Consider the following 564274-nt stretch of genomic DNA (forward strand, 5'->3'; position numbering starts at 1 on the left):
TGATGGTCCTTAAAGCCATTAACCAGTGAACGTGCAAGCATGTTCCTCTGCAGGTGCTGCAAGCATGAACGCGGTTTCTTGTTTCTGAGCCAGCTGCAGCCGTTGCCAGACATGGCCTCCAACTTGGTCTGCTACGACCACAGGATCAAGAGGAGCCTGCGTACAGGAGGAGGGGAACCACGGGATACACAGCTTTCTTAGGGAAAGCCCACCGGCGATGTGCCGTCTTTCAAAAAAATGGGTGCGCGGGAGAAAGGGAATCAAATCTGATTACCTGGCACTGGCTTTAATTTTTTATCGTCAGCCTGCAGACATGCCTTAATTCCCCAGTGCCAGGTAAGTCAGCCAGGATCACAAAGGTAAAATGGTGTTTTTCTGAGGTGGTCCAGAACGAGTAGGCAGAGGATTTGAACACACGGACCCTGACAAGCAACAGCCAGACGGACCTGCTTTTCTGTTCCAAATCCTTCAGCCTGTCTCTGCTTTTACAGGATACCCGTAAGAAGCTTTTAAGACTAAGAGACAAAATAAAACACAGAGCATGTCTAATATAAAGGCATTCAGCAAGAAGCGCTGAAATTTATTCAAATTTCCATAATTACAATAGAGACCTCTGACTCTGAACTTCTAATTCACAACAGCAGTAAAAAAGGAAATGGTGAAATGGGTTGTATTAAAGTGCAATGATGTGGAGAAAACCATTGAAATAACACAAATGAGGCTGCGGAGAGAAAGGAAAGGACAGTCTCATCCTAGCAATGACAGCAATATATAAGTAAATTATGTTACAGATAATTTACAAAATAACTTATATAAATGAAGATAAGCTGAATCTCGTGTTGCCATTCCATTGTTAAATATCAGACTAAATATTCCCGGTCAGCCCAGTATTATATGGGATGATTAAAAAAAGATCAGAGGATTTCTGCGTTGGTAAAACCCTGATCAGCCTTTATATTGCAGTATTGCAAGAAACCTAAGTATTTATGAATTGTAAAGTGACACATTCAGCAGCATGAAGACTATAAATACATCTTTTACATTGATACATTATATCTACACACATATACATATCTACACACACATATATATACACACAAGCACATACATGCACATAGATATGTACATAAATATATGTGTGTGTATATATATGTTTCAATTTGTACTGACCATGGTCAGCTGCATTTTGATTGCGTCTGGGGTAGGGTTCCTTTTGCAACTCTGGAGTAAGATCATTCTTTAGAGTAGTTGTCCTTTGCGTTTCCTAAGCTGCAGCCTCTAAAATCTAAAATTCTGGCATAAAGATAGGCTTTAGGGCCCAGCCATCAGAGAGTCTCATGATTAACAGCAGTTCCCGTTGCTTCTGAAAAATTACGCTCTTAACGTCCACATTATTTTTAAGTAATATGATACATGAATCACTTAAAAACCTATTTTCATGTAAGTAAAATATTTGAGAGACAGACAGGAATGAATACAATATTCCACACATGCACACAGTTCTGGACTGTTTGTAAGGAAGAAGTGCAAAGAACATCTGACAAGGTGAAAATTTACGACATTGGCTTACATCATACCTTGAAAATGGCAAGTTTAGCATTACCCTTCCTTTAAAAAAATTTAAAATACGCGTCTGTAGCATAAATCTGACTCTTCGCTAACAAAGATTTTTTTTTTCTCCCATGCTCCCCTTTTATAGAAAAATTACGTTGTCGTGTTTTTCTCTTTGAATAAACGCGCAACAAACACTATTGACTAAAAACACGTCTGGTTTCTAGCCCTCATAGGTTTGTCTGAAGGAAGGCTCTTGACCCATAGTGCAGCCACAGTATTTTCCTCTGCCTGTAACTGCATCTTAATTGTGAGAGCTGAAGGTAACCATGCAATTACCATATATTAAAAAAATCAGATAGTGAATAAGAACATTTGTGTTTCATGGTGCACCTGTGTAAGGAAAAAGACACTACTAAATTGCCAAGGCTATGTAAACACAGTGATCTTGGTAAAGAATTTGGTTGTGAGGCCAAAACACCTCAGAAAACAGCTATTCCATTGCACACATCATTAAAAGGTTGGAAAGGATAAAATTATAGTTTCTTTTGATGCTGTTGTGGTCAGTGAATTGGTCGTGTCTGCATCCCGGTCTCTAGGGAGCAGAAGAATATCCTGAAGACCCAAGAGCAGAGAAGAGGCTGGACCAAACCTCCTTCCTGGTTCCTGTAAGAGTCCCATTCACTGCACTGACCGAGGTACGTCCTTGGAGAAAGGGATTTTTGGGGAGGAGAAACTGTAAACTCGGATTTATTTTGTTTATACCTAGCCTGTACAGTGATTGCTGTGTTATTAGTTTACAATAAGGATTTAGCACTGAACACATTTTGTTTGCTCACATTCAGATCCTGGCTGTTACAAAATGATACAGTTCTGCAGAAACCTGATTGTATATCAACGAGAAAATGTGTTTCATGCTAAGAGCTCCGCAGCTTCAGACTTCAGAGCAGAAGCCTCTGCAAGATCCTATTTCACATCGTTTAACTTTTATTTACAACTTCACATTCCATGCACTTTTCATTGGGATCTTCTGGGAGAACCTGTAAAAGTCACCAGTGAAAATACTCAAAGCTGGCCACACAGTACTGGTGGTTCTCTGTTTGAGTCCAACATCCAGCACTCTGCACAAAATGACAAACTCTGGATTTACCTTCCATGGAGGTGGGGTGAAAATTTAATGTTAGCCCTTAATGTCCGAGAAGCTGGTGCTGCTGGCATTGCAGCTATCACTGCAACTTGATGATGTGCTCAAAGTGCTGGAGGCAGTGCCTGATTCTGGGAAAGGGAAAGGAAAGAAAAAACACAAGAAAATATGACATGGTTGTTCTTTTTCACAACTTTCTTTCATTCAGTCTTCAGAGAGACAATCATCTCAATTATAATAAATAGCCTACCAGAGCTGCTTAAAGATTGAGCTGATTTTGAATTGCCTATGAGCATCAGCAGATTGTTTGCTGGGATCCAACCTTCTCTACCACTGCTCAGGTTCTTTACATACCTAAAATAATACAAAAATAAGAAGTCAAATTGCTTCATTTCACGCCTTTGAAAGTTTTACCCTAAACATCTGCCTTCCAAACACAGCTCTGCGTATAAAAATTTCCAAACACAGATCTGCGTACCAAAGTCCATCCTCCCCTTCACGAATCAGTTGAACTAGATCTCCACTTTTCACTGTAAATTCTTCAGAAACTCCTTTCTCATAATCAGTCACAACTGTATATTTACCAGGAGTCTAAATGCACACAGAGGAAAAACATAAACAAATTATTTCTATTGAGTAGTTTAAGGTATGCTGCAGCTTTCGTTATGAAAATTTTCGTACTTTTCCCTCCTTTCTCATGCACATACATGCTGAAGACAGTGTAAATATACATTCCGAGAAGCGGTAAAACTTTGCTGTTCAGTTACATGCAAATTCAGTACATGAATTCTCACACCCTGAAAAACATTCAGTAAAATGTTTCCATTACAACAATTAATTCAAATATCTACAAAAAAATCCCAAGAAAAAACAAAACAAACCCAAAACCAAGCTGGCAAACTAGTGACACGATGTATGTGTGGAAGTCTGTTAACGTGGTAGCTGAGCACGTCATTGCTTGACTGCTGTACTGTGGCGTAAACAGCCACGGTCTCGCTAGTCGGCGGGTACGCAAAGGCACAGACGGTACAAACACAAGGCTGATTTAAGAGAAGGGGGCATTTTCCATTCCCCTAGGAATTTTGCCCAGCTGAGGATTTCAAGGTAGACACTTTCCTACCTGCAAGCTTCAAAAGCATTCCTATAGACTGCCACACACAATGTATCAGTAACATTTGCTTAGCTCAACAGGAAAGCATTTCTGGTTACCAGCTTCATCTCGCCTCCCCCTCCTCCTCCTTCTTCCTCTGCATCCGATGAATTCAGCGGATCTTCAGCACTAGACCAGCCATCATTTTCTTCAGATGCATCAAGAGAATGAGATGTTTTAGCCCAACCTTGGGGAACAAACAGCCACCGGTTAACTTTGCAGCAGCGAGCCGCTGACTGGGAGAAGTGTTCTTCCCACTGAAAAGCTCTTTAGTGATCAACATAAACAGGGGGAAAACTGTACACGGGGAAGTTATTACAGCCACTAGGTGAAATTCACAGCTGGAAAAAGTTGGCCTGTTTCCATCAAAGTGGAGTCATGGCAACGCACAGCAGTGAATTTGGCCCTTTGGATTTATATAGAGGGAAACAGATGGAAAGAACGCAAATTCCCAACTATAAATAAGCTATTTCTCCCTTATACAAAGATGAACGATGGATAGATGCTCTTTTTCTTGGGAGGAGGTAGAAGACAGGAACATGCACTCTCCGGGAAGAGGATGAACACACGGGGTCGTCACCCAAAGCAACCTAACCAGCCTGCTGGAATAAGGGATGGATGCACATAGCTTTGTTCAAACTGTCGAGCACGTAGAGCTGTCAAGAAATTCAGCGCAAGCTACAGGCACTCCGTACTTCACCTGACAAGGCAGCTTATTATTTAAGGGTATTCAGGCACAAGGACTACTTAATCACGCTGAATTATCTTGGTGTTAAGTCACTGCACCAAGCACCGCAAGAACAATCTCCTGCCTGTCATTTATTGCCAAGTGTTCCTTTTCCTCTCTCGGGGTGAAGCATTTCATTTATTTACAAGGCTGAATCATACCCAGAGTGCACAAAATCCTTTTCCAAATAAAACTACAGTAAGTTTTACTAGTGGGATGCTTTTCACTGAGGTGAGCAGCTGCTAATAAATGTGTTGATCTTATAATGAAAAAAAAGTCATGATAAAAGACAAGTAAATATTTGTAATATTTTATTTCAAGCCAAAGGGTAACGACAATGCAACTCAATGAAAAGAATGAAAGGAAGAACAAGCCTCCCAGCTTTTACGTAACTATTAGTTAAGTTGAGAAAGCACCAGCATTTTTGCTCTTCACTGCTTCTGAGGCATCTGTCGCATGGCTGGTCATACCAGTGCATTAGGAAAAAAACTGAGCATCGTCAGAGTAAAGCCAGAGCAATCTAAGAATCATAGAAAGACATCACACCCAGAGCACACCAAATGGAGTGGGACTTTTACCTCGCCTGCGCTGCTGGATGACCTGCACAAGGTTTGAAGTACTGACCCATTTGGCCCTGTCCAGGGTTAAGACTGAACTTCCATCTGTGAAGAAACTAAGCAATAAATTCCCGCTGTATGCCATGCAAATTTTCTTGGAAGCCCACATCTTATAGTTGGCTTGTGGGACACAGCTGAAACCCTTTCTGTTATTTCCAAGTTAAGAACAATGCAACAAAAGAAAACTGGGTTTCTCCTAATTGTTCCAAGCTCTCATTAGAAACAGAACCAAGGAGTTGCACAAAAGAAAAAGAAAGTGAAATCTCTGTAATTACTCTGCTTGTAGCATCATACTGGCCTGCTCATCTGGAACATTTTGGGTAACAGCTCTTGTTTCTCAGCCTCTTTCTTTTCATATGTTGTGCTGATGTGGGTAAGAGCAGACCTGCCTGATCCTGCCATAGCAACAGTACTCCTACTCCTCACACAAGCTGGCACTCTGCTATTAGTAAGTCCGTATAAAAGCCCACCTCATCCTGGGCAGGAGCCGGGGGGGAAGTGGTCACTGTGGTCAGATTCATATTAGCTAACTACAGGCACCAAAATTACGCACGCACATTCAACCTGCACGTGTGTATTCAGCACAGTGTGACTCAGAGCTCCCTATGAAGGCAGGAAAGGTCAAAAAATGGCAGACAGTCCTGAGAAAAGGCAAGGTGATGCAGAAATGAGCTTAGATTTGATGGTGCCAGGAAAACCAAGAACTCATTAACTGCTTCTCTTCAGAAATGGGCCTACAGGTTTCTTCACAGAGACAGGATCTACCTGCAAGATGTGATTCTGTCACCGGTTCATTTTCCTTGACCTCACTGCGATGTAAGTCGGAGCGACGTAGCAGTGAAAGGAAACAAGTGGAGGCAATGCACGCTGCACCAAAGAGCTGTGACCGTCACCTGGTGCAGTTTCATCCTGAAATGCCCGGGCCGACTGCCTGCTTATCCCTCTTTCAGTTGGGAAAGCAGAAGAGAGAAAGCGTCAGAAGAGAGATTGGAAGGTGCGAGACAGAAAGGGGAGTGACTAGATGTTTTAAATTCATTTACTTGGTTTAGTGGTTTTGTAAAGTGAGAGGCTGCTGGACAATACAGAAAATCAGACAAGTCTGTTCCAAGGACCCCACAATTTTACTGTAAATTAGCAACTATCAAGGACTCTCCACCCTGGAAAATTTCAGCATCCATGGAAAAGGCCACAAAACACCCTTTGCTTTCTGACAGCATTTTCAGGCCCTCAGGATTTCCATGGTACCTGGAGATCTCAGAGGTCTGACTGCTCCTGCAGAAAAAATTAACCTCGTAACTCTCATATCCACACTTGTGGAGTTTCTGCATGCATCTGGCCTGGGATTACATTGCCTGCTGCTCAGACAAGGTGAATGGTGTCGCATAGTTTCCCCAGCACAGCAGCTGAACCTGCATCATTTCCACAGGTGAGACAAAGACAAAGGCTGTGGAAACCTGGAGAGGAGGATGATGTCTTGAAACAGAATAATATTTTAGAATAATATTTTCTAAAAGAGATGGTGGTGGAAAGAGAAGAAGACAGGGACTTCTTTCCTTGTACTCTCGAGTTAATTAGCCCCAGGGATTTGTACTCAAGCCTTCACCAACAGCCTTGCTGGTTAGAAATGGGTCATTTAACTGAAATGCTTTTTTATTCTTTGCTTAGCTGTGGGTTGGGGGGACAGGAGGCAAACTGCTACAAGTGGTTCAGTTAAATTATCTGGGGTTCACAGGGTAGCAAAAATTGCCTATTATCACCCAAAGAAAGATGCAACAGGACTGTGACTACAGTAGGAAATGCAGATCTAAAATGGAAATTCCACATGACAGTGATGATCCCCACTCTGACTACAGTACACGTGTTTCAGATAATTTTTTTTTCTTTTTTAGAAGTTAAATCCTCTCCCCAAAGGGCACAGTGACAGGAGGATGCTAACTGGAAAACCAAGTGTCTCATAGCAACTGGATGCCACCGTAGTTCCATTAAACATCCAGCTTCTCGTTATTTCTTCAGCAGAACATCCCTTTCCCACTGCCCTCTCCCAAAAACTAATTAGCCATATGCTACTTTATTCAATGCCAAGGTAAAACTTCAACCAGTTGTGCTATCAAAAACAGTATATACAGAAGCTGACAGACCCACTTGGAAAAACTCAGCTGATACCAATACCACTGCACACAACAGCATCATACAGGTATCCCCAGTGCTCTGATGTAACATATTACATGAGGGATGTGTGGATATTTGTGGAGTAGAAGATGCGGTATCACTCTACCTCTTAAACCAAAAGGAGTTGGGTCACTCACTACTTCATGCCGTTTAGCTTTTTTGTCAGGACTGGTAGGAGAAGCTGCAGGAGGATGAATAGGCAAAAAACACAGAAGAGAGATATTGAAGAACTGGAAAAAAGAGAATAGGTGGATTGCATGCTAAATACCTTTGAGTTTACACTGGAAAACAAATGGATTTCTGTAATCACTAATTTTGGCCATCGTTGGTCAATTACAGCAGAAGGAATTAATTATTTACATGTAGTTATTTGAAGATAAATTGACAAATTTCTTTTACAGTAATAGATGAATTAGACACCAACTGAATACAATTAATGTTTGTCTAAAATTGAAATTACCAAATTAAGCAATCATTTTTATATAAATCTAGTGCTACAGCAATACCTGGTCCTGTAAGAAGGATCATTGGCAATGTCTGGCTTTTAGCAGAAGGAGATGGAGTTTCTGTCAAGGCAAGCATGGGACATTAGTGCTCACCTCATTAGCATTAGATACGCAACGTAGACTCTCTCCAGAAAGAACTCAAAGGTAATCGGGTTTTAAAAAGGCATTCTGAAAAGATGCTTGGGGGGGGGAGGGGGGAAATCATGCTTTTGGACAAATGCCATTATCTTAATGCAATTCAGACTGTTCAAAGACAGCTGTTCAAAGCAAGAATTGAATGCACCAAATTACTCGGCAGGAGGAAGCAAGAAAGGTCTCAGACTCCTAATCGCCTGTTTTAGCAAAAAAAGTGAAGACCGTTTCTGGATACAGAAGGAGATTCTTATTTATTTTTGTATCCGGCAAAACAACATTGTCATACACATTCTGCTGTAGTCATGCTTTGGGAGTTCTGTTAGCAAGGATGCTAATATCGAAATACTCTAGAAAACCTTGATTCCTTTTTGCCAAGTACGGGTCCATTTGGGGCAGATCCACTGAAGCTAGAAGCAGTCCAGGTATCTGATCTGAAGACAACTTTCTCTAGTTTTCCTACAGAAATGGGGCACTATAAACTCCTTCCTTGGCCGCGGTAGCGAGACTGGAGGCATTGGGAACTGCACTCCTTCCCCTGCATCTCCAACAGCTCCACTTTTCCCAGCTGCATCTCCCTCTCGGGGGTCGGTTTCTCTTGAAATCTGCCTGTCAGGGTCAGTGACTCGGGAACCTAGCTTGAACTCAGGAGAACAAGCTAGCGTATACACTCAAAACCTGTTACGCTACACACAGACACACACACAAAGTGATGCTTCAATTACAGCCTTAAACAGAAAACGATCTAGCTTTTTTTAAAAATTACCTTTCTGACTTTTGAGGTTAGTAAAGCCCTGCAACGTAAAGCTTTTTTTTGACAGTACAGAGCATTCTGAGGTAGAGCTAGTGTCATCTACAAAGGAAGAGACACACACAAAGAAAGGGGAGAAGGCCATGAAGAGGTCAAGGCAGAAAATCGTTCATAGCCCTGCCAGGGAACCAGCACGTTGGGATGAGAAAGGACAACTGAGAGTCCAGGTACAACAGAAGAACCCAAGTGGCCATGTGTTCTCACTGTGCGGGGGCTTGTATTGCCACTGCCTAGTAAATAATCTCCATGATGGGAACCAAAATTCAAGAGAAAAATAATACTCTTCAGAACCAATAATGCCAAGAAATTTATGCAGAGGAAGAGAAACCTGAGAAGCTGGGCAGCTCTAAAAGGAGACCTACTGCAGACTCAGGCCTCATAACCCACAGTTCCCACCTCCTTTTGGCTGCCCTTCATCGAGGTGGCTTTGGGCCTGTCTGCACCACACAGTGGAACGCAGAAACCCCCGAGCTAAGGGCCGACGTGACCAGCACGCTGGCGCAGCGTGGGCAGCACTTTGTGGGTGGGCTGCCTTAGGGCTGAGAGCAGCACAGCCCGGCTCCTTCAGGTGTAACGCTGCGTTTGCCTGCACTACCATGGCTACTCTGCTGGTGGATCTGCCTGTGCATCTGCAGTGCAGGCGTGCTCTTCACAATTAAAGACAACAATACATACGTGTAAACTCACCTTTGCCTTTCTCAGGGTATTTTGGTGCTATTGTGGTGCCATAACCTTCTAGACTTGTGAGATCAGCTTTTCTCTCCTCCATTTTTTTGGTGTTTCTGATGTGGTTCCGTGAAGGACTGTTTATTGGAAGAAAATTAAGATAATCAATCCATCTCCAGCAAATTTGGGTCTGAACAGGGATGATGACCTTCGGTCACAGGCTGCCTTTTACAAACAGATATATAGGCTGAAAACCATTTCTTAACTACGTCCCAGATCTTACCTTCCAGGATTGAAGAAGTCATGGTTACTGTCCACAGAAAGACCATGAGCACATACAAAGGAGAAAGACTCTCCTAACTGACTGCAACCACACGTACTATGGCAGTGTGAGCTACTGAAAAAGACAGCTCAGGACAACTTCCACTCACTCTCAGATACAGGCACACATTCTGTGCTGACAGTTTCCTCCTGAACGTACTAAGGAGAAAAAGGGGAGGGGAGAGAAAAAAAAAAAAAAAAGGAATAAACTCTGCCTCTCAAAAGCTCTTAACACAGGAACAGGTGAGGGATGAACAAAGAACGTAGGTTGGATCTTGCAGTTGGATTCCCATCACACCTCCAGCTGGGAATGGAATGGAGAAAGACATCCCACAAATACTATACGTCTGGGAAATTCTTCCTGAGTGCTAAGTAGGTGCATAAAACATGCAGGGCAGAGAGCTACACACCATGTGGGAATGACTGAAGATATGAGCACATGGGCTTACGGGTATATACACATACACGTACCATGAAAAAAAGAGTGAGTAGCAGAGGATTAAAAGGAGGTGTCAGAGAAGGGCAGAACACCAGGTGGGAGCAGAAAAATATACAGGTTGGTGGGGTGAAGGACAAAAAAATAGGAATAGAAGAAAAGCTTGACTCAGAACTTGGGACACTGGAGGAATCAACACATCACTTAGTTGAAAAAAAAAAATGGAGGAAAAGAACAAGGGACAGAGAAAAGATAATTCCCTGAAAAAGACAAAAAGGAAGATAACGTGACATTGGAAAATGAAGAAAAAAATAATCCAGGTGAAGGAAAAGAACAGAGAAGGAAGGAAAAGGTTGCTCCACATAACTCTCTTATCTGGGGTGTAAAGTATGTAATCAGCTATTGAACAAACAGATCCATAATACCACCAGGATTTTGGCTGGTGCAGAAAATGACTTTTCTGTGTTGCTCTCTATCAAGTGGCAAAGCCCATGCCACTGCTGCTCAGTTTAACAGTTCTGGAGACGTATAAACCCCAAGCTTTACAGCTTTATAGTAGGAAGAGACCTAAAAAACCACTAAAACATAAGGGCCAGTATTAAGGGACAGGAGTAATGAAGAACTGAAAACTAGATTTATTAATATATTTACAAGACAGCCAGGCTGATTTGACAGTATACTTACCTTGTACAAGATGATGCTGGTAGAGGTAAACTCTGTGTTTGTTCTAGTGTCCTGTGCTGACTAGCTTCTGTAATGGAGGAAAGAAAAAGAACTATTAAAATTCATTTGCGTTTTGAGCTTTTCATTTCTACAGTCCTACACGGTGAAGATATACAGGACAGGTTTTGAAGGTCAAAGAGAAAAGAGATTAAGAAAACATATATATATATCCAAAATATTTTACCTCTGCATGCCTGCAGTTGACTCGTCAGCACTTTTCTTATTTCATTTACCCAAGTAGCTTTAACTTCAGGGGTTGGTGCCTACCCGAAAATAACTACAATCAGCCATCAAGCATAGCATACTTATTACACAAAGAATTGCATGCCAAAGCACAACCTCGGAGGAGTCCTTCAAGAGGGACCGGCAGAGCTCCCTCTCTAAGCCTTTAGTGAACAGAAACTAGTTGTGACACCTGGACCACGCTGAGGCAAAGGCTGTGCATGTGCTGCAGTCAAACCCCGGCTCCCAAGCCGTCCACTTCTCCAGTGAGAGCAACAGTAATGGTGTATACAATATCCCCCATGGATGCTGTAAAATGTGATTATTTTTCCCCCCCCCAGAAGACCCTGAAATTGAAATATATTGTTTAAGAAACTACCTTATGAATTAAATCTGGTGTGTTTTGTTTTTTTTTTTTCCCTACATTTCCTCATCACTGTCTATTAGTGATATAACAGAGGGAAAAAAAAAAAACAAACCAGACCTTCTTAGGGTTAGACTTCCCCACCCCCTCCTTTTCTCTCTCTCTTTTTTTTTTTCGTGGCATGTTATTTACCTGTATGATGTAAACTTCTTCCCTTGCATTATACCAGATTTCAAATTTTTTTGCGTCCCCTTTGACATTTTCTGTTATTCCAACTGCTGCCATCTGGAAGCAAAGAGAACAGAAGCTGACCCATCAAATTGCAATTATGATCACAACAGAAGCAGGCAGCTACTGGTATTCTTTGGTACCCTATTTCTGAAAAGCAAAGCCAAATTTGGCTTCTTCCTCAAGGAAAAGAATAACTAATAACACATGATCTGCATGTTGGATGCAACACATTTAGTGCTTTGCGTCAGCTTGGGTATCTTGGAGGGAAGAAATGTTTAGGTACATTGAATTGAGACTGACCCACACAGACCACCAAATCTTACAGCTATTTTATACTACCCTGCTCTACTTATTATTACATTTTCTGTGTGATTAATGCAACTGCCATTCAGCTATACTAGGATGTTTGGACTTTCTCAAAGGATAATTTTCTCCTACCCCGACTCCCTAACAGACAGTAACACAAAGTGACAGAGACCTGCAGCCCCAGTTAGGTTTGCCTGAAAGGGTGAAGTTCCCAAAGCAAAAGCATAACACAGCTTCACTGACAAAAAACTAGAATATTGTATTGCTGCAGGCTAAGCCCTCACTACCTCGACCTTACTGGACTGCTCAGTGTCTTACATTTAAGGAGTGTTTGTAGCTGTAAGAAGGTGCTTTCTCATATCCCTCTCCGTTTTCTTCACGCTTTTTACAGAACAGCACTGCTTTCTCGTGGAGGAAGAGGTGTCGCTGCATTGGCTTGAAGCGTGCCAAATCTTTCACCTTCGAGTGACCCTTTTTATGATCAGTCCAGACATTGAAGGATCCCTGCATTAAAAGCTTGCCCAGCTCATTCAGGTTTCCCTGGAACAAAAAAAGCTGTATTTGTAACTACGAAAAGATAACATCAGACTAAAACGCATACTCTGAACAGGTCTTTACAAGTTCTGTTGTTCCAAGTAATCTCTCACATCAGTGTTTATGTTGGGTTTGCAAACACAATAAAAACAAAGTCAGTGTTGGATTTTTACACATAATTTTCTTTCTCCCCAACATTGTTCAGGCAGGATTTTACAGTCAAGAGTACCAGTAGCAGAGATACAGAGACCCACACGTAGAGAGAGGGGAAGGCACAACACACATATTTGGTTGTTCAGGTTTTTTTCCCAAAACTCTGCTCCAAAGCTGCTTATGTTGTGGTTTTTTTTTTTTTGTTTTTTTTTTTTTTTTTTTTTAACTGGAAGTTTTGGGTGTAGTTTTACACATAGATATAAAAACCTAGTAGCGACTCCCATTTGGCAGTAGCCTAAACCAGGCTCTTCATGATAATTTTAAGTTTCTAACTCAGTGTCAAGTAGATCACAGAAAGTAAACTTGGGTAGGCGGAACAAAATATTCTTCATAGCAGGAAAACTTCAGAAGAGTACAGAAAGATCCATTTTCCATTATTTTCATTTCACAATTCAGTTTAAAGGCACCTTTTGTAAAACAGTCTTCTCACTATTAGTACACAGTACAGGGTATGCTATACACACATGTAAGAAATAAATGAAAATAAATTAAAAAGTAAGTAAAAATACTGTTACTCACATCATAGCCTGTAATGGCTATCTGGTGCATAGAATCATTAACTGCTTTGAGAATACCCAGTATAGAAGTTAATGCCTCCTGAAGATCTTCAGCACCTTCACAGTTCTTACTGTACTTCAGCATTTCCTGAGTGGGCAGGGAAGGACAACATACTTACTTAGCTTTGGAAACAGCAGTAACTAGGAACGTTCAACCTTTAACACTTTTTAAAGTTATCCAGTAAAGTTTTATACCATATAATCTAGTGGGTTAAATACTGGCGGGAACTCAGAAGATCCTACAGTTTTACTTTTTATCTCTGCTGCTAATTAGCCAAATATCTTTCATTCATCTAGAGGTTTTGTAAACTCCACCTAAGAATTTTACAAGACTAACTTTGCAAACATTTTTTTCATCATCATTGGTAAAAAAACCCCAAACAACCCCAAACCCCCCAAAAAACAAACAAAAAAGGTTATTTTTTATATTTGTTACTTTTCAGAGGTGAAGAAATGTAAAAACATAGACAAATTTCATTTATTATTTGAATTATGGTGAGGCCTGCGATGCTAGTAACAGACTTAAACTTACTGCACTGAGCATTGTCTACACATGTAAAAAGGCATCCCTTCTCCAAAGGGCTTATTGGTGAAGCTGCATCTTCCAATCTGATCCAGATAAACACAGCTGCAAGTTCACGTGGAACCCCCCAGACTTCACAGTATGAGAATAAGCATTTACTTACGGACTGCAGGCAGTAAAGGTACTTTAAATAAAAAACCTTTTTAATACTCCTCTTTCTACACAGGCTTAATGTAATTAATTCTTTAAAAGCTGTTAACTTCAGCTCAGTTTTAACTCAAGAGTAAATTTGATCCGAGGTAATTTTTTAAACTACTGTTAAATACAATTATTGAAACATATGTCTATGTGGGAAATATTTCTTAAAACAAGCCAGCTTGAAACATGGCAAAACCTTATACATTAATTTAAAAATTTATGATAGTATATTGCTTATTTTGCTCTCTCAGCATAGCATGTTTAAGTGAATCACAACAGCATCCTTCCCAAAAACACTATACAGTGCTCTCAGTTAAGTACATTTCCTAGAACCCAGCAAGGCAAATTCCTGCAATATGGATGAGGTGACTATAACTGACAAGCAACAAGTACTTCAGATACTCTCTTTTCTTTGTTGCAAAGGTTTCTTGGTCCTTCTGTTTCCTCTAATCAACTTTTCATTCTTCTCTTTGGCAGAAATATAAGGGCAAAAGCAGCTGCACAAGTCTCTGTGTAACATCTACCTGTCTACTAGCAGCTTTTTGGCTGAAAGAGGAAAGAACCGAGCTGAAAGCTGATAGCCTGGGATTTGTCCCCATTTTGATTTATACATCTGTCTGCTAACTTTTAGGTTTCTCTCCAGCAGCATTAGAGAAGCAGCATTTAAAAAAAAACAATGCATAAAATATAATTAGTGTTACTGTTTAGTAATACATACCTTTAGCAATAATTGGTATTTGGTTATTCTTTGAACAGGTTTCAGCAAGTATGAGTCCAAACTGAGCTTGTGATCGAGTTTTCTTTGACACTCCTGTAATCAGTGTTGGATTTCATCAGTACACTGATCAGTATTTCTCTTTTTTGTTCTCGACATAAATGATGGAAGTTTAAAAAAAACAACCAAAACAAACATGCCCTACCCCCCCGCCCCAAAATATTTTAGAGACTCAAGCAAGCATACCTGAAAGAATACGGAATCTGAAAACTGCCTCCACAAACTTTCAGATCGAGGTTTATTTTGACAGTATTTTTCATAAATCTGGAAATCTTCCATCTGAAAGTGGGGAGATAAGGAAAAAGTTAATAAATTCTTGTGACTTTAATAGACAAAGTTCATACGAATTTTTCATAATCAATAAGGCTAAGAAAAAACAACAACAAAAAAATGCAATTCCTTGAGGCATCCCAAGCAAAAAACAATTATTCAAAATCTCTGATTTTGTAATGGCTACTGATTTTGTACTTGGAACATCAGAATAAAATGTTCCGGTTCATTTTTGCTTCAGTTGAATGTTAAGCACCTTATGAGGAAGCGTATGTTATGCTTACAAATATATTTCTATTACAATATGAAAAATACTTCTGTGAATGCCCAGCCATGAGTCCCTCTGTGCAACTTATTTAAAAGTCTTTGCTCTCTTTTCTTTATACGTTTTCATTTTACGAATGTGGTTTTCCCTGGGAGTTGCGCTAAGGTGGACTAAGCAGTTTGTTGCCCCTTATCACTTCAGGATCTAAATAGCATGACTTCAGCACTTGTTGAAAGCAAAAGGAAGTAAGACTGTTGAAAATATCATAGTAACTATAGGTATAAAGGAAAGACTAGGTAGGATATCAGCAGGCACAGAAGTACCTCTGTCCCTCAGTTTTAGGAAACAACATCTCCATCGATGTAGCCAGTAAATAGGAGGGGGAGGCATGGCTCCGCCCAGGAGTTTTAGAACATCAATAGGTAGCAACAACAGGAGATTGATTTCCATAAACAGATTCCTATTTAGCCTTTGGTATACTAGGGGTGAGACTCATTGTTTAATAAATCCCAGATTTAAAAAGTTTATTTCTTTCATAGTTTTCTATTTTCAGAATAAAAATATTTTGGACTTACTCTGTTGAGGTGTACTCTTTAAAGAAAACAGAAAAGAACAACAACAAAAATCCAGTAAAGAAATCTAATCAAGTAAACCAATTATTTATAATGATGTGAAATGATGCAGTGCATGACCCCTCTTCATGTTTTCCTAACTGCCGCTTTAATAAAGCGGTTTTCTTTCAACAAGGTAGTAGCTCTTTCTAACAAAATTAATTACCCCACACAGCAGAAAATACCCCCAGCTCCCAATTAACGTGCACATTCTCAACCTGTTACCTGTTAAAGACAAAGAAAGGGATGTGGTGGCAATTACTACATGAAAACCACTCTCATATGTTACAGTCTTAGAGGGGCTTATAAATGAAATGCCAGCAAAAGATGACACATACCTGATCTAGAAAGCACCGTCCTACTAGTTCTGGGTATTCTACGTAGTTTTCTAGTTCTCTCAAGAATATTCTATGAGGAAGAAGCTTTTCTTAGAGCACATGTTAAAAAAGTTCTAGTAAATGTTCACATTCTTGCAATTCATTTTCTAAACTTTTGGAAACAGAACAGTAATTCTGTACTATAAAACTAAACCAAACTCTTCTAGATCATGTACTTAAAAAGGGATAGCAAATTAAAATAAACATTCTGACCAATTTCTTTTAGCTTACTGTTGCTACGACTGAAATCAAATATAAGATTGGGAAGGGAAGGGGGATTTTGTTTCCCTGCCTTATGTATTCAGCAGCAGGATTTGTACAATTTAAAGTGTTTGTTTTTTCCTTCCAAATACTACCAAACAAACCAAACCCCACCTCCCCAAACCAAAAAACCTACCCAAAAAAATCAGTGGCAAAATTTCCAGTCTAGTTTTGCCTGAATAAGAAACAACTATTTAATATGCTTAACTTTTCTTGAAAATACTTCTCTTTTCTACCAATTTAAATATTATCCTGTGAAGAAATACCTCTCTAGCAGCAAGGATTCAAACTTCAGAGAGAGGTCACTCAAGTATAAAATTAACCAGCCTCAACTCATATAAGAGTTGAGAATTTGTGGTTTAGAATAATAATTTACCTTCCATAGCAAATTTCATAAAAAATAAAAGAAACCCAACCAAACCTTGCTTTAATTAGCTTGTAACCGGATTCCAATACCTTTCTTCAGGAAGAGGACCACAATGCAAAATTTTAGGTGTGTACTGCAAACATTTGAATAAAGTTTCACATAGCTTTGCTCATCTTTTATAGATATTTTGCTTTTCCTCTTCTATGCAACATGGATTTTGACATGCCAGATAGCCAGGTGGGACTCAGTAAGGATCTTTTAGCAATTTAAATCAGATTAAAAGAAAGTGTAAAGAATCCCATCCAAACACCATTTTTTAGATCTGAATGGAAGTCCTCACCTGTTGTGAAAGTGATAAATTTCTTCCATATTCCCAAACAAGATATCCTTCTTATTTTGGAGTTCTGGTGAAATGAGATGAGCCATTAAAGGGTTGTCCATCTCTGCAGCATAACCCTGCAACACAGGAGAGGGGCACACTGATTATCTCCCTTTACTGGCAGTACTTATCTCTCTTTGACAAGGCAGTCTGCCTGCAGGCTGATAGACAGCACAGAAAGAGCTCAGTATTAATCATGAGAAAAGTATGCAAATTCTGGTTTTCCATCAGTCCAGTAAGACACACCTATATCTTAGAAAGACACTTGAATAATTACTGCAATTTTAGTTAAGCAAGGATGAAACAAAGTTTGCAATCATTTCCACCAAGCAAAGGCTATGCATTCCCATGCTGTTTACAAATTATAGTTCGTACTTTTTCTGCTAAGACTTTACACATCTGAGTTGAAAGCCACAATTCCAGTACACACGCAAACCTTCATGCTAGTCCCTATTAGTACGAGGGAACAAGCTGACCGTAGTTATTTCTGCAGGAAACAGAAACCATTAAGCTGCAAATTCTATCTTTAAGACATTTTCATTAGCTTTGGTACCAGAAGTCATAACTTTAGATTCTGACATCTTCCATTTGTCATATAAGGCCAATTCTCTTGTCTGTATATCTGGCACAGATAAGAAAAAGAGAGCACACAAGTGGCTTTAGCCCAGGACTGTTCTCCTCTGGTCTCAAGGTCACTAATCTGTGATTAAGTGATCTCCCAAAACACTAAAAAACAAAAAACCCAACAACCCTCCCCAAAAATCCCCAACCAATCAACCAGAAAAACTGCCAGAATGCTCTAGTACCTGTATCATAAGTAGATTTCTTAATGTAAGCAGATTTCTTAGTGTACAGGCACTGAAGGAAGATGATGTGACCTACTTTAGATTTGGATTAGATTTCTCTCTTTTTTTTTTACACCCCCCCCCCCCCCCACATTATCATTGACAAGGTGGTCACATTAATGACATTGATTGTAATAAATTGCACTGAATTATAACAAACTGACAAATTAAATGAAAGGATAAGCAAAAGTGCACCTACAATCAAGATTTTCAAAGTGAAGTCCAAAGTACAAAAAGTAGGAGATCTAGCTGGTAAAGTCAGCTAGCCTGAAGAATTCAAGCATTTGGATAGGACAGTGATTAGATTTTTTTTTTTTTAAATCAGAAACATTCCTTTAAAAATCTAGGTATTTTTTCCTCAAACACCACAAAAAAGAAAAAACAATGGTACAGGCAAAGATGCTGGAGCTGATAGATAGCTAACCATTGGTTCCTCTTCCATATCTCTCCCCCCAAACAGGAAAACACAGAGTCTGAAAGAGGGGAAAAAAAAAAAAAGTGGTACAGCCTTAAAGAAGATAAAAATCATCTACATAAAATGGAGTTAAAAAATTAACAGGGAAAGAAGAACTGCGGCCATCATGCAGTTTAGATGCAGTGAAGAGAATGATTCATTTCCACTTGAAGTAAAGATGATGCTGGACATAGCAGCAAAGCCAGCATTGGCATAAAGAAGGGGTACCTAACCCAGCAGAGGTGAAAACAAACCTGACAGAGCTCAGTACTCTGGAATTCTGAAAGAAGAAAAGCATGAAATCCACACATTGACAAAAAGCTTTTGACATTTTTTTTTCACTTCAGGCTGACACAGTACTTATTTTAAAAATTTAATATAGAAAACCTTCATGTTTTACTACCTATGCAGTACTTGTGTTTTGGGAAAGGAGAGGGAAAGCTACTCCATGCAGCCACATTTAATCTTACTTTAAGAACATATAAGGCTTTACTTAGTCTTCCATTTGAAAGCTGTTCTAAAAGCATTGAAGTAAATAGAAAAAGGAGTTGAATACAATGCCTAAAAATAGACTAGACCAATATTTTTCCCCAATAAAAAAAATTACTGGATTTCACAGACTAAAGTGGGATGATCATGGTTATTAATGAAAGGAAAACTATCAAGCTCAGATAAAAGCAGCTATAGCAGTTTCCCAATAATCAATCTTGGGAACTACCTTGGTTTTTTTCTATTGGAATCCTTGGCAGAGAGAAAATGCATGGCAATTAAAGATGACATAATAACAGGAGACACTGTCCATACAAAGAAGTATCAGGTTATTTTACAGGAAAAATGGGAATGGTAACAGAATAGGAGAAACAAAGGAATTGGGAGAATAGCCAGAACTATGGATTAATAACTAGAAAAAGCTGGAAGATTGCCATTGAACCATACCCAGGAAGGATCTGATCCAGAATTACTGTTGGCAGTCCCAGTCACCCAAGTTCAAGAGAGATGAATCCCAAACTGCAAGGAGGCACAGAGAAGTGTGCCTGGCGTGGTCAGTGTACTGGAGAGTCTATCACATTGGCAGAAAACGAAGACAGCTTGGCCTAGCAAGACAAGGGTTGCACTATACTCTATGCAAAACAAGAATGCCAGAGGAATAGAAAGATTCTGCAACAACCCTCCAGTAGCAGCAGTAAGGACCAAAAATCCTCCAACTATTAGAGTCTTGATTTTATGAACAGAACTGTACAGATAGCATTGCATACAAAAGCAGAGAATGAAGTGATCCTTAAGGTCCACTCCAGACCTACCTTGCTTTATTACCACACATCAGATGCGACCATCCTACTGTCATCAACACTTCCTAGCACTTGGACCAGATTCAGGACATAAATGCTATGGGAAGCTGAGCACAAATTAGGCAAAAGCAAGATCAGAGTTCAAAACCCTCATACAGTACTCTTACTTGAAGGTATGTACTCAGAAATTATCACTCCCAGTCCATAACTTAAGACAGCTCCTATTTAGGAGCTTAACATTGGAATGGACACCAAGAGGACCCACTTGGCTCAATTCCAATTCATCCTAATTGAAATAATTCAACCTCAGTTATCTGCAACTTCATCATCTCCTACAGTCAAACTGGACTACCACAAAGTGACACATCCATGTCTGAAGACTTAACAAACTTGAGGAACAACACAGAATACTCCAGCTTATTTCTACAAGCAACTGTGCCTCCACAAGTTGTTTCCTTTACAATTTTGAATGAAGATATTATTATTACAAGGCACCCTGTTGTCATAGTTGTACCCAAGACATTTGGAAGATCACTTAAAGATATGCAAAGAGGGATGCAAGAAACAAATTTTCTCCTCTGACACAAGATTTTCTCGATGCAGATTCACATTCCTGTGTGACACACAACCTTCCTGGAGCTGATGCAAGAGTCTGGAATGAACTTTTGCAGGAATTAATGATCATTACAAATGTCACTATGTTCCACCTACATAGTTAGGTGTATCTTATTTTCTGCCCAATTTGTGTTTCCTAACACAAAATCCTAGTCGCATGAATATTTCTAGAAAAAAATTGCACATTCCTGCCTCTGTGAAAATATGATGAGAGAGGAGAGATGTAATGATTACACTGCTTGATGGGACAAGCAGAGGTATTACAGTCATAAGGAAAGCATAAGAGCATCGACGAAATGGAAGAGAGAAATAGATTCACTAACAGCCGCAGTGAAATGTAATCTTTACCTCAAGAACGCAGAGAAGTTCTTCCACATATGCTCGTTCAGTCTCAATAAGTTCATTAATTACATGCCTGTAGACAAAGAATGACAATTAAAGCAGGCCTATTCACTTATGCAAAGTAATGAGGCAACATTAACTTTGTGTTTCTATTTTACTTCAGACAATAAAAGAACAATTTCCAGGTAATGGAAAACGTGATGTTTCATGGATATTTCTGTCAATAGTTTACATATCCTTATTGAGAAGCACGTATTTTTAAAACATTTTAAAATTTTTGAAAATGTGTTTGAACAGGAAAAAAGTCAAATCTAGCATTTTAAGTGCTGTAGTAACTGAACTGAAGCAGTGAAGCATTTTATCATTGTACATACAAAATCTGGTTATGCTGTGTTCACAAGTATTACAGGAGCTGGAGTTAGAGCTGCATAGCATTATCAAATACAGACTTAAAGTTACACCGGTCATTTTAAATCAGAGCCATTTAGGGCACACTTTAAATATCACAATGCTGCTTTAAGTTTAATTTCCCTAATGGTCAAACAAGCATGTTCCCCCCAATCCCCTCCCCTTGTGATTTTGTACGATTTAACACGTGGTTGTAACAGTTAAAAGACAGAAGAAGTATCCAGTTTACAGGCAGAAATGCAAGCTCTGCTATACACATCACAGGTGGTACTAAGTTATTTTTTGAATACGCGTGATGCTGTTTAATTTTTATATAAGAAAGTGATTTTTTGTAACATTTATCAAAACAGGGACTAAAATGAACCAAATAAAAAGACAAAGTCTTCTGAAGCATGGAGACCAAAACCTCTGATAGATTTAAAGGAGGCTTATTACTCAAAACTATGTCACCTCTGAAATGAAAATATGCAGTTATCCTGCCATAGCATCACCTTGCTGCAGCAAAACTAGCGTCTGGTACTATATAAACTATAAATAATGCTGCAGATGGACTGAAGTATCTTCTTCCTCTGTGTACAGAGCATAGCCAATGCATTTCAAAAAGCACTGAGGCTTAATTCAGTGAAGCATACTTGTCTTATCAAATCCTTAGCCAAACTCAGCCTTTGCTGGAACCAAATCAGAGAAAAAAAAAAAGGAATTTTTGTTTATCAAAATATACTTACTGCCGTAAGACAGCTAGGTTTTCTTCATCATCCATTGTAGATCCTCCTCTGCTTTGATGGAGTTCAGTCATTTCACTCTAAAGAAGGAAAAAACCAAACAACAACAAAAAATCATCATGGCATCGCAGATGGGGAAAACCACTTTAAAATACGGAGCTTTGCACTCAGATCTACTTCCATGTGTTTTCACACAAAAGACTGCACTCCATTAAAAATGAAAGCAATTTGCAAGAATGCAGCAAAAAAATCCAAGTCAACCTGAAGGTCTTGAAGCACACAAGAACATTGAGACACAGGGAGTTCTCCGTAAAAGGCCAGCTTAGAAAAGACCGTGGTCCGAGGCCCCTTTCCAGGAAGGCAACATCAGAGCATCAGCATAATCTTGGAGGCAATACTGGCCTTAGTCTGTTTTCCAAGCTAAAAATGAAGTACTGTGCTAACTTTCTGGTAACTTCCTAACTTGACACAGAAATTCACTCTTACAACTTCTACTGTAATGGCTGACCTAATTATGGCTTGCTGAAAAAAAAAAACAAAACCAAAACCAACCCTTTTCTCCAACTGTTGTCCCTACTGGTCATGTGGTCCTGCCATCCTCCTTGCATTGTCTCTTGCTGAACCTTTGCTGAGTTGATTCAACTCTCTAACCCAGTGGGAAACTACTTGTTTCTGTTGCCGCCGTCAGGTTGCTTTCCTTGCCGGAGGCGGGGCAGGAAGACCATCCCCACTTGGGAATGGCAACCCATTAGGTCAGGTGAAGCTGTCTTGGAGCCAATGACAACTACCTCTTCACTTTTGCCAGTTTTAAGAGTAGCCAATTACTACTGGCAAATAATAAATGTTTCCTGTTCATAGATTTTATATTTCGCTGCCCCTAACATTTTTCCTAATATAGGCAACTATTTACTTTACCTTCCCTCATACCTAGCCCAGTGACAAAGCAGCCTCTATTTAAAGCACGACTGCTTCACCAGAGTTACTTCGATAGGGGCAATACCATCGCTTTTTCAGTGGAATTGCCTCATTCTTCTTTAAGTTCCTGAATATTCCATTGCATTATGACTTTCTTAAGCAGTATGTGCATGAAAAGCACAAAGAAAAAAATTACCTTTCCTCTTCTGTAGTTTACCCTCCGAAGCGCACTGCTTTCTGAGTTGGATACGTATTCTCTTTGAAGACCTAAGCACGTAAAGCAGAATCAAACAGCAGTCAGAACTTGAGCAGATCTGACACAGATGTTTGTGCAACCACAAATTACAGCTAAAAGTTTCTTTAGTTTCTCAGCATAGCGCAAAAAAATTAGTTAAAGGCTACTACAGTTACATACCTGGAGAGGTACAAGGAGATTTTACAAAGGCTTCAGGTCTTGGTGCAACTGGCTGAACAGGACGTGTCTGCTTAGCTGCCAGTTTCTTAAGACTTACTTGTCTCTTTTGAAACATTTCTTCCATACTTTCTTGCTTCTGGAAAACCTTTTGCACATGCTCCTACCGTTGCCACAGAAATAAAAAAAAAAAAAAAAAAATCCCTGTCAGAGACCTATCAACAAGCTACACTGCCATTTACAGCACATTGATTTGACATTGCGATTGCTTTTATACCACGTATAAAAATATTACCCTACTCTTCGCTCCTAACAAGGCATAATTTACAGTCATTTAGCACACTTAAAAATTGGAACATCACTTCATAAAACATTTTGTGTGCTTGCCATAGAGAAACGAATGGGGTTCAGGTTTCAATTTAAAAAAAAAGAAAAAAATAGGGAAAAGTTTTCTTGACAGTGTCTAATGATTCTGTTACACGAAGACATCAACCAAGAGGAAAAGGGACATATTCTCAAGTTCTAAAAAAAAAAGCCGTTACAGAGCAGAAGTCATACAAATATCAAGGACAGGCACGTTTTTGCTATATAAAGAAGATATTTCAAATACTCCCTTGGGAGAATTTTTTTAAAAAGCAATCCTACTATCTGAAAAATTGAAGTAGTTATTAAAAGTCTCTGAAGCCCTTGATGCTTATCCAAAGATATGACAGGACTAGCGCCTCAGGTAGGTAAATGTGTTGGCTTTCCAGTTCCCAGGTATATCTCCTCATACTGATTATTTAGCTTTATCAATGGCCATGCAAGAAAACAATTCTAAAATTAACAAATGGACACATAGATACACATAAACGTCTTCTGGTACCTTTAGGTCCTCATTGAGGATGTGTGCATACTCTCTGTAAATTTTATTCAACTCCTTGATTTTATTGCCTGCACCACTGTCCAGGAATTTCTCAATCTCCTGTAATGCCGATTCTGCACCATCCTGAGACTGACACTTATCTACCGGCTGTGAAGCCAGCAGATAAATTCCTTCATCACACCACTTCATAGACTATAAACAGAGAAAAGAACAGGTTCAGAATGCACCGATGTCAGCATCAAACACTAAGTGGTCTAAACCATTTCATACCTCTACTTGTGACTTATTCAGCTATTTAAGAAAACTTCCAGCACACCCAGATACTTTTACCTGCCATTATGACAACTGGTTGACTGAGGTTTTAGCAAACAAGATGGGAAACAGAACTGTTCCATACAAAATTTACCTTTTCTAGTAAGCCATGCAGTTCTAGAGATTTGTTAAGAAGATTCCTCCTCCGTTCTGTCTCAGTAGTGAAGGCATCACAGAGATGATGAAGTTCACTGCATTTTGGAACAATCGAGTCCACAGCATAATGATTGCTTTGAATAAAAGCATCACCCTCTGAGGCTAGCATTCTGGCTTTTGCTATCGTTTCCTAAGAAAGCAAGCACTGATTTAGGTACATCTTTCCTTGGATCAACATCAATGAAAAAAAATTAAAAATTATACCATTTGTTTTTACGCAGTAAAATACACATGTTGATGAAGAATGCATCTTTAGTTAACAGCTGCCTTGCTTCATGAATCAAAGTGATTTCCTGTCTTCCCAGATGCCCAAGAACTTTTATGCCTCCTTTATTACATCAGAGTACTCCAGAAACATTAATGAGTCTAATCCTGCGCCTCCCTGTGAAGGAACTACTGCCTTTCTATGCCTTAGTTATTCAGCAGCATGTTTGTGTGCGTATGTAAGTAATTCAGAGTACAGCAGCAATCTGAACCCAAATTAAAAAATACCTAACTCTGGCACCTCAGCCTCAAGAGCAACAACCTCACTTATAGAGCTATATATTTTATTGTGAAGCACAGATCGTAATAAGGTTCCCTTTCTAGTTTGTTCAGAGTGTACGTTCCTGTTGGTCATCTTTTAACGTATTGTACATTCAATACACAGCTTTCTCATTTCTGAGATTTAATGAAATAAGTGGCTTTAATAGGAATGGGAGTGGCACCTTGATCACTAAGTGCAGAACTCGGCTATGTAGACACTTCATGCAATTCTTCCACGAACTGTTCACACTGACTTTGTGACTGGTCACTCTGCTCTTTATTGAGGGAGTTTATTTATTGAGTTAAAGACTTTATTCCAAATTCCTTCTGCATATTACTTGAGACACTGATTCTGCCCTGCCGTCAGCTTAAGCTGTGCTCATAAGATATACTCAATAACCAAATACAGTTCCCCTCCACACACGTATTGTCATACTAGAAATTAAGGAGACTTGCAGAATTCTTACACATGATTTTTCTTCAAAGTTGGCAAGATCTTTCAAAATGTGCTCCACATGCGAACAGCTGTTTCCCACATCTGTGAAAGCAGACAGTCTCTCGGACACAACATCCAAAGCTGCTTTGACCTGAAATGAGACACAGCTATGTATCAATGAAGATGATTCCACCTCTTTGAAGACCCATCAGTTAAATAGCTGATAGCCACTATTTCCAGTCAGGTGACTCACATTATGGAGTTACTGGGGCACAGAGACAAATCACTTTTTTGTCAGCCTACCTTTACCCCCATTTCAAAATGAAAACAAAGAAAAGGCAGTGAAGTAATCCTGTTTCCTGGTACTGAAAAAAAAATTGCAGGAAAACTACTGCTCAGGAAACATTTATGATCTTGCTTTTACCAGATGACAATAATACAAAGCGACATTAACATAAACAGCAGAACATGAGGGAGAGGTCCTCACCCTAACAATTGGTTGAAAGACAGACATACAGACAGACACACACACATGTAAGAGGGTTTCTGAGCGCTGCTCCCATGGAGACACAGGGGTTGTGCTCCGAGATCAGCTACACCAGCATAAAGTTCCTGTAGGTACGACCAAGCAGATGAGTTAAACTAACATGAGATCAGAAACTGGCTGTAAAAATTTTAGTTCAGCCTCCACCCAGCTTCTAACATTGTGGTTGCAACTTCCCACCCACAGCGTTGGAGACTGTTTTATAAAATTTCAGCCAGAAGGTTTAGGTAAATCTTAGTTCCATAAAAGGGCCTATTGGCAAGATGAAAGGTTTGCAGCCAGCATATTATGCTTCTGTGGTGGAGAACAGGTTTCAAAGGAGTTTTTGAATGCTTATACACTGCTGGGCCTGTGGAAAAAAATCATAAGACTGCAGAAGAAGCTATTATGTCTCTATAGGCAAGTATTCAAGGTAGTAAAGATAGCAGGATGTCAAGTAAGGGCATGTACAAGAAAAAGGTTGGAGAAAGCTTTCAAGCACACGCAAGAGCTGCAAAAACAAGAGGGGGAAGTATTTTCTTCTGAATCATTTTTATATTACCAAATATTGACTGCCACCAGGAAGTTCTCACCTCTCTAAAATTCTGTTCAAAATTCCGAAGGCGCAGACACTGCTCAAGTTTTTGCTGATGCTTAATCCAAAACTCATCAAAGGCAGTCTCCGTTTCATGTAATTGAGCCAGAAGCCTTAAAAAAAAAAAAAAAAAAAAAGAAATATAAGAATGATGGGTGCAACCTTCAAGGGACAATACAAACTTCCACAGTAAACAAAAAGCCTCCCCAAAGCAATATTTTCCAGAAAAAATAAACTCAATACAGGAAACTTTTTTGAGTATTGCACAGAATTGTTTCCTAGAATAACACTGATGTAAAACTGAAACCCAACACAAACATTAAGTTCTGAAAAACTGGTAAGTGGTGATTTGAAGCTAGCTGCTGCACATACTCCTTCTCAGCTCTGGCCTGGGGACACGGCAACTTGGGGCTAGCAAACATAAATAAAACATGCAAATGTGTGTGGGCTAGGACCCAGAGGAACCCAAGCCTTGGGCGATAAGGAAAAAAAAAAAAAAAAAAAAAAGGGCAAAAATTCGTACTGCTGTGACCAGCCCACTGCCCTTACATTTCATTCCTTGGAGCAAGGCTCATAATAAACCTGAAGGTCATTGCTCCTCGTCTTCTGAGCAGAGTTACTACTTAAATATCACAGGGAAGTGCACAGCAGTACTGCAATTAAAAGAATCTTCTTCAATTATGATTTTGGCCAATGCCTTAAGACTTTTACTTTTGAACTTATCTTCCAATATTGCATTTGACAGTATGGTATCCTATGGACTTATCTGTACAGTGTGCTTTGCTGTACTTAGGCTACATCCAGGGAAGGCCACACATCAGAATATTAATGAATTTTTGTCTTTAATAGCACAGAAACGAACTCTGAATTTACAAATTAAAACTGATTAGAAAAAAGGCAGGAGGGGACACACACACAGTTTGTTCCAGCTTCCATCAGATATTGGATCAAGTGGGAATGTTTTTGGATAAATGAGCAACCCCCACCCCGACTGTCCTTCAGATAGCTGATAGCAACAATGACCAAAAAAAGTGACTTCTGCCAAGCTTTGTGGATTGGAATGGACAGTTATTTGGAAAGAAAAGTCAGCCTGAATGTAACAGAAACATGGAATGACAGACAAAAAAAGAATGCAGAATACTGCCTGGGGGAAATGAGCTATGCTTTCATAGCTTTGTGCAAGTTTACATCTGTGCTATGGTGATATAATGTCTCCGAAACTGGCAGTAATTTAAGGGGGGGGGTGGGTGGGTAGCAAAGGAAAACAACATTATTACTTATATGCCCAAAGGAAGCCTATAGGAAGTTTGTGCATAGATACTTCAAGAGTGGTGCACTCCCTAGTAGCCCTTTAAAGGCTACTAATGACACTGATATGGTATCAGCAATGTTAGAAGCTCCATGGTATCAGCAATGTTAGAAGCTCCTTCCGACAGGTTTAAAGAAAAAGACACCTTCCAGTTCAGTTCAAAAGGACTTAATGAAAGTGGACAAATCTACTGAAAAGAAGGGTTATATCACTTCAGTCTTCCCCTCCTGGTTTCCCCACAGCAGCAAAATTTCCTTGGATTGCACTTTAGTTTCTAAACAAATCATTGATATTCTTTATAGTAAGGAAAACCTGATCAACTATATAGTCTAAATCTGACAGAAAGGGGGGGGGGGGGGGGAGAAGAACAGCATTACTTTGTCAGTACTGGAATTCAAACAGTATTCAATTCAAACAGTATTCAATTCAAACAGTATTCAATTCAAACAGTATTCAATTCAAACACCTGTTTCCTTACATCCAGGTGACCCGGTAATGAACATCAGGGGATTACTTTGCTCAGGACAGATCTGACAACAGAGGAGTTCTTTCTGAAAGTGCTTTTTATATGTTCACATTGTAACATTTGCTTACTTGCTAAGCGTGCATATGGAACTACGTAAAAGAGCTGGGGAGGGGTCAAAAAACCCAGAAAAGCAGCATGTTCAGTATTTTGCTCCTCTCACCTTTCTACCGTTGTTTGATTGTCTAGCTGATCTTGATTCAGTTTGTATTCAGGATTCTCAGTAACTGGTTTTGTAATACTTCCAAGGATATCGCCTCCCTGTTCTACTGCTAACCTGATATCCTCCTACAAAACAAAACAAAAACCCCACACACTGTAGTTGTGTGTTGATGTTTTTTTTCAAGCAGACCTCATAAGGCACCAAACTGGAAAAAGGATTTTGTTTTATAGCAATAGAGCAAGCACAGTTTGATTAAAAGCACTATTTGACAACAAATACAGACAGTAAATGCTAAATGTCAGCTTTTTCTATGTTTACCATCTTAAGACCCCAGTGTAATTGATTTGAATTTTCATGATAGATAGCCTTCTAGTGTCTTCTTAGGCTACAAATACCCTGAAAGTTTTAGATGTACAGTTTTGAAACCCCCGAATAGTTTTCATTTAAGCTGATTTGACAGAACTTTTGTCCATTCTTCAAAAGGTCATATATTTTCATATGCATGCAAACACAATCAAATTTCTTGTTGCAAACAAAATGACAAATTAAACACACCACTACTTACAAAGGAATTTGTTTCCACACACAAATCATTATGCATTTGTACATTAGTAAACTCAGCCTCAAGAATTGTCATTTTTGAATGCAAAAAGGATTTTTAACATCAAACCAAGCGAAACAAGTTCAATAAGATTTCAATGTTTTGCATTATTATTGTCTATTAACATCCTCTAGATTTTCTACTAACATTATTAGCTATAAATTAAAACGAAGTTTAACTAGAAGACAGCATCTTTACAAAAATTACATACCTTCATTTTGTCCTTCTTTTCTGTGTGTGTTGCAAGAAGGGAGCTGGTTGATTGCACATCATTTGGTAGTTCTGTTTCAGCCAGCTCAGTCCCAAAGGACTGAAGAATCTGAGCTGTTTGCTTAACCTTTTGGGCGAAACCTTCTATAGCCTTTTGGAATAAAAACCATTAATGATGTTTCATGCTCATCACATGCATATGTACAGACAGACACATAAAAACAAAATATAACTCTCAAAACAAACCCAAACAGATGAATTACAAGACTGAAAAATGGTCAAAGTATAATTTTGCAAGCAACAGATACCGTCACCATTAATTCCTTAATTGTATGTTTTTCCTAGGCTCGTATCAGGTGTATCTTCTTCATGTTTTTATAATCTGGAGTTATTCTACAACTTGAGCTTTTTCTTTCTCGTAGGAAAAACAATAAACCTCAACACAATAATACACTGTCGTTCCTTTGCTCCAAGTGTTCAGAAAACCACTCCCAAATTATTACTCATATTTTTTTCTCTAAGATGACTAAGTACCATTGGGAACATCTTCTCACTCCGAGCAAGCCAACTTGCATCACTTGGAATCTGTTTTATAAATGACAGGGTATAAAACAGAAGGGTGCATTAAGCTGAAAAGTTAAAACAAAAACTTAGACTTACAGTGCGACGGGACAGCCATCTGTTATGGCAGTAATCCAGGGTGCCACCAAGATCTTCTGTTAATTGTGTTTTATCAATGTAACCCTGCAGTTCTGACACTGAGCCCAGCATTATGATCTGCAGCAGCAATGAAAAAAAGTGAATGCAAACAGTAGCGAGAAGTCCCTTATTAAGGATTCTAAGCCCCATCCTTCAGCCTCTGATAGAGAAATTTCAGTTTAATACAGAAGCAAGCAATGAAACTACTTCCTTTGGGTACAGAATAAACAAACATAATGGTTGTTTCAGTTGAAGATGATGTAAATTTAAATAACAGCAAATGAGCATGAGCACCACGCTCAACAGTGCATATTAAAATAAAGCTTATGAATTATACAACATAAATGACTCCATCGGGGTTTTTTATCTTGATAAACCATACATGGCTATTTTCTAAGAGGAACCTTTAATTCAAGAACTACCTTTAAGCATGGTGGGTTTTATTGTGTTTGGGTTTTTTTGGTACTTTAACAGATCCCTGATAATAAAGTGAAAACAAAGGATTACTTACAGGTACTTTCATTTTAAACTCATCTTTGTTGAACTTGAAAGCAATGTCTGAGAGAGTTCGATGAAAAAATCCTGTTGGGCGCAGAACGAGGACTAGTTGCAGGTTTCCCGGGAAAGATGCCTGCAAAACAGGTTTAGTCTGTTATTTTCTGTGTCTCAGCTCCAGAAAATACTTTTGAACAAGGAGAAGCCCCTGTTAAACCACAAACTAATGGTATCAAAGGCCTCCCATAATGGGGTGACCAATTATAAACCCAGCAAGGCTTGCACAGAGAGCTTCATTCAAAGAGACATTTACTCATCTTTGGGAACAGGAATCTGTTCTCCTGGTGTCAAAGTTTTCGGGACTGGCTTGTACAGCTCTTCCCCTAAGATTATATCCTAGGCAAGGAGGCTCATGAACAAACAGCGGCGGCTCAGTACTTTTTCAACAGCAGTACTTTCACGGATACCTTATCTTCTATCCATTATTGTCTGATCACCTAACACCACATTTCTAATTTGTGCGTATACTACCTTGCCAGTTGCCTACACAAACTATTGCCACTGAGACTGAAATTTCTCAGGCAGTAGCTTAGAAATAAGCCTTAACTTTGCAGACGAAACCAAAAATCAAACATAGTAATTCTCAGCTGTGGTTTTTCTCATCATCTTCCAACTAGTAGTCGGATGGATCTTTCCCAGTTCTGCAAGTGACAGAGGGAAAAGAGAAGAGAGGAGAAGGAAAGCAAAGAAATAGCATTAAATCACTAAAAATCAACCACTGCTGTGGCAGAGGTTTACATACTTGGCATTTAGCCATTCTTGAAATCATGCAAGTCTTCTCCTCTATTCAGTATTTCCACTGCAGGGAGGCAGCGAAGCTCACTAAAGAAATTATCATTAGAATGGTTAAGTACGCAACTTTATCCATTATACTGTTGGAAATTATGTCACATTTCTAGCAAACTGAATCACAAAAAAAAGCCAACCAAAAAACAAACACTGACTAAATCTGTTAAGCTCTGTTTCCATGTCTGGTTGGAGAGTGGTTTAATACTCATTTTAAAGTTTCCAACCTTCCAGCACTGGAAATTACAAACTTTTGAAGAGAAGAGTGGTTAAAACCTTTTCTGGAAGACTTCATAGATTCATTGTGGTTCCCCAGATATTCAGTGTACAACTGAGATCTCGAATTGACTGAGGAACTTTAGACTTGAGCTTCACAGTCTGTCTCCACTTCAGCGATGTCCAAATTTTCTAGAAAGCATGGTGGTTCAGTCCCAAAGGAGCCTGTCCAAGGGCTGGGAATGGAATCCAGGTAATTCTGAATGCCCACACCAGCTCCCCATCCTTGCACTGTAAACAGTCTTTCTATGTGTATCAAAAGTAGTACACCCTGCGGACTTAGTCACCCACAGTTATCAAACAGAGGAAAAACTTCTTATAGAAAATTCCTGACTATATTCAGAAGCAAAAGTTAAGAAAAGATTACTTTAACCATTTTTTTTCTGAATTATCCAACTGCAAATTTATTTAAGAAAATTATTTAACTCATACTAAGAAACATTGCAAGAATGGACAAAAGATTTTTTTTAATTAAATCTCCTGAATAATCTTTTTAGAATAATAGCTATGTAGTCTATTCATTTAGACATGTCTCAATTTATTTTGTGCCTGTAACAGCAGTGTACACACACTGAGCTGTTAATTTTCACCTTCAACTTAGAAAACGTGAAATTTATTCAGTGGCAACATCAACATTTCAGACGAAAAAGCTCCAAAAAGAAATATTTTTTAGATAACACATTTTGAACAAAATAATGGGTCTTCAAGTGAGATATCCACCCCAGCAGATGACATCCAGACATACTGTCTTTGGCAGGGCATGTTTGTTACCCATTTAGCCTTACCCAGAATACTGGGAAATGCCTATCCTGTTAGCTTCAAGTTGAGTAGATACGTTAGAAACACACAATGGCATGAAACGAAGCAGCATGAAAGACATTGAACGGTAAAACTAAATTCTAAGTTATGTGTATGAGTAATAAATTTCTTCATTCTAACTTTAAATTCTCACTTTTACTCTTTGCGACTGTAGTCTACATTTTTACTCCAGCGTTTTAGAGAAAACATCCTGAAAGGGACCTGGGATCCTGGTGGAGAACAAGCTGAACATGAGTCAGCAGTGTGCCGCTGCACCAACCAAGGCAAATCAGATCCCAGGCTGCATCCACAGGGGCATGACTTGCAGAGACAGAGGCGATCATCCCACTCAGCACTTGTCCAGCTGCACCTGGAGTACTGTGTACTGTTCTGGTCCCCATGATTCAAGAAAGATGCAGACAGACTAGAGAAGGTCCAAAGGAGGGCCACGAAGATGATCAAAGGGCTGGAGAACCTGCCCTCTGAGGAAGGACTGAAGGGGTTAGGTCTCTTCTCCCTGGAGAAGAGAAGGCTCAGGGGAGACCTCACCACAGTATTCCAGCTGCCACTTAAAGGGTGGCTACAAAGAGGACAGAGGCTCTATCTTCACAAGGAGCCACGTGGAGAAGACAAGAGGAAATGGGTTCAAGTTGCACTAGGAGTGGTTTCAGCTCAATATAAGAAAGAAATTATTTTACAGTGAGAACAACCATCCACTGGAACAACCTCCCCAGGGTCAGGGTTGAGTGCCCATTGCTGGAGGTTTTCAAGATGCGATTGGACAGGGTGCTAGATAATCTCATTGAGGCTCCCTTCCCCACGAAAGATTGGGCCAGATGATCTTTCAAGATGCCAACCCTCCTAGGGAGGTGACACTCCCACTCTACACTGCACTGGTGCAGCCCCACCTCGAGTACTGTGTGCAGTTTTGGGCACCTCAATATAAGAAGGCTATTAGAGTGTGTCCAGAGGAGGGCGACCAAGATAGTGAAAGGCCTTGAGGGCCAGACTTATGAGGAGCGGCTGAGGTCACTTGGTTTGTTCAGCTTGGAGAAGAGAAGGCTGAGGGGTGACCTCATCATGGTCTACAGCTTCCTCAAGGGGGGCAGTGGAGAGGAAGGTGCTGATCTCCTCTCTCTGGTGACCAGCGATAGGACACGAGGAAATGGAATGAAGCTGCTTCAGGGGCAGTTCAGATTGGACATTAGGAAAAGGTTCTTCACTGAGAAGGTGGTCGGTCACTGGAACAGGCTCCCCAGGGCAGTGGTCATGGCACCAAGCCTTTCATGAGTTCAAGGAGCGTCTGGACGATGCTCTTAGTCATATGGTTTAGTTTTAGGTAGTCCTGTGAAGAGCAGGGAGTTGGACTCAATGATCCTTATGGGTCCCTTCCAACTCAAGATATTCCATGATTCTATGAACCCAGGCTGTTATGTGGTGATTCTAGGATATTTAGACTATTACTGAAGCAAACAGTAGTAGCCAAATGCAATGCAATAGTAAATTTTTCTAAACTGTGTATAAGCTGTTATGAGATAGAGTTTAATTGCATGACCAAATTAAGTAGCGTCTCTCATTAATGTTCAAGAAAAACAGATAGAGAATACACATTACAATTTTTCTCCATCTCAGTGTGTCTACCCAAAACGATGCTGTTGAAATGACTACAGTCTTGTATCATCTAGACTAATTCCCATTCAAGACTTGCTAGAAGTTTTCTCAACCTCTCAGCCAAAGCTCAAATTCTAGATTACACTGTCTACAACACTGTTCTTGTCTCCACTAGTGTCTCCAACACTTTTCATTTGGGGTTGGTTTTTTTTTTTTGTTCCCCCCAAACAAAAAAAAAAAAAAAACCCAGTCTCAAAAAATGATGCCTCCTCTCTTTGTTGTGGCTAGGAGTCAAATCTGCAAATTGACCTTTGTGAAACAACAACAAAAAAAGGGAGAATTGCTACAGTAAACAATGCTGGACCAGTGCCACCTATTCCAGTTTATCTGAACTTATATCTTCACTGCCCAATTATTACTATTTTCCTAACTTTTTTTTCCTAAAGCCCTGGTGACTTGCAGAGACAATGATATGATGCAAGAGATACTCTTTAGATGCGTTTGAACTTTATCAACCAGTCAACTTCACCCTGAACAAGAGAGAACAACAACAAAAAAAATCTCTGTTCCAGTCCAGCAGCATATTTGTTTGAAGCCATTGTATGCTAAGCAGGCAGAGCAAACAATGACTTCTCAACAATGCTGTGCCAAGTGTTAAGCACAAAAATAAATATTCATGTATGCTTAGTAGTGTCATAAAATAAAGTGCCTTCAAGGACTGTTTTAGTGAAGTCACTAAACATCATTGTGACTTGAAGAAGGGTTTGTATTCTTGAAAACTGTTTTTTCCAAAAGTGTTGTTCTTTACTAGATTAATTAATATTAACTGCTCCCCCAACATCTTGTCTCAAACATTGCACTTCAACTCATTTAATGCCTATGCAAAAGAGACCAGCAGGGAAAAAAAACAGTCATATTTTTGGTAGTAAAATTAGGGTAGCCCCTATTCTATTCTAGCCCAACCCATGTATTCCTGTGTCTCACTTGTATCAGCACTGGCACTTGTTTGATTAGTTTTCTATCTGCTTATCTCCTTCACTTCCCCATCCAGTCAGGCCAGTGCTGATTCCAAAGATACAGAAAAAGATGTAGACATGCATGTAATTATCAGTTTTGAAATAAATCTGACCAAACCAGGAACTGATACACAGCACAGCCCTTAAACCACGAATTCATACACAGCACAGCCCTTAAATCAAAGCTTTCCAATACACTGAGATCTTTGCTGCCCTATAGGTACCCCAAACTTGGAACATGGTAAGAACTTTTGCTGGCTGGACAAAACAGGAGCTACCTTAAATCCTCTGGGAAATCAGTTAATAAATACTCAGAAGCGGGCTGATCTGCCTGCTTTCAGGCTTCTGCTTCTCAGGGATGGGGAGCTTTCCATTGCATGCTCCAGGTCTCTGGAAAGAGGGACCTTAAAGAGACTGAACCCAGCTGGGTTTTGGGCAAAATGTAAAATTAAGTTAGTTGCATATAATCTTAATTATCACTTTCCTTCACAGAATATTAATGACAGAGAGGCTCTCTGTAGCATCAGCACTGACCCTGAAGTTAAGCAGCTGCTAACAGGGGGAAGTAAGGAGAGGCAGACCATCTCATAAATGAAGATGACAAGATGCTGAATGCCTGGTAAGGAACCACAAAAGCTGAGCAGGCAACAACCCCTGCCTGATGCTTGGTAAGGGCTGGCAGCAGCTGGTTTGTGGGGAAGGAAGGACAGCATTTCCCCAAAGACGGGTACTGAGATTCTTCCTATCTTCGGTTTCCACTGTGTAACGTGGTCTTGCTCTGCTGGTGCCAACAAGGAGCTATTTAAGCCACTCAACAATTTTACCTGTACCAGTTAGGCAGAGCAGCAATGCCACACAGTCCCACCTGACAGCAATTGTAAACAGCATATATGTGCTATAGGCTATTGGGCAGATGGCATTTTCAAAGGAGGAATAAGTCCCAATAAATCACATACTTTACAATAGTCACAATATTCACTGAGACAGGATGCAGTGCTGCCAGGCTGCCGCTCCCTGGAAGAGGAGCTACAGCTTTCAGCAGTGACTACCAGAAACTGAGCTTTTGGAAGAGAAAACCAACACCTTTGACTTTTCATATCTCAGGTTTCCTCCTAGGGCTTATTTAGTATACAAAGGAATTATGTAGATAGATATGTACACCTTTTAGACAGAGATGCACTTAAAGTTGCAGTCTGCTGTTCAGTCCCACAGAGCAATTCACTCAACTGGCCCGTTGCTCCCAAGTCTTTTATACTCCTACACAGCAAAGGAAAGCTGTTCTGATAAACAGTGAATCTACAATCCCTTTTCTTCTGCTTCCCAAGTAAACAGCCAGCTTTCAGAAATATCTGAACTGTTCAAGTCATCAAAGAGCTAACGCTTGACTCAGTTCTAGTAGTTCTGCCTTAAAATACTTGGAACAACAGTCTTTTTCATTTTATGAAGAGCTTCAATATACCCATACTACCAAACTCTGTGGTGGTGTTTTCCCTTCTGCACTTACTAGTATGCTGTAAGCCACAGGGCACTTCTTTCCAAAATACCTCTGTATATAAAGGAGCTAATAAGTACTTTTTTTTTTTCTTCTTTTTTTCTTTTTTTGCAAGACTCTTTATTCCTGGCTAGAATGAAGTCTTTTACACAGGCTTCTGGTCAAGAAAGAATCTTGAACTAAATCAATTCATAAAAGGAACAGTTTGAAATGCAGTTTTAAAAACATTAAGCTTTTCTGCATTAGATCTGGGTTTAATGCTTGTGATGTTATGATCCTGTTTTTAGAGTTTAAGTGATTCAATTCTCTCTTTTTACATATTAAAAAGACATGTAATAAAAAGGAAAAATACAAGGATAACTGCAGAAGTGCCTGCACACGCAATATTCTCAAAACATCCAAAGCAATAAGACAAAACGATACAGCATCTGAAAATAACCTTTTTAGTTTATCATTCACTGGAATCATTCATAACAGCAGCTACAAAATTAATACAAATACTGTTCTTGGTCTTGTTTTGAATCCAAGCAAAAATGACAAACATGACTAGGGGCTGAAAAAAGAGCAGAGTTTTCAAACTTAACCCATACGAATTGTTCAGTGTCATTACAGTTTTCAGGACACGACGCAAAGAGCTAGCTAGAAACTGGGCTACCGGGAAATACCTATCCATGACATAAAATAGCGCCTTTCATGAAGCATCGGTTGCTAAACGCATCTTTTCTCCATCAACAACTCGCTAAGAAACTCAACGTCTCTCTACAAACAAGGTCAGAGAACTCAAGGTCAGATTACTGTAGTTCACTGTTTCTCACCTTGGATGTAAAACCAACGATAAGACTCCAGATGGCACAAAAACGGGACTGCCTGGCTCCTGCAAGGTTTAGGCTGGTATTAACACTCCAGTCTCTCCACTGGCTTTTGATCTCCTCCTGCCAGGTATAGGTCTTGGCCCTAACCTTCAAAGCAATTAATGGGCTAAGCCTCTGTTACAGTGAAGACTGCATTTTGATTTATGAAGAGCTAAGAAAAACAGTGCCCTGGACAATGCGGTCCAAAACAGAAGGCACGAAACCTGCATGCGACGCATCCTTAGTCAAAGGTGGCAAATCAGGAAGCAACTTCCCCAGGAGGCTGGATAAACTCAACTCTTGTCACACTTAGAATGGGATGCAAAGTTTTGTAACTGGATAAACCTTTCTCACTACCACTTGAGTGACCTCCATACCAACTGTTTCCTTGAGAGCAGTTGCCCACACGTATGTTATTACCTAAGCACCAAGTTTAAGGAAGTTTATTTTCTCTGGACTTTCAATATAAGGCTGATGGATGGCTATGACTGAAACTTTTCATGATGTTGAGTGCAGTTTTTTGTTTGTCTAAAATGCCGAGTTCACACTTCAACCTTTCCCTCAAGATGGAGGAAGACAATGATGATAGAACAACAGAGACAATGTAATAACATAGGCTTCATTTTTTTTATGAAAACACACTGGAACTATGAACAGAGCAATGTGAAACACACTGATTAGTAATGTGCCTTGTTCCTACAACTGTGGATTGAATATTGGTTGTTTGGGTATGATAACACCAGGAGAGAAAAGAAAAAAAGAAAAAAAGAGGGGAAAAAAAAAAAAGAGTAATTTTTGACTGCATGTAAAGGAAAAGGGGATCAATTTGTTTGGTGTTTGTCATTCACCTGACTTCAGTTGGGACAATATGGAGCCATTTTACCAAGCTATATGAGTGCTCCTCCTTGCACCCTCATTCAGGAACCATGCCTTATTTCCATGAGCCTACCCACTTGGTCAGCCACAGGAGCCAAAAAGTTCAGCAAGGTCTTGTGTGTCTCTGTATACTGTGTTTAACTGAAAACAGGACATTACAAGACAAATTTAGAAGAATCTCAGCAGCTGACAGGGCAAAAACTTCAGAATTTTTGTGTCTTCAAACAACAATGTAATAAGAGCGAACAATTTGCAGTGGCTAACTTCGATATTTTTCTTGTAATACCTTTCAGTTTTCTATGGCCTCTCTAGGAAGATGACAATTTACTGCCAAGACTTCACACCTAACAACATAAAGCTTGGCTTTTGGCGTCTCTACCAGAACTCCACCTCTCAGCCTGGCTATCCCAGTAGGCCAGATTCCTCCTAGACACTCAACAGTAGGGATGAATTCTGTCCAACTTAAAGACATCTAAAAGCTACACTTTCTATATAGTCAACAGTATCTTTCTGTTGCTGCACGTGCTTCAGCAGCAGTCATCCTGGGTGAATGGTGCAGCCACTGCCCTTCCACTGTATCTGCAAAAATAGGTTTACCTTGTGTTCGCAGCCTTGACTCTCTATAACAACCCTAAAGTATCAGCATGAAATAAAGATTCAGCTCATCATTGCTCATCTTCTGTCCCAGGAAAGAAAATCATCCCTAACAACAAAGAAGGAAAAATGAAGCCTAGAAATTTTTCATAATATAGAAAGATTTTCTGCATTAATTTCAACCTGAACCAAAAATTCTTTCTTCGTTAGTTTTGTTTCAAAACATACTTCTAACACCTACTAGTACAAACCAAACATTTGTGTGTGCAGAGTCTTGGAAATAACATAAAATAATAATTATTAAAAAAATACACGTTAGTATAAGTTTCTGGTTAGCAGCTGCTCAGTGCTTACAAATATATTTCCTACAGTTGTCGGGATATTAGTGATGGGCAGACGCTCCAGCCAGGATATTCCTGGTGAGCAGTACTCCAGCCACAGCACCCTGCACTGGCATCTCTGATTTCACAAATCGAAAGGGTTAACCCCCTTGGGGCGATTAGAGAAAAATCAGGAAAGATGGCTGGGAAGACACTGAAGGACGTAGTACAAATGAGCCAACAGCCAAAACTCTTCTCAAATAAGATGAAACTCTTATCCTCACACACAGCAATAAGTTTAAGCAATCAAAACTGCTATAGATACCAGGCTTTCAGACATAAGGTTCAATCCACACAGCCAAAATGACACTCAGATGCTTGATCACCACCAAAAGACAACTCTGATGGTTAGGAAAACCAAAGAAGTAGAAGCCAAGCCTCTAGTTACCCTTGAGCCGTTTAAAAATCTCTGTCCATCAGCAGGACCCAGAGAAATCCTTGCAACTTGGTGCACGGTATGTATCGTGTATATTTAGCTTTATTTTTTTTTTTTTAAGTAACAGACAGCAGAAACATATTCAGAGTTCACTTATGGCAAACATTACAGTAAAGAAATGGTGGAGATGGTAAACAAGGATTTGTCACCACATCTTTTTTTGGAATGGGAAGGTAAAATTTTCAAGTGTTCAGGGATGACATGACTATTGCAGAAGCCCAAGAGGAGTACCACCACACACATCCACGGATGCAATATAAAGCCAACGCTGAGCCAGTTTAGTGAAAAGAAACAGATATTAAAAAAAAAAAACAAACATCATGCCGCTAACAGATTAGACTTCAGATAGGAAGCATGATTTCTCTTTCAAAGCTCACAGAGGAATGAGAAAAGAAGAAAAAAGAAAAATAAGCCACCATCAACAGCACTGCAACCCAGAGAGCTTGCTTAACACCCTTCTCCAGGCAAAGCCCTGAGGCACCAACACCATGACTACAATGATGGATCCCATATCATGGGGAATAGATACTCAGATTCTGTATATTGTGCTTCTAGGCAAAATAACACACACTGGAGGAACATTACCATAAACGTTAATATTATGGCTATAAGCAACATGTCTGTAGTTGCCCCCCACCCCCACCACCTGAATTACATAAATAAAGGACTGTCATATGTGGAATACTTATCCGTCTTTAAACAGAAACTACAGCACTGAATTTTGAAAGACATTTAAAAACTCCAGAGCTACAGTCCTTTTTCTTCAATCACCCCAAATTGTGCTGCTCTCAGTTTCCCCTACTGGAATCTGTTCAATGCTGCATCTCAAAAATTTCAAAGTGAGCTGCAAAAGCAAGTTTTGCTAATATTTCTGTATATTTTTAATATTTTAACACTCCTAAATGTACTTACTCTGGAAAAAGTTGTATTGTGGGAATATTATATCATTATATATTCATTCACAAAAAGTCATATAGTAGGAATGATATATTACCTTTAGATAAATACATTTTAATTTACAATAAACAAACAGTTCTTTGGTCAAAATGGGGCTACGCAAAAATGACATTTACTGTTTTGATTTGACTTTTTACAGAGCTTAAAATTTTCAGCCATGAAAATTAAAGAAAAAATGCTTACAGCTCTGTTTTTCAGCACTTAGTGGAAAGATTATCAACATTAACAATTCAAGCAAGGATAACAAGAAAAAAAATACAAAAGTAAACACACAGTATGGTAAGCACATGATAAACATGAATCTGTCTTTTCCTACTTGTATAAAAAAAAAAGCCTCTAATAAGCTTAGTTTTCATATTTAAAACATATTAATTAAAAAGGAGACTGAAAGTAACCACATATGCTGTTGATTGATCATAGCAGGTATGTAAGATCTTCTTGCCTTACAAGCAACCTTTGTTTTAATTCGAACACCACAAGATCAGCTTTTACACACGCATTCCTTTCACAAGTGGTAAACTAAATCAGGACCTTCATCCTCAGCCATTCCTAAAAAGGAAGCTCACTTGAATAGTGAAAGTTGGACCCAAAGCTCTGCGAGATGCACAGGCTGCCCATGCAAATATTGGTTCCCACCCGGGAGAGCCTCAATGCCACACGCATTCGCGCGCACACACACACACGTGCGCGCACACACACACACACATGCTCTCCAAGTGCCTTCTCAGGCTGACGTCCTGAGCTGCAAACTGCATTAAAAGCACGTCATAGACACATGATGCTTGGTCCCAGTCAGCTGGGATACAAAAACACTACTGGATACATTTTGTTGAAGAAATAAAGTCATTGCTGCTTTCCTATTCATAAGGGGAAGGTTCAACATGGAAAATCTTTCTAAGGAGTTAATTTAAAACAGTACTCACTGCTATCCGCAGTATGGAAGCTTTCACAGAGGTCCATTTGTCCTGTCTGCGATCTATGACAAGAATAAATCCAATTCCAGCATCTCGTAAACTGAGTTTGCAGGAGGAAAGAAGAAAAAGAGAAAGTTTAGTTAAAAATATAAATGAAACTCCTCTGGTTCTTTCACTAAAAAAGCAGTTAAAAACTAGTTAAAAAAAAAAGTAGCTTGACCTTTTTGTGCAAAATCTTCTTTGAGATGTTTAGATGAAGATATACTATACTACACAGATGCAGCAGTCCCAAATATGTTCCACAGAGCTTCAAACCATATTCAAATCATGAATTCTTTTTTCATGAAGGACAGTTTTTACATTTCTCGTACTGAGATTATTTCAGAGGAAAATAAACCCCTTCGATTCTCCATTGTTTTGGTGCTGATATAATCCCTCCTTCATGCTGTTTTCAGTATAATTTCAGGATCAAAACAAAGTTGTTTTCCTTTTGCATCTGCTTTTAACTGTCTGTTTGAATCAGCTTCCTCCTCACTGGTATTTAAAACTCCTTAAAAATGCAGATCCTTCTGATCATTCCACGTTATTGCTCCACGCATCTGAAATTCTCATATGCCTCCAGGTTGCAAACTTGTTCCCAGGTGCATTTTTACATTCACCAAAACAAAAAATCCCTATGGCATTTAAACACTTCAAGTCAGAGATGAGAAAAATGAGATCAGATGCGCTTCTCCGGAATGGAAACATCTGTGAGAGAGATCCCGCTCAAACCCTTGCGTACAGGTGACCTTTCTTTTTTGCCTGCGCTCAGCTGCATGTGCTACCGAGTCCCAGTCAAGGGATCTGCTCCTGTTTTGTAATTCCCCATCTAAGCCAATTGTGCAATGCCAGCAGCAGCCCTCGCCAGCCAATCGCAATCAAAATGGAAACGGCAGGCAAATACAAGGCAGACGGGCTCAGATTTGTTATTTTCTCATCTATTTGGTCATTTTTAATATATGTGCTGTATTTTCAATCCAGATAATAATATACCGCAAGGCCTACTGTCTGCATTGTGTGACATTTAGAAATATTGTGCGTCGATTTGTTATCGTCATACCTTAAAAGACAATATAAAAATCAACACAACAGAATGTCAGGATGCCTTATTCAGGATTGCTGAATCATGAAAACACCAGCTTTGCTTTATAAGATTATGTTGGTAGCACAATAATAAGAGGATGTTGAGGATGAAGAACACAGGTACCCAGATGTGTCATCTTAAGCTATTCTTCAAAATTACAAATTTAAACATGACTCACAGTCTACCCCCTCTCTTTTACAAACTGTAATCTCTCAAATTTACAGACTAAATATTTAGGGAGAAACATGAATAATCATAAAAAATGCAAAGGCACATTTGCTTTCTCTCAAAAGAAGCTAAGCAGTCATTTTAACATAGGAGAGTAGTAGAAACGACGCCTCACTGCCCACATTCAGCGCACGTTACTTAACTCTTGCCTCTGGGTTAGGACAACACGGATAAACAACATCTGAGTACTTGCCTTGTAAGCCTGAAATAACCCTTGCAGACAAACAGGGCTTTATATTAGCAATATGCTTCCCACTACAGTAAATTTCCGTAATTTGCTAAAGCTTATCCTCTTCCTTCTCTTTCTTTATTTGAAGGGCAAGAGGAGGAGAGAGCGAGCCAGACTGATTTTAGCATCTTCCTGTTTCCCATTTAAAGTTCCCACCATTTCAATCTTTAGTCACGGAGCAAAATAAAATGCTAATAGCAACCATGTTCCACAACAATTAGGTAGCAAAACAAACTCCTTGGGTCACACAGCTTAAACGTGGATGAATGGAGGCAAAAAGGTACTACAGCTGTTCCCACAGCAGTTTCTGCGGATTTTGAAGAGTATTAAGACTCTTAAAGAGCTATTCCTCCTGCTCAAGTAGAAGTCCCCGGGGGTCCTGAAATTTCTGCATACTTCCTCAGTGGCAGCACAATCTCAGATCCCACAGAGTATCTAAATGCAACATCTGTATCGTATTTCAAGAAACTATTGACATTTCTGCATAAGAGGAATAAAATTAAATGCTCTGACAAAGCATCAATCAGATTTCTCTCCAGGGGCTCAGGGAAAGACAGGCTCAGCTAGGATCCTGGAGGAGATCTAGATGGCAGCTCCACACAGTTAATGATCTGCCTGAACACCTGGCAACAAGCAGAGCTTAATATCATTCTCCTAGAAAAAAAGACAAAGCTTACTTAGGTGAAAGAGTTGACAAAGGAAAGCACACCTCTAAAATAGCCCAAAAGATGTCTTTAGCCAGCCGCCTTCTTCCACTGGATCAAATCGAGGTATCAAATACGTCGGGTGGTTGCATGATTCAGAATGTGTCCCCCTTCCAGGCTCACAAATAAAAGCCAGGATTCCCCATTGCTGGCTAGAAGAGACCCAGGGGCAAAAAGTCTTGAGCACCTGACTTCAAACTGTTAACACTCCATGAACATAGATTGCTTAAAAAAAAATTAAACGCTCTGTTCTGAACCGATCACGGTGGGAAAAATACTCGTTATCTTGACAACAGTGCCTTGTTGCAAAGGGCTGGCTATTGAGTCTGGGATCCAGCTCCAGCAAGTCATAGGCAGGAAGCAACAAACCAAGCTAAGACATTGTGTACAACAAAGTTGAGAACATTATGAAGACAACAAAGTCACGTATTCAAGAAGAGTAAATATTGGAAACGGGTCTGTTTGCCAGTGCACCCTTGCTCTACTGACCTCTCTTTGCTGCCACATGCACCTGTGTACGTAGTTACAAGACAGTCTGCAAGACCCCCCTCTCTTTTAGGGCACAGGATGAATGGTGCTCTGGTAACAAGCAGATATTCAATTTTCCTTTGGCTCCTGATTTAACTGTGAGTGCCAGCTGTCTCTCTTTCCCTCAGCCATATTTATTACATTCTATCCAAATACTGATTTCCTCTCCCCCCCACCACTTGCTTGAGAGTAAAGCATTTTGGCTTCAGCAATGTGTCTCAGCAGAAGCATGCTCTGATGGACACGGCCTGTCCTGCTCATCCAGCTTTACTCCCTGCCTTGCTTCAGTTACATTGTACTCATCAGCTTAGCCCAGGCCTTCTCGTGCCTCTCTCCAATACACTTGTCACCACCACATGCATTTCTCTCCCCCATTCATCACTTCAACCACTCTCATTCCTTGCTGCCTTGTCCCAAGACCAGCTCAAGAAGTCTTGGCGCTTTGTTTTTTTTATTTTATACCGTCAGGACAAATGACCAAATCAGTTCTCACTCCACCCCTTCCTGAATAACGCAGTCCCCTCACCCTCCAACCCGAGTCTCCCTTACCTTATGTCCCACTCAGTCTTTCAGTATCTTCCCTTGGGTGGACACTTCCCTTGGCTGTGGTCCTGTCTATTGAGACAAGCGGCTTGCCTGCACTGCCTGCTTGGCAACAGGCGGCACTCGCACCCCATGAGACAGTCTCCCCGCTCTCAGCCCTGGTAGTGGACCTGGCTTTAGGGCAGCTCATTCTGCAACCACAGAGAAGCTCCTGCTCAGCCCCAGGCTGAAGAGGGACATTTTTGACAACAGACTCGAATAGCTACTGAGCATCTGTGACCTGGGATTTAGGCAGATTTTCAAGGTATTTCCTTGACACAAAGGCCATCATTCTTCTAAGTGTCAAGTCTGAGTCCTTGACCAAAGGATGGAGACACTTGAGATTCTCAAACAAAAGGCTGTTTCAACGATTGAAAAGCACAGTGAAAAGCACAAATGTTCCCTGGCTTCTCGGGAACAACTCAGCTATTCTGGCCAAACTTTAAACCAAAAACTCAGGTGAGACCTCACAAATGGAAAGAAAATTTGGCAGAGTTGTACATGACTGGAAACCAACCCTTTCAGTGAGAAACAGCAGGCAACCTTAGCAGAAGCACCTGCCTATTAAGGCTTCTTGACATTTCCCTTACAACCTCTGTTTTCTTTAATGCATTAACTTGTATCCGGTGTACTTTCTGAAACATAATTTATATAAGCTCGTAATTCAAAGTTAGTATTTCCTTCCTTTGTTTCCCTTCTAACACAAAAAACCCCTACATCATGAGATAAGCTCTGTTATTCTGTTTATTCACCAGCACAAAGAACAGAACATTTTTAGAAAGGCAGAGAAACCATCCCTGCTCTGCAGAAAATATGTCCGGCAAACTCACAAAGGCCAGGTTAGGCAGGTAGAAAGCAAGGAAAGGGGAACAGGGGCCACAGAGGACAGATAATGGGAAAAAATGCAGCAGAGGGTAGACTTTCTGCTCAGTCCCCTCCGTCCATCTCGGGGAGCCAGTGTAAGACCATTTGGAGATGATGAGAAAGTGAGATTGAAGTACCTGCCTAACAAGCACCAAATTCTCCATGTAGACTGTAGAGCAGGAACTGAATTTTCCAGTTAGTGACTCCTCAGCTTTAGATTATGGGGACATCTTCCTCTTTGTCTTGTTTGCAAGACTTATGAGCTCATGCACCTGGGGGAAAGGGTGGGAAAGCTTATAGTACATAGGACTGCAGAAAGAAACTTCCCTCTGGGGTGTGTGGAAGCAATTACATAGTCATCATCTGAAAGATCCTTGCATTTCTCCAAGGTATGGGTGGTGACAACTGCTACACAAATAAGTTCCTATTGCTTCTACACTGCTGTATGAAAACTGCTTGCATACATTGCTCTCTACTACAAACAAAACAAAGCAAATCTTCAGGTTCATCGCAGCAACTCAAGCTTTTGGATGTTTGAAATTCTGTGCAGTATTTTACGTTAAATAATTCCAGTTTAATAAAAGTGAATTTCAGTCTTAAAGCCTTATTATTAAACAGTTGACTTACATTACACTCAGGATTGTTCCCTACCTTGACTACCTCTGCCTATACATACAAACTGACTAGAAATTCTTGCTCTCAATGGCTGAACAGCTATTTTGATAGTAGGACTTCAGTAATATTCAGTGAAGAATTACTACATTGAGCAGAGCACCCAGGCAATGTCTGCAGCAATCCGTATTATAAGCAGCTGAAGCTGTCTTTGAATACCCGGTACCACCCGTTCTTAAAGCTTACTCACCCTCTGTAGCTCATCACTGACCATCAATGCGCATCAGCGATACGCACAGACTGCTTGAAGAGATGCAGAGTCTCAAGGCTGCTCACAAATCCTGATCTTTTTTGGCATGCAACACACAGGCCTATGTAGGAAGGACTGTGGAATTGGCCCATCGACCCATCATTGGCCATGCTACTGTACCACAAAAGGGCAAACATACAAGACACGGTGACGGATCATTTTAGGAAGGGTATTGCCCATCCTGTCCATGCAGCAGTTAGGTTTATGCTTGGGCATGCCACAGGGGTTGTGTGGACCAGGTCTTTAAAGAAAAAAAAATAAAAGAAATTAAACCTCAAAGATAGAATTGTATCCAGTGCAGAAAAAGACAAGCTGGAGCTCAAACAGGTTCAGCATATACAAGGAGACACTGAGCACAGTGGTAACGAACACTTTGAACACCAAGCATTCCCATTTTGCCCCCAGTGATAAAAATGCTTCCAGAAACTATCACTCTCTGAAGTCATAAGTCATCCTATATTCAGGCATCAGCAAACAAGTTAGGGTAATCAAAAACAGCATTCTCTGTTACTTTGCTTATGAACAGGCTATTGGAAACCAGACACTAGCTAGCGAGGTTATTGTTTCCCAAGAGAAACTTTGCATCCTACGTTTTCAGAGGCATTTCAACTGACTGAACCCGAGCCACTTCAAAGACCACTTCTCCATCTCTCCTCCTGCTGCTAAGAATGACTTCTTGGGGGGTAAGGGGGAGACAAGAACTCTTTCTTAATCATAAGTGTTTCACACATTAAAAAAAAATGAAGCCACTAATGCCCTGGCAATGAATGAAAGCAGAGAAGAGCCATCTCCTTAGTGGTCTTTATATGCTCTAGAAGACAGCCAGATAATACGGTGAAGAACGTGTTATTAATGGTGTTAACAAATCGAGATAGAAATCTCCAGTACAGCAACTATGAAAGAAAATAATTCAGCTAAGCGGTATGGTGACATTTCACATTACCAGTTTTTTGCTGGTTTCCCAGCAAGAAAAAAGGGCAGGAACAAGTTGCCTGGCCCCATATCTCCCCTCCTTCTGTCCCTTATGTAGGATAGCCAAGACTTCTTCTCTTTGATCACTAGGTAAGTCCTAGAGGATGCAGTTTTTTCTAGAGCAGAATAATTTAATGGTTTATGAATTTGACAAAGAAAAAAAAAGTTCAACTGTAACATTAAACAAAATCTAGTACCCAGGCACTAAACAGTAATTAGACCTATAGCAGTTTCATTTTCTTACAATTCTTGATTGCTCATTATTGTTTCAAAACTGGCCAATTTATCCACTTAATTCCAAAACAAATCCACCAGCTGGGTATTTTAAAAAAGAAACAAAAAAATTATCATATTTGGCATGTTCCCCTCATTTTAAAAGGTGTGCTACTTATTAATTTAAATTTTTTTTTGTACTTGATTGGTCTAAGTATTTTGATCTTATGACAGCTTTTTTCTCACTATCCAAATTGAGACTAAGATTAAGGACTTCTTAATATTGGAAACCACAGTCTCTTAAGGAAAAGAAAGTGGTCTTGTGCTTTCTTGAGTAAATGATGGAAATAAGTGGATATATCACACTTCACGAAGATCCAGTCTGAAAGCTTCAGATATCGCAGGCTTTTATAGCCCATAATACCCAGCCTCACTGCAGAAGGTGCCTGATTAAAACAATTTAGAGACAGTAGGAACTGAAAAAGAACTATAAACCAGACATTACTTGAGCTCTGCATTGGACAATGAACTTTCTAGGTTCAATTGCTAAGTGAGCCTGCAGGTTTTAACACAGTATCTAAGCTGAATACCGCTTTGTAATGCTGCTGCCATTTCAGATCTTACTTACGTGTTCTCTAGAAACCTGCACTTAAATTAGTACTTAAAAGTATTCAACTGAGGAATAGACAAGTTAGAAGTGTTCTGAAAGCTGGACAGTAATACCTTCCCACTAACTACACTTGCTCTAAATTAGCAAACTTTAAGATTACAGTTTTTATTTTTATGACAGAAAATTTGAGGTTTGCATTGGTATTGAGATACCTACCAGTGGCAAAGAAACAATCTGCCAAGAAAATATGTAGAATGAAAACCTATTCCCAAAAGATGGCTGTACATCCAATTGCATGATCCTGTCATGACATTTAATTGATTGGACAGAAAGTAGCAGTTTGGTGCCAAATTCTGCCACAGATATATTTGTATGACTAACTGAGGTCAAAGAATATTGCACACATCTGAGAACAGAATTGTTCCTAACGAGGGTAACAGTTATGAATGTAACATTTATGAACACCCAGATGAAGCTGTTTCGCTACCTAGCGGATCTCCTGAACCCCTAAAGCAAACTGGCATGACATTTCGGCTCCGACTCAGATTGCAGAATCACTTTCAGCTGAGGTGTAACTGGTCTACCAGATATCGGTTCTTATTCCAGCAACATTTATGAGAAAAAACAGAAATCATGAGCTCACTCCGTTTCTGGCACATGGCACTGCATACGGGACAAAAATGGGAAGGCAATGATTAACAACTTATGCATAATTTCAGAAGGAATTAGTAATATAGTTTCGTCTTTCATTTTTGTAACCCATATGTCTTCAGCTGAGAACACTGAAGAAGTCAGCTAGTATAGGAAGCGCAGTTGGGAGGAGATGTCCATTGCTTTGATCTCCTTGGAAAACCATCCGTAGAGCACAGACCCAAGGAAGAGGCTCACCTCAAGCTTACTCAGGCGCTGAATTGAAAGCCGGTGCTTGGTGGTGGGGAAGTCACTGCACTGCACCTCTCTCTCCATATCCAAATCTCTGGAATCAGGGACAACACTTGCCATCTACTCTTTACTGTGTTTAACTAGTGAGTGCCTGTACTGTGCTTCAACAAAAGGCTATTGACCTAGAAAAAAATTTGTTATGTGTGATTATTGGGCCCTCTCGTCGTCAGCTCAATGAACTTTTAACTGCGGAAGGAAAAAGCTAGCCAACTCAAACTAAGGCTGACCATTGCTCATGAAGAAATATAGGAACGAGAAGGAATTCCAGCAAAAGAAATTTAAAATGAGACAGTCAGAAGTGCTGCTATACAAGTGCAGCCTCTAGTGGTCTGTCCAAAATCACTGAATGCCAAGTAAAATTATTATATACAAAGCTCCTGGCAGTAACAGCTGCTCATTGATTCTTGTGTTTAAAATCTGATTTTGAAAATAAAAACTGTCCCCTCCCCCAAAAAAACCCCAACTAAATCACTATGAATACAACAACGTGCATACTATTCCACCATCTTTTTCATTCTACACTGGAATTCTGTGAATAGATGGATTTTTAAATGCACATTCAAAACATGGCATTTGAACCTTCTCTTTACTTTGGTTTTGATAGTTACTGCCTTCCCTTCAGAGAAACAGATGAAGCTGCATGCAAAATGAAGAAAATTTGAGCCTTTGTGTTGGAGCTGAACCTGTTAAAGTTTCACCATTAGACAAGGTTAAGATAAGAAATTTGATGCATTTCTCTCCCTCCCTCCACTATGCACTTTTTTTTCTTCCTTCTCCACATTCCAGTTAACTCTCCCTAAATCTTATCCAGTGTACCACTGATGAAAAACTTATCTCTTCCCTTTCCTATTATGCTTACTCTTGGTCTCACCTGTTATTAGTTCATGCCCCAGGTATGTCCGAGAGCATACCGTATTTCAATTTTCTCAGCATTGGGGAACCATTAGATACACAAAATTGTATTTTAGGATCTCGCAGCAAGTGGCCAAAGAAGAATTTGGATGAACGTTGGGTTGTGAGGTGGCACAAAACCATGACAGGCAAGCGGTTATAATTTGCTCATGAGGCAGAAGAGAGAAGCGGAATCATACAGCCTAGAAGAGCAATACCATGAAAATGCTTTTTGAAATTTTATAGCATAGGCAAGATAATTACACATGAGGTTGTATTGATGACAGACCTTAGAAGTCAGATTAACAGGAGACAAAATAATGAAAGCAACTTCAAAGAGCTTTGTCTAAGGGGCTGATAATTATTCAAAACTTTGGAAGTCTCATGCAAACTTTACAATGTCTGTAGCCCAGAAAGCCACACATGGTTACATGCAGCCCTATCCCTGATGAAAATCCTTCAGTCACCGCAGGACTGCGACAGCAGCAGCTTACTGCATCTGCCTGCAAAGCAAGAACCCACAAGGAAGATGGGCTACTATCAGAGCCGTACCGTCGATGAGGCGAGTGACAACTCGGTGACAACCAGGAAAGCTGCTCGCAAGCCTTGGTCTCAAAAGAAGCCGAAGGTCTTTATCCTGCGTAGCAGTAGGTCCCTTGAAATTGCGCGATATGAATCCAAACATGTTTACCTGAGGCACTTCTGTCTCAGGCACAGCTTCTGTTCCTCAGTCAAATAAGCAGCATTGGTACATGCCTGATTTATTTTTAAGTATTTACACTGATTTATATAGCATAGACAGTCACATTTCTTTTTTCCCCTCCCCACTCAGCTTCAGAGATATGGGCGTCAGTACCTTCCTTGACTGGTCCCTATAGCTCCTCTTTATCTCCTATACTACTCTAGGTCCTCAAAACAGTCTCTCTCCCACTTTCAAGCCAGCTCCTCCTTAAAATAAACAAGCAAACATGACCGATTGGAGTACAGTAATGCTGGCTATGTTCCACCATATATGCTGACATTCTTTCTGGTCCAGAAAGCTTATGCTGTTGGGGAGACGCTGAGGGAATGTAGCCAGCGTTAAAAATGAGAACTGAAGTGGCCAGGCATCATTATGTGCCTGGACCTGGACATCTGCTTGTACCACATGCACTCATTTCCTTTCTGTGGTACCCATCAGCCTTTTTTTACGGTAACTTAGAAAGCTTTACCCCACCAAGGAACCCCACAGACTAAAATCACAACAGCTTTGATGCATTTCTGCAGGTAACAGACATAATCATTAAAAGAGAAAGTTATTGCTTAACAGATCCTCTTTTAGTGTGTGAAATTAACTAAAGTAAGTTTTTTTAAAGAAGAGTTTTTATTTTCTAAATGGAAAATCCAGTGTAATTTCTTCAGGTCACGCAGAGCTGCTTTTGGAAGGACTGTCTGAAGACAGACAACAACTTTGAGGACTCATTTAGACTTAATTACAGATGGCTGAAGTAGGCCACAATATCCTTGAGGGACAATTAAGGATAAATAGGTCAATAAAGGCAAAAGGCTCCAAATTGGTTAAGCTTAAGTAAATATGAGCAACAGAAAGCCTACGCAATCTGCGCTTTTGAACTATTAAGTCATACTTGATAAAAGCATTTTTACACCTATTCAGAACTAGGATATTGGAATTACACATATTTCCAGTACCCTTCAACAACCATTAATGCCACTGCACAAAGTATTGGTACAGCCTTATCTGGAATGCTGTCTTTTAGAAAGGTAAGTTTATACTTAAATAGGGTGTTAAATATTCTGAACTTAAGACTGGACTAATGAAAGCTCCTGCTTGAGGTCCAGCATTTTAGTAATTAACTTTCACAATTTTACAGTGCTTAATTTACTTTGTCTCCTTAGCAGATTAAATTTACCACTGGACAGTGTGTGTCATGCATACTATTCAAATCCTCTAAACTCTGAAGGTGTAAGTGGGATTTAAAGACTAGAAAGGCTTTGCCTATACAGAGCTGAGTTTTAAAACAAGTTTAAGACATTTACAAGGTGGGCATCAAAACAAACGTAAATTGTTCTGAACCCAGTAAAAATTCAGACTCTAAGTAACGTGTTGAGCTTTGACCTAATCTTGTCAAACTATGTATCTGACACAAAAGCTTCAGACTACCACTTAAATTTAAGACGTAACACACTCAGGTCAAACCTAAGCCTTTACATTTCCTTTCTGCTTACAGGAACATATGGCATTTACAACTGTTTGGCAGCTGTGCTCTGAGAAAGGAAGGGCACACACAGCATGACAGATTTTGCTGGAAGCCCTGGGATGTTCTCACTGACGAATTTGAGGGGCTGCCAAGGTAACAGCAGGGTACAGGTTCCACATCTTCAGCCTGGATTGTAATCCAACAAAGAGGAGAGCGTGGAAATGAAACACAGCTGACAGAAATAGACACTGAAGCTGCAAAGCTGTTGCTCAGCGTGTCAGTGCGAACTGTCAGGGTGCCTGTTTTTTGGCACTTCATACCCATACGTGGTGACGTTCATCCCTGGCACTCTATAAAACAGAAGTGCTTAACTCTTAGCTAGTAGTGGGTCACTTGTTTAGTTTGCAGATAAATGAGGAAACACGTGCTGTTACCCTCCCACACTGGCTCTTGGCAAGGTCAGCCTGGACCCTGAGGGACTTACCAGCTCAACACACAACGTTACCCCAACAAGGCTGCCGCTGCTTCCAGAGTGCAGTGGTGGATCTACGCCGAGGACACCGGCCAGACCCGAGCTCTATGCTCTCCAGTGCCTCTTGCGCTGATATTTGTTAGCTCCAGCAACACCCATGCCGTGCTGTGGCATGTTCTTCTGGCCCCTACCTAAATCCACCACGTCATGCTTTGCTGCGCCTACACCAGTGAAGTCTTCTCAGATCTGAACCTGCTGGAAGACTTGGCACAGACATTTCTTTTTCACTTTTCCAGGTAACCACAGTGTTATCCCAAATGATGGGGAGCTGGTGTAGTTAACAAGGAAGGGTCTACCTGAAGCTTAGCAAACCCTAACAACTGAGCTTTCAAACCATCGGATGTCAACACTCCCGGAGGTCATCTCGTTCTGTTTCGTTACTCGGACAGGATGGCTCCCTAGTTTCCAACACCAGACGGTACCACAAACAACAGGATTTCTTAGAAGGCCACATGATGTTCAAGCATTTGTAAACCATGAGGATGTCAAAGAAGGGGACGTTCTCCCGGGCAGGAAACCGATGGGGACAACTTTCAAAACAGGAAATTGCCGAACACGACAAGTTAACCTGAGATATGCTCAAGATCAGGCAGCAAGACAGAAGGGCATTACAAAGAGAGGCTGTACAAGGCTCTTTCTGAATACAAGTACAAAAGGCCTGTGTATTGTATTTAATCAGCAGTGTTGGGACTCAAACTGGCCACCAAAACCTGTTCTAAATTTTCTAATCTACACTATTTTTTTTTATTTCTCTTGAAAGGTACTTTGTATTTAAGACTCAGTGTTACACATTTAAAATACTAATTTTCCAATGTCTTGTGACCACAAGAATTTTAGCTTGCTTTCTTTGTTCAAAGAAGAACCTATATGAGCAATGAAGAAAAGCATTAAAACTATATCCTTTTGTTCTTTTGTACAGCGTAGTTTTCTGATTGCAGTAGAAACGGCTAATTAACCGGAAGCAAAACCGTATGTTGAAAAATCCTACCTTTTTTTTTTTTTTTAAACCACTGCAATTATCTATTAATTTGTTTTGGACCAAGTTCTCATGCTACACCCCACATTTGGTAATTTTATATTCCAAGAACATGTACATACTTAATAAAATATGTTTAGAGCGACAGCTGTGATGGATAGGAGTATGTATGAATAACACTTGCCTTCAGGGTACACTGCAAATCTTAAAAGTCTATTTAGTAGGATAAATAGAAAGAGGAAAAAAAATACTTTTGAAATAGAGAAAAAAAAAGAAGAGAATACTGAATGCCCTGAGTTGACTTCTTAAAGGTACATTAGGCAGCTATTTCAGGAGCCTATTGTAAACCTGAATGGAATATCCTTCCTCCACCCTTTATATATATGCGATATAAAAGGTACATCCCACAGGTGCCGCTCCCACTTCGCAATAAGAATGACGGACACTGTGTATGGAGGCCATCCATTTTTTACTCAGCTAAGAGCTGAGACAATCTTGTTCTGCGTTACCTCCTCTTCCTACCCAGCTCAGCAGCAATCCCCAAAGGAATCACCCAGTGAAGTATTAGGAGAACATTTTTCTCTGCAGAAGGACAATCAGACTAGCTATGTGGACATTATAAAATGTGCTCAAAGCATCTCAAATAGGTGCAAGACTTGGCTCACTGTCCTCTGCTGAAACCCAGTTGAATTCACAGAGCTTGTCTTTTACAGACACTTATTTACAGATATGACTTTATTCAGCAACTCTATCAATAAGAACTATTAATTCCTGTGGATCAATACTTACATGTAAAGTATTTGTACCAATTCAACTTTTTAGCTAAAATACTCTTACTAGGAAGCACTGCCTTAAATACATTACACACTGCGTGGATTCTCCTTCTTTTATCTTGTGTACTGTATGTATAAAACCAAAAATCACTTGCCTGAAGCAAAATCTTTCCCAGTAAGAGAATCCCCCACCTTTTTAATAAAACTTTATTTTGTACTTCAATAATAATTAAAAAATTACTAGCTGCTAACAGGAAAACTCTGTTTCAGAAGTATTACACTTATACCTTTAGAATACATCTCATTACCAAAACAGTAGTTATAAAAGGATTAGCTATAATTTTCCATTGTCTATAGTACTTACCCTTAATCCACCATGTTCTCCTAATATAGCAGTGATCTGTAAGTACACACGGTACATGACTGTTGCACCATGTCAACAAACCTGTACTAAATATTTTGACATTATTACAAACTACACATTAGACATTGTATTTTATCCAGCTGTCCATAGAACATGAATTTACCTTGCAACATTAACAACACCCACCTGAAGAAGATGGTTCAGCTCTCTCCTTAACGATACAGAGTTGCACCAGGGTTAACTGAGTATCTTAAATTGAGATGAGGTATTCCCTTTCCACTGCCTCCTTTCTTAATACCCTCATGTGTCAGGCATTTACACATCTAAGCACATGCTGATAGCTCTGCTATTTGCACTATTCTACTTCATGGTCATCTAAGCGATAACAGGCAAGTTATAATAGTTCCATTTCTAAATGCAAGGTGCCCCATGAAACATTTAATTCTTCACGATCAAAGTTCACTATGAAAAAGACAAAAGAAAGTTTACACAGAAAAAGCTTGTGAAACCCAGTGTTTGGACAGTATAGAACAAGAATGCAGTAAGAGGGAACAAGGTCATGTTTACCTATAAAATTAGGGGGAATAATAAGGGTAGGTTAAGAGGTTTCAGTTTTTCCTCTTTCAACAAAGTCCTGAGCTAGTCTTATTACCAAGACTTCTTCTTTCACTTGGGAACAAATCTTGAAAACCTGATGCCACTGCTAAGACTTACTATACCCGTAAATATTTTATTGGGTGAACTCTACTGTAGAGCACAGAAAGGTCCTTTCTAATGAGGCTCTTGGTAACTCCTCACTGTCATTCCCATGAAATATCATTTCCCTTAACATGCGACTGCAGGCAGTCAGACAATGAGTTTTGAGTTATTGCTGCCAACCCCTTGCTGTGACCAGGAATCTTGTAAGGGGCCAAGTAGCACAAGTAGTTTTCTGAGGAACTGTTGTGGCTCCAGACATGTCTGTGCTCTACAGGGCTTTTCATAGAAAAGTCCATTTCCCCTCAGTCAGTCAGAACAGCTGAAAGACAGAGTTAGGTATTTCATAAGCTAAATGACACTAATCTGGAGAGCAGTCCATGCATAAAAGCTGTGGGCTGCATCTTTATCCTTCCTGGAGATCTGTACTCCTTAGGCCTCTCTAATAAACTTACAAAATAAGTAAATAATGAACTGCCTCCACTCCCTTCAAAAGCAGTTTCCAAAAGCATCCAAAACAGTCTTTGAAATTTTAGCCCTTGAAAATTAAGTTAACAGCAAAAATCCTATCTTATGACACCTTTACCAGCACTAGAAATATCACAATTCAAGCAAAATTACAATATTGCCCATCTTTGGGGTATAGCCAATCGATAATTTATCATTAGCAAAACATATTTTATAATGGGATGTATGCTGACATCCGGCATTCCTGCAGTTTATTATCCCTATAAACCTGCACAACAGCTCATAACAAAATTTTACACAGTAAGCTTGTTACACCACTAGCAAAGATATCAGGGATTACTTCAGCCCTTTGAGATTATAGCAATTCTCAGGCTCAAAAACGTCCCAGTTTCATCAATATCTTAACAGTAGCATTATTTTTACAAGCTTGAAATCGAAAAGTTATCACCCTAATACCTAAAATATTGTTATATTCACAATAGTTAATACCTTACTCTTCGTATCGAGCCAGCTAGGCTATCTCCTTCTTTTATTCAGAACAGTGTTCTCTTTCTAAAGAATTAGAAATTAAAGAAACAAGAAAATCCTACAAGAACAGCCAGACTTAAGGAATGGCCACTTCTGGCTCAATACGCACAGAATAATTGTTGGAGAGTAGGGGAAATGAACAGAAAAAACCTCCAGAAAATCTACTCCCAGGCTTTTAATTAGTAAAAACATGCTCCTGCCAAACTGATGCTGCTCTGGGATGCACTCAGTCCTCCCCCCTGCACCAGATGCTGCTGGTTCAGATCAGAATTTCTCACATAAACCCCACTCTGTGCGGAAGTTCAATGAGCCACCATGAAGCACGCCACCAAGGACTTTCAAAAGGAGGAGCAGATGTGAGTTTAGTACATAATTATTTGTAATAACAGTATTCAAGAAAGATCCTATCAAGGGAGGCTTAGCACCACACGGTTTAACCAACACAGTGATAAAGAAAATGAAGCTGGCTCTCAGCTTCACGGCTCCTCTCCCTGATAAACTAGGGGTTAACAAGCACAACCAGGAGGGTACCTCACTACTGTGCTGGATATAACCAGTATTCCCTCACAGGGAGTAGGTCCTACGAAATACTCAACAACAAAGGCCTTTACGAGAAGAATACTGTTTCTCTTCATGCATGTACAGTAAACAAAAGCACACACATGCATGAAGGAAATCTGCCGTGATTCATTCCAAACACGAATTGAGCATGGTCTATGCTGAGTTGCACTGAATGTTGTCAGTGAAAAGAATGTGAAATACAGCTCGAAACCAACATTTAATCAGTGTTTCACACTTGTGTTTCTAAGGGTTTTTCATCTGGGAGAGCCATATAGCCCAATTTGAGGAAGACATAAAGGAGATCTCTTGATTCATACAATCATTCAGGTTTGAAGGGATCTCAGGAGGCTTCTAGTCCAACCTCCTGCTCAAAGCATGGTCAGCTCCAAATTCAGACCAGGTTGTTCAGGGCTTTCTGTGGCCAGGTCTTGAAAATCTCTAGGGACAGAGATTCCACAGCGTCTCTTGGCAGCCTTTCTCAATGCTTCATTACCCTCCCAGCAACAATTTTTTTCCTTATATCCAGGTCAGAACCTCTCTGTTCCCATTCCCACACTGGGCCTCTTTCTCCCCGCCACCCACCTCTGCGAGGAGCCTGTTGCCACCTCCCCACTGCTCTCCCATCGGTGGGAATGGTGGCTGTTGGGCTCCCACAGCTTTCCCTCCCCTGGCTGAGCAAGCCTTGCTCCTGTAACCTCTCCTTGCACATCAGCTCTGGCCCTGACCATTATGGGGGCCCTGCTGGACTCGCTCCAGTTTCTGAGCCCTCACCCTATGGAAGCTCAGAGCTGGGCCCACACTGCAGGTGGGGTCTGGAGACAGCCAGCCAGGGGACCCCTGCTGTTACCCACTCTGGGCTATACACTGGCTGGTGCAGCCCCAAGGTCACCAGCCTTCACCGCTGCCAGGGCTTCTTGCTGGCTCACGTTTAGCCTGCTACCCACCTGGGCCCCCAGGTCCTTTTCAGAAGAGCAGCCCCACAGCCAGTCAGTTCCCAGCCCACACTCTTGCAGGGAGTTAGTCCATCCCAACTGCACAACTTGGCATTTGTCATTGTCGAATTTCATGAGGTTCCAGGCAGCCCATTCCTCCTCTCCTTCTAGGCTCCTCTGGATGGTAGTCCTTCCCTCAAGTGTATTGAGTGGTTGACTGGCTTCTCAGCCACAAACTTGATGAGGGTGCACTCCATCTCCTCCCTCCAGATCCTTGCCAAGGATGTCAGGCAACACAGGTACATATGGTGCCCTGAGGAACTCTGTCTCTAGGTAGAGCATGAGCCATTGACCACCACTCTTTGAGCTTGATGATCCAAGCAGTTTCTCACCCACCCAGCAGCCCATCGGTCAAGACATAACAACTCAAAGCAGATACAAGGGTGCTGGGGAAGACTTTGTTAAAAGTCTTGCTCAAGGTCAGGTAAAAGACATGTATAGCTCCCCTGCATTCATGCATCCAGTAATTTCATCACAGAAATACATTGGTCAAGCACAATTTAGGGTTGTTCAATCCATGCTGGTTATTCCCCATTAACTCTTTCTTTCTTGTGCCCATAAGTATGTTTTAAGAGAACTCACTCCATAATTTTCTCACAGACCAAAGTGAGGTTGACCAGCCTGTAGCACTCTGGATCTTTATTCCTGCCCTTTCTGAAGATGAATGCAATATTTGCCTTTCTCCAGTCATCACAGTCCATCTCTGATTTCAAAAACCTTTCAAAGATGATGGAGAGCAGCCTCGCTATGACATTGGCCAGCCTCCTCACCACTCTCGATGTATTTCATCTTATCCCAAAGACTAAATTTGGGTCAAGATTTCTCAAGAGATCCTTGACTTCATCCTCTCCAGTTGCTAGTCGTTCTCCTCCTTGAATCCTGTCTCTAAACACATAGGCCTGGGAGACATTGTCAGAGAAGACTGAAGCAAAGAATTCAAGTGACTCAGCCTCATCTGTGTTGGCTGCTACTAATTTACCCAGCCCATTCAGCACAGGTCTACATTTTCCTTGGTTATTCCTGTACTGCTAAAGCAACAGAAGTTTTATTGGCAGGCCCTTGATGTCTCTTGCTCCTTGTTCCTCAGCTCCAGGTGTGCTTTGACTTTCCTGAAATCATCCCTACGTGTTTGGGCAATGTTTCTATATTCCTGTCCCTGTCCCAGCATTCACTTCCTGTATGCTGTCTCTGTACTGCGGCTCCGTCACAAGCTCCCTTGTTCAGCCAGGTCAGTCTCCTGTTATGTCTATTCATTTTCCAGGATGTACTGTTCCTGTGCTTGGAGGATGATGTCCTTAAAAACTTGCCAGCTTTCCTCAGCAGATTTACTCTTCAGAGTTGCCTTCCATTGAATCCCACCTACCAGTTCCCTGAATAAGCCCAAAGTCTGTTCTCTTGAAGTCTAGGGTCTGTACCCTGCTCTGCCACTTGCCTTCCTCACCTCCATCAGAATTGTGAACCCCACTGTTTCATCCCCTAACAGATTTTCAACAAACCCACAATTTTTACTGAGCAGCCCATTGATAACACTACCGTGCCCTCTAAGAGAACCAGGATTAATTGGTGGGCCTGCTTAGCACCCTCAGTCAAAGCTTTGGAAGTGCTGCCAAGACTGTACATCCAGCTGAACCAGGCAAACAGAGCACAAGTGGTTACGACAAACCTCTGTATGTAACTATGGAGTATTCCCTCACACTGAGTAACATCTTGAGTAGCAACCAGGAATTAGCATGTTCTGCCAAAATTATACATGTTTTCAATTAAAACACAGAACACTGCAGTCTAAGGTACAACAAAGATAAGAAATAAGAGGACAACGTCCATCACAGAATCTGCATCCATACATACCAGGAAGTAATTTTCTGATGAAATATAAGTAGCATTATATAATTCATCTAACAACTACATTAGGCAGCTGTCACTAATCAACACTTATTGACACTGCACTATAAGCGGCATTTTCCTTTAATTACATACCAAGCCTGACCATTACACCGTCACATAAGTGACTGAATGTGAAAAAAATCACTTAGCAGATAAAACGGTATTTTCTCCTACACAGGTGCTCACCTTGGGATGCTTGTCAGGTAGGTCAGGACGTTCTGGAACTCCTTCTCGGGGATCTCGCTGAAAGCTGGATAGTCTGGAAAGGTGATAACAGGGCATCCATCTCCCCCTCTTCCACCTAGAAAAGAAACAAGCAGCAGGCCCATTTACATGCAAGTCCCTTTACCTAGCCTGCAATTTCCCAGTAATGAAACTGCTGTGTTTCTTCTTTTTTTTGGTGCAGGGCTCATCAGCGTGGACACTGTTCATTCTGAACAGTCTAGTCTTTTTTTCAAAGCTTAGGAAGTTTTATAGGAAGGACCTTGTTACACCACATTGGATTTTTTCTGTACAAACGTCTTTGCTCATGTGAACACAGTTGTGACACCAGATGGCAGTGCATCTTTCTGTCGATAAATGTCAACTGTATGTAAATATAATCAATTTAGAGAAAGAAATGAACTGATTTAGAATAAAAAAGTTAATTCAGAATTAAGTAGGTGAATCTCCACCTTGAAATGAATTCAACCTTCTTACCAGTTTGAACTCATTCCTGCAACACCCCCCCTCCCCTTCAGCTAGCTGCTCTGCTTCCAGGACAGTCTAAAAGAAGTGGTAGAACATTAAAGAAACGGGGGAAGGTGTTTCAAGTGAGATTTCCTGTCCAACTTCTCAGACGACCTACAAAAGGTACAGCAGAGCCGAACACCTATGCTGCAGTATGGCTGCCGATGAGCTAGATATCATCTGTATCTTTTCTGGCATTTACACCACTGGGTAGAATTCACAAAAATGTAACACTTTTTAAGGTGCTTCACACACATTTTTATATACAAAACGTAATTTAAAGGCAATGTTAATGTTTCAAGTCTTATGCAAGTATATTTTCATACAGATAGGCTGGACAAAGGACTTGTTGAGCCCTAGCAACTGCATGGAGTCAACAGTTGGGGGGTGGCAGGAGCACATTGCTGCAAAGTTATCTTTGCTTGACAGTTCAAGAAGAGAAGAAAAACAAGCAAAAATGACTGTGACAAAATAATAAGGATACTTTTCCCAGCCCTGAAATCTGACAATTGTGCAGAAATCAGCTGTAAACTGTATTAACGACACCTATCATGACAGCAACAGCGATTTGTGAAAATTATAGTGTTATTACCCACTTCAAGTGCCTTACATCTAACCTCATCAGAAAAAGAAAAGAAATATTTGAGCTCAGATTCATTTGATAAAAGAAACCACCATTTCCCTCCAAAACCACATGTAATTAGAAGAGCTCAAATAGTATCCTTATGTTAATTTGTGGTGAATCTGACTTCAGTCTACCAGCTTACAGGCAATATGGTGCTACCACTGTGTAGCTCTTGAAATCAAACTACATCAGAAAATAACGTGCTCTGGATGCATTTAAACAACAAAATCCAACTATTACGCAAATATCACAAATTTGCAAACATAACCTTTACGACACATCCAAATGCGGCAACGTTAAGTCTAGGGAGTTAATTTTAGCTATATAAATGTTCGCAACACAAATGTAAGTTAAGACCAATTTTGATTGTATTATTTTTTGTTCTACCCAGGCTGTCAGGACCAAAGCATTTTTCTCTCTGATTAAAAACATTTGTCAAGCATGATAATGATTATTTCTGTTGCTCATGAGGTGTTCTGCTCTCTAGAATATCTATTTCTAGGTACAATTATACATTATTTGCTGTATTCCCGTTGGTTACTTGCTTTGTTCTACTTAATTTCTATAAATAGGACATATGAAACAAAAGAAGAACAACAGGCTTGCAGGACATGTCCTAAAAGCAGAAGCCCAGACTATGACCTTCAGGAAGTTCCCAGACCACCACCGATTGTCAAGGGCAAGTAGAGCCATCCTGCCTTGACATTGCCTATTAATTTTCAATTTCTAGTACAGTCATCTGTGGTTATCTTGGGTGGAGGTGACTCTGTCCTGCCACGTGCTGTTAGGAAATTGTTGTTCACTGATTATCTTTTTCTCCAGTGTTTTCCTGCTGGGACACTTAAGGACACATATACCTTCAAATGCTGCTCAACTGCTTTCCCTTATAAGGACCTCACTGCTGAGAAGAGTTTAGGGCAGACTGATCTGAAGTGCTAATCATAATAAATCCTGTAAAATTTCAGCTTTAACATTGTTGACCTATGGAAGTTGCTTTCTATATTGCAAGTTTAAATACATGGCCATGAATGGGAGACAGGCCACTCTAGCGAAGCAGTTGCTACTTACTAATGATTGTTTGTTACAGCAAGCTACAAAAAGGGCACGGGAAATATAACAAAGTAAGAGTCCTACATATAAATTGTGTTTGTATTAAATAATAGTAAAAGCAGTAGGTGAGTTCACTTTTTAAAGTGTCCTTTATTTTATAATGAACCTGATGCAGCAAGGAATAATTGGTTTTTTCCCTCTATTTGGAATCACTTTTCTTGCTTCACCTCTGCAAAAGCAGCATTACTCAGTTTATTCCTAAATTAGCTGTGTAAAATGTAATTTTTTTCCCTCCTCCCGGAAGCAAATCAAGCCACAGAATTTAGGGGGAGGAGATAAAAGGGCAAGTTTAGGAAGCTCGCTTGGGTTTTGTTGTTGGTTTTGGTTTTAGTGAGAGGAAAGCATTTGAGTGACAAAATGAACAATTTTACTTCTCTCATCCTTCTTGAAACACAGGTTTAAGGCAAAAATTTAAAACATCTTATTAAAACCAATTCACGTAATAACCTTCCAGCATCTCAGAATTATATACACCCAATTACAAAAAAAGGACACAAAAACTTAGATGAACTCTATGAGTGCTACAACTCCTGATAATAATTCAATTTGTATAGAGTAATGTCTAAAATGAGCGACTGGGATTTTAATCACCATCCAGAAAAGTAGTGATTTAACTGTAATATTTTAATAAATTCAGGTCTGTTGGTAGAGTAACCGAGTCTAATGACCTCAGTCATAACCACTGGAATATTCTCTCTTTCTGTTTCCCTTCTAGCTCAGAGTCCTGAAATTTCAGCCACAGCTGTGGAACGGCTTCAACTTATTTGCTGGGCAAGTTCTGTTCACAATGGCACACACAAGCCCACTTTACTATTTCTAGGATTAAGCAGGGATGCACTGACCTATACAACTGGAATTTAATAGTTTCATGTGTTCCTGAGACAACCAAGTATCTCTTTCATAGGACTGAGAGCATTTTCTTAGTCTAATCTTAGTCTTTTTTTTTTCTTTTTAATCTAAATTTCTGAAAGGATATTAAACCCCCTCATTTTTGTTAAAAATATACACACTGTTGTGACTAAGCAAAGGTAAGGTTGGATGGGGCTTTGAGCAACCTGATCTAGTGAACGATGTCCTTAACCCACAGCAGAGGGGCTGGACTACATGATCTTTAAAGGTTTGTTCCAACCCAAACCATTCTGTGATTCTATGAAAATGTCGAGAAACATTCAGTATTGTTTCTTTTTGAAATATTAAACAAATGCCACTTGAGTGCCAGCTTTAGTTTTTGCTTACTGCAAAGAGCAGAAGAGAACGCATCAGTCCTCAAGCGGGTGCAATCAGTCCGCACGCATTTTACCTGAAATGATTCCCAAGAATTACTTGAGACTTCTCGTAACATGCAGCTGTAAGGAACATTGTCCAAGTGAGAGGATTTTTACTTTTCAGTCTAAAAATGGAAACACCACAGAAGTAAAGAGCACTGAAGCGTATGTCAGCAATTAATAAAAATAAAAACACAACACCACTTTAAATGAAGTAGATCTGCTTCCACCCTACTTCTGTGAGCCTTCACTAAAGGAAAACTTTTGTTATTAACTCATTTGTAACTGACTTTGGCAACCTATTCAACTGAGACTTCTTTAACAGTTTTAGTATCAAAGAAAACACAAATTACCTCTCTAAAATGGAAATTTTTCAGTGGATAAACCTCTACAATTCTAGTAAGCCTCCAGTTAGGCGGAGCTTTTCTAAATAGATCTACGTGCCTTGGTCTAAGGCCAGTTTTTACAACAGTGACAGCCCTGTGTTTTGGAGAAATACGCATTTTAAAAACACGTTGAATTGCATTAGCTCCACAGGTTAGGCAGCAAAATGACTTAACCATGCTTAGGAAAGAGCACTTCATGTTCCTAACTTTTGTATACAATTATTTAAATAATAGCACCAGCCGTTAAAATTATGTAGACTCAGAGCATCGTGATCTCATGTGTGAAAGGAGTGGAAAAATGATCCTTGAAAAACTAGCTGTGCTACTGTGAGATGGGACTGGTAAAATTTACCTTAAGTTTAGGTAATTCAGCATTTATTCTTTGTATTCTGCTACATCTAACTCTTCCCATCACAGTTGCAATCTCTTTTGGGTTTGTTTTCTTTTTTTTATTAAGCAGGTAGGGTGACAGAGAAGTGCCAAGCCAAGGAAATTGCAACACTGTTTTACACAAATTCTAATCAAGGGGCATAATGCTGACTTGGTATCTAAAAACAATCTCAAATGAGAAATAATTAATATTCTTTTCAATTAAGAACGGCATTGACAGGGAAAATTACGAAAACTATGAATTGTGCAGCTGCTAAAAAAACACACACGCGTGCGCACATGCACGCACACAGAGAAAAGTGTAATTACCCCCAACCCTGTCAAAGCCATGCTTGGTTTTTTCGTACAGCCAGCAAAATTGGGGAGCAGCAAAGGAGATTGCTCAGACTTTCAGGAAAAAGAAGCAGGAGATTCAGCACAGGAAGGACACGGACCTGTTGGAGTGGGTCCAGAGGAGGGCCACAACAATGATCAGAGGGATGGAGCATCTCTCCTATGAGGAAAGGCTGAAAGAGCTGGGGTTGTTCAGCCTAGAGAAGAGAAGCCTCCAGGGAGACCTTATTGCAGCCTTTCAATACTTAAACGGGGCCTACAAAAAAGATGGGGATAGTCTTTTAGCAAGGACTGCTGCAACAGGACAAGGGGTAATGGTTTTAAACTAAAGGAGGGTAGATTTAGACTAAACACAAGAAAAAAAAATTCACGATGAGGGTGGTGAAACACTGGAACAGGTTGCCCAGAGAGGTGGTAGATGCCCCATCCCTGGAAACATTCAAGGCCAGGCTGGATGGGGCTCTGAACTACCTGATCTGGTTGAAGATGTCCCTGCCAATTGCAGGGGGGGTGGACTAGATGACCTTTAATGGTCCCTTCCATCCCAAAGCAGTCTATGGTTCTATGATTCTATTATTTTGTAATGTTTCCCTAGTTATTCTGCTCCTGTTTGCATAAGCAAAGGTATTCTCAAAAGCACCCTGCCCAACCCCACAAAAAGGAATCAAGGTAGTTGGATACAGTTAGATGATGACGGAGCAAAGAGGTTGGTCTTCTAGCCTGAATCTATAATGCAAATGAAATGGTATTCGGACTATGAGAAAAAAATATGATCTCTCTATGTTGATCAAATGCACACACAAGATTCAAGAGCATTATCATTGTTAAACAGCTCGGATCTACCACTCTGGTTCAAAAGACCTAGCTTAAGTAAAAGTAATACTGTTTGCAGTCATGTCAAAAGTGAGGTCCTTGCGTGAATGAGAGGAAGGCTTACTACAGATTTTGCTTTACTGTTGTGGTGGTTCAGCTATTACATTTGTATGTTTCTGATAAAGAATTTCTTCTTTCTACTTGCATAATATACTTAATTGGAGTACTCAGAGTATTTGAAATTATGTGTAGACTTCAATGAGGTAGTGGATAAAAGCTTCATTGCATATCCCTTGCAAAGAAAAAACAGGATCAAGAGGAATTAATTAAAATGTTCTTTCCTCGAAATGAGAGAGAAATTTTACTTGTACAACTTCACAATCTGCATTTTGCCCAGGCTGATCAACAGCAAGTATACAGGCTTAGAAATCAGATTGCAATAACTACATTTGTACCTGAATGTATTTGAACTGGAGATCTCTTAGCCAAGGATTCATTTTTTTTCCTTTCTCTTTACTACTATTTTTTTTTTTTAATCTCTACAGACAGTGGGTTTAGCACAGTGAATATAAACCAGCAGTTAAGCCTATACCTGTGCAAGACAGAAACTGCTAAGTAATACCTCTTCCGCTGTCAATACACAACATATACTTTGAACATGTTATATCAGCAACAAAAATCAGGCTGATATTTTTAAATAACTGATGCAATGTTGGTGTTACAGGATCCACTCAGAAGTTCTCAAACACAATTTTGCAAACAGACTCAGCACCCGTGGATACTTCAAAGGGAACAGTTTAACTAGTGAGGTATTTTCAGGTCATGTCCACAGAGGAGAACAAGAGCACAGCCAAGGAAATAGTTACAGGGAGCGAGGAGAAGCTTATTATTTAGAATGATAATTTAAAGGGCCAAAGATATAAGCATTTTGAAAGCTAGTACCAATGCTAACTTTTTCAACTGCAGAAAAAACAGCTAAGAATTGATAGGCAAAAATGCAAGTAGCATGAACTCGCATTTGTATTCCCTTTAATGGAAATATTTTGTTTGAAGTTGTTCAATGCACAGAGGCATTCAAAGGAAAGTGAGATGAAATAATTGGTTCAGTACTTGTGGTGGCTGAGAGCCTCATTTGCACATCACATAGCTTGTACGATTTAAGATGCATATAAACACACGCACCTGTCTGTACGCTCTACATTTATTTTAACATACCTGCATACAGCAATGTTAGATAGTTGCGAAGTTGGGTATGAAAGTCACATGACAACTTTCCAATCAAGGAAAGAGAAAAGAAAATACTTATGAAAGAAAATATAAAATGTAAATGAAAGACTGTAAGGAATACATTTTCCAGAGATTTTTAAATGGACATTCCAGTGTCCTTTGTGAGGATAAACAAACAAACAAAAAAAAAGGCATAAGATGCTTTGCAATGCAGAAGAAAAAGTGGTTGCACACATACTAACTAAAGGAACAAAAATAGTAAAACAGGTGAAACAGTGAACCACGTAAAGAGGATGTTTAATACAGCCTAGCAACAACAACAAAGAGTAACGACAATTCTTGCAAAGATAAGGACCTTGTTCCACAGAAAGAAAAAACTCCAAGGGAAAAAGTAAACAGCGGGGTCTGTGGTAAAATATTAACTTTGGGATTTATAAACTTGTTATGTGAATGATTGATTTAAAACCTCATCCACAGCTTGCCCCTCCATTAGCTTTAAGCTGAACACACAACTGCATGCTCACTGCTGAGCAAGAGCTAGAGCCTTCAGCATCTGTAGGAGTAGCTAGCACCTTGATCTAATTGCACTTTGCTCTATTTACCAACAAACTGAAGCATTTATGTAAGTTTTTGCTTTATTTTGCTTCATTTGAAGCCTAACGTGGCTGTCCCTGTAGCATTTCCATTATCATCTAACAGAATTAGGGACATGAGTTACTTTGTACCTGCAGAGGAAAAGAGACCAAGAGAAAGAAGTGACCCCGATTTACACCAAAGCACAGAAAGTAGTTCGGGAAGGGCTACAGCCTTTAGCTGTAGAAGCAGACTAGGCTTCATTCACTATTCAAGCAAGCGTCCCATGAGACCTAGATACATCCTATTAGAGAAACTAAAGCAATTCTCAAGTATATGTCACATTGCTGTTACAACGCCAAAAACTAAAAAATGAAATGCACGTAAGATGTTAAGGGATTCACCATACCTGCAAAGGTGCTATCTACCAAAAGTATTTGTAATTTATAGGTTACATTTTAATGTGTTTTATGCCATGTCCTAATATTCTATTTCCAAGGCAACTTAGTAATAAGCAAAAAAGTCCCCTTCACACATACACACTGTGCATGTCTTAAGTGGCATTCCAGCAAAGCCACCCATAAGCACAACTGCAAGAGCAAACAAATTGTACATAAAAAGGGTATCAAAATATTAGCCATGTTCCTTTGTTCACAAAACCCATAACACCACTATTTGGTACAGCACAGAAAATTAACCTTCAGTGTCCTACCCGAGAATATTAGGATAAAAGAACTGAAGTCCAAAGTGAAATGAAAATGTCTAACAGTCAAATTTCCCAAGAATAATAAAACACAACGGAGAATATAGGCACAGTCCACAGTAATGCAGCTGTCCTACTATTTCAGGCAAACAAAACAGACTTCTAATAGACACAAGGGTGAATAAACAGAAGAAAATAGAACGAGGAGCAGCTGCTCTTACTAAGCGCCACCGCACAGTGGATGTAATGAGTGCTGAAGATGCTTGTGGCTGTGCAAACTCAACAATCTTAACATGTGAACAATCTCCAGTTGGACTCCATGAGATTTTATTAATCTACTGTAGTCACCAGTTTTCCCCCTCACTTCAGAGGGGCAAAATGTAAACCCTACTTACAGTTTCCTAGATAGGCTGATTCTTGCATAACACTATTATGAGCCATTTTCTGCCCTTGGATAAGAAGGGAGAGCTTGGAAAGTCAAAAAAATAAACTGCTGGAAAAGAACTGTAGCTTAAGCACCATCATCTCAAATGGAGCATGAACAGCCAACTTCATAAACAACATAAACTTCACCACCCCATAGAAAACACAGTCACTACTGCAGACCCACATTTAATTTAGCTCGTGTGGCAGGAATAAATCATAATTAATGGTTAATTATGAGTACAACAAGATTCAATGAGCTCTTGCTAAGTAAAACAGTACATTGCTTCATTCCCCCCTGTCTCTTGATCTGGTGCAGGGAGGGATTCAAAGGCAGAGGGAACAGTCACAAAGCTCAGCTTCAGCCTAGAGAGGGAAATCTCCTTTATGCTGAAGGCAGCAGGGCAGCTCTACAAAGCCACGGATGCTATTCCTCTCTATGTACTGGAGGGAGGGCAGGGCAAGGCAGAGCAGTAACTTCAGCAGGTTCGCTGCTGCACACCTGCAAGAGCTTTACAGGCAAGAGCGCAGGAAAACAAACTCAGATTATCAGACACCTGCCACACAGCCTGATCAGTCAGCAAAGACTATCTCCTTTTACACATTAGCAACCCCTGATCCGTGTACAAAGGCACTATATCTTCCTTTACCCATTAGCAGCCAGCCGTGGTTCCAGCATTGAGATGGACCAAGCCCAGCAACCAACACCTGGACAGCACATGAACACAGGCCCCCATCACCTACCAACCACAGGTTAACCAGGGGCATCAAAGACACTCTGCGCTGTGTGAACATGGCTGTGCTACTTTTAGAGATGGCTTTATGCCTAAAAGCAGGTTCCTTCGCAAAAGGCAGGTGGTGACACCAAGCCAAAAACCCCATCCAGAACTTGGTGCTACAGATGCCTGATTCCTCGTGATGAGGCTGTGGGGGAACGTGATACTGTGGTGCTTGCTCAGATGCTACTTTGGTCAAGTCCAAGGTGTCAGCTTGGGCTTCAGTATCGAACCTGACAGCAGAGCCAGCAGCAGTGTAGCCTGTGGGCCAAGGACTGCAAGTCCACAGCAACCACCAGCCCATCCACGCTGCACTCTCTAACTCTCAGCAAGGGCTCAAGTTAGCTCAGAGAGACCCAGGTCAGTGTTTGAGCCATGTCTCAGCTCCAAGCACTGCGGAGCTCAGGGTAAGTACCCCCAGCTCCCTTAGCACTTACTACAGGAGACTACATGTTCCTGTACCAGCCTCATCAGTACTTCCTTATTTATTTTCCCCCATTTATTCTTTTATCCTACCCTCAATTGCATCCCATTATCCTGAATACTGGAAAATGAACCATAATATAAAATTCCTATTATACTTTTTAAAAAAAATAAAAATTGTCTTTTCATAAATCCTTGAATAATAAGTCTTGGTAGTCTGTATACCGAGTTGCTCATAAAATATGAATTTCTCCCATACGAGACCTCAAAAACTATGAAAGCACAACAAGCCTAACCATACACCTGAGCAATGTCTGTAGAAGGGAACACCATAGTCTTACCTGACAGGTAAGCAAATTGTTTCTTTAACTGGTCCTGAATATCTGCAGCATAAAGGGGAATGATATCCTGATGCATGATTTCATCTGTGGAGAAAAAAAGAAATTTGCATTGCAAAGTCATTTTATGGAAAATTTCACAGCGGACATCAAAAAAAATCATCCCTAGAATACAAACACCCAGAAAACTATCCAAGTTTTGAAAAATACATTAAAATGTTTGGAGTCTTTCAAGTGTCTGCCAAGGGCAAACTTTTCTTTGAACAGTACATTGATAAAAGAGTAAAGTAATGTGGATTTGCTGACACTCAGAAGCAGTAGGGGATGTCACTAAACCAAACACTGTACAGCCAATATTCCTCAGGAATAGTGTTGAACAGTGGGTTTTTCACATATCAAATTCAATTGTTATTAAAACCTTCTCAACTCACACGAAAAAGAGAACTGTATGATCCCTCTAGCTTGTTGTCTAGTGTTCAAATACCCCAAGGCAACAGCATTCAATAAGGTAGGTAGAACAGGCTCGAAAGGACACCCTCACATTGAACACACACACATTCATACCTCAACTGTGAAAAGCATTGCTTAATCTTTTATCTCAGCCCTTCCACTTTAGCTTAATGACAAACATTCTGCTTTCCCGAGTCTTCGTTTTCTGCCACAGTGTTTGAGCAGAGGCATTTCCCACATATTTCCAGAGGTCAAGCAGAAACCTAAGTTTCGCTGACCACAATAAAGACTGCATGACAAAGTTGCTTCATTCATTAAACTATGATCTCATCTTTTTTACAAGGAAACAAAAAGTTTTCCTCTTTTGCAATTTCTAGAAATTAATTATCCTACATTTTAAGCCTCACTAAAAGCCAGTGAAGGGATAACCTAGCATTTTCATTATTTGGTTTTGAACATTTCTTTTAATCTGGCACTGTATAAAGAAATTTTGGGTTTCATGTACATTGAAATGCCATTAAGATAGACTCAAATCTGACACTCAGAACCGTGAGCATGCACAGGAAAAGTAAAAACCTAAAAGTGATGTAAGGATAAGTGTCATCTGCCTTGAAGTACAAGCTGATCAAACAGAAGTAGAGATCTGGCCCTCAAGGAAAAAAGGGCTTGCTATTACCGAGACCTTTCAAATGCCAGATCTTGAGGGGAGAACCACACACTTTTATAAGCGATTCTCATGTGTGTAAAATTCTGAGAACCACAACTATTTCAGAACAGCAAAAAATCCCACTTCAGTTACTTCTTCCAGATAAGCAACAACTTATACTGGGAAACAGAACTTCTCTGTTCTCTTTCGGGCAGTCTGGCAGAGGAAGACCCCCGACCACTTTCAAGGTCACACACTGATCAGAGCTATTTTTCTGCATCCGGTGAACTGCTGCTTGATCAGAAGACCTCTGCATACCATGCTACCAAATCCATAAGTGGATACATTTAACTGTTAAGTCATATTTCACCCAGACCTTCAGTTATGTCATCATCTTAATGTTTTTACCAGAAAACTGAACACAGATCTTTCAAAGTCCAATCTCAGATGGCCAAGTCTTTTCCAGAAGAGGGGACCTTGGCCAGGGGAAAAAGGATTTTAGATTTTATTTTTGCTATCAGTGCTTTTTAATATAAGGAGCCGTCCTGCAGCACTGTTTAAGAAACTAAACACCCCCGATTCTGCAAACCAATGCTTGCAGGGAGACCCATTTACCTGAATATAACCTATTACAGGATCAACGCCTAATTTTTTGGTGGGGGATGGGAAAAGGGAAAAGAATGTAATCACTTTGTAATATGCCATCCTGCCTACAGTCACAGGCAGAAATAATTTGCATTATTGCAACATAAGCATGTAATAAAATAGGTGCGTTTTGCATACGTAAGTAAATATGGGACACACACCATTCAAGCAGGAAAGATGTTCGTAAGTCAGGGAAACTTCATGTTTCCCAGGTACACAATGATCACTATTTCCTCATGTATCCGTGTGATCAATCCCATTGTGGTCCTGACTTGTGCCAGGTAGAGACGCAACTCTAGATTTGATTGTCCCAGTGTTCTCTCTGATAGGAACAGCAGCTTTTGCAACCAGCACAGGGCAGCCCACAACCTTGCAGTCAAATACTGTTTCACTGAAAAGACACTATTTTCCTCCCCCCGGTTTTAAACTCAGTTTTAACTCAAATTTAAGAGCCAGTGTGTTTGCAACTGCAGGAGCAGCACACTGTGCCTGTTCGCAGATGGAAACAGAACCCCCCCCTCCTGCTGCGCTCTCCCCCACCAAGGCACAGCCCCCTTCCCATCTTGCTGCTCCAGTTTCATGACACTCTTCAGGAAGCAGATGATGTGTTGAGACCAGAGTTAATTTTCAATAATTTGAAACAACTGAGATAACCAGGCTACAACTACAAAACAATGTCAGAAAATGCAACTGTTGGAATTGCTGAACAGTTTGCATCCAGCAGCTTGACAGGATAAACCTGAACCTGGTATCAGTGCTCACAGATTTAGCCAGAAATCCCTCTCCAATACTCTGTCGCCTTTCAGATAAGATGCAACTGTAAAAACTCATCGCTCTGCATCTTTTCCTTTATATTTAGCATCCCTCTAGAAAAGAGAGTTCGTCACAGTTTGTCTGGGACTGAATCTGATTTCACTTTAAGTTTGTCCGTCATTACTTGAACATGCTATTTCCTTAACAGGATAAGGTAACAAAAGGCACACGTGCTGAACAGACTGCAAGGGCACACGCTCCTTGCACTCACGGACTTCGGGGAAAATAATTTCTTGGAAATATTCTTTAAATAGAGAACCTGCCACTTGCTGCAGTCTTTAGGGACAATTTCCATTTTAGTAAAGCTAATTAAGCGCACATTAAAATACAGAATTACTGAAACTCTGTTCACCGTTTTCTAGGGAATTTGTATAGGCTCAAACTCTACTTCCACTTGGATTAAGGTTTACACAGCCCATGATCTTCCCTGTTCTACCTTGACTGCTTTACATAGTATTTTCAAAACAGAGACCTAAGAGTTTGTCTGTTTTACTGTATCTAAAATTCATGGCTGAAAAGAGATGCTCACACCAAAACATGCTAGAATATCCAGTCTTTCCTGAAGAGCTCATTTAAAGAGTTTTCCAGAGTAGTCTGCTTAAAATAAAGCCTCTTGGATTTATAATGCATCTGGTACTGTGGGTGCTAATAAACAGTAACATAAGGTTCTGTAAAGTTATTACTGCTTTTTTATCATTATTTTTTAAAACTGAACAGACATAATAGCTGGGAATGCACAAAGATTTTTTTTCTAAACCAACAACTGGAGGTTCTTTAAAAACCACATTATCTAGTGCTTAAATTATGAGTGTAAGAGAGGACAGAAGTGTCATCTTGCTAACATAAAGGAATCAGTTAAAGATGCGGTTCTCATTAAAAAAAGTCTTTCTCTTTAAAAATGTGAACCATATAATATTCTTACTCAGTTTTAAATCTTGCTTTGATAGTCCTGTCTCTATGATGGAGGAAGATGGCTTAGAGGGGCCTGACCCTGTCCCATCAAAGGCACTTGACTGCATTTCAGATGAAGCAGGATGACAGATTTAAGCACGAGGGCACAAAGATAACTTGTGCTTGAATTACCTGGTGCCAGCAAGCCCTGAAGAAACCCGGATCTGAGAAAACGATCAATGTCACTCAAGTCAAGATTTTCACTTATTGGTAAAAGGCTCCTATTTCTTTTCCAATCAAACCGAAACTCATCATCCTTCGGAGTTTGCCTGGCATGCTGAAGCAAAACCATTTTCACAGAAGACAACGCTGGAGGGGAGTCTGAACAGACCGTACCTACATGACGCGGAAGGAAGTCTCCAGACACAACTCATGAGCCTCTTGTAATGGGTTTAATCCAATTCCCACCAGGCCAGCTGGAATTACACCCTCCTTTGAGTAGTTCTGCACAAAATTCTATGGCCATTACTTTATAGCAACTTGAAAGCCAACCTGTTTGTACACATATGGACACAATTATGCCTTTCAGCACAGATCCCAGTAGCACACCATAAAGCAAACTACAAATAATTTTTCCTCCTCCTCTTCCTTGCTGAGTCAGCAAGATTTTCCTGAAGACAGGTCTATAGCTTCTCTATGAAATTCATGCCTTAAACTGGAGAAATAATGTCTTTCTATCAACCAGTTTTGTTTTGCTTCTCCTCTGGAACAGCCTACCCACTCAAAGAGTTGAATACAGTTTATGAAGGGGGTCTTCATTTGAAAAATCTCTTCATTAAAGCAGCCTCCCATCTGGTAATTATAAATGCAAGATAATGACTTTCAGAGCAGTCCCTTCATCTCTCTCAGCCCCAAGGCAAACCTTTCATTTCCTCATTCTTCCCTCTTCATCTTCGCCCCCCGACCACCATCGCTAACAGTCAGCTCCTTTGTGTAGCCCCCAAAGGAGGAAGAGCCAGAGCAGCAGATCTGATGAAGACAGCCCTCTTCCGCGTCAAGCCACACGAAACTAATGAGCTAGTCAAGACTCCAAGAGAGCTCTCCAGCTTTAAAACTGAGTTTTAAAAATCACCACTGAATAGTGGCGATGCCTGCAAGCTCTGCTGCCAGGTGCGCTCAGGTACCACAGCTGCAGACCGAACTCCTTGGGTCCATGTGCTGTTTGTAGCCACACCGGGCTGATGACAGGAGTTCATGTACGTGTTCATAAGCTAAACACTAAAACTTCACGAGTTCGAAATATCTTCAGGAAGAGTTAATTTCTATTTTATTTGATTACACTGTAATCAAAACAAGGGGCCAGGAAAAGCATATGAGTAAACCTCTGGAATTTTCATGCAAAAGGCAGCTCTCTGCTAAAGTGTAGTTAGGAAGGAAATTATCACCCTGGTAAAACAGTGCTCTCACAACTTGTTTGTTTCTGGTGAGCTAAAATATCCCAAGCAAGCAGGAAATATGAATTCTTCACCTCCACCAGCATCCCAATTGCTAGCACAAATAGAAATAAAGCAACCTAGTGCTCCAAACAGCTTTGTACACCACTGGGTGTCAAAAAAAAAAAAAAAAACAACAAAAAAAAAACACAAACCAAACAAACCCATTTAAAATGATACAGGTATGTAAGAATTTCATTTGTAAAAGCTTAACAACCTACAGTGAAGCTACTTCTCCCATTTCCTCTCCTAGCCAGAAAAGACAGTTTCCTTTCAAGAGCCCTAGTGCAGAAAAGAGATGCTCAAGCTGAGATACTTTTTCTTTTTCAGTGAATCATGCTTTCTATAAGTTCCTCTTCTGTGGCATTACTAGTATCAGTTCATTTTCTAGGACTGCATAGGCTACTGCCACAATATGCATAGAATAGCATGTCTGCGTAGGCCATTGCTACAATAGGCTAGGCTGGAATCCCATACATTTTCAACGTTAAGTAAGGATCTAGCTGAGTCAAGACTTGGAAGTGGTACTGCCAAAGAAAATCTAAAACCTTAGGAGTGATGTTCTCTCTATTATAAGCCCATGCACAGTGGACAGAGGCACTTACTGTTTGACTGGTGTTTTTAATGATTCATGCATCAGAAGCCCTGACCATTCAGATCTTTCACAGAGTTCATGATATTTCTGCAGCATTCTTCATAATCCATGATTTGGTAATACTTAAATTATTCCATTGAAATGAAACTTGATAACTCTGCTCATTTAATCATACCTGAAGAACACCACAGCTACTTAAGAAGAGATATAAATTAATCCCAAAATGCTGCAATTCCAGTATTTAAATACAAGGGATGGGAACTTGTCATGTGTGAAATAACAGAAAAAAAAAAAAAATTGTATTATATAGCTACCTCCTGAACCACCTGCTTTACCCAAGTAATTCCTGCTTCCTGTAATCACAATTAAAGTAAAAAAAAAAAGTCCATCTGTTTCTTCTTTGAGATCACAGGCTTGGAGCTTTGGCACAGGACTATCTACAAAACTATGAGGATGATGGTTTGGTTCCATGTAGGGAGATTAATCACTGATCCTTCTTTTAAAAAAAGCTTCTGATGTGTACAGCAAATGCAGCGCTGCTGGGCTGGCACAAGAAAACAAAAGGTGTAACAGCCCCCATTTTCTTGACCCAAATTATGCAATACCTGCTTAAAAGCATACTTTGGCAGCCAACCAAGATTTTTGTTTCTTTCAAACTCTGCTCTAACATTTTTGGATTTGTCCATTTATTATGCACGTCAAAGAATGTATTTGTCTTTGTTCTCTTCCTTCTTCCACCTCCACTTTTGCAAAAGGCAGTAAAGTTCTCAGTCTTAGTTTACCTAAATAATATTACCTCAAAGCACAAACGTCAGAGGAAATAAAATCCTCTTGCTTCCCTGTACAGTAGATGTACTCACAGGATACTATGAATGCTAAAAACTACATCATCCTCCTCTTCTGCTTCATCAGTCACACAATCTTGACACACGCACTCTATAGTCCCACAGCTTCTCAGGGATCAGCATTGAGTTTGGATATGGCTTACAAGAGTAATCAAATACTAGCTGATCTGTAACTAAAAGAAAACGATATAATAATTAGGAAGGCAATCTAGGGATCAACACAAGACCCAATATTTCTTCATACTTGAAGAAAATCTAAAACAAGACAAATCATATTAGGAACTATGCAAAAAGAAAGGGGGGGGGGGGGGGGGGGAGATGTTGCAATTGTTGCAAGAAATCTGAAAGTGTTACCAGTTATAGCATCTACACTGCTTTGCCCTCCTTTTGCTCCATACAGCATTTAAGCACACCTAATCTGTTTTGGTGAGAAAGAGACGTTCTTCGTGCTATTTCAAGTCATGATAATTACTCCCTTCCCAAACTGAGAAGGAAGGGGAACTCTGAATCATGCCACAGAGCCATATTATAGCCTAACTTTTTGTCAGCTGCAGAGAGGACTTGAAAAGCAGCAACAACATCCCATGGACTTACCACCTAAAAGCAAAAATTCACCTGGTGCATATGGCCTGCTCTCACTATTGCAACAATAATATTCCTCTCATCCTCTTTCCTGGATGTCCTGAAGAAAGCCAAAGAAATTTTATTTGTCTGCTGGTAAACTCTTTTCTGTTCTTGCAGGATAGTTTCAGACTGCTAGGAACCATGCCCCCAAATACTGCCAAAACTGCAGCATCATTAACTCCTTAATATTGCAAATCATGCTGAGTGGATAGTATAAAAATATTTCTAAAGTATTAGATGTATTTAGTCACCTACAAGCAGCAGATTTTGTAAAAAGCATTTTTTTTTACTAGAGAAATATTAGATACAGCCTGAGCAGCAGAGAATGTTCCCCTAGCCAGCACTCAAGTGATAAGAAGTGACCCAGATGTGTCTCACTTAGTACTTTAGCAAGCAAGCCTCCATGGAATAAGAAAAATGTTAGATTTTGCCAACTGCATTTAATAAGATTTAATAAGATTTAATGCCATGAGAAAATGATTATAGGAATTTTGCTTTTTAAGTACTAAAGCCTTGCAAAGGAGGGGAAGTCATACAAATTTGGGAAATGGTAAGATCAACTCTGAACAGAAGAACTGCAAGCAAATTACACAACTCATCTTCAGCGTGACTTAAGAACTTATGATGCAGTCACACGGCTTAAACACATATGCTAAAGTGGACATCTTTTCAGGCAACCAAACCAAAGATTCTTCTCCATTGAAACTACCTGCTTTCAACTCTCCCTCTGCAGAAAAATACATATCTCAAAGCGTGTCCCAAAGCTTTAACTGAAAAGTCAACACACACAGGACCAGCTGCATGAGTACTTGGCAATTCTAGTAAACGGAATGCTATTTTTGTGTGATATTTTGGAAGCAAGGTAAGTTTTTAAACAATGCGTGATTTTACTCTTGATCTGAAAATTAAAATCACTTTTATAAAACAGCAAAGTGGTAAAATCTAATTGCTTATTGTACACATCTATTCTGGAGAGAAGTTATACTTCCTTTACTCATGGAGAATTACCAATATGCACAGCTACAGCACAAGCCTGCACAGCACGCTGCTTGAAACACTGGAAACGGGACTTGATGTTAATCACAGCATGAGGCTGCAGTGCTAACAATTGTGAGGTTGTGACAGAAGGGTTTGGGTTGGAAGGGACCTTCAAAAGATCACCTAGTCCAACCCCCAATGCCATGGGCAGGGACATCTTTCACTGGATCAGGTTGCTCAAAGCTCTGTCCAGCCTGACCTTGAACACTTCCAGGGATGGGGCATCCACAGCTTCTCCGGGCAACCTGTTCCAGTGTCTCACCACCCTCATCGTAAAAAAAAATTCTTCCTTGTGTCCAATCTAAACCTACCCTCTTTCACTTTAAAACCAGTGCTACTTGTCCTGTCACTGCAGGCCCTGGTAAAAAGTCTTTCTTGAATTTTATCATTTCAACGATACGGAGGGTGGCTAGAATCGCTTCTAATGAACAAAATATTTTATGGTACTCGGACACAAGCACACTTTTCCATAGAACTGTACATCTATAAACTCATGTTTTGAAAGGGGATGTGAAGCACTTCATGGGCGTGAGAGAGAAGGAAGAGCTCAGTGTTCACTAAGTGGCTCATATGGAGCTGAGTAGTAGTTTTCAGCTAAGGCACATTTACTTGCAGCTGTTTGTAAACTTCCCAGGTCCTGGGACTCTGACTTCAGATGATTTACAAAGAAGAGGTTGCCGAGTTCATCACCAAACTGGCTGCCCCACCTTACCACACAGATGACAGAGTTGTTAACAAAGCAGCTCTTGAAGCACTGTGGCTTACTGCCCAATACCATTAAAAAGATGAAACCCGTCACATGTCTCTCCAAAGCACTGCTAATACTAACTGCTTCAGGTAACACAGATGCAGGACATGGTTCAGTATCTCTCACGGGCAGCTAAAGAGCTCTTTAATGCAACACAGTCAGGTCTGCTGCTCACATCCAGCATTTTGCAAGGCAGCATGCTAGAGATTTGGCAGGAGCCTCCCCTCCTTTGCTTTACAGACCCCCATTTTCACCTCTTTTAGGTCTCAAATGAAGCATCCATTCATTATCCAACCTGAGAATTTGGCACATAGCTGTAATGTCTAATCAAGTTCTGCTAAATAAAGCTCTGGCCCCGTAACAAGGAGTTATTTTTGATGGAAACTGACTGCGCAAAACAAATCAAAGAAGATATAATTTCAGTGTCTCGTCTGCAAAAAACCCCAGCAGATTCTGTTTCTGTAAGTGCAACAGTCTAACTGGATGTTACCTCTATTTTGAGAGGTTGTTTTGCTAGACTTTAAGTCCAAAGATTGACAGCTGTCTCTTAAAAATCTGCCCTTTTGGGCATACAGGGAAATTACTTAAGCTTCCTAGAACAACAACAACAACAAAATCCCTATTTTCTGTATGCCAAGTACAAAGTAGATGAATATTAAAAAAGTTACAACTTTTAAAAACCATGAAACCATGGTCCATAAATTGTCTCAAGTGAAACACAAAATCCTTGCTTAGAACTTAAAACCAACAAAACCCTGTCACGTTCAAACTGAGAAGTGAATAGATACATCACTTACTCTGATTTAGATGACCTTCACAATTTCTCTCACCTAACCAAGCACAAAAACAGAAAATGAGACTAAGTACAGTGAAGCTGAACTTTCTTTGCTACAATTCCACAGGCTCTGTGGAACAAAGGTTTCTAAAAGCCAGGGTCTTTAAAAAGCACCAGGAGTGACTGCTCTTCTATTTTCAAAGACTTTGGGTCTTCTGCACAGAACGTAAATGCAGTAGGGCTGCATTTTGAAGAGAAAAGCCATGTAAATGTAAAAAAAATCTGAATATTTGATACTTAGAGAAGTGCCTGAGAAACAGCACCTATAAAAGCATTTGAGGAAACAAACATATAAGGCTCCCTTCATTTCAGGGTAACACGGTAATGATGAGAGGCAGAATCTCTCATACATCACGTGCAGTGAAGAGGCTAAAGACCAAACTTTGGCCTCAAACTTTCCTGGTGGTGGGTCTCTCATCTGAAGTCTCATTCGACCTCACTGGATAGTCTGCTCCTTTGAGACTGCAGGCAGGTTAAAATAAACAAACAAAAAGCCAAATGACAAAAAAAGTCCCATCAGTGGTGTTAAGATGGGGATTTAGTTTTAAAAACGTGGCCCTAGGTCCCAGCAAGTACCAGGCCTCAATGACACCACTGAGGTGCTCTATAGAAGTCCAGAGCATTTATTTTAGTTTTTAAAGGACACTAACACTTATTAGAAAGGAGCGAATGTCTTTACTGAAACTTTGCACAGCAAAAGGATGAGAGGCAACAGTCAGATGCTGCAGCACAGGAAATTCCAGCTGAATGCAATGCAAAAAATTCACCATGAGAAGAGCCAAGCACTGGAACAGGTTGCCCAGCAAGGCTGAGCCATCTCCTCCCTCAGAGGTATACAAAACTCAGATGGACAAGTTTCCAAGAAACCTGCTTTGACTTTAAAGTTAATCTTGCTTAGAGCAAGAGGCTGGACTAGGCGGCCTCCAGGGGTCCCTTCCAACCTAAGTTTTCCTGGAATTCTGAAGGAATTCCCTGGTCTGTCGAGAAGTCCCCAAGCCCCCCTCCTCACAATCCTAGAAAGAAAAGAGAAATTTCCAACATCGATACACGGCCTTACAACAAATGAACACATACAAACTAAATTGTGTACTAAATTCAGTAAATTGACTTTAAAAATGAATATAGAATAGGGTAAAATTTAGTTATGTTGACATACCTGCTGAATCTCAGGCTAATAAAAATCTGTCTACAACCATGTATTACACAGTGTATCAATTTTCTGGAAAACAAAATTAAAACAAAAAAAAGAAAACTAAGGCAATAGCTTTTCCAAAGAAAACTAAGGCAATAGCTTTTCCAAAGGAAAGAGGAAATATCCCAAAGTCATGATGAAGTAGCTCTGCTTTCTAAAAAGATCCAGCCAATAATTTGTTTCATAAGAATTGTTCACAACCCTCCAGAAGGGTCCCGTGTCAACAACCAGCAGCTTTGCAGGATGCAAAACTATTACCTAGTAGCAGACCCCTTCCCGCTGCAGTACTATAGCTCTGAGAAGATCACATCATACCTGTCTCATAGGCAAACAAGCATGGTACTGACTTGCCTTGCTTTCCTCCTTTCAGATAAAGCTTTGGCATGTTCTTAACACCAGAGATGTAGCAAATGATGGCAATTCAGCCACTGCACCATTCGGTCTCCGAGATGCGACTCCCAAGTGCTGTGCCTGACTCCAGCAGCTGAAGGGAGTCCACCTTCATTGCAAATAAGGCTGAGACAGCCAGATTTTAAAGACACTCCCCTCAATTACAAGCACACACAGAAGACCTCTGCCAGCACTCCAGTCATCCTCTTTCCACATTTCCCCCACCTACAAATAAAACTAGGAGAACCTCCACAAGGGATCCTCCAGGGGATCCTGTCCCTTGGAGAAAGCCTGCTAACTCCTGGGGATCCACGGCCACAGACGGGCAGCACTGGCTCCACACCCCGCTACTGCAACACCCAAATCGTGTCAGAAACTTTTTAGTGTTGCAATGTACCTACAAGACAGGAGGTGCTTTCACCCCCATTTGTACGTTGAAAACCAGAACCAGCACTGCTCACAACTACCTGCGCAGTCTTTAAGCAGAACAGACTCAAGTCCTGCGCCCATATCCCAAACCCATCCTCTCTTTTTCTTTTCAGTTTGTCCATCCTTTTTGCCATCTCCCTATCCTCACTCCCGGACACAGACTGACAAAGGAATTCCCCAAAATGACATTGTTTTCCTTGGAAATTTTCATAGGGTTGAGAATGGAAAGATGGGTATCTGAGACCTCTCCTTCAGTTTCATTTTCTCCCCTCTGCTGACTGTAGACACCAAAAATAGCCCATACAGCACTCAGGAGGAAGAGGGAAGAACAGTGCCAGGGAAAGGGACAACCCCCTCTGCCCACTTTGAACACAAAATCTTTCAACAGATCTCTAGGAAGGAGTGATCTCTGGCACACTGAACATGCCCACAAGAAGTGGCAGTCAAGAGACGAAAATCAAGCCCTGGCAGTTGCTAACAAAAGCAGCCTCACTCACTTACTTCTCCGTAATCGAATACAGATTAAAATGCCCTATTTTAAACTTGGCAACTTATACAAATAGTCCTGGCATGGCTACATATGCACCACCATGATTTGCCACAAAATGCTCTCTGGTTCTGCAGTTTAAAAGAGACAGCCCCTCTCATACAATAATCAGTCATTTCCTAAACCCATCCCTCCCCTCTCAACACAGACGAGGATGCACATAAAGATCAAAAGTTACTCGAACTGATTAATCCCTCCACACTTTCAATCTGGCTAGCCTCACCTTTCTTAAATCTTTCATTCATTCCTCCTAAGCAGTATGCCTTTTGGTATTACCCCTAGTAGCAAGGAGCACTACTGAGAAGCAGAACACTCAGACTCACATGTTGATAATTTAATTAGTAATACTAATTAAAGATTAGTAAAAGGATCCACCCTTTACATACCTGTTTCATTTAAATTTGACATTTCAAAAGCAACAACGTTGGAAGGTTAGACACCAGTCCATCAACTCAGTGCTCTTTCTCTGGTCCTCCTCTGCAACAGTCATGCATACCAGAAGCAGAAACTACAACTGGAAATGTGAATTCAAGAACCAGAGTAAGGAAGCGATTTTTGCTTGTCTCTATTCCACAAAACACGCTTTCAGTTTTGCAGTGGACTGTAGCGGCACTATTAACAGCAAATAATATCGCCACTGTTTCATTATATCTTAACAGAAACAAGATTCCTATAGAAAGCTTTGACTGAAGGAATTTAAGAAATAATGCATTTTAGATTAACCCTCCTATACTAACAACTAGGGGATGCCAGATTGTATCCTGTGAAAGAAACTACGCTTTTTCCCTACCTCAAATAGGGATCAAGAGAAACTATGTATCTGATATTTACATAAAACGCAATGAATTGAAAATTAAAACCCACTACAGTTCAGGAACAGCAGGACGGCTCCCTGCAACAGCAAATTCTCTTTGTAAGCTTTAGCAGCGGTTCTGATCACCATAGTCACTGTGTGAGCGAATCCTGAACAAAGTACCTTCCATGTAAAATACAGGAATAAATTTTCTCAGTCTGATGTACTGAGAAATACATCTGCAAATAAAAGGATACACTGCAAATTTACACAAGGACAGAAGACACACACCCCCCGTAACAATAAGCTATATTTATATATGAACGTACACAAAAAGTACAACTTCTGCCTTTGTACTACAACACACCCTATTTTCCTCAGTAGGGTAATGTTATCTTGACAGAGTTCCTGCCTGACCTGCAATCAAGTAACTAAGAAAATTTGAAAAACTAGACACACCTGTGCTTTTCTTCAGAAGAAGCCACAATTCAGCAATATCTTTGTAGAGCAAGGAGATCAGGCTTAAGGTCATGTTGCTTCTAATTGATTTAGTGCAAAATAGTTCCGCAGACGGTGACCTATTTATCTGTGAGCCCGTCTTCAGCGCAAAATGAGAGTGCAAAACTCCATCTTTCAGTCAAAGCCAAGCCACCGGGGACACAATACCTTTCTTCAAATTACATGCAGAGCAACTGTGCCTGTCAGCAGGCTCAGAGGTCCTCTGAAGGGCTCACTGGTTGCTGGCTACTTCTTGTCTTCCTGCATAAAACACTGGCACGCATTAGATGCAAGCTGTTTGCTTTAAATGTGAACACATGCACTGTTCAAACATTATCAGAGTAAGAATGCATTAAAAAATTAATCTTAAGTGTGCTTGTCAAGAACCTCCCTTCAAGAGCCCTAGTTTTAACAAATGATGATCCAGCAAATCCATCATCATCATCTTTTTCTACCACCCCCCCCTACTCCACAGGGGGAAATTAAGGGGCAGATGTCCTTTTCCAATGAACCTGTGGTTAGAAAGCTCCCCAGAAATGCATTCAGCATTTCCTGCTTGTGAGGGAATTCTCACCCGCATGTCTCTGGCGGAACAAAACTGGGGTGTTTTCCTTGGTGGTAAACCCATCAAGCACCTGTTCCCTATGAAGGAGCCTACCCAAAGCAGCAGGAACTGCCAAAAGGACATGTATTCTACTAATGTGACTCGTAAGTTGAAAGACGTACAAATCTTTTATGAATAAGAATAAGGAAATAAGGCATGGGAAATAAGGCAATAGATGATGAAATCAACTAGAACCAAAGTATTCCATATGATCTTTCAGACATGAATGCTGAGCTGTCTTGCTTTACTTGATCCTTAAAAGTAATTGCCCAGTGACGGAGTACCTGTTAATTAATACACTTGAGATTAGTTCCCGGCCATCCAGACTCACTAATAGAAAGAGTGAACCAATGAGCGGGAGTGACAGCAACAACCATAGGTAAACAAACGGACTGTTTTTCTTCACTTCACGGTGTTATAAGAGCCCTTTCCCAACAAGTGGGGTCAAGGAAAGAGGACAGCGAGGATAAAAAGCTTGGATTGATGGTTACATCTGTTCACAAAATCCCATTTGCAGATGGGGAAATGCTCCGTTTCTGCTTCAGCACTCCTGCCCATCAACCAATCCCATAAAAACAAATGCAAACAAACCCAGGTCACCTGCAGACCACACCAGAGGTTATTTTCTGAAGTGCCCCACATCTGTGTTCTCTCCACTCATCTGCCATGGGGCAGGAACTGTTGATAATCCCAAACCACTCAGATGTACCATAATAAACCTACCACCTATATAAGCAGCTCTATTCAGTACATGCCATTAAAATGTGACCTGAAGAATTAATTGAGGTAATTTCTTTTAAATTCTGCTATTTCATTTTGGGGCCCGTTACATTTCGTACTATGTCAAAACACAAGCATTTCCTAAGCAGGTGTTTTTAATTAAAGGTAGATTTAAGAGAAATAACACTCCTTAGAAATGTTTTACTTAACTGTTCTGTATTTTACAAGGTCATTACTAGCATATTGGATTTTGAAGAGAGTTCAAAATTAGTGAATGAGTCTTCACACCACTCCCACAAGTCATGTAAATACTCACACATGTGAAAGTTGAGATGGAGTAAATGACCTCTTAGATCAGGTAACAGCATCTGTTGCAACGTCAGAAACAGGATCTATGTTTTGGCTCTAAGCCCGTACTCCCTCCTTTCCAGGACTGTCACCTAACCGGCTAGGTGGAGGTGTGGGCTCCTAGATTGGTATCTTGACTTGTAGTCCCCAGACAAAGATCACAATTCACAGCATTTTATTTCTAGCTCTTGCGCTACAACATGTCTCCAGGAAGAACAGTATCAGAGCAGCTAGAAATCTTACTACATATGATATACCATATGCAAGTGTACATGCTGATACTAATTTCTTACTTAACAGCACCAAGCCAGTCTCAAACACTTGCTAGTGAGAGTCCTCAGCAATATGCTTAGGTGACTAGATATGAGTGTTACTACTAACAGAGGTTTGCTGTCACCTGCAACACAGCATGCTGAAAACCCAACTCTTGTTCTCCCAAGTTTTACGCAATGATAAAGCAGGCACAGCAGTGCTTTCCAAACATGCAAAAAGAAGGAGAGGAAGTTTATGGCCTTTCTTCAGAGATTAAAACCAAGTGAAAGAGGAGATACACCCTTCTCAGAAAGGTATCACACTCACCTACACCCATTCAGTAAGATACAGGAACCCGATATTTTGGCAAGCTGGCTACTTCCTTAAGAAAAAAAAAAAAAAAACAAAAAACAAAACCATGAATGTAAAAGAGGAAAAAGAACCACCTACAGGGTGTTGGCTCCACTTGTTGTCATTGTCAAGACAGAGAGGAAGTATAAACCATACAATACCATATCATATGAATCAACACCGCCTGTTCCAGAGCCCCTTCATGTTGTATGTAACATGGACAACCACCTCTCAACAGGCTTCTGCCTTCAGATTTCAGAGCAGAGAAAACAGTTGAACATGTCACTCAGGTGAAAACCAAGTACTAGTTTAAAAAGAATTTAATTTCTCAGACTAGAGCAACAGATACATGTAATATCCATCCTCCAGGCTCCCACCTAGCTTCCTCCTTCCTAGCCTTCAAGTCTCCAAAACCCACAGTTAGATATGTTTTTCCTGGACCACTCAAGATTAATAATGACCATGGCTAAGAGCACCAAAACATAGCATTGTTTGTTTCAACCCTAATATCCTTCAATATTAACCAACTAGACACACCTTCACCTCCCACTTTCAGGAACCAGAGTGTCCTTAGACTGAATAGCACACGTGAAGAAATGGTACAGAGAGCTCAGCCCGTGCTGTACAGGAGACTCGGAGCCTGTTACCACTGTGCCGGAGGGACAGGAGCCCACGCAGAGTGCCTCTGTGGAAACTGGCCTCAGCTGGGCTAACTGGGCTAGAGACACTACGGGCACCTGTGAAGCACAGTATGAAACACCCTCCTGGGAAAAGAGGGCTCCAGCCAGTAACCGAATGCCTTTTTATTTTAGCACTCTATTTGGGGAGTGTGCATGTGGGGGAAACGTTTGCTCCACGGTTATAATACCCCGTTTCCTTGCTGTGTGCTTCAGAGAACAGCAGCAAGAAAGAACAAGCGAGTCGAAGCGCAAAACCCTTTCCTGGCCTTTATGATCCAGCTTGAAATACAACTGGAGCGGAAAACTGTGGTACGTGGGCACGCATGTTAGCACCAAGACTTAGGGGTAAATTTAAGCTCTATTAAAATGCACAGGAGCAACAGCCCTCCTGAGAAAATCTGTGTGGGCACACGCGTATACATTTATAAATGCAAGGAAATTCATTTCAACTCCACTCACGCTCTGCGCTCAGGTTAAGCTCTCCTTGCCACCTCAGCATGGGCTGTGAGTGACATACACCAGCCCACAGAGCAAAGGAAAACGCCGTGGGAGTAACACTGTGGGAGAAGCTGTTAAAGGATGCATGCAAAGTCATTTGAGGGTAAAATTGGGTTATGAAACCCAGAGAAGGAAGATATGACTGTGGCTTAAATATACAAGATACTGTACCTGCTTAATAAAGCATGTGCAAGCGTGCAGGATGAGGGTGGCAACGTTCGTGGTAAAGGATACTAAAGTTCGGTAAGTTCAACATTGAAGTATAATTATTAAATGTATTTCACGTTCAGGGGTGTGGTACTTAGCAAAAAGCACATCAATAAAATGATGTAGCACTTTGTAGGATTCAGCATGACAAAAGCTATCCTTATAGGATCGTCTGTAGCATAAGGTAAATGTATACTCTCTCTAAAAAAGCCTAGCAAAATATACCTAACTCACACCTATAGCCACAGAATTTATAATTGGGTGGAGTGTTCAAGATGTTGAGCAATTTGATGCATCATCTCTTGGCATCTAGTTTAGCCTACTAGACTATTTAAAAGCCCTATTCATTTTTTTCTTTTAATCTTTCTTGATGGTTTTTAAAGAATGAATGCAAAAAAGGTTTAAATCTTTTTAAAGACATCAAACATTCAAAATTGCCAATTCTGTCTGGTTTAGATCAAAAGATTCCAAAGCACTGAAAATGAGTTTATATACACATTATACATCCATACACACACACACACACGTGCTTGTATAAATCCATTATACAAAGCAGCTTGTTACATCTCCACGCAGCAACAAAACTAACCCATTTTGAAACTGCTTTGGCAGTTTTCAACTCAGATGCTAAGTCATCAAAAAAGGTCCCTGTTTCACATCCAAACCTAAATTTAAGCAAGCACGAGCAATCAAAACTCATGGTCAGAGAAAACCACTAAAAGCTGCCATCCATAAAGACAGACACTGCTTCCATGAAAATGAGCACGCTGGTAATACCGATAGTTGCTGCAGCACTTCAAAGTGAAGGATGCTGTTCAGTTAATAGGATGAACCCTGCAGTCTTTCAAAAAGATAGTGCCAGGAAGAAATGCAAGGAAAGCTACTAAGGAATTACATTTTAAAAGTACACTTTGCACTATAAGACAACAATGAACTTCAAAGCTTTGAAGATTACACATCCCTTACACCGGGTATCAGGAAAGTAAAACAAAAAGCAAAGATGACTTCAGTAATTTTTAAGGAACTGTAACACCCCATCGGGGCGGCACTTCTCCAACCTTGTGACCGCACTTAGAGTTTCTCCCCAAAACCATGACAGAAGCCTGGCCACTGAATGCAGTTATCATACATCTGTTTCCATTTCTAATTTCAAAATTATATTTTTTTGCTGTTCTGTGAACTGAATTTCCATCAGTTTACATTTTTCTATTTACATGTCCTTTCTGAACAAAATCCCACAAGTATTTAATCATAGGCCTCTCCTTCACCGTGCTGCAGGATTTACCGAGGTTTCTCATTTCAAAGAGACGCAAAAACTGGGCTTTTCTTCAGGTCGAATTTAATCACACAGGAGTTAGTAGTAAAACACTTTATCCTGCAGTATTTGGTGACAGTTCCATCTGTCCACAGCTGCAAAAGCCAACAAAGAAATGGATGTGACGGTTTTAACTTCACAAGCAGCAGTACTCCACACAGCAGTGCCTGCAATGAGATGTGGCTACTCAGACTGCCCTGGGGTGAGGAAAAGAGGACTCCTGGCTCTGCACTGAAGTCGTCTGCAGCAGTATTCAAAATTCAGCAGATGGGAGATTGCAGTCCGGTAAGAACTGAAAACTGTAATTAAAGGTGGAAATCAAATCACTGCTGATGTTAGATAGAAGGTAGGACTAGAATTCAGGAAAATCAAGAGGATGAGATCCATTTCTATAGCAGCAGTGGGGGATTAAAGGAGCAAGTGGAGGAGAGAAGAAAAAGAAATGGATGTGGAGTTTAGTGGCAACAGAAAGGATAACCCAACAGTGAGTAATGATAACAGAAACACGTGATGAAAGCAGCACAGGAATTGAACTCAGGAAAGGAAAAACAGGTTTGTTCTGTATTCTGAAACAATATATATTAATAAAAACATTACTCCAGAAAGCAAGGAAAACCAACACAGACCATTACAACAAATGGAGTGCTGCAATCTCAACTATATTTACAGTCAAAATATAAAATAAAACTTTGTCAGCAATAGGAAACACTTTTCGTGGCTCTTAAAGCACACAGAATAATTTTTTTCCCAGATTAACAAGATACTCAGGAAGCATAAAAACTTTCAGGTCAAAAGTTGAGGGAGAATTGGTTCCAACAAAAATATCAGATGCTCCTGTAACACTTATGAACACAGATAAAGGCTGCAAAACTATTTTTTACAAAGGAAGGGAAGGAAAAGAACATTTGCAGAAATCATCATTCCCAAAAATCCTGAAAGAGCAAACAGGACAGACAGAAGAGAAACCTGCTTTTGATCTGAGATAAAGAAAGAGGCAGAAAACATTCATTCCATCACATCTCTAAAATAATCAGCTTGCGTGTTTTTGGACAAGTTATGATATTTCTGTACTGGGGGATCATTCATAGCTCCCAATGAAACAAAAAAATCTGGCTATTAGATCATCTCAGTTACCTGTCATTTTAGATTGGTGAGCATAGGCAAAACCCTTCAGAGCTGGCCATCAACCTTAAGTCTTACTTACCCTGCATAAATCTTACCCACATTATTGTGAGGTTACACTTGAAAATGGTCAAACCCACGTAACAGATAGGATAAAAATGCCACTGTCTTCTTAACGGCTTCTTACTTTTCAAGCCGGTTTTGATTTTGACTCACAATTTGGAATTTTTGTGGCCAAGGCATGCATGCTGCAGCAAGCTGCCTGTGGCCGTGCAACCCACCAGTCCCCACTCATGGGAAAAGTGTGAAAAAATGCAAGCAAATGCTTCAAGCACTCCTCAAAGCTCACCATTCCCTCCACTTACAGGTTTCCAAAATAGTATCTCAGTTTCTCCTGTTGCCAATCCTTTCACCCTCCTGGGCTTCAACAAGCTCCACAGTTCCCTCAAGAAAAGAGGAGACTTAATATCAGCAAAGAGTAACCAAAGCTCATTTTCCACCGATCAGAAAGAAAAAGCATAGAAAACACTAAGACTAGCTTCTTCTGGAGGGCCAACCTGGAGAACTGCCTCAGGTTCTGGACAGAAATTCAATTCCTTCCAAGAAAGAAAATCTCACTGCAAGAAGAGAACAAAATACCTTATCCCTTGTGCTTAGCAGTGCAATATTCTTGGTTAAATTTAGTCAATGGAGAAAAGAGAAAGCTCACACTGTTTGCTCTCTGTGGAAAGGCATGACATAGAACCACACCTGACCTTTTTACCTTGTGGATGCAGGATTTTTAAGAAAACATTACTGTATCATTAAAAAAAGGCAGTGATCCCTTTAATAAAACACTTCTTTAAAAAAAAAAAATAATCTAACCCTGCCAAGAGCTGTTGTAACATCCATAAACAACCATGGGGAAGATACACGGCAGCTGTAACTATGCCCTGTTTCCAGTCTCCGGGAAGCAAACAGGAAACCTTACCTGATTGAAAAAGCAGCCAGTCCCCGAGATTTTAATCAGCCTAAAGCAACAGACATTTTCCTTCTTTTCCAGCTTCCTGGGATGCTTCCTGGCCCATCCAGGATGTCAGTATGGAGACCAAGCTTTTTAACAGCAGCGTTACCTTAATTTTCCACATTAAATATTGCTACTTGCTCTATTACTGTATTTACTTTTGGCCTAGGTGTGACAGCTCAGGCAGGGTTGTGGATTCAAACAACAAAACCACTCCTCTGCCAAGGGTGCTTTATTAGCATTAGCCTCTAACTTCAGAAGGCAGGGTTTTTCAGCATGCCTTAAAAACCTTCACACTATTTTGAGATGTGCAGTACCAAAAATAAATACACCAGCCATGCAAGAGATGTAATTATGCAAACCTTTAGCTAACAAGGAGGAAAGACCTATAAAAACTTGGCAACCCATCAATTCCATCTCCTAATCTCCACCAATTAGGACTTTGCAATTAACAGAAAGCAAAACTTGTTGAGTCCCCCCCCTTTTGCAGTTCTGGGGTAACGCCTCAACCTCCAAAAGCTTTTGGAACAGCTTTGTGTTTCTTCTCCTTTCCATAAGAAGAACAAAGATGTCAAGAAGGATGAAATGAAGGCCAAAGAGCAAATTTCACTTGTTCTGACACACACAGCAGCTGAACTAATGCCCATGAATCTCAGAGGAGTAAGAGACAACCCAGATGCAACCCCCAGCCATTCTTTCTGCCCTTCCTCTTGTTGTCTGAAAAAAATACATTTAGTTTCCACCAGCTCCTGTCTTACCAAGTGCGTACCTCATTAGTTGAGCATAATTTTAACTTAGCCCTTACCCTTGTAGTTTCATTAAGAGAAAAGCATGGGGCAAGCGCATCAAAGGTGAGGGCACTCTTTGTAGTTCCCTGCACGACAGTGGCAGCAAACAAGACTTCTTCAATTAAAGCCTCATCCTGCAGCCAATCTTTGAAGTATTTAACAGCATGTTTTTAACAGGACAGATTTTATGCCCTTGGTCAAAAGCCTCCCTCTCCCCTCACTCAAACACAGAACACCCTGTGACTGCTGCTGTTTGGATTCCCACGCTACAGCACTTTAGCCAATACTGAACACATACACACACTTTTTCAGGACACTAAATGCACGATACCAAGGATAACAAATACAGATACCCAGTCAATTCAAAGGATCAGCAAAGAACCAAAGATACTGCTCAGACAAAGAGAACAACAGCAAAATAACATTAAAAGTATTAAAAGTATCCCCGCTCCCCAACGAGGATTTATTGGCTGCACCACATTTTGGAGGGAAACTTCAGGACGAGAAATGGGATTTCTGCTTAAGAAATATCTTGTACAGACTTCTTCAGAGTACTTGGGGAAGTAAGGTGTACGGGGCCCCCAAATATTCCATTTTCTTCCATCCTGAAATTCTGGAAATGTTTTCCAGCAGCTCTCAGGGTTTTTTCTTCATTGAAATTTCTTTTCCCAGACTATGAACAAATGTGATGCAGCTTACATATAAGATGTATTCAAGTCCCTACTGTTAGTTGCGTATAATTCCTTAGAACAGAAAAAAACAATCCACATCGTTTTAATCTCCCTAGTTTATTAGCTAGCGAAGGAAACAGCAGCTCACCTACAAGCAAGTAAGAGCACGTAAGTATATTAGTCTCCACAAACCAACAACAAAAACCCCTGACTTCATTGAGCTTATTTCATGTTTTCTTTTTCAGGCAATAAGCTCTCATTGTACCTGAGTGGAAGGAAAAGACTCGCAGCTCTATCATCAGCTTGCCCAAAAAAGCAGCATGCATCCGTCTGGCACCTCCTGGCAGCTGACTGGTATTCAGCTTCAGCCAGCCCAGCTGGGAGGGATTCACAGGCATTTAAAGATTCACAGGTGCAGCCACCAGCAGTTAGCCGACAAAGAGCCTGTGCAAATACTTCTTTTGCAAGCAGGTCTTCAGATCAAACGTGGTGCTGTAAACCAGCAATCGAGGTTTCTCCTGAAACTTAAACATGGAGAAACGGACTCAGACCTGATGTGAGCTCACTCCTATCCGCAGCAGTGGTCTCACTGAAGTTATTGCCTCTGATGCAATGGCAGAGATTAGGAGCTAATCAGTATATTTCTGGTGTGCTCCACAATTTGGCAAACTGTAACCTAAAGCTACTTTGTCACATTTTCTCTGTTCTTATATTATTGTTTTATACCATATTGCCTGCCCTTCCTTGCTTAACTGTTGGTATTGTGCTCTCAAACATGCCTTCTGTCTCTGAAACACTGATGCTGTTTGCAGGTACCAACAGCAACCTCTGTTTTTTCCTTTCTAAAATAAACATAGTCACATAGAGGAAATTGCTTTAAAAAATTTAAAACTATTCAAGAGTGAACAAGCCCATTGTTTGGAGAGGAGACTTGAGGAAAGCAGCGCGCTACCACAACTGTTGCAAAGCATCTGTAAAAATCCTGTGGACAGCGAGGGTTTGAGGCTGGCGTGTGCTGGGACAGAGCAATGTAAACAATAATAATAATAGGTTTTCACAAGTGAGAGAAGGAAGCAACGTCATGTGGAAAACAGTTGTTATTACTCTGTTTATGACTCCTTGTTCCCGAAAAATATGCTGGGTTACGTTGTAACACTGAAGGGGGCTAAACTGAGGTGACCTGAAATTGTGTGAATGGCTGAAAACCCATCTGATAAGACGGGGTTGGGAATACCATTTCTCTTTTTTATACTGAAAGCATGCCAGAGTGGAAAATACTGGGTGGAGGATCCATAACTCTTGTGACTGTAAGAGCTTTATCTTCAAGCCGCCAGACAAATTCCAGTTGTTTAGGCAGTAAACTGGATTCACTGCCAAACGGTGGCTTAGGCACCTTCAGGAAGAAAGCTGATACCGGAGTCCAAGGGCATGATCCTCAAAACAATCTCCTAACACCTCAAAACCTGAAGGTTCATTAGAAATTTTTCGAACACAACTGAAGTTCTCTGCATACAGACTGATCTGTATTTAGACAATTTAATATAGAAAGAAATTCCAAGAGCCAGGCCAAAACCCCAAGTCCTCTCTTTGGCAAGGAAATAGGCTTTGTTCGGGGCCACTAGGGCAGCTCTTACATTTTTTTAAGCTCAGTACCATCAAACCTCCTCTAACGCTTTCAGTGAAAATGGCAGCAGAGGCTGGTTCCGTGCTGAACTGCGGGTGCACGTTACTCGTGCTTGGAGCATGTGAACCAGACCAGGACACCTGTTGGGATGTAAGCAGAAGATCTCCTCGCTTAAGGACACCACTGCAATTTAGGGTGGCAAATCTGGCATTCCCGGAAGGATATTTTTGGGCACTGCAAAAATTGTACTTACAAAGCGGTGATACCTAGGGACCCAAAGGACCAGGCAAGGACTCTGAGGGTTCTACTTCTTGGCTGATGTACCCGACTTCCATTTACATCATTCTGTGTCTTTGAGCCTCAGCGGCTCATATGATGCTTAAGTAGCATTGTGCAGCCAGTCACCTGAGCCAAAGCAGCTCCTCCCTCAAACCGCAAAAAATATTAGTCCCCTTCTTTGACAATGTAAATCTTAAAGGTTCCAGTCACTGGGAAAAAAAAAAAATCAATCTCCCCTCAGGCCACCTTAAATATACATTTTGTCTTACTGCTTGAGTTAAAAGATGACTAAATCTGTATTTTATTTCTCTGACGCCTTCGCAGCCATAGGGCGTTCTGTTGTTCTAGAAACTGTTTCCTCTGCAAAGCATTACAAGATTTTGTCATAAGCAATGTATATACTTCATTTGGTCAAAGGAGGTATCTTTTCACGAAATATTAAGTTAGCGCTCTTTATCATTCTTCAGCATGTGCATCTGGAGACTGTCACCTCTTACCTGATTCAAGTAAAAAGTCACATATTTCTGTAAGCAAAGCATAGCATGAAATGTTTTCATTTTACTGACAACAGAGAATTTTGCTTCTCAACTTTGAAATTCTAATTACACAGGAAGACACTAAAAAAAATCAGTACCTTTTTTTTTTTTCTTCAAGGAATCTATCTCTAAAATAACTCTACAAAGTCACAGGACAACATCTGCAAAAATTATTATTACAACTTACCTTGCAGACAAAGAACATAATTTTCAATAGCTGGAAGTCACAAAAAAATCAGAAAAGGAACCAAGGTCAAATATTATCAACCAAAAGGGTAAAAGTTTACACTGAAGAAGGTAGTAGACACCACCTGTACTTGCACCTGAAGTCCTTAAACAATCTTTGATAGCCATCATGGTAGATGATACAGAGACAGAGAGCAAAACATTACCTGTGCCCCACATGTACAGTCCAGTTAAAACGTCTGAACACATTACTGGAGTTGTAGAGGTTTAGATGGTAGAAGCTAGAGAGTTTGAAAGTGAGTTGAAGGAGAGCTGTGTGGTTTTGGGCTACCAAGAAGGACATGTTTTGAGTTTCTGTTTCAAACCCAGCTATGACATGCAGTATTGGAACGGTAAAGCTTCTCTAATGTAAAAGGATAGAGGCAGTATCTTGAATTCTTCATTTCACATGCTAGCTCTCTTGAAAAAAAACTGACCTACTGATCCCTATCCATTTTCTCATGTACACCTTTGGAATCCACCAAAGATGGTAAGAATTAGATAAGCGTTTGGCTAAATCAGAGAAAATGCTTGTTTTTTAATCATGGAGGCTTAGGAATTAAAGAGTAATTCTGTTCCACAGACTCAGTGCATGAAACAAGTTGCTTGTGTTTCATGAAAGCTTATGACTTTCACCTAGAAGAAGAAAAGGAGGGAAATATAGATTGTATCTTTCCTTCAAATAAAAGCCTTAAAAGCTCCTTCCCCAAAAGCCAATGGACACATATAAACAAGTTCTTCAACTAGCCCTCTGACATATATTCATATAAACTATATGTCACATACTGCGGAGACTTCTAAAGTGATTTCTCAGAGAAGCAAATCAAAAGATGGAATCATTCGGAGAATTAGTCATGACTAATCCAACTAGGCAACTATGTTAAGACTGTTCATCCGAATCTCCTAATGATTTTCAGAATACAGCCCCATCCAGATTAAGATTACTGTAGGTAATTCACAAATCACAAGAGGTACTGTAATCCAGGACAACTCTAAGATAAATTGTCACCAGAATTGTACTGGTCACAATTTTTAAAAGTATACTCTTGACTAACCACTCACATCTGAAATTATAGGATCATTTTCTCCCAACTGCCCCACCAACTGCTACATGTTTGTTAAGTGGACAAAACTCCTTACTAAAAGACAACTGCAAGCTACTCCCACTGAGCCCTTCAAGGTCCTCTTCTAACTTGGTCCCTGGACTCACTTTTTTGTGGCCTCTATTTACAGCAGTTCCAAAATTGACTAGAAACTTTGAAATGAGAAATAGATATAAGTCTGATGAAAATAATGAGGATGAGACTCACTGCATGCTGATGGGGGATAAGAAGGGATAAGAAGAAGCAGTCCCTACAGAAGATTCCCATAGGGTCCTCCAGTTAGTTCTTTGGCCTCACTTCAAAAGGACAGAATGAACCTATTCAACAGCCCGGTCCCTCACCCCAAACTGTGTGCAAGATGACAAACTCACCATCAATGACACCGAAGACTGCTGACAGATACTAAAGAAGAGTAAGTAAATGTGAAAACTAAGACTCTCAGCAGCCCTTTTCCATTATTTTCAGAAAAAAACACTGACCAGCAAGATTGAGGAAGGTTTCATGCCATACTCTAGTCAAAGTGCAAGAAACAGAAGTTGTCTGTGAAGCTGGATTAACCGCTGACTAAAATAGAATCTCTTTCAGGTTCTTTTTTTAAATCACTGAGCAAGAAATGAAACATATAAAAGTTGTGTTGATCTTCGCTTCCTGCTTTTGAAGAAGACGTAGTAGCTCTGAAATAAGATAAAAAAAATAAATACAAGAGCTAGCTTCAATCAGGAAGTGCTGGAAATCTTACAATAAACTTTGATCCTTTTAACTTAGCGTGCTTTACCACGAGGCCATGTATGTTCAACCTTTTCAGGTTAGCTTAACCTTTGAGGTTAATTTGAAGATCATGTGGGATTTTGTTAAACACTACAAGCATACACAGTAAAAGGAAGTAGTGCAGGCCACCTTATTAAGCATGACTTCAGTACAGCTAAACAGATTGCAACAGCACACGAGACGATTGGAAACTTCTTGAAAGAACAATGAAGAAGATAAAGGGAGTAAATAAAGTTACATCCTGGCTCCAGGACTGGTTCTGCCCAGAGAGTAAATACTTTCTTGTTGACAGTTCTCTATATGGAAAAGCAAAAGCATCCTATAAGAACAGCAAGTCATTTTTATCTAAATTATTGAAGCAAAGTATCTCTGCTTATTCATCAGGGAAACTGTAAGTTCTTTTTTTCACTATTGCATTATTTTTTCCAACGTCCTTTCTTCATAAAGGTATATATTCTTCAGCAGCCATGAAAGCAGGAAAAATATAACTTCCTACTAACTCACTGCATACTATGGCACTAATACCATATATGCTAGTGCCTCTAATTAAATGGGCTTTTAAAATAGCACTAAAGGTCAGGAAGACATTTTTTTTCCCATTTCAAGATTCACAAGCACAGTTAGATTTTGTTTTCTGAGGATTCATTTTACATGTACTGAAGTAATACAACTATTTTTGACATTTTTTTCTCCATTCACATGTGTAACCCTTAATGTCACACAACAACAACCCTTAGAAAAGGTCTGTTCCTTGTAAGAAGACTCATAGACAGCTTAAATCTTAGCAAACAGAGACAAAGAGAAAATCATAGGCAGAGGTTGGGGAGGTCCGAGGAGCAAGGGAGCAGGCTCAAGGAGTTCAGAGTCAGTGGATCTACTGGGACAGGAGCCTAGAGGCAAGGTCTTGTATTGCCCTTAATTCTGTGCGCGCGTGTGTCTCTCTCTAACTGGAAAGATTATTAAAAGCCCTTGTTTTCTTGGAGGAATCATTATCCAGGGGAATGAAAGTGGTAACCCAGAGCCTACATATTCCTTCATTATTATGCACATAGCTGGAGAAATAACGTTTTTCCCCAAATTGAGTACGGCACCAAAAGTTTTAAAATACTAACTTCTATAACATTGCAATTTAGAATATTATAATTTTATGTTGTTCAAAAAGGAATTCGAATCACTTTTTAACACAAGAAATGCGAAATAATAAGCAATTTCAGGGATCTTGAGTGGGACTGCTCTCAGAAATCTGCTGATAATGTCATCCATTTTAGATATTTTTACTTTTTATCACAGCATGCATCTTAACGTGATTGTAAAATATACCCCTCAAATCATGCATTTTCTTCACTTTTTAACACAAAGAATAAAGATTTTAAAATAAAAAAAACTAAATTAAAAATTTCAGAAAAAAAGTAGTTAAAAAAGGAGGCTGGGGTTCCTCAGTTTTATAGGACAAGTCAATACAGACATCTAAGTGAAGGAAGAAAACCCACATTTGCCAGTGTCGCTGAACTGGTATCTCTGAACAGTAACAACCTCTTTATCATAAAACATATACTGCATACATTGCAGCAGCAGAAACTGCCCTATAAAATTGCATGATGATGCTCCGAAACTGATTTCTGGGGGAAGAAGGAGCTCATTCTTTATGGACATACTGCTTGGGAACTCTTCTGACAGCTGTGACTGTTTTTGCTGATGTGCTCACTTTTCACTGAGTAACTTGGCTGAGCCCAATAAATCGTTTAATTTAAGCACATCACAGATATTAAATGGTAACAAGTTGGGAGTGGGGATGCTATTTGAGAGGAAAGAAAGTTCTATAAAAACCTTATGTGAAAATTCAGATCCTAAAATATCTAATATTTTACTTTCTTCAGAAAAGGGGATTTAAAATAAAACCTAAACACTACCACTCACCAGTCAGACTCTTCCAATAACATGCATTCTGTGAACAAGGTGTATTTTCAAGAACCAATGAGCTAGCAAAATGTATAGTAGTAAGACTCTTGAAATGCAAGCTTTTTTTGGCACATATAAAACATGGAGTTCAAAATGCTTCCAAGAACAGTCCCAAGCCACACACCTTACGTGCTCCTGACTTAGCAGACTACACAAGTCTGTTTACATTTACAAGATCTAGGAGTTGTTACAAAGTTAAGCCAGCTTACCGTGCGCCACAAAATCCAGCCACGAACACCATTCTGAGAAAAAATAATAGCTCTTCATTTCTGCTACAGAAATTCCTCTCCGATTCATCGTCGGAGAAGAAAAATGTCCACTTTTCCCTTCCTCTGCTCAGAACAAACTACCCCGAGAAGGTAACAGCTTTCATATTAATTGAACTTTGTTCCATAAATGCAACAGGTGGCACAAGATAACTTTACAAATACATTTTCTTCCAGTAACGCCATTGTTCTTGTAATTATCTCTTTAATTATAGTGTTCTCCCCTCATGTCCCCACCCTGAATATTTACAGACTGCCGATATACCCAGTGTCCGATACAGTATATCTAGGCTACAGGCTGAAGCCCTAAGCATATTTTCACTCATGTTAGGCTTTAACAAGGCAAAGCAAAACTGTTTTTCACTCAAATATTCACAACACTATCTGGAACTAGTTGTACTGAATTGCTCGCTCACAGGTTTAATATTTCGGTGCAGTTTATCACCTCTGCTACGGATTCACACCCAACTCTTTTCTCCAGCTTTCTTCTGGAAGAAGTGCAAGGGCGTTTCCAGCAGGAGACATAATCGAAGTCTCAAGCATGGAAATCCCAAATCTCAAATAAATGCCTTTTCAACATGTTTATCCAGCCAGCAAACGAAGGTGTGAATGGAGCAAACAGTAAACAGAGCCTTACACGCCTGGACCTACCTAGCGTGGGGACTAACAGTAATAAAGTTGTAGTGGCAGACTTTAACACTGACCAGAAATCTCAGTGTTTACTCAGGCTCCAGGCAGGCTTAGCTATGTTGAAGCCTTCAGGTACTTAAGTATGTCTGCTGTATTCATGTATTCAGTCTGACATATGTTCAGTCTGACATCCATGCATTTTGCTATCCCGCCTGTAAGCTAACACCCTCTCCCATACAAGAATGCCCAATATCCAACAGAAATACTCATACGACTCCAGGAGAAGATGCACCACATCTCCATCCCCTTGGCTGACACGGAAGATGCAAGAGTGCATCTCTTTTCCTTTAGTTCCTTTAGGCTCCTCTTCACTATTTGTGGTGGATTACCCATGTTGTGGATTAACCGAGCTTCGCCTGACTCTTTCACTACAAAAGTCTATTAGTATTAGAAACCCACATTACATCGCTGCCTCACTGTACCTTGTCACAGAACTTCTTTGGATTGGATTGGAGGGACCCTGGGACACAGTTTCCTCATCCATCCATTCATTACGTGCCTAGAGCGCACACACGAAAGCAAACCGCCTCAGAGCTTCAGTCAATCTTCATCAGAACACCAACCTGAAGCCAATGTGAAAAGATGCAGACTACACGATGCCTCCAAAGATACTCCCTGTCCATACTAAGCGCAGCCCAGACGAAGACGGGTGTCTCTGGAGTCTCCACTTGCCAGACTTGTTTTACAGCTCTCAGTTCAAGCTGACCTACTGTTCCCATTTGCTTAGAGGAAGCGAGGAGAGGGAGAATCTCAGAGGATGGCCTGTGAGCGCCACACCAGGAAGCCCATCACAAAGGGCCACAGCAGGTCAGCACCCTGGAAAATCTCCCCTGCTGATGGGAGACAGGTGTCCCCACAGAAGACTGCTTGAAGCCACGGCTTTCCAGGGCTGAAATCCTCACAAACTCTACAACTGCCGTCCCACCTGCTTGCAGTTGGACATGCAGAAGCACACAGAAGATGTATGGTCAGGGATGGATGCAGAAACCATGATGCTGTCTCCCACGAGCCTGGCCGTATCAGCCTGGGCCCTGCCTGCCCAGGCAGGAGGGGCCACACAGCACCTGGTCCCAAACCTCTGCGTTCCAAAGAGCAAGCATCACCAGAGCCAGGGCTTAACCAGGGTGAGGGGATAAAGGCAACACAGCCTGCCCTGGGTGAAAGACACCCGTAGAGAGCAGCGCAATGAGGATTAGGCCAAGGAGGACAGATCCAACTGTCCACGAGCTGTAAGTAAATAAAGTCCGCTTTGTTAAAATGAAAATAAAACAGAGACAGATTTGATGAAGCATGAAGACTCTGGAAGCCAGCCCAGCTTCCCTTATTAAGGTAAATAAGGTAATGCAAAACCAATATATGAACTAGGACATTAATTGTTCATGTAAAGATTTCTATATTCTAAACTAAAGATTTTAACATGTGGGGAAAGGGTGAAGTGACAGCGAGCAAACCTGCTCTCAGCAATTTCCAGAGATGCTAATGAAGAGAGAACAAAGCTCTCTGAGACCTGGGACAACCGGACAGGGTGGCTTACTTTTGTCACAAGGAGAAGAGAGACGCATACATCATGGGATTCACAGAGTCACAAGTGCATTTACTTTGGAAATACATGCTTGCCAAAATTGTAATTTTACCCAGTGTAGCTACAGAACAGACATGTTCCCAGGCTGCAGTACCTCTCCTTTTCCACAATCTAAACCCTTGGTCCACCTTCTGTGTAACGTTTTGTCTGGAAGTGACACTGAATGCTAATTAAGATCTGCCACCAGGAAGGTGGGAAAACTCTTATCAGTCCAAAAGGCCATAAAATGGCTTTGATCAAAACAATGGAATAATTCTTACTGGATATACAAGGTTAACATTAGAAGCATATAATTGCTTTCCTACTGTCAACATAAAATGGGTAACAGGAAGGAAAGGAAACAGAATTTTTGCATACTTGAAGACTTCAAACAGAAAAAGCTGCAACACAATCAAAAGAAGTTTGGGAATAATAATAAAGATGGGTGGGACAGAAGACAGACAACTTCCTATAGAAACATACAGGAAAACATATTTTTCTGACTATACACACCTATATATAGCAAAAGGAACCTGTAAGTAAGAGATGATTGTATAGCACTACAAGATTTATATTAAGGATCTGTGTCTGAAGGAAATTAGGCTAAAATGAGGAAAATTATCTATGTTAGAATGTGTTTAATATATTAAATTCGTGTTTTTCTCTTATGCAGTCAAGGCTTTGCCTATACTTGGAATTAGAATCATAGAATCGTTAAGGTTGGAAAAGACCCTTAGGATCATCGAGTCCAACCGTTAACCTAGCACTGCCAAGTCCACCACTAAACCATGTCCTCGAGCACCACGTCTGCCCGTCTTTTAAATACCTCCAGGGACGGAGACTCAACCACTTCTCTGGGCAGCCTGTTCCAATGCCTGACCACCCTTTCGGTGAAGAAGTTTTTTCTAATATCCAACCTAAACTTACCCTGGCGCAGCAGGAATAATTGGAATTAGTTCCAATCCATCCATGAGTGGCCAGCAGGCACCCACAACTCAGGAGTACGTAGATGTTATAAAATAATTGGTGCAAGTGGTAACTTTTACGGCTACACTTTGAACTTGACTGCAGTGTGGTTACTACCAAGTGATGGCTGAATCCTAAAGGAAGGTAAGACTGAAATTTGAAGAGGCCTTGTTTTGCTTTGCTTTGTAAGACTGCACCCCATGTGTTTAAAATACAACTAAATTTTTCCTGACTTTACTATGATTACCAGCAACTAACATCAAACCTTTTTCTAGTTTGAACTGAATGGAATCAATGGATAAATCTTGATAACTTATTAGTTAGCACTCCTAAAGGTACCAAATCTTGGTCTCATGAATACCCAGAACTGCTAAGTCAGGAAAGGTGAAATCTTTACATTTCAAAAGTTATGGAAAAAAGGTTACAATTTTCATTCCAAACAAAATAGATGACAAAAGACTCAGTGAGCACAGTACAAAAGAAGGTGTGAGCAAAAGGAACCACCAGAGAGGCATTTTTCTCTTCCTACTTTTTTTCTAAGAGTAAGTGCCAACATTAAAGAAAGGAATATTGAAAGGCCTTGAAAATTTTATATTTTCCTATAAAGGTAGCTTCGCTTATGTTCATTTCAATTTCATATGCTCCAAATTAATTTAAAAAGAAACAAAAAGAGTCCTCTTTGAAATTATAATAGGTCAACTGTGCATATAAAACTAAGAAAGGATTAATTAATCATTGAAAAATCTGTTTCAGCTTATCTCAGCTAGTCACGGTTAACCTATTTCAGGGAAAAACCCCAACAAAACATAGCTTTACTACATACAAAGATTATATAATTACCAGTCACAGTAACATATTATTACACCACATACTATATGAAACAGACTTTGAGATTGAATAAATGGTGGCAAGTGCTCAATTTAGTACATTACACTCAAAGATCTGATGTTTCCTGATTTTTTTGAGTACAGTTAAAAATATTTTTTGGGTGTAATCAGTTATATGTTTAAAGAGCGGAGCACTCAGTGGCATTCTTCTACAGTATCGAAGGGGGGCTGGTGTAAAGCATTCAAATCTGTGTCTGTTAGCTACTATCATATACCTGGAACTGCAAGGAAAAACAAGATACAATGTTTTTCTCTAGTAAGTACTGGTGACAGAGAGTAATCACTATCCATAAGTAATATCTAATATGGATAAAGATACATATTTTTTAACTGTTGCTAAATCCCTACATAGGTATGCTTTGAGAAAAAATACTAGTTCCTGCAAGAATCACTGGAGTTGAGAAAATCAGTGATGCCAATACTAGGCTATTTTACTGCTCATATTTACCTCACATGCTGCTCCAATTTAAGTGCAAACATTCTATGTAGATATAAATCACACTATAGGATCAGCTATACATTCACCTCACCAGAGCATATTTGGCGTGGGTTATTCCGTGAGTGCCGTCTGCCATGCAGGATTTGGATGAATCTTGGTAGGATCCTAAAATGACTTTCATGTCCTTCCCTTAAGAGGCGGCGTTGAGACATGGATGTGTATCCCTGTATCTTCACCAAGTTATTCACCAAAGGAAATAAAAAATCGGCTTTCAGAATTACACTCTTCTAACACAGTGAAAGATACACTGATTTTGGTTTTAGATGTCAATGGAACATAAAATTTGTCAAATTCAAATGCTACCAAAAAAGATAAAAAAAGGATGCAGATATAAAGAGCTGGAAACGGGTAGAGTTTGGTTATTTGTATTGTATGGGCTTTTCCTCAGAAACCAATACCTGGCTTTAATAAAAAGAAAAAAGAAAAATCAGTTGTACTTAATGGACTGAAAATGCCAAGATAGCTTCCGCACGAAGCTGCGAGACCCTCTCAGTTCCTAGCATGCTGCACCCAGCAGACAGGACATCTTGCCACAGCTTTCAGTCTGTTTTCAGTGTGACTAGTATGAATAAAGAAGGCACAGCTTCTCACGTAACCAGGTCAGACTAGCAGATGAAATTTTCAAAATTAAGTGTGAAATGGTCTGTTTTTCAGTGTTTCATCCAAAATAACTGTAGCCAAACTAACAGCCCTGTGCTATTTCCAATGAGCAAAAGCCCCCACAAAATGTCCAGGTTGTTAGTGCACTCCAGCCGCACACAGCAATCCAAAGCCACTGCTCATCCCACGTAGCTGGTACTATGGCCTCCGTCTTCACATCCTTCTCCTTAACGTGAAGGATATTCAGTTGTTGCAAAGAGACATTCGAGGTTTGTCCCGAAGAAGGGCAAGTTGAAGGTCTTTCTTACAAGTTCACAGTCTTGCTCGTAAGTTCACAACTTGGCACTCCAAGGGCAGAAATCTCACGCTGACACTTGCTGCGTTTCCTACTTCTGTGTCTGAAGCATCCTGTATTCCTCAGGGGCCAGCAAATTAAAAGAAAATACCGTTGTCAATACAATATTGTCAATTAGAAACTCCTCTTCAGTTCCCTAAGTCAGGCTCTCACCATCAATCCGTCTCCTCTTTCTCCTTCTGAACTTGCACAAAAATGAGAACCGAGTCCCTCAAAGGCAAAGCCTGTTTCCAGAACATGCCAGCAGAGAGGTCTCACAAGAAAAATCTGAATCTTCCTGGGAGTTAACAAACAGCTAATAGGAAGGAAGGGAGGGGAAATGAATCCCAGGCTTTCTTAAAACATATCAGGAAACCCTACACTGTCCGTTCCCCCTGTCTCTTTCAATGCAGGAGAGAGGAAACTGATAATGCTGCTTTACTTGGCAGTCAACATTTTCCTCTCAATTCTGTTTAACTATGTCCTGTATGGCCACAGATCCACCGCAACCCCAATATATACCACTGCGCACATCGAACTGAAGAAGTGAGTGTTTTGAAATATGGTGCACCAACTATCATTACTCTGAAAGCAAATTAAAACAGATAACCTTTAGTTAAGTCACATTGAAGTAAATATTAACTAACTTATTACAAAATACTAGCTTTGAATATACCTTGCAAACAAGAGGAGAATCACTACAGTTTTAGCTGGGAAATGTTTGACTTTCAACGTGAAATCACAGGCAAATGTGACAATCTTGAAACGTGATGATCAAGAAAGGTATCAAAAGAAATACGGACTGATGCATTTCGTGCAAATATCACTTGTTTTCCAAATTCATTATACTGAGCAGATGGACCACTGCATGCTGCAGCTGTGCTGCTCATCCTGGATCAAAGGCCTGCCAAGCTTAAGGAAGGAAGGAAGGGAACAGCTTAGTGGTAGAAAACCACCATGCTACACACTGCCACTGTATTATATATTCAGGGTTCAAACAAAAGAAGAACTGAAATAAGGCACAGCACCCATATTAGACAAAATTCCACATTTTCTTGTGCTGCTCGTCACTGGGGGGCACAAAGCAGTGGTTCTGGTCAGATACAGGGGAACAATAGCATCTGCAGAGACAACACCGCAACCTGCTCCTTGCCCCTCAGTTTCCAAGTGGAGGCACCGAATGTGACCAGGAGACGCCTGTGGCAGATTGCCAACCATCAGGGCTTTCCTCCTGCCTGCCAGGCTACTACTTGTCCGGGGCTTTTGGAGCACACCAGCCTCATGACCGAAGGACCGGATCTGACCATTGAGTGGCATGCCAACAAAACCACACATCTTCTTCCAGCAGCTAAGCCACCAGCTAGAAAAGTGACTCTTTGTCCCAGAGGTGTTTTGAGTGTGCAGTGACACTAGTGGCACACGGTGGAAACCTCACCAACAATTTGTGCAGAGGATTATTACGATGAAGCAAAAGGATGTTCTTCTTGCTTTCTTCATGTATCAAACGCATGCAGAAGATGGATGACTTGAGTTGTAAAGTTGTTAAGTACACACAATCCTACTGAAAGCTAGCCATTAGCTACATCCCTGTCCGCAAAACAAGCTTTTAATCTTCTTTCGAGCACTCAAATTTGTGCCTAGAAGCAAAGAAATTAATCACAACAACGGCTATGGTGGTGTGCAATCAGAAGGAAACAGATGGTGTAATGCAGTGTTTTCCAAACAGCAGCAGCTTCTACCTCCAGGAAAATAATCTGAATACTTTCCCTTGCTGTTGGCATTATTATAACAAAAGCTCCTATTAGAAGGATTTCTCCTCTGCTCTGTATTGCATCAGCAGACTACATAGCAGTCTAAAGACGGTAACATTCTTTGAGTGTTAGTTGGCAAAACCAACTAGACTGCACCTATCTCTTCCTTCACATCACAAACCCAGTAACATTCAATGGGTAACACCTCCACAATTATCTTTAAATGACTACGAACAGCCTGACAGACCCAACAAAATTGTGGCAATGAAACAGGGCTTATTTTTGTCATGCTTCATTTCCAGGTCTGTTTCTGACAGCAGGCGTAGTGTTGCACATCGACAACAGAAGCAGCCACACTGACTTAGGTCTGTATACTCTCTCCAATTCTTCTTTTGAGTCCAGAGAACCTCACAATATTTTACTACAATAACTTCAAGTTTTCTTGGGAATCATTAAATTAAACTGCTAGCACTTTCGTCACTACTGGGTATTCTCATCGTTCCTTTCGCCTTTGTGTTTGTATGGGAGCCTTATCTTTACGGGACATTTCAAACGCCCTACTTTGATTTTTCCTCCAAACCCTAACAATTATTTAGAGGCCCTTCCTTATATCTTCATGTTCAATGCAGCGCTGAAATGTTCACATTATAGGGCTATGTGTCCCTCCTAACTGTACAGTGCAGGAGGCTCTGGTAGCAGAATCAACACCGCTCTAGTGTTTCTCCTGTGTTTCTTCCACTCCTCAAAACAAGCTGATCTTCATATCTGCTGATATGCCACTGCCACTGGTGTTGCCATTTCTCTTTAACTGTAGATCTTGTCTTCCAGCGAAAAGAGTGCATCTCATGGACAAGAAAACGTGGCACTTCTCACGCCTGGCACTTCGAGATCCCACCACGCACACGGGCCGCACAGGAGTCCACCCGTGAGATCTGTATCTACCACTCCTCCTGTCTTTTCCCCTGGAGTCCCTGCAGGGAGAAGCTTCTGCAGAGACACTTCAGTATCAGAAGTGCCATCACATCCCTGATAAAAACCCAGAGGACTGACTGCAAGAGAGATCTCACATGAAGAATATAAAAGGCTATGGAAATTATATGGAAAATTGCATCTAACATAAACATATGCAGAGATCAGAAACTACTGTTTCTTGGAACAGTTTCTAAAAAACAAATATAAGGGTACATACAAGCTAAATCTCATAGTCTTTTCGAAAAGGTGCAAGTGCCATGTGTATCTTTCAGCATCAGCACATTAACAACAACAGTGGAAATGAAATGAGGGGGGACAAAAGCGAAATGTTTAGATTTTCCTATTTAAAGTATGCTTCATCAATGACCTCTGCACACATATTTATTTTGTTGAGAACAGTAGTACAAACAGAAAGTTAAATTGGACTCATGCTACATTATTGAACAAAATGATCATTTTGCACACGCTGTAACATACAAGCTACTTCTAATCTGAAATGTAATCTCTTTTATAGAGTTGAACACCCATATACCGTAACAAGGTAGCACTGATTGTTGTTATGCTTAGATCTGAGCTTTCTCATAACCATACATAAACGTTGAATTGTGGCAAGAATTATGCTCGTGTTGATTTTTAAAATTAAAAACAAGTTGACAAAAATTAATCCATGCCAGAGGCTAGTCACTAAGCTAAAACAGTAACGAGTCAGCTAGAGGCTGATTTTAAATGAAGAAGAAAGGGTAACTGAGACATTAAAGACCCAGAACTTGGTATTTTTACATCAACAAATTCCACAGGGCTCTTGTAGAGGGAAAATGCTGAGAGAAAACTTGTCTGAAAACCCCAGAAATAAATCATTATTCCATGAATATTCTAGTATTCTTGAAATACAAGAAAATAATGAATCTTCCTTTTTCAGTGTGGATAAGATTAATATAAAGTTTAGGTACATCTTTTGCCTATATTATTTTTATGCTTGTTAGAAGTGGATACGTTTGCTTATATTTCACTCCCAGGCTTCTCTATCAGAACATTCTCTCTAACAAAAAGTTTAGAAAGGGCTGCCATTAGTGTAATCTAGAGAATCTGTGAACTGAAATTACATTTAATAAAATATCATGACATATAAGGAGAAGATGGAGTGGGGAGAAATCTCAGAAATAGATAGGAATGGAGACATATCCCAGCAAACACAAAAGCTATTACAAACAAACTCAGTATCTCCCAAAAACATAGACAGTGATAAACATTCTCAATATTTTGATATTAATTTATTGAAGGTTAGGAGTTAAAAGAATTATTTGGTTTTATGAGAAATCTACAGAGAAACCCTGAATTAAGTTACAAGAGTGAATTAGGTTAGTTGTCCAAGCTTAATCCTAACTGGATGTATCTGCTCAGAGACAAACCACGATTGTAATAAGCAGCAGATGAATATAAGTAGATCAGGACTGGGATAAATGGACAGCTTGCATTCTATTTATACTTGCACATTATGCTGCTGAACCACAGCTGCCAGTCTTTCTTTAAAGCAATCTCTCAAAAATAAATTAAAATAAAATAAATCCTAAAATCAATACAGAGCATCTCATAATTTAAATGTACAATAAGAAACAAAAAATTTACAAGATATAAAATCAGGATTTCAGTATTCTGGAAGTGTTACTATTTAATTGTCAAGATAACAAAAAGCTTGTAGCTTGTAAAGCCTAACATCTGTCCCTCTAATTTAAGTAATCTTATATTGCATATCTGAATTTCCTGAGAGTTAGCAATAAAATTGACCAGTCTTCAGAAGAACAAGTTCCTCCACCATTAGCAATAGAAAATACTCAGAAAACCACAGTGGATCAGACAAATAACTAGAAGAGAATGGCTCTTTATGACCAGTCAAGCAAAGTGCACTTTAACATCTAACAAGACAGCTCTTCTAGTTTGCCCTTTAATGTAAGTCCTTCAACTTTTGAAGGCAACTAGCAATCCATTTCAAAACTTCACAGATGTTCTGGGAAAGGGCAAGGAAACTGCACTGATGCTGGTGAAGACCAGGAGGGTAGAACATGGGAAAAGCCTGGTTAGCACCTGGTGCCAATCCAAAGCTGTAGGTAAAGGCTACCGTGATACTGGAGTTAATTAAGCAATTGCCACCACCAGTTCACTCATTTACTTAAATTCTATTACATAAAATGACTTGGCAAATGACAATTACAGGTTGGGATTGAGCAGATTTGTCAGAAGTATGAGGCCCACCTTTTTGTTCAAAAGTGAATGCATGTGAAGAACAGGAACCTGTTCAGATTAGGAAGCTCCTGGGAATTATTTCGGTCCTGTGCTTGATATGGGCCCACGCTTTCACCCAACCACACTGGCTCAGCTCTGTGTTCAGTACCCAACTGCTACTGCTGTGAGCACGCCGCAAGCGAGGGAGATGACGGCGGCAGGCAGTGGGCTCACAGAGAGGAGATTTTTGTGGGAAAAGAAGGAGAAAGAAAGTGATGGGAGACCTTTGATGTCACTGCACAACTGTGCCTGCACACCACAGAGTGACGGCAAGGGGAAGCTGCTGATGTAAACCAGATGAAACAATGGCAGAGAAAAGAAGTGGCTTAAAATGGTCTATCAGATATAGCTTTATTGACAATGTCCTGTAAAGATACTACAGTTTAAGGCATATTGGCCATTCCCAGCCCATACACCCTGGGACACAGTGGTCATTCCCATCACATGCCAGCTACATCTATAATCAACAGTAATAATCAAACTAAGGGGCTGAGGGTAAGCAGTTGCCTTTATACAATAAGGTATGCTAGTGGAAGCTCTGTTCAAAAACCATCTGCATCTGTGTGTATATATATGTGTATATACATATCTATATAAATACATATGAACATACAAAAATGAATAATACACACAGTCAACAACATTGCCTGACCTTCCAGCAAACACCTCCGTGCAGAACCAGCTGGGGAAGAGAAAGCCAAAATTTGATGTTGAAAGAACTTTTGCTGGAATTTAGGAATACTTTAATTATTCTCAAAAGAGAGTTCTAGTTCAAACGTTGTATCTTTTAACAACTACAGCAGGTACACAACACTTTTCCATCTAGTTGATTTCTGGCAGAAGCAGCCAGAGAGGGAAAAGGGATTTGTATGCATTTACACTCTGGCCAGATACTGCTACTCTCCCCAGCTGGGGCTGCCACATTTGAGATTAGCGATCAGCTCACCAATGAAACCTGCACTTCTTTCATTTCTCTACAGCAGACAGAGAGACCTCTTGCTTCACTTAGGAACATGTTTCTCAATTGTTCAGAAAGGCTGATTTTGCTGAGGTTCAGGACACTGCAAAATCTATGATTAGACGGCTGATTTTCAGAAGGTCTTTTCCTGAAGAGGATACCTTTGACAAAGTGTGGAATATGGTATAGACCGCTGCTGGATCTATGCATCTAGACAGCTCCCAGCAGGGGTGGGCCCTGGCTATAGCTTATGGTGTTCAGTGTACAGTGTACATGTGTACAGTGAGAAATGACTGCTGTGCACCTACAGAAATAGATGACATTGTCTTGCCATGCTACCGCAGGCCAGAAGAATCCTTTGAGCCTTCAGTCTCTGCTACCGTAATTTCCTTCCTCTTAAAAATGTTCTCTGTTGTCATGCATTTTGGACCCAAGGGATCCTGAGCTCAGCTCTCACCTCTTCCCTGTCAGACTTTAATTCTTTTCCACGTTTCACAATCCTCCCTCTTTAGTCTTTCCATGAATGGGGTATTAATAAAGCAAAAGAGTTTTCAGTTGAGTAGCTGCTTTGAATTTCTTCTGCATGCACTGTTACACCGATTACGAATTTATATGGTGGTAATCCACTCAGCACAAAAGAAACAGTGCTATTAATGCTTCACAAAGCTGGTATGCAGCTATAAGTAATACCTTTTAGGGACCTTTTGGAAATGCTATAAAAATCCCTAGGCTGTAAGAACCTAATATGATTTTTCTCAGGCCACTGTTAGGATACAGCACAGTAGGTTTTCTACTGCAACTTTCTGAAATGGCCATAGGGGTGCAAGAGTGATAAATCACGTAAGTGTTTGGAGAAAGAATGAGATTTTCATAAAGAATTCATGAACTGCTGATTTCAGTTATCACTCATGTAGGCCTCCAGCAAAATGGGATTTTCCCTGTCTACGGATAAACACATTTAGTTGAACTGGGATGAAGGGTGTTACCAGTGGGACACTCACCAGTTTACTAGACAGTCAAAGTTCTAGTCTGTTCAGAGTTAGTTTGCCTCATTCTGCTTATCAGGTAGTCAGTTCTAATAGACATATTTTAATTACACAATCATAATGAAAGACATTCAAACAAATAGATCTAAACACATAGTGAGAGAGAGACCAAGGTCTTTACGTCATCTGGAACTGCAAAGGATTAGGACAAGTCTGTGTTTAAGGTTAAAAATGAAATGCTCTTTGACAACTAAAAATCAACAGAGAATTTTCTTCCGCAAATGTAAAACAAATGCTGTATGATACGCAGTTACTTGGCTGTAATTCTTAGAAAGACTGAGAAACTCATTCCATCTATAGCGTCTTACCGGCAAGCACCAACACTGAATACAGCCATAATCACACAGGCACTGTCTTTGACCTGAGCCTGTGCTGCCGTCAAAGGGAGGATTCCTACGCCCAGTAACCTCCCCTTCTTGCTACCCTGGTGTGGGCATTTGCATTTGTGCAGCCGCATGGTGAACGACACACGGATATGTTCCAGGTAGGACATGTAGGACAGGGACACACGATGTGGCTCCTGGTTGAAGTCAATAACCCTGGCACAAAATGCGGTATGTGGAAAGCTGCTGAAATTACAAACACTTATTGATTTCCAGGTTGGGCATACTGGTTCATGATTATTTCCTAAAATGAGGACTGCAAGGTGTGATTGTCTCTTTTGGATTCTTCAGCAGAGATCTTCACATGATTTAACAAATTAGTATTACTGATTACTATTTATGGCTATACACTTAGAGCTCCAATAAAGGCACAATAGGCAAATGCATCATTGGAGTTACAGTCTCCAAATGAATTATTACATCAAACATGTTGAAAGATATTGAAGATTTTGTGAATTAAATATATGAACTAGAAATAGGTAGTGATGAAATCATGGCTCCTCTTGACATAGTCTCATTGCATGAAAACACTGAAGGAAATAACATTGTTAGTATGGAAGCTACTGAGAAAGGAAAAGCTGAAACATTACATAAAAAATTATACCCGAGCAAAAATATTTTCCTGCATATTCTCCCATGTGAATAGAGCCTACAAAGGATACAGAATGTAGATCCCCACAGCTGCAGAGCTGTACAACCAAAGGTCAATTGCAGTCAGTAGCCCTTCCCTCCCTCTCAGATTTTGGTCTCATTTGTTACATTTGGATTCACAGATTTATTTTTTTTCCAGACAATCTAAATGATGCTTCTCACTTGTCAGTTAAAGATAGCACTGTGCCGGCATTTGTCCCCATGCAGAAGAAATGTTACACAGGCACGCTCTGCCATCCAACAAGGATGCGTTTCTGAAAAGTGTGATACTTAATATCATTACCCCATTGCTTCAGTCTTCATCCTTAACTGACTCGAACAATCCTGGTTTGTCCGAGGAAGATGATGATGACACTGAAAGTGCAACTCTTCAGAAAGAGGCAACAAGTTGTATCAGGGAAAAGGTTGTTACTGAGTGCAGAGACTTTGCAGAACACAGGCTTAGCTATAGTTTATATAGCTCCTTATTAAACCATGAATTATACCATGCAAGCTTTTCTGCATCAAACTTTAGTGGTAGAGCACTCTGCTTTGCAGCTACATGCCTCGACTTTGTTGCTGTCCTGGATACTTATAACATTTCCCCATATACAACCATTTGACTATCTTCAAACATTTAAAACCAATCTGGGAAAACTACTACAATGTATAGTATATGCATATAGCAAAACAAAACAAAACCCAGTAAATAACTAAAAGAAACAACTGGCTACTACGAAAATTAACAAAACCAGATATTTTAAGTAGTAAGACCTAGAAGTCTTCATAAAGTCACTGTGTTTTGATCTATTAAAGTTCCATTTAGAGTGAGCAGGAAATTTTTTGCTCAAGAAATAAGCTCTGCCACAACGGCACTGGAGCTCTTGTGTACTTTGCTGGAAAGATTTTAACCAGTGGGAAAATTTCTAACACTGCAGGCTGCCACCAAATTCCACCACCCAGCCAGGCAACACGTCCCATGTGCCCTGCCCACATACCTGAGGACACAGGAGACTCCTGGAACATCTCCATCCTGGAACTCAACCGAGCATGTCCATAATAAGTAGATTAGCTTTGAGCAGGTGGTTGGACTAGATGACCCCAAAGAAGTCCTTTCCAATCTAAATTATTCTATGATCATCTTGCCCATTTAGCTCCCTTGCTATTATCCAGCCGTGTTCACTGCTTTGATTCCCACAGAGAAAAAGGGAACTATTTTTGGTGCTTAATTTATATCGGTTGTTTCAATTTCCCAGTGAATTAATAATTTAGCAGAATTTTATCTTCCTCATTTTAGAGTTATGTGAAGAGGCCAAGTGGTAAAGTAAAACATTAAATTATTTACAAGTTGTACACACATGCAGGCAGATAAATGGTGTAGCATTATATATTTAACAGTTGTTAGAAAGTACAGAAACTACAAGCATGATAGCCAAACTCCTTTATCAAAGGAGAGAAAAGTAGTCCTCAAGTCTGTTAATTTTTTTAGGCATTAGAAAGAGCTAAAGCAAATGTATTTAAGGTAGATCTAAAGCCTGTACAAACTTCAGACCTGCCAGCGTAAGCAGTTCTGGCTGCAAATGAAGGAATGAAGCTCCATTTCCCTATTGGCAGAATTCTTCACGAAAGGCAATTAAAGCCCTGCTCTGTGTTTTAGCAGGATGGAATTGAATAAATCACAAGTGTGCAGAACTTTCAAGTGCTGGCAGCTGATTAGGTTATCACAGACTAGGAGAATAAATTATAAATTCATTTGTAATGGGTGGACAGTGCTACAAAACAATGAACAGGTCCTAAATCCTCAAGTCTCCACTTACCAACTCTATTCAGTTTGCTTAAATGAAGGATTATGTCTTCTTACTTTGGTGCTCCAGAAATAAAGAACTAAGAAATAATATTAAACTGCTTAATTTTTACACCTTACAGCTCCAAATAACCTCTACACATGACAAAAACAAGTACAGAAAACAGAATTCCTCATAATTCAGCCTTTCTACACGTATTTACTGTCTTACACATGCAGCTGAACAACCTCTTTCAAATAAAATTTAACCAGAAATAGGTTTGAAAAATGGAAACAGGTTTGAAGTATCATCCTCTGAGTATTTACTACAAAGTCACTGCAATACAGAACAAAATACCTCTATACTCTTTTTTTTTTCCCCTGTAACTTCACATTTTTCTTGAAAACTGGTTTAAAAGATATTTCTTTCTTAATGTTCATATATTTTACACAAAGACCTTCTGTTAAAATTCATCTGGCTATCTGACCCCCCCCTTCCCCCAAATGCACACAGACAGACATAGTCATTAAAGGACTGGCTGAACAAGATCTCCTTTCTTTTCTGAAGGGGGCCCCTCTAACAAAGGACCTCGGAAAGTAGTCTTTATTGTTAGGCACCGGGTGATGCAATCTTTTACGGCAGTGAAGATTTAGATCCGCTTCCTCTATGTGCTGACAAATAGTCACATCTCTTATCCACATTGTATTAGCATCCTCCTACCCTCCGGTCTTGACAAACTCTTATGGCTCATCATTGATTTTAAGTTCAGCAGGAACCCCTCTGAGCACCCAATACAAGCTCCACCATACCCAGAAGGTAGTTTTCTCTCCATAGCGTGTTAAGCCCATAACCTCTGCAGCAAGAAGAAAGGGTAAAGGCACCTCCAGCTTTGAGGCTTGCCACAGCTCCCCAGAAACACCCAATCTGGCCGGGAGCTCACTCCCTTCCCTGGTTCAAGCCCCTGCCTCCTCTCACCAGCAAAAGACCACCAGGCACAGGAGGCAGAAGGATCCCCAGCAGAATAAAGGTGGCTGCCAGCGCCAGGTGGAGGCGAGCCTGCCAGCTCAGGGGAGGCCTCAGTGAGACGGCAGCACAAGGGGAAGGGAGGTTGGACTTGGGTAACAGAAGATGTTGGGCAAAAAGAGTCATCTTTTAGTGAGAGGAGACACTACGAGGAGGCCTGTGGAACGGAAGGGACTTGGTACAGGGGAGGCTGGGGAGGGGCAGCGGCAACCGAAGGAGAGTGAGGGCAGAGGAGATACAGGCACTGGGAGAGAAGGCGTAGTGTGGGGCTGGGTGCAGCAGATGGACCTCAGGCAGGAGACCAGAGCAGGGACCTGTTTAGGACAGCAGCGATGGGGAACCCAAATGCTAAGATGAGAGTTAACTTTGCAGGACTTATATGAGGAGAGGAGAGAGCAGCTCTGCCATGCATGGGAAGCTGCTTCCGCTTTGCCTGAATTCCCGCGCACTTGCTGTTCGGTGCTGGCTGATTGATACTTCACTTGGAGTAGCTGTTTTTGCTGCAGTGTATTAGAGAAACCAGACAAGGAAGGTTTGGCATCATCCCATTCATATTGTATCAGTGAAGAAACATTCCCTATCATGCAAGCAGGGAAGAGGAGATAGAGGAGGAGAGAGAGCAGTGCACGTGTGCAAGCAAGACATCATGATAAGAAACAACCTAATGACAGCTTGTTTTGACATTACAAGTATAGACTGTTTAGGGACACAAATTTTAATCAAGTGTGGTAAAACACAACACCTTGGTGAGTGACCTACTCTTACATGATCTTACAGATGACGATTAGTGGCCTACAGAGCAAAAAATGCAAGGTCCTGGAGGAGCAAACATTTGGCATTCGGACAAACCCAGATGTACCTTATTTGCTTTTCAGAGTGTATCTTATGCCTCAAATCCATGATTTATGGCACTTTTCCAACTGAAACAAGAAACCTGAGAGCTTGAATATATTCTCATCAAACTGCAACACAACAGGAACTGATAGCATATGCAAAGTAGGGAGTACAAAAATATGTATTTCTCACATTAACTTAGCAAGTATTTTAAATAAATAATAAAAGTTAATAACCAGTAAATGACCAAAATGTTCTCAGATAACATTTAAGATAAATAATTTAGCGCTGCAAGATAATTTTATTACGAGTATAGACTTCTAAATGGAAAAAAAAAACATATAACAAGTATGTTTCATATCAAGGCTAGCAAAACAGCATGCAGCTGCCATGTAATTGCTCTTTTCTTGGTCAGAATAGGATAAATGGCAAACCTTAACAATATTTGTAGCTCTCAACACATGGCTTGGAAAAAACTCAAAAAAGGTGTCTCAGCAAAAAAAATTATAAATCACTTCTAGTTCTTCTTATCATTGCGGTTGATCACTTACAGGTACTTACAAGTTGTTACTAGTATAATGTACACTTTATTTCTACTTTAGTTTAAGCCATAATGCTTTTCAGATTCTTTTCTCTCACTTAATTTTGGATTCAGCTACGGCAAAACTGTAAATTGCAACTGACAATATTCACTGAACCAGAAAGGAAGAGAAACTTACTGGGTCACTAAAGTAACAACAAAATGTCAAATTAAAAGTTACACTTTCAGATACAATCTGTACATTCAGCTTTCAGCCTTATGCGTTCCCAGATCATCATCATATTGCAGGTTTCTTCAGACATAGTGCAAGGGCAAGATGCAAAGGAAACACAGAGTCTAAGTCAATCACTGGTTGCACCTGCATCCTATTTACTCACCCTGACAGTTAAAAATCTGGTACTTGAAGAAATTCCAGTATTGGTTTATCCGTAATAGAAACCTGAATTTCCCTGTAATTTCTAACTATACAGTTTTCATCTTCAAAGCCTGCTGAAAAATACTGCTTAAGGCATCACGTATTTGTTTAAGAGGTGTGAAGAATTTTGCAAAAGAGTTTAGATAAGTGGTGCCATATAAAATGTAACTATTGCTACCTTTTACAGCAGTGACATTAAATATTGTGTAAAAACAAACTGTGTACAGATATCACATCTGAAAGTGCAGCAGTCTTCAGTTACAGGCAGGAGAGAGAATGAGCAGAAATGTCACATGTTTCTAACTCATGCGACATGGAAGACTAAGAGCCTGATACTACACCCACTGAAATGAACCCCAAGGTAATTGCTGAGCTCAAAATTAATTAACTTGAACCCTGACAGAGGCATGCCTCAAGAAGTCAAAACTCTCAGTCCAGAAACCATTTAATGGGCAGTGGATCCATGCAGATCTCTGCAGAAATCAAGTACCCACAGTACTGTAACAAACAGATCAAGAAGCATCTCTGCCAGATGACAAACCAACAGCCATCATGTTCTACCACAAAACACGCATTTCAGATTTGAGGTTAACCAAGACAAGTAAACTTCTAAAGAGACGATGGCTCAGTAAGCCAGGAAACACAAATTGTGGGAGATGGTCACAAAGCCCAGGAGTTTCACCATTTCTCCTCTGGATTAACTGCAGAGCACTAGTGAAGGGACAGTCCCACCCCATCCCTGTTCCTCCAGTGCCACAGCCATGTGTTCCCGCTGCTGCCCTGGTGCCAGCTCAGATGACCACAGGGTGAGGCAGGGCAGCCTACGGATTTGACAGTAAGCACACTTCTCTCCCCTCCACAAAAAAGCAGTTTTCTGTTGAATCAACAAACTGAACCAGTTCAATGGTTCAGACAATTGCCAGGTACCCATCTCTCGCCTGATGCAAGAGAAACCTTGGGAAGCCAAAGGCAAGGGAGAGAAAAAAATAGGACCAACTCTTTCTTTGACAACTTGGTTTCACCAGATAGCATGTGGTTTAAAAATCCATTTTAACTTTAGCCAAGGGTGATTAATATCCATAGATGGCTCCCAGGGCGGAGAAAGGGCAGCTCCTTCCAGATGCAGCTCAGGAGTTGGCTTCTGCACTGCTGGGTATTCAAGAGGACACTGTCCCTCTCCACTCACAGTAGAAGGCACCTCAGATCATCCTTACTAGACTAAAACTAGCCTGTGCAAATACCTGCCTGTAATAAAATGCCATACAAAATCATTTTCTGTATCTAGATATCTGAATTCCTCAATTAAATGGAAGCAGGGCTAAGAGAAACTATATGCTTATGGAAGCACCTTTTGTCTACATTGCAGCCAGTCAGAGTATTTACTAGTGGTTTGGCATGGAGCTCCTTCCACACCTCTGTCATGTTATTTAGAGGTAGGCTGGGAAGGTATTTCACAATAAATGCAAACAGGTCGTAAGGCCAAGACTTCCAAAAGAGCAAACTACATCTGCATAAAGCCATATGAGGCCGTCGTTTTCCAATTTTCCAATATTCATAATCAAGTACAGTGTGATACTACACTTGCATTCATGAAAAAGTATATCCAATTCTGACATTATTTTTTAAAGAAAGTATAAAGTTAAATTTAGGGGATTAATTGGTCTTGCCAAGGCAACTGATAGCCAGATAAAGCAAGTGCAAATTACATGACAACAGACTGAAAAGAATACCTAGTCTCTAACTACAAAATTGAGCTGATTCTTCACACAGGATAATCCTCCCAACTGAATGACTTTAGAATTGGACAGTGTTGGGCAATTATTTCAACATGCAAGCAGCTCCATTACTTCCTCAAGTATGTTATGTTTTGCTTTTCAGTTATGCATCCTATGACACAGTTTTATAAAACAGAAAATCAGGTTCTTTCCGTAACTTATTATGGTGTCTTTGTCAGCTGCCTTCAGAAAGAATCATGATTTATTTATTTTTGGAGCAAAGTCTAATGTCTCTAACCTGTTTTTAGAAATGAAAGGAAGAACAATTTTAGATAATAATTTGGTTATTCAGACATACTTTACACTATCTTTGCAGTAAAAGAAAAGATAATCTTTTTCACAGGCTTACGTGGTTCTGAATATGGCATCTAGAAATAAAATACGTTGTATTTGCAGTCACGAGAATATTAAAGCCTCCTCTGTTTCAACACTACTGTTTTGCTAAATACAGCTAATCATAATTTTCCAGCAAATTTTTCTTAACAGAAAACTTTTTGCTACATTAAATAATTTTTGGCCAAAAAAAAAAAAAGTTTTTTTCCAATGAACATTTCTCAGCAGCCGGTTGAAATTTTATTTTTAGTAATAAAAAAATCTTACAATCAATTCCAGTTTGAAAAAAAATCACTGAAGTTTGCTTTTTTCCTTTTTGCTGCTAGCTTTGGCAGAAAACTGCCTTCTCATTACAAACATGGCTAAAGCTCTAATAAGGAAAACATTCTAATCCACACACTGAGGGCAAACCTAGGGCAAAAGATGTGCTTGCAAAGTGGTTTGGCACCAACTGTTTTCAAAAAGCTTCAAAATACGAAACCATAATTCTTCATTAAGCATTGTGAAATGTGGTATTTTATGCCATTTCGAATCAATTTCTCAAAAAAAATTAACGTTACAAAGATGAAAACTTAAACATTGGAGCAAAAATGCTATTTCATATCTTACTGTTCATAACATAACTTCAGTTGCTTACCGACAGAAGCAACTGAGGTAAAGAATAAGACCAGGTAACAGCCCCGGATATCCAGGTTTACCTACAGCCATCATCAAACAGACACCACGCAGGCTGCCTCCGGATGAGACTACACGGATGTGATTGCCCTTTCCCTGGGGTCCCACCCTGGCCATGCCCTGATTTTATCAGGGGAGGAGATGCCTGAGTGCCAAGCCCTCCCTCGCCCTGCTCCCTCCCATCCCACCCCATCCCAAGGAAAGGAAACCCAGGCGACTGAGCTGGGCGGGAACCACAAGAGGACTGCCACCTCCACAGGCAGAGGAACAGACCTGCCAAGAGATACCGCGGGACACACACCCCTTGTTCTCCCAAAGAAGCGCAGGCACAGCTAGAAAAACTGCTCGATGCCCGCTGAAGGTACTGTGCAGTGATGCGCCTGACCTTGTTTCTTGCTGGGAATGTTCTTCCCTCACCAATTCCACCACGCTTGTCTGACGTTTCCTTTTTTGCCGTGTCTAATACAGATAACGAGTTACTCGAGGCAGGGAGCTGTCGAGTGCGGTATAGCTCATCTGCAAAGGGCTTGGCAGGCTGTGCAGTGCCATACCCAGTAACAAAAATAGAGCAGAGAAGATGACCAGCCTTTAAAACAAACACAGTTTCATTTATTCATAGCTTAATAACTTACTAATTCATTGCCTAATGTGTTATCAGCAACACACTTTAAAAATCAGGCTTTGACCCTCAAAAAATTCCTTTCTAAGGCATAAATACTTCAAACTAAGCTTTTTCCCCCTAAGTATTTTGTGAATGCAATGGTAATTTTCAAAACCTGAGATCTCCAGTATTAATGATGATATAAAATTAAATCTGACACTTTTAATAACTTCTTCCTGAGTACTTCACAACTCCAGTAAATTGCAGCCAGTGCAGCTGCCTGTGGAGCACTCCAAGCTCAATGGGACGAAGGGTCCCTGACGGCCAGGGAGGCCCAGGCAGAGCCGGACAGGCAGTCGGGTAGGATCTGCGTGGGGCAAGGCTCTGCAAACCCCTGGCAAAGCACCCAGAGTGGCCCCAGCTCCCTGCACAGGACAGCAATGCACACACGGCAGGAACCGAGCAGAGCTGTGGGCCTTCCTCTTCTTGACACGTATGCGAGGCTTGTGAGGCCCCACAGAGGCTAACAAACAAAAATAGCCTCCATACGACTACCCCACAGCTGATCTGCTGCCAGAAGCAGGGAGCAGAGAGAAAGGTTAGGAAAGAGCAGAAAGTGGGAGTACAAGTTGTCTTTCTTCCTTTTCTTCCATGTGTATCTTTAAACCTGAATACTACATACAGCATTTGCTCCTATTTAACGTCATAGGGCTAACTCACTATACCAGCCATGCATCTCACGTCTCACATGCCACGGAAACTCCCAGACTGGTTGTCAAACCAGCAAGGCTGCTGGTCCAGGGCGGCGGGGATAATGAGCAAGCGGGAAGGCTCTTCTCTCTCGTACCGCTGCCTGCTCCTGCTTTCCTTCTCAGGCAGGACACACACCGGAGAGCCACCAGCAACGCCGCAGCTCAGGCAATGCCCACGTGCAAAAGGTCAGGAGCTACTTGATGGGAAAGGATGGGAGAGGAACTCCTGAGGGAACATGGGGGAACAGGAGGGGCTTCTCCGCAATGCGAGTGCCAAATGGTAACACCCAGATCCCTTCCTGCCTTGGCAGCTGCACATCGGGGCTGTCCCAAATACCTGTATTTCCCTTCAAACCACTCTTGGATCTCTTGAAATTCTCGCCCTCCTTAGGGGATAAAAATTTAAATCCTGCCTGTATTCACCAGCTCCGATAAGAGTTCCCTGCAGCATCATACACATGTCAGGCAGAGCCTTTACTGAATTCAGTCCTAGACCTTTACACTAAAAGAATCATCGGGGAGGTGAGGGAGCATTTAAAAATAATGTCAAATAAAGCCCAGAGTAATTGTTCTGTTTCTATGTTTTAAAAGGCAGGCAGTAGAATGTAGAAAAGTTTGCTCCCAATTTTCTGAAGGCTGGATGGGAACTGTTAGTACTACTTTAACTTAGATAAGTGCAAAATTAACAACATAGTATTTAATGCATACCTTCACTCTCCTGATACCTTCACCCTCCTCTGTGCCATCCAGCTTTTACCAGACCTTTTTAATTCCCTATTAGATCTTAAAAAATGTAAACAATTGCTTTGAAAAACACCCCCACCTGCCACACTGAAATAATTCATCTTCTGTCTTCATACAACAACAGAGAGAAGCTGCTTCTATTAATATCCCTCTCCCACTCCAGGCTGTGTGCTCTCAAAGCAATTCAGGTATACTCTTCTCAAAGGAACTGACTGTGAAACAACGATGGCACCGAAGTCAGAGGCAGATTGCGATGTCCTTGAAAGGCAAGTACAGCATGAGCTAGGGGTAAGAAAAACTGAAGAGACTCAGCAGAAGGAAATTAAGAAAGTATACAGTTGGAAAGCTGGGAATGCTATATGTTGTTTTATATTTTTTTTCTTACCTTTCTTACCTTTACTTCATAAACTACTTCACAAGTGATTTGTCTGATGTGGAAATGACCATTTTTTTCTGTAAGCTGCTGACACCATTTCAAACACCATCAACAACTTCAATGGCTTCCTCTTGCTCTCTCCAACGCACTCAGATGCTCTTTGCCTGCCTTTACCTTCACATCTCTAGTATCAGAACTCCAAAATACATCCCACGGGTCACTTGCAGCCTCAGCAGCCCTCACACAGAACCCAGAAAGGGGATTTTTGGCTGTGGCTGTCCTTGACAAAACCAGCTGTGCCAGGATCACAGCACAGCTGTGCCAGGATCACAGCAAATGTCTGGGTCCTGAGCAGACTGGAGCTGTCTCATAATTAGAGCCTGGAATCTACTCAAGCATGAATTAAGTAATGATGATGAATTTTCATCACTCTTGTGATTCTGTGTATGTAGGTCATATTCCATCATAACTATTAAACATAAAGCTATTGTGTTTCAGACACTGTACTACAGGGGGCCCCACGTCCTACTAAATGACTATCTATGAGCAAAACAACCAGAAAATCTTTTTATACCACCTCATTTCTGCCAGCTTTCTAGTCTCATCCAAGCTTCATGACCAAACACACCTGTTCTGCTTCCTTACTCCATCTTTCTCCTTCTCTTCTCTTCTTCCACCATTAATAGTCCTCAAAGTCAGCTGGGAAATTCCCTCCCTCAAACACAACCATGCTTTTTTCTCTACTTTGTTTCACTGAATGTTTGTGTGGGAGCTTTTATTTTGTTCTGAAGTATTTTTACAAGAATAGACCATTTTATATAAATGTACTTTGCCAGTACAAATATGCGGAATGTCTGAGTAAAATGTGTCCAAAAAGTGAAACTCTAAGTAAACGAAGCATCGAGCTGCCTTTGTTAAATCTGTTGGGTATTAACAACCAAGTTACAGACTCGGCTGGAAGCTGACAACAAAACTCAGCAGAAGAATTACCTGGTGTTTGGAGAGAGGAGTGCACAGTACATGGCAGCGAGAGGGGACAAGACGGGTAAGTTTTGCCCTGCCGCACAGGAGGCGCCTGCCTGAGAGTTCAGGCACTTCTCAGAGGCAGGCAGGGAATTGGACAAACCCACTCTTAGTTTTCATCTCTCCCCATGAATTCACCAAATGAGTCTCTCATTCTTCACTGCAGTAAATCAAAAAATTGAAAACGCTGAGATAATGGAAACAGGGAATAATCAATTCAATTACAGATACTCAGTGGCAGCAGGATACAGGGCCATAGGGAACATTAAAGTTTGGCAGGGCCTTTCCACGGCAGTTGCTTCGGGAGGCGCCATGCCTGTAGAAACACATGCAAGGTAAACACGGAAAGAGGAAACAAATGAGTCACGCAACATGCGGGTTCGTTTAGTGTACTCCATGGGCCAAAAGCTGATGCAAGGCTGGGTTTGCAAAGCCGCTGTTAAAACACGGGCATGTCACATGAGGTAACCTCAGCCAGCAGGGTAAGGAACACAGGGTAACATGGAGCAACAACCAGCAGCCCAGGACAAGATACTGACCAAAGTAAAGCCCAGGAGCCAGACACAGAACTGTTTACAGAAAGGCTGTAATTTATCATTTGATATTTTTAGTAACAAAGGTTGTAGCCTGAAGAGTCATTTTTAAAATCGGCTATGTGTATTCTCATTATTTTCTGTTTGTATCAGTTATCCTGTTGTTTCATATGCAAAGCCACCTTCCCTTTAAATTCATCAGGCTATAGGCAGGAGTTGAAAGAAAAGGAAGACACATTTCTGGCTCAACAAGAATTGAGACTATAAAAGAACTAGGACAGTCACTTCTTGGTGCAAATTTTCTGCCTGCTTCACGAAGTGCTGAAGACAGAAAGACTTTTAGTAAGACCAGCACTTGGCAAATGCCTCAAGCACATTAAGGGGGACAGCGCTTACACCCCTGAAGTAACAGCACAGGTGGAAAGCGAAGGCCTACCTACCGCACAGGAGTGAGGTTCTCAACTTGCCAAATACCTGTTTGCCCACATTATAAATTTTAAGAAGTCAGACTGCTGCCAAGCAGCATTACACACCCACATCCTCAAAACCAGGCAGTACCACGTTGCACTGTGCCGTATCAGCTTGCCACAACTTGAGCAGCGCATTCTGCCATCTTCCCGTGTCCTCAAAAGGATTCAACTGCCTAAGGCCCTGTCACACCAGCTCCTCCCAAGCTCAAACACCATCAGCCTTCACATGAAGACAGAAACGTTTTGGGATGGGTATCACCAGGCTTCTCCATTTCGGCTTACTCTCATGCTGAAACTTGCAGTCAGTGACACCTTTTGTGTGACCAAGTTTAACATCTCTCCATCGTAGCAGAGGATTCATTGTGCCTGGCTCCCTGCTGCTCCAGGGAACCATGCGGGAAGCCCAACACCCAGCTCCATGCTCGTGACACACCACAACCCAAACAGCACTTCCAATCAGTCATCAAGAAATTCAAAGCATTAGTACAAAAACTCGAAAGCCACAAAAAGACCAGCAGTGACAGACTGAGGATACAACTAATATCCAAGACTGCTGTAAGTGAGGGGATCTATTGTCTGAAACTGCCCCGACTGTGCAGTAAGTCAACCTCCAAGATGATGATCCTGTCTCTACCTACACCCAGGACCATATGCTTACGCTCACTGTTCCACAAGGCTGCACCCACAGTCCTGTTAAAGGCAATGTTAAAGGCTGGACTACCAGTTTGCCTCAAACACAATGCCTACATTCCTACGCGCGGCGAGCCAGGTGGCTCATGCTCAAGCTATGCAGCTATGGGGATAACTGGAGAATGTAAAGTGAGGTCCAAATATCTAACGTGGTATTGCAGGCTTACCTCAAGAGACCTACAAGTGATTAATCCATATAAAAACATGCAAGATCATGCTCTTTCTGTCTGAAATAAAAGCATATCTGGCTGATATTTAATAGGACAAGACAAAAGAAACAACGAAACAAAATTAAAGTGGCTTTGCCAGATATTGTAAAACAGCAGGCTCCAACTTCCAGCTGAAACGCAGTGCTTCAGATACCGAAAACCTTAAGAAGTTGTTGGGCTGACTCAGAAACAACAAAATCGCAAGCCTCTTCCGTAACTCACTTGATCTGCTTCGTTAAAGGAAAAGGTGAGTGACCCAAACGCCTCCTGCTCCCCGACTTTGCTCGACACATCAGCTTAGAGCAAACACCTTGAAGACAAGGCAGCCTGTGTTACGTATCACCCCCCTGTCCCTGCACTGTGCCGTTCCTTTCCCGCAGAAGTTCCCTGTTACTTGAGATGCACGAGGTAAGCTTGCGGCTTGCCTCTCTGCGGTTGTACGGGTGGCAGGCAGCTGTGCCAGGCACTCTTACCAAGAAAGTATTCTGAGTCACTATGATAATAAAAATGCATCAAAGTAACAGGGTTTTTTTCTTCTTTATTATGTACATAAGTCCATCCTGCAATCCTCTGAAAAGCCACTCCAAATGTGCCATCGTTTACTGTTTAATGCCTATTTTGCCCTGATCTCCTGTTTGCCTGTTGAAAGATACCTGCACAGATTGCAATTTTCATACTGTAGTTCAGCAACTGCAATTAAAATCAGTGAAAGACTCAGGTAGATTATATAAGAGAGGTTGACAGTCCCAAAAAGCAGTGCACATGGATATAAAGTCAAGAGGGCATTTTCTTTTTTTCTTTCTTTTTTTTTTTCATTGTATGTAACAAAAGAAAAAACCCTACCGAGCTGAAATGTTTTGGGATGCAATTTTTAAGCGACAATAGTTTGGTTAAAAATAAAATTTAATCAGCCTTAATGTTGATGAAAATATTTTTCCTCGGATTACCAAAAAGGCAGCTCTCTTTAATAGGGACAAGACTGCTGCCAACTCCAAACCTTACTCCCACCAGTTTCACTACATCTAGCTGTTCCAATAGTAAAATAAAGATTTTGATTTAGGCCAGAATATACTAGGAAACAGATGCCATGTAGGTGCACACAGAAGCCATAACAGTACATGCTCATATAAAACACAAGCAACCCACTCCTGATTGCTTAATTGTGTTTGCTCAACTGCAGCTCCCACCCTTATCCTTGACATTTTAAACCTCATGCCAGGAAGAGCGTGCCTGCTCTATACCCTCTGGCCTGGGAAACCAGAGGCATCTTTCATGGTTAAGCTCCACATGGGAGCAGGAGAGCTGAAATGCAGGGCCAGCAAGCTTATACCAGACAGAGGCATTCCCTGCTACCGTTAAATGCCACCTGGGCGCAGTGGATGCACCAACAACCTGCTGATTTCAGAGCTCTCAGCTGGATCTCTTTGACTCCACCAGCTACACAGAAAGCTGACAAAATTGCCAGATAGTAATTTAATGCCCTTCATGCTCAGACCTGCCTGCCTGCCAAATTAACACGCGCACGCAGAGCACTCTGCCACACAGAGAAACATTTTTTTGGGTTCCCAAACTGGAAAATCAAGCGAACCGAGGACAGATGCTACAAGGGTAAGAGAGAGCAGGCAAGCTCGCAAGAGAGCAGGAATGGGGAGGACACACAGATCAGGTCTTTCCAGCTGCCCACAACTTTATAATGTCCCTTCGGTGTGCCTGAGGGTGTCCCCATTGCTCCTTGCAGTAAGCCAACTCTTTTCAGTGGTGTTGGGCACTTGGAGGTGGTATGCAAGTCCATTCCTTCTACATCTGTTCCTAATTTGTCAAGACAGGTGAGCCAGCCTTTAAAACTTCAAAAGCCTGCCCGTCAATATGACAAAGCCAGGGAAATGAAGTGTAAAGTTTTGGCCCAAACTGTGAATATGACAGAAGATCTGGAGCTACTGAAAACTGACTGAAGCTGAAATGGCTAAGAGACAGTACCTGTACTTAAAACACTAGCACTGCATACATATTTACTAAGGAACTACATACCTGTTTATCTTCTTTGATTTGCAGATGTTTCTTCGTTTTGCAGAATGCTAAAATTTTGTTCGAGGGAAGGAAACAGATGGTAGCTGTAATAGTGGCACCTTTCCAAGGTGGAAAGAAACCTTTCGTGGGGCTACCACAGGCTTACGGCTGGGAATGCCAGATTTGTATTGCCTGTTTGCATGAATTAGACAACACCGTCACCGCAAGGCTTCCAAGCTCAGTGCCGATGCAAACGCAAGCAGTGACGGACAGAAAGAGATGGTGCCTTAATGCCATTTCTGTATCAGTCAGAGCAAATGGAGTCCTAAGCAGAAAACCCATGGCAGACAGTAATATGGACAACGTACAAGGTCCCAGACCAGAACTGTTTATAACCTGGGCTTCAACCTCTGAGCCACTGATCCACAGGGAGGAGACATTGTGCCCACAAACAGCAATTTGTGGAAGAAGGTCTAATTTAACACAGAAACAGAATGGAAAAAGAGGAAGAAAAGTTAAAACTATGGTCAAATGAACAGAAATGATGCAATTATCCGTCAAAAAAAAAAAAACACGGACAAAACCAGGAATTTTTTTTTTTAGTATCAATAATCATTTCACAGTTTTCCTGAAAAAAACCACAATTCTAACGGAAATAAAACCTTAGGTAGAAATAGAGAATTTCTTTAAATCACTTCTGCCTTGTTTTAAGGATTTATATGAAAACAGGGAAAGCAATAGTCTGGTCATCCAAGTCCAGGAGGCCATTTGATAGAAGGGAAGTGACCGGGAGGACTGAGGAGCATATGTGGGGGTAAACAGAGGAAGATGTCATGGGGACACCCTTATTAGCTGTTTGAAGAGGGCAGGGTACAAGTTCATTTAGAACTGTGGAGCACAAGTCAGAGAATGAATATGAAGAGGATGACACTGTTAAACTACAGAGCATGATCTTTATGACCTTAATAGCTAAATATGGCCAGAAGCAGAGGAAGATAACGTACCTGCGAGGTGTTGGAGAATAAAATAGAGGTGAACAAGATGAGAAATAATCAAAGCTTTGCTAGAGAAAGCTGTCCAGATTCGTAAAAATGTAGCAGAGGAAGGCGCTCGAGCAATCCTCTGAGAGGAGCACACATTCACAAGGGAGTAAGGAGAGAGAGGTCAGTAATTTACCATGAGGGCTGGGACTGTCAAATTGAGTCAGAGCAGAGGGAGCAGAAGGGCCACTGAGGAAAGTCCTGGTGTGGCTGTGTGGGACAAGTAGCCCAGAAAGGCTGTGCCAGCGCCAGACTGACACTGGGGACGTGCTAGCGGGAGAGCAGCCAGAGGCGGAAAGGCTGTCGTGGTAAAACAGCAAAAGATTATGGGCCGCAACTCAGATTTACTGTAACTTTAGGCGTTGGGGAGATGCTAGGTTACGAGGTGAGCTACTCCAGGCTTCCCCCTGTCAAAGGAAGGACAAGTGCACCTCAGAAGGTGGAAGGACTTCCCTTCTCAATGTGCCCCCTTCTCTCCTTTCAGTGCACATGGATTTTAGGGGAATTCCTCTTCTGACTTACATGCTTAAAACTACTTGGGATGAATCTCAGCCTGCTTACAGTATCATTCAGAAACACAAGCGATGGAAGAGGAACAGTTTTTCCTCGGGTCATACAGAAAGGTGGGTAGCTGCACTAAGGGGCAGCCCGGGGAACCTTTGCATTTCAATTACTCCTCAGCAGGGAATTATTGAAAAATGGGCTTGGAAAAATCCTGCACATGATCTTGGGCTGTTAAGGCAATCTCTGCTTACAAAAGGTTTCTGAGTCAACAGCAAAACAGCTAGCTGTGAAGCCAGACAGTAGATAATTTGACCCAAGGACAGAATATAGCGCAAGAATGGGAGACAGCAACAGAGAAACAGTTCAAGAAACCTGAAATAAACAGGGAAGGGGGGGAGAAAAAAGGAAAACTGAAAGAGTCACTTATAAATACAACCACTGGCTATAAAAAAGAGGTGCCTTTGGCTTGGGAATAGCTGTACAAGGATTACAGAGAGGCAGAAAGAGAAAGATAACGGGGAGGAGAGGACCAGCTAAACCCCATGAACATGAAATTGGTAGTAAAGTAACAGCTGCTTTTTTTGAAAAATATGCAAGTTTAACCAGCTAAATATCAGCGCACAGTCAAAGCCTGCCAGCATGTGTGAAGACAGCACTCGGAGCCGCTGGTGGCTTACATGAAGGTCACAGTGTACCTACAGCTGCACAGCTGAGAGCCAGGCGGTGTCACAGGCAAACCAGAGAGCCTGCCGCCAGTCTGGAGGCTCCTTCTACTTCAATTCAAGAAGAAAAGGCTCCCATATTCCCAACCAATTCTACTATATGTTATTAAAAATTATCTTGCCTCATAAAAACTACAGCAACAATTTTAAGGGAGTGGAAAAAACAATGCACGAATTATTAAAATAAACTGCAAAAGACAGTACGCCCTAGCAAATATCAGGCTGGCTTTCTTCTTACTTAAACATTCAGAAAATCAAAACAGGCAATAAAACAAATATCCAAGCATTTAATAAAGACATGTTTTGAAAATAGGACGATAATCAGGGGAAAAGTGTATAGGAAAAACAAGAAAGAAGAAAATAGTATGACTTGTAATTTAATGCTTGTTCTCATCAGATTAAGTCTTGCTTCCCCCCCAAAGAAAATGTTACTAAGAAGGTAAAATACCTACTTCCCCTATCCAGGAAAGCTGATGCAGCTAATCTGTCCATTCCATGTTTGTCATGTAATCTATCTGTTCATCGGACTACAGCATCAGCCATCTTGCTAATTATCTCCTTGTAATACATGGAAATTGAAAAAGCTGAGAAAGTCACCTTTAGGAAACAGAGGACCAGGGAAATGGGAAGAAAAATTCCAAGTTTTGATACTGCAATGAATAATACCTTCAATATTCTGTATCAGCAAACCACCGGTTTGTCTCAGATGACAAGAAGATGCAAGACTTCTGACATCTGTCAACAGACTAAGAATAAAGGGCAAAAGAAACAGTTTCAAAGGATGCAAAACCCACACCTCTTCTCTTTCCAGGTAACTTTTTATTCTTAAATATGTTTACATGTCTGCATGAGCAACAGCCAGGAAAACACGCCTAGATCTAATCACAGATCAGCTTATTGTACACTACTGTTCAGTTCTAGTTTTGAACACATAAGCATTTACATTTTCAAGAAAATAAGAAAATCTCTCAGAAATCACAATAATCTTTCTACAGTGCTAAAACCATTTTAGCAGATCTGCTGCAATTTTTAATCCATACAGATGTAAAACTACATTTACCACAACTAATGCATTCAACTCTTCATTCTCATGAAAGTGCAACGTAGACCCACCCAAAATACCGGCTGCAGTGCCTTACAGTTAGCTGGGCTTTTCACCACTTCATATTAGACCTGATCTGCTTGACAAATCTGTAATCCCCCCTGCTGCTTAGCTACAGCTGACTCAGAGATAAAAAAGGACTCAAGACCCATTTAGAGTATTTGACTGGGCTAGCAGTTACCCAAAACTATTCAAGAGGACCTTCTAAAGCTTGCCTCATGAATATCTAAGCACTAAAAATGTAAATTAGTGTTAATACAAACAAAAGTTTAACCTGGTGACAAAAGCTCTTAACGTTTTCTTTCCTATTAATGCGAGCATGCATCAAGAATGCTAGTTAGATTACCAGGATTTTCTGTAAAACCTACAAAATTACTAACAGCATCCACACAACACATTATTTAAGACCAGCAGCTCCTCCTACCAGCGCACTGGGAAACCGCATTTAATCTTTGCATCAATTCTTCTAGGGCCATTTCTTCAATTTTCAGCCAGCATCTCATTCTCTGATAAAACAAAAAGAATCCACAGCAAACATGCTCCCCCTGCTCCAAGAATGAAGGGAAGGGGGGGAGAAAAAACCCCAAACCGGACCACTACAGCAGTGCTTCGCAGCCCTGCATTTCAATTACTCCACACGGATCCCCTCGGCACAAAGGGAGGCAGGGGTGCACGTTCCCTCCTGGCAGTGCCTGGCTGAGGCGGGCGCCGCTTGAAGCCGGAGCCGTCAATGTTAATGACAGCAGGACCACTTAAAACTTCTCTCCCCTCCTCTGCGTATGGGTTTGCCCGCAGTGGAGTCCTCAAATGTCAGAATTAATGCAAAGCGTTGATTAGCCGACGTATCGCCAGTCTCTCCCAGCCTGCAGCGAGCGCTGGGAAGGGCTGCGCTGAATCGACAGCGCGGCGAGGGAACGCGAGCAGCTGGAGCTCGCAGAAAGGCCCATCCTCACGCTTACGTGAACGCCAGGCTCCCTTCTACCTTCTTGCCAGTTTGCTGCAGGGTGAGCAGCTGTGGAGGAAAATGCCTTCCCGCTGGCTGACAACGCCAAGGCTACTCCGCTCTCACCAGCCCGCACAATGCCTTCACGTTCGGTGTGAAATGGTCATTTTTGAAGGCTGAGGACTTCAAATTTCCTTTAAAGACCGAAATAACCACAGCCATCTTCCTGACTATTTGGAGGAGCTTGACTGCTTAAACGTTGTGTCACAGCAGTCTCCGTAACTCCACGAAATCCAGATTTCCACAAATCTGTATTACCACCTTAGGAAAAGGGTTTTTAGAGTCAGGATCTCTGGACCCCACAAGGCGTATGGAGTATATACAAGAGAACTGCTGTAGAAGGTAACTAGGAAAAGCCAACCTAAGAGCCAGTAAACTTCCATTTGCTATAGAGGGTATACCACCAATGGAAACCTTTCAGGGATACAGAAAATCTGACAAGACTGAAAGCCGTACAATGCCTCTCTCTACAACTGCTCCACATAATTGATTTACAGTGCTTTTATACAGACTGGTTTACAAGTTTCAAACTATGAGGCTTTTAACACTTTCCTTTTTCAAGATTATCTCGATGCCTACTAAGTCTCATTATTGGCATGATTTTGATGATGATCAGCTGAATTCTCACAGTCTTCTGATCATCTTATGTGTTTTAGTTATGTCCTCTTATATTTTAGCCATTGAAATAAATAAATGGTTATCTATGGCTAAAAGAAAAAGGAATGTTTTTCTGTACACTTCAAAGGACTGTGCTGTGTCATTTAGGACAAGGATTCTTTTCTACAGATTACATACAGCACGCAAAAAGCAGCAGTCCTTCCCAGGAACATATATGGATACCTATAATGACTTGTTCATAACTCTCAACAATATAATGTTATGATATTGGAGGCCATGAACTAAAAAAAAATTTTTTAGGAGGACCCAGCAATCTATCTGGGCTTCTTCTGTCAATAAAATTCATTGAGATCATATTTAAACACTCATTTTAAAAAAGTCCCACATTATTTCCACTCTAAGTATGATGGGCCTACACAGCAGCTCCATTTATTATATATGACTATAGTCATATATATTTTCATTTCTGTATTAATAGAAATGAAAAAATTAAGTCTTCAGTCAAGCTTTTGCCTAACAAAGTATTGCCATAGAAATACAGCATCTATAGGGACTTGATACAGGAAAAGTGTTTCGTTTTTCTGACTGCTATTTATGATTACATTTTTGCAAAGGAACAAGTGATCTGCAGCAAGGTCACGATTACCAGGTCAGGCTCTGGCCATTCAGGTGATGAACCAGGAGCAAAGGAACTAGAAGAGCTGTGCAAGTTCGCGGGTGCGTATGGATAGCTGAGGCTGGTTTTGAAATAAAGGCTGTGGGACAGAACACCGGCGTCCAAAGACAGCCCAGGGAGAAACTCCAGATGTCAGGGAGTCAACGGGACTTGTTGGCTGCAGCAAGTCAGAGGCCTAACACGTTTTACCGCATGCAGAACAGCAAAGTTCACTTGTAAGATTACACTATTTCCCAGTGCAGCAAGGAGTGCAGGAGACTCATTCATTCATAAGTATCTACTGCAATAGAAGATGCTAGTTCGATCTCAGCTTTCCTTTGAGTGTCCTGCCTCAATTCAATAACAATTTCACATTTTCCTTGGAGAATCAGCAAACTGCTTAAGCCTCTCATGTATCACAAGGTCCATCTTTCCACGGTATTTTCTCAGTGAAATAACAAATGAAAAGCAAGACATAAATATACTGATGGATTTTATCACATCAGCCAGTCAACTTTCAGGAGCACACGCATGTAATATCTGTTTATACTTGTGCAAAATGAATCAAGAACTCTAATACGCTAGTTAAGCCTCAGTTATACCAACATCACCGCTATATATATACTTTCTACACCTTCAAACAAATTCAAAACATGCAAGGCACAAGCAGAGTATCAAAGTGAAAGGTTTCAGTTAGCTGGACTGTACATTAGTTTACCTAAAACTGTTCTATTTATTAATCATTTACTTGTTTAATCACATTCATTTGGGGAGATCAAGCAGTCTTGGATACAGTAACAAGCTTAGGCTTAGTTTCTTTACTGAAGGAAACAGACAGTATTTTCAATATACTTAACCACAGAATGAGAGATTAGGATCCCTGCTGGTTTGAAACTGGAATCGAACCAAATCATCCATGGTTTCTGAATATCCTTGAGTCAGAGGAAATCAACAGACCTTAAACTAATTAAAATCAGCTCTTAACAAGAGAAGCCAACTGAGCCTCCTTACAACAAGAATCAAACCAGTACCTTACCATGAGCTAGCTAGGGAATCAAAACAGTCCTGGAAATAACAGTGTTAGCACAGCTCACGAACAAATGATTGCAATTTTCACTCTCTTGAAGCTTGCACTTGACACCCTACACTTCTGCAGGTCATCACAATGATCATATTTGGGAGTTAAACATGCTATTTCAGCCCCACACATCTCATGCTAAATTAAAATTTGTGTGTGAAAGGACTGATGTCCAGTTCTAGCACTAAGAGTCTGTAAACACAATAGGAAACGTTTTCATTTTTCATGTAAAATGTTATTATTTGTAATATATATATATTGGTTTTACTGAAAAATTCAAGCTGCTTCTGGGATTCTGATTTTTAACTTCTGCTAACATATCACCACTAGCAAAAAATCCTTAGTGGTCTCAGGCAAGTCCCTGCTGCAGCAGAGGAATTCGTACTGAAGTATAACACTGCATAGAAATACTTTCACAAAGAAATTTGAGGAACACGTCCTTTCAGTTCTGTCTTAGATGTTTAAAATGCAGTGAAAACATTTTTGTCAAATGGCCTGTACTCTTATTTCTTTCAGTGAAACTGCGAAGATATAAGCAAGAAGCAAATGTATTGCAGAATTTAATCAGTCAACCTCCAGGGCTACATGGATGTAATATTTGACCTGATTTCTGCAGGTTTGTATTGATTTTCTTCCAAACTTCTATTGGGTTTGAAAGCCACAACCACATTATTTTTTTTTCCTTCAGTACTCTACTTCGCTCTGGTTTTGGCTGTGGACTCCAACAAAGCCTGTTCAAACACAGCAACATTACACCCCTCTTATTTTCAAACAGCTCCAGCCAAAAAGCATTACCTAGCTTTTCAAGAAATTGTAGTTATTTTGAAAATGTTCCAGAAGTAACATACAACTATCCTCTCATGTGAGGAGCCAAAGCAGTAACCTTAAGTCATTAACATATAATCATGTAATGAGTTTTGCCTGAGCAAAAGATACTTGCAACAATATACCTAAAGATTTCTCTGCTCACTTTACTTTGATCTCCACAATATCATTCATCAATGAGTTCCAAAATTTAACGATGTGCTGTGTGAAAAACCGCTTTTGTTTAAAGTACCTTCCTGAAATTTTTCTGGGTGCCCCAGATTGCCTTCTGTGAAGCAGTGGAAAAAAACCAGGAAATAAACACTTGCTATTCACTTCCCCAAGCCATTCATGACTATACAGACCTCCACTGTAGGTGATATTATGTCCCCTCCAATTGCCTTTTTTCCAGACAGAAAATTTCCTACACTAATTAGTTCCTATTTGTACAAAAGCAAACCCATACCTCTGACCGCCTTTGCCATGCCTCCGCGTATCCTAATTCTGCTCTAACAAAGCGAACAAAACTGGACATGCTACTCAAGAAGTAGGCACAGCAGAGATTACACAGTGACATAAGGATTTCGTTGTTCTCGGTTTCCCTCTCAGTGGTTTGCAATGCTCTGTTTGCCTTTTGGACCAACACTGAGTGCCGACTGAGCTGCTGCTGTTTTCAGGGAACTACCCACAATCAGCTGAGGTCTCTTACTGAGGGTACAGCTAGCTTACGGAACACTGCTGTCTTTTCTCATATGTATCACTCTGTACAACAATTAATTCCACCTACTCTACTGCTCAGTTACTTAGCATCCCCAATTTATCCTCCAACCATGTGCATTCAGCATTGAATTTGGCTATTTTGAGTAATTTCACATATTTGCATATTTTGTCTTTCCACGCTTCCTTTCCCTTTCCAGCTCATTTGGGATTATGTTGAATAGCTGAAGCTCCTGCAGAAATCCCTGCTTTACTCCACCAGTAACTCCCCTCCACCCACAGAAAACTGACCACCTAAAGCAACTCTCCATTTCTTGTTTTTTAATCAATTATTAATCCACAAGAGGGCTTCCATTTTAACCCCTAGGAGTTTAGTCTCTCTAAGAGCCTGGGAGCAGCTGCAGTAGGAGAAATACTATTTATAGAATATAAAGTAGGACTACAAGAAATTAAAACACATACAAGTTTCCCTACCGCTTTGCATGGGCCCTACCACATCGCTTGCTGCGAAGAGCATATAGATGGTTATGCCTGTGCAGCTGAATCCTCTGCCAAACGTCCCATACTGCTTTCCAGTGATGCCACGTGGTCAACATCAGGCAGGCAAGTCAGCCACGCTCTTTTCTGGATGGCCCCAACATCACATGCGACAAAGCTCTATAGACCGTGTAAACAATGAAGCTACAGGCATCCATGTCGCCACTGCTGTCCTAAGACGCTGCAGACGTAGCCAGAAAGACTTACCTAAGCTGGGCTCCTGCAGAGAGGGAAGAGACCCACCGAATGTGGTTTTCATAACCTAGGTCCTCACAGGTCCTACAAAAAACTTCCACATACATCGACTGCACGAGAGCAATACTGACCCCCAGCCTTAAATAAAAGGGGAAAGAAAGGGGAGACAGGACAGTTGATATGAAAGATCCGAACAGAAAATGCATTTCTGACATTTCAACCTCCTTTTGGCACCAGTTCTTCCTTCATGAAGCAAAGGGATTTTTCCCTTTTATTTTTCTGAATGACTGAGTTCTCTTGGTAATCAGCCCAGTTAGGCTTTATTATGTAAAGCATCTGGGATTTGAAACTGGGATTCATAAGCAGAGATGGCAGTATTCTGGTTTTGGCAACACCTCACTCTTTCACAAGGAGAAAATTGTTCCTAGATTCACAATCTCAAGGAATACAGAGAACTTCGCATTGTACAAGTCATTACCCTGCAAATACATGCAGGACGGAAAAAAAAAGTCTTTTCTTCTTCAAAACTTGACACTCAAGCACTTGTACAAAGCCAGAGTATGGGAAAGGTTCATATAGGAACACAGACTAAAGAAGCCTTCAGATGTGCAGGAGCATTTAATAGAGGAATTCCACCAAAATAATGCCTTGTTTTACTAATCTATTAATTTACCAAATCCTATCGAGTCCTCAGTGTCAGATCAACCTCCATAATATTTTCCTTTGAGAAAGTAAGTGCCATACAGAAAAAAAAGGCCTAGCAGCTGCTCTCCGCGCTCCCTCACCTGGGATGTGCGTTAGCCACACACACGGACCAGGCCGAGGTGGTAACCAGACCAAGTACGCAGCAGTAGGGGAAAAGCTTCACCCTCACCCTCTTTCTATGTAGGTGCTTCCCTTCCTTTCCATTACTGCTCAGGCCCATGGCTGAGAAGTAGTAGAAGATGGATGAAATGCAACATACACATTTCTATTTGGTGGCCTCTTCCCCAATTCAGCCCGCTCTTGCTACAGCCCAACTCCCAGCACTTTCAGTCTTCTTCCCTAAACATCTTTCTTTCCCCCTTATCAATTACAGTCTAGCCTCTCCTTGAAAAAAAAAAACCAAAACAAGATTAGTTCTTAAGTTTAGCTTAGCCACTAACTCTTCCATAATTCATTTCTTTCATATCCTGTACCTCAGTTTTACACTAGAGCAGCATTCCTCATACTTCTGTGAAGTTTTGTAGTTAGCCTCTTCGGCCTGAATGAACTTAAAACGATTGACCAGATCACGGATTTCAATACTTGCTAGCATAACAGGCAGGGTCTTCTTTTTCCCCAGCCTCCCTTGCCTGTGTGAAGCAAATGAATGAAACGTCATTTGAATCTCTTCCACTGATCTACTGTGTTTCTAAAGAGCATCAAGTTTCTCAGTAACTGCCACATTCAGTTTTCTTCTTCATCCTCCTCTTTTACCACATGGGATTAAGTAATCACTGCAGAGCCAACAGCCTTGAAAGAGTTTATTTAGTGTAACACCTCCCACTGCCCCTGCTCGGCTGAGGGCTGCCCCAGCCCTTTATCCCTCTCTAGACTGTGAGGCTAAACTACCCAGATGTGCCAGCAGCTGCACTCCTCTAAAAGCAGGCATGGCAATGAATGAATATTGCCTTTTTTGCCAGTGCAATGCCAAGTAAGACCCCACCCTTCTAAGTTTACTGAGATGCCTTTATAGATGAAGGAAGCGCTTTCTGTAGGAAGTCAGGAAGACCGAAGATGGGAAGCATGCAGGTGAGCGGGGACAGAACCTGCTGCAAACAGAAATAATATGGAAAGAAAGGGAGTATCACTGTTTTCTTCTTCCTTGGGACACTTCCACAGGTATGCATAATTAAAGGAAAGGCCACACAAGGGAAACTGTGCTCCAACCCCTAAAAACATGAAACCACAGTACTTTAAATGTAGAAGAAAGTAGAAATTGAGGAGCTCTTGTTTTAGAAGAGCAGATATTGAAAGGTACTATGATAATTAAATAGGTGGTAGAGTTTGGATGCAGAGATATCATAGTCATATTCTCTGCCAGAGCTAGTATTTTGTATTTAAATGCAGAAATGAAATCGGTCCAGCAAACATCTTTTGTTTTCTCTTGTCATGGTAGCTTTCTTTTCAAAGGAAATGCAGGGTGAAGAGCCAGAAAATTAATTTCTCCCCCCCTAAAAAGACAGTCCAATATTTTTTAAAGCTCAAACATTTGAGGTCTCCTAAAAATTATTAGACTTTAAATCAATCCCTTTTTGTGTGTGTTCAGATTTAGAGTATTAAGAAAAGTCCAAATTTTATTACATGCTCCACTTTGTAAAAGTCACTATTTCAAAAGAACTGGCCGTACACATAAAAGTTTAGCAGGTCTGCTACCACTCAAGAGTCAGGGCTGATTTAAAACATTCTCAGGAAATTACTCTGTAACAAAATGTGACATTTAACTGTCACTTACAATTGTTAATTTCATATACAATCAGCAATCTAAAAAGTATTCAGAATAAAAAAGTAGGGTATTTCCAGGACGATTCAATTTGATTGCACAGAATAAAATTGAAGTGCTTACCCCTGAGGAACAGGTTGACAAGTTTTATCACAGATAAAAGACAGAGTAGAAGGATGTCAGCTTTAATTCAGAACTTTTTTTAATGGGATGTACCTTAAAATTTGACTGCCCTTTTCTACTTTTACATCTTTCAAAATGCAGCATGCACTGGAGCTTTAGGGTGACAGAAAGCTCTTCCCTTCTCAGAAAAGGAAATAGTGCAATACTCAGGGAACGCACTGAGGACGTGGGAAAATGCAGTTTGTGATCAGTCTGGGTGAGCTGCCCACCTCTGGCAGACGTGCCCCCCCCAAGGCTACTTACTATTCTGCCCTGGGTGCTGGCCTCCCTCCTGGACTGCACCCCAAGCACTGTTAAAGGACTTGGCTTTGTCCTGATGCAGAACAGGAAAATTTAAGAAGTCTCAAAAAGTATCCAGGAATAGGAAAATCATTTCCAACAACCACAAGGGTATTTAGCCTGCAGCCAAACAGGCCAAATCCCGAACAAGATCTCAGTCCTGCTGCAGAACACTCGCCCTCACCGTGGGTCCTTCAATGGTGCCTTTGTGTCTTTCAAAACAGAGCCTGAAAAATTCTCTGTGTATGTTTCCTTAACAGGCCAATTCCCCCATCTATTTTATTGCATACAATCTTCAGTAAATAAAATAGCATTATTTTCTTACTCTGGTTATTTGTGTTGACAGATGCTTAATACAAGAGAGAAGGACCAGGTCAGATCTCATCAAAAGTGGCAGGAGATTCCAGATAAGGAAAAAAAAAAAATGCCTCTGAAAAAAAGGCTTGTGCAGACAACTACAACTTTTTCATTTCTTGACAAGCAAAAATCACTACATCCAGTTTACAATGACTTGTGGGGTTTTTTTAATCAGAATATGAAATAGTGAATATTTTCAGATCACATCATTTTTTCCCGTTGGATATTCTTTACGGAAGACACTACTTCCCAAACCAGCCAAATTAAATTGATCTTTCCTGGGAGCTGGTCTGCACAATACCTCACTAGATGAGGGAAAAGGATTGTTCTTCAGTTTATAGTTTCTCTGCCTTCGTTCTAGTAAAGCTGTCAGAACGGAAAATGTCATCTAGGCTTCTTTACATTGTAAGCCACATCCAAACCACCATTTTATGCTTTCTTGAAACAGAAAGATTGAACTTTTGCTTTAATGGGCCTTCTGAAAGTGTTACTGTTAGTTTTCTTGAAGGACCACAGTTCTGAATAGTTACTGCTTTTGAAAGAAAAATGTAAATGTGCCGGTATGCATTTCCTTGCTATTTTGATTATGTACTGCTGTTGCTTTTTCTTATTTTCCCTCCTTCACTCTTACAGCTATTTCCAATCCATAACAAGGATTCTTTTGTCAGTGACAAGCTTAATGCAATAGTGTTTCTTTTTACTTTCTTTGCCTTTAAAATGCAGTAAAAAAGTGCTTTCTGACAAACTATCTATTACACATAAGAAGTTGCATGGGCTTTAATTTCAAATATTTTTTTAAGCTTTCTAACATCTGGATATTTTAAAAACCACCTTTTGAGTTGAGTCGATCACAACCACAACCAAGAGCTGGCTCCATAAATCCACATAAATCCTGAGGGACAGGCTCACAGAGAGACTCATCCCCAGAGCACAGTACATCATTTCTTATTCCAACTCATGAGACGTGTTTGTTTCTAGCCCTATCCAATCTTGTCAGGTCAGCTGCACAGTTATTGGTAACTAATAACCTCCAGGATGCACCAACTGGTACATCAAAATATTTTCAACACTGGAATTGTCAACAGTTGCTTTGTAATTATGCTGTTCTTGCACTGTATTCTGTTGTCCATTGAGTCATGTCATGTTTAATGAGACCTAAACAAAGTTTGAAATTAGATTTCCACAAAATTCCAGGTTCTGTACTCTTGCCATTTCTTCAAGCTTCTTTCCACAAAGTTGTGCTCTCAGAGTTCTTCTCTTTACGAGGCCAGTTTCAATAGACTGAAAATGCCGTCCTGTTCCGCACTTCTGCCACTTACCCATCTGCATTTACTCATCAAATGTAAGTACCACATTAAGATTGAACCGTATAGCACAGAGTTCCCTCAAAAGCTCAGTAGCTCAATGCCTCCTGAAACACAGTTGTACAACTTGATGTGCTGATTCAAAGGGCATATCTACAATGCTGGTTTTGGTTCAGCTCCAGTCAGATGTTATTTACGACACCATTAAAAAAAATTATGACAATAAAAAAATTAGGAAGTACACAAAAATTTCCAAGGAAGTAAAGGAAAAATACATTAACGCATCTGACAAAAACCACAGCATCTCACACTATTTCATTGTACATGGTCATATATGTGTCATAGCATACAATGCTTCTGCATGATTACTGTCAGGGTGTTAGGCCTGGAAAGGACTTCAAGGAAAGAAAGAATTATGGTACTATATGCCCCTTTCCAAGAGAGCAGATGACCAGTCTCCAACCACCTTCCTGTATGCTTCATGGCAATGCCTGAATCTCTGAAGGAGAACATTTTGATCCTCTTCACCATTCCCACCTGTGTACCCAAGAGGAAGAGCATTTTCAGAGATGAATACTGTCAATGCATCAGCAGAGCACAGAGAAGCAGCAGGGAGAACAGGGAGGCTAGAATTACGAAATATAATTTAAAAGCTGCGATTCCAAAAGGCAGCATATAGACAAGGCTTGAGGATGCCAGATATCATGCACTGCAAGGCCTGACTTGAAACTTTAGCTATACCACACCAACACACATGAAAGGAAGTCTCTTTGGTCCCTAGAGACTGATCTGCATTAGCATCCCCCTAAGAGCCATTTACTTCCTTCAAGATCTTGGCCAACCCTTTAGAGAAACAAACAGGCATTAAGGAAGTAGTCACCTTTGCATCTGTGGTTATTAGTACAGCTGGATCTGCCATTGCTAGGATCACCTGTTACAAAAGCAAAAATCACTAAGTAACTTTGGCTGGAGGCTCTACTGGGTAAAACGCAGGAAATGCATAAAAATAAACAACCTAGCAAATAACGTTTGAAATGATGTTATGATGTTATCAAATACAGAAGCCAGATATTCTTTAACTATCCAAAGCTTTCCGTAACACAATGTTACCTATAAAAACCTGTCATCTTTCTAAATACCAGATTTCTCTTTGCTGGCATCCCATTCATGTGTGAATGGGATGTCTTGTAAAGTAGTTAGCAGTGGTGCAGTAATGGGTTGCAGGCAAACAGCTCTCAAAAAGTAGAAGTAATTATGTTATTAGATGGTTTACCTTTAATTTTATTGCTTTCATGGGATTCGGCAGCATGCTGTTCAAGGAACTGCACTGTTTGCTTTCCAATAGAACAAGTATTTTTGTATTAATTTTCTAGGTTTTGAAATGCGTAGAGGCAACAAGGAGGGACAGGACAGGATTCGGAAGATAGATCATGAATAACAGCTGACATACCAATAATTCTTTCACTCTACTTCTATCCCTTTCCTTCCTCTCCCCGTGACATTTACAAACGAGTATTTAAAACTAAAGACTAGTTTCTCATGGAAAAGACAGTACCTGCCTGCTCTCCCCACCTCCCCAAATAGGCTCAGTTTGTATACACAGAGCACATGGCCCATCCTAATGTAATATTAGTAACTTAGAGCATCCAAAGCAAATAGTAATAAAAGAAAGTCCATGAAAACTTCACTTCAAGTCCTTTCTAGAGAGAGAACTCTTTAAAAAGATATACCTCAGCAATGACAGGCAACATTTTCTGTGGGGAGAACACAGTAACGTCTCAGATTTAAAGGTTGTTTAATACTCATGAATAAAATCCCAAATGCAAAGGGCCTAGTGACTAAACTTATATACAATTTCATGTGAACATCTGCCTCCTTTTAGAGAGGAAAAGGAGTTTATGAAACATTTTAAAGCCTATTTTAGCAAGCAATCCCACCATGGAATCACTGCCAGATGTCTCTATAATATTTGACAAGCTACAGCCAATGTTTTGTCAACATGTGTTAAAAGTGTTTTTCTAAACAGCGTAGTCTTCTCAGTACTATATGTTATTTTTCCAGTATATATGGGAAACCATTTTATGAACAGAAAGACAGTCACAAATGCGACTTCTACTTCATGCACTTGTGACCCAGGTGACACATGAAGCTATGTTAAACATACCTGCCGAAAAATAATTTAATTCTTATGCAATGCTTGCTTAATGGAACTTCTCTTTAAGTACAATAATGCAAGTAAGTTTTAAATTAATTCTTCCTGATATAATTACACAACCACACTGTTGCACAGATTTGGTTTTGGCTCCAACAGCTAAAGCTGATCATAAGCATCACTAAAATCTTCTAACACAATATATGAAATCATACTCCCCTCATAGACAGAACAAAAATACTAATCTGTGAGAACACATACATGTATCCCGTATTGAATTAATCAAATAAACTACAAATAAAACCAATGTCCTGCCAAAATCCTATTATGAGGCAAACGTACCAGCAATTCCTTTCAGCAGCTCTTTGATCTCCAACTCCACAAAACAGCTAAAACTGCAACAATATGTACACAATAGCACTGAGCCTTAAAAAGCAAGACTTCAAAAATAAGTGTTCAGAAACCTAGAGGCTGTCTGTAAATAAATATATATACACACACATACTGTCCATGTTTAGGCTTGTAAATACTAACCTTTCTTGTTGTTCTGTGCGACATGCTTTGGATGTCGGACATCTCCTTTGATCAAGTGGTTTATGCGATAACAGCATAAATGACACAGCATTTGAGAAACAAATGTAGTAAAAAGGTCCAAGTGTGCATGTTAAACTCTTCTCAAATGCCGTAAAATTGACAGGCTCAGTGCAGTGCATTTAGCTTTTGCAGTGAATTTGTTTCCAAGGAAACCAATAGCTGCAGATGTTTTCCCATATAATAGGGAAAGAAAATTCAGCACTGAGATTACTTGTTTACTCAATATTTTATTCACACATTTTTTCTGATCAATAGCAAACCATTCCTCAAACTCTGTTAGAAGACCAGACTGCATTTAAAAAATAAAATTAAAAAACAAGCCTTCTCTACACATAATCTTACTGAACAGGTGTTGCTAAAGAAGGCATGCCACCTTTAAGTGTTTCCCTCTTTCTCCTCTTTCAGTCTCCTCTCCCAAAGTGACCTGCCTGCCCTGCTTTGTCTCCTTTGATAAAAGCATGCAAAACCCACCCCGTATCACGAGTTTTCATCCTAAAAGGTGCTCCAACAACTTGGCAAGGCCCCAGCTTCCAAGGAAGAATGCTGACTTGGAGAGGCCACAGGAATGCCTGTTCTTACCATATGGCATAGCTTTGCAAACTTGGGTCATGCTATAGAGATATCACCATGACTGACATGATTTATGCTTCTTAGGATGAGAGTACAAAATATAAATACTTAGTAAAACCATAATGGAGACGCAGGGTAGAAAATCCACTTTCCCTGCAGTTCTTCCACAGGACATTAAACTATAACTCAAAGTTACACATACAATGTTTACTTCTCATTTATGCTGCAGATTCCCAAGCTGATATATATATAAATGAAAACACTATGGGCACTGCATATATATTTTTTTTTTTAATCAGACCTCTTTTCTCTGGATAAGATACCAGAATATGTACCATACCTTCTGAGCTCTGAAAGCTTTTTTTCCCCTTGTCCTCTTTCAGTGTTATTGATTCAACAGCAACATCTACTGGGCATGGAAGGGCAAGATTCAATTTCTTAAAAGAGATTAAAGGGCCAGGCACAGTAGCAGAAAATACTTACAGTATCTATTTCTGGATACTTTTGCATCCCAGTCACTGCAAAACCAGAACTGAAAGGAACAAAACTTTTAAATATGCATTTGCTCTCTACTGACCCCTCCAAAAGGAAAACAAACCCAACAAAAAGATGGATAAAATAATAGCAGTGACTTCTAGTTGCCATTTGGAGACAACATATTTATATTACATCTTCTGGGAGTGTTAGATACACTGGGCTAACAGAACCAGTTGACAGGAACTCTGCCAGTAAAAGTATTCAAACAACCTTCAAGCTCATGCAATGAATTGGTTTATTATACACCTTTTTGCTCTTTAAATCTATTTTCCCTCTTTGTTAAACACTTACACAGATTAAAAAAAAAACAATCAAACAGCAGTGACTAATAATCAGCCAGATCAGACCAAGCAGAAGTTCTTCAAAATTTCACAGAGAACAAGATGATCACATGTGGACCTATTAAATGCTAAGAACAAGAATCCCAAAGGACTTTGGCCTAATGACACCCAGCATTTGCCTTCCATAATGGACTCTACCGGGGTCTAAATTCCCTAAATGGAACACAAGAAGAATTGAGGCCTTGTGAGACAAGATAATCCACATTTCTGGCAGGCTCCATCTAAGCAAGCCAAAGATAATGACAGAGGGGTAGCTCAGCTTCATCCCTCTTTCTGCCCTTCTGCAGAGACTGGTGTTTCATCTGCCTGCTGAAAGGCACACATCACGATCAGGGTTCACAATCATAGCCCTTGCCTGGCTTTTGACATCTACTCAATTCCTTCATTTAAAGTGCAATCAGATGAGAACAGGATCCCTAGTCCAAGCACTGATTAGGCATCACATATCAAGTGATTATTTATTAGATGTGTAGGTGTTACTGGAAACAGAGAGCAAAACTCAAGACTGCCATTTTACAAGTTAGGGCCTCCCTCAGTCAGCAGGGAACCAAGTTTCCCTTTGCTACCACCCCTTCTGGTCTAGTGAATCTTGACTCCTTCAAGACAGTGTCTTTGATGTTGGTAAAGATTAACCTTGCCCATTTTATCCTAACAATACTATGGCATAGCGAAACAGGATATCTGTCTCAGAACAAGGAACCCCAAAGTGAACGATAGTTTGCTTCGTTAACAGCCCGTGAAGGACTGCTTAATGTTGTCAAAGTTAAGTGAACTTAGGGGAAAGGTAATTCCGGCAGGGGGAGATCAGGACCGCCGACTCAAAGACCACCCATTCAAGAAACCTGCCGATCCAAAAGGTTAAGGAAGTAAAGGTCTCGAAAATCATAGTAGGCATGTGTAGTAATTTACATGGTAGGCAAAGAATTTTAACCAATCATTTAACAGAGTAACAATGACTATGTATTAGATGATTAAATATGTTAAAATGTTGTGTATAAATAACTTAGTTTACACCAACGGTGTGCTGGTTTGTACCACGCGCCCGTATCTGCGCATTTATGTAATAAAGGAAAATATCTTGACTCTGTGTGTAAATTGGGCAATGTACACCAGGTAACGGACCCAAGTTTTTGGGCCAACTTCTTCTCCCAGGAAGAGCCCGGCAGCCGGTCAGCTGGGAATCCACCCAGCTAGGCTGAAAAGGAACCCAAAGAGTGCTCTCTTTTTGTGGGGCAAGTGCTCCAACCACTTCGCTACAACACGTCGGGAACCCCAACACCTCTGTATCCAGCCTGCACAAAGCTGACCATCCTACCTTTTGAGAAGCTCAGCAAGGTACTGGGCACAGGTAGCGGCTCAAGAGCATGGCACACGCCAAACTGCAGACAGCCTTCTCAAGAAGGCAGCAGCTCTGGGCAAAGTCAAGGGGACCCATCAACCCCAAGTAGCTCAATCCTCACCAGAAAAACTACTCAAGGAGTTACGAAGAGAAAGAGGGACACTCTCCCGGACTTAAATATCTAAATGCTACCGAAGTCCCCCAAACACTGGCACTGTGCTCTGCCGCGCACTGCTGGTGAGCCTCTTCCTTTGCAGTGCAGTGAACAAAAGCAAGCCCAGCAGCCCTGCTGCAGCCACACCAGTTAGTAAAATGGGAAAGGTCCTGGCCACACACGTGTGCCACTGTGATACCTTCTAGAATCTCATTTATAGCCTTCCTACATAAATGTGTTTTGCCACAAAGAAAAGGGCAGGCACAGACGATTTCCGTCGAATGAAATATGCGAGGGTACATGATACACCACATCGTACTATTGCTCAGAGCTGGAAACATACAAAAGCATACTACAGCACACAGATGGAACAGCAAATCTCTATACATAATATAGTTCTAGAACATACTGTATATGTTCTAAAATGAGAGGTGTTTTTCAAAATAAGCAGTAACAGGGAAGGGAAAAAAAAAGTAAAACAGCTTCCTTAACATGTGTGGTGGGGCATTTTTTCTGTATTTTTTTCCCCCCACTCCTCTGACTGCAAGCCCTGCCTATGTGGAAAAAGAAACTTCCCAGAGTTCTCCTGGAAAAAACCTCTCCTCAGCACACACAGTGCTAGTGAAGAGGACTTCAGGCAGCATTAAGAGAACTGATGCTGCTTTAGGCCCACCAGCCTTGTTCCAATTGCATTTTTTTGCAAGTCCCGACAGCATTACAGAGGTCCCCAATACATTCTCTGCACATACACAATGTCATGCATGTATCCACACACCTTACTGAAAACAGAAGCTGCTGGCAAGACAGCCTGATTTTTTGAGAATCTGTCCCCCACCTCCCAGAAACCTCAGCAGAAGCAACACTGATGTGGTTTCCCTGGAACTTTCACCTTTTGGACAGGTCTCCGTGCCAGCAGTTAATCCTGGCAGCTTATTTTCCACTGCTGCTTTCCCTAAAAGAAACCGAGTCAATCCACCATTTTCAGCATAGCTGTTTTGCCCCAAGATGATTCTTAGATGGAAGTCACATGTGCTGCAGGGCTACCACAGAGCCTTCCCTCCCTCCACACACTTAGTAATTAGCAAAAGTACATTTCCCCAGGTAAGCTTTTGCAAAACAGGTGCTGCAAATTTGATAGCAGTAAGCTTAAACTGACAGAGTCCAGATGCAATATCAAATTTACTTCCCTCCTCCTCTTTGCATAAAAAGTTTGTGAGTAATGGTCAATGGAAAATATATTTATCTGTTCAATAATTAGTTTAGATGACATTTTAAGACTACAAGCAATAATCTAATTATATGCAACAAATAATTTTAAAGAATCACAATTTTTCTAATGTACCTTATGATCAACAAATAGGCTTAAGCAGATCTGATAAGGTGAGCTGAGAAAATAAAACTGCTCATTAAGTAATTTAAATTGCATGTTCAAATTAAATAAATTCTCTTTAGCCTCTAGCAATTAAAATAAACACAATATCTTTAGCTGGAGGAAAAAGTTTCCCTTTGACAGCTGGCCATTCAACCAATTCCAGTCAACTCTAAAACAGGACAATTTTCAACAGCAAAGAAACCCAGCCATATCAGTATGCATCTAGTCTACAGTTTGTACCTGTGAATAATGAACAAAAGGAGTTCCCAGACAGCTGTCTATTTTCAGTGGTAGAAAGATTCCTACATGCCTTACTTGTGGACATAAATACCTGTTGTAGCTATAGCAAAATGCAAGAATGGACTTGAAAAAAAAACCCTTAAATAATTTATTTCATTATTTTCCAATATTTCTATCAAAGCTCCCTCCTCCTACGTAGCGATGGTTTGACTTTATAAACACTCAAAGAGGGTGCATTGATTAACCCCAACAAATCTGTGCATTTGCATGAAACAGCCCTGAGTAATTCCTCAGTGCCAGAGGCAACAACTGAACCCAACATCTAATCTGGGTATTGGCTAGAACAGAGGCAAAGCAATTCATTTCCACGACAAATGGTCCAGCTGGAAGCCAGTGAGTCAATCTAACCCACCGCTTTTTACCCTACAGATGTATAGGTGATGCTGAAATGATATTAAGGCAGCGCGTGAAACCTTGTAGCTCAGACAGTTTCTATTGCGCCTATGCAAGACCTAATGTTTACATTCACAACTTCTCCATCTTCACAGCCTTAGGACCAAGTGCCAAATCCAGCATGCAGTCTGCTATTACAGAAGCAGAGGAGGCAACAAGCAAGGAAGAACTCTAAACTTGCCATGCAACTGCTCTTCATTACACAGGGGGCACATCGGAGGTGTGAGATGTCTAAGCTCATGCACTATCCTGTCAGAAGAATAATCCAGTTTCTATAATAGAGTTTCTATTTTCCTGTTTAGATATTACAATCAAGCAGATTTGCAAAGATAACCACTGCCTACAGATGCAGAAAAATGGGATTTATAGAATGCCTAAACAGGTTAGACATGTAACCCCTCCTGAATTTCAATTACACTGCTGCTTAGGCACTTTTCCAATTTCTTTGGAGCCACCTGAGGCACCAAAAGCACAAAGGTACTTATGTCAGGGACTAAACAGAATTGACAAAGCTTTCCTACTTCAGTTTCAGCAAGTATCTAATGTTTCATCCTGCATGGGAGAATATCTGAAAAGTGAAGCATGATTTAAATCAATCATTAAATCAATTCATTACATTCAGAGGTATCACAAAAGCTATTAATTTTCATAATAAACTAAACGTTATTGCCTTCTCTTCTGATTAAATTGCTGTATATTTCAAGTAGATTATAAACAAAAGAACATAACTACGTAATATTAAAATATATAAACCCAAGAAAGTTGTATTAACTTTTACTAGCTTAATGTTGCTAGAGAATAATTTCATACCTCCCTACGCAACATAAAAATGCCAAATTTCAGTTTACCTGCATCACATCGTACCATGAAAGTGTTCTGAACACCACGCAGAACAAAGCAAGTATAGCTTCCCCCTAATTTAATCTTAAAAAGTCCTTGCTTCTTTGTACAGATTATTGGTGTTTGCCTCTCCCTTGGCAAGGAGCTCTCCAGGCACAGAACAGGCAGCAAAATGAAGGCAGGCAGGCAGGCTGGCTGGCAGAGCTCCAGCTATACCTCCCAGGTTCATGGGATCTCACAGCTAACAAGGAACCCCAGCCAAACTCTTTCTGAAAAGCAAAAGACTCTCGAGGAAATGGGAGAATAGAAAGGGAAAAATAACAAATGCTGTGGCTGGGCTGCTTATTACAACAGAAAACAGGGAAAAAGTACAAGGAAGTGCAAAGTGCAACAACGCAGCAAAGGTATTTCCAATACACCATTAAAGGTTGCAATGGATCAGTATAAGCCACTGCAGCACACAGAACTTGGAACATCTCCCTAATATCTTTCCCAATTGAGTTCAGGGAACTTTGAAGAAAAATTAAAAATGTTTTCATGCCTTCACTATACCTGCAGGTGGTACCATAAGTTCTTCAACTTTATCTTAGTGTCCTGGCCAAAAAAAGATGACTAGCAGGTAATAAAGGCTTAGAGTAATTTCAGGCAGCACTGTTGCCTGAAAATGTCCTTTTTTTTCTTTTTTGAAGTGGCATTCTTTCTCTGTTACTGCATGAAACAGCCACACAAGCAGGAAAGCACACAGCAGTTGAACTGAAAATTCATCCAGTGTGGCACCGAATTACAGACATATATACATGCACACACTCTGAATTTTATTGCTGACATTACTGAAACACCTCTCCATAGCTCATTTTTAGCTGGCAATGCCTTTTTACACCAATGGAGCATTTCTGCTCTGTCTTCTTTAACTGAATGCTGCTAGCTGAAAAATAAGTTATTTTTATATATTCCATATTTGCTGTAATTCCCAGGAAAGAAGGAATTAGAGTAAGATGCTTAATATTAATTTCATTTAAGAGGCTGGTTAACCTGCATAGCTTAAAAGTCTTAAGATGAAAATCCTGACAAGACTCCTACTGATTTTAATCAAGCTGGGATTTCATTGCTCTATTACTTGAAGCAGCAACACAATACAAATGAGGCTTACCGTGCAAAGGTTCTCCTTTCCATGTTGTTAGATAGATTATTCCAATTAGCTTTAAACGCGCCTCATTTTGAAGAGTTAAACTTCTAAGAATTTGCCAAATTCCTTCAGCAGAAATTCAGTTTTAATAAAAAGCAGTTCTTTTAACTAAAAAACCCATAAGACATTGGCTCATAAACACATGCTGAGGCTGATACCAGTCCTACAGCAGCCAGTAAAGCAACAGGCCTGTAAAGACATTTATTTATAAAATTGGGTTCCCCTGTAAGCAAATAGCCTTGAACACTGAGAAATGCTAACTGTGGACACATAATATTTGCTGTATCTTACTTGGACATGCACTTCACATCAAACTACCAGTACCAAACAGAAAGCTCAGCATGGATATACTTAAAAGCTTCCACAGTGAAATCCAGCCAGTCCTTTAAGGACAACCCACTGCCACCAAGCAGACAAAGAGAAGCATACAGCAAAACCAATACTCTTCTCTGCCAACAGTTATGGTGATCCCAGCTCTACGTTCACAAAAAAGAAAATAAATCCCGAGTCCCCCATCCTTGAGCATTATGACAGATACCACCAGGGACAGCAATAGCTCCCAGCTCTGCGCTGGGCTAAGTGGCTTGTGCATTATAGCTTAGGGACTCCTGCCCTAGTTGGCTTGTCTTTAAAGGCAAAAAAGGTCATGGGCTATTCAGCATCTGCGTGGACAGGCTGAGAAGTCTATAACGCCATCTTCATTCCACAGAAGACGTACCAATGTTAATCAGATGACAGCATGCTGTTGTCACTCCCATGAAAAAAGCCGTCTTGTCACAGCTGCAGATGGGATTCTAACACAGAAGAAATCTCCAACTGCCTCACAAATTTTGGTCTTAAATTGACATTTTAATTTTTTTTTTTTTAGTATGCAAACAACCTCATAGAAAATACTTGGTATGATGTTCATAGCCTCATTTTCTACATATACCTGCTAGCTGTATTAATCTAGTTTATAAGTAATCCCTTGATATTCATCACTTTTCATCACGTTGTTACTTGAGGTATGGTGTAGTGTACTCAGCTTTGCAAATTAGAATTAAAATTCTAGTGAGATATTGAGCAGGATAAAGCTTCTTGGAGAATATAAAGCAGCTCCAAGAATCAAGGAACTTTACAAATATATTGCGTAAATCTAGGACTTCTCCCCAAAAATGCACTGGATTAATCCTTGCACTCTTTTAGTTACCAATAAAAGCAGCTTCTAAGAGATCATTTTAAGTTTCTTATTTTAGTTAAGATTTTTAAAAGGTTGTATTTGTAGACATCAAGGAATAGAATACACTTGATCCAAACTGCATTAGCTATTGTTTTTCTGAAAAGTCACTTGATTTGAAACTATCATTATTACAATAATAAATGCCTACAATGTTTCCCTTGTACATTACTACTGAAATCTTGTATTTATACAGCTGTGACTAGTGGAAGCAAGGGGCTATAACTGAAATTCTACTCTGGGTTCAGAGTATAACTGGAGTTACCAGGATGTACAAGTGTTTAAGAGACAGCATGTTGTTAGTTTTTTTCCCCGCCTCTGATGGAGGTGATGAGCCGTCAGTGGTCTTGAAAATGTAACCTGGTCAGACTGTTCCAGACAGTGACACTGTAGTAGGTATACAATTCAGTCAAAGCTGTCAGCTTCAGTAATGCCACTGAGCAGTGCCTAAAAGGTGTTTATGTATGGAAAACAATACAATTTAACATTTTGAGATGATACCAAGCACGTTTCTTCCCAAGAGCACGTGAACGTAACAGATGAGCATTTCAAGCGCCTGTGAGTGCAACAGTTGATGGTGTGTTTTGCAGCACTGTTACAAGTGCTAAGAGTTGGCACGTCATGCAGTCACTCAGCCGCCTTTTGAGCTGCCTTGTGATTTCTCACACAAAAATCCTAACAATCATGTAAAATGGTAAAAAGACACCTGTTTTATAATTTAAAACGGTTTTAAAAATTTTTTCTACTCATGAAGTATGTCTTCTCGGGTAAGTTGGGACCATGGAGACTTCAGACAGCAGTCACCTGTACCCTTGGATTCCTCAAAACCTGGGCAGAGTCATGATAGTCCCCTTACTTTTGTAAAAGCTTTGACTGTAGCACCCTCATGGATGTTTGCTACAACATCAGCAATTACAGTTCCCAAGACATCACACTAGCAAATCTTGATACCACAAAAGGTTTCCTCTGCTTCCCTATTGCTTTAGCATCATGGTAGGAGGCTAAAAAACCCTTTGTGGAAGGTTTATATTCCAAACAGATCTGAACTGAACAAAGGAAAAAACAACCAAATGAATAAAAGGTGTCAACCGTTTGAAGGGGACCATCTCCAGAGCAGAAAAGCCCCATTCAAAAAAACCCATTGTTGTTATATAAACAGGCCTCCAAGCACAGCACTCCTGAAGTCCAACCCCAACCAGGGAGAACAACCCAACAGGCAGTGAGAAATTATAGAAATACTAATTTTTTTTTTTTATTTATTTATTTTTAAAGACTCAGGACTGTCTTCCATACCTCCATCCTTTCTCCACAATCTTTCCATTTTCCAGCCTCTTCTGAAGACAAGAGGAGGAAGGACGTATTACGCACACAATTTGAAACGAGGCAATAGCACACACAAGTTGATTGGATGTTATCATGCTTCCGTCTCGGTTGTGCTCTGCCTCAAGCTGAATTTTGCATTCTTCTTCATCTACCACTTCTAAGCTAGGCTTTTAAGCCTTCCAAGATGCAACATGTTCTCAAGCAAAAGTGTGTAAACTCACAGACATAATGAAGACCTGATCTTAATTATAACTTCTAGGAAAACACTGCAGTAAAAATATTGCTGTTAATATAGTATCAATAGTACAGCAGATGAGTTCGGGGTCGGGGGGGGAACAGAGGCGTTAAAACCTCAGCAACATATGGTTTAACTAAGAAGAGCAGCAAGATGCTCCCCATCCTACAGTATTATTAGTCTGCAAGGGAGACTAAGACCCCTCACATTTGCTTACAGAAGCCAAAAATAGAGAAGAGGAAAGACTCCAACAATATTGCTGGAGTTTATTTTCCACAGCAGCATTTCTCTTTCTGCTTTTTCCCACCAGAAGACTATAAGGCTTAGTTTCACATAACAAGGCACTATGGCTTTCTTTACCAACCATAAAAATACTTGCTTCTTTTCCTGAAATAAGAACTTGAACAAGTATTAGAACTATAGCAAGACAACTGCTCATCCAACAACAAAAAAATTGCCCATTTTAAATATTCATCGTTATGCTGCTGTAGTTCTTTTCAGAGCAGATTCTTTTTAGCAGTTCCTTGATAAAGTCAGAAACTATTAACATACAGATTGCATCAATTAAGAGCAGTAATTTGTTAAAAATCAAAGCCCAATAAAATGACCACAAACACAATGATGCATTCAATCCCTGATACTAGCAACAGTATTAGCTATGACATAGAAAGAGCTTTCCATACTGAATTTAGTTTTAAAGTTTAATAACTTCACCAGAAAATTATCTGCAACTAAGTTTCTCATACCTAGCTTTGCGAAAGCTCCTTTGCCTGTCTACATGCTGTTCTCCTCTTCTAGTCAAAAGACGACAAACATTTTTTTGAAAACTACATCCCACTTTTGAAGGCATAAAGAGTATTATCAGGTGCTTTTCGGTTTTGATTAATGGCTTGCAATTCAGCTGTCAAGCCAGGCAGGGATGTAATCCTCAATGGAAAATCTACTACATCTCAGGCCAGGAAACTTAGTCCAGAACGTCTTTCACTAAACTTCATATTCCTTTCACATGGACTTCAGTGACAGAAGGACAGCAGCCACAGCTAAAAGGCGAAACTAGCACAGCCAAGTATGTGCAGGTTATTACAGGCAGTCCCATGCCTATGAAGTATGTATATACACTCACTTCCTGGTCCACCTTCACTGTATTCGTTCTGACCTGTGCAGTTTACTAAGCTTCTTTCGTAGATCAACCCATCAACGGTTGAATCACTGTTACATCAACAGAGAATACACAGGTACCTTAGTCTGAACCTAACACAGCGCTCTCCTGAATTTCTGGAAAGGAAGAATAGCAATTTTCCATTTTAAATCCTCCAGATAACACAAGACAGAACTATCTTTCCTCTGACTTCATACTCCAGGCCTGCCTTCCCATGACTTGTTTGTTTCTTCTTCCATCACAGAAGCAACGTACTAAAAAAACTTCTTGAAATCTCTTAGCCTAGCTCAAAGCACTAAGACAGAATCACATACACCTACCTCACCTCCAGCAGTGGTTTGTTTCACTCGAGATTTCATTAAGAATAGGCTACAGGCTGCACAAACTCTTTAAGTAGTCTGTTGGGCAATGCCCACAATTAGGTCTAAATCTTCTCTGTAGGAATCAAGTTTGCATTTTCTCATTCTTATTCTATTAGACACAGACAACAAGAAAATTAAAACAAGCTTCCTCCATAATTTACAAAGATCTCCACTAGAAAGTCAGAATATGTGCGCTCTCCCTTCTGCTTTCTCTTGTAGTCTAGATACGCCCTCCTTATTTCCACAGAACTCGTATTTTGTAAAGGTCTGACCAATCCTGACATCCTCCTCTGGAATTTCTCCAGGGTTTTTTTTGTATCTTTTCTTGTTGCCCTCAAAAGAAACCTCGTATTCTGGCTGAGACCTCAGCAGTACACAAATAAAATGATTACTCTAATCACTACTTCCTGTTAAGCCAGAGCAGAATATGAATCATCCCGTAGTAGCATCAACATCATTAGCTTATTCAGGATGAAAGAATGAGCTTTTTTTCTTTTATTACAAAGGAGTCATATCCTGCCTTGTAATTGTATATTAAATGCAAAACTACATTTTAGTGAATTTCACCTTTCCGGTTTTGGATCATATTTCCAGCTTAGAGAGGTTTGCATGAGTATGTGTAGATATTTTTTAATTACCTAGGAGACTTTTTAAAAATTTATTTAACAAAATGAAACGAAGATGTGTTAATAAAGACCAATTGCTACCAGATGCAACTGCTAATCAAATTATTGAATTATAGTCCATCTGCACTAGGACCAAGGCAAAGGTCAGACAGCAGCCTCCTGCATGGGTAAATATAAGATCAGATGGTACAGGAAAAAAATGTATTCTTAATCTCTGTAACTATAAAATAGCACTCAGTACAGTTTCCTGCTTATGGACCACAGCAACAAAAGCAATGTGATAAGGTGCAGATGCATTTTGTACTTGCTTCTTAGCAGTTCTCTAGAGTATGACTTTAAAACTGTACGAAGGTAGGTCACGTTTCTCTGGGATGACTATTTTTTGCTAATCAATTAATTTATGGAATTATTTTAATTTCTTAGAGCAAGTATCAGTCCTCCCGAGTAAAGTTCTTCACTCATCACTGGCTGCTACTAAATGTTTGTTTTTGTGGTGACATCACCCTCCTCCAAGTGAATACTTAGCTATTCCTTTATTTGGGCTCCCTGCCCTACTCTCATTGCTAGTGATGATACACCATTGCTAAAATTCTTAAAGCCACCAGTCCTCCTCTTAACACAGTTTGGCAGCCAGCTGGACAGTTTTCAAAATACACTATATTTTTCTCACCTGCTGCGCTTTCTGGCACCTCCTGCTTATCTTGCACAAGCTGCATGATATCTGACACCACAACCTGAGGGTTTGTGTCTTCTTCTTTCTCTTCATTAGACTGGTTGGCTGTTGCGAAACAGTTGCAGCTTCCAGTTTCTTTGCATGGGATCAACCTCCAATACCAGTAGTCAGACATGAAAATGCTGTAAGTTGATTTCTGAAATTTAAAAACAACCAGAAAATTATTTTCTGCAAGTAGTAAGAAAAAAAACCCTAGCTACTTGAAACAAAAGGCTCAAATAATGTTAAAACTGACAGTTACATACAGATTATCATATCTTCAATTTTATTTAAAGAAAAAATACGTATTTTATAATAGCCATTTATGGTATCATATGCAGTTCATAAAAGCCATCCATGGTATTGTACCCAAAATAAAAACTTCGAGACTCCCCTGTAGTTTCTCAAAATGCTTATATCATAGGTCAGGGAACTAATCACAAAAACCCCCAAACAACACAAAAATATCTGTATTTTCAGCAGAACAAGTCAATATTTATCTTAAAAGTACCCTCTGGAACCCAGTTTAACTAGGTGAAAGAACAGCCCAGAACATGGACTGTCAAAAAGTGAAATAATGTAAGAATAAAAATAATAATAATAAAAAGAATAAGATATGATTCCCATGATACGGGGTGCTGAAACTGCAGTTTGAAATTTTCATAAACAGATTAACTGAAGAAAACCTTGACACTGGAAATGTGGCAGTAAGAACAGATGCTTTGGTTTCTGACACAGCACCCAGGTCCTTCGGGGCTCCCTGAGCAGAAGAAAGGGGCGACGGTTCCCTTAGCCTAGATAGCGCTAATTACCAGGCTTATCTGTGCTTACAGGTAAGAGAGCGAGCATGTTCGTAAACACCTGCAGGTTTTGCAATTTACATATACAAATGCCAGAGAACTACCATGGTTTTACTCTTTTACATGAACAAAAATCACCCCTTTCTTGAAATTACAACTAAATCACCATTAACTGCAAAAGACTTCTACTACACGGGGAAGCAGCTTGAGCTTTTCCAATATTTACAGTTGCTGAACAGTATTTGGGAATTCTGCAAAGTGTCTTCAGGAAATTACACCACATCCAGCGACAGGTTCGCTCTCCTCCAGAGGGCACATGGGCAACAACAAAAAAAAAAATGGCCCAAACCTCCAAGCACAAGGGACCTGAACAAGCTTTTCCAAGTCTATCTAGAAAACACCAAAGCCAAGCAGGGGAGACGTACATCTCTCCAGGTAAATTTAATGCTTTTTGGATAAGGAAGAGATGCACGATCTCCATCTATCCTACAAGCACCGCATTCAAGTGTTTCTACCATATCTCTGTTTCTAGCTACTGATTAGCTTGAGTAAAAGCATCACTCCAGACCATACATATTAACAATGATACACGTAGAGATTCTCTAACATTACATTTAAAGGTGACAGTTTTATAGAGCTGAAGAAAGTAAACGCCATAAAAAAAAAGCTTCCTTGATATAAAAGGGTTATCTGTTTAAAAGCAAACAGTCAAAAATAAAAACAGCTCACATTATTTAGTACCAGATCTCCCAGGAATCACCTATGAAAGATTAAGTACTTTCTCTGTCACTTATTACTTCTTCAACAGAAGAGAGGATTTCCAGATAAAACCTTCTTCTTCAAATATTGCTGCAAGGCACATCTTCTTACCAGTTTAAAGAGAGTAATTTTGTTTTATTTTAGCCAACATACTGCCAGTTTCCTCAATGCTCCCTTTGCCTGTTCCCAGGCTTTTCAGGCTTTGCAACATTTGTCAGAGGATGGGTAATGGAGTTAAAAGCAAATAGCTCAGCTCTTTCTGTAGCTGCCAGAACCAACCAAACCAACAGGTTCAGGGCACGTATCCTCCTTGTCACACAGGTAGCGGCAGTTACAGCTGTATTAAAGCACATGCTGCTTGTAAATAATGTATGTCGTACATAGTATGTACTTTTAAGCTGCATCTGCCTCTGCAATTGTCTGACACGCCACGTGCAACGATGGCCACAAGCGTGCACACGCAGGTACCCAAGCAGCATGCGCACAGAGGTCTTAATGAAAGAAGCATTTCATCGCACTTCAATAGATTTTGTTTCTTTTTTTAGTTCTGTGGGAGCTGGGCGATTTCTTTCTACCACCCTTACACTTGAGACATTAAATAAATAGATTTTTCTTCTTAAAGCAACTTAGTAAAGTTTAAAGTTTTCCTGTCCAGAAATTCTCCTTTTTACCCCAAGAACTGGGGCAGAGACGGGGAAGTCTCTTCTGAAGGAGACAAAAATCCCAGAAACTTCCAGTAGTTTTCCCCCCTGCTCCTGTGCAAGGTGAACTGAAAAGCAGCTGGATCTATGCTTCAGTAGTCAGCAAACTACTCTAGGAATAAAATTTTAATTTATTGCCTTTCCTTAAGGAATGGAAACTCCTGAAGATCACCAGAAATAATTATATCCAAACACACAGTTAGAGACACACATTTATGACCTTAATCCTACTTTAATTAATTAGTTTTCTGACCCACTCATCTTCTTTATTTTGATTTTAAGAGCAGTAATGTGAACTTAGTTTTTAAGCCAACAGCTCAGGGACTCAGAGGGCAAAAAAGTAGGGGAAAAAAATATGGGAAGGCTGAGACATAATCACTACGTATGTTGTTCATATTTTAACGAAGTGAGGCAGCTCACGGAGATGTTCACAAAATTGACTTGACCAGGATTGGCTATAAAAAGGGAACAACATATAAAAAAGGAGGGGAAAAAAACACCCATATTCTTTTGTCTTAAGAGCTAATGTAAAATGTTCCAAATAGTCACAGCATCCTTGACGGATATATGTCTACTTGGACAACTGCATTGATACTACAGACACAAATACTTTCCCTTAGTATTTCAAGGCATCCAAAGATAAACTAATGCCCTCACCTTGCATAAAACCAGGTTGATGTACCAAGAAAACAAAATGAGGATGAAACCTCCATTTGACATTTGCAAGTCTAAACAACTGCTCCTGAATCTCAATTTTGCATGCTAAAATCAATACTGCTTGTTGGGGGTTGGGAGGAGGAATTGTTCTTGGTTTTTTGTTGTTGTTGAGGGTTTGTTGTTTGTTTGTTTGTTTTTTTTAACTGGACTGCAGACATCAAAGTTGGTGAAAGACCCAAGAAAAAGCAAGGGCAGAATTTGGATCCATTTGTCAGGGCCTGAAGGCACCGGTAGACTTCACTGGCCCCGACCAGCCTCAGCTGGGACCTCTACGCACGGACCCAAGAGCTGCACGTACGTTGAGTCTGAGGCCCTTAGTCCCAGTGTAAGCTATGCCACTGTCATGCCTGTCTGCAGCCCTGTCCCCTGGGCAGGCCTGTGCTGCAGCCTGCATTGAGCCCTGGCTCTGGATCCTTTTGCTTCTGACTGGACTCCCTGGAGGGACCTGGTTCATTGCTCACCAGGTCAGGGATGTCTGGGAGAGCCTGTTAACCAGCACCCAGTTCTGGTGTTCAGCCCCTGCAAGCAGGGCCCTGGTCGGGGAGTCTGTGTGGGGCCACCCTCGGCCCCTCTTATGCAGCAGCCCTGCTCTTGCTGCTCCCTGACACCATTTATTACATTCACCAAAATATAACTCTAATGGGGATACAACAAAGCACACAGGAACACACGGGATTTGGCAGAGTACATCTGATGAACGTGGTAGTTCCTTACTGCTGTATGAGAACAGGCACAGATATGTTACAGCTTTGGCATGTGCTCCAGGTTGGGAAGGAAGGCAGGCCTCCAAGAACACAGTAGGTACAACGGGTCACTGTGAATTCACAGTCCCTGTGTAAAAGCTCCGTTCTCCCCCTGTGACGCCAGTCACTTCCAGAGGGAACGTCGGGTAGGGGTCACCATCCCCTCCATTTACAGCAACCAGTTGCCAGCTATTCTGGTATCAGTTAGGTACGCTGCGTGCTTCATCCGCAAGGTCTGACAGCACACTAAATGGATGAGATCTTAGCTTTGAAACTGTAATTACGTATGGGGCCAATAATGCATTAATATACAATGTTAAGAAGCAATATGTAATATTATTACGTAGCACTCCACGCTACTTCTTATTTAAGGTGCAAACGTTTTCTGAACCATTGCTTATGAAATTCAGACAAAAGAACAGCTTTTGAAAGCAAGAGTCCTTCTATTTCGATCACTGCACACATGCTTCACTGAATTTACTTCAGTTTCCCACCAGAAATTCCCCCTTTAATTCAAGAATAGTGCTGCAAAGGGAGTAGTTAATTATCTTCAAACGTAGCCAGATGACGTAAGGCATCCAGTTATCTCAGAAACTTAGATCCATATTCTGCAACCACTTCACCACAGCAGTTAAACCTGACTCCCAGGGTCCCCATTGCTCTGAGTCGATACGCTACTACTGGATCTCTTGCGGCCACGTGGTGCAGTTTCTTCAGCTATTTCCCTGGTTATTTAGGCAGGGCATTATTTCTAGTCAGGTGTAACCTAAACATTTAAACATATCTCACTTGTAAGACCATTTGTCCGGTATTTTGAGATTATCCTGTGAATTACCTCACTGAGCATTTGATCACTGCAACGTTTTACCATGCTTTCATCATTGCTCCATTTAAGTCACTGGGAAAAAAAAAATGTATTTACGTGGGGAAAACTGGTCCTAATTTAGCACCTACTAAGATTTCACACCCTTATTTTCCATAAACATGACACTTTATTCCAATGCTTTTAAAGAAAAACTGTTTAATATGTTATCCTGCCTGAACAAGCAGGCTTAAACATAATAATTCACCAAGCTCAGTACACCCATAGAGACAGGGGAGTCCAGCTGATGAAGTAAGAGCTCATCCGTGTACCTCACAGGTCCCTGCAGGAGAATCGGACTGAACTGGACACCTAGGTCCGTACAGTATTAATTCATATTTCTTTATTTTAGAATGGATTAAAATACACTGAATAGCATTTAAACCCGTCAATATTGTTCTGATGAGAATCTTATTTTAAGTGCAGGTATCTGGGCTGCAGCATTCTGTCCAATTTTTATGCTTTGCAATACTGGCCAGTCATCGTCCCCATTGCACAATACACCAGGAAAGTGCAAAATACAGAAGACACTCACACATTACAGCCCAGGTTCCTCCCACCTAAATTCAGGCATTAAACTGATAGGTCTAAATTAAGAATCTACTTGACCCATGTGCCTTCAGCATTCACTGGAGTAAGAGATGCACATCTCCTGAGGCTTATCGGCCCCTCGCACGGACTCACGAGAGTCCAAGGCAATTGTGAATGAACCTGAGTGTGTATGATGAAAAGTCCTACTTTTGTATACATTACCAATAGAGTGCCACAAAGAATGAGTCATGTAATAAAAGCAATAAAGCATTTTATGATTTTAGTAAAGCCTATTAAACTACTCAAGTTTTGCCTATGGAGATATTGTATTTCTACTCTTGCCCTTCCCCCAGTCTTTTCACATTTTTTTCAGAAAAACGGGGAGGCGGGGGGAAGCAGCAGCAACAAAGGCCCAGACAGTCTCATCTCTCTCTAGGGCATGTAGAATACCCTTACATGTTTTAAACCAAAATCAATTTAAAGATTAAATTTTTTCTCATTTGGAACTTTACTGTGATCAACATTTAACTTGGGTACTAAGTAGTCCTTCAAGATAAATGTTCTCATTTTTTATTTAAAAGCCTTCCACAATGCATTAGAAATCATCAACAGACTTATGTAGGAAATACTAATTTCAAAGAAATTGCAAGACTATTTAGCAAGAGCTAAACTGAGGCCTCTTCAAAGGAAGGGAAAAAAAAAAAATCAAATGTGCTTCATAAGAGAAATGCTTTCTCATTTATTCAACTTTTCATCTTATAGGGAGCCATTACTCTTTTGAGGAACACTTACAAATTTAAATGAAGTCCCTCAGCTGTTTTTCTTCTTCCTTTTTGGGCAGCCACACAAGAAAGGTTTATCTTTTGTTAATTAACCCAGAATCGTGCATCATATTTTCAGACATCTAACAAAAAGAATAAAAAAGGTACACATACATACAGCACAGAGGGTAGCTGAGTTCTCCCAAGACTGGAGCAACCTTCCCTACTGCCTGCCTACACCGTTCTGCACGTAGGCACAGGAATAGCTTCAAGTACTCAGCCAAATTCTCTCTCCCTTTTCAGAGCTACAGGCCCAGTGCACACCAAGCTGCCCACAGACCCTCAGAGCAGAGCACGAGGGCAAGGGAACAGCTTCTTGCAGGTATGAAATAAGGTACCGAAAAAGTCAGAAGTTCTTCCTCCTCCCCCACCAGCTACAAGCATCCTAACCTGAGCTGCATCTCAAGTCTTTCAGAAATCTGGATCTTACACACGTGCTATTTCTACTTTGGATCCACCACAGGAAAAAACAGAGGCCCTCAGCTTTACTATGGTATTGGATTTGCAAAGTGGCTTGCTGTCAGTTTTGTACAAACTTCATGTCTAATCGTGGGTGAAAGATCTTCCCTATCTTCAGCGAATATAACCAAAGCAAATCAGAGTCTATGGAGTCCTAACGTAAATGTGAGAAAAGCACCATATTATAGAATTCTAGTTGCCTAGAGATCATTATTAGCAAAAGCATAATTTCCTTAGTCTTTAAAACTCCCACCAAACCACCTACATTCCTGAAAACTGAGCTTTTGGAACTAGGTATCTAAATTTCTTCTCCTCCTGCCCCCTCATACTGCCCCCACATGCCAAAGTTTTCTTTCCCACTCATTTCTCCTTCCATCCATGAGAAAACAAATAATCATACTGGCCTGAACGTGGTGTCCTCTAAAATGACATGGAGAGCAGTTTACATCTCTCTAAAACTGTTCAGAGTCTGTTTCCACTCAGATCACGTTTCAGAGATTTTTCTCGAGACCCCAGAGAATGACAAGCTAGGTTTCATTTTCAAATTAAGCCTGAAACACAACAGAATAGCACTGATAGTGCTACACAGCATTCTGTGGAGAATGAGGTGGTTCCGTGCTTGACCCCTTATTTTAAGGGGCTGATAAATCTCCCCTTATTCAAGTTGGTCTCATGATAAACCCAACTCCCATCTCACCAATGCATTACTCTTGCACATGCAAAGCTGTGACAAACACAAGACAATGCCATCAGCATGAAGGCACCATGCAAATACCATTTGTTTAACTCGGAGGTACCCACGGCCAAGCATGCAAATCCTAACTCGTAGACTAATTCAGTTGAAAGAAGCAAAATACACAATACTTTCTGAAGGTCAGTGAATACATGGCACGTTCTGTTTGTTTTTAATTTAATTATCATGGAAAAAAAGCATTAGAATATTAGCAGTTTCTCTTGAAATCAGAACGTCAAAGACCTTTCTCTGGAGAAAGCTCCTAGGACAGCGTTTTTGTTGAGTGACCATATAACAGGAGTACGTGCTTTCCTCAGCTTAGAGGACACAGGTCTCCGAGAGATCACTTGGGTCACTTCATCCCACCGACTTGCTGACAAACATATAATAGGTGTCCAGTTTCAAAGGACTCACAGAACATCTACTCCACAAGTCCCTTCTCTTCCTCCTCCTCCCTCCCAACCCCAGCCTGTCGCAGATCAAAAGCATTTTGCAATAACCCATAAAAAAACCTCAAGACTCGTAGCTTCAGCATTCAGCCGTAACACACACAGGGGTAAAAAAAGAACGGCTAAGGTTTCCTAAGGCTCAAGGAACCTTCCCTACCGCCTGTCGACTGAGATGGAGAGCACCACCAATGTCTTGTGCCTGCAGAATCTGTTGAAGTGCAAGGTAAAGGAGACCCTTTAGGAAAGAGGAGGTGAGTTCTCTTCTGATCTATTTGGGATTTAATTTTCTGTTAAGTAACCATGCTGAATACTTCCTAATAAAGTTGTTATAGATTTACCCAGCATGGTAATTTTGTTAGAAATAGCAACTGACAACAACTTTCATCTTGAAAGGAGCATTGCATTACAAGTTTCAATTAGATGTACGTTTTAAGATGATTAAACCTGGTATCTATTTTGAAGCTCCTGCAAAGCCTCAATGGTGCACACAGGAGGCTGCCTTCAAGACTGATTTTACAGACATCTTTGTCATAAAAAAAAAAAAAAAAAAAAGCCTTTCCATGCAACTTCCGTAATTACTTTTGTACGGTCCAGTCCTGAATCAGTGAAGAATATCACTTCTGGCAGCCATCTGAAACACAGGAATTTCAAAGTTCAACAGAAAAAAAATTGCATGGATGTGGCCCAGACCTCCCTACAGAAGGGATAAGGACAGAAAAGAGGCTCGTGTGGTAGCAGCCAGGCCCAAAGCACAAGAAATGACATCCAACATCCACAAGCGCTGAAAGAGCGCTCGATCCTCTACCCTACGACTGCCTTTCCTAAGCATGTGCTCTAGCACCTTCTCGAACTGGGGTCCAAATCAAATTTTTGCCTTTCCCCTCCTACTTACGTGACAAGATGTGTACTTTTGTTTAGAATGGTATTCTTTATTTTTCAATATACTAACCAAACTTGCACTGGGTAAGTACACTTAATAAACAGAGACCGTGTTACTGAACATTATTTTGACTGTTCCACTCCCTAAACCAGAAAGGCTGTACGTGTACTAATAAACTCCATAAAGCATTTGAAGATTGTCATAAAGAGGCAAGCTATAGGAGATCTTTTAGAAAATAAATTTGGTTTCTTTTTATTTGCTTTCTGAGCCTTTATTATTCACATTCTCAGTCATTCTGAAATCACTAAACCTGACTGGCTTTAAAAATGAAATAAACGGTTTGCAAGAGCAAATCTATTGCCAAGTCTATCAAGATAAAGTTTTACGGTTTTTTTCAAGGTTTTCAGCTAAAAATATCTTTAAACAAATCTTTCTTTCTGGCTTTTGGATTGCACAAAACACTTAAGTCCCCTTCCGTGTGCAGATACAAAAAGAAACAGAAGCAAAAAAACCCCCAACAAATCCACAGACAACACAGCTGGCTAATTTATTTTGACAGTCCAGCCCCAGTGAAATACAAAAAGTAAATAAACACCACAAGCGGCAGAAACATCCTATTTTACAGCCCGTGTGATTAACCATTGCAGGTAACGCCAGTCAGCAAACCCCCTCATCTCAAACATCTTCCCCATACCAGGGGACCGCTTTGTTTCGCTAATGCCGGGGTGCTTAATTCATCTCCTCCAAACCCCAGAGCGCAAGCCCTGCTCGGGGCACCACAGCGCAGGGCGGGGGTGTGGGGGGCCGCCCCAGCCACCCCCCCACCCCCTCCGGGAGGAGAGGGCATCCCGCGGCGCCCACCGCATGTGGTCATTTATCCGTTCATTTTCAGGCAGGTTACCGTGCCTGCCTTTGTTTCCCTTCCTCCCCTAGTCCGGACCTATCGCCAACGGAACTGAGGGGGGGCAAAAAAAGAGAGAAAGAAAGAGAAACCCCCCCCCCCCGACAAAACCCCCACCGAGGAGTCCCGGTGCCGGAGGGTGAAGTCCCACCGCCGGTGCCCGCTAAAGCGAGCCCAGCCGGCGGCGGCACGGGGCGCGCCCCCACACGCTCGCCCCTCACCCGGCTGGCGCGGCCCGGCCCGGCCCGGCCGCCCCCCTGCCCGGGGGCTTCCCCACCCTCTGCCCGCGGGGGAGCGCTGCCCCCGGCAAGATGGTGGCGCTCCCCGGGGGCGAGCGGAGGCCGGGCGGGCTGTGCGGGGCTGCCCGCGGGCCACGAGGCGCCCGCCTCCACTCACCTCGGCGCCGTGCCCGGAGGACCAGGTGGCCGCTACCGCCGGCGCTCAGCAGCTCGCCCGGGCGAGTGGGGCAGCGCCTCCCCCCGGGGCCGGCGGGATGGCTGGCAGCGCGGGGGAGGCGCCGCGGGGCCCCGCCCGCAGCCCGGCGAGGGGAGTGGAGAGCGGCTGCCTTTGCTCAGGGCCCCCCACCTCTCCCCGGCACCGGCACCCCCACCCGCTGCGTGCTCCCGGGGGAGGCGGGCAGAGCCCTTTGTGTGGCGGGGCGGGGAAGGGGAACGAAGCGGAGCGCTCCTCCCCGCCCCGGGGCCCGCCGGCCCCGCTTCCCTCGAGCACCTGTAACGCCTCGCCCGCCCTGCCGCCAGCGGCCGGCCTCCGCCCGGGCGAAAACCCGGGCCGCCAAAGGCGGGAGCGGGGCGACGCCTCCCGCCGCACCGGGCCCCTCGTTGAGGCCCTTGCGGTCGTTGGGATCCCGCCGAGGCGGGGCCGGCGGCACCGCCTCGCTTCGCGCCACACCCAGCCGGTCCGTTAACGGTTCTTTTTTAAGTGGGGGGTTAACCTGAGGGCTGAATCCCGCCTGTCCTTCACGGCCACCGACAGGTAGGCGAAGCGGCCGTGTGCCGGGGCCGGGGCGGGCCGGGAGGCGGCGGGGCGGGCTTTCCCGCGCCCCTGTGAGGAGGCTGCTGCAACTGGTGCTGGTGAGGCACCGCCGCCTCGCAGCGACGAGCCCGGCTTACACAGGGCAGGTGTTCCCCAGGTGCGAGGAAGCGTCGGAGTGAGTTAGGGTCTTCCCACGCCTTTTTCTAGGAAAAGCGGTTATTTCCAGGAAAGCAGTTACAGCCTGTAGGAGCATTGCCTTATCCTTTGGGAAACTACGGCAACTGAAAGTAAGGACACAGAGGTAGGATCTGGCTGAGCCACGCAAAAGTTTTGCAGCCTCGGTTCTGACGTTTCCTGGTATTTCAGTGTTTTGCTCCTGGCGTTTTATTTGGCTTTTATCGGAATGTGTATATGAAGATCACAACACTTCTTGTGTTTACACCTTGATCAGACAATTGAACAGCTGGAGGTGAATTAAACAGTTTTCCCGTTATAAAAAAAGACAAAAACAACCAACAAACCAACCAACAACATGTATTTGCTTTCTTATTCGAGTACCCCCAAAGAGTAAAATCTTTGTGTATAAGCAAAATAGTGCACAGCATGTGCTTTCGTGTGCTGGATGTATAAATATGTGGAAAACGGGTGCTGCAGAGAAGGTGTGCGCTTCAGGGGAAGCACCCAAGATGTGTGCGTAACCCTGACCCCACACAGGCTTTTCCAGGCCCTTCTCCTCTCAGGCCGTCAGCAGTCTTTCTAGCTGCTCTCTCCATCCCTGCTGCAACAGTGGTGGTTTACATTCCTGATAACTGAACCGCGGGTTTCGGGAGCTAAATTTTTCAGGAAGAGTATTCCAGGTCTGAGGACAAAGGGGGGTTACCACGTATTTCTTGCACTTTCTTGAGTGAGAGGCATCTGATTTTTAGAAAAGCATCAGATGACAGAGATGTGCTGTGTACACTTGTCTTCTTAAAAACCTGAAGTGCTCTTTCTTAAAGCCCGGTGACCCAAGGCAGTGTCAGGAAATGGCTTACAGAAACAAGGTTTCAGTATCTAGCGGCTTCTTACAGCAGCTTAATCCAAAATGCGGGTCAAACAGAAACCGACATGCGAGCAGGTGATCAAGCTGCCTTAGCAGCAGCCATGCTCTGTTTTCCATGAGATACCCTGTGCTGCAGTATGCCACGGGAAAGAGTAAGCCTGCGACGCTTCACTGCAAAACAGGGGACTCTGCAGAGAGAAAGTGCAGATTCAGATAAATCACTTTTTTTTTTTTTTCCCAGTACTTCACAAGAACATTTTCAGTGTTGGTTGAAAAGATCTGGTTGTTTGTCCAGGGAAAAGGGCCAATTAATGATGACGTGAAAGAGCAGAGAGGACGCCTTAATTTGGAGATACTGGCAAAAATCGCTTTGAAAGAAGAGTCTGTGAAGCACAAGGGAGACATGGATAAAACATACAATTTAGATTTCAGTTCTGCTTTGAGTTGCAGGCACTTTTTGATCTCTACCCCGATAGCTACCCCTATCACAGTAAACTACACAGGGCTAGGGTTCAGGCTTAAACCCTGGCACATTGTCATTCTCCATACTGTTTCCTTGGTGGTGGTGTCCCCAGTGTGGTTCTGTCCTAGCAAACTAGCAGTGTCTGAAGCAATTCCCAGCACAGCTCATGGGTCAGTGTGGGCCAGGGGCCATTCCCAGCAAACTGTCTGCATGCACCTGACCTGTTTCGGGAGATAAGAGAGTTTAGGTGTGCGTATGCAAAGCCATGCTGTGCCAGCTGGTTCCCGTGCAAAAGGACAGTTCCTGACCTGCTTTATTTGCTAGTAGAAACATGAGGTTTTTGACTTTTGCGATCCCCACTGTGTTCTGTGTCAAACCAGAACCTTAGGCACTGGCTGGTTTCAAGCAATGAGAAGTCAGACGAGAAGATCTGAGCATTTTTTGATCGAGCATGATTTCTGCAGAAATCTTTGCTCAAAAGACGATACAGTTGTGTTGGCTAGTAGTATCAGAATTTATGGAAGAAACTTATCTCATTACAAATAGCCTTTCTTTTGTTTCTTCACAAATGTTATTTCTTCTGCGTTAAATAAAATATATTCATTAATATAACATTGGCTTTGATAAGAATGCTATATCCCATGGAAAATATTCTTTTGTTATGGCCTATGCCAAGAAGCTGGGGTGAATTTCAGCAGGGAAGCACTTAAGTTTCAAGCAAATGTCAAGAACAAATGGCATTTAGGAGTTCTGAAGAAATTAATAAAGTAAGCAAGCCACTAGAGCAAATGTGTGCTTTCACATTACAACAGCTGAAGGCAAAAGTGGGTTGGAATGAGCTTGAGATGTCTTAAGACATCCATCCTAAATAGGAGGAGTAGGGTGGGATTCCTAGGAATTGTAAACCAACAAAGTTTTATGGCTCTGGCAAAAATTGTACCACAGAGCACCTCCTTCAAATGCACGTACAAAGTATTTCTGGTGCCCTGTCAGTGGGAAAGTGCTACAAATAAATATGGGGATAGTTTTGCTGATTTTTTTTTTTTTTTTAACTTTTCAGCTCAAACAAAAGCTGAGGTGAGAAAGCCCAGAAGGGTCTAACAAATGCTGAGGTGCTGGACATGCTCATCTATTGCGCAAACATTGCAGACTATGAATGGGGAAATTCTGCAAGGTGTGTGAGCCTTGCTGGCGTAGCTGTGCTTTGGGAGCCAGGTTGGGAAGACAGGCAACAGTATTTTCAGTGAAGGGCCTTAGTTCAGGAGTTAGCTTCTCCCCATCTAGTGCCCCATGCCTGTTGCCAAATTTATCCAGAAGAACACTCTAGAATGCACATTAAATTGTAAGGAGTAAGAAGAGGTGTACAAAGGTATCTAAATAGGGAATCGTTATTGTGTGCATTGTGCAGTCTGGTGTGATTGTACATGCACGTATTTCAAGCGAGAGCAGAACTAACTATGGCACTGTGGGAAGAAGTTCTCTTAGTATGAGCTGTACCCCTTTCCGCCCGTGATGAAGTCTGGAGGAGCTACAAAATGGCAACAGGTTGGCTTTCAGGGAGAGAGTACATGAATTGTGTCTATCAAATATCTGAGACCTTTCTTTATTGAGCAACCGGTCTGAGCCACATCTTGTACAGAATCAGAAACTGTCTGTAAAATCATAGTAATCTACTGAGAAAAAAAATATGCAGAAAATTAAGCCTCAAAGCTGTTGTTTGGAGAAGTTCTCCAGGGTATGTTGGGAAGATTTTTGAAACATGATGAGAATAAAATAGTAATGATTGTCCACAGGGAAGAGGAAATTAAAAAATTTAATTGACTGACAATGATTCTCTTTTTTATAATTGTGGCAATAATTAGTGAATGATGTAAAACAATTTTGATTAAAACAAAGGCAGTTTGAAAAAAAATCAGAGCAACTGAGGTATGTGTAATAAAGCACTGGACTGAATGATTTATTAGTGGCAAATACAACGGAAATGTGATGAAGTGGGAAAAGGAAGAGCCCAGACTTTAGAGAATCCCATTGGTAGGCTGCACAATTCCATGTTTTTGCAAGATGTGAGCAAAATATGTTACCAGAAAACCTAGCTCGTCTTCTTATTACACCACGAACATTAACAAACGTGACTCAGGCTCAGGGGACACTGTGCAATCATACTCTGCTTTCTGATGGTGTAAAGTATCTCTAGAAATTCCTTCTCCTCTGGTATGAAATATTTACCTTAATACAAATCCTAAGAACTCACTAAAAATAACAGCAGTCTCTCCATAAATAATAGAAAGACTCTTGATTTCAGAGTTATTCTATGGCTGAAAATTCAAACTGAATGTGCTAGAAATAGTGTGGCCAGCAGGACTAGGGAAGCAATCGTACCCCTATACTCAGCGCTGGTGAGGCTGCACCTCGAGTACTGTGTTCAGTTTTGGGCCCCTCACTACAAGAAGGACATCGAGGTGCTGGAGCGTGTCCAGAGGAGGGCAACGAAGCTGGTGAAGGTGTCTATAGCACAAGTCTGATCAGGAGCGGCTGAGGGAACTGGGGTTGTTTAGCCTGGAGAAGAGGAGGCTGAGGGGAGACCTTATCGCTCTCTACAACTACCTGAAAGGAGGTGGTAGTGAGGTGGGGCCGGTCTCTTCTTCAAGTAGCAAGTGATAGGACAAGAGGAAAGGGCCTCAAGCTGCGCCAGGGGAGGTTTAGATTGGATATTAGGAAAAATTTCTTCACTGAAAGGGCAGTCAGGCACTGGAACAGGCTGCCCAGGGAAGTGGTTGAGTCTCCATCCCTGGAGGTATTTAAAAGACGGGTAGACGTGGTGCTTGAAGACATGGTATAGATGGACTTGGCAGTGATAGGTTGACGGTTGGACTCGATGATCTTAACAGTCTTTTCCAACCTAAATGATTCTGTTCTATTTTATTCTCAATACCAGCGTAGCCCGTCGTAGTCCTTTTAGCCTATAGCAAGTTAGACTTTATCAAAGGGCACTGCTGAAGATTCATCTTGCTATGGCTGGATGATCCTTTTGTGCCCGCCAGAGTTCTTGATGAAGCACAGGATGATTGCTGTAACAAATGGGATTGCATCGAAAGGAACTGGCTTGGGGAGGAATCAAATGGACAAGACACTCAAATATGTGCATTGACTTGGAAGAAAGCTAATTAGCTACAAGGAAAAAGAAATGTGCACACCAACTGCTCTTTGATGCCCTTCCTGAACTCATTTTGATCAAAAAGCAGTGTACAGGCTTGGCTTTAAAAACCAGATGGTAGCATGGGAGACTTCTGAAGCATTGTCACAACCTGTGTGAGGCCACACGGGGTTCTGGAGATGAAGTCATTCATTCTAAGTCTTATGATTCCCTGAGCTAGTCACTGGAACAAAAGTGAAGGTAACACTCCAGTCTTGTAAGATGTAAGAGGAATGAATAAACCAGGAAGAAAATTATCTCCAGGGAATCAGCTGACAAAGGGGAATCCTGTTGGAAGGTACGAGGAAATCTGTAGCAACAGGAGCAGGGACTAAGGGAAACTGTAGCTCATGTGGAGGAAGACTCTTCATTTATATTGCTCTAAAAGGGCAGGTTAAAAACTCTAAACTCTTCTGAAATCCAGAAAGGGCTTTTCTGTGCCTTTTCATTCTAATCGAACCAACACTGTGTGGAAAGTGCTAGCAGCACAACGCAGGCAGTGTTTGTGCCACTGATGCTTGCCATAGCTACCCCCTGTGGCAGAGCCTACAGAAGGGGCCTCCAAGAGCTGGGTATGGCTCTCCCTGAGCAGCACAATCTCAAAGGCCCGTCACAAGACAGAAGGTGGTTTCCTACAGGCATGGGGAAATCTACAGGGCAAGCATGTTGATTTAGCAAATATGTGAGATTTCTAGCAAATTTGTGCTGGAACCAGCCATGGAAAATCTGTCCTGTTGTTTTCCTCGGTGGTTGGCACAGAATCACTCTTCCAACTTCTGGTGCCTGTAAAGCATATGTGATGTGTGGAGCATGTGATTCTCTTTCCTCTCCTCCCTTCCTTCCTTTCAGGGTTGTAAGAGTCAGGCCAGGCCTCTCGTTAGCAGTTCCACAGCTGTTAAAGGTGTTGGGAGGACTGGGAGATCTGCCTGTAACCCTGAGTGTGGAATACATCTAAATGGAAGGAGGAAGATTCCCTGGCTAGAGACCTGGGACTCTAAAGATGCTTAGGTCCTACAAAACCCCCCAGCTTCAGGCTGCAAGGTCCAGACCTTGTCAGCTAAATAAGCTTAGTCCTAATCTGTGTACTGGGGACACGGCCACAAGCAACAAAAGTCATGTGGGAGGACGAGGCTGTAAGTCCATCCTACTAATGGCTTGTGCAAGAGCCCCGAATTCTACCTTTGCTGTTCACATTTTGAATTTTGCGTGTCTCTGTGTCTACGTTGTCATAGTGACAGAAGGCCCTGAGAATATTTTGTCTTTTTTTCCTTGGACACGGATGCAAAACATCCTTTGCCATGTATGTTTTCTTTCCCGCCTAGCTGATTTTTTTCTTGGCTTTCCCAAGAGTTTAAAAAAGAACTGAAATAATTGATGGAGTTCACTGTGCTTATATTCGGTACCGTTAGACAGTAAATATACATTTTTAATGTCTGACAAACAAATACAATACATAGTAAAGGACTTGGGCTGAATGTCGTGATTAAAAATATGTTGTTGGTATTATTTGTTGTTCTTATTCTCAGCGTACCATCCAACAGAGAATCTTCTGCTGGCTGTAATGGGAGCTTAGGCACCTGCATTGTACACACACAGCTGCCAGTGCCCGAACCTGAACTTCACGCTTGGCTTCACATTTTGATCATATTTGATCATATTTTGATGTTGAGTTGTTCAAATACTCAGCTCCCACTTAATTCCTGCCTTGGCTTATGCAGAGAAGAGGCAGAGAGGGAGAGGAGAATGGAAAAGTTGCTGGTACTAGAAATACGGTGTGCTTTCGTCTGCAGTGTGTAAGGAAGGGATTTCAAAGTCATAACGTGCTGCTGTCTGTTCTGCGGGAAGCACAAACTGCAGCTCAGGGTTTTGGGCTGTGCAGTATGAAACAGCTGAATAGTGCACCATCGTAATGGTGAAGACTAATAGTCAGGGAAAGAAAGTGTTTGGGGCTGGACGAAACCATGGACTTTCTTTATTAGTAAGGAATATTAGTAGGAATATTAGTAAGGAAGAGCATGTTAGTTTTGGCTACATCCCATGTGGCGGTAGAGAATAAATGGATTGGCAACCCATAAAACCTATTAGAAGAGTGGTGTAACATGGCAGTAATGTCTGTGAAACAGTAATGTAAAAGACGAGTTGCAGGCAAATGTTCAAAACGGACAGTCATGAGATTGACGGGTCCATCCATGTGAGAAGATGACTGAACTCTACTGTGAGATCTATTTTTATGCTACTATAATACTATCCTAACTCCCAAGCCAACATGTGTTAATATAGCATCCGTAGTGGCCACACATAGATGACGAGCAGACAGACAAGAGTATCGTGGGTTCTACGGGGTAGAACCCCAGTCTGGCGGCAGCAGCAGTCTGGGCTTTTCGCACAGCATCCACTTTGTTCTTTAAATCAGTAGGATTCCAAACATACTGTCTTGGCTCAATACCTGGATATAAAATTAATTATGATAAATCAGCGTTGTTAAGTGTGCACCTCTGGGAAAAGTTAGGGGAATGTTAATCTTCATCAACTGAAGCGGTTAAAAAGTTAATAGGGCGGTTGGATATTAACCTTATGAAAAACATGAGTGCCTTCTAGAAACCAATTATTTACTGTTCTAAAATAGCAACAGCTCTTAAACAATGGCCGAGGGCGGAGACTTCTCGAATGAGCAGATTAGTTGCCAGTGAAATTAAGATAATCTCTCAACTTTCTGTATTTCAATGTTCATACATATTTGGAAATAAAGAGCTGGCAGATGGTTCTCATGAACTCCATCTGGAAATATAAGATGCCAAAGTTGAGTGCATGAGTATTATTCAGATAGGCTACGATGGAAGGATTCATGGCCTCGGGATAGTGGCATATTGCCAAAAGTGAGTTGAAGGATATAATCGTGATTGATGCAGAACCAGATCAGTGTAAGGGAAATGTATCTTTCAGATATGGATAAGAATTTCTTTTTTTTTGGGGGGTGGGGGTGGGGTGGGTGGGTTAGAATTTAAATAGCCATTCCCTTTCTATGTTACCTTAAAGTCTTTGGGTATGTATGAAAATGGACCTTTTCTCTTGTCTTACAAATACTATCACTCTTAAAAAAAATTCTCCCTGGAGACCCTCAAACATGTGAGTGGTCAGGTAACGTGTCACCCAAGCTAAAATTGTAGGATACAGGCAATTTGCAATAAACTGAGTGGGTTAAAAATTCCTTTTTTCCGATACCTTCAAATCACCACTTTGTATAAGAAAAAAAAAAATTTAAAAAGCCCCATGAGACCATGTATCCTTTTTGAGCAACTAGCATAAATGGACTCCATAGGGAGAGGGTTAATTTCCAAAACATGCACAATTTTAGTAGAGAAAAGGATGGATGAGCTTACTTTGAGTTTTAATTTGCTTAGAAAGCGACCTGGAAAAAGCAACGGAGCTGTATGCAGGAGGAAGGTTGAGAGAGAGATTAACTCCCAGGTGAAATTCACACCGAGGGGTGGGGGTGGGGGGGGGTGGTTTGTGGTCTTTGTGTGCACATGTTCAAGTATTTCTTGGACAGAAGTGACCAAGGCAGTAGCGATTGTAGTGGTGACCATATTGCTTCAGATCTGCTGGTTTCCCTGCTGAATGCTCCTCTGAGACAGCATGAAAAAGAGATCTCTCTTATTACCACGTACGGGACTATGCCGTGCTCAAACGTGGTTTGGAATGGTTTCCTTCTTTCAGGATGAAGCGTGGAGTGCTAAAACAGACTTCTGGGGGAAAGGGAGGTGCCCCAGCATGTCAGGTACTAGAAAAGAGGCAAGAAAGGGGCAATGTAAACATACGTACCCCATTTGTTACTTACAGGGAGAACAAGAGTTGAGCAGGCATTAAAGTTTGAAGCCCTAGTCGCACTCTTAGAATGGACAATTCTAAGTTACAGACAGCTTTTTTTTTTTTGCATATGCACATTTTTTTACTTAACCAGATGTGCGCACCCATCTAATCGTGTATGTCCACTCTTTTTTAAGTTCCTCCTGCTGGCTAGTCAGAGCAGTTGCAATTCTCCAAATTCCCTCAAACTCTTCGTTATCCCTCAGTCGGCACATCAGACTGCATACAGCGCGGCATTGGTGCGGCCTCCCCTCAAGTACTGTGCGGGGTTTTGGGCCGCACAATATAAGAAGGATGTGAAAATATTAGAATGTGTCCAAAGGAGGGGAACGAAGATGGTGAGAAGACTAGAGGGGAATGACTTACAAGGAGCATCTGAGGATACTTGGTTTGTTCAGCTTAGAGAAGAGGAGCCTGCGGGGTGACCTCATCGCTGTCTACAGCTACCTCATGAGGGGGAGCGGAGAGGGAGGTGTGGGTTTCTCTGGTGTCTGATGATAGGACATGAGGGAAGAGCTTAAAGCTGCGTCAGGGGAAGTTCAGATTGGACAGTAGAAAAAAGTTCTTCATGGAGAGGGCGGTCAAGCACTGGAACAAGCTCCCCAGAGAAAGTGGTCATGGCCCCAAGCTTCTTGGCATTCAAGTGTTTAACAGCACTCTCAGATGTATGGTTGAACTTTTAGGTTGCCCTGGGTGGAGTCAGGAGTTGGACTCGGTGATCCTCATGGGTCCCTTCCAACTCAGGGTATTCTATGAGTAGTTCATGTTTTACGTGAGAGAGACTGGAAGTCACCTTTTGTTTAGTGTTATGACAAGGAAAGGAGATCAGACACCTCAAAAAAAAAAAAAAAAAAAACAACCAACAAAACACACCAAAACAACTCAATACTCTCGAAATGGCTGTAGTGGGACTTGCTAAATTTAGGTCAGCTGACTTAGCCAGCACTGGTACTATGATTTACAGAATCTTTTTAATTGCTGCATATTAAAAGGTCTTTGCTGCAATACCATGAATTCAACTTTTCTGTGCAGATGGCAGCAAAAGACTGTAAACCGTGTGCAATAAAGATTCCAACTAAATAATCAGCTTTAGGAGTAAAATCTCATTTTAAGAAAAATGTTCTCCAAAGGTTTACCTTATGGTTGTATAGAGCATTTTAGCTGCTAGTAAAAGTTCTGGTATGACGCCTAACTAGAAGAACAACATAATTTTAAGACAATGAGCAATCTGGCAGGGCTAGGGGGTGAAGCTGATCAGCTTTACTCTCATTGTAGTGTAAAGTGGCAATGCTGTGGATTTTTCTTTCCCTATTTTACTGTTTTCAGAATGGAAAACAGAAGTAACTGAATAGAATACTTGTTTAGAAAAATCAAATCTCTTATTTCTAGGCTGAGAACAAATATGTGAACTTACACCTCCCCAAAAAAGTAGATTTTAAATGAAGTCCCAGAACTATCTCCAACGGCTGTAAGTGTTTGCAGTAAGCACCTGCTATATCCTACATAGACCAGTACTGCCCTAGAAGTTCAGATCATCTTGGACTCAAACCTGTTAATGGGAAGAACGCTGTTCTGGACATGCACTACGATGGACGCAAGTTCACTTTCTGTGTGGCTGCTCTGATAAACCCCTCTGAGGTCAGAGGGTATCAGGCAGCTGGGCGCTTCCCGTAAGCATGCAGAAGTCCAGGGCCTCCAAGGAAGGTGGATTCCAAATCATCTGCTGTGGGCCTTATCTGAGAGGACAGAGAGGAGCGACTCCTGTTGCAGTACAACCTACAACGGAAGGATCTTCATCTTTTTTCCATCTGGACCAGTTCCTTTCAGCACAATGATGCACGAACACTGCTTTTGTGCTAAACTAAGATGTAATTTGGACTTTCTAAGAAGAGTCACTTAAAAGCCGAGCGAATCCCAACTGTTACTGAGCTCTGTCACTGCATCAGTGTTAAGCTTTGTGGTCTTGTGCCTGAAGTCCCTTAGGAGATGAGGTCTGTCTTTCTAGACTGTTATTTTATCAGAACGAAAGGGAACACAGTACGTCTTTGTAGCTGGGAACAAACAATTAGACTTCAACCTAATTAATATTGACAACTTTCTGTAGCTATGCAGTTTATAATCATCTTAGAAGCAAGCTGCTCAGCGTTTCCTAGAAGAATACTCTCCTAGGCCAGCTACTTGGTTGGAAGTCTTTTCTGAAACAAAAGTCAACATACCACTTGATGGTCTTGAACCTTGACCCAGGATTTGGTTTCCTTCTTGTCTAAAGCGCAGTGTTTATTAGATTGCAAGATCTACCTTTCAAATTTGGTTAACGTTTCAGTGTGAAGTATCTTTACAAAATATGTTTAAAATCTCAAGGTAAGCGTTGTTCTTTTTGAACAACTATTAACATGGCTTTCCTTGTTAGGGATTCAGAAGCACGTCAGTTTTTCCCACATTAAGTAAGGAGACTGGATGTTAACCGTTCTTCCCAATACCATCTGAACAGGGAGCCTCTGAACCTAGCAGGACACTGCATCGTATGTATTTCTAAAAGCTTAATGCACCATGAGATTTCTTAACCAAAATGAATAATGGAAAACAACAACAAACCTTCTGGTAGTGTAAAATTGAATACTACTCCTATTTGTCTCCTTTAAATGGAAAATAAACACTTAAATTATTAAGAGTCACCACTATTAACTTACTGCAGACTCACCAGTTAAAAAAAGAACTGATCCCACACTGTAATTTTCCAATAAACACATCTACACCTCTGTGGGGGACATTAGGGGACAAACTGTTCTGTATAATGAAATGAGTTAATGGCCATATTTGGCTTTATCCCTGGCCTGTCACTTCACAGTGTAAATGAAGCCTTTGAATGGCTATCGGTTTTGCTTTAGCATTTAAATGAAATTAAAATGAAGAGCTGTGAGTATGCGTAATGGAAACACACAACAACAAAGCCTTATTAGAATGGTCAAATACTATTTTTAAATTCCTGTAGAGTATCACCTGAGGAAATCAGAATATGCAGAAAACAAAACCAAGAAACTTCAGTCTGTCTCCAACCTACCTCATTTCATATCAAAATAACCTTCAAGGAAGGATTTTATACAGCAGTATTGCATATATTGCAGAAAAAAAAGGTAGTCTTGTTGTAGAATATAAAAAACAGTTTTCAATTAATTCTACAATGTAACTTACTAAAAGAGTGTAATTTAAGGAGCTAAAGGAATACACAGAGTATTCAATGTCGAATACTGTTCAGAAACCACTGACTTTCTATCCTTTTTTCCTTTAAATAAGTAAATGTATTTTTACATGCAAAATAAAAAGTTGTCTGCTTATGAGGTAATTTGTTCCTCTTGCTACGGTGCTCCTCCTGAAATCCAGATGCATCATCACATTTTTTTTCAAAAACAGTTTCAATTTAGTATTTCTATCTAATTGCAATTTGTGCATTTTTTCGTCATTACATGAATAGAGGGAAAAACATCTTCCTTATTTACCTTTTCCCCTCAAACTACCTTCTCCAGAAGCTCATTCAGTAGAAACACAAAATTTCTTGATGTACAAGAGGGAGACGAGTACAATACACTTGTATTGTTTGGATAAAAAGTTCATTTAAATACCAAACCAGTACTCCGAAATCTTTATCATGGGAAGTGCGAAATCAATACACAAAGGAGGTGCCCAAGCATCCTACGTAGCCTCAGAGTGGAAGAGGAAGGTACCTAACCTAACGCTCTGACTCGCTTTGTGGAGGCCGTCTAGGATGCCTTCAGCCTGACTGCGTCATGGTACTGTATAGTCTGTAACCGTTTTGAAACTAGAGAAAGTCCCATAACGTTCTACCAGCAAATGAAAAAACGACGGTATTTCTGTGCACTCAGCCTCTTTCGTAAGAATCTGTGAACACTGCTACCAACTCGGCTGGCAGAGCACATTGTTTTCGCTTTTAATTCAGTTTCTGTAAATTGCCGACATCGCAAAAGAAAGGAGAGAGAGCTCTGGGCACCCCGCACAGGAGCGCCGTAAGGAAATCCCCATCTTCTCAAGTGTAGCTTACGAGTTTAGTTTGGAAGGAACTTCAGCACTTTGCCAACCTGTGCAGGAGGAACAAAGCTCTCCTGGACTGCTACCGATTTCTATTAGCTTTGCAACAAGCCCCGCTCATGTTCCAGCTTTCTCTGAATTTCCCTTTCTGCTAGCTTGCTTTTTTAGCTGGCTACATACACTCTCTGAAAAGAAATGTGACTACAAGCATATTCAATAACAGAATCAAACACTCATTCCATTTTCTGTTATCTACTTACATTTTATTACAGACTAATATGAAACCGTCTCATATTCGTACTGGAATTATTTTAATTACTCGTGAGCAAACGTAAACCAGTCTTGAATGTTTGTATTTATTGCAAGCAGATTCATGTCTCCTGCTTATATATTCTACATAAGGATTCAAAATGTGACTGAATATAAACAAGTTATATTTGGTTATCTACAGAAATAAAAGTTAAAAATAGCACTGAAAAGAAATTTTGCAGTAACGTATTCACACACGGACTCTTCAAATCAAATAAATGACGTGGTATAGGATAATCTAAATATTAGATTTGAAGGCTGATTTATTTTCAAATAAATGCACCTATAATTGTACAAGTAAAAATAAGTGTCAGTATTTGGTGCTGATGACTACAGACATCTTTAATGTTTAATGCACAGATAACTACCCCCCAGCCCCCATACAGCAACTTCCGCAGATTCTACTTTACATTAGATCATGAAAGGACATTTAAAATGCAACGCGTACATAGCACAGAATTTATGTCGGAGACAACGCAGATTAAAATTCCGTGACTTTTCGTAAGGTGAAAAATTAAAGCTATATAAACGGATTTTTAGATTCTTCTGCAAAGTAGAATCACATACTTTTACACTTCCATAATACTTCCACAAATTTCCATTAAAGCTTTTTTAACAGAGACAGTAGCATGAGCACAATGATCCCACTGGCTTCCAAAAGAAAAGTAGTGCAGTTGCTCAATTAAGCTCTTTTTTCCTTTTATATTTGCAAGCCAGTTGGGTCAAGACAAACAGGCTAATGCAAGCAAGAAAGTAAACTGTAAGCTTTTACATTAGGTGGCTGAACAAACAATTCTTGTACATGGTAAAACAAAAAAGATCTTTTGCCACAAGCCACTGCAGGAATATATGAACTTCAGTGGCCGAAAAGCTTGAAATACTTTCTAAGTCTTCACATACATTTGGTTAGTGCTTACCAGTTTCAAGACATTTATAGAAGCAGTTATGGAGACACTATGCTGTTAAAGCTGCAACAATTTAAACAAGGCAAGTTAGGAAGTTATATAGATTTTTATACTTTTCTCCTCTAATTCTCTTTTTTAAATACATAAAAATCTGTCTCTCTTCAGTGTCCCATCCATCATAAAACATTCTAATTGATTTTGATCTAACTTCTACTTTTTCATCTTTGTACGTCTGATCCATTTACAATGAAACTCCGAGTTAACACCTGCTGCAGTGGACTAGGTTTGCATGGCAATAGTGACAGGGACTGAAGCAAAAGCACATCAAGTGAAACTGAGTTGACGTTACGTGTTTTTTCCATTAAACGGCCTATTTTAACAAACATCAAACAAACAGTACCAACTTTTAAAGGTAAAAGTATTGCTAAATCAAAGCAGAAACCTCCACTTAAATTCGAGCATTCTTTCTCTTCCAAAAAAATGACACGTTTAGCTAGAATTTCCCAAGCACTTATATAGGTGTTTCAGCCCGAATACCGTTGTCGATAATTTCTAAGTGCTGGGTGACATGAAGTTTGCAATGAGCTGCTTTGTTAGTAGGCAGAACAGGAATGCAGCATTTTCAAAAACATCAAGCAAAAATCTCCTTAGTTAAGGCTAAAAGGAACTCGGAAAAGTAAAAAAGCAGGAGGCTTTATAGAGTAAAAAGCTAGCAGTAGTAGTATAGCGCTGAAAGTGCAGCGCTCTAATCGCCACTATCACAAATACCAACAGAACATCAATAGTTTGGGTGAGACCGACAGCGCAACAGACCTATGTTTCTAACTTGACATTCATTAGAATTTTAACATTCTGCCACAACTCCACTCTAAGCTAAATTTAAGTGGCCAAAACTCATAGGTATAAAAAAAGCCTTCAAAACATATACTTAAAAAAAAATAGAAATGGTGTGTTAACAAATGTATGCGTAAAACAGATTTATAAATAGCTACAGTATGAAAAATATTTCAGTGCAAAGGCAATTTTAAGATTCCTAAAAAATACATTACAAATAATTTGTTAACTACACACAAGAAATTTGTCACTGCTACTGGTATAAAATTTATAGCCATATTAACTTTTTAAAAATATATACACCAGTGTTTTATGTAGGGGACGGTTCTAACTGACCAACATTCAAGTCTGCAATGGCAAGAATATGTACACACACCCACACACATATGGGTATTTCAAAATGTTACTGCTATGAGGACATTCTTTGAAACTTAAAAGTGCTACATGTTAAATGGTAAAAATACCTTCATCTGTGGTGCTCACCATTAGACTTTTTAAGATTCTCTTATCTTTGGTATACAGAAAATTTCACAACTCATTTTACAATCTCTGCTTGTCCCAGGGCATTTTAATATTATTTCACTGTTCATTTAGTGTGAAAATCACTTGGAATTTTGTGAGGAATGAAGTGAGGAACATTTCCTACTAAGTTGATTTTTCTTTTATTAAAGAGTAAATTAGTAAGTAAACTATTTTGCCTCTTGTTTGTTTTTTTTTTTTTTTTTAAACACAAAAAAGGGAAATAATTTTTCTCTGCCACCCTAGTCCATTCAAAAGACGACTAACAATGTCTTGGCCAAGTCTTTCAATAAAGGCCGCAGCTCTGATTCCAAATATTTTGTTTTCACATTCTAATAAATTTTTAGCTAATGTCCTCCCAGAGGTATTTAATGACAGTGGTTATTAACCAGATCTAACCACCAGGCTGAAACTGATCGAAATCAGATTACTCCTTCAGATATTTTTGCACCCCAAAATAAAACACTGGACTAAAGAAACAAGACAAGGACACAGCTAATAGTTGAACTAGTGCAAGGTAACATAAATGTAGCAGAGAAAACAGAAGTGCAAGTTGGCTGTCATTCTTAAAAGAATTCAAACTGAATCCTTGCCGTCAGACTAGTTTCTATGTTGCAACTATGGTTCAACTGTTAGCAAACAGCTGCGTGCCACCTCGTGGTTGGCTTGCAAAAGTTAACGGTTGTGTGCTTTCTAATACATCTACCAAGCCCATTAGCCAGTATTTAACCATACACACACAAAAACCACATCAAAATTAACAGGATGACTCCAGAGAGTAAAAGACACTTATTTGGAAAAACAGCCTTTCTTCTTTTAAGGACAAAAATGTGTCAAAAAAAGCTTAATATATAATGCTTTCTGCTATGCATATTTTACAATCCCAGGGATAGGAAGTGGGAACACCGGGTAATCTGCATCTTTGACAAATTCACAAAGACCTTCGAGGCAAAATGCTTACATTCTGGTTTTGAGTGGATTTCAGCACTGATGGTATTTACCTATTTAACAGCCAACTTGACTTCGTATAGTGTGTACATACGCCACACAGGGGTTGTTTTGCCTGTCGTTCTACGGGGGAAAACTAACTGAAAACCAGACATAGCCCTGATTTGGCCACTTACAAGGAAGTGAACATTAGAGAGTGTTTCTTGAAAGCAGATTTGCACAGAGGAAACACCAGTTTGTTCTACAGAAAGAGCAAAGAAAGAAAAAGGACAGAGGAAAATCAGGAACAGCACTTGTTAAATACGCTTTAGGAGACTTTCATTGGAGATAACTGAGGTCATTGCTTCTGGCTGAAAATTAAAACTGTTGATCTCAAAATGTAGGTCACTGACTGAAACTATGCACTTCAAATAACCAAGAAAATGACTAAGGATGACAGAAGCAGTAAATGCACAAAAGTCTTGACACAGGATGAAGAGAATTTTTAGTGCTACCAGTCTCACAGTACCAGACTGTGGAGATTGTTCATTGTTCCAGTAGTTCAAAACATAAAAAGAGGCCTATCGGCCTGGAAGGGTTCATACTTCTAGCTCTTGATCCTGTTTGTCTGAACATTACCTCAGACAGCAAAAGCCACATATAGTTTAATATATTTCTGTGACATGTTTGTTTCCTGAAAAAAGAAATAAACAAAAATACAGTTTTTAAAGGCTTGACTTGGTGTTCTGTCATACAGACGTTTCCAAACCTGACCCACTGTAGCGGTAGCCTGCACTGGAACGGCAATGCTTATTTGAATAGCCAAAGACAGATGGAAGTAGTGAATAATCAACACCTCTCCAGTGCGTAAACATCATTTTTTTAGAATGAGAATTAGACCTTCTTGCTGGGGAACTGCTGCAGTCACTGCTCCTGTATCTTGGGCTTTTCAGACAGGTAAGAGGTGTGAATTCCGAGATGCTCTCCCGACAGTGCCTCGATGCATTCTGTTAAAAGGAAAAAAACCCAAATACACAGTAAATAGATGATTTCAGAGCTAAGAGTCTACAGTTGTGTTCTTTCGTAGGGCCACTCTGCCCTTGGTATAATAATGCCTTTCACTAGATCACCACTCTGGCTATTTGTTTTATGTAAAGGTGTAACCCCTCGCGTGTTGTTGAGCAATCAACCACTGTCAACATGATCAGTTTTATATTAAGACCTACAGAGCCAGGCATAATTTTACATAGAACCTCTAAACCTGATGATGGGCTCCTTAGAGAACAGATGAGGACACAGAGGACTGCTTTCAAGTTGGATTGTGCTAAATCAAGTTTATATTTCATTTTGCAACCTCTCCTGGTACAATTTTTTATTTCTGAACTTTTTTAGTCAGGATTTTTTACAGGGAATTTTAAGACTGAACAGATTGAAGTACTTCACCCTGTACTTCCAAAGAGAGGGAATTCTTTACAGTCAGTTTGTGCTAATAGATGAAAGTTCCAGAGGTTTAATGCACTTGCTTTGTACTTACAAGCAGCATCTGATTTTGGACTTCCTTAGGTTACACGTAGCATCTATATAGGCAATTTATACTACACATCACAATACTATCTTGGTCTAATTGTCCATTAAAATTTATCTGTACCACATAATCACTCCACACGCAGGCAGAATCAGCACTTCCACTCGGGAAACAGGACTACAGTAACACCATGATGGCACGACAAGACCCTGGAAGATGTGCACAAACTAAAAGAAAATTAGCACAGCACTGTCCCCAATGTGTTTATCTCATTCTTCTCACTAAATGCACATATAATTTCCAGGCGTAGAGGTATGGAGGTTATGTGACAGCATTTAAGATACAAATGCACTATAAGCATGGTTCAAATCAACGTTATAAATTTCTCTCTCCATGAATACTATATAAACCAGTTAATCCTTTATTCTTAATCATCCCCTTCCTCCTTCTCTGTTAACATCAGCACAGTAGCAAAAGGGACGAAATCACGAAATACATATTAATGATGTAGCTTCAAGAAGTTTGACTGAGATTTAATATTATGCTTTTAATGCCAATCACAAGCTTGAAACACTACTCTTGCATAACCAAGAGCCATCAGAAAGCCCTCTTACAACAGTTACTCTTGGAAAAGTCAGCAAACCATACCAAACTGCTCAGCAACAGTGAGGTCTGGATTCTTTTAAACACACATATAGACCAAATACCAGCATTAATACAGGAAAGCGTAGATAATCGGGTAACGGTTTAGCAGGCTTTGTTTTGGAAATGTCAGAGGGAGTAGTCAAACACTGTATGGTAACTGTTTTTCCTATTCCAGCTAGAAAGTGAACTATTTTAGTTACCATACGTATTTCTAAAAATAAAATAGTTTTTTTTCTACACATAGCTCCAGGCCAGCGCTTTCAATCTGCCATGCCTGAAGCTACTCAAGAAAGCTGGGGTTTTCTACTACTACTTGTCCAGCAGCCATTAAATCAAAAGCACCCCTCAACTACCTTTAAGCCCTACAGCCCACACCAGCACATTACATTGCATTTGTCTTCTTCACATATTGGTACTCTGCACCTTCACTTGGTTCCTCATGTGCTGCTTTCTGGGGTCAGGAGAGCATGAAGGGACTGGAGCAGATACGGCATCCAGGTGGGAATATATCTGAGTGAAAAGTGTACCTTCTTACTTATACACGTTAGCAGTATGGCAAGGAGCTGAGGTAAGGCAGAGAACTTCATTCTGCTGCCCTAACATTTTGAGGATTGAGGAGCTCACCACTCATGCTGCTGTCTCAGATACTCGGCAAACTACCACGCTTGGCTCTTGATCCAAGGCAGCGATGGGCTGGTCTATACAGCACGCGTTACTATGGTAAATGCCGTCAGATATACAGCCCCGGTCTCCTGACCCAAGGTCCTGTTGACAAGTAACTCACTTCCTTTGGTGCGGTTATCTTCCCGTTTTACCATCTGCATTTGGTCTATATATGTATTCAAGAGCATGAGAGATGATGGATAAACTGCTAAGGTGTGAGAAATACTTCTGACTTTATGTATTCTACACCACGGTGTAACATGAGTACGCTCTGCAATAATGACTGCAGTTCTTATAGAAGAAATGTCAGACAACACCTGTACGTAACACAATGTATTGACAGGGCTTTAATAGGGGTATAGTGATTCATTGTTTTGCCTTGCACGAGTAAGTGTCTGAGACAAAGAGATCTTACCTGTGGCATGGAACATCTCTTGCAAAAACTAGGCTCTCCAAGTAAAACATAATGATTTTGCATCAATATTGATACAGTACATCAAAAACTCTGGAGGAAACAGTTGATTTGTAAATAGCACAGTTCACCAATAGAAATGAATCCAAACTGGCAACACGTACAGTACTGTTACCTAGCTTTGATCTAATTATGGCTCGGAAGCTGAGAGATTTCCTTCAAGAAGTGGCCCATCGCTGTTCGGCAGTGCATTTAGAGCTGTTTTATGTCTCATACTCTTCTGCAAGGACGAGGAAAAACAGAGAGACTCTTGCTGAATACAAGAGGGAAATGTGAATGAATAGTACCATTTGGTACAATGTAACTATTGTAGCAAAGTCCTGTAAAAGTGACAGATTTTCTGATATATTTAAAAAGGAAAGGTTATCCAGTGTAAAACAAGGTTTCTATTTCTTGATCCCGAGGTTAATCCTTTGCGCTACTCTGAGGATGTTTTTAATTCCATTTCAAATTCTGTTAAAAATACTTAATTACTCTCAAAAGCTCTTAAACTGTACCACGACTAAGTACTGCGGGCTGCCTGTCCTGCCCCTCTAACAATAACCTGTACGGAATGGGAGAGGTGCCCGTGATATGATGAGGCATAATCGATTCCAAATTAAGGCGCAGACGTCCCGCTTCGCTGCTCCCCAGCACGACTGGTACACTGAAGGGAGCGCTACAAACGGGGGTGATGGGGCCAGCGCTAACGAAGGCTGGCTTACAGCTTAGCCATTACACCTCGGGGAGAGAGGGCAGGGGAGTTACCAAGGTAACCGCTTCCATGGGATTCAAATATTGCAACAGCGACATCCATTTCTTTGTTTTCCACGGAAGAGGAGCCCAACACATGACAGAGGCGACAGTTTGCTGGTGACCAGTTTTCTAAGAGCACTGCGCGGCTGTGCAACAGCAGCTAAGCCCATTGAGGAGCAGAAGAAGGACGAATCCCCAGAGAGGCTTCCCCGGGCAAAAGTACCACTCGGGGTTTCCCCCAGCGCAGCAAAGGGTAGAGATCTCATAACGGGGCTGATGGGCCGATCTTGTGACTGAGGTGAAAGTGAAGTAAAAAAAAAAAAATCATCAGTCAGAAGCGAAGAGCAAAAGAAAAACGTATCTTAAAAAAGGGATGAAAGCACAGAAGTTATTTACAGCTCAGAGTCAAAACACCTGGCATTTCAGCTACAAAATATTTGGGATTGCTGAAACACCGTCAATTGAAGTGACAATTATAAAAACGAAAAGAGGATAATTTAAAGTGAATTTATATTTTCCATAACAGAGCTGCCGAGCTTCTGCTATTAATGAAAGAAGAATAAAGAAAAAGGAAAGATAATCAATTAATGCAGATTGGATATATTAAAAAAAAAAAAAACCACCAAACTATTGCTTTTTAAAAGTAAAGGCTGAAAGAAACCTCACAGCTGCGCAATTTCCAGCTAAAGCACAAAATTGAGCTTGTTGCATTCAGCCAGAGAGTCACTGGGACGCATATGAGACACGAGCAGATTTTGATCGAAATTGCCAAAAGACAACAGATTCCTCCAAAGCTTTTGCCGAATTACTGTTTTAGCCCAAGAAAGACAACAGTTCATACGTGTGCACATATATATAGAAAATATACATGCACATATATATACACATATACTTGCACATACATATATGTATGTGTATACATACATACATACGTGGGGGGGGGGGCGTGTATATATCACTGAAAAGCGCTCCCAAAAAAACCCCAGAACTAGATGTGGAATGTTTAAAAACCTCTGAATGATAATGACAATGATGGTAAACTATCGCCCACCACACACTGGAGTGACTCAAATAACTGAAAAATTTAGAAGCGTAAGAATTGCTTCAAAGGCTTCATGCGATCTTACTGCCTGAGGAGAACTAATGTAGTCACCTGGGAGGTGGCTGCTAGTCCTATGGTAATCTTTTTCAACTGTTCCAGAAGCCCTTTTATTACAAAGAAAGCAACATAGCTTCTTTTTTATAGGAATGCAGTAAGTTTAAAAATAATTGGTTAAAAGCTCAGTTCGAACCAATCCTAAGGCACTTAAAAGCCACTTTTAGCCAGAATTTTCAATAGTGAAAAAAACCTTTGTGTGTTTTCCCTGTGACTCACATAATGACAGCCATTTTTATTGACTGTACATTTTTTGAAGGGGGAAAGAAAGAAGAAATGTATTTTTTACCTTAACCAGTTAAGAAATAAAGATATAAAATCTGCAATGGAAACCAACAGTCCCCTAGTATTAAGACACAAGGAGTTTCCTTGCAGACTGTAGGGAAGCCAATGTTTACTAGCATTTCTTCTACTTTTATATTAGATTAGAAGTCATATACTTCTGGATCTTGAACTGTTTTCTTTCTAGAAAGAGCACAGAATTTCATAAAATGGAATATAAAGAAAGCTCAGTTTCAAAATGCATGCTGGAAGTAACTTATTAACAAAAAAGCTGGATATTCATCTATCACAGCAGAGCAGATATATTAATTTATTCCAGAGATTGCTTAAATGGCTTCCAGTACCACATTTTCTGTGTTACGCTAGTAGCATCAGCATAATCAGAATTATCACTTCTTTGTGTGGCAACTATTCCATTTACTCAGGTACAATGCAAGCAGGACATGCATTCACCTACAGATAGGCCAACGATTCAAATGAGGATCTAAGAATCCTAGATTCATGAGGCAGAAACATCACGTAAAATTCAGTAACAACAGTGACAAAAATAACAATAGCGATGGATTGTGACAACAATTCACAGCATCTTTGCGATAAACAGAAGGAAAAAACTACGCTAAAAAGTATTCTTCTTCAACATATAGTTGACGTGAATCAGAAGTGGAGATAATGAGTACGGTAAATAACTTCTGATGATAAACTTTTTACTGTCCTTTGAATGAAATGGCCAAGCATGCAGAAAGGCAGAAAAAAGTCACCTTTTGTTCCGTTAGAAACTTAGACTGCTTGAAGTCTGAGAAAGCATAAAGATGGTGGACTGCTCAACAGAAAGGCACTGATGTTTAGTCTGATTTCCCCAGAAGATTGTAGGAAGCAACCGTGCACATCATTTACGTTTAAAGCAAGGTAGCAGTTATTTAGACAAAGCGGATTGGAAGACAGGAAGAAACAAAGAGAGGGAAGAAGAAACACAAGGGATATATCTGGTTAAAAGTCAAAGATTTTCTACTAAATATTAAAAAATGAATATTGCCAGGGTTAAGCCCAAAGTCTGCTTTACAATTGATTCATTTTCCAGCACTAACATACAATATCTGTAAGAAATGCAGTAGTACCTTTGTTTGGGGCTTTTGTTTGCTAGCTCGTTTCTTTGCATTAACCCATCCACATTATCTCTCTTTAGACTTTTAAATTAAGCATGCAGAGCCTATACTGAGAGCACCTTCTTCCACAAGTAGCATATATGGCAAAGAGACATCTATTAAAGATATCGAAATAGAAAGACGCGAAATGCTGCTCTGCCTGGGAATACTTTTCTGCTGTTTATTCTTTCCTGTCCTCCTGAAGCGGGGCATTTTCACAACTGTACCTTCAAGGAATACAAGACAATGGCAAGGGGTTTTACTTTGCAGATATGAGAGAAGAATTTTTCACCTTTGCCAAGGGGGAAATTCTACTTTCGTGGGAAGTATTTTATTCCTTGATTCCTTTCCTCTTAATGCAAAGCATCTTCTCAAATAAACATCAAAATGCTAACTAATCGCTACACACACAGTCACTGGTAACTCATTATTTTAACCTAACAGTGGCATTTGATGGGCTGAAAAGGGCAAGGACAATTAACATTAAGTTTCAGGTTCAACACCACTACTGTCCTTCACCTTCATATAATATATGAAAGTTTGCTGGGGTCAAAAATACAGGTAAAATTTTCTATTGGCCTTGGTTTGTTGGCCCCAGAACAGTACCATGCGTCCCACAGAACCTGACTTCCCTTTCAGCCTCAGCAGAGCAAGTTTTTATTTACACAATAGTTTCTCCTTTGGGGCTTATCAGAAGAGAGGTGGCAACAGATTTTAAAATAGTCTTCCCATTGGCACAGCAAGGCACATTTATGTAGAGATAATGTATCAAAACAGGCAAAATGTAAGTTGAAATATAAAAGAGGAAAAAATTATTAGTAGAATATGAGTAAGTTTTAATACACGTTTTTGTAACGGGCACAACATCAGTACAAAATAGTTTGCTAAGGAAGTATTATATTGAACAGATCATGCAATATAAACGTTGGCGTGAATTTACTATATATTCCTTACCAGCATACTATATATTCATCATATTTATTTTAAGTGTATAAATTCTAGATTTATTCACTAATAAACACTTATGCAGTTGTAGAGTCCCTTGGTATAGGATTGCAACTGCTTGTGCAAATCCCTGCTTTAAAGGGGATTTCAATAAAATCACATGCTCCCCTCCTACCAATTTTATTTTGAGTTTAGCTTATTTTAGCTGGTTTTCCATTTTAGATAACTATGCTCAGCTTGCACGGTAAATGCTGGAATGTCCACATTAGAGTTTCATTTATGCAGTAGAATGACTTGGGTGTGAAAGATAATTACTTCAATTCAGGGGTGTGGGCAGTGCCTCTGAATACTCCGCAGCAGCAGGAACAACTGCTGTCTAGGCCAATGTAAGTGCCTCCTACCTACCCTTGCCAAGATCCCAATCCCCTTACCCTTCTTATCGCCTCAAGTCAGGAATCATGTTGAGCCATATACTTGTCTCCCACCATCCTTATCAGCCGATTTCCCCGTGGTTGCTGGTGGGGAGGCACAGGGGTTGCCCCAGGGTTCAGGTAAATACCACCATGTAAATCATAGGCAGCTTCTTTCACCACGCTGCTCAGAAGTAGCTGGTATACTACCAGTGATACACACCACAGATGAGGAACCTCTGTTCTATTCTTGTCTCTAAGCTTGGAAGACGTCTAATTATTAGAGACTTGTGATACAAAAAAAATAATTCCACAATGAAAAATATTGTTACCTGGATTCTTTCTGTTGCTGTAGGCCACAACTGTCTGCATAAGACCTTCTTGAGAACATCTGGAAGAAGGCTGACAGTTATGAGCAGAATTATACCCAGCCACGCAGGACCACTAGACAGCATTTGCATGAACACATAATACATCCTCTGATAATTGAGAAAAGGCCTAGTAGGAAAAAGATTAAATTGATATTACACTTCAATACGCAAAAGAAAGATTAGCAATGTTAAATACAAAAATTATGACACTGACGAAGTATTGCATGTTCAGCTTCCCAGTTTGTGGCAGTTCATCCATCCTAGTTTTCTCAAAAGGAGATCTAAACATTCCCTGACTGGAGAGGAGTGCCTTACTCTTGTCTTCCATGCTGTAGGAAATACCGTGCTGTCCTCCCTCCCAAGCTGCCTCTCCCTGGCAAAGATAAACTAAGTTACATTCTTATCCTGTTTACGCTCTTCCACCTCCTCCTTATCTTGCCCCAGATATCTTCCACCTTTCTTCTCAGTGTCCCACCTATTATTACTTTCCTCCTCTTTCCCATCACACACTCGTTTGTACGTATCCTCAAAGTACGGCTCGTTGACCACATCTTTATTCATACCTCTCAAGCTCCCCTAAGCTTCTCTGATGGTTTCGTGTTATGCTAACCTATTCACCACGTTTTTATCTGCCCCCAATTTCACTGCCTTCACTTCCATGTTCCCTTGTATCTCCACGGCAGTTGTCTGGTCATTAAAATGCCATCGCTGTATGGTAATGGGAACCAGAGGCCATGTTTACTGAGAGCAAAGATCAGTGGACAGGTCCTAGCAATACTGCAGTGTAAAGCTCTCCTACCAGTAGGGCAGTTTCCCACTAGTTTCCAAAATTTGTTAGAAGTCTTTGCAATCTAAAAAGGTAATTAAGTGAAAATACATTGCTGCGTGTAAATAGTCACATCTCGCATACACAGCAAGGCTGGCTGGAAAACATTAGCAGGGAAAATGTCACGTCTGCAAACTGTTTTCATTCTGATGCTGAAGAAACTGAGATCTGATCTTACTGAAAAAAAAGAAGAGGCTGCTGAATATCCAAGGAGTTGAAAGGCGGTTACTCATTTGCAAAGGACTCATTGAAATACAAATCCTTACTCCAAATTAAATGGCACCTTAATCACCATGCAACAGTTAGGCTCTGCTTTCTCTCAAAATGTTTACTTATGTATACAAAGTAGAGCAGTTCCAGCAGAAGAGGTTAGAAAAGAGAACCTTGTAACTGGGCACTTCATAGGTGAGAAATGCAAATTCAAGGTCCTGACGGCAATCAGGCATAGTAAGAACTTGAACCTGTTTCAACTTGATCTCCTTCCCAAAAATTTCAGTTTCAAGTACACAGAATTTTTTAATAGAAAAAAACCCACCACTGCTTTCAATCAGCTATGTACGAGAGTTATACTAATTCCTAAAAAGCTTCTTACCAACAGTAGAACAAGTAGGTGCTCGGACATCTACAGTAAATCTACTTTGCTAAGTGAGGGGGCAAACAATGAACTCAAACACAGGACTCCTGGTCATCCACACAACTTCAATGCTAGTTCCGCTCCCTCGCCCTAGTTTAGACAGCTAGTTCCCTCCAAGACAAGACGAGCAGACGGAGGCCTAGCCCCAAGCCGCCTAGATGTGACCCACTCTGTGACGTTTTGCCTTGGATAGACAGCCTCAGCTACTTGAACCAACCCTTGGACTGCTTTGACTGATACTACTGAGATAGCCCCAGTGGCAGTCTGAGGTCTGACATTCTTCTCTTCACAGTCTTCTCTAAGAATATTTTAGCAGCCATTCAGTGAAAGAAGAGCTGAGCCTTGTGTAATTACCATTACTGATGTGTTTAAAATGTGACTGCTATTGGGAGTTCTGCAATACATAAAAGCTAAATTTAATTTATTAGGGACAAAAAACCAAAATACGTAACAATTTTATAGCAACAGTTTCTGAAATAACATTTGCGATGCAATTTATATTAGGGTTCATACCAAATAATTCCTCCCCAGAGCAGAGAAAAGACAATGTAGAATGCCAGTGATCCCCAGATCATGAAGTGATTTATCCACGTCCAATAGTGTGTATCTAGTGCAAGCTGGAACAAAACCAAATGAGATTATATGGTGTTATTACTATCTAGCAGCAACAGAATACTCAGCAGATGACGACATAAAATGACACCCTTTGAAAAAAAGGGAAGGATTCTACACAGAATTAGCTAAAAAACGTTTTTCAATTTTGACCACAGTTAAGGCGGCACAGATAGCAAAATCTGTCCTTAAGCTAATTTAAATCTATATTTAAACTGACTTAAACTAATACGACAATGTATGGTTGTAGAGAGAAACCAATATAAGTAAGCAGTAATTAGAAAACAAGCTCTAAGAAAGTCTCAATGGATAAAATACAGCATACCTTACCTTCAATGTAACCGTGAATACAAGCACAGTAAACACCAGTGTTCCAAAGGTCCAGTTTCCAAACATCTATAAAAAATGGCCCAAAGCAGTTATAGATAATATCGCCCACTACTTTGTGAATTGTCCAGAACAAACCTCTTAAAGCTACCTGTTGCTTTGTATCAGGAACTGACACTTCAACACCACCACTGAATTCTTACACAATCTATCCAGTGCAAATTGTTTGGGTTTCTTGCCCTTGTGCGTACACACCTCAGATTTCATACAGACAGGAAAAAAACCACAATCAACACACTCAACCTAAAGTTCACAGGTATGTTTGTTAATAAAGTGTAGCGCAGTTAACAAATGACTGAGATTTACAAACGAACTGCAGTAGTTTCATCAATCTTCTTGGATGTCATCTTTTTCCTGATCTCCTTTCTCTGCTGTCCTTGGTGTCCCACAATTTCTTGGACGTTCAATAGCATGTTATACAGACGAGTAACAGCACAAGAAAGGATTGATAACCAAAGCCATGTAAGTACATAAATGTTCTACATACGTTTCAAGATAAAACACTTTTGAATTGTGGTTAATTTTCTCCTCATCTGCATAATGAAATAAAAACACTTTAGCTTTTCAAGTGGGCAGAAATGATCATAATGCTGATGGAGGGAAGAACTGGTGGTGAATATGGTCACAGAGGATTGCTTGGACTGCAGCAGCTATGAGATGAGCAAGTTTAGGATCCAGAGAAATGTTGGGAAAGTAAGCAACAGAGTTAGGACACTATTTCTTGAGAAGAGACTTTGTTTTATTCAGGGCATTGCACCCATGAAAGAGAAGGGTGCCCAGGAGAGCTGAATGATTTTGAGAGAGAAAACTGCTGAGATCTCATGAATTCTTCTGGAGGAAGACATGAAATTTCAGCAGAAGACTCAGTTGGCCAGGCAGAACATTTGAATATGAACTAAAAGGCAAAATAGGACCACACAAGAGATGACAATATGGGCAGGCAGCAAACAGGTAGCATAAAAGCATTACTTGGGTACAGAGGAACAAAATCACTCAGACAAAGCCCAGCTCAAACTAAGATTAGTGAGGGGTGTCGAGCGTGACAAAAAGGATATTTACAGGTATCCTTGTTTCAAAGGGAAAATGTAAGTCCACTGATGGAGTGGTAAGACAACCTACTGGAAGGTGTTAAAGAAAAGGCTGAAGTAGTCAATACTCTGGATACTAGTCTTCAGGAGCAAAACCTGCTCCTTGCATTTAACAGCAAAGCTTGGGAAGGAAAGGAGCAGCAAACAGTATGGAAGCAACAGGTTAAGGAGTTGTTAAGGAAGGAGAGCAGTGGATGCTATCTATTTCAAATTTAGCAAGGCATTTGATGCTTGGCTTGGACGGGCAGCATTCTCATTTGGAAGATAAGGAAGCCAGGGCTGAGTAAACGGACTACTACTTGAGTTGAAAATTGGCTGATCACTACACTTCTGAGTCCAGTGGTTCAATGTTCTTGATGCTTGGTTGGCTGCTGGTAATCAGTGAACTACAGCAGGGACTGGCACTGGGGCTGATATTGCCAATTATCTCTGTGAGTGGCCTGGATGGTGACACAGACAGCATCATGAGCAAATCCCAGGTGACACAAAAATAGAGAATAGTTGACATAATGAATGGCAGAGTTTCAATCCAGAGGGACCTCCATTGATGTGAGAAGTGGGCTAACAGGTATCTTATGAAATTAAACAAGGAAAAGTGCGAAGTTTTACAGCTATGGAGGAGTAATGCCATATATTGGAACTGACTGGCTGAGCAATGGCCCTGCTGAAAAGGAAGCTGCAGCGGGCTTACAGTGGACTCCAGGCTGAATATAAGCCTATAGTGTGCTCTCTCTGTACATAAGGGAAACTGCAAATTGAGCTGTATTGGGAGGAACATGGCCACTGAAGAAAGGTTATGACTCCCATCGACTCAGCTATAGTGAGGTTGAACCTGGAACACCGTGCCCGGTTTTGGGCCCCTCAGTTCAGGAAGGACGTGAAAAAATTGGAAAGGATCAAGTGGCAGGCAACCAAGGTGCTTAGCAATCCAGAGCTCTCCTGTGAGGAGAGGTTGAAGGACTTATTTAGTCTGGTGAAGGGGAGGTTAAGGAACAACTTAGCAGCTGCCCACAAATACTTGAAGAACAATTACAAAGATGAAGAACTGGAACAGACCTCTCTTCAGCAACAAGAAAAATTCTGCTTATGTATTAGGAAAATTTTTTTCCCCATAAAGGCAGAAAAACATTGGAACAGGTTGCCCAGAAGGTTATGGAATCTCCATCCTCAGGGATATTCAAAACTTGAAGACGACTAGACAAAGCCTTGAGCAACTGCACAAAGCAGGAGTTGAACTGGATCCCCTCCAGGGTCCCCTCCCATCTACCTTATTCTATACAAGTTCGCCCAATATTAGATCACAGGAGATTCACATGGGCAAGTGATCACACAAATGTGCTGCTGTGGGAAAAACTCTGAATGGAGACACAGCCAGCCACAAGACAGAAATCTGTAGGAAACCAGGCTGAGATAATCTGATCAACTGGGAACAAAAAATCATTTAAAAAATAAACAAATGACAGGCTGAAAGATTAATTATTCTGAGTAACCACTTCATTATTTTAAAATTACTCAATGTGTGACCAAGTGTACAGGACACAAGATAAAGTGCAGAAAACCTTCAGCATTTTGACCTTTTACACTGATATGTAATAGAACAATTTTATAGGGTCATACCATTGCTACAATATTTTGCGTGCCCTAAAAAAATCAGTGCAGTTAAAACTGCACAGGAATCTGGTTCAGGAACTTCAGATTATGCCGTTTACTGACTTTCTTCTTGTAGTTAAATACCAACCATGTCGTATCCAAAGTGGAACACCATACACAAAGCAATATCACAAATTACTAACAATTAATAAGAGATAAATCTTTGGCATCTTAGTTTTGTTTACCAGGAAATTACTGAGGCAGACCTTTATGAAGTAAATCTCAGCAATTAAAACTACACTTTTCCATTATACTAGTAACATCACTCTACAGCATACAGTTTCAAACAAATTTCTAAATACTGAGAAACATCCTGGGGGGATTATGTTTGGAAGCAAGGTTAATGGTATATAAATTTTAGTCTGACACAGGCATCAACCTAAGTGAAAGACATTGACCTCCTTCACTTTTTACTAGTTTTGCAACAATGGTGATTAGTTCATTTCTGGAGGGAAAGAAGAATTCAAAATTTTTGCTTCAGCACCCATTTTAACAATTTGGAACCTTTTATCCCCTTTCCTGCTTTCTACCTTTTTCCTGTTCCATAACAACATAGCATTGCGGTAAACCTTTCAAATCTTCAAACCTTTCACTTACTTTTTGCAGACGTGAGTGTTAATTTAAATACTTGGAAATAACCATCAACACCAACTAGCATTCATGTATGTATGAACTCACATGTGTATATCTGACTATTCCTGAACATTAACGTTTTCAAGCCTTTAAATCTAAAATTGCAACTCAAAAACTGAAAGTTTTATATGTACACGCAAGCATGCATGCTGAATGATGATGAATTTTCTAACCCACTCTGACACTCAAGAGTCAGAATGTCTCATCAAGCAATACATTTTATCATCAAAAATTAACATGGGTATCTAGTTGTAGACATACACATTCAAAATTTGGAAATTAGGCACTAATCTGGCTTTAGAGCTTTATCAAGAAGAATCTGATTTAGTAAGTGCAACAGAAGTAGACTAAAATTTCAAAAAGGAGCCCAGTCAGAACATTTGCAATACAAACCATTTACAAAATGTGTACAGGTATGAGAAGTCTAATTTACAGGACTATAAATGTAAGCTGATGCAGAGTTTTGAACATCTAACAGAGAACATAATGGTACCAGAAAAAGAAGTGCTGCAGCGTAGTTATGTCTAATGGAAATTCATTCTGTCCTTAGAAAAGCTCTTTCTAACAAGTGTTCTTTCACACACTAGAAGCTCATTTCCATGGTAGATGTCACAAAGATGGTAGCCAATGATATTTGAATATTGCATCTCAAGCAAACGTGTATGTTACACATAGGCAACAAAATTGTGCTAAGTTTATTTTCTCTGACTTTGAGGGTTTTTTCTAAAGCCATTCAAGCACTTTAGAGCATAAACCGTAATAAATTTTCTACAGCAGAGGGAGTCAGCAACAAAATGTAGGTCACGGAAAGCATAGAACAAAATAACAAAACTCAAGGAAGCAAAAAGCCTACTTATTTTTTAAAGCTCATGGCTCTTTACCACACCACATATGCCTTAATATACCTTATACTCTATATAAGTTCTTTATATTTTAAGTACTTACAAAGTAGCAATAAAGAACATTTCTCTCTATAGGTTTAAGTGATATTTTGAAATAATTATAGGAAATACTGAACTGCTCTTTAACAGTTTAATTAAAGAACAGTGAAAGATGAAATGGATATCATGACAAATCCACAATAGTCTTACCATGTGAGTGCTGGTTGTCATTAGCTGAGGATAGGAAGAGAAGCAAGTAGCAAAAAGAAAAAAAAGCACACAAATAAAATAGACCAAAATATCAATGGGTAAAATAAATAAAATGCAAAAGTTCTTAAAATTTGCATTCATGTGACCGCAAAGCAAGTAGAGATAGATTATTTTAAGCTGCCATATGTAAAAAATAATTTAAATATTAAAAACCTTGTTACATTTAAGCTCTTTTATGATCATTCAAAACTACTCTACCAAAAGCCTTCTGATATGTTAATCAGATATTCATCAGATGCATGTTAAGCATGAAACAAAAGAGTTACTATGTAAATTCTGAAAGAATACTTGGAATTTAAAATATATATATTTCTCCTAAGTTTTATCTAGTCCTATGCTTCTGTTTACTGATAACAGAACTCCTATTACATAGTTCAGATTTTGCTGAACAGATAATCCATCTATCTCACCATACTTCATAAAACAGTTATCATCTGTGCTGGAAATCTTGAGGAAAACAATTAAAACTATGTTCATAGCACACTTAACATTAAAAAAATTACCTTTGATTGACTGATCAAATCCAACACTAACCTGTCCATTGCTGGTCACAATTGTGTTGTCAAACAAGAAATAGGCACCAAAGAAAAATACCACAGCATCAAACACTCCTAGGAATGTCCAATAAATAAATGCACGCCAGCGCAGCAAAGCATTCTTGGCAACATCTCTGTGTTAAACAAGATATATGCATTCATTATTAGCATGTTAAAAAGCTTGGACAAATGATGTCACTCATTGTTTTTTGAGGGAAAAAACAACTAAGAGATTGCATGCAAAACCACCACATTTCCACGTGTCAACCGTCTACCCCTTCACATCCAAATCCTTCCTGAACATCTCCTGTTTTTTTTTTTTTCCATAGAATCATAGAATTGTTAACGTTGGAAAAGACCTTTAAGATCAAGTCCAACCGTTAACCTAACACTGCCAAGTCCACCACTAAACCATGTCCTCAAGCACCACATCTACCCATCTTTTAAATGCCTCCAGGGATGGTGGCTCAACCACTTTTGTTTAACTGCTGCCTGTAATTCTGCTTATTTCAACTGTATGGTAAATAGTTCGGTGCTGCACCCTTTTACTTTTCAATCTTTTTACAGAAGGTATCTTTTTTCTGGTATTTGCTGTGCATGTAATGATCCCCTGTAGATTTTAAATGGAAACACTAGAGGTCTCTGGAGACTTTGTTTTATTTCCCATGGGGTACTTCTATACAGACTATTGCAATAAAACAAAATATTAATTTTATGTGGAACACGTGAAACAAAGATTTTGCAGTTCAGTTGAAGCTTCAGGTCAAATTGGATTTCTTGAATGTTTTCCCACAAAAAATACAGGATTTGGTCAACAATAGAACTGTTCACTAGCATGCATTTTTGTATTACAGAAAAATTAAATATTACAGCTTTAGTTCTTGCCCACAGAATGAGTATATATCAACACATCACTGCACTGATTAACCTTTGGGCATCTAATATTACCTCTCAAAAAATGTTTTGCCTTTGATTATCTGCTGTTACCACTCTCTAAAATGTACTGGTTTTGCAGCTACAAGAATCAAAACCGGTTACTGTTCCTAATTTAGATGGCCACATGCAGTTAATTGGCAAGAACGGTATTTCAGGTAGCTAAGAATCTAAACCAGTCACAATTTCAATGCACAGAAGTGAGTCAACAATATGCAGAGGACAACATTGGACACCACACAGAATACATCCTATGATACAACACTCTAGCACTCAGTCCTCTTTTCTTTCAGAATAAAACATGTATATAGAAGAAACAGTATGCCTTCTCTTTTTAAAATACTTCTGTTCCCCCTGGCTGGAAAAAATAGAGAGTACTAAGACAAATCATATTTTGATTTGTAGAACAGTAATTTCTATTTTGCTTTCACTCACTAATGTAGCAAATGAATGGTGTGGATTGCAGTAGGTAAATATACATGTAAAAATGCATGTGTATCTATTGTAGTTTACAGACTGTGCACGTGGTCTTCAACCCTTCTGTTGCAGTGTATCTGATGTTCTACTGCAACCTGGTACAGAAATCCTGAGGACTTTGGTCGTAACAGAGAGAGATTCCACAACTGAACAGTCGAACTTTGGGGCATAAGATATTCGTTTTACCTGTATAGGGAAGGCTCTCTCTTGAGTGTGTCTGCACTGACATGTTGCTCCATTAGACCATACAAGAGGATAGGAAGGGAAGTGAAGCTGATATTGTACAGTGTTAGATACGCAGTATCATATAAAGTCTGTAGATGGAAAAGAATCAAATCAGCTAGTTTTAATTTTAAAACACTATGCACTGCATGCCACTTGATGTAAAATGGGTCAACTTCTTCAGAAAAAACAAAACTATATCCCTTCACGATGGAGGCAAATATCCCTGAACAGCTGCTAACTGATATGACACAACTCTGCACTTGTACCACATTCATCTGGAGGACACAAGGTCAACTAAAAGATGGATTTAATAGTCCGGTCCACATATCGGCCCCTCCTATCATTTCAACTGTAAGACCAACTCCACACTACCCAAACTGAACAACAGTAGATTCCTGTAGAGGCAGAAGCTCCTCCCTGGCACATCCACCCCCTTTTATCTCCTCCATGTCTACATAACATGGAGCCATGCAGGGAGGAAGGGGGAGTACTCCAGAGGTTCTTCAGCTGTGGGTGACTGCAATGCGCTGTACAAAGAAACACCCCAACATATCTTTGATTCTTCTTCCCTCTGAATGACTTTTCCATGTATGCATCATCATTGTAACTAGCACTCAAACTTACCACATCGCCCCATAAAAACAGTTGTTTATTTCCCAAAACCTATTTGGTGAATCATTTATGCCATAAAAACTGCTGTCAAAACCCCTTTTTTGATTCAGATTTATAATTAGCACTTAAAAGAATAGGAAATTTTACAACTAAATTTTCATCAACACATGCTTTCGTATCTAAATCCTAATAATGCTTGATAAAAACCAACAAAGTTTTCAATGGTCTTTTGAAATTAAAACCAAAACAGACCAAAACAATTAGTTCTGTCATTTTTACTCCTCCTGGAGCTTTCTTTTGAGACATTCCACAAATTCAAAGCAACAGTACTATTTTCTCCCAATTAAATCTTCCTCTTCTCCAATTTAATCCTGAAAACTTAATCCTCTTTTTGTCTAAGTCCAGTCATTCATTCCTTTGTTTTTTGCTCCCTCATTCAGAAGAAAGAAGAGGTAGATTTTCCTGCACAAATTAGACAAATTAGAGCAAAAGGGAGAAGCAAATAAACAAAAATTTAGAAAGGAGAATACTGGATCCTCTGCCATCCTCATCCATCTGCTATCATCTGCCATCCTCATCCAGAATGATGGCACTTCTCTGGTGAGCAGCAGTTCACTTTTCCTCTTATCTCTCCGTGTTTATTTTTCCTTTTCAACTATTTGAACGCCACTATTTGTCTGAAGTTTGCAATTCATACCTGCACGCCCCAGAGAAGACTACTTTATTCTTCCATTTTCATTCTGAAAATGAACTAGTTCAATTACTTGTCTTTCAGGATTGCCTCTGTCCATGTTCAATAAGCTTAAACCTAACAGACATTTCACTTTGCATTGCCATTTCCTAATTTTGGTTTCCTGTATTCTTTGACTTTGAAAATAAACATTGCTTTTATGATAATTCATAAAATTGATTTCTGTAACTTAATTGCAATTGCCACTGAAAACCATGATGCTGCTCTTTTTACAATGTGTAAACTAACCTAGAAATTTTCTCAGCTGAACAGGCACAGTGCTAAAGGATCCATTTAAAAAAAAAAAAAAAAAAAAAAGCCAAAGAGAAAACGTGGCAGTGAGGGAAAAAGAACAACTAACCTGTTGTGAAAACCCACAGAAGAACTGATATAAAAACTGAGGAAAAATGAAGCAGACGTTCTGAAAGACAAAGTGACACAGTTGTCAAGTGAAATATAAGCACTAATTTATATGCTGTACAATGCTATAGCTATGTATATCATAGTTTTATAACACTAGTAATAATAAACACTGCAGGAACAGTAGAAAGCGCTGCATACATGAAACATCAACATCCTCATCTTACAGTAGTACTGTTAAGAAAAATACTTAAAATATTTTGAAAGCAAACTTATAAGGCTACAGTCAAAATTCAAGGGCAATGAATTTTGCAATTCAGGAGCACAGCTCAATTAATGCAAGGCAAATAAGGTACAATCCACAGTAGGACACAAACTGTGATAAGCAAGCATGGATACTCCAGTTAGCATGGTTCCCAGCAGAGTAATTTTAAGATGTTTCTAGCTGTGACCCCAAACTTCATCCTCTCCTAACAATACATATAGTCAAACACTAAGACCTTGAATTATCTTCTAGAAGGTTCCTTTCTATAATCTTCCATTGCTTACTGAAAGAACCTTGATTGGATCCCAACATTTAGACATAACAAAACCATTTAAACAGGGGGATGCACATTATAAACTTTCTCCACCTACACTATCCTCATGAATTTAGAAACTAATGTAAATTAAGTTACGTTAAGTTCTCAAATACTATTTCCATCTTGATCTAAAAAGCCATGGTAGAGAGAACCCAGAAGGTACTGAAAATAAGTAGAACAGTCTGTGTTGGAATTTCTAAGGGGGGGGAAGGACAAGGCAAATTTTGCTTTTAAACGTATCATAGATTGCAGAATATATCTATATAAAAGCTATTTCACTTCATGGTCTGGATAAAAACAATAATCTCATTTCAGCTTTGCATCTGGCACTCAACAAAATCTCTTCATGGAATTATTGCTTTTTTGCATCATTGACTGCACAAACGGTATATAGTTAGATATTACCATGTAAGTTTTTGAGATTTATGTAATTAGAATAAGCATTCTCCTACCTTATAAAAGAAGTATTGCACAAGTTCAGATATCCTAACATAATAAAAATGCCCATGAACAAGCAACATTTTTTTCAAATGTTTAAATTTAGGTATTGCATAGTCACTGTTTCTTGCTGCTTGACGACCTTCTTTGCCAATGATTCCTTTAAAAAAAAAAGTGATGAAGCTGTTTAGTAACTGAAGAACTATTTCAAGGATACAATTATTTAAAAATTATATAATAATACTGTGACATTGATCTAATAAGAGATCACCACCGTACCTCACAAAATTCCTGGGGTAAATTCACTAAAATTTGTCTAGAAAATGTATAAGCTGATTCTTTGAGATGCTTGTTTTTAAGAAGTAAACGGGTTTTGTCATTTCACTTGAACTAATATTCTAAAAAGCACACTTACCTATACCAACATGTGCTTCTAGAATCATACTGACATCATTTGCTCCATCACCAATTGCTAATGTGATAGGATGCTCCTTTGATAACTTAATCAATTTTACAATCTGGAAAAAAAGAGTGTTAAAAACTCTTCTCTGTAATGGCTTGCTTATTTTGCATGAGTGTACAATTAATCAAAAATGACCAACACAGTTGTATAAGAAATTCTGTGAAGGGACACAAAAAACAATATTACCCAATGCAACTACTATGCATAAATATCACAGTAGTTTCTTGATACTGAAAGTATTTGTTCCAAATATAAAATAACATTTTTCAAATACTTCCAAACTATTTTGAGAGAGATGCACAGGAGGAAGGAAGAGCAGAAGAAAGGAAGATATTGTTGAGATTGCTTAATGCTGTGTAAGTGCATTAATAAATTAAATGCGTTCCACAGACAGAGCGTACAATTTCAAAGAAATCCTGAAACTAGAGACCGAAAGATTCTTTAACTGTGCTGAAATTTTTTCTTACTATTTAAGAAAAGATGATAGGACTGTGTATATATCTAAACACTGTTGACACAGAAACTGTCCAAAAAGTTGACTTAAAATCTCTCCATTCTAAATGATCACCTCTGCAAATCAGACACAGAGTCAGCTGCAACTAAAAACTTCTACAAACTTCCAGACAGTTAAAAGTGCTGGCTCAATACATTTGTTAAGATGAATAAGGGCTACATAGGCTGTACCTGAGCACTGAGAAAAAGACATGACAGTTTGAAATGAAAAAACAAGTGTATATTCCAATGTTTGTTTCCTTTAAAAGTTCTTCAGCTATATTGAGATGTTTCAGTAATGGAAGGATATGTTTTTACTTGATACAAACTAGTACGCAACAGTCAAGAAGTATTTAAAATGATAATGCACACATTTTTCTGTCTGGATTCTTCTTTCATAGCTTCCCACTTACGTTAAAAATAGAGAAGAAATACCACTCTACGGTAATAAGTAACGCAGGTTCTTGTAGTATCAACAGATAGTAGACTATTCAAAGCTTGTTAGGTTAAAAAGGAAGCAATTAGTTCAGTTCATTAAATATGCTCATTTATCAGCATGTACCAACCATAAAATTTGCACAATATGTACATAAATCAAATTCAGGTGCACAGCTGGGTGCCATTTTAGCATATCATTATCTAAATTGCTTGCCAGTAGAAATTTTCCCCTCTCCCCTTTTTTTTTTTTACTTTTTCCATTTCAGAAGATACAAAAGCAAATGATAACATTTTAAGTTATCATAGTTAGTCATACAGAATATTAACTTTCAATATTTACATACGTGCACAGCTAACAATTATGAAATGAAATACAAACCTGTGCTTTTTGCAGAGGCGCCATTCGACAGCATAACACTGCACTGCAGTTCCTGCAAATTTCAAGAAAGAGCTCTCTGTAGTTGCCAGAGCTCCCATCTTGTCTTGGCTTCATTATTAATGATAATGCTGCTCCATCAATAATTAAACCATAATCTTGCATATCAGTTGAAAGTCTGTTCAGGGATAAAATATAAACTAAGAGTCACTGTAAAATTCTCAGACATTTTAAATTTGACAATAGTTCTTTTGTGAAAATTAATTAATGAAAAAATAATGAGTATGGAATACTGCAAAATTAATATACTTCTAAAGGAAATTCCTTGTATAGGACTGCTATTTATGACATTTTAAAATTCTAGGTTATGTTGAAATACTCAGTGCTTCACCAGTTCAAAGACAGAAATCTGATATCTCTGACTTCACCAGTGAGTATGAGTGTATAAACCTTTCAGTTTGGTTTGAAAGGGCTCCAAGAACTGCAGTGAGGTAAACTGAGTTGCAGGAAGAAAGTTAATTTTGTGGCACATTCCATAATATAGAGAAAAAAGTTAAAGGGAAAGGCGTTTGATAATCTGAAATCTACTTCGATGAAGCAAATAACCTTGTTTTTCAAGGGTCTACATTTAAGGAAGTAAACCATGCTTTGAAGGAAATGCCTAAAATGGACTTGTTGGCCTGGAGAGATAAGGCTACTGCCTACATTTACAGTATGTATACTTTGCGTTTAGCGTGCTGGCTAAGTCCACTACAGGTATACCTGTAATTATAATATTATAATTATTATATATGTTATCTATAATATCACAATGTATTATTATATCTATTAATCTATTACGGGTATACCTGTAATGATTTGGACATTGCTATAAGTGTAACCGTGGTCACATGAAGCACAGTTTACCACAATAACATATACTGAACAATGGTGGAAGATGGTCCATCCACACTGACTGCCGCGCTACAAGAGTGGTTTTCTGCATCATCCAAACTCATTATTTCAGAGCACCCTTGCACTTGCCTTCATTACACAGCAGCCTCAGGCTCAAGCTCCGCAGTGAGTGTTCTATAAACATACATCGAGGTTTATTTGTGCTCTAGTTTCAGTGCTCCAAGGTTATACTACTGTGCGCGGGTTTTCAACAAACATGGCTTCGCCAGGACCAATGTTTGTGAAGAAAACACCATATTTATTAATATTAATGTAATTTAAGTATCTCCATCTTAACTACTAGAACACACGCTATTTTTGACAAATAATATAAAGTACTGTAAACTACATTTAATAACAATTCACAGATATTTTCAGCACTTTGTCACTATCGGCACAAATAGGGCAACACCATTAGTATACAATGATATCAACCAAAAATGTATTATTATGAAGTTGAGGCAATGTACTGAATGCTTGACGTATTATAGTGAAAAATTGTCAGCATAAATTTGAACATCCAGGCAGAATCTTGCTATTACTATCTTAGCACGTTCTCCAACGCTGGAGCCAAACACAAAAAATTCTTGAGTCTTAATGCCAAGAAAATTGGCATTGCATAAAAAGTTAAACAAACATGTTTAAAACATATGTTGTAAGACCTGTGGGATTTAAGCTAAATGTAGTACAGATGATATAGAGAAATACGATTTATTTAACTGAATATACAAATGCTCTTGATTAGACCAATGGGACTAAAAGCATAAGAGCTAAGAAAAATGCTCAGGCTCAGAGTTTCAAGTTGTAAGGCTATGAGTTTTAGAAACTGTCTGCTAAAATACAACAAATGATTGTTAGCTTGTTGTTCCTTTACTACAAACTTATTGCAAATGCATATTAAATGGACTTGCTAGCTGGTTCCATATTAAATAGAAAACCAAAGCAAATACACACCATTATGTCTGGAAGACAATAACTTCTTTTCTTAACATCTTAAGATGATTATGTTTTAGAACCTAATTCTTAGGTTTTTACAGTGGGGCAAAAAAGAGCAAGTAATGTGTACCAATTACTAAGCTTCAAGTAAGTAGCCTAATTTACTACCTGTATTTACATTATACCTGCTTTTTGCTTTTTAATGCCATTTTCTATGTTCTTCCATGTTATGTTTCAAGGAAATCACTTCTGTATACATGATACTTATCCTTCTTTGGATATTCAAAATACACAAAAGTCAATGGTTTCTTTATAATTTAGGGCACTTTAAGTACTTTTATGCACATGAGAAGATTTGGTACTATGCTGTTGCCTGTTACCTGTCTGTAAACGTAGCATAATCTTCCTTAGAAATAGCTCAGTAGGGCCAAATATTGTTGCTCCCTGTGGCCTTGGTCTTATCAAGAAAGTCATATCACGTTCTAACTCTGATTACAGGAATAAATCATATCTGCTTCCTTTTTAAAAGTTAGACACAGTATTTTGCTTTACTATTATTTTTGCCAAGAATAAATATTTTTGCAGTGGTTGTGATTTTTCCTTTAACGGTTAAGGCAGTACCAGTAACGAGATAGAGACTGCAAAAATTTAAACTTATATAGAACAAACTTATACTTAATTGCCATACAATAATTCACACTTTAACAACAGAAACATAGCATGTTACTGCTCTTAAGGTAATTGATCAATCATTTAATTGTTTACGAAATGCACAGAAGCCCATTACTGGCTAAAAATTCAACTTTTTCCTTACCCTGAGAAAGTATCCCTGGTTAAGCTGCCATTGTGTCTTAGGACAGTCTTGCTTAGGTCAAAAAGCACATCATGTAAACTCTGTTCCTCAATTTTCTTTGTGGTTAGCTCAAGTATTTGTGTATTTCTCCGGAACAGTTTGCAAGCGTAGCAAGTAGCTGCAGCAGTCTCCATTTTGTCTCCTGTGAGAACCCAAACTTTAATTCCAGCTTTCTGGAGTGCTTCAATAGTGTCAGCAGCTTTTTCTTGTAGTCTGTGGAAGTCAAATGACAACATACGTTGATAGAGTGCTTGGAAATGAGAAATTCCGAGGTCCTTATTGAAAGGTTTCCATAACCAAATAAAAAATTTCAATAAAAGTTATCAGATCTAAGAATTTTCCCCAAGGTGTGAATCAAAAAATGTTTCGGGGAGTAGTACATTATAAATAATTAGTTTTGACACTTTCAAAGTGCTCAAAGTTTCACCTTTCATTTATATAGCCTAAAAGACAAGGTGCTTCATTCCCCAGACAAGTACTTCAATTGAAACATTTTCAGTGCTTTCAGCTAATGACATCAAACAGCGAAGTACTGCTGAGTTATTAAAGTTACCTCCCAGTTTTATTTTTGAATTTTTTTAAGACCTAAAGATTCTTCCTTCATTTCCTCAGTACCCATTTTGTAGTTCTTTCCTCCAAAACTTTTCCCTACAATTTGTTCAACAACGTAGTACATGAACTGCATCTAAATGGCTTGAATATACTGATTTTTGTACACTTATCTATTTTTACTAGCTTACTAAATTATAAAGTTACTATGTGTAACTTTAGTAAGCTACAGGTATGGAATTGATTCAAATAAAGGGTTTTTCAAATAAATCTCTAATCCAGAAAAAGAATTACAAAAGACACTTCAATTACTTTGGTAACATTACTAAACATAAGAATCTAAGAAATGTACCAACCGATCTTCAACAGCTGTAGCACCAAGTAAAATAAAATCTCTTTCTATCTTCTCATACGCTTCTGCCAATTTCTTTTCCCGGTCCTGGAGGGCCAACTTTGCATTCTGAAGCAGCTTCTGTGCATTACTATATTCTTCTGCTGTGAGCTTTTTATATGCAACGCACAATGTTCGCAGTCCCTCCTAAAGAATGTAATCAAAAGAAACAAAATGCCTCTTAGAAAACTCGTCAGACTTCTTGCCAGTGTTTATGCTGGAATATTTGAAAAATTTGAATTATTTTACAATTAACATGAAGAGTCCCACTACTCACTTTTATAGTGAAGTGAGTATAGTATAGACCAGTACAGTATAGTCTGAACTAGAACATGCGTCAGCCTGATTCTGTGCTGCCCTAGAAGGGACAAACCTCATTCCTCCAGAAAAGAAACACCTCAGCCACCCAACTGGATATATGAGATTACCAGGGAAAGGAGAGTCAAAGTAAAGGTTTCCTTCTCTATGTGTATAATTAGGCAGGATGAGTCAGAATAAATAACAATAATATAAATAGTAGCTCTGCAGAGTCTGATTTGATGCTGTGTTGCAGCAGAGACAGGGACAAAACATCCCAGAGTGTTGAAAGTGAAAATCCAACTGTGCCATTTCAGTCAAGTGAAAACTAGAATTTAGCTGTGGGTGTTTCAGACTGGATCAGACTTTTGGACTGTGTGATGAATAAGAAAGGGAGCATATAGACTGTGTAAGGAGGGAAAAAGCTGCTACAACACAGAAGGGAAGTTTTGTCAGCTCAAATATATTGCCTCTCACAACACCACTTAACTGGCACTTCATCTTCATAAACTTTAATCCACTAGGTCTTTGTATAGTTACTTATGACCAATCCAATAAGTAGTACTAAAAAATCTCCCTGACTGTTGATATTGATAAGGGCATGTTCCAGGTGGCTGCCTCTATCTGCTTTCAGAAGCTTCTGTATGTAGGAGCCAGCCCTATTTCCAATTACCCAGGATGAAGAAATAGTTCTTGGTCTGGATTCCTTTCTTGACAGACATTGGATGGACATGATATGTATACACTTCTTTCAGTTTCACTAGCCTCCTTCACTTGTAATTATCAGAGAGCTGTTTCATATAGTAAAGCTTAGCAAAGCACTTTGGCAAAGAGTTTTGAAGCTTCCCTTCAAAACAAAAGCAGGTAACACTGTAGGTATTTTTTCACAGATCTGTAATAATACTTTGTTTTCAGTTTGAGTACTGGATGCCAGCAAATTTTATCTTATTTATAAGACTGGCAGTCATATTCCATTGCAATGGGTTCTGCATATTTTTGGCAGAATGCAGTATTTTACAACTCGAAAAACTACCTTTTAGGTAAAACCAAGTTCTGAATTTCTTTTAGAGATGATCAGGCAGTTCATAGTTCATTTTTAGCAAGCCTTTAGTGTATCCTTTAGTGTAAGGATAATCACTGCACTGTTTCCCCATAAGAAGTGCATTTGTTGCTGCATTTTGCTCTAATGGCTTTTCTCTTTTAAGGGTTTGTAAAGCAATCAAAGGCAGCAAATCACAATTGCTAAGTCCGGGGACTGAAAGCAAGGATGAGATTTTCAGTGAAGTTTTTCACTTTTCTTTCATTCAAAAATTAATTCAAACCACCACAGTTGTGAAAATGCCATACTAAAAAGCTAATTGATGACCTCTGGTATAACATACTGTTGTGCATATCTAATGCATTCATATCTCACCACAACTGCCATTTGGAAGATGAGATGGAGGTCAGATTCAAATAAGGGAGTAACACAAGCTGCTACCCATACAGCTTGTGTGCACTTCGGCATAGAATAATCTTGGTGCCTGGGAAGACAAATCTGTTACCAGATCAAACAGGAGGTAAGGACACTTAATTTTCTTTTGACACTGATGTCACATGAACAGATCAATAAAATAGAATCTTACCACTGCATTGCGTTCAACTCTGGATCGTATTTGGTCAATTTTGCCTTCTTTAACTCTAGGAAATATGGAAGAATCTGCTCCCTTACAAAACAGAAATATATCACCTAAAAGAGACAGCATATGGAATTCAAAATGGCCAAATACATCTTTCTTCATAAAACCATCCAAATTAATAAATCTTCAAAAATATTTATTCCAACTTTTTAATAACATTTGCACTCATGCTGGTACCCGGTCCCCTTTTTTTATAAAGAAAGGCACACAGACTGTGATTAATTCTTAACTCTTTGATAAACCTGAAATAAATTCAAGTGAAACAAAAACAGCTAAGAGAAAACAGAATGTGACAGCCCTACCTGTTGAAGATTTAACAATTACGCTCATTCGCCGTCTCACAGAATCAAAACTCAAAACCTCCAATAATTCAAACCTGAAACAGAAACAGAAGTTTTTTTTTTTTTAAAACTCTGCTTTTCCAGATCCCTAAACTGGTTATTACAACTTCGAGCATCTCAAACACATGACTTCTAACATGGAAAATTATGTTGAGTACTATGGAATATGGAACTAGTACAGAATGAAACAAGAGGCTACAAATAATAAATATGGAAGGCCCTCAGCTCCTAATTACTTGAAACAGAATTTGGCTGCATGATGTTCATAAATATGTTTGGATGTATAGTCAATATAATTTATTTAAGCAGAAGACTAGAAACCTTGCAGTAGAGCACTATACTGCTTATAAAGTAAGTAAATTCCTACCTATAATACCTAGGCATAGCCTTAGAACTTGAAATGCGTAGGTATTTACACAGAATTCTTTAATATTTTTGTAATTTTGGCTATTCCTATCTCCCAAAAGTGCCCACTTAATTTCACAAATCTTGCTCAAGTGTTGACTGACAAATTATTCAAGTGAAAAAACATTTCTTTTTACTGGTTTTATATTTGCCATTGTTTTTATGACTTTATTTTATCCCATATTCCTTTCCTTTCTAGGAGGAAAAATGAACACAAACTCCTGTTGTACTGTTTCTGTATAATTCATCAATTTATATATTTTTATCATTTACTCTCTTACTTATTTCCTTTTACCTACAAGAGACGCCCTTTTTCCAGCACAAACATAAGCATCCCAATCATTAATCACAATCTCTTCAGGATTCATCTGTTAATACTTTGCTTACAAAATAGATCTGCTTATTTAATTATATCATTCAGTTCTAAGTCCTTACAGCAGCCCGGGATTCAAACCTGTGCAAGGCCACAGTGTTTATTTCATTAAAAGTTACAACAGATTCTAACAAGGAGCTGGATCAGGCCTATGTCTACAAACTGTGATGCACTTTGGAGAAAATTCCTGTTAATTATAGTGCTTTCATAAATCACCAAGTTATACTGACTCCAGTCCTTATGAGTTGACCCACAAAAATCTGAAGTAACCTTCAGGAAAAATCCTCCATATTCCCCTAAAAGGGTATAGGATACCCTAACAGCAGGGTTCCTATATTTGTGTCCAAGAGTCCCTGTGTAGTTAGCAGAGTACACATGCAGGAAGACACAGACATGCAATAGCCTTAACCAGTAGACATTTACAGAAGTGTAAGGTAACATTTTCAAAAGTATGTACATCCCATTAAACTGCTGTACTACTTAAATGTTATTGAAAATTTTACTCAGATTTATTCTACATGTTAAAGGAAAATGACAAAAACAGTACCTGTTTTAAATTTTCTTTGAACCAGCTATAAAAATATATTCTATAGATATCACCCTCCTGTAAATTATACCGATTATTTGTGAAAAACAAATGGGGTACATACCATTTTCTGCTAAGAAAATATTATTTACCATATAACAAAGGAAAAATAGCCATAGTTCCTAAAACTATTAGGAACTACTAGATTAGGTCATGGACCCCACACGACACCTTTGTTGTTATATTAATATTTTGTACTGCATATACTGTCCAACTAACAGACTAAGTGAAAATATAGAACTACAGGGTCTATTAAAATTATAAAGATTAGTAGATCATTTATTTTTCTACTAAAATGTAGAATTTCTGACTTTTCTGAATTAAAAATTGATGTATAGGGTAAGAATGATTTATTAAACACATCAATAAAAACATCAGTTCATTTTGTTACACTTTTAACGACTCACTTCTCTATGTTATTTTCCCGATTTAAGATCTCCATAAAATTGTCCTTCAGCCTTAGATAGGTGTAACCAAGTCTGTAAAATGAAACATACATCAAGAGAATGAATACAACAAATGCATAATTATCCAGTTTAAGCATGTCATAAGGATTTAAGACCAAGCTTATCTTTTGAAAACAAAACCCAAACTGTTTTTATTTGGGTTATGAATACAAATAATCATGACTATGTTAAGAGAGTCATCAGCTCTAGACAGTTTGGTGTTTGTTATTACGATTTTTGTGCTGTAAACAACTTTGAACTTCAGTGATTAGATCTCTAGATTAAAAAAGTATAATATCTGATTACACACATACCTCTGTATTCCCTCAACTAAAGCAACTTCATCAGGTGATGACGAAATATATATACAAGATCTTCTTGAGAGCTGGTTTTTCTTCAGTCCGTCTACGCTGTCATCATCTTTTACCTGAACAGTGTGGCAAAGACAAAGAGCTCGGAAAAACAGTTCCTCTCTCTCCTAAAAAATAAAAGGAATGGTTGTCATTATGTGTGATCACTTTCAAGTATTCCTTTGAAACCTTTTCTTTTGGAAGGTTAGCAATGTTACTGATTACTCCAGTTTATTATCAAATAAAAGCAGTGTCACAGATCACGTGCCCTTTAGGGGGAGCGAAGTCTTTCCCAGTAGTAACCACACAACTGCTTAATAGCTGCTAGGGCTACTAGTATTGGCATGCAAGTCAGGCTGCTGATGCCCAAAAAAGACAGAGTGCATCTTTTGCCTCCTGTGAGTGCCTAGATGTGGCTAAAGTTTTTTTTCTTTACTTTTGCTTACACTTTAACAACCCATATTAAATACTAGTCAAGGTACTATTTTAGGAGTCCTGAGTCCAGACAGAGGGACGCAGCACCTGGAGCACAAGTGTTAACTGGCTTTACTGATTTCAATTTCTTAGACAACTTGAACACCTCTCAGAATTATATAAAATAAAAGGAGTGTGGACATTTTGGCAGCTGGAGCCAACCAACTTCTACAAAATTTCAGATGGTTTGGCAATGACAGCTTCTGACACCAGAAAGAGATTTCTAGTTCATGAATATCTGGCTGTGTTCTACCTGTATCTTTGTGTCTAAATCTTATTCTTCTGTGCTGTTCAATACAAACTGTTTGTGTCATTGTAATTCCAAGATAAGAACACAGTGTACCTTGGGGACCACGTTCTGAGGGCCATGGGCGAGAGCCATAAGGCTGCTGAATTACACCAACATATTTTAAGAGGCCTTGTTTTGCCATAGTGAAGGGTATGGCCAAAGTATGATTTGAGACTGTATTGATATATTTAAAAATATATTGTCCTTTGGCTATGATTATCCTGCCCATTTACACCCTGCTCATCAGTTGACATGTGAAGTCTCCTTAACTTTCAACTAATTTTGCTTTACACAGCAAAAAAGCCACAGCACATACACACTGTGTGTAGCACATTTCAGATGTGGCTTTATTAAGTCACATTTAAAAGTAATTTAATTTGATCATAAAACCATTCTCTGGCCACATCTTCACTCAGTGATGACTAAGTGTTTGCATTGAGCACTCATTTTCCCCCTTGAGGAGTTTCCTCCCTTGCTTTCCCTGTTGTAGCTAATGTTAAACGGAAACCAGCTATTGCGTTTCTTTAGCTATTAACCAGAGAAAGGTCTATATTTCTGGGGTTTATTTAATTCAGTTTTACAGCTGCAGTAAGTTGGGAAACTTCCTATTAAGCCTTTAAATCTTACTCTAAACTAGGACAGGGAAATGTCTATGTTGTGATGCATTTCCTGCCGTTATCTTTGATTAGTGAAATTCAAGGATGTTATATTTCTAATATTCCCTTCATCAGTACAGTTCAATTTTCATGTTTCATTGTAAAAAACCAAGAACCTAGGAAGGGTCATCATACCTTTCCACTTCCTCCTGGAGAAGAATCGATCATATCAATGCCTGTACAATCATGGAGAATTTGGCCATTGCAGATAACATGTGGTACATAAACATGCCCTTCAATGCAACATTCTATGAATTCCATGTTGTTCTCAGTTAACGTTCCTGTTTTATCTGTGAAGACATACTCAATCTGCAAATGAGCACAAATTAAAAACAGCGGGAATATGAACAGAGATTTTCCAAGGTCTCTTAACAAAACTGAGATTATTACTGGGTTACACCTTCCTTTAAAGGTCCTTATTCAGGCTCTTTCAGAAAAGGAAGAAACAATTTCTTTTGAGATTCATCTTCCACGGAAATGTGGGCCCTGAAAGATTTTATCATACACAAGTATCGTCAAAGCTATCTTTTGCCTCATAACACATATAAATAATGTGTTTAACCTACTTTCACTCTTCTCTCAAGCTCCTTTTTGGATTTTAATGTCTTTCTTGCTGCAAGACAGATATTTATGGAAACAAAATGCACACAAATTCCATTTCCCAGGGATCATTATTTAATGTATGTGCCTGGATTTGCACCAGTTACTGTCAGAATGGTCCTTAGGGTAGTATCAGAATTCTCCCCTACAATTACGTTAGTTTAAATGAGGACTCTGGACTAATGCTCATGTACAGTTATACACATGGGCACTGTTATTGCCCTGGAAACATTCCTTTTGTCTCAATATTGAATTTTTCATTCATTTTATCTTTTACAATGAGCCCCAGCATTTAAGGATAACAACACCAAAAATAAAACCAAAACCTGAACTATAAACCAGAACAGCTAGATCAGCACAAGCTCAAATTTGGATCTTAGATATAGGTATTGTATACAGATTGCATGTATATACTTGATAAGCTGAGAGCATTATGTAAGGATAGCAACTAAACTAAACTAAACAACACCTGGGGGTGCTGGTTGACAGCCACCTGAACATGAGCCAGCAGTGTGCTCAGGTGGCCAAGAGGGCCAATGGCATCCTGGCTTGTATCAGGAATAGTGTGGCCAGCAGGAGCAGGGAGGTGATAGTACCCCTGTACTTGGCACTGGTGAGGCCGCACCTCGAGTACTGTGTTCAGTTTTGGGCCCCTCACTACAAGAAGGACATCGAGGTGCTGGAGCGTGTCCAGAGAAGGGCAACGAAGTTGGTGAAGGGTCTGGAGCACAAGTCTGATCAGGAGCGGCTGAGGGAACTGGGGTTGTTTAGCCTGGAGAAGAGGAGGCTGAGGGGAGACCTTATTGCTCTCTACAACTGCCTGAAAGGAGGCTGTAGTGAGGTGGGGGTCGGTCTCTTCTCCCAAGTAACAAGCAATAGGATGAGAGGAAAGGGCCTCAAGCTGCATCAGGGGAAGTTTAGGTTGGATGTTAGGAAAAACTTTTTCACCGAAAGGGCAGTCAGGCACTGGAACAGGCTGCCCAGGGAAGTGGTTGAGTCTCCATCCCTGGAGAAGGGATTTAAAAGAAGGGTAGACGTGGTGCTCAAGGACATGGTTTAGTGGTGGACTTGGCAGTGATAGGATAACGGTTGGACTCGATGATCTTAAGGATCTTTTCCAACCTTAATGATTCTATGATTCTATAAACACTGGAAGTAAGGCAATTAGTTAGCATTCGTCAGATTGTTTAACAAACTTCAACATTTATCAAGTGCATCAAACAAAATAAAAAACAAATTTTTGCTCTCAGTCATAAGAGACGTTATTTAATATGTGAACCCTCCTCCTAGATTGACTTTTCTAATATTTGTTAATCGGAAAAGGCAAGTTTCCAAATTTTCCAGTGGTTTCTTATCTGTGGACACAATACCCATATTCAAATTTTCAAAGTGAACAGGATTTACATGGATTTCTTTCACCTCAACTCCTGTATTCAGTTTCATAATACACTTATACAAGATACAAAACGCTAGCAAGCAAAGGTCTTTTATTCATTCAGTGTGCTGCTTTGGGATCAACACCTGTTACATGAAAAAAGGAATAACGCGTGTATGTCACTATGACAGTATTTACTACAACCACAAATAAGGATTCGCAATCAAAACCTTCATTAGAAATACAATGTATGATACCTTTCAAAAACGCAGAAGCAAAATTTAGTTCATTGGATTCATACTAATAATGCCAACGACTGATGAGGGTCCCACTTTAGGGATGACATGTAAATTTAGTAGTAATACGTTATTTTTTTATAACAGAATCACAGAATGGTTGAGGTTGGAGGGCACCTCGGGAGATCATCTGGTCCACTCACCCTGCTCAAGCAGGGCCACCAAGAGCTGGCTGCCCGGGACCTGTCCAGACAGGTTTTGGTTATCTCTAAGGATGCAGATAAGTCTGCCTGGGCAACTCAGTCACCGTGACAGTAAAATAGTGTTTCCTGATGTTCAGACAGACCCTCCTGTTTCAGTTTGTGCGCCCATTGCCTCTGGTCCTGTCACTGGGCACCACTGAAAAAAGCCTGGCGCCATTCTCTTTGCACCCTCTCTTCAGGTATTTATATACATTGGTAAGATCCTCCCTGTACTTTCCCTTCTCCAGGCTGGACAGTCCCAGCTCTCTCAGCCTGTCCTCACAAGAGACACGCCCCAATCCTTTCACCATCTTTGTGGCCCTTCACTGGACTCCATCCAGTATGCCCATGTCTCTTATACTGGGCAGTCCAGAACTGGATACAGTATTCCAGGTGTGGCCTTGCCAGAGCAGAGTAGAGGAGAAGGGTCACCTCCCTTCACCTGCTGGCAATACTCTAACACAGATGAGGATGCCATTCACTTTCTTTGCTGTAAGGGCACATTTGCTGGCTCATGTTCAACTTGATGTCCAGCAGGACCCCCACGTCCTTTTCTGCCAAGCTGCTTTCCAGCTGGGTGGCCCCTAGGGTACACTGTGCCCTGTCATCCAGATCATTAACGACCAGGGGTCGATACTGGGTCCATTCCTGGTGTACACGGCTAGTTAGTGGCCTCCCACTAGACTCTGCGCTGCTGACCACCACCCTCTGGGCCTGGCCATTTAGCCAGTTTTCAATCCACCTCACTGACTGCTCATCCAGCCCATAAATCATTAGTTTCTCTACGAGGATCTCATGGGACACAGTGCCAACTGTCTCCCATAATAATAAAAAACTTGGTACCATCTTTTATCCAAATAGGTATGTAAAATTATGGTAGAAACAGTTGAAAAAATTTATCATTCAATGAAATTTACCTGTCCCAACTCTTCATTGAGGTCAGAAGTATTCACCAGTGGTCCTTCACCTGTATCCTCATCAAACATTTCCTCATCCCATGTAAGGAAATAAGAACCAAGGAATTTCTGCATTTCCACAGTGACATACATGGATACAGGAATAATGTAGTTGAAAAGAACCATGAATGCAAGAAAGTCTGTAAAAGCTCGAAGAAACTGCCAAAGAAACAAGAAGAAAATATTGATTTTTTTCATGTACCATCAAAAACCTAAAGATGACTACATATATTTGCAAATTATTTTTTCCTAATGACTTTCAAACAGTAAGCAACACCTGTCACAGCTCACAGTTCAGCACAGGATGTATACCTTCACGATTTATAACATCACAACTAATTTGGTATGAAGAAAAAAAAAAACTTTTTTGTTTTAAATTCATATTTTTCTTTACAGACATACAGGTGTGGAGTACAGTTACACATCATCGTTGTAAAGTTCTAGAGCAACTAACAAGAGTGGTGAACACCTGTATGAGAACAAGGAAAACAATAAAATGCACATTCACAGATTACCAGAAAAAAAACATAAAACTACAGTAACTCATGCAAGGATTACCAAATTACATAACTTTCAGGCAGCATTTCATTAATAAATAAAGGGTTTGCCTTCCTTCTCTCAATACAAGTAGAATGTGTGCACATAACCTGGCTCAATTTTTTCAGTGGTGGAGACTTGCTGGAGGTATAGTCAACCTGCTGAGCAGGTTGAGATAGCGTTACTGGTGGTAATGAGAAATCTACAACATGCTTGGCTAGCGTGTGTTCATCAGGCATTCAGGGCAAAGAAGGAAATTTTCCCCTGGTCTGATTGGGAGGACTTAATGAAATAATATTATGCTTTCTGTGCAGTTGGGTTCAGTTCGTTACTTTGGATCATCTGGGTACCCATTCTGGACTATGTCCTTGCTCCCATAAGGACATCGGTCACCGGCAACTCTGTGGCTGGTCTCTAGTGCTCATGACAGAGTTACAGGGCTATATGAAACTAAGCTTTTGAGGAGTACTTTTACAGAGATTCCTACAGCGGATTCTTTTGAACACACATTTGTTATATGATTGCCAATAGTTGTGGGATTCCTTTCAGTCCTGTATTTCCCTGCAAGAGGTCAATTCTTCAGTAATTCACATCAATGACAGGACACTCCAAAAGATTTTCATGAGGCTTTTTATACCAAAACAGACATTTTCTCATCAGTTAAATTCACACTTTCAACTTAAATGCAACAATTTAATATACAAGAATTCTATAAATATACTTTCACCACCATTAGCAAAACAAGCAACAATTTATGACTGGCTGTATATACTTTTCAGAAGGATTCTTATAGATTAAGTGTTTAGTGAAACTTTTTTTGGATTTTAATTTATTTCCATACCAGATTTCTTTTCCTTTCTGGCTCTGTTTTCTGATTATACCATGGCTCATCACGAAATGGCTCACTCTGCCAGACATACTTCAGGACGGTATTTATTAGTGCTTTACTGATGAGAATACAGAGGTATACAATAAGGAATACATTCATTGATCTAAAAAAAAGGCAAAATAAAAATGCCATTACCATACAAACTACAGTTTATTAAAAAACGTTACACTTGTGCTTAAGCCTAACATTTGCTGCGAGTCTAACAATGCTATGGTGTTAAATAACTTCTCTACAGTGTTTTCCCAACGAAGAAAAATATTATTGAGGACCATTTTCTATTTGGAATGTTAGCTGCTATAATTGTTTCTAAAATGTGTGTGACACATTATCAAACCTAGTATATTAGTGAAAATGATATCATAGATGGAATCATAACAGAATAACCGGGCTTGTATCTGAAGACCTTTCTATGCCATTTCCCTGAACCAATACAAAAACTTTCACATAACCATTTTTTTAGAGATATAAATCTATTGAGAACATTTTCCTATGTGGCCATAATGGTTTAACTCTTGCTAGACAGATCTAAAAAAAGAAGATCAAGAACCCTTTGCATTTAAAATTATATTTACATTAATGACAGGCATGAACTAAAAGCCATGGGTTATACATCAATAACAATAGAAAGGGACGCATCATCATTGCTCAGTCACTGTGTAAGAGAAGGGCTGTCAGCTGGTCAGTACATCTTGCCTTAATCAATGACATCTTTTTTTTCACAAGGTTGGACACCTTACTCAGAGCTGATGATTTCAGATAGCAGAGTAGGACTAGAAAATAGTCCTCTCTATTTTAAAATAAAGTAAGCAATCAATGTCAGGTCATCCCTTGAGGACTGCAGTGTCTTCCTTCCCCATCATATATGCCTATATAGAACTTTTAATTTTAGCTAAACCATGGAAAACCTGCCACAGACAGGCTTTGTGTTACTGCAGTTGATCCAAAGTCAAGTGCATCCAAAAAGTTATTTTTACTGAACTCAAGACTTAATTGCAATGAAAAGGAATGTTAGGATATTGAAGCACACAATCTTGGAAAACTGTCAGTAGGCATACTCTAACCAGTGAAAGACAAGTCTTCCGGAAGAGCAAAACACATCGTATCTTAAAAAGGTAAGCATTACATTAAGGTGTTTTTTTAAAAAATATTAAGTATTTAATAAAAATTCAGCATCAAGAACCTCATTTATATGGCATTATATTACACATTTTAAAAGTAAAAAATGGTACACAAAAAAAGCAAATTTTAAGTCCCTGTACCTCTTTTTTTAATTTAAATCAACGAAACATACACTTTTAGAAAAAAAAAAAAAATCCCCTTCTATTCACCATTCAAATATGCAGTTTTCCACCCCCTAAATACATATTAGAAATTTTACTTTTCTACAGCAGATCGCTTCTGTGATTTTGCCTGGTAATTTAATGCCATCTTAGTTTCCATGCCAGTGTAGATAGCAACACCTGAAATTAGATAACTTGTTTTACTAAAGATTGCACAGTACAATAACTTAATAAAAGCACAATTCACTAGATTATTATACTCTGTCATTTCTTTAATTCACTGTAGTCTGAAGAAAAAGAACAAAGATTTGGATGATATTCAAAAACTAGAAATGGCTTTAATACCTTGGTTCATAAGAGGGAAATTTTAAGCAGCATTTACATCCCGTTCTAGAGTCACAGTTCCCAACTGCTAACACGTTGCTATGTATCAAAGCCAAACCAAAGCTGGGCTTTGAATAAATGTAAGTTTTTAAGGGTTTTTTTTGCTTGAATTTTAGAATCTGAAGTCATACATTGTAAAAGAAAATCCAGATAGGGCTAAACTACAGGATACATCCAAGAAGAATAAAAAGCAGCCATCAATTTTGCTTGTTTTAGGGAAATTTAATAATTCATGAAGAGTGTTCTTTTGATATTACCAATTTCCTGTTGATAACACAAATTGAGAGACTAAACTTCAGAGGATTAAATACAACAACTAAAAGAAGCTGTAAACAAAACAATGGATTTAAAGTACTTATTAAACCAGCACACCTGTACATTGCTAAAATAAAATAATTTAGGATATGGATTGTGCTGGGGTAATGGGAAACACTGCATGTGTTAGGCAGACCAGAAACAACCACTCATATTAGGAACATCTCTGCCCGATACACAAGTTAACAGAAATATTAAAACCATCCTCTGAAGTTTACAGAAATACTTACTACAAACTAATTATATCTATTTTAGACTACAAATAAAAGCAAAGAGAGCAAGTTTATATTAATATATACTTTTTGCAGTCTTTTTGGAGAAAAAGTTGAAAGATTTTGGTATTTTAGGCTTAGCTCATGGCTATCTATGACCTTCTTTCTTGGGGGTACAGAAGTTGTATATGATAGAGGATGACTTGGATCCTTGTCCCTTTTGTCACCAGCAAAGATTGGTTTGTTACAATGGAACTACTACTCCCACTAGGTTTTCTTGAAGAATTTTCAAAAACTAAAAAAAAAATGTGCTTCCTATTTCTGCTAAAATATTCAAAATTTTCCATGGAATAAAGACAATTCATACACACAAAACACACTGGCTAACAGAAAGTCTAATTTTGATCAGGAACTGGATTTTTATCAGCCATATTTATATCTGGTTGGGGCATCTGTTTTGACAAATGAGCAAAACAGATTTAAAATTTTTCAACACTCATCAACTGCTTTGGGACAAGAGCACAACATTAATTCACAGTGCTTGTTCAAAAGCCTTATATTTACATGAAGAATTTGAGTCATCTTCACCAACCCTTGAAGACTAAACTATAAAATCCCACTCGCCAAAATCTCTATGCTCGTTGTACATCATTAACAGTTACTTTATTGCAATTATCGCAACAGTAACCCTTATAAAATAGTTGCAAATCAAGTGATTCAACAGAAATCATATGCTCAGTAGTAACTGTAGGGTTGTAACCTTGTTTCATGTTTGCTTATTACTTCAGGGTCCATTTAAATAAAATACTTACCAAAGATTTTTTCTGTATTCTTTAAAGTGGCTCCTCTAAGAAGCAGATTTTCAGATCCTAATGGCCTGCAAAAGGTAAGTATTACAAATATAAACATTTAGAGAGAAACAGCAGACCTTAGTGGAAGCCACATAAAACAGGAAATTAGTTTTACTCAAATGTTTTTACTTTGTGTAACAAAATTACTAGACAGTACTTAAAGCTTTTAAGTGAAAATTAAAAAAATATATATAGATGCTTAAAATTAAGCTCATAATTTCACAATCCAAATCTTAAACCAGTGCATCTAAAAACCACATATGTAGGTACCTAAATAAAGATTCATCAACCTAATTGTAAGGTGCTTATTTTTAAAAACACTAATTCAAGTCTTTTTTAGGCTTATATAAACTATAGTGTACTGCATGTTAAAATTACTTACTAAGGACGATACATTCTTCCATTTTATTTTAAGTATAAATGGCATACAAGTTATTGTTTGATACTTACTGTATACATTTCAAAGCATAAAGATAATTTATTGAGGAGTAGGGGAATTAATGTAAGGACCCCCATGCAGTTTAAAATAATATTTTGGAGTATGATATCTAATACAAATGACCATATGAGTGTAAAACCAACGACTACTTTATAGACCGACAGCATGCAGAATTGTCAGACTCTATTTATACAGCAATGGAAAAGAAACAAGAATTAAGTTCAGTATATTTGAATGTTATTCAAAGTGTTCTTGTGGTATGAACCCCCCAAAAATCAAGAAACTCTAAACAAACAAAAACCCCAGGGCCAAAAGTATGATGTAAAACCCAAAACTAGTTCCATTTAAACCAGTGGAGTGATGTTATATGAATGGTTTGGGTTATAAGCCATTATACACCAATACAGTAAAAAATACCAATTCCTCTAATAGTGCTGTCCAAGGAATACAAGTCTTAATGCCACAGATTTTCTTTCCATTCACAGTGTTATACACAGCTCAATCTATTGCTGTTGAGATTAAAAAGGTATTTTCTGCTTATTTTTCCTTTCCTCTCCCACCCAAGTCTATTTCCAACAAACTTTATTAGTCAAAAGAATCTTTAAAGTGAAAGAAGCAAAAAAAAAAAAAAAAAAAAAAAAAAAAAAAGACTGTTGTCATAGCAGCCTGCAGCAATCTATTACATGACACATCACTCAACATGGAAAGGACAGTAGGATCCTCAGGAAAGGATGCCTACTCCCTGGAACAGCTCACGTGGCCAGTGCTCTGCCTGACCCTCTTATCTGAGGGACCCCAGGAAGAATACAGACCAGAACTGCCGAAAGACAGTCACTCGGGATGGTGATAGAGATTTTTGTGCTGGTTTACAGTGCAGTTATACAGGTGTTTCCTGAGGGAGCTACGACAGCACCACACTCAGCAGCCAGATTTCCCCTCCTCTTTGCTCACTGAGATAGAAAATCACATCTCTACAGACACACTGAGGTTAGGAAGGCACTTGGCCAGAATAGAGTAACTTCCCACATGCTGGGGTCTAGGATATCACCCGAGTGAGAAGCTTTTCCCTCCTATTGCTTTGCCTCTTTGTGGCAAGGTCCTGAACAAAATCAGGTACAGCAAGTCTCTTCCTTGCTGGGTAGACAGAAGATCCTAGGCAGAAAAGATAGAAAGACTCGTGCCTCTTTTGTACTGCGTCATTTTACTTCTCTATTTGCTGGACAAGGAATGTCCTGGGCTACAGACTGCTCCTTGAGCAGAAAGCACCGCACCCCCTCCAGGATGAAACCTATTTGCACAGGAGGCAGACCCTTCGAGGCGGCAGACCCAGGGTAACAGATCGCCATCTCCTACACCACATACAAAATGCATTTCCCTGGATGTTGCCTTCCTGAACACACACAACGTTGTGGACATCTTGGACAAATGTACAACCCCCCCCTTAGTAAAACCAAACATGGTATTTGGCATGTTCAAACTCTTCAATTTCTAAGAAGAAAAAGGAAAGAAACACACAAGTGATACTATTTGTACTGTTTGGTGCACTACCAAGCCCCCATACTAATGGCGCAGTATTATCCAAGTAGTGTCAAAATCCTATCAACATCATTTATAAGCTACATACATATCAAATAAAAACTGAAGTTGAATAAAGACATAAGAGAAATCTAACTGATTAAAATACGAAATATTTATGATATATGAAATTACAATCTGTAAACTTCCAAAAGAAAAATATTTTATCAATAAGACAAGGGAGCACAATGTTGGTGAAACAAAGGTAATTCTCATTATTGATACTTATTCAACCCTAAAAACGTTCAAATGAGTAGAAACCCTGGATTTTCCCTACCTTGCAGTAGGCTCATTCCTATCATGGTAAACATTTATTCGACCAACAAATCTGCAAGGGAAATACACAAATAGTTTAACAGCACTGCTAATTTATGTGTTCTTATGTATATACGTCCAAATATTTCAGTTTTTTAAAATGTACAGTACAAGGACATGTCATTCTCTCTATATACAGATGTATATGTACCACACATACACATTTAAAAAAGCAAATTACTCTCACTTTTAAAATCTTTAAAAAGTATATGTGAGAATAGATTATTTGAGAAGTATTTTATAGAAAGTATTTATTACAGTGAGCAAACAGCTTCCAATTAAACACGCTTTCATTATCCAGGACGTAAACAAGAATATAGAGATCCATGTGGGTATATTTAAAACATGTAGATACAGAATAGTAAGTCAACGTAAAGTTTGTGTATAAAAAGATAAAGATTATAAAATTATAAATAAACCTTCTAATTAGACAAGAAATCTTATTCTCTAAGCTACCTGAGGTAAGTAACAGTGTGATTACTATCCTTTACAAAACTTAAAACTTACAACTGAGTTAAAAACAAAACAAAACATAAGCATAAAGCCAATAAGCAATTTTCCCTCTGAATATCTCTAAGTACGTTTTATCCACATGTGGTGGGTTGACCCTGGACAGCAGCTAAGTACCTACTTACTTGAGCCTCTTGCTCATTCCCCCACCCCACCCCAGCAGGACAGGGAAGAGAACTGGGAAAGCAAAAGCAAGATAGTGACAGTTTAAGAAGTGGAGGAAAAAAAAGCAAGCAATGCAGAAGCAACCACTCACCACCTCCCATAAGCAGATCGATAACCAGCCAGTCTCCAAGCAACAGCTACTTTGGAAAGACTCTCTCCCCTGCCAGTTTTATTGCTGAGCATGACATTGTATGGCACAGAATATCCCTCTGATCAGTTGAGGTCAGCTGTCCTGGCTGTGTCCACTCCCAGCCTCTTGCCCACCCCCAGCCTCCTTACTGGGAGGGCAGAGTGAGAAACAGAGAAAGCCTCGACACTGTGCAAGCACTGCTCAGCCATAGCTAAAACACTGGTTTTTTATCAACACTAGTTTAGTCACAAATCTAAAACACTGCACCACATGGGCTGCTTTGAAAAAAATTAACTCCATTCCAGCCAGACCCACTACATTGTATTTGCAACAACACTATCCAAGTGGGTAACCTCAAACCGAAAAAGATTAAGCTTGACAGTAGCATTCTGGAGTTGGTAGGTCTGTTACCCTGGAAGGGAACCTCTCTGGCTCAGGAAAAAAAAGATTCGCCACTGTGGTTTCTTGAGGGGTAAAGTGCCAAGTAAAAATTAGCAGAGAGAGAAGCTGTCTACCAACGTGTTCTCATTATTCGTGTCTCAATAGCCATCCCAGGAAATTCCACCGTCTATAATGGCATGAGCTTCAACTTCCAAATGCTCACTTCATGAGCCATGTATTTAAAAAAAGGATCAAGCAATTAATGAAATTGGTTTTCTACAAGAGAACAGATTCTTGAGATTGCTAGAGCAGTTCCTTGGTCACGGACATCAGGGAAAAGAGATACTTTCACACCTCAGAAATAAGCAATGTTTTCTCTGCTTCTTCCAACAGTATTTGCTGACAAAAGAGTGCATTTTAGTTTGCCACCATATTGTTTTCTGTGTATTATTTCAGCTGTTTTTACTGCAGCAGGAAGAACAAGAGTTTCCCCAATGGTATGTGGCTTTTTGTCTTTCACTATTAAGAAAGAAACCTCAAAAGAGGCTTCTAAAGATTTATCATTAAGTTTAGTGAAATTTTGTACAGTACTTCTGTAAAATATTGAGAGTTGCATGACTATAAACATTGCTAAAAAACTGTAGAAGTTTTTGTTCGTGTTCTGGACGCTTAGTTTTTAAATGTCTCGCTAATCATGATGGCTTCATACTGTCATTAGCTAGTATCTCAAAGCACGTAGGGTGAGGTTCATCGATAACGATAGCAGATGTAAATCCACCTTTCAAATAGTCTTGACAATTTCAAATTTTTTTTGGCTGACTACTCAGATCTGATTAGATTAGCATTGTTTTTACCTCATAATGTAGCTGATGAAGAGCTCAGACTAGGAGTGGAAGTGTTTGCCATTTTCTTGTTGTCACTTGTGCTTGCATTGTTAGTATTATCTTCAATCTGCAGTTTCTTTTCAGAAATCTTTTTAAGCCGCTTGACCATTTTGTGAGGGTTAGTTTAGTTAAAACTAGGTAATATAACCCATAAATCCACTTAACCAGGCACACACAAACTGCAATACTTCGCAACATGCTGAAAGCAAAGGAACGAGTGAGGACACCACTGGCAACATCTTTGCGTTGTGGAACACCCTCTCTTCCTCCAGGACACCTCGCAAACTCTATGCAACATGGGTCCCTCTGACATACAGACCGAGTGACGGTACCAGCGTCAATAAATGTATCAAATATTAGTAAAGCTTAATTTCTTCCTTATTTTTAGATTAAAAAAATAAATAGAACGAGAAGTTCTAAAACTTTTGTCACACACCCCAATGGATCGTCTTACACAATCCCCTTTGGAGACCACTGCCCTACAGCAGACCACTGAACTACCTGCAGTAAAGGAGCATGCATGGAAGACTAACCTGACTTCAAGCTCACCCTGGGGCCCACTCTAACCATGCAGATGCAGTCAGTATCTTTTCATTATAGTATTCTTATAATTTACTGGGAGGGTACCTTAAACGAAACAGGTAAGAATTATTTTCTTACTTATAGAGGTCAGGCTGAGGTTGTTCACATTCAATGGTAGCATGTAGTGCATCAATTTCTTGTTCACTGTGAAATGCCTTTGTATCTTGAACCGCATAGTAAGTCTGGAATGAATAAAAAGGTGTAAATAAGATCAAAAGAGTAAGGACAGATATCCAAGACATTAATCTGCAGATATACTTCAGTTCAGTGTGAAATATATTTACTAGCTTTTACATAAGAGCTCATAGTTCAAATAAGATGCACCTTTAAATGCTCCTAACTGGGCACCTTCTTAGATTATATGCAAGTACCTTCCAGCGTATTCACAAATCAGGTCACCGTGAAAAGCATTTAAGTACATAAAGCTTGTGCATTATCTCTGTAATGTGCATGCCTATACTGGACACCAACACAACCACGAATGAGTACATTTTAAATCTTTCCATAAAATAATGAAACTTTAAGAAAAAATAAGTCAACTGGTAGAAACGAAAAGTTACACAAGTCAGTCTGTGTGCTCACACATATATGCATGAAGTCATAGTGTGATCTGTGTAAAAAATTAAATGCAAACTTTGCCTTAAAAAGAAAATGTAGAATATTTTATTACTTTATGACTGGATTCACCATCCAAACTAGCTGTTGTAACAAAACATGTTCCATCTCCTCTACTACTTGATAGAAGTATTAAGTCACATGGGAATGTTTCATCTTCTTTTACCATTACAATATCTCCAACCTAGGCGAAAAAAAAAAAAACAAAACACCACACAACAAAATAAAATGCATTTATCATTTATGTAGCAGCCCGAATTTCAAAAACAAAACCTAGGTTCACTCAAATATTTTGAAAATTCATCATTTTATTTACACCAGGTTTCTACCACAGGAGTGAAGAACTACAGAAATATCTCTGAAAACTGAATTACACTTTGGAGAACAAATGAGGTCTACTATGTACTACCTTTCCTCTCAGGATCTCAAACCATTTTGCACGTACTGTCTTATTAAGTTTTGCAACATTGAGAGATGCAAGATATTATCCTTGTTTTAAGACTAAATACAACAAACCACTGTTTCAAAAACAGCTGGAGATGTGAGCTACTGTTGTTGGCTCCTGAGGAGAAGCATCTAGCTCAGAATATTATAATTAGAGGTAGCTGAAAAAGCTAAGAATTCCAAGTCTGCCAATGAAAACAGGATACACTTTCAGCAGAATCTGTCACTAGATGTCCATCCTATTTTGTATCCATGTTTAAAAGTGAGAAAATTAATTCTTATTCATGTCAACATAGATAATATCTTACAGCCTGTTAGAGTGTCACAGAACAGTCAACCAACTATAAATTCCAAAGATTACTGTAAAGCATTCGTTTGAGATAAACAGCCTTTGGTACATTTTTGGAGCTCATCTTTTACAAAGGAATATATATAAAAAAAAAGAACAAATGGCAAAGATACACTATGTGTCTTAATAATAGCGAAATGTCAATAAAAATCCCATGAAAATATGTAATTTTTGCAATTTTTCACGTAGCTCAGCATCTGCTCAATATACTTTTATGTCATAATTCATTATTCTAAGATTCAGCTTAATCATTGCTCTCTTAGTTATAAAGCTAAACTCCAATATCCTTAGCAGTCTGGCAGGAGTCAGTAAATTCTAGTTAAGCAAAATAGTCTGATAACAATCAGCAATAGTAACATCTAAAATACAGTTGTGACAGATTTACTGTCACATAAATGTGACAGTACTAAGAAAGTACTACTAACAGTACTAAGTGTACGGATTTGCTAAAATGTATTGAAGAACTAGGATGATGATAATAAATGAGATTTAACTTCTTGCAGATACGAAAAAGGCTTTTTTTAATCAATAGAAATGAAAAATTGCAGATTGTACATATGGCATAGGAGAATGCAAGTTGCTAAGCATACCTGCAACAATCAGGTATGAAAATTAACAGAAACTTCCAATACGAAATTTTCCATCTTTTGTGTAAACGATGGCATCTTTTTGAAAATCAGGACTTGTAGTGCAGCGGTAGAGCTGTATGGTTTACTAATTTTCATTCTCTGAACAAAAATTAGAGACATATTAAAACAGCATAGTGACAATTGGCTACTCCACTTCTTGGGGGGAAAAAAAGCTGCACTTTTAACAAATAATTAGAAGTTTGGGGCTGTTCAAATTTAGGAAGGGATTCATTTCCTCATGTATTCCCTTTTGATTAAATGACTTCTCATGTATCGTTCTGCAGACCCAGGGAAGTGAAGATACATAGTGAGACAGAGACGGGGTAGGTTTGGAACTGGAGGCAGCAAATGTCTTGGCTGGAGCCAGCCTGAACGATACAGAGCCTTCAACCTGAAGAGCACTGGAGCCTGACGGACCAGACTACTGCTCAAGTTGCCTTATTCTTCCAAGATGTGTCTTCAAGAGAACTTGCCTTTTTACCATGAAATCATTAACTATGAAAGACAGTGACATAATAAATTATAATAAAGCCCTTAAAGTGAGAACTTTACCAAAACCAGACAAAACACTGTTAGGGAATTATCTTGAATAAACTGTTAGGAGACACAGAATCCACCTGTTCCTAGAACAAACTGTAAGAACACCACATAACTATTTTGACTTTACTAGCTCTCTTTACCACTGAAAACAACACTAATTTAATTATCAGCTACCTAAAACACAGCTATATTACTGCAAGTTGAATCAGCTCTACAGATGCCATAAAAGAAAAAAATCAGAGTTCTTCAGAACATTGAATGTGGCCAGAGAGAAAGTTGGGAGGCCAGTTAAGCGAACAAGCCCCTCCTGACAGTAAAGTGTCACTACAAGGACAAACATGAGAAAAAAAATGCCCACTGTGTCTGGAGTTTAAGTTGCCACCGAAAATATTTACACATCAGAAAGCGAGTTTTTAGGCGTGTCTCATGAAGACGAGAGTCCTCTTTCTTTTGATTTTCACAGATCATAGCGTTGAATGATCCGTATTATTTACTAATTAATCTAGCAAGATTTTCTCTGTAAGCCACTGCATACAAGTCACCCTGCAGGCCAGGACCAATTTATAATACAAGAGCTTATTAAAACAGAAGTTAATAATCTAAGCAATTTGCAAAAGAAAAAAGGCAGGAATAAGAAAACAAAACAAAATAATTAAAAATACTAGCAAAGAACATATTCTTAATAAAATTTAAAAGGTGTTCTGACAACATTTGCCACTGTGTCAGCTAAAGGTGCAAGGAGGATGGAGCCAGGTTCTTTTCAGTGGTGCCCAGTGAGAGGACCAGAGGCAATGGGCACAACGTGAACCATGCGAGGGTCCATCTCATTTTCACTGTGAGGGTAACTGAGCACTGGTGCAGGTTGCCTAGGGAGGTTGGGGAATCTCCCTCCTTGGAGATATTCAGAAGCTGTCTGGACATGATCCTGGGCAACTGGCTCTCAGTGGCCCTGCTTGAGCTGGGGGGTTGAACCAGACAACCTCCAAAGATGCCTGCCAACCTCAACTAGTCTGTGACTCTGTGAAAAAGAAAATTCATCTTTTAGCAATTATGTTTTTCCTTTCTTTAATCAAATATCCACAGGCTTTAAGTGCAGAAGGGTCTACCTTTATATGATATAGTCTGTTTTCTTGCGTAATATAGGTCAGAGAATTTTACCCATTTACCCATACATACAGCTATCCCTTTCCATGCAATTATTTCCTATACCTGCCTCTCCTACCATTTAGTTGCTCAAAATACAATCTCTAAAAGGCAACAAATAGGGGAGAAATTGAGAAAATATAGGCGATAGATTAATTAATGGAATACAAATTCCAGTTACATGGTACCTTATTGCATTTATTTGGAATATTTAAGTGTTCAGTTACACACATGGAATACTCAGCATGTGATGTCTTAATGTTTTTTATTACCAGGAAGCCCTAGGTAGAAGCTATCACACTCAAAGGGAAGATCACAGCAGAAAGGCTGTGAACACTGTAGAACCATTTATGCCCAAACAAGGCAGAGCAGAAAAAGATATATTTAACAAAGATACTAGAAATACAGAAATTCCAAACAAACATCTATCAAATTTGCTGAGTTCTAAAGAGAATAATGATGAAAAGTTGATCTGCTCACCAAAAAAAAAAAAAAAAAAAAAAGCAGCAGCAGAAATTAATTTCTGAAAACAACCTTCAAAATACTAGGAAGGGAATGTAGCAGCATTCAGATGGCCAATGAGGAGGCTGTGATTTGATGGATAATGAAGAAAGTATTCTGTGTTGTATATATAGGTATGCATATATATGTGTTGTATATACAAGACAAATCGGTAGCATTGACTATCATAATCAGACTTAAATAAATTATTAATGTGCGTACCCACAGAGGACTGAAAACGGAGAAAAGACAAAAGACAAATCATGAGTGAAATTCCAAGTTAAAAAATGGAAAATGAAAGGAACAGTTATGAGAGGAGTTAATAAAGCAAAGATAAAGCAGAAACATGTCTAGCTTCTAAAAATACTTTGTTCAGAGGCATTAAAAATTAGTATATTGTAGGTCTAATCTCCATTAAATGTAATAAATGCTACAACATCATCTACACTACACTTCTGTATAATTTGTTTTACAAGAAGTGTGAAATAAAGCCTGGCTCCTAAAATCTGTTAAGTCACAGTTACTTACTCTTAATTTTCGGCTTTGCTTTCTAACCAGTTTACCATGTTGAATGAAATGAACAGGGCATTGGTTCATTGCATTGTCAGCTTTATGTCGAAGCCAATCTTCATAACCCTAGAAAACAGTGAAATGGAATGATGCTGTGATGCACATTTGGCTATAAAGACACAGAACAGCTCTAGCTTGCAGCAGAAATGTAAAATGTTATCCTTGATCAAGATAAGGAAATAAAAAAGAAAACATTCTCACTAGAACAAATTAAATTGTGATACACATCAGTAATACAGTCATGTTAGACATATATGAAAAAGAATATTCATGGTTAAAATTAGTCAACAAAATTATATATATTTTAATGAAGACATTTAGATTAATAGGGATGTTTACAATGTGTAGAACAATTTCTGGTGTTTAAGTGACCATCTCTTGCTCATGCTCCATTGACTCTTGAGTAAGTGCAAAGTATTTATAGAAGTGGTTTCTGAGAAGATAAAGTGTAGAAAATATATTTTGGAAGACTGGGACTCCATATTGAAAGAGGATAAAGTGACGACATGACTGAAGGTTGTCATATTTCCTGACTGTCATATAATTATGTTAAACTTTTTAACCTTATCTACAATATATATAGTCCTGAAGAATTTTATTTCAAGAGACTTTGCAAAGTAACCTCTTTTGATTGCTCAATTATCCTATGAATTTGTTTTATACAAAGTAAAGGACAGGGAATCTGCAACTTTCCATTCAAAAGGTCCTGCCATGGGATAAAGATTGGGACTGACAAAGACGCCAGTGGTTAAGAGATGGAAAATATCACTTGTATTCCATAGCATTTTTACATCTAACTCTTGAGCACATTTGAAAATTCAATGTAGGACAAAATATCACTACCTTGGATGCTCTGAGAGATAATCTAAGAACTCACAGAGTCTTTATAATTTTAGTGTAATATACTTCCAGAGGCTGGTACAGCTCCTCAAGCAGGTCCCAAAGTCTACACCAGCTGTCGGGAGAAAGACTCCAGGAGACAGACAGAACTGCAGTACTAGGCACAGCATGTCATAATCCAGGCTTTGATAGACCACTACCAAACTACAGTAAGACTCTTAAAGTGTAACATTTAAAATCTTAAGACTGGGAAAGCCACACCTAAAATACTAGCTATTGCATGTATCAACTTTTGCTCACCAACAAGAGCTAAATTCTACTGTATACTCAGTTATGTATAGCTAGCACTGTAAAGAAATGGAAACACTGGTCTTTGTAGTTTCTTTGAAAACTAATGAAGGAAAAGCCTGCATTTAGTATAAAGACTGTGAAGGTAATCAGTTATCCTATTAAGGGACACTCGAAATTACCCCCTGTACTGGGTCTGGCTGGGATGGAGTTAGCTTTCTTCACAGCAGCCCATATGCTTTGTACTTGAGGCTAAAACAGTGCTGGGTTACACCCCAGGGTTTTGGCTATTGTTGAACAGTGCTGGCACAGCATCAAGGCTTTCTCCCCAACCTCGTCCCACACCAAAAAAAGACCAATAGGCTGGGGGTGGGCAAGCAGGTGGGAGGGGCCACTGCCTGGACGGCAGACCCAAACCGACCAAGGGGGTACTCCACACCATATGGGCATTGTGCTCAGCAAGAAAAGCTCAGGCAAAGCAGGCAGAAGGGGGTTGTTTGTGGTGACGGCATTTGTCCTCCTAAGCAAGCGTAACATGTGCTGAGGCCCTGCTTTCCAGGAAGTGTGTGGATATCTGCCTGCTGATGGGAAGCAGTGAATGAATTCCTTACTTTGCTTGGCTTGTGTGCACAGCTGTTGCTTTCCCTATCAAAGCGTCACTAACGTGACACACAAGTCTTTTCATTTTCCCTCTATTTTCTCCCCATCCCACAGGAGAGGGATGGCCAGGGTCAACCCACCACACCCTCATTCTTGTTAGGCACTGTTTTAATCATCATAGTCCATCACAGGTACATAAGAAACACAGACATCCCCCTTACAAGTTTTGAGCTAAAGTGAGGAGCACTCTGACCTAGAAACTTTCTTGATGTTCAACTATTTCATGGAATTTTTTTCCCAAAAGACAGAGCATTTTTTTTGAAGTATAACATGAGAGATCTTTCTTATGCCCATGAAAAGTGCTAACTCCTTCAAGTGGCCCAGTAAACGATGCTGAACATCAGGCTGCTTGCACAAATTTTCCTTTCACATTCACATCCCATTCACTGAAATGAAGGAAAGAAATGGCTGGCGTCTGGACCTAGAGATACAGTGAAGGCTGAACCATGGAAGGGAGCTCTCTGGGCCACTGAGTTCTTACACTGATAGCTGTCCTTCAGGAGCCATTATCATTAAATTGACTGAAGGCAAAAAGCCAAACACATAACAGAACCACTCTAAAGACAATTATTTGTGACTATTACTTTAGAAGCCCAGATTTTTAGAAACTACTCTGCGGCTACAGTGAGATTGTAGAGTAAATGCAGAAGGGTGTTGTAGGCACCGAATGCCACGTACTGCTTATAAACTCACTTGCTAGTTCAAATTTAGTAAAATTTTTGATGAACTAACTTTGCACTAGCAAGGCTGATGCCAGATCAGGTATCATCTGTTCTCCGCAGCTGCCCTGAAACTCAAAGTCAACAAATTTGGCTCTGGCTAAATCAACAGGACAATCATGGCCTGATTCCTGATTCATTCCTGATCCAGATCAAATTTGTAGTATCAGAAGCTCTCATAACACACAGATCTGATCATAATATCCCCATATTAACTAAAACATTCTGTATTCATCTGAGATTCCACTAATTTCAATAAGATCCCATCTACATTTAAGTGTTCATGTCAACTGTAGCACTGCAACATTAGGGTAGCAGGTGAAAAACTACCTTAATCTTTTCCTTTTGGCAGTACTAACTTGAAAGTGAAATGGCAAACCTGTACAATTGCATAGCTGTATTATGCAATCCTATTTCGACAGAACAGCTTCTGTTAGGATCTTTTATACTCAATGGTGTGGCAAGAACTGATTTCTAAAAGATACTTCAGTTTTATGGATCAACTTTCACATTAAAAAGGAGAGAAAACTATAACATCTGTTCAATACTAATCTGTAGAAAGCACTACAGCTATTGTTATGAACTGTAGATTATAATCCACATATACCGAAGACTTGAACCAAAACCATTTTTATTTTCTGTTCATACTGTAAAGGCTAAGGAAACCTCCAAGGAAGCAGCAGATTTATCTTTTAAATTTTTGTAGTTCTTACTAAACTCATTTTCAGTCATTATGGAAAAACATAATAGGATGTGGACAGCTATTTATAAACAAACAAACAAAAGTCAAAGTGTGCTGAATTAACACAAGAATGTAAATGATTTTTTGGAACACAAGAACATCAAAATTATAAAATAGTTTAGAAGCTTGTGTTGCATTAGTGAGACATGATCATATAGCAACCAATTCTACTTAAACTACAGAAATAAAAACAAAATTACTCTGTCAAAATTCATCACAATCATTCTTTAGGCATTGCCCTAAGACATTCTAACACAAAAAAAACAAGCAAGCAAATAATAATGTTCTCTTTAGTTTTACTTTTGCTCAGTAAATCACTCACCTGTTTGATAGCTGTTACAGTGATGACAAATAAAAGTGGAAGTCCACTTGTAACTGGACTAGTAGGTGTATCAATAATTAACTGCAACAAAAGGAATGAATATTTTCTGGTTATATTTTTGTGAATGTAAGCAGGCCATTTTTCAAGCAAGATGCTTCAAGTAATCATTTCACCAATATGTTACAAAGCACCAAGGAACTTAAATTAAAAAGAACAGTACTTTAATACAATTTTAAGAACATATACCATACCAACAAAATTTGGAAAATAACTATATACTATAATAAGATACAATACTATATTTAGATTACATTGACATTCAGATGTTAACGCCTAGTAAAAATACTTGCTTGTGAGAGTTTAAGTACCAGACTGGAAAGCTGCAGCTTTGGAGGCAAAACTACTGAGCAGTGTTAGAAATTAGCATAGTGCTGTTTTCACATGTTATACAATACAGCTGTTCTTATGCATGCAAGGAATAAATCCTGAAATACTGAGTAGTGGCTTCTGCAATTACATACAAAGAGGTAGACTCCATAGAGGGAGTTCAGATAATAACAAAACCGGTCTGGGAATCCGCACAGCTTTCCTTTCTGCACAATGTGGTGTACAAAGTAATACAGCTTTTCACTTAACTTTGTAAGATTTTTATTGCTTAACACATTTAAGCAATAGCAAAAGGTTCAAAATGAAGATGCCTAGAAAGTAGCAAACTAGTTATCTGATGTAATAATTACAAAAACAAATATTTATGTACCATCCTGAGCAAGCACTGTATAAGCATCTATATTTTGGTTTCTCTACAGGCTTTGGTAACAGCGCAGTTGGAAAAATTCTGCCAAGGCATCATTCTGTTATAAAAAATGTAATATTTAGCAAAACTAATAAAAGTTTATCATCCACATAATTTATAACAATGGTTTTACTGATCTGGACGTTTGTTTATTACAAAATAAAAATAAAAAGTGACCCTCGTTCTTTTCAATTTTATCAAGAGATGTCTTGCCATCAAACCAGTGATGGTGTTAATTTCTCTTTAGGATTCACATTTACAACCTGGAAATGAAATAAAAAAAACTTCTTTTGTCACATCGTGAACGTAAAAGGCTATCTAAACTCAACCATTTACCTCCCCAGTCTTCAAAGCCAGTGGATTTTTAAACCTTTTTAAACACCTTGTTTTTTTAGGAAGAGTCCAGAAATTTATTAAACAATGGGGACAGCTTACCTGAACAAGGAAAATTATGAGAAAATAGAAGTTAGCTATTCTTCTGAATTGCTCAAACAAATTTTTCGGTACAAAGTTCCAAAATGTGTACTGAAAACAAATGCACAGATTATCAGTGTTTGTGAGAGAAGTATTATTCACATTCTATGTTCTAAAATCAAACAAATTAATAATTCACAATTCAAGATTAAACTAAACAAAGAATGGTAATATTTCTGTTATTTTGTTTAATAATTTACTGAAATGGAATCTCAAATTGGCAATCAGGTATTCTTAGAATCATATCAATTGCCTTAGGATTTTTCTCAACTGTGATAATCTTGGTACTAGGGACCAAAATTGTTTTTGACTAGGAACAATATTCAGAGATAACTGAACAGTTCAGTTAAATCAAAGGATTTTTAAAACTTCCTAGTCACTTCTAACATCGCTTTTAATTGATTTCCATTTTTGTACACATGACTTGAGAAGGCAGGTGGCACTCAAGAGTTCACTACGCAGTCATAGCAAGTTGACTAAATAAAAGTTGTCAGCCCCTCTTCTTTTCCATAGCTTGGACACAAGCATGCTCCTCAAAATAAACTGTTGCACTGAATAAGAGCATATGGCTGTATATTTCTCTACTGATCTTACGAATTGTCTGAAATTTAATAAAATGGCATAAGAAACAGTATATAAAAGTGCAAACAGAAAATGCAAAAACTTCAAAGGAAAAAATTAATATAAAAGTGAGAGAGAAATGACCTTATGTCATCTAGTCCCTTCCTCTGCCCTGCAGCAGTTTCAAATACAGTCTTTTTACAGAGCTCATTCTGTAGGTCCAAAAAAATCTGCAAGGATTGCTTATTGGAACACATGTAAAAACGTCAGCTAAAACTGTGTGAAAAATGGCTTGAGAATACTAACATTGTATCATCCTATTATCCAAATTATCATTTGACACATAATAAAATGACAACTCCAATGTAACTTTCACTTCAAAGGAGATGGGCTAAGCAGCTTCTCCTAATTATCTGCTCCGCTACAAATGTGCCTTGTCTTTTCTTGGCAGATTGCACTGATACTTGCTGATATGCAAATTATGCCACGAGTTTTACATCTTCTGAATTTGGCCCCAAAAGCAAAGACAGCCAGAGGTCTAAAATGAAGATGCCTCTACTCCACCTGCAGATGAAAAGGATCCCCAAGAAGCATCCCTTAGTTGTACATGAAACCCCCACTATGCAGCATCATCTTTTTACTTATTTGGGGTTAAAGCCTGGGCATGTGCAAGACAGGAATGAAATGTTCTTTTTCTACCATGTGGCAAAAATCAATATCTATTCTAAATATGCCCTAAGTAAACACTTACCCTGCTTAATAGTTACCTCAATATTACATCACCTGTGAGCAAGCCAAAACTCAGGCAGGCCTACATGCAGCAGCTGGAAAGTCAAGCATTCTCATCTTGCACTCAGAATACTTTTCATCAGACTGGAATGCTGCTTGCACTGCCCACTACCCAGCTACTTATCTTGGAATTTCAAAACAGAACTGGTTAGACTTGATTATTTTTCCTTGCACAACAAGCCCATTCATTGAAAGCTGCTGTTGTGGTATGTGACAATATAGATTCTATTCTATATTTTTTTATTTTCATCATTAACTTTGATTATCAGGCAAATTATCCCTGTTCTCTAATCTTATGCATTTATTTCTTTATGAATCTCTGCCTGCTGAGAAGGAAAAATGAACAGAGGTTTCAGCGAAAAACTTTTGTTTACCTTTTTCTGTTTAGCTCTTCTGACAGAACAAGTGTTTTTTCCATGTTAAAGGGGTTTTTTGACTGTCAAAGTCTGATGATTTATACAAGATCCCCAAACGACTGTTCATAAAATAAAAATGTAATCTCTTAAGCAATAACTTCCTGTTTACATCTCCTAGAGGGTTTTTTGACTAAATGTTGTTGTCAGACTAGATATTTAAAACACCTGATTGCAGAAGTCAAGTAAATTAGTTAAACGACAATCTGCAAAAAGACTGAATGTTCATCTTTACCCTTAGTATCTGATCCTCCTCATATTCCAACCTCAGTTCACTGCTTTCCCTGTCAAGCAGTGGTCTTTCCTGCAGCTCCGCCTTTGGTCAGCATGTCTCTTACCTGAATAAATGTGAATAACCTGGGAGCAGATAATTTTTATGGTCTGAGAGGTGTTACTTAAAATGGATGCTGCTTGAACACAGAGAACTTCTTAAAACTTTCTTTTCAATCAACCTGACAGACTTTTAGCACTTTACTACACCGGGTTTCAGACATATGAAGTACATCTTTATTCTGCCCATTCTTCTTCAAAGGAGACGTAACAATTTTTGAAGGAATTTAGGTAAGAAAGACAGACCACTAAGATGTCTAGTCAGACCTCTCACTTCCCTAGCCATCAGTAGCTCAGAGCAGTATCTACAAATGGGTGATTAATGTTTAACCACCATAATCATTCCCAGGAGAAACAACAGTGGCTGCCACGCAGAACAAGATTCATCCCATGACTGCGCTCAAGGCAGTTTCTCTGCCCTAGCTAGGCAGGAACAAAATAAAAATCTTTGAAAAAAAGACATTAAAAATGAAGATATGAAATGCATCAGATTACTGTGCCCAGATAGAGAGTTAATACCATCTCTCCTCTTCAAACAGTTTCTAGTCATGCTCTTTGAAAACTCTGAAAAGCAGTTTATGTATATTTAACTACCCTTTTTCACTATAACTCACTTGAAGGAAATAAGGGTATCCAAATAGTTATGCACTTGAAGCTTTTAAGCTGTGGAAGGCTTAACTGATCTTTTTCAATTGCTGCAAAAGACTTAAAGGCCAGAGCACATACATGCCTTTTGCATACAGGAGGTAATACAGCAGACAGCAAGTAGTAGAGTTACATATTCATCCAAGAGATGAACACATTGTGTGAACAGATGCATCTGAAGCACTGTGCAAAGAACTGTAAAATCAGTGTCTAGAGTCAAAACAGCATAATTCAAGTAGATTTTTTTTTTCCCCATTTATAATCAAAATAGCACCTACAGTGCTGGTGTATTTCTGTAATCACGTGCTCCTTTCCCTCAACCTTTTCCACTGTTTCTTGTAGACGCTTAAAACTATTCTGACAAAAATATCTACTATGTTGCTTCAGCCCTGGTTTGTAGACATCTTGCTATACAGATTCTCATCCCTTCCGCAAAATGGAATCCATCTTGAGGATAATGAATTCAGAGAAGAACAGATAAAAGCTGCACAATAATCTTGCAATCACTTCTTTAAGTTTTTCAATGTTTTTCTTTTAACAGATCAAGACACATACACAAAACTTGAACATGTCCATAGTGACTTCAGTATTTTTAACATACAGATTTTTGTAGTGCCTATCAATTACCTAGAGGCAATACATTCTTAAAGCTGCCAGCTTAACAACTGGACTGTGTGTGTATATATGTATGCATATGTGCACGTAACATTTTATATATAATAATACATTATTATGCTATTAAAACAACATAAGTATTACATATATTACATACATATAGTTATCCCTGTTCAACAGAACAGCTGAAAAAGGTCTGATCAGAAGTTTGACTACTTTAGAATTCATTTTACTTCTAAAAACGTTACTTTTTTTAAAAAAATAAAAAACACAATTTGTGGAAGTCTAATAGAGCAGAGAACTGGCAGAGAAAACTATAGTAAATGGTGTGAAAAAAGGAAACCAATTAGCTGAAATCCTAAGAACTGAGTCAAGAGTATGGCTTGCCTATCTCAAGTGACTTGCTTATAACCACATAGGAAGTTTGTGGCAGAACTAATCTATGATCTACCACGTATCACATCAGTCTCAACTGTCTAACCTCTTCAAGCAAAAAACTTCAGATTTCTCTGCTTATATATGACTCAATAAAACTGGAATAGTAATATGCACAAAATCTTGAAAAGCACTTTGCAATGATCAGGACAATTTGGAATGAACATAGAAATACACAATTAACTACATTTTAATGAAAGTATTAACATGCGCACCGCCTGCACAGTGTTTATCACTCCATTGAGGGAGAAACCCCTGTTTCTCGACACCACGTGATATAGGGTGGTTCACATCACATGGATCACTGTAAGCTCTGTTACATGTAGGGCTTTTGCACGTGACTAAGAGCCACCTGTACACTTCAGAGAGTGCAAAAATGAAACTGATTTGGGGAAATCAGTTCTAATGAATAAGCATACGAATTTTGTCATAGGGTTTCTTAAAAATAGTTGCTGGTAAAACAGGATTTCTACTACAAAGAGGCATTAGCAGTCCTTGTTCAGCAACACTCAGTCTTATCAAACGGGCTATATCTCCAGGAGCTCCTCTGACAAAGGCATTCCCCAGCATCTGGAAGATAATCTAATTACAATTTAAAAAAAAAAAAAAAAAAAACAACACACATACACACCCCACAACTTTACAGCAAGGATGACTGACTAAAGACAGAAGTCACAGAGTTAGGAAAAGAGAAGAAAGTGTGACAGTGTGTGCAACAGTGAGCGAGCTTCACTTTCTCATATGTAAAGCAAGGAGAATTACACCTGTCCTCCCTGGTGTTGGGTTTACACCTGCTTGCTTTCCTTCCTTTCTTTCACATCTCTTGCTGCACACAGATTCCATACTGATATGAAAAACTTAAAAGCTCTCTTTGAGGCACTACCAGCAGAGAACAGAAGATCGCTCTTAACCCTCAGCTGAGTCAGGGCAAGGGCAGATGACTTCTAGAAACACAAGGGAGGTTGCAAGGAGCCATTGCCCTGGAAATCCCACCCCGAGCAGAATCATCAAGAGCTAACAGCTCCTCCTTGCTCTCTCTAGGCACTGGCAGTTGTCCACAGAAGGAAATTGTATTATCATGCCTGGAAGGAGAACCGCACACTCATGCATTCCCCTCCCATCACAGCTATTGCTGTCCCTGAGCTGGCACCTTAGAGAGTCCAATTGATTCAGAAGCATTTAAGACTGACTGCTGATCAAGCCCCTTTACTCTTCCTCATTACTAACAGCTCCTGCCCCTTTGGCATGGCTGGGCAAATTTAACCCTTGCAGCATCAGATCCAACCTTCTGCTTCAGGCAGTATGGCTGGGAGTCAGTGGATTACCTGGGCACAAGCTGGGAGCTCCATGTTACAGCTGCTTTTAGAGCAGATCAGTATGTCCACGCTAAAAGGCACACACAACATTCCCTGCATTGGTACGTGTCCCATATGCATTTGTATCTACCCATCCTCTCTGCCCCTACATGGCATGCTACACAAATATTTATCAGCTTCACAAACATATGACCATGTCAGTTCCCACTGTGGGCTTTGGATGCTTTTTTGACTTTCAAATCTCATTGCTTAGGGCAATGTTTGAACTCCTCAATTTGAAATTGCCATGTCATGGCCCTAGAGAGGCCAGACAAATCCTCCCAGTTATGAAGCATCACCTTGGAGAGGTCTGGGACAGCCTAGATCTCCTCTGGGTTCCAAGTGGCTCACCTTGGTGGAGGCAGTTTAATATTTCCTTAAGCTTCAGTTTTAACATTTCTTCTAAATATATCAACAGAATGAGAAATCAGAGACCCCCAAGCTTTGTGGTTTTATAATGATGCTAGGAGTGAGTGCTGCAGGAAAGAGGCATAGCACAAGAGCATGAATTTCTGCTGGAAGAAAGAAGCATTTCAACAACATCCACTGAAACATGCCAGAATTACTTAACTTTATTTAACTATTAATCACTGCAATTGAGATGACTCGCAGTTAATCAGATTAGCACTGAAGGTAACTAAGGTTTCCCTTGCAATTTATAGGATTTTCAACATGCAGCATTATTGTTTCAGACCATTCTCATACAAATCAATGTTTATATCAGTATTTGATGAGAAGTCCCAAGGAAACATGCAGACAACAGAAGATAGTATTATTTGTGAAACAAAACCAGGAGCACTTCTGGTCCATGAATATAGTTGTACAGCATTGCCAAGCAGGAGTTAATGGTAGTACTGTTTTCCCATCTAAGTTCACCTTATTGCTTCTTTCTAAGAACCTACACAGGAAATAATGCTGACTTGTACTGCAGCTTTTCATAATTTCATGTCACAAATTAACTTGAATGAAATCTCTTTACTTTAGGGCAATTTCTTCAAGTAACAGTTTGGCATCCACTGTAGATGCAATCTTGCATTTCACTTATGAGTCATATCACACCACTCTTCAGTATCATCTGCTGGGAGCTTAGGCCCCACTGCTTCCAGTCGTGTTAGTGACCCAGGCACAAGTGTTTTTTGTAGCTGTAAAAATTTCTCTTTCTGAAACTATGACAGTAAAAGTTTGCAGCTGGACGGGATCATCAAGGCAAAATATTAGGTATTGATTACTCACAGACTGAAAAAAAGAATAAAAGACTTCAAGTCTCTCTAACCCAGCTTTCTCTATGGGTGGTATGGAAAAAACAATCAGTCCTCCTGCAGAATGTTCCCAGGGTTTCTGTCAGCTCTCCCTGACGCACTGGGAAGTCTCTGATCTCTCATTCAACACGCTATTCCTATCCTGGCATGTCTGAAATTTTTAGTTCTTTCTTGTGGTTCATTCTTTAGGTTGTCTGTCAAAAGCAGTAAGCAACTTTACAGTTCTTACAGAACATGTTCTTACAGAACTCCATATTGTTGCCTCAAAAAGATTTTATTTTCTGTATGATGTTCCCCTCTGCTCAAGAGACAAATGTACACATTCAGTTAGTCTTCAATTCATTGATTCAGTTAGAACAGGAGATGCAAATCCCTGCTTTGCCTACAAATGAATGAGATCCTTGAAGCATAGTAGTTCTAGAAAGATATCAGATCAACATCAGGAAAAGGAATTTGAATGTTAGAAATTAACAAATAAAAAAAGAATTAAAAACATCATTATGCCACTGTATAAATCCATAGTTAGCCTATACACTGAATGCTTGTGCATTTCTCAATCTTAAACTCTACAGCTGGCTTGCGAAAAGGTACAGACCCATCTGAGCAAAGGTATGAACTAGCTTCCGCACAAGCAATTATTGAACAGACTAAGGTTATTCAGCCTGGAAAGGAATATGGTGGAAGATCACTAACAAAATTAAGGAGATAAACAGGGGATAACAGTTGTTCTCAGATTCAAGGACTTGGAACGTGAACAGAAATTAGCTAGTAGGAGTTTCAAAAATGAAGATTCATAGTTTCTTTTGGCAAATATTTCTAAAGTTTAACTGTGCCTCAGCTATGTAAATTTTCAGAATACATGGGCTCAAAAAGTATTGAAGAAATTCACAGAGGAGAAATCCATTAAAGACTTATTAAATACAAAATCATCACTTTCAGCTCACAAATAGCTAAGTCAGCAAATACTAAGAGTAGTCAAGGGAAGTATCACACTATGCTTACTTGTTCTTGCATTTTTCCATAGGCATCTACTGCTGGTAACAACATACTGAGCCAGGTGGACCTTTGGCAATTCTTAGCTGGTCAGGCATGACCACGTACTACTATGCACGTACAGATACTCTGTTTAGCATACTGATTGGGGTACTTCCGGCACAAAAATATGAAGCTTGGACCTTAAGGAAGCTTCCTATTAAAAAGTTATTTTGTAATTTATCAGTCTTTAAAAAAAACAAACAAACTTTTGCTATTGTGTTTCACAAGCAAAAAAAGTTGTTTCCCACCGAGTTCTGTTAACTGCTACTGCTGCATAGTTTAACTTACTTTCCTTTTGATACAGTTCTACTAATCAGTAATTAATTTCAAAATGTGAATAATTTCTACAGAAAAAAAGCAAGCAGCCTCCCTGCCAATTCAATTTTTCTTTCTTCTCATTTGAAACATTAGGATTTTCTACCAGCTGATATTTTGCCATGCTGCATCAGTGACGTACGATAAATTCGATCAAGGGCACACAACAGCTACTTTAAAGGCTAACACCCTAGGCAGCTGAAGTAGCTAAAAGTTAGGTCAACATAAGGATCCACCTTACAAAGGTCACTACCTCTAGAACGTAACCAAACTGCATGCACAATTCAAGACAAATTTTTGCCTTTTATTATTTCACCACAGCCTTTTTGTAATGCATTGTTAAAAATCATAATTGAATTAACACATCAAATCAAAAAAGCATTTTTGTCTGGCCAAGGTCGGTCTAGATATCATTTTTCACAACCAGAAATATGTCATTAGGCAGACAGAGCATTAACCACATTCCACAGTGACACTGCAATATACAAGAAATATCCCTCTGTACTGGAATCAGATTATTATCTTGCTGACACCAGGAAACCTCTCATGAAGCACAGTAAAGTTTACCTTTGGAAGGAAATAATACGAACCTTAGACTTTCCCAGGTATTTCAAGCTGCCGTCTTTCTTCAGGGCTTTATGACAGGACATTTGTTAGTACAGCAGCATATACATAGTCTAATTGATGAGGTTTCCTCATGGTTTTAAACTACCCTTTTTAGAAATTCAGTTTGTCTTAAATTGGTAAAATCTGTACTTGGAAGTTCAGAGTTCCTCATCCTTGAAGAGCAATCATATACTTTCTTATATAAGCATTAAAGACCTATAAAAGCACAGCCGAAAGTTACTGTCCGTCTTACTGATGAAAGACAAAGGAAATATCCTTCATGGTTGAGGTAACATTATACAGTGTGCTTCCATGCATGTATCTTTATTTTACTCTAACAATTATGGATTTCCCATCTTAATTCTTTATATTTTTTCATTTTTCAGGAAGCTTATATCTGTGTTTCCTAAGCTGTGGTAGGTGCCCCTCCAGAGCGTTCCTAAGGGAGCAAGTGACAAGGACAGAGTGAAAGGTTAAGAGCTAGCTAGCTTACAGAACCAGAATGAATGCAAGTCAAGTCACAATGGTGCTTTACCCAGGCTGTTTGGGATGAAGCATGTGAATAATAGAGTTTACTTGAAAGGGGCAGTACAGGCAAGACAGTACAGAAAGTTGTCATGTAAAGACACCTGTCATTAAAACTGAGCTTTCAGCAGTCTGACTGTTCAATATTATAAAGCATTTATGTGAACTCTGTTCCCTCCTGAAATATCACAGCTGTATTAACAAAATATGTCATCCTCGTGAAAGTGAAGTGTGAGAAGTTTAATCAAGAAACAGAAAATTTAAGAAACACTGTATATATAAAAAAATTATTTCCACTAATAATCTTTTGTTTATGGAAAACTGTTTACAGATACAGTTCACAACTAAAGAGTTTAACATTTAACTGAACACGCTTTGTATCCAAATAAAAACATAGTGAAGTCTCTTTCCTGAACTAGTTGAAATCATACTTATTTACTAATTGCCGGCAGGGATCCTCAGCTCAATCCCGGTTTAAGTCATACTTAAAAATCTCACTCTACAAAGTATAGTAACTTGAAACTTCCACTAATTTCATCATCACAAAAAGGTGTCAAACATCTTGCAGAGTTGAGTAGGATGTTTTTATTTCAGAAAGTATCAGCAGTAACTTCAATGGTTTTATTTACATATGTCCCAGATGACATGTACAAGATGAAAGAAGAAAGAAAAGTGTCACAGGAGTAAAAAGTTTTGCATAAAATGTATTTATTCTTCAATAAGCCAAAAGGCAATATAAATTAACGTGTAGAGCACAGGATTTCCCACTGTACTAGTTTAACTGTATTCCATCTGGATTATTTACTGCATTACCTTTCAAACATTCTGTCTAATCAAAGATGCCTAGATATTATGCTGTTGGTTATTATACTGTCTTTGAATGAAGTACAGAAAGAAGGTAGTAAAAATAGTAGCGAAGGAAGGTAGTAAAATACAAAATTTCACATCAGAAATGAGGCACAGTGAGAAAAACATGGGGTTTATTACAGCTAGGCCATTATATTAATGGATGGCAAGTGTTCAGATCCACAAAGATAAACGCTCAGTTCCTTGAGATCACAATGCTACCAAGGTTCTTAAAATGAGTCCATGGATCTGAGCCACTGTTCAAAACAAAGTTTTCCCACTAGAGGAGCTATTCTTTTGAATTCATTATTTCATAATTGGTTGAAGGTGTGTGCTCATGAAGATTAAAATCTAAGCACATCAAAAACTTGAAGTTCTTGGGGTGTTAGCCATCCAATAAGCTGCAAATGTTCAGTTTTGAACATTGCAGTATGAACCTTTGGCTAAAAGCAAGCCAGTCAGTCTAAACAGGTGAAGAGTACCAAGAACCCAACAGCTCAAAGCAAGCTGCTGAAGCTTACAGAAAGATTTACTAGTTTAAAAGTGAGGGACAACTGGAAGGTTTCTAAAGGGCACAAGCATATCGCAATACCAAGAGTTGAAGAATGATTCGCTTGTACGTGTATAATAAAGAACATTATTTTTATTGGGTTTTGTTACTATGAGTTTTTGAAGGGAATGGCACTGTTATTGTGGAGATACCTTCATTTCTTGAGCCCTTATATTGATAATACTATTTCTAGTACTTTGAGGTATTGCTTTAGATGACAAAGAATACAGTCTTTCCTTGGGAAGCTTTTCTTTACTCCAGGGTTGCCCCAAATGAAAATTGCTTTCTTACTCCTTTGTAGAAAAGCACAGTATCACTCTAAGACTTTACTATGTACTATAGTAAACATTGGAGAAGTCATTCCATCTCTGTTCATGTTAGAAGCAATTTGTTTTTGTGCAAGAAACTCGAGATGCCTTCATTTTACCTTTGCCAATCACGGTAAAGGAGAAATATATAGGAAGTATAGGAAGAAAATCTTGGAGGAAAAAATGAACACACTAAGAATAACTTAAGCTGATTTATGTAAATGAATGAAAGAAAATACTACTACCTTTGATGAGACTATTCGGTTATCTGGAAATCTCTGTGGAATGTACGCTTCAGTGCCTGGAGGTGGTTCACGATGCCCAACATAAATAGTCCGACTGTCCACCCAATTCTCTTCTCCAGCACACTATGGGGGAAAAACAGTCATCATGTCAGTTCACTCAGTATTTCTGCAGTAAGATGAGTCACACACTGAATTAACTAATCATATGTCTGATCATCAACACATACATAGCCATCAGCGCATGACCCCTCACACTTCTCTGTATAATCTCAAGACCACTAAAACACACAAACCTAAGTCAATTATCAAAACTCTGCCTTAACTGCACTGCACTTTCCCTTAAGGCAATAAAAGGGAATCCATGAAAATTACTATTCTGACTTTTTAGTTTTATAATTGAAAAAAGAAGAATGGCTTAAGATTTTCTCAGTCAAATTAGATATTTAGGAAGTGTTTATGTGGTTGCTTCTCATTTTACTACTGATAAAAAAAAAATCAGTGGTAATTGACGTGTTTATATACATGACAAGCACATCTCATTTTTAAGACTAGCCAGCCATAACTTGCTATTTTATTTGCAGCAAAGTGAAACTCCATGCTCTCTAAAATACCAGTAATAACAATTTCCCCAGATATGAACAAGCTTAAGGACTTTTGGATTGCCAAGAAAAGACCTCAGCTTGTCAACTCAGATCCCATGTTCTTTAATGAAAGCTGTGCCTGCACGTAGAAAAATAAAGTAGGAGAGACAAAGTAAAATGTTGTGATGTGCACAACTTTCTTGAAGGTGCGGGGAACTTCAAAAATATAGGAAGAAAACCTATTGAACCATTAAATACAGAATAGCTGAGTAGTCATGAAGTAAAATATCAAGTGAAGTAAGAGGTTTAAAGAAAAGCAGTTTCTGCTGTCCCAGATACTTATACTAGAACTAGTTAAAAAGGACCCTAAATCATTACTAATTCTTGCACATTACATAAAAATGAAGGCATTATGTTCAGAAGCTACTAAAGGCTAAAATTACAAAACTAGGCATAAAACTAAAGGTAAAAATCAAAGTTTTTTGATTTTAATATGTTATTCAATACGCAATAATTTGAAAGAGTCACTTAAATGTTATATGAAGACAAGCTACTTATAAAGGAAGTAAAAGTGACAGCCATTCTTAAGACACACCAATGGCCTAGTCACAGCTTATGCTAAACTCTAACTACCCTGCCTCATTGGGAGTGCACATACAACATTTCTCACACATCAGATCCCTCCAGTGTGGACCTGAAATTAGCATGTGGGTTAGTTTAAAAATTACACTGATTCTGCAGCCAGACAGCTCCTCCCGTATCACTGATTGGGCTTGTCACAAGTCAAAAAGCAAACTGCCATTCAGCCCACTTCTGAAGACCAGGCTGGATTCTTTCAGCAAGCCAAAATATTTTGGAAGGAAGTAAAGCAGTGAAAATGTTTCCATATTCCACCTTCCTTTTATGCCAAGAACAAAATGTGGTATCTTTTACCATTTATTGGAACACAATATATTTTATCTTGTCAGTGCACTTGAATGTACAATGCACCCAAATGATTTATGGACACTTGTGCCAAGTAATACTCCTAGAAATGCAAGAGAAGGCAAGATATTCCTGAGTAGTAGATTGAATTGTACAACCTTTATTAATTTTTTGTTAGGAAGGACATTCCAGACATAAAAGCAACACAAAGATTACTCCTGATTACCATTAAGTGCCTGAGTTCAGAGATGACTGCATAAAGGGCTAATGGGAATTCAACACACAAACCTTTGAACATCAAGAAGAAATCCCTTGGCTTCTCCTTCCTTCTACACTGGCTCAGCCTGATAATTTCTCTCTTATATTTATTATGAGCCAATCTAAGACAGCTTGACAAGGACATTATTAGTTCAAAAAAGCATTTTTTTAAATTTCACAGTATAAACTGATCTGTATCATGACTCAGTGAAAACAGTCCTCTGAAATTACCTATCAAGCTAGGAAGTACAAAAGACATACCTCTAAACAGCATTCTCCTGTATTACTACCAGTTTTTAAAGGTCTGATGGCCCTGGAGTATTGTGTTAACAGTAAGGTAAACCAACTTAATGTTACAACCTGGAATTTGTATCCCTAAAGAAAGGCTCTATAAAATTTACTTTAAGCATGGACATAAAATCAAGACAATCTCTTCTGTTAGCTTAATTGGATCTGGTATTATCAGGAATTGATAAATTCACTACAGAAGTACAAAACCATATCTAACTTAATTTTAACTATCTGCTAGCACGTAACATTTTTTATTTTTCAATATGTTAATAGAGAATAGAAAACAAATGCACTTTACTAACCCAATTCAACAGCTTCAAAACGCCAAAACATTCACAGTCCAAGTGTAAAAATTTAGCAGGGAAGAGTAAAGCTATGTTTTTCAGTGATGTAAAAGTGCAACACAAAGTAGCAGGCCTTATTCAGTATGATCACAAGGAAATTCACTTGCATGAAGCAGAAAGATGCTTTTAGGAAAACAGTACTATAAGTCAGGACGCATGCCACTTAGAGAAATCAAAACACACCAATTCAATGTCTGGTAATGCTAACCTACAAAGCCAAACACATTCATCCAACAATTCTTTTAATGTTCAGGTATTACACATGAGAGATCATTTACAGAATGACACCAGTGTAACTGAAAAAAACAATCTGATGCTATTGCCAGAACAATGAACTATATTCACTTTAAAAAAAAAAAAAAGTTCTATTACTCAAGCCCATTGAGGATACGTCCAAGAAACCATAAATAAACTTTAGCATTATCTGCTTCTATTTATAGTATAAAGCTCAATGTACTGAGACCTAGTTTCATTGGCACATCAGTGAAGAAGCATTACTTAGCTTTTACTCTTTCAAGCAGGGTCAGCAATACAGATAGCAAAGACCAGCAAAAGACTAAGTCATTTTTACATAACGCTAAATAGAGACAGTTAACAGGATTATACCTTAATGCATGTATGAGTTCAAATATTCATGCAGCTTATTTTTCCAATTTAAAAATCAAACTGAAACTAGCTTGAGATTCACCTTCATGCTACTCTGCTAATTTTTATCTAATTTAAATAAAAATATATTATCTGAAAAGACGAAGGGGTTGGTATTCAACAGGTGACAGCAAAAGGATGACAGGAAGATACTAGCTGTAGCACCTGGGAAAGTAACCGATCTTGAAAGATTCCAAGTATTTTTAGTAAAGAGATTTGACTTACGGTTTGAAAATCAGTGGAAACATTGAATGACATTTCCTGACTCTCCACTTGAACTAGTAATCCAGGCACAATTAGTAGCAGCTATCTTCAGTTTAAAATTATATTCTCTCTCCAAATAATGTAAATACAAACACTACTAAAGTTAATATGCATTAAGTACAGCTGGAAACTCAGCTAAAATCTGCCCTAGCCAGGCTGTAAGTACACTTTGTTGAACAATACTCTCTCCTACTTTTTTGCTAAATGCTTTCTGAGAGAGTCATAAATGGACAGTACACTCTAACCACAGATTTGACAGCAATGAATTCTCAGCATCAGGTATAGCCTTGTTTGCCCAGGCTGTAAGTCAAGTTCTTTCACACAGAAATACTTCACACTTGTAGAGGCAGGCTTTGCCAACAGCCTGGTGTTTCAATAAAACACTACTATTTGATCTCAATAAAGCAATTAGCACACCAAACACACAGCTGCTTAATCACTTTGGAGTTTTAAGATAACAGATACTGACAGGCTATTATCACTCAAAATCTGCATGAAGAGCTAATGGCGCACAGTGTGAAAAGACTTTCGCATGTAGAATATTTTGCTCATATTTAATTGGATACGTTACAACAGCTCTGCACTAAAAAGTGCCCTCAGTTTCTAATTTTTCATTCAGCGGAGAGAAACTTCAATATCTCAGGAAGCTGTAATTCACTAAAGTGAAAAAAAGAAACTCATTTTCCTTTCTAATATCTTAAGCAAACTGTCTTCTGTATTTATCATACACTACTTACCAAACCATGAGATCATATAATCTTGTCTTTGTCTCCATTTGTCTAATGTACTGAGTAGCTGTTCTTTTACAGTTGACTCAGCACCATTCTGCAGGTAAATGTGCAGCCACCTTCCTATGCAAATGATGGCACAGTGTGCAAATTTTTACCTAAACTTTCCAAATTCAATCAAATCCACTGTCCTTTTAAAGGTAGATCTGATCTATAAACCATAAAAAGCAGAATCCCTCTAAAGAAATAAAAAAGGAATCTACATGTCCTGTAATTGCTAGCCAGTAAAAGAGATTAAGAATTGAAACAGCCCCCTTTGCAAAAAATCTCATGAATTTAGATGTATTTCTTTGTGGAGATAAAGGGTGAAAAATCTCGTCCACTTAAAGGGTCTTAGGAGGATTCTAAATGTTAGGCAAATTCACTAAGACCTACATAAGACCTATATAGAGAGCATTTAAGATCTACGTTTTGTTCACAGCATTATATCAGCCCTCCATATGAATGAACCAAGCTCAGAATGAAGAGTAAATATAACTTTAAAAGCTGTTAAGACTGGTTCTATATGTTTTATACGAATATAGAATGGCACAGATAAAATAATTCAAACATATAATTATCAGATAAATTCCCTATCAGGTTTTATAATCTCAAAACGGACTACCTCAGTATTAGGTACTGTAAACAAAGTAAATTATTTCATGCACCTGTAAGTCGTATGGGTATATGCCATTAAGCCACTAATTAAATGGAACACCAAAATGCAGCACTTCAGAGGCAACCACAAAAAACCCAATAAAAAACCCAAAACACACACAACAAAAAAACAAAAAAACCCAAACCAAACAAAACAAAAAACCAGAACAAATCTCTCCCAGAAACTCCTGTGACTAATTAACACATTTCCTACGGGAGATGTTGCTGTCGTGGGATCTGTTGCCTTATACTGTTGCTACAGAATACTTACTACTGCATTTCTTTTCCGCAAATGCATTTTAAATCCCTGCATGGTGATTTTCATCAGAAATAACATTTGAAAATAAAATTCTCCCAATACAGTTGCCTACAAATCACACAGTGTTGGAGTATATGCAGAGGGAGAAGAAAGATAGTAAATATGCTTTGACTTCAAATAAGTTATTTTATTTATGAATCTCAGGTAAGGGATGTGATTAGAAGCAAAGCCAGGTACATCTTAACTACAGAAAATGGTGCCAGGTCCACAAGTAAATTTTCTGACTAAGGCATATACCATTTGGTGCATCCTGGTTTTCTGATCCTTCTTGCCATCTCTTGCAAGGGTCTTGTGCATGCAGGCAGAAGGGGAAATGGCTTCATAGCAATAGGCTGCATAAAGTTTTGTGAAATTGCTTGAAGTTGGAAAGAGGACATGCAGAAATATGATGATAGAATCATGTAAGCGTTCTGTAATTCACAGCAGTTAGAACAAACGTTGACACAACAGCAAATACTCCAGTTTCTGTGAAATACTTAACATTTCTGTATATGTGTACTCAGTATAAATTTATCTCAGCCTTCCAGTTCATGCCTCCTTGAGCACTGTACCTAGAATATAAGGTTTCTGAAGCTATCCTAATATAGCTATATTCCAATCACGTCACATCAGTTTACACAGGGACACTCTAACATAGCGCTTTGCAGACAGTCCAGTTCTCCTTTCTGATTTCCAGTTTGGATCACCTTTAACTGAATTCCGTGTACTCTATACTTGAGTGGTTGAATCATTCGACTTCATGGATGACAAGGCCAGTGATCTGTATTCCTCCTAAAAAAAGTTACAGTAATTCTTTGTTTCAAATATAAAAAAAACTAACCCAAGTTATTCAAGCAAGATTAAGATCTTTCATAAATGGTCAATTTAAACTCCAAATATTAGGTATAGCTATCTGCGATGCTCATGCTTTCTCTTCAAGAGAAAGAATCTTGATTAGTTTCCCTGTTTATTTCCATGAAAAGTAGCAATAACAGTGATAAAGATAAAAGTCTCCCATTCCTCTCACACATGCAATCTTCAACCAATTTCAAGGAATTGCTGGAATGATGGTAAAAAAAGTAGATCTGTGAAATATATCAATTACTGGACAGTTGGAAAAATGCTTTTGCTTCATTTCTTTCCCTTGTCCCACTGTACTGATTCTGACACATTGTGCTCCTTGCTGCCAGCAGGACAGAGAGACAGCGTGCCTCCTTGCATGTCTCCCCAGCCCCAGTCAAGAAGAACTGGTACATGGAAATCCTTTCAAGAGTGTCTCACTTGCAATTAGAAAGGCAAATGAGAAACAAACTACACTGCAAATAGAAGCAGTAAGAGAAGCTAGAACGGAAAGTGTCACATTAAGATACATGATATTTGGCAGCCTTAGTACTTAAATTAATTATAAATCAAGTGTATATCCAAGTAGCTCCAGACCAACAGCTGGAATTAAGGTTTGTGGAGAAAATTTACAGCTTCCTTAGGTGCTAACAAAAGCTGCAAAACAACAAGAGGAACAAGGCAACTAAACACCACGAAGATTTGCATGCAGTGCCAGTCAAACTCAGAGTATCTGTAAAAATACTTTAAAAGAGAGCCGTACAGATACTTCAGAATGCAGGGGTCTTATATTCTCTCGGATGCCATGAAATACTTCTATTTGCAGTAATTCATCAAGAAACATTCTAAAGACAAACTTTTCAGGACAGAAAATTAATTGAAATTTTACAAATATTATTTTGCAGATTCTAAAGGAACAGGAAGATGAAGGGAGGCAAGCAGCAGATTGTTTTCATTCATTCAAAAATAAGTAATAAAAACACAGATACACCATACTATTTGCTTTCTTTTATATGAAGATATTAAATTAAGAAAAATAAAGCAAAAATACCTGTTGTCAACCTTTTCAAAAGCACAAGTTAATGCATATGGGGACAATATGCATTGGCAAGACTGACAAGATCAGATGCAACTAAAAGTCATTCCTAAGTGGTGTTCTTAAAGGAGCTTCAGGTTATTCAAAAGGGGACGTATTTTTAGAATATGCTTTAAATTTATAGTGGTAAATTACTCTGCCATCAGCCTTCACGTGGACACGATCAAGACTGGCCAGAGTGACCACACCTTCCACAAGGATTTCAGCAAAAAATGAACCTAATATTCAACTGATTTGCCTATCCTCTGTTGACTCTCAGAAGCACTACTCTTCTTATAGCAAGCACTAAACAAAACTCTGTATTTTGGTACTATACCTACCTTACCTGCAACATGGTGGCAGTCTCACCAGACTCTCAGGCCAAAATCAAGGGGAAGAGTCAAATCTCTGGCCTGGATTCCCTAACCCTAAGACAATGAAAAGATATGGACTTTCATATGCTTCTTTACACTTAGTACAAAGGCTGTCAAAATGTCTCATCTATATGTTAGCCAGTTTCTAAACTGTTCAGGTGAGCTATGGACAAAAAAAGTAGTTAACTATTGCACTCTGCAGTCTATTGACACACAGCTGAGCAGGAGACCTCTCTATTCCTGCTTTCACTAGAGAAATATAATGCAGTTTTCCCACCAAGAAAACATCTTCCTTCTTCCTTGTTAACCCTTGTCATCACGTTTAAATCTATAACACAACTTCACTGCAAGTAGTAACTACTCACTATCCTGATGGTCAGTTCTTGTTAGAGTTTAAAAGGATTTTCATTCCTAAGTGGATACAGAGCTAGTGGAACTACAATTCTGGCAGAGAGATGGTGGTGGGGCTGCTTTGGGGTATCACCACGTATTCTAACAAGTCTAACAACTCAAATTGCTGGTCTTGCAGACCACCAAGTCAGTGGCCAAAGAACATCCAAACGTTGTTACATGAACTGTTCCATCCATAATAATCTAGGGCTTTGGTCCTTATGTTACATATTTGTACTGGAGATTCACCAAAGTATAACTCATTTATACATCTATATGTATCTTTACGTATTTATCTATTTATGCTTAGTTGATATTGAACTACAGTTTCTTAATGAACAGTGACTTACTATTTAACACCTTTTTGGGGTTTTTTTGCTACACAAAGACCAATTTTAAAAAAAAGCTTCCCAGCATATGTCTGTAGCTATGCTACTATACATACTTGCGGTCAGGCTACAACCCGATCAGAAGCAACTACCCCAAGAAAAATGAAAAAGAGAATAACTATCACATGGGTGCTGCAGAAAGCAGTACAACTAATGTAGTTACTGTCTTCCACACCTATAAGAAGAAACCTAAATTCTCAGCAAAATCAGCAGCTGTTGTGTTATGACAAATTTTCAAATTAAGATCTTGCTCACTTTCTCCAGTCCCCAACTTATTCCCCCTGACTAAGGCCAGACTGTATTGGTCTACATAACTACCCACAGAAGTAACCAGGTAAGGTACAAGTGACAAGCTTTCTCTGCATTACCAGTAAATTTAATCAACAGCCTGGAAGCCCTGGCGTTAGTCAAAATGACAATATTAATTACTCATAGTAGAAATTCAGCTATTATATTTTGCAATATTCCCTGCAGTGTAACTTGCAAAATATACATCTTACTTTCTTTTATATGTAATTCGTTTTGAGAGCTATTTAAAAAGTTACATCATAATCCCAGCATACCTATACTTCATCTTCAAGAAATCTCATATTTATAGTTCAAAAATAACTTGGCTGTTCAGAATAACTGATTAATTATATATCATTAGAAGCTACCTAGCATTTGCCTTCATCTCCTTACTTTTTACTGCACACCAGCACCAAATCCCCCGTCATGCAAATTCAGCTTGGTTAACACCAACAGACAGACACACACACTTTGATACGAGATAGGACCCTAACTACAGATGGTTATCAAGGTTAATGAAACATTTATTTGGAGCCATTTGAAAAACTTCCTTTCAACAAACTTCAAACTCTTACATAATTATACAATAGTATTCCAGTACAGGTCTGGAACACTAAAGGAATATAAAATATTAATATATTACTTCTTCCAACGCTGCAAAGCAATGCCATATGTTGAACTATTTGAGGGAAAATGCCATGTGCTGATTCAAGTAAGAGTTCACAAATAGTATTTTACAGTTTTACCTACTATCATACAGGTGTTGCTGATGAAATATTACACTCAGTCCCCATGCATAATAGTGAAGATCTTTTAAATTTTCTAAAAGTAACAGGCATCAGGATCATAAATCTGACTTCACGTAAAATCTATACTGATGAAAAACAAGAGTTTTAAACTTGTAAAATGGCATGAAGGACATTCATTACCTTCGGGTGCTCATGTCAGGAGCATGAGTAAACCTACTTATGATGCATAAAAAGCTTTATGACACCAATAACCACAGGATTTTAGAATCCCTTTTGTTTCCACTACACTTGAGGAACATGAATTCCACAAAGATTAAATATTACTTGACAATTCCTTTGACGTATTGAGCTTTTTAATATTTTCTTTTACTCTCAAAGAACAGATATAAGGATTTGCAACTGAACAATATGAAGTACAATAAATATTTCACAACTTCTTACTTTTACAAACATCAAAAGATTTATTTCAAGAACAAACACTTCTACAGTAACCAGTCAAATATTTACAAAAAGTAAACTCTAACAGTATTTGCTACTGTTGTATTTTAAAAGTTAGATATTAATACAAAATGATTATTTTGCATTACAGATATTTCCTTTGTCATATATCCTCTCAGAATGATGTAAGCAACATTTCAAAAAATTGGTCACAATACAAAATAAATAAATGAAATTCAGTTGACTAGTCAGTTAGAAGCTAGTGCCAGGTGCTATTAAAAAAAAAAATCTAAAGAGTCCAGAACATATATTATACAAGTAATTAAATAGCAAACTTCAGAAGTCAAGGTAGCCAATGCTTAGTAGTCAAAACTGTGAAAAGGAAGTTCTGTAATTAAACTCTTTGGTAACTAAATTCAGAGAAACTCTAATACCTAACTAATCACCGAACAAGACAGGACACTGGAAATCAAGGCCAGACTTTCGTTTTTTACCATCTTAAATAGTTCAGTGAACACTGGGTGAAGTTTAAACCAAAATACCATTAACAACTCAGAGGGAACTTCTCCTGATATAAGAAAGGTGAGGAATGCTTAAACAAAACACTTTTTTCAAACATATATTTGGTGACCTGTAAGGTACTAAAAGTTGGTCCACAATGACTGGCCGTCCTGAGTAGACATTCCATACTTGTAAAATATTACTAATAAAAGCATTAATGATAGCCAAGGAACTCATAGTAAGGTCAACACGGTATGCCCGAAACATCTGAAGTCAAGTTCCAGTATACTCAGTACAGTGTCAACAACTATCTCTTGATCAAAAGTAGAGATGGTAAAAATTATTTTATTTTAGTAGAAATTGTAGCTACTTCCCACTTTAAAATGTAAATCTCACACTCCAGCATTCATCTATAGCTCAACAAGCAAGGTCCTAAATACTGCTAGGAGACTGGTATCAATGTAATTATAGACCATGGGGAACATGCTTTTGAAAGATATCGATGCTGGGTGTACCTCCTTTTATTTATATGTGGAAGAAGTGTCCACATTCCACCTTAATATATCAAAGTTGTTCTGTGCCCTTCATGCAGGAAAGCAAAGATAATTTTAAGGAAAAAAATTTCTATCAAGTTGAGAACCGTACTGTACATTGAGATTAATATATTCGGAGCTGCAATGATTTTGATAATAAAGACAAAGGAGGTTATGTAGCTTTGTCTGGGATGAGACGATAAGTCTAATCTCAACTTCCACATGTCTGCCATTCAGCAATACAGAAAAGGTTAAACAACCTTTTGATGTTGTGAGTTTCTATTCAGCAGCAAAAGCATACATAAAAACACAGGAGAAGGCACCTACTTCCAGGCTTTCATTTACTGCTGTGATTTCTTTGATGTGGGGAGGGACGGAGGTGAATAGTTACAACACATCATCCCCTAAAAACAGCTTGTGAAGGGATAGTCTCTTTTTGCCATAAAACTCTCTCAGGACTCTAGCAATCTAAAAAATTGCCCCTTTTTTCCCTAGACAAACATACCCCACAGCATTAACTCACATCTTTTAACGAGATGGTGAACTACTCCCTAAAGAAATGTTTCGCAGACTTTGAAGGCTGATCTGCCATCCCTTCCCTTCATCAACAATAAGCAAACGACAAATAAGAAAAAAAAAATCTAAACGCATTTTCTTCTCAATAGAAGACCACAAAGGAAACCAACATTAGCCAAGAGTACCTTACAGAAGGTTGACAGTCTCGCATACCCCACATATGGGGAACCCCTATTGTAAGCAAACTCCTAGTACAAAGTACATGCTGGCAGGAAACACCTTTACTTAGAAAACTTGAAAAAGCATATATGTACTTGAGGACTTCACAGGCCCTACGGGCCCTTCAAGAACCAACTCGAGAGTATCAGGCTTGTGGATAGCCTCTATAACAGAACATCTTAGGAAAAAAAAAATTCACCTTTAAATAGAAGGAGAATACCTGAGAGGTGTTATTAACTGAACAAATATCAAAAAAACCCTTTAAACCAGAATCATCAGGATTACCTGTTCTAATCTGCTGTGTGTGACAGACTAAAGAACCTCCAAACTGAAACAGCTAGGTAATCACAAAAAGGGAAACATATTTAATATTTTTCTCCTTTTGCAACATTTTGTTGTATTTAAAATGTATACACGTACTTAATATATGGAGTTATTACAACAGCGAAGAAAATATTTTTGATAGATTGTTTCTTTTCTTACTGTTATCTTTTTGAAAACAGTCCCATAGACAGATTTTCTTTTTAAAGATTTAGCTTTTATGCTCAATAAAACTCATCTATTCCCAGAAAATAGTGTGCCTCCCATCTGTCTCTTCCTGTTTGACTAGGAATTCCTGGCACCAGTCCAAGGGAAAGAAAAAAAAAAAAACAAAAAAAAAAAAAACAAAAACCACACAAAACCACAAATCCTCAGTTGCTGCAAAATAGGTTAGGAAAAGCAATGGGGAATTTTGAACTAGCTTGTCATGCTATTTTTTTTTTTTACATTCCTGTGTCCAGGAAATAAATGAAGATTAAGTCTAAAGTGAATATCCAATACTCCTATTATACCGTAACATATATTCCAGATATTGCTTTTTTGGAAAATACACGACCATAAAATTTTGTACTTTGATTCACACTTCCTTATTCACAGATCTTCTCAAATGATTACAGATTTACTGAGCAATATGATCTAACTTCAAAAGTTCAATCGAACTGTAAAGCTGTCCACATTCTGAGCAGAGGTTTAGACCAAATGACTTCCACAAATAAGTTTACTTGGTTGCATAAACTGTCAGTCAAATGCCTACAATTCAGTGATTTTAGGAGAGATAATTTTATGCTATGTCTAAAACAGATAATATGAGTTTACTGACTACCAGGCCAATTTCAGTAACAACTGTGTGTGTAAACACAAGCCTGAACATCCAAGACGCTTATTCCATCAAGTAATTTAAGGACATTGAAAGCCAAAGGCAAAATCCAAGTCAAGTCAGAAATCATTGTTCTAGACTCATTTTTTGTTCCCCCCAAAATGCAGTAAAAACCCAGAAGATTCTACAAATCCTACTTCATCCATATCCCAAATATACACTCATAATGAATGAGACATGTTTGCTCCTTCAGAAGAGCATATTATCAGTTTTTTAAGATCTGCATGTGTCCAAATGGTTTTGACTAAATGCTGCACACTTCAGGACATGCATCCTACAGGCAGGATCAGCTGTCCTGCAGGCAGAGAAGATGGGGCAAGACACGAAAATCATAGTGCCAAAAATAAAACTTCAGGTGATAGCCCAAGGAGTATTACTACAAATAAGATAACTAATCCTTGGCAGTGTACTACCGACTAGGGCAATGTCTTACTGGAGTTATTTCTGTCTACTTCCTAATACTTTCCTTCCCCCCCAACTCCACCCCCCAATATAAGAAGATTTAATCCATAAATAAGAGAGGTAATTTCAGGAGGGGGAAGTACTCTTCCTTGGTTTTAGGAAGCATTCTGAGACAATTCCTTGGAAATAAAATACAATTACGTTTAATAAATGCAGATGGGAATACAGGGCACAGATCCTGACTTGAATTCGCTTAGGAAGCATAGTACAAACAAAAAAGAAACTCACCATTTTGTCTTATAAATAAGCAGCTATGACTAAAACCAAGGAAAGCAAAGAATATTTTCACACATATTTTACTTTTTAGAATATGACTGCATCTAAGGCCTTGCCACAGCAGCGGTATTGGTTACCATATCCAACAACCATGTCCCTGGACGCAGATAGCTGTTTTAAGTCTAGTGCAGAGAAAGATGATGAGTCTACTGGTTATCCGGTTAATTTTTTTCCAGTACACATGGCTCCTAAGGGGTCAATTATACCTTGTAAGTTGAATTCAAACAGAGTAACTATTCTGATTGTAAGAGATAATTACTTACTTTGTTTCTTAATGTAAGTTGATTATGTGCTTATGCAAGAGGCTATCCAGCGGCAGCTGGAACGTTTTACTTGGCTGAGCCACTGCCTCTAGTCAATGGGGAACTGTGAGGTGGAAACGGCACTGGACTTTCCTTCTAACAGCAGGTTAAGTCATGTTCACACCAGTTTGACAAGTCCTGGCCCATACAAGGAATAAGGATATTATGTGGCAAGTTCTATCACAAGTGAGTTAAATGTGCTATTGTTTTGAATAAAAAGAAAGTTTATAACTCTTAAGGAGATGTATCACAGACAATATTCAAGTAGTCAAGAACACTGTGTTTTGTGGGGGTTTTTTTGTTGTTGTTTTGTACTGTGGAAAGAAAGGCTTGCTATGTCCCAAATACAAAAGTTACATTCACCTAGTGGCCCTGTAAAAACTGTAGTATTTTTCTTTGAAAGCTGCTTAGATTTCTATCGTAGTAATTATTCTTAAAAGCCACTTTGCTGCAAATCTGTAAATTTAGTATCAAAAATAGCTGGTTTAGAAAACATCTAAATTTTAAGTACTTGTGAAATAACTAATGTTTCACTCAAGACCAACAAAAAATAAAAATACCATTTCTCTACAACAGTGTTATTTATGTCCAACTGATGAAGCTGCTTGCTTCAGATCTACTGAAAGTACACAGAGGTTACAACCATATTATCTATTTTATGTTTGGGTGCATAGCAGAAAAAAACCACAGTATCACACGCAAAGAACTCTCCTGCATTTCCTCAGGGAGCTGAAATAGGATGAACTTTAGAAGAAGAGTTTTCTCTTCATGCGTGTGCACAAAGGGAAGCGGGCTACACGCAATGGAGATGGAAGGGACAAGGTATCATGAAGCAACTCGTGCTGGAAAACTTGTATCATCTAACAGATACCCATGCTTTCCAATTAATGCTCAAGCAAATAATTTTCCCTCCCCTTGTTATCATTTTAAGTTGTATGCTGCTGACCATTTTAAGGGTCTCCATGCTTCAATACTAGCAGATTTAATACCAGGCAACAATTATATTCTAAATTACTCTTTGAAGTAGGGGAAAGTTGGTGATGGAAGCAGGAGGTTAAATAAAGCTCATCAACAAATCATTTTGGGAAACAAATTGTTAAAAAAAACAATGTTATTGCTAACTAATTTTCAGCAAACTGGATAAATAGTCCAGAAAGTCCAAATTTGTACTTTATGGTGAGGTGTCCATTAAAATGAACACTTCTACAAGACTCTCCCATCACTAGTTTTGCCTTCAAGTTCATCATGAAAGCAATATCAATATTGCCCATTCAGTGACAAAAAGCACATTTTATGTTTTTTAAAGAAAAATTAGTTACCCCATCACATAGAAAACAATCAAGAGTACAGAAAGAGAAGAAGGAGAAAATATAAACTTGAATAGCTGGTATGACAAACTCAAGTTAATTTGCTTAGCAAACTGACGTACTTTCAAGGACAAATAATATTTTGTATCGAAGCCTGAAACTATTTCATTGTTGAAAACATTTTGAATAGACAAATAGTAAGTATATAAACAGGTTATCTTAAAAAAAAAAAAAAAAAGAAATATTATGAAGATTGATTTTAACTCTCAAGGTATTTAAATCTCATATCATAACACCTTAACACAGAACATGTCAAACTTAGTCACATCTGGATTTAAAGATGGCATGTGAATTTTGTCAGTGTCATAACTGTGATGCTACTTGCTTTAGGTTATCCATTGCATAGAACGTACGCTGCTTAAGCAGCCTGTGGTTCCATGGCGTGAAATATTAGTTTTCATGTTTCTCTCAATTTAATCAGTGTAAGGTAATCCTTCTAGTTCTCAGATGCTATCTTTGGCTTTTTATTGCACTTTCTCCAACATTTAAACAGATTTCTTACAATGTAGATAGCAGAACAAGGAAGAAATAGCACACCAGTTTCATTCTTAATGGTATAGAAATCTTCTTACTCCTAATGTTTGCGTTTTAATGTGACATACTTATTTGAGGTAAGTGAAATATTATTTACAAATCCCTTTGTGCTTTGTTTATACATCTGCAAAAATATGAAACTGGACAGATGGGAAAGTTTTCCTCAAATATGACACTAGCTGGAAACCTTATGGGTAAAAAACAAAATCAAATTCCATCTGCTAATAAATATTTTGGTTTAAAGATGAAACTGAGTATTTTTTTTCCCCTTTTAATCCCCCACCTTAATATCAACCTCCTTACTGACATCTCCACTCTGAAAGTCTAGGCATTTCTAAATATTGTAAAGATTAATATGGCATTTGATTTGCCAAATATCCAATAGTTAAGAATACTCTCATGACAAATACATAGTGTTGCCTCGATGTCTTGTGAGGTACACAAGTCTTGGTATACCTCAAAGAGGAAAGGACGCAGAGGGGCCGCCCACACTGGTGAGCTTTGCAAGCTCTCCACTTCAAAGAAAGTGAACTACCTACACTTCATACTTTTTCCTAATTTATTCACAACGGGATTTGCTAAGCAAATTAAACTGAAGACTGACTGGAAGTGAAGAGCCAGCAAGACAGCAGCTACTCACCATAGCTGTCCCTGGCTGGCCACTTGATGGCTGTCGCCGGGCAGCAGGGCCCCTCAGAAGCTTCCGGAAGGCCTTGTCAGTTAGGCACCGGTTTTAAGTGCAAAAAGAAAGCCAACACTTGGCTGGAAATTTAGTGCAGGGCTCCCAAAACGGCAGGAAAGGCACGGAGGGAAGGGGTGGAGGGGCAGCCAACTAGACTTGCTGTGGGGAAAGAGGCAGGGAGCGCCCGGTCGCTGCCGGGCCCTGCACAGGGAGGGTCCCGAGAGACAGGGCAGCGCCCGAGAGCACACACTCCTCAAAACCCAAAGGTGCATCTGGACAAAGCTGATGTAGTTTGCTCTTAGATAGCTGCAAAGCCCCTGTTGTAAGACAAAGAAGCCATCAGAGTAAACAAGAAAGGTGAATTCCACCTCTAATCTTACAAGGGACCATCTGTACACTTTTTTCTTTTTCTAAGCATTCAGGTTTCACTGACAGAAGTGTTTTTAAAGTGCACACATCTGGATGAAGGAATTGGGTTCATAGGATACTCAGTTTCCTGATGATAAAAGAAAAAAAACCAAACCAATTTATTTTCGAAGGTCTGGCAAAACCAGCAAGTTCCACCTCTGCTGTAGCCATGCAGCTGCCACCCTGTCTGGCAGAGAGCACGCACTATTGGAAAATCTGGCCTGACACACAAAATTTAACATCACTACAACCGGACCACAAATGAACACAAGAAACAGGCAAAACTGTTCTGGAGCCACACCAGGAGCCATTGCTGTACAGTGTCAAAAAGCCATGACTTTACCGAGTCTGCTGAAACCCTGGCCTCGACCCCACTACAGGTGATCTCAGCCTCGTTTGGCAGTCCCAGGGACACACGAATAACACTGCCATCCAAGAAACAGTCACCATTGCCTCACACATGTGACAAATGCCAGTGTACAGGCACATTTGTTTTATAAAGCCTCTTTCTCTCAGGGAAAAAACAGACACAGGAAAACTGCATCTTCCATACAAAACTGTGGGCACATGATAAAATTCCCACCTGTGGCAGTACATCAGCCACTTCGGTGGCTTTTTGTAGCTAATCGCCCCGTGGTAACCATCACCATCACCACCCAAAGGTCAAACAACACACAAAAAAATCTGTTTATTCCACACCTTGTAAAGATGAAGATTAGTATCAGCTAAGAAAGCTTGTTAGCCAGATCTCCGTATGATGTTGTGAAAGCAAACAAAGGATTTCTACAAAAATATAGCACTGGAGAGATTAATGAATTTTGAACTTTATTTACAGGCATGGAGCTATGAAAGTCATCTACCTGAGAAGGTCCCATTTAATGAGATACAAAAATCAAGGAGACAACCTTTGCAAAAAAATACTGATTTGCACCAGGGATGCAGTTTTGTGGAACGATTGTTGCAACAACCTCTGGCTGTTGAAAGACACTGCAAAGGGTCTTCTCCTTTACTATTCTGGGCTTCTGAAGGCACAGATATTTTCCCTTGCTGTAGAGAATAAATTTTTCCCCTCCCACCTTGTACACAAATTTATGTATTATTTGAAAAAAAGACACATCTTGGCAGAAACAAGTGATGTTTACTTTTTTTTTAATAATTGTAATGTTGAGCAAAAGTCATACAATGTTTGGAATCACAAAGAAGCTAATGACAAGTAATCATTAATCTTTTCCAAGGCAGCCTTAAATTTGCCGAAATGAATATTTTTAGTCCCTGATAAGACTTCAAATTTGCTCTAAATGACCTATTCTATTAAAACTGAGTTAGTATAGAGTTACACACAATGGCCAAAACACATCATCTAGCCCCATATTGCTACCTGGTTAATCTCTGAAACTTCTATTAGTGTTTTCAGTTCTAAGCACTGTGGACCAGTTCACACCACTGAATCAGTTAAACTATCAACACTGTAATGGATAACAAGAAACAATGCAGTCCCCTCTCAGCATCCAAAAAAGGCAATGCCAATACTATACGTTGCACTGATTTCATCACTTTATTTCACATGATAAACCGGGGGGGAGGGGGGGAAATCGGTAACTACTGCTCTTGGAAAGTCCTTTCCTTTAAGTAGAATCACAGTTAAGTCAAATGACAACTGGACAATTTGATCTGAGTTTTTAAACACATCTAACCTGTATTCATGGCCTTTTAAAACTCATTTACACTGTTCTTAGATTGCCTTTATCTTTTGTACTGGTACTCAAGCTGGCACAAGCTAACGAACTCCCTAAATTAAAGTCTGAAGGTCTTCTGAAACTGTATTTTACTTTAAAGTGCTATACATGTAACTGTGGATAGCATCTTTGATCATCTTGCAAAGAACTTGCATCTCTCCCATTTCATATACAGCCAACATTTAGCCAGCTTTCCGTTTTGGTCTCTTCAACATTAGTTAAGCAGTGCCAGTGTCTCTGAAATGATCACACACCAAAAGATCTAAGAACAATCGTATTCTTGAAATCTCTCCAAAAAGGCTGTTCCTCTTTTATTGCTAGCTTGTCATTATTGGTTGGTGCCATTTCCTTCACAAGTAAGTAGCACTAAAACCTATTGATTTGAGAAGTTCCACTTCAGGAAGCTCACATTAAATTCAGACGAATGACGAAATTTATTGGATTGTCCCATCACCTTAGCTCAAAAATTCTCTAGGTTACAGAACAAGGCTAGGCTAAGAAGAGAAATCACCTTGGTGATTCCTTAGAATTAATAAATAAATAAGAAGGCCCATATTAAACACTTTTCCTTCAAGTCACAGCAAGTAATAGGAATCAATACACAGCAAATCTATTACTTTCAGTATTTTTTCGCATTCTCTTGTACTGAAATGAGAACAGATCACAGTTTTTGCAAGTTAGCTCTAATTACAACAATTACTTCAGTGATGCAAATAAGATCAATCTAAAGTTACACAAGATGGGTTTAAAGAGATTATTACTACTTGTCCAAGCCCCAAAATTGAAAGATTGACTAGCAGATGTCCATTTTGGGACATTTTGAAACTTGCAACCTCTCCAGACACTTTCCTTTCCATGCTCAAGCCCTCTAGAAATGTTCAAGCCTTCTCTTTAAACAGCCCTGGATGGACATTCAATACCAATACACCAAGATTACAGGTCAGCACTGTGTCTTGTAGGCCAAATATGATAACATAAAGGTGCTTCCACACACAAGCTCTCTGTTGCTGCTTCTTCCCCTTCAGAAAAAAGAAGGGAAAAAAGCACTAAAAGGTACTTCAGTTTGCTTAGAATTACACCTATACCCAAGATAAATTTTCACAGGTGTTTTCTACAGATCATTTAGACACCAATACTATTTTGGAGCTTTAGTAATTACTATGACAAACACGATACCTTTTTTGCCCTAGGAAAAAACTCACCAATTTCATCATCTCTTACATTTGGCTAAATATATCTTCCTGTGTTTATCCCACTACCAGACATAGCCAAGAACAACACCGCATGTCCAGTTTCTGTTAAAGAGTGTTAAAGAGTATCTGTAATAACTACACCGTGACCTCATAACTACACCGTGACCTCATAACTACACCGTGACCTCATAACTACACCGTGACCTCATAACTACACCGTGACCTCATAACTACACCGTGACCTCATAACTACACCGTGACCTCATAACTACACCGTGACCTCATAACTACACCGTGACCTCGAAATGGTAGAGTTTTCAGTTCTTGAAGAAGTAAAGAACGGGGTCAGCAGAACCGCTACCTTGGACTTCTGGAGGGAAGACTTTGACCTGTTCAGGAGCCTGGTTGAGAGAGTCCGTTGGGAGGCAGTCCTGAAGGGCAAAGGAGTCCAGGGAGGCTGGACATTCTTCAAGAAGGCAATCTTAAAGGTGCAGGAGCAGGCCATCCCCATGTGCTGAAAGGCGAGCTGGCAGGGGAGAAGACCAGCCTGGCTGAACAGAGAGCTTTGGCTGGAACTCAGGAAAAAAGGGAGTTTATGACCTTTGGAAGAAGGGGCAGGCAACTCAGGAGGACTACAAGGATGTTGTGAGGTTACGCAGGGAGAAAATTAGAAGGGCCAAAGCCCAGCTGGAACTTAAAACAGGCTACTGCAGTAAAAGACAACAAAAAATGTTTCTACAAATACATTAGCAACAAAAGGAAGGCTAAGGAGAATCCCCATCCTTTACTGGATGCGGGGGGAAACACAGTGACAGAGGATGAGGAAAAGGCTGAGGTACTTAACGCCTTCTTTGACTCAGTCTTTAATAGTCAGACCAGTTGTTCTCAGGGTACCCAGCCCCCTGAGCTGGAATACATGGACAGGGAGCAGAATGAAGCCCCCATTCTCCAAGGGGAAATGGTCAGTGACCTGCTACACCACTGAGACACACACAGGTCTGTGGGGCCCGATGGGATCCACCCAAGGGTACTGAGGGAGCTGGTGGAGGTGCTCACCAAGCCACACTCCATCATCTATCAGCAGTCCTAGCTAACTGGGGAGGTCCCAGTTGACTGGAGGTTAGCAAATGTGACACCCATCTACAAGAAGGGGCAGAAGGAGCATCTGGGAAACTACAGGCCTGTCAGCCCAACCTCAGTGCCGGAGAAGGTTACGGAGCAGATCATCCTGAGTGCCATCACGAGGCACATACAGGACAACCAGGGGATCAGGCCCAGTCCACATGGGTTTACAAAAGGCAGGTCCTGCTTGACGAACCAGATCGCCTGCTATGACAAGGTGACCTGCTTAGTGGATGAGGGGAAGGCTGTGGATGTTGTCTACCTGAACTTTAGTAAGGCCTTTGACATGGTTTCCCACAGCATTCTCCTGGAGAAACTGGCTGCTCACGGCTTGGACAAGTATACTCTTTGCTGGGTAAAAAACTGGCTGGATGGCTGGTCCCAAAGAGTGGTGGTGAATGGAGTTAAATCCAGTTGGCAGTCAGTCACAACTGGTGTTCCCCAGGGCTCAGTATTGGGGCCAGTTCTGTTTAATATCTTTATGAATAATTTGGACAAGGGGATCGAGTGCACCTTCAGTAAGTTTGCAGATGACACCAAGTTGGCTAGGAGTGTTCATCTGCTGGAGGGTAGGAAGGCCCTGCAGAGGGACCTGGAGAGGCTGGATCGATGGGCTGAGGCCAACTGTATGAGGTTCAACAAGGCTCAGTGCTGCAACCTGCCCTCGGGTCACAACAACCCCATGCAACGCTACAGGCTTGGGGAGGAGTGTCTGGGGAGCTGCCTAGCGGAAAAGGATCTGGGGGTGTTGGTTGACAGCCGCCTGAACATGAGCCAGCAGTGTGCTCAGGTAGCCAAGGCAGCCAATAGCATCCTGGCTTGCATCAGGAATAGCATGGCCAACAGGACTAGGGAAGTGATTGTCCCTCTGTACTTGGCACTGGTGAGGCCGCACCTCGAGTACTGTGTTGAGTTTTGGGCCCCTCACTACAAAAAGGACACTGAGATGCTGGAGCGTGTCCAAAGAAGGGCAACAAAGTTGGTGAAGGGTCTAAGGAACAGGTCTTTTGAGGACCAGCTGAGAGAACTGGGGTTGTTTAGCCTGGAGAAAAGGAGGCTCAGGGGAGACCTTATCGCTCTCCACAACTGCCTGAAAGGAGGCTGTAGCGAGGTGGGGGTCGGTCTCTTCTCCCAAGTAACAAATGATAGGACGAGAGGGAACGGCCTCAAGTTGCACCAGAGGAGGTTTAGATTAGATATTAGGAAAAACTTCTTCACCGAAAGGGTAGTCAGGCACTGGAACAGGCTGCCCAGGGAAGTGGTTGAGTCTCCATCCCTGAAGCTATTTAAAAGACAGGTAGATGTCGTGCTTAGGGCCATGGTTTAGTGGTGGACTTGGCAGTGCTAGGATAACAGTTGGATTTGATGATCTTAAAGGTCTTTTCCAACCTTAATGATTCTATATTAGCCTGGCATTTAAAACAAAAAATAACTTGGTCAGCTTGGCCTGTTACATACATTTCCTTATCCAATATAAAACCAAACAGTCAACTAAAGAGAAATGAAAAGTCAAAACAGAAAAAGAACTATACATGCTGATCAAGCAAACCTCAGAGCAGGATCTAAAGGTTCTCTAGCCCAGGCTCTATGAAGAATTCAAGTGGATCAATTTCCAAGGTCAGAGGACCTTCAATATCCAACCTTCAAGCATAAACAGAAGTCCAGCAGAAAACAGGAAAGGAGATAGTGTCTGGGGGGAAAGGTTGTTTGGCCACACAGATTTTTACAAAAACGCAGCTAACCTTATAAATTCAGCGGCTTGTCAGACTTTCCCAAACAAAGTACTATGCTGTCATGCAAATCCTGTCTGCTCAATGACTCTATTTCTACTTAAGGTTTTCAAGGTTCTGAAGCACATTAGGCATGGTAACGTAAACATATTTGAAGTTGACAAAATGTGGGTAATTTTTTCTACATGACACATCAAGAATAAAGACCTACCCTAGACAGATGGAAGGATGTGTTAGTTCATGCTTCCACAAGGTCCTTGTATTCGGCACATTACCATAAACCCAGAAAAAACAACAACAAAGAAAAGCCCAAAACACAAGTAGCCTCAAGCATAGATAAAACACTTCAGTCTTCTGAAGGTCTTCACATCTATCCACATCACTTCTATCTTCTGTTAGGGATCTATATACCACTGGACAAAACTAAATCTGGTATCCTTCTTCACTGATAATTACTGTAAAGCCAGTCAATGACAGTACTAATTCTCATTCCTTACTGGACCAGAGGTCATCAGAACAACTTCCCTATGTAATGTCATTTCCACAAATCAAATCAGCATAGACAGCTTTCCACTGCAGATCACCAAACGCATAAAATAAGCAATGTAAGTGATAGGATTTTCATGCCATATCATATCTAAGTCTATAAGCTAAAGAGACAGAAATCAAGTAATTTTAGGATGAACAGTGACTTGGTAACCACTTTATCACCAAAATCTTCCTTCCACATGAGACACATACCAATCAGCAAAAATACTTCACTCTTGAAGTCAGGTATTCAAGAACTTCAGAAATATTACACATCACAATTCATTTATATAGAATAAAAAAAAAGACCACATCAACTTTGTTTTTCCCTATCATTACTTTTCTCTCCATAACACGTGATCACTCCTGACTGTAAAAATCTTCATTTAAACATGGCATGAACAAACAAAAAAAAATTCTAGAAGGGTAAATGACTCTCTCAGTGTTCCTAACCTTACCTGTACTGATGGAAAGCAACCTGCATCTCCGATTTCTGGTTTTAACTTGTTACGTTTATGAATAGATTCCTCCCTCCCTCAACAGTTAACCTACTACTAAGTCTGAAGCAGCAAAGGAGAAAATTTAATTCATAACCAAAATTTTTTACAGTGTAGTAATTGATTTTCATATATACGATAATACTATAGAAAAAGCAATGATCTTTCTCTGGCAGGCTTTGCCACCATCCCATGTAAATCCATCCTTCACTCATACGACTTCTTGTTGTCCACACGACATTTCAGTCATTTGCCTTATAGTTAAAAAGGCACAAGCCCATGTCCTCTCTATTTCAAAATATATGCAGTGTTATTTTATTGTGAATAGACTATTCCCTAAATATTGCTCCACTTTAGATTTCTAAGAGAATTTTTCTACCCCTTTACTCTACATTAACACAAGCAAAATAAAAATGCTTCTTTACAGGACTATGCTGGCTTTTTTCTTCTTGGGAAAGCAAAGCACTTGGAATTTCAAACTTCAGTTTCTGTGCTCTGTTAGTAATCGCATAATAAGTGATAAGAAGTTAACAATGCACCAACTGTTACAGATAACAAGACTTACTTGTTGGAACAAACAAAATATCTACTAATATTAATGCATAAATCCATAACAAATGCTTGCAAAGGGAGAAAAAGCAATCTATTTATCTGCAAAAACAAATCACAAACACAGCAGGTTTTACTCTAGGCGTCAGAAAACTTTTGGATCAGATCATCATATTAAATACAGTGCTACACAGTGTCAAGTTAAAAAAAATAAAAAATCAGGGTTTTAAGTTTCCTATACAGCTTCATTCCTAATTGTGTTCAAAGCAACATGATCTAAGCAGCTGTGGTGGGAATTATTCAGGATTATTCTAGAAGAAAAAGCTTTTATTAATAAAAATGGTTCCTCTTTCATGAGGGAAAAGTAAGCCATAACATAAGCTGTTAAGTCACCCATACATAATACAATAAGCAGCATCCTCTTATGCAATGTGTCGCTTGCTCAATCTTTAATATAGTTTAAATTGCCATAACCTAGATACACGGAAAGGGAAATAAAGCATACAACTTGACCTGAACAGAAAAACAGTTCTTTTGTAAGACATATGAAAAGATCTCTGAACACTACTTGTAGTTTCATCTCTATGTTTTTGTTCTCTCAAGGCTGCCACACATGAGATCTTTTTCCCCAAGGAGTACCAATATTTTAATAAAATGCTCCTCTGCTCTTCCACTGTTTATATTACTCATTTCAGTTATTGAAAGTTTCTTTCCATTGTGTTCCTCGTGAAAGCATTTTTCCGCATCCATACTGACAAAAGGCTTCCATTGAAAAGTCAGTCTCACACTGCATTCTTGCAACTAAGTGGGCTCATCCTGTTCTTTGCTGATGCGCAACTCTAACAAAAGACAAAAAAAACCTGACCGTAAAAACAGTTTTAACTTTGAGAGTCTTCCCACTAGAGATCAGAGTGAGTCAACACAAGAAAGCAGCCTTTAGGATATCATTTATTAAAGAGTAACAGAACCATGAGCTAGGTCCAAGATCAGACCAGCAGCAGGACCACACACTGCAACGTAGCATGATGTGTTATTCTTGTATCAGTCCCCAAAAAATGATTACGAGTGCTGTATGAACTGATTTATGTGTGGGTTTTTTTCCTATTCCACAAATAGAGAACCTCAAGTCTGTTATCTTTTCTTTTGAACCATAGCAAGAAGAGAAATACAGCCTACAGTCCTGTATTTTACTACAGCAAATCAAGTGAAATTCAGAGTAGAACAACAAATCTGGTTTGTTTTTTTTTTGTTGAGAACTGCCTGATAATGAAAACCTGGAAGCTGCAATGTGTCTGATGGACACTCAGCATGGCAAGCACACAGACTGGCCAGCTAAACAAAGGCTACACCTGTAGCTAGGGCCTGGGCGAAATGAGCATCATCCACACCATTATTCACAGATAACTATGGAAATGTTTTACAGAGTAGTGGTAAATTTTGATGACAACACAAAGTCAGACACTCAAAGAGGACTGGGGTATTGTACTAGAACACCTTGAACACTATAGTAAAAAAAGCAGTAAAATTTAATCATACGGAGTACAAGCTGAAGCACTTCTAAGGACCAACAGCAAGAGCTGTAGCTGTAAACTGACAGTTCGTTAGTTGGGAGAGAGCCAAAGGACGAGATGCTGCCTGTAGAGAAAGTACTAGACTGATGTCATTATACAAGGCATGGATGAGATCTAAAAACATTTATGATTCTGGTACTCCTTATTCCAAAAATATCAACTCAAACTCAACCAGGCACACAGCAGGGCTATATCAATAATCATCAGAGAGCCTTTCTGATGACAAGAAACCAACTCATCTTAGTCCAGGAAAATCTAGGAAACCTAGGAATCTGGGAAATTTAAGTGTGAAAAAAAGCTGTGGTTGTCCTCTAACATACACTGAAATAAGGAGGAATCAATACTAAGTAACAGTAAAAGTTTGGTTTATGAACAGATGTGTATAAATTGTCTGTAAAGTTTGATTGGAAATTAAAAGAAGGCTTCCAAAGTGAAGTTTGGATGGTTTGTGGCGTTTTTTGGGGGGAGAGGGGATCAAAACACTCTTTCCAACAAGGGAAAAAAGTTCTAACAATTCTTAAGCTTGAACTTGATAAATCGATGACAAAAAAGCCTGAAAGATTCAAAAGCAAATGCTGGCTGTCTGAAATACGAAGCTTTATCTGAGAGAATAAAAGCCAAAAGTCATCTAAGGAGGGAAGGGAAGGATGAAAAAAAAGAAAAAAGAGGTACTGCTAATCATTCACTTGCAGACACATGCCCTCTCACTGAGAATGTTTTCAAGCCACCAATCTGCATTTTTTTTCCCCCACTGGAAGATGTTAATCTCCTAAAGTATTTTTCGTTACAGAAACATTTCACTAGAAATAATATGACACTTTATTTTATGAAATTAGAGTCTATGAAGAGTATTTCAGAACACAGCTTAGAAAAATCACTTTACACACATCTATTGTACTAGAAAATGTCTACCAAACCTAACATCTCAAATTGCTCATCTAGATCTAGTCTGTACTTAAAATATTCTTCCATCCCAGAAGATATTTTGCTGACAAACATGACTAGACAGATGACTACACCTGTACATCTGTATTTATTGGATATACCTACTGTGCAGTCAACAGAACTGGCAATAAGTCAGAGTTGAAAACTAATGCACTCCTCAAACAAATGGAAGCAGCTCAGACTTTGCATATTTCAATTATCTAAGCCTAGCAAGCTGCAGCCTCAAAGCTGAAGATCAGTACACTTGCAGTCTCAAAACTATCTCAACACTAAGGAGTAGTACAGCCTTTTCTAATTGCTATAGAACAGCTTCAGACACCAAGAAAAACAGCAAAATACATTAAGAGAATAGCACAATCCCAGAATTTTCAAGTTTTCAAGCTGCAGAACAATAACTACAGTTATTAAAACATCACTGGCTACCAGTGAGGATACTGCACCATGATGTGGGCCAGCACAGCTAAATTTAACCTCTTTATAGGAATTATTTTTAAGTTCCTGGACGATTGGCAGTATTCAACTGAACACGTGCAAGTCACATGGCCTTTCTCTGCTTAAATAAAAAAAAAAAAATTATCCATAAGGTACCAGTGGATTCCTGCCCAAGAAAACAGTGCCTGAGACTGGGAGTATCCCCATAGTATCATATGGGGATGACATATGATGTCAGAAGTCTCATAAACATCTTCCTGTAATCATACTTACATTGTAATTACATTAGTTTTGCAATAGGATTTCTACAGAACATTTTCAGGGCTAAAAAGGTGACGAACTAGAAGCATCCTGAAAAGAGTCATCACTGTCTGTAAGGCAATCTGTCATTCCCTCCCGATTCCCTGTTAGAGCATTCATAGCCTGCAACACACACAGATGAAGCAACTTCTGTTCTTGCTCCTGTATGATCAAGTCAACATTGTGTCACGGAGTCAGTGCAGACAGACAAAGTGCTCCTGCTTCTGACTACACAGCTACTGCCCCAAGATACAGATACGGAACGGGAGGCCAAGGGCAATTCCACAGAAGTTTCTTCTGTCTCAGAAGGGGATGGTGCAGCTTGGAGGAGACATTGTGTGAGCTGTAGTCACTGAATTTTCTAAGTGTAACAGGTTATTCTGGTGAAGTAAACCAGACCAAAAATGGTATACCTGTCTAAACTTGCTAAGCTATGGCTAATGGAAAGCTACCTACTTCAGCCTTGAAAAGATCTATAGATAACGTTTTGGGCGGTTGTCATATCAAGCTTAACACATTCAATCTCCCACAAGCCTCCACTATAATAACAGCCTACCTGTGAAGGGCATAACCAGTGTGCTTGAAATAAATAGCCAGCTTCTAACAGTATTTGATCCACTTGTCAAACCCTGGTTATCCAGTGGCTGCAAGCAACAACAGCTGAAGTTTCAGCGCTCCCTAAACTTTTAACAGTTACCGAGTATGGTACCAACGGTATTACAGCTAGGCATCCTTGATGGCTCCCTGGGTATAGTGAGCCCTGTACTGGAGAAACTGAACCATGTTCAGCACTGAAAAATAAACAACTCTTGGGTCATAGGAAATGAGTTGACAAAAGGGCCAGACGATTAACAAATGCGCGTTTACACCAAAGGATTACCTAACATGAGGTTGACTGCACATCCTCTCTGCAAAGCGGCTGGGTCAGAACTTGCCCTGAAGTGTAAACAAGGCTTTAAATTATATCTTAACTGCACACACGAGCGTATGCATGTAAACCACCCAAAACCTAGGCATAATACCAGCATATGTGACAAAGGGATCTGGGAAGACAGTAAGAACACACAGAAAGTTTACTGTGAGGACACGGCAATAAATATAAACATCATCTTAAAAAAATTCCACAAAAGCTTATGTAGTACTCAACTGAGACAAAGTTCACAAAATGCTGCCCAATTTTATTAGCACTGTTAAGCCCTCTTCAGACCTGACTATTCACCAGAGAGCGCCATCAGAGAGAAGAATTTCACTCTTCTGAAACAAGAAGAAATAGATGTGACATTCAAATCAAACAAAATATATTCTGAACAAAGAAAATAGGTTAGCATGGTGTCGTGGTTTAACCCCAGCCAGCAACTAAGCACCACACAGCCACTTGCTCATTCCCCCCCCGGTGGGATGGGGGAGAGAATCGCAACAGTAAAAGCAGGAAAACTCGTGGGTTGAGATAAGAACAGTTTAATAATTGAAGTAAAATAGTAATAATAATATACAAAGCAAGTGATGCACAATGCAATTGCTCGCAACCCACCAACCAATGCCTAGCCAGTCTCCAAGCAGCGGTCACTGCCCCTGGCCAACTCCCCTCCCCCCAGTTTATATACTGAGCATGACATCATATGGTATGGAATAGCCCTTTGGCCAGTTTGGGTCAGCTGTCCTCATTATGCTCCCTCCCAGCTTCTTGTGCACCTGGCAGAGCATGGGAAGCTGAAAAGTTCTTGACTTAGTTAGTGTAAGCACTACTTAGCAACAACTAAGACATCAGTGCCTTATCAACATTATTCTCATACTAAGTCCAAAACACAGCACTACACCAGCTACTAGGAAGAAAATTAACTCTATCCCAGCCAAAACCAGGACACATGGGCATAGGAACAAAAATACGTAGAACGGGCCAAAAAAATTAATGTCCACACAGGGAATCATCTCAAGAGGTAAAGTGTGCTCTGAGCATATGAATATCAGTAAGCCCAGTATTCTCACTTTCCATGCAATTCCTGAGCCCTTCCAGGCAGCAGTAACGTCTGTGAGATAGCACCATATTACTGAATACGAGAAGCAGAAGAGGCTGGAATGAAGAGGAAAAATTGCCAAAGGAAAGGAAGGGTCATGAAAGGGAAAATGGAAAATAGGTAGAAGTCCTTTGAGAAATGGTGTTTCTTCCGATTTAAATCTGGCACATTTAGATGTTACTGAAATAAAATTCTTGGTAAATACGATGCCACATTAAAAAGGGAATTGACACACAACACAAATAGAGAACCTATTCTATTCCTGACAGAAATCCATTTAAGACGTGCTCTACTAGCAAATTTCTAAGTGACACTGACACTCAAACAATACGCAGATAAGGTATTTACTTCATACTCCATGAGCATCTATAAAATTATCTATCATTTTCCAAGGACTTTTTTTTGTTTTGTGGCAGTAAACAGATACCAACATTTCTGCCACAATGGAAGATATTTTCCTTTTATAAGCACTGCTACAAATACCGCAATTCACTTGCACTATTGTTTCCATATCTTGATTTTAAAAGGGGCCCTAGAAGTCTCAAAATAATATGGACCCACATTCTTTCCACACAGTAAATGAGAGAGTAATGATGACTTCAGCTTTGAGAAGATATTCTCTAACTGTGAAATACTAATCCTTCCATGAACCATACAATTCTTCAGATAATTCCCACTGCACTGGCATGAGCAGAAAGTCATGCAAACCTACTTTCTCCAATGATAATACAGCTACGTAAATTGACAGAATCACCAAGACTTATTCTGAGTTGAAAAAAAAGAGAACACTCCAAACCCTGCCCTTACAGGAAGATATTCTGAGTTTAAATTTCAACTGTTCAATGCATCCAATGCCTTAAGGTAAGAAAAGAACCCTAAGCATGAAGAAAACACTTTTGAAAACCTACTTTTCAGAAAGCATATCAGTCTTCCCCTCTTCATACATCATTCCTTCTGTTCAGATAATAGTTAAATTGTATACTTCATTTTAGCCAGTGACCCACATTACACAGCATTAGCTGCTTTAACAATACTTAAGTAGGAAAAGGGATTAAGTAATTTACTGAGTAAATGGTAAACCACAAAAAAAAAAATAGACAAAAGGAACAGAAGCAATTTAGCAGTCATGTTTCAGTATAGTGTCACACTTAGCAAACAAAACAAAAATAATACTATTTCTAATTATTTAAACAGACACACTTTGGCATTTCAAACAAATGAGGAATTATCAAGGGCTGATTTCATAAAGCATTTTACCTAGACATAAGACTGGTGCACAAACAAACTACAAATGAAGCCAAACATTTTTACCTTTAAATAAATGATTTCCAACAGTCATACTCCCTAAAGGCAAACCTGTTCCAGCCCTCTGCAATCTTAATCCTGTCATAGCTGATTTCCACACGAATTGTTGCAAACTAACAACATCTTCACATAGAAAGAATTTTTGAAGTTGCAACAGCAAAATAACAATGAATATTTGAATTTAAACTCAGAAACATTTGTAAATCGCTTCTGCAGAAAACACAACCAGTACAAAGACTGCAAAACCTCATTTTTATTAAAAAAATCTGGACCTGGTATGGATTAGGCTATGTTTTAAACCGGAGTTTAATTCCCCTCTAACAGAAAGCCTTGAAGAAATTCTACGCATTCAAAGGCTTAAGAGCAGTGCTGTGCCAGTAACATTCTTCCAACCGCTCTGAAAGTCCAATCATGATTACTAACAGAGGAAACATTTCATAGGCTTTTGTAAAAGCTGAGTTTTCTTAAAATAGATAAAAATAGAATAATCTTCAGAAGAGTTCACAAAAAAATTAACTTTAGAGATAGCCGTATCTAGCTCTCTTAATGTTTAGGTGACTTTTCACTATTAAGTTAAAAAGTCCAGTGCATCAGTTGTTAAGAAGGGAGGGTGGTCAGTTCTCATCTCCATATACAAAAATTGACTATTGTGTCAGTTCAACAAAAATTAAAGTGAAAAAATAAGTTTGCAACATTAAATAGACATCCAATTCAACAAACTTGCATGAGGAAACTATACCAAGATTAAAAAAAAAAAAAAAGCAAAATCAAAAAATCCAGGTTGAATAATTACATTTTATTGCTAAGTAATTTACTCCATATGCAGAAAAGCTAGTATTTCATAGAACTGCAGATTATCCTCAGTTGTAACAGATTCAAGCATACCAGAAGTCTCAACAATAACTTTAATTTCTTTTCACAGATTTTAATTTGAGGGAGACAAAACACAATCTTTCAGAAGCAGTCCTCTTAGGACGCAGTTTCTAATGCAGTAAATAGAAATCCTCAATTTGTATCAATTTCCCTTTCTGAGTTTGTAGTGTGGCTCTAAATATAGCATTATGTTTTAACCAGACTATTCCTGATTATGTCAAACTTAGTTTAGTGCTGATTTGTTGGGGTTTTTTTTCCACTAAAAAAGTGGCCTCCATTTTATCTCTCTTCATACATTTCACTAAAGACTGTGTTCCGAAACCTCTTCCATTAAGTTAAATAGTTAAGTGCATCTGCTTTAAATAATCAGTTGCAGAAAGCATTGAAAATAAGACATCTTCCACATTTGCAGCCCATTAAGGTTATGTAAATTCAAAATATAGCTCTCCTCATTCTTTGCTGCCCTCTGTTCCTCCCGTCTCCTAAAAGCAGGTCCTAAAACCAAAGAATAAGACCATGCAATATTTGAGGTTTTTTGTAAACAGAACATTTACTATATATGTAACTTCATATCCTACAAAAAGTGAGGAGCACTAAATTGATATCAAACAAGAAACAACCCTAAACAGCTCCTTCAAAAAAAGATGTAAGGTGAAAATAAAGAGAAGAAATAACCCCAAGCCATAGGGTGTAATGGCAGTTGTCTCCAGCTGTCTCTCTACAGCGGCTTACAGTGTGGCATTTATCAGTTTTCACTCACTGTCCACATTGTTTTGATGTACTACAGCTACTGAATAACTTCTTTTGTTTTTATTACTCACGAACTCTGGCCTTGTGCTTTACAAGGAATTCTGCTTGTGCTTGTCAGTCTCCAAAATGTTTTTCTTTCAATCCTAAATCAATTAGAAGGTAGTGAGAGAGATGCAGTGGAAGTATCTATTTATATACTTACTGTTCTCAGGTTGTCTTATTTACCAGAAACAGTTACTCGCAATCAGCAAACGATATAGTCAAATAAAAAGCACATCAGTAGAAAGTTCTATCCTTATGCTAATAACAGTGTGCATACACACTACTTTTCATATTATCTGCAAAAAAACAAGTATACTCCTTCCCACAGTTAGTACACACATTGCAAGTTATTTTAAAACCTGCACCTCCACTTCAGACCCCAGCTGAGGTTGGGAAAGTGACAAACAAAACCGCTCCTGTATGTGACAAGGAAGAACAGGTCAGACAAAGGAAGAGAAAGAGCTCAGTTAAATGACATCTGAAATGGAGTGAGTTACATCAGAGGGGGAAGTGCACAATAGAGATTAGTTGATTAAAATGTAAACAGAAAAAAAAATTACAATTTCAGAGCTGGTTTTGAAATTAAGAGAAAACTAACCTACCCCATTTCAAAACTCACAGTATCTTGTTAGATTACAGAATTAGGTCCTGTTAGTGGGCTTCCCATTCTGCTCAGAAAAGACCGAATATATGAGTAAAGAAAAAAGCTTAATGCACACACTTACACAACTCAATACGGAAAAAAAATCATTACATTAGTTCGAATTTGCATGAGATACTGATATGTTTTTTAAAAATCATTTCTTTTTCTTTAAAGTTAATCATCTTGGGATAGAAAAAGTTTTGAGAACTTTGTTAGTACCTTGTAACATTTGCTCAAATGCTTATGAGATGAGATGATTTATTTTACCTTTGTTGTTCGGAGTAATATAAAAAATTTGGAAGGTCTATTTGCCCCCTTTTTGTAATGCATAAGCTACAATTTATTCTATGTTGCATGGTACTTAAATGTAAGTACAGACAGCATTAAATAGAAAATCCAGAATTTTAAACAGAACTGTTTTCCAGATCTATCCAGGCCATGCGAGAAGAGTTCCCTAATTTCTTTTACTCAGCATGCAGAGTTGGAAAAAAATAAAAACATGAACCAGAAAATTGTGGTGGATTTCTGCTAGTGTTTTGGGGAAATGAAAGGAAGGGTTAATACCCTCACTTCCTTACATCAAATTTAAAATTAAAGTTAGTTTCTGGCAGCTTACATTAGATGATCAGCTTTCTCTTCCACTACCCATAACACCTGACAGCAATCTATGGTAGGTGCCCATCAACCACCACAACTTACAGGGAGGAGACTATTCAGCTCCTCCATTTGATGAGTCATTCAAGGTGACACACAGAAAAATCTTCCATGACTGAAGCTGTAACACCTGTATTCCTCTTCACAAAAGCAACCGTGCTTAGCCATAAACCTGACCCAGAAACACTCACCAAGGTCTCTGCACAGGAAACAAAATCCTCCCCTTTGCGAAGGTGAAAGTTATGGCCAAAGTTGTCAATTCAGGCCTGAAGGAAGGTGACTAAATTAAAGCTGATGTGGTTTTAAAGAGTTTTCACTACAGCTTCTCCTGTTGTACATTATCAGGGCAGTAGGTGATTAATACCTCTACTAAGAATGCTGTTTTTCAGGCTTCAAAGTTCACATGCCCAGGTTAGCCCACATTTGTATTCCTGTATGTAGATAATACATGTAGATATATATGTAGATAATAGAAACCAAAATTTTCAAAGTTTTACACAGGAGACAATCATTCATAGGCAACAGAATTAATGATACTTCACATGACGGCCTTGAAAAGCTTGCTATTTTTGCAGTGCTTTATTTTCTTATATTTAGCAACAATTCTTAAACTGATCAGGACTCTTCTCCAAGATCTTCTGTAACACCCCCCCCACCCCCACCCCCCGTAAAATTCACTCTGCAAAGTCTTTCTGTACCCATACAGTAATCCATGTAATGGAAATTCACTTGCAATAAAGTAGTGCGACTTGCTAGAAAAAAAACAAACATGGAAGCACACCCTTTGGGTCCGTTTTCCAGAAGAACCTCCTCAAGTTTTACCCACAAACTTTCCTCTCACCGCTCAATGCTGTTTAGCTTTCCCTCAAGTGGAAGTGATGCCATAGCAATCATCCCAGTCACCATTACTAGATTTACTCATGGTCTGAGGCAGTGACCAAAGACACATACAGTATCCATTATACCAAGGAGTAACAGTGATGATGTTTTCTGATCCATCATCTACTCCTTTCCTAAGCACTTCTGCCTTTGTTTCCATTTTTTACAGCTACTGAGCACAAAGCTTATGCCTTCAAAGAATTACCCACAATAACAAAATTTCTCCCAAAGGATCACAGCTAACTAGAAGGCAGCCTGTTAAGGCAGCCCTATAAGTAGAACTGTTTCCATTCTCTTCCTGCAGCATGCATTACTTTGCATTTAGCAATGTTGAATCCCAGCAACTACTTATTGTCCAGTTTCTCTGTGTTTTGAGATTCTTCAACATCTCACAATTAATTTTGCATCACATGATGTTGTATTCCTAGCTGAGTGTCAGAACACTTTGTTCCTTTGTCTAGAGCATGCATGAATTTGCTCAGGGCAATCCTTGAAGATTCCACTGGAAAGACTTCTGTGGAAACTGATCATTTAGTCTTACCCTTTTCTCATCTTCTGGCCAGTTATTAATACAACAGGAGGTGGTTCCTCTTAAACCACAACAGCTGACTTCCTTTAAAAGCCTTTGGCAGGAGGTCATCAAATGCTTTTTATAAATCGAAGTGCATTATACCAGCCATATACTCGTTCCCCGCTCAAAGGATTCTAACTGCTTTGTGAAGCACGACTTCTAACTAAAAAAAAGCCATAATCTCTTTATTGTATTTATGTGTTTACAGAATTTTTATGATACTTTACTTCCTTGAAACTGTCAGTTCTACTTCCCTCCTAGGCCCATATAGTATCACACTTGCATCTTCCACTCCTCCAGCAAACACAGCCTGATATAAGGGATGGGTCACACACTTACAACAAAAAATTTGACACTTCCATATCTGAGGTATTTTACAACTTGAGTGAGTATCATCTGGTCTGCATGATGTCCTCCTATTCATTTTACTGATTCACTTTCAACACATTTAATTAAAAGACAGTTCCTCTTGTCTACACCTGTAAGAAGCTCTTCAGTCTAGGAATTTCTCTACAGTCCTCCCCAGTAAACACTACTGCAAAGAACTCCTGTGGCTTGTCTGCTATAGCAGCACCTTTCTTGAAAATACCCTGACATGCCAGTCACTTAACACACTACAGCCTTCCTCACATGCTTCCCACTGTCAGTGATAGGGATGTTATCTTAGGGTTTTAATTTTAAAATTTCCCACTCCCTTCCTCCTCCTATTTCCTTAGATATGAGTTCTGCTCTTTTATCAGCTTTCTTCATTCTATTTAACCAGTAGATTTAAAAAAAAAACCACACTTTTTTGATACATGTTACTTCCAAGTCTCCAATTTGCTGTCTTTATCTGGTCTCTGTGACATATGCAAGACTCACCTTCACAGCTACACCTCTTCACTGCTTCTTCTTTGGCTTCACTAAGCCTATGAGGCTTGCTTAAGTTTTTTGGGAAGGGGTGAGGATAAGTCCTATTAAAAAAATTTGGGGGTGTTTTTGTTCATACGAGAATGCCAAATAACAGTACAACACATGTAATGTTTACAAGATGATTGCTGAGTAACATCTTGAACCAGACCTCCTGCATTGCTTAAGATTAAGATTTCCTCTTTGCACATTGAGGCAGGTGATCAAAGAAGATCCTTGACAGTTGAAAACATGTTTTCTCTTCATCACATTCAGTTGTGAGATTTGTTCTTCCTCCTCCCTTTTGAGAGCAAATGAAGTTTCCTTCTATTACCATAACTTTTTCCTTATGTTCTTTTATGTCTTGCGGCACTTTACAAATTTGTCAGTATTCTGATTATGTGGTCAACAGCATAGCTACAGTATTAAACCCCTTAATCTACTTTTAAGGTATATTTCAATTCACATCAATTAACAGATCTTTCTTTGTCCCATTCTCCATAATCATACAGCACCTTTCTACCAAAGGAACTAATCTGTAATGCAATTCCTACATATCTGCACCCAGATACTGCAATCTCATTGATTATCTTCCTTCCATTAAGTTTCTCAAAATGCTCACAGCATCAGTATGCTTATTTTAAAACAGGTATTTCAGTCTACTACCTTTTTTAAAAGGCACACAGCATTTTGATAAAAGCACACAAGACTCTGCACTTAATCAGCTTGTCTATTTTTATGTGCACCATTTAAGAGGACTTAATTTGCTGATACATTAAAATTCAAGAAAGAGGCAACAAGAGAAAAGGGACAAAAGTTTGTTCCTTGGGCTTTCATCACCCAGTAAAATATTATCCAAAGAAACTTTTCTTCTACAGCTTTCCGTTTTCTGTTTTCAGTTTAAGGAATGATAAAAATCTATTGCAATAAAACTAGTATTCTTTTTACATTTTATCACTGCAGATTTTGACAGCAGGTTGAGTGCCTTTCCAATGCCCAGGACTAAAAAGGAATCCTTGCATTTTTCATTCACCTGCCCATTCACTGCCCCCTCCTACACTTCCCAGTAGTTCTTCCCTGAAAAACCATTCACCCCTTGGCAAGTTCCTGGGAGGTCTAACAGCTCAGCACACCTTCATTCAGCAATACTGTCTCTCAAACAAACACTCCTCAGCCAAACGCTTTTCATTAACCACTTTAGTGTCTCCACCAGCATGCTGCATCTCAGCACTCCACATCATCTTCTCCAATACTACTAGACTGTGCCTGAGGATGCCTGAAAAGCTTGTTTCTTACCCGAGGTGTGCCTTCTGCTCAATTTTGGCTCCTGTTCAAGTTTTTCTTTCAGTTCCCCTTTTCTGTCATCATTGCTTAACCCTTCTCAATGGCAAGCCGAGACACCTGTTTGCACACTGGTTTGTCTTATTTAAGGTCCATTTGAGCTTTTCTGGGCCTTGAAATTACTACCAGCATGGCATTAATATAAACATTCCTACTTTGTCTTAGCATAACAGTCTAGAGAAAACTAGACTTGGTCAAAACAAAACAGCAGACAAATAACTAGCTACACTAACAGCAGGTGTTAGCAAATGCCTGAGGACAAGCAAGAATATGGCAAACAACAGTCCTCACTTACAGTCTCAAACTAATTTCAGGTCAGCTGCTCTCTGGGTGGGATATGGTTTCTACATATTTAGATGTATGCTTCCGTAAAAAATGTTAGCAAACTATCAGCATTCCATTTGTTATCACATCAAATTGAACTACAGTAGAACCTTTCAATTCTGTCAAGCACTTCTGATGTAGTTCATTGGCTGTCAAAGTCTCTTCATGCCTTGTGTTGCATCCTCTTGAAATGTCAAAGTTTTATAACCTGCAGCTGCTCTGTCACTTCATCTGACTTTGTATATGAAATAATGTAGTGGGCATCAGATTGCTGAATTTGGCCTGCTTGGAGGGTGAAAAATTTAAGTCATAGCTCAAACTAAGTAATATAATGTGGCAGCCTTTTATTAATAGCATGAAAGCAAGTAGAGCATGGAAAAGCTTTCTTATTACACTAATAATGACATATTAGATTACAGTATGCTCATTTTTTTGTCAGATTATATATCATTGGTTCTAGAAGGACAGAGAATTAGAATCTCTGTCTAGCTTTTTAAGCATGATAATTTTTTCCAAGAGTTTGGAGGCATCTCGGTTTTGTTGTTTTAAGAACTATCATGAGTAGCAAACTACCTCTAATAAATATGCTGCTAAACAATTAAATTGCTTAACCATAACTTTTCATTATTGTTCTATTTCAACTTTCTATTGTGACTAGAAGAGATATTTGAGTATTAAAAGGTTTAGGAAGCAATCAAACTGAGCCTTCAACTTCAAAATTAAAAGAGCTTCATTGTTCTTGTGACACTGTGCTCAATCCTGCCGGTTTCTGATTTTCTCAGAGTACTGTTTTCCCTCCCCCCTCCTTTAGAAAAAATACCTTTGCAAGCATAGGTGGTGCCATACACAGCTTGGCATGCCCCAACATACAAAACCTGCACCTGAGCCTGCTGCTCACCCAGCAGGGAGGTCTCTTAAGGAAACCCATAAACCCAAAGATATGCCCACTCCCTCAGATAAAAAACACAGCTAAAAAACCAGCTAGAAATTGCTTTAATCTGCTTATTTAAATCAACTACTTGATTTTGGAGAATGGAAAACTTAGTTATTTTCTGTATAAGCATTCGCCACATTTTGCGGTTTCTTTTTCTGTGTAAAGCTACAGTCAAGCTGCTGAAACCAACTGCTCGATGCTTGTTAAAATGAAATACTTTACACTGTGCATTACCATACCGCCAAGCATAATAGGTACCGCACTACAGAGAACTGAGTGCAGTTTGAAGAGACAGGCAGACGAATCAGGAAGATGTCTGAGGTCCTCGGCGTCCATCTTGCGAGCACACCTCTTCTTGCCCTTTAGTCAACATAACCTGCTTTTGTTTTGCTGCTCTAACATGCTAGTCATTGGCATGAATATGAACAAAAATATAAAGAAGGCAAAGTGCCAAGAAAACGTCAAAAAGATATTTAGGAAAAAAGTGCACTTAGAGCAACACATCCATTAGGTAGGAGACCAAACCTGAATAATCTCTAAACTAAATTATTTGAAGTATATAATCTTGCATGGTGGCACTTCGGGTTTCACTCCTTGCCCAGTGTTACTCAACTACACTATGAAAGTCAGTTTCTCCAAAGGGCAGATAGGATTTGTTATCTCTTGCTATACTAATTTTTAAAACAATACTGTGGGGGGTTTGGCAAAGTCATCATTATCAGCACCTCTCTCTGCAACAGTGAGATAAAAAAAAACAGGATTACAAAAGACATTTAGGAGGGACTTTTCTAAAAGGCTTTTCAGACAAAAGCACCCTCAGAATAAAGGCCAACTTGGCTCATGTTAATTTATCTCCTTAAGTGACATCTCCCTTAAACTCAGTACATAAATTCTCAGTGCGCATGCAGTGTTCCTTTAAGAAGGACTGCAGTTAAATTTAAAAATAATTTTAGTTCATAGGACTACATTCATACACTTGACTGGACAGAGCTTTAAAACAAGTAATAACGGAAGCTGAGTTTTAGTAAGCCATGATGAAAGCCATGAAGATGCAAAATGTTGGGTGTGACTTTTTTACTACTTATTAGTTTACAAGAATAGTCTCAGAAATTAAGACAAGCACATGTTGCATACTTCCCTCCTTTGCATTAGTGAGGGGGCTGAATCCAGCAGCTCAATAGAGGGGAGGCTGCTGTACCTCCAAGTCCCCAGGTTCAACCAGGAGCAAGGCTCAGCTTACACTCCATTGGCACACACACAACACACATATATACTTATATACCATGGTTGGCCAGAGAGATCAACACCCTGAGCACTCAAACACACACAGGCAGCACCACAGCCTCATCCTGCTTCCCTCTCCAGTCTGAGCAAGGTGGAGGTCCAGTAGTGAGGCTATATCTATACGTATGTACAATGCGGATCCCTCCAGCAGTCTGCCCAGTAGCCAACCCCGGCATCGCAGTCTCGCCAGTTGCTGCCACCTGGATATAAGAGCCCCCAAGCCTGTAGTCCCCTTCCAGTTGCTAGTACAGACTGCCTCTCATGCACCCGCACACACAGCTGGCTGGAACCCCTCTGGACCCCAGTAGCCAAACCCTCGTGGTCTCCCCCTTAGAGACACACACACACACACACACACACACAGAGATCTCGCTCCTAGAGACCCTCAGACCCCACCAACTCTCTGGCAGCTGATGGGACTCCCCTGGTCCTACCAATAGCAAGCTCCTCCCATGGTCTCATCCTTAGAGACACAAAGGCACACCTGTCTTCCAGGCTTGATCTTTGCTAGTTTGCAAAGCTAGTTTGCTTCCATCTTACTCACTGGCACACCCACACTCTCTGCAGGTACTGGCACCACAGACACAGGGGCCCCTGTGACCCAAGGTCCCACTCCAGCTGCTGGCACTTACATTCCCCCACTGCAGTGTCTGCAGCTGCTGGCACCATAGGCACATGGGCCCTTCCACCTGTGATCCCACTCCAGTTGCTGCACACATCACACACCCCCAGGAAAAGAGAAAGTAATGTAACAAAGGGACAGGACAGGCTGCACTGATCAGGTTTGTATGGTTATCTGTCCATACCCTTCACAAGCCCTCTATTTACATGCAACCAGCCTTTTTTATCCCCTTATCCCTCTGTTTTCCCCACACTTGTTCCTCCCCAAATGACCTAGATCCCTCCCTTCTCTGCCTTTGATTCATCTCCTAAACATCCCATAGCAAGTCTTGTGCTATCCCAAAATGCTCTCTCCGCCCCCCCAGTACTCAAGCAATGACCCATCTTGCTCGGTTTCACTCCTGGACACCAGGGCTGAGGGACAGCCCTGGGCGGGGTCGGGACAGAGTTTTCCTTTCCTCCGAGTCCCTAATTTGGGTTTTTCCTGCGCACCATTTTGCCTCTGTGCTCCTCCATCGGCTTGTGGAGATGGGCCTTTGAGGGGCTGATGCCTCCTGGGATGGGCCTCCACATACAGGCAGGCAGGGTACTGGTCCAGGCACCTCCAACTGCCATTGTCTCTCTGGGCTCCTCTGTGGGTGTGCAGACAAGCGCTTACCCCACAAGCTAGCACTTTGTTCACCTTTGAACACTTAACTTGAAAGCTCCAGGAACATGAGATATTAGAATGGTGTAGTAGTTTTGATACGTTGATGCAAGTGCAGTAGGCAGTTGGAGTATCACAACAGTTATCTTTTCAAAGCTTGTGATTCAAAACTAGGCATCCTAAGCTTGAGCTGTGTAATTCACCTGCCCCTTTTAAAGCAAGCAACAGTGGTAAACAGGAAAAATTAAGTTACTTGCAGCTGATCTGAAATCTCAGCTTAAACACAGGTTAAGAGTCATTTTAAAACCTTAGGCATATGTATGTTTTCTCTTAACTTGTCTTCAACGTACAGTCTTCTCGGCGCTAATGCCTGGCTAATGGTTAAATGGAAATCAGGTAGGGAGAAAGCGATAGCAGACAACTGCACAGTGCTTTCACTGCTATCACTGCTGCACCTGCCCTGCCGCAGGGCCACTTCTGCCAGTCCTGTCAATGGACAGATCACCTGCTGGGGCCCTGCCGAACAGATGGCACTGAAAGATCAAAACCTACATTTTAGTTGACTAGTCTTATCAGGAAGCCCAGTCTATTGAGAGCGTTCACTAGGCGAATTCTAGTTTCCACTGTTGCCGATAGGTTTGAGGGATCCTGGCCAAGTTGCTTACCCTGTCTAGAACTCAGCTTTCGCATTGCATATGAAATAAACTTGTCCAGCTCACCCAGATCTGGAAACAGAGACAGCAATTCACTAGCACTTAATTCCTTGATAAGTCTTCAAGCTTGCCCAGTACTGACCTAACTAATCTCCCAAGGTCAAAATTACAAGAATTCTTGAATGTATTAAGTGAGTTACATATTGAACTGTATTTGGCGGGGAGGATCTGTCTGTTTGTTTCTAAAAAGCTTTAATTCATCTGACCGTAATTGTATATATGATGGCTTATCCTCCTGAGGACCAGGCATATGAATAGCTACCTTCTTACAATTCAGTCCACAAGCTGTGACACAATGAGAATACCAAACTGAAGATTAATAATCTTCTTTTATAACAAAACTACTTGCTTCATAATTGCTAACTAAATGTCTACCAGTTTGTTCTTTTAGTCCTCCTATTCACCAGATTCTCTTGGGAATGTAAAGCTATCAGTTGTATGCCATTTTCAGCTTTAAGATGCTCAGATGACCTGATGTGATACCTCAATCTTTGCTTTTGCCATTTACTCTTAAGGGCTTAAACCTGTACAAACTTGTTCTTGAGAAGTCTTAAGCTGCATGCCAGACCCCACTGAGTGCCCTTCATTCATTTTTGGTGGCTTAGACTTGACTTGGCTAAGAAAAATTCAAGAATAATTCAGATACAAAACCAAAAATTTCAATGAACAAATGTTTACTTGCCACTGGGAGACACTTGTCAAGCTCTGCTTTCTCAGTAACAGGCCTGATGACTAGAGAAATGAGAGCAACACTTTTCCCTTGAAGCAGACTCAGATAGTGTATCATACTAGTTAGAAGGAATGATGCTTCACAGACAGTATCACTGCCGGAGAACACAGAAAAGGAAGGCCATTCCGTAAGACATTAGAAAGCTGTGCCAGTAATGGAGAGAATGAAGTTACTTATCCACAATGTGTAACAGCAGCATGCAGGATGCATTACAACGTAAAAGCTTCCAACATGCACACAAAAGAAAAGTTACATTAAAAGGCACATCCTGAAATGTCTCTACAGTAAAGAGGGATTTTTTTTTTTTTTTAAATACATAAAAGTAGGGTAACATCTATACGTACCATCACAATGGTTTGTGATTTGTGAGGGATTTATCCTCTAAGATTAAAACACAACTTTTTGAAGAGTGCAATATTGAATAGAGGGCAGTTACCGCCAAGAAAATGAACAAAGCTTCATTGTAAGTTCAAGCAATTTACTTAACTTGATTCAAGTTACTTAACTAGAGAAATGAGAGCAACACTTTTCCCTTGAAGCAGACTCAGATAGTGTATCATACTAGTTAGAAGGAATGATGCTTCACAATTTACCTTTTACTAAATGCCATGATAGTATGCAATACCACCAGATTTAGAAAATACAAAGAGGAAGAAACCTTAAACTGATTTTAGAAAATATTTTCCAATTCTTTATGCAGGCAACACCTTCCTCCTTCTCTCCATTTATTTCCACCTCTACTGCAGCAATATCAGACCAAGAGTCACATTACTCTAGGTCAATGTTATAAATATGGCACTGTAGGAAAGTGTCATTACTATCTGAGCAGTTACCTCTGATGAGGCATTTATCAATATCTCTGTAGTAGTAGATGAGTCTAATGTTAGCCTGTGGTACACAGTAATATTGCTAATCAAGAGAACAAAACATATTTTACAGTGTACTCATCAGGGAAGCATCTTTCAAACAAACTGTGCTGCAATAGAAGCCTTCAGGGACTTCTGCAGAAACAACCAGAAAAGCAATACTTCTTGACTCCTGGTAACTCTATCTGGTATCTAGGAGTCTGGAAGGTATCTTCATGCAGGGAACAGCATCTTTCAGTAAGTGTCCTAACAACCAACCTGTGGAACTGGGTCTAAGCATTCTCTTGGGTGTCGTGTTTAAGTTTACACTTAAACTGATTAACACTGACAAGTGTTTAATTCTTCAAACATTTTAAATAGTTGAAGTATGAAAGTAAAGTCCCAGTCCACAACATGATATGGTCTGATGAACAACTGAGTGTTTTGTATCACTTTTAAGTTTCACGCTCTCCCTGCTTCTCCTCCACACCCAACGGCAGCTCTTTACTTGCCTACCACTTTTCCACAAGAATTGTTTTTATTTTATCAGAATTGGAAAAGTGCATGACCCACAGCCAAATTAGATCACTGAAAGCATGGAGAGTGTTCAAGGACAACACAAAGTCTGCATGCATCTGCAACTAATGAACCAAAAGTATTCAAGAGTATTAAGACCTTCTAAAGAAAAGCATTTGCTTGATGGACAACCTGTTTCTAGCTTGTCTTTCTACTGAAAGCATAGCTTGCTGATCATTAACTGTTTTGGAAGAATCTGCTTCATCACCCTTTAAGATGCTTTTTTAATCAGAAAGCTATCTAAGCTAGTAATTTTCCCATCTTATTTTTCTCTCTCCTTATTTCAAGGAGTGAAACATAGCAAGAACAGTACTTTATTTCAGTGTTCCTTTCTTAGATCAGTTTCCTCACAAAAAAAAAAAAAAAAAAGGGGGTGGGGGGGGCTCCAGAGTGCAGACCACTTAAGAGCTGAAGTCAGACTGAAGTCAGATCAATTCTGCTGTTAGCTTACCAAGTGGTAAATGGACTTTGAAGGCAACCCTGGACAGGGAGGCTGCTACATAAGAGACAGGATTTTCCTCTAACCTGGAGGAAATAATGAGCCTCCCTAAAAAAGAGCAAACTAGTAGCAGAGCATGCTAAAAGAACTTCTAGGATGAGGTCTCAAAATGCAGACAGGAAAGGACAGCAGAGAACTGCAAAAAATTTGCTTATAAAGGGCTTGGGAGCATGAAACCCAGGAAAAAAACAGGTTTCTCAGAAGCTCAGACACAGAGGCAGGAAAACCCAAGTGTGGCTTCAACCAGACATGAGTTAGAAATCACCTGTTTTGTGATTCCTAAAGAAAAGCCATTTGCTTTTTCTGCAGTAGACATCAGAGGTACCGTTAAAAAAAAAAAAACCAAAAAAACACCACAAAACAAAACTAAACACATTTTGTTATTTGACAGAAGGACAAGTTATTTCAGAAGCACAAGAACTGGTGCATTCAAATAAGGGAGATGGGAAAGGCTACCCAGAGGAGGAATACGGAGACTTGGAACAGTGATGCATCTCTCTTCTGGTCACATTTCATTTCTTCCTCTGAACATCTATATCTTTGGTATCTACAGCATGCGATTTGTTTCCACAAAAATAGTTTTATATGTATATGTGTGTATACACATACATACAACATGCAGTATACAGTTATACCTTTATTCCCCCAAAAAGAGACAGCTTAAGATAAACTGTGAAGTCTATTCCATGGGATGTTTCAGAACACAAAAAAGTAAGTCCTGTAACTTTTCCCAGGTCCAGCAATATTAACACGCTCACATCTGCTATCACGTCTTCCATTAAGGATATGGCATGCACAACAACTGTTAGAAAGTTAACTAGCGGGCTGTATTTCAGTACCCCAAGAGACATCAGGAGTTGGCAGAAAGATTGCATACCACTGGCGAAAGTTACTTTCATGCCTCTTCTATTGAAGAATTATCACCATGAAAAAGGTGAGATCATTTTCATCATATTTCTTGCATCTAATAATGCCCACCACTTAAATACACCCCACCACCACATTCTGAAGCAAACCACAGTAGATTTAAGCCATACCTAATGAGCAATGAAAAAAAGAAATCATTAAAACCTTTTTAATGTTGTAACATATTTCATAGTATTCATGTGTATTTATTAAGACCAGGTTATACTCTAAAACGTAAGAAAAAAAAACAACTCATTAGCAAGGATTTTATCTTCTAGTCTTACCCAAAATAGAAATATAACAGGCTCATAAAACAGAGTAACCATCAGCATTTTCAGAGGTGGTATTACTTAAAGAGCAATATAATGTCTGTGCCTTGAACTACTGTTTTGAAAGCCCACTTCTACAGAAGTGGAAAACAGGCAGCCAGATATACAGACACTCTCTAATGGCTTTAGAATGGGCTTATTTTAAAGGAAAACAAAGGAAGACAGTACTGTAATACCACCGAGATGCAATATAAAGCAGAAGCTTCATTTTTATGGAGCTAAACTTCCATGGGTGTACTTTGGATCTGTCTTTCCCCATTTGCAAAAAAGCGAATTTGGATAATTTATGTTAAAAGTTGCTAGACACATTCATGTATTTTTAAAGAGAATAATGTGCTTTCACTCCAGATACACTCAAACTTATGAAAGACAACTTATATTCTTGTTTGGAGCATAATAAGCAAGAAAGGAAATTAATACTAGTACATAAAAGTAAATCCCAACATCAAAAGTAAACTGCAGAATTGAGGCATGAAAGCAAGCATGTTTGAGCTTTTTAAGTTAAAAAAAGCATTATTCCTCTCAGGAACAGCCTTTATTTGCTTGCCAGGCAATCCTGCTCATTCTTTTTTAATGCTCTAAAAACTACAGTGGAGCCTCACCAGACCAGGATTACATTTTAAAGCCTACAATGAGCTGGGTAAAGGCCATCTCAGTACATGGCTCCCATCACTAGCACAGACCCAGTTTTGAAATATTTCGAAATAAGGATTTATTATCCCAGGGGGAAGGGAGAGGAACCACAAACACCTATGAAAATGGTAATACTGAAAGGATGCACATTCTCAGCAGACAGCTACCTCCTCAAACAGCTGGCCCTTGCCATGAGAAGTAGGTAAGCTCCTACCTTCTTCAGAAGCGTTCACATTTCTCCTCAGATTTAGCACTCTTCATTCCAAGCAACAGAAATGGAACAGTAACAGTGAGGAAGGGGAGAGGGGCCAGGTACGGGGTATCTCAACCAATTAAACATCCAAGGGCTTGCGCTTCAAGCTTTATGTCTCAGGACAGAGGGGTACCCACAGTTTTTTTTTCTTCTGTAACTTTGGTCTCCTTTACCTTATATGCCTCACTATTTCTGTTCACTCCTTCCCTAGTCTCAATCAGCCTGCATACTTTCCTTTTGCATTTGAACGAAGAGGAAAGAGTACTTTTTGCATGTTCAGTTGCACGCTCAAAGCATCAACTACACTTGCTTCACACGCTTTCCCCTTCCGCTGAAGTTGTAGCTATACCAATAATCATTGTCATCTTTAAATACTAGTAAAATCACAAGGGAAATTCATGTTCCCATGAGAGTCGATAGCCATGTCTACCATCTCAAAAAATAAATTAAAAAAATTACAGTTTCATTTTTAAGACTTTCAAGCAAACAATTCATGCTTTTCAGAAAAAGGATTACAAAGCAAGCTCTCCTAAAATTGAGCCAGCTGAAGTATGGAGCAACGGGAGAATTTCCAACATCCAACCTGTACTACAGTACCATATTGGATGAAGATATATCACCCTCAGCCATAAAAGTGGTATTACTTAAGATTTTTATCATGCTTAAAACCCACCTACACCATTTATGTCTTAACCAAACTAAGACCATTACTCCTGCCATCTATGTATCATAAACCAAACAAACCCAATCTTGTTATGTGCAGCATTTCATAAATAATTTAGAATGGCAATTTCATTTCCTTTAGATCAGGACTTCAGCCCGTTGAGAACAAGAAATCTTTACTACTCTTATTAAATATTTACTATATGGCTGTTCTGGCATCATCACAAGAAACACTGCATACAAATGTTATGCATTAGAAAAATACAAAAGCTACGTTTAAAACATTTAAAAGATGCTGGCAAGTGGACAATAGCTGGGAAATGCAAATAAAGCTGACGGCCTAACTTTCACTGCTGATTCTTTCCAGGACAAAAAGCAGCCACACGAGACAGCTTAACGCTTTAAGGTCAACATGCGTCAAGGTCAACATGCGTCAAGTAGTTTTCCATAAAATGGACATTTGTCACTACCTGAAAAAAAATTAAGTGAAAACATTTTTAGTGAAGCAAACAGACAAATCAACTTGTTTCCCCATACAGCTTTCCATCAGTGTATGTTATAAACTTAGAAAGGTCACAAGTGTTTACCAACTTCATGTATGCAATAAAAGCGTATCTATCCCCCTCTCCCAGCAGCATTTCTACCTTCAGAAAAAGCAAACCTAACAAATCTAACTAGGAGTGTAACATCTACAAGACAACCCATACAATGATGCAGAATGCAGGGGGCCTTAAAGTAACACACTATCTTCAGCATCCCATCCCCTGTCACCAAAGGGGATTAACATTATGTTAAATTAACATTACCATTATCTTAAATCTGTTGTCTTAGACTGTTTCACCAAGCTTTTACATAGCTGTCCTGGCAGTAGTCATATAATAACCATATCTCAAAGCAACAGGCACACAGCACACTTATGAGACTTAGTAATCCCATTGCAACTTTCAGATTTAAAAGCATAACTGCCTATCCCAATCGACAGAGCTACAGCTTGCACTGCAGCAATAACCACAATTGCTGGTTTCTGGCAGGACTCAACACACACTAATGCAATGATTTTTCCAAGTGAGTCTCCAGTAAGAGGCCAAAGGAACGTGCTTCCCTCAACCACTTGCTCTCTCTACAAAACTGTTAGAAGACAATATTAAGTATCACAGTCTCCTGCAAACCATGCACCTGCAATAATGAGCTTCCAGATTTTAAGTGAAGCAGTAGCAACCAGTGCCCTCACAAAAAACTTTCCAGCCTAAGCATCAGATCATTATTTGGATAAACAAAAATCTTCCAAAACAGACTTGGACAAGACCAAAATAATGCTGGATGGGAATGTTTTCAGGTGATTCTCCCAGGTACAAAGCTTGCTTTCTAGCTAGTAGGCCAGACCAAAGTTTCAAGGCCTTCAGTCTCAAGACAGCAAGGCACCTATTTCAAAAGATGCCTTTATTTTCTAACGCCTTTCCTAGCAACAAGCAACTAGGCTGCAACACTGACCATTCTACAATCCATTTCTCTGAGAGCAGAGGGTGAACACACTAACATTTCCCCATTGTAAAGAATGAAGTAGCTCTGAGCTACCATAAGCTAATCGCTACTGTGCTCAGCACCAGCTTTCAATCCTCTTTTGCTGCCGGTCTGAATTGCCACTTTCAATTCCATCAATCAGACAGACACCCGCTGAATTAGGAACTGCACTTCTTCCTAGCACAGCCTGCCAAGAGAGCTGCACTGTTTTCTGTACTAGTGACTTGAGAAGGTACTAAAATAAAGTTTTGGCACTGACGTCCACCAAGAGAAGGTACTCCCATCATTACTGGAGATGGCTATCATTGTGTTTTTCTTTTTAGTATAAGAGAGTCATGCAAAAATATATTTAGTAACCTAGTATGGCATAATCCTTTCAATCATATGCTTCAGCTCAGTTTGAGGGAGGTAGCAAAAGCATGTTTTGTTGGCTGTAGTTTTCCAAGCACCAAAGGCAGTTGGATCTGAGGATCAATTTATCCCTCCTACATAAGGCCCACCACGCAGCAACAGCTGATTTGGCTCAGCTGGGGATCAGATGACCCAGATCAGGCCATTGGGAAGGAGGGAGGCAATTTCTCTGTTAGGCTAGGAGAACTCATTTGGACTTCACTGTGCCATTTCCTGTAACTTCTCAAAAGGGATGCATATGAGAAGATAGACAGGCTAGGGCAAAGAACAGCAGCTAAACCCTACCAGCATAAGAGTACAGGCTCAAGGAGGGTAACCGTGGAACAGTGAACCAGGAGACCTGAGCAGAAGAGGACCTGTAAGAAAGGCTTTTCAGAAGAGATAGGAACCATAGTAAGATTAGCTGAGGCGGCACTAAAGGGAAACTGAGGCACTAGAATAGGATGCGTCTGGGCTTCAGGACCAGTATATTATTCTGAGATAGTACATGGAAGAACAGAGCATCCTGAACCACCTGCAGAGGAAGCAAAGCTGGACAAACAGTGCTTTAGCAAGCCATATGAGGCTGTTAGATACCATCCAGAGCAAGGTATTACTTTCTGGTATTGATTACAGCTAGAGTTCAGGCTCAGAATTTAAGCCTTTTCAGGAATGTCTCCAGCATTTTAAAAGGCTGCTGCAAACAGACTGCACACCCATGAACTGTGCAAGGTGAGACCAGATGTTTTAACACATTTGCTAATGAAAATAAACATTTTTAGTGAAGAGCAACAGCTCAGTTGTTTTATATAAATGGATGGAATGGCTGAGCCCAGTATGGAAGGGGTATCATTAATCCCACAGAAGTCTTCTTCAAAGAGATGAAGAAAAATCTTCCTCCTGGAATAGTCTGTCAAAGCTTCCAGATCCTCTTTTAGAACCTGCATCTTTTAAGAGTGCATCCCACAATTTAAACCACTTAAGCTGGTAGATTCACTTTGCCCCTTTTATGGTTTGGGGTTTTTTTTAAGAGCAAACTCCAATCAGAAGCCAGAAACCTGGCTTAATTTGCCAATTTAGCGGTCAAGTTCTAAATAAAAGTTCCAGCAAGCTTCAATTGACCACATAAGTGGAGAACAGAGAAGTATTTATAGCTTGCTCTCCCTCAGCCACCAGCTCAGAAACCACAGAAGGACACATTACAACACATGACTTCAAGCATGTGATATCAAGTGCTCAACTTCTCTTTCAGCCAAGGACTCCCTCTTCTATGGAATATTCTTTCACCTTCCTTCTCTCTTTGCTATTTTAAAACAGATATAGAAACCCATTGCATTAACATACCCCAAACTATTTTAAGAACACATAAGTCAGGTACACTGAGATCAAGGGGGTTTTACTTCCATACTTTCCTTCTAAAGAGTCAAATAATCTTCACCACCTTTTACTCAACTTCAGGCCTCCAAACCTTTCCAGGACTCGTCAGCTCTTAACCCAGAAAGAAGTCCTTAAAGAACAGCTTACAGACCATTATCGTGATCCAATATTTTTTATGGTAATAGCATCGAATAAATAAGTCTGTTTATACAGACATCCAGAGTCAATGCCATTTTCCATGTTCTTTCTCTCATTCCTACATTCCCCAAACTGAACACACATGTAGTTTCAACACGTAAATGCAGCTCCAGAATAACTTCTCAGAGTACACGCACCCACAGTCAGTGCTCCACGGTGACACAAACTATTTTGTCATGAAAGCTGAGACTGGCCAGCTTAAGTCTCAAAGGCACAAGCATTTTCATACTTTTTGTTACTAATTAAAGTCTAGTACCTTTTCTTTTCCAGTCTCCCAAGTCACACACCAGCAGCTTCCAAATTAAGTTATAGGCACGTAGCCTCTTCAGGCTCCAAGAGGAGTTCCCCATCCACAGCTCTCTACCCATCTAGCTACTCACTACCTTCCTCTTTCAAAAAGGTTAGGGCTTCCTCATATACTATGAATATTTGGATTAAGGAACATGAATCAGTCAAGCTTAACAAATTACTCAGTAGTTTAAGAAAAATCCGTATTTTTTTTTTTTCAATGGAAAAAGGTTTTGGAATAGCCACACGAGCAATTAAAGCCAGTAGGGAGCAATGACAATAACTGGGTATAGGCTGATTGTAATGACTTTTATTTATCCGGAAAAACAGGCGCCAGGAGAAATACTTTAACCTAGTCAGGCCCACAGCTATTAAAGCCTCAGCTCCACCTACAGTAGTTATTACTGAGCAGACGTACACAGGGAGGTTGCTGTGAACCTCTATTATGGTAATCTTAAAGCATGAATGAACAAACACACCAAGAGATATAATTACTGCTCAGAATAACAACCTGTGGAGTCTGTAGGTTATCACTTTAAAATGTTATGCAGCTTTATCCACAGAGCCTGTTTTAAACTAGGATGTCTGCTCAGAGATGAAAACCAAGATGGCTGCAAAAGAGGCAAGAGAGTATTTTCTCCTTTAAATTAACATTAAGCAGAAGTCAATGGTTCTTATTTTAGAATCACAATAATGCAGGCTAGAAGGGATCTCTCCAGATCATCTGGTCACTTTTTATGGAAAGAGTTAAAAAGCATGAAGCATTCTCAGACTAGTCTGACGTTAACAAATGTTTTGTTGCCTGTTTTAGCAATACCAAGTTTAAATAATTATTTTCCAGAGAAAACCTTGGTTTTTAAGCATTTGACACTGGCCTTTCACACTAAACCAAGGAAACCTTCCTTTACCAGTCTCCTACAGTTGCCTGTGAAACGGTTAAAGGTGTTATAGGCTTTCACAATCTTAACAACGGATTCCTGTGCTAGCTAGCATCCTTATTTCAATAAAACATGTTCTAATATACACATGGGAGGAAATGCTAAGCATATAACGGCTGTTCCATTTTCCTTCAAGTCATTATGCGTGGATTGCACTTAGAACTTTGGGAAGGTCGAGCCACATGACATGCGAGTGCTACAAGAGAGTACACATCAGAGGGTTAGTTTGGGGAAGAAAGGCTGGAGTTATTTCCTGGTTGGTCAGTTTGTTTTTAAGTAACATTCCCTCCAGTATGTAGTCCCCCAAACTGCTCCTCATTCCATAAATCATAAGGCTTCCTGACACTTCTATAAAAGTGTTAACTCCCACCCCTCTCCCAATTACTCTTTTTCTGATGCCAGATGCTACCTGCAAAACAAGCCAGTGTTCCATGGATGTCAGCAACTTGTCAAATCAGCCCTGACTCATCAGTCACTCTGGGATGTCACTGCATCTCAGCTAGAAGCACTATCTAGAATGCCAGCACTCAGCAGCACTCTTTCCTTCACAAGTGCAACTTGCTACTACTTCACCCATTTCAGCTTCAAACCCAGAGCAACAGTTCACTTTTCAGAAATGCACCCACATATACTCCTTGCCCAATGGTCTGTCACTCAGAGTGAAGTAAAACAGATGTCTCTATCAACAAGCCAACAGCACATCCAAAATAGAAGGGAAAAGAAAGAGCAAACCTGTCTCCACTGCCAGAGTCCCTTCTGACAGCTCTTACAAGATTACAAGAGCTATATGCCACTGCATCAGCCTGCTTAACATTTATTTGGTCTTTTCTACATGGCACAAGAAACTGACGAGAAGTCCAGATCACACCTTTAATCAGTTTAAGGAAGAAGTGACATGATACAGCTGCTGGCAGCCAGCAGCAGCACCACAAACCTGCTTTTCCACTCCTGTGCTGATCTAACCACCCAGTGCCAGGCGGGAAGCTCCCTATGCTCAAGTCCAGGGACTGTAAAGACCACGTTTCCACTTTTCTCCTGTGCATCTCCAAGACACAGATATGAATTTGACAGTGAAGAGTGCAGTGGCACTTTCTCTCCTCATCATAATACTCTTCAAAGATCAGCTAAAAGCCACATAACCAAGCAGCTGCTATTCTGCATCAAAAAGAAGTCATTGTAAGCAGAATTAAGTGGTCTTAATTCTTAACTGCGGGCAGAGAGAGTAGGTAAGAAGAAAAGCCAATGCTACAGTCTTACTAGCCTTAAAGGTTTATAAGTATTTGTAGTTGTCTCAATGACTAAACTACAACCATGACTCAACCAAGCTTTGTTTGGTTTTTGTCATCATTTTTAACATGCAAAAAAGCAAATGCATGTGTAAAAGCATTATTATTTTCAGTTTAAAATACCTGGTAATTTGTTACATGCAGGAAAATAGCAAAGGAATACTGATATTTTAATTCTACATGCCCAACAGAAATCTAGCCTCAAGTCACCTTTTTAATATATTTTTTTAAAATCCTATTTTATATATATGCTGACATAAAAGCTCTTTGAACAAGTTACAGCAGACATCATTAACAGAGTAAAAATGCTCAAGGTAACCTTTTCACTCACTCCTTAGGAAGGAAGTCTGGGGCTTAAGAACCTCCCTTTAGGAAAAAAAAAAGATAAGCCTTTCAAATTTGAGACCTCCTGGGCTGGAAGAGACAGGAGATGCAAAAGCACAATCCAGATTGCCCTTTATAAACCTGTGTTTATACCTGCCTGTGTTCACTGTGCACTGCTTCACAAAAGCACATGAAGCTTTCCTATTGCTTCTAGGTCATTACAGCCATTAAGTACGGAAGTTTAACTTCCTTATGTCAGCCAAAAACTTACAGCACCAAGAAGTCAACATATTCATGAATCATGTTAAAGGGATCATGCAGTTGAGGGCTGAGGACAGAGCATTTTTTCATTTTCCCTTCATTTCTCCCCTCCCAGTGTCAATACACAGGCACCTCCTACCAAATTAGGCCATCTGGTCACCTGACAACTGTAAATAGTAAATGGTCAGTTAACACTATTTAAGAGATTCACAATACTCCAGCATTCACAGGTGAAGTTATGATAAACCTGTGGGTTAGGTTTTTTTTTAATCTTAGAAGGTGAAAGAATTTTCTAGTTGTGCTCAATGACTGTCAAACAAAATTCTTATCTCAGCTTTAACCAACCTGCCCCCATCCTCCCCACTATGATATTAAAGACCAGCCATATATTTAAGTGGCTATGTATCTGTTGTACAGAGGATATACATTCTTGCAAAGAGCTTAAAGTCAAGAAAGCGTGGATTTATTTAGAAGCCCTAGAACTGCTTTAGTTTAAGGTAGTCAGGAATTGGTTGAAAATCTGGTACAAAAGGATAAAAATACTAAATATTCTTAAAAATGAGACAGTACAAGACATTTTTTATATCTATACATTTGATTTTAAACATTAAATTAACTTCACAATGTTTGTAATACTTGAGGTTACCTGATAAATCTTTGAGGGGGTTTTTTAAGCCTAAATGATAAACAGAAGGTTTTTATGAGAATTAAGCTTTCCAAAGTTCATACTGGTGGTCAGGAAGCTAGAATGTGAAAGATTTTTAAATAACTCTTAAGATCACACTTACTGTTAATGTAATTCGACTGATAAATCAAAGAAAAGGAAGCTACACATAATTTACTAGAAAGGAGTTGAAACTATTCTGTAACACAAAACACCAACAGCATTTCGGTATATTCCATGTTTACAGAGAAAATGCTGAGCATTAAACTAAAGAAAAGCACTAACACTAATCAATCAAAATCTGCTTATAGTGTAAGGAGTCTTTTTAACTAAAGCAAAATGTCCGTCCCGAACTTATTTACATTATATTCCTGCTAACATCAGCATAAGAGTTAATTATTTTTTTAGCCACGACTTGGTCAATAAACTGTTTTGAGCCTACCTTTGCAGTATCCTCTCTCATACAAATCGTATTTCACATACTGAAAGAGCCTGTTTCTACATAGGTATGTTTTACGGTAAGATTAAATGGCAGCCTGGTTTCTAAGAGCTATCATGGCAGTTAAATTTTAAATAATGTCTTCTCCCTCTTAAGGCAGGGGTGGATCACAGAATAAGCAGGACTTCAACCTTCCCAAAAACGTTTCCTCCATATTTGTTATACTCTACCCAAAACACATCCAGTGACTGACAGGTCATTTCTGTTACTCACCAGTAAAGTTTGATACCAGGCTTTATAGCTAAAGTCATAATGATAGCCTAACAGGTACCAGGATTAAAACATCTGAAGATAGAAGGCATGCAGAGGCATAGGACGAAGCCAAAGCCATAGGCAAAGACACCAGATTATTTTAACGGAAAACCACAACTCTCCTTCAAGTCAGCTTTGGGACCCCAGAGCCAAACACTCCACTTACTCAGGAAACGCTGTTTATGCCAGTCTGAGAAATTACAGTTTATTTGACTCCAAGTCACCTCATGAATAAGATGAAAGAGACTTCAGCTTTTTCTGGACCACCCTTCTTCAGGTGTATTATCCTCCATAAATAAGGCTAGATTGAACTCTCTAGACTAGTGTTCTGCAAGAAACAAAACTAAAGGAACTATGACTATCAGTAACCTACCTACAACTGCTAGTAATAAACTTACGACTGCAAGAGCAATTTCACAGGGACAAAGGTCACTTAACTATCTTCTTTGTACCTTTGCAGCGTACTATCCACATGTCATGGAAGTCAGTCAGTTCTATCATTTACAGGACAGATTTGGTAGCCAAATCTCCAAAATATACACAGCCATTTTTTCCCCTCACATTAATCATTATACTGTCTTATGCACATTGTATATGTTCCAATAACAGTAGTGTTTTTCATGGCTTTATTTTGTAATGACCTCCTGAAAAGTATTGCAGTTTAATGTTAGCTATCAAATGCCACTGCTGATTCAGATCCACCTCAAGAGAGGCCACTTATATTCATTATGAGTGGCATAAAATAGTTATACAAGCACAGAAAATGGATACTAGTGTTTGTACTTCGTTATAATCATTTGTGCAAACAACACATTAATAGTACTTTGAAAAGATGTGAAGGGCTACGTAAAATGCTAAGCATGAACTGCAAGTTGCTAATGCAATTCCGATAACAAGAAATCCATTTCAGTTCATCTACATGTCTACTTCACAATGTAAACTAGAAGCATTAGAGACAAAAAACTACTGGGTAAACAGTTCAGTTCCTTCCCTCTCCCCAGTTCATCCACACAATTTTCTCCAGACAAGTACTTCATACACAAAGTTTCTTTTTTTCTGCATATAACTGGTTTGATTATTGACATTAATTTTGCAAAACTCTACTGGCACATCTGATGTGCTTTTCAGAGGATTTCACAACATCTTATCTTAGTGGCGAAGTAGAAGAGCCTAATTGTCCTTAATCCTCTATTTAAAATAGGTTAGATGAAATCCTCTTTTGAATGAAGCAAAGAGATTGGTCAGTGCCACCAGGAAAAAGAAACACTATTCCCCCCTCACCCGGCCCGGTATCTAGATGAGTTTAATGATTAATGAAGGAAACAAATTAACCAGTGTCTTATTTCTAAAAGGGAAATTAGTCTACAGGGAAGAGCAGAATAAGTGGAGAAGTGTCCCTATGAAATCTCCAAATTCTTAAGCTTTCATGCTTGTAGTAACTATCATGATAACAAAGAAGAACAAGCATCTCAGAACATGGTTTCACAGTATACCTCAGTAACCAGACAGAAGAGCTAGTATGAAGTCGTCGTCCCTGCTCTTTTTTTTTTTTTTTTTTTTAACATACCAATACACATCTGGATCCCTGGTAAATCTTGGCATAATTCTTGACATTGCCAAATGAAGTGCATACAATTTCAGGAAGTACATGTGCACACATCTGCACGTGAATGCACGTGCATGTATGCAGATGGAGGAATAAAGGGGGAAATCAGGGGTAGCAGAAGGGGAAGCAGTGTAGAACTGCTGAAGTTACTGTTAAGTAACAAGAAAAAAAACAACCCTAAAACAGTGATTATAGGCTTACGTCCACACCCAGTTTTCTTCCTGTGACATAGTAATTTTATTACCTGAAAGCATTAAGCTACCCTTACAACTTCTCTCTATGGAAGAGCTGGGTAATACTTTGATCCCTGTCCTAAGGATAGATGCGTGCACAGAGAAATTAACATCCAGATCCACAAAGATATTTAGGTGCCTTATCAGTCTGTGGTCTTCTGTGATGTTCCAAACAAACTCCCCAGCCACTGGCTCATCTCAGTCTCCTAGAATAATCCAGGCTAGGCTGACAGTTTCTTCCTAGAAAGAGTGCATTTTTAATATAGTATCACAAATACTCAACACTTAAAAAACTAAAATCAAAGTTAAATTGAAAAAAACCAAAACACTTTTCATGATGACTCAGAGCATGTTTGTGCCACAGGCTTCTCAGAGCCATTATTGAGAGTGAAGAAAAAAAAAACCACAACTGGTGTCTGTATGATATAGAAAAAGAATCCTTCGTTTGCCTTGTCTACCTGCAGCTGTTGCCATGGCAATTATAGCAGAGAAGATAACAGCATTCCAGTGCCATTCTGCCTCATAGCTCAGGATGAACTTCAACTGAAATGTCCCTTGACAATTATACAAATAGAAATACTACATTATCCTGTGTAATGGTAAAACAGTAGAATAAGAAGCATTATTCTGGAAAAATATAATCTGACTAAAAGAATTACATGAGGAGAGGCAGGCTATTTTGCTCAAAAACACCCAGTAAAGTTTAATCCAGTTGCATAACAGGTGTTAAAACATCTGCTGAGTCTTTTCTGTGGCACAGGTTTCTCTTGGTTTCCTCTCCCTGCCACACCTGCAAATGACATGGAGGAGACATCTTACTGTCAATCAGGCTGCAGCTCCTCAAAAAACACAACTGTTTTCTAGTCGCACTTAAACCTAGTTAGATTAAACAAGTTTATTATCCCCATCTCGACAGCACAAACAGTAGCCAGCTATGATATTTATGGAACGTTTTACTTGTCAGCCCAGTTACTGTTTTCTACGTGTTTTGGGTTCAAAAAAGCAGACTCATTAGAAAATCCCAATCCATCTTACCACTTTTCTTGTTTCAATTACTATTGTATGACAAGAGCAAAGAATGAATGAGAAACTGTGACCAGAGATGTGAAGCTATAAATGGGCTACGTTGTATCTTGCCCTCCTTCATTCCCAAAAATTATTTTGAAAAGGCTTCCTGCTTTCAGTATTGATACTCTGTGGTGCTTTAGAAAAGGCATAAAAGCAGAACTACATTAAATTTTTTTTTTAAATCAATAACACACTATCAAAAGACAAAAGGAACTATGCAGTTCTCATCTCGGAAGAGACAAGTATTTTTGATGCTAAAAATGGCAAGGTTAAAAGTTCTTGATCTATTTTAAGTCACTGAAACACTTCTACAAATTAGATACTCCAAAAGCAATGTTTTCTACTCTCGGAGAGCATCTGATGAGTGCAGATGAGCAATGTTTTGTAGTCAATAGCAACCAGCTTGTAATATGTACTCTGGCTTCCTGTAAGTGAGCTGTTTTACATACACAATGTCCTATTTTAATTTGTTTATTCTCAAAAGAAAAAGGAAATCATGTTTTTCTTGTGTAAATTAGCTAATTGATGGGGTAGGTGGAGGGGGAAAACAAAGCCCATGCAATTGTCCATGCTTACTGCCCCTCAGCAATAATTAATTGATAGGGAAAGGAAGGGTGTCCGGGGTTTGGTTTGGGTTTTTTTTTCTGAGCCTCGGATTATACTGAAACATCTTAAGAGTACATTACAAAGCCAGAATGAACACAACAAGAGTCACTGCTAGTACACGAGAGCTAGTTCGGTTTGCAGAAGTGCCAAATCCTGTCAGCCACACTCAACGTTCAGCAGAATTAACTTCTGAGGCAAGTAAAGCTTTCAAACTTTGCCTTTTTTAAATGACAGGTTGAAAAGTATGCAGGCAGCACGCCATACAGACTCTTCCCACCCCCCAAAAAGAAGCAGTTAGGAGAATAACAAAGCAATGGCGCTTGGGGAAAGAAGAATTCAGAAGCTACTCCTGCTGTCAGAGGCGCTCTGTCACGCATCCCACACCAGAAAGAAGCGGTACCCACAGTGAAGCAGATACGCCAGATGGGAAGCAGCTCAGGTTTCAAGAAAACATTGTGACACACTGACTTCCACAAGAGGTAACAAAAATGCATTACATACCAGGTATAGACACAAACGCTTCAAAAATGCAAGTTATCAATTGCTGACCTGTGAATACAGGCAGAGCCCCTATTGAAAACACCTTTTGTACGATCAGGACAGTTTGCAAGGAGTCAGTACATAAACACATTTATGTGACATTTAAAACAGCTTAAGATTTTGTCAAATTATAACCCTGGAATGTAAAAAAAAAAAAACCAAACCACAAACCTTTTAACTTACAATAAGCGACAGCTAGGAACAAAACAGTGTTTATTTTAACAGGCATCCTGACTAAGAAACATCGAGACAGTACTAGTTTGATATCAGTCTGTAAAGGTGCAGAGAAAGCTGAATGACTAGGGGCAAAAGCAAGAACTGGAATGCAAGGGTACCCTCATACGTATTAACTGAACTTAGATTAAAAACAGGAGGTCATCTAAAACGCTTGATAAATGGACTGTTGTTTTAGACACAAATAATTCCAGAGCACTGAGGCTTACAATTTCTCCAGCTTTCAGGTCAGAGCAGTTACCAGCCTTTGCTGTATCAAAGCTAGATAAATGGAAAAAAACCTGAAGCTCAATATTCATTATTTCTACCAAGACTACATACACAAGTAAAATACTTAGAAAATCTAATTAGAAGACAGTTTTAGAATTATACTGCCATTAGAAACAACAAAATTGTCTAAATCAATGACCAAAAGCCACAGGCTGTTGTGAAACTTAGTAAGAAACTTGCTAAAAACCCCTAACATAACTTCCTGGTTAGGCTAGGCAATCACCATCTCAAACTATGATTAAAGTTGACCCACTTCTATACAAGTGAAAAATAAAGCATCCATTTGTAAACTCATTTATTCTAACCTCCCAAAAAAAGATTTTGCATAAATATCTGCAGAACTAATAGGCCAGAAGCTTCCCAGAGGCCAGAGCTGTAATAAATCACTGTTCCTTCTGGAAGTGAATCTTATCTGCTGCTATACACATTTAGAGGTATTTACACAGGCAACAAATACTTAACATCCAGATTTGTAATCCTGAAGTAATAGGAGAACACGAAAGAGGAGAAGCAATAAAGTGGCAGGATCTCTAAATATACTATATAATACAGGCAAAACAGTTCAGTAATACAGACCTCTGACCTAGTAGTATTTATTGTACAACCCAAAGCCACCAACCTGGGCAGGAGCATTTACTGATGAGGGCCAGCTGTCTTACAAATACAGACCAGACTGTCACCATAGACTGCAAGATGTTTAGCAACCATTTAGTGTCCAAACAAACATATGCTGAAGAGTGACATTTTTCCAGATTGCCCAGATATATTCAAACCCACTATATTCAGGAACATCCAAATCCACATTCAGTCATAACCAGCCATTGTGAACATACAAAAGACATATGCACATGTTTTATTAAGGAAAGTAAACGCTCATTTTATGGAAGACAAGATGTCATCAAGACTTGTTTTAAGATTATTAGCCATCTCTTGACCATAAAGAGGAAGAACTCCAGAAGTCCCAAGATCAGCAAGAAATAATTTACCAGAAATAACTAATGCAATTGCAGTTATATGGGCAAAACACATTGCTTCATGATATCCACACAGCGTCCCAAATAATCTAACTATAAAACAGAAGCTAATCTTGTATGGACACAGTTTTAATTATCATTGTATGTTTGTTTTTTCTCTAACTACTGTACTGCTTAATATAAAGCTAACAAGTTCCTCTCATTACTGAGCAGACAGCAGGCTCTGTGTGACACTTACAGGACAGTACACACTAATTCCATATTCTCAGGCTGTGAGGCTACCCTCCTTGGGGTAGCATACATCCTCAGGGAAACACACAAACTATCCAAGGAGAAGACAGAGAAGCATGTTGTCTGATGCAAAAGCAACATCCAGAAAGAGGTTATATTTCAATAGAGTATGTGACAAACAGCAGCCCCCCCAAGGCAATTTTCATACTACCCCCACATAGCCATTATTTCTATTATTTGGGAAAGTAAATTAAACAATAGAGTTGTCAAAATTTATCTTATCGTAGAAGGATTATTCAGATTATGCGGTTCCACATACTGGAAAAGCTGTATATAAAGATGTTTCTATTTTGTTACTTAGAGATGCCTCTACTATAGCTCATACAGTTTGAAGCAGTAAAATATACAGAATAATCTCAGATGCAATTATGAAAAGTTACATTGCTATATTTCAACTTGAAGGATCACGAAGCATTTCGAAAACTTCATTGAACTTCATGTCAGCTGCACTGCGGTGAAACAAACACCTTTTATATAGAAAGTTATTCTTCACCAACAGTCCTAAAAATTGTGCATAGCTGCAGTAATGGTAAGGGGAAATAAGAGCTGAAGTGAAAACAAATAAAAAAGTTTGCAGGATGGATATAACGAGGCAGAACAACAGAATGTCAATTTAGAAATTTAGTAAGACATCACTGCCTCTGTCCTAAGAGGCTACACCAACTCTTGGTGAAGAGGTATAAACTATAGTATGACTAGCATGCTGAACATGTATCTTATTCAACCCACATCACTGAACTGTTCCAATGCGTGGAAGATACAAAGACGACACTCAATGCAGTTAAAACAGCAGACAAGTATTTGAAAATGCTAACCAGGAAACTGACTTCAACTTGAACTAACAGCACCCAGTCACTGTTATGCTTCCACAGGGCCTTGGAGATACACGCTATTTTGCATTGCTCCAGGACAGCAACTGCAACAACAGTAAGGGAAAGGGGGGGGACCTTCACAATCAGGACAAGAACCCTGGTATTTAACTTATGCCTTTATGTCCTACGACATATAGTACAGGGAAGGACAAGAAATGATGCAGAACTCTGAGAAACCATCCTCTTCGAAGTCTCCATTAGTACAACCCATAGCAGCTGTTTGTTATCCCACGATCACACCATAGCACTGGTAAGAGCTCCCAGCTACCTCCACATCTCCAGCCTGCATCAGCCAGGGTTCTCGGGATAATCCAGAGACCAGCCTGCTCTGGGAAGGACCTGCAGCTGAGCAAGTCCAGGACACAACTTGCAGAACAAAAACTCATAGTTCTAGGACCTCGATCATTGAATAGTTTCTGTAGAGGTTTTAACTAAACCCAAGCTTGAGTTTACTTTGATACAAGCACAAAATGTACCTATGTTCTTTGGCTCTCCTGTGGAAGTGTCACTGCCTTGTCTCCCTTATTAAAAAGCAGCTTGGAAAGAGGCAAGCACATCTACACTTGTGAGGCATAGCTGGTGTGTACAGAGCTTGAGTGAACAACTATGGAGCAACACTGACAACATGCATCTGCTGCTCATGTACAGCAGTCAGTTTCAGGCCCATCATTCAAACCATTAATTTTCATTTTCACTGCTGTAGCTGTACAAAAAATAGTTGAACCATGGAGATAAAAAAACAAAAAGAACACAAACCACACACACAGGCATCAGCTTGCCAGATATTAATAACCTTACTGAAATTATGAACAAAATTTATTTACAGCAGCTTTTTTCAAAATGATCTTTCCTTGGAAGAAAGGATTCAAAATTAAGAAACTGAAGGAATGCAAAAGAAAAAGAAGCAACAGGTAAAAATATACAAGGGAGCCTGGAACAGCTAGGCACTTATTTAGACATAGCCTATTGGCATACATACAATACAGAAAGTAGTGTGATCTAGGAAATAGGAACACTTCCTCACATGAGATATAATAATGTTTCATTTAGCTTTTAGACTGCACTCTCATCAGCAGTAAAAGAGGGCAATGACAGTCCACAACTTAAAAGCTCAAGTGCCTTATTTTCAACATAGTCTTCTCACATACATCTTCATCTTTTAAAGTAACTACTGTAGTTACTCTCAAGCCTGTTTCTTTTATATTTGATGCTTAAGCCTACTCTGAAGGAGAGGTCAGCAACAATGTTATGCAGAAGAGATTTTAGAGACCACAGTATGCTCTATGCACAACGAATGCATTATTTGTACAGGTTCCAGAAGTGAGCACACAAACACACACAAAAAAAAAAAAAATCTTAACCTGAATCCAACAGTTAGATCAGCACTGATAGATCACTACACCCAAACTGATCCTGCCTGCTTCCAAACAGAGCCCAGCACAGTTCACCTGGCCTATGCATATCCACAGAGACTACTGCTTCTCCTCCTTCCCTCATGGCCACTGTCTCAGGATCCATATACAGATAGCTGCTTTCAGTACACACCTCTCCATTCTCTCCTCATCCCACATAATACCCTATTGTAAACAGAAAAAAAAAAATCCAGTCGTTTTTCACCTCTGCTATTTTTCTTTGTTCATACTTAAAGAAAGACTTCAGCCTGTATTATGTGGAGATAGCTCCTGACATGCACAAAACTAAGTGTATTTACTTTTGCTTGGTCAGAGCATGAAAGCTTCCTCACAGTACTTTCTGCACGGGAGGAAAAGCTATAGGTATTTGGAAAGCCTAATTACCTCCCCCCATCTTTTTTTAAATTTGTTCTACACCCAAAACCAGAAGTTGGGTTTGCAGTTTCCTGGTATTAGTGGTCCCCAGCCCTTGTATTGTACAACCCGGCACTGACTGGCATTCCACCAATTTACTAAAACCATTATCCTGAACATTTGTTAGGGATTCAATGAAACTGGATTCGCACTCACTGCCACACCTCAACCTACGCTTGAATCTGCTCTAATGCATTACTGATTTGCTCTTTCAGGCGGTATAGCTGGGGGAAAACACGCCGACCAATAAGCCAGATCAACTCTCTTTCCCCGAAGTACACCACGTTTAGTGCGTTTGAATCTCACCACACACTAGAAACCTTAAGACTATTCTGACCATTCGTCAGTGGATTTAAATTGGACAATTCCCCAAAAAGCAGCTTGACTGAAACAGTATAACAAGGAGAAAGAAAAAAAAAAAAAAAAAAAAAAAGCAAAACCCACACACTAGAGGTTTTATCTGCCCTGATAACCACGTATCTCAGCAGACCGTAAGTTACAGCGCTTTGCACTCAGGTCAGCCCGTTCTGGTTTGGCGAAGGACCGCCCCGCAGCCACCCGCCCGGGGAGCGGGCTGCAGGGAACCCATTCACAGCCGCGGCAGCCCCCGCTGACAGCGAACGCGGCGAGCAGCGGCCCCCGGGGCCGCCCCGGCCCCCGTGCGAGTCACGGGACCGCCGAACTCCTGACCGAGCCCCCGCGGCCAGCGGGGGCCACCGCGCCACCCAGCAAAGGCTCAAGGCCTCCCTCCGCCTCACCGGGCGGCGGGGGCTCTCTCATCCGCTGGGGTACGAGCTGCGCTTTCAGGGGAAGCCCCGCAGAGGGATTCCTCACAGGCGGCTCCCGGGCCGGCGGGGCCCCGCCGGGACGGGCCCGGCCGGCGGTACTCACGTATCGGCTGATGAGGGTCCGGAGGAGGCTGCAATCCATGGCGGGCGGGCGGCCGCCGCTGCCCGGGCACTCAGGACCGCGCCGCCGGGTGCTCGCCGGTGCCGCCGGGCTCCCTGGCTCGCCTCACTTTCCACATGCAGGGGACCGCGCTCGCCCCGCCGGACCGCTGTTACCCCGGCCCGGCGCTCGCCGCCGTCCCGGCTATGCCACGTGCTCGCCGCCGCCGCTGCGGCGCGGCGCCCCGCGGACCCTCATGCCCCCCGGCGCCGCCGCCGCCACAACGCTTTCGTGGAGGGGAGGCAGGGAGGGAAAACCGCCGGCTCCCGTGAAGGGCTCGCCCGGCTCCAGCTCCCGCCCCCCGCGCTGCTCTGCCCGCCCCGCGGGGCCGCCCAGGGCTTTATCCGCCGGGCGGGGCGGGGGGAGGAGGGGGCCGCCCTCACGCGCGCCGAGCCGCCCGGTACCGGCCCGGCTCGCGCTGCTCTCGCCGCTCTCGCTTTGATCTCGCCGGGCGGCCCCGGCAGCGCACGTCACGCGGGGCGAGCGGGCATGCGCGCGCCGCCACCCCACCCCCCCACCCCGCCCGCTTCCTTTTCCACACATAGGCGCGGCGCGGGGCTGGCGCAGCGGTATGCCCGCGTGCCCGCCGCCGCTAACGATGGTTAACGGCTCCCTGGCGGGGGGTCGCCCGTGCCGGTGGCTGGCCTGGGGGCGAGCCTAAAGCCTGCCGAGAGGAGAAGAACATTTACAAGCCTCCCTCCCCGCCTTCACCTGTCCCCGGTGCTTCCCCCGGCCCCGCTGCCTGCCGCGAGTGGCGGCGGGGCGGGAGAAGCGAGGCGGGCGCCCCACGCGAGGGGAAGGTGAGGAGGCAAAGAAGAACAGGGAGCGGCCGCCGCGCCCTTCCGGGGAGCTCCGGGCCGGCGGTGTTGGCTGGGCGAGGGGCGCCCTCCCGTCGGTGCGCCGGCTGAGGGGACGCTGGCTCTGCTTAGACGGCCCGCTGTGCCCCGGCGTGCAACCTGCCTCTCGTTAGACCGCAAATACGTTTAAGTACCTATTAGCGATACCACGCGGCAGGCCAAGATTGTATTAAAGGCGCAATCTCCTTCGCAGGGGCCTGCGCGTGTTCCTTGACGTCCCGGCGTCCGAGGAAGGGCAGCGTTGAATATAACGCTACGGCGGTGAGGCGCAGCGCTGGGTCTGGACGCGGAACAGGTGGAAACCTGCTCCTGCTTGTAAAGCGCAGCAAAAACAGCTCAAGCAAGCTCTCTTCAGTGGCTGAAGCCCAAACATTACAGCCCTAATAAGCTGGCAAACAGTGGAAATGACTTGTCGTCGGTGAAGGGATAAGCAGAAGTCAGCAAAAATGTGCACAACAAGAAGTAGGAGCTTATCTTTATTCCATTTTTTTTAAGATACCTGAAACAACACCTCTCAAGGCCTTTGTTTTCCTCAACTGTTGTGTTTTCATGCCATTCATACCAAAGGATTCACTCAAGTTTGCAGGAATCTTGTAGGTAGTCGCAGATAATTTGTGTGTTACTCTGTACAACTTAATATAAAACTAAGACTTTAAGCTAAATGTTTTCTCCAAAATAAACTGGAACTTATTAATTTCATAAAATTCAATATTTTACTTAAAAAGTTAATTTTAACAAAAGCAAACAAAATCAAAAGCGTTTTATACTTAGGAAAATCCATTCCTTTTTTTAGCAGTGATCACATAAGCTATCCTTTATCGCCTAGCTCAAGGCCAAAACTAGGCAATTTTTGCTCCTTTGATTTTTGTGTTGTCACAATTCTCTGGACACCATAAAATCTAACCTAACGAGTATCTGAATTTCTATGCAACTAATATATGTGGAAAAAATAGAGGTTACACTATTTGAGATCATCACATAAATACTAAGAAAGGACATGTGACTGATTCTTTACAGGTCACCTTTAATTTAGATTCATTATATATGTTCAGCATTTTTTATTACTGGTTAGATTGCAAAATGTATAATTTAATGCGCAGTAAGTGCAGTGTGGTCAAGCTAATGTTGCTATTAAAAATCTAAAGTGGTGTTGGTCTAAAACCCAATTTTCTTCATCTCACTTACTGCTAATAATTTATATTATTTTGCAGCACCTCCCATTTTCATGCTCCTATTTACAGACGTAACACTCCTGTAACATAGGGTTGTGTACTTCATTTCTCTTTCCAGAAATTATCACTGAAACTGAAAAGGGAAGAGGATTAAAAGAGCTATGAAATGACAGGAATTTTTCTCAAAATTAGCAGTACTGCATGAGTTAACACAAAACTACTTTCTTATCTGTTTATTTATATGAACAATTACATATTAAAATAATATTCTGTGTACACATCACTCTTTAGGGAACTAGTTTATTATGAAAAACATAGAGGAACCTAATTCATGAACATAAGGTGATAATGTCAAAATACACAGATTGCAGAGCTGAAACAGGAAATTGTTTCAGTTGGTTTTTAGGATACTTCTCTGTCTAGCCATTCCATTTTCATAGAATCTATGGAATATTCATATTCATGTAATATTTTTACGACTTATTCCATTTCTAGTCAAACTGTGCCATTTAATCAATCCAATGTCTTTAATGACATTGCTTCCTACCCAGATTTGGAATGAAAGCAAATTTTCAAATTAGGCAGAAAATTGCTTTCTAAAGTTTTATTTTTTTAATACTTTCAGTAGTTTCTTTCATCCAAATACCGCAATATATTTTCCACATAATTAAGTGTCATTTCTTTATAGAAGCAGGTAATTACTCCTACAGGTTAAAACCTGCAATATGTATACACTTTTTCCATTAGAGAACCCGTGTGAGGTGCCTACGCTGCTTGGTGCGCCACACAGAGCGTTCCTGAAGGGAAGGCAGTTCACTTGATGAGCCAGTAACAGTTAACAACAGCTCAGTGCTGAGCATGATCATCACGGGGATATTTCTGAGCTCCTTGCTGTCTCCTCAGCTTAGGTAACCAAGATGGGGCTGTGAGAAACAGTTTCCCTGGATCCAGAGCCTGGGGCCCGCTGGTGTGTGTAGGTCCCAGGTGGATGCAAAGGTTGGCTATATTCTCTGTGGTGAAAAAAGGGCCACGGCTTCTGTTCTCAGTGACTCTTTCAGTCAAGGGCAGGGGAAAGGGAAACACGCTCGGATTTGCATTTGCCGTTTCCAGGCTACTGCTCAAGCTAAGCTGAGCAGCATCTTTCTGCCTTTCCCATTGAACCTGTGGCACTGTGCTGCCAAGAAAAAGAGAGAAAAGGAGCACAGCTGGGCGCACGTTGAGGTGAAATCTTAGCCTGCATTAGTTGTCCTTTATGCCCGTATTTCCACAAAAAGGAAGCCTAAATGTGCAGCCCAGAAAAGAGCACTGGTAGGCCACTGAAGGTTAACACAGCACGCCCTTGCCGACTGGGCAGTGTTGGTGCCGAGAGAACTGAACAGCAGATACATATGCCTTTTCGGAGTAAGAAGCTCCTCCAGGGTTAGTAAGCAACTGAGCAGGGTGTTTAGGTCATACTTTTGGACTTAGGTACCTCAAATCTGCCTAAATCAGGCTTAAGGTGCTTGAGTCCTTTATTGGATCTAGCCTGAAGTGACTTTACTAAAGGTCACATTGTGACTTCACAGTCGAGCCAAAAGAGGAACCTTGATCATATCGGTCATGGATCTGTTCTGCCTATTATGCAATGTTTCACTTTTAAGCAATTTATTAAACTAATCGTCTTTGTCTTTGAATATGCCATCACATTTATTTCACTCCTCGTTTCTCGTTTTAAAAATAAATTCCTAAAATTACTTGTATGCTGTCTCTACCTTGCGTGACCTAGTTGTCTTTTCTAAATTTCTTGCTTCTTTTCTGACTGCAGATCAGACCTCCTGTTCTATTGCTCTCCATTTCTCCTTCCTGCTCTTATGGAATGATTTCTTCTGATCCATTACTGGCCTCTCAGCCTGCTCCTACCTGCCCAGCTGAATTGCCAAATGCTCTAGATCTTGCTACTTACCACAGAATCTCACATCCCTTCTGATTTATTTACCGTATCATTACAGCTCTGCTTGAAACATCCCGATCATTGTTTAAAATAGCATTAGACATCAGGGTGAATATGTTCGTTTGGAAAAGATTTACTCTTCTAAAGTACAGCTGTATTTTCTGCTACTTTGCAATCCTTATTGAGTTACCCTGTCTCATAATTGCAGTGAAAATGTTGAGAGACTGATCCAAGGGCAGCAGCTCACTTCATGCTGAATTCTCTTCTTGAGGCAGTGATCCTCTGTGATTTAGTCCACCTCAGCTTCGGAAGGTGGGAAGGCAGGATTTAAAGCTGGGCCCCAATAAAGTTCCACAGTTATCATAGGCGCAATGGTGATATAGTATACATTGATAATATGGTAGACATCAGAGGCACTGGAGTTCTAGATTTTAAGATGTTTAACATCTGTTTAGATTCCTGCTTCCTATTACATTAGTGACTAGGCACCTCTAGTAGTTCTGGCCAAAGAGACTAAATACTTCTTGAAACCACTGTAAGTGGTAAGAGTTGACATGGGCATATGCGAGAACAGTGTGAGGAGAGGGAAACTACAGAGACTGAAAAGCCATTAATTGTATGCAGCTCATCTACTTGAGAAAGTGGTGTATGCTTTGAGTGAAATCGTTTATCCTGCAGTGATCCTGCTTTTCCCCTACAAATATATCACTCCTTAATTGTGTCTCTCCCTCTATTATATTTCTGAAGAGCTAATCGAAAGAGCAACTTCTTCTCTTTCTTGCATCTACACCGTATATTTAAACTAGTTAATTTGTATTAACAAGGGAAATTATTCCCTCGGTGGAACAGATGTTTGTGCTTTGATCTATTGCAAATAGCATTTTCTCAGATCCTTCTGAATATTGTTTGTGAAAAGAGATACCAACACTAATTTTGAAGTCTTCGTTTTATGTTAAAAACATTTCACTGCCTGGTGTTTGTGATAGGTGTACTCCATTTGAAGAAGAATGTAATTAACGGTTATTGTGGTACTCTGAGGACTTCCCTGCCCGGGACAGTTAACAAATTGAAGGTGAAGTCAAAGTGTGAAGCCAAAGCAAGTACAATGGCCAGCATCAAACCGCTGTGATGGTGATTTTCTTCAGAAGTAGAGTGGCCCAAAGGACAGAGGATTAAGCACTGGAGATTGAAGATCACCTCACTCCTGCTTGACATTCTTTGCCTAGATCTGTTTTTTCCAGAAAGTATGTGTGAAAATGAGACATATCTCTGACTCGTTGACCTCTCTGTTTCTAACCTCTGGCAATAACGCATAACTTCTGTTATAATCAGAAGCTAAATGCACTGTCATTATGACAAAATGTAATTCCCACATCCTTGCTAACAAAGGTGACCTTTGTTAGACAGTTTCTTAACAAAATCCTCTAAAAGAACAGAGTTTGGCTTCTAAGTATCCGACACAATCAAATAAATGCACATCAGTTAAAATAGTTTGGCTGCAATCTTCTGCCAGCTCAGGCAGTTCTCTGCAATTACAACCAAGATTTGTTCATCTGCCTTACCTGTGTATGTGTAACTTAATGAATCACAGGGAAATCTTGGTCATTAGCAAATACCTCTTTGCAAGAGATTCAGTCCCTGGCTGCTGCAAAGTAATCCTTTTCATCAAGAAAGGCACAGCATTCAGGAAGGTCTTACTACTGACACGACAGTAGACGGTCCCGTCACGTGGACTGTTGGGAAGACTTGCCCCATCGCTGTGAAACTGTATTAAACTCATTAAAAGGAAACCCAGCCTCCACCAGAGGAAGCTTCTCCTGGGATGAAATGCTGTTGGCTGCTATGGTTACTAATGTGATCTTCCATTTATTTCCTTGTTCACTCACCTGCTTTCCCATTCAAACGCCACACACAAGTACCTTCGGAGATCTTTGTTGTTGGAATAGTGACAAACCTCATTAGTGGCAGCCATGCATAACCAAAGAGAAAAAAAAAGATACAAATGAGCAGCAAATAAACAGAAGAAAGGAAAATGCTGGAATCTATAGGTATTGTGAATAATATTCTATCCTTGCTGCTGTGTGAACTTTGTGTTCTCTTCGCTTTGGATTTGCATTAATGTTAGTCTTGCCTTATGTCTCTGTTTTACACTTCAGTGCCTCGATCCAGCAATGAACTCCCCACAGTCAGACTCCTGTGGCTGTAGAGCTGAGTGCAGTATCAGGATCTAGATGAGGAGAGTATTCTGGGTTATTTTTGGTATCTTAAAGAGACAGAACATTATTTTGCTATTTCATTTTATTTTTCGTAGCACTTCACAGGTCTGGTTCCCACCTTTACATACATATTTTTCACCTTTTTCATTGTTCTGATCAGCCCGTCTAACTGTGTAATAGTTCTACATTGTGAAACTGTCAAATTCAAAATAAATTGTGTGTCTTGGGGCTGCTTGTTTTTCCTCCAAATATCAAGAAAAAAGAGATTACTTTTTAAAAAAGCACATGAAAATTCCTACCATTTCCATGATAATAACCAGATGGACTAGTTAGTGCAACTAGTATTTGTCATAACATACTTCCAGGTTAGGAAATATTTTTTGGCAGTATTTTCTAAGTTAGTGCAACTAGTGTTCAGCGTAACATACTTCCAGGTTAGGAAATACTTTTTGACAGTATTTTCTAGCAATAAAAGCAAATAGCTGATCCTCCAAAAGGATAGTAAATAAAAAGGATATCACTTTCTGGCTATTTTAATGCCATCTGTAGAATTACTTTTGTTCTGATGTAGCATTCAATCGAAGCTGGAAGAAATCTTTTAGTGGTTTGTTCTTTCCCACCAAATAAGGCACTAAATATAGCAGGATCAGCATTCTGGGCTTCAAAAAAGCTGTGGTTCAGGTTTCTCAAGAATATCTGCTTTTTATCCTGACTGTGTTCAATTTGTTTTATAACTGTTTATTTAGGAAGCATGAGTAGTTACAAATCAATACATAAAGTACCAGAAATATTAAACACTACAAAAATGAACCTTTTGCTTGAATAAAAATGATGCAGTGATTACACTCATCAGATTTTCCAGTTCGAAAGTTACAACCAGCTGGAGGACAAATGCCTACGAAAGGGACACAGCACTGCAGTCTAAGGCAACCTGACTTGTCCCACAGAGAACAGCCCATGTACCTTTGCGTCGTTCTGCTCTTTCCCTCCCTCCTGGTTATTCTTAGATGCTGCATTCTCACGTGCTGGGAGTGGACACAGCAGAGGTGGAGTGGTGTTGGGAGGAGGGTGTCTGGGAGGAGGTCCTTTCTTCACCCCTCCAGACCTCCTGATGACCCCCCACAGGCAGTAAGGATGGAAGTAGGACAGGTACGGTCCATATTCTTTTCTTTCCTGTAGGTAAGTCCTAGATGACAGTGACATAGATTGCACCTCTTTCATTTCCCTTATCCAAAAGTCATCAGCATTTTCTCTCAGATTAGCAAAGATACCAGTATTCCAATAAATGTTTTTGAAATAATTTTTGGTGGTGTTTTCAATATTAATGCTCTATACACAGCTTTTTCATATCCATGTAGCAAGTATTAAAACCTGCTGCTATAGCCACAGCTTATTCAATTGAGAAGTGGTTCTTTAAGATGCTGCTATGTTTTACCTTACTGCAGCTATGTCTGGCTCTTCTTGAGCACTGCAGAGGCTCGGCATGGTGAGCATTGTGTGGACTAGGAATCTTGCTGTGAGGGAACATGGTGAGACTTAGCATTGTGTAGACAGGCTCAATGAAGTGTATGAGATCCCTGAAGCTTTCAACCATGACAACATTCAATTCCATCATGTCACTTGCTGTGAAATGTGTGATGGCCACAGCCATTGTTTTTTTTTTTTTTTCCTGCAGGAGTTTGCCTGTAATTGCAGTAAAGTTGTTATTACAAGTTTGCTCCAACTTGACATTTGTATATTACTAGAAATTGTTTTAGTTAAGTAGTCAATAATTCTCAGAAGGTTTCCTCCTGACAGAGATGCGCTAACACAAACCTTTACGTCCTTACAAAAGGGCTTATAAAAATTAAATTTGCATAAAGAGCCAAAAATAAAAATTATATTAGCATTTTCATTGTCTTAGGTTTCCTTTCCAGGGTACAGCCTGTTGACTTTTAAAATATCTCTATATTATATATAATTATGCAAGTTTGAATTCCATGTTCTCCTATAAGGTTCCACTCATTTAAATCCTGCGGAGGGGACCAGGAAAGGGAGCCGAGCTGGTATAGAGGCTGGTATTCTCTATGGACAGAAGTATTAAATGGCAAATCTAGGAAGCAACAGAGATCTTCTGGTCTCTTCCCAAATTTTATAAGCGAGAGGAAATTTGTGTAGCTTGCTGAGAGCGCAGAGGTAGATTTGTATGACTATGAAAGTAGTTTGCTCCTGCACAGTATGTGTGCTTTTGTTGTACTGGAAGTTTGGTTTTTTTCTGTGTCTTTCTTACTTTATTTCATGTAATGGGTGTATGTATTTCATTCTAATTAGAAAATGATTAATAAACCGTGGTGACGACATCTATGCCTTGTCATGATACTTCCCAAAGCTGTCAGTTCTGAAAGCAGGAAACCCACCTGACGTACGGTTGAGTAGGAAGGAGAGCTGGTCGACAACGTCTACACAGTGTGAAAAGCCTGGCGAGGGAGAGATTTTATCAAGAGGCTGTGGTTTGCAAAGTGCCAGCTTCTTCTGAGATGTTAAGTCTCTGCAGACTAAGGTGACTGGTTCTGAGGAAGCTCATGTTTCTGTGTAACTGGGCTTACGGTCTGGCTAGGCAAACCAAAGCTTTTCCTGACTTTGTGTTTACACTGATTCTAACCTGAGACATCTGTTTGCTGGATTAGGCTGTTCTGGCAAGGGAAATCAGACAGTTACCACCCCATCAGTGGGTGAAAGTCTCTGCTGGTCCCAGGCAGAGGCTGCTGAAACAGGGGATTTGACCTTCTAGTGTCCAAATGTGGGACAGAATAAAATATCTTTAGCTGGGAATTATTCCAGGAGAACCGATGCTTAATAGTAGTGAACTAATAATGGAGGTGGATAACACTAACAGAAACCGTTTAAGAGGGATGTATCTGGTAGTAAGCTAAATACCATGATTAAGTGCCACCAACAGTATTTGATGCTCTATAAATAGATACATATACTAGGGCAGTCCTGCAGCAGTCGTTCAGTGTTGACTGATTTTAAGACAGTCAAGGCTACTGTTGCTTTGCCCCATTTTGATTCTACTGCCTCTGCAAAGCTGGCTGGTGCTGGAAGGGAAGGGCAGAAGTGTGACAAGCGCATGATTTGATTCCTCCGCGACTAATGCTTTAACATCCTCAGGTGAAAGGCGAGAATACAAACTATCTTACTTCTTGAGTAAGCCTCTTTCCTTTGCTTCCTAAAATAATTGTTTACTGGCAGTTTACTGCTTCAAATTAGGCCATCATTAAAAATGATCTTCAGTGTTACCGCAGAGAAATTAATGAAGCTGAATTTTCCTGTACATGGAGATACAGTTGTGATTCGAAGCCACATGAAGTATGAGTGCTGTCCTGAATCGTACAGGCCTGCCCTGACACATCTGAGCTGGGAAGTGTATGTGCATGTGTGACATTTCTAGAACTAATCATCCTGGCAGAACGAGTTGTATAATGGGTATTGATGTATAACTGATGTGGGAGGATTTGTTCATGTTTTCATACTGCTGTTGAAATTTAATTCTATCAATTAGCGACCACTTTGCCTCCTCTATACTGAGAAGTACATGAGCAAAGAGCAATCGCATATGCAGCAGAATTTTAAATTTCTGCCTTAGTTTTCCATGTAGCTTAGAGAAGGGAGTAAGGGAAACGTCAGTTTGTTCCACTTTTCCCAGCTGTGCCCTCCCCCCGTTTGGAAAGGGGAGGTGGCTCAGGCTACTCATCAAAGGCAAGATATTAAAGGAAGAATCCAGTAGCATGAGGAGTGATTTATGAAGGCTTCCATGCTTCAAGGTCCTGAGTCAGGAATTCCTTCCTTGAAATACTTAGCCCTTAGGCTCCCTTCCCATCTTTGCCTGCTACTGTGTAGCCCCATTGACGTCAGTGGGCTGGCATGGGTGTAACTGAAATGAATTTGCTCCTAATGTTCAGCACACATTATCAATCTGAGTGGCTTCTTGGATTTCTGAGGAACTGCTTCAAGGGTGAAGGGTGGTGGCGGTAGAGACAGAGACAAAGCCGTATGAAAAAATTTGACCAAGGCTTAGGTAACTGCTAGCCAGAGAAGAGGGATGAGGGGAAGGGAGGAGGTGGAACAGAAGAGGGATGGGTATTTGATAGCTCTTTATTTTATCAATTAATTCCTGGCCTAATTATTTATAAATGTGTACACAGGCACACGCATACAAACTTCTTTTTTCTATTTAACATTTTGATTACAGTGAGACCCTTTAGTACTAGTCACTGTATATACACACAAAATCATGGCACTTTTCCAAGAATGCATAACCCAGTGGCTGATGCATTACATATATGTATATATAGCATATATACAGGATGATGCAATGCATATATATATATGCACTATTCATGAATATATACATATGCACTATTCATATATATATATATTACACTATTCATGAAGAAGAACTTGCTGCTAAAAAAGAATTGGAATAGGGTGGTAGCTGAAACTGTATTACTATGTTATACTACATATCCTTTAAGTGTTAGAGTTATGGGGCACATAAGCCAATTTTAGTCAAGAAGCAACATACGTTGTCTCATGACTAGAGTGCTGCCAGTGCCCAAGCTAGCGAGCATAAAGAGAATTTGGATGGCCCCATTACTGTTCTGTAGTTTGTAGACAAGCCCTTAATGGCACCGAAACCCTGGATAATAAAAGCATTTGTTAAGCCATAGTACTTTCTATTCAGTCTCGTCCTCAGCGAGCAAAAGAAGGCTGTGGGAATACTATGTTACACTCAGGAAATTTTAAAAAGCAAACAAACAAAATTTTATCTCACGGCTGTGCATCTGCTGGTATCAGCAGGACATATTTAGCTGTGTTTATACAGAAAGTAAACAGGTAATTGGACTTCAGCAAGAGTCAGTGAAGTACTCTGATAGGGTTTTTTTTTAAGAAACATTTTATTTTACAGTGAAAGCATGGTTGGGCATTTTTACTGCATGAAATTGGAAACTCCTAGAAATATGAGTATCGAGTTGGTTTATTCTTGTGATCATCACAGAAGCAAAATACTGTAAAAATAACTTTACTGAATAATGCAAGAAAATAGCATTTAGTAATGAAACTATAGTCATGTACAAAGGCCTAAAGAAGTATTGGGGTGCTGTATATGCCAATAATGTTATACAAAAGCATTAGAAAGCCTAGTTTAGAAGCCTGGATTTTAACTGTGTGTTAATTAGTGGGCAAAGAATAGCAAAGAGCAGATAGCATGAGATCACCCTACTTTTGTTACACTTCTAAAGATGCTCTTATTCCAAATACACAATTGTTATTACTTGAAATAGATACTACTTATTGCTGCTTTTACTTAAGTATTACTTTCACTGAGAAAAGCATAACTGTGCTTCCTTTTTGCCCAGCAATTTTCCTCCTTTTGTGATACAGTGATATGGTTCTGCATAACATCCTGCACTATATAGTGGTTTCCAGGTGTTTGAGCCACTACTGACAAAAACATGTTGTCTCTTTTTCATGTAGCCTGCTAAGTTTGCCAGGAAAAGGTGAAGACAATGAACTTTCCTCCATGACTAAGGTAAAAAAAGTGCTTTCTCAGGAAATATCCTTTCCTTTTTCAATAAACTTGCATGTTATTCTTCCTATAGTGATAGGCTGCCAAGGCTTTTTTATTAAAAGCTAGAAAATTTGGCAAGGCTTCCCCTCAGATCAGTGGATTGTTCATACATCTGATGCAGGCACATATAAGGCAACTGATTTATCATGCTTGAGTTTTTGTGTCCTTGACATTTATATCTTAAGATCAAAACAGCCTGGAATTGCACAGCACTTCATTGGAAACAGGGAGGTGTGTCCCTGCAGACTTCTGTTACTTAGCATGGGTTTAATGGTAAGGGGCAAATAGCTGTAAAGCGGCATAATAGCCGCTCATTCTTCTCGCTTACATGTGGGATTTAAAATTCTGGACATGTATTGTTTCTGATAGGTAGGTATCAACAATATCATAATCTGATGTCAGTCACACTCAGGTTACTTTTTTTATGATCTGTTTCAGGGCAGGATTCAGCACGAACCTGACAAGGGGGAGGTAGGGGACTCCAGTTGTAGCAGCTGAGGAATATGTCAAACATCATGCTACATTATTTCTTGGCTTCCATTCAATGGGTGGAGAAAGTCTTAGTCTGTCCCAATCTACAGTAGTAAACTGAAATGGGAGGGGAAGGGGAAGTAGGGGCAATCAGATATCTCAAAATAGCTTGAATTCCCTAAATCTGTCCAATAAAAGTAATCTTTTGTATTAGCGAAATCATCTGAATTGTTAGGTAATGAGAAAGGAGACTCCAGAAATGCTTCAAAAGACCATTTTCGTCCTATTTGTGAAAAAGGATTATAAATAAAAACGTGTCTCCGCAGTAGAAAAAGGAATGGAGTGACTTTCTAGGATGCTCTTAGTTTGAGATCACAGCCCTGAGAAGCATTACAGAGCCAGGAATACAAGCTCAACGAAACTTTAAAGGACTTGGCCAGATTTACAGAATCACTTACTGAAAGTAAATCTCTGATGGAAGGAGACACTAAGAAGGCAAAACAGTCTCCTGGCATCTAGTAGGCAATACAGTCCTGGAAAAATTGTTCTTTGTGCTAATGTGATTTATTGGTTGCCATCAGAATTGATACTGTATGCTAGAAAATCTGATGCCAAAGTTGTGATGATTCTTATGTGACAGGCAGAGGCCAAATGCAGATTAAAATGCATCTATATATTAGAGCAAATAAAAAGAGAAAGATTCAGTTCTATAATAAAATTCTAGGAATACAAATGGAATTTTATTAATCCTGCATGATGTTGCTGGTGCAGAAAGACCACTGGAAAATGCTGCCATGCTTTGTTCGGAATGAATACGCTAGTCCTGTTTAGAAGAGACAGGTGTAATGATAAGCAGTTAAACAGCATATTGGCTGTCAGATAAGAATATTATAGCATACAGTTAAGAGACAAACAAAATTTCCTCACTTTTACAAGCTTTTGCCTTGCTTCCATATGTGATGCTACCAAGGTTTTGCCGGTGATTGGAGCTAGAGATACAAAGAGCTGAAAGTAACTTGTTCTCTGAAGAGTGGAGTTAGTCAGTCTTCCTGAAGAGGACAGGAGGATCAGGAATAGACATGGGTTTTCAACCTCTGAACTCACTTTCATTATGGTGAGTTTTTGTCTGCCATCTTATTTGAGGTCCTTTCCTTTATGAAAATCTCTGGATCAGGGAAGATTTCAGAGGTTAGAGAAGGCAATCATAAAAGCAATTATTTTTCCAGAGGAAATATATTAAAAAAAAATGATTGTTCTACATAAGAACATAATGAATGTGTGTGTGTAAAGGACAATTAGTTCTTTTCCTTTCTGTGCAACTTCAGAAAACATGCCTATTTCTGCCCATTTTAGTTTGTCTGTCAGTGATTCCATTGTTCTGGAAATATTTGCATCTGGTTTTGTTTCTACTGTTTCTACAGGTTTCAGACTAAGTATATAGCTGCAACTTTCACATATTCTGTATTCTATAATACCCTGCATATTAAGGTTCAAGAAAGGATTATTAGGGGACCATTTCCTTCAAAGTAACTTAATTTGTCGTGTCTCATGTTGAATCCATGAGTCCAGATGTACCAAACCCACAAATTTTGGCTGTGTTTCATGTATATGGCTTGATTTCAACTGTGTTTGACTAAAATTAGATCACTGAGTTCAGTTCAGAAATTTCTGCTTGTTCAGCCAAACTACGGCTTAGTGAAACCCATTTAAAAATATGCTGGTACTGCCAGCAGAATGAGTGTATCTTCACTGCTCTGCATACTATTCAGGCTTTTCCTTTAATTTTTTTTTTTGGCTGTAATTTAAACTTTTGTGACTTTTCCACGTCATTCCTCTCTCAGTCGGGTATGATTTTATATGTTTACCAGGTTTAAATTGATGTCATACAGGATGGAGACACTTCAAGAAACTCAGGGTAACAATCCTTGCCTGGAATTTCATCAGATTGGTATGTCTGTTTGCACTTTGGCTTAAACAAGTAACAATTTCACAAGTATTCTTTACCATAACTAAATATGCCTGGTTTTAATAAAGAAAAACAAAAGAGCCACTAATGCAATTACTAACCTTGTTGTGGGTTAATGCTCTTCCAGTGCCCTGTTGGTCTACACTGATAGGTAAGTAATTGGTTTATGTGCTAAGAAAGCTGATTATGTTGCCCAGACCCTTAGGGGTCTGAGCAGGGTGTCATAGTTTGAAAGACGTAGAAAAGATGTAGACCAGAAGGATCCCCATGCGGGAAGAAGAGGAGGTCTAATAATACATTTATATCCTAACCATTGCCCTGCTGTGACGGATAGACTTTCGTCTGTCAGTTCACATCTAGTTAAACTATGAAAAAAATTCAAATCCTGTTGCTTCAAAGGCAGAGTGAGCTTGATACTGTCTGGTATGTCATGCCGGAATAGCTGACATGCAAATCAGGATCCAAAACATTTGCTCTTTTATGCTCAGCCAGGTGCAGGCAAGATCAAAGAGGCCCCTAAAACCTTTGATTTTACTGAGGGGAAATTGGGAAATTTGTCCAGAACTTATTGAAGGACAGAGAGGACCCTGAGTAGAGAGATGGGCAAGAATGTTATAAGATTCAAAAAGCACTGATTAAAAAAATCTAGACGCCTTTTTCCTCACCCAAATGATATCTCTGACTCAACGTTGCATTACTGAAATTCTGAAGAACCTTTGATTGACATCTTTGTGATGGTGATGAGGTCTCTCACAACTTCAACTTCAAAATTATTCACAGAGTATAAAGGATGGGGATATGAGGGTCTTTGGATACCATAGGCCATAGGCTCTTTCTTTTGGTTGATACTAGATGTCTGAGGATCAGAATAGTAAGTCTGAAAGTTGCCTAAAAGACTGGGTTTTTAATTGATAGACCACCAAGAGAAAGACACAGGAAAGCAAGATAAAAGTTTTTGTGTCATAAATTATCCAAATTTTTAACCACCTACTCAATTGTTATGTAACTCAGAATAGGTATATTTTGCTTGCTGTTTCTTCTAAACTGACAAGATTTTCAGTCTTTTAATAAGCATTCTCTTGAGGAAACCATTTGAATGATACTCCTGTATTTTTGGATTTACAAGTAGAACAGTTTCAGGGGTGAAACAGCACTCAATTTCCAACAGGGTTAGACCTTAAAACATTAAATCTTAAAATCTCAGATGCTAAACCTTGGTGCCTCCCACTTGGCATTAGACAAGAAAGCAATAGACAAGAAAGTGCTCTCTCTTCAGTATCTTGTTACAAGAGCACAGGCTAAAGGACATAAATAAGGGTTTAACCAGCACTAACACAAGATATTATATTAAAAATACTTTCAAGAATGCTTTAAAATTTGCTAGACTGCTAGCTTTGTCTGTCCTAGCAGTGACAAGCAAGAACACCATAATATTAGGTTCTATGGTAGCTGCCTAAGAATAGGCTTCTAATGGAAAAATCAATAAATGGTAACCAACAGTGTTCATCCAAATCTGTATTATATGGGCTTTTATTTAACATGCAAAGACTGAGAATAAACTAGAAATTTCTACAGCTTCTTAAAATATTTGTCCCTTTTATATATAAAGAGGTACTTTAATGGGCCACAATAATTTTATCTTTTTGTACCATTGCCTGGAATGTATTTTGTCTTAGAACAGCACTGTGAGGCAGAGAAAGTACTTTCCCCCTCACTTACCAAAGGAAACTGAGAACAAACATCCATGATGCATTTCATGTTTTATCTGATGTCTTCATTTTAGCCCAGATTTTCCAAATTATTTAAATGCAAGTGTACACCATGGCGTGAAATCTAGGAGTGCAATTTGACTTGCTCTAAGTTTAAGTGTCTGCACTGTAAGAACCTCCACCTGAACAGAGTGTCTAAACTCCCACTCTAGTCCATGGAGAGCTAGTAAGTACAGGCAGGGAACTTGGAGAGGCTTTTAGTTTACCAAACGTACTTCCTTTAGAATGAGATAAATTCTCCTCTGCATGTGTTTGAACATACTGGCTTGTTGACTTAGCTGTAGACACTTGTTTATATGCAGACATTTCTACTGTAGAGACCTAAAGTTCAATCAAGCTGAACCCTGCCCCATGTAAACTGTATAACAGATTGGGGAAAAAAGTACAGCTAGGCTAGGCCTTAATGCAACCCCAAGTGCAGTTGGATATGCTGGCATCACTGCATCCTGGTTGAATCCATCACAATATTCAGCAACAGCCCTTTTCAGTGCGTGATGTGGCTGATCGAGAATGGACACACCAGCCAACCAGTCTGTGGCTCCTGTGAAAGCTGCAGTGGCCCTGCATCACATGTGGCAGAGCCCAGTGGGGTTTGTAGGGAGCCGGAGCTCAGGCTGCCTTATACTTTGAACAAGGTGGTCACAGGCCAAGTACTGAGCTGGGCAGATAAAGGAATGAAACTCTGTCAAGAAGTATTCTGGCCGTTACCCCACTCACTGCCCTATGGGATAATATCGATGTAAACAGTGTGATTCAGACCAGATCCCATGGGAGGCAGGCCCTAAACTCCTTTGGGATTTTGTCTCCACATGAATTATTACAGGCTATGTAGGAAGTCTCTGAGGCAAAATGTAAACAAACTCTGGCATCTCAAATTTTAGCCTAATGTTTTCACACCTAGATCATCCATATTGAACTGTCTCACAAATATTTTTTTATTCTTCTGAAGTACATTAATTTAATACACTAACATGAGACTAAGAAACAAAACTTGAACTGGCTGTTAACTCTTTACCTCTGTTTTCATTGAACCAGGAATCATTTTGAATGCTGCCATTTTGTTAAGGAGCACCAATCCGTCACAAAAAGAAAATACTGAGTGAGGGAGAGGGAAGAGAGACAAAATTATTGTCAGTTCCAGTTTAATTTCTACTGGAAAAAATCCCTTTTATATTGTGCCTAAACAGGACACTATTAGAATATACCTGAAACTTTAGAAGAGATTAAGAAAGGTGGAATTACTGATTTGTTCTCGGTGATGTTTGTACCTTTTCCTACTTATCTGATCAAGTCTGGAAGTGTATTTTAAATGGGCTTGAATACATTATGCGTTTCTGGTTCCTTCATCTCAAAAAGAGTATAGTGGAATTAGAAAAGACACAGAGAAGGATGACAGGGTTGATCCAAGGTGTGGAAGAGGTTGTGAAAACAGATTTGGACACTTCAGTTTGCATGACAGATGACTGGGTAGTAAAAATTTAAAAAAATCATGTATGACAACAATAATTTTGTACTTATCTTCTCATGACACAGGAACTAGGTGACAGCAGCTGACATTACCCAATAGCAAGTTCAAAACAACGCTTAAAGCACGCCTTTTCACAAGGTGTATTATTTAACTGTGGAAATCATCATCACAGACTGATGCAGAGACCAAAAGTTTAGATTCAAAAAGTGATTCAAGAAGGATTAAGTGTATAGAAAAATAACGGAAGAAAAATCCATTAAGACCTCCTAAACAAAAAGATGCAGTCTCTGATTTAAGAGGTAGGAAGTACAGGGTAGGAGTCTTGCCATATCTTTGCTGTGTACACGGTGGATGGCATTTGCATCAAGGATATTGCTTGAGTTTAAATTGAGTACAAAATTGCATAGTTTTTTTGATGCTTCCAGGAGCATATAATTAGAAAAGACAGACAGGTGTTAAGATGTTCTTTATGCCTCCGAGTAAAGGTGCTAAGTTTGCTGAAACTAGGGAAAAAAGGCAACGTGTTGTGGTATCCTGATTGCAGCATAGGTAGACAGAAAGAGGGTACGCCTCTGGCTTAGGTTGGGAGGGGCATGGAAAGATGACTGTGAATGTAACTTGGGAATTCAGCGCAGTAGAGGATGCCATGGGTGGTTTGTGAATCGTTCATATATATTATATCATGTAAGGCAGATGTAAAAAAGTTTCATGCTCATAGCCTTAGAATGTGTAGCAATGTGGAGAGAGATTTTGGAAGTTACTTGTGTTATTTCACATGATCTGTGTTCCCTAGTGTTGCACAGTGCCTTGGGTGCCTTCCCCTTTCTATTGCTAAGGGCCTCCTGTTGGCCCTTCTGGACCCTGCCTTTTCCTCCCAGCTGCATGCTCCTGCCCCCAGGCTGCCCCACAGCCTCCGTCCTTTTCCCTTGGTGCCCCCACACTGTTGTTCCCATGCTGTTATTCCCACGGTCTCACCCCAGCAAACCTGCTGCTGTGGTGGTGGCAGCTTCTCCTGGGGAGCAACCGGCACTGGCCAAGGCTGACCACTTCACGCCCCCATCTCCCACCCCTTGGTTGTAGTGCCTGGCTGACCCCAGGCAACCCACGACTGCACAAAGGTTACCAACTGGTCAGCACACAGCACTCAACGCGCACCCTAATCAGCGCTGACAGCATCATACACAGAAATGACCGACAGGGCCTGGGGCAGGTCCTGAGGTCACCTGGAGCATTACTGCAGGGAAAGCAGGATGGTGGGCGGTACCAGCTGTCCAGGAGATGATGCTCATCAGAGGATCTGCCATCCCTTCTTTTCTCAGCTGGCCACTGGGAATTATTTTACTCCCTCTTCTCCATTCTCCCTTTCCCAAAGAGTGACATTCAACATGAGAGCTAACGTGTACCATCAGCTGCAAATAATTGCCTTTGCTAATAACACTGTGCACGTGAACCTGTCTCAGCATCCTCTGCGCAACAAACTTAATCTTTGTCAGTTTAAGGGCATTTTAGGTCAACATTCTTAACAGCCTTTGGCTTTGTCTTTGGTAAATACATTTAATGATATATTGATACCCTACTTATTGAGAGGGAAAAGTATTGCTTTTAAACCTCTCATCATATCTGTTTTTTTCTCCTGCACCTTTACATAAATGCATCCTTACTCTCACAATCAAGTCTAACTGTCTTCTGATTTTTGTACAGGAGGAAATATTGTCTTCACTTAGCGCCAGGAACAAGGAGTTCCTTGTCTTCAGTTATGGAAAAAAGAGATGTAAAAATGATTATTTCCTGTGTTGCGTGCTTGGCTGGGATTAGAAGACCAAGTCTATCATATTTGCCCTGGCATTGCCTTGGAAGAAGCTAAATCCCAAAGAAGTATAAATCTACAGGGTAAGTACAGGTTAAATCAATTTTCAAAGTAACTTCATGCTGTCAGCACTGATTTTTCTATTTACTTCAGAAGTCAATAGATGTTTAGATCACTGGAGATTGGATTTAAAATCAGTTTCACATGATAGAAGCTCTATAATATGCATAACAGGGTATTGCTATAGAGTCTTGGACCAAGGCATCTTGATTTTACCTGCTATAGTAATCATTAATCTTTTTTTATAGAGAGCATTTATATTGTTGCTATAGGAATGTGTAAGTTGGGCTATTGTAAAGGCTGAAACCAGCCACGTTTCAGATGGATAAGCTTATTTTCCTAATATTTGAAAAGGATTATATTTGAAAAGCTATGATATGTAATAGAGTAAGAAATAATCACATCCATTGTTATGTAATGGGCAATTAGTTTTGTATCTAATATCAAATATAATTCTTCATTAGAGTAAGGTCAGTTCTGTACTATCAAATATAAGCTGACATTTGAGAGAGTGGTGGTTTTTTTAAGGACAAATAAACATGGTTATTTGGAATATTGTTTTTAACAAGATAAAAAGATTGAATTCCTCATCTATGAGAGAAAGCTGGTATTATTTTTCTTTTATTGAAAAATTTATTCTTTTATTATTTTTCTTTTATTTTTTAAAACTGGTCATACCCATTACAAAGACTTGAAATCCAACACAGTGGCAAATGCAACAAAACTAATTTATTTTAATAATTTTACTTTAATACAGTAAAATTATTTAAGTTTTTGTCCTGTCCACTACAGCTGATATGCAGCTGCCTAGCATGAATAAAATTCTATAGATGTCTGTGGCAGGTGAAACTAATGGAGCCTGCTAATTCATTTTATATGATAATGCAATGACAAGTGACAATTTGGCCATGCATTTTAACTGAGTACTCATTTTTACTTGTAATTTCATATGAATATCCATTCAAGTGCTTAAAGGAGAGTACTATATAGAGCAGCCTTTAGAATATTTGCTGTAATTATATTTTAAGGAGAATTTTTTATCTTGCATTTTAATTCATGCTAAATGTCAGGCTATTACATGATGGTTTAGCTGATATTTGCTACTTTAGCCTTTTTCCTAATATATATCTTGTTTTCCTGTGTATCATAAAGATATATGTTCTATATCACTGAGCTGCATACAATCATACAGACTTATGATCTAGATATTTGTATGCCCCATACATAAAAGTTGTTTTACAGATCAAACAAACAGCTTCAAGTTATTGCCCTGATTTAAGGCATTCTAATTACAATACAATTCTGCCCAAGTTAGTGCTCCTTCCTGGCATCCCAGGGCGACTTTTATTTCTTTGCACTGAGAAACTCTTCAAATCTTGGTTAGCTTAAACACTAACACAATCCAAGAAAATTACTGTAAATCTTTGTAAAGCCTAGGGGTAATGCTGAGCCACCCTGGAATGGTACTAGCTGTAATCAAGTCATAGAATCATAGAATCATTTAGGTTGGGAAAGACCCTTAAGACCATTGAGTCCAACTGTTAACCTAACACCACCAAGTCCACCACTACACCATGTCCCTAAGCGCCACGTCTACCCATCTTTTAAATACCAGTTATTGAAATTTTGATTAAAAGTGGAATACAAATAATGTTAGAATTACAATAGCATACCTGTTTTATGCACATCATGTCAAAGAAGCATCTCAACTGACCCTTGCAATGCCTTTGTGTGAAGGTGATTAGGAAATCATAAATGTAATATAGTAGAGGGAGTAAATTAAGTGTTCAAGACGTAGCTCTGCTTAGAATTATTTAACACATACTACTAGTGACACCCACCACTAATGTAACACGTGAATCTTGAAATTAGTTTAATATTAACATGATATGGTTCTCTTTTCCCCTCTTACACATTTTCCCTGTTTAGTACATGAATAAATCCAGTTAACATAATTTGAGCACTCAGATAGGACTTCGCAGGATCAGAAGCCCTTTGCAAGAAATGTTGACTTTCTATGGCAACAGGGCCAAAAAGGGGTTCCCCCTCCTTGCTAGAACCTTTAGGCATAACAGTTAAGATAGTAACAATTATGATCAACTTCATTTGACTTCAATAAATTCAGTGACGTGTATTCAATTTGCTGATATTGAGCTGTTGAACTATTAGGACTATAAAATAATCCTGTATATTGAATCTGTGGATTTTCTTCTTTGAAATACGGATACTTTGCTACTGGTTTATTGGCAATTAGATCCAACATAAAGAACTGAATCTCAAGATACTGTGAAGGACTAACTGGACAGGAATTGCATAAGTGACGAAATCTAGTTTTTCAAAGCCCAAATTAACTCCTTGAATTGATCTACATTTGGCAAAAAAATTTATCACGGGAGTATGGTTTTAGAGGAGAAAAAGACTGTGTTTCACCTTGTTCCTTGTATAACAGGAGTGGAGAATGGTCCAGAAAATTACCGTATGCTGCATTCTTTTTCCTTTCATACCTTTTCCACACTGGCAATTTTTTAAAGGCATGCAGTCATGGAGATATCTACCGTGGATAGTTGGTAGTTTTGAACTGTATTTCTAGGTAGAAGAGCAACAGGTAGGCTTATAGCTCTTACAAAAGTGCAGGATCTCCTTGGGGTTCCACAGACTCCTGTGGAAACTCAGAGCTAGAACCTCATGTTCTTACCTGCAGTACTGCTATTCCTTCAGAAAATGGTATAAAGTGTTTAACCTGGGGAAACTCCTGTAGGTACTGGCTCCCATGCCAGAGTTTTTCCTTCAGTGGAAAAGAACAATATGGTCCTTTGGGGAATTTCCACCTTGTCTTGTAAGTCATCTGTTCTGGGTTGACAACTAGTTTCACCACATTAAATAAGGTCATTCAGAAAATGTAACTGTGCTGCTGTTAAGGTAAACCCTGATGCCTTACAATATTAAAATCTTCCAAATTTAAGAATTGTTGTTACTTATATTTTTACATTTAAGGACGGAAAACTAAAATCTCTGCTAGATCATCATATAGGAATGTATAAGACATTTTTCTTCCAGATTCTAATTATAAAATAGTTATTCTCACTGATAGTCTTTGTTCTGTGTATTTCCAGAACGAAGTAAGTATTCCTGTGTAACGTAACTGGCCTAGAGTAGTGGCGGGGACGGGGGGTGTTGTGTGTGGCCAGGGCAGGAAGGAATACATATTTCAGAAGAGGATTTAACATATCTTCTTCCAAAATATATAAAATAGATATATGTTCTTTCAAAATCCTGTCTTCATAGTCATGGGAAGATGTTCAGAATTAATTTAATGCAAAATCTTTCTTATTAGTTTCAGACTTGTAGCAGCTGGAGCAGGACATTTTCATTTTATATGAGCAATACTCATTCTAAATGAATGGAATGTGGATCAGTGTTTCCATATTAAGAGATGGTTCTGCCACAGCTCATCTTTTCTATCAATAATAGATACCTGTCACCCCTGGAAGTTAAGAAATCCTAGCTGGTACTGACCGTTTTCAGATGTGTTTCAAAATGAGACTTAAGCAAAGGTTCTCTTGTTGGCACTTTGAATCATTATTTGACTTTACCCAGTTTGCAGATACAAGCAGGGCATGTCATAAATACACAAGCATTTTTACAGTGTACTTTATTAATTCTTTAAGTTAGAGATCATCTGTTCATCATCTGTCAGAGGCAGATTTATTGCAATGGGCTACAGGACTTGTAAGTCCTCACAGCCTACCCCATTAGCACTGTCAGCCTTCATCATGATGTTTAGAAAACAACTCTGTACAACAATGTTTCTCCCATAGCCACATCATGACAGTTAAAGCCTATCCATAACAATGCCTTGGTTTACTCAAAACACTTTTAATTTTTCTCCCTGTCTTTTCTTAGCTCTGTCAAGACACAAAGCATGACTATAGTTTATCAGCTAAGCAATTTGTAGGAATCCCAGAAATATAGTCTTATATTTGGTTGACATTGTGCGATGCTGCTTTCATAATGCTGGGGGGATGGGGGTGTCTTTCTGACCGCTCTCAGGTTGTTTGTTTCCTAAAGGATTCCCAGCAAATACAAGCATGCATATAATTCAGAATCAGTTTTGCAAGCATTTTCACTGTCCTTGGAGTAACCACAGTGGTGTTCTACCTGTGTCTAGTCCCTGATCAGTACTGTCAGGGAGCAGCAAGGGCCAGCTGCTTCCTAAGGGACAGTGATTCAAGGGCGATAACATGGCTGGCAGAGTAGGGATCTCACCAGCCAGGGCCCCATCCCACTGCCCCCAAACTAGGCACATTGGTCAGGAAACCAATCCACAGATCAGGGCCAGGTCCGGTGAGGATAACCAGGGTCAGACACAGCGCAGGGTCCATGATGGCAAGGCAGGTCCAAGGCCAGACTGGGAAGTTTGTGGGTCAGGGTCTGGACTGACAGAGTCTGTGACCAAGCACAGACATGACTGTGACAGAGCTGGAGACAGGCATACCTACAACAAAATTCAGGCTAAGACTGAAGGCCCAACCCTGAGAGCCCATTGCCCCATGGGCATGAGGGTGTGGGTGGAGGTCCCAGGTGAGGTTGGTCAGGGTCATTAAGGCCTATTAGTGTGCTCTGGGCACTGACACAGTGTTCTGCAGAAAAGAAACATCTGTAGGGGCCAGAATGGAAGTGGAGACTCTAGGACACATGTATATCTTCAGAGGTGTTCCTTACAGGAGGACTAGGTCACAGCAGAACTTCAATCAAACAGAATGATCCATATCCATCCTTTGCATGAGTGAGAAAAACTATGCTGAAGTCCATGGAGTTGCATCAGGATTAAATGTAGACTGTGAAACAAAATGAGGTGGAGTCCCAGTGCCATAAAAACTTAAAACAGACTTGTGTGGCATGTACATAGAGTCTTTATGGCAGCAGCTGTACATTCCCAGGAAAATAGCCAAGGACTTTATAAGGACAGCTGTCAACTATGCAAAACAGATGAGAACCTCTTCCTAGCAGTACATAAACTTGCTCATCTTGTGTCTGAGTCATCAAAACTTGTTTGTCAGTGACCTCTAATTAAAGGTCTTTTAACTCTTTGCCCTTATTCTTGTCTACTTTTCCTATTAGTGAAATGGAACAAGTATACCTAAATCATTAAAATAATAAAAGAATACATATCCAGAAAAATGTATTCTTATTTTTACAGGGATGATCTGACAAAAGAATTCCTTTCTGAGCTTTTATCTGCAATGGTATTGCTATCGGTCAGCTTTTTTTGCTCTTTCTTATATGTGCACACAACTGCTTTTCAGAACATAAGCATTTCAGATCTTAAAATAACATTTCACCTACTTTATCCAGCAATGCAGTCTGAAAATTCACATGAGAGGAAGTAAATTTCTAGTGATGTTGAATGCTGAGATATTTACACTATGGGTTAGCATGCATGTCAAAAGAAAGGTTCAGGAAAGACAGAAGGCTGCTGTTGTGCCTTTAGATTTATGAAAAACTAAATTATTTTTAATCTATCCACCATTTTTATACACTTATGTGCGTAAAAGGTTAACACTGCTTGAACTGTAGAGATGAAGGGGAAAGAGCAGAAATCCTGTGATGGAGAAGTTGATGATGGTCTAAAAGGACATATTCTCCAACTACTTTGCAGATCTCAAGACTTAAAACAAGGACACAGTATGTTACAAAAGGGAACTGAAATATTCCTTTCCTCCAGGCCGGCTTCTCCAATTGGCAGCCAGGGATGTTTTTCAGCCAGAAAGTCTTTGCCTGCAGGGGAACGTAAGATTATGAATCTGTTTTGTCATGAAAAGCCTATGGGAAAACATGTCTTTGCTGAAAGTTCTGAAAATGGTAATGGATTATTGTAACTGTTCATTTAAATTTGTTTTGTCCTGAATATATCATGAACAGCAGAATGTTGCAGCAGAAACATATACATGGCAGATTGTCCAGATATACAGCAGGCTCGTTGAATGTAAAGGAAGATTGCTGACAGAGTCCTCAGCCGTATCAACAGCTAGGGATGTGACCACCACTTGGCCTGTGGGAAGCGTGAGCGTTGCTGCTGAAGCTCACTGTGGTAATGTCTGTGCTGTCTAGATAGAGGCCAACTACATATGCTTCTGTGATCTCTACTGTAGAGATGCATGTAGCTGTTTCTCAGTGCATACAATTCATGCAATGCATACTCTGCCTTGCACAATTCTGTTAGCACAGAGCTAAGCCTGGCATGATTGCTGCAGAGGCTTCCCTGGCCAGAATTCCTGGCAAGAATTTTAAGGGAGGCTTTGCTTGCAATTAGCTGATAGAAGGATATAATCAATGATTGCTTGCAGCAGAAAGCACAGTAATATATTGTCAAACTGTAATGGGAAAAGAAGATGGTATTTATGAAGAGAAACTAAGTATTGTGATTGTTCTTTATTCACAAATTTTTACAAAATTAAAGCAAAGTACAAATGCTGTGGTCGGTGGTGTTGCCCTTGACTCTTTTTTCAGTTAGCATTAAGCTATGTCTTTTAAGAAATGTATAGTTAAAATGTTGTTTAAAACTATTATAGATTTCATTTTGTGCATCGCTGTGATGAAAGTCTTATATAACTGTTTCTCCTAAGAGGCAACTTGTTGGTAAAGACTCATAGTGTGGAAATAATTGCTTCTGGATGCATAATTTTTAAAAAGTACTTGGTAAACCAGATATCACAGAAAGTTAGGTAACAAGTATATACCGGGGCCTCTCTGTGGTATGGTCTGGGCTGTATCGGAAGCACGTGCCCACACTCTGGAGCTCTGAGTTCAGATACCATTGAATGTGGGCAGATTATGGTAAGATAGCTAAATAGTTTCCGCCCCTATCTGTCTGTTCTTTCCTGAAAGCTTGTATTTCCATGATAAGGGGAGGTAAGAGCCTAAAAGTGCCTTTAAAATTGCATGGGCTGAAGGTGGAGAAGGTGGCTGAGGTGTCTATATTCCTTTGTGAAATGTGTGTCACAAGACAAAAGGGAGGAAGCAGCTGAAAACCAAACGAGGTCTGAAGTTCTGCACAGCCGTCGTTTTCCCTCTGGTACAGGCCAGATAGATCCTATTTCATTTATTATTAAAACTCCTGCTGAACCTCTGGAAATTGATATCAGGGAAGAACATATTTTCCATGGAAAAGCACTGTAGGATACCAGTGAGGAGAACGTGACTGCGAATGACAGTGGGAGTGTTTTTATTTCATCTAGGTTTGAAATAGGAGAACAGGATAGAGTGCCGATAGCAACTCTAGCAATGCAATATCCAATATCGGGAGAACAAAATCCTTTTGTTTCCTGACCTCGGCCTCATCAAACAAACCAAGAGAAAAGTGTTATTGAGCTGGAGGAATCTGTTTACTGGAAAGAATACTGAGGCTCTACGATGGCATCTTACAAAACTAAAAATGCTGGAACAGAACAGAGCTATTCTGCAAAAGAGAAGCAGCAACGATGCACAGATGACAGCAAAGTCAATGGAAAATGAACTTGCATGAACTACAAAGTAAACCCTGTCAATGATTTTGATTCCTTTATTTAGCTGACAGCTGTACCTAAAATTGATCTCAGTTATACTGACGTAAGATGTTTTAAGGACTGTTTAATTGACATGTGCATTTAATTCTGTGTGAAATGTCCCAGTTAAATATGCTTGTGCCTTCAAAAATGCATGATGTGGTTGAGTGAATAATGGTGAAAAATATCTATCCAAAATTAATGCCAATTTTCTATATTGTAGAGCTAATGAAGCTAACTGTTTCTTAGTGCTTTCCTGCAATGAGCTCTGGAAGCTCCTGATGATCTTACTGTAACATCAAAGACTTTGTTTAGTATTCGTGCCTTGTTTTCCCTACCAAACAGGCTTTAGTATATGAATATTCTTATACTCTATATCTTGATGTCCATTCTTTGGTATATGCAATTAATCATCTAAGCTACATACTCTGCCTCTTGACTGGATGATAGACTTTCAAAATAGGAAAAATATAGTGTATCACAAATAATGCATTTTCACATTAGGTTCATGTTTTAATTTCCTTATTTGTATTAAGCTTTGTGATTTTTCTGGTATTTGTGACCACTTTTGAATATTCATAGATCAGTGTAAGTAACAGCAGCCAACTGAATTCTCTGCTTTTATTCAAACTCATGTCTGTTATTAGTAAAAATTAGTAAAAATATAAATTTATTAATTTAAGTATTAATTTACATTTATTAATTTAAGTATTTAAGTACAAATCCTATTCCAATATATTATCAAGACTTTTCCACAATTTTATTCATGTTTCTAAGAAATATGTACAAAAAGACATAAGACAAAAAGAAATTTTTGAATAATAGCCCAAAAGTTATAAAATGCACTTCTGATTTATGTCTTTACCTTTAGCGAAAAAAAATTGCTATACATTACAAGATAGAACCCATCATCTGAAAGCAATAATACAGTTTGACTTTACATAGACCCATTTCATCCTGTGGGTGAGCTACACACACCAAAAAATTACCAACTTCAACAAAACATATGCAATAAATCTTACGACCCTTCCTCACACCTGCAGAAAAGACTTGGGTAAGCAGTTGAATCTTGCAGAATGTCCTGACGGTCATCATCTCAACCTCAGGCTCTCATGCACCAAAGCAGTGAAAGCAGGTGTCCCGCATACCTTGTCTTACTCACCCTAATGTGACATTGTGCCTTTTTGATTTGACATATTTCCTTTGGCATGCCTGACAGTGTCATGTCCTCTCATGTACTTGGGGAATTAATTTGTTGATCTAGGAGGAAAAAAAAAAAAAAAAAAAGGGTTATCCGCAGCTCCCCTGCAGATCCCCAAAGGCCTAGGACATGATGCACTGATGGACTCAAGGGCTCAACCCAGTCTAAGCAGCATGTCATTTTATCAGACATCTAAGGAAACAGATGTAGGAGGTGTACAGTTTTATATTTTCTACAGTTAGATCTGTCTTCTGCAAACCCTTTACTAGTGTCTGAAACTGAACATCCTCTTGATATTTAAATTCTGAATGTTATTGTCTCTCCTGACCAGCACGGGTATCACAGGCTGAAATCTCAGACACCTGCTGAAACAGCACTGACAATTTGTTGGATTCTGAATAAATCTTAATCCTTCAAATTTTATTTTTGTGCTTGTTCTCTTTTCACAACCTGTTCTCCTCCCCCACTGCTAGAGTCTTGTTATTCTGGATTATACGTGGCAAAAGAACGGAACGGCAGATGGGATTGCTCCATATTTAATGCCTTCGGGGAGAAGAAGAACGCAAAGGCATGCAGAGCACACATGTGGTCCAGCAGCAGTCTGTCAAGTCAAACCCTCAGAAATGTGGGAGGCTAGCACCCCACGAATGAGAGTCACATAGGTGAAACAGCTCAAAGAGCCACACTCCTGGTGCAAGAAAGCTCACTATTCTCTTATGAATTTATGAAGCATTCAATCTGGTATTTTGTAAATCAGAGATTTTGCTCAGAAGGCTGAAGAAGATTTAGAAGAGAAAGCATGTGAAGAGGACATGAGCGTCACCTCCCTGTTTCTCCCGTGCTGGGGGGTGATACAGTGGATGGGCACTAACAATGCATAAACTAGATCATAGCTATATTCAGTCTTTGGAGATGTACTTCAATGTGATCTATGTGCTCATTTACAGAGACGCTGAGAGTAACACACTTTGTATAATGACCTGCTTCATTATGCTCATATATCCCTTGTCCCTGGATGTTGTTGCATTGTTTAGTGATCCACACAAAATCTGTCTTTTGCCTTAAAAGCAGTGATTTGGCTGGTGAGACAGGGTAATGCAGAACCCTGAGCAAGCTGTAGAGATGGAAGACCTTTTCTGCTTCCAGTATTACTCTTCCGCAACTGTCGAGGCAGTCTCACCCTAAGCAGAACTTTTCCTGGTCTTCAGTCTGCTCTGCCTGGCTAGCTTCACTTGCTGGGAGAAAAGAAAGGGACTTAGCTTCTGGGCCAGTCATGAGGGGATGACACGTATTCCTCCTTTAGATGAACAATAGTGAAAAGGAAAGGCATCTGTCTGCTGCACCACACTTTTTTTTTTTTTTTTTTTTTTTTTAACAGCTGAGATGATTAAGTGCAACCGTGCGGAGCTAAGATGCTGCTGGGGTGTTTGCCTGAGCAGAAGCGGAAGAGCTTTGGGAAAAGCCCGTGCCCTGGGGTGCGCGTAGGGAGGTTAGTGCGGTGTCTGGACAAGTCTGAACTGCCTCTAAGAGTACGCACAAACAGCAGCAGTCTCAGACAGTGGGCAGAAACCAGGAATACGCGGTGAACAGTTAATGCATCCTGTAACAGCAAAGCAAAACTGAGCAGCCCTCTTCTTCCAAGTGCATTAAAAAAAAATCATGCAGGCCCTTTATTAACTAGACGCTACGTGCTCTTCTTTTCATCTCTGCTGATCTGCAACAGCCGATGAGATAAATGGCAATGGAGCTGATGATGGCCACCGGCAGGGCAGTACCACTGAGACAGTGCCCCTGCATTTGGCAGAGGCTGCCGGTGGCGCAGGCACAGGTTGCCTGAGTGAGCACCGTTTGTTTTTTAATAACTTGCTAAATTTTCTTTGCCTTCTGTAGTGCCACCTGGCGTCGGTTCCTTGGACGGGAATGAATTTCAAACACTATTTGTTACAAGGCCCTCTTGATCTTTTGCGCATAAATCTTTCGAAGGCCCAAAAGATCATTCCTGGCTGACCTTTTGCATGGATGCAAGCATCATTTCCCCCTGTTACTGCAGACACAGAACTAGGGATCTCCAGTGTTTGGGGTAAAAGCACGTGGTCCTGCTAACTGAAGCTCTCCTCCTTTCTGCCGGCCAGATAACTTCAGCTGGCTATTCCAAATAAACCTGCTTTTACATTCTTATGCCATGCTCCTTATAACAATACTAATATTAGCATTCCCGATTTCACTGTTTCATGCTGATTAGCAGCAGCAGGTTTGTAACACAGCTTACCGATAAGTTGCCATGTCAAACAGAGACAAAGTCTCTGTGCGATCAGACATGAGCTCTGATCTGGTTTAGTGTTGTTCTGTTTTCTACAGCAGGAGGATATTGCATTCAGATCCTGGTGCTTGTTTTACCAAATGTCATGTCTCCGTGTTCGTGTTTTACTTGTCCCATTTCTCTCTCTGCGCTGGTACTCTTGTGTTCTCAGGTTGCAGTTGTTCAGCTGCATCTTCTGAAGCTAGCCTGGATAGAAATATAATCTGCAGAGCTGACCAGGAGAGACCTCTCCCAACAGTCTATAACTTGTTCTTATCATGCAGCCAAATGGCCTCATGTTTTTATTACGTTACATTATAGAAGACCAACTCGGTTTTACACATCAGAAATCCAGAGTTTGCTGATTATTTGCTCTTTACATAATTTCCAGCTGAGAGTTTTAGTTTTAAAATGTTAGCTTTCTCTGGACAACTTTGCCCATTTCCAAACAATGATTAATGCATCCTTGAAATGTAATAGGTGATTAAAATGAGTGAAAATTTATGATTAGCAGATGCACACAATATGTTAGCTGAGCCAGTAGTTATTAATATAGGTAGTTCCCTTATTACATTAATTTTTTCAAACAGCCCCCTTCTTTCCATAAGTCTCTGCATGAAGACATGTGGAGTCTGTCATCCGGAATTATAGCTACATTGACATATAAGACCCAGAGTCACTTCTCACAAGCATAAGCCTCCAAGTTCCGATGCTGGAACAAGCCTGGGGCACCCAGTAGCCTCCCCCCTGTGCCCTGCTTTCCGTGTAGGAGTAGGCAACGTGCGGGGCCCAGATGTGAGCGATGCTGCAGTCCCAAGTAACCAGCACCACCTGGTCCGCTGGCAGTAAGCTCTACAGATGTGCTGCAGCAAATGTCAATGGCTAAGCACAGGCAAGGCTGTAATGCTGTGGTACATCATGAGAATGATGTGAGTTGGCCGCTCACGGCTTGGATAAGTGCACTCTGCACTGGGTTAAAAACTGGCTGGACGGCCGAACCCAGAGAGTGGTGGTGAATGGAGTCAAATCCAGTTGGCGGCCGCTCACGAGTGGTGTTCCCCAGGGCTCAGTACTGGGCCGGTCCTGTTCAATATCTTTATTGATGATCTGGATGAGGGGATTGAGTGCACCCTCAGTAAGTTTGCAGGCGACACCAAGTTGGGTGGAAGTGTCGATCTGCTGGAGGGTAGGAAGGCCCTGCAGAGGGACCTGGACAGGCTGGATCGTTGGGCCGGGGCCAACTGTATGAGATTCAACAAGGCCAAGTGCCGGGTCCTGCACTTGGGTCACAACAACCCCATGCAACGCTACAGGCTGGGGGAGGAGTGGCTGGAGAGCTGCCTGGCTGAAAAGGACCTGGGGGTGTTGGTTGACAGCCGCCTGAACATGAGCCAGCAGTGTGCCCAGGTGGCCAAGAGGGCCAACGGCATCCTGGCTTGTATCAGGAACAGTGTGGCCAGCAGGAGCAGGGAGGTGATAGTACCCCTGTACTCGGCACTGGTGAGGCCGCACCTCGAGTACTGTGTTCAGTTTTGGGCCCCTCACTACAAGAAGGACATCGAGGTGCTGGAGCGTGTCCAAAGAAGGGCAATGAAGTTGGTGAAGGTCTGGAGCACAAGTCTTATGAGGAGCAGCTGAGGGAGCTGGGGTTGTTTAGCCTGGAGAAGTGGAGGCTGAGGGGAGACCTTATCGCTCTCCACAACTGCCTGAAAGGAGGCTGTAGCGAGGTGGGGGTCGGTCTCTTCTCCCTAGTAACAAGCAATAGGATGAGAGGAAATGGCCTCAAGCTGCGCCAGGGGAAGTTTAGGTTGGGTATTAGGAAATACTTCTTCACCGAAAGGGCAGTCAGGCACTGGAACAGGCTGCCCAGGGAAGTGGTTGAGTCTCCATCCCTGGAGGTGTTTAAAAGATGGGTAGACGTGGTGCTTGAGGACATGGCTTAGTGGTGGACTTGGCAGTGCTAGGTTAACGGTTGGACTCGATGATCTTAAGGGTCTTTTCCAACCTTAATGATTCTATGATTCTATGAGGAAACACATATTTTCGCATACTCGTCTAACCTTTTAAAGAGTCAACGCCAGTGCAACACAGGTAATAGGTATGGGCTAGATAAATGCAGTGGTGGTGGTGTATTGTCTTTGTTAAAGAATTGCTATAACTCCCTATAACATAGGGCCTTACATAGTAACAGCAAATGGAAATTGAGAACGCTGAGCCACAGTTGAATGCGTGGCAGTACTCCTGCCTCACATATGCAGGGTAATCTATAATTACGCAGCTACAGACTTTCTTTTTTCCCAACAGCTTCAGATACTGTGAAGTCCTCCCACGGTAAACCTGACATCCTTTCTCTTAGGCAGACATAATTAGGCACCTGGAACCCTATGGTGCCCATAACGGAATGGAGATGCCTCGTGTTATATTAGACAATTCAGGAAAATGTCTGATTTTCAGCTAACACTGGTTTTTCAAGCATTAGCTCACATCAGGTCGGTTGTTGAAATTCTTTCTCCCTTCAGTAAAGTAGACTGTGTTGGAATTACTCAGTGTAATGTTTGCTGTCTTAACTGTTCAATAAACAGTTCTGTCTGGTTTCTGTTGTGTTTCTGTCCAGCAGAGGAAGTGACTGGGAAATGAAACGAACCTGCACAGTATCCTGGACAGGACTCTGCTTTGCTTGATTATTTGATCACATATTTAATTGTCTCATAGTGTTTGTATAAGGCAGGACAATAATCCTTGCTATTCAGTTCTGTAAGAAATCAAAAACAAATGAAGACAAATCTCATTTCTTCAAATTACCAGCAACTCATTTTGGAGAAAAGACATTCCTGAACAAGATCATTAGAAGACTTTTACACAAAGATGATGGCACTGTTATCATACTCTCTCCCTCATAAAGCAATAATGACAACTGTAATCATAATCTAGTGAATTCCAATCTGCATGAGAAAAACTATTCTTTCTAAATTATTTGGAATATAGTCTTCACTATTTTTTCTTATACTGCGGAGAAGAGGGTTTTCTGACTTTTGAAATGCTTTTGGCATTAGAAGGACAATAATGACTTCTTTCTTCAGGTTTAGGAAACCTGAACAATCTGTTCATAACAAATGTATGCTGCTGGTGTGCCTTGTAGAGATGTGCTGAGTACATATCCCCGTCTTTAAATAGAAGGCAGTCAAAGGATAATTACAGCATTTAAGAACACTGAAAGCATTCTAAGTAGGAAGGAAAGATGGTTCTGTGGTTAAAGTATAAGAAAAAGAGAAGATCGGGCTGTATTCCTGGGCTGGGCAGATATTTCCTTTATAACCTTGGGCAAAATGCTTCATCTGTGCCTGTCCACATTTCCATATTTTATTCTGTGTAAAATGAGGATTCTAACCCTTTTCTGCCTCAGAGAATACTAAAAATGTTTGTGCAGGGCTGGACATCTTGAGGTGGAAGGTGTTATCTGACCTATTATAAATGGAAACACACGATGATATGTCTACGTAGGCTCTCAGTTAAGAGCTGATCTAATTACACAGAGGAAACTGAAGAAACAGAGTTAACAAACCTCATTCTCAAAGGCTCCGGTTACTACCTGATTGTATCTCTTGTGTATTTACGTCTGTCTCTGGGAGCCTGACTCTCCTAGAATATGCTTTTAACTGTCTCAGATTTTCAGGAGGGAGGAAGTGTTGAGATTAGTTTCTGATCCACCAGCTATTATATTTAAGAAATCTTTGAACAGTATAACACAAAAAAAGTTACCTGCATAAAAACTATCCTGCCACAGGACAAGGAAATGTTCCTGCAGTTAGGAACCAAATGTGGTTCCCCTGCTAAACCACACACCTAAGAACCGGCAAATCCTTGTAGCTCCAGTGCTGCTCTTTTCATCTATAGCCCCTCTATTGCTACCAGTTCAAGAGTGGTAATAATAAGCTGTACTTTGAAATTCTATAGCATGCTCTAATCTGAGCATCTGAGACCATATAATGTAGGCTTGGATTCACAAATACATTTACAAGCCTAAAACCCACCAACATTTTAACAGCCATGGGGACAGGTATTCCTGCATCCCTTTGTAAATTCAGGCCTTAAAAGTCACTTGCTTAGACCAATTTATGGTACCTCTTAACTTAATAGAATATGGTAGCTTTTTAACCAGGCATAGCAAAATGATTCAGTAGTTTAATGCAGGAAGCAGAGAAAAATACTGTATTCACTAATTTAGATACATGGGATATGAATCATCAGGCTAGAATGTGGCAGGCAGGAACACTAGGAATTGCTCTTATTCTCTTAAGAAGGCTATGGATTGAAGTTTGTTTCTGTCTTTCCTTACAAATATACAGTAATATACACAGACTCCTCCTAATACTGTGAATGAAGTCAGTAATCTTCAAGACTTGTAATGGAAAACAGCTCAGGCTGGTATGTAGTGGACTTTAGGAGATGGATGATCAGCTTCATGAATATGGTGGCTCACTAAAGTGAATAGCAGTCTTTCTTCCAATATTTGTAGGAAAATGAAGCTCAAGATGTATTCTGCCGGGGATATTGTTACCTTGACAGTTATTTTTGTCTGAAAGTATGGTACATGCAGTTGCAAAGTGACTAATTGCTATACTAAAAAAAAAATCTGCAGGAAAGAAAATGAAAATGTTTTCCTCTATTTTTAAAATTGTTTACCCTATACATTTAACACAGCAAGAGATATAGCTAGTTTCATCATTTTCTTGACTAGTTCATTGGAAAGAAAAAAATGAGTATCAGAAAAACTCTCCAAACACCCAGACGAGAGCAGAAAAATCAATAAACACTTTAAAAAGCATTACAGAGTGAAATCTTCAGACTGACCCCTTAAAGAATATGCTGTCAGAAAACTGCCTAAAAACAGCTAGTTCAAATAAAAACAAAAGATGACATTGGCTTATCAGTTTATGAATGTTTTCGACATTTAAAACAAAAGCACGGGAAGAACTGGTTCCTCCTTTGCCAACTGGTTGCTGTCTCTTCTCCCCTGTGATATAAGGAAAAACCCAAACCTTGACCTTGAGGCTTTCAGCTCACACAGATGTGAGAGTTGCTATTGGCATAAGAAATATGCACCTGGGGAAATGAGTAAACAAAGCGAGGTTAATTAAAAAAAAAACAAAACCCAAACTCTGACCTTATTGCTTATAGTGAAATCAGCTAAAAACTACCTTGTCATTCCTGCTTGCAGAGTATTGCAATGCTTTGTAGAGCTTTGTTACTGACTTACGCTGTATTTAATGAGTTACTTTTGCCTAGTGATATTATCACATTTACAGAAAGAATCTCCTTACAAATACATTAGTACATCTTTTTTGATTGGACTGCTACATACCATTTTTGTTTTCAGTGTCTTATTTTGATAGTTTCCTCCCCCTCCTTAGTCTAGGCCTGAGAAAGATCAAAAGCCTTTGCTCTAAAATACTGAAGCCAGATGTGGTCAAAACTCCTATTGAAAAGTTGATGTTGTATACAAAATGAAACATATATTTGAAAATATTAATTCAGTTTTATTACAGAGCTTCATTCTCCAGGCTCCCTTCCAAAATTATTGCTCTGCTTTTTTAAAATGAAGTAGTTGTTACAAAGTGGCCTTAACTTTCAAAAATATTTTGACAGCATTTAGGGGGAATTTTGACAAAACAGAAGTGCTCTTGCAAAACATTTTCACCAAATCACGTTCTGGTAGAAGATGATTTGATGTGATTTCTTTACTGCAGCTCCATATACGTAACATGACTCTGAAACACACGGAACTTAGAAAATGACAGGTAGTTTTACGGAGCTTGTTGGAATGCCTGTTTGCTGGCTGCAGTTACGCTATTCATTAGAAAGATATCTAATGCTGTCCACCCCTGTGTAATCAATAGCATTTAATATTGAGGGGGCTTCAATGTGTGTGTGTCTGTATATCTTCATGTTGGACAGGAACTCTGTTTATGGCTGTACTGGACTGATAAAAATGAAACTTATCAGATAGTGGAGGCACCATCGGAAGACAGACAACTGTTCTAAGAAGCAAAACATTAGTATTACTTCCAGTTTATAGGACAGCTAGTATTAGTCATCTAAAATGTTTATTTTACTGCAAATGCTGAAAAAAATGCTGAAAAAAATGAAAATTTCCTTAATTTTGCCCTTATATAGCTTAAATCATAGTTTCTGAAAACTATGAAAAACCTAGAAAAACAATTTTTCATTATGAGGGTGGTGAAACACTGGACCAGGTTGCCCAGAGAGGTGGTGGATGCCCCATCCTTGGAAACATTCAAGGACAGGCTGGATGGGGCTCTGAGCAACCTGATCTGGTTGAAGATGTCCCTGTTCACTGCAGGGGGGTTGGACTAGATGGCCTTTAATGGTCCCTTCCATCCTAAAGCATTCTGTGATTCTATGATTCTGGCATCTCTTAAGTATTTCAAAATACAGGTTTCTTTTTTGATATACATGTCAGTTCAATGGACTTTCTGTAGGTATATGGCATTGTGGAACACACTCCAGGTTCCTCAATCAACAGAACAGCTTAAGTGAAGAGTTTTGAAAACAGAGAGGTGGTAGTAATATTGTGAAGGTTACAACAAGTAGGCTGCAATGTGGAACTAACACACTCGGGAGGGTTAAACTGTTTGGATCAAACTCTCTCTTCACCTGAGCCCTACTTGTGCACAGGGAAGACATCTATCTGAAACCAAGTCACACCACCTCATCCTAAAACATATGGCCTTTCAAAAGTTACATCTGTGGGCACCTTTAATAACCTTTTAATACTGCAGACTCAGCATAGCAGGGCTCTAGGCCAATATAGGGTTGCCTATGTGGAAAATACACGCTTAGGTACAGAAGCCAAATGGTGCTGGAGCCAGAAGAAACCCAGCTGCTGCTCCTCCAGGGCTGCCATATGGTAAGTAAGGCACCGACAGTATCCTCCACTGTCTCCAGCCACTATAATTCTTGACACAAAAAAATGTTTATCATCTGGCAGAGCGAAATGCCGGAGGTCCCACCAACAGCTACAGCTATCTAAGGTATTGTGCCCTGTAGACATAACCATTAAGGAGTTAAGAAAACCAGAGCAATTAACCCTCAGGTTTTCTATAAGGGTAAGAATCTTTTCTTAGCATTATTGCTTAGATTTAGAAAGCTTCAGACCAAAAGGGACTACAATGCCCTCCAGTCTGATCTTGTGCACAACATACGCACAACTCAGTAGCTTCTGTGTCAGTTTGTATCTGGTCACTAGGCCTGTAACAGAAGGCTGATTTAAAATGTTTGAGATATGGAGAAAGTGCCATGCTCTTAAACATATCTCTCTAGTGACTGAATATCCTTATTGAATTAAAACCATAATTTTTTCTAGCCTTATTTTGGCAAGCTTCAGCTTCCATCTCCTGCTGGATCTCATTTTACGTTCTTCTGTTATAAAGCTATTTACTATGAGAAAAAGTTCTTTATGTAGCAGCTCTGAGCGCAAGTCTCTTTAAGCTTCTATGGATAAACTGAATTCCTTGTAAATCACTGTCATACTTTTAAAAGCATGCATTTAACTATGCTAACTGATGGATTTTCTGTACCATGAAAAATGTGAATGGCAATTACTTTTTTTTTATTGCTCAGAGGCCAAGCAGCAAGGTGAACTAAGCTTATAGCAATACAGTAAGAAAAAATAGTTGATATTTTTTCTTTCTCACTTTTCAAAAACGAAATAAATTAAGATACAGTCCTTTATGTCCATAAAAATGCTGGGGGATATCTTAAGCTGATTTAAGTGATCATAGCTGTACTGGAGTTGGTAAAAGCACAATAACCTGCATATGCTAGCAACCTGACTTATCAGAATTAGCATTTCCAAGCAGGATTGCAGGATTAATTCTTTTCATTAAGAAAAAAGCGAGGAGATCTGTGAGCAGTAGAACTTCTGAAGCTTAGTTTCTTCCCTTGCATCCCTCCTGCCTCTTTCTGACTATTTTCCACAGTATTTCCAGAGCTCTCTGTCCCTTACACCTTCAGTCCCTGCATCATCCATCTATCAGGCTGGGCAAGAAGTAGCTGCTACTGTAGCTGGTTCAGAGCTAGGTGTAGATGCCTAGCTGTCCAGGGTGCGCATACCTATCAGCTGGTTTGCTAACAGCAAACACAATAGGGAGATCTAAGTTCTCCTTATCTTTCTTTTCAAGGGGGCACTAACTTGGACCTTAGTATTCTCAGCCACTGAATTCCATAAAATGTTTATTAAGTTAATATCCTTAAGAACTCTATCCCTCTACTAAACGTGTTTAAAATTGCTGAAGAGATCCAACAGTTATGAGGAGGCACTGACACACAGAAAAACTGCATAAGCCTCATTTCCTTAGGAAAAAGAGACTAGAAATGAAAGAATACATTCCCAGTAATGTAACAGAATGGCCGGCTATTACAGTACTTCAGAAGCATCAGGTAGGATGTGGTTTTGCTGAAGCTGAAAAGCTTAGATTACTAATTGTACTTTTGCTTGCAGGCACACATGAGCGAGCCCATTTTAATAGCATGTTCTTACTGTGCTGCTCCGTAAATCACTGTGTGCTGATTTCAGAACTGTGACACAGTTGCCATAGGTAAAACAACCAGCATGACCAGAAAGAATTAGTAATATCCACTTAAAAGCAGTAACAGGATATTTGTGAGTGACTGGAGTCCCTTGGAATTTAAAGATTCTATAAAGCAACACCACTTCGTGATAGTATCACTAACGTTTTCTTCTCCCATGTGAGCAACCATATTTGCTGCTTGATAGATTAACACCTTCTGTGATGGAATCTAAATCTTAAGTGACCGTCAGCAGCAGTGAGTCACTGCTCTTTCTAGGATGACTGCTTCCCTTCAGAGGGAGAATGGAACAGAGGTTCTTCTACTGCTAGGTACAAAAAAAGTCATACTATCTTCGAAGTCTTTCCTTCAGCATTAGTAGAGATGCAGATTACAACCCCCCGCTATTCACATGGGATAAAGTTCTGATAGCCTTATTAATTTGGGGTTCTACTTTACTTCTCAAAAGAATCTAAAGAAAGCACCACTAGGATTTGAAGAGTTATAATGGGAGTGGTAAGACTATGATGGTCTACTACAATATTCCAAGTAACAAAAAAGCGTACGTCCTCAATGAATTTCAGTCCTTGGTTTGCCATTAGTATTTACCAGTAATGCTAGTGATGAGCCATCTCTTGCAGCTATAATGTTCCCATAATGAAAGGCTTGCTTGTATGTGTCTGTAGAAGGCATACACACAAAATCGTGGCTACGCAGAGATGATGAAGGCAACAGGGGCTGCCGGAAAGAAGTGTGTTGCACAGCAGGAACGTATTTGTTTACAGCCAGCGGCGCACCAAGCCTACCTGGCTGCTGCCGCGTTTCAAAGCACCTCTTACGGGGCAGAGCAGAGGTGGGTTAGACAGAGAGCTCCAGCAGCACAGGCAGAATAATTATTCATGAATGATGTATTTTGGGCCGGACCCAGCATGAATTTACTGAATAAAAGAAATGGAAGACAGACATCTTGGGGAGCCAGCGTCTGTGTTAGGGGGTGACAGGCCTGAGGAGGCCACCGAGAGCACCGCAGGCCAGCCATCAGCCCGCTGCCCCGGCACCGTGCTCTGCCCGGCTGGCCGGAGGCCGAGGCCTCCACAGGGGACAGGGGCGGTGCAGGGAGGATGCGGGTCGAGGATCTTCACACATTTTTCCAGATGGGCACCGATTCGTAACTACTTTGGGTGGAAAAGTTACCGATGTGCCTTGACTCCCCAAGGCAGGGAGTTACAGCAAGGGCTGGCACCCCAGGGCTGCACCGAGCTTCTTCTCTGGGGAGGAACGAGTGAGCCTGATCTGCCCGGGTTTTTGAGGGAGGGGTGAGAGGACGTTTTCCAAAAGCGGAAAGCTGCTGCAGATGCGAATTTTCTATTTCCATTTTTGGGAATTTGGGGGGACATTTTTGGCCAGGGCTGGCAGGCATCGCAGGCCTCGCAGCGGTGGCCCAGGCCTGGTCCCCGCCCCATTGCCTCAGGACGCCCGGGCGTCCCCGGGAGCCCTGCGTGTCCTCTCCCGCGGGGGTGCCGGGACCGGCGGGGGCAAGGGGCGGCGAAGGGGGCGGGGGCGGCGGCCGCCCCGGAACCTCTGGGCGGCGGCGGCGGCGGCGCGGCGGAGCGTGTTCGTGGCGGCGCGCTCCGATGCCGCCCCGCGCGCAGGGGCATTGTGGGTGCGGGGTTGCCGCCGCTGCGGCTTTCGGCGGGTTCTGTTAAAATGGCGCCCTAGGCGGCGGGCGGCGGCGGGGGGTGTCGCCGGGTCCTTGCGCTGCTGAGCGGGGGAAGCTTCCTCTCCTCCTTTCCTCTGTCATCCCGCCGTGCCCCCGGCTCTGCCGCCCGCCGCATCTCCCCACACCTCCTGCCTCCCGGGCGGCGATGGCGACTCCGGACCAAAAATCCCCCAACGTTTTGCTGCAGAACCTCTGCTGCCGCATCCTGGGCAAAAGCGAAGGTAACGGATTTCTCCCGTCCCCCGCCGGCCGTTCCCCCCACCGGCCGCCGTTGGAGCCCGCGGGGGGAGGGGGCGAACCCGGTTGGGGGCGGGGGGGGGGGGGGGGGGGGGGGGGGGCGAGCGCCGTGGCCGTGAGGCGGAGAGGTGCCGGCCCGGCCAGACCGGCCGCCAAGGGCGTCCCCCTCGGCCCGGCGGGGCCAGGCAGCCCGGGCGATCCGCCCTGGGCCTCCGGGCGGCTCTGCTGGCGGCCGGCGCGGCAGCGGCGCCGTGAGCCGGAGCTGCGGGCGGCCGGGCAGCCCCGCGGCGGGAGGTGGGCTTGCGGCGCCTGCCTGCCCTCGGCTGGTGGGGAGCGGGGCACCGCCCCCGGGGCGTTCGGGGCGAAAGGTGGCTGGTGTACGCCGACAGGCATCTCTGCCTTCCGCCGGCGTCTGCGCCAGCTGAGCCACGGACGTCCGCTAGGTCCTCGACAGGTCCTCCGCGCCTTCGTCCTGCCGCGATCCTCCAGCAAGGGAATCAATCTCTTGCCTGTTTGCGTAAGTTTCTATCTATCTGTTGCGATCAAGGCTAAGACTCCGTTTTTAGTAAGCGGTTGGAAGGTTGGAAAGGAAGAGGTGCATCTGCGAAGTCTCCTTTTTAAGTTGCTCTGTTTATAAGCATTGCTCACCAGGCAAATTCATGCCATAGCTTTTGTTGCATCTGTTTTCTGGTATGAGAGGTGGCTTTATTCCTTACTAGCAATAGCTGTGAAGTCTCCTATGTGTCCTTTTCTCCCTCCATGCCAACTCTCTTCTGACAAGTCTCTCCTGGTTACTTTTAGGTGTTTCTGTGACAGTAACTAATAACTTTGAGTATTGACCTGTTGTAAAGAATTGGGTTCGAACTGACTAAAACATGGCCTATACCTGAATTACTGCTATCTTAGAAGGCTAGAAAATGAGTGACAAGGTGCAAATATACTTGTGTATCTCTCTCAATAGGAGACAGCACCTCACAGTCCTCCAAAACATCCTTGTCTCTAAATTGGAAAGATACGGGTTTGATGGATGGACTATTAGATGGATAAGGAGCTCGCTTGATGGCCAAAGAGCTGCAGTCAATGTCTCAATGTGGAAATGGAGATTGGTAACAAGTGGTATCCTGCAGGGGTGTGTATTGGGACTGATGCTGGTCAATATCTTTGTTAATGACATTGACAGTGGGATTGGGTACACCCTCAGCAAGTCTGTGGATGACACCAAGCTGAGTGATGCGGCTGATATGCTTGAGGGAAGGGATGCCATCCAGAGGGATCCTGACAGGCTTGAGGAGTGGGCCAATGTGAACTTCATGAAGTTCAACAAGGCCAAGTGCAAGGTCCTGCACGTGGGTCAGGGCAACTCCCAGTATCAATACCGGCTGGGGGATGAAGGGATTGAGAGCAGCCATGCGGAGAAGGACTTGGGGGTACTGGTGGATGAAAAATTGGACACAAGCTGCCCATGTGCACTTGCAGCCCAGAAAGGCAATCATATCCTGGGCTGCATGAAAATAAGCATGGCCAGCAGGTTGAGGGGGGTGATTCTGGCCCTCTGTTCCCCTCTTGGGACCCCACCTGGAGTACTGTATGCAGCTCTGGGACCTCCAGTACAAGACAGACATGGACCTGTTGGACCGGGTCCAGAGGAGGGCCACAAAAATGGTGAGAGGGCTGGAGCACCTCTCCTGTGAAGACAGGCTGAGAGAGTTGGGGTTGTTCAGCCTGGAGAAGAGAAGGCTCCAGGGAGACCTTGTTGCGTCCTTTCAATATATAAAGGGGGCTTATAAGAAAGATGGAGAGAGACTTTTTACTGAGGCGTGTAGTGACAGGATAAGGGGCAACTGTTTTAAACTGAAAGAGGGTGGGTTTAGATTGGACATAAGGAGAAAATTGTTTACAATGAGGGTGGTGAGGCACTGGAACAGGTTGTTCAGAGAAGTTGTGAATGCCCCGTCCCTGGAAGTGTTCAAGGCCAGCTTGGATGGGGCTTTGAGCAACCTGACCTGATGAAAGATGTCCCTGCCCATGGCAGGGGGTTGGACTAGATGACCTTTAAATGTCCCTTCCAACCCAAACTATTCTGTGCTTCATCTGACAAACTTGGAAGAGTCGGGAAGAAGTCGGAATCTTCCTGTTTTCACTGAAATGTTGAGTAGGGAGCCCTTCACAGAAACATCCTTAAAGCTGTTGATTGCTGTGGTTTTTGTTTTGTTTTTCCAAAATCCTTTCCCTCTCTGTTGCCTGTTTAGGTCTTCTGCAAAGCCATAAATTTCCAATTTCCAGAATTGTCAGTCTCTAATATTTCTGTGACAAGAATTTCTGATGTGAGATTTTATCAGGATGTGGCAAGTTTCTACTCTTCTCCTACCTCCCCCAAATCAATGTTTGCTTCTAAACGGTTTAATACATCCTGTGTTTTTATGTAACTACACGTTTCTTTTAGCAACTGGTTTAATTGTGTATTAAAGGGTATTTCATATCAGCCTACAATTCTAAGGTGCTATTATAGCTCTGCTTTTAAAGTTGTTTCTCACTTCTAACATTTGAAATTTTTTTTCTAATACAATTGGTACATGTTCTTATTTAAGAGCACCTCAAACTTTTCACTACCAGAAATCTTAAATTATTGTGCTAGGTCTGCTCCCAAAAAGAAAAAGAAAAAAAAAAGGAAAAAAAATTTTGGAAAATAAATTTTTTTGCTTTATTGGAGTAGTGGAGGCCTCTCTTTTCTTCATGACTCTTTTTCATAGATTTGAAAGGACCTGTGATCTAAACTTAATCTAAACTTGTTTCTTGGTGTTGATTATCTTATCTAGGTCTGTGATACTTATAAAACTTAAACAGAGCGTTAGAATAGAAACAGAAAACTCTGCATTTATCAATCACTGTATGAGTATTGAGGAGAGGTGGCTCACTTGTACTGACTTTGGATCTAATCTTTTTGAAATCATAGTTTCTACACATCTCTCTTCTGACTGGAGTAATAAGTTTATTTGAAAGCAGTACATGTAAAAAACATGGAAGAGAACTCTGGGTTTTGTTACTTTTTTAAAATAAGTGTTCAACCTATTCCTGTGCAGTGGGATTCTACTCATGTAACTAAAATCTCTCTTGCCTGTGTGTGACTAGTGAAAGGGGAAATTTTTCCCAAAATCATGGTAAGCTGCTGTGTGCTACCTGTGGTCCACTGCATCTGTTCACTTGTGCATTATCTGAGGATTTCTTTGAAGTAACAACTTTAAAAAATGAGTGCGGGTTATCTGCCACATTTATTATTACCGTCATTTTTATGCATGTGACAGACAGGAAGCCCGTCCTTACCCTGCTTGTTATTTTTGTGTTACAAGGAACTCTAGTACCGAAGACTCTCCTTTCTAACATAAGACTTCTCTTGAAGCAGTCAGCTGTAGTATGTGTGTTAGTTTGTCATCAACTCGGCTATTGATATAAAGCTCATAGAGACGGAAAAATCAAAAAGCCTTTGTGGAAGAAATCCTGGTCATGAAAGGTGTGCATGGCATTCTCTGTGTTGAGGTGTGATGCACGTATCCCTAGGTGATAGGGAAACCACCAGACAAGTTATTTAGCATCTCGCTGTTTTTCAGACTTGTAACTCTAATTTCCTTTCAGCACAGGATAAGTTTAAAGTATGGTATTTATGTGTGGTTAGTGGTCTACATGCAGCTTCCCTGCTCCTTGTGTACTGATGAAGTTAGGCTGCTTTGTATATACATGTTCTCTTTTTTGAAGAAGACTTTACAAGTATTGTAAGTTTAGTCTTTGATAAGTGATTTATAATGTTCAGTTATTTCCCTAGAGTTTAGGGGGGAAAAAAGCTTAGATCCTTAAGAGATTTTTAAATTCATTAGAGAAATTTCTCATAAAAATTAGTAACAAGAAGCTGAAGCTAGATACAAACAGCCACCTTTAACCATTTGTATAGTTATCCTACTGTGAATGTCTTGAAATCCTAGCTTTTGATGCCCTCCTGGAATAAGTGCTCTAGTAAAATACAAGGTACTGAAGTAATTGCATGAAATGTAATGGGTAAGTAATAGAAAGGAGTTGAGATTCAATGATCTAATGGTTCTTCCTGCCTGTACGTTCCCTGAGTTTGTACTTCAAAAGGTTTGATCTAGTTGGCTATGTTCCTTCTCAGCACTTGTGTTTTATTTTGTTTGTGAGGAAGCTATGGCTTCAGAAAGAGCTGAAGGATTCCGTTGATGTCTGTATCATAATAGTGCACTTACAGCTAATGTGGGGTGAGTGGTCTTACTCTGCATCCATGTTTATATCCTGCGATCCCATGCCTGAAGTCCTCCGTAAACCTGATGGAGCCTGTGGTCTGCTGGGGATTCTTTCGCTTCTGCCCATCATGGCCTTAGAAGGCCTCCACCTTCCCCACTTGTTAAAGATTTATGTTGAAGTGAATTTGAGCTATGATGGAATGTGACTGCAGAGGCTCCCAGCGGTGGAGCTATCCTCTCTCTTTTCCCACTTTTTTGAGAGCAGCCACTAAGTAGATGGCTTGCTCAGTTTCCAAAATCAGTCAGCTGCATAGGCCTAGTTACTGTTTTTTTTGCAAACAGCTCTGCTTCTGAGAAATTCATTACAAGGTCTACTGAGTTATGTGGAAGAACTCTATTTAAAATAAAAAAAACCAAACAAACAAAAAACTACCTCAACTTTTTTTTTTTTTTAGAGCTAAGGTTTGAAAGCTCTCTGTTCCTGTGCTTTAGCCAGTTCTCATGTAAGAGCTTAAAGCTAGCTTCCCATGGTGCTGTGTGTCTGCAGTCACTCACTGCCATTAGTTGGGGATCTCTGCACTCTGCAGTTGGAGCCGTTGCTGACCTCTTTCTTCCTCATGTCCTCACAGTGTCTAAGAACTAGTGTACTAGTTTTGCATTATCAATCTTTCTGTGTTTATCCAGATGTATTGGGTTTGCATGGCAAGGTTTTGGTAGCAGGGGCGCTACAGGGGTGACTTCTGTGAGAAGCTGCTAGAAGCTTCGCCCATGTCCGACAGAGCCAATGCCAGCCAGCTCCAAGATGGACCCACCTCTGGCCAAGGCCAAGCCTATCAGCGACGGTGGTAGCGCCTCTGGAATAACATATTTAAGAAGGGGAAAAAAAAACAACAAACTGGGCAACTGCAGCTGGAGAGAGGAGTGAGAATATATGAGAGGAACAGCCCTGCAGACACCAAGGTCAGTGAAGAAGGAGGGGAGGAGGTGCTCCAGGTGCCAGAACAAAGAGTCGCCTGCAGCCTGTGGTGAAGCCCATGGTGAGGCAGGCTGTCCCCCTGCAGCCCGTGGAGGTCCGTGCTGGAGCAGATATCCACCTGCAGCCCCTGGAGGACCCCATGCTGGAGCAAGTGGATGCCTGAAGGAGTCTGTGACCCTGTGGGAAGCCCGTGCTGGAGCAGGTTTGCTGGCAGGACTTGTGACCCCGTGGAGGACCCACGCTGGAGCAGTCTGTTCCTGAGGGACTGCACCCCATGGAAGGGGCCCACACTGGAGCAGTTTGTGAAGAACTGCAGCCTGTAGGAAGGACCCACGTTGGAGAAGTTCATGGAGAGCTGTCTCCCGTGGGAGAGACCCCACGCTGGAGCAGGGGAAGAATGTGAGGAGTCCTCCCCCTGAGGAGGAAGGAGCAGCAGAGACAACGTGTGATGAACTGACTGCAACCCCCGCTCCCCGTCCTCCTGCTGGAGCAGGGAGGAGGTAGAGAAATTGGGAGTAAAGTTAAGCCTGGGAAGAAGGGAGAGGTGGGGGAAAGGTGTTTTAAGATTTAGTTTTTATTTTCTCATTACCTTACTCTGATTTGATTGGTAGTAAATTAAACTAATTTCCCCAAGTCGAGTCTGTTTTGCCCATGACGGTAGTTGCCGAGTGATCTCTCCCTGTCCGTATCTCAACCCAGGAGCCTTTCACTATATTTGCTCTCCCCTGTCCAGCTGAGGAGGGGAGCGATAGAGCGGCTTTGGTGGGTACCTGGCATCCAGCCAGGGTCACCCCACCACACCAGGCTGTCCACCTCACTTTTACACTAATACCTGATCTTGTTGAGAGTTTGTCTGCCTGTGCAGTAACTTCTCTCCCTGCCCCCCCCCCCCCCCCCCGCCTTATTTGTGGACTCCAGCAGTTATACAGGGTTGCATGCCTCTCTTTGGACAGTGAATTTAATCCTTCTGACAAAAAGCTTCTTGTTCTTAGCTGTCTTTCACAAACCTCTTGGCAATCTTAGAGACTTTGTAGACTGCCGTACAAGCTTGTCAGTTGTAAGAACTCTTAGTGCCTTCAATGGAATCAAATGGTATTGCTGTAAATATTCAAGCTACATGTGTTTGGTTTTGAATCCTAAAAAGATTTTTGTGTGCCAAAGTGCTTCTGGAGGTGCGCATGTTCTAGAAAGTAGCATTTCAGTCTTCAGACAGCAGTTTGCTACCTGAAGTCTGTAATATGGCCTTAATTTAATCTCTGTAATCTCAGTGGGAGTTTTGTTATTGTTGTGTGTGTGTGTGGTCTGTTTGGTTTTTTTGTTGTTTTTTTTTTAATTTTTATTTTTTTATTTTAAGCTCTGAACTATTGGAATAGATCTTACATTTTCATGGTTAGGGGAAAGCATAGAGTTCATTCAAAAGGTGGTATGGAGTGTTTCTTACCTATGCTAATAACAGAAGCAAATTCAAGTTGACAAGTTAGGCAAAATTTCACAGTGAGGGGAAAGTTCTGAGAAGATTGTGTGACCAAATTGCTGATAGTCCCATGGGACATTCCTCAAATAAATCTGTTTACTGACAATACAACAAGAGCCAGCGATATTAACAGAATTAAAGAATAGTTAATGTTTCCTGTGCAGCATTTCAAAGTTTGTGGACAACTCCTAAGTAAGGAAAGGCATGGGAGCGTGTGTGGTTTGGGTTTTATTGTGTGGGTTTGTTGGTGTTTTTCTGTTGTAGAAGAGGAGTGTGGAGACTGGAAAGATGGTTAATTAAGAATAAACTTAAAATGCTTCAAATAAAAACTTGCATGAACAGAATATTTTTACGTTTACATTTTGTAATTTGTTTTTACTGTTATTTTTCCTCCTGAAAGAAATGAACTTAAAACAGAGAAGTTTAAGATAGTTGACTAAAGCACAAGACTGATGCAAAATTATTTTTTTTCAGCAATACTTCATAACTGGGCTGATCCTAAAATGGCATTTCTCAAACATGATGTTTTGTAGAGGAACAAGCAGTTTTGCTTACAATGCTTAAAAAATGAAAATAGTAACGCTAATGGCATTCTAGACTAGTATTTTAGTTTATCGGTATATGACATCATATTAATGCAATTGCTTTTTTTCCCCACTAATAATTCATACTGATGTAGAACTTCTGATATAGTTAAAACCGAGAAGATACAGCAGCATTACTGTCTTGACAAACTCAGTATATGCTCACAGGTTCTGAAGTTTTACAGCTTTTCTTCCAGGCTTAGTTTTGCAACAGTCGCACATTAGGTGTTTACCAAACACTTCGTTACAGGAAAGAAGTTTGGCTTTTTTTCTTCAGCATATGTTAGATGGCAGCATCTGTATCTGAGTAGTTTGCAGCAATAGTTGTTAGTCAGTCAGTGCCACACATAGAGCATTGAACACAGTTTAGGGTGTAGTTGTTTCATGATAATTTTACATCTGCGTTTAAGCAAAACTGTTGTCTGGGATGACAGACAGCTGACTGGAAGAAGAGATAGTGGAGAGGGGATGACAGACAGCTGACTGGAAGAAGAGATAGTGGAGAGAGTTTGCTAATCTCTGAAGTCTTTCAAGAAAGTAAGTGATTACTGTTTGGTTTAGATAAGCTTTCTTTAGAATTGTCCTACAGTTTAGAAATTATGCTTACAGACAAATTGAAATAACCAAATGTCTTCTTTCCAGGCAACAAGGTTTCTCATAATCATGACACATTAATGTTTGAAAACATGGTTTTGATTTGTACTTAGGTTTTCAGGATGTTTTTCCTCCGGAAACTTTAATAGACCTGTAACTGATTTGCTGAAAGAAACGTGTAAGACTGTAAAGTGAATTTCAGATCACTTCCTAAAATTATAGGTAATCTTAGAAGCTTCTTGTTAGCAAAAGACTTGCTGAATTTCAGCATTTCCTCTGAAATACTGGCTTCTTGGAAGTATATTGGCCAATTGTCTCTTTGTCTCTTGAACTTTTCCTTTAAACTTTATTTTTTGTCCTATTTCTCCTTGCTTTCTTTACAACCAAATTCTTCCTGTGCATTGCTTCTATATTTTTTGCATGTGCTAGACTTGCATTTTCTGCAGCTTTAAAATGCTGTTATCTGCCTTTTGAAGTAGCTCAGTTTTAATACTGCATTGCTTGTAGGAAAGTTTAAATGGCCGAGTGGAGTATAGATCTTTGAATTACTGATAGATTGCTGCGCTCAAAGGAGAGCATTTTCGTTTTGTTTTTTTTTGTTGTTGTTTTGCAAGTGCTATTTCTTTGTTCAGCTGCATGGCTGCTTACCAATGTGTCCTGAGTTGGGAGGGACCCACAAGGATCATCAAGTCCAACTCCTGTCCCTGCACAGGACAACCCCAAAATTCACACCATATGTCTGAGGGTGTTGTCCAAATGCTTTTTGAATATTGTCAGGCTTGGTGCTGTGACTACCTCCCTGGGGGAGCCTGTTCCAGTGCTCCACCACCCTCTGGGTGAAGAACCTTTCCTAATGTCCAACCTAAACCTCCCCGGGCACATCTTCCTGCTGTTCCCTCAGGTCCTATCATTGGTTGCCAGGGAGAAAAGATCAGTGCCTGCACCTCCTCTTCCCCTTGTGAGGAAGCTGTAGACCGCAATGAGGTCTTCCCTCAGTCTCCTCTTCTCCAGGCTGAACAGACCAAGTGACTTCAGCCACTCCTCATACGGCTTCCCCTCTAAACCCTTCACCGTCTTCGTGGCTCTCCTCTGGACGCTCTCTAGTAGCTTTGTATCCTTTTTGTACTGTGGGGCCCAAAACTGCACACAGCGCTCAAGGTGAGGCCGCACCAGTGCAGAGCAGAGCGGGACAATCACCTCCCTTGACCGGCTGGCAACACAGTGCTTGATGCACCCCAGGACACAGTTGGCCCTCCTGGCTGCCAGGGCACCCTGTTGGCTCATGTTCAACTTGCCATCGACCAGAACCCCCAGATCCCTCTCCGTGGGGCTGCTCTCCAGCCTCTCGTTCCCCAGTCTGTACGTACATCCAGGGTTGCCATGTCCCAGGTGCAAAATCCGGCACTTGCCCTTGTTTAAACCAGTATCGTTAGGTGTGTGTGCGTGTATTATTTAAGGGATATAGTCTGAGGGAGAGTGGCTGTCTTTATCTGCATTCACTGCTCTGATCAGACTCTGGAAAACAAGTAATGATCAATGTTGTTTTCCCCCCTTGCCCCAAAAACAGCTGCATCAATTTCATGCATCAGATACATTGAGCTTGCTGTTACATAATAGATTCATGCTGTAATCACTCTTGGATGAAGGAGGATGTAGACGTACATAGATACATAGCTGTGCATTTTAAGCCCGTCTGCTGTCATAATGGCTGTTCTTTGAGGAGGGAAGCAATTAAATGTGTCTATTAGTTATAAGCTATGTGAATTTTTATTTTACTGACTGATATCCGTATTAAGTTATGTTTAATCACTTTAGGTACTGAAGTTATTTTACAGACTTATAAAAAATAATCTGCTGAAGAAACTCCCACAGCAGGGAGTTTAGTTTGTAAAAGAGAAGCTGAACTTGATATGAATAAAACATGAAAATCTGGATAAAACAATATAAAAACAGTCTTGCTATGATGCTGTTGAATTGCCAGTGTGAATCAGTATGTGTAAAGAGCAGATAACTTTGTTCCATATTGTTAGTAGTGTAACAGGTTTAATAATCAGAATTTTTTGATGGAATTGTAGTCTTTCGACTAGAGATCTCTCAGATGCCTTGTTAGGGCAGTATGGAAAAGACTATCCTAAGTTTCTGTGCTTTAACTAGTCTTGCTATGGTTGGTGTTGAAACAGAAGGTTATTATGGAAGGTTATATATCTTTCTTAAAACTTCCCCATTACAGGAAAAAAAACCCTGCTACTTACTATTAATAATGTATCTGTTGTGTTTTTTATTAGACTGAGGACTTGTGTTTAAATCTTCAAGTCCAGAAACTTTCACATGTGTTTCTTTGTTTCTCAGTCTTGCCATCAATATTCCCTTGTACCAAAGAACTCGAAGCATAGGTAGCCTTTTAAAAGCTCTAGTGTCAGAGGCAAATTGGAAAACACACAAATGGCAAAGTCCCTGGTTTTCTTCTGTTATTTTGAGGTAAATCCCTATTCCAACGTCATCAACCAAAAAAACCCCACCCAAACTTGTGGCAATGTATAGCTGTCTTTCTGAGTCCATTCTTCTGGAGAAATGAAATTCCAGAGAACCTCTGGAGACTTTGTACATGCCTTTGCTGGATTTTGTAATTATCTCATCAGGTGACTGGAGACAGTAAACCCACTTGATTTCTTATTGTGTGGGTCTTCGTTCACTTGAATTTAATCTAAACCCCCAAAACCACAGGGAACAACAGAGAGGAGACATAGCACTTAAATCTTTTTGAAACACTGATATGAAACATTTTGTTCAGAAACCAAAGATTTTTTCCAAAAGTGAATAAACACAGTAAATACAGCATTGATTACATGGAAAAACTGTGCATTGCTGTTCAGTGTAAATAAATAAAATGTAATGCTTTGATTTTTATTTTTTTTTCCAAGCATTAAGCTTGCTGATAATCACAGTATAAATCATAGCATATACTGAAAAGTTAGCAGAAGCAGCTGAATGAATAATGCTCAATTGCCCAGACATCGAATTATTTTTTTACAATCCACTATATATTTTCTTATTCAACACTCTTATCAGGATAAACATACTGTGATATACTGCAAGGTCATAAACGTACAGGAAACAAGTTCATTCAGTAAAGTTAAAAAAGTCTTTATTTCCTGTGGATTTGTGTCGCAAGTCCTCTCTTCAGTAACCCTCCTGCATTCCTCAGCTGCAATACTGCCAGCTTGTACTTTCATGGCCTGTAGCTCTCTTCAGAAATCCCTCTTCCCTCATCCTCCAGGTCTCTTGTTTCTTCGTGCTCGCTGGCTGTGGTCCGGACAGGATGCAGCACCTGATATCGCTCATTCTGTGCAGGCAGACAAGAGGGAATACTTAACCACTGAGCTTTCGCTGCAGTCTCTTCCCCAGGGAGAGCTGGTTGGATGTTTGTTCTACCAGTCCTCAGTTTCTATGAAAGCTGTTTAACTCCATATCCCTGAGACCTCTATCAAATTAATTTAAAAAAAGAAAAATTAAAGGGCAATCCCTAAGGGATAGGGTGGTGCAGGTGGACATAGAAGTTAATTTCAGAACATAATTTTCCTTAGAAAACCAGGGTAATGCATCTAATGAGCGAGGAGGAACTGTAGGGGCAAGTTCTTACAGCTCTGTTGTGGTTGAAGTGTGTGTGTGTCTGTGTGTTGTTTTATTTTGGTCTTTAAGACTATGTCTATACATGTTTGTTTTTTTTTTTAATTGCTTCTTTTTATATTTTTCTATAACTTGTATTGAACTAGTTTACTGGAGATCCATTCTCTCGTAGTTTTTAGTGGATAATCAGTGAGGGAATTCATTATTTAATCTAGATACATGTCATAACTGGTAAAGTACTTTGGTATCAACCCTTGATCCTTCTCCTAACTTTGGTTCATCCAAGATGCTTGACCGGGAACTCTTGTAGCAATTTTATTTTTAATTTGTAGCCTGTGTTGAGTCACTATAGCAACATGCCAAAAATATATAAGAATGACTAGAAAAACCTAGCTCTCGCCTAACTGCTGCTAGATACACAGTTGAGGAATTAACAAACAACAAAATTCTTACTGTCGTTCGGGATAGCTTAGTGCCAATATTTGACTTAAATTGGCCTTGCAGAATACATTTGGAAATCTTGAGTTGTTCTGTAATGATGTGTGTTATATTTAAGAATTACTCAGAAACACTTCCTCGTACTTACTCTTCCCACCTGGTTCATCAGTTCACTTTAAGCTATCAATAGTTGAACTATCAAATTATTTTATATGTGTATTTTCCAGTCCTTATTGCAAATGAGAGGTTACTTAATCTCACAGTAGAACTAGTCTTTCTGTGAGGCATTTAAGTCATGCAGATTTGTGACCTTACTGTAGTCTGAATATTGACATTTTCTTCCCTGAAAGTAGAATGATACCCTTGCTCATTTTGTAGTCCAATATTGTCAAATACTGTTAAATATTAATGATTCTGTCTGGCTGTTTTCCTGATGGTATGAAGTACTGTTTTGTGTGAACTGGTTAATGTTTGCTCGTCTACAGTTGTATTCTAGTAGATTAGGACCAGTGGGCAGCATTTATATCACAAGACAGTAAAAAATGGGCATTCAAGTAGCACGTTCTGATTTCAGATTTCTCCTTTCCATAAATTTCTGGAGATTTTCATGCATTTAATCAATAATTGACTCCTAGTATCTCCCAGGTGATTCTTCTCAATTGTCAATATTAGTTAATTTAAGAAATGATTCAACACTGAAAATATCTCTGCTTCTAGTGAACCTTTACCCTATTCCATTTTTGTGTTCCTTTTGTATGTATTTGTCCAGGTCAGCATCCTTGCTTTTTCCTTGGCTGAACCATTGCTGCATTACTCTACAATTTTCTCTGAAAATTGACTGCTTAACTGACTAAATAAAATACATGACAAGTCTGATGCATTTGCACACAAAATTGCTATATACAAAACAGACTTAATAGGCAGAATTGCTTAGATGATTTTTTTTTTTTTTTCCTGAAGTCAGGAAGTGTAAGGATGCAAGTAGCTGATGCCATACATTTACACTTACTTTTTCTTATGTACCTTTCCCCTCATGTTATTACAGTTATTCCTCAAGAGGAGTAGAAATTTATCTGACATTTTGTAAGGGCACTTGACATGTCTGTAGGGTTATAATTTGATTGATTTTTCAGGTCAATAAATAGGAATGTGACTATGCTGTAGAGGCATTAATATTGAGCTGGCCCTATCTCAGTGTTACCAGACTCCTAATCTTCCCAAAAAGCAGAGATTCTTGCACTAAAACAATACTGTTCAGCAACAATATTAAAATGAGAATTACTGCATGATGAAGGAGCAGTGGAGGGAAGTCACTGGCTTGTGACTTCTCCACTAGTATCTATATTATGCATTGGAATATGATGCCAGTATCTCTGAGCTAGCTTTGAACTTAAGTGGTGAAACAATGTAAACTGGTTTAAAAACAAAACAAAAAAACTAAAAACAACACACAAACTGGTAAAACCACTGTTGTGGATATCTGAGTAAAGATCCACATGTAGGATAACCCAGTTTTGGTGCCTGGTGAGAGAGCATGCCTGGTGAACATGGCTGTATTGTTCCTATGTGCGAGCTGAATTGTGTGACACTGTGCCAAGTCCCACAGCATTTCAGTCTGTGGAGAAGGGCAGAGCCAGATGAAGTGTGCTAATGCTCTCTAATAAGTGGGTAGGCCTAAGTGTCTCTTCCATCAGCAGAGCATAGGAAAGGCTTATTCACAAATTTAAGTGCAATTATTTTGCGGAGTGAGTGTGTTTCAAGTATAGCATTGATAATATGCTCATGGGTAAACTGGACTTTACTGCCCTCTGTTTAGAAGTGTGTCCAAGGATTATAGTATAACATTATCTGATCTAAGCCAGGTACGTTTATGCCAGATTCTGCCATAGCAATGCAATCTCATGTCTAACTTTTTTATTTATTTATTTTAATAGAACTTTAACATTCCACTTAACTGAGCGACTTTGCCTTTTTTCTTTCAGCTGATGCAGCCCAGCAATTTCAGTATGCAGTGAGAGTTATTGGAAGCAACTTTGCTCCCACCGTTGAACGGGATGAATTTCTTGTAGCAGAGAAAATCAAGAAAGAACGTAAGTGCATCTTTGTTCCTTTCTTAGAAATAGGAATGGAAGCTCTTCAAGAAGATATCTGACCAGTTTACTCTGAAAATGGGACAACTCTGCCTCACAGATAGTTATCTGATCTGTTATTAATGCTCACCCTCTGAAAATACGATGGAAATTCCATTAATTCCCCAGTTAGTATTCCTGAGTGGCTATTTATATTCACAGCTTAGATTTTTTTTTTTTTTTGAATGCTCAGCTTAGATTTCCCTTGCTGCCATTTACTTCGTATCTTAGCCACTATGAAAATAAAGAACAATTAATATTGCGCTCCTTTCACTTTAATAGTACTCACTTTGTGAATTCATAGTTCTTTTTAGAAGACTGATTTTTTTTGTGATGTGCACTTTAGAAATATTACATTTGGCACAATTAACTTCATGAGCACCTGTGTGAAACTTGCTGAATGAGCATCCTGGGAATTGATGGAATTGTTTATGTGACTTATCTGATGTTTCTTGCCTTCAGTTTCTCTACAAGTTTATCTGCAACCACCTTCTCAAAACCAAAACATTAGACCGTGACAGTGTAAGTTATGTTGCAGTTATGTTCCGTTGTGCTCTATGCTGCTCTGAGTCAAGTCTTTCACTGTGGGAATCCAATGGGGATGTGATGCATTCTTCTTGAAAAGCCAAATACTGCTTTCAGCAGATTATGTGCTTACAGTAGAATGTCCAGAAACAATTACTTGAAGTATGCTAATTAAATTAAAGCTTCGTATTTGAACTTTGAATGTTCAGTCAGGGAGATTGAATTAGGGTAACTGAAGTCAGTGGTTGTAACTGTTCTAAAGTACATGTGTATTTCTTGCTGACACAGAGCTTCCATGACTTGCTGATAGGCAAATAAGCCCATCAGAATTTCTCTAGATGCATCTCCAAAACACTGTGTTCTACAGTATCCACTTTCTGCATGAGTTGCTACGTGCTTTGGCTAGTACTAGCCAGCACAGCATATATTCTTTGGGCCTATTGCCAGGAGTTTTGAAGAGGGCTATCTCCCTCATCTTTCTTCTCCCCAGCTTCAGCTTGTAGGCTGATGTTAGTGATCATGTAACAAGTAACTGGATATATCCTTCTAACTTTACATTTATTTCAAAGTTACCGTGCAGGAAGTGACTTATTTGGCAAAATGTATTTAGCAGTGGCTTTTGATGCTAATTAATGTTTCTAACATTTAACAGTGAATTTTTTATTATTAAGATTTCTTCGGATGTTTTTTGTTTATCTTTTTTTTTTTTTTTTTTAAGAAAAACACGGCTCCTTCTGATGTAGCATGGCTTTTCTGAAGACATCTTAAAGCTTGGAGATGTTTTTCCTCTGAGCAAAGACTTCTGTTATGTAACTGGCAGTGATTGAGACTGTTATTTTTCTTAATATATAAAAGTTGTGTGACCTTGGAATTCTGCTTGACTTTGATCAAGTAGCATTACTACTTTTGTTTCTTGCTTTTACTGCTTAAAATAGGAACAATTCCACTTAGTTTTGTGAAGGGCTTTATAGCATTCTTTAACCCATGTCTGCTTTTGGTTATGTTTTGATTCCTTAAACCCACAGAATGGTAGACTAGACATTAAAAGGGCACTTATTTAGAAGGTGTGTATTTTTATTGCTCTAAGAAAAACAGGTACTTACATTACATCACTCCTGATGCAAGAATTTTCAGGGCTCTAATGCAGATAACATGAAAACAGGCAAAACGGTATGAGTAAGTAGAGTGAAACAGTTAAACATCATTATGCTTTCTTGGGTACATTTTCCAATTTACCACAAATATACAATTTCATACATGACTATTAAACTTCTTTCAATTTTTTAATCTATCTATATTTTTTTTTTAATAGTTGTGCGGCAAAGAAGGGAAGCAGATGCTGCTTTGTTTTCAGAACTCTACAGAAAACTTAATTCACAGGTAGTGTAATAAATGTATAAAGAGTAAAGAAACTGAAAGCACAAATATGCATCCTTCGGACGTTATGGAGTTGTTTTGGAGAGTGCTTGGGTCATTAACAGTATTATTACTGAGAGGATGGTTGAATACTGGAACAGGTTGCCCAGGAAAGCTGTGGAGCCTCCATCCTTGGAGGCAGTCAAAACCTGACTGAACAGAGTCATGAGCAACCTGCTGTAGATGACCCTGCTTTGAGCAGAGGGGTTGGACTAGATGATCTTCAGAGGTGCCTTCCAACCTCAACCATTTTGTAATTTTTGTGAAAATGTTTACAAGTTACTCTTGTTTTGTTTTGTTTCTACTATGAGCTGTTTGCTATTAATTAGAAATTAATTTGGATTTAATTGTAAATCAGAAGAGAATAAAGGATACCTGTTTAGTTTGCGTCGAGTTACATGAAGGGGCATTTCATATGAAGGAAGGAACTCTGTAAAAATAAAAGCGTTCATCTTTTTTATACGTAAAACTGATGAATTTTCTGATTGTCATTTATTTTACAGCAATGCCTTGCAAGTATATTGATTTTATTAATCTAGGGTTTAAACAGTCCTCATGCTTCTGAATTTTTAAGTGTTCCAGGTCTTTAATATTGAAGGTTAAGGGTTTGCTGACTTTGATGATTCTGCTAACACCAGTGTTAATCAAAGAATACTACATGTTGATACTCTGACAAAAGATGTTAGTGTACAGAAAGTCCATGATGCAGGAAGATGGATCAGGTGAAAGGGGGAAGAGGTGTGAGGATGGAAGTTTAGCTGAGGTAGGTGAAAAATGATTGCTGGTGATCTGTTCTGGATTCTCCTTAAAATCGAGTATTTAGCAAGGTAGAATATAGTGGGCAGTAATTAAATAAGATGCCCAGTTGTCATTTGCACGTACCTGATTTTTGACAACAAAAATTAGTTAATGTAAAAGACAATGTTTTCTATATAACAGAAGAATTGTCCTTATTTTACTCTTTGTATTTAAGAGAAATGTTTTTCTCTGTTCTTCTGCTTTTTATTCATGAATTTACATATAGATCATGGCTGAGTTTTACAGGATAATACTAAGATTTTAAGATTACAAAAAAGTGGTTCTGTGGAGAGTATGACTAGTCAGAACTCAGTTCTGCCCCTCCCCTCATCCATACTTAGCTTATTCACTAGTTTGTTAGTGCTTGGAGCTAAAGGTACTGTGTAACTCTTTGTTTTCCTTATCCTGTGGTTTTGTGTGTTATTTGCATTGATTTGTACAGTGAAGCAAGTGTCACTGGTTTGCAGACACCTGTTCCGATGACCTCAGACATTGGTTTCAGCCCCTTCTTGCATGTATTACACTCTATGATCTTGCTCTTTTAATACAGATTTTCTGTAATGTGTTTCTGTACCTTACATACTATGTTGCCATACCATTGCATTTGGCAAGCAACATAGCTGCAGAGCATGATGGCTGTTAACTTTGAAACAAAATCCTTGTCAGTGTTCATACTGGTTTGGTTATTCTTCTGAATGTAATACAAGATTACATCAGCTATCTCCTCATATTTTGCTGCCTGCTCAAATGTTTGAGGTTCTTTTAACCTTCTGGCTTTTTTTTTTTCTGTGCTAGCATCTTGTGTATGTGAAATGATACCATCTGAATACCACCTTCTTTAAAATTCATTCTACCAATTATAATTCAATCTGCTGTTAGGTTTATTACTAATGGTGGACAATCATTTCTTTTCCCCATGAGCTTACAGAAGGGCACAGAAGGAATATACATTTTCTGAATCAATGAGGGTTTTTCTTCCTCCAGCAGTTCTCTTGAAAGCGACTAGGAGAAAGAAAAAAGCTTGTGTGAATCTGTTTTAACTTCGTTTCATCCATTACTCTAAAGAGAAAAGGAGGTCAGTGCTTATTTTAGTGGCAGCTTGCCAGTTGAGCAAACCATACTTCTTGAGGCACTTAGAGTTATTCTGTCCTGGCCAGTAGAAGAAGCAGTAATGTTGCTGCTCCTTCTTCACCAGTTGTTAATGAGTTGTTGGATTAGTTATTTGCAACAGATGCAATACATCTACTTTTCGCTTATTGTTGAGATCACAGGAGAAGATAATAGACTTCTGCTCTACATAATAATATAGTATGTCTGCTTCTACTCTTATATAACAGTATGGAGCTTTGGTAGGTTTGGTTAGTGGCCTCTGTCCTGAAGAAAGAAATGTTCTATGGCCAAACTTCTTATACCATGTAACATACATGCACAAAATGCATAATTTGCAGAGAAACAGGAAAAATCGAAAAAGGTGAGAATGAAAATGTGTTTAAAAAAAGAGAATTTCAAAGTGACCTTGAAAGTGCTTTTTGCAATCTGATAGCACTGAATTACATTGCTTCAAAAGGGATGGGATCTTTGTTGAATCTTGGTATGACTAAAGTTTCCTTTGTATTCAACATTGCTTAGTATTCCAGACCATAGCATGATCAATATTGTGAAGGAACTTGTATGAGTTTCTTTGGTTTACTCCACTACTTCATGTCCATTATGAGGTTCTATGTCCCTGATAATTCAGGTGTAAGCGTTAGTGTCACAGAACTACAGAGTAGCATATCTAGAAACATACGTGTATTTAAAATAAAACATTTAATATTTGCCATAACTGTTCTCTTCAAAGTGTTCAATTTGTAGCTTGGGCTTTAGTTGTTTTGTCTTCTGCTGGTAAGCTTTCTGCTGAGATCTAAAGCTGCTGAGAGTGTTATTCAAACAGTCTGTATGTAACTGTCTATTTGTCTGTTTGCCAGACTATATTGCATATTCCTGAAGTTTCATGTTAACAGTGTCTGTCTTAAGCTGTGAAAATTTTGGTAGCTCTCTTGAATGGCATTTAAAGTAATAGAAATTGAAATCCTGAAACTTTTGAAGCCTCCCTGTGAAGGGGAGAGTGGAGAAAAGACAGTTCTTTGCTTAAAATTGTACCAAGAGTCTTCCTTCTTCGCCTTTAGGTTAGAGTAGCATCCGCATCTGAGATGTTTTAAATGGTGAGAGTGTGTGGGAATGCTGGTAAAAGTTGAACTCTGTATAAACCTCTTTCTTAGTAGCTATGAATTTTAAATTGAGTGTACTTGCTGATCTCAGAGCAGGTGAGAGTTCATGATTTTAATACAGTGGAGAAAATTCATCAGACTAGCAATAGAGAGGCTGCACTGCACATTCCCAGTTTACTCAAGAGCGTGGCTCTGAGTTGGTCTTACTTGTGGGGAAAATTGATTTATATGGTACATGTTAGTAGGCTGCATAATTTTAAAAAATCCATTATTATTAAGAGTTAAAACACTCATTTCTGTTTGTCTTCATCTTTTTTCAAAGGGCATTTTGAAAAACAAATGGTCAATACTCTACCTCCTGCTTAGCCTTAGTGAAGATCCACGTAAGCAGTCTAACAAGGTAGGTGAGGACACCTTCGTTACTTCTGAGAAACAATAAATGTGTGTCACTTGTTCTAGATGTCAATAAGAATTGCTATCCAGACTTAACCAACACCTCAGGTTGTGTTTGTGGTGTTTCTGTGTGAGGCTGAAAGGAAGAACACGATGCAAGTATCTGCAATTTTTTTCTCTGTAAATTTTTTATACTAAGTAAATGTAAAAATGTGAGCTGTCCAACATTTGTAGCTGAAGTTGTGACTTTATTAGATGGGTGATTTTTTTGTTTTCTTTCTGCTTGGTGGTGTAATGTCTGCTCACGTGCTAATGAGTTTGAAATGGAGTAGGGAGAGCAAAATTCCTCCTTTGGTTGCAGCTCTGCTGGCACTAAAGTGCTTTTTGCAGCTATTGCTAATGACAATTTGCACACAAAAATAAGCTATATTGCTAAAAGTACTTTTGCTCACTGTAAGGGACTTGCTTTTTTGTCATTATAATTGTAACAACAAATTTTTCTTTGCATAAACATGGTCTTCAGTTATTTTTTGCATTCTTGAATATTACACTTCTGTTAACTAAAGACATGACTGAAGCAACTCAAAAACCTTTTCTTTTTATTCCTCCTTTTTCAAATTCTCTTCTTTTTCAGGTATCCAGTTATGCCACACTTTTTGCTCAGGCATTGCCACGGGATGCTCATTCAACCCCTTATTACTATGCCAGGCCTCAAAGCCTTCCATTGAATTACCAAGACCGCAGTGCTCAGTCTGCCCAGAGTTCTGGCAGCATGGGGAGCAGTGGGATCAGCAGCATCAGCCTGTATGCCCTGAATGGGCCAACGCCAACTCCGCAATCACTCCTTCCAGGGTAAATTAAACTGTTTTACCTTACAAATAGGTTTGGGGAAGGCTTGAGATGATCTGCTCTTCTCCGCCCCCCTCTTCTTTTTTTTTTTTTTTTTTTTTTTTCTTTCCCCCACCCTCCTCATTTGTATGACATCGGAAATTCCACTGTAGGTGCATAGAAACTGAGTTCCTTAGCTGAACAGTTCAAATATCAAGTGCTGTCATATGACCATGTGAAGCCATAAATGGCTGGCCAAGTGTATCCATTCTTAAACTTAACCTTAGCTATCTGCTGAACAGCTATATTTCACTGGATCCACTCCTTTGGATTCTAGTGCCAAGTCCTTTTCCAAATTTCTCAGTTCTCTGAAACCCTTTAAAACAGTCTTTATCTTACTTCTGTAAACACCTTGGATTTAGAGTCCTTACTGAAGTTCCTTTTACTAAGCATTACTCAGCCAGTGTCAAATTAGACAAAAATTAAGTCAAATTAAGTCAAAAACTTAACATCATCCATTTTCAAGTGAGTGACCTTTCTTGCATGGTCTGACTTTCTTTTAAGCATGTTCACAGCAGGTTGGCTGTTGTACTAGAGCAGTCTTGCATCTTGAGTGGACAGAGGTTTTTTTGAAAAAAAATTATACAAGAGTTAATCAATTCTTATAAAAAAATTACCTATTAGAAAAAAAATCCTAAAACACCTACTGTTCAGCAGTGGTTTAATTGTCTGTGCATACCAAGATGAATTTACATTTGGAACTGAAACATTCAAATACCAAATAGTTCAGATTTTTGATGAGTAAAAGCTGGCCCTTGTAAGCCGTAAGAAGATTGCCTGATTATTGACTTCGTTAAATAAGCCAACACAGACAGTTACTTGCTCAAAATCTGAGCCCTTCTTGTGCCATTGGATATCATGTTGTATTACCCCTCCAGCTCTACAAAGACTGACAGAGATGCACTGCGCAGAGTCTGTGTTCTATGGAGGGAAAATGAACGTGTTCATAGTCTGTGAGAGGGAGTGGTTCAACGGTCATTCTGTAATATATACCTGGAAATACATTGCTTCATGGAAGTTGAGCATGGAAAAGTGAACAGAATGTTACGAAACTTGTAAAAGTGAGGACTGTGCTTATTTGCATAGCTGTTTCAGCCTTGAACAAAAAAGCCTGGAAATAAAGCCTTTGTCCAAAAGCAATGGGGACATCACTTTTCAAGAAACTGTCGTTAATGTCAGAAAGACTCAAGAGAATATAATAAAAGGGAAGAAATGAGCAAAACCCCATTATTTTGTCCTAACAGAAGCTTCATGGGTTATGAGTTGACCAAATCCCTAATATAAGGCTAATTTATGGAAATTTTTATTAATTTATTTCCTTTCTCATAATCAGAAAAGAGAAAGACCCCATATTCTTGTCTCTTAATTCTCCTCCCCACCCCCAACAGTTGCGAAACAAACACAAAATCGGAATTGGTGCATTTTCAGAAAGTACTACAGCTTTATTTTGAGTTGAAGATTTTTTTTTTTTTTAATACAGTGTATTTGAGATGATTTATAGAATTCATATTTTGGAATTAATAACCAGTGCTGACACAACTGAATTTTATTGTTATTAATATGCTTTACAATACAAATACTTTCTTGACTTTGTCAGTACTAGGTTTGTGCGGTGTATCTTGGATGCACAAGGAGAGCATACCTTTAAGCTTGGAACATTGTGGGAGGACTATGGCCCACAACTGAGTGAGGAGGTGGTAGACCAGGTTAGTAAGCAAAAGGTGCAGGCTGATGTGGTCAAGAGAAACCTTGAAACCAACAGAGCAGGGCAGAAGGGGGTCCACCCAAGTGTGTGCACACAAATGAGGAATGTGGAGAGGGCAGCCTTATAAGGGAAGCTCTCATACCTTTTCTGGGAGATCAGCACAACTTTACTGGAGTGCCTACACGCTGACACATGCAGTGTGGGGAACAGACAGGATGACTTAAGAGGTCTGTGTGCAGTACTAGGGCTTTGATCTCATTGGGATCACAAAAACATGGTGGGATAGCGGGATACTGATGTATTGCAGAGGGTGGATACAGGCTCTTTGGAAAGGACAGGCTAGGATGGCAAGGAGAGGAAATTGCTGTTTACATGAGGAAGCAGCAAGAATGTATGGGGCTTTGCCTAGGGTCAAATGAGGTGCCAGCTGAGACTTTCTGGGTTAGGATTAAAGGGCAGACCAACACTGGTGATGCTGTAATGGACATCTGCTGTAGACTGCCTTATCAGCAAGAAGTAGATGAGGTCTTCAGACAACTGGAAGAAGCTTTACATTTGCAGGCCCTGGTGTTCATGTGGGACTTTAATCACCACAATATCTGCAGGGCACAAGCAATCCAGAAGGTTTCTGAAGCGCACTGATGGTATCTTTCTCACACAGGTGATTGAGATGATGAGGAGAGGTGCTTTGCTGGACTTTACTTTTTTACAGATAAGGAGGAACTGGTTGAGAAAGCAAAGGTTGGGGGCAGCCTTGGCTGCAGTGATCCTGGTGCAGTTCAGGGTTCTGAAAGGAGGAAGCAGGGAAAAAAAGCAGGATCCAGTCCCTGGACTTCAGGAGAGGACACTTGGGCTCTTCTGGGATCTGCCTGGAAGAATTCCATGAGAGACTCTCCTGGAGAAAAGAGGGGTTCAGGAGAGAATACAATAGAATAGTTCTGTCTGAACAATCATCTAGTCCAACTGCCAGACCTGAGAGCTGGTTAATATTGAAGGATCACCTCCTTCAAGCTCAAGAATGGTCCACCCTGACAAGCAGGAATTCAAGCAAAGGTGGCAGGAGGCCTGCATGGATGAACAAGTTGCTCCTGACAAAACTCAGACATAAAGTGTACAAAAGACAGAAGCAGGGGAAGGTGCAGAGGGGCATCCAGGGAGCAGGGAAAGCCCAAACTCACCTAGAGTTGAATCTGTCAAGGGACATGAAGGGCAACAAGAAAGAATTCTACAAGTACATGAGCAGTAAAGGAAGGCTAGGGAAAACATGGGCCTGCTGCTCAAGGGGCAGGGGCTGTAGTGACAGATGATGTGGAAAAGGACAAGGTACTTGGTGCTTTCTTTGCCTTTGCCTTGGTCTGTGCTGGTAAGACCAGCCCAGACCCTGAGACCCCTGGGAAAATCTTCATTACTCCCAGTTTACCCCTGGCAGAGGATGATCAGGGCCCATGCAACCTAATGGGACGCATCCACAAGTGCTGAGGGAGCAGGCCAGTGTCACTGTGAGGCCATTCTTGGTAATCATAGAAACATTTAGGTTGGAACAAGACCTTCAAGAATATCAAGTCCAACCATTAACATAGCACTGCCAAGACCACCACTAAACCATGTCCCCAAGCGCCACATCTACCCATCTTTTAAATACCTCCAGCGATGGGGACTCAACCACTTCCCTGGGCAGCCTGTTCCAGTGCCTGACCACCCTTTCAGTGAAGAAGTTTTTCCTAATAGCCAATCTAAACGTCTTCTGGCACAACTTGATATCATTTCCTCTAGTCCTATCATTTGTTACTTGGGAGAAGAGACTGACCCCCACCTCACTACAATGTCCTTTCAGGTAGTTGTAGAGAGCAGTAAGGTCTCCCCTCAGCCTCCTCTTCTCCAGGCTAAACATCCCCAGTTCTCTCAGCTGGTCCTTAAAAGACCTGTTCCTTAGACCCTTCACCAACTTCATTGCCCTTCTTTGGACATGCTCCAGCATCTCAGTGTCCTTCTTGTAGTGAGGGGCCCAAAACTGAACACACAAGGTGTGGCCTCACCAGTGCTGAGTACAAGGGGACGATCACTTCCCCAGTCCTCCTGGCCACACTATTCCCGATGCAAGCCAGGATGCCGTTGGCCTTCTTGGCCACCTGGGCACACTGCTGGTTCATTCATATTCAGGCGGCTGTTGGCCAGCACCCCTAGATCCTTTTCCGCCAGGCAGCTCTGCAACTACTCTTTTCAAAATTTGCATACCCCAAACCAGGTGACGGGTATAGAATCAAAGTTTTTAAAGATGCTTCTTCCTTTTGTCCTTCTAGACAATCCTATCAAGCTCCAGGTGTTGGAGATTGCCTCCGCCAGCAATTAGGGTCACGTCTTGCGTGGACTCTAACTGCAAGCCAGCCTTCTTTACAAAGTACTACCTCAAAAGGCTTTTCAAATGCTGTCTCCCGTGGTGTGCCAAGGTCAAGGCGAGAAGGGGATACAAGTGGTGAGCAAAGATGCATTTGTTAAAGATAACTTTTTACAATTGTTATCTATATCCTCCATTATTTTTTCATGATTTTGAAATAGTTTTATAGCGTGTTGAATTTTTTGAGGAGTGTTTTGCTAGAATGTATCTCATAGAATGTAGAAGCAAATATGCAAGGCTAGTATATTTGGCCACAATCTCTTTGGCTGGTTGTTAATTTCTTTTTGCAATGATTGGTTTGATAATGTGTTCTGGTCTTAAAAGACTGACTTCATTGCAGTGTTTGTCAGAATCAAGTGATTGTGGTTTGTGAGGAACGATCACGCTTTTGATGATAAGATGCTACTGCTTTTAGAAAGGCAGGAAGAGAGCTCAATGAATAGAACTTGTTGAAATAGACTCATCCATTTGTGATTCTGTCTTTTAAAACTTGGAAATGTGCAGAGCTCTTGAACTATTTTTTCTTTAAATTAGCGCTCTGTTTACGGTGGTTGTATTTAGAGCAATTGACATAAAATATTGTCAATAAAATAAAAAATAGGTAAATATTACTAATTTATTTTCTTGATTAAGTGGCTATAAACTTGAAACTGCTGCCTAGAGGGTCTATTCTGAATTTACATGAGTGCAACTAAGGAGAAATTGTTTAACAGATGATCTCTGTGGCAATTGTGTAAGTTTCAACCCACTCTACTTTTACTGTAAAAGCGGGAGACTTTTCTGAATAAGAGAGCTAATGGCAGATGTTGTCATCCTACAGTGCTGTTACTCTCTGGCAAAGAAAGATAAGAGATGTGGTTTTTTGTTTGAGGGTTTTTTTTAATAACTCCTATATAAAGAAGTGTGGGTAGTTAGAAGCTAAAATATAGTCTATCTGCCAGCCCCTGCATCTTACTGAGTAACAGTGCACAAAGCAACAGCTTATAGACCAAACAGAGTTGTACTGGTATATCTGAGGGGAGCATTTGGCATTTAGAACATAATTAACAATACTGTTGATGTGCAAGAGGATGTGTATGTGTGTGTGTATATAAAATATTTATAAATATATATTACTTTTATATACATGATGGATTTAATATATATAAATATAGAAAAAATGTATAGAAATACATAAAATCTAGCACTGCCTCTTATTTTTGTTGTACTAATTGCCGTAAAGAGCAGTACAAACTTGTTTCAGTCAGTCAGCCAGCAGCTGTGACTTTTGATTCTTATGTGGGATGGGTATAAGGACGGACAGTTGTCTTAAATGTAGTCACTGGTTGATGTAGAAATAGAGCTGCATTCAGAATATAAAAGGCTATTGTCAAGAAGATATATTTCTATGAATATGAAATTCTTCTAACTAATTAAAAGGTGTTTTACTTCTTTTAAAGGTGCTTGCTGTTAATTGGAGTTTTCTTATTGCTGCATTTGCACAGACAGTATAACCAGGAGCATTGTATGGCTGACATTAATACCTGTTGTATTATTTACCAATTAAAGAAATGTGCACTTGAATCTTATACTATTTCGCTGAGTTCCTAAAAGGGACTAGCTACTCTTGTGCACATCTTAGTATTTTGAGGGGAGTCTGAGTTTTAAACAGCATCTTGAGGTGATGGCTACTTTTGCCAAAATAAGAATAGAATTTATTTTTTGTTGGTTTTGTTCTGGGGAAAGTGGATTGTTGGGAAAGCAAACTGATGAGAGTAAAAGTGCTGTCAAATCTGGGAGAAGCATGTTGTAGCATCTCAATTTCTGGATAGTCATTGTTGAAATTGTTTCATTCTTGATACCTTAAATGAAGTTACAAAAGCAGATGGTGCTGTTTTGTTAGTATGATGCTTGCCTCAGAACTCAGCACTGGTGATTGAATCAGAAAAGATAACAAGTTTAAGAACTGGCTAAAGTGTTGGTTAGAATATAACATGCCCTGTGTCATACAAGCTGACCTTCTGTGAGAGAATCCCAGGTATCAGTGGAGGCAGGTAAAAGGAATTCTTGGCTTTCCTGTCAGGTTGTTAATAGGACTTAAAACATTTATTTACAGGTTATAAACACAGGCTTTCTCTTTTCTTTTTTTGGCTAGGCTTCTAAATAGCTTTTTGAAGTTGTAATAAAAACTAATTGTCCCAACAAATCTAAATACTGGTTGTTTTTTCTCTTTTCTTTCTAGGTTCTGTTGAAATAACTGAAGCAAACCTTGTAAGAGATGTTTTGTATGTCTTCCAGGGAATAGATGGCAAAAACATCAAAATGTGTAATTCTGAAAATTGCTATAAAGTGGAGGGAAAGGTACTATATGGTGACTTGTATTTCATATATGAGCAGAGAAGTATGTAGGGGAAAAACAGCCATGAAAAATATGTTTAAAAAGTTAAAATATTATCACAAGTCTTGACCTCCCCCCCAGCGCCTTTTTTTTTTTTCCAGTACAACAGAGTAGTTTCAAAATTACTAATTTAAAATTGATTGAGTAGCTTAGGTCCCAGAAAGAAACTGTAGCATTTCACAAGATGTGACTAGACTCCCAACTATTAAGCCAGTACAAAGACTCCTCTAAGTTATGGCTTAATTTGAGGATTTTTGTCATCATTGTCCCTCCCCAGTGTATAAGAATGAATATAAAGCAGATGCAGACTTTTGACCATGTTATTATTGGATTAAATTTAACAGCCTGAAATGTGGAATGGATGCTAGCCACTTGATGTTATGGGCTTGATTACAACTTAAAAGTGATCAGATGGGATCATGCAGATAACCCAAGAAAGGACTGGTGGTAGAACTGAAGAGAGGGCTTTCAACTCCTGTTGTTGACAGAAAACCCAGCTGATGTGAATTTGAAGGAAGGTGTCAAATAGGGGGCAGAGGAATGGGAGAGAAGCCTGAGAGAGAGAAGATCTGGCTTTACGGTGTCACATTAAGCATAATTGCAATGTGAAAAAAAAAAAAAAAACCAAGGGTAAGATTGGGTCAGCTGAGGAAAGAACAAAACAACGGTGCTAGCATCTTCTCCTTATTCAGTATTTAGACAGTACTGCATCACAGTTCAGCTTCAGCTTGCTAATTGGCTTTCGTGTTCTTGTTCAAATGGAAAAACAGTGCTTCCGATTTTCACTTGTATTAAGAACTTTATACTATGACAACATGACATAGCCCTAAAATGGTGGGGTATTGATTGTGGCCCATTTCACGTGCCGAGGGCACAGTAGACTTATCTTAATGTTGATGATAACTGAACTAATTTCCTTTTCTCCTCCATAATAATAGCAAAAAGTGAAATGTATGATTGTTCCCCCTGTAACTTTACAACAACACTTAGCACTTTTTAATGGAGGAAAAAATTAAAAACTTAAATCTTGTTAAATCTTCTTAATAAACAGATTCTTAAGGATGTCATCTTCTGCACCTGTAGATGCTGCAAAGTTTGTAATTCCTCAACACGTGCACTGAGTTAATTATGTACCATATATAAGTTAGATTATATATGGCAAAGGAAAGGTAGCATAATAGATTTTTCTAGAGGAATGTGGAGAAAACTTCATCAGTGATTGCAAAATTGACACTATGGGTTTCATTAGTTTTCTGTGTAGTTTTCATATCATGTAGACTAGTTTGAGGTGAAAAACTGTTTTAGTTTGAACTCCTAATTCTTTTAATACAGGGAGTTTGATTATTCAGATGATTTGTGGTCAGTAATGCTTTTTCTTGAGAACTTTGTCTTCAGTTATTTTTGTGAAATCAGTTGTCTTCCATCCTTCTTTCTTATTGGCACTTTTACTGAGCTACTGGACCCAGTGAAGATGAAATTATTTGACTGACTAGAGCTGCAGCTGGAGGTTTTTCTGATGAACACGGAGGACCAAGATCATACCTCCTCTGGCTGTGTTGACTGCATGTTAGTAGTCAAAGCATGTAGTTTTCCCTCAGCTGCACAAAGAAAATGTCATTGTACAGAGTCTGGCGTTTTTTCTCAGAAAGAAACACACTTTCCAAGCTGTTATTCTTGCCTGAATGTTTTCCAATGTCAGCATTAATACTAAGTCTGTTGGAGACATTCAGCACTGTATAAGCTAGCAGCTTCTGATTTGATCTAAGAGATACAAATGTAATAACACTAAGCCAATTTTGCTTGTTCCTCATTTGATTCCAGCAGATGTGTATTGTACTTAATGCTTGCCAAGCACTCTGTAGTTGTAGAATTCTAAATAGTTCTTATGTCATCTCTTTGGTTTTAGCTTTGGGCAGAGTTTCTAACTGTGTCCAATCAAGCTTGTTTGGGCTAGAATTTATCCTGTAGAAGTTGTTCAAGAAGTTAAAGCTGTGTCTGTATATCTGAGCAAGAGGGCCAGGGACTGAACTGTGGTCTTACAACCAAGTGCTGCTGCCTGGTTCAGGCCCACAGTGCTGTGGCTAACAGGCTCTTGTAGCTGATTTTTATGTTAGAGAATGCCTGTATTGCTCACTGAAAGGCTTAATGAGTGAGCTTGATCTCTAGTTCTTTAGCAACCGGTTCAGCTTGTTAATGCACTTCCTTGCTTTGTTTTGGATTGTTCCAGCTGGCTCTTCAAGTTAAAATTGTCTGTAGGGGTGGGATAGGCCCTGTTGCTGTGGGCAAAAGTCAATCTCTGCCTCTTGGCCTAATGGGTCAGTCGTATTGTTTGTTTTTATTTATCCAGTCAAATTTTGAAAACTTGATGGTGTTCTTGGGTAATGTGGCAAAATATGGTAGAAGCAAATCTCAAGTAGGAACAAGAGGAACAATATCTTATGTGTTGGTAATTTAAAGGAGGAAATGTACTGACTCAGATGAAAGCAGTAGTAGTAGTTAAATAGGGTGGTGGGACTAAAGCAGGTTTGCAGGTGAAGTGAGATACCTGGTATGTGAGATAAGAAAAGCAGAAACAGACTAGAAGAGCTCAGAGGGGCACATGATTGAATAGCTTATAAAAGCTGTTACTGGTGGATCAGACTTAAACTTGGAATTTGGATTCTGTAAGTTTTGGTTCCTGATACCTAGTCTGGCATTGGGTGATTTGTATTCCATTAAAGGTGTGTTTCACATGTGGTGGCAACTAATTATTTTCTCTATGTTTCTTCATTAGTTTCAGTCATTGACTCCTCTTCTAGAGCTCTTAATATTTTCAGTCCTGGTGATTATCAGGATAAGATGAAATATCTACATCATAAAATTTCAGATTTCTTCCTCTTTCCTGAAGACCTTTTTGTTACTGCCATAATTGCCTAATCTAAAGAGTGTATGAATACTGTTACATTAAGATTTCCAAAAGGGAAGGTCACAAAGTTGCCAGTAGTTTTTTGCTGCTGCCTTTTAAATGCTTATGTGTATAAATTTAATGCTAATTAGATGGTTGTCTGCTTTTTTGGCACTATCTCTGCTGTAGAATGTGAAATGATTGTTTCCTGAACTGGCTTGTTTTATGAGAAAGAGGGGCTTTCGTGAAGAAAAAAGTATTGGCCTGGTAGATTTTACTTAAAATTGCAAGTTATTGTTTCTGTTAACTTTGTAGGTGAGCTTGTCCAAATCTCTCAGAGATACTACAAGTAGACTTGCAGAGTTGGGATGGCTACATAATAAAATAAGAAAATACACAGACCAGAGGAGTTTGGATCGTGCATTTGGACTTGTGGGACAGGTAGGTCAGCTAAAAAACTGATTTTGCTACAATATTTTGGTCTTGTTTCCCTTAGAAACTACTGAGTAAAATGCAGTACTAAAATGAATCGTAAACTTTGGAGCCTGGATCATTCATACTTTGATTTACTCCTTTTATGGACTGCCACTTTTGGTATGGGTCATAGTCTGAAGGCAAGGGAAAGGCATTTGCTCTTGCTGGTCGTAAGAAGGAATTGCCCGTCATTTGTAACTGGAAAGTCTCATGCATAGATTCCTTTTCTTAATCTCCTTTTTTTAATTTTTAAGTGCTCATGCATCTTTATAAACAAAAACATTGCTTAAATGGGATGGTGGCATCCCTGAGATAATTAATCACCAGTTCAGTTGTTATGGTGACCTATGCAGGAGACACTCTTGTCGGCTAATGTTGATGTTCATGTGTTAATACTGCACTAACTTACATAAAACTAATACCCCATTATCTTCTGCCCTTTCTTTTGAATACAGCATCAAAAGAATGTTAATTTTTGTTTTTATAGGTTTCATCATCATGATTTGTAGTCTACAGTAACTTCACAGCTGCTGTAATACCCAAAACCACATTTACTGCTAAGGCATTCCCGTTTCCTCTCACTTGCTCCCTCTGTAAAACTGGATATTATCCCTTCTGAGTCGACAGAAATGTTATCCTTGCCTCTAGCCATAACATCCTACCTAATCTGCCAAGAAATTGAAGTCCTTCTCCCTTCAATCTAATTTTTCTTAAGAGGTCAGTAGAGACACTGTAGTGCTTCCTACTTTTCTAATGTTTTATTCTGTTCCCTTCTGTCTCTTATTCCTAGCAACTCTTTTAGTTACATATAAAGAATTATTTTTCTAGTGGTCCAATGCTGATTTCCATGTTTTATATGGTAGTGCTACTGTGTATGCATTTTCTTCAGACTCTCCCCCTTATATCTGGATGAAGTTTCTTATTCTTTATCTAGCAGCTTCCTGCTTATGCTTATTTGTACTGTCTCTGGCTTTAATCTTCAAGTTTACAGCAAGGGGAGAACTTTAATTCTTCAGTGAATTTAAATGTATAATATCTTAGCTACAATATGCAGGTTTCAGATCCTGTGCTGAAGGCTGTGCAGTTAGTTAGCTGAATCTGCATAGCTCTAATGCTGTTAATTTTGCTTGAGGCTAGCACTTATATATATTTCTAGGACATAAGTGTACAAACAAAAACATATATTCTACTCCTGATGTCAGTATCTGGGCAAAAAGAGTATGTACCATTGCTCTTCATGGCTTTCATAGCTGACAATTTCAGGTGCTGCACACTGTGCATTAAGAATTTAACATAAGAATATATTGTGCGTTCTAAACCATCTTTTGCTTAATGTTTTAAAAGAATGCCCTGTTTAAACCACACGTAGGATAAGATGTCTGTCACCTCTTTTATATGATTTTGGTGACTGTTTTTACCACGCAAAATGTCAGGTATTGACAATTATTAGGAGTAGAGATATAACAATATACTGCACTTTAACATTGTATTCTTCTGCCTTTGCTGCTTAGTATCTACGTTCTACTTTGTCCTCAGAAAGCAAAAAGAATAATCAGCAATGAAATATAACTTGCCTTATATTTTGACATTTTGCCCATTTAGAACCAGTTGAGGTAGTGGGCTTTTTAATCTTTTTCTCTTGAACAAGCATTCTGTTTCCTTCCTGAATTCTCTTTTGCTGTAGACCAAATCAGAATTCTAGGATAATGTCCAGTTTTCCGTAACAGTTTGGGAAACAAATCTCTAGTTTGTAATGCAGGAATTGGCACTGGATGTAAATTTTAACTTCTAAAGCTTCTCTGAAAAATTGATAGCCGGTTAGATCCTAGATCCTTTTGGCTACTGAAGTCAGTGATTACTGTTCTCACTTTCTGAGTAGGTGTATAGTGCCTTTGAATGTTTTCCTGGAGGCTCTACTCTGCCCTCTGTCTTGGCAAGTGCTACTGTAATAGGTTCAAAAATGTACTGAAGAAGCAAGTGAGAAGAAATGAAAAGTGGAGTTACAAATAAGGGGATTTCTTTTTGCCCTTCAGTATCCTCTGGAATAAAATGAATTTCAAATTTCTTTCCAATTTATAATGTGGAGTTGAAGAAAGGAACCCTCTTTCCTTATAAAGGATACAATGGCAAGATTAATGATTTTTTTTTTCCCTAGTCGTCTTAGCCTCTTAGCAGAAAGATTGATTTTCTCCTTGTGCTTGTAGTAATGATTTCTCCCTTGTACATACTCTATTGAATAAATATTTCACTTTAAGCTCTTGAGTTCTTTTTGTGTGAGGTTTTCCTTATTTTTTCCAAATTACTTTGACTGTGATGATTTTAAAAGGGGTTGAGGGGAAAGTCCTGGGGAATTTCCTATTAAAAAAAAATCCAGTAAAGTAGATATCAAAATAATTAGCCAAGAATTGGTTAAGAAATCGGTTCTGAAGAATTTGTGTGTGTGCATGGAAGTACTCTTCAAAAAAAACAATGAAAAAAATTTTTAAAACCCCCAAAAGTGCTTAAAGTACAAAATTTTAAACTCAGTCCAAAATTAATGAGCCATATTTTTAATTCTGTTTTAGAAAATATGTTGCATAAATTTTTTTAGTCTGTATGTTAGGTTAAGAACATTACAAAAACAAATCAAAACCCCAGGACCCCAAACCATGGAAAACTGTCTGTTACTAAGCAAGTATTCTTTCAGGAATTGTTTCTGAAATCTGCCTTTATTTATTTACTTTTAAACAACCCAAAGTAGCTGTGCTTAGAATTGTTTTACAAAGAGGAATCTTTGCTTTAGTTTAGGCCAGTTAAATTCTGCACATTTTACAGATTTCTTAGGATACTCTTAGTGTTATTCATTTCTTCCATGTCAAGTGAAAAATCATATACAACTGTCAATTAATAAAAGGCCAAAAATTTAGAGTACTTGATCCAGCAGCACTTACTGGGAGTATTCTTTTATGAGCATTGTGTTTTCTTGTTCATGTCATATAGTCTATACTGTAAATATAATAATGGTTGCCTAACTTCTGTGTTCTGTTATTAGAGGCATTCCTGAAATTGAAACTCTATTACTTTGCTACATACTGTATTTTACGTAATTATTAAAGAAAATTTCTTCTGGGTCACGTTATGATTTGCACATCCCTATGGTAACTGTTAATGTCTTTATTGAGATGATATATCTATTTGGAGAGTTACATTTATCATAGTTTAATCTGTTGACAGGCAGCAGGAAACAGAAAGTCTCTTGAGAATGTGTGTATATATTCTTGGAAAAGGTCTGTGCATCTCTTAGGGAACCACTTATATGTTGGCCAGTTTTCTAAGAGTTGGCTTCTGTGCTGAAACTTGTACCTTGATTCCTTTTAGGAAATTTCTAACTACCTTTACAGTGTGGTGGTAGAATAAAAGTTATTCTAGATTAAACCAGAAAGACTTTTCCTGATTTTTTTTTTCTTTTTTCTCTTCTTTCTCTTATAGAGTTTTTGTGCAGCCTTACATCAGGAACTTAAAGAATACTACCGACTTCTGTCTGTTTTACATTCTCAGGTAAGTTAAGTGGTTCTTATTTAACTTTCTTATTTTGCTTTACCTTATCTGAATATCTCCTAAAAGTTCTACCTAGGCATCCCTTTAGAAAGGGAAGGATGTAAAGCAGTTTCTATTGACAGTGGACACAATTCTCTATAACCTGTACATTTCTTACTCTTTGGCTGTATGTACCAATGACTATTTTTCTCTTAAAAATTCACTGTTGTTTGATGTATTACATAAGCAAAGAATATAATGTGTACTTCTAAGCCCCTGTCCCTTTTGTGCATCACTTTTGTCAGTTTCATCTTGCCTCCTATCTTTATCACTCAAATCCCAAACAGCATGACACATCTTTGAAGGGAGAAAAAAAACCCTTTCTGTGTTTCAAGCAATGCATGGTCCAGCAGCTAGTAACAACAGTTGCAATGTTTTGTTCTGTCTGGGGCAGTTTGCACATATTCCTTGTCCCTTCTGTTGTATTGAAAGAGTAAGATGTTTCAGTGTGTTATTATTTTTCTGTGATATATAGACAAACTCAGTGCTGATAATCTTGCAGTTTGTCCACAAATATTTGTAAATATGTGCATCTAGATGCTAGCTCTAAAATAAAAAACAGATTTTTTTTTTTTTCTTCTGCTTACTTTTTTTACATGGGACTTCCAAGGAGTTCATTATTTATAATTGAGAAAAATTTATTCTGATAATTGACCTAAAGTTAAATTAAAATGCCATTTAGAATTCCAATTTTAAAAAATCTGTAGTTTAAGTCATAGGCTTCTGTAAATGTTTTCAAAGCATCTATTCCTTTTGTTTCACTTGCAGTTCTTTTAACATTCCTGACTTTTGGAATGCCTGTCATACATACTTTTTGCTTGTTTTTCCCAGCTACCATCCAGTTACTCTTTTTGTAATTATTTCCTGCTCTGTCCAAAATATATTTGCTCTCTTGGTTTGCTGGAACTTTGTTTTATTCTAACTTCTAAAACTTCTTGACCATGAAAATATTTATGACTTCTTTGAAATGCAGCTTCCTCTACATTTCCTGCTCTACTAAACCTTTCAAAAGAAGAGATGAGTCTGGTGAGAGGGGAAGCATGTAAGGGGAAAATGAAAGGAAAGTTCTGGCATCACTTATTTTCAAACTGCATTTGCCTTTGTGGTGGGTTGACCCTGGCCAGCAGCCAAACACCCACCCAGCCTCTTGCTCACCACTGTCTCTTGGGGAACGGGGAGAAAATAGAAGGAAGGCAAAAAGACAAGTCAATCAAGTTAGTGACAGTTTAATAGGGAAAGCAAAAGCTGTATGTGCAAGCAAAGCAAAGTAAGGAATTAATTCACTACTTCCCATCAGCAGGCAGATGTCCAGCCACTTCCTGGCAAGCAGGGCCTCAGCCGCTTAACACTTGCTTGGGAAGACAAACTCCATCACCACAAATGTCCCCCCTTCCTCCTCCTTTCCCTGAGCTTTTGTTCCTGAGAAAAGCTTTTTGTCGTCCATATGTTTGGAAATGGTTTCCAAAATTAGTTGCTCTGTCAGCATCCCAGGGAATGAGGTGAGCCTCTCCAGTGTGTAGTTCAATGGATCCTCCTTCCTGAAGGGAGGTGTGACATTTGCTTTCTCTCGGTTGTCAGGAACCTCCTCTGATTGCTATGATGTTGCAAAGATAATAGAGAGTGGCCTTGCAGTGACATTGGCCAGCTCCCTCAGCACTCGTGGCTGCATCCCATCAGGTCTCATAGACTTAGGTATATCCAGTTTCATGTTTCCTAACCTGATCCTTCTCCACTCTGAGTAAGTCTCCCTTGTCCCAGACTTCCCCTCTGATCTCAGGTGATGTCTAGTATACTCAGTGGAAAATCTTACTAAAAGAACAAGGCATGGAAGGCACTGAGTACCTCAGCCTTTTCCATTTTTCCTGTCACCACTTTCCCAGCACCATTCAGTAGCTGGACCCATGTTTTTCCCAGTTTTCCTTTTACTGCTTTTCTTGTTGCTCTTCATGTTCCTTGCCAGATTCATCTCCAGTGTTAAGAGTTCATGAGTGTATTGATCACATCGATTAAATGCATTCTGGTAGGAAACAGTCTATACAGTGTCTGTAATGTAAAGTTTTGCTGCACTAGCAGACTGGAGTTTCTGGGGATGTCCCTCAGCACCTGACTGAAGGGGATCCCAGAGGATTTTCAAGAAGCCCCTGGCAAGATTCCTTCCCAAAGACTGTGAAAGAAAGGAAGGAGACCCAACAGGGGAGGAGAGATTCTCTTGTGACTTGGAGGCTGGGAAGCACAAGGTCACATTGCAGGATCGAGAAGGATCAGTATGTGCACCAAAGATAGGTGCTGGTGCTGATTTTAGTTGATGTTGATGAGAAAGTAAGACAGAGTGAAATCTCCCGGTCTATCAATGAAAGCTTGCTAACATTGCTCGTCTGGCAAGGAGCAGCATGAAACAGAATATGTGAGCAAATAGGTGCTGGGGAGCCCAAGTGTGGGAAGTACAAGTTTTTTTTATCTGGAGAAAAGCTGATCTAATGCATGCTTCCTCAGTGCCAAACTTGGCATTAGCAGGCCCAATTTGGGAAAAACCTTGGTGTCCTCGCAGGTGGTTCTCTGCACTGCTGGACTTGGTGTACGTTTGGGTGCCAGGGAGATGGGCACTGGGGACGAGGCTGCAGGTGTCAGTGTGACACTGGAGCACTGTGTGCAGTCCTGATGGCAGCCTCTCAGACATTGGGGAGGTAGAGACTAAGGAAGGATAAAGTCAGTTAAAAACCTCAGGAGCATGGGACAATTGCTGTGTGGGGAGAGGAGAGATGGGCTGAGTCTCTTGAGGCTGAAGCGGAAAAGGTGCAGGGGGCCTGTGGCTGAGGCTTCCAAACTAATGAAGGATAACCGAAACACAAAGTTGTGGGATTTAGTGAATGGTTACAAGAGGAAAGAAGGCGCTCTGTGAAATTAGCAGGACGTTGGTATAAAACAGAGAAGAGTAGCTAACTTGAAAAATTTGTTTCCCTAGGATGTCATGACAAAAGGTAGTACCAACGGGTTGAAAAAGGGATTATACAAATTCATGGAAGGCAGATCTGTAAACTGCTATTGGAAGGGCTGAGCAAGGATGCATCCTCTGATGTCGTGAACACTGCAACTGGGCTGCAAGGAGCCTAAGGGGGACGGACTGCAGTAGAGGGGTCAGCTTTGCGTGCTCTTCTTGTACAGCACTTCCTTTTGTCATTACTGGAGATTGAGCAGTAGTTCATCTAGCCAGGGTTCTGACAGAGGATGGCATTTCTTATGTTCATAATTGATAGAGCAGAAATCTTTAAGAAGTCGGCATTCTCAAGACTTGTGCCAGATTATCCCAGAGGTGAACTTGGTGACTTGTCAATTTTATTTTAAAAAAGGGATGGAAAAAATCTACTTTTTTGAAAGACACTTTCTTTACACAACTGTACACTCCAGTTGCTTGAAAACATGTAGAAAATTATGTCTCGGAATTGACCACGTGCTGCATTCTTGTGTTCAGGAGATCATACAGGCTGCCAGCTTAGGAGTTGTTAGCTGCAATTCTTGTTAGCGGTTCAGGCATAGCAGTACATAACAAGAATCTCATCAAAGGGTTCTGTACTGTCTTTCTCACTATGACTTTATATTATGTCTTCAGAGCTTCCCCCAAACATGTTTTTTCCTCTGCAAGAGTCATCCTGAGTGTACTATTCCATAAGCTTTTCAGGTCTTTTCCTTGCAGGCTGTTTTCACGTTGTCAGCCCCTTTAAAAATGCACTTCCATGGTGAAGATGTAGGTGTATCATCTCTTACCTGAAGACAAAGGGCAGGTCTTGCTCATATATCTCTTATCATTGCCAATTTCCATCTTTTTTCCAAGATATGTTTACAAGACAAAAAAACCCCCATGGACCCAGGAGCATCCAGCAGCTAATGAATTTAACTGGCTTTAATGCTGAACTTAATGTGGATGACACCAGTCTTAAATTTAACTGATACATCGTGTTTGGCAAAAAAATGTGCTAGATGAGGAAGCATGGAGTTGTGGCATACGGGAAGAAACAGAGCATATCTTCTAAGAGTTTATCTGCTTGGACAGCTCTAGGAACTTGCTTCTGTATTCTTAGGTTGTGTTCTTGTCCTGCTTACCCCATCTGTACTTGTATGAGATGTGCATTTGCATCTCAGATGCAAATATTTGGCTTTCATTTTCCATGGTGTTGGAAGATTGATGGTAGTCACATTGTGACAGATTTTCCTTATCGTACGTAGCTTTTAATGTTTTTTTTCAATGGTAGCAATTCCTTAATCTCACTATATATCTAAGTTAAGTTCTGATGGCTTCTGGAGGAAGACATTGGACAGAATTTGTCCCACATTGAACTAAAGTAAGCTGGCTGTGCAGTAATAAAAATTTTACCTCCTATACTCTTCCCTTCCTTTAGATGTTTTTCTTCACTCTTTTCTGAGCATCTCTTTGGCCAGTGTTTGCTGTCTTTCAGGATCTCTGCTCTCCTTTCCCTTGCTCTTTTCTCCTTTTGTGACTATCTATCACCTTGCTTTCTTTAATTTTCTTGGCCTTTGTGCTCTGTCTGCCCTGTTACACTTCTACTTGTCTCTGTCCTTTCACCTGCACTTGATTCTCTATTTCCACTTCTGTGGCTCTCGGGTTTTGGCCTGATGATTTAATGAGAGAACATGTAATACTGGGTATTGCAATTGTATTAGTGTAAAGCTAACTTCACAACAAAAACTATGAAACATCAGTTCTGCTTCAGTGTTGCCAGTTTTGTTCCTTGATATGTCTTTCTGTTTCCAATTTAATTAGTTGCAACTGGAAGATGATCAGGGCGTGAATTTGGGACTTGAGAGCAGTTTAACACTTCGCCGTCTTCTAGTCTGGACATATGATCCTAAAATAAGGTTAAAGACCCTTGCAGCACTTGTTGATCACTGTCAAGGTCTGTTTAACATGAATTTAATATTTATGGGGAACTTATGTAACTTTGAGTGGTTGTGCATGCCAAAGGTGGATATCAATAATATTACTGTTATGGTTTTTTAGAAAATTTCAAGTAGCTAATCCAGAGGATTCTCTCTTTTAGTTTAAGGAAAAAATTGATGAATTATAGTGCTGTTTTGATACACTTACACTTTTTCGCCTTTTTTAAAACTAGAACGTGCTTGAGAAATCCTTCAGATTTTAAGCACACACTTTTCATGCTGTTTTCAATTATTCAATTTTAGTGATCTTTTAGAGGATGTTACACTGAAAAAACCCACTAATACACCATGAAATGGTTGGCTTAGTCTCCTCATTATGTATAAGTATTATGCTATTCCTGTATATATGATGGCATATAGGAGTCATTTGCAACTTCTCTGCAGATTAATGTGAAACAACGAAACTTTACAAATCCGCAGATAGTGCGTGTCTGTGTTGGCAATCCACAAGAAAATGCTGAGGAATGGTGTTGGAGTTGACCAAAACTTTGGCCAGTAACTGGCCCATAGGCTATGCTTCTCCCTAGGGGCACTTCAGCTTTGCTGTCTTTGAAAATAAATGGAGATTGTGGCCCTTTGGAAAGAACATCTTAACCAAAAAATCTTACAACATCTGTTTTACCTTGATTATCGGAATTGGTAACAATTTTGAAAAAGAAGTGGACTTTACTTTTAAGACATTCATGAAAATTTTGAATGCTGCAGCCTGTGCTGCAAGAAACCTTTAAGCTGTGCAGCATAACAGCAAAACCAAGTACTAGTTCTAGTTTGGGGAGGGGGGGGTTGGGTTTTTTTTGACAGTCTCTTACCTTTCAATTGCAAGAAGACGGGAGATACTGCCTAAAGGAGCTATGGGGGGAACTATAACCAAGAGGCAGGAAAGATGTGTTTGTGTGTATGCATGCACACAGAACATCTGAGAGAGTCAAGTACGGGAGAGAAGGAAAACATACTAAAGCTCCTTTAGTGCTATTCTGGTGGGGGCAGTGGTGAAGAAAAGAAGCATACGGTCAACCTTTGTGTGTGATCTGATACCTTGAAATTTGCATTCCTCCAAGTACCATAAAGTGGACAGAATATGGTGTCAGAGAGCTGTGCTTAATGCTTCAGTGAGATTAATGATTCATGCGTTAAAACCTAGGAATTCCCTGTCAACATTAAAAAATGTACTTTTGTTACATTTTAGAATTGCTGTTCGGCAAGCTCTGACTGACATATGACTAGCTAAAATCAATGGCTGCTGAATTTAAGTGTGGTATATATATTTTTCCTTCATACATTTCTGTTCCTGTCCCCTATGATCTCACAGGGAGAAAAGGTGGTGAACTAGCGTCAGCAGTTCATGCCTATACTAAAACAGGAGATCCCTACATGAGATCTCTGGTTCAACACATTCTTGGCCTAGTATCCCATCCTGTACTAAATTTCCTTTATCGCTGGATTTATGATGGAGAGCTGGAGGATACATACCATGAGGTAATGTATGTGATACAATAAATATTTTTATCTCTGTTCGTTTGGTTTGTGGGAGTATAATCTGTGGGAAGCTTAGAGGAGAACTTGAAAAGTAGACTGTGATGGAAACATACAACATATAAGTAATATATACAATAACAACATGAAAAGTGACTCTCTCCGTGGATTCAGTCAGTGTGATGTCTGGAGATTGCAATGATGCAGTACATTGTTTTCAACGTGTATCCTGGGTCTATTTAGTAGAGGCAGAATGGTGGACTAACAATAGATGCTTGCTTCTGAAGAGAGACAAAGTCATCTCTCTCTCTCTTTTCTTGCTTACTGTAACAATAGTAATGTAGGCAGAGTTCTTTGTAGATTTTTAGAATGCAAGCCTTGTATTTGGAATAAAGTTCAGAATATTCTACTCTGACTACCTATGGTTATCCTCAGCTTCATAAATAACTTCATTTTGTCAACTTGGGTAGAAGAGGTCTATGGTTCCAGAGTTCCTCTAGAAACTCTGTAGAGTTATTTGTTCTGACTTCTGTAACAGCAAGTTCTGGTAACTGTCCCTGTTCTTAGAAATGTTTTTATGCCTTTTTAAGCGCTCCCAGCTCTTTTTCCTGTCTCCAATCAGTATAGTCTTGTTAAAGTGACATTTTTTTGGTTCCAAGAAGCCAAAGAATACTTTTTAAAAATGAATTGATCACTTCTGAGACACATCTGAGTAACTTTACTTGAGTGTGAAATATGCTGCCTGATTTCTGAAACTGTCCATCTGGGTTAAAATCAAAATGAGTACAAATATCACCCACAGCTGATATTTAAGGTCAGCATTAGGAGACTCATGTGAAATGTCTGTGAATCTTTATGGCTAGAAGTGTAAAATAGACTTTACTTTTTTTCCAGCTACTCCTCATACATGGGAGGTGATGTCTTTTTTTGTTTTTATATCATTCATTACCTTTCAGCTCTTTGTTTAAAAATTTACATGTGCACTGTAAGAGTGTTCTTAATACTGAAAATCGCTGTTGGATGTGGTATACTAAAAGCTACAATTTTCGTACCATAGACACAGTTTTTGAGCAAAGGCAATTGGCCGTTCTTGGTAGAAATGGTATTTGGAGGCAGTGAAAAAAGTTCTTGTCCAAGAAGTGGATATCTTGTTTGACAGGATGAGGACAGAATCCATCCACAAATCATTTTAAAAAAACTAATCATGTAGTTTTAGTTTCTTTCAACCCCACACAAGAGAATACTTTCATTTGTGAGACCTTAGCATTTGATCACCAGTTCAATTGCAGGATTTCTTGGGTTTGGGTTTTTCTTTTCCTGCAATTTTACATCTGTTAAAATAGGAGGAAATCCAAAGGGGCTTGAGTAAAAATAGAACCAGTAAAATAAAAGCATATTATACTTATATACTGAACTTTATCTCCTACCCTAATATATATGTATAACTAATAGCCAGAAAATGCTATGCGCTTCTGTATTTCATAGTGGATGTTTTACAGATAGTACACTTAACCCTGAGATAGTCAAGGTTTCATAACATACAGAGGAGATTAAATCATGTGAGCTGTTCTTTAACTTTTTTCTTTGGAGTTCATGTTGGTCAACATACAATTTACATATCAATTGCCAGGAAAACTCTGCGTGTTAGCTATGAAAAAAATTTAGTTAAAAGAAGACCTCAGAAAATTTTTAGTTTTCTGAATACAGAAATGAAACACTAGCAGAGAGAGTTTACATTCATCTTTTGTTTTTAATATTTATTTCAATCTACAGTTTTTTGTAGCTTCAGATCCTACAGTTAAAACTGATCGGTTGTGGCATGACAAATACACTTTGAGGAAATCAATGATCCCTTCTTTTATTACAATGGAGCAATCAAAAAAGGTATGAATTCAAAAGTTAATCTTGTGCTTATTTGTTTGCTCTATGCTGCTGTTTAGATTTCCATTAAGAAAATAGAGACCAAATTTAACAATAAATCATCGTCTTAAGAATTTTAGAATTGTTTGCTGAGGAAGATTATAAGACTGTTTCTCCTTTCCGTTCTCTAGCTGATAAACTTTGTTTAAGGAGATCTCAAGGGGGGAAAAAAGTTTATGTTTAAAACCTTTTTGTGTTAGCATTGAAGTTCTGGATTGCTGTAGTTGGGATTGTGAAGCTAAGAGCACAGGAAGATGACAAAATACCACGTTGTCCTGGTGATTGTGGGTGTTTTTTTTGTTTTGGTGTGTTTTTTTTCTTAAATGCAAATCACTTTAAAAAAAAGAAAATCCTTTTTTTTGTTCAGGTCCTCCTAATAGGAAAATCCATAAACTTCTTGCATCAAGTTTGTCATGATCAAACTCCATCCACAAAGATGATTGCTGTGGCAAAATCTGCAGAGTCTTCAAAAGATGGTAAAGTATGAGTGTTAGTCAGCTTTTTCCTTTGAACTGAGCTCTGTACAATATGTGGTTTTGCCTGTAAACTGACGTTTTGGATAGTGGGGTGAAAAGGAGTACAAAAATCCCATCTGCCCTAAAATATAGGTATTTTAATGGATACTTGCGTTTTACAAAAGATGTATGAAGATGCATATGTGTAACTTTCTCTTCTTAATTTGATAGGTTTGTTGGATGGTTGTTAATGTACTGGATTTCTGAATGAAACCATTCAGAAACCAGTCTGCCTTCAGCTGACTTTTGTTGAGAGGGCTGGGATGAGGGCAGGGATGTTCTTGAGTGCTGCAGTAAGAATTTGGTACTTGTGACTTCTCATCAAATATACTTCATCATACAATTCCATAATAATACTGAATTAATTCTGTGATTAAAAAATAATAAATAATCCCTTAGTTGTAAATAAGAGAATGATCAGTAAAAACAGGCAGGACAGAAGCCTTTCTGCCCTCTACGACTATAATATGTCTGAAGAAAATTGAGTATGTGGAAGGTTAGTAAAATTCTTTTTGAAGATTACTTAAAATTGGGGTTGCCAGCTGTTGAATGTTAAACCAAAACTTAACTATCAGAATTCCTTCAGGTTGTTTCTTTATGTTTAGAAGAGATTTCAGTTTTAATGAATGAGAACTTAAATACCATTTGCAGTTATTCTTTGGTGGCATATTCTTTGCAATGAAGTTAACATTGTTATGATGAAGGATAGCAAATAACAAACATCTAAAACAAGGAGACTTTATGTGTAAATACTAAGCAAAGAAGGTAAGGCAATGCATAGGATGCTGCTAAATCTGGGAGAAAGGACAAATTGCTTTCTTCTAGTGAACGTGATATTTTACTAGTGTAACTTCTTTTTATAACTCATTTAATATGCCAAAGAGAGTCTAATTGTTAAGATGTAGATCACTGGGATAATTTCTCTGATGCTATTTTATACATAGTTCTAGAAGTATAATGATGTCCTACTAGTATGTCCACCTTTTGCCAAGAGAAGAATTATCTAAATATTTGTTTTTCTGTCAAGTTCTTTACTTAGTTTTCTAACAACATCCTTCTTGGCACTTTTTGACATCTTGTACAACATCTTTTCTGTTATTCCTGTACTAAAATATGACTTTATATAAAACTTTGAAGCTTGGTTTTGTGGGATTCTCCCCCCCCCCTCCCCCCTCCAGTTTGGCCTTGGATTAGTTTTTATATTAACTCTTCACAGCATGAACTTTTAGCATGAGTACCTCCATGAAAGATGTTCTACTAATAAAAACCCATTCATGTCTGCAAGAATATTTCATCTAATAATGTGATTTTTGTACCATGCACAGTGCTTGCTTAGTCAAAGATGCGCTCAAAGGGCAGAGAAGGGTCAGGGCTAAGTGAATAAGGGCTGTAAATGCATTTGAACTGTCATCTTGCCAGCTACTCCTGAAAAAAAGCAAAACCATTCTTTGGCTACACTACTTTCACCACTTTCCACAGTGTTTAAGGCCATGCTTTTCCAATATTTTTTTTAATTGGCCCTTGTTACTCTCTCCTTGATTGAATGGAAGACCTGCACAAATATAGTTTCCCTATTACGTATGGGACAAGAGCTTCAAAGCAAGTACATTATCTTAAGTGCTGAGAATACCTGTTTCAGACAGAAGTGTAGTTTTAGAAATGGATGTTATCCACTATATCTGCTGCGTGCTGAAGGCGTGCTGAGCTTATGGTCTGTAGCCTAAATATCTCATAGTATTGCACTGCCTTAATTCTGCACAAAACTCCATTTGTATTTAGGGCATTTTACCCATTCAGTCCAGAAAGAACATTTTGTGTCAGTGATGTTGTAAATGCGTCCTGTCCTCCTTGTTTGTGCCACCTGACAATATCCTCAGAGTCCCTTCAGATAATTACTTATAATAATACAATGGAAAGCTGAAGATGCCAGCCTGAATTCAGGATGCTGTTTCTCATTTTAAATCTGAACGTTTCATGGGTTTGGCTGTATTTTTTGTTTCTTTAATTTGCTTTGGAACCTTAACTCTCATGTTTCCCCAGTTTCCTTTTGATGCTGAAGTAATCATGATGTAAAAAAACCTGAACACGTACTAAAGCAGGAAGTCAGAGATGAAGAACAGTGTAGAAGTTGGTCATCTTGTCTGACAGGGGATTGTAGCAGGCACCTGGGGGAGAAGGGCATTAAAAAAAGGCAGATACAGTGATCCCAGCTCCAACCTCTAGCTGTCCACAGTTTGGGAACTTCTGAACCAGGAATGACATGAGACCACTATGTTCAATAGCAACTCATGGACCTGTCTGTCAGTGCTTTTTGCCAGATCCTTTCTTGACCCATTTCTGGCTTTTCACAGTGTCCTGAGATAATTTTGCACAGCTTTAAATACTTGGGCCTAGGCCTCTTGTTTGTTGATGTAAGCAACCTTTTTAGTAGTTTTGCATGTCAAACAGGGATGATGCATTGCCTATGCTGGTGTGCACGCATGCAGAGATGGTGCGTTACAGCTACACATGTAAACTTGAATTTTCCAGTCTCGGAGATGAAGGTCTGTTGCCAGGTCACTTCCCTCAAGGCAAGGGGCATTACTAAGGAGAGGAGAAAGGCTTTTTTTCTGCTTGGGATAACAAGAAGTTGAGACTGGTCCTTGTGTCCTCAGCCATAGGTACTGCCTTACACACGCTCACCCCTACTTGAGTGGATGCAGGACCAGCATGTGTGACTTGGTAGGCTTGCCATAGGCAAACTAGGCAATTGCCTGCTGCCTGTTGGCTGTTTGCCTGTGCCTTGAGCCAGTCCTAGGCCCAACCTCTGTGTCCAGTCGCCAAAGGTATTAGCTTATAACTCTCTTTGGGTTGGCTTGTTCCCTCTTTTGCTTTGCTCGTTAGGCTCACAGCATCTTGTGGAAAGGCACTTGCAGGAACTGATCATTGGGGTGTTGTAACTTATTGTGTTCTGTGAAACTCCTCTTTTAGTTTTTTTCCCCTTCTGGCAGTTTTTCCTTCTTCCTCTAAAGCCAGCAGTGAAGCCATGTGGCAGATCAGATGGCTGGTACCACTGCGCATGCAAGCAGCCACACTTGAAGCCATCTTTTGAAGACAGAAGTTAAGAGTACAGGATCTGGTGATGGGAAAAGACTAGATGAAAGTCAGAATTGATTGGACATTCTCACTGCCCTGTTGCCCTGTACTAGTGAGACAAATGCGTTTGCACGAACTGGTGTTTTTCCCTTTTTCCCAGCAGTGGGAACACTGCTGCATGCGTCCTTACCTGGGCAATGCAAGAATTGCTTTGTCAGATCACACCAGATCGATGCCTTGACCAGAGCAAGCAGAGACCTTGGTGAGCTGTCTCTCCTGGTTTGCTCTCAGTGACTGGAAAGGGTTCTTTGAGGATTCCTTGATGCAGGCTGTATTAACTCTCACATCTCCTAAGCTTGATGCGTGTTACTTGACTTAAGTAGTATTCTCCTAGGGTAGGGATTTTGAGCACAGCAACGTATTATACAAGTGTCACCTCTTTGGCATTTCTGCATATGCTTCCACTGTCGGTGTCTTATGGAGAGCTTCACAGGTTACTGAATGAGAGTTTGGAAACCTCAGGGAATGTCATTGAACCAGACATTGTGAGGTTTCCCTCATTAAAGAGTGACTTCTTTATTAGAACCGCTGTTTATTTCTTCAGTTTAAAAGCATTTTATTAATTGAGGCTGAATCTCACGAGAACAAAATCAAACTTGGTTTTAATTTTTCCTATCTGCAGTACAGGTTGAAACTAATCCTGGAGCAGGCAGTACACTGTCTTACACTAATTTGGTACCAGGTTCTTCATTTTTTTACTTTTAGAGCAATTGTTGTGTAATTAAAAATTGTTGAAAGTGGGAGTATATCCTTTAATGCTGAGGAAGGTCTGAATCTTACAATAGTTGGCAGTCCAGTATTTGGAGTTTTGCTCCATGTTGCCTGAAGAGGCCACACTTCTTGCTATCTTGTAACAGTTTTATTGCAGATCCTTTCTTAATAAGCTTGTAGTTGTAGAAAAGAGTGAAATATGCTTCCTACTGAAGGGTGGCATCCCACTTTTTGCCCCCAAGTTGCCATGCATTAACAGTGGAGAAGAAAACATCAGGTTGCTGGTTGTCCCACAGATCATGCAAGCATATTGCCTCCTCTCTCGTTCTGACTTATATGTGGGAACTCTTTTCTGTTGAATGTTCTGACTGATTCTTTGATTTCTTTTTTTTCCCTTCACCCTTAGAAGTGACTTCTGATTTAGATCGCCCCCAACCAAGCTTTTCCCTAACTCTGAGATTTTAGGTCTCCTTCAAATTATTTGATTCTGTAAATTGCAGTATTTCAGCAAGCTAAAAAAAATCACTTTCTGTGTAAAAGTGAGGAAATAATATGAGCTCTTATTGGAAAGTATGACCTGGGCACAGATTAAAAGTAATAATGTTCAAGTATGGGCTGCTTAAGACTTGCTTTCACTTTGGCTGTGGCAAATGTATAATATAGTGGATCAGAATAAATAGCAATTTCTCTGCTTGTATGTTTCAATTCTAAAGCTTGTTTGCCTCAGTTTTGGAAAAATACTAATTTAATTGTAATTTTTTTTCTTTTCCTTTTTTTTTTTTAGCTGCTGATTTATTCACAGATTTGGAAAATGCATTTCAAGAGAAAATTGATGCAGCTTATTTTGAGACCAGCAAATACCTGCTGGATGTTCTCAATAAGAAGTACAACTTACTGGAACACATGCAGGCCATGAGGCGCTACTTACTACTTGGTCAAGGAGACTTTATCAGGCATTTAATGGACTTGCTCAAGTAAGAGATTAGGAAGGGTAATTATGTTGAATTTCTGATGCTTGCAAATGTGTATGATCAGCACAGAAACTGTTTTGCTTTTGGAAGAGGACCGTTTAAGTATCTTATGACTCAAAGGTTTAATTGAACAACTTTTAAATTATATTTTGGGTTTAATTTCTTTGACCCTGAGGCTTAAACTTTGTTCTTCTTTTTTGGTAGGAAGTATATATACAGTACCATTTCACAATGTCTTGAAAAGTTGCACTAATATAGATACCTTTACACTTGACCCTGTGACAGACTTGGGCATGTTAGCACTTATCTCATTGCTTTTGATGCCACTAGTTAGCATTGTTGTGAATGTTAGGCTTCTATATTTTGGAGGTGTTTGGTCCAAAACATTGTGTCAAAACCCCTCAATGCATTTTTAAAAATTTATTTGATGCCTCACCAGCCTCTGTTTTAAGCACTCAGGTGAACCCACAAGTATCAGTTTCAGTTCTTAACATGTATTTGCAAGCTCACTGCTTTTACATGCTGGTGTTACTGATGAAACTTAGTCTACCAAAAATGTCCTTTGCAAAGCTTTCCTTTGGTCTAGAACGCAGGCTTTGTAATAGAGCTTCCATTAACTTGTTTGTAAATCAAAATCAACATTGTCTGGTGACGATTTGTACATGACTGTGCTTTTTAAAGTGAAAATTAGTATGAAGCACAATAAGGTTGGTTTGTGGAGTCAGTATTACATTTGAGGCATAAGTAGTGAGGGGCTTTCCAGTACTGATCATGGGGCAGAGGAGTAGTGCAAGGTGCTTGTTACTTGCATGTTGCAACTCTTTGGAAAGTTTAAGTCACATAGAGGGGGTGGGTTTGTGTGCTCTTGCCAGCACTTCTAAGCCCGTGAGATGGCTACCAGTAAGTTTCTCAAAACTGAAATGAAATTATTGGTTTGATTTGTTAATGATGTAATCTGCCTCATTTTAGATATGAATGCAACTCAAATTACAGAATAGTTATGCTAGGAATCCTGGTAATTTCAAATTACTGGCATTAAATGAGGATAAAGTTGCTCCTCATGCTGATGTTCAGGTGTATAGCTGCATATGAATAGACATATTCTGCTCATATTCTGCTCAAATATTTTGCTCATTGATTTTCTTTGTGGTTAAGACTGAAAGAGTAATACAAGAGGTTTTGAAAGTCTGTCAGAAGAGTGTTTCACTGTGTGCTGCAGTTACTACCAAATTGCTGCTGCAGAATATCTCAGTAATATGCCGTGACTGTTTGTTTCATAACCACCAGGCCAGAGCTTGCACGACCAGCTACAACTTTGTATCAGCATAATCTAACTGGAATCCTTGAAACAGCGGTGAGGGCAACTAATGCCCAGTTTGATAATCCTGAGATTCTCAAACGATTGGATGTTCGACTTCTCGAGGTCTGTTGCATCATGGGGACTCTGACCTGAGACATATCTTTTTTGTGTGTGTGTGTACATGCAAACGTCTATATGAAACAAAATTTTCATATGTATATATAGTAAATACATTTCCCCCCCCCCTTTCCATTGAAGTCTGCTTTTTGAATTATGTAAACCTCATTTAGTAAGTCCTCTTCTTCTCCCATTTCCTGCCTATTCTCTATTTGTATTTCAAGCTGTGGGTTTACAGCCGTTTCATTGACAATATGAAGTTGAGTATTTGGGGTCTAACAGTAACTGATGCTGGTGGCCCTGATCTGAGGTTGTGCAAACAGCTCCTACTGCTGCTGTTCTTAGAAGAATCTGGGGGGTGGTCTCTTTGTTGCCAGTAGTTACAAAGAGTGAAGCAATGAAAGTGCATTTCATGAAGGAGACGTCTGGTAAGAAATTTGAATTAAGGAGAAAACTCCAGTCCTAGAGGTGGGAGTTAACTGATGTACTGTAGCATCTGAAATAAGTCTATACCTTAAGCTGAGTCCTGCCTAGGAAGTTTTTCCTTCCCTTTATTTCCTTTACTAGCTCCAATGGAAAAACATTGGCATTACAAACATGAAGATTTGGGTGAGATGAATCCCACCCTTGTGTCAAACTTCCGTTCATTTTTGCTTAATCTGTTACTTTTGACAAGGAACTCCTGTATCTCCCGTATAGATGCTTGTTTTTTCATAGGCTGTGGAGAATGGAAGAGTAAGCAAGAGTTGCTCTTCAGCACTAGTATGCTCTGGCTATACACTGAAAGTAGCGTATCTTTTTAATACAGGTATCTCCTGGGGACACTGGATGGGATGTCTTCAGCTTGGACTATCATGTTGATGGGCCAATAGCAACGGTAATGTCATATACTGCTGGCTGTGAACATGTCTCGAATACTGAATTGAATTGCTAAATTTTTTTTTAATTGAAATAACCTTTTATTCTGGAGTGTAAGATCAGAGAGACGACTTTTGTTTTTGTGGGGGTTTTTTGGGTTTTTTTTTTTTTTGGCATCTAGGATGTACCCATTGTATAAACAGTTGGGCCAAAATCTCAATTCTTATAAATTGACTGTGAGTGCTAAAAAGCTACATTTATAACAATCATTACTGAAAATGAGTAATTCATTTGTTCCAGCAGAGATTTTAGCATGTTCTTAATAAATGGAGTGCTCCTCTTCTTCCATTATTACTAGGCTGTAGCTGCTAATTTGGGATAATTTGCAAGGAACTGAAGAATGTATTTGAGGAGAACCTATTTGTACTATCTAAATGAAATTTGATAGGTGGTGTTCATTAGAACTGCTGAGAAAATAGCTGCACTATTGATCAGACTGCATTTAGCCTCTATAAAGAGCTTGTAAAGAACTTTTTTTTTTTTTTTTTTAAACAGGACATCAAAATGTGAGTCTGACCAGCAGAAGGAATTGTCATGTATATATATATAGTTTGAAAAGAGAAAAATGTTTAGCCTTTATCTTGTTCATGCCTTCTTACACTTACTTCCTCCCATATGGGATTGGAAGGGCTTAAAACCTCCCAAGAAATGATTGCCTCCTGGCATGTAGGTCCAAGCTTTTTCAATTGTCTTGTTGGTAGGACAACAAATACAGTTGTACTTTCTCAGCCTGCAATGAATTGGAACTGGCAAAAGCATCAGAGCAGCACTTAGGATTTAAAAAAAAAAAACCAACAACAACAAAAAAAAAAGCCCCCAAAACCCCCCAACCTTTTCATTTAATTTTTTTTTAAACATGGAAAAGATGCCTATGTGGAGGACTCATGCAGAGAAGCATATAAGCTGCAATGCATTTCTACTCCATTGTCTTCAGTCTTCTGAAGGACATGATGTGGAAAAATTGATGATGTAGGAATCTTTTTTTTTTTGTGTGTGTGTGTTAAAATGCAAAAAATAAAATGACAGTGCTGTTGAAGTGTGCTCTGGACCAGAGCAGGTGCTATAGCTCTGCCTTCAGCAGTGCCTTGTGCCTACTTGAATGTTAGGTAACTTAGCTCAGCCCTTGAGGGAGGATCTTCCCAAAAGCTCTGGGTTTCCAGGGATTTTGTTTAGACTATATTTACCAATAAACTGCATGGGTCAGAATAGATGGACTGTGAAGAGGTTCTTGGTCCTTCAGAACACATGGTATGTCTATTAAATTTGTACTGATATTTTGTTTGTTTTGTAGGTATTTACACGTGAGTGCATGAGCCACTATCTAAGAGTATTTAATTTCCTTTGGAGAGCGAAACGAATGGAGTATATTCTTACTGATATATGGAAAGGGCACATGTGCAATGCAAAGCTTCTGAAAAGTATACCAGGTGAGAGAAGCCCAAATGGATGGTAAACTGCATTTAGATGACTGCATCTTATTTGAAACTGTATGTTAAGGGGGCGGGGGGAAGCCTGTTGGGACAGACGAGTTTTATATTTTGTTGCTTCTCTTGACTGCCTGTTTAATGGTAGATGATGATGAAGATAAAATAACATTATTGTAAATGGAAGCTTCCTGTTTGTTGTTTTACTTAATCCTTGGTTGTGAGTTTTTGTAGCAGTGAGCAAATGAAACATCCCAGGTCTCTGGAAAGAGACCGTTACTCTTCCATCCCCTTTTACTCATCTCTGTTGATGCCTTCCTATCTGTGTCTCCCTCTTTCTTTTGCTGGAAGTAGTAAGTCTCACACATGCACGCTTCTGAATTTACTAGTTTTACCTTCACTCATTCCCTGTGTTTTTGTTTAGCTAAGAACAGAAGAGGCAAAGATAAAAGAAACAGATGTTTGAGAAGAAATAGAAAAGCTCTTAAGTGTAGTGGCTCTGGTGCGTGTTAAATGGACTGGGATTTTTCGATCCTGCTTCTCAGCTGAGAATATAGTCATATTTATGAGCCTCTATACTGGCTCAAGCTTGACTTTTTTTACCTAGCTACACTTCTCTCAGTAAAAAATAGCTGTTGAGGGTTACGCTTTTTTGTGGCATAGTAATATTTACAAAGATATATTTATGTTTTTTTTAATTAGGAACTGTTCGGTGGGTGGGAGTGGACACCTTGGCCTCAGAAGGTCACTAGGAAACAAGGTCTTGTAAAGTCTGCTCCGGTGCACAAGACTGATCTCTGGAACTGTACTGGATGACTAGGTTTCCTTTCAGTTTCTGTGAGATAGGATTTAGTTTATTGTCATTTCCGTGTCCCAAATAAGTGCTTGTTTGACTCAAAACCAGTGGTCTGTTGCGTTCTTGCTTTCTGTTCCCTTTGAGACTAGGGTGCAGTTAACAGATTTTATTCTCATCACCTGAGGGTCTTCAGGCTGGAGCTGTCTCCCATTGCTAGGGTTTTGTTTGTTCTTTTGTTCTCAGAAGGAAGTTTTTTCTCCACTCCCCCCACCCACCCCACTCCCCTGCCCCAGGAGGCCTTTCTTATGCTTCGCTATGGAGCAGTCTTCTGTAAGTAACAGCTCAGTTGCTTGTTGCCTTTACGTTTCGCTATGTTTTAAGTAATGCAGACATTTAAGGTAGCTGGCCCAGCTCTTGTAGCTCTTCTGTTGGCAGAAGGAGCCAAGTACTGTATTTCTCAGTTTGTGCCTCTGACAAAGGAGAGTATGTTTACAAAGACCTGTACTGCCTTCTGCCTGGAGGGACAGGAGTCTTTCTTGCTCACTGGCATGTCTAAGTTGGAAGCTGTGAGTAAACTTTTTTTCTGAAATACATGGAGAGTCCACGCCAGCACAGAAGTAGTAGAACTTGCTTTTATTTTCTCTCTCTCCCTCCAAAACAGTACCTTGCCCTTCCGGTCACAGAGCACCAAATGGAAGACAGTAACTGATAGGAGGAAGCAGCTGCAGGGTCTTTTGTTTTTCAACTACAAAGAGGTAGCACTGACTTTCAAAGATAGCTTTATTCACAATTCCCAAAAAGTCTTAACAGCCAGGGATTTTAATGCTTTAAAGGAGTACTTCTAGACAGTAGTGTCAGGCTCACTCTTTTCCTGTTAGTAATTTGAAGAAGAAACACAGATGTATCCAACTCACCAATGTTGCGGAATTTCTGCTGTTTAGCCAACCCTGGAGGTTTTTTTCATTGATCCTATTTAAAGTAGATGCAACATAATATGTTAGGGATAGTCCTACTGCAAAGGCATAAGAAACGAAGAACAGAGTAGCTTGTAATATCTTTCAGATGACTGGATGGTTCTGTAACATCCCAAGATATGAAAATGTAGAATTCCTTTTGTAGTAGTCTCATAGCTTGTCTGCAGTGGCAAATTACTTCGGCAGCTTTTTAGAAATTACTACTTCTGTCTGGATATCTGCCTGATTCCACAAGGCTGAGTATCTTCGTTCCAGAGAATTTTTGCAATTGATGGTAATCTTGATAATAGCCTTCTGCAACAGAGACCTTCTCTTACAGGTGAGCAGCTGAGGCCATTAGTGACTTACCTGTGGGTCTCTGGTGGATTGGGGAATTGAGCCTGGACCACATGAGTGACAAATTCCCTGCCCCTGTCACAACCACCCTCTCTTTTGCTCTCAGTGTAGCTAAGTAATGCAAAATATGCTGTCTGTGGTTTGAAGGCTAATGGTAAGAGATGAGAGGCTCCAGGTGCAACTGTAAATCTGTGGCCTCAGATTTTCAACCAAAAGAACACATGGGATGTTTACTATATTTTGGTCTCTTGGGACCGAGAGGGTCTTTTTCACTTGTGATACTCAGCAAGTTTCCAGCACTGTCTGAGCACACAGTTGGTGTAATTTTTGGCTCGCATTTTCTAAAAGTTAATTGTGCAATGTTCTTTGCTCACCTGTTGCCAGCCAGTATTGCTGCTACCATCCAAGACTAGTGGCTGTTTAATGAAGTATTCAGTTTGGTAGAAAAAGTTTACCAAGCTCGTTTGATGGCTGTGCCTGTCCTTGTGGTCTTTAACATGCCATCTCTTTGGATTTTTTACAGAGCTTTCTGGGGTGCTGCATCAGTGTCACGTTCTGGCATCAGAAATGGTCCATTTCATTCATCAAATGCAGTATTACATTACATTTGAGGTATACTCTCTCCACCCAATTAGTTGCTTAAAAATGAAGTACTTTTAATATTCTGTATGTGTTGTGTGTCTTAAATTTCAAAGAGCTTGTCATCTAGCAAATCAAAACAGCCCAATCCTGAATCATTGCTCCAGGTGCTTGAATGTTCGTGGGATGAACTCTGGAACAAGGTCCAACAAGCACAGGACTTGGATCACATCATTGCAGCTCATGAAGTTTTTCTAGACACAATCATAGCTCGGTGCTTGCTGGATAGTGATTCCAGGGTAAGTCTTCTCCTTTGCATTAAATTGTAGCTTTGTGATCTTGGCTTATGGGTTAGGAACCATCTTCTCTTATGTTGTCGGAGCAAGGGGAAAAGTCGTTTTTCTTCCTCTGATATAAGACCTTATTATGGTAGGTTCTGTGCATACTCCCCACACACAGTCACAGATGCTGATTATAAAACTTGTTACAATGTGGGCCGGTTGCTTTTGGTCCTAAGAAGCTGTGTGATCATGCAACAACTGATTTAGGACTTTGCAAAACAGTCTCTCCAGCTGTGCGTAAAAAGATTTAATTTACTCATATTCTAAAGAGTGGTAGTAACTTAAAACTCTTTTGCCATACTACTCTTTCATTGTTTTGTCGCTTAACTGTCTCACAGGTACTTCTCAACCAGCTTCGAGCTGTTTTTGATCAGATTATTGAGCTTCAGAATGCCCAAGATGCAATGTACAGAGCTGCTTTGGAGGAGCTGCAGCTGAGATTGCAATTTGAAGAGAGGAAAAAACAGCGTGAGCTTGAGGTACAGTAAGGATGTTGCCGGAACATGAAAATTAATTGAGGCAGATATACTTGTCTTTTGATATACGGAGGATTTTAGATATCACGTAGAGGTACAGCAAAAATGGAAAATGTAGTTAGGACAAATGCAAAAGGCATCAGCAGTAGCTAGTGAATTCAAACAAAACTGCTGAGTAGTGTTTTTCATTTCTGTCTTGCCCAAAACCTCTAAGTGAGTAGATTCTGCAGTGGGTTTTGGAGGATGAGAAATTTAGGTTTCTTTTAGGTAAAGGAAATGGAAGAGTCTTTAATATCCTGAACGCTTTTACAAAAAATGCCATAGTTCCATGCCTACCTCCCTACTGTCAGTCTGTGGGACATGCAGTGCTCGTGTGAGACTCGCCTGCTTTGCTAACCTCCAGTTTCTTTCGCGTGCTGTACAACCACCAAGGGGACTGATAGTTTCAATACTAGAGGCTCCATGTTTGGCTTTCAATGGCAATGGTTGGTTTGTATAAACATGGTGGTTTAGCGGGGCAGAAGGTGGCCCGATTAGCAGCTTTCATCATGTGATGCTTGACCTCTTAACTCATTTGGTCTCTCTAGGGCAAGTGGGGTGTAACTGCATCAGAAGATGAAGAAGAGAGCAAGAGGATGAAAGAATTTCAAGATTCAATACCCAAAATGTGCTCACAGCTGCGAATCCTCACTCACTTTTACCAGGTGCCCCTTAGATTGTATTTTTTTTAATATGGGTGCTGGGCTTTGATACGTAGAAATCAATTTCAGATATGGAGTATGTGTAACTTCTGTATTCATGTGTGCAGTTTGTGGATCTAGGTCTTCATTTTTTGCTTCTCTGCTTAGAAGCCTGTATTCACTGTTCTTCGGTAGACAGCAGGTTTTGTAATCGTGTATGTTCCCCTGACAAAGAGGAATAGTCTCTTCATGTGAGTCTCCTCCGTCCTCCAGTAGTGGAAGTAATAGCTATCTTCTGGTGTAATCTGAAGAAAAAAAAAAAAAAAAAAAATTAGAATTCCCTCTGCATTCCATTTCTTCTCACCATCTTTGCAAATCATTGCTATTAAAGACTGCAGAAAGGGTCCTTATTAAGGGCCTAACACTTGATTTTAAGTGCACTGAGATGGGCAATAAGTAAGCTGTTTGGCGGAACGTGCATAGGCTGTCTTCTTTGGGAATTATTCTGGCTTTGTCTGAAATTGTTATATCTGATTCTAAAGCTCTCATTCCCCAGGAAAATCAGCTGTTAGATTTCAGGGAAAGCATTCCAGAAAGTGATGAAAGGGAGGGACACAGCACTGTGTGCCACAGCAGCCGTTCAGGATTAGACCCCAGGTCAACTGAAAACCAAAAGCCTACTTCAACTCATCTCTTGACTTTGACACATGAGATACTCTTGATGTCATGTAGTGTACCTTTTAACTTCTCGTATTTATCACCTTTGGCATGCCTGAAGTTAGGATTTTTTTAATGATGATACTGAGTTTGACTTAAAGCTGTAGGGCCTGCTTTATTCCATCTTGCTGTTGATATTTCTTGTATCTTTCTTTCATATTTTAATATCCATAAATACACATTTAGACAAATAGTAAACATGTAAGCATGCATTGTTGCCCTAGGTAAATGAATGAGGTTGAAGTGGTTTTGCTGCGTTGTTACTCATACATTCATTTTACCTTGTAAGAGTACAATTGGTTCTTTATTGGTAAGTTGTGACTTAGCACCTGTACAGCATGTGCAGAGCACTTCTCAGTCCTTCTCTCTGGTGGTTTGCACCAGATCCATTTCTGTATTGCCTATAACTTTGCCATAGCTACCCTGGATGAAGTGCTGCATTGTCAAAAGACTTCGGTTCCCATGGAAATTTGATTGAAAACAGAATAGGGCACCCAGGTTATAAAATACTGGTGGCTCTTGTTGAAGGCTGTAGAGATCCTGAGCTCTGATGTGAGGACTTCAGACCTGGGAGGAATTTGCTCCTGGGTCCACATATTTCAGTTCTCCCTCCCAGAGAAAAATGGAGACAAATTCTTTTAGGAGTGGGCTGTGAATAGATTGTAGTTTGTGTGCTCTGCAGGATTGCTCCAAGTTGGCAATGTAGCTTTTGCCTGCTCGGACTGTATTCCTGCTGAGCCCCACTATGGATTTTCCGTGCAGGACTTCGCTGGCCAGCCTTGGTCATCTCTGGAAGCAGTGGGGTGCTCTAGTTATGGGCATGTCCACATTAGCATTTATAATGTGGAGATCAGGAATGAGCTCTTGAAGTGAGTCTTCCCATCCTCCCAAAGTCCTCTGCTTTTCTGCATGCTGTGGAGCTCCCGCAGGCCCTGGGCTAGAGCTGAATGGGAAGACGGACTCCAGAAGTGTACCTCCTGCATGCCAAGTGCAAGTCCCACATAAAAACTGCTCCAAATGCATAGAGTCTAGCCACTGGGTCTGTAGCAGTGACTGCCCTACTGGGCAGATGCTCTGCAGCTCTGCAGTGCTACTTGCTGCTGTCAGTATAGCCTACATCAAATACGTATTTATGAAGCAAGCAGTGGTCTCAGGCTGGCCTGGCCTGGCCTGCGTTGCACATGTGACACGGAAACAAGGTGAGGTCTCCTGTCGGCATGTAGTGGATCCTGAATTGGTCTCCTGCGTACCTGGGGAGGGCCGGGGCAGTGGCGCAGGGGCAGCTCTTTGGACAGATGGGGAGTGCCAGCAGGGCAAGCGGGGGTCTGTTGAGAAGGCCGAGCTGTTTGCGCTGGAGACTCTGAAGTGCGTGGCAGACTTTTGAAGGTAAAATGAAGCTCTGTGCTTTTGCAGAAAGAATGAATCCAGCATAACTCATTTGCTAACAATTGGGTATAAATGCTTGTGCTTGCCCTTTCCCTGCTTCCCTCTGCCTCCTTGCCAGGCCTGTGCACCACCTGGCATCCCTGTGCAAAACACACTACTGCTGTCGTCTTAGCTGTCTCTTGGGTTTTTCTTTCTCCTTCAGGGAATCGTCCAGCAGTTCTTGGTCCTGCTGACAACCAGTTCTGATGAAAGCCTTCGGTTTCTTAGCTTTAGATTGGACTTCAATGAACATTACAAAGCAAGGGAGCCAAGGCTTCGTGTATCACTGGGCACTAGAGGCAGACGAAGCTCACATGTGTGAAACAACTGCTAAGGACTGCACCTCGGTATCCGAAGGATGTTGAACCTCTTGTTGGACAAAGCAATCAGTGTTGACATAATACAACCAAATTGTGCGTGATTGGTGTCTACCATTTCTGCAGGCCACACGTTTTCAGTCATGTGATTGTGTGACACTGTATAGCAGAAAGCAAAAAAAGTAGGTTTTTTTTACACTGATGTTTCTAGAATTACCAGACTAAATGGGCTGATTGAACCTCTTCCAATCAACTTCTTAAATCATCCTTTTAAACAAACCAATTTTATTTGAAGCTTTCTGAGCTCTCTCCACTGTAACTTATATCTGTGTCAAGGAAATCGCATCTTTTGTTTATAGAAAGCACCATTTCCTTTTTTAACAAGAAAATAAGAAGGTTATTTTTTCTATATATACTTGTTCTATTTGAAGAGAGCTTTTGTTAAAGCCAACAGTTTAGGACCCAGACCTAATGTCCTTGTTAAGAAGCTATACAGCATTTCATTATGCTGATTTTCAGTGTTGTGACGTGTTCGACTGTGTGAGAATCTTTGTATCAGGAGACATAAACTTATAATTAATTTTTTTGTTGTTTTCAAAGTTAACAAACTGAAATAAAAAAATTAGTAGGGAAATTCTATGGTTACTGTACAGGAGAAAACTATAGAAGCAGAGCAGGAGTGTACCTATTGCACATAAGATCTAAAAAATGAAGTTGAAGCCTCGGTACTGTGAAAGGAAAGTTTTGGTTAAGATTGAATTGAATGAAATAATTGATGTTCAAAATCAGATGTGTAGAAACAAACTGACTTGGCTAATGTTGACTTCATTCTCTTCCGTATTTTTTCATTGTAAATATTTATATATTGCTGTTCAGACGTTGGTGAGAGGGGGATTCTTCTTTTGCAAAGTTGTCATTATATCAGGTCATTTATTATGTTCCACAAATGCAAGCTTAGAAAAATAAAAACACGATTATCTTTCAAACAAGTGATTTGCTTTTTGTAATCAAAATATTATGATTTTTCCACAAGGTAAGAAAGGAGAAGCTTCCAGTTAGGAGTGTATTGATTTACAGATCCCTACCCATTTCAGGATCTCGGTACTATTCTTATCTATACTTAGAGTTGTGTGCAATTTGTTAATTAACAATTAGCTTCAGGTCAAGCAGGTCTGTGGCCTTTTTTGCCTTTTGCCCTTACTCCACTTGAACCCCTGGGCAGCAGAGGCACCTGCCAGGTCATGCAGACGAGGCTGCTGTGAGTCAGGAAGGAGGGGAACTCTCGTGGGGACGATGCCCCGACTTGCATCCCTGGACTAGTGGGTCTGCCCTTCAGACACCAGGATTCCTGTTATCATGCAGGCCTTGGAGTCTTTGCTTTTGTTAAATAAAACGTGTAAGGCTTTTAACCCTGTGCCCTTAAAGGACCTGCTGGTGTAGCTGCCCTCATGGAGGTACTTGCAGGCAGCATTTCAGCTGTAAGAAAATAGGGACCCTGAAGCCAGTGATATTCTGTGTGCCAAAGGAAAGCTGAAGGATGCCGAGCTTGGCATCGCAAGGTCGCAAATCATTTGCAGGCAGGAGTACTTTCTTTTTGTGGGTGTGGTGGGAGAGTATTGTTCTCGTAAAGACTGAAAGAACTACAAAGCTTATGTGGTTATGTTTTGGCCAAAACTGTTGGGAAAAAAAAATGAGCTGCACGGGCACTCCTTTAGCCATTGCCTTGAGAGACATGTTGCACGATCCCGTGTGTCATTAGACAATCCATAGGCCAGAGAGGCAGCATCAATGTCAGAAGTAGAGGACAAGTTCCAGAGAAAGGTTTAGTGCTGAAATGAATCGAGCAATACGCAGGAAACCCGCAGTAGTGGCCATGCAGGGAACGATCATTTTGGAGTGATTCCACAGATATCCAGCGATCTGGGAAGAGTCCTCACTGCTGCAGGAGTTGCTCCGACTGCTGGGCTGAGGGGGACATTTTGAACTCAAGGCACAGAACACCTGGGCCAGTGGGGACCTGCTGTTGTCCTCGGTGCTCCTTTGTGGGTGGAGACAAGTCTTTTATCCCCTAACCCAGAAGCAGTCATGTTTATTTCAGTCTACACATTTTCTGTAGCTTCTGATCTTACAATTAAAGCTGAGCAGTGGTAGTGTAACAAGCATAGCTTGAGGAAGCCAGTGACTCCTTTTCAAGTAGATGGAGCAATGAAAAAAATACATGGACAAAAAGATGAATCTCTGTGATCATCTGTTGGCCCTATACTGTTAGGGCCAGATTCTCATCAAGAGAGTGGATCGAAAGTTGAGCAATAAATACTTGAAATCTTCCTTTGGTCTTGGAAATAACTATATTAACAGCATTGTCATAACAAATGATACGGGAGCGCCAACACTTCAAACCAGAGAGAAAATTGAGACTTGATGCATCGATAAATATTTAAAAGGCAAGGCATAGAATAACCTGTCCCAGAGAAAGTGGGGGAAAATAGTGGGATAAGCAGATAAGAAGGGCTGGTCGTGTGTAAATAGGGTGCTGGTCAGTATGTTTTTCGAGCCTTGCCCTTCACCTGATCCGTGCAGCCTGTCCTGTCTCCTTACTAAATCCCTTTTCCTGGGGGTGTGTGATGGGGGTCTGAGTGCAGCGCCTGGAGCGGGATCGTGGGTGGGAGGTGTGCCTGTGGTGCCAGCAACTGCAGACACCGCAGCGAGAGGACTTAGGTATCCGGAGGGGAGAGGGTCCAGGGCTCAGCCGCTGGCTGGACTGTGTCTAAGGCCAGCTACCAGAGAGATCTGCGTTTGTACTGTGAGCCTTGCAGAAGGTGGTGTATTCAAGGGGTTAGCGATGTCGAACAGACACTGTCTGCTCCCCTGGGCCTCGTACCTGGCACTTGAGCAGCCTGAACGTCAGCACGAGCAGCAGCTGCGTGGGAACCTGATGGAGCGCCCCGTGCCAGCCCATCCTGCGCCCAGGGCGTGGGAAGAAGGAAACCCTCCACGGATGGGACCTGTGCAGTGCACCGTGGGAAAATCCATCCAGGCTCCGTCAGTGCTGCACAAAGGCAGGGTGCCCAGCACCTGAAGGGGTATAAGTTTTACTCTCTACCTGTATTCCTCTTTTTATCCTATTTATATTCCTGGTTTTATTCTGTTGTATTAAAACAGCTGTTTTGTTAAGCCATTTGTTGTCAGGCCTTTCTTCTTGGAATCCAGAAAGAACCCTGCACCCTCTCTCTTTCTTACTGACCTCCTGGTGCAGAACAACATTGTACTTATAAAAATAAGTAATATATCTGTATATTAAATATTAGCGGGAAATCTATATCTATATCTCCCCCTGATGGACCTCCATCCTGCTCAGCCAGAGAGGGGAGCAGGATGAGGCTGTTGATGCTGCCTGTGTTCATGTGAGTGCTCTGTGCGTCTGCCTGGGTTGACTGGTGTGGCCAGCCGTGTATATATCCATACGTGGCTTGTACATGTGCTCGGTGTGCGTGTGCCTCTGGGGGACGCGTCCTGAGCCTTGCCGTAGTATCTACTACATCAGTGTTAAAGATTATCGTTGTTAACAACACATTTACTCTTTCAAGGCTATTCTTTATTTTGTAAGGTACGTAATGCAGGCTTCTGACTGGTAATTTCAATGTTTTTCTGTTGGAGCTGCAGTGTCTGAAAATATAAATACAGCTTGAGGGCCCGAGCAGTCACGTCTCCGGGCTGAAGCAGGCCCAGCTCCTCCCGCTCTCTGCACCCTATCTTGAGGCCGTCGCTAACTGCCCCTGCACGCTCGGCCCTCTCCTTTTCAGAGTTGCCAAGGACTAAAGAAATTTCTGAGAAACTGCATGAAAAAGCAGAAATGCAGAAACTAAGAATAAAATTGTCACCCACCTTAGGTTGTCATACAATATGCCAAACTCTTTTTGGGGTGAAGGGCTATCCATGCGGTGCTACTGGTATCATAAATGCAAGTAAAGGAAAAGAACTAGAAAGTATTTATGTATTGTTCTTTTAAACTACAAGGGATATTTGTCCTGATAACTGACACGGAAATTTATCTTAACCAATATGAACTCTGAAGAAGAAAAAGTTAAAAAACAGCCCCTGAAAACTTAATCTCCCTCTGTAAGGTACGACAGCTTGTCTGCCTCAGGGTACAGTACGATGCAATTTAATATCTTAGAAACATCCACTAGGAAATGCAGAAGCCCAGGATAGAATGTATTTTTCAGTGAATTAGTTATAAGTTTAGGGTAGGAGATCAAGGACAGAATATAATCATAATCTGGTTTTATTTTAGTGATTCTGTTTTTCACTCAAGGCCCTGTGGATTTTCTCCTCTCATACCAGATGCAGTGAACAAATGCCAAGGTCTTTCAACTCTACATAGGAGGATACTTTTCTTTATAAAAAACCTAAATCTACGTGATTTATTTTGTTAAAATTAGTTGTGGAAGGATTCTGTCTTCCTCCTGTCACATATGTAAGAACTTTTTCCAACCCTTCAAAATAGCATTTCTCTCAAGAATGGCCAATTACCTTTGGTCGGTGTGAAAATTGTAGCTTCAAGTATGCCACATCCAATAATGATTTTCAGTATTAAGGACATTCTTAAAGTGCACGTGTAATTTTTTAAACACACACTAAAAGTTGAAAGGTAATGAATGATTGAAAAGAAGGGAGGTATCTGGACAGAAAATTGAAGCTTATTTTAAAACTTCTAGACTTAAGAACTGAAGTTCTCTCTGACATTTCATGCATATTTCCTAATGCTGAACTTAGAAACCAGCTGTGGGTGTACACGCTTGTACTCATTTCAGTTTTCTCCCAAATAAGCAGCCTCAGAGGCAACAGAGCATATTTCACACACAGATAAAGGTGCTCAGAGACTTCCCCCAAGTGCTTAATTCATTTTGAAAATCATCTTTTGGCTACTTGAGACCTAAGATGATATCACTTCAATCTCTAATAAGATGCTACTAATTGGAGAGAGGAAAAAAAGAGTTGAGAGAGCTGCAAGAGATGTGCAAACATTTGTAAGTAGAGCAGGGACAGCTACAAGACCTTGCTGTTTCAGAAGTTGGAGGAAATAATTCTGTATGGTGTCTAGAAGGGCTTTGTAACCATCAGCTGCTCTACCCAGTTTAACAAACCAAAATGACTTACAGTACCAAGGATAACAATAAACCATCAGAAGTAAGATATTCTCTTTCTTAGTCTGCAGTTGTTCAGAGTGAAGAGTTTCTGCAGCCATTGATTTAACTAGTCATCTGAGCGCTTGCTGAACCACAATTTTAAAATATAATGAAAATACGTTAGGTTTATGTTGACAGGAAATACTAACAATTTAACGTATGAATCACTCAGTCTTTCTAAAGTATTAAGCCCGGCTCCCTGACATAGTATTTTAACTACTTTATGTTAGCTTGGAGCGATGCAGTCTTTAAGGCATCAGAATCACTCGTAAGGGTTAACTTGATGCGTACTCTCTTTCACCAGAAGAGCAGCAGAGGTGCCTCTGTCAGTATTTGTTTTCCTTCTTTTTGTTCCAAAGTTAGCTTTTTGCTAATGCACTTTAACTACCCAAGACTGTCCATTCTCTCACAAGATCATTGGGCCAAAACCTGAGCTGCACACGAGTGGAAATGGAGACTGGAGTGCAGGTGAAAGGATAGAGACAAGCAGAGGTGTATGGGGTCAGAGAGAATACAGAGGTCAGGGAAGTTAAAGAAACCAACGTGATGGATGATAGTCACTCACAAAACGAGAGAAGGGATCCTGAAAGACAGCAAATGATGACCAAAGAGATGCTCAGGAAAGAGTAGAGAAACAAAAATATTTAAAAAAAAAAATCTGAGGGGTGTAGGAGGTGAAATTTCTATCACTGCACAGTTAATTTACTTTAGCTCTTTGTGGAAAAAATTCTGGTAAATGTTTTCCTCCAGAGGTCATCAGAACAGCAATTAAGTTAGCTAAACATTAAGGTATGGAAAATGCAATCGGAGTGATTGTTACCATCAGTCTGAATATTAAAAAATATGATAGGAAAAAGCTGTCGCAAGGTGATTACCCCGGGTATAAAATCTTCCAGTGCCATGGAGAATGAAAACCAATTCTTTGCATTTGAGATACATGCCACAAGAACAAGGTAGGTAGGCATTCTAGGATCCCTCTCACTTCTGCAATGGGAACAGTCCCAAAACTAGTCAAGGCCACTTCATCGCCCTTTAAAGATTTCCCAAAAATTGCCAAGAGAGAGGCAAAGAACAGTCTTCTGCTTTGCTTTCCAACAAGGCACTGCATTCAGTCTTTAAAAGAGGGTATTTGTACTGAGTTTTACCTCTTGTTTCCAATGAACGGTGCTGAAGGGCGTAAAGAAACAGGGGAAAATTACAGACGGGCTTACAACAGCAACTAAAAAGGCAAATGGGAACTTCCCTTTAATAACCTGGTGTGTAAAAATAAGAATTAGAGCATATTATAATGGGCAGAAAATGAAGAAAACAAAACTATCTAGAAAACAAGCAATTGAACTATCAGACGGAGAGGAGCAAAATAGCACCATTTAGCGGAGAACAGAAAGCATAAAGAGAACATAAAATGTGGAGTGAAAATGGTATTCGATAAATGAGAAAAGCAGGAGAATTACGACTCTCTCATTGCAACTTTATTAACACAACTGAAGTTTAAGACAAAAACAGAATATATTTTTGACAGCTGTGATTCAAGTTATTGAAACTTCCATAAATAAACCGAGATATTTTATTATCCTGTAAAGAGACTAACACAGTATAAATTTATACTTTTTGTGTATATATATATGTGTATGTACATAATACATGCACATAATTAATAAAAGTGCTAGTAGACCAACAGGAATATAATTATTATGTCATTTTATTTGCTCAGGAGAAAGATATGATACAGATTTCCCAGCTACAACGGAATGGATGAGCCAAAACTCTTCCTCGCCAAAGTGGCAGATAGGGCGTTAGACGCTACAGACAATGGGTTTCGTAAGCATTGCTGACCAAACAGCGCTGCGCTTCTGCAAGAGCCATTTGCAACTTAGCTGCAAGAACAGCTGGAGATCAGTGTTTCCCAAAACACTGTGTAGTGACTGTACTTCCTAAACGACTCATTGTTCTTGTTTTCAAAGACGACTGAGAAACAAAGACGACGGATACATTCTGAAAATGTCATGTCACAACTTCCCTTTCACCTGGATTTCCCTCCCCACCAGCCTCATTTCTCCCTTTCAAACATCTAAGGGAGTACTGGGATCCTTGATGCAATTAGGAAAGAGAGTTTAAAGGATCTTATAAATGCAGTTCTTGACAGATGAAGTTAACCATGAGTTGCAGGAAAGGTGGATCCTTCAGAAAGCCATAAACGAACAAATAATTATAACCACAGCATTACACAAACACCCTGTCTGAATTTCCCAGAACACCCTCCTAATAGCATTCAGACGCTGAAGAGTCCTGTACTCGGCTTGCCTTTGCACTCCAGCATTATATGGTACAGGCTTTACAAGCAATATACTCCAGGTCTTTCATGTTTCCATCAACCAGGTTACGCCATTGCCCACAGGAGCAATTAGTTGATTAGATCTACTCTATAAGCCTCTGTGGGCAAAAGAAACAGATATGCATTTTCAAAAAGCCTTCAGGAGACTTTTTGAAAGGGGACTTTTTCATCAGGGGACAAAAGAAACAGGCAAAAAATAGTTTTGGCATCGTGAAGAGACACCTTTACTGGTAAGATGTCCCATCTTCTAGGAGAAAAGCAGGAAAGCAGCTGTGAGAGGTGGAGCAGCAGAAGAACGGTACCTGTCAGATCCAGACTTACCCTAGACTTAGAATGTGTGCACAAGTTCCAGTATTTCACAGGCAAAAAGTTTTGGAAATTAAAAAAAATCTAAGCTCCTGCAAACCAAAAGAGCAAAACAGACATTAGTAACAGAATAAAAAATAATTACAGAAAGAGTAATTGGATGGTAGCCAGGAAGTATAAGAAAAGAATAAATGTTACCGTTTCCTTAATTAAGACCATTAAAGGGCAATATTGTAAGTGACTCAGAAGAAACAGCTGCGTAGAAGAAGTTTACAGGTGCTTGTGACTTAAACTATAGGGTTTCTTAATGGGCAATTATAAAATTGTAGGCTTATTTTAAGGCTTGACCTTTCTGCATTATAAATAAAGAACTCCTCAAGAGGACCTTATAAAGGCATAGGTAGGTACTAAACAAGATCAAATGTTTAAGTTCATCCCGGCAAGCTGGTTTGGATGAGCATTAGTATTTGCAGCAGACGCCCGGACCTGCTAAGGGACTTCCAGGCCTCCCCAGCAGAGTCAACTGTATCAGGATGCAGAATAACAGAAATCCTGGTGATCCCATCCCTTGCCAGAGACAGCGATGCTGCTGGTGCGGCGCCACGCACCTCACAGACGCGGTCTCTCCGTGTCTTTGGTCAGACCGATCTCTTGTAGCGGCCTGTAGAGCTCCAGCTGAAGCTATGCGTAAACCTCCCACTTTTCTTCCATCCGCTGGCCTGCGGTCTAGTACACGGACACAGAGGAGAAGCAATTTGCTCTTCAAACTCTGAGGCTGAAATTCCTGAAACAGCCTTTAGAGGACAGCGGAGAATTGCAAATGACACGTTTTCAGCTCTGGCCTCATAATCTGGGATCCTCAGTTGTTCTTTTTTTATGAATTATGAGTTCTGATTCAAAGTGCAGTGTAGCTTCTGTATTAATGTGTGTTGTTTATGTACTATGGTTTTCTAAGATAAGGTTGGGCCCTGTAACAGCCATGTATTTTTAAGTATATTGCAGCCTTTTCTATCATTAGGAATTCTGGTTTCCACCTGGCTAAGCTACAGCCTGGCTGAATGAACTGCTGCACTGTCAAAAGGAGCTCAGTGCTTCATGTTCAGGTCTAATGGAAAAGAGAGGAGTGTCCCCAGATAAAAAATACTGGTGACTGTTGTTGGAAGTGTAGTGATCCCAGGCTTTGACACAAGGAATTTTAAATTGATGAAAAATTTGCCATCTGGGTCCAAATATTGCACTTCTCCCTCCCTGAGAGAAGCTGGGCCAATTTTTTTAAGAGCTGTCAGCAGTAGTTAGATTGTGGTTGGGTATTCCTCTAAAGTGGTAGAAGCTGGCTGGGTCAGCAGCACCGACTGCCCTACTGGGCAGATGCTCTGCAGCTCTGCAGTGCTACTTGCTGCTGTCAGTATAGCCTACATCAAATACGTATTTATGAAGCAAGCAGTGGTCTCAGGCTGGCCTGGCCTGCGTTGCACATGTGACACGGAAACAAGGTGAGGTCTCCTGTCGGCATGTAGTGGATCCTGAATTGGTCTCCTGCGTACCTGGGGAGGGCCGGGGCAGTGGCGCAGGGGCAGCTCCCCTGCAGCCTGGGAGCCTTTGGACAGATGGGGAGTGCCAGCAGGGCAAGCGGGGGTCTGTTGAGAAGGCCGAGCTGTTTGCGCTGGAGACTCTGAAGTGCGTGGCAGACTTTTGAAGGTAAAACCGCTAACAACAAGTTCTGACGAAAGCCTTCGGTTTCTTAGCTTTAGATTGGACTTCAATGAACATTACAAAGCAAGGGAGCCAAGGCTTCGTGTATCACTGGGCACTAGAGGCAGACGAAGCTCACATGTGTGAAACAACTGCTAAGGACTGCACCTCGGTATCCGAAGGATGTTGAACCTCTTGTTGGACAAAGCAATCAGTGTTGACATAATACAACCAAATTGTGCGTGATTGGTGTCTACCATTTCTGCAGGCCACACGTTTTCAGTCATGTGATTGTGTGACACTGTATAGCAGAAAGCAAAAAAAGTAGGTTTTTTTTACACTGACGTTTCTAGAATTACCAGACTAAATGGGCTGATTGAACCTCTTCCAATCAACTTCTTAAATCATCCGTAACGAATGCGATATTTAATTTGGAGCTTTCTGAGCTCTCCCCACTATAACTTGGGTCTGTGTCCAGGAAATCACATGTTCTTTTGTTTAAGAAAGCACTCTTTCCTTTTTTAACAGGAAAATAGGATTCTTTTTTTCTATATATACTTGTTCTATTTGAAATCACTTTAGTTAAAGCCAAGAGTTTTGGACTCAGACCTAATGTCCTTGTTAAGAAGCTATATAAAGCATGTAGTTATGCTCATTTTCAGTACTGTGATATATTTATGACAAACTTCCATACTTCTTTCTGTGTTTGCTTTCAAGGTTAATATTACAAATAAGTGTCATTTAATAGGCAAATTGTACAGCTACTGTACAGGAGCAAACTGTAGAAGCAGAGGAGGAGTGACCTTATCGTGTATGAAATATCCTAAGAACTGAAGTTAAAAACCTCAATACTGTCAAAGGAAAGTGTAGTTTATTTTCAAAATCTGATGTGTTAGAAAGAAAATGGCTTGGGTTATCAAGACTACTTTATTTCTCGTTCCTTCCCAATTTTTCTGTTGGAAATATTTGTATATTGCTGTCCAGATATTGGGCGAGGGAATTCTTTTTTTTTTTTTTTTTTGCAAGGGTGTCATCATATCAGGCAATTGAAGTATCCCTATATTACGTTCCAGAAGTACAAGTTTAGAAAAAGAAAAACACAGTTGTCTTTCAAACACTTGTTTTGCCTTTTGCAATTGAAAGACACTAATTTTGAGCAGGGTAAGCAAGGAGAAGCCTCCAGTTAGGAGTGCAGTTGGTTTACAGATCTCTCTAGCAAACAAACCTGTTACAAGGCTTTGGTAATGGTATTAACTATAATTACAGTTGCATACAAGTCATTAATTAACAATTACCCTCAGATTGACCAGGTCTGTGGCCTTTCTTGCCTTTTGCCCTTATTCCACTTGAACCCCCAGGAAGCACAGGCACCTGCCAGGCCATGCAGATGAGGCTGCTGTGAGTCAGGAGGGAGGGGAACTCTCGTAGGGATGATGCTTCAAACCTGCAGGTCCAGACTAAGAGGTTTGCCCTCTGGACATCCAGATGCTGCTGATGGTGGAAGAAGCAGTGCTCCCCAGTAGGTTATCCTGCAGGACAGCCTGCCTTTCCCAGGGGGGGATGGACACAGACTTTTCAATTGCACTGTGTGTTGTAAGATGGAGGGACCTGTAGAGAAGAACACAAGTTCAGGTGGTGAGTGAGTGCTGGGAATGGGGGGGGCAGAGGGGGAGGGAGGTGGATTCAGCCGCAATGTCATTTTCTTTCTGGACAATTAGACATATCACTCTCAAGAGGAAGCCTTTTAAATCAAAATCAAAAAGGGCAGATTAACTTCTTAGCAGCCTGCCAATCCCTTGAAACAAATCCACTGACCAAGACTTTGCAGATTCTGTAGCTGAGGCAAAGATACTGTTTTGCCTCCTCCCAGCTCCAGTATAACGTGGGCTGTATTTTTCACCAGAAGAATCTGGGTTATATGACCTGCGATTTACACTGCCAGTCTGCTTGATCTGTCCGTCATTTTGCCATCTCTCAGCACCGAGTCGCTGATTTAGGCCAGGGAGGAGCAGCTCCCTGATGATGCAAAGATCTGGCATAGTATAAACTTTGGCTAAATTGGCATTAGGCTTCTGAAGCAGTCAAAGGTCAATCTCTAAGGTTAAGTAAGCAGTTTTACTACTAGGAGAGGGACCTGCCCTACATCAGCCTGCTCACTCTGCCTATTAGGGGTAGCTTCTTCCTCAGCAGCATTATGGGATGGCTGAGCTCTGTCCTGGTCTAAGTAAGCTGTGCTGAGATTCTGAGCTTTGCTTGGAAGAGGTCATTTTTAGCACAATAAAATGTAAATCTCCAAGTTTTGCAACAGAAACATCCATTATGGCAATGTATTTTGTAAAATAAATTGTGACATATGTAGAGGATGGAGACCTGTTGTGTCTTTCGGTGTCACTTGCAGGTCTTGTGCTTATTTAATGAAGAGAGTTTGTCTCATCTTTTCTCCCACTCCGTTCCCTCTGTTTTGCCCCCTGTTCACTTCACTAAGCTAGCTTTAACTGAATTGTTGCCATGACCTCCCTCCAGCAGCAGCGGAGCCCTCTGCTCTTCCCCTGATCCTTGGGGATCTCCTGCAATGAGCTCCTGGGACTTGCTTGGTGCTTCCCTGGGCCTTTTAGCTGAGACTTGGGGATGGACTTCAGCAAGTCTTACTTCCCCTTCTCTTCTGGGGTCTAGTTTTGTTCCTTTTAGCTATAGTTAGAGCTATGTTTCTCCTCTAAACCAGAAGTCAGGCTTTCTGCCTCCTTCTTCTCACTCTTCTCCTCTCCCAACTAATTAAAACCCTGCATTTTTAAGCCACTTCAGCAACTCTGGCTTCACCAATTCCAGTTATGAGTTCAGACATGGTTTAAGGATTGAATCCTTCACTCATGTGTAATAAAACATGTCAAGTTTTTATTTCTGTTCTGCTTAAGGGACCTGCCAATGCAACTTAATGAGAGTGCTTGAAGGTATCATTTCAGCCAAAAGAAAATTTGGTTCATGAGGCAAGTGTTGTTTTGTGTGCAGAGGGAAAGCTGAAGGATTCTGGTTTAAAGAATTGCCAAAGTAAGTTGCCTCTGGAAGTCAAAGTGCATTTACAGACCTCTGGCAAACATTCTGAAGGGCTGGTGACTGGCTCACTCTCCAGTATAGGCACCTTCTGTGTATCACTGTTACTGAAATTGTGTTGCCGTATCAGCTCTGGGCATTGTAAAAACTCAATAGTCATTGACAGGCATGTTTAAATAATTTAATGGTCTCTGTACATGCTACCGTAACTGTTGCAGAAGTGTCTCTGGCCCCAAATATTTATTCTCTGCCAAGTGGTGTCAGATAGCCAATGCTTGCAACAGGTTCTGTGTTGGTGGACCCAAATATCCAGACAGAAATCACTGCAGTCCCCAAGAATGTGCTCCACTTTAGCCAGATATGTTAATTATCCTCATCTTGGAGAGGAAAAGGGAGATTTGGTCAGTTCATTTCTCACTGCTACTTAAGATGCTCTTAATATGCAATTAGTTCTAATATCAGCAAGTACCCAAGCCTAACAGAAAAACTTCTTTTTTCGTTAGTATGATTACAAAAGAAAACTTGACTTTCAGCACTTGTAGAACCAAGCCACAATCACATGAGGTAAAATTACAGATGCTAAGCTCTCATGGTACAAAATGACTAGTACTAAAATGATCAAGTGAGATATTGCAGCTTCTCCACTGTTGTGAGGCAGGCACTGTGGTTCTTGTAAGTTTTCATTTCTGAACAGCAGCTGTGGATAACAGGTATTTGTGAAAGCTGCTCATGGTTTTGGAGTCCAGTAGAATTGCAGAAGTTCTGGTCTTCTCATAATTTGTTTTTGATGCTGAGTTAGTGTAGGATGTCTCATGAGCAGGCTCCTCTTCTGAAGCTGATGAGTCCATAACATTGCCCTAGGACTCCTCTGTTGGCAGTCACAGATAGCTGACCTCAGTTATTGTTGAGATTTGTGTTTTGTATGGCAATCGCATCTTTTTGGGGGGATGTGACTCCTGAGTTTTGTCTGTGTTCTTCTGCTTTTGATTCTTTTCTTTCATAGGCAGTGTAAGTATTAGTTAATATTCATCCTCTGCATTAATAAAAATGTTTCAGAAAAGGACACTCACTGGTATGAATTAAAATGCCAATTAAAAAAAAACCCACAGCTTACAGCAAAGATCTCAGTAGATTATTGTTAACAGCTAATATTGCACTCCAGAATTCAGTGGTGAATACTACAACTATAAAAACTTCATTGTTAATATCAACCATCTAATAAAGAATTATGTGCATGGGGGTGAATCAACTGACAGTTTTCTCTTCTCCATCAGTGAAGTAACTACTGATGTCAACACTGTCCCGATCAATACAAAACCTGAGACTGCCACAGAGACTATTATACGATGTTTTCATACGTCTTTATGATCTGCAGCCTTCACGTTCCTTCTGCCTGGAGGAATCGTGCAATCCATATGTTAGAGGGGGGAGATCTTGCATTGCTGATAATCTCACAGTGTTTGACTTTTTTGTGTAATCTTGTGTAATCTGTCTCGACATTGACAGGAAATTTTCTTTTTCACTTTGTTAGTGTCTCTGAATGAGTGAAAATCCTGGAACGGTAACATTTTCTTGATTTCAGTAGCAGCAAAGGGAACTTCCAAGTCATTGCAAATTAATGTGCTGTGGAGGCTCTCTGTAGACTGTGTCTTGAACTGCTTTCACAGCTATGGCAGTTCTGACTGTTTTAATGATCTGATTCTGTGAGATGCAGCCACATTCCCTCTTGTCCTTACAGCCTATCCACACAGTTACAGAGAGGGTCAAACAGAAGGGAAGTCACCGCTGTCTTTGCGTACCTCATTCCCATGTCAGGTGCTAAAAGCTTTCCTACTAAACAGTGTGGAACTGGGCTTTTAATAAGCACTGATTTGGACAGCTGTAATTTCAGCATTCAAGGGATACTTGCCAAGCTTTGCTAACTATTTAAATTTGCTGTTGTATTTAATGTTTTTTTTTTTTTTATCTCTGCACATGCAGTCTGGGCTCTGGAGTGCAGGCCTGAGCTCAAAGCTGCTACCCCAAAGGGGACGTTATCATCTCGTTTGGGAGGCTGCAGGAGGAAAGACCTTGAAAGAGCTTTCTGGTGCATCCAACCTATTGCTACTGCCATGTTAAAGGATCTTCTTCCATCAGTGGACTCAGAGTTCAAGGAACATCTGGACGACGCTCTTAGTCATGTGGTTTAGTTTTAGGTAGTCCTGCAAGGAGCAGGAAGTTGGACTCCATGATCCTTGTGGGTCCCTTCCAACTTGAGATATTCTATGATTTTATGATACTATGAGCTTGACCCTCAGAGAAGTGAATGTCTTTTCTCCCCACTGCTCCCACTGTAATATCTATCTGCCACTGCATTACTTTAATGGTTGCACATCACAGCTGTTAAAAGAAATTTTTCCATGGGCAGCCTACACAGATATGTTCCTATGCCAACATCAGCCTAAAGGATAAGTTTCTCTTCTTTCCTCCTTGTGTTCACACAGGACCACGTGAAGCCATGATTACTCTTGGCCTGTGTTTGGTCCTTAAAGCATTTTTGGACAGTTTTAAATAAGGAAATATCTTTCTTTTCCTACCTAGCTTGGTACGGCTTCCATTCCTTCAACACAGCACTACCCTTGCTTTGCAAATCCAAAGACTACAGTAACAAGTTCCCTCCTTAGCACATCTTTTTTTTTTTTTTTTTTTTTTTACTGCTTTCTTGTTCCTTTCTATGCCATCTGTTATTTTGGTATTGCCTTCTTTCCCCTTCTCAACACTTTTAAAATTGAAAGAAGTGAGAGACTTTATAGCACTCCTTTTCTTGAGTTGGCGTGTTTCTTAAAGAATAATTACTATCTTTAAGAGTTTGCTACAACACAGACCTAAAGCACTCACTTTGCTGCAGGATCTTCACTGCTGAATTAGGCATCCCCCAAAATAATCCCTATGTATGGAAGCTGAGACACTAACTCTGGCTCACTAAAAAAAAAAACCACATGGGGGATCTGTTAGGCTAATTCCAGTGCAATGGCCATACATGGTGGGATAGCCATGGCTAACAACCAAACCCCCACTCAGCCACTCATGCACCCCCTCAGCAGGATAAGGGAGGAGAAAATAGGAAGAACAGAAATGAGAAAGCTTATGGGACAAGATAAAGCCAAGGAGATCACTTACCAATTACTGCCACAGGTAAAACAGATTCACGTTGGGGAAAATTAATCTATTGCCAAATAAAATAAACATTTAATTACTGAATCAGGGAGTGAGAAACAAAAAGACCGTTCCTTCCCCATTTCCCATGCTCAAGTTCACTCTTTCACTTCAGACTCCTCTCCTCCTGCCCTTGTTAGCACTGCAGATAGACTCAGTCCCTTCAGAGAGGCGACGAGCAGTGCAAGGGGGGTGTTTGTGGTCAGTAGGTAGTGGTTTCTTTCTGCCACTCCTTTCCTCCCACATCTTCCTTCTGCTCCAGTGTGAGCTCTCCATGGGCTGCAGCTTCCTTCTGCAATATCCAGCTGCTCTGGTGTGGGGTCCTCCCTCCACGGGCTGCAGTGTGGATATCTGCTCCAGTGCCTGGAGCACCTCCTCCTCCTCTTTCTCTGACCTTGGTGTTTGCACTGCTGTTTCCCACCTTTTTTTTTTTTTTTTTTACTCCTCTGCCTGTTCAGTGTTTTTTGTCCGTTCTCAAATATGTTGTCACCAAGGCACCACCAACCTCAGGCTCAGCTGTGGCCAGCAGTGGGTCCACTAGAGCCAGATGGAAATGGCTGTGTGTGGCATGGGGCAGCCCCCTTACAGAGGCCACCCCTGCAGCCTCCCTGCTGTCAGCCCCTTGCCATTTATACCCAACACACCATATTACTTTGGCATCCAAAAGTCAGCTTCAAAATGGATCTCTATGGGGAAAAAAAAGGAGTATAAACAAAGATATCTCAATGCAGTAGAGGGACTTCTGGGACAAACAGCATTTCCACTGCGTTACTCCTCCCTATGTCTAATAAATACTGTTCCTGCCCATCTCTCCATAGTCTACTACCTACAGACTAAAAACTGTATGCTTCTCACTGAAGATGTGCTGCATGAGGGAACCATGTATCATGTGCTTTTACTGCATTATTATTATTATCATCATCATCATCATCATTATTATTTATAAGAGCATTACTGCAGTTACTTAACTTTCTTTGTTCTGTAGAATACATTTCAGCTGAAAAATATTGCTCAGCCTGACCCATTAGTGAGCTTTAATTGGTAAAGTGTTTTCTTAGGGTCTGTTTGATGAATTCTCAAACCAGATTTGCACAGCTGGATTTCAAAATTAATGCAGCAAATAGACCATCAGTTTTGTGCAGTGTCTCATTCTGAATTCTCACTTCTTGCCTTACAAGAGTTTTTCCTTGTATTCTAAACAACTCAATAACAACAACAAAATCTGCCCTGGTATTTCTGTAGCTGAGGTCATATAGCAATAGAAAACCATCTGCTGTCTTTCGGCTGAATAAAACCCAACTGTAAGGCCCAAAGCAATTGTTCAAAACCAGCATGAAAATAGCTGCATTTTGCTAAATTAAGAAATACAGGACCACAAAGACAAAATGATACCCCTCTTGTGTTAGGTAAGACTCAGTTTAACTACACAGCCCTACATTGCACAGAGATGGACAGGAAGAGCAAACTGAAGTTCACTGACTCAGTTAATTCATTAGCCTACATGCTAGTATGCAAGCAGTCTTGACTGGATGGCCTTGGGAAACACTTACTCTGCCTAGTGAAATGTGAGGAATATTTCAATCAGAAAGACCTCGGAAATAGAAGGAAGATGAACAACTTTAGTATTTTAGTTGGAGGGAATTGCACTTGGAGGTGACTATTTTCCACATTGACCGGATGGTGTCTCTGGTGATCACTTAGCTTGGCTACTGCAGCTGAAAACCTGCAATGAGGCTGAACACCACAGTGGGCAAGAGATGATGAGGAGCAGAAGGTGCCTAGCATTACGCTAGGGCTCCAGAATTGCTTGGTTGCCATATTGGATCTGAAAATCATAAATGGACATTTTTGGGTGTCTGTTTGGGTGCTGCTGCTCCTTGCACTGAAGTGATCTAATTGTTTTTATTTAGGACTAGGCAGAGATAGTAGAAGCTCCCGGCAGCCCCTTTCTTCCCCCTGCCATAGGGAGGTAGAGGCTGCTGGCGCACAACAGAGAAAGAGTTCTCCCTGTTCTTCAAAATGCCCAGAGAACCAGAGGATAGATCTCTCCTTTCAGGCCTGTCCGGGGGAAATGGAGCAGAAAGGGTAGATTACCCTAGTTCTTTCTCCTCCTTTTTCAGACAGATGGTTTAGGTGCAGCTACTTTGCTAGCATTCAGCATCCATCCAGTGCTGAAGTTTCCATCAGAGAAGTGCACCATCAAGTATCACATGCCCATGTACAACTTACTGCCATTTTCTCTAGCAGGAAGATTCATTTAGAAAGATTTTGCCTGCCATGAATTCAACTGACACCAGGGCAGAGAGTGCTTTCAGAATGTAAATCATCATTTCCCTGTATGCAATGATGCTTTAAAAAAAATCAAAAGACAAAACATTACTTGTGCAGAAAACGCTGCTTCTGCAAGTACCCTTTTAAACCAGTATGTAGTATCCAGTCTCCTGGGAAAGCACAAATTGCTCTTAAATCCAACAGAGATGGGAATAAATAACCATCAGTCCATGTAACTGCAGTAGACCACAAATCATGCTCCAAGGCTGGGCTAAACTTTGCCTTCAAGGGACATTAGCAAACCATCCTCAAGGGCATTCTAAACACCACCTGCACTGCAAACAGTGATGTCAAAGGGTGACATCTCTCCCCCAGACACCAATGAGTGATGGAGGCAGTCTCTCTGCAACTAAGAGCCAATGTTTTAGTGCGATCTAGATTGGGGATCTATTTTAACAGATTTCTTCAGATGTGACCAAAAAAAGACCATTGACAAATCATATGGTATGAATGGCTGACTTGCATCAGTAAATCTTGAAAAAAGAAATAGCTGAAAGTAATGGAAAGTGACTTGGTGCTTATTATTTTGACTTTGGTCTTTGGAAGCCATGATGGAAAAATATGTCTTGTTGGTAGTAGGTTTCAGTAGTCAAGAACTGCTGTAATTCTGTGCTTACTAAAATGTAGATCAATTTTTCTTCAGTTGTACCATGAGCTTATATTTCCCTTGACTTTATCAGGTTTTAAACACTCTCATTTCCCAGGGACAAGGCCAGAAGCTAAAAGAAGAGCCAGGCTACCAGGCAGGAACCTGCACGGGGACAGGACATGGAGCAGGACTCAGTCTGGTGAGCCAGCTCCTGGCTCTGTGCGCTGTCTCTCTTGCTTGTACCGGACCCTCACACTGGGGCAATAGGTAGGACTTTTCCTTCTAGCAACCACTGCTTTCTGACAACCACAGATCTGAGAAGTGTGAAGGTCCCTGCAAATGCAAAAGCAGATGAAAGAACAAAAGCAGCAGGGGATCACAGGTCTTTGACATGGCAGGCTTCTTTAACCTGGGGAACACAGTGCAGGCGCACAGGTAGCATCCTGCTCTGATGTGTTGATGAAGGTCCTCAGAGGTAGTGGAAAAGAAGGATGCTGAACCAGCCTGGCTCACTCCAGTTCAGGCTGGGAGACTGCCTGCAGGCAGTCTGCCAGTCTCAGTGACCCAAACCTGGCTGTGCATCTTCTCCAAGGCCCAAGGCCATTCTCCCCTTGGGTAACTGGAAGGCTGCTTGTCCTGTGACAGCTAATAAGGAGCTAGCCCCTCGTCAAGTCCCCTGTGCAGTTTGGTGTGAGCACCATCAACAGCCACATTCACATGATTTTGAAGTGAGTATTTGGGAGTGTAAGCAAAATGTAACCTTGTGATAAGAAATGGGTCTACGTATGAGGTCAAAGGTCTGATATCTGACATAGCATGTCTCCAGTGCTATAGGACCACGAGGTACCACATACTCTGCAAGCAACAGAGAGTGTGGGAAGCAATGCACCCAGCTGAAAGAGAAGCTGGAACACCAAGACATAGGTGACCTTGCTCTTCAACATCACACAGAGCAAATCACTTGCACAGCTTCTGCTCTGTGGAGCGTCAGAATTACTGTGACCAGCCAATACTTTCCAACTGACCAGAACACCCCAAGTTTATGGGATTATTGTATTGTATTATTCCTAGCTCAATGAGTGATGACTTCTTCAGCCTTCACAGTGTTTTATGAGCATGTGTCCATTTTGGTTAATTTCCCTCCACAGCAATGAAAAGAGAATCTCTCCAGACAGAATCTCTATGGTGACTGGGTATCTGGACTACTGCACGTAGCCTTGTCCTTAAGTAATGCTTAAGGACAAGGGGGATGCTGGGAGGTGGTTTCCAACTCCAAGAGTGTATTTCCATTAAGTCACCTAAGATGGTACTTCCAGTGGCTCGTCTTTTGCCTTACTTAGATTTTTTTGCATAGGTTACATGTTACTTTGCCACTGCTGTGGTAGAAACCACAGAAGTTACAGAAAAGTCTGGGTTGGAATAGAGTTCTATAGATCATCTGCTCCAACCTTCTGCTGAAAGCAGGGCCTTCAGTTAAGTCTTCCAGGGCCCTGACAAGATGAGTCTTGAATATTTCTAGTGAGGGAGATTCTACCATGTGTCTGGCCAACCTATTCCCATGTTGAATTGTTCTCACAGCAAAGGCTTTTTTCTTGTATCCAGACAGCACTTCTCCTGAAGCAACTCATGTCCACTGCCTCTCATCCTGGTACTGTGCATCCTTGTGAAGAGAGCCCCTCCATCTCCTCTATAACTCTGTTTTAGGTATCGGAAGGCCATGATTAGACATCTCCTGAGCTTTCTCTTCTTTAGGCTGAGAAAAGTCAGTTCTTTCAACCTTTCTTCATATCATGTTCTCTAGTTCTCTGATCATCTTTGTGGCCGTCCACTGGACCCTCCCCAGTTTTTCAATGTTGTTCTTGAACTAGGGGGACCAAAACTGGACACAATATTTCAGGTGCCAACAGGCGTGGAATAATCACATCCCTGGAACTGCTGGCTGTGTGCTTGGTGACCACAGCCCAGGAGGAAGTTTGCCGCCTTTGCTGCCTGGGCACACTACCAGCTTATGGTCAGCTTGCATCCCCCCAGGTCCTTTCAGCAGAGCTGCTTTCCAGCCAGTCAGACCCCTGCCTGTACTGCTGCTTGAGATGATCCTGTCAGGTGCAGCACTTTTTAAATTTATTGTTCTTAAATCTCATGCAATTCTTGTTGACCCAATCTTCCAGCCAGCTGAGGTCTATCTGTATGGTGGCTTTTTCCCAGTTTGGTGTCATCTGCAGCCTTGGCAAGGGTGCGTTTAAACTTGTTCATCCATATCGTTTGTAAAAACTTTGGATAGTGTTGAACCCAGTATTGACTCCTGAGGAACTCCACTCATGAGTGGCTGCCAGTTTGACTTTGAACGATTAAACACCACTTTTGATCACAGCCGTTCGGACAGTTTCCATCCATCTTCTGGTCCATCTGTCCAGTCCAGAACTTTCCAGCTTGTCAGCAAGGATGCTTTGGGAGATGCTGTCAAATGCCTTGCTAAAATCAAGATAATGTTCTGCACAGCTCTCCCCTCATCTACCAAGCAAGTTGTTTCATCATAGAAGGCTATGACCCACTCTATGGCTTTTCTCAGTCGCTGCCTTGTGCTTCATTTGCCTGGAAATACCTTCCATGAAGGCTCAGTCCACAGTTTTCCCATGGAAAGAAGTGAGCCTGGCTGGTGTGTAGTTTCCCAGATCTTCCTTTTTGTCCTCTTCTAGATGAACATAATATTAGTTCTTTCCCACTTGTCTGGGACTCCCTGACCTGCATGATCTTTCAAAGATGATAGAAAGTGGTTTTGCAATGAGGTCAGCCTCAGCTGCACCTCATCAGGTCCCATAGACTTGTAAATATTGGGTTTGTACAGATGGTCCCTAACTCAGCTCTCCTCCACTATTGGTAAGAATTGTATATCTACATTTCCTGTTCTTCTAAACCCCCTGATAAATTGCACATTGTTAAAATGAATATTTCCTGTCTTTGAATCTTTTTATATGAATGTAGTTTTTAATTTTTACTTTCATTTTATTCTGATTATGATTATATAGTTCACTTGTTAAAGAGAGAAGACTTTTATGCCATTTGACACATCTACAATGCAGCTGCAAATAAAAATACTTCTTTTTTTTCACATAGAAGTAATTAAGATGGTTTTTGTAGATGAATGAATCCAGGTTCTGCACCAAGAGCTTGTGATACCTGAATACGAACTGCCAAATACACCCCAGAGGAAACACTAAATAACTGTGTGAAGATAATAGGTAGAAAAGGCAAGTGGCCTTCATTTTTTGAAGCACTGTTTCTTGCTCAAAGCTGAAATTCAATAGTAAAAACAAAGCAGAACACTGCGCCATGGGTGTGTGCGAACTTTGGATGTGTGCAGACGATGGTGTGGGTTCAGAGCCGTCGACAGGGAGGCAGCTGCTGGCGCAGGCCGTGCCGGTAGCTTCCAGAGATGTGCCACATGGTGGAAACGCAGGACCAGCTCCGGGGCTGACACGTCTTCCAAGGTGGCTAGGAAAAACTTTTAGCAGCCTTTTAGATAAACGTATTAGGACACTGAGGCAAAACACAACCCAGCGAATAGAGGAGGAGAGGAGGGAAAGGCACAGGCACCAGTATGGCCACATGTAGACCACGTGGCTCACAAAGAGAAGGTGGTGTAAGCTGAGGACTTCAGCTCGCAGGCCTGGCCCTGGGGAAAATTTCCCTTGAATACAGTGGAAGTTCTGTCAATATGAAAACCAGGACTGGTCCCGCAGGAGTTTGGCACCACCACCTCACCTCACCCATGCAGAGCAACGCATTACATTCAGGAAGGGTATGCAAGCTCCAACGCTAAAGCAACGACAAAGCTGATTTTGAAATGGTTTTAATGATAGACAATCTGCATACCAATTGACTCATTTGCGTATACGATAGCTTGGAACAATACCAGAGAAATATGTAAAAAGTCTGCAATGCTGTATGACAATAGCTTCCAAGTATGCTGACCTTCGGTAAATGAAACAAACGGAAAGTACAGTACTCTTTTGATGAGGCATTAATGAAGGATTAAGAGCGGATACAGCTGCATCACACGAGCACTTTGTTAGACACACTGTTTTGACTCCGCGCCTTTTCCGTAATTACAACAGAAACACTGTGCAAGGCAGGCAGCGAGCATACGCTGTAGCACGTTTCTATTTTACAGCAATCAGGTGGCAGGGAGCAGCACGGTGTGGCCTGACCACCCCACCAGCCCCACACCGACTGCTGCGGCACCCGCCGGGCGCTCCAGGCCGGCTGCTCTCAGGGCATCCCCCGAGCGGGGACCGAGGGGGAAGCGGGGGTGGCAAAGGGCCCTGCCTGCCTCCGCAGAGGGGATGCTTAAAATGCACCCCAGCCAGGTGGGATGCGGGAGGGTAAACAGAAGGCAAAAATATGAAGTCTAGGGAAAATATATATTAATACGTGAATGGGAAGGACACGAGCACTCGTGCAACTGCTTTGTCATCAGGGCTCTGAGGTTGCATGTAACAGCTGCAGAGAGCAGGACTCACGGAAGAGTTTGTAGGCTGGACCATAGCCTTTCGATGTGCAAAACAATCTTCTAGCGTGCAACCGCCCCCATCCATTTCAAGAGATTCTAGCTGTTTGAAGTGGTGCTCAAATCCTCACTGGGTGAATAGTGACTACTTAGGTTTTTGCTCTTACCTTGTTCCCTTCCCTTGGTATCCATCTCTAGAGTAGGGAGGCATGCCATGTATGTATAAAAAAGAAAGATGTTTGGGGTTTTTTTTATATCATTATACTGTGTTTCTTCCAAAGCTTATTTGTAAGGAATGAGTTGAATAAAACTGAAGCTGCTAACATGCCAGGAGGCTTTCTATTTTAACGAATTGACTTTGAGCGGTTCAGCTCAGACACTGCAGGTCTGCTTCCTGACACTTCCCACTGCCGCGCACCCAGCGTAACTCCCATGGAGCAACTGTTCCAGGGAAAAGGTTGCCCTTTCTTTTTTATTTTTTTTCTTTTCTTTTTTCTTCTTCTGCAGAGGCAGATGGTCTGGTTGGGTCCCAGTTATGGCTCTAGAGTACACCATCCAGACTAAGAATAGTTAATCCTACTTTTCAGCTCGCTTAGTATTTGGTGCTTCTGATTCCATGCCTTGATGTTGTTTTTAAAAGACTATTAGGGGGCCAGCTGGGAACTTAATTCTCACTGGCACTTCCATTCCCCCAGTACCAAGGGTGGATGATGCTTGCTCTGGCAGCAAGTGCAAGCTTTGGCAGCCTCGTGGTTCTGCCATCTCTGTGGCGGAGCAAGGGTACTTGCCCTCTCCTCCAGAGAGTTCTGACAAAGATCGCTGGGATGGTGTGGTGAACCTCTTGTCTTCATTTATTTTCAATGCAGGTCCTTTCAGTCGTCTGCCTTGGAGCTTATCCAGGCTACCAGCAACGCTGGCACAAGTGCAAGCGAGTGCAGCAAAGAGGCAAGAACACAAAGGTATACATCTTAAAGGTATATATTTTAAAGTTAGTTTTGATGTAGAAGAAAACATTAGTAGCAACATCAGGAACCATCTGAGCCACAACCACAATAATATGCTTTGAACAGGTCTTGAATATCGATGTTTGAGACAGCAACGTTTTGCTAGACCTGTTTAGGAAATGATTTCTTGTAGGGTACAGACTTGCCCTGAGCAGGTTGCAGATCTAAGACAAAATCAGATCACTGAGATGTGAGTACTCAGCACATTTAACATGTTTGAGGATTTCTGAACAGTTTAACATTTCCACTGCTATTATTTAACAACTTCCCAGTGAGTTTTTCAATGGAAGCTCTTCACATTCATCTTTTCTATGTCAGTGACTACTAATTAGTGCAACTCAAAAAGTGCTAGAATTTGCTGAAAATGACCAGGGCAAATAAATGCTCCATATTGCTACATAAAACTATACAGACACATATACATTGTAGACTCTCCTATGCTGAAGTCACAGACAGCTTTTTCAAACTCTTCAGTTATTACATTCACATTACATACCCAAGATTGATGCAATATTTCAATTAATTGCCTTGATATTGAAAGACAACACATGAGTATAAAATTTTCATAAGATGAAATTTGGGGCAGTCTGTCACGCACTTTGGAGGACAGATTCATAATCCAGAATGATTTTGACAAACTGAAGAGATGACCTGGTGTTAAAAAAGGGAAAATTCAATGCAAAGTGCATAACACTACACGTAAGAAGAAGAAATCAATGGACAAATGTGGAGAACGTATTATCTCTTGAAGCAGCAGCATCATAGGGCGGGATCATGGGTTTGCAGGAGGTCAGAAGCCTAATCTGAATCAGTGACATGATCCTCTTCCAGAAGCAACTAACTCTGGGTTGTCTTAGAAGAAACATCAAATGTAAGACATGGGAAAATGCTGGTGAAGCTTGCAGTGGAATCCCATGACTGGCTTTGCACCCTAAACTTCAAGAAAGAGGTGAACAAGGAAGAGTGCCATGACAGTGGTCTTGCAGTACTTAGGAGGACAGATGATTATCCTGTCCTGTCATGTGGGAAGTTGTCAAGAAGCTTAATTTGCCATGAAAACTTTGTCGGCTAATTGTAAAGAAAAAAGATTCCTAAAATAATTTAGGCAAGTTGGTTTTCTGAGATCAGACCAGCTTGGCAAACTGTGGCCTGCTGGTGAGGACAGCTGAGTTGAACCCTGCTCTAGAGTGGTGTAGGTCACTCAGTCTCAGACTCCTGCCTGCTGGCGCTTCATTTGTGTATGCTATGGCCATGCCTGAGCAATGTCCACCTGGAATTCCCATCTTGATCTCACAGCAGTCCATGGGAAATGGGCTAGATGACTTCTTGAGGCACCTTCCAGCCCAACACTGACATTTCTAAAACATCCTTCTCCCAGTCCTCAGTTACTGCACTAAATCAGAAGTCTGTACATTGTTATGTAGTCTATGCTTACCCTGATAAATGTGAAGATGGTTGCAGTCAACATAAATTCATCCAGAGCCTTTAAGAGAAATGTGAAGCTTAAAACAGTTCTCAGCTGAGCAGGTAGCAAAAGGTGAACAAAATTTACATTTTCATTGGTCTTGTAAATATAATTGTCTTATCTTTGTACCCACCTATTTTAATAACAACAATGATAAAAGACCCTCCTAACCTACTAACCTAGAGCATGCCACATCTTTGTGGCAGACAAGCTTTCTGGCAGACAGGGTCAGCTCTCAGTTAGCTCTTGTTGCTCTTGACATGTGCGCTGCATGTGAGGTTACATCAGGCAACCATTTTCAGGCCTTCTCCTGCTTTTTCAATTGTTTTTTTACTTGTCCTTTTGTATTACCTGCTTTTCAATTCTAACACCACCCCTGTACAGACCCATAGTTCTGCACAAGACAACAAAAATGCAAAATAAACTAGCAGTAAGTATCTGTCATTCTCTATAAGAAAGAGAGAAAAACTAGCTAATCTGTCTCCTTTGATAATTGTTTTCATTCCTGTAGAAGTGGTAGAAGTGGACTAGAGTCAGGTTCAATTCTCTTTTTGCAGGCCACCAAAATGTGTTAACTTCATTCATGAATCTGTCAAGCTTTACATTTCCTCTTCTTTCTTTCTTTTTATCTGTTTTATCTCCAAGGAAACTTTGTCCAATAAGGCTTTTTAGCACACTAAGAGCTCTTTGGTAAGAGGTGTGTGGGGTGCTATGGGGATAATACTGGATAATCCACCCCAGAGAGAGTTTACTGTCTAGAAAAAATGATTACTAGAAATAGCAGGGATGTAATTTCTGATTTGGCTCAGTTATGGGAGTAGTTTAAAAATACCTTGTAATGAAACCCACTGGAAAATTGGTAAATGAACTAGAGGCATATTAGTGGATAGATTGACAATAAAGACCCTGCAAATTGTAAACTTCTAACAGTCAAAAAAAATGGAAAGGAAAAATTCATATAAATCTAACCTATTTGAACTTTCTTGGTAGGAAGCACAGGATTAGCCCTATCAATTGTGAAGACTGGTCCAGAACATCCTTGGTCTGTCTCAGTAAATAGCCAATAGCTGGTGTTTTAGAAAAGCATGGAGAAAATCTCAAAATACAGTCTTCCCTGTATGATGGTGAATAAATCATGACCATACATTTCATATGCCTCAGTAGCTGGAATACAAAATTCCAAGAAAAAAGAGAAAGCAGTTAAAGTAGACTACCTTTGTTCTTAACAGATACTTCCACCTAGGCTACCTTTTGTGAATGAGTATCACCTCTTTTTAAACAGCATGCTTTAAAAAGACTGGGTTGATTTTCCTCCTCACTTTGAACACCCTCTGAAGCACATAAATTGCCGTACTGGCTCAGCCCCAGGCTTCATTTACCACGGCACTCTGTGCTCCGAAGGAATCACGGAAATGCAGCAGATGACGCAGTCTGACTAAAACAGGATGGAGTACACCCAAACTGTTCCTGAGAAATGTTTGTTTATCCTGAACTTAAAAAGCTCCAGCAGTAGAAATGCTACAGTGGACTGGGTTATACCTTTCCAGTGTTTTGCCATTGGGTTGGAAAGTTAACTAGCTTAAATCTCCGTAGCAGAATAATCTGCAGGGGGTCTCTTCTCTTGTCTCTCTTGGAGGATTTTCAAGTTAGCTGGGGATTTCCAAGAAACTCAAGCAGGAGCGCAGGCCTGAAGGTCATTAAATTACAGTTGTTGAATGTCCAAGCAAGAAGAGACAGTGAATTGCATAGCTGGAGGTGGATGGAAAAGAGAAGGGATAGAGGTGAGTGATTGATGAGAAAAGGTGGTGAACGGGGATTGCTGTGACTGAAACCAGAGGCTTTGGCTTCCCACGTTTCCTTCCAAGCCACTCCACACTTGTTTCAAGGCAACTGAAGAGAAGCTAAGCAAAGCTATCCAGCCATCCGGATGGGAATCTGGGCAGGCTCATGCATTTTGGTAAAGGGTGCTGCTCTTAGGTATCATTCATGCTCCTGGCAACCTCTGGTAAGAAAAGGGAAAAAGGCCTGGGAAAAGTGTCCAGTGTGACAGGGAGCAACAGTTTGTTGAAGTTTAAACATTTTTTCATAGAAAGCCAAGTTAAAAATAACTTGCATTACCAATTACTGATTTTATTAACTTCGAGAGTATACTTAGTAGATATATATAGAGAGAGACCTGCTATTTGGCAATATACACTGCATATAAAATAATCGCTTGTTTTAAAACACAAATGATGCTGACTATTATACTCTGAACTGTTTTCCAGATGAAAAGAATTAAAGGGATGTAATTGGAGAAGTATGCAACAGTGGCTAATATGCTATTATTTGCAAAGAGATATTACAACTTATAATCTTCTTTCATGGGTTTATGTTGTTAGTGTTTAATCAGGCGTGTGAGTGTATTCAGGTGTTAAACCATTCTATTAGCTAGGAAAATTGCACTATTATTTACTAAGCTGTTTGTCATATATTGTTGTTGGCCTTTTTACTTTCTATTTCTTGTCTTCGTGCAGTTTATGTAATTGTCCTTTCTACTTTTGTCTTGTACAAAGTCTTGTAACGTGTCACTAGGGCAGATTAGCCATGTCAAAAATCAGAATTTTTTTTTTAATATGTTATATGAATTAATCTTATTTCCTATCTTGTTTATTGGAAGGCACCACAGGTACACGCTGATGCCTTTGAGCTTTTATCAGCTTTCCTTTGGGAAACTGATACCTGTGGTTGTCCTGCATATCACCCAGAGCTGTCCTGGCCCTGTTACCTGCCTGTGTCTGATCTAGCTCAAGGGGAAGCTCTGTCCAAATCCCTTGGAAAGCCGAAATGGGTAGTTGTGGTCTAAGCACATTTCTGAAACAAGATGCAGTAACTGCAAATGCGTCTGTGTTCACTTTTTAAAAAATGACCAGGGAAGATCTTGGATGATAAAGAATTTATGTGTTTAAGAGGAGACCTAAAGAGTTGAGCTTTCTTAGTCTAGCTGAATGAAGACCAGGAGCAAAGCTGAGTGCTCAGCATCACTCTTTTGGGGAGTAAATAACAGGGAAGATGTGAAAAGCACCAGCATATGACTTTATGGGTACAAGTTGTTCCTGAGTTATTTTAATCTGAAATGAGAAGAACGGTTCTAATCCTTAGATGGACTCTGAACTCCAGTCTGTAAGTCAGCATCTTAAAGTTAGGCACAGCTACTCGACTTGTAGGTATGTGTCCTCTCTTTGGAATCAAAGCCTAGTTAAACTCTGATTTTTTTTTTTTTAAATTTATTTTTTGACTGGAAAGTATCCCTACTGCCTGTTCTGTGAACTCTGATTGTATTTGTGGCATATCTTTCAAACTAAAGCTCCGTCATGTCACTTGCAGTCTAGGCTACAGTGACTGAGTGATTGGGTCTGAAGGGAAAGGCAAGGGTAAAATGCATGCAATCTGATATAAAAAGGGTCTCTACAGCTTCTCTCTCGTTGGGGGTCACTGCAGCTTTCCTCCCTTCTGCCTGGGCAGCCTGTGACTGTAGTGTAAGATTTTGCCTCTAACCTTAAAAATGGAATAAAATTTCCAGGAAAGCCCCTGCTATACTGGAGACCACATTTCTGCGAATCATTAATGCAGCCATATTCTTTTACATCATCACATATCACAAAACCCAGGATGAACCCTGTGAGAGGTGAGACCAAAGTCTTACGAGTATAAGCAATTCAGTTTGAAACACCCTTCCAAATAAGACCAGTCAAATCAAGGTTTGTCTTTTTGGGGATTTCTTCAAAATTTCTTCGTTGAAAAGGCCTTTCCACTAAAAAAACCCAAACAACCATAGTACTAACCCTTGAATTGCCAACCTTCCATCCCATCCCATCCCTCTAAAAGACAATAAAATTGGAAAGAAAGAAAACAAAAAATATTCATTTCAAGCAGAGATTTTTATTTTCCAAAGGGAGAAAATTCCATGTTTCTAGTAAATCTACTCCCCTGTGCTTATACATTACTGGTGCAGAAGGGAGGCATGGACAAATTTTCTTAATGAGCTCATCGTTCTATTATAGCAAAGCACAAAGGATGGGACCTAACTGTAGACGCTCATAGGGCATGATATCATTTACATGTCTTCTGAGGAGCTAGTCACTCAAGGCTGCTTTATGATCAGCTGAGGGAAACAGTCATCAAACAAAAGCCCATGACTCACCTTATGCACTTTAATAATTGACGTGGGTATAGATGTACCAGGGTTCAGGTAGAAGTCTTAGTTTCCTTTTCTTTTTCTGCCTTCTTTCTTTCATGAAGTTCATTGATCTCAGTTTTGCCTCACTGTTACCTTTCTGTACCCAGTTCATCATCAGGCATGTGCGCATTGTAATTCCTGACACTCATAAGAAAATACACTGGTTGTTATTTACTAACATCCAACAAAAATTAATTATAACCATACTGTTTTTAAAAATATGCAGAAACACATATTATAGAAGAGAAAGCACATGCTCCTCTCCATCATTGTAGCAAAGGATGAAATGTAGAAGCCTGGTGGTGGATTGACCCTGTGTGGGTGGAAGTGCTGGCAGAGCAATCCAACTGCGGAGCTAACCTACCTTAGCTGGTGTTTTGAGGAGACAGCCTTGGACAGACCAGTTCAGGGAATGCTGTCAAGAACTGGGAAGGATCAGTGTACCTGTATACAAACAGATTCAGGAGCCCATAACCTTTCTTGAGGAATACTGGGAGATAGGGTACCTGCTGCAGTACTCATCAAAGGCTAGCAGCATTCATGAAGGCAGTGGGGATAGAGTTCATCTCCTCTGCCCTTGTTGCAGGTCTTGCCTTGCACAAGGAAGGATGCATGTCACCTAAGTGAAGCCTCTAGTATTTAATTACTAGACACCACCACCAACTACTTGGAGGCCAGAAAATTTGTTTCCCTTCTAGTATTACTTGTTCATAGTTGTAAACAACAACGCCTCCTTGGGGTGAGCTGTACTGCTGCTGGCAGGAAAAGTGGAGGGGAAAATCCACAGGACATGGGCAACAGAAGAAGCAGTCTGTGGATACAAGAGCACACAAGTTGGTTGCACAACCTATAAATATGGGGATAGCCCCATTCTATGAAAAAGAAAAGCAAAGCGGTGCTACACCCTATGGTTAACATGACAACATGCAGTTAGAGTATTTAATGATTACCAGTCATTTAGCTCACTTTTCTCACCACTTAAAGCTATCAATTTTTTGATACATAGCACTGAAGCTTAAAAGGAACTTCCTTCTAAAAATGATTTCAGGAGATGGATTGAAAAGGAGCAAGTGTGACAGAAAATGAAGGGAGATCTTGACAAATTTAGCGTAGGGACATTGAGTCATATACAGTAAAATTAGTTTTCACTTAAAAAGGGGAATTCTCACCTCACTGAAGTCGGTGGAAAGACTCCTGTTGCTTTTGATCAAGGAATTCACACAAGGTGACTGGACGTTTTTTAGGAACCCATGTGAAGGAGAAATGTCAGGACTGGCTCTTGTGGAGAGCTGAACCCATGAAACTCTTGTGAAGGTACACTGAGTGAAGGTACACAGAGTACATTGCTGGACAGACTCTTTTGTTTACACCTCAAGACTTGCTGTAGAACACTTTTTCAGGGTTGGTCTGAAATCTTTCTTCAGATAAAACTTCTCAATGGAGAGCAAGATTTTAATATTTCCCCTGTCACGGTTATTTCAGATCAGGTGATTCTGGCCAGATTGAATAGAGTGGGTTGGATTGGCTGGATCATGACATGAAGCCTAGCGACAAGGCTCAGTAGGTGAAGTCAGGATACACCAATACAGAGCCTTAGGTCATGGCATCTGCCTCTTCATTTTGCCCCTGTGGCTGCTATGAGAAGGGAGGTAGTACTAGACAAGAGCCTTACCTCCAAAACTGCTCACAAGATGAACAGGTCTAGTACACTGTTTGCAGGCTGCAAGAATCACAGCTAAGAGGAAAACAGGAGAAAGTGTAAAGAGTGACATCTTCAAATGATGAGAAAAACCATCTCAACGCCTGTACTACAGTTAAAGGAACCATTGAGGCCTGTTCTCACTAACACAAGGATTTCAGGGTCAGAAATACTGTTGCTTGTCTCTGTGCTGTGGAGAAAAAGGCCTCTGTGAACATTTTTACTAAAATGCAGTCATTTTCTGACTATAATGGAAACAAACCGTCAAGTCAATGAATTTTGGCTAGCAATTTATGTCTGAAAGGGCAACAAACATCTTGAGACAAATGAGAAAGTGTTGGTCAAAGTTCAGTATGCTGTTATGCGAAGTGTTTTAATGGAGTAAGATTAAAACAGTCTTGAAAATTAATTTGTATGAATTTCAAACTTGCCTTTGCTGACAGAGTTCCAACCTCATCTTCTTTACTAAGAAAATCTACTGAAATGTAGACATTTCCAGAAGCTACTGCAGTATTCTTTATAAACTTTAGGTTTCTTTGCTAAACCTCTGTTCTGTCAAATGTGATCCTAATTGTCTGACATTTAATGTCATCCATCAGACCAATTTTTCTTTCCTCACATGCTGTTTCAAGAACTCTGATCCCTAATTTAATTAATGAATCATTGTTTCCTGAGTTATTAGCTGCATCTGTTCCTCTTCATTTTTTAAAACAATTGCAATATTTTTTTCACTTGTCTCCTTGAAAATAAATGTTGCAAATTGGTTGCGATGCTCAAAAGTGCTGTTGCTTTTAAGCCATTCTCCCTTCCCTTCCCTTCCCTTCCCTTCCCTTCCCTTCCCTTCCCTTCCCTTCCCTTCCCTTCCCTTCCCTTCCCTTCCCTTCCCTTCCCTTCCCTTCCCTTCCCTTCCCTTCCCTTCCCTTCCCTTCCCTTCCCTTCCCTTCCCTTCCCTTCCCTTCCCTTCCCTTCCCTTCCCTTCAGTGTCAGGCTAAATGTGACCCCTTTAATGCCTTCAAAGCTCCCATGGGGTCAGAGTTTGTTGCAAGCTATTCTACCTGTAGGCTTTCTTCTATGTAATGACATCCAGGCCCCAACGAAATCCGTGAACATTTTGACATCTAGTGGTTTTACTCATTACAGCTAATTAATTCGTGCCTGTGAAGCACTTTGAAACTATACAAACACTTACTTAATATTGTTCTTTTTTATGATTTACCATTATTAATTCACATGAACTCTGAATTACAGGATTTCTCTCTTTGTAATCTGAAATCCATCTTATCAAAGATTGACAGACTGTTTCCACTTTTCAGAACATGCCTCCTCAGTTTTGGCTTAACTTTGCTACTCACTGAATGGAACACTGTGAAAGCGTGACCTCGCCGAAGTCAACAGGGACCACGAGCACAACCAGAAAATGTCACCTGAGGCACGACTGAACTCCTAAAGTGCACGCAAGAAAGATTTTAGGAAGTTGCATGAAGAGCCAGGGCTTAACTCCCTACCTATGAGATCTGATCAGGCTTCCTGCCTTTGCTTGATCAGCCTCTTACTCCAGCGCTGCGTGGTAAGAGCCAAACTCAGCCAGCTTAAGCTGCCATCTGCAGTAAGGCAGCCGGAGTCAGTGACCATGTTTTTGGATTTACACCTAGTCTAATTGCACTTAGAAACTAACACTACAGTACTAGTTTGGGCAAATGGTAGTTTCATCCAGAACTTCCAAAAACTTACTCTATTTCTATTGAGGAGGTGCCATAGATCATCATTTTTGTAAAGAATTTATTTTGCAGGAATAAGGCTGAGCTCTTTATAAAAGTAAGACAAGGACTTAAGACCAGAATAATTTTCATCAAAAAGCTGTGGCTTTCTTTTAGCCCAGTTGCCTGAGCTGTGCTCCCAGCAGAAACCAAAGTGAAGGTGGTGGGATGAGGGAGGACATTGTGTTTAGGTCTTACCCCTGACTAGGCATGGGACGTGGCCACACTGGCACTTCGGACCATAAGAGCATTCCTGTAGGCTGGTTCAGAGAAGGCTGGGATGAACAGGCACTTCTCAAAACCATATTCAGAAATCATCTTAATTGTGTCCTTTGTTAAAATAAGTGTTTTTATCTTAAGCAGTGATATATTATTTATGTGTATTATCATACTGCCTACTTACACTTCTATGGTATTTGAAAGTTAATTATACCTCCTAGCCTTTCACGGTCTCCACTAATGTTCAGTTTTAATGCACTAATGTGTTCTTCTTGTATGACGCGTCTCCTGGATGCAAGAATAAAAATTAAATTGAAATCTTAAGGTAAAAAGAAAACTCATCTCAGTTAATTAATATTTACCTCCAGCAAAACACTGACTAATTACATTGGTGCTGTAGGGGGGGAGACCTGCGAGGAGCTGGTTACCCATTATCTGCCCAGCCTAAGGAGCTCTCCCAGCCCCTGTGAGCTGATGAGAGCCCTTGAGAGACTCCCAGCCGCGGTAGCAGAAGCACAGGTGTTTTCTCCCTCCGTACCACGCCTGTGCTGCTGAAGAACCAGAGCAGAGCCGGCACCAGCAGCTTGAGGCAAGCAACCCAAGTGAAAATCTGTCTGGTGAACAGACAGATTTTGTGTGCCACCCAGCAGCCCCAGGAAAGGGTGAGCACCTCTCTGCTCCTTGCCGCCACCATGCCTGGATCGCAGTGAGCGCTGGGGAAGCGGATGAGGTATTGCAAGTCATGCGATTCACAGCATCGCTTCTCTTGGAGAGGCTGTGTGCCCTGGCTCCTGCTGAGCATCTACTAATGCACTTGAATCTTAGACTGGGGAAGAAAACGTCAGAGGTTACTGATTCTTGGGGTAAGGTAATAACAAATAGTCCCATTAAGTGGTACCTGCCAGTACAGCCTGACGTCCTTCAGTATTTGTTGGGCCTGACCCTTATTCCCTTAAGGTAAATGAGGTTCTCTTATCTCTAGGAAAAAGCAGTGGGATAGGGAATGCTGATGCCACAGACCGGGCTTTTTGGAGGGACTCAGCTCTGCTGCCTGGTTGCTGTGATCCTCAAGCATCACAGCACAGCAGCACTGCAGTCCAGCAGGGACCTGAGCTTGGGAAAAGTGGGGTTCAGCTCCCAGTGACACTGCTTCCCCGCTGACATCATTTGGGGCAAATTATTTCAGCTTCTTCTACACCTACAGCTTGCCAGCTGTAAAATCAGATGTTTTCAGGTCTTTCCAAGGTCTGCTGATAAACAGCTCAATGGCAGCCCTAGGAACAGGGATTTTCTTATGCTGATGGTCTTGTGAGTGCCACTGAGAAGCTGGCTGTCACCAGAAGAAGACCTGAGTCCACAGCTGTGAGATTGCCACAGCTGGAATGAGGGGAAATGGCTGCAGTCTCACCACACGTTCCACCGGCACTGCTGGGATGGGGATTCCTTCCCCCATGCACACCCCTCACTAGAATCAGGCCATGTAATCGTTATACAGCCAAACCAAAATTCATGCCATTTTCCATTGAAAAGATCATTTTACATGTATCTCGAGTAGGTTTTCTGACTTGGTGGCCTAACAAACCCAGAGGATTGAATAGGTATCATTTCTCTAAATCACTTTTAACAGATCTTCTCATTAACCATTGCTGATCTAAACAGTTTGATCCCACTGAAGTATGTAAAGCATGCATTCAGTAACTGACTTAGTTATGGAGTCACCGTTTAGTCCAGAGGTTAAATGCAAAGTTGTATTACACATAGAGTATTGCAAAAATAACCCCAGGCTTTTAGTTTTGATTTCCACTTTATTGATTTGCACTAGGTAAATTTAATTCTGAACCTTACAGATGGCTGAGATAGTCATTCAATTTAGTCATTGTAGTGAAGAAACCATTAGGAAAATGGAGAAGTAAAGGTCACGGTAATCTTTTCTGGAATGAAGAATGAAGAACCAATTTTATTCAGAGGTCAGATTTGTACCAAAAACTCTGAAGCACTCACACTATGCCATTATCTAAGCATTTACAAAGTTTTGTTGATATACAACATCTGTGAAACACAACATTGCTCAACAGAAGGTGGAAAAGTGGGAAGCAGCTTCTTTCCTTTCACGCGTGGGTTGTGAATTTCCCATGTTATGCAAGCAGAGTAATTATCCATAGGCATTTTTGTACTCCTTCATCCTATGGAGGTATTAAGGACATGGTTTAGTGGTGGACTTGGCAGTGTTAGGTTAACAGTTGGACTCAATGATCTTAAGGGTCTTTTCCAACCTTAACGATTCTGTGATTCTATGATTCTATGATTCTATGATTCTATGATTCTATTTGTATTGGCTGTGTGATTTCTCACTGTGATGTGGAGAAGGACCTTGGATCTGCCTCAGACACATACCTATAAGCTCACAAATAATCACTTTTTTCTTCTGAGCAGTCACTTTTTTCCTCCAGGGATACTTAGAGGAAATACTTTCTGCTATATGGGATAAACTGAATTTATTGACTTTAATTTTAAATTTCTTCGTTTCGCACATGAAAGATATTCAATGTGTTTTAACAAAGCCTTTTCACATTTAAAAGAAGGCAGTATAAGTATGAAAGTTATATATTTGTTTCTTGGAAAAAAGACTGGCTTTTACAACCACAAGGTGTTGTCAAATGCCTGAAAACACCTTGTAAGCCCTTAGCATGTAAATGTTGGGAGAAATTCAGATGCCTAAATGCAGGGGTCTAGAGCTGCTGCAGATGACCTCAAGGTACCTGACTTGGCTCCCCAGCTATCCTGTAAGCATGAGAGTAAGTCTCCAGCAGGTCCTGGATCAGATCTGTCAGCCTCTCAGATGTCTCAGCTGCACAGGGTGCCCGATGGCATGAGGCACCTGCACCCTTTTCCCTGGAGCTCCTGTGCTAAGAGGTGAGGGACAGCTGAGAGCAGGCGGCCTCGAGTCAGAGCTGTCAAAATCCAGAGGCTAGGCTGTGCAGAAAGCTGCGTTTCAGAATCCCCATAGTTTAAGGCTTAACTACAGCCACGTGCCTGCGTTAGTGTGCTCCACACTCGGGAGCAGCCACACTGGGAGCAGAGTTTGGACGACTGTGTTCGAAGATGATGTTCATTTCAGCCACAGCCAGAAGCTCCCTTTCCATCTCATTACCAGCTCAAACATCAGCAGCAAGCAAACTTTGCGGCCACATCCAGGTTGTGGTGAACCATTTCCACCCGAAGCCTGGTACCAGCCATGCCACGCAGAAGAAGGATGTTGCAGCACCAGTATGGGGCTTGGTCTCCTCTGGCCGCAAGGATGTAGCCTTTCTGAATTAACAAAGCGTGGTTACAGGACATGCAGTATTTGAAGTCTCCTCCTTGTTGTGGTACTGCACAAAAGGCCACTTGCTACTGAATAATTTTACTTGTTCCTCTCATAAAAATCCTCACCAGTAGCTCAAGGTATCATTGACTACCAGGCCTAGAAATGGAGTTGAGTAAATGGAGCATTTTCTGCGTAAATTCCTATCTTGCTCTGTCAGTCTTACAGGAGTTACATTGATTTCCCACTTGCTGTTACTTTAAATTCTTTCACTACGAACATAATGCCCTTTGTCTCATTTAGCTGTTTCTTACACCTTTTTACTTTCAATCAAAATGCTGATATCCCTCCTTGTACTCCTTACACTGTGTCCCAAGTACCAACAACCTTGAAGCCGTGGCACACTGAACACTCACAAAACACAGAGGTAAGTTTGTGCACTATTATTATAAGAAAATATAATATATATATGTATTTCATAAATATATGTGAAAGTCGTGGAGTTTTCCACAGAATTTTTTCCTCTGGAAGAAAGCAGTAATCCAGAGAAAAGCAGGAGATTTTTGAACCATGAGCCTTAAGTTTTAGTCCTATTTATTGCAACATGGTTTAAAAACCCATGTGGATGAACAGAAGGAGGTAATAACCACAAGCGTCTTGAGGAAGCCCTCCCAAGTTCTGCTCCACGTGTGTCAATGGAAAAGTGTGCTACAATTGCATTGTACAAAAGAAAAAAAACAGTCCTTTTACTTTTGGTACCACAGCAAGGTGACAAGCCCTATTATGTTTTTATTTACATATTACAGCCCGCTGACTCTGTTCCAGGGTAACGTGGGGATGGGAACTCTGGAAAGCCCCAGTTCATACAGGAAACACAGGCAAAGGAGGTTTGGAAGAAGGGTCACGTAGCTGGGGGTGACAAACTCTGCTTCCTCTAAGCTCTCCGTGCCAGCTGCTCACAGATCACCTTTTTACCCTGACCTATTCAGGGTTCACATCTCTGTCGGCTGTTGCAGTATCCTGCTATCTTCCCTGCACTCTCAAATTTACTAAAATTGCAACTCTTGGCAGCAGCAAACCTCTCTTTGATCTCAGACACATTCCCAAGCATGGGGTTAACACTACCTGTATTAAAAGAAGGGGACTGATGAGGTCTGGGCCTCCTCCTGGCTTTTTTGCAGACTCCTTGTGTAACTCCAGGTGAGTCCCATGGAGGCTTCATTTCTTCACTGGCCAAAGCAGAGCTAGCAAGGCACCTGCATTTCCTCATGTTGTGATAAAGATTATTTTCTAGAAAGAAATGTGTGTGAAGGACTAACTGCAAAGTGTCACACACGAAAAAAATATCTGTAACTGTACCTCTCCCTCCTTTTTTCATGCTGAGCTACCACTGAATCCTATCATTTTAATTCCTATATGGCTTATGATCATGGGTGGGCAACAGAAGTAATGATTATTTACTTAATAAAAAATGACATATGTTGAGGATCTCACTTTCTGCTTACTGTCCCTTCCACCAAGGCCTCCTTCCAACCCTCATCACACAGGACTGCCCCCCTGGTTTCTGGACTGAGATAAATGCTCCTGTTTTTGTTTCATTTGATGCGTCTTTTTAAAGTGAATGATGTGTCTAAAGGCAAATATTCTACGCAAGTTTGATGAGAAATTTCTCTGTGGTTCATATGAGGGCCAAGATCAAGTGCCTAGAAGTGTGTGGAAAAGTGGGCTTTCCTAAAATTTCCTTAAAAGTGGACTATACCCATAATAGAGTATATATACACATTTCTTCAGTTACTTCTACTGAATAAAAGCAAACATACTTTTTTATTATATGTCAATGCATTTTAATTAATAACATATTGCACTAAATTTTCTGGTTTAGATTTTAAGCCCTTTTATGCCACCTATGTGCCAGCGATTTTCAAATGTTACTTTGGCTGAAATACACAGTAAAATAGAAAATGGCTTCAGAATCCTGGATTAGCTGTCACTGATGGCATAAGTCTGTCAATAGCAGCCAGTAAATGCGGGAGACTGACTTTTTCCTCTTATTTTTATTTATAAATTCCATTTCAGAATAGCAATAAGACACTGCAGGCCATGCATTTTGAAGGGATTATTGCACTTCTCTTATGACTGAAGTCACTTGCCCTTTAGCCTTGTGTCTTATAACACCTCCCGAGGTGTTCAGTAGCAGTCCAGAAATGCATGGCATGCTGTGTCTTATAACAAATATATTTAGCTTGATCATACAGAAAAATAATGATAAAGTAAGAGAATGTGCAAGGAACCTCCCCCCAGCTATTCCGTTCTTTTTCCATGCTTTTTTAATCAACTCGTAAGTAACATAATTTGCAGGTTGCCAACTGTTTGTTAAATTTACATGAAACATGGAAGAATTATTTCCCTGTTATGGTTATGGTATCTTGCAGTATATAGGAAACACCAACGTTTTAATACAGTTTGGATTGTTGCGTAATATAGAAATACAGCTAAATTCTTAAAAGGGTTAAACAGTTCCATTCTGCCTTAAATTACCACTGTCATTCAATTCATTAGATGAGTTTATGGAGTTACAATATGTCTGTAATTTATAGCCTGCTTACTGACAAAGCTTAATGCTAACATATGCCTAATTTGCCAAGGTTATCTCAAGCCCCATTCATCTCCCCCACTAACAATATGCTGCTGATTCCATGCTTCATGGATGAGGTACATGCGGTTTCATATTTAGTGCTATCAATCACAAGTAATTGCCTCCAGCTCCCCGCCTCAGTGTTCAAAGTGATTTCTCTTCAGCCTCCAAGGCTTGATGAAAAGGGGATGTGTAGCCAGAGGAGGGCATCCTCCTCCAGCCTTAGCAACTGCAGACCTGAAGGAGCTGGAAATCAGAGAGGAGAGGCATACCTGCAGCTGACATTTCCAAACTTTTCTCTTCTGGGGCAGACACTTTTTACAGTCAGGAAGGTACGCTCCTGGGTATATGCTTGTGCAGCAGTGGCAACCCTCCCATGGGAAGTGAGCTGGCTTCTGGAGTGGCACCCAGTGATATGCTAGACTGACCTGGGAGACCTCCAGCCCAAGGCCCCCATGCCCTGGATCGGAGCCTGGGGATGTACCACTGTGGTCCTGAGCCCTTAGTGTGGTTGCACTGACACGTGGGACGTGGCAGAACCAGGGTCTGCCAGAGGAGACTGCAGTTTTCACATGTATTTTCAGTATTTACTGTCTTCTTGGTGGCATCGTTATAACACCAACAAATTGTACCTTATGTAGCATAACATTTTTAAATTGTAAGAGCCCCAGTCCTACCAACTCTTAAACCTGTGCCCAGCTTTGTTCCTGGGAAGGGTCCCGTTGGCTTGCCTTGCAGATGTGTTTACAGTATGGGGATCTAAGGAGAGCAGCTAACTCACGGTTCTCTGTTCTCTTCCTCTTTGTCTGCTTGCTGGTATCTTCTGCAACTTCACATTAAGCTATAATGGCCCCTTGTATCAGCATGTACCTACTCCTCTCCCTGTCTAATTAGGCTTTTTTTATATGGCTGTAGTCACCCTAGAAGCTGAACACTGAAGGGAAAATTCAGCTGAAGCGTCTGATCCTGAACTGTTTATGCATATTCTTACCGCAAGTCATGGGGATTGCTCACATTCCTGTATGAGTACTACCTTTTGTATTTATAGCACGTGGATCAAAATCTTCGATTTTATGAATGTGAACAAACACATTCGTACATTGTCTATTGAATGAGCTGCTGAGCCGCGTAGCTATGTAGCTTCCCGAGCCTTTAAATACGTTCCAGAGATCTCTTGGATCACGTTAGAAAACACAGTGAATGAGTTAGCAAATATATTTTGCCTAAAATACATCTCCCGCTTTACTTTGGGATTCGACAATCAAGAATATCTAGGAAAAAGTTTGTTCTTGGATACTCCGCTATCAACCAGCTGTAATCTCAGATTTGTCGAGGATGCTGTTCTGCTTGATATTCTAAAGCTTCCCCAGGATAGTGGAGACTCTTTGGCAGACCCAGTGAAATTCTCTGTTCATGTGAATTTACTATGATCTGCAGTACTGAAAGAAATGATTGCAGCTAAAACAATCCTGAATGGATGAACAGATGTATAGGATTTAAAACCAGAGTGATATTCATTAGTTTCACTACATAGAAACACGGTAATTTTAATGTTTACTTGGAAAATGAAAAGTATTCTGGAGCAAAAAAAAAATAAGTTTAATTAAAGAAACTGCTGATATTGGTTTTTTTTCCTATGAAATGAAAATCACTGTTCTGTATGGAAGTGAGAGCTGATGATACAAAAACCAGTGTTAGCTTCTTTTAGGGGTTTGGGGTTTTTTGTTTGTTTTCTGTGTTGTGCCAGAACTCAGGAGCATGCCATGAAAGGACAGCAGTCATGGGCTTCACGTAAGTTTACTTAAGAAATAACTAACTCCTGTAACAATCAGAAAAACTCTTGCACTTGCAGAAGAAAATACTAACTCTGTGGCTGTGTGGTTAATTGTGGCTTTGCTTGTTATGAATTGACATTTGGGGGAATTTAAAACTGTTGTGATTCTTGCTTGTACTTAAATAAGCTTTTATTTCTAAAGAGTCTGATTGATAGGATAAAGTCAAAGAACCTGCTAAAAATTTCATTTTACTTCCTGCCCTCAGATAAAAGGCCATTTTCTTTTTATTGTATAGTTCTAACTCTTTAGGTTTACTTTTTAGTCAAATCAAGTGAGCAACAGAAATACATATAACACTCTTTTCCATGTAATTTGTATTAACATGATTTACAATTCAAGAGGACTGCACCGTAAGGGTACAAAATAAATTACATTTAAAGAATACAATATTAGCTATTAATTAATAGAGGGGTTGGTGTTTTTTTTCTATTCGGAATATCTGAAATAAAAATGAAAACAAATCAGAGAATTTATAGAAAAATTTCTGAAATAGAAGAATTTTTAAAGATTTTTTTGAAATGCAAGTGTCGTGAGGCTTCAGAAAGATAGGTATTTATCTAAATATAACTTAAGCGGTACTAGGCAGTAAAGAGAAATAATTGCCACAAGTATTCAGAAAACTTATCTTTTTATTTTAAAGACTGTTTCTTAACCAGTGGCTGGAAGGAAATGTCTTTGTGAATCTTTGCATATATTCCAAAGGGCTCTAAGGCTAAGTGGCTGCACTTTGCATTGCGTCTGCTGACTTCCCATTCAGAGCCTCTCTGACGAGCGGGGGGGGGGGTGGAGGGGTGCTGTGCTGTGGTTTGTGGGAATAGGCTCTTTCAGTTCTGGTTTATTACATGGCTAATTAACCAAGGTCACCGAGCTCTTTTATAAGTCTGCCAATAGAGACATCACTGGTGCTTTAACAGATCTGTTTATTATATTGCATGCCCTGATAATATGACAATGATAAAAAAAACTATGGGGGAGCGTTTACCTGGGGCATTGTATAAACATGCAAACACAGGAAACAAAAATAAAACCGAAATAATAGGCACCACAATATTCTGGATTTTGACATGTTTAATCTTAAAACCGTTTCTTTTCTGTGTTATTCCACAATGGTTATGCATAGCAAATATGAATAATGACTACAGGAATTTATAAGATGTAAAAGTAACATGTCACAGTAATAACCTGATTTACCTGTGACACAGGATCTTTGGTGAGATTACCACTCTGTATACAAATTAACAAGGAATGCATGGTGGTGCATAATTAGGGAGTAAGACAAGGAACTGTGTCTCAGGATTATGCACCAGGCTAAGATAAGCCTCAGTGTCCCTGAAGCTGCCGTGAATGCAGAACAGAGCTGATTACCGCTGACTCTGCACAGACCCATCCTGCAAGAGGTTGTTGCCTTCATCTAAGTAGCTAAGGGGCTCTCTTGAAACTAATGAGACCTGTGCTGTGCTCTGGCCTGAAAGTTCGGTGGTCAGAGGCCTCCTCAGACCATCCTTGGCATGCATGGCGTCCTCACTCCTGCTCCGGTCCTGTGTATGAAGCCAGGCGTGCGTGTCACTGTCGCTGCCCCTGTATGAATGACAGGTACAACACTTCCCAGTGGAGCTTTGGCAACAGCTCATCACCCCCACAACACCCAGCTTGTACCTGCCTCTGGGAAACCCCGCACCAGCTGTGCATTGCTCCCTTCTCATCTGCCAAGACCAGCTCGCAGAGGTACCGCTGCTACATGACAGTATGTCTAACACCAGCAAGGTATTCCCATTCATCGTGGCAGCCTCTCCTCAGCTGTGAGATGAGCTTCAGCCCCTGTGTCTGAGACTGCTGGGTCACTGGTGGTTATTGGTCCTGCATCTGAGCTGATCCGTATGGAGCGTGTTTGCCAGTGGCTACACGGATGTGTGCATGTGCCTCCAAAACTCCCATCAGGATGTCACCCAGGGTGGTTTGGCCCCCACAGTGCCACTGACTGAACCAGAATGATTTCAGGATGATCTTCAGGAAGGCAAGGGATATGCAACCCAATCCTGAGTGACAGTGGAAGGGGCAGTCTGAGCAGTCTTACCTGGGGAGTGCTAATCTGCACTTGCTGTAATGTTGGATCTCTGTAGGGTTGTTTTTTCCGGGAGAGGGCTGGCAGGGCCCAGTGCGCACCCCAAGGGCCCCTTAAAAACTTCTGTAGTGTTCACAGAGGGTGGAGGCTGTACTTTTGGTTCTTGTCCCAAGCTGCAATTTTCTGGGCTGTGATCTGTGAGGCTGGGTGCCTCTGTGGCTCCAGCTGCATGTGTTGCACTTGCAGGGGGGTCCAGGGCAGGTAGGTGGCTGTGATTCTCTACTGACCTTTCCTGTATTTCCTCCAGAGGCCTCCAGTGCACTATGGGAACCACCTCTAGATTGACCTCCTCAGTATCTCTCTACACGCCATTCCCATCCTCAGCCTCACATCCTGACTTGGTATCAATAGATGAGCTGTTTCCCTGCTGTGGAAGACAAGAATCCCAAAGGCTGTGTAGTCTACTGAAAAGGTGGCCTCTTGGACCATGACATCTCTCCACTGATGTGCACCTTCTTCTATAGCTATTCCCCATCTTATTTGGCACTTCCAGAAAAACTCCTACCTCCATTACTCACTTACTCAACATTCAAACAAGCATTTTATTGCTCTCTCCACTTTAGAAGAAAGTTCTTCCTAAAAATTTGCAGTTCATCTTGTTCTATCAGATCTCTTCTTGAGGCTCTTCTGTTATGCCTACAGAGATCCAGAGAAAGTGGTTAGGCTGCTGGTGTACAGAAACCACCATCTCTTAGCTGATGCAGAAACCACCACTGTCGCCTCCACTTCTCATGTCTATTTTGTTCTCCTAGACTTACAGGTTGGAGCCCAGCTCTGAATCAGGATATTTGTACTTAGATGTGTATGTGTAGGTGCCACATATGGGCTAGGAGCCCAGGCCTCCCTTACGGTCAGCTGTGTCTAGTTGATACAGTGGAAATGGCACGGTGATTCAGCTTCTTCAAGCATGGACACTGGAGGCTTGATTCATCTACCAGAGCTCCTTGTAGAGAGTTGGTGCACAAGTAGGAAGCCTACAGTAATACATGTAACAAATAATTATACCCATAAAGGGATCCTAAAAGTAGATTGGGGAAAAAAAAAAAAAAAAAGGAATTCTTCCTATAGTTATCTGGCCAGAAGTCTTTGTTCCTTAGGACGTTGTGCTGCCTGGAGAAACTGAAGAATGGTTACCATTGCCTTTTAAACTGAGTAACATCACCGCTGAAGCTGGTTCTGGTCATGGTGGACCACATCTGTAGTAGTCACAGCCAGCAACAGTCATCACTGTAGTCCTCCTTACAAGGACCTAAAGCAGCACTAGGCAAGATGCAAAGAACAACCAGGACTTTTCATAGTCTTTTACAGGCCATCAGGCAAATCACATCATTCTAAATCACATCTATATAACTTGGTTTCTATTCCTTCCTGATACCATTTCTGGTCTTTTCTCTCAGACACAAGTATGTTTTGTAAACATACATTGTCAGAACAAAAAGAGAAAAAGCCCAGAACCAAAAAAACCCCACCCTAAAATCCCTGAACCCGAAGAACTACACCCTGTCAGAGTGAAGTGTCAATAGGAATCACAGGTCTGACTCCATGAAGATCAGGCAAGGAGAAAACTTTTACTTTCTGCCCCCTGCACTTTACCATTCAGTAGCCTTAGTGGATGAATCTGGAACTATATTTTGTTCTTGGCTGTTTAATGTCCTGTTACAGTCCTTGGAACACGAGTCAAAATACCATCCTTTATTTAATACACTCCATTTTAAGCTAGTGTCGTAGCCAGCAGGCTATAGAGTCATGCTAGTGACTTGGGTTAGATTACAGAGACACACTTACCAGTTTGCAGCTCTTGTGTCACACATAGATTTGTTTCCTCACTGCCAAGAAAGAAATTCAAGCACATCGTTCGTGACCTGGGTGAGTGAAAGGATGGAACAACTACCTCTTATATTTTTAAAAAAGGAGAAGAGTGATGGGTTCTCCATTTTTTGTGAAATAAAATGAGATGCATCTTATTTGGTCTGATTTTATTTCACATTTAATGGTATTGTTACTCACAAGGACCTAAGTATTTCCACATGGAGTGAGGGTAAACAGGTTGTTCTTTTGGGATGAGGGTTACAGGGAAGTTCCCTGCAGACTTCTGTCCTGTGACATCCATGCCATCGTACCAAAAGTTTAACCCTCTGGTGATGACTGTGTTAAAGGGAAATTTATGAATAGTTTAAATTGGGAGTTACCTCAGATATTGTCTTGTTCATCGCCAGTATAAAATGTGTTAGTCTTATCAGGATAATTTTTTGTATGACGTGCCATATTTTTGATTGTGGAGCCTCAGATATAACGACCGAATCGGCAAAACTGTCGATATCAGTACTGAAAGGTCAAATAGTAGCACCAAATACATTCAATTCTTATTCATGAGTATAATTTGAAAGGGAATCTCACTGTTGCTGCCACTCCAGTTGTAAGGGCAGTGTATTTGTAAACATTTAATTACCTACTTTGTAAAACCTGAACTAATGTTTTATAGGAAAAATCTAACCATGATGTTTCTGGAGAGAAGAATGTTAAAACTTTCATTGCTTTTATTTTCTTCCAGCAGTGCCTAATATCTAAATGGCATAGATTTAAATCGCTTCCACAAAGCTGTTGAATTGAGTAGGCCATGCCAACCATTTTACCAATAATCGCTTTTCCTTTCACATCTATATTTTTTCCAGTCATGTGAAATCTGCTCTGTTTGGTATTAACTTTCTGTAATTCTTTGGGTAAAAAGAGCAAAAACCTTCTTATCCTCATCATCTTTTATCCTGAACATAATCTTTCACGCTTGGCTAGTAACTTCATGCAGTATGAAAATTTAATCAGTTAATGTCTGTTCCCAGTGTTTTTCAAGAGTCCTTTTGGTTTTAGACACCCACACATGGTCTCCTTTTGTAAAAAGGGGTGATATTCCTTTAAGCCCCCCTACATCGCTTGCTAAATCCTCAGTGAGTTGAGGGGTTTACACCAGCAGGATTGGCACACATAGTTCTCTGAAAGCTGCCATTAGAGCACTTCATAAATGTGGGTAACAGTGTAGTAAAGGCATTGTGGGTTGTAAAATAACCCCACATCTTGCGTTTTAAAGTTCTGTTAAAGCACTCTGTAACTGCAGTTTTGACTTCATTATAAGTAACAGAATGGTGAACATTATGTTACCTTAAACTGCTGAAACACCTGTTTGGAAAGTTCTTTAAGCCTCTCTGTCTGTAATTTCTGTGCTTCACTTTCTTCAGCAAAAAATGGTTTGAAAGGCCCCTGAGCCTTCATTGCCCATCTTATCTGCTGATGTTAAAGCCCAGGCACATTATATATATATAGTATATATATATAATATATATATGTACACCTATCTCGCATCTGTCATTGTTACAACGTACTTGAAACTACAACTGTGCTTGGAGAACTGCTGCATACCCAAAGTGGGCTTCCCATTGTGCAGCCCCATGTAATACTTTGGGGTTTTTTAAAATGTATTTGAGTTGCCTTGTGCAAAGTGGAGGCCAACCTTCTGCTTGTTGGCTGGTCACGGCCTCACTACATTCATTTGGCTTTTTGAAAAACAGAGCTCACCCCTCCCAGAATTGTATTCAGGTCAGTACGACATTTTCTTTAATAGGAACATCCCTGTAGCCAGGTTTATTTGGCTTCTTGAAGGAAGGTGAATTATCTGCTGAGAGGAACTTTCCTGAGTTTATTGAAACCCTCAGAAAAGATGCCTGGAGCTTCTCTTATTGCAGCCAGAAGAAAAGAAGAGCGGGAGGTGTCTGTTTGTATACAGCTTGAGGAACAGAAAGGACATTTGGGACTTTGCTTTGATCCAGCAGGCAAAGGCCAGTGGGTTTGTGATTTAACCCTGAGACAGGAGGATTTGGGACTCTTGTTTGCCTTCATTGGAAAGAAAGGAAATTTAGGACTAGATAGGCCTAAAAACATGCACAAAGCCTTTATTTTTAACCTAAACTGTCTTGAAAAGGAAGATAATGGTTAGGAAAGGGAACTGGCTGAAGAAGTGTTTCAGCTTCTGGAACAGATTCCACTTAATGAGGTAGAGATATCTCTATCACCTCTTTGTCTAATTGCCTAATCCTTTCCATTTATGACATGATATGTCCATAATTCCATCAAGCTTCTGTGACCTGAGATGAAATTTTCTTTCCTTGCGCTCTGCCAGTCCCTGAATTTCCTGGGCGAGTATTTGTAAAGAGAGGCAACACTTTTCTGTGAACAAAGTTAGAAAAAGCTTTTGTGAATTCTTCCAGCTCTTCTGTGTAAATCTTCACCATTTTCATGGGTTTTAACAGGTATTAGAAATTTGTCATGAGACATGACCTGGGAATAAGGGGGGATTTTTGCTGCCTCGTGAGAGTGCCTGTGGATTTGAACAAGATAGGAAGAACTTAACTATTTTTTTCTATCACAGGCCCAGTCTTTCAAAAGTGGTGATTCATCTTAGGTGTCTCAGATCTTACTTCTCTGACTTGAGGCATCTGAAGGACATTGGGAACCAGAAAATTGTTTTAATAGGACCACTTACCACTTTTTAAAATCTTTATTTAATATAAAAGGAAACTCTTCCAAAATATTTCTGCACTCTTTTCTACATTTTTTTAATTTAATTTTCAGTATAGGTATTGAGCTACCTATTTAGCTTTTTCTTTAGCCATTTTTATTTTAATTTTATCCCTCCCTTCCCATTTTCACATGGAAGTATTTTACACTGTGAAAAAATAACCTATTTTCACTTAAAGTTATTCCATCTCCAATGTCATATGAACATTTACCTCTGCATATGTGTGCTTACTTAAAAGTTGTGTCTTAAAATACTTAACAAGATTACTTTTTAAGAATCCTAAACATGCCCATCTTAATACTTGAGGATAAAAAATTATAATACTTTTTGTTGTATTTGCCCTGGAAGTGGAACCTTTTATAAAGTGAAAGAAATATTGCTGGGCCCACAAAGGGAAGCAGCATTCCAAACCCCAGCCTGAACTCTGACAGAAAGAAATAAAAGGATAACGAATCCTTTACAAGTTGGTCTGAATCAGCATTTTTTTTTCTGAATGAGAAAACTTACTTTAAAACTAGCATTCAGTTAATACATTTTACCATTGGCTACATCATCTCCTCATTCTTAAACACCTCTTCTGACTAGCAAAAACAGTGTTTAGGTTTGGAGATGGATTGCAATTAGGTAAAACTTTCAATCCTATATAAATACACCCTCTCTTCAGAAGCTTGTTAAATCTCTCTCAGTTGCAGAAGTGATGCTCATCAAGCCAGGAAATAGCTATAACTTTATGACCAAACTCAAACTAAAACTCATGGTTCAAACTCTCACTATTGGATATGAAGCATTTTATTAAAGTTCTCACAAATATTTTAGAGTAAACATAGACAATAATATTCAATGTTTATTAGTTGAAATTCTCAAATAAACCTGAAAGAGTGCAAATATTCAGTGAATAGAAAAATAGAGATTTCATTGTGTAACCAGTAACTGTGAATTACACATCTCCATGAGGTACATAAGAACATCTGAAACTTGTTTTCTTACTCTTCTGGTGATCTTGGGTAAAAGGTCCTTCCATGCTTTATGAAGCTTTTTAGAGGGGGAGCATTGTACTAACAACTGAGATAGATAGCTGGTTTTGAGACTTTCATTACACCACCGTGTGGAGAAATCTTCGAAAATGGCACATGGAATATTTGAACTATGTTGCCAGTTTGTACATCATCTCTTTTCTCAGTACTTCACAGGTGGCATTGGTGTCTCTCCATCTTGTGGCCTGAAAGAAACATTTATACTCTGGATGCTTCAGAGCTGCCATTCTCCAAAATTGCCTGTAGCTCTATTTGCTCAGTTCTGCACACAAGGGAAGGACGGACTCTAATTTTCACCCTGTTATGTGTACATTTGCTAGTTGTTTGTATTTGTTGTATGTCTATTCTGGGCTTCCATCCAATACCTTTTATTAACATTTTTTCTTGGCTGTCTTTCCCATTCCACATCCTATTTTTTATTTATTTTTATTTTTAACTTATTCCCACACTAGTCTTTTTTTTTCTTAGCACCTCCTGCAGTCTTTTCTGCTGTTTGCTGGAGCTGTTTCCTTCATGGCGTCCCTCAGCAAGGGCACTACATCTCAATAACAATGTTCCATTTAAGGTCTCTGAAGAAACTTAGTTGTGTTGTCATCCACTGACCTAGGATCTCCTTATCCTAATGCTTTGAAATTGATTGTGTCATGATATTCAGCTTAATGATGATCTTTGGCAGCCAAAGATTTAGTTTTCATTGTACAGAAATAACCTATGATCGGAAAATTTATTAAAAAAAAAAAAAAAGCTAGGCTGCTTATTTAATGGAGCTCATCTCCACCTTCTAATAGGACCCTGGGGAAATGTTGCAGCCAAGCCTGACACACTGATAATACATTTTTGCATTTGTACTCCTGGTCTGAAAGGTCTAGTTTAGTTTCTCTTCAGATTTAGAGGGCTGGAAAGATCAGTGCAATACCAACACTTCTAACCATCTGGGGGTTAACCTCCATCCACTATTAGGCTCTCTTTTCATTTCCTTGTGTAGGAGTACATTTACCAGAAGAAACCATAGGGATTTGAAACCTTGTATCCTGGAAAACATCAGCTCATAGGCCTGGAAAGATATGAGGTCTCTGCATACTGGGGGTTGTCTCATCCTGATGCCTGTCTAACTCACCCTTCTTCATAAAGATGGCCTTCTTGGGAGGTGGCAACCATGGAGGCTGCTGTCCTCCACAAAAGCACCGTCTTTGCGGCCTGGCTGGCTCAGGTGCCTTTTTAGGCTCTGGAGACCTTTCCAAGGACAGGAAGGCAGACAGTCGGCTGGCTCAGGTGCCCCTGCTGTCCCAAATCCCTGCTCCAGCTGGCTGGAATGGGGCTCTCTGACTTGCAGAAGCTGCAGTCAGATGCCTGGCCAAACCTGGACCTGGCTGCCCGGGCCCACGTAATACCAGCATTACAGAGACTTTTGGTGTTGATTCACTCTCACTGTGAGATTAGGGCCCACAAACCACCTGGGTGTCCGACTCCTACCCCATGCGTGGATGTAAGCACTCGCACTTGCTTCAGTCTGGCAGGAGCCACGCTGTGCACACCTCCAGCTAGAAAAGCACTTGGGAGCAGTAGGTGGCAGGGGCTTTTTGTTCGTTCTCTCTCACAAAAGGTGTTATTTCAGGGGCTGAGTGTGGTAACCACAGGAAGGCGTATTTTTCTGCTAAATTCACGTTGATCTGAGTTCAAACAGTCATGAGTGGTATGAGGCACAGCAGAAATGGAAGCAGCAGTGCCATCAGCATGACCAGACCTGCCAGCTTAGCTGGTGTTATGTTTCCTACATTCAGAGCCTACGGGAGGTGATTGGTGAGACTCGCTGCATTTTCCAAAAAGGTGAGGTCTACAGTTTTTGACTCTGAAGTCATTTTAACTTACATAATGTGGCTACAAAGTTTGGAGTCAGGATTTAGCATTCCTATTGTTGTCTGCTTATGTCTGCAAGATATAAACTGGGCAGAAAATAAGTCTGAATTTTTGTAAAGTTCTTTGTAAAACATATCAGTTTATGAACAATGTTTAAATTGAAGATGAGATTTTTCATTTTTTTTCCATTTCACTTTTTTTGTTCTATATTTCTCTTTTGTATCTTTCTTGTAGAAGCCTGTCTCCCAGACTGGTCAAAGGTCCAAGATGTACCAGGACAAATCATCGCCCCAGGTATGTGATGCGTAGGCTCTATTTTTCCACCTTTCTTTTCTGATTCCCTGTGCTCTGCTTCTGGTAGGGGAGGAGCGGAAATGAATTGGGCAACATTGTGCTGCTTACTGGCAGTTTGTCTAGTTCAGGAAAAGCAGCGTTGTTCTCCATCAAATTCTGAGTGAGCTTGAGAGGAAGGTATGAGCAAATTCATTGAGTTTCAGTTTGGGTGAGGCAGAGCTGATGCTGAAGAAGGAATGTGCAGGAACATGTACAATCCTGGGGCAACAGAGATTTCTTTTCTCAGTGAGTTTTTGCTTATCTTTCCACAAGGCATTGGCAGTACAGGAGTGTGTTTATTACCCTACATCCAAATGGAGTGAAATGTGGCCAGATAGGCAGTGCCTTCTTGATTTCTAGAGCGGTATATTTCCTCTTCCTAGGCATATCCTTGGGGCTGGCAAGCTGTCAGGGAAGGCACTAGCAGGTATGCCATCTGAGAATTGCCATCCTGCGGCAGAGCATTCCCCAGGACTGCGTCTACACTAGCACAGCTCACCAGCACTCCTGATGGAGGGCAGCTGTTTTATGGTTTGATATCTTCGTCCTTCATTTCTTCTTCCTCCCCAGGACAGAAGAGGTTAACAGGCACTTGAGCAGGAAGTCCGCGGGTTTAATTGTCTAGCACTCGCTAGTGAGACATTTTCAGTGGAGGACTCTTGACTCTGGAGCTCTCTTCCAAGGAAGCCCAGAATGGATTCATTGACCTGTGGGGCACAGCCAGGCTTTCACCTGAAGGAGAAATGGGTGAGCTGGTTTTGTTTTGGAATTACATGCAGAGAAAAGAGAAAACTATTGTGCGGTAGTGATTTGTTGAACTTTGTGCACCCATTCTGTGTTAGGCACATATTACACACGAAATGGAAATTGAATGATTGATAACACAAGCTGCATATCAGCTCCCCATCTCCATCTTCTAGTTTGTTTTGACCCCACAGTTTTCAAAGGTGGGATTAATTTACTGTTCCCTGAATTCATTCATCCATCCTACTACCACCCCCAAAGACTCACCCGCTCAAAAACAGAACAAAAAACAGCTGAATGTCTTGTCTCCAATGGCCATTCCATTAGTTTGTGATTTGGACAATGGTATTAAAAATCACTCTTCAATGTAAATGTTGGTAGACAAATATGTTTTCGTAACCTGGGTGGCCATGATGTCCCAGTTTGAACAGAACCTTCTGAAATCCATTGGTATTTCATGGGCTCCAAATGGCAGTGTCAGAAAATCTATTCCTCCTCTTCTTCCTCAGAGTTTTCATTACCTCAGCTAACCCAGAGAAGAGTCATTCAGTGTAATTTACTCTGTGATGGATAGACTACACAAATCTGCTAGCATGCTCTTCTGCTGTGGATCATTATTGAATTAGACACGCAAGCAGAAGAATCTGGATTTCAAGCAATGCCAGAATTCATAATCCATCGTTTCATCTTGGTTTGCACTTTACAGCCCAAGCTTGTAAGTAGGTGTATCTTCAGTGACTTCATTTTCTTCTGACTTCACTAAAGATTTGTCAAAGAGAAATCCAGCTCTTTCACACTGGCAGGAGCTTACAATCAACAGTAGACAGCAATCCCGTGGTAACACTGATGATCAAGAATTGGAATCTAATGGAGAATAACCCATGCATGTGCCAAAATTCAAGCAGAAAATTGAACTTCAACTTTTATTTTCCACAAAGGGAGAAATCCATGTGGAATACAGAGGTGAGTTTTTTTTATTTATGTTTTTATCTGAAATTTTATTTAAATGATTACAGTTGACTTCGGTAAAGAGTACAGATGTTTTGAGAACTCCTGGGCTACAGTTTAACTGGATGACCCAGAAGTGTTTCCAGGCACCCAGGTTGGGATATAAACTCTAGCTGCATTTTTACTCCATGTTGGAATGAGATGTATGTGCCCATCATAACATTGCTCCTTCTCTAGCAAGGGAACTTTTGTGTATGGGCTAAACAGGAGCTACACCAAGTTCTGAGAGATGCCCTCTGCGGACAAGAGGTGTCCAGTCAGGATGCAGACTTAATCAATGCAAATGGTGCAGAGATGCAAATTGTGGCTGCTTTGTTCACAACATACTCACGGGATAATAATGTTATTTTCAAGGTGTCTAACCCCAGTAACTTGAAGCAGCTTGAGAAGTGGGCTTAAGAGAGAGTTAAGAAGGGATAGAACACTTTGAATTACTTCATTAATGATTTTGGATTAGCAAATATTGTCAAGTATCATGCCAGCAGTGTTGCTTCCCATTTATAAAACTGTTCATATTTTACATGTCACGGTACAAAGGCGTACATGGAGGGGCTTTGAGATCTTATGCAGGAAAAGGTATGGTGCGTGCAAGTCAGAATGCCCCCAAATTGCTTGTGTCTGTAAATATGCACCCTGGGATTGATTCTTTGTCCTTTCTTTTCACAATGAAACTCCAACTTGCCAAGATCCCCAAAAGCCCCTTCTAAATGAAGGGATGAGGCTACAGAGGTTTGGTTCTGGATGTCAGCAGCTCCTGGCTTCGTAATCTCCACTGATGCTTGCTCTTGGAGCAATTTGCATTCCTGAGTGATTAAGGGATGCTTTGTCCTCCAGGTTTTGTAGGTCATTTCATTATTAGAAGCCTGCAATATTTTTGCCAGACTCCCTCTCTCTCTCTCTTTCTTTCTCTCTCAAAAAAAAAAAAAAAAAAAAAAATCTGATCTTCTTATCCAGGACGTTATAAGAGTCATTGGTGAGCTCAGAAGCTTTAATGGAGTTGTTTATAGTAGTTCAAATAATTTCTAGCGGCAGCTTCCTGCAGCTATAACAATGGAAGGGTATTTTATAGCTTTGAGCATAATAGCGTCCTATGGAAAAAAAAAATCTTTATTATCTCAAACTCTCTATCTCAGACTTAAAGAGCACACTAGAGAGACATTTTTATATATCTTTAACTCAATACTTAATAAGAACAGAAATAGACCAAAGAACAATCTTTACCTAAATTATTGAGCCTACAGGACTTCTTACCTCTCTGTGTTTGAGTATGTGCAAACAGTCTGAAAACAAACCACCGCTCCCGAGAAGAGTAATTATTTTAATCTTTGTCCTGGAAACTTACTGCATTTACTCTTCGGTTGCAGAGGAGCCAGTCAGGATACGTGGGCAGCTCAAGTTTGCTTTTTAAGAAAAAGTCCCCGTGTCCTGTATGCTGGTCTTTGGCAGGAGCCCATCAGACACCTGTGCTCCCAAACCTGGCCTACTAGAAGTGCCTACTACAGATGTCAGAGCTCTTTTGTTGACTTCCTATTAGTCGCCACTTAATGGATGTGAGCCGAACACAGCTTTGCCTAAGCACTTATCAATAGACAGCAAACATTCTTCTTTCAGTGGGCAAAGGGTCAAACTGTTTCGCCTGGCTATAAAGCTGTGCCAGATAATTGCTGGTGATTAGCAATTTTAATTACCAGGTGCTAGGGGTCGTTGCCTGTGGAGCTTTTTTTTTGCTGTTGTTGTAATTGGGCAGGCTGTTAATAGGTATGGCTTATTGTACGCATGGTGTATATTTTACAGATACATCGTGCATCCTTTTAAAGCAAGTGAAATAAAGTCAGTAACATAACCCGCTTCTGTTTGCATCTGATTAGCCGCATAGTGCTCCAACAGGTTTTTCGATAAAACTTGTCTGATAAAGGAATCTTTAATACAACTTGCTAAAGCAGCTTTTAATCCTCTTGTAAACACTTGTATGTACTATTGTTATTGAAGAGAGGCAATGATTTTAAAATCTTTTCCTGCTACATTGGTCATGTTGGAACTAAGCTTGTCAAACATGTTCTACCTCATTGGTTTTGCATGCAGACTTTTAGGGGGGTTTCATAGAATCACAAAACCAACAGCACAATTAGCAGTGAACTAATCTCTTCCCATATTCAGCAGCGAAATGGGTTCAAAATAAAACTGACATAAAAGAATCTTCTCTGATCTTCCTCACAGCGGTGAGAAAGTAAGCAGCTATAATACTTCAGGTTTTGTTTTTTTTACTAAAATTTCCATTTATTTCCTTTACTTATATTATTTTCTACCACAAGCCCTGCAGACATACTGAAGGTCTCTGAAAGCAGAATGTACTGTTTATTAATCTATTTGGGTTAGTAGATTAGGCTTGTTCTTTGAGGGAACACAAAGGATGAATACCTCTGCAGTACAGAGTTCTAGCTCTGTTTTTATTTGTTCTGCAGTAATACCTTGTGTCCCAGCTCAGATCACAGCTTCGTTTATTCCAGCAATAGCCAGGCTGTCAGTCGTGGGCTGCTTCCTGGCCGACAGAATAGAGCTGTGCAAACTGCTCCCTGGTGTCTTCTCTCCTGGGGAGCAAGCAGACAGAGGCCAGCACTGGGCTGAGGGCTGTGTTGCTTGTTTTGACCCCTCAGCCCTGCAAGACCATTTTCTGAGTGCTCCCCATACATCAGAGTACGCATTCAGCCCTGGGGATGGGTTGCTGGAGTGTCGGATGCTGCTGGATTCACGCCTGGGTTATGTGAGCAGGTAAGCGCCGCAGTGTAAGGACTTGCCTGGGTCTGTTCTCAACCACATAGCCCTACCCTGTAAATACAGGAGTGGAAAGGGGACAGATTTTAGTCTTTTTTCAGCAGAAAAGGCAAATAAGCCCCCTCACTCTGTTTTGATGTGATAAAGACTCACTCGAGTCTCAGGACCCACTGCTTTCACTCAAGAAGTTGGCTGGTGCTGCTGGCCTGTCCCAGCACTGCACCAGCCTGTCCTCAAGGGCAGTGGCAAAAGTTACAGCTCCCTTCATCATTTCTTCGTCCCTAGGTATGGATGTTTACAGGCCCTTGTCATTATGGCAAATCCCAGCCTAGGAACCTGGGAATTCCTTGTGGAGCACAGAAACACACAAGACGGAAGAAATATAATGAAAACCAGGATTTTGAGCCAGCTATGAAAGCATCAGCAGAGGGCAGGTCCTGTCTGGTCTAGCAGCTTTCGAAAGCAATGCCATCAACTTTGAAGGCACCATTTGTGCCCGCCATCAAGTGCTATTGACTGTTGAAAATGTTACTAGGCCCTGGCCTTAGGTGCACATGGCCGTAACTTCTACAGATTTATGCATTCAGGATGTGCACTTTCACTTTAAGAAGTGAAACCATTTTGTAGATTTTTCCTCAGGAACTGCCAGACAAAATCCTGTGGCAGCAGCTGTCATTGAAATTGAGGGCAAAGCTTTGCCTGGCTCGAGGAGCTGTGAGACTGTACGGTCAGGTCCCTTTTGTGTCAAAAAAATGAAGATGTCATAATGCCCGAGATTACTATAACGGTGGTTATGAAGCTCTTCAATCTGATGCATTCTGCAGCTACAGATTAGCTATACAGGTTCACCTTCTGCTACTAGTTAAATTAATCAGAGCTTTGAAATCATTGAAACCTGGAGAAAAAAAAAAGTAGTTAAATAGTTGGTGCATGTAGAAAGATGCTGCTGGAGAGGAGGATGCAGTGCTCAGGGAGTTCCCATCCCCTGTGTTTCCACGGCACAGCTACAGGTCCTGACACCTTGTGGAAAACACGGAGCCTTCTCTTTTCTGTTGACCCCCAAAACTGCGGACAAGCTGCAAAACCCCAGTGCCAGGCCTGACACCACTCCAGAGAAAGCTGCAAATAACTCCTATTCCTGAGAAGTGGGGCAGCCTGGGGCAGAGTTTGATTTCCTGAAATCAGTCTTTGGGAGATGTAGGCACCTGGGAGGGGCTATTTTTGGCAGGGGCTAAAAATTTTGGTTGTGGGACTAACACACAGTCATGATGAGTTGATTGGTTTTTACAAGCCACCTTTTTTCCAAGTCTGAAATCTTCACTGTAGAAACAAATTTCTTAGCTCGTTTCTTCACCTGGAAACGGATTATTTTGCTTCCTACGCTGTATTTTTGTTTGCTTACAATGACAGGCTGAAGGAAGAGGTACTTGATATTGAATACCACTGACGCCATTTTATTTTGGTTTCAACACGGACTTATATCCCCTCATTTTCAGGCTCCTGGTAACTACAGTTCAAAAAGATGCAGAAACCAACACCAGACCGACCATTCCTATTGTCACAAGAGGACAGTTAACAAAATTGGTATTTCCCCACATCTGCTATCACAAAACTCCAATATGCCCCAAGGACCAAAGAGAAATATGCGGTCATCTAAACGCCACTCATCTCAAAACACCTTTTGCAATTATTGCAACCTGCCCCCAAAGTCCCAGGTTTGGGGCTCAAGTAAATGCAAATGTTAGTAGACAGTATCTTTACCAGATATAAAACAATCAATAGGAATCTGCATATAAGTATAACAGTGGGTTTGCTTTCTCTCACCATCTGTGTGGCAACGTGTAACCGCACAGACTTGAGATGAGAGGTCAGCTGCATTCATAGTGCAATTCCTAAAGAGAGTGGATTATGGATAGAGTTTAAGCCTTAACTTTGAATTGCCTTGCTTTTGTGGATTGAAGTTAGACCCATACAACATTATTCCAACATAGTCTCTGGTACTTTGTTGATATTAGTTACCTGCTGTGACACACAGCACATGGCAGTTTCATTTTTGTACTCGGTAAAATAAAGGTATTGTACACCTGAATTATAATCTTGCTGTGATAATACGCCTCTATTGATTCAACAAAACAAGTTGTCTATTTTGTCTTCACTCAGACATCGCTATGAAGGAAAGACTGACAATCAGAAAGGTAAATATTTTGGACTTCACATCTCGTGGCATGACGAAAAAGATAAAAGTGCAATAATTTTGAAATGAGACCTCGCAGACAATGCCACTCTATTTGAACCAGTGAGACGAACTTCTTACAAAAAGTGCTTATTATACAGCAGTGTTAAATTGTTGAAGACCAATCACTTAAAAATGTATAAAGTGAAAAATGGTCTATTTAGTGATGTACTACTGTCTGAAGTGTAAATATGCAGGAACTAAAATGTAAAATAAGGCTGAATTTTGAACTTTCACAAAATGGATGCTCTCTTAACCAATGAACTGCAATGCTTCACTTTCCAAAAGGATTTTGTATTTATTGTAATACACTAAACTCAGACAACGTACAGGTTCTGAAGAGTTTTATTCATAGACCACTAATTTTAGTGTGTTCCATGAAAATTAAAGTTAAAAAAATAAAAGCCATGTAGTTTTCTTATGAAAGATTTCAGTCGCATTTTGAAGTGCCTTAATTTTAAACTTTTATTTCCATACATTCACAGTAAACGTGTTGCAGTCCTGATGGAGCTGTACCCAACGGGGTGCCCTTACCAGTGTTGGTTTCAAAATACTCCTACATCCCAAGCATGCGGGCTGTACTGTAAGAAGCTAGAATTCAGCCTGGACCAGTATGATTTAACAAGAAATATTGGAGTGCTTTTAGAAAAGACCTGTGGAGCCATGAAAGGATGTGTTTTGCACCGTCTTTTCTACCGAGAACTTCTATTGCGAGGGCGGTGGGTGGCTGGAGGCTACACAGCAGCGCAGCTGGAGGCTGCACAGCACATCTGGCTATCCCCATAGCGGCTACATGTGCATAAAACGGTACTGCTACAGGCCCCAGGCTACTCAGATTTCTGCCCGGGGTTGCCAGATGCTGGGTTCGCAGGCCAAGCAGGAGCAAGCCGGGCAGACATTTGATTTGGTGCTCCAGCCACCTCAAGGGCCATCACCAGTCTGTGTAGCCTCAAGAAACACCTCTTTTCCCTGTGTGACACCTCCCTATGCACAGGCTGTCTCTGTTACTAACCTTTCACTAGTACTGCACTGAGTCTGCACGGCAAACTAGTTAAGTGTATCTTTCAATGGATATTCTCACAGTGTTTTACTGACTTTCTCAAGAACATGTGTTATTTAAGTTACATTAATTCAGGAACAGGTGTTCCTGAATAAAACTTGAGTGGGCAGAAAAATAGTCCAATAAAGACATTTATAGCAGAGCAATGAATCAACTGCTGGTGGATTTTGAATACCTGATGAAAGCAATATTCAAGTCCCATGAAGACAAAGAGGGCTCAAGACCTTCTCAGAGATGGAGAGAAGCCCAAGGCATGCTTAGGAAACTAGAGGAGATGGAGTGCTGAGACACACTTCGACTTAGTAAATGTCTGCTGAAGTTCAGTTAGTTATGGTCCACAGGCTCTTTACTTCCTCACGGCTGCTTGGCATTAATGCCGACAGAGCAGAGGGAGAAGACTGGATCATGAGCTCTTCTCCGTGCCTTCAGTGCGAACGCTGGCAGCCTAGCAGCAAGCCCGGGTTTTTGTGTGAGCCTTGAGGAAGGGGTAAAGGGGTGCCCACCTCTGTTTTGCTGTGAGAACTGGGGGAATGGTAAGTGAAAATTATCTAAACTGAGACCTACCTGTTATCTTACTTATTGTCCTACCCTGGTCCTTACATTTTTGAAATTTGTTGATCAGTGCCCTCAGTCTTCTTTTCTGGCCATTGCAGTTCCTCCAGCTACTCTTTTCCTAGGGCCCTGGTCAGGGGTCATCTCCCCTCTATACCCTTTCCAACTTCAGTGAAAATCAATCCCTGTGACCCAATGCTTTAGCTGAGGCTTTTCCACCATCAAGTAAAGCAGAAGGATTACTCCATGTGTCTTACAGATGACCCTCCTGTTTACACATTCCAGCACGTTGGGATTTGTTTTTCCTGCCACATGGTGTCTTTGGCTGACATTCAGCTGGTGATAACTCCAGATCCTGCAAAGCTGTAAAGTAGTTAGTCATTTCCCACTCTGTATTTATGCAGCTGAAATACAGAAATGAATGTAGAACTTTGCATCTAATTTTTTTCAGACGATTCCAGTTTCTCAAAGCTCATTCAGATTCTGACTCCTGTTCTCCAAATCACTTCCAGCTCCTCCCGGCTTAGACTCAGCTGTAAATTTACAAAGTACACTCTCTATTCCATCATCCAAGTTGATAATGCAAATATTGAATAGTGCCAGACACCGGACAGACTCCTGGGAAACCCCTCTCAATGCATCCTTTTAATTTGAGGGTGGACCATTGATAACTAATTTCTTAGCACAGCTTTCTGGCCAGTTTTGCATCCACCCTATGGCTGCTCTTTTGTTACTGTCCTGCAACTGGGGGCTGTTCCTGTAAGCACCTGCTCTTTTGTCAAAAAATGCTTTTTCTTTTCTACCCCCTGTACTCACATGCTGGTAACCCCAGGGAACAGTAGCCAGAGAGGCGGCAAGCACACAGCATCTGAGGAGCTCCTCTGGGCCCTTGCAGAGCCAATTAGTACAGGATGAAAAGTTGGGGTGCCCGTGGGCAATTTGTCTTTTCATTCTGTCAGTTCACTTCTATTCAGCGCTCCAAAGAAATGCCCTCAGTGTTTATGCAGGGTTTTTTTCATATACTCCTCTTGTGTCCTTTGGAGGAAAGAAAGTATTTGTCTGTCTGAGAATGAGCTAATGTTAAACACAAGTTTGTGGTTTGTTTTTTTTTTACTTCTTAGTTCTTGATGGCTTTTACCTTAATATCAATAGTCTAATACCATCTTTACTATCAAAAAAGGAAGTAAAAAAAGGCTATGTGAACTCTGATGACTCAAATACGCTTTGGTCAGCAAGCCTGAAATGCATGTTGGGAACTCTGGTTGTTCAGGTAAAGAATTAATATTCTGGAAATTAGAAGAAACATTTTTGCTTGGAAAATAATGAACCGTGTATAATATCAGATTTCTTACTATTCAGCTTTTTCATAACAAATTTGCCAGTAATTTTTCTGGATATTTTAAAGCCCTGGATTGAGTCCTGCACTTCATTAAATGAATATACCCCATAAGTTAAGTAAAAGACAGTGCTTCCCAGAGAGGACTGATAATATTTTTCAAATACACATCAAAAGTTTGGATATGATTCAGGGATAATGGGCATTACGAAAGGTCGGACTGTTGTTACAACCATCCAGTGCAAGTGGAGATGGTGAATCAGAAAGTCTTTTCCATATTCAAAGATACACTTGTCAGAAGGTTGGATCAAGGCATTTTAATTCCTCATCTTTTACAAGAGGAGCAGACATGAGGTGACGAGAGATGTTCTGAGACATAGTTCAGGAGTCCTTCACAACTTGCAGAGTAGCCTGTAAGAACACAGCCCGCGCTGGGCCCCACCTTGAGAAAATAAGTGTTTGTGAAATGGTTTGATATGTAGAAGTACCTCAGATCTTGCCATTACAACATTTTAGATGTCAAAGGCATGGATGGATAAATGTGAAGAGCCTTTAAAAAAGGAGTCTTTCAGATACTGAAGTTGCAATCCCATATTGAATGAATAATCCACTCCAGAAATGTGGAAAATATTTAGTGAACAGCTGGAGTGACTGCAGTCGATTCATCACTGTTTTAATGGGGGATAGAGGTCAGCAAATGCTAACTATGTTTAAGTGGGGATATGAAAATGAGTATAATCAAGAATTTTTAAAAATATAAACCATCTGGTTAAAGCAAGAGAATTAGAGGATAATTTTCCAATATCAGAAGCTAAGCTAAGGGATAATTAGGAGAGAAAAAATATGAATTTTGAACCGCTGAGAACATTTCAGCTATCAGCAGAACACACAATGAGGCTAGCACAAGCCCTAGCTCCAGTTTTAGCAGAATGGGGGACTGACACACTCATTTTCACCCCAGGCAGCACAGTGCTTCCCTGGAGTCAGTGTAGCTGCTGGTATATTCCCACTGCTGGAGAAGTGGCATCCTCCAAATATCTTTCTGGCATGTTAATTTGAAAAAGAATAGCAGTGCAACACTGGGACTTTACAGAGCAAACCTTCAGCTGGGCTGTGAACACCGCTCATACACCTGCCTGGTTGAAACTGGTTCCTCTTTGACATTTTTACTGCAATTATGGGCTTCCTTGTTTTCCCTCCGCAGTGATTTGGTCCTAAATGAGTAATATAGGGGTTTACACAAAATCAGCAGAGTTGTAAATCACCACCAACAAAAATGATAAAACTACTTCTAGCATCTTTAATTTCCAATCAATGAACAAATGAGGTTATTGGCTGAATAAGGGGTAGAGGATTGTCAGGCTTTTTAATTCAACCATTCTTCTGGTCTGACTCAGCTGTCAGAGCTGACTTGAAGGGAATGGTTGAGACAACACACAATCTGAGTTGTTAGAGGGCAAGGAAATCTATAGAATGAAAGCAATGATTATGACTTCCCAGGAACATTGATATGCTAAATCTGTGAGCGAGAAAGATATCTTGGATAAGTGTTTTAATAAATTCAAGATTTTTGCAAAAAATTAGCTTTTGAGGCCCACGAGAAAAGCTTGCATTTGAAATGTTGGCTGCCTGGATACACCTCACCTACATGAATTGTCTTGTGCAATTTTTTGGTTGCTAAGGATGCTATCGCAAACAGACAGAATTTCAATTGGAGCCTGGAGCAGGCAGCCTGCTGTTTCTGGTGGGGTGCAGAGTAGGCTGTTCTCATCTATTTATTATTACTTTTGTAGCAAGGTATCAGTTCCTGGAACTGGCAAAGCAATCTTGCTTGGGATGAAATGTCTTCTTTTTCAGATGGGGGAATTCAGAATATCACCATGCAAGTTGAGTTATTTACCAAACATATAAAAAATCAGAGCATGGTGTGTGGTTCCCAGGCCCAGGTTTTTTTCGGTTATGTCCACATTTGGGTCACAGCAGGTCAAAAAGACATATTCAGACATAACAGGTTATTACTAACAGTGGAATTAAGGCAGCACAAAGCTCCGTAGAGGTCACAGGTGGGAGAAAAATCCCAGTAAACACACTGAAATCAGTCACATTAGGTATCATGGCATCGCAGTTATACAGCGATCAAAACCCAGTTAGTTTTAAGCTAACTGCAATGTAAACATAACCTTAGTGGGGATTTGCTGGGGAGGAATGGTCTCAATCCTTCTTTTTAGAAGATGTAAGAACAGACCATACCTAAACTATTGTGGTTCACAGAAACACAGAGATTTCTGTGAGCTCCAGTCTCTCACGGGGGCTTTGAAAGTTTTCCCTGCAACTCCACTTTCACTAAAGAAGAGCTGGCTTGTTCTGTCAGTGGATGTTAAGAAGTCCCGCTAAAGCAGTTCGCAGTATCTGTTCTGCCTCTGTTGCTCTAATATCCTAGAGCCAGGCAGCTTCTTTTCTCTATATATAAATTTAGACCTAACAGAAGTACCAAAAAAATTCCTCTCCTTGCCTAAGTGTTGGCAACAGGGCTTAAAAGAGCTCTTTAAATATATCTATTTAGGAGAATATCTTGCAAGCTGTCTCCCCATTTAAACAACCCCTTGATCCCACAGTGACGATTCTCTCCATTTCCAAAGGCCTCTCTGGATGGGAGGAGGGAAGAGGGCACCCGGCCGGCTGACGGAGGCTGTGATTTCCCTGCCATTCGGGTGTCTTTTCACACCACCTCACCTACCTTTTGCCCTCAGATTATGCTGTGTCAGTGACTGGCAGCAAGATGCACATGGGCTATTGTTGCTCTTAAACATGAGATTCACAGTGTGAATTTTAAAAGTATTAGGCTGTGGTTGGTCAGTTGGTCTTTTTCTGCTGCTGCCTCTTTTTCCCCATCCTCTTCCAGATGTGCTATTGAAAGTCATACTTGAAGGAAGTTTGTTACTGGTGACAGCCCAATTTCTTAACTAACGGTGATTCACCACAGTGACTCGAGAGACATGGAATTACTGTTATTTTTAAAAAAATCCAGATAAGCTTATCTTTTCCTATATGTGAACTGATACCCCTTGTTATTCATTCAAAACGTATGTAATTCAGCTTAAGCAGGGGGAAAGGGAATCAGAAGGAAAAGGATGCATCCTGTTAGAAAATGGAAAATACTGTATTTATCATCTTAAAAAGAACAAAAAGATCTGCAAGTTATGTGGGTTTCTGTGACAGTAATTATCCTTCTATTCAAGAATGAGTAATTACATTATTCTGCATGCTAACTTCCCCCCCTCCCTGGTTATGTGGCATGTGCAGGCAGGCGTGCACACACACGCGATGTGGTTGTACCCTGAAGAATAAAACCAGGGTGCACTAGAAAAGGTAGTTCTGTTGTTTTCCTGAATAATGGTGATTATGGTACTTTTCTGTTTATGTTAAACACCAGTGGGTGAGAGGAAAGCAAGCTGAATTTTTTTTACCCTTCTCATTAGGGAAGCAGGGTATCGCTCTGCTGTGGCACCAGCCAGTGCGAAGCTTTGGAAGTGTTTGCTCCCTTCTCTCTGCGCTGAGATACAATGAGAAAATATTAAGTACTGATTAAAGTAGAAGACAACTTGTGAAACATGTATATAAAGGAAGAGTTTATCCACCGCCCAGCACTTCTGAAGAGCACTTTCGCTTTGGTGGAAAGGACATGTTTCCCTCGCCTTTTACAGGCGTTGCCTCGTGTGAGGTGAACTACACATTGTACCTGCCCTTCTCCAGTGGTTCAAGATCAAGTCTTCTATAAAAAGTTGAAAGCCTGTAGTCTAAATTCACTACTTTTACATAGACTCATAGAATCATTTAGGTTGGAAAAGACCCTTAAGATCACCGAGTCTAACCGTAAACCTAACACTGCCAGGTCCACCACTAAACCATGTCCCTAAGTGCCATGTCTACATGGTTTTTAAACACCCCAGGGATGGGAACTCAACCACTTCCCTGGGCAGCCTGTTCCAGTGCCTGACTACCCTTTCAGTGAAGAAATCTTTCCTAATATCCAATCTAAACCTCCCCTGGCGCAACTTGAGGCCATTTCCTCTTATCCTATCGCTTGTTACCAAAGAGACCAAACCCCACCTCGCTACAATCTCCGTTCAGGTAGTTGTAGAGAGAGATAAGGTCTCCCCTCAGCCTCCTTTTCTCCAGACTAAACAACCCCAGTTCCCTCAGCCACTCCTCATAAAACTTGTGCTCTAGACCTTTCACCAGCTTCATTGCTCTTCTTTGGACACACTCTAGCATCTAAACTTGAAGTTTGCCTTTAACTTGTCTTGCTTCCTTTCCATGCTGGCTGTGTAAAGCAGACGTATCTTTGCCAGACTTGGTAGCTACTCACAGGTTAAAGCTCCCCAGGAGAGTATTGCCTGCTTTCACAGAACTCTTCCTGCTTTATGCAATGCAATAAAACACACGATTAAAAAAGAAAACAATATTTTCTGTATTTTCCCACCACCAAACAACATGTTTCACTACACTGAAAAAGAGCAGCTGAGTGTCAATGATCTGGGTCAGGTTTCATTAAAAGTCTAAACGATAGCATAGCAACTGCGTTCAACACATTTGCAAACAAGGAAAACTTGAGAGGGGCTGCAGGCATCCTGGACCAGGAATAGAATTCAAATGTTCTTGGCAAATTGGAGATAAACCGAAAAAGCCAGATGTCATGCTGGGGTATATAAATAGGAATACAGTATGCATGACATGTCCAGTTCTTCTCTTCTGCTCAGCACTGGCAAGGCCTCATATGAAATACTGTGTCCAGTTGGGGGTGTCACATTTTGGGAAGAGTAATTGGAGGGGGAGCAGTGAAAATGGTCGGAGCTCCAGAAAACTCGGCATCTCAGGTCTGCTTGCAGAGTGAATACTGAGGTGTGACACGGCAAGTGTTGAAGTACATGAAAGGCTGCTGCCCCTCCTTGTCTAAGATGGATGGGAGAGAAATGATGGGCTTACACTGCATTAAACAGAAATTCAGGTTAGACACAGAAAAAAACCTCCAACTGTGGATGCAGAAGTGCTGGAACACATTGGGAGACCTCATTATTACTGGAGGTATTAAAAATCATGTTAGGCTGGCATCTGTTAAAAAGGAATTGGGATGCTTGAGCTTGCTTGGGCATAGAGGACAGGGGAATAACTGGGATCCCACCAGTCCTGCGGTTTTATGACTGTATAAATAGTCCATAGAGATAAGGAAATCAACACCAGACTAGAAGGTAGGTCCAATCTTACTATTTTGTCATGTACCTGCTATGAGAAGTAAGCAAGGAAAGAAGTGCTCTCCCCACAACCCCAAAAAGGCATTGGTGACTGGAGTATTTGAAAGCTCTACCCTAACTTGCAAAGGCAGAATTTGCTTTCCTGCTGCTTTCATAGACACTGTGTGACGGTGCAAATGTATTTCTGAGTTTCCATGTAAAAGCATACAGGATAAAAATAAAATTACATTATATCTGGATCCATGAAAGCTGTGGGTGGGTGGGAGGGCTGCTGCCAAAGCCCTGATTTTAAGCTTCATGGGAGAATTGGGGAGAAATTGCAGCTCCTCAGTGAGATTGATTCCACGACTGCTCAGCTTGATAAGCTCAGCAGAAGATCAGCAGGAAAAAAAAATCCTAAAACCTGTGGGGGTTTTTTGTTTGAATAAAAGCCCATGTTATGAAACTGTAGTACTGCTTGTTAGTAGCTTTGCTGTTTGACACAAACATTACCCATCAGCTGATAGTGTTAGTGATTATTTAGTATTTCAGCCTCTAATTAACAAATACAGTGATAAATTCCTGCAGAAAATACTGTTGTACTTTACACTGGATATTTTTTTAAACTTGTTTTTTATGTTTTCTAGTTAGGCATATAAATAGGATTCAGCAATAGAAAGGTTTTTCTGTGTGGTTGGGGTAGAAAAAAGGGTTGTGTACATTTACTTCATAGTTTGAGAATTCAAGGGCACAGAGGAGTTTTTGGCATGTACATCTTGGCTTTAAAGGGAACTGGGAAAGCTACACCAGGCTTCGTTGTGTTTTTCCTGTAGATCTCCATTCCCTTTGCCATCTCTCCTCCCTCTTTTCAGACGGGCTTTGAAACTCCTTACGGACCTGATACAGCATTGCTCTAGGAGTTTCCTCATAACCAAATCCTGTCACATGAGGATACTGCTAAGAGGAGAAAAAGCCCTAACGAGTTCTAGCAATGCCAAATTACATTCAGTTCTTGTATTTTCACTTGGCATGGTAACACTTCGAAAGAGCAATTGTTTCACAATCAGAACTTCTGCAGCCTGTTCAGTTCCTTTCTCTTACTTAGCTGTTCAGAGATCATCAGACACCAGGCAAGCCAATAAATGTCCATCCAAGCAACTAGGTAGCATAAACACCAAGTGAAACAAACTATTTTTTTCTTGCAAGTACAAATTAAAGGGACAAAACTGATAGTATTACTAGAAAGAATTCATTTGCATGGCAACTATTTTCTCTTTAATGAGCTTCAGGTATTAATTAAATTTAAAAAAATCAGGATTTCAAGGAAGCTTTTCTCCTAAAATAATCCTTCTGTCATGACAGATATGGGACACAATTCTTTTAAAGAAAACGCCATACTTGCAGTGATGATTCATGCGACCTTTTCAGCAAAGTACTCAAGAATACGCTAGTTGTTCCTAGGCTGCTTGGACTTAAACTTATGCTAAAAGTTGTATTTATAAATCAGGAGCTTGTGCCTGCATCATTTGGAATAGAAGCAAGTCTCTTTTTAAGCTAGTCCCTGGAAGAAACACTGCTATGCATAAGAATTTTGATGGCTCTTCCATTAGGGATCACCAGTAACATCATTTAAGATGCTCTCAATGAAGAGATTCAGTGGTTTACAGCTCTTCCTTCTGATCAGCATTAAAAGAAAAAAAAATTCTTTATGCAGCACAGCAGATGTGCAAAAAGATGACTGATGCTTAATATCCATGCTGATAGCCATGTTCCCCACAGGGAAGTCCTGAGCAAGAGGGATTTCTGAATCACAGAGCTCCAAGTGAGGAGGAAACCTGATTTGCTAAGAAATTGGTTTTGGTGGGATACTTGTCAAAGTGGTCAAAAACAGCTGGGTCTGGTTAGCGTGTTTTGCAGTGAATTGCAGAAATCTGCAGGCTCCGTCCTTTGTTTCAGGGTCTGCCTGCAATATGGAAGTGAACAAATGACATTAAGCGAATATTATTTGGAGTCTCAGATTAATTGGTGTCCTTAACAGGACACTGACAGTCAATCATTCTCATCCCAGTAAACTCCAGGTGTTCAGCAAAGGGGTCCATGCTGATGAGCCACAAAAGCTAAAATTCTTATCTGCTGTCTTTAGATATCTGCAGTATAAATGTCTATGTGTACTAGTCTCCCTAGGATCCCTTTATAACTGGAAGAGAATTTGACCCTATTTTTGGCACCTGCTTTAAGATGGCATGAATCACACCTTCAAAATGCTTCTTTCTTTTTTTTTTGTTTAGGAAAGCAGCCACTGGTGACTAGCTCAGAAACAGATATTTAAGTAACAGATCTATCAGGTTAGGAGAGGTGAATCCCAGCCAAAAGCACAAATATACACAGTATGCCTGGACGCACGTCCTTTTTTTCATTGTCCTCTGCTGATGCCAAATGACATCTGGCTGGGCAGTGCCACAGGGCGCTCCTGGGCTGCAGGTCTGCCTTATGCTCACCTGGAAAGTGGAGGAGAGGGAGGGAGGAGAGGGGCTGGCTGCTGCCCAGCTCTCATCCCAGTATGGAGCAAGGACGTGACTGCAGAATGCACCAGGCCCAAGAACCAACTTGTGTTTTGGGGTCCCACAGTGCAGAAATAGCCAATGTGCCTGTTACAAAAAGACTGTAGTTTAGTTCCCAAGACAGCACGCAAGCTCAGGGTTGGGACCCCTCAGCTGGTGGCCTCACTCCGTCCTTAAGTGATGCTTGTCATGGAAAAAGAAGTCGCAGGCATCAGGGCTGAAACTCAGGGCACCAGGTTTCTTGCTGTTTTAATATACAGGTATAGGAAATTATTGCTTAGCAGGGGAGCCAGTGTTACAGCAAAACCTCTGCTTAAAGGCCCAAGTATCTTCTCTGGTTGCAGACCCGTCACCGTGTTAGCACTAGGAGCCTGGCAGTGCATGAGGCGTTGCTCCAGCTGAGGATGTTTGGTGGGGGCAGCAATAGCGAGGCAGGTCACCCTTTCGCATTGTTCTTTGACTTTGCTTTCAGGTTATTTCAAAGAGACATTAATAAAGACTGTTTCTCTTTGAGCATGGCTTGCTTTCTGTGATCATTTTCCGATAATATTGCTTGTTTTCAACCTGGCAGAAGGGTTGTGGAATGAGGTCCCCTTGGACCTCCATGACTTTTTATTTTACCTGGCAGTTAACATCTCAGCTCCTTCCCTTGTCACTTGATCTGGGATAAAAGAACCCTATCCCTCTCTTAAGGGAAAAAAAAAAAAAAAAAGAAAGGAAAAAAAATCCCTGAGGGAAGGAATGAATATAGGGAAGATGGGATGTATAGTGTGCTGGGTGGCCATTTTCTGGAAAAGCAAATCAAGCCCTGAACTCAAATTCTGTTTATTAAGCAAACAAAATGTTTCACCGTGTGCAGTGTGCCTGATTCTGCAGCAAACAGCAGAAACAACCTTGAAACAACCCCATGTGCCAGGCAAGGGGTAAGATAGCATTACAGTTCTTCAAGCTCTAAAAAGAAAGCTTTGTGCCAGCTTTGGTGCAATACTTGGTTTGCTTGTAAAAAATCCAGTCTTCTGTAATTTATTGTAGGTGTAATGAAATATGTTTAATGTGATGGAAAGTCCTTGATAAGATACCAGCAGTGGCAGCATGTGAATGTTTCCTAACTGGCATTTGAGAAAGCCAACATGATTTAATCAGGGCTCATTTTAAGTTGACTTGTAATTGCCTGCACAGGAAAGGTAAAAAGTGAGTTCCTCTGTAACTATGAGATTCTGTTCTCCACATCCAGCTGGAATATAATATTGCTGCATTGGCTTGTAGGCCTGTGGGGTTTAAATAGTGTCTGCAATCTGGTGCCATGCTGATTTACTAATCCTTGATCTTAGCTGAATATGATCACAGTCCCTGCTTCTGTTCATAAGGGATAGGCTTACTGTTAATTGACAGGCTTTGGCGTCCTACCAAAAGAACTGCAATCTAGAGAAGGAACTAAAACTGAGCAGAGGATGTATCGGACAAGCCAATTTGGGGGAAAAAAAATCTATTTAGTAGATCTTTATGCCAAAAATTATTTTCTATTTTATTGTTTCATTAAAACCACAGTATGTCATTTGCATTTTAACATGAAACTAATAAAAACAGAGTAATCTGAAATGTGTTTGTAGGGTGATTAAGTAACTAAGATGTGGTGTTTGGAATCTTCCCAGATGCTCTGCTTTCCATTTGTTTAATTATTGTGTGAACTTTCATGTTTGTGTCTGCTCACAGAAACTTGTGTGCAGTTGTACATGCTATGCATACCCAATCTCATATTTGTGATATTGCTTACAGATTTCAAAGAGACGGTATCTGGGGTTGGGGGCCGCGTGCCCTTTTATCCAGTGTGTTTGAAATGTGATGGAAAAATGTTAGTATGCTATAGTTTCTTTTCCAGTGACTCCCCAGAAGTTTCAGACTGTCTTCTTTTTTTTCAGAAATATGTTTGCCCCAAGTTTTGATCCCTTTCTCTAGCTTTCTTAACCTGGCAAAACTTCAGAGAAAAATTCTTGTGAGGGTAGGCTGAAATCCTTTTACATCTGTCTACATTTCTGCACTGCTGTCCTTGCAGTCCTCAGACGCGCTAAATGGAGGGGCAATATTTAGATGTCTGTGGTACTCTAGGAGAACACACTCTCATCAAACAGTTTTGCATCCTTCAGCATGGCTGAACTTGCCAATGTAGGTGTGCTTGTTTGATGACAACTTTAACCCTTTCTTGTGTTTTGGATCTGTCACTCATGCTAACTTTGAGCCCACCTACCTACAGCCAAATATAAGTGCTTTGAATTCCCTGGAAACTTGTTTTTACACAGTGAGCCAAACTTTGGGGAATGTCCTGCCTAGTTTTATAATTTCATCTAACCAAGGGAAAAGACAGGTGCTCTTTTCGGGTTTGGGGGATCAGTTGTAACTGACCTTTCACTGCTGTGCAAGTGAGGAGCAGACTAGGAGCCCTCCTTCTTGTTAGGTAATTTTTTTTAGGTTTAATGAAGAGGTGTGTAAGACTGAAAACTGAACAAATTATTTCATGCTGAGCCGGGGTTGAACTGTGGAGCAGGACAGTGCATGGCATCTCTAAATGTCTCAGGCCAAACTCAAGCCAGGTGAGACTACAGTAACTTGGAGTCAACTCTGAGCCTTCCCAATTCTTGACTGCCTTGGATGTTCAGGTGTTCATCAGATAACTGAAATGACTCTGGGGCATGTCTACTGATAGTCTTCCAGCTTTGTCCAACTGATTGCATCATTACCTGGTATTTCAGCAACACTGTGTTTTGCTTCTGTCATGCAAACCTCCAGCTGGTGTAATTTTCACACTGGCTGTAAGGAAGATACCTTCAAAAGTGGCTGTATAACTGCCTTGCAATCCCCATGCCAAATAATTTATACCTGACTATGTGCTTACATAGGATATTTGGAGGTGAAGACTGTGATGGTAACAGTCATCTCATGAGTGTATGCGTAATGCACCTGTGATGTCCACGTCAACATGAGGTTTGTGTTCTCAAGATACACCAGTTCAACAGAAAAATCAAACCTTCCTCCAAGCTGTTCCATGGCTTCTGTGGTAGTCCCAGGCCTCCATGGCCACAACAGGCTACGCGAGCTACTGCCATATAACTGCAAGTCCATGACTCAGTGTAAGCCCCTGTCTGTGATGGGGGTCAGTTTACACTGCCCAGTGTTGCATGTGAATGAAGGGTTCATGTTCACTCTAATGCCTGTCTACTTTCCCAAGCCCTGTCAAGGCCTTCCAGACTCTGAGGTCAAAAACTTACTACCTCTGGCTTAGTTAGCAGTGTCACAGCAATTTTTCCCTTGTCATCTGACCAACTGGGTGATGTCAATGTTTTGGTGTCTGTGGGGACACTGTATGCCTCACTTGCTATTGGCCTACTTGGTTTTAGCAAAATCTCATTCTCATCCCTGCCATCTCTGCCAGCCATATCCTTACAGAAAGGATGGCTCTCTTTGTCTACCTCCTGTGAAGGGTTTTTATAAATGTGGTCTCTCATGCCTGGGGCCTTGGTCTTCTATGGGACCTGAATTTGGTGTCAATCAGAATCAGAGAAGTCCTTCTTCAGCTTACCTGTGGTGGCATCCATCACTTTGCCTCAGTTGCGCTGCAGCATATACTCTTCTCTGGCATCCTGATTGTCTGGATTATGCTGGAATACGGCACAGCTCTTTCCAGTTTGTTAGTCCTTATTTTGGTCCATGAAGATGAGAGCAGTGGAGTGAGGAACTGGGGAGAGGGGATGCTATACACCAGATCCTCACCCTATCCTGGATTCAGATGCAGCTGGGGTGCACAGCTAAACACAGGAGCTGGGAGACGTTCCTGGGTTCAACACCACCGAAATGAGCTGGAGCATTTTTCTTACCCTCTAATTATTCTTAAGCAGCTTAAAAGCAACAAAGACATAAGCATTGCCAGTCTTGACAGATCAATTTATACAACACTACGTAAAGTGCTATTTAGGCAGCAGTGCAACTTTAAGACAAAAAAGCATAATATTTTTGTATCAGACAATTGCCAGTGATTTTCCTTACTGGCTCCTGGGCATCCTGTGGTTCTGGCAATGCAGGTATTAAAAGACCTTTGGCTTCTAACCAGAGAGGCATGTGCTATGGAAAGATTGGATGGGCTGTTTCTGGAGCTGTAAGAGAAGCTGAAGCCTCCCACCTTGTCCTAAGGCTACTGGACTGTCCATTTAACTCTGAACTGGTAATAACAATTGGGCATTTTTTAATAATCTAAGAATAATCTTGTTGTGATCACTCAGGAGAGATCGTTTGAATTAATAGAGGTATGAAATTGAAGTGGATTAACTAAATCACATTAAAACTCTATGTGTACATTCTCATTCAAAATTAAAATGGGCTTAGTTCTTAGTTTCATTTATTTCCTGCTGTGATGGTTGAAAAGTGTTTCAAATCAGAACAACTTTAATTCTGAATAGGAAAGCCCACAGGGGAGGTGAATATATTTTACCTAAGGTGCATTAAAAAGTTAACTTGAACTAACTTTAAGAAAATCTCTTATCTTGAATGAGAGAAGAACATATTTGCTTGATGCTGAAAGTTGAAAAATGGTTTGTCATGAGACAAACATAAAAATGTGAGGTGAAAAATAAGGTCTATTCTCAAAAAGTTATTTTTAAAAAATCCCTATGAAATTTAGGAGAGTTCTAATTAAACAAATTGCCTGGAAAATTCAGCTATCCCCTAAAGATTCGTTGTGTTCAATTTGGAGGCAACACTCCGCCATTACAGTGTGAAACAGATTTGCTTTAATTGCAAATCTCGGAGCAGTCTCCTCCAGGAAGTTGCTTCCCACCTTTCATTAATAAGACTTGATTGTGAGGGGCACCTGCAAACAGCTGAGGACTGCCTTATTATAAATATTTTATTAAAAGTACCTATTTTATAAATAACTTTGTGTATCGGCAGAGACTTTTGACTAACGTTGGTAAATTTTAGCTACAATTAAGTAGCTCACTAATAATTCAAAGCCGAGGAAAGTTATCAGAAGGATGCTTAAAAAAAAGTCTCGAGTTAGAAATGAGGACATGTATGGTTAAAGACAGCCCTGAAAAAAAAAAAAAAAGTATTGTGGTGAGAATGTAATGTATTTATAGAGCTCAAAAGGGTGTGCTCTGTGAAGGTATTGATAGGCAGTCTGTCCTTTTTTCAAGTCTTATCTTCAGGGTAGCAGAGCTTAAATGTGCCAAACACTTCTCGTGTTCAACTCTGATTGCATCTGTGCAATTTTCTCTGAGATTTATGTCTGGTGTAAATGAAAGCAGTGGGCATTCGATTTCATTGTCTCGTTATATTTAACATATTTGTTAGATTAACTGATTGCTTAAATGTTTTTATTCTTATCACATCTGCAGTGCCAAAACTTCACTGATCAACAAAAGGATGCTGGATGGATGGATGGATGGATGGATGGATGGATGGATGGATGGATGGATAACAAAGTGACTGCTGCTTCAGGCAAGAAATGCAGGCTCAGAAGTATGACTACATTCTTCCCAGCCAGGAGAGAACAGAGCTCGTGTGCCTACTGAAGTCACATTCCTGGGAAGGACAAGTATTGTTTTAAGATTTTTCTAAGAGTTCTTGGGTATGCGCCCCCTCACACACATGCTTTGCTTCTTCAGTTAGGAGAGACTGTAGAAAAGACAAAGACATCTGGAGCAGGGAAGGCAAAAGAAGCAGTAATGGGGCAAAAATACTCACACCTTGTCTTTTGCCGATGCTCTCTCAGTAAAAATGTTCTTGCAGAATATTTCAGTACCATGCTACTTGCATGTGCTCTGCTACCACAGCACGCATCCAAGTTAACTGAACATAGCTATAGATCATGGATATAGGAAATAAATTGCTGTTGCTGTCTTTGTGTTGCAGTTCTTAATTCTAGAGGCTTTTGGTAAGTGGCTGTAGCAGTTTGCTTGAAGTCAGGCTTCTTTAGCTTTCTGATGTGACTTGTGGGGTCTGATGTTCCCAAGGCACACTCAGGCATCTGGGTCAGAAGAAATGATGTCTGCTCTTTGCTGGGTGCTCCTCTCTCTGGTGCGAGTTGGTGCTCCAGGACACTGCGCTGCTGGCCTTTCAGAAGAGGTGAGTAATTTACTCCTTGACTCTGGTCATAAAAAACTTTGCAGCATTGCATAGCATGACTATACGCTCATCAGTAGCCTCTGGGCCATTGGATGATTGAAGTGTTCTTTATTTACGTATTTGCTGTATTGCACTTGCCAGGATACTGTTAGACTAGATGAAATACTGTATTTACTCTTCAAGTTCTGCTGTAAGTGAGTTGTAGATGGTGGATGTGGGAGACAGAAACCAACAATGCACCTTCCTACACGCTTTTATTTGTCTAGTTTCAGTTTATCAAGTGCCCTTTATCCCTACCATTAAACACTGGTTTATTTCTTGTAACTGCTGTGGCAGGGAAGAGCTTGAGAGGGGTTTTGAAAGAGAAGTAAATGTAAGCCTTATGATTCAGCTCACTCTGAGACCTTCTAGAGCAAAAAGCAGTTACTGCAGTAGGAGGTCAAACCAAGGCTGCCATCCCAGCCAGCAAGGGGAAGAGATCAGTGGGATAAGAGAAACAAGAGCGAGTAGACAGAGAAAGGCACAAGGTTAATTAGGAAGGATAAGACAAAAGCATTGAGCTTGACAGCGTGAAAGAAATGAAACAGGTAAACTGGTTCTGGGGCAGAACATCAGGGAAGGGAGAAGACATTAGCCAATTTACCTGTAAAATTGCATTGTAAGCCAATTATTATAGCTTCATGTTTAGCCATTTGAGCAACAATTTTTTGCCTGGGTTGTCCCAGAGCTTGCAGCACCCTCTTCATGTTCAGTGTGACCAGGAAAATATGCTTTTCTCTTCATGTGAACAAGAGGAGTTTGAGGAGGGGTAACAGGTACAATCGACAAAAAGTGACACAGAAACAGAGGTTACCTGTTCCAGTATCGGGCTCTGTGTGCCTAATATGGAGACTCCTGGCTGTATCCTTCAGTGCCCCAGCTGCACTTCTTTCAAAACACATAAAGAAGATGGAGCCTGAATACTGGAAAGCCTTAGTAATTTTAAATTTGCTTCGCATCCAACTTGAATGTCATTTTTTAGATTGCGTGGACCTCCTTTATGTTCCTGCACATGATGTACTTTCTTACACAGAAAACGATGGATAAACTTTGAAACCATACACATTTCACAATGCCTACAAAATCCACACAAAATGGACATCTTATAATGCCCAAATATACACATTTAAAAGTTGGTGGGGAAATTGTCCAGGATGTACAATATCATGCCAAGGTTTTGTTCAGAGAAATTTTTTTAATGAGGCTTTTATTGTTGGTGGCGGTGGATTTTTTGTTTTAAATCTTTGAAAATAGGATTTGATGCTGATCTGCTGAAAGGCCTTATCCAGTGGTACTGCTGGCACTAAGTCACAGTGTAAACACAGCCTGGCGGTACAAGTCACAATGGACCACAGCTTGAAAATTATTGGCCTAGCAGCCCAGGAGCGGGAGCTCTCAGAGCTCTGCCTTCGAATCTCTTTTCCATTTCCTTTCTGAATTTCATTATGAACAGTATTAAAGCCAGCATTTCTGCTTCTTGCTTTTGCCTGTGTAAAGGGAAAAGTGCAAGTACAGAAATAGATTATTTTCCCCCCCATAAAGTCTTTATTTAGATGCTCGTCAACCTAGTTTTTCCTTCCTTCTTCTCTTTGCTCACGGGCTCTCAGCTCTCCTTCGTCATATCCCCCTGCTTCTGTTAGCATTGCTCCTTTGTGCCTCATGTTGTTTCTCTTCTCAGCGTGGCCCGCTGATGTGCCGTCACGCTGAGCAGAGGGGCTGGAGCGAGCGAGAGCCCTGCCAGCAGTGGAAGAGGCAATGCTGTGCCTCAATTCAATGCCACACTTATGTTCACTGATTATCAAGAGGTGCTGGATCCAGCCGAGCCACTTCAGCTTGGTGTGACAGCATATCAGCAGGGTCAGAAGGGGGCCCCAAGCCCCGGTGCACCTTAATTCAGGCAAGCATCCCACAGCAGATGTGGGCTTTCTTTCCGTCTGATCAGAGGGGACATGATTCCCCTTGTGTCTGTCCAGCGAGACACTTTGAGATGATGTGATTGTACTGCATCATTTGTCTGCCTGGTAGCACGCAGAAGATGGGGCTAAGGGTCTGATCTCCTGTATTGGTTCCTTGGATACCCTCCAAAACACAACAGCTTAGGCTCTTGGTTGAGAACATCAGTCTGCAGCAAGCATCCCCTGCCCTGCTGAAGGCTGGGGCATTTCACCTTGCTTTGGGGTGCTGTGACAGTTGTTGCATCTCAGCTGGGACACAATGGCTTGTTAAGCTGCTGTAACTTTCTTTATGTTTGGCTGTGGCTCTCCAGCCTTGAATGAGATAATGCTTTGCTTTGCTTTTTTTTCACCAGCACTTTGCAGCCACTGAGATTGCGTTTGCCATGAGTCTGGCTTCACTGTGCCACCATGGTCACCTACAAGGGTGACAGTTCTGTGTTGGCCTTTCAGTCACTCTGACCATTTATATCCCATTTGTATGACACTTTAACATCTGAGTTGTTCCTTGGGTTTGTGTAACATTTATATTCCCTCTCCCCCCAAATCCAAAAGCTAGTGTTATTTAGCCTATTGAGACTGCTAACAGTCAACAGAATTTTCATCAGAATTTTTGTTTGGAATGTTAATATTTTCCCATAAAGGAAGTAATCTGTTGCTTCCGTTGATATGGCATACAGTGTTGAGATGTTGATTGCTGGGCAGATGCGCATAGATCCGTCCCGCAGTTGATGATGCTGCAAACCTTGTCCTCAGCTTGCCTGCAGACTTCTGCAACACTTCAAATTCCACGCTGGTCAGAAAAACTTTGTAAGCCAGGCCTCAGCTTTATGCATGGATGATAGAACTCTTTGGATTATAATCTATGAAACAGTTTCCTACTTTTTTTTGCTTGGCATAGTATGTTGTACAGTTTTACAGATAGCCTCAAACTCCCAGAAACCTTTATTGAGAGACGTGTAATTTTGCATATCCTTAGTCTCTGCATCCTTTTTGCTATGATTACTTCTGCTGTGAATGGTTTGAAGTTTTTTTCCAAGAGTCCATCTTTTGAGATGTGTGTATCTTTGGTAGCCATTTCACAGAAACAGTAGAAAAGTCATATCACCGGTACTGAATGGACATTATGTCTTTGAATTAGTCAATGGAAATGTTAAGTTTCCAAGTCTTCCAAAGGATTAGAACTATAACGGAAATGTAAAAAAGTACCAAGGAAAAATTAGAGTCTCTTTTCTTGCATGACATCTTCATATTTCATCACTGAATCTGTTATGTTGACTTTCAATGTCCTGTCTTAGTTTCCAGTCCAAATCTCATCCAGTAGACTTTTCTTGAATTTTGGGCCAGGCAAATATGTTAAGGACCATTAGTAATACAAGGGGCTTGTCTCTTGTTCTCACCTCAAGGAAGAACGCTGTTTGTTTTCATGGATTATTTTGTGGCTGGTCAGATGTCGCTTTTTTTGATAGGTGATTCTGTGAAACATTTAGTTGGTGCAACAGAGAGCTTCCGGCTTGTGCCCAGGTAATCCACTGACTCCCAGCCATACTGCCTGAAGCAGAAGGTCGGATCTGATCCTGCAAGGGTTAAATTTGCCCAGCCATGCCAAAGGGGCAGGAGCTGTTAGTAATGAGGAAGAGTAAAGGGGCTTGATCAGCAGTCAGTCTTAAATGCTTCTGAATCAATTGGACTCTCTAAGGTGCCAGCTCAGGGACAGCAATAGCTGTGATGGGAGGGGAATGCGTGAGTGTGCGGTTCTCCTTCCAGGCATGATAATACAATTTCCTTCTGTGGACAACTGCCAGTGCCTAGAGAGAGCAAGGAGGAGCTGTTAGCTCTTGATGATTCTGCTCGGGGAGGGATTTCCAGGGCAATGGCTCCTTGCAACCTCCCTTGTGTTCCCAGGAGAAGTCATCTCCCCTTGCCCCGACTCAGCCGAGGGTTAAGAGCGATCTTCTGTTCTCTGCTGGTAGTGCCCCAAACAGAGCTTTTAAGGTAAGCGCCCCTTTTTGATAACACAAGTAAATCTAAAAAGGCTCCATAAGAATTGATATAGGTTTTTCGTATCAATGTAGAGTCTGCGTATAGCAAGAAAGAGAAAGAGAAAAGCAGAAGAACAGAAGGAAAGCAAGAAAACCTGACCAAATCTGACACCAGGGGCTGACTCCACTCACCACAAAACTTAAGGACAGCTGTAATTCCCCCCAATTTGCATATGAGAAAGTGAAGTTCGCTTGCTCTCTCACACATTCTCTCACACTCTTTTCCTAACACTCTCCGTAACTGCTGCCTTTAGGCAGTCATCCTTGCTGCAAGTTTCTATAGATTGTAATTGGACAGCCTTCCAGATGCTGGGAGATGCCTTTATCAGAGAAGTTCCTGGAGATATAGCTCCTATTTGATGAGACTGAGATTTGCTAAATTAACAAAGGAGTGCTAACGATGATTATTTGTTTGTAGTAGAAATCCTGTTTTACCAGCAACTATTTTTAAAGAAACCTATAATAAAATGTATGCACTTGTCCATTCATGTTCCTGTATTTTATTTTCTGTATGAATTTACGAATATTGTGATCTGCATGTGTGTCTGGTTGGGAACTTGGGCATTAGCCTGTGTGCTTACTACCCTTGACCTGAAAGATCTCAAGTGTGTAGGCACTGTTTGAACTCATTCCCCCAAATCAGTTTCATTTTTGCACTCTCTCTGAGTGTACAGGTGGCTCTTAGTCACATGCAATAGCCCTACACATAACAGTGTTGAGCCAAAAACAAGTATTATTGCAATTTGGACTTCAGGTATTTCCACTTTCATGTACTTCATAAGTTCTTACCTCAGTAACTTTATTCATACCTACCTTGGCATCTTGCTTGTTACAGATTTTGGGCTGCAAAAAACTTTTTTGGGAGCTCTTCCTTCAGATTCAGCATTATCACATGGATTTTTGCAGACTTTAATAATTTTTTCAGATGTAATATTTTCCTCATGATGCTATGGTATTCTCATGTTGGATTTCCATAGTGCATTCCTTTATATATGTCCTGGAAGAGCTTCTTTCCCTTTCAGTATTACTGGATTTTGTTTCTATTTCTTTGGCTTAATTTTTTTTTTCTTTCTGGCACTGCAAGTAGAAAATCATGTCTATCTTATCTTCAGCTTGTGCTAATTTTTTTCTTCACATGCTGTGACTCTTTCTGCTAGAGCACTGATTTGTCATGGTAAATTATACATAGATCAGTGTCGTGTGGATTTCTGTGCTTTAAGTTGCAGAGTTCCTTCACTATTTTCATAAGTCTCGCACCTTTCATCAAACACTTTTCTTTCTTTTACAGCTCAAAAAAGAGTAAATACTGTTCTGCTTTTTCCTTAGCTGCTTTGTTGCAGACCCTAGAGAAGTTTTTTGCAGCAACATCTATGCAAACTACTCTTTATCTGGAGTGTGTGCTGAGAAATATCACAAATCAGTTTTCAGTGAGAAGTGGGAATTTGAGAAGCACCCTTATATTCTCCTTTTGACTCTTGACCCTGGCTATATTTCTCAGTTAGTCTCTGAGGGTTTCATGGCATGGTTTCTGTTATGGGGTATGATTTATTTTGGCTTTGGGCTGGTGAGCTGTGGGCTGCCCGGATGGTTCAATGCCACTAAAGCCTTGTCTGGTGGAACGGAGCTGTTCAGAGGACTGCTCTTTGCTGAGTTACAAGAGCTCTGCCCATACTGTGCTGTGTAACTGCACCCATGTTGTGTTGAGCAGGTGGGGGAAGTGTCTTCTCATTCCCATTGAGATGAAATTGCATGAAGGGAAATTTGCTATTGGGAAAGGACAGAAGAGGCAGGAAATTGTCTTGGTCTGTTTTTTTCCCTTAGAGCTTGGAAAATGCACTTCTTTTGGTAGGTAAGTCAACCTTTTTGCCAGGCCAAAGGAGGAAGCAAGCCAATGCTTGCTGGTGTAGGTACGTGGTAAGGGAGGCTCATAAAGAGCCTTACCATTGCCCTTGTGATACTGGAATGGGTCTGGGTCCAATCCCGTTAGGTGTTGCAGATATTACTTCTTGGGCCCTTGCTGCTGCAAGAGGGAGATGGGGTCTTGATCCTTTTCTGCCCTAACCGCAGACTAGGGGAGGCAGAGGGGATGGGGAAGAGGAGGCTGTGCCTGTTTCAAAAGTGGTGAAGTTCCACCCCCGAGAAAACAGTCACTGAAGAATGGAGTGATATTTCTGCTGAGCTACACTGACCCTTCACACCTTCCTCAACCACTCCCCAGACTGCAAAAGCCAAAGCCAACTCTTTCTTGCATCCAAAACAACCAGTTCAAGGACTATTTTATACATGGAATAATTGAATAGGTGAGCTGAAGAAAATAATTTTTCGTGGACTTCCTAGCTCCAAATTATAATTACTGCCTTGTAACCAAGCAGCTCTTCAGTGACACAGGGAGGAGAAGATAAATGCCGAGTAAACAGTACATACATCTCTCTACTTTAGTGGAGTAGGACAAAAGATGAAGTAGGAGCTGCGTACCGAAAAGCTGTAGCACCATGATGAAATGTGTCCTGATTTGCTTGAAAGTGAGGGTATAAGCTTTGGTCCTAACTCTCAGAAGGGGGTGCTATTACCTCATGTGATTTCTTTGTATTTTATATGTATATCTATATGTTTTACGTGCATATGTATGTATACGGAAACCCACTGAGGTTTTAAAAGCAAGCTAAAACATTTGTTTCCCTTTGCCCTCTGCTTTAGTTCAAGTTTTTTGGAACAATGATAACAAAGTTGCTGCTTTTTTTGTTTTAATGGCTCTCTAGTGCAGTATGCAACAAAATGGATTAGATTTCCAGCAATATGGTATTCTTTTGAAAAGTATGAAAATCCTTGAAAAAGGAAAAACAGAGGAACAAAAGGAAGAAAAGGCACAGGCAAGTGGCATATTTATTTCGTATTGTACAGTGCTTAGAAAAATCTACTGTCTTGTGCAAGAAGTGAAAACAATGTATTCATACTAAGTGTGTATTAATGAGAAAAACTGGGTTGAAACCAATGTATTTTATGAAACAAAAAATGTGATATTTTAGATTACAAAATTGGAAAATTAAAAAAGTCTGGATATTGTTGTAGTATTTCCACTATTTTTTAACTGCTGAAATTAATTGTTTGGTTATTAAAATGGACTTGTTCATTTCTTACATCATATGGCCATTTATTTAATTTGCACCTCTAAATTAAAAAAACAATTGTTGCATATATCCATCTTGGACCCATTGCTAATGAATGTGATTGACTTACTTTCTTTTTCTCACACCTGCCCTGCTAACACATAGAGACATGTCACACTTCTTCCCTACTGAGGCCCTGCATTGGAAAATGATACCTGGAACTGGAGCCTCTCTCTTCACTGCAGTCCCAAGGCAAGACGGAGCTCAGGTACTCAATACCCCAGTTAGACGGTACAGCAAACAGTGAAAGCTGTGCAAGCAAAGGATCCTGCTTAATCTGCAAAATTCCCCTAGCATCCTTAGCAGATACTGGAGCAGGAAGGCCATTCTCCTTGGCAGGAATTCATGACCATCCATGAGGGAACCTGACACAACTTGTTTATGGGCTGCAGCTGTACCTTTGAAGAACAGCCTTGCCCTCATGCTGCTGATTTGCAGTGCTGTGAATTGACTAGGTCACAATCTTGACTTGGGGGCCAAAGTACGGCCTTGGTATTAATTGATAATAATTAAACAGCCATATCCTGTGGCATTGCAATTAGCAGCAGGATTTCTGTTTATTTGGGATTAAGGCCATAGTCATGTTCTGGGTCTTACAGGTGAACACAAATCCTGCTAATCTTTCCACAGTGCACAGAGCACCGCTTCCCACAGGTGCCTACAATCCAGACTTCCTGCAAAAACAACCCATTGGCTTCAGTGGGTGCTTTGCAAACAAGAATTTTCAAGGTGGTCCCTATTTTACATACGGACCTTCTTTTGTAGGTGTTTGGTTAGTGTCTCTGAAATAACATACTGTCCTCAGTGTCCTGAGGATTGCTCCTTCTAGGTTTCTTATGCCCAATCTATCTCTCTCCCTTGTGGTAATTTCAATATCTGGTAACATGAAAAGGGGTATGAAGATAGTGTTAAAATGATATCAAGACAATAACCTTGCCTTTTATTCCTCACTTATCGAGAAGTCACAGTTGGAGTTTGGATACAGGAGGAATTGAATGTGGCACTTCAGAAGAACAGTAGCAGCTCTTGTAAGTATTTCCCAAATCCTACTCTTTTACCTCTGCAAATTGTTTCTTCTCACCAGGGATAGAAGACAACTGTGTTTATCACAATCTTAGATGCCTACCTTAGGGTGAGATGAAGTGCCTCTGGAGATGCATGTTTCTTTCCAAGATGATAAAGGAACCCTAATTTTAAATGTAGACATCTGACTTTTAAATGCTAGAACAGATTAATCCTACCCTACCTGAGACCCATGGGAAGACAGTCTGGCAAGTTTCAAGTGATTTTTAAAAGTCTCTTAATCTAGTCCCAGAGAACTGGCTAGCATCGCATTGGCTATTCCAGTTTTTTCTTTATGCTTCCTAAGTGATTTTGTAACCTCTGTATGTTGGAGCTAAGCTCGGACAATAACTATGCACACACTTTATATATGCATTTAAATGAGCACTCAAGTGTAAGCAGGTGACTACTCACATACTTACAGCAAAACCCATGAATAAATTTTTGCAGGGCCAAGACTTGAGGGGATTAGTTTATATGCTTAGCCAGTAAACCAATTTCTTCATGTCTGGGATGGGCTTGGGATTCTGGATGTTCCTAAAAATGCGCAAGATGAATGTGAAATGGCCTTCTCCAAGGACACAGCATCTAGAAATAGTCAAAGGTGGGTTTCACTTCACAAGCTCCTTGAAGCCTCTGTGGAAGAAGTGGGGTTTTAAGGAGATGAGTAAGAGAAGGCTGTTGATGTGAATTCAGAATAGTTGCAGAAAGACTGACAGGGAATAAAGACAAACTATTCAGTTTGATAGCTTTATTTTCTTTTACTTTGTATATAAGTATCGCAAAAAACGGTGAGTCTATTTTTTTAGGGTCTAACTTAAAAGATCATCCGATGATGTCTGTCAACAATCTCATCTAGAATTGTCCACTGTTAAGATTCTTGAGATTTGTTCTAGGCAACAATGGCCTTGCTTGCAGTTTGTATTTGTTAGCAACTTCTACATACCAGAGGTTAAAAACCTCGGGAATAGTTTTAGAAATTTGCTGACCTGTTGTCTGAAAGAATCACTCTATCTTCCGTTACTGAAAATGGCCATCCATGGGAGTGGGGTTAAGACCGTGTATGCAGGAGGCTGTAAACCTCCCTAGGTGCTGGACAGTCACTGCTGGCAGGATGATCATTGTCCTTGGAGCATGCCATGTGTGCTCCCCTGACTTGTGCTGCACTGTGAATATTCACTTTCTGTCCTCATGTCCAGGGCCTGGACACTTGCTCCTGCCACCCAGGAGCTGGGTGAAGCTAAGCCCTGCTCCTATCCTGTGCAGAACCCAGGGGAGAAGGGCCAATGTGCCTGCAGGAGCACACAGCATGTAAATGCCCTCCCATGCCCCAAGGGGTGCTGGGCCGGGCCATGTCTCTAGAAGGACAGACTCCCGGGGGGAGTGCTTGCTGGGGATTAGTGTGGTCCTCCCAGCCTACGCTTAGCTGTGCCAAAAACATGTGATCCAGTCATCTATGCGCACATGAATGGCAGCCCTCTCCTGTTTGGGCATCAAGGTAATAACAAGCAGGTTAAGATGAGGCTTTATGCTGATTAGACATGGTTAGTTAATAAAGCGGTTGTGATAAAATCAGTGTGTGCCGATCTCCTTCTCTCTTTTGCCTATGCTAGCAGAGTACACAGTAGTTGCTCAACTTGCACACCTGGGTGTGGAGAGCTCTGCTTCTCATCACTGACAGTGTTGAAGGCTACAGGAACAAAACCTTACTGGAGGCCCTGACTGATAGGTGGGGTGGCAGGAAAGGTAGATGAGTCCATGTGGGAGAGGACCGATACAAATCCTCATAGGTACCTGAGTGCAACATGGCCATGCCTTCTTACTGCTTTTATCACTTCTTATAGCCATGCCATAGTCTTGGGCGTAATCACCTTGGTGTTCTGGTACAGGCCACACAACTCAATGCATAAAGCTGGCACAGCATCTGTTTTCCTCTCCGCTACCTATTTGTACTTCTCTTCTTGGCTTCAGCTGCAACTCACATTGTTGTGTACATATATCACATATCAGATGGGATAATCAGGCCCTTCGTGTCTGACCCTTCTTTACTACGAGGCTGAGTTCTCCAGTATAGGTTGATAAGACCGTGTTACAGAACAGTCCCTGAAACTTAAAGTGGTTTCGGATACCTTCCAGCGTTTTACCAGAATATAAACAGTTAGCTGCTGCTGGAAATCCTAAGCTACAGACAATGGGAGATGGTAACCTCTTGTGCACAGGATTTAAAACTATAGGATCATTGACCTTGCATCATGCATGTAGCCTGGGAAATCTAGAGTTAAGCAGCTTGCAAAACCATAAAAGCCAGCCACCAGTCTGAAGAATAGAAGCCTTCTTCTAGTTTTCCTGCTGATATTCACTGTTGTTTCAATCAAAGTACAGGTAGCACTTGAAGAATGACAGATCTTGTGAGCTTTATATACCAGTATAATGAGATTATGCTTTATGACCTTACTGCATTTGACTTTTACATTAGAGAATATGATTCAGGAATTCATTTGAACAATCCACAAAGATATAAATGAAAAGTTTTTTTTTAAATTGCTGGTTTCTCATTAATTGCACATTGTAACTGACTCACAGGAAAGGAAGAATCATAATGAAGAAAATCAGAAATAAAAAGGGACTCACAATCTTAATGTGTTCCAGTACGGAAAAAATTACAAAAAATATCATGAAAAGCATAGAAAACTATATTTCTCTTACTAGCTTTATTCTTATAATATTATCACATTTAAAAAATACAATTTTAGAAAAAAAAAAAAGAACTATAGCTTTTTGCAGTGATAGGCGACAGGTCAGAAAAGCATTTCAGAATAATTTTACACCTTTTAACCTTAAAAAATACTTTGCTGACAATTGAGAAAGGGCCTTAAAAGAAGCGCTGATAGGCATTCTCACAGCAGGGTTGCCATGTCCCATCACATAGCAGAGGGATTCTGCATAATGTATCCTGTAATAAGAAGTGTACTGCAAATCACAAGGCTTGAGTAGCAGTTTTAAGAAAGTAATCCTTGGCATGAACTGCTATTAGTGATGACACTGAAAGTTTGTTACATAAAACTCTTTAGAAGACACAAAGAAGGTAAACTGTTTAAAATTTTGATTTGAGCCTTGAAAGAACTACTTTGTCATAGAAATTTGTCTGCGTTTAAATACATATTTAGTGTTCTCTGTTTTTTCATCTTTTGCTTATGCTTGGACAGGCTTGTTAAACAAAAACTGCAGAGTTTAGTTAAATGAATGTCACTTTTCTCTCATTCTGTGCTGCAAATGGCAATTGTTCAAAAAGTGTCTTAACAATTACTGGTGTTAATTATGAATGCTAATAAAATCATTGATCACTGAGAGTCCCCGTGTTGCAAACCCTTTACAAATGGGGTAAAAACTAAAAAAAAAAAAATATCCAGTATAACAAAGAGTGAATCAGTCCATCAAAGCACAACAAGCTATATTCATGTTTTAATAGCTAGACTAATCAAAATGGGATACGAATCTAGAAGAAACCTTCTTGTTGAAATTAATTTTATTTTTGTCTGGAAATGTAAATAAAAGAAAACGTGAAGGGGCCATTTCCAGGCAAGTTCTTTTCAGTGTTAATGATGCAAATCAGTGAAGTTTCTCAGTCCCTGGGGAATCTTTTTGTCTTTCTTATTTCCATAAGAATGATTTTTAGGTGATTAAAATAAAAGTCTAATGGAAATAAAAATTCTTTATACTTTTCTCACAATACAGTTTAGTAGATATCTAAAAAAAACCAGAGCTGGAATTGACTTTATATCCGAAAAAAACAGAGCTGAAATTGACTTTAGAACTATAATAAACCTTCCTAGGAGAGGATTGGTCACAAAATGTTTTTGTATTTCTAATGGAGACATTTTTGGTTATCTTTAATAGTATTTGAGAGAAGTTGCAGTCATCTGAAAGCTTGATGTTTCAATGTATCTCCAGCATTTTCTCAGCAGCTAGTAATGGGGAATGAAACATTTCATTGTGTTATTCTTTAAGTGAGCAGTATGTGAAATGGGCATCCACATAATAATTAAAAATTTGGCTTGCAATGTTTTTGGCAAATAGCTTTTTTCAGAGCTAGATTCTTCTTGAATATCAAGGACTGGGCTGATAGTGAAATACTGGAGAAGCATTGATAATTTTAAATGACTTTTAATTCCATCCTTCCTCCAGAAAGAAACTATTTGAGTGACTCATTAGAGGGCTGCTATTAAACTGTGGCTTTGCTATAAGCTCTGTTTAAGGCAGGATATACCACATAGTGGTTCGGGATTGGTTTTACTTTCCCTCTTTTTCCAGGGAACAAGGAATGGCAAAAATAGAGATTAACGTAGTCCATGTCAGCCCCACGTCCAGCACAGATCACACTTCCCTCCCTCCCATGCCGGTGTACAGGGGAAGGACTAAATGATGCTCTCCCCTATCCTGACCCACTCTGCACAGAGAGACAGTAGCAATGTCACAGAATCTGCTCGTACACACACACATACACATGCATGTGCACATAAATGCATGCACACACACACCCCTTCTTGTGCAACAGAAGAAAGTGATAGCCTGGAGAAGGAGATAGAAGAGCACCAGCCCCACCACCCGCCTCACCCCCACACTGGCGGGAGAGGGCAGATAACAGTAATTAATGTCAAGGGGGCTTGGGGCACCTTACACACATGCAGGAGCTGCTGCTGGGTTGCATGGCCAGGAACAGAGAAGATGACACGAGAGGGAGTATGCTCTTGTTTTCCAAGCAGTGCTCAGCAAAAACCCTCCATCCTCACAGTCACTAGCTGCTATAAACTAAACAGCCTGAGCAAAGAAGCAAGACAGTCTCCTCGGCACGCATGCAGCCACGATCTCCAGTGGGAGCAGAGCGGGGACAGGGAAGAGAAGCTGCTGTGGCACAAGAGAGGAGCCCCACCACCAACTTTCTGAGGAGTCAGGGCTGCACCAGGGGGCTGGAGGCAGGAGGCACAACAGGGACCCAAGTCTTCATGCTAGCCCCAGCCCATGCACTCTTGTAGGTCTGACGCCAGTAATTAGGGAGGCTGCAGCCTTTTAGGAGTTTCATGTGGAAATGGAGCTGGAGATTACTGCAGCTTGGGACAGGATTGCTTCCCTCTGGGTCCCCTTTTCAGCTGCTAATGAGCCACCAGGGAGGCTCAAGCTGTCCCCAGGGCTGCTTGGGTCCTGGGTCCAGGTTGTGGAGGAATGAACAGAGCTCTAGGGCAGGGGGGATAGGGAATGACCGTCCAGGGCAAATCCACAGATTCTGGGAGGTCATTTACCCCTTGACCCCCCCATAGCTCCCGACTGAAGGATTCCACCCCTGCCCAGCCTTCCCCAGCCCTGAAGGGAGCCTCCCCCAGCTCCTAAGCAGGGAGATGCATGAGATGTTCCTGGCTGCAGTGAAGTCAGAGGATTCCCAAGCTCTGCCATTCAGCAGATATGAGTCAAGGGCCACAAAACCTGAGATGGGATCTAAAATCTCAGGTTCAAAACAAAACAAAACAAATATTCATCTATAATGTTTTTTAATCAACAGCACTTCTAAGTACTTTTTGACCTTGACTAATTAACTGTTGTTTGCCATCTGATATTACTGGTGGTTGTCTCCCAGTTGTTCTCCAGATCCTGAGGACACTTCATTTTCTGTTTCCTTAATGCTGAGAGTCCCACTGAGTCATCTGAATCCAAGTGCCCAAGCTTTAAGAAGAAATACTGCATACCTGATGAAATTATGAGCTGTGGCAACACAACTGGCCCCTAAATTAAATGCTGTTCTTCATCTCCTGTGTTTGGGTGAGGTGAGGACCAAGTCCAGGAAAGCTTGTGAAGCCTTTAAGGGAAAAAATGAACGCTCAGAAGAACTCCTTCTTATCCCCCACTCCTCCTCATAGGGGGGTCCTTTGCCTTATGCCATGCCCCTACGTCCCCACACAGTGTATGGAAGACCCCAAAACAGCCCGCACTGCCTGCCGTAACCAGCAGGGAGAGAAAGGAAGGAGCCAAGCAAGGTGCTCCCCAAAGCACCTTCCCCTGAGCCCTGGGGCGTCAGCCCTGCCTGCCTGTGTGCACGCCCTCACCCATCCACCTCACCATGCAATGCTAAACACTTCTTCCAAAAAAACTAAATATCATACGTTTCTAAATGTAGGACACAGCCAGTGTTTTATATTGTCCTTTATAGACATCTACTGTCCAGTGCATTTGCCCAGGACTTAGGAGGCTCCAGTCCCTCCTCTTTCTTGGGAGACACATCTTTCATTCCCAAGGTGTGCTCACTGCCCAGCTAGGAGCTTGTCTGCTGAAGCATTGCCAGGGGACACCCAGGCATTCACTTTCTGTGGCATGCCAGAGAGAAGGAACATGACCCTGTAGCCTAGGGGCTGAATAGGAAAACCTGGGATCTACTCACTTTTCAAGGAAAGATCTAAGGAGTAAAATCAGCCTTGTCCCCACCTTTCCTGCTGAGGACATACAACTATATAGAACTTGGCTTCCCCTTTAGGAAGAGTGAGACATGAGTTTGATTTCTCTCAGACAAAGGAAAGATTGCACCTAAATCCCCCATCTCCTAAGGAAACAGAAGTGCATCATAGATACTGGACAGATACTGATGCTCCATTTTGCAGGGATCCCGATCTACTTGGTCTGTAAGAGAACATCTTACATACCAGGTAGGCAACTTGCTCAGCCTGCTAAGCCCTTTGCTGGATGAGGTCTGAACTCTTCTCCCAAAATGGCCTGGGCTCGAAGGGCATTACATGGAAGGGGATTTCAGTGGCAACTTGTGAGTGTCCCTTTTGGTCCAAGATTCACTGTGCCCTGGTGTACTCCTCACGTGCCATTTTGCCAAGCGACACTTTGCAATGTGCATCCTGCAGTCTTCCCTTGCCAATTAGATACAACTCCAATATACTTTCTTCTTTTTCTTCAAAATGTAGTGTTACGGATTGCAGCCTTGTAGATGCCGGGGGAGGCTGGAGCCTGTTCTGGGGAAAAGGTCCAGCAGACCTGCAGAAAGCATAACTTGATACCACACAGCTGACATGAAGTGGTGTGGAAATGCTGTCAGATCATGTACTCAGAAAGCTGTTTCAGATCGTGCCATCTGCACATCTTGCCGACTGCTTCCAGCCAGCGCCTGCTGCTGCTCGGGGCCTGAGGCAGGAGTGCTTCTCCTGAAGCCCTCTGAGCTGTTACTTTCCCCCGGCAATGACTACGTGCACACTCATCCTGTGGTGTGGTCTGGAGCGGGCTGGGGCTAAAGGGGGTGATGTCAGGCTGGGGTGAGCTTTCCACTCAGATTCAGGTTGCCCAAGCACACGTTGCTCAAGAGATGAAGAGGCTCACAGTGTCTGCCCTGTCCATTCCCTGTATTCATTTGGGCCATTCATTAATTTCTCTGTGCTAGTTTTACAGGACATATCCCCACATCCTTAGTGGGCTCTTCAGCTAGTGAGCCACAGAAAAAACAAAATGGGGTCATATAAGAAAACAGAGCTGGCTGTAACACAGACTTTGCTTCCTTTACCCTCTGCTCCAAGACTGGACCAAGACTTTCTTCATGTGAACCCCAGGAGTATCTGCAAAGTAAGTTAAAGGAGGAGCCATTTGCCAAACTACTCCACTTGGGGCAGAAAAGCAAGTGGCCTGGCATCTTTTAGAGCAAAATGGGAAAATCCTGCAAATGCTAATGTTTTCCCAGGGCTAGACAGCCTTTAAGCAGGATTACAATTTTGAATTTAGGTATCTTAAAATGCCTTTGTGCTGTTTCAGGGGCCTAAATCCCACCTGACTCTGCCAGGGTATGTGGAGAACCCTCCTGTGGAGAACCTTCAAGGCACAGAGATGGTGAATTCTCACCAAACTTTATGGTATCACAGGAATGAGACATCTCCTCACCCAGTGAAATTGTTTCTAGTGATCCTCTTATAGTTTTCTAGGGAAGATCCTCTGTAAGTTTTCTGGGACCGTCCTTTCTGGCTAGGTCCTGCACACGTGTTATATCCCCCAGAGAAGTCATTTGAGCTGGGATAGCTCTGGTGGTAGGTGCATGCTTTAAAAGTGTCAGAAAAGTATGTTCAGAAACATGAAACTTTCTTCACCAACAAAGTAAATCGTCCAGGATGAGGAATCCTGTTATAAAATTAGCTAATTAGTGCATTAATTAGGAATTGGACCATGAAAAGTCTAGCTGCTTAGCCTAGAAGATACGCTGAAGCCAACGCTGCATTTACATTTCAGTAAGGACAGAATATATCCCAGAGAATATGAACAGGAAGACCAGCATGCCTCATATTTGCAGAAAGATGTAGCTCTCTTGCTTTCCCTCTGCTCTCCCCAGTATTCCCCAAAAGAGGAATTCTCAAGAGGAAGCTCCTGTTATTTGTGTTTCTCTCCGATGTTGCCTTACCACAGTCTTCCATGGAGGAGACTGGAAATGCATCATACATTCGCAGTGGTTCTAACGGGTGGTTTTGACATACTTCCCAGGCAAAAATGTAGACGTTGAACAAGCTGTGTCTGTGCCAGGGATGGTCTTTGGTTTTGTTTCAGAAACTGAGGTTTAAAAACCCAAATAAATCTTTTTGCATTGTCAGAGGTGCTTCGCTTGTTTTTGCCATTGGCACTAGCATCCCAAGCCACACAGCCCAACTCCTGGAAAATTTACTCACCTCCCGATCTTAAAAACCACACTTGCCTTAGGTCTGCAGCCTCTGAAAAAGTTGTCTTGGGAAAGATGCCCCCCCTCCCCTCCTCCTCCTCCTCCTCCACCCTGCAGCAGGACCCATTGTCCGACGCCGGCAAGGCATAAAGGAGTTAACGAAGGAGCCAGCGAGGAGGTATGATGGGGTGATGTCAGAATATTTCCAGGGAAAGAATGTGTTGGGGGCGCTGGCCGGGCGCAGGGGCTGGGGCTGGCGGCCCCCGGCCCCACCCCGACATTCTTCTTGTCCGGTTCCCACAGGCGGAGAGTGGCACGGGGGGTCAGAGTGGACGAGCACAAAGGGAGACCCCCTGCTGCCGGGGCCATCGTGCTGGGCTGTCACTGCTACTAATTCATGACTTCACCTTTAATCTCGCTGATCCATTATAGGTTAAAAAGAGACCCATTTTACAGCTGACAAGATTGAAGGGAGCGCAACTCAGGAACTGGAGAGGGGAGAAAAAAAAAATAAGGGAGGGGAGGGGGAGAGAGAAATAACCCCCTCCTAAGTTTGTACAATAAGGACCCATCTGCTAAAAATAGACTTTGTGCTTTTTGCTTGTCTTTTCCCTTCACTATGAGGATATGTATTGTAGGAGGTAAGATGATAAACTCAGCTAATTCAGAATTTTAGCGCACGGGGTCAGAGGAAAAAGGAACGGGGAGGAAAGGGGGAAACGGGAAAGGAAAAAAAGTAATATTTTTGGAGCAGGGCTGCACAATGGAAAGGATGGGAAGCATTCAAATGGCTTAGTGCTGCTTTAGAGCGGGTTTTGTGAGGTCATCATGGGGAAATGACTAAGAAATTTATGAAATGCTGATGTCAAAGGTAAGCTGATCAAATCAGCGTTGATTCAGCAGAGTAATAAATATACGTGTGTGGCACTTTCAGCATGTTTATAATGACACAAATACTTAATGAATTCTCAGAAATCATTAGACCTACTGTGCTGTGAGCTGTAGATGAAGTCTACAGAAGTATTTCCGCTTTTTATTTTCGTTAGTAGGGTAATCACTTTCAATTTGTCCTTTAACAAAGATTTTCATGCTGTTAGTTTGAGGCGACTAAAATGCATGTTCTCGGTGGATTTCAGAAAAAAGCAAATAGGAAAGAAAAAAGTGTAGTCTCTGAAAAAAACAGAGGGGTGAAATGCTTGCTACAATTTCTTTTTTAGCATACAGCAAAGAATTCAACATTCTTGCATTCCCTGGTTTTGTCCTACATGAGTGAAGATGCTGTAGGTATCTGTGTACAGTGCTAGTTCAGGGAGTTGGGGTATTGGTCCTTAGGTCTTTTGCTTTCTCTGTCTGCTCTTTGACAAAAAAATTGTAACTCCAGAAGCAATTTTATTAAGTCCACCAAACTAGTCTACCCCTCCTCCTACTGCCCTGATGATATCAGAGAGCATTGAAGCCCAAGAAAGAGATTTTTGCTGGATTGTCCCCATCTTTTGCCCTTGAACCGCTGGAACCGCATCTCATAAGACAGTGTAATGTAAGTATGTAAATTTATACTGCCAGACATGCACAGGTTTTACATCTGCTACAACACCATATTCCTTCTTTTCTCCCCTCCCTGCTCCTTGAGGAGCTCTGGGAGTCACCGGCATCGTGGCTTGGTGGGTGCCCTGCTGCCATGAGACAAGGGTGGAGAGCAGGGAGGGTTATCGCGAGGATGCAAACCATTGCCTGAAATTTGCAAAGATTTTTGGGTTTCTGGGATTCCAGGACAAAGTCTGCAAAGGAGATCAGCTGCCTGTGTCTTTTGTGGGAAGATGTGAGAGAATGGGGACCTTTGCGTGAGGCACTCTGTCAGCTAAAGTCAGTGATGAAAGTCCTGTTGAAAAGAGCCTCGGATCAAATCAAACCCTGATTTCCTAAGAGTACCATTGCCTGCAAATGGAGGCAGATCGAGGTCTGTAACCGGCCAGTGCTTTGGACGCATTCTGCTTACTTTAGTCACACAAAATGACGTATTGATGCAAGTTTCCAGGATCCAAACAGGCAACCCTTTCATAGGCAAAGGCCCTAATGAAGTCACTGGCAAGCAGCCTCGCTGGCCTAAGGCCTGCAGGCTATTTCCCTAGTCAATACACTGGACCTAATCTTATACCCCTTGAGCATCAAACTCCATGTGTATTTTCTGCAAGTGTTTGTTCTCTTTCTGCAAAAGTGCAAGATTTGTGGGCTGTAGGGAGCAGTGTCAGTGAGCAGCTGCTTCTCCTTCAGCATGAGTTGTTCAGTATATAGACTTCATTCGCTACTAGTTGGGCAAAACCAAACTGTGAAGCTGAGGCGCGGAACAGCAAGGACCTAGGCTGCCAAATACAAATCTCCTATTGTAATTTGTAAGTGTATGTTTGAAAACAAAAAAAAGGGATTAAAGCAGAAGTTTTAAAAAAGGCTTTAGAGGATATTCTGAAAATATGTATTTTTACCTGGTAATCTTCTGACAGCTTCTAATTTAGTGGAACACATTAACTCTTCTTGTGAGTCGACTGCAATCAATAGGGCTGTCTTAACAATGAGTTAGAGTTATCATGCAGAATGGATTTTGCTGGCTCTTTGTAAGCATAGTCCTTCTGGTTTCTGATCAATCAGCTGAATTTATTTTTCCCATTTCTGAGAGTGTTAGAAATATAGATTGGAATGGCAGCTTCACATATTACCTTGGTTGCAAACTGTCATCAAACACTAAGTTGACATGATAAAAATCATAAGGATGTTTCCAGGGGATGCTTTGTTTTAGGTGAGGAACGCCTCTTCTTTCTTTCTGAAATTTTTGAATAAAATTTTTCCCCACAAGCAAATGTTATAATGCGATGCCCAGGTAATAAAGTAAAAAGCAGCTTTTAGAGCCAAAAAATTACCATCTCCTTCTCCACACTCCTCAGCAAATGGTCGAATGAATAAAATCCTTCTCAGTTAAAACATTTTTTCTTCTAAGTTTTATAGAGCTTCTGTAACGCACCTGCAGGCGAGTGTTCAGAGTGAGCCAGGAAAGCAGTATTGACTGAATTAGGGCTGAATTGCTGAACTGGATGGCAACAACTTGGCCTGGAAGTAAAAGCAAAGAAGGGGGAAGGGAGACAATCCAGATTACCGATTAATTATGAGTCCTCCCTCTAACAGCATCCCTTTCTTTCAGTAGAATGGGCACTTGCAGTTAATGGGAAAGTAACCCTGCAGGCTCTGCCTCTGGCTGCTCCCACCTCTGGCTGCTCTAGATCTGGTCTAAGCCCACAGGTGGGCTCACAGTTCGAACTTGCACCGGGAATTGGGAGTACAAGCATCTTGAGTGCCATTTATACTTTTCCAGAGAAAGGTACACTGTGGGTCTTTCTCCCTGAGGGTCTCTGAGAAATGGTGCTATAAAAGTAGCATGATACACCTTTTTAAAGGCGAGATATCCTAGACTACAGGCAGCAGAGATCGCGATTTCATGAGGGAGAGGGTTGAGTCTCAAGCATATCTGAAAATGTGGCCCTTAAATATTTAGCTGTCTCTTTGGGAACTGACTTCCTTTGACATCCGCATCCGTGTCATCGTCATGCTTGATATGCTATAAATAAATCTGTAGTGTTTGATGCCAATCAACTAATACGAGGTCCTTATCACAACAAGCTCACAGTACCTCATTCAGCGTGCTCAAGGAGTTATCTTTCTATCTCCTTTTTTAAGATGAAACTAATCCATTGTAAGCCCTGTAACAAGGAGGCACTCACAGGGTGAAAGTATAAGAAGTGCAGTTTTTAAATGATATTGTATATGCCTATGAGACTCTTGCCATTAAAGCCATGGGTATGGAAGGATGCTCTCTGTTTTTATGCAGCACTGCTGTGAAGATAGGGTAGGATTTTCCTTGTGCTTGCCACAGGAGTTCTGCATGGTTTAATTAAAATGTATTATTATATTAGGGCTTTTTCTTTTTTTTAAATAAAGTCAAGGACCCTGCTGAAGACAGGGACATTCATGCACCCAAATCTGTGTCAGGGTCCTGCTGGCAGTAAGAGCTTTTGCACAAACATCTGATTGCAGAGCCAGAATTCAACAAAGCAAGAAGAAACAGGCCGAAGAGCAACTATCGAAATAGATGCAGTAGCCTAGAGAGTGGGAAGTGGAACCGAGAGAACAATAAATGAAGAAACAATGAAAAGGTCAAGCACTTATTCAGGATTCATAAGTACAAATGTTGTAGTTCAACCAGTGCAAGCATGAGGTGAAAAATGTAATTCCTTCTTTTCACTTATTTTTATTTTTCTCTCCTTATTTTTTTTTCCAGCTCATCAATATTACTGAGAGAAATCTTGCTTGCAGGGGAAAAAAAACAAATATGAGATGCAAATAGTGAAGGTACATGGGGGGCAGCAGGACAGGAAGGAGCACCATTTTCTTGACTGGCTTTAGGAGAACAGACTGCATTCAGAGAGTGATACATTTCATGCCAATGGGAACAGTTGGTGCAGAAACATGACCTTCCTCCAATCCCTCCTTTCACATAGGGCTGGCTCAGTCAGGAATAGCTGGGTGGAGGAATCCCTGCTTGCCATGTAAGCGAGCTGGGGCAATATACACATGGTGATCACGATTCTCCAAGCTTCAGAGTTTGCAGACCAGCTGCAGCGGCAGGAGCAGAGTGTTTCCTGCTTCGTAGGTGGCTCACGGGTAGTTTGTGTGCCAACCCGTGTACTGAGCCTGTGTGGGTGCAGAAGGCAGGTGTGCCCATGCGTGGGTGAAGGGTCCGTGAGGAGAACAGAAGAAGGAAGTTGTCACATCAGGAGCTGTGTAGTCTAGTACTACTTTTAAAAACCATCAGACCAAGCTCTCTTGAAAAGGATGAAAGAAAGCCAATATGGCATACTGCTGCTGTTGAAACTCCCATATGTGGTACCTTCAGGGATTCCCTTCAGCACTGGTGTGCCCCATCAGTGCTTCTTACTCAGGAAAATTTATGTCCTTTTCCTGAGATTTAGCTTTCTTTTTTTTTAAAAAAAAAAGTGTCCCAAGCATTCTGCAGTGTTATTTACATTCCTGTTCTTCTCTATCCTCTTCCTGCTGTGCACATGTTCCTCTGCTCTCTGCTGTTTTTCCCTTGGTACATGCTTCCTTGGCACATGTCCCCTCCTCCTCTGGACCTCCGGCCTCATCACCTTCTCCCACCGGCAGTTCCAGCACCCACTGTTTGTCTGCTGCTGGTATAGTGCTTTCTTCATGCTCTGGAAAGAACAGTGGAGTGGTGCAATGTCAGACAACTCTTAATGAAGAAGCAAGGGATGGATCTCACACCTCCATGCACCTGTAAGTCACTCACTCGTGGAATCCTCTTAGCTTTTGCTGGGACTCGTTGAAGTAGGTGACAGGGCTGCAGAGTCTAGTTTATCTGGGTTTGACAAGGCAGTGAACAGAGTCCTGCAGCTTTGAGAAACGGGTGTGATTACACAGTGGCATAATTTCTATTTAAATATAATTCTGAATTGCTCCCGCGTTTCTCTGACAAAGTTCAGGGGAAAAAAAATTATTTTAATTTGTTTTTTTTAAAAAAAAAGCAAACAAGTTGATAAATTAATCCCCACACTAACTGCATTGCAACTAATACAGTTACGTCAGGGCTTCCTTTGGGTCAAGATTTTTCTTTGCCTTAAGGCCAAAGATGCATCTAAGCATCACCTAATAACCAAACAGTAAACATAATCACCAGGGTGACGTGTCATCCATTTCTCACCCTCTCCAGATTATTTCTGTCCATCTCATGCTCTTCAAATGGCAATGCAAAGCCCATATGCCACGGTGTCAGGGAAAAATTCCCAACACGGCATCTGGCTGCGTGGCAGATCCCAAGGCAGTTGGTGTGTCGGCTTTGGAGCTGCCTCTGCTTTTGTCATGTACCAGGGGTTGGTGATGGGACTGCCTTGTCACCCCACAAACCCCTTTGGATTCCAAGGAATCACTAGGTTTGTGTTTGTCAATAAGCTCCCGCTTAAATCCCTCATGAGATCTTTATACAAGCCTCCTTTATGGCGAAATAATGAGAATTTCTTAATGCCTGTGTGTGTGTTTTCGGCAGAAACATGTGGGTTTAGTTTAAAGTGGACCACGGCCTGGTACGTACAGGTCACTGTGTACTGGGATTTCTTTCTCAGAAAACTCTTGAATGCTCTTTGAAAAGGCCTCTTTTTTCTTTTTTCCCTTGCTCATGAGTGTACAAGCCACTTCTTGATGAATAGGATCCATAATGCCCGGAGATATTTGAGATCAAGCATATGGTCCATTGAATATGCATGTAAGCGGGGAGGGAGGGAATTGGTGTGCGACACCAGGGAAAGCGTGTCTGAAAGTTAAGCAGTGCGGAGTTCGAAGGCAGCCTTTCTGAACGTTTTAGGAAATTAAACTTTCTATTATTTCCTCTGATAAACAAGTTACTAGAAAGCAATTTACGGTCAAAAGCATAGCTGGGGGGGGGCGTTAAGCACTGAAACATTTGGTTGTGACTTGTGTTAGACAGATTAATACCATTTTGCTTTTGTTTTCCCACAAAATGCTTATTTTTACAACCAAAACATAAGACAATAAAATCTTATGTTATTCAAAAGTACATAAAGATAAGAAACTTCTTCAACTGACAAATGACCAATTCTTGGCTAGGAGAGAGGCTCAGATGACTCTTCTTCACATTTAAATGAAAAGAGTGCTTGGAGAATATGCATTCTGGTAAGTTTTCCTTACCAGTGGATAGAGAGAAAGGGAGACAGGACTGAATAGGAGCGATTGGGCATGAAGTAGTAACTATGAGGTCCTGGAGGCAGGAGAACAAGAGAGGGAAGGAAGAAAAAAGAGAAGAGAACCCCGAAGAAATGCAAGGGGGAGGAGGGGGGGAAGGAAAGGATATGTAGCAGTTATTTAAGAGATGCCAGGGAAAACTAGGATGTGTGTGTTTCAGAAAAAGAAACAGAATCTTGAAATACAGACGTTGAGCCAGGAACTATGAAGCTTTACCGGGAATAATATTAGGGAAATTGTTGCATGTCTAAGATTTGAATTGGGTTTTTTTGGGGTTTGGATTTTTTTATATCATTGCCACAGCATATTTTTTTCACATGACAAAATGTAAATTAATCTCTTAATTACAAATGTGTTATGGTTAATTTACTTCATGGCCAAAAGAATATATCACACTGCATTTATTTCCTATGGTTGCTGGAAATCCTGGAGAACTGAAGAATTAGAGGACCTTTAAAGGAGCCTCCTCCCTCACGTACACACTGACAGTGCGGGAACCACAGTTAAGTGTACGGTCATCAATATCCCTTCCATCAATATTCCTTCCGCAGGAAATACTCACTTTCAAATTGTATTAGTAAGAGTGGGTGTGGGAGAGAAGAAAGGTGCTTCATTACAGCATGTAATAGCCCTGAATAAATAGCGCAAAATTGACCTCTTGCACATCAAAATCAAGTCCTGCAGGTGTACCGTTTTGTGAAGGGCAGCGTGTGTGTGTGGCTGTGCGGCTGTGGGGCTGTGGCTGTGTGGCTGTGTATGTCTGTGAAAAATGCCTGGGGGGGGAACATGTTCTGATACAACCTCTGCTTCAGAACAAACACCAATCTGAAAGAAAACCCAGAGGAAAACCTCCAGACCCCTGCTGTCTGCCTGGGGCAGGGCTGACCCTTTGACTCTGCCTCAGCATTCACCCATCCCTTCAGCCAGATTTAAAATCACAAGGATAAGGGGAAGAAAGACATTAGTTCCATATACTGTCATTTTTGTCTAGTTGAGCAGGTATTTTCAATAGTGTCCTTGCAAGAACAGTTCTTCCCAGCTGTGGGTCTGCCCTGTGTGCGTACTGAAGATGCCAGCTTAAAGTCAGACCAGTCAATCTATTACAACCAGTCCCTGCCCTGTGCAAATGTGTCCTGGGAAATGCTCATGGATGTATGAGATGCTTACATGAAATAGGATCATTTGCTTTTATATGAGTTTGTTTTATATATTCTTCTGAGGAAAGCCATTTATGTGTCTAAGTAGTTCCTACAGTAACATGAACGCTCTCATGTAGGTATTTTGTAAGGTAAGTAACCTAGGTTATTATAAAAATAAGTAAAAAGAGAGTAAAATGGTGAGCTCTTTTAAGGCATCTTAGTAGCAGGCTGGAGAACAAGCCTTCTGGCTGCGCTGCTCACTAGCAATGATTTCTTCCTAGGAAATTCTATACTGCAACGAAGCCAAATGCATTCAACCCTTGGCCCATTTGAATGTGCTGAAAGGGAAACCAGCCTTTAGTTGAATTTTTTCTTCCTAGATCTCTTAAATGACCTTAAATGCTGTGCATGTTGTGATGGGGAACCTGAGGGCAGGTCCCTCTTGTGGAAGCCATATCGTTGAATAAACTGGAGTGATCAACCGCTTTCCAAAATAGTGCAGCAATCCCTCCATAGACTTTTTAAAGTTAATGAACATCGCTGGGAGCAGTGGCCTCATGGCTGAAATGTAAAGGTTAGTATCTCTTAACCACTCATTAGAAAAGTTTATGTCAAGGGAAAAATGCGTAGATGCAGGGTACTTGTCCTCAGAAAATTCAGAACAAAGAAGCGTCTTGGATGTATTTGTGTTTAAATCCACATACTGCAGTCCTGTGCCCAAGCAAATTAATTCCAAGTAAAATATAATTGTCAGAATCTGGTTATACTCAGGCTGTTTTCTGGGTTCCTAATCACTGTGGATCCTATTTCACAAAGCGCTGAAACATGTACTTGAGTCCAAGAGGCTTCCATGTAATTTAAGCACAAGCTGTAATGTAGGCCTGGCCTCAAGCGGTTGCTGAATAAGCACAGGAGTGCACACATGCTTAAAGTCAAGCAGGTGCTCGAGTGGCGCACTGAATCATGGCCTCCTTCTAAAACCTGACTTTCCATCACTAAAGAAGGTGCTGCTAAAGCTCTGGTTGCCTCCAGGCATGACAGTCCAGGAATGAGGTGCCAGGCAGACCGTTGTGAAGGGGGCTTGTACTGAAGGAAGCAGTTCTCTATAAATACATTTCTGGAGTGGTAGGAATGACAGCATCCATGATCACTAAACTCATGCAAAAAAATGGCTTTTTTTTTTTCTTAAGAGACAGGGGGAAATGTCTACTCCGTATCACCAAGCTACTGAAAGCAGCAATGTGCAACTAGCACTCTTTGCAGATAAAAAGACAGAATTTTCTGCACAGTATCTAGACCCCAGTGAATAATTGCCTTACTTAAACTAAAGAAGATTAAGAATAGTAGGTGTGTCTATATAAAACACGTCCCAGATTCTGACATCTTTGTATAGTATGCATGTAACTGATTCCTGTTTGCTTGCTTTTCTCTTCATTGAGCATTTTTTACTGTGAGTGTTTTTACCTCTGTTTCCCCCGTTTTACTATAGTCGCTGTGGGGCTGATGTACACATTGCAACATCTTGGCTTGCTGCTGTAAGTCCTGCCAGGCAGCACCAGGAACATGGGCGACTTGGGGAATTACGCAAAGCTGTATGTAGACATTGGAGATCACTAAGGTAAGGATGGCAAAGCCAAGAGGGCTTGTGCTCTCAGAACACTTTGAGTGAAAATTAAATGCTTGCCAAGTCTAATGGAAGCATATTTTTTAATTTATGGTAGGAGGGGGACATTTATAGAGTGTCTGAGAGGGCAAATACATATTAAAAACAGAAGTACAAAGCAAATGACTACAATAAAACTAACTTCTTCTGGCAACATGTGATATAATTTGTGGATTTACTTGTGTTGAAAAGTGTGCCTCTGATTTTCCCTGCTTGGGTCTTTACATTCTTGCTAAAGATTTCATCAAAGCTGAGTGATTACACAAGTTGTGCTGCTTCATACACAATGTTTTATTTAGTGATATTTAGATATCACTGATGTGCAAGGGACAAGCTATTATCCTGCTCAGGATCCCATGGAATAATTGTATGTTGGACACTGAGCAAATAAACTGGGCTGGCTGGAAGCCTGCTCAACTGCTGCTGGTGGCCAGCAGCTGCTCTATGGCAGGGGCTGTGGCCAACAGCAGAGGAAGGCACAGGAAGGCTCAAACTGCAGCCATATTTCTGAATTTGTTCCTTCTCTACTTTGTCCTCCCCATGCCCTTACAGCTCTCTTTGTGCCTTCCGTGAAGAGGAAGATGGTTCAGTGGAGCTGATATTCATGTCATCCAGTGGCCCTAACCACCCAAATTCCTTCCCTCACTGAATCCTGCTGCCCACTTTTTTAGTGAAGTGAGGCAACATTCGTTCCTTTGCAAATGAGGCATCCGTAAGGACGGTAACCAGGACAGGATTTTTCCAGCAAAGAAGAATATGCACTTCTTATGTGCAGGGGTGAGCACAGGTAAAAATCAGCACAGCCTGGACTTCCGTTGTGTGAGATTATTTATGTCAGTAAGTGTTTGTAGAACTGGGGCTGATATCTCTCAGCACTGGTGCTGGATTTCCACTCATTTTGTAGTAGAGTCTTCCTGTGAATCCCCTGTGGGAGCAGTTCAGTGGTACTTAAAGGGATGGCATTTCTGTAATTATCTAATTATTGCTCCAAGGTTCTTTCTTGTGCTTGTTAAACCTTCATTCCAGTGAAAGCGTAACCCCACACTATTGAATTTGGATAAAATGTGATTGAGAATCAACATTAATTCCCCAGTAGTCTTTGGAGTAGGTACTGTTGGCTTACTTTTATCTTTTCTGGTTTGAAAACATAGAGTTCAGATCTGGTCATTCTGAATAGAGGGAAAAACTTTAAAGGTACTGCAGTGTGCTAGAGGGGCTATAATTCTCCATTAGATTCTTTACATTGGCTTGAAAAATTCATGGAACATCTATTTCTCTAATGAACTCTATAACAATTTGGGGTGATTACTCAATTATCTGAATTTCTGTTAATTGCTATCAATTTCATTCTTGAATTCTGAAATTTTCAGTAAGGAAGTAACAGTGAATTGGAACATATTTAAATTCAACCACCTTTCAGTTACTTACCCCTTATTTGATGTTGGCTTATGCTCTTTCCTTAATCCCTTCATGAGTTCCCTCCCCACCATGAGACACAGGAGTCTAATGCAGAAAAAAAAAGAAAAGAAAAATGAGAGATGAAGCCTATCTCAGGTTACTTTCCTCTGGTTCCTACTTCTTAATTCTTTTCACTTTTCACTATCAGCTATGAATATTACATCTCTATTTGAATTTTCAGCTGCTGAATCATGATCAGTTGAAGATCCAGTAGCCCTGCGTTACTGGATATAACTCAAGGGGTTATGCTGTTTTTACTGTTTGGCACATACTCAGGAATGGGAACTTAGCTTAGCAGTTGGAGCATATGGCAGGGGGAGATAGGCCAGCATCTTGGATGAAGATGCATATATTTTGTACTCTCATGGTATGATGCATTCTTGTGCTTTGCAGATGGCACCTCAGAATTGTCGCTCTGAAAACTAATTTTGCCCAGCCACGCAGGTCTGCTGACACAAACACGAGGATCATCTGTTTCTGCGCAGAGACTACTGCATGCTGCAGATAGCCTAGGCAGGAATTTTTCTGAGAAGCACACCTGCATCTCAGTTGCTGTGGGGAGCAGAAAAAAACTCAGGAACCTATGACTACCATTTGTATCCAAAGAGAACAATTCAGCCAGGCACAATCACTATCTTCATGTAATACTTCGTTACTGCTTCTCCTAGAAGTTTATTACAGCATAGTTGTCAGGGCAAGAATAAAGGGAATACATTGATTTTATGACAGCTGGAAAGAGGGATTCATTCTAATTGACAGAGACCTAACATTGCCTTTGATTTCCTAGCAGCCTCACTGCGTACATACAAACCATCGGTCCTCAGAGAAACTGCTTTTGTACCACCTAGGGCTAATAATAGTACTAAGTACTAATAGTGCCACTCTCTGAAACTTGCTTTTGCTCCGTCTCTGCCTCTCTGTCCCCCACAAAACAAACACACTTGTTACATGTGCAAGGGGACCAAGGGCTTGCTAGAGATGTTTCAGGCATTGGATTCTGTGCAGATAACAAAACTGCAGATTGAGGCGTGAGCACTTTCCATTCTCTGGCATAATTAACATTACTTCCAATCATTTTGGGAACATTTTTTAAATGCACTAGGCTGGGGTGCAGTTTTTCTCAGAACTGTATTGCTTCCTCTCCAATCTTATTATTTGCTATACGGTGTCCCTGAGCTGAGTCAGGCAGATGTATTTTAAAGACCAATATCTCCTTCGCGTGAGGTGGGCTTCACCCTAGACACTGTCAGGTCTTCTGAGCTTTCTTTCCCCCCCCCCCCAAATTCCTGTGCTCTCTGTAGGACAGACAGCCCTGAATACTAGTCTGTGCTTTTTGCTAGATGTCCTCCTGAAACCGTTTGGCAGAAAATAAAGCCATGGGTGATGGACACAAACAGTTAAATTCTGTTGTCTACCTGCAACAGGAGAGCTAAAGGAGAAGTAGAAATCTGAATTAAAAACAGATCTGTCAAGCAATGAATGGGATACTGTCTGGAGTAATGTGAAAATTACTGCCAGCTTATTGTTAACTAAGGGGCTTTTTTTTTGGAAAATGATACCAAAGAACTACTATTTACAGGACCCCTGAGCAATTGTTTCCACGTTGGGCTAAGACAAGAGAGCAGTTGCTGGCACTACCGATAATATACGTCTGTCTGCTACTAGCAGCCTGGAAAACTCAAATACCTGCGGTGTAAGGGATGGGTTCTAGGGAGGAACCTCTTTCCATCACACAACTTCTGTGGGACACAAAAGACACACACATTTTTGACAGCATGCGAGTAGATAAGAGCACTCGCTGCCTGCAAATGAAATGCTAAAACAGCAGAGAGGTGCCATAATCCCATCCTGCATTCAGATGTTGTGTAATTTAGCAAGTGCTTTCAGAAGGTGCCTCATTACCCACAGCAGAAGTAACCAATGTGCTACGTTCATAGCACAAATTTAAGGCAGATTTGAAGACTTAAAATAGAAAAAGATCTGCCCTCTGAATTTATGGTGCTCTGTCTCCCTAATTTTTCCAGTTTTAAGACTCCAGCTGACTACCTGGGGTGCCTGATTTAGGCTTTCTGACTACTAGAGCATCCGAAATCTTCAGTGATTCAGACTGCTACTGACAAACTCTGGTTCTTTTTACAGTCACTGGAGAGAAGCGGTTTCCATGCCTGAGTCCAGATCTGACTAGGGGCCATCACTGTGTTTTCTGGTTTACCTCCACAAGCAGGGAGAGTGAATAATTCTGAAGCACTGAGAAAAATCTTTCCCACCACCCTGGGTCTCATCTGCCACAGTTTCCCTAGGAAAAAGAAAAGAAGGCGATCACAGGTATTTTTTTCTCTGGGTTTTGTTTGCTTCAAAGATTGGGCTGAGTTTTCTTTTTCTTTCTTGTCACGGCTGAAGGGCAGGAGAACATGAGTATCTCTTCTCTCGAGCCTATTCCCAAAAGTATGTTATGTGCAGGAGCATTGCTGAAGTATTTGTTCATAGCTATCTTCACAAGTGTATAGAAATTAAAAAAGAGTTCTAAAAGAGTGCACAGCACTGGTAGTAAGAAGGGGTTTATGATAAAAACATTTTTAATTGGCTTATTTAAGAGAAGCCGTTTACTTACTCCTTATCTTGGTGACCAATTTATTTGCATCCAGGCACTTTATCACAGTGCATTTTTTAAAAAAGTCACCTGAGAAGAATTTGAAGTCTTCAGAGCAAAACATGCTCAGAAACTGCACGGTGAGGCAGGTTCTCTACTAGACGTAACAGCTCCAAATGGCAGAGCAGGAAAAGTCCGGAAAATCATGGACAGTTTTTTTGTGAGTTACGCATCTGAAAAAGAACAGCAAAGAAACTGAGAAAGGCTTTGAACTTTGCCTTTGCCATAGCGATCTCTAGTTTCACTGTTATTACGCATAAGTTTAAATGTGTATATTCTGGGGGGGAGGTTTAATGATAACTGAAAAATGTCTTGAAAACATTAAGGGAGGAAAATAGCATGAATGGAAAGTGAAACTCCACTTGGTATTTCCTTTATCAGATGGTCTATCTAAAGTGAAAACCTCAGAGATGAAAATAAAAGAAACAGTGGAAGGCTTGGAGAAATCAAAACAGAGGATAGACAAAAAAAGATACATTAGCAGATGACTCTAATGAGAAAGAGGCTGTTACTGTACCAAGAAATCAGAGGCTGTTTTATAACATTTATCCTCTGACATAGTACCTAAGATCCATCATATGCATGTTATGTACCTTATTTGAATGGTAGCTTGAAATCATTTGTGCTGTTTCATGATATAAAACATAAAAAAAAAAAAACAAAAGAAATGAAAAGGGAATGAGACATCAGCATAGCACTATGAACCAAAACTCGTTTTTCAGCACATTATGGGAGGAGAAGACATGGCACCTGAAGCTGAAAATCTGTGAGACAGTGCAAATTAGTTTTGAAACAAGTATCAAGAATAAAATACTTGTTAGACTATCTGAGCCCTAGAAAGTGAGTCAATTAGTGCTAGCATTGACACAATGAGGTTATTTTACCAAGTTGATAGACTGTAATGATTATCAAATGCGTTCAAGGAAATGAAATCCTGTATTCAAGTCAATCCCACCTAGAACCTGGTTAGCTTTTAGAGCTCAAGCTTGATTACCTTGACTTGATTAGATAAAAAACACCACAAAACTAACAGACACTTTGAGCCATCAAGTGATTTTTTTTCCCAGTGGTCTCAGAGTGGATGTCACATGAGAACACAACATAAGACCAGCATAGACATTGATTCTTCTTCATGAGATTTTCACTGAACTTGTTGACCATCTTTTGCCTGTGAAAAAGTTGCCAGATGCACTTTTTTCTTGAGCTTCTATCTATAAGAACATGTGAGAGATGGCAGTATACTGATGGAAATGGTTTAAACATTCTGGATAGACACAAGATAAGAGTTTGTGTACATGGAACTCCTGGTGGTGCTTCTCACTTAGACTGCTGTCGTGGTTTAACCCCAGCCAGCAACTAAGCACCACGCAGCCGCTCGCTCACTCCCCACCAGTGGGATGGGGGAGAGAATCAGAAGGGTAAAAGGGAGAAAACTCGTGGGTTGATAAGAACAGTTTAATAATTGAAGTAAAATAAGTTAGAACAGTTAAATAAGCAAAGCAAAAACCGTGCACGCAAACAAAGCAAAGCAAGGAATTCATTCACCGCTTCCCATGGGCAGGCAGGTGTTCAGCCATCCCCGGGAAAGCAGGGCTCCATCACGCGTAACGGTTACTTGGGAAGACAAACGCCATCACACCAAACATCCCCCTTTCCTTCTTCTTCCCTCAGCTTATATACTGAGCATGACGTCATATGGTATGGAATAGCCCTTGGGCCAGTTTGGGTCAGCCCCCCTGGCTGTGCTCCCTCCCAGCTTCTTGTGCACCCGGCAGAGCAGGGGAAGCTGAAAAGTCCTTGACCGGTGTGAGCGCCACTTAGCACCTATTTAGCAACACTAAGCACTACTTAGCAAGAACCAAAGCATCAGTGTATCATCGACATTGTTCTCATCCTAAACCCAAAACACAGCCCCATACCGGCTACCAAGACGAAAATTAACTCTATCCCAGCTGAAACCAGGACAACTGCTTATAGAAGTTCTTGTTAGACCATGTGTGGTGCCCATCCAAAGAGAGAAAGAAGTGCTATAGTTTAATGTTAAGAGCTTGTGTTGTATCCATCTTTCTCGTATTTCCCCAGGTAAAAATTGTGTTTTGTCTGAGAACATTACCTGGTAAATGGATAAAGCCAGCTTACTGCTGCTAGTTGTTGTATTGAATATACAGCTGGAAGACTACATGGATTTATAGATAAGGAGATATTAAAAATTATTTACCTTTAACGAGATAGTCAAAAGCTGTCTGGACATGGTCCCGCTCTAGGTGTCCCTGCTTGAGCAGGAAAGCTGGACAAGATGACCCCTGGAGGTCCCTTTCAACCTCGACCACTCTGTGATTCTGTGATAGCATCACAAAAGTTTGTGTGATGATTGTCTTCACTCAGAAAACAACAGCTCATGACACACTTATGAATAAAATACTAGCAATGTGAGCCTTAATTTTTAGTGTTGATCCTCCCTTTTAATATAGAGATGTCAATCTTCTTGCAGATAGTTACTTGTTGGTGGTTGTCAGTTCGAGTGGTGTCAGCAGGTACGGTCTGGGCTGATATTACATCTCAATGAAACTTAATGAGCCCCTTTCTCATTTATGCCCTGTACACCTGACATGGCTTCACAGAACTTTGTGAAAACATCATATTTATGTGGTGCGCAGATGCTCTTTGGGAGCCAGTGTGTCTCTGGCTGTGTGTAAGCTTTTGAAAGGGTAAGCAGGCGTTCCTCCTGCATACCACCAGGTCTGCCGGTTTGCGTGGCAGCTGTGGAGCCATTGCCCTGGAAAGACCAATCTGCCTTTGAAGGGCCTTGTGCTACTGTCAGTGTGAGGCTGGAGCTCTGCCAGCACCCTCATTGCCACGAGGACCAGTGGGAGCATGAGGAAAGCGGGATTCCTGAGCCTCTCCTTCCCACAGTTCTCCCGCACAGTTCTCCCACACAGGTCTTCGCAGAGCCCTCTCAAACCAGTGCAATTTAAACAGTACTCTTTGGATAACCATTTTAGTGCTGGACATTGACAGATAATAATCACAAAAATCCTCTGATGGAGGCAAGCAGGAAGAACTGGAACTGAATCCAATCAGATATAATATTTTAAGTATCCTGCCTCAGCAACACAGTTTTGCCTGTCGTGATTTCCTCTGTACTTTTGCATATGATATTTGCAAGCTGGGAAATGTCATGGCTCAAAAGAGACAACAGAGTTCAAGCAATTAACATATCCTTTAAATCAATGTGGCCTCCTAGTTTTTAAAAAGTACATTTCATTGAGGTTTCACATTGCAAGGAAGAAATGGTCATAGATTTCAGAAACATTCCTGCGAAGAATTCTTCCTATTTTTCTACTACCTATCATGTTGGTAAAAAATGATAACGTTTCTGATTGTCACTGGGAAAAAAGAGTAGTATTTTAGGAATTTGTTTGAAAGTGTTCTATTTTCCCCTATTCTACTTTTGTGGGGCAAATTAATCTAAATATAATTGGGGTTTAGAACATGAAGGTATGTCAGTCTATGAATGTTGGTGCTACACTCAGCAATCATCAGCTTCTTCCAGGTAAGTTCTTCTTGAGGACATTGACTACCCTGGGATATGGGACTTCTGCAAATTGCATTAACTGATGAAATTGGAGGTTGCACATGTTGCATGTGCCTGCACTTTGTCACTTAAGCAGAAAGTAGAGAAGACAACTGTGTCTTCTTCCCCTAGCACCCACATTCTCTTTATCTTCGAAATCCGGTACCTCAGAAATACACAGATGTCTGAGCAGTGCTGATTGCTGCTGAGTTTAAACTGTGTTTAAACACGGTATTCTTGGTGTTTTGGGTTGTTTGGGTGTTTTTTATATGGAGGAAGAGCTTAGTTTCAGCATGGCCCTAGGAAATTATTGCTTTTAGGAATACTACTGCCTACCCCTGCTGTAAAGAATGCAAGAGGAGGATGCAGCAGTGAAGGGTTTTATCACCAACCATAACTGCTTTTTATTTATATTTCTGAAACCTAGCTTGCACACTATTTAGTGTAGTGGTTCTGATACATGTTCCAGCTCCCACGTGGAAATAGCTACTCCCAGGACAGTTGCACAGAACAGTGAGCTGCCTACACTTACAAAAATGCCAGCTGAACTCTTGTTTTCCTGCAGGCCGCTTTTAGTAGGCTTGAAGAAATGTGGTATAGACTTGTCATGGACTTTCTGAGGACACTTCTGTATCCTCATGGCTTACCCTGGATGGCTAGTGAGGCCATATCCAGACTGATTTCTTATCTTACATAGTTTTGCCATATTTCTGTGACCGGTGGGCAGGGAGGAGTCTTCTACAGACTCTCAGGACATCATTTAAAGTAATTTCTTAGCAACTAGCAATCCGTTTCTGGAGCTGGAGGTGGCCTAAACTGAGCTCCAAAGTGATCATTAACTTTTTCCTCTTTCAAGTAGAGCCAGTGATTATTTTTTCCCTCTGGGTACACACTTGCATATCTTTACAAACAGGGCACTGTTAGATTTCTACCCTGCCATAAACTCTGACTGCAATACCTCATCCACTACTGACCTGAAGTGAACTCCGAGGAGAGGGAACAGTAATAAAGCAAAACCCAGCAAACAGTGTGAAGCTTTTGTAAGATCTTATATAACTGAATTGGCTATATTGGGAACTTGCCTTTGGTTTTAATTATAGATTTAAGGGTGCACTTATCGGGCTCTGTGCCATCTCTTTGCTCCCTCCCTTCACTCTTGATTTGCTTTATATAATAAGCAGCCACTACAAAAAGGATGTTTTTCCCCCTTTCTTTCAGGAAGAGGAGAGGCCGGCAAAAGTTCACTGGGGGGGTGGGGAGGTCTAAGGTGTTAATTGTCTCATGTGTCGCTCTGGTCTTGGGCTTTAGCCTGGTCCCTCCAGAAGGTTTCAAAGGCCAGCTATGAAAGCCCAGCAAAAACCTGTGGTGTCCTGAAATTGGCCCATGTTTCTTTCCACAAGCTGGGGTTGAGTGACAAGTATCTCTTTGAACTTCCAGAAAAGCATCAAGAGAATGGCAATCCTCAAATCTACCCAAATCTATCTCTTACTCACATCTGTTTCCCAGAATACACAAAAATTGCTTTCACAGTAGCAGAGCCAGGGCAGATGCAAAGCAACGAAGTCTTCTGAGGGCCTTGTGAAGCATTAATGAAAACTGAGTAGAGATTTGAGGAAACAGCACTTGGGTGCTCAAAAATTTTAAATATAAGTCAATTTAAGCTGCTTGAACATCACTTCTCAGCTTAATCTTTAACTCGATTTGTATTCATCTTCCTGGTGACTTTTACCTCTCAGAGCATCTGCCGTATCAATTGTTACATGTGTATAGGGAAAGAGGCTTGTAAAGCTACCCTGAAAAATTATCCTGGCTGTGCCTTAAAGGATAGACACCTGTGGCCTCATTTGAGGGGTCTCAAGCTCAGAAATCCAGTTTCTGAATCTGTTATTCGTATCAGAAGCTGGTCCCCTGAAAGGCTGACTGGCACTGCCTTGCCACATCCAAGAAGGTGATGACAGAGCCACTGGCTATCCCCCTGCTCTAGCTTAGATGTCTCCAGCTTTTTTTTTCCTTCTTGTGAATGGCCAGTGGTTAGTAAAATCAGCAAAAAGGTGTCACAGTGTGAGCTGAATTCCTTTAAGTCAGTGAACTGAACAGTCTTAATCTCCACTGCCCATGGTAAGTAGAGGGGGTTTGGGATGTCAGGATAATAAAGGTATTGATGAGGAGGGCAGGATACCTGGGCAGCTCAACACAAAGGCAGCCCAGATCCACTAAGGCTGGCCCACAGCCTAGAGCTAAAAAACTCTGCTTGCTTTCCTGCTGCTCTAAAACCTAGGTAAAACATAGCAGGGGAATTAAGAGTTCACTATATTGATAGCTTTTTTGGTCCTAGAAGGTTCATAATATTGTTCAGTCCCTCTCTTTTATTACAAAAGCATTGGCGTATCTCCTAGTTACCCTTTCACCAAGATCAAGTTAGAAATATTGCTAAGAAGGACAGCAAAACTTTGGAAAGATTGTGAACCTGATTGTCCTTTTCAGCAGACCACTTCTTACCAATCCTGTGACTGGGTTTCTGCAGTGAAGAATTTGTCATTCCAGAGAAGTTGTACATTGTGCTGACATGTGAAATTACAAAAAAGACTGCTCCTAATGAAACTGCTGGATTTTTCAATCCTAAAGCCTTACAGAAGCCACTGCAGAACATAGTCTAGGCTCCTTGGTTTATACAGGTGTGCGTGCTCTGTAGCAGAGTAGGTGTGTTCGTCCTTGCTCCCAACTCTCAACTGATATCGCTGCATCCAGTTTTGCTTTCTTTTTTTATGCTTTTTCCTAGGATGTGACTCAGTGCTTTTCAGAAAGCAGAGCCTTTGTCTGCATCGTTCTCCCTGCCAATCCTTTACATCACCTGCTTGATCCAGAGTTGGGAGTGACTCATTTTTCTCATCCAAACACATGTGCACACAATGAGCTGTCTCCCATCTAATGGCCCTTCACAGAAACTTATATGTAGGGTCATGACTGTGTTTTGTTGCAGATGCCCAGTGCCCATCTGTAGAGGACAGTCTCTGTCTGTCTCAGGATTTATATTGTTCTGAATGCTTTAAAAGCTTTGCAAGTGAAAGCAAATGATCTATGTTTTTTTCCCTTCCTCCCTCACTAGCTAATTTTGTGTCTATTATTTACTGTGGGAAAGCTATGCCAAACAAGCAATCTCTGCATTTTGTTCTGAGGCTGATTTTCATCCTAAACTGTTACGGAACCTGTGAGTGGAAAATTTGCACACCTCTCACTCACCACCTTACCTTTGGTGTTTGCCCCATATGTGAAGATATGGTTGTAATGGGTTCTCTTAAACTGCATGGAGACACTTGTGGTGGAGCTAAGTAACTCAAATTTATATATGAATGGCTGAAATTAAGACATATACAGTGCAGACATCTGAACTACTCCACCTCTTCTTTTGCCCTGTTAGAGTCAATGAAAAGATGTAAGCACTTCCCAGCTCATCCTGAATTAGGCAGCTCATTTGGCTCATCCTGAATTAGGCAGCTACCATAGGTCACATAACTTCCAATTAAGAAAATCCGAGACTAACAGCTTGACGCAGATGTCTACATTTTGTAGATGTCTAACATTATCGTGCCTTACATAAACTAAAGGTAGTAAACTAGCTGGTGAATAGAGCACAGATGCTACAAACCAGAGATTCAGGAATTACCAAATAGGCAGATTATAACACTGTCACAAAATGGTAGCATTTTAATTTTAGATTTTTATTGCTTTGCTTAGAGTTAATTCAGCCTTAGGCTCAGATATACACATCTTTATACCTACTTAGGCAGTTACACAGCCAAGTGCAAAGTTGCGTACTGTTGTCTCACAGACTCCTCCAACAGCTTCTCGGAGCTGCTGGTAGGATCATGAAAGAGGTAGACAACTCCGTTTACCACTAGCACATGATTGTGCTGCAAGAACTGTGTTAGTAGGACTCAGGTCAACCAAAGAGGCTGAATGTATGTCCAGGCACCTATTCTGATATCCTGGCTGGAAGTGGGATAGCAATGGAAGAACAGGACAAGATGAGGGCAAGAATTTTACTCGTGGGCTCACCAGGATATTGGATGGACTAGTAGGATGGCTGTGACCCCTCCTATCAGGAAACATACCCACATTATCCTGTCTCACACATCTGCTCTGCTCATCCTTTGCATCAGTGTGAAATAGTTGTAATGTTTGCAATGCTGTTTTGCTCAGGCCCAGTAGAGAGGACCCAACTTCTGGACCCTAAAATGCTGGCAATAAAGAAAGGAAGATCTGAGGTTTTCAGGACCCCAGGAAAACTAACAGAAGGAGGCAAGGTTTTGTAGAAATATTTAAGTGATGCCTTGCAGAGTGGAGGATATCCACTTCCCTCTTCTGTCTCTCAGCAACCTGAGGACAATGAGCTGAGAGCCTGTCTGTAGAAAACAAACCTTGGCATTTTATCACACTTAGGTTGAATTTTGATGGTGCTCTAAACAAGGCTGAGCCAAACTTCTCACTGCTTGTTGTGTAAAAGAACCCACTTTGCTTGTCTTTGTGCTCTAGGGACCTTGGAAATAGATGGCCTTGGAGGAGCCGATTTCCCAAGGAGAAGCAAAAGAATTCTGATGCCTTTTGGGGCTCCCTTAAGTGAGCCATTGGCAACATGTTTTGGTACTCTTCTAGGAACAGGCCAGAAAGCAGATGGCATTTCAGAGCGTGACAGTCTCGCTGACTTATTCCAGAAGTTGCACGTCCTGTGCTGGCTTGATGACAACGCATCCTCCTGCCGACTCGCTGGGGTACAGAGGGTGGGCAGAGCCACCAGTGGGATGAATGTTCTGGCCAGCAGGCAGTGCTTTCAACGCCTCCCTCTCCCCATCCAAGGATGACCAGAGGTAGGAAGCATGTTTCGTTTCCCTGCTGCCCTTTGTGCAAGGCAGGCCACAGACTACTGCTTGTGTTACTTAACACTGAAATGTCTCCAGGCAATATTTTTTCTCCTGCTTAGAAGACTGTCTTTAATCCATTTATTCCTGATCTGCCTTTCCCCTAGTCGTCACACTCCCTGAACACTGTAACAAATCTAGTCTTATTTATTGTTAAAACAATGTCATTTTTTCACTAGACAAACCAGAAATGGGTGGCACAAAGTTATCCAGCTCTTGTTCTACATCTTTTTTTCAGGAAGCAAGAAATATTTCATCAATTCCTCTATCTGATGAAGAGTAAGCATTAAAGACAGCACACAGGAGAGTCTCACCTTTTTTAATTCCAGCAAAAGCTTGTTTTCATGGTGATAGTAAGAAAGAGGTACCAGGACTCTCTCAGTAGAGTTGTTCGGAGGAATGAAGGTAGACATGATTGAAATGAGCCAACATAACATGGCCATTGTTCATTTAATGTCACATTTTTCTGCTTCAGGTTTTATCCCTTTTGTGATATGAAAAATCTTACTTTTCTCTTAAGTTTTGATTGTATCTTGATTCCATGCAGATATTTTCAATTATAAAATAGGATAACGTAAACCCCCATGAATAAATCTAGTGAGTATTAATATAAGATTGTTTTCCCTTACCTTTTCAAGCAGTAATCTGAAATTCTATGAGGAGGGAAGATAACAAGAGAGAGACATGAAATGGAGTAATAAAAGATGAATTTTATGAATCTTTGTTCTGTTCCAAGAAATCTTTTAGGTTTGCAATATAACACATCAGTACTGAACTCCCGGGGATATTAAGGGATGGGAAACCATTTCTGTAAGAGGCCTCGGAACTGCAGAGCTCAGCAGGAAATGTTGCTTCAGTTGCTGTGGCCCTTTTTGGAAGTTGCTTCTTGCTAGTAATTTATTTTATGCCACGTTATGACAGACCCTTCAGTGCCATTTCTCCAAATTCTTGAGAAACATGATCACTACTGAGTAGAACCGTATCAGTACAGTTGGACACTAACTTTAAGAAGCTGTATTTGCAGTTCAGGGCAACAGAAATCACAGAATCATAGAATGGTTTAGGTTGGAAGGGACCATTAAAGGTCATCTAGTCCAACTCCCCAGCAATGAGCAGGGACATCTTCAAGTAGATCAGGTTGCTCAGAGTCCCATCCAACCTGACCTTGAATGTTTCCAGGAATGGGGCATCTACCACCTCTCTGGGCAACCTGTTTCTGTGGTTCACCACTCCCATCATAAAAAAATTCTTAAATACCTTGGCTCTCTGTTTTGATACTGGTTTGATGAGTCTTATACTTTACAACCATGCACAGACATGTATAATTCTGTTCTGAGAAGAAGGCAATGGCTGCACTCAGCACATGGTTTGGAAATTACATCTCTGAATGGCCATACCATTGAATGCTCACTTCCACTCCCTGCAACCTTACTATCAGTGAAAGTTTCCCAACTAACCACAAGTTGTAAGAATATGAGTCTGCTTTTATAAAGTGGCAAAGAAGAGAGGGGGAAGAGAGGACAACTTCTCCAAAGGCCCTGCCAGTGTACCTGGCCCTAGTTAACCCCCTCTGCAGGGGTTCATTCCTGGGATGTGCCCGTGGGGTCTGCTGACCACAGCATTGCCACCTGTGGTAGCGTGCGGGTGAGGACATCTGTCCTTCAGAAATGGAGTGGGACCACCAACTGTTCCCACAGGTCAGTGAACACAAACCTCAAGATAGCTATAGGTATTCCTCTCCACTGACCTGCATGATTTGGTCTGGTGACCTACAGCTTTTGTTTATTTTTTTAGGTTACAAAATATGCTTATCCAGCCTCTGTAAGCAAGTGTGCAAATCTGAGAATCACAGTTCAAGAAATCCACTCAAAAATGCCAATTAAAGCACTACTAACCAACCCCCTCCTGCCTTTAAGTACCTGAACCCTTCCAAATATACTTAGAAGTGCAGGATTGCACATCCTATTAGGAACCTGCTAAGCTAGCCTGGCATACTAGCTGGATTTTTAAGGTATTCTGTGAAGATTATAATCCTCTTCTTTCTGGGAGCAACTTTATTACCCCAGGGAAGCAGCTGAGTCAAGCTTGTGCCAATATTTCCATCACAGCGTTAGCTCTCTTTTTTTTAAGTCTTCATGAAAAAGAAGTCATTTTGTCCCATAATTAAGAACCAAATAACTTCTCATGGCAGCAGATTTTGTTTATGATTTTCACACAAATATTTTTGACAGCGTTGACATTTTTACAAGCATGACTAACTACACATTTACCCAGTTTCATTTTTTATTTTTTTGGCACTTAAACGTGCTAAAGATAATGTAAGCTAAAGAATTCCTAAGTTTGGCAAGCAGTTTACTACATGCCAGGGACTGTTTTCATTTATTTTAAAAGAAAAGTAGATGGCTAAGATACTGAATTTGAAACAGCACCTGCTGAGCTTGCATTGCAGTGAATGTGACAAAGGATATTCTTGTAGTAGAAGACCATTTCTCAGTAGCTGGTTTCATTCAAGACTTTGCCCCATGCTTCCTTTGCGGTGTTGGGTATGGCACAAATTTTAGGTCTTTGGTTTCTCTCTCTGTAAAATAAAGTTCATTACCTACTTTGCAGGAGTATCTGCAGCTTAAACCATTTGTACTCATGCAATGCTGAGAGAGGAAGGGACTTTATAGCCTGGAAAGGACAGGAGGGTGCCTGCACGCCGCATGGATATGTACGGTGCTCCCAAGTCTACATGTACATGGCTTTACCAGGCAGCCAGCCGAGGACATGGATACCTTTACTTGCCTGGAAATTTATTCATGTACCTGCCTGTGACACCCATCCTGCTCCTTGTGAATGCCACTACTTCTCAGGAAGCCGTCTCAGACAGCTGAGGAAATACCCTGTGCCGTGCAAATCACACAGCAGCACCCTTACTAAAGGAATTGTTTCTCAAGACCTTCCTGTCCGTGCCCAGTGTGTTTCTCTGGCGGTGATATCGGACTTGCAATATGTGTGCTCCAGAGGTATTACCTGCCAGCACCTCCCACACAGTGGCCTCTAAGATACTTGTTTATTGTCTGCTTTAAGTACCAAAGAGATGAGTGGTGTCTTGGAAACTGTTGTGTGCAAACTGCAGACAAATACTAACATTTATGATGGCATCATCTGACAGTTTTAATGAGTGTGATAGCTGTGTATTACTGACCCCACAAACCCTCTGTCACTATACCCTGGTGCCACCTTTAGCTCTCTCTGCCCCCTCCAGTATCTTCTGCTTTTTAGTATGCCAGTACTACACTCCTGCCGAGCAGCTGCCTGTTTGGCATGACTCATGCCAGACATTTGGCTATTTTGGACAAATGGGGATATGCTATTTATCCCAAATAGCTGCCTGCCTTGGATAGCACATTGTCCTGAATAATGGAAGTACTATCAGCCTAAAAATCCTTTAGAATTCTTCTGCCTGCACCCACATATCGCAGCAAAGAAACCAGGAAATAACATGCAAATAACTATTAATACAGCAGATGACGAGAGACGTACTTTCGAACTGATAACTTGGTTTGACTTGGTTGCACCCCCAGCCAAAGCCAAGGAGAAGACTTTCAGTGGGTGCAGGGTCTGGCTTGGCAACTCCTCCAGAGCCCTGTGCCCCAGCCCGGGAGGAGCCCTCAGGAAAGGTGCAGGTGGCCTGGTGGCTTCCCCAGAACCATCGCTGATCCCTGGCTCCCCACTGGCAGGCTTGCCATGAAAACGTTTCTGAATATTTTTTTTAAGCTGTTCATTCACAGACCGGAAAGAGCAACTTTGGATTTGAAAATCTACAGGAGATGTTCTGCCCAGGGGAACAAAAAACAGACAGTTTGGGCAGAAACTGGGACTTCCTTTGCCCTGTTTACCTGGGGATGTCATCTACAGTTTGTGAAATCCAAGGGGTGTCCTGAGAGTTTATAGCATCTCAGGCACAGATTGAGGGGACTTGAAAGAATTTTCTGTCTTGACACAGACCCTCCCAGGAGAGCATTTTTTTTTTTGCCTTTTCTTTTTTTTTGTTAGGTTTCATGATCTTTTAATGGACCCATTGTAATTTATAGTAGATTGTTGCCTCATGATGAATGATGTAGTTTGCTAATGATGGATTTGGTTACAGTGTGTGTGTTGTAGAGTGAGAGATGATTTTATCATGTTCTGATGGAGGACTCAGGTTACCAAGAAGTCTTTATAGCTCTTCATCAATCCACCAGTGGAGCCATCAGTTTAAAACATGGGATTTTTCTACTTTCTCCTCTAAATCTTCCTGAATTTTAAAACAGCTTTTCAACCTGATTATTTCAGAACACTGCTGCCCTATTGGCCTATTTGTCTTCATCTGCAACAGTCAAATTTCCATTGGTTTCAATGTGTGGAGGGGAGAGGACTGGGTATGAAAAGAACGTGGGGTCAGACCCAAAGAGATAGGTATATAGATGGACCCACAGCAGGGCCATGTGCCCATGGTGAACATAAGGGTGAGCTGGTGATGGCTAGTGGTGGCAGCTAGCAGAGGGAATCGCTAGTGAATGGAAGACTCTCACATGGGTTAACCTGCCAGGCTTGTTTTTGGAATCTGTTCTGCATTCACTTCAATGACTCATGGGCATCCCTTCCCCCTTCCCGCCTCGCTTGAACAGTTTTCATTTATTTTGCTTGTGTTTGGGAAAATATGTTTTACATTTCTAACATCCTTTATCATTTCCTGAGATCTAGTGTGTTATTTTATATGTTAACCAGCAGGGTAATTTTTTTTGTTGTATTTGTAATCTAATTGGGAACTATGCCAATTTCCTATCAAATTAGATCCATATAATTTGAATACATGTATATGTAGCTAATTTACTATTGTTCACTAGCATTATTCTGTCCAATGATTTTTCTTTTGTAAACACTTTTTTTTTAAAAGGCAATTTTAATAAAATTGGCTAATATTTCTTTTTTTTCTTGCAGAGTGATTGGAAAAAATAATTCTTTGTCTGCAAAATCCTTAAAAATTTTAGCCTTAAAATGTGAAATTAGCAAATGAAAATGTGGCATTCAAAGACATTATTTTGCAAAGGTGTGTGAGATCTGCCACAATCATCTGTTTGCCTGTGACAATAACCAGAAGAGTATCTCTCATCATTATCTTTTTCTGCACAAAGGTTACCAGTACACTATACTCAATATAGAATTTTCAAATTTTGGAAACATTTTATTAGTATAGTAATGGCTATTGCCGTTCCTAATGCATACCCTGCCAGAAGGTTTAAAAAATGTATGCCTTGGTTCATGAAAAAAAAAAAACTGGGGGGGGGGGGAGAAAAGGAAAAAAAAAAAAAAACAAAGGTCAAAACTTTTAAAATGTCACTTCTTCTACAGTTTTGCATAGAAAATACATTGAAGCAGTGGGAGGGCTCCTTGCCCATAGAAACAGGCTGTAAGAAAAGAATGTTATCCTGCTGCTGTAGTTTCCACTTTCACTGGCAGCTGCGGGCTGAGCAGAAAAGCACTGTGGGAGCCTATTGTTACCCCAGCTGGGTAATAGTTTTCTTATTTTACAGTCAGCAGCCGAGGGGGGTTGGGGTGTCTCAGCAAAGTGCCTGAAAATATAACTCCTGCAAACAGATCACTTTCTCCTTCGCTATGAGAAAGAGGGATCCATAAATCTTTTATTTAATTTGGTTCCTCTAGCAGGTAATTAACTACTTCAAACAAAAGATGGACTTATTTTCCAAACAAATTTACTCTGCGTGGAAATGTTGCTCTGAATGCTGTAAAATCCCACATCCCTAATGGAGCCTTCAATAATATTCATCTCTCTTTCTTTGTATGAAATTTGATTGCTGAAAAGCAGATTTTGCAAGAGTAAACCTGTATGGATGATAACCCAAATTTTTACCAGAACAAAGTTTTGAGAGGAAATGGTGGGGGTCGGGAGTAAACTTTGCAAAGCCTTTCTTTTCCCAATAGGGAAAGTGTGAGCGCCCGTACAAAAGTGACATACATGATTTTACATTGTAGGTTTATAGCTCATAAGATTAACTCTTACAGGATTGTAGGTTTTATGTGGTGCTGGTCTATCCAAGTAAGAGCAACTATTTTGGTCACCACAGCAACCTAAGTTAAAGGCGGGGCGGGGGGGGAGGCAATGACAAAACCATTTAGCTCAGCAGACTTTCCTGATACCTTTCATTTCCTAAAAACCAGAAATTGCAAGACCGGCTGCAAAAGGAGACAAATCTTGCCTATGGCAGGAAAGTTGACTAGCTGAATGATTTATCACCTCAACTTTTTGATAGCCTCAGGTCTCACCACAGTTCCCGTATGAAGTCCCACAGAGCGGTCCATCAGCGACACGGAAAGATGAAACACCACCCGGCCAGCTGGACGTGAGCAAAGATGCAGGACCCAGGTGATGGGCAGGTGACAGCTGATTAGAGAACTATTTTGATGAGAGGACTTTTACCTGTTCCCTGGGGCTTTTTCCTGTTGCAAAACCTTTGCAGCCCCTTGGATAGAAAGGAGGACCTGCTCCAAAATGGGGTGGGACTTGTTGTAGCCATGCTTACTAACTAGGAGCACTGAGTCAGGCCTGGGACAAATCTCTCTCTCTAGAAGCAGTGCAGAAGGTAGGTAAGAGAGATATTTCCCTACAACCATCCCTAGCATCTGCAAAGGGCTCTTTCTCCATATGGGGCTCATGCCAGAGGAATGACTGGACCATGCCCAGGCTTCTTACATTGATGTACTTTGCTTTAATCTTGTAGCTCGTGGTGGTGGTGGTGAAGTCACAGCATCACTGGGTTCATGCTGCTGAGCCTTCACTGCTGTTTGCAGTTGGGTAGCTGGATTACATCTTGCTTGGCTGTGTTTTCCCACCCCTCCAGACCTCAGGGCAGACAGCTACAGTTTCTCTCCCTTACTTTCCTCATGCTATTGCTTCTTCATGCATGACACTTAGATGCTTGCCTGACTGACCTGGTTGTCTGGGTTCATAGGATGAAATGTAGAGGTATGAGTGATACAGAAAATCAGGTCTGATGTTCAGCTGTTCCTTGTTTGCCTTCAGTTCATGCATCTATGATTTTGGTGGTGGTGGAGGCGCTGCTCCCCTGCTCTACTGAGAAACTGCCTGGGAAGCAGTTCTGAGTGTATACAAAGCTGGGAGAGCCTCAGCTGTTCACATCATGGGAAGATGATGGGATGCTTGGTAGGACCCAAGGCCAGGGCTCCCTGGAGATGGCTTCGCACTGCTAAGGTCAGAGCTCAAACCTTTAGGAAATCTGTGGCTGTGCTAAATTCACATACATTCCCTCTGGTAGCAACCACCCCTGGGCTGCAGACCTCTCACTCTCCAAAGGGAGGACCTCATAACAGGCTGTCCTGGCTGCCAATACTGAAGGTGTACCCAGCACGTATTCCTAGATTCCACAGCTGGGGTATAGGTATAGGTATAGCTTGTCGGTGGTGGGAAGAGGAGGGCTGAGGCTTTGAAAGGAGAAGAAGCCAAACTCCACACGTTTTCTGGATTATCGTGGACAAATGCAACAGGAGGGATATTGCTGGAAAGAGTGCTTCATTCTTTGCTTTCAATACTTTCTCTGCAGATATTTTCAAGGGAAAGAACGAGCAAGGTTAGAGTTTGACATTTAGACCGATGACAGTAACATTAATAACATGCACTTGTTACACCTGTCAGCACGGAGGCTTCAATCCAGCTGTGGCTTGTGTGTGGCTTGTAGTTACTTTTACAGGCCCTAAGTTCAAGCCCAGTTATTAAACAAGCGTGGTTTTGGGAAGGAAGAATATTCATAACAGCGGAGCTGGGCCAGAACTGAACAGGTCTTGTTGCAGACCCAAGGGATGGACTTTCAAACCCTCATTCTGTATTTCAAGCTGAAGAGATTCTTGTTCTTTTCTCCACAAACTCCTAGTGTCATTTTAAGTCTGCCAGACCAACGACCACACTGTGGCATACCATACACAAGAGGAACCCACTTTGGCTTTTATATCAGCCATGCCCTAACTGTGTGAACCACCAGTTCACCAGCAGGAGCTTGAGGCAGGTTGATAAGGAGACCTATGAGCTTTTCTCTCCTTAGAGAGCTGGACCAGCTTTCCTACACAAAACCTCCCTCATGTATGAAAGAGAAACTTGTTGCTGGGAGCTCACGCCTGTGGGCATCCACTTGGTGGTACAGGGTAACGGATTATGCTCTGCTGGAACAAGATGTAGAGCATCTACCCCACAGGAAGTTTGGGAGGTCTGTTTTTTTAGTAACTACCCTAAACTGACCTTTTAAGGTCCAGTTTATGCAATGCCCGTGAATCCTCCCCAGCAGCATTCATTTGACACCCTTCTGATCATTTGAAAATTTGTTGGAAGACTGCAAGCCTGGAGTGTGGCGTGAGAGTAATATGTCAGATGAGGCCCTTCAGTGTGAATACACACAGTCATTGCTGTAAAATGGTTTGCTACTCTGCTATGGTTAGTGGATTTTAAGTTAAGCTGGTTCCTTATTTCTAAGAACATTTCCAGCTAGCTGAATAAATAGCTGAGAAGTACAGGATTCTTGTGTATTAAGTGTCTATTTGTAGCAGTGCTTCAGATTCCTGTGAACTCACTAATTTTAAAGACAAAATGTATTTCTTGACTGAACCAAAATTTCCAAGTGAAAGCAAAGGGGGAAGGAAAGAGAGGAACAAGGAAGTTTTTTTGTTTCATTACTTAAGGAAACAGCATTAAATATATTGTGTAAATACACACAGGTATATACACAGGTATACATACACACAATTTTCCATTTATAGTATTAATTTAAATTTCATCTCCATAGTTAATGAAAACCTTCTTCTGCTCTTTATAGAAGTGAAGAATTAATTAGAAATGCCACCATCCTAACTAAACGATTGCTCTTACCCCACGTGTGCATGAACTGGGTGGCTAGCCACACCAATGGACTCACACGTGCAGTCAGTATTATTAATCTCTAGGGCAGAGTTTACAGATCCCTTTGCGCTGCCTGCTCTATGTGCACAGAAGAAAAGACACAAGACTCCTGCGAGAAGGTGCTTACAGCCTATGGATATGTCTACCTAGACTTGTGCTCTGCTGATGCCACAAGCTGAGCAGAAGCGGTTTCACTATAGCTCACAAAGGACGAAGATGGAGCTGAAGAGCCTTTCTGAGGTCATGGGTATGTTACCTCAGGCTTGGCACCACATCATCTTGGTCATGCCATTTTGGGTCAGGGCGTGGAGAGAGCTTGTTTGCATCTGACTGCAAAATGCCCTGTAGCCATCCCCTGCACCGACAAAAGCGGGGTGAAGAAACATATGGTGCAGCAGTTTGCCCAAGGCCACACAGGAGGTCAGCAGGAGAAGCAAGAGTGGAGCAGACATCCCTTGTCCCACAAAAATGATTCATCTCCTGAGCCCACTGCCTGGTAGGGCTTTACTAAGGATAAGCATATTTAAAGTCTAGGCAAAACTCCATCAGTTTCCTCCACTGCCACCTCTCTGTGAGCAGAGTCATTGGGTATTTGTGTCTGGGAGAACATGGGAAGGTTGTGTAGAGTTTTATTTGATGCATTCAAGTTTCTAGGAAACTGCCAAATACATAAAAAATCCAGCATCATCCAAAGAAGGACTAACTTCCCATGAAGGTTTTTTAGGTTGTTCTTTGCTCACATTACTTTAATAGCAAATAGTACCCTCATGGGGAGTAGGCTTCCTCTTACCTGTGTTCAGCTGTCTAGGTGATGGCTTCAGCAATCTAGATGCCCAGTCTAAGCCAGATATCTATGCCTCCACTATAGCCAAAGGAGAGAAACAGGGCCATCTATTTTAGACACCGATCTGAGGATGAGGTTAAAATGTCCTCCAAGGTCCGTTGGTTATGGAAACAGCTTAGGCAAGTAGTTTAGTCTGGACGCCCAACTTTCAGACAGCTTACATTTGATATGAGAAATTACGCATTGGAAATAATGCTGTAACTTCAGTAGGGCTAAGGTTTCACTCCTTGTTTTTACTTCTTTATATGACATCTTGATCTTCAGCAAACAAATACCATACAAATAGATGAAAATCTGACTTCTGACTCAAAGAGCTTGCACACAAATTTTTCGCAGCTTTGATCTTTGTGGGAGCCCAGCAATTCAAATGGAATTTGCCATCAGCCCCACTCATAAAAAATAATTTGTCTGGTTATGCTTTCATTATTTGTCATCCTTAAAAGCTTCGTCTTAACAGTGGGAAGGATTTAATTAAATTTAGTAAAAACTTCCTTTAACCCACTTTTGCTTTTCAAGGTGAATTACAATATAGCTATGAATGTAAGTGCTTGTACCCCTTTTAAAAACCCAAGAAACACTGTTGACTTACAGAAGAACTTTTCAGTTTGATAAAGTTCTGTGTGTGCGTAAAGCAGAAAATTAGTTTTAGAAAACAGAAATATCATGCCTGAGTTGCACATTGTCTACTGTAATGTATCTTTATTTTGATAACACTTTAAAACCACTAAGATTTCACACTGATTTCACGTTAGGTATTATAACCTATCTTCAGGAAGACTTTTCAATATAGTTTTTGGGTGTTGCTTACTGCTATTTTTTATCCTTTAACTATAAGCCATTTCCCTTAAATTACAGGGAACTTTGTTCAAGCTAAAGCAAATAAGATGTTGGCCTTTAATCCAAAGGCAGCTCAGAGCTATATTATGGTAATCGTTAAAGAAGAATCTTATATTTGACAAGTTCCAGGCATTTTATGCCTTTGGAAGAACTGGATAGACTCCATGGTCTCCCAGCAGAGCATTAGCTCTACTTAGAAATTTTACTGAAAAGCAGGCTCTGATGTTGAAAGGGCCCCTTGAATGGAGTTTACATGTTACTAATTACATAGTTTGACCGACAAGACCAAGGCCCTACAAATACTTTGTGACTTTCTCCCTTTTCCACATTCTTCATGGGAACAAGTCATCTTTAAAGTACATCTTCAAAATACATATTTAAAATGATTCAGAGAAATTGCTCCCTAGATATGTCTGTTTTTCTCCGTTGTCTACAAATAGAGCCTTGGGTGAAGAGCTGCAGATGTTCAGGTTGGTTCAGATGAATACAGGCCACACACATTGGATAAGATGCTCCCAAGAATCTTCCAGAAAGCTTGGAAAGACGTTAGCCCCTTGAGGAGAAGTTGGATATGATTTTTATGTATCACCCCATTATACTGAAGTGTCGCTGTTCATAAACGTGCTTTGATAAAGGTCTATAAAGTGCAGTATTTTCTTCTTTTGTTTTATTTCGTCCTGAATCTGCCCTTTCTCTTTAGTAATCATTCATATGTCCAAGACTATAAATGGAAATTATCTGGTTTTCCTCTTAAATTTAAATGGATTTTATTTGCTTTCAGAACTAGTTTAAATTTCACATTACTTTTTTCCTCTTTTCTCATATACTGATGTAGACTCCATACAAACTTCTACTCCCTGCTGATCTTACGGGAATGTGTTCATTTTTTTCTGGGAGGATCTGCAGCAGTACTACTGATGAAGAGGAAACAATGTGGTTTTTTTCTCAAATGGAAACCGATGGGAAAAAAAAAGGTATTAATTTAACACAAAAAAACCTAAGGCTTTGGTATCAAACGCAAAAAAAAATCAAGGTGTGGGATTCAGTTGCCTAAATGTAATGGAAATGTTTAGAACTACTTTAGGCATGCAGAGTATCTCTTTAGTTGCCTCCATCTGCCACTACAGGGGGGTGTGGGTATCTCAGGTTTTCTAACACGTCTGCGAACATCTGACACTGGCATCTAAAATGGTTGACCAAAGACTAGGGGAAATACCTTGAAGTAGCACTGTGTGCCTACATTTAGAAACTGAATTTTGCCTTTTCTTTTTAGTTTCATTTGTGGAAATTTGTCATTGTGCCTTTTTTAATATCAAATTTTATGGTTTCACTATTATTTGTCTTCAGGGAGATCCCATCTTCAATATATGTACAATATTGGTTGGTCTTAGGTATTTGTCAGTAGAGCTTGCACAGAAAGTGGTCAAAGATGTAACTCCCAAACACCACTCGTAGAGCTCCAGTCATACACATTCTTTTAGTAATTACTGGGGAAAAATATCTCTTGAGATAACTTGTTCTGCTTGCTGCCTTTCTCCTTGAAGAGCACCTGTTCGTGGACTGGTGATTAAAGAACTGGTAGGGAGGAGGAGATCTGAGCCTAAACACTTGCAAGCTGAGGGAGTCATTGAACCCTGACACTTGGTGTCCTGGGGGAAGGTCCTGCCCACAAGGAATGATGTGGAAAGGTCACCACTGTGTCTTTTCTAATGCCTGTATTTTGAAGAGAAGAAGTGATGAGCTTTAGTAGAATAAAATAATACTTTTATAAGAAACACGCCTCATCGTGGCAGGACTTTGGATACAATAAGGCACCTTCATTGCAGACACCAGTAAGATCCCAAAGTTTTGCAGAGGGTTGAGCCCTAATATGTGTTCCTCTTTTTAGTGTTTCTCTTGGCTCACTATCGGCAGTGTCCTGCCCAGCAGGCTGGCTGTGTTCAATGCCCTTGGCACTGCCTCTTCCTTCTTCTGTGTAAGGGCCTGGGGGTTCATCCTAGATTCCTCTTAAAAGACCATATACCCTAAATCATCACACCATCTAATGTTTAAGCACTGTTTCTTCTTTCTTTCCATTCCTCCACTATAGGGGACCAATATACCATGAACAGACTGAAATCACCACATTATTTTTATACAGACACGTGATGACTAACATACGCAGTGGATTTTAGAGTCCTAATATTCCTTTGATGACTACTAACCTGAGCTAGTAAAGCCCTTTAAGCAGTTCCAGTTGTCATCAAAGATTAGATGGGATTGTACAAACTAAAGGTGATGAAAATGTTGTATGAGATTTCTCTGTAAAAAATTCCATCTTTCATTCAAGTCATTTCCTGGCAATACCCTTGTGAATGGCAGTGAGAATTTTGTGTGAGCAAGAATTGGTTGAAGATAGCAAGACTAGATCTACACCCTGGGCATCTCTATTATGCCATTGTAAGAAGCAGTGCTGGGATGGATCACACCCTTCATTCATAACAGCTAGTAAATTGAGGTTCTTTCTGGCCTTGGTTTACCTGAAATATTTCTGCTCTCGTCTCTTTTCGCTGTTGGAGTATTGCTGAAAGGGAGAGTTTGCCCCTTTAGGCTGGTCTGCTAAGGCAGTTCTTGTGTGCAGGGGGCCTTAGCTTCACAAGAACAGCTAAGGTCTGGTACAGCCACTGATGCCGTCTGCCTCTCGTTCAAGTCCCTCCTGATGGTGCAGTTCCCTGATGATGCAGACCTACTCCCAGGAGCAGCTTTGCCAAGGCTGCTTCTTCAGAGCCGCATCCTCTTGCACCTCCCTCAGTTTCCCCAAATTTGGGATGAGCCAGAACAGGAGGCATTTCTGATATCTGTGCGCTGTCCTGGGGAAGGATGAAGCCAGAGGGCATCACTTGGGCTCCTGCCTCCAGCCTCCTCCCAGAGAGGACTCCAGAGTTTTCTGGGGAGGCTGGAAGTGGCAGCACAGCTGCTGACTGCTCTGCATGCCCATACAGGTCTGCACGAGTAAGTGACCACTTGCTTGGTTGCTTCCCTGCTGTAGCTGAGGCTAGTGCAAATACTCTCTCATACCAGAGAGAGTTGCAAACCCTTTCCATCGCATAGATGGGGCCGTAAGAGTTTAATGAGCCTTACAGTTCTGCATGTGATACAACATCAACTGACATGAGTCATGTTTTTGCAGGTGTGTTTTTCCATACATGGAAAAATTCATTTCACCTTTGTAAAAAGTTGCCTTAAAATAGAATGTAAGATACACACTGCTTTTCCTGTGGCTTCATTTTATGCTTCTGTAGAAGTAAGAAACCAGAAGAATGTTTCATTAGGCAGAAGCTTTAAAAAGATTTCATGTATTAGTAAGGGCAAAGATGCAGCAAAACAGGACATGAGTGGAGAGAACAACAAGCAAAGCTGGCTAAGGAACTCCTCCTCTGCGAAGTTAACAATGACTGAATAGTAAATTGTTTTTTAATAAGTTTTGTATTCTCCTGGGATATGGTTAAAGGGTTAATTTAACGCTTGACCCATTAAAACTGTTGAGTGCAGTGAGAACCTTGCAAGGCTGATCAGATGATTATTTCTGGAAGATAAGTGGTTGAAAACCGAGCCTCACTAGTTCAGGTAATCAAGGGAAATCGGCATAAAAGAGAAGATGCGGCTGAGTAAAGACAGAACGGCTACCTGAGATTCTATTACTTGTCGTCTTTCAAGCATAATAATGAGATTATAGTAACCCTAAACTGGCTGAAAACAGAAATCTGGCTGTCTGTCAAGTTCATTGTGTTGAGTTTTACAACACTCCAGATCTGGTTCCTCTGAACCTACAATAATTATACCAGGAAGACAGGCTCAAAGAAACCCTTTTCAACCTTGGACCTTTGTCATGTTTTGGCTTATGACCAGGGTACCATTGTTTATGTCATGGGAAAGAAAAAAAAAAAAAACACAACACCAAAACATTGATAATGTTTATTATTATTTTTTCATCATACAATTCTTGAAAAAATATTGCCACAAGTCTTTCCCCTCTCTAGCTGTCACACTGCCTTGTGATTTTCTGAATGAACTGGTTACTGAACCACGAGCCTCTTGGCTTCTCTGTGGTTATTCTAGTCAGAGCCTTTTGCTGTAATCATTTTTCACACCTTTAATTGACACATCACACACGTGGGGTAGTGCTCCTACCTTTTAAAAAATAAAAAATGACATGAGATACAGAAACAAGGAGTCTGTTACATTAACCTCAAATGTACATGTTTCCAGCCTGGACTAGTCTTAAATTCAGATTGTTTTGGTGCGAAGAGAATTGTCTAAAGTATGGGATGTGAGATCCTGTTTTGAGGCTGTTTTGAGATGGCACCTATAAGGCTGCAGTTCAAGGCTTTTAGGCACGTTTGAAGTCCATCTGGCTTCAGCTTTATCAGCTGTGTCATTCCTCCTGCTCGGTGGGAGGCTCTTACCTGCCCTTCCTTCCGTCTTGATTCACGCTTGTATCAATGGTTTTGCAGGTTGATGTAGGCTTGGGCTGCTAGTATGAAGAGATGTTTGTAGCTGTGCCCCACTTCAGACAGTGAAGAAAATCAGGTTAAAAGTCGATATTTACTGTGCAAAGAGCTGTGTCAGATGTGGGTGTCACCAGCCTGTTCCTGGAGGTCACCGTTGTTGCTGTGCTGCGGGCAAAGCTGCCTGGGTTAGCCTGGACGAGTTTGGCAGCTGGCATTAACCCGGCTGCTTTCTGCCAAAGAGTTTTACAGGACTGTTTACGTGGCCAGAACTGCTGAAGCACCAACCTCCTGTGATGGTCAGGGATCAGTGTCTCAACACACTACCGCTTTCACTTAGTACAGCTGGAAGAGGGGACATCTTCACACAGCTTCAAGCCTCCATGCAATGGATGCTGAACTCCTGGCCCTTAATGCTGGCAGATGAGCTCTTTTGCCCATATATGTTTCGTGGTCTTATGAGCTGACTTAATTCAGCCTCCAAAGAACCCTTTCCCCTGGTCTAAACTGTATTTCCCAGAGAGCCAGAGTGTAAGAATGTCTGTTTGCAATTCCAAAAAGTCCTTGAGACACAGATCAGGCCTTAAGCACAATATAGACTTAGGAATGTTATTAAATGCTTTGTTGAATGGGGACCTGTGCTTGCAGTAAGTATACCTCAAGCAGACATGCAGACATTCAGCATTTGTTAAGGGCTGGGCCCACTGCAGGCTTTCTCATGATTTTTCATAGACTGTAGGCTTGTGACATTTGTTTATTCCCATTTTCAACTCCCAGATATCCATGTAGAAAAAACACCACTGGTCATCCTGTAAGGTCAAATTAGAAAATATTTACATATTTTGAGCTTCCTTTAAAATGTATTTTAGCAGCTATAAGCCAGGCCAGTAATCAGCATCACTATCATGGAAAAATTCTCTAATACACATCAGTGCTAGAATTGCTATTAACTTATCACGTACTACTGTTTGTGGAATAGGGATAATAACTATCACTGAGCTGCCTTCTGTGATTCCCATGAAGTAGCAACCACTACTAAATATTTATTAAGTCCTAAATATTTTTAAGGCATTAACAATGGACTTAGGAGCCTAATTTTAGATTCACCTATTTCGTAAATGTGAATTTTGTATCTCAGTGCTTTTCCTGGAAAGGCCACATCCAATGGGCCTTTCTCATGTGAGCAATACAAAATAGTCCTATGGCCTTAACCTTAAAATTGAACAGATTTTCTGACAGCAGTGTGTTTGATGAAGCACACAGTGGATGTATTTATTGCAGATATATCTTTCCTGTTTGTTCTAAAAATCGGATTCTGTTCCTCATAACTAATAACCAAGGCCCATAGAACTACCAAGTTTATGTCAAAGTGGAGCTAAATTATTAACAACCATTGCAGTTTCAGGCAGGGCCTGGTTCTCATAAGTCAAAGTCTATTCAATGATGGCTCTGCAGTTCATAAATCACTGACTGTGAGAAATGGAAATACACTGTACTACGGTATTTGTAACTAATACAGGGTCTGTGATGCCAAACCTTCAGAGCCCTCCAAAAGAGCATTTCAGGCTGCTTCTTAATGTAGTTCAGCACAGAACCAGGAAGATGGAATACTGAAGTTAAACGGATTGGGGAATTTGGCAGCAAATCAGATTTTTTTCACTGCAAAATGATGATTCATCAAAATGGAACCATTTCATGGAAGTGTATGTTTGAGCAAAGCTGCCATTGGAAAGTTTAACCAACCTAAGAGGAGAGTGCTGGTCATTGTGGAGAGAGAGAGCAACTTGAGCCGAAGGAGTGAGCTGAGCTGAGTGCCTGCAAACCGAGCTACTAGCACAGGCTTTTTATCTGGCTGCACCTTTTTATTTAAAAAAAAAAAAAAAAAAAGTATTCATAAGAGATCAGTTACTCAAAAAACAAACCTAAAATCTTGAGTGTGCAACCCTAAAGCTGCCTCGCTCCCTGGGTTGTGCAGAGAAAGATCACAGCACAGCCCAAGCTGCCCAGAGGGCATAGGGGTGCAGGGTTTGGACAGAAGGCTGCCCAAACACTCCCATGCAGAGTGCTCTGGTCTTCCCTCCCAGACCACATATCTGACCCTGGATCTACTCTCATGGACTCAGGAGTAGCTCACAGAGCCCACAGTTCTGCCATTTTCATTGAATATGCCTGGTTAGATGAAAGACATCATTAGTTTCCATTTGCATGTGGAATAGCAGTTTCTGCTAAGGTAGAACTGAGAAACTCATTCTTTGTTCTTCTTTCCTATAAATATACTAGTTCATATATACCTGAAACAGTTCAGTTACTATTTTACCCTAACATGGATTTAGGACCTCATCTTCATATATTTCTTTTTTAAAAAATCTTACTCGCATCAATAAGCAAAAGAGGAATGTGAAAAGAAACAGGAATACTCAAAGAGCAGCCTGAGTCCTGAAAGTGAGGAGTTAAGTACACACCACTTCAATTACCTCAGTATTAGTAACCCTAAAAAAAAGTATGTTTGCAATATTTAATGAACCTCTGCAGTGATGTTATGGCCAAATATTATGAAGGAGTTACGAGGAAACTGCACAGTTAATAGAACTGAATTGAAGCAAGGATTTTCAGAAGTGACTTAATCTGAGGCTTGAAAACTGAAAGAACTTTTATCCTTGTTGAAAAACTGCTGGCTCTCTTCACCCAAACATATTTATATAGATATTTAACTGATTTCAGTAGTGAACAAGCTAATGTATTCTAGAACAATTTATTTTAAAATGTGAACTGTAAAATTATGCTACAAAGTTTATTAAACTTTCAGGTGTTACATTTTGACATACTCAGATCTTTCCTTTAACAATGACAGAATGCTACACAAAAATACTGCATTTCATCTGGTGTAGGTCTTTATCTTATCTTGACAGATTATTGCTGGTTAAATTGTAGAGCTGACTTAAAGGCAGGACTCTTCAAGGGACTGAGAAATTAAGGCTTCACCAAATGGTAATAAAGCTATTAAAAATGCAAACAGCAAACAGCTACACTGTACAGGTTAGACAGCTAATCCAAACTAGCAGTTTAAAAAAGCAGAGCAATTACACTTTTATTTAAATGCAAGGAATATGAGCAAGAATAGAATGAGGTGCCTTGTTTAAATGCATTCTTTTGAATATTTATTAGAAATAATACATGTAGTTAAGCCACTTATCTGATTTCAGTGAATAAGTAAAATGCAAAAGATCAATTTTCATAATTATACTAAAGAAGTCTGTCTTTCATAAAAATCTCATTAATAACACCATTATTACTGAAAAAATATCTCAGTATTATTATTGTTATTCTAATTATCAGCAAAATGCTACTGATAATGTTGTCATAAAATTCCTTTTTAGTATCCTATTAAGGAAGATAGACTAAGTAGTGGTTTAAGTTAAATCTAGATCCTAAGTGGCATTTTAAAAAAAAAAATCTTCTTTGTGTATTTGGATAAAATACATTATGTGTATAATTACGCAAATTACTTCAGGTTTAGCAAACAAGAGAGATATAGATAATGCATGCATGCATATGTATTGTTATATCTATAGAACTATATAGCCAGCTCAGTAGGAAACACACCGAGGCATGCAAGCAGAGTAACAAAATGTTGCCTAAGGATAAAAATAGTTTCTCAGCAAAATTTTAACAAACAGCCATTTTCACTTATTTATTGTTATCAGAGGGCCTGTCAATACTGTCTATTTTTTTACTGCCCACCTGGATTTATTAAATTGCTAAAGAGCTTGGGGTCCTCTAGAAATTAATGTTAGAAAGGGCACATTATCTTACACAGGAAGGTGATTTTAGCTGCTCACATCCATTATCCAGAATGCTTCAAAACTAAGCCAGCGTAGGTTGCAGCACAGAGGAGGGAGCAGGAAGGATTTTTGCAGTTGGAACCTGACAGTTCTTCATCCTTATGGCAGACAAGGACCTGGACAGAGAGCACAGCTAGAGAAGAAGAGAATTTGTTCCTGCCACGTAATTCGTAAAACATGGGCTGGCACTGTGTCCAAGAGCTCCATGTGCGGACCAGAACCTCAGCGCGTGAGTTCCCAGACAAACAGGACAGCTGGTTCCCCACCCAAAAAGCTCATTAACAAATAATAGTTATAGTAGCTACCAAAGTCAATCAAAAACATGTACACAGGCTTCCTTGGGCTGTCGGCGGTAGTGAACAGCTTGCTGAAGCCGGAGACACCTGGAGGGTGAAAAGGCAGTTGAAAAAGTTGGACAAGTTTTCATGGGCAGGCAGTCTGCCACCCTGCTGCCCTCTCTGAGCTTCCACACCGTACAAAAAGAACTATGCCACTGGTGGCATAGCAATCTTACATCCCTTATTTCTGGGAAGATAATGTTGTGAGGCATGTTCAGGTTTCTGGAGCAACAGATTTCCACTGATTTAGATGGTTCTGGTTCTGCCTTCATAGCCACAGAGACTTAAATAATAATGGAAACAAGTTCATTCGATGGTACAAGAAGAGGCCAGTCTCTGTGAGGCAATGAAAAGAGTAGGCTGAAGGAAGCTTTTCTGCCCAGATCTTCGTTATTAACACATACATGTCCTTACATGCATAAAACCATACAGTGGGCAGTGGCTGGGCAAATGGTTATTTACCATAGTACTGATTAAGCAATGCCTACAGGCACGATTAAGAAGGATCTAAGCAAGAGTTCAAGGCTTTTCCTGAACAGAGTTAGAAACAAGCACATGCCTAAGTACATCACAGACTGATTTTCTGTTAAGACATGTATTATTTTTTGTTAATTGGTATCATGTTCTGAAAAAAACTCCTGGCAAGTGAAATTGATTTGTATCTATAGCTTGACTGCCTTCTCCTGTCTTAAAACACTTGAAGAAAATTAAGTTATCTAAGTAGAGAGAGTCAAGTAACTTTCAGAAACAACTTTCAGTGTATTGCAATCACTGGATGCAATACAGATAGTTATACTTATCCCAATGTGTCACAGGTGGCATTTACCACTATGCATGAGTGTTAAAGCAAACAGAAACAGCTTTTATCACAGCAGAATGTCATGATCTGCACTTAGGGTTCAATCTTTCCATCCACCATGTGGGCACAAATTGACATGCCTCAGAGAGTAGGATTGAATTCTCCACTTATTTTAGAAAGTGTTCTAAAAATACAATCAATATAGGGGGTTGTAAAAATAACTTCTTTTTTTTTTTTTTACTTGCTAGGGAGAACTGTGCATAAATTATGGCTTTATTTTCTTCTTCTTGAGAATTATGTAAGTTGTATGAAAAGCTCAAAATAATTTAATACAACCATTGTGCTTTTGCATCTACGTGTCTCTGGTGATTTCTCTTTTTCTCCCTTTTTCTTTCCCCCCCTTTCTCTTGTTCTCTCTCTTCCACTCTCTGTCTCTCTCTCCGTAACTCACACGCATGCACACACATGCACACGCTCTCTGGTAGCAAGGGTATATGCAGTAGGCAACCCCCAGTTTTCCCACTTGAAAGCGTTCCCTTGGCTTACAGTATGATTTTCCTCAGCTTTTATGTGTAACCACCTACCTCTGCAAGACAAATTGATTTCTGTTGATCTCTTGGGTGCACACTTAGGGCAGGTTTCACTTAGTCAACCTCTGTCTGCATCTCACCGTTTGGATTTATTGTGGATACTTTATAAGCAGTGGCTAATTTTAAGGAGGAAGACTAGAAATAAAATAACAGTAACGGTGCATACTCTTCAAGACAAGAACTGTCTCTTTTTGTCTAGCACTATTTCTGTTAGTGTAACATTAACCAGGGACTCAAAGATTCCTCACATTTGGGCTAAATCCTGCAATTTTCCTGTCCAAAAGCCCTCACTGGATTTTCATAGTGAAACAGTTAAAACTTGTATAATGGCGAAGCTTTTGTCCCCAGTCTGCCTGGGAACACGGGGTTCCTGGGGCCGCGTGTGCAGTTGAACCTGCATTCACAAAACCAGCGACAAACCCCACTCTAACCCGGGTGTGCTTGCACCCTTGCAGTCCTTAATTATGTGATCACAAAGTGTGTTTGTGGCCCCCCCCCGCCCCGATCATACGGATTTTGTCTACAAAGTTGGGCACAAGTGGTGTTTTGCAATATTCTTTTAGTCTAACCCAACTACTTTAATTTACATGTCAGAAGCTATATTGCTGTAATCTCTCTTCTCTCGAACATTCACGTTAACAAATTGATCAGCTTTGATGTGCTACGTACTTACTAAAAGGAAAATCTTGTTTTCTTTTGGAGATGGTACTTTAGAAGCATAAGCACTTAGAAATGTCTTTTAATGAGTTGAGTGTCTTGTTTGTGACTGTATCTTCTACATAAAGCCGTACTTACTTTGTGTTTTTCCTGTGACCAGTCCTTAAGTTGTTTTAAGGCTCGTATTCACTCCTCTGTGTGTTAGATTTCTTTTTCTTCTCCTTTTCCTTTTCTTCTCCTCACCTCTCCTCTCCTTCCTTCTTTTCCTTTTTCCTTTTCCTTTTTCAGAGGAATTTGCACTTGTTTGTTGCTGATTTGTAAGTCAACAGCATCTCAGTAAGTCCGTAAGAATAATTTGAAAAAATACTTTCCCAGAAAAATACCTGGAATATATGTGTGCATTCAAATGTTACCTTTTCACATTTTAATGAGCACAAACACAGAAATAATATTTATAGCAGACATTCATCCTGCAGTGAGCTTCTGAAGCATCATCTTTTGTACTAAAGTGCCACAGCTTCTTAAGACTACTTATATGCACGAAAAATCAAATTTGGACACTTAGACAGTTTTGAAGACTTGAAACAAAACATTAGTGAAATAATTGCTGAATCCAGGAAATTGCTGTGAAGTGATACGTGACACATAATGTCTGTCAGTGTTACTGCAAGTGAACATACTTCAGGCCAGATCGTGGCTAGCCACTGAGCGTTGCAGGAGAGGCAGAGCAGGCTTCAGCAGCTAGACAGCATTTTTCTGGCTTAAAATTATCTTTCTCTGCTATACTGCTGATCTGGCTGCTGTATCCCCATTGCCAGGATAGAGGGTCAGGAAAAATAAGCTTTTGTCATTACTTTATGTTGTAAATCACTGGATGTTAGGCTCAGACCAAAAAGGCTACTCCAGTCAATGCAAGTCAGGGCAGACTCATGACTGCTCCTGCTTTGCTCCAGGGAGAAAAAACAGCCCTTGGGAACATGAACAGAGCACCCTGGATGCACAAAAAGATGCACTCACTTTGAAACACACATCAGGGATTATTTGACGAATTGCCCATTGAAAGTTACAGGGAAATAATGTCCATTAATGCTCTCCAAGCAGTCCTTGGACGCACCTGTAATCCTTTCTGCACCTGTATTATCATGAACTGCAACACTTGTTTCCTTCGTTTTCTAAATGTGATGTAACCTTTTAACTCCAAATCTCTTATTTTCTCTGTTATATATTTCAAGTTCTCCACAACAGTTCCTGTAAATGTCAGCATGACTCCATATGTAATTTCTCTTCACTCATAGCTGTTGTTAACATAACATTACACAGAAAAACATATACCCCATCTCTCCAGGCCCTCCACCCCAATTTCTCTCCTGATATTGGAGTTGTATTATGCCTTTTATTACTATTTGGCACTTTAGGGGAAGGGTATGTTTATAATTTTGACAATGCATATGCTTATGTTTAAAGTGTATTTTCTGTCTCCGAGTAGGAAGGCAAATAACCATTATCAGTCACTACTTATTAAATAAAATTGTAGCTAGTAAACAGCCAACTTTAGCCATTTTTATGTCCAGCCATTCAGTTAGTATGGCATTCCCATCTAGAAGATATTTACCTTTAAGAAAAATTACAAAAAGAGAGGGTATATGGGAAGGGGAGAGGGGGGACAGAATGATTCATAGGAAGAGTCATGGCTCCTGTGGAGCTATTCTTTGTTTCACAACACAATCTGCGCTGTAATCCTGTCTGCTCAAAAAACAGTGTAAAAGGATCTGTTATTTCACCCCTCATTTACATGGTAAGAGCGTGTTGTGATCCCAGCTGCTGAAGAAAGAAAATACAGTAGCCCATGCTCCTAATTTGACCCCTTTCTTTATGAAAAAGCATGTTACTGTAAACATTAACTCTGGCTAATAGTCCTCAAAAACACTGCTCTTTTTGTCATTGTTGTGACAAACATCAACCTGCCTTGGCTGTGACATTTGCCCTCACTTGATGGTCCATGGCTCTCTTAAAGGTTCCTCTCACCGGGCCAATGTAGCTGGCTAGCTGACCCAGTGTGTACATAACTGTGCTGAGCAGAGGTACTTGTGGCATGTCATCTTCATTGGCTTGCGGCTCCTCATACCATTAGGACTCCTGGGGGAATGTGGTTCTTTTAGCTGCATAAATTTCACGGAATCACAGAGTGGTTGAGGTTGTAAGGGACCTCCAGAGGTCATCTGGTCCAACCCTCTTGCTCAAGCAGGGACACCTAGAGCCAGTTGCCCAGGACCACGCCTGGGCAACTGGCATATCTCCAAGGTTGGAGGCTCCGCAACCTCCCTGGGCAACCTGTGACAGTGCTCGACCATCCTCACAGTAAAGTCTTCTCTTACATTTAAAAGGAGCCTCCTGTGTTTCAGGTTGTGTCCATTGCCTCTTGTCCTGTCAGTGGGCACCACTGAATAGAGCCTGGCTCCATCCTCTTTGCACCCTCCCTTCAGGTATTTATATACATTGATAAGATCCCCCCAAACCTTCTCTTCTCCAGGCTGGACAGTCCCAGCTCTCTCAGTCTGTCCTCATATGGGAGGTGCTCCAGTCCCTTAATCGTCTTCATGGCCTTTCACTGGAGTTCCTCCAGTATGTCCATGTCTCTCTTGTACTAGGGAGCCCAGAACTGGACACAGTACTCCCCTTGTGGCCTCACCAGTGCTGAGTGGAGAGGAATGATCACCTCCCTCAACCTGCTGTCAATACTTTAATGCAGCCCAAGATACCATTAACCTTCTTTGTGACAAGGACACATTGTTGACCCAAGTTCAACTTGGTGTCCACCAGGACCGCCAGGTCCTTTTCTGCAGAGCGGTTTTCCAGCTGGACAGCCCCCAGCATGTACTGGTGTCTGGGGTTGTTCCTCCCCAGGTGCAGGACTTTGCATTTCCCCTTATTGAACTTCATAAGGTTCCTGTCAACCCATATCTCCAGCCTGTCAAAGTCCCTCTGGATGACAGCACGACCCTCTGGCATATCAGCCACTCTTCCCAGTTTTGTGTAATCTGCAAATTTGCTGAGGGTGCACTCTGCCCCACCATCCAGATCATTAATGAAGATGTTAAACAGGATTGGACCCCTGGGATACACCGCTAGTTATTGGCGTCCAACTAGAGTTCATGAGACTGACCACCACCCTCTGGGCCCAGCCATTCAGCCAGTTTTCAGTCCACCTCATTGCCTACTCATCCAGCCCATAATTCAACAGCTTCTCCATGTGGATTTTATGGGAAACAGTGTCAAAGGCCTTACTGAAGTCCAGGTAGACAATATTCACTGCTCTCCCCTCATCTACCAGCCAGTCATTTCACCATAGAAGGTTATCAGGTAGGTCAAGTATCACTTCCCTTTGGTGAAGCCATGCTGACTACTCCTGATGACTTTCTTGTCCTTCCTTCAAGTGCCTGGGAATTGTTTCCAGGATTGTTCATCACCTTCCAAGGGAATGAGGTGAGGCTGACCAGTCTGTAGTTCCCTGGGTCCTCCTTCTTGCCCTTCTTGAAGATCAGAGTGATATTTGCTTTTCTCCAGTCTTTGGGCACTTCTCCCAGCCACCATGATTGATCAAAGATCATTGAGAGTGGCTTCACAATGACAGCTGACCGCTGCCTCAGCACTTGTGGGTGCACCCCATCAGAGCCGATGGATTTATGTATGTTTAAGTACTCCATGACCTGATCCTGTTCCACCAAGGGTACATCTTTCTTGCTCCAACCTTTTCCGCTGGTCTCTGGGATTCCTGAAGGCTGGTCTTGCTAGTAAAGACTGAGGCAAAGAAGGCATGCAGTACCTCTTGTCCTGTGTAACCAGGTCCCCCATCTCCTTCAGCAGTGGGCCCACATTTTCCTTAGCTTTCCTTTTGTCACCTATGTACTTATAGAAGCCCTTCTTTTTGTCTTTGGCATCCCTTGCCACATTCAATTCTGGTAAATTTGACCGTGACTCTTTTCCACTGAATTCTGGGAAAACACATGGGATTGCTGCAGCACAGGGGATAATTGTGATGAAGTGTTAGAAGAACATCAGTGTCCAGGGGATGGTACTCCCTGTCATCTTCTCTAACTGCAGAACACATTGAGCATCAGCTGAAGGGAAAATGATTGCTGGTGCTGCTACCCAAACACCATGGCAGGATCGTCAGCCTGGATTGAAACCACCATCAAACTCAGGTGACAGCTTGTTGGGATAGATGGGAGGGATATTAAGAGTGTAGGAGCTGGATTTAACCCTGCAACAGCGGCTGTGTCCACATTAGTAGTCTACTTTTACGCCCAGAACATGGTCACCCTGACATCTTTACTGCACACATGCTAGTTCACACACAAATCCCTTCTCCAGTAAGTCACTTGTTTTCCTGTGGAGGGAAATCTGAGCACAGTTCATAGGGCAGCTTGCTGAAGGACACACAACAAATAAACCACTTAGCTGTGGGACGCACCAGCTGTGACTCATTCTGCCTTGAGTCATCCTGTAAAACTCTCACAGATATCCTTGCACGACCTGGCATCCACATGCCATCATGCCCCCTCCCATGTCACACAGCACACACTGTCAGCGTCACGTTAGGGAACCCCTCTCCAGCAAGCTCTGACTCAGCGCCTCATTATTTCTGTCACTTTGCACTGAAAGTCCACAAAAATCTGTGAGGAGTGACATCTCAGAGCCACAGGGGGCCTGGCAGACACCTGGATTAGGCCATTGCAGGCAGCATTATCCCAGGGCAGTGGGGACACCAGCCAGCCCCACATCATGTAAGGGCCCCGAGGTCTCTCCCCAGTGCACTCCCCAGAAGGTGTGCATGTAGCATAAAACATAGCCTCTGGATCTGTGTATTTTATTTTATGCTGTTTTCTAATTGAAAATAAATACAACTGTAAGAAGAAGAACAACAAAAACATCACCGAAGAAGAAAACTCACGTATTTTCCCATGGGTATGCAAGGGGCAAGGTCCCACTGTGGAGCGCTGAGATTGCAGGCTCCCAGCATTGAAAAAAGAGACATGAACCCGCCCAGTTAGGTGCTGTGTGAGATCCCTGTGAATGCAGAGTGGGGAAGAGAGCTGACATCCAAAGACTGTGTGCTGCACAGGGAGATGCCCAGAGCTGCCGCCGATGCAGAGGTCTGTCTGAGCTCCTCGACGCTTCTGCAGGCAGCAGGGCCCAGCTCTGCACTGCACATGAACCACCTCGGTCTGCTTGGTTCAAGTGCCCAGTCATTTTTGGAGGAGTGGTGGGCAAGAGATGATGGGGAGGCCTCCTTTGGCTCACACCACATGAAGAAAAATAGAAACAACGTAGACTTAAACAACATGCAGTCCGAAGCACAGGTGACAGCGCTGTCACTCCCATTTCTGCCGTGCTCCCGACAGGGATCAGGAGACCCTGACAAGGTTTGAACCTTTAGCACCCACAGCTCAAGGTAGCCCCCTAATATTAGATCCTTGGGTCACCTCAGCGGGCACATTCTTCATCCGTCTTCCTGACGCTTGAAGAGGAGTACCACTACTTGGTTCCCAGCAAGAGGGTAGACAAGAAGGTGAAGGACTTCAGCTTCATGATTAGGAGTCGACAGTCCTGGCAAAAATGTTTTTGTTTATTTTTGAAAGAGAGAGAGAATTCCTCTTCCAGGACTTAGGCAGCATTTAGATCCCTCTGAATCCATTTATATCATAAAGTATCTTGGGCAAGAGATTAGTCACCAAAATTTCTGGACTCAGGGTTTCTGAAGGTGTTGGAAAGCTAACTTCGGGCACCTAACAAACTCAGGCTGAACGGTGAGGCACCCAGTGTTTTGCACAGTTACTGAGGAGTAGGGAAAAAATAGCCTTGAACAACCGAGGATGTTGTCAAAAGCATTAGATGACAGTCACTAGAGAGCAGTGCTGTGGTCAGTTGCTTAAACTCCAGTTGTCTCTCAGTATAAAACAAAGATATCCCTTGCCATTACTTGGTGGCTTCAAGAACTTCATCAGGTATTGCATTTGTACCAGTACTTGTGCTATATTCACCCAGTATTTATGATGCCTTTACAGAACAGTTGCCATTGTAATATACGTTCTGAAAACTCGCAACGGATCTCTGATGAGTAAAAAAACACAGGCTATGTCCAAATGAGGTAGTAGCTGCTTATCTTAATAGATAACAATCTGATGTCAAGTTGTTTTTTTTTACTTCTGTTAACCTAATACATTTAAGACAGATTTACTTTTTCTTTTTCAGTGAAATCTTCTTGAAGTGGGATTTTATGATATAATTTGTATTAGCATTATACTGTACAGTTTCCTATTTTCATTACTGTATAAAGAGAGAGGTTTCCTATTTATGAACTAAAAAAGATACATTGCCGTTTTTTCTATTCTAGATAAGGTGTTTACAAGTTCATACAAATAGAGAAGGGAAGATAAATGCACTCTGTATCAAGGTCAAAGTAAGTGGTACCATAATTTCAAAAGTGTTGACAATTTTAAATGTGTTTTATAATGCTGCTAAGAAGTTTTCCTAAATATGGAGCCCCTACTGTTATTATGCTATGCTACTCAAATACAGTAATGCCAAAGACCCTATAAGGCCTAAAAAGAATATAAAAATTTCTTAGATAACCATGAGTCAAATTTTCCACCTATGTAGACCTTTGGATGTTAATGGAGCTTTACAAGTTGTAATGCATGAAGATTATTAGACCCAGTCATATTTACAAGACAACATACCAGAAAAAAATACAGTTGCTAACTTGAGGCTGCTGGCTAATGCATTTCCTTGAAACTTTAAAGTTATACAACTGTGAAAACTAGGCTGCTGAGCAGAAATCAAAAACATAATGGGAAGACTCCAGGAGAAACAACTGAGGAAAGCAGAAATTGAATTTTTATCTAAACTCAGATTTAAAATATTTAAATTAATTTTAAATCTAAACTCTCCTTTTCTGCTCTTTTCACAAACACTCGGGAAAGTAAAACACTCTTTGTTTTTCCTATATATAATTCAGTTCAGGCTCATGGATGTAGTATATCTCAGATGGCAAGACCACTTATCCTCTCAGTTTTTCCCAGAAGCAGTTTCACCGTAAGACCTAGTCTGCTGGGCCAAAGAAGTACCCCATTCGTCTTTAAACAACAAAAATCCGAGGAATAGTGTCAGGTTTTCTTCTCTCCTATCATACGCTATTTAAAGCCCCATCTAAAATCATGAATAAACAAGAAAATGAAGCCATGCTTCATCTGCCTTCCAGAACCTGCTGGATGCTCACCAGCTTGTGCATGAATGCAACTTTGGAATACCAATGGCAGCCTCTGAGGAAGACGGTCGCAGGGAGCTGACTGCCAGGCTTAGGTTGGACCCTATGCACCCTTTTTGGTGTCAGGCTAGCACCGACACTTCAATTCTTGAGGGCTCTGCAAAGGATCTTCATCCCTGCACTCCTTTGACTTATTGATGCAGGGTTATCACCATTAAAAGAACAAGTTTATGTTTTAATGAAGGCCATTACTTGTAGATTTTCTTTCTGGGACATATACAGGGATATATTGCTATTAGTAGCCCATGTCCTGTTGTTTCTCTGCATGCCCTCATCTTGAGGACCGTGGCCTGAAATCTCTCCCTGCCCCATCTCCACAGAGGGAACAAACATTATTCTTGCTCCCTCAGAAAAAGACACATTACAGGTGTCTTCTACACATAACCACTTTTCCCTCCATTACGTTGAATTTGTCTCCGCTAGCATCCTGTAAAAGCATGACAGATCATGCAGTATCTTGACTAATTAAAGAAACTTCCCTCTCTCCCTGACTGCTGCCTCCCTCAGCCACACTCACCTATTGCCTTCATTTCTGGGCAGCAGAGAAAGAGAAAGCTGTGCTGACAGTACCCAGAAGAGGACCACGTGCCTGTCCCTGTGGCCTTCTGCATTTGTTGCTCCTTCTTGTTAACTAGTCAATACCACAGCAGAAGAAGAGCCTTGTGGAGTCGCTCCTCATGGTCTCAGCTGCAACTGTGACAGGGAGGCTATTGCAGTGACCTAGTTGCATCTTTCCCAGCTCAGAAAATGTAGAGGGACCCACACCAGGTGGCAAATGTTTGTGGCGACGACAGCTGTGCAGCCAGCATCAGGCCTCTGAGGATGCAAAGCACAGGTTCTTCCAAAATAGGGAGAATTTTGCTGTGGTCACCTCAACAGCTTCTTCCTTCCCTGGCCTGGGATTCCACACAGTTGTTCTTATTTCCTGTCCATAAACTGGAGACCGGACCCAATGTAACTCAGTTTGTGAATATATTAATATAGGGTTTTAGTTTGTGAGGGAGTGAAGTGAGGAACAGCACCATGGAGCAAAGATCCTACCAAGCAAAGCCTTGGTAGCTCTGCATTTCTGCAAAATTGACAAAACTGTGTGGGCATCATTTTCATAACCACGAATTCCCAATGAACCCCTCCCAAGAGGCCTGAGAAGCAAACAAATATCTGGCCATGCCATTTAGAAGGAGGACTTACATACATGTGTCAGGTGCAACTACTTGCATTAGTAGATGTCACTGTCGTGTGCTTATATTATTATACTTTATATTACATAATTTATAACATTTATTAATATTTTAATGACTCAAAAATGTGAAAGATGTGCCAGAAAAAACCCAAAGAAGACACAATGTGATCCTTCCCCAGAATAGCATAAAGTCTGAATCTGATGGAAAGCAAGCAACATAGTGAGAAATCAAAAAAGACAGGAAAAGGAACAGGAGAGGAAAAGGAGCATTGGTACTGTGGATCTAATAAGAAATCCATATGACAACTCCTATCAATGAGATATTGACTGCTTTCTCAGCTGTTCCTCCTTACTTGTTCTTCTTAAAACGGAGGAGAATTAGGAAAAAACACATAAAAATCTTTATACAGAGTTTCCTAGTATAAGGGCTGGTCTGGGAGACTGAGTATAGATGTTTATGAAGAAGGAAGATAAAATGGATATTGGATCTGACATCCGCTGGGGAGCAGAGAAGGAAGGAGACAACAGGGACTATAGGTGGAAGCAGACATGGCCATTGGCAACAGTTTTATATTCTGACAGTTTCCAGGGTTATAACATTCAATTTTGTTCTTGCTGGCAATAACTCAGCCATCTTCACAAAAAAAAGAATATATTTTGATGAAAAACCCCTTGCGTGACAATCATTCTGACCAGCATTAACAGGGATGTTAGGAAAAAGGCAGAAGACAAGCATGCAGATCCTTAAAGGCACAGAGAGAAAAGCCTTGATTTCATAGGCAACAGACACATCATGGGGTGAGACATGTGGACTGAAGAATGGGTCATATGGGTGAAGCAACTATGAGAGAGAAGTTTCAGAAAACACAAATGTGCTGAGTTTGGCTGGGATAGAGATATTTTTCTTCATAGTAGCTAGTATGGGGCTATGTTTTGGATTTGTGCTAAAAATAGTGTTGATAATACAGGAATGTTTTATTTACTGCTGAGCAGTGCTTACACAGAGTCAAGGCCTTTTCTGCTTCTCACCCCACCCCACCAGCCAGTAGACTGGGGGTGCACAAAAAGCTGGGAGGGGATACAGCTGGGACAGCTGACCCCAACTGACCAAAGGGCTATTCCATACCATATGACATCATGCTCAGCATATAAATCTGGGGGAAGAAGAAGGAAGGGGGGGACGTTCGGGGTGATGGCATTTTGGCTGCCCAAGTAACCATTACGCGTGGTGGAGCCCTGCTTTCCTGGAGATGGCTGAACACCTGCCTGCTGGTGGGAAGTAGTGAATGAATTCCTTGTTTTGCTTTGCTTGCACGTGCAGCTTTTGCTTTACTTATTAAACTGTCTTTATCTCAACCCATGAGTTTTCTCACTTTTACTCTTCTGATTCTCTCCCCATCCCGCTGCGGGGCGGTGAGTAAGTGAGTGGCTGTGTGGTGCTTAGTTGCCAGCTGGGGTTAAACCATGACAGTCCTTAATGGCACCCAACATTGGGCTTGAAGGGTTTGAGATAACAAGAGATTTGACTGGAATGTGCTAGATCGAATTTATAGCTGTTATTGCTGTTTAGCTATTAATCGGCAGGCTCCTGTGCATGCCACAGGGCTTGCTTGCCTTACTGTATATTAGAGTCTAGTGCTCGTTAGTGGCTGCTTTTTGCTTTTGCTGCTTGCTGTAGTGCTGTACTGCTTATCATCTGACTCTACTGTGCCTGGGAACATTTTGATAACAGCAATGGCCATGCGCCTGGGCTGGCAGATGGCCAGGGCATCACTGCTGTTTCTGTGCTGCTGTACTGGATGGGCTGGAACTCCAGTGTGAACTCAAGTCGAAGGGACTGTGACCTGTGGATGAGTCCACGTGGGAGCAGGACACCCCAAAGCATCTGTGGCTGTGAATAAGTCCACGCCAGAGCAGGTACATCTCGAAGCATGTGTGGCTGTGGTTATGTCTGTGCTGCAGCAGGTATACCTCTGAAGGGATTGTGGCCCAAGGATAAGTCCACACTGAAGAAGGTACACCTGGAAGCACCTGTGGCTGTGGCTAATTCCGTGCTGCAGCAGGTACACATTGAAGCATCAGTGGCTGTGCATGAGGTCATGCTGGAGCACCTCAAAGTATGTGGCCATAGATAAGCCCACAACAGAGCAGGTATGCCCCTGGAAGGACTGCAGCCATGGGTTAAGGCCATGTTACTTCTGAAGGGACTGTGGCTGTGGGTAAGGCCATGCTGGAGCAGGTGTATCTCTGAAGGCATTGTGGCCCATGGAGAAAGCCATGCTGGAACAGGTGCACCTCAAAGCAACTGTGGCTGTGGATAAGTCTATGCCACAGCAGGTATACCCCTGGAGAGACTGTGGCTCACAGATAAGGCTCCACTTGTAGCAGGTACATCCCTAAGAGACTGCAGTCTGTGGATAAGTCCAAGCCAGAGCAGGGGCAAGGGGAGGAGTTCATTGCAATGTTAAACCCTATAACCTGGTCCAAAGGAACCAAGGGTGGAGATTGTAATGGAAATACCTTTAAATTGTTGTAACCCATTATTTGGGTTACATGTTACAGGAATTTCTATAGCAGGAACCACCCAAACCAGTGGAGGACAAGCCTTACAAGAAGCAGTGCAAGTGCAGCAGTGACCCGACCTGAGCTGGCTTTGGTGCCCAATAACTCCATGCAACATACCACCTCTCCTGTCCTGAGTGACCACCATAAGTCATGGGCTAAATGAATTCAATGGACATTTTATGGACACGTTAAAGACATATTATAGGGGTGGTCCACAGACTAAGGGAATGATATCTGTGTATTATATCAAAGGATGGGAATGGTGGTGGGGGTTAATGAGGATGTATTAGATAGTGTGGGACCTGAGCATGATGCTAATGGTATGGAATAAGGGGTGGAGAATGTGCTGGTTTTGGCTGGGATAGAGATATTTTTCTTCATAGTAGCTAGTATGGGGCTATGTTTTGGATTTGTGCTAAAAATAGTGTTGATAATACAGGAATGTTTTATTTACTGCTGAGCAGTGCTTACACAGAGTCAAGGCCTTTTCTGCTTCTCACCCCACCCCACCAGCCAGTAGACTGGGGGTGCACAAAAAGCTGGGAGGGGATACAGCTGGGACAGCTGACCCCAACTGACCAAAGGGCTATTCCATACCATATGACATCATGCTCAGCATATAAATCTGGGGGAAGAAGAAGGAAGGGGGGGACGTTCGGGGTGATGGCATTTTGGCTGCCCAAGTAACCATTACGCGTGGTGGAGCCCTGCTTTCCTGGAGATGGCTGAACACCTGCCTGCTGGTGGGAAGTAGTGAATGAATTCCTTGTTTTGCTTTGCTTGCACGTGCAGCTTTTGCTTTACTTATTAAACTGTCTTTATCTCAACCCATGAGTTTTCTCACTTTTACTCTTCTGATTCTCTCCCCATCCCGCTGCGGGGCGGTGAGTGAGCAAGTGGTTGTGTGGCACTTAGTTGCCAGCTGGGGTTAAACCACGACCACAAAATACATACCTATCAGAGTAACAGACATGTAATAAATGGAAAGAAAACATCATAGTATGGAGTATAATATTGCCTTTTTGCAAAGGACTATTTTAGTCTCAGAAAACATAGACAAGTGGAACTATGAGAAATACAGCAGTGTTTGTTGAAAATGTGAGCTGTTCAAAGGTGAATGAGGTGGAGAGATGAAGCCACATTTCTAGGGAGCCCCATCACATGGCAGAGACACAGAGGTGCTTGTATAGCCCGGTAAAACTAACTGACGGGCTATAAGAGAGACTGCTGGGGAGGATGGGGGAGTATTTAGTAGAAAAAGGTGTCAGCATTCTGTCATGTGGTAGAAGTCAGGAGAACTGGAGTTGATCCGCAGAATACATTTTGAGATAACAGAAAAAGCAGTGATTATGCAGGTATATTAAAAAATAGGGATAGGTGAAAGTTCTGAATTGTTTTGTTCTTTTTTTACCTGAGAACAGAGCAAAGAAATATTTGAGAATAAGACTTTTTTGCAATATTGATGCATGAGAATTAATATTAAATTCGTCCTAAGCTTGTGACTTCACATCATAAAGTCATAAGAACAGCACAACAGAAAAAAAAAAAACTTAGAATCTGAAATATTCATTATAACTGCTGACTTTCAAAAAATTTTTCTCTTTTTCTGAGGGAATCAAGGGCCCAGGAATCTTGAACTTCTGATATCACATATTAAGCTTGATCTGGGTAGGCTGTGCTTGCCTACGAAGAAAAGAGGATTCTATTTCCCAGTGAGAAAGCAGAAATTAATTCATAATTCCATCTCCCTATTTATTAGTTCCACTCACCCAGTAATGGACAAGAAACAACCCCGTGTGACTTGAGGGACTAGTTACTCTGGGAGAGTGGCAAGCAATGAATAGTGAAGGCACAGATCCAACACGCAATAGACTGAAATTGGCTGAAATATGTTCTCAGCAAGTATTTCTCGAATACTTATAAATAACAACAAAATACAAAAAAAAACCCTAAACTGTTCCAAGCCGTTTGTAAAATAATGGCCCATCATTTGGTGAACATACTGTTTGCCATCAACTGTTTGTCCGTCTCTCCCGCTGATGGGAGAGAACTCTGGCTGAGAGGACAGATGTTTCTTTCTGCTAACTTTGACAACACTGGGGTCCATAGTCCTTGACCAGAGGAACTAATTAAGTAATAAAATCAGCTCTTTGTAAGACAGGAAGAAAGAAAGAGTGGAACCACTGAAGAACTTGAGGCACTGATTAACTCACAAGTGTTTCCTCTATAATGCAAATCATTAATGCTTAATGCTCTCTGACAGTAATAAACCAGAATCGTAAGTATAACAACAATATCACAAATCATATATGAATCCTACAAGGTCCTAGGACATCTTTCTTCCTTCATGAATTGTTCAATTGGTAAGAAGAATTGTTTTAACTTCTTATTTACTAATCTTTACATTTTGATTCTATACATTGCAACTGAACTTAGCTGGCGGGTTCTTTGTAGCGTGGGGAATGGAGAAATAAAATTAAGAAAATAGCTCTCCTCGAGTACCAAAATGTGGAAAATGTGCCAGAATTAGCACAAATGCAGACTACGATCAGCCTAATATTAAATGAATACTCACTGTGTCTTTCCTCTGCCCGTTAAACTACTAATTGATGTGCTACTGATGAATAAAAGGGCTGGTATCTCAGCCATGAACTCACTTCACCACTGTAGTTTACCGAGAGCCCCAAGCTGCTGAGCTCATTACAGATCCCTTTGCTGAACTGGCTTTACAGGCAATTTTGTGAAGGGGCAGCATCAGAGCTAGCCCACTGATTGGGACTCCATTGGCTCAGCGGGGCTCCAGGAGTTCAGGGGAGAGAGCACAGCACTGAGCTAAAAATATGTCGCTGCCTCTGTAGTGCCAGGAAGATTGCCTGGCTGTGCTAATTGGGAGGGACCTAGAGATCTGGGTGGTATTTTAGGCTAATCTCAAGGTGGGACCTCTGCAGCATGTATGTGGCTCTGAATATAATCTCCTTCGGCACTGTCATTTATACCATTGCAGGCATTTACAATCAGAACCATCCTTGATTGACTCGTGGCTGTTGCTGCACCCTAGACTCATCTTGCAGGAGTGAGGGGGGATGAGGGAAGGTGAAATGGCTGCACACTGAACTGACTTATGAAACCGTGGCACAATTTTAGTGCGGCGTTGAAGTTGTAAAATGGGAGAAATTACCCTGACATGACCAGGGCTTAGGGGGACCGCACAGATGTACAGTCCTCCCTCAGAAACTGACTGTAGAGTTGCACGACAGAGAGGGTTTTCTTAAACCCCCTCTTGTCAGGATTTATTTTTCAGTCCTGCCTTCTTTCTCCCTGTAGTCTCATTTTTAATTCTCTGAACAAACAATGTAGCCCTGATCTCGGCTGTTCCCTAGCTTACCTCTATTTAGAGCACAAAACCCCCATGTTCAAAAAGCGGTCCATGGTCTGCTCATCCCGCATGGACTTGGTAAGGCAGAAGGAAATAGAGGAGAGAGAAAAACAGGAGGAGTGTAAGAAACAGTGACAGACTGAAAGTATGAACAAAACCAACAGAACCAGAAGTAAAAAGCCTGACAGAAAAGGCTAGAAGAAAAATTTGATCATGGGAAAACTGAGCAACTGAGCATTTTTGCTTAAATAACACGTTGAACTATTTCTTTGTTTGTTTGTTTGGACAGATATACAGTTTTAGACCAGTATTGCTTGCTTTACTGGTAGGACATATTTCAGCAAAACAGAAAAAAGTAGAATATTTCACTCCTCCAAATTTGATGGGATTTTTTTTTTGTTAGAGCAACTTCATAAAATACCAGCGTGATTGGGTGAAAAATACCAGATGCTCATTGCATGAAATATCTGTGTCACAGACCAGTCTATCGACTGTCAATTACTGGCTGGAATACCTAAAATAAGTTCTATAAGCCTCTTCACATGACATAGCAACATTTTCATGAAGCAGTTGCACTGGAGATCGTGTAGCAGGTATGAATTATAACAACATAATTTTCCAAAGAAAATGCAATTATGATGAAGTTTAACGTGTTACTTTTGCCGCCCATGCAGATGCTTTATAAACTTTACTGGAATCACTGCTTTGTACAGCATCAGTCCTCCGACCGTGTTTCTGCAGTGACCTTAACATCGGACACGAGCATTAGGCAACCTTTCACGAGCAAGATGAAGAATGGTGCTCTCACCCAAAGCAACATGGAAAATTTTAGGATGTTAAACCACATTTGCAAATAAATAAAAGGAGGAGTTTTCTAGGTTTTAAAACGGTGCCTGTCAGGCTCCTACACCTATATTTAGAAACCCAAACGAAGAGGCTGACATTTGTAGGTGCTGAAGGCACAACACTTTTTATTTTCCCATTAAGCCCCTGTCCCTAAAGCTCTAACCCTGAAGTACCAGCTGATATGTCACCTTTTTTTTCTAGCTCTTGCTATTTATTTCTAATGCCTTTATGACTAATATGATTCTAATAAGAACTTAACACAAGCCACTATTCCAGGTTTAAAATAGTCTTAATTCTGCACAGCTGCTTGAGAATACCTTGCTATAAACCTAGAGGATGTTGGAAAGATTTCAGAGGAGAGCAAGTAGCACGGTTAAAAGGCTGGAAAGCATTATTGATAGTGTATGTAGAAGAAAGGGAAGGTACTCAGTCTAGATAAATCATATTAAAGCCTAGGTTAAGGGGTGACTTGATCATGTAAGTATCTATATGGGGGCAGAAGGATGGCTGTAGAGGACTCTTCAGTCTAGCAGACAAAGGAATACATGTTACACTGCACCTGGAAGTTCAAGCTAGACAAATTCTGATTTTAAAAAAGGCCTAAATGGTTAATGGTGATGGCAACTAACCACAGAAATTGTCTACTGAAGGATGTGGTGGATTTTTCATCCTTGAAAATTTTCCAAATAAAACGTGTTTCTAAAGTATACTCCAGTTTAACCACAGCTTTTTGATTTGAAAGAGGAATTAATTCAGGAAAGATCAGAGGCATTCATAGACCTAACACCTATAGCACTTGCTACATCAATAAAATGTAATACATAACACAGCAGCAGGCCAATCGTTCCATTTTACAACTCAGCTAATTCTGTCCTGAGAGTCACGGCAATACTTTATCCAAGGTTTTGCACAAAACCATCGTTGATGCAGAACAACAAAAGAGAGTTGCAGGTACGTCCTGATTTCACTTCGATGGTAGTCAATAGAAAAGAGTACAGCTGACTTCGGTGAGATTTGGTCCAGGGTCTTACTTAAGATTTGGGAAAACAGGAACAGTTTTGTTTTCTGGCCTTATGTGTAAGTGGGTAAAGGCTTAGAATATTTCTAAAGGCTTAGAATCCTTCTAATTACCATAGGGTAATTGTGTCAGGCAGGTAAATTTTCTGTGACCTGCCAGGTATAAAGTTGGGGATAAACTTATCTTGGGGATTTCAGCGGAAGGGTTTCAGCCCTATCATCAAAGCTAAAATGTATTTTGTCCCTAGGAAACTACTCCTGGATTAAGTGTACAAAATGAGTCCTAGAATTTACTTCAAAATGTTAAAAAGAATGCTGGGTATGGAAATCTGGTCACCATTCTTTACCAAATGAGGTACAGTATGTACTTCTGCTTCCATTTCTTCTTCCCTGGTCACATAGGATGATCCACCAACTTCAGAATTTTGAATATTTTATACTTGTGATTGACTTTTTTTCTGAACTCTGAGTTACTAATAATTAGTAATCATAGACTCCAATTTCTGGGCTCTGTAAATACGTATAATCAATATGTGAAATTAAGGAAAGGGGGAAAAAAACACATTTAAAAGCAAGATCTCACAAGTTCTTTGATTCCATTGAAACTGTAAACTCCCCTTTTACTGACAAACTCAGAATTTTTTAGATTTCACGGTGTCAACTTTTCCTAGCACAGGGAGACAAGCTGCATTCATACAGTGAATGACCTGATAAATTCTCTTTAAACTTAAAGTCATGCTAAAGTGAGATCTGGACAATAAATTTGAAAGATGCCTCGCGTATAGTGGTAGAAAATAGCATCTTGAAAGTATTAGCACGTACAAAGATCGCTTTTTGAAACGGATTCATTGTCTGCATATGGGCTCATGGTGGAATCTAGATGCAAGAGGCATCTTTTATTAATGTTTTCTGGAACAATAAAAAATATAAAGCCCAGTATCTGTTTTGCCATCGGGTCCTGCATTTTTCACCCACCTGAAACTCTCACCGCATATGGAATGCCCAAGAAAGATGGGAAGGAACCATAAATATTAAGTGGTTGTATAATGGTGAGCATGCTGCAATTCATCTGCACTGGTGAAGGCAAGACCTGCACATTAAGTTCCCACTCCTGTGAGTTATGGGTCATTTGCTCATTAGTGAAGTGACTAATCCAG

General features: G+C 40.4%; 3 protein-coding genes and 1 long non-coding RNA gene across 16 annotated transcripts; 2 read left to right on the top strand and 2 right to left on the bottom strand.

Moving 5' to 3' along the window:
- Positions 1-551: 551 nt before the first annotated feature.
- On the bottom strand, positions 552-166731 carry MCF2L (MCF.2 cell line derived transforming sequence like). 9 transcript variants are annotated; one of them, XM_087756369.1, is made up of 34 exons: positions 166620-166731; positions 156826-157024; positions 70765-70848; positions 60834-60948; positions 41877-41967; positions 30837-30956; positions 30287-30403; positions 29628-29777; positions 28816-28940; positions 26819-26933; positions 25734-25853; positions 24680-24871; positions 24274-24465; positions 23412-23571; positions 23193-23263; positions 22085-22161; positions 20958-21024; positions 17368-17483; positions 16361-16430; positions 15063-15155; positions 14820-14912; positions 13343-13468; positions 12395-12616; positions 11732-11824; positions 11138-11216; positions 10915-10981; positions 9495-9610; positions 7865-7924; positions 7465-7539; positions 3905-4032; positions 3174-3286; positions 2946-3049; positions 2702-2826; positions 552-2591 (listed from the first exon to the last, which is right to left on the bottom strand). In XM_087756369.1, the coding sequence occupies exons 2-33, from the start codon at positions 157001-157003 to the stop codon at positions 2732-2734; spliced, it is 3624 nt and encodes a 1207-aa protein (XP_087612495.1). In that variant the 5' UTR covers positions 157004-157024; positions 166620-166731; the 3' UTR covers positions 552-2591; positions 2702-2731. The 9 variants fall into 9 exon arrangements, with proteins under 9 accessions (XP_087612495.1, XP_087612503.1, XP_087612494.1 ...); XM_087756377.1 differs by adding an exon at positions 8763-8849 and having other exon boundaries at positions 552-2826; XM_087756368.1 differs by having other exon boundaries at positions 552-2826.
- On the top strand, positions 87662-95170 carry LOC148055817 (uncharacterized). Its single transcript, XR_015704979.1, has 3 exons — positions 87662-87929; positions 89304-89493; positions 93038-95170. It is a non-coding gene; the product is annotated as an uncharacterized LOC148055817 (long non-coding RNA).
- Positions 166732-180077: 13346 nt separating the features above from the next.
- Positions 180078-313182, bottom strand: ATP11A (ATPase phospholipid transporting 11A). 5 transcript variants are annotated; one of them, XM_087757100.1, is made up of 31 exons: positions 312684-313182; positions 248185-248307; positions 237314-237403; positions 236086-236166; positions 232473-232580; positions 228394-228522; positions 227802-227905; positions 225034-225084; positions 222704-222768; positions 221079-221160; positions 219653-219803; positions 218236-218433; positions 215001-215174; positions 213411-213574; positions 213058-213129; positions 211248-211321; positions 210892-210995; positions 208935-209116; positions 207991-208242; positions 205311-205485; positions 203954-204056; positions 203553-203698; positions 202521-202580; positions 200779-200906; positions 199181-199316; positions 198587-198610; positions 194068-194133; positions 193639-193742; positions 191627-191792; positions 189556-189644; positions 184243-184326 (listed from the first exon to the last, which is right to left on the bottom strand). In XM_087757100.1, exons 1-30 carry the CDS (start codon positions 312720-312722, stop codon positions 189567-189569), a joined length of 3429 nt encoding a protein of 1142 aa, XP_087613226.1. In that variant the 5' UTR covers positions 312723-313182; the 3' UTR covers positions 184243-184326; positions 189556-189566. The 5 variants fall into 5 exon arrangements, with proteins under 5 accessions (XP_087613224.1, XP_087613225.1, XP_087613227.1 ...); XM_087757098.1 differs by lacking the exon at positions 189556-189644 and having other exon boundaries at positions 180078-184326; XM_087757101.1 differs by lacking the exons at positions 189556-189644; positions 198587-198610 and adding an exon at positions 186729-186844 and having other exon boundaries at positions 184187-184326.
- A 40190-nt stretch (positions 313183-353372) lies between these two features.
- Positions 353373-412446, top strand: TUBGCP3 (tubulin gamma complex component 3). The gene is made up of 22 exons (XM_087758440.1): positions 353373-353641; positions 367580-367687; positions 369564-369631; positions 372998-373075; positions 373703-373920; positions 377962-378134; positions 380278-380396; positions 383633-383758; positions 387260-387328; positions 392145-392277; positions 393630-393796; positions 395567-395677; positions 396081-396189; positions 400859-401048; positions 402333-402468; positions 403271-403339; positions 404672-404807; positions 407434-407522; positions 407657-407788; positions 408169-408309; positions 408894-409010; positions 411292-412446. The coding sequence occupies exons 1-22, from the start codon at positions 353566-353568 to the stop codon at positions 411448-411450; spliced, it is 2724 nt and encodes a 907-aa protein (XP_087614566.1). The 5' UTR covers positions 353373-353565; the 3' UTR covers positions 411451-412446.
- Positions 412447-564274: the final 151828 nt, after the last annotated feature.

Source organism: Nipponia nippon, unplaced genomic scaffold (assembly GCF_047370975.1).
Source record: "Nipponia nippon isolate SJK-2023a ecotype South Korea unplaced genomic scaffold, ASM4737097v1 scaffold_2, whole genome shotgun sequence".
Lineage (NCBI taxonomy): Eukaryota > Metazoa > Chordata > Aves > Pelecaniformes > Threskiornithidae > Nipponia > Nipponia nippon.

Bases quoted from the DNA above. Each gene is read 5' to 3' on its own strand.
- ATP11A (XM_087757098.1), bottom strand. From the start codon at position 312,722: ATGGATTGCAGCCTCCTCCGGACCCTCATCAGCCGATAC. The intron at 213,130-213,410 runs GTATGTGTGTAA...TTCATTTTACAG, and splicing joins TTAGTTGAGGGAATACAGAG to ACTTGGTTACACCTATCTAA. The intron at 203,699-203,953 runs GTAAGTGTGCTT...TTTTTTTTAAAG, and splicing joins AGAAGCACATGTTGGTATAG to GAATCATTGGCAAAGAAGGT.
- TUBGCP3 (XM_087758440.1), top strand. From the start codon at position 353,566: ATGGCGACTCCGGACCAAAAATCCCCCAACGTTTTGCTGCAGAACCTC. The intron at 378,135-380,277 runs GTGAGCAAAGAT...TTTTCTTTCTAG, and splicing joins GCGAGAAGGGGATACAAGTG to GTTCTGTTGAAATAACTGAA. The intron at 404,808-407,433 runs GTGAGAGAAGCC...GATTTTTTACAG, and splicing joins GCTTCTGAAAAGTATACCAG to AGCTTTCTGGGGTGCTGCAT.
- MCF2L (XM_087756377.1), bottom strand. From the start codon at position 157,003: ATGTCTGACTACTGGTATTGGAGGTTGATCCCATGCAAAGAAACTGGA. The intron at 41,968-60,833 runs GTGAGCACCTGT...CTGCAAACTCAG, and splicing joins TACCTGACAAGCATCCCAAG to TTTACGAGATGCTGGAATTG. The intron at 10,982-11,137 runs GTAAAATATTTT...CCTCCATTACAG, and splicing joins TCAACTGCAGGCATGCAGAG to AAGCTAGTCAGCACAGGACA.